Genomic DNA, 576,716 nt, shown 5'->3' on the forward strand with positions numbered 1-576,716 from the left:
TATCAGACCTCCCCTCAGCCTTTACCATGCCATTGTTATGGCTCCAGGCATCACAGTTCAAGTTGAATTATTATTTAACCACACATGAATAAAATAACATTCTTCTAGGGCAAAGGTGCAAAACACCTTGCTCTGATTTCAATTCCTACGTCCTCTGTAAAATAGTTTGTTTGTTCTTTCCGTGTGTGAGTGGGTTTTCTCCAACAGTCCAAAGACTTTGGGCTAATTGGTTATTATAAACTGTCCTGTGATTAGTTTAGGGTTAAATCACTGGCAGCTGGGCAGCGTCACATGGACTTGCTGCACACTGCATCGCCAAATAAAATAAAGTTGCAACATAACTTCCCTACTCTTGAACTCAGTTCCCCAATAAAGGCAAGCATGCCACATGCCTTCTTAACCACTTTCAGGGAGCTATGAATTTGGACCCCAAGATCCCTCTGCTCATCTACACTGCAAAGGTCTTGCCACGACAGTGCACCACCTCTTTACATTTGCTCTCCCAAAATACAGCACTTTATATTTGCCAGTTAAATTCCATCTACCAACCTACCAATGTTTTCATCCAGGTTCTTTATATACATCACAAACATCAGAGGTCCCAGTACAGAGCTCAGCAGAACACTAATCACAGACCTCCAGCCAGAATAAGTCCACTGAACACAACCCTCTGCCTTTGACGTGCAAGCCAATTCTGAATCCCAATGAACAATTCACCATGAATCCCAAGCATCAAAATATTCTGGATCAGCCTCCCACCAGGGATCTTGTCAAACACCTTACTAAAGAACACGCAGACAACATCCACACCTCTACATTCAGCAATCTGTTCCATCACATGCTTGAAAAACTCAAATCAAATTACTAAGACATGATTTGCCCCAACCAAAGCCATTCATATCCTTCCTTCTCACTGGAACATACCTGTCCTGCTCTGCACAAGGTCTTTAAATGCACTCCACATGTTTGATGCAGACTTGCCCAACTGTTCCCAACTAACTCTCCTCAGCTAATGCCTAATACTCTTAATTTGCCCTGCTCCATTTGATACTCTCCTGCAAGGTTAATACTTATATTTATCTATAGCTATCTTAAAAGTTATGTACTTGTAATCACTGTTCCCTGACTAACTGTTCTCCCACTGAAAGGTCAGTGATCTGCCAAGGCTCATTATCCACCATCAGATCCAGTACAGTACCTCCCTTGTTGCACTACCTACATAATAATTTTAAAAAAATAATTCTGGATGCACTCAGTTCTGCCCCTCCTAAACCTCTTGCATAAAGGAGGTCACAGTTTATGTTAGAGAAGCGAAAGTCAGCGACTACAACCACCCTGCTATTCTTAGAGCTTCCCTTAATATGTCAGCATTTCTGTTCCTCAACATAACAATAGCTATTGGTGGGGGAGGGGAGGGACAGTTCTGTGGTAGAATCAAGAGGAAGCTTTTCTTTAAGGGCAATTTATTTTTCTTTGACGCAGTGGTAGCTAGCAGGAATGGGCTGCCAGGGTTATTGGTGGAAGCAGCTACGATAGAGGTGTTTAAAGAGATTGTTAGAAAAACATCATAAATATGCAGAGAATGGAGAATATGGATCACATACAGGTTAAAGAGATTCAGTTTAATTCAGCATCCAGTTCTATGTTAAAACAGCAACTATTTAAATGTAACAATTGCAATAGGGAGACATTAAATGGGATGTGAAGAAATAGTAACACACCTGAGGAACTTGGGTATCAATATGGATTTATGAATTTAGTATCTTGGAAAATAAAGTTCATAGTTCAGACTTTGTTGACTGAAAATCCTGTAAAGGTATACTTTGTCGACTGAAAACCCAGTAAATGTTACCTTTTCAGCATTCAACAAAGCTGTTTACCTCACGGTAATCTGATGTTCAGGTAAAAAAATACAAGATGGATGTCAGTTTCAAATGCAGATTAAATATGATGGCAAGTAGAATAATATAGAGTACCAATGAGTTTTATACTGATCATCACTATTTAGACCATGGGGTTCTGGATATGGTGAGGAAGAACTAGCAATACTTGCAAATGTTAGTTTACTGCAATGCACTGTCACGAACTATATAGAAGTGCAAACCATTTAGAAGGGGCAAGTAGAAATAGTAAATAATATAAACCATTTCATGTAATTGGAAAGAGTGACAAGCTTTCTGAATTCTCAAGTTAAATGTCTCCAGAATACTGAAATCTGGGATCTTTGCAGATAACTCAATAAAACTACAAAGACTACAAAAAAAAAAGGACAATTCTGACATCTTAAAACTCTGAGCAGGGGTTCCCAACCTTTTTCATGGCATGGATCAATACCACTAAGAAGGGATCCATGGACCCCATGTTGGGAACCTCTGGTCTCGAAAAAGGTTTAGTTTTAATATTTTTCCTCCATGCACATTTCTAACTGGAAGGGTTAGAATATCAACACCATATCAATAAGGTGATACAAGATAATTGTAGCTCATCAACTTAGCTAAATACAAATAATCTATGAATGACGGCACCAAAATAAATAAACTTGTATCATGAACATCCTCACTGTTAAATCTTACCTCTGTGTTGGTATAGTAAGTGTTCCATGATGAACGCAACGACTCCTGACCTCCAATATCCCACATTAGAAAATGTGTATTGTTCACTACTATTTCTTCTACATTACTGCCAATTGTAGGTGAAGTATGTACAACTTCATTCATTGAGCTGAAATGAGACATTTAAACATTTGTCAAGATCTTTAGAATTCATAGCAGGGAAGTGCATTTCAAAAGTAAGCAGGAGAAAAACATTTTTCAAGCTGCACTACTGTTATCAATTTCCTAACAGTGGTGTTGCCTAAAAAATAATTTTCCTGCTTAGGTGAATACAAATCATCTCATAAATAAATCGACTTTTAATAACATAGCTCAGGTATTACAATGGGGAATACTTCAAACAGCACAACCATCCTGTTGAGTGTCTTTGTGTGTTCAGATTCCAAAAATACAAAATCCAAAATTTTTTTGAGTGCTGACATGATGTCACAAGTCGAAAATTCCACAGAGTTCTGGGAAGGTTCCCAGGCGATGTGCAGGTCCTTGTGCACCACAGACACTTCTAAGAAATCAGCTCATGTATGTAATGAAGAGAATTAGTGAAAAATAGAAAAACACTGAATAGAGTGAAAAATGAAGATCTCAATCATGTATTGAAAGAATGGAGATGTCCGTGTCAGAGTGAACACATGCCGCTAAACAGTACGCTGATCATGAAACAAGCAAAGATCATGACGAACTAAAAATTGAAGGTAAGAAAATTCATGGAATAAAAATTTTAAAGATTTGTGGTGATAATGTGCCTCCTGATCACGAAACAGCAGAGAAATTCATTGATGAGTTTGCCAAGATTGTCACTGATGAATGGCTGCATCAGTACTCGTGTGATGAACAAGTTGAAGACAAAGACCGCTTACCGGTAGCATATAAATTCAGTCGGAAATGATAACAATCCCAAGCTATCTCACTATATATTCTAAAATCTGAAAAAAAATCCAAAATACTTCCAGCTTCATTGCAGAGTTTAATACTCAATGTCAGGGCAGTTCACAGTTTCTGCTTTCACATGACATTTTTACAGGACAACTGTCTGATTCAACAACTAAGATCACAATACTGAACAGTACAGTATGGGCTCTTAGGCCCACAATATTGTGCTGTGCTATATACACCTATGCAATGATCAATCTAACCCTTCCCTCCTACACAGCTCATAGCACTCAATCTTTCTACATCCATGTGCCTATTCAATAGTCTTTTCTATGTATCAGTCTCTACCCCCACCACCCCAAGCAGTGTGTTCCAGGCATCCACTACTCTGTAAAAAAAAACATCTATGGGATCTCCCCAAAACTTTTATCATTGCCATGACCTGTTTCGAGCATTACCATTATTAGATATCATGAGGTTGTAATATGCTATATTTAAAAAAAATCCTTACTATTCTAAATCTTTTAATATTTAATCTTGCAACTATAAAGTTCAGTGTAAAATTTATTATCAGAGTACATACATGTCACCACATACAACCCTGGAGAGTCTTTTTCTGCGGGCATACTTGGTAAATTTATAGAAGTGTAACTGTAAATAAGAACAAACTGCACAACTGCAGATATAAATAAACAATAAGTAATGGGCATGAAATAACAAGATAAAAGAGTCCTTAAATGAGTGTAGCTATCCCCTTTAGTTCAACAGCCTGATGATTGAAGGGTAGTAACTGTTTATGAACCTGATAGCGCGAGTTTGGGTAGTGAGGATCTTCGATAATGGATGAGGCTTTCCTACAGTAACGTTTCACATAGATTTGCTCAATGGTTGGTTGGGTTTTACCTGTGATCCACTGGGCCAAATCCACTACTTTTTGTAGGATTTTCCTCCGAGAGGCATTGGTGTTCCCATACCAGGCCGTAATGCAGCCAGTCAGCACACTTTTCATCACATATCTATAGAAGTTTGCCAAGGTTTTTGATGACGTGCCGAATCTTCGCAGAGTCCTGAGCAAGTAGAGGCACTATAGTACTTTCTTTGCAATTATATTTATATGATGGGTCCAAGACAGGTTTGAAGTAATGACATCCAGGAATTTAAAGTTACTGACCCTCTCCACCTCTGATCCTCTGATGATTAATGGCTCATGAACCTCTGGTTTCCCTCTCCTTAAGTCTACAATCAGTTCCATGGTCTTAGTGACATTGCATGAGAGATTGTTGTTATTACATCACAGCCAAATTTTCAATATCCCTCCTTTATGCTGATTCAACATCACCTTTGAAACAACCCACAACAGTGGTGTCATCAACACACACAAAATGCTGGTGGAATGCAGCAGGTCAGACAGCACTCATAGGAAGAAGCAGAGTCAACGTTTCGGGCCGAGACCCTTCGTCATCAGCTAACTTGTATATGGTGTTGGAGCGGTACTTAGCCATAGGTGTAAAGCAAGTAGAGAAGGGGCTAAATACACATCCCTGTAGTGCTCCAATAGGGATTGTGAAGGAGATGCTTTTGCCAATCTGAACTGACTGGGGTCTACAAGTGAGGAAATCCAGGATCCAACTGCACAAGGGGGTATTGAGGTCCAGGTCTTGGAGATAGCTGATTAATAAATTTCAGGGTACGATGGTGTTAAATGCTGAGCTGTAATTGATAAAGAGCACTGTGATGTATACATCTTTACTGTCCAGATGTTCCAGGGTTGTGTGAAGGGCCAACAGGATAGCATCTGCTGTGGACCTGTTGCTTCGGTAGGCAAATCAGAGTGGATCAAAGTCACCACTCAGACAGGAACTGATATACTTCAACACCAGCCTCTCAAAATACTTCATCACTGTGGATGCAAATGACAGTGGGGGATAGTCATTTAGACAGGTTACCATGCTCTTCTTGGGCACCTTGTTCTAGAAAATTAGAATCATAGAAAGAATTTTGTTCAAACTCCATATTGACACGCTGTTTAAGCAATCTCATCAGTCTTAATCCACTAAGACTGTAGGCATGCCATTATTTTCCCCTCCCTTAAAGGACCCTCCATTGCCCTCTAAAACAATGATTAAGTTTCTTTCCACTTCTCTTTCAGATCATGACTATGTCAAAACACTTGATTTATTGGAGAGCCCTTATGGCAGAATAGCAAGCACTTTAAAAGATCAATTATGCCATCACAATCTCCATTCTAATACTCTAGCCTTTTGCATATTTGTTCCCCCACCATAAAAGTATCTCATAAACCAATTTTTGTGAAGGATTCAGTCATCAATTCCTAATACTCAAACAGCTGTTCACTCCATTCAACTTAAAAGGTATTTGTGATATTTATATAGTGGATATGGGTGGCAGGGTGGAGATGTGTATCTAGCACAGGAAGTGTAAGACGCGCCTTCCTTCTTCTAGCCTGTGGATCATCCTTGGGTAAGGTGTAGCACCTGCTTTGCCCCCGATCAGAGTTGTGCGAAGCCATTCGAACAGGTGGTTGATGGTTGTATGAGCAGCTGGTGCAAATCACAAGTCCTGGTTACGCATCCACTGACACCAGGCAGACAATCCCTGAAACGCATTGATAAAGGCACTGCCCAGGAGGCTGCAATGGCAAATCACCTCTGTAGAAAAAGTTGCCAAGAGCGATCATGGAAATGAGACCACGATCTTGTACATTATAGGACACAGTGCATAACGATGATGAATGATATAGGGGATAATGATGAAATGTAAGCTATTGTGTCTATTTCACTTACAGAAAAAACGGTGGGGAAATCCCATCCACTGCTACCAACCTTATAGTTCCCACACCTCGCACTTCCCGTTTCTACCTCCTACCCAAGATCCACAAACCTGCCTGTCCTGGCAGACCTATTGTCTCAGCTTGCTCCTGCCCCACCGAACTCGTTTCTGCATACCTCGACACGGTTTTATCCCCCCTTGTTCAATCCCTTCCGACCTATGTTCGTGACACTTCTCACGCTCTTAAACTTTTCGATGATTTTAAGTTCCCTGGCCCCCACTGCTTTATTTTCACCACGGATGTCCAGTCCCTATATACTTCCATCCCCCATCAGGAAGGTCTCAAAGCTCTACGCTTCTTTTTGGATTCCAGACCTAATCAGTTCCCCTCTACCACCACTCTGCTCCATCTAGCGGAATTAGTCCTTACTCTTAATAATTTCTCCTTTGGCTCCTCCCACTTCCTCCAAACTAAAGGTGTAGCTATGGGCACCCGTATGGGTCCTAGCTATGCCTGCCTTTTTGTTGGCTTTGTGGAACAATCTATGTTCCGTGCCTATTCTGGTATCTGTCCCCCACTTTTCCTTCGCTACATCGACAACTGCATTGGCGCTGCTTCCTGCACGCATGCAGAACTCGTTGACTTTATTAACTTTGCCTCCAACTTTCACCCTGCCCTCAAGTTTACCTGCTCCATTTCCGACACTTCCCTCCCCTTTCTAGATCTTTCTGCCTCTGTCTCTGGAGACAGCTTATCCACTGATGTCTACTATAAGCCTACTGACTCTCACAGCTATCTGGACTATTCCTCTTCTCACCCTGTCTCTTGCAAAAACGCCATCCCCTTCTCGCAATTCCTCCGTCTCCGCCGCATCTGCTCTCAGGATGAGGCTTTTCATTCTAGGACGAGGGAGATGTCTTCCTTTTTTAAAGAAAGGGGCTTCCCTTCCTCCACCATCAACTCTGCTCTCTAACGCATCTCCCCCATTTCATGCACATCTGCTCTCACTCCATCCTCCCGCCACCCCACTAGGAATAGGGTTCCCCTGGTCCTCACCTACCACCCCACCAGCCTCCGGGTCCAACGTACTATTCTCCATAACTTCCGCCACCTCCAACAGGATCCCACCACTAAGCACATCTTTCCCTCCCCCCCTCTCTGCATTCCGCAGGGATCGCTCCCTACGCAACTCCCTTGTCCATTCGTCCCCCCCATCCCTCCCCACTGATCTCCCTCCTGGCACTTATCCGTGTAAGCGGAACAAGTGCTACACATGCCCTTACACTTCCTCCCTTACCACCATTCAGGGCCCCAAACAGTCCTTCCAGGTGAGGCAACACTTTACCTGAGAGTCGGCCGGGGTGATATACTGCGTCCAGTGCTCCCGATATGGCCTTTTATATATTGGCGAGACCCAACGCAGACTGGGAGACCGCTTTGCTGAACATCTACGCTCTGTCCGCCAGAGAAAGCAAGATCTCGCAGTGGCCACACATTTTAATTCCACATCCCATTCCCATTCTGACATGTCTATCCACGGCTTCCTCTACTGTAAAGATGAAGCCACACTCAGGTTGGAGGAACAACACCTTATATTCCGTCTGGGTAGCCTCCAACCTGATGGCATGAACATCGACTTCTCTAACTTCCACTAATGCCCCACCTCCCCCTCGTACCTCATCTGTTACTTATTTTTATACACACATTCTTTCTCTCACTCTCCTTTTTCTCCCCCTGTCCCTCTGAATATACCCCTTGCCCATCCTCTGGGTCCCCCCACCCCGCCTTGTCTTTCTTCCCGGACCTCCTGTCCCATGATCCTCTCGTGTCCCTTTTGCCAATCACCTGTCCAGCTCTTGGCTCCATCCCTCCCCCTCCTGTCTTCTATCATTTTGGATCTCCCCCTCCCCCTCCAACTTTCAAATCCCTTACTCACTCTTCCTTCAGTTAGTCCTGACGAAGGGTCTCGGCCTGAAACGTCGACTGCACCTCTTCCTAGAGATGCTGCCTGGCCTGCTGCATTCACCAGCAACTTTTATGTGTGTTGGGGAAATATTTGTAGTGTTTTACATCTACCAATAATTGGACCAAAGCTTCTCAAATTTAACTTACAACACTTATAGATAATTTTCAATCCATTATTCTGGACAGCATTCAACCCCCAAATTTAAAAAGAAATAGATAAACAGAGTATCACCCAAAACCTAATGTAGGGCAATACTTGACAATAGTTGATTAGTTTTGCTAAATAATTGATTAATTTTGTTGATTAAAGTCCCTTAGATTTGCTAGCAATGTGTTGTTTATTTTATCATGACTGTAGCGTGCAGCTTAACTTTCCAAATGAATAACATATAAATGCAAAAGATACATTCTTCAAAAGACAATTAAAGTCAAAACAAATTACACAATGAGTAACGTACAAAGATAAAAAGTATTGCTATCAGAAGTCTCCAATCCAATTCAAATAACTTTGATCACAAAAACCTAATGGTCTAAAAATTAAGCATCCAAACTTTTTTATACAATGAATAAACTCTTCTCAGGCTTCAAGCTGGATACCGGTATTGATTATAACCGATGTTTTGATGACAAACTCTGCCATCTTTTTGAGGGGTGATGTTGTTTAATAACTTTCAAAAATTACCAAAACATAAAACACTGATGTACAAGGTTGCCACATGCTTTAAGATAAGAAATAAAAGTTAAAACTTAGGAATAACACCAATGACAATTATTTTAAGTGTTTTCTCCTGAGTATCTCTGGGTGTAATCATTCTCAAATTAAAAGGTTGAACTTGTTCTTCTTGGGCTTCCAGCCAGGTATAGGTGTCGATTTCAACCGACGTTTCAATGACAAACTCTGCCACCTTCATGAAATCGGTTCATCTGTACCCGGCTGGAAGCCTGAGAAGAGTTCATGCATCACATACACTGGAAAAACACTAGATTCTTTTTGGCAGAACTTGTTTTTTTTTTTATCTTTATCCCACTCCAAATTTTATGGCACTCATTTTGGTCTAGAAAGCCAGTAGTTAACAAAGAAGGATTAAAACCCTTAAAGCAACACACATAAAAAAAATGCTGGTGAGCAGGCAGCAGCTATAGGAAGAGGTACAGTTGACGTTTTGGGCCGAGACCCTTCGTCAGGACTAACTGAAAGAAGAGATAGTAAGAGATTTCAAAATGGGAGGGGGAGGGGGAGATCCGAAATGATAGGAGAAGACAGGAGGGGGAGGGATGGAGCTAAGAGCTGGGAAGTTGATTGGCAAAAGGGATACCAGGCTGGAGAAGGGAGAGGATCATGGGACGGGAGGCCTAGGGAGAAAGAAAGGTGGAGGGGAGCATAGAGGATGGGCAAGGAGTTATAGTGAGGGACAGAGGGCAAAAAAATGAGAAAAAAATAAAAAAAAATAACAATAAATAAATAAAGGGATGGGGTACGAAGGGGAGGTGGGGCATTAACGTAAGTTAGACAGGTCAATGTTCATGCCATCAGGTTGGAGGCTACCCAGATGGAATACAAGGTGTTGTTCCTCCAACCTGAGTGTGGCTTTATCTTGACAGCAGAGGTGGCCGTGGATGTCCCTTTTGCCAGTCAACTTTCCAGCTCTTAGCTCCATCCTCCCCCTCCTGTCTTTTCCTATCATTTCAGATCTCCCCCTCCCCCCTCCCACTTTCAAATCTCTTAATATCTCTTCTCTCAGTTAGTCCTGACGAAGGGTCTCGGCCCGAAACGTCGACTGTACCTCTTCTTATAGATGCTGCCTGGCCTGCTGCATTCACCAGCAACTTTTATGTGTGTTGCCTAAAACCCTTAAATGAAGACAGACAGCACAGGAAGAACTTTACATCTTCACCAGACCACGTTGACTACTGGTGAACAAGTATTTTTTTTAATTTTTAGCTTATGATAGAAGGATGACAAAATGAGGCTCTATGGGTTCCACTGAAGAAAATTAAAAAACGCCAGAGAAAGAAGGATCTCCCAGTGGCCACACATTTTAATTCCACGTCTCATTCCTAGTCTGATATGTCTACCCATGGCCTCCTCTACTGTAAAGATGAAACCACACTCAGGTTGGAAGAACAACACCTTATATTCCATCTGGGTAGCCTCCAAACTGATGGCATGAACATTGACTTCTCAGACTTCTGCTAATGCCCCACCTCCCCCTCGTACCCCATCCGTTATTTATCTATACACACACATTCTTTTTCTCTCTCTCCTTTTTCTCCCTCTGTCCCTCTCACTATACCCCTTGCCCATCCTCTGGGTTTTCCCCCCCTCCCCCTTTTCTTTCTCCCTAGGCCTCCTTTCCCATGATCCTCTCATATCCCTTTTGCCAATCAACTGTCCAGCTCTTGGCTCCATCCCTCCCCCTCCTGTCTTCTCCTTTCATTTCCGATCTCTCCCTCCCACTTTCAAATCTCTTACCATCTCTTCTTTCAGTTAGTCCTGATGAAGGGTCTCGGCCTGAAACGTCGACTGTACCTCTTCCTAGAGATGCTGCCTGGCCTGCTGCATTCACCAGCAGCTTTTATGTGTGTTGCTTGAAATTCCAGCATCTGCAGATTTCCTCCTGTTTCCCTTTTTAAACTTTATTTTCACCTCAGCTCAAGGGAAAATTTCCGCTATTCACCAAACCTACACCGCTCATAACTTCGTATATTTCAATTAGTTTCTTTCAATACTCTACCTTCCACCCAGTACTTTTCTGCTCCAAGTGAAAACTACAGCCAGAGTTTCTCCAGCAGTTGTAGCCTAACAACATAAATATATTTTTTAAAACAGTTGTCCAGAACCTCCTTGCTCTTACAGTCCATGCCTTGGCTAATGAAGACAACTATCCCCTATGTCTTCTTAATTACCAAATGTCACTACTTCTGGGATTCTTAGATATATGCACCAAAGTGCCTTTATTCCTCAGTATTCTCTGGGGTCCCACCATTTTAATTTGCACATAAATGTAAGGGACAGAATAAAGATTGAAACTAAAAATTAGCTATACAGTCCACAATGAGGAAGAAAGCATTAAGCGACATGGTTACTGGATCAAACAATTAAGTTTGGTGGGGACGATGGTGTTGAATGCCGAGTTTAGTCGTTAAACATTAGTCTAACTTGCACTATCGCTGTCTAAATCATTCATAAGAGACTGAATCTACCATTGACCTGTAATGATAACAGGCAAGTTGAAAAGTTCCAGGTCAGTTCTGCAGCTGGACACTCGAATGATGGACACAAGAGATTCTACAGATGCTGGAAATCCAGAGCACCACACACACAAAATGCTGAAGAAACTCAGCAGGTCAGGGAGCATCAATGGAAATAATACAGTCAATGTTTCATGTGGGCCTGATGTATGTGCAATTCAATTGAGGCAGATTACCCTCCTCTTCTTGGGCATCAGTACTATATAGAGGCCCTGTTGAAGTATATTCGAACCTCAGACTGCAGATGTGAGAAGTTGAAGACATTCTTGAAAACACAAGCCAGTTGGTCTGCACAGATGTTCAGCACGCGGGCTGGTTTGCCATGTGGTCCAGACATGTTGGACGTGGACTCTATTCTTGAAGGACATTTACAAACATGCAAATATCAAAATACCATTAAATCTCTGATACACCTGGGTTTAAAAAAAAATATTTTTCACTATAATGAATCGCATTCCATGTCATATCTATGAGAATATACTTTGCTGAATGGCCATACTGCAATCCTTCCAACGTTTTCAACTTACAAAATTCTACAAAAATGTGCAGGATCATAAAATGGATAAACTTAAATTATGTTTCGTATTTATAGATTCCCCAAGACAGACCATAAGACCATGACATAGGAGCAGAATTAGGCCTTTCAGCCCATTGAGTCTGCTTCACCACTCCATCATGGCTGATTTATTATCGTTCTCAAACCCTGCCTTCTCCCCAAAACTTTTGACACAGCGATGAATATATCAGCCTATGCTTTAAATATATTCAATGACTTGGCTTTCACAGCTATCCGTGGTACTAAATTCCAGAGATTCAGCACCCTCTAGCTAAAAAAATTCCTCCTCACCTCTGTTCTAAATGAACATCCCTCTATTCAAAGGCTGTGCCCTCTGGTCCTAGACTCACTCACTACAAGAAACATCCACTCTACCTAGGCCTTTCAATATTCGATAGGTCTCAATGAGATGTCTCTTCATTCTTCAAAGCTTCAACAAGTACAGCTCTAGAGTCATCAAATGATCCTCATGTTAACCCATTCATTCCTAAGATCATTCCCCTGAACCTCCTCTGAACCCTCTCCAACGTCAGTACATCTTTTCCTAGATAAGGGGTCAAAAACTGCTCTCAATACTCCACGTGGTCTGACCAGTGCCTTACAAAGTCTCAGCATCACACCCTTGCCTATATATTCTAGTCCTCTCAAAAGAATGCTAACAATGCATTTGCCTTCCTTACCACTAACTCAACCTGCAAATTAACCTTCAGGGAATCCCGCATAAGGACTCCTAAGTCTCTTTGCACCTTTGACTTTTAAATGGTTTCCCAGTTTAGAAAATAGTTTTCACCTTTATTCCTTATACCAAAGTGCATCACCATACACTTCCTGACACGATATTCCATCTGCCACTTCTTTGCCCATTCTCTCAGAGAATGCAGACATCCTACTTCCTCAACACTACCTGCCCCTCCAACTATCTTTATGTCGTCTGCAAAGTCGGCCACAAAGCCATCAATTCCGTAATCCAATTTATTGACAAAGTGGTCCCAATACCAACCCCTGTGGAACACTGCTTGTCAATGGCAGCCAATAAGAAAAGGGCCCCTTTATTCCAACCCTTCACTTACTTGGGACACTATACCATTTAACTGGAGTAGCGACTGCTGCCGAACAGTGTCTAACTACCGTTAGTTGTGTGCACTTGCATGACTGTTGGACACTACACTACGCTTTGCAAGAACAGTTCTTACATAGCATCAGTTGCGTGTGTTTGTGTTCAAACAGCAGTGATTTTTATTACTGATAGAGAAACAAGCTGTGAGACAATTCAGTACTGTTTTGCTCAGTGCATTTTCAAGCATTCAGGCTTTGAGATGCCAGAGACGGCTGGGAGTGAAAATGGAACAACTTCACTATTTCAACAAATTAGGAACTACGAAGAATTAAGGTATTGACAATCATCTTGAATTTTACAATGAAAATTAATTTTTTTTGGAGGATGCAACCATTGAAAAGATGGTATGAAGGCAATCTATATTCTGCACTGGCTGTCTGTGCTAATTTTGCTCATTTATGGTCAATCTACACAAAACAGCAGCATACACTACATTAATTTCTCTGTCGATAGCCATTAGGAACATACAGTTTTATACAGTAGTACTGCAGTAGTATTGATAGTGTTCTAATTTGTTTGATTTTTTTATCTAAATGCACAATTTGTTCCTTTTTTAAAAATAAACTATTTCCATGAAACTTCACCTGATCGGGGCAGCTGCTTAGTTAGGCCAAAATGTACTGGTCCCAATTAACTGTAACCCACTGTATTCTAAATGTTGGCTCACAAATACCTTTCATTCATAGCAAATTTTCTCTATTTTTGTACTCATCTCTAATACAGCTTTAATATAAACTATAAACTATTGGTGAAAGTGAAAACATGAAAACGTTACTTATTTTAGAAGCACCATTATACAAAATTTACACTGAAGCAAAAAGTGCAACTAGATTTAGAATCAACTCCGTCACTGATGGTCGCAAGTCTAGCTGAGAAAGGAGGAGGGTTGGGCATGGCACTAGCAACCTGTAAAAGCCTCAAGAGTACAGAAACATCACCAAGAGCTCCAAAGACCTCATCTCTGGGGGAAAGGATCTTCACACACAAGACATATACAGTGCCTATAAAAAGCATTCACTACGCCACCACCACCCCCCCCCCCCGGAAGTTTTCATGTTTTATTGGTTTACAACATAGAATCATGGTGGATTTAATTTGGTATTTTTGACACTGATCAACAGAAAAAGACTCTCTTGTGTCAAAGTGAAAACAGATCTCTGCAAAGGGATCTATATTAATTACAAATATAAAACACAAAATAATTGATTACATATGTATTTCCCTCCTTCAAGTCAGTGTTTTGTAGATGCACCAAGAGACCTATGCCAACTCTGGAGGAATTACAAGGTTCAGTGGGTGAGATGGGACAGACTGCGCATACAACTGTTGCCCGGGTGCTTCACCAATCACAGCTTTATGGGAGAGGGGTAAAGGGAAAGCCACTGTTGGAAAAAACTCACATGAAATCTAAGCTAGAATTCTGCCAGAAGGCATGTGGGAGACTCTGAAGTCAGCTGGAAGAAGGATCTATGGTCTGATGAAACCAAAATGAAGCTTTTTGGCCATCAGACACTGAATGCTGTGTTTGGCATAAGCCAAACACTGCACATAATCAAATCACACCATCCAAACCATGAAGCATGGTGGTGGCTGCATCATGTTGTGGGGATGCTTCACTACAGCAGGCTGTGGAAGTCTTGTGAAGGTAGAGGATAAAATCAATGCAGCAAAATACAGGGAAATCCTGAAGGAATACCCAATGCAGTCTGCAAGAGAAGTGCAACTTGGGAGATGATTTGTTTTCCAGCAAGACAATGATCCCAAGCATGAAACCAAAGCCACACAGGAATGGCTTAAAAACAAAATTGAAGTCCTGGAGTGGCTAAGTCAGAGTCCAGGCCTCAGTCCAATTGAGAATTTGTGGCTGGACTTGAAAAGGGCTGTTCACTCAAGATTTCCATGCAATCTGACAGAGCTTGAGCAGTTTTTTAAAGAAGAATGGGGGGGGTGGGGTGGAATTGCAGTGCCTAGATGCGCAAAGTTGATACAGACCTACCCACACAGACTCGGGCTGTAATTGCAGCCAAAGGTGCATTTACTAAATACTGACTTGAAGGGGGTGAATACTTAGCAATCAATTATTTTGTGTTTTATATTTGTAATTAATTTAGATCATTTTGTAGACTTGTTTTCACTTAGATACAAAAGTGTTTTTCTATTGATCAGAGTAATAAAAAGGCCAAATTAAATTCACTGTAATCCAATGTTGTAAAATTGTAAGACATGAAAACTTCCCGGGGGGGGGGGGGGGCCTGAATACCTTAGGCACTGTACATGGGCTACACTTGAACTTGAAAGACTGGCCAAGAACAGAGAACTCTGGCAAGCTGCTGTTGGTGGCCTTTGTCCCAGACGGGCTTAAGAGGAAGATGATTTAGAATCAAGCATTAACTTCAAGAACTGAACAACATTTTAGTTACGCACTACACTAACATACCACTGCAGAAATGGTCAATACAACAGGCAGAATTGTGTAATCAGATAATCAACCATTAATCACCGTGCAGTTGCAGTCGTGTGTCACTCAAGATATCCAAGCATGATTTTAATAAATTCTGCACCAATTATTAAGTATTTGCACATAAGGAAAGTCACACACTAAATGATTAACATGGAAACACATGAGTAAATTTGACTGCCATACATTCTTGGGAGTGAGATGACAACTAATCCCCTCAGCAGAAAACAGTAGTATACGGTATAAAATAAAGAAAGAAGACCATTCAGTCTTTTGAACCTGCTCTATTATTCAGTACAAAATTGGCTAATCATCCTACCCGACATCAAGGACATGTACGAATCAAAGTGCCAAAAAAGGAACAGTACCATCATGAAGGATCCCACCCACCCTGCTCATGGACTATTTCTCTCACCCCCATCAGGGAGGAAGCTACATAGCATCCATACTTGGACTAACAAACTCAAAAAGTTACTTTCCCCAAGCAGTAAGGCTGATCAACACTTCCACCCACAAACCTACCACTCCACACCTTCATCCACCACTAGTTTATCATTTCCTGATAGTCACCTTATGTACACTCCTGTGCCTAGTGTCAATTTATAGACAATGTTTCTATGCTATCTTACATATTTATATTTGCTGTTTTTTTTTTATTATGTTCTTTATCTTATAATGGTTTTTTTCCTGCTGCACTGGATCCAGGTTAACAATTATTTCGTTCTCTTTTACACTTGTGTACTGGAAATGACATTTAATAATCTTGAATCTCAATCCTATATAAACAGTTAACATTTCAGGGCAGGTCTCTTCATCAGGTCCTCCCTCATGAGGAGTTTTGGCCCAAAATATCAACTGTTTATTCCCCTCCATAGATGCTGCCTCATTTGCTGAGTTTTTCCAGTTTAAGATGGTGCCATTGAAGACCAGCGACAGCTTACTGATAGTTTGAAAGGCAAGAAATTCAACAAAAAACATTATTAATAACACCTTTCCTGAAATAAATTATGGTTAAGTATCATTGCAAACAATGAAGAGGTAAGCAAAGGTGAAGCAAATTCAAGGGATGAGCCATGCTGTTGCATTGCAAAAGCAACACAGAGAGAAAAGGAGCGAGTGATTTGGAGAGGAGTTTTCATGCCCATCCAACTAACCCGGGTGCTCCAAGTGCCAAGCTGACTTGGAGAGGAGTTTTCATGTCCATCCAATTAACCCGGGTGCTCCAAGCGCCAAGCTGACCTGGAGAGGAGTTTTCATGCCCATCCAACTAACCCGGGTGCTCCAAGCGCCAAGCTGATTTGGAGAGGAGTTTTCATGCCCATCCAACTAACCCGGATGCGGCAAGCGGCAAGCACCAAGCTGACTTGGAGAGGTCAAGAATGGCTTTGGGCTGGGCCAGGACCCAGGTCCTAATGCAAGACACAATCCGCTGTTTGGACAATTTAAATGCTGGCTCCGTTACACTGGAGATGCAGGATGTAGGGAGCGGAGGCAGGAGTTGGGCCAATTTTGTTCACTTTCCCACAGTAGGAAAGGAAACCATCAGAAAATGCGAAATATGCGAGACAATATTATACAAATTATATACATCTTTAAATATCAACTAGTCCTTCACAGCTTTCACAATGTTTGAGAAAACATCAGACAAGGTGAGTAGTTAACTAAGTATCCCAATCAAAGAATAGTCTATCCATGTCACTAAGAATGCTGGAACTGGTATTCCAACGTCATGGAATGATGGATCATATGCCAAAATCGTGTTATCCAAGCAAAGAGGATTGTGCTACAGACTTGATTCTACATGGACATTTGTTGTTTCAAATGAAATGGTTTCCTCTTTTTCCAAAATCCATTTAACAACACTCACACAACACTTTTCCTCCTGGGACAAGCACACACAATGCTTGTTGTCCATAGTGAACAAGCTGCTTCCTAAATTAACAAACAGTGAACAAGAAAGCGAAGTGTTTTCTTGATTTCTTTACTTCCTTCTGCACCTTCCTACCAACCAAAAGAAAATGAAAGTATCTGAAGCAGTTTCTAATTTAAAATCAAGACCAAGTATTTTTAATTTGTAGATGTCTGTTAATGTTATCAAATTCATCACTGCAAAAAGTTCCCTTCTAGATCTATTCCTTTAGCTGTGAAAGCTGATCTTAAAAGATGGTTGAAAATTGATTAAATAATTATACTGAGGAATACACTGGTCAATTTTTAGAAAACTAAAATAGAACAAATGCCTAACTTGCCTGCACTCCCAAAAACACTATAACCATCTCCAATCCAGAGGTATTGCTGGTTTCAGGTGTTTTTTTAGAACCAGATTTAAAGAAAACTCACTCATGCTCATCCTAATCTGCTTTTAAAACCAACTTGCACTGGTTTGGTCAATTTAATTTATTTACTAATTTCTTGAGCTATAATGTGGAATAGGCCCATCTAGCCTTTTGAACCATACCGCCTAGCAACCTCCGACAAACACTAACTTAATCATGGGACAATTTACAACGACCAGTTTACCTAATAACCAGTATGTCTTTAAACTGCGGAAGGAAACTAGAGCACCTGTAAAAAAACCCACGTGTTCCACAAGGAGGAAAGTACAGCCTCCTTAAAAGACTGATGCCTAAAGCAGTAATAGCGTCACGCTAACCTCCACGCTACCATAGTGCCCTGAATTTCAAAAGTCAGTGGAAACCTCAGACCTTTATACAGATCAAAATAGTAGAAGCAAAAAGAAAGAAAAACATTGGGAACTAAAGCATTGCCCACCAAATCCACCTAAATTAGTTGAATCAATGATTCCACTAAGTTACAGCAAACCAAATAGTGCAGTACTCTTATACTTGCAGACATTTCTTTCAGCATTCCTGACCAAGTGCACTTCAGCTTCAAATCTTGTATCTTATTTAGTCATTCAGTCATACAGTATGATAACAGGCCCTTTTTATTTAATTTCATTAGTTTCATTTGGTCTCAGGAGTCAAACCAATGTCACAAGGTTGGTCTCTTCACCTGAGTGGGTACTCCTGGTCACACTCACTCAACTCCCTTCATCCTTAAAGACGGTAACCTAAATTTGTCTCCCTCAGCTCCTGTAAGCCATTAGGCATGGAGGTGATTTGAAGAATGGTTTAATGACTCTCTCTTTTTACTGCATTTTGCCCATATCCCTCTATCCATGCACCTGTGCAAATGTCACTTAAATGCTTCAATTGTACTTGCTTCTACTACTTCCTCTGACAGCTTGTTCCATTTAACTATCACCCTCTACTATCACCTCCCTCAGATTTCCTTTCTCACCATAAACCTAAGCCAGCGAGCTTCAGACTAACCTAACTTTGCAAAAAGATTTTGACTATCTACCCTACATGCCCCATAATTTTATAAACCTACATATGGTTAACCCTTTGCCTCCTGTGCTTCAGTGAAAACAATACCAGTCTATACAACCTCTACTAGTACCTCAAACCCTCCACTCTGGGCAACATCCTGGTGAATTGTTTCTGACACTCCTTCTAGTGCTAACACAAACTTTCTACAGTGTGTTAACCAGAGTTACATATAATATTCCAAGTGAGGCCGAACCATTGCTTTGTAGAGCTGCACATGATATCTCAACTGTTATATTTGATAAGCAAGCTATTGGCTTCCTCAGCATCCCATCCAACATATTTATTGTTTATTATTATTTCTTCTTTCTGTATTTGCACAGATTGTCTTCTGCACTCCAGTTGAAAAGACTTTCATTGATTCTGTTATGGTTTTTATTCTATAGATTTATTGAGTATGCCCACAAGAAAATAAATCTCAGGGTTGCATATGGTGGCATATATGTACTTTAATAATAAAATTTACTTTGAACTTTACATAACTATTTCCCTCTGTACATCAACCATGTAAAATGCATCAGCTTTAAAAGATTGCCAAGTGTCTTTTATTATAAATAATTTGAAACTATATCCTTGAGAGGTAAAGATACAACCTGGTGATCAGTCTGTATTTTGCCAATTTGAGAGGGGAACCAAATCCTACGATAAATCATCAAGGTCCAAATTAACAGTAAGGACATTTCAGAGCTGAAAGCTATCCTGACACCAATTATTTAGCATCTTCAAAACAAATACAAAGAAACATTTCACTAAGCGTAGATTTCTAATATGTAATGTATGCATAAATAGGTGATTAATTCTTGAATGCAAGGCTCCAAAATGCTCACTTGGTTTTTATATTTTGTTTAGCATTTCTCCCAAAAAAGCATAAAACAATTGTTTTATGCTTGACTATATTGGAAACCACTGCTTTTTTTTTAATATAAATAATACTTTTCATAAGATTTGCACTTCCTCACAAAATCATGTATCTTTCACACTCACTGGAAGAAAGTGGTATAGCAGCTAAACTAACCGTTTATCACCTTACTCATTTTTATTGGCTAAGTATTTGCACATTACCCACATGATATAATTGTTTTAATTATGTAGCCTATTAATTCATTCCTATCTAAGGAATTGTCTGTATCTCATCTATAAAAGTGAGATTTTTCAGAGTGCTATGTTAATACCTTTGTCTTACATTAATTCTCCTCTTAGCATAGTTCCTCAGCTCTTTATTTACGATGCTTATTATTTGTATGTTTGTTTGTACTCTAAAATAAATTGAAATCTTGGAATTAAGACTGGTCGCCATTCTTGACTCCTGGAAGACCCCCAAGGATCAGAAATTAAACAGAGAACAAACAACTAGCAAACCAAGATGCACAATAAGTTTGAAACATTAAGCTACATGGGAAATTTCAGGCATTTATTCTGGAGGATTAAACCTATTTTCTCATTTTAGAAACCAAACAAAGAATAAATTGAAGCTGGTATGGAACATTCCAGTCCAAAATCCTGTATCATGACTACCAGGCTTATTCTCCACTGGCCTCCATGATAGCAATTGCAGTGGAGTGAAAATGGTAAATTCATGATCACCATCAATTTAAATGTACCAGTAAGTGATCAGGCGACATAGTTAATTGTCCTCTGAATTCAAAGAGGGAAAAGGGAGGGTATTGCTAAGATTTGAAACACCATTAGACATTTATAGCAGTATTCTCTGCAAAATTTACAATAAAAATATCATATAATCAGTATCCCATTTAAAACTAAACAAAAATCTGCATTGTCAAAAATACATTCTTGTTAATATTAAAGGAGAAAAGCTTTCTGGAACAGACTATGTACTTACAACTGGTAAAGAATTGTTGTTTTTCCAGCATTGTCTAACCCCACGATAATCACTTTATGCTCTAAAAGAAAAATAAATCAAAATTTAATGGACCACAAAAGTATAAGCACATTTTATCAACACAGATGAAAAATTAAATGTTACGTAAGTAACTTGCAGGATTTTTTTCTCAGTTATGAGAATTAACTGAATTGTGTAATCAAAAATTTCAAGAAATGATAATTAAAGTACATTTGTAGAACAATATTTGCTATGTATGACTATCATACATGGAGTTACTTTCTTCATAACAATGAGAATAACTCAAGATCTGAGGATTTGAAAAAATGGCATCCAAAGCATTCTCATCCTTACATTGTTGGAATTTCTCAGCGTACTTCACCCAATTTAACCTGGCTATAAAAACAACCACTGAAACTCAAAGTACTCATTTTTCATTTGTTGAATACAACTTGATGTTCTTATTTCTGGGAACTGAATAACAGCATCTTCCATGTTATTATACAGTATGGAGTAAAGCAGATTGCTGTTATTGCTTCCATAGAATAAGCATACACTCTTTTACAGTCTGGATTATTAAAATATGCAGCTTTATGAGACGTGCAAAAGATATAAAGTTTGGAAGGGAATACTTTTCAAACTAAGCCAAGGTAAAAAGTGTGCCAAAATATAAATGAAACTTCACATTAGCTCTGGGCACCATGGTAGTGTAGCGGTTAGCATGACACTATTACAGTTCAGGGTACTCTGGAGTTTGGAGTTCAATCCTGGTGCCATTCAGTAAAGAGTCTGTACATCCTCCCTGTGGAATGTGCTCCCAGGTGTTCCCCAGGTGCTCCGGATTCCTCCAACAGTTCAAAGACATACTGTGTAGGTTAACTGGTCATTGTAAATTGTCTCGTGATTAGACTATGGTGAATCAGGGTTTGGGGTGGCATGACTCAAAAGGCTGGAAAGGCAAATTCCATGCTGTATCTATCAATAAATAAACAAATAAAGATTTCCGGTGTTATGACACAATTGGGATCGACATTCTCAGTGCATGCTAGTTGGTTTTGTCAATCTGTTCAATTCTGGATCTGCTACTTTAAATAATAAGTAATTAGACTAGAGGTCAGATAATAATAGAAGTCAATACCAGCACCATTGTGGAACAAGCATTGTGTACACTACAATGAAAGTTATTAAATGGAAGACTCACCGACTTTTGGAATTAAATGGAAATTCTCTTTACGAGAACTTCTCAATAGCAGGCACACTTTCTTTCATCAGCCACATGGTATTTCATAATCACAAGGTAGTCAAAAACCTTGGTCTGACCTTCCTAGACCCTCTTTCACACAATTATCGCTTAGCTTTTGAAACAAAGGTCCTTCTGAGCAATATCCACTCATTCATAGGATATGACTGAGAAGGATCACATGTATTGTCCACAATAAATGATCACAAGAAGCCAGTTCCAAGTTTTCCCTTTTCATCTACTATTCAAGCAAGAGGAGGCATTCTTTCAGCTAAGAGACAGTGAATTTTTTGCTGTGGAGAAATGTAGATGGTCTGTTTTCCTAGGTCAATATATGATCACTAAGGGAATAACAGAATGGGAATACAAAGTAAAAGTGGAACACCCAGAACATTGATTCTTGGAGGCTACCCAAGATTACTTGCTTACATTATTAGGCCAGGACTTAAAACATGCAAATTTGTGAATCAGATGTCATCTGAAAGTGCCCATATCATAATTTGCACCATCCCATTGTGCTAACCATTCTGCACAGGACTCATCAAAAAAGCCTTAATAAATGCTAGATACTACTGAAATTTCTGTAGATATTCAGCAGGCTGGATAGCATCCTGAAGAATGGAAAGTAAAAAGCCTAAGAAACAGATGTAGCATGCCACTGGTTCCTTCAGCCTACTCTACTGTTGAATATGATTTATTTGAAAAGCTTAGAAATATTTATTGCAAACAATTTTGGCCATCTAAGACATACTATTGATCTTCCCTTAAAAAAACAAAAGGCATTACATGGTTAAGATGGTTTACAAAAAAAATTAAAAATTAAAGCAAGCAAGTCTGCTTTTGTTCATATTATAAGAACATAAGGAATAGGTGCAGGAGTAGGCCATCTGGCCCATCGAGCCTGCTCCACCATTCAATAAGATCATGGCTGATCTGGCCACGGGACTCATCTCCACCTACCTACCTTTTCCCCAAAGCCCTTAATTCCCCGACTATGCAAAAATCTATCCAACCTTGTCTTAAATATACTTACTGAGGAAGCCTCCACTGCTTCATTGGGCTGAGAATTCCACAGATTCACCACACTCTGGGAGAAGCAGTTCCTCCTCACCTCCATCCTAAATCTACTCCCCCGAATCCTGAGGCTATGTTCCCTAGTTCTAGTCTCACCTATCAGTGGAAACAACTTTCCTGCCTCTATCCTATCTATCCCTTTCATAATTTTATGTTTCTATAAGATCTCCTCTCATTCTTCTGAATTCCAGCGAGTACAGTCCCAGGCAACCCAGGCTCTCATCAGTCTAAAACCCTCTTCTCTGGAATCAGCCTGGTGAAACTCTTCTGCACCACCACCACCAGGGGGCGAATCAATGGGAAGGTTTGTAGAAATCTACTGCAATAACAAATTAATGAATTAACGAATATAATGACAGTAGTTACACACACCCAGGGGTATGTTACATCATTTTGTATAAAATGGGCACCCCAGTAGCATAGCAGTTAGTGCGACACTATTACAGCTTGGGGCATCAGAGTTCAGAATTCAATCCCATCTTCCTCTGAAAGGCGTCTCTGTACGTCTTCCCAGGGAAATGTGTGGGTTTTCTCTGGGTGCTCCGGTTTCCTCCCACAGGCCAGGTAGGTTAATGGTCGTTGTAAATTGTCCCATGATTGGTTTAGGATTAAATCAGGGTTGTCTGGGATGGCTGGCAGGCCAGAGAGTTGGGGGGGGGGGGGGGTGGCTCAGCTTGAAGGGGCAGAAGGGTCTATTCCATGCTCTATCTCTCAAAATAAATAAGAATAAATAATAAAATATATAGCAGAGCTGTAGGAGTTAAACTAAGTCCATGCTGGCTATAGTCCAATACACAATAATGTCCTCTTACTATTACTCTTGTATTTACTGTCCTACACTGTCATATAGAAAAGTCAGTTTACAGAAAGTTCTCGAAGAACCCTGAGGTAACCCAGGAGTTCCTCATAATTCAATATGTTAAAAAAGCTACCCTTTTTACAGGTATAAATTAAATTCTTAATAATGCCCTACCATTTGATAGATGTTAATTTCACTTTAACTAATAGTACTAAACAGTCCAAAGATTAACGTCCTTGCTTTACCTAAATATCTGGTATCAGACACTAATGTCAAATAATTGGTACTGAATTTGAGGCTGAAGATCTAGATCAACAGTTCCCAACCTAGGGTCCACAGACCCCTCAATTAATAGGAGTCCATGGCATAATAAAAGATCGGGAACCCTTGACCTAGATGATCCATGCAAGAGCTGATCCAAGACTAACAATGGTTGCTGAAAATAAGAAAAAAATCAACACATCGATCCAAATGGTTTATGTAACATTTATAAAATTGGATTATCCATTATTCTTTCTACAAGCTAAGCTGTTAGTGCCACTTAGTGGTTTACTTGTATAAACTATCAGCCATGTGGTGCAGCTGAGAAGTCTTGTCCCATGACACTTTCGTAATATGAAGTGATATCCTTTTTCATTCAACACCAATAGAACTCTGTATCTACACATTTTATTAAAACTAAGCTATTAAAATATTGTCATCAATAAATAACAAGTTCAATAAAATTGGCACTTATCTTCCCATTCTGCCAAAATATTTTAAAATAAAATACACATACTATCAGACCTGTTTTTTCATCGTTCTCATTTTTTTAGACATTCTATTCAGTCAAAATGGAAATCACACAATTAAATTCCTAAACGCAACTTTATTACTAATTCCTGATTCACTATCAGCATTATAAAATTAATTATATAGGCATAAACACACAGCTGTTTATTCAGGTCTGCTAGTGCAAATTAATTGGACAACAGCAACACCTACGACAGGCTGCTGTTTATTGATTACAGCGCAGCATTCAACACCGTTATCCCCTCAATACTAATCAATAAATCTCAAAGCCTGGGCCACTGTACCTCCCTCTGCAATTGGATCCTTGATACCCTCATCAGGAGACCACAGCTAGTTGCAGATCGGAAATAACATCTCCTCCTCGCTGACAATCAACACAGGCTCACCTCAAGGTTACGTGCTTAGAACGCTGCTCATGACTGTGTACCTAGACACAGCTAAAAAGCAATCTATAAATTTTCAAATGGCACAATTATTGTTGGTGGACAAGGCGATGCTCAGGAGTGAGATCTGTCAGCTGGTTGAGTGGTGTCGCAATAACAACTTTGCAAACAACTTCAGTAAGACCAAGGAATTGATTGGGGACTGTAGGGAAGGGAAAATGGGAAATTTTCAAAAAGTGATACCTCAAGAAGGCAGTGTCCACCATGAAGTACCCACACCATCCAGGACATAGCCTCTTCTCATTGCTACCATAAACAGATGAGGTACAGGAGCCTGAAGCCGCACATTCAACATATTAAGAACAACTTCTTCCTCTTCACCATCAGACTTCTGAATTGTTCGTGAGCCTGTGAACACTACCTCACTATTATGCTCTCATGCTGCACTATTTACTCTTATTGCGATTAATAGCAATGTATTGCACTGCTCTGCTGCTGCAAAACAACACATGTCATGGATTATCTCACTGATAATAAACATGATTCTGATGCTGGTTTCCCCCCACAATTCAAGGTGTTTCAGTGGACTTTGGGAGTTACAAAGGCATGAGAAGTGCTACTTAAATTCAAGACTTGCTTTCCAATTCAGATTATAAATTAACATGAGTTCAAGCTCAATAAATTGAAGGAAGCTTACTGAACTTTTTAAAATGGTCTTGAATGAGACATGGTTGACCTTAAAGCAAACATAAATCACAGCTTTCTGCAGATGCTTTCACATAATTTTCAGTGTAACATGTGGAATACAACTCCACTGCAAGAGTTGGTACCAGGAATTGGAATGTTACTGTCACATGTACCAAGATACAGTGAAAAGCTTGTCTTGCATAAAGTTCATACAGATCAATTTATGACACAGTGTACTGAGGGAGCACAGGGTAGAACAATAACAGAATGAAGTGTAACAGCTACAGAGGAAGTTCAATGCAGACAGACAAGATACAAGATCATATCAAGGTAAGAAGATATGTAAAAAGTCATCCAACATTAAATTTCTGACACAGCAAAGACAGGGTTAACATTCAAAATAGGTACAAATATAACTTTGGTATTACTGGCTACTTCTCATCGTGTGCAACTGCATGTGTGACCAGCTTCATGTAAAAAAAACCTCGGGTTTTAAACAAAAAATGCTGGAATCATTCAACAGGTCAGGCAACATCTGTGGAAAGAGAACGAGGCCAAACTTTTTAGGTCAAAGACCCTTTGTCATAATTGGGGAAAAATATACCCAAGCTACTGAGTGTTTCCAAGTGTCTTTTTTGTTTTTACTTCAGATTTAAAACATCTGCACTTTTATGTTTGATTTTCATTCCTTCAGGTTTACTGTGTTTCATGAGTTAATAAGATTAGTTACTCAAAGTTATTGTTCCAAATGATTAATGGACAATCAAAAATTCTCAAATCATTACTCACCAAAAAGTGAGTACGCATTACGCATTAAAAAATACAAGGAGCACAAACAATTAGTAATTTATAACTGACAATATAAAGAAAATTGTTTCTTTCTATTTCTCCTCACAAGCATAATCCTTCTTCCTACAAGCTCTGTATTAGTCATTGGTGAAGTTACCGAAGACTGGGAGGGGGCAAGTGTTGTTCTTTTGTTTAAAAAGGGTCGCAAGGACAAGCCAAGAAACTACAGGATGGTCAACCTGATATCAGTAGTGGGGAAGTTACAGAAGAGAATTATTAGGGACAGAATCTACCAACACTTGGACAGACCTAGTGTGATTAGGACCAGTCAGCATGGCAGGGGAAGTCTTGCTTGAGAAAGCATTCAAGTTTTTTTGAAGAGATACCCAAAAGGTAAATGAACGTAGAGCAGTATATGTTATCTATGTGGACTTCAGTGAAGCCTTCAACAAGTACCTACACGGTAGGCTAGTCTGGGAGCTTAGGTCACATGGAATCCAGGAAAAGCTAGTTAAACAACTTGGATCCACTCTAATTTGCCTACCATCACAACAGGTCAAAAGCAGATGTAATTTCATTGGTTCTTCACTCAGCCCTAGAATATCTAGACAGTGAAGATACATACATCAGGATGCTCTGCATTGACTACAGCTCTGAATTCAATACCGTCATCCCATCAACACTAACCAATAAGCTCCAAGATCTTGGCCTCAATACTAACCAATAAGCTCCAAAATCTTGACTATAATACCTCCTTGTGCAACCAGATCCTCAATTTCCTCACTTGGCAACAACATCTCCTTCACAATCACGATCAGCGCAGGTGCACCATTAGGCTGTGTGCTTAGCCCCCTGCTCTATGTGCTTTACATTTATAACCGTGAAGCTAAGCCCTGCTCCAATGCCATATTTAAATTTGGAGATGGCAGCACTGTTGTTTTGCCAAATCAATGTTGGCGATGCATCAGTATAGAGCAGGCAGATTGGAAATCTGGCATGGTGGTGTCACAACAACTTCTCAGCAATAATCCTCTGATTATTGACCACAGGAAGACAACACTGGAGATCCATGAGCCAGTCCACATCAGGGTATCAGAGGTGGAGAGGATCAGCAACTTGAAATTCCTCAGCATCATCATTTCAAAGAATCTGTCCTGGGTCCGCACTTAAGTGACCTTATAAGGAAGCCATGCAATGCCTTTACTTTCTTATAAGCTTGCAAAGATTCAGCACATCATCTAAAACTCTGACAAACTTCCATAGATGTGCAGTGGTGGCATCATGGCCTGGTATGGAAACAGCAATGCCCTTGAACGGAAAAGCTTACAGAAAGTAAGGATACAGCCCAGTCCATCATGGGTAAAACCCTCCTCACCACTGAGCACATTTACCAGGAACGCTGTCACAGGAAAACAGCATCCATCATCAAGGAGCCCTACCATCCAGGCCACACTCTCTTCTCGCTGCTGCCAACAGGAAGAAGGTAGAGGAGCCTAAAGTTCCACAGTACCAGGTTCAGGAATAGTGATTACCTCTCAACCATCAGACTCTGGAGCCAGAGGCAATAACTTCACTCACAATAATATTGAACCGATTCCACAAACTATGGACTCACTTTCAAGGACTCTACAGCTCTCAATATTTATTCTTATGTATTATTATTTTGTTTTTTTTTCTTTCTGTGCTTGCAGTTTGTCATCTTTTGCAAATTGGTTGTTTGTTTTTGCTGTGCATGTTTGTGCAATGACTCTATTCCATTTCTTTGTATTAACTATGAATGCCTGCAAGAAAATTAATCTCAGGGTTGTATATGTTGATATATATGTACTTTAATAATATTGACTTGGAACTCTGAAGTAGAATAAAAACTCGCTCAGGAAGTAGGAAGCAGAGGGTAGTAGTTAAAGGCTGTTCCTTGGAATGGAGGCCAGTAGTTAGTAGTGTGCCTCAGGCATCAGTGTTGGGACCATTGCTACTATTATTTACATAAATGATTAATCTGCGAATGCACAAGGATCGATCAGTAAATATGTGGATGATAGTGAAGAAGATTATTGTCAATTACCAGAGGATCTTGATCAGCGAGGGAATTAAGCCGAGGAGCAGCAAAGGGATCTCAATACACAGGTAAGTGTGAGGTGATGCAGTTTGGAAAGTCAAACGAGAATGGTGGGGCACTAGGGAGTGTAATGGAACAGAGGAACCTAGGAGTGCAAGTGTATAGTTGATTGACAGCCACAACACAGGTGAAGAGAATGGTGAAAAAGGCATATAGGACATTGGTTTCACCAGCTAGGGCATTGAGCATAGGAGTTGAAACATTGTATTACAGTTGTACAAGTCATTGGTGAGGCCACATTTGAAGTACTGTGTAGTTTTAGTCATGATGTTATAGGAAAGATGTGGTTGAACTGGAAAGGGTGCAGAAAAAAATTTATGACGATGTTGCCAGGACTAGAGGGTTAGAGTTATAGGGAGAGGGTGGCCAGGCTGGGTCTTCATTATTTAGAACAGAGAATGAGAGGAAACCTATGGAAATGTTTACAATTAAGTCAAGCATAGGTAAGGTGAATGCTAACAGACATTTCTCCAAGGTAGAGAAGACCAAAGCTACATTAGGGGCAACATCTTAGAGTCTGCTGGGTGAGTCAAAGGGCCGATATCTGCACGTCTGCATCTAAGTAAATCTGAATCTTAAACTTCTGCACACAGCGCGTGGTGAGTACATGGAACAAGCAACCAGTAGAGATTGAGACAGGTATAAGCAGCTCTTGGTTAGGTACCTGGAGGGGCAGGGCTTACAGCAAGGGTTCTGAAACTTCTTTATGCCATGGACCAATACCATTAAGCAAGGGGTCCATGGAACCCAGGCTGGGAATCCCTGACTTAGAGGGATTTGGGTCAAATGCAGGAAATTTGCATTAACTGGTTGTTCACATTGGTTGGCGTGGACTCATGAGGCCGAAGGCTTGTATCCACGTTGTATTGCTCTATGACTCATTTTTAAGTTTATTTTTAGAAAATGCTAATGCATGAAATAAGACTGTTTTTATGTTATTACTGTTAGTATTTCACATCATTTCAGTATAGAACAGTGTTCCAGCTACTTTATGGAATGCCAGAGCTCTTGGCCAAGTCATCTGGAATTCTGCACAAAAGGTGCCATGTTTAAAATACAGTCATTAAATGAGAAAGAAACATTCTGACTGGGATTAACTTTTAAGAAAAAATATCCCATATATTTATACAATCCAAGCTGCACACCAAAACTGAGCTGCACTCTCACCATCCCATCTAAAATACAGGAACTCTCCAAACATTTATGAAAACAAATTAACTGAATTTAATTTGACAGAAACAATGCTGATAATGCTCAGTCCATTCACCACAGGAAGCACTATCAAATAATCCGAACAGGTTCGTCCCAAAATTATGACAGCGATTCATCCTTGTGAACTGTTCATAAACTGAACAGCTTGCAAATTAGAGCTGCAGTTGTGAACAGTTGTTCCTTAGATGCCTTCTTCACCGCAACAGCTGGCAAATCTATCCCTCTGTCTCCCAACCACTTGCTCGTATGTATGGGTTGTATACAAGTTAACACCTCACATTTATCTGCATTGAAATCCATTTGCCACTCCTCAGCCCACTTCCCTACCTGATCAAGATGCCCCTGTTAAGTGGGGAGGACTTGTACATCTTTACTCAGAATTTATGACATGCGCATAGAAAAGCAAAGATTCAAATCATCCCAAGAGTTACCGTAACATTAGGGCAGCACTGTAGCATGGTGGTTAGCTCCAGTGACCCAGGTTTAATTCCTGCCACTGTCTCTAAGAAGTGTATGCACTCTCCCAGTGATTGCGGGGGTTTCCTCCAGATGCTCTAGTTTCATCCCACAGTCCAAAGACCCAGGCTAATTGGTCACAGTAAATTACACTGTGATTAGGCTCAGGTTAAATTGGGGTTTGCGGGCAGCTCGAAGGGCAGGAAGGGCCTATTCTGTGCAGTGTCTCAATAAATAAAGAAATAAATAAAATGATTAGCTCAGCAGTAGACAAACAGAACACAATGTATTTGAACTCATGAAACAGAATGCTCAAATTAGATGAACTATGGTCTACTGAACTGCACTTGCACCTATAAGATGGTGTCAGTCACAAACACCATAGAAAACTTAGCAAAAATAAAAGTTTTTTTTAAACTCCATCCCCAAAAAGAACAGTTATTTATATTTTTGAAAAATGAGGCTCAGCAAAACAATAGATATCTTGTTCTTAAAGATAGCAGTGGATAGATATTGTAAAATGGGATGGCATGAAATGACTCTAAAAGAGGTTCTATGCATGTCAACCAGCATCAAGAAAACACAAGCACTGATTGCACTCTTTCTATGGAGATTAGACTTGAAGACATTAGAGAAAAAGGCCACAGAAATGAAATTAAGCTTTGTGAGAAATAAAAAGATTTAAGCTCAAACTCACCACTCGAAGGCACAGAGAAAATTTAGACACTGGACTAAGAATACATAAAATGCACATATCGCAAAAAGTATTATGTCCTATTATTTAAACAGTCCAGACTAGCCAATAGTGTTTTCCCTCTAATTTGAGTAAGACTGGGTGTCTGAAGTAAATTATTAAGTCTGAAATTTCAAGGGGATGAATTATTCATTGAAAATCTGGAGATACCAAGAAACGGATACCAAGCAAAACTGTGTTAATCTGATAGAAATATGACAGAGAGAATGGATCTAAAATTGTGACACTGAATAAATCTGATCTAATACACTGGATGTAGTGACAGAGTGAATTACATGTGGCAGATATTCAGTTGGAAATCAAGTTAAGGGTGTGATAACTAAATTAACAGCACGGCAACTGGCCGAAACCAAATGACCGAAGAGGTTGACTGGCTGAGTCCAATAGCAATGTGTTCAGTGAGCCCGATAACATCGGGATCTGGCCCACCTTGGTGATTGAAGAGTCTCCATAGTTTGGTGAATATGATTCCCATTCTCCAGGCAATGTAGTAACCGTCTAGCCAGCCACCAAGTCCGGTAAAGCCCGGGGCCTGCTGTTAGTCGCTTGGTTACAGCGAAAACCCCTCTCCGGGTCGTTCCAACAACCGGGTGAAACTCCGTCTCCGAAGCAGCAGCAGCAACACTATATCCTAACACGAGCTACCGCTCAGAAACGTATGGCCCGTGGGAAGAGCCATCTTAGTGAGGCCGAGAATAACTAACACCAGCCTGCCGCTCCCCCGACTCTCACCGACCAGCACAGAAAAAAACTACGCCTGCGCACCAGCCCGAGGTCCTGGCACTCCATCAGGTCCTGGCTCCCCATTGCGCATGCGCGACATGCTGCCGTCTGACATTCAGTACGCCTGTGTAGGACCGGCAGTGCCGGGGTTTTGAGTAAATGACATTTTCCAGTTGCATAGACGACTACTATCAATGAACAGAAGAGGGATGACAGGATTTATTTAGCAGTTCCTGTTGCTAACGTGAAATCTGTTCATTTTATAATTGATGGCAGTGCACATCTCACACAACCTCTCATGGTCCCAGAACAATATACAACCATTAAAGATCACCTACACCTCTACATTGTAAAGAGGCTGAATGGCGTGGTAAATGGTGGGGCATTGAAGAATGCAGTAGAACAGAGTGATTTAGGAATAATGGTGCAAAGTTCCCTGAAGGTGGAATCTCATGTGGATAGGGTGGTGAAGAAAGCTTTTGGTATGCTGGCCTTCATAAATCAGAGCATTGAGTATAGGAGTTGGGATGTAATGTTAAAATTGTACAAGGCATTGGTAAGGCCAAATTTGGAGTATTGTGTACAGTTCTGGTCACCAAATTATAGGAAAGATGTCAACAAAATAGAGTACAGAGAAGATTTACTAGAATGTTTCCTGGGTTTCAGGACCAGAGTTAGAGAAAGGTTGAACAAGTTAGGTCTTTGGAACGCAGAAGGTTGAGGGGGGACTTGATAGAGGTATTTAAAATTATGAGGGGGATAGATAGAGTTGACATGGATAGGCTTTTTCCATTGAGAGTAGGGGAGATTCAAACAAGAGGACATGAGTTGAGAGTTAGGGGGCAAAAGTTTAGGGGTAACACGATGAGGAACTTCTTTACTCAGAGTGGTGGCTTGTGGAAAGAGCTTCCAGCAGAAGTGGTAGAGGCAGGTTCGATATTGTCATTTAAAGAAAAAGTGGATAGGTATATGGACAGGAAAGGAATGGAAGGTTGTGGGCTGAGTGCAGGTCGGTGGGACTAGGTGAGAGTAAGCATTCGGCATGGACTAGAAGGGCCGAGATGGCCTGTTCCTGTGCTATAATTGTTATATGGTTATATGGAGCTGAACTTTGTACATCCATACTGTCGTCATTCTACAGATGTGCAGTAGAAAGCATCCTAACCTGCTGCTTCACTGCTTGGGACAGAAACTGCACTTTGGCAGACATGAAGACTCTACATCAGGTAGTCAAAAGTGGCACCAGCCTATCTGCCATCAAGGTCATATATACAAAAAGGTGCCAGGAAATGGTCAGTTACACCATGAAGGATCCCACACAGCCTACTCCTGGACTGTTTGCCCCTCTCCCATCAGGGAGGTGGCTATGTAGCATCCAGGACCACCAGACTCAAAAACAGTTACTTTCCCTAAGCAGTAAATGACAGAAATGTGCTGTAGCACTTTTTTTATTTGCTGTTATTTTGTAAATAACACTATTCTTTGCATTTCTGGTCAGATGCTAAATGCATTTCATTGGCTTTGAATCTGTACTCGGCACAATGACAATAAAGTTGAATCTAAATCTAAATCTGATCACCACCTCCACCCACTAACTCCATCACTACTTTATTATTTCCCATCAGTCACCTTATGTACAGACAAGTGTCATTTTATAGACACACAATCGATTTATGTATCCAAGCTATCTTAAGTATTTATGTTGATCGTGTGTGTTTTAATTGTTACTGTATTGTGATCTTTATCTTTTGCATTTTTCTGTGCTGCATCAGATCCAGAGTAACAATTCTCCTTACATCTGTATACAGAAAATGAATAAAACAATAATGAATCTTGAATCTTGAACTGTAATAGTTCCTCGTATCATATTGACTCATTATATCCGACTCAATAATATTTTATATAACTAACACAGATGAGTCATTGAATATAGAGGACCTAGCAGAGGGAAGGCAAAGTGAAAGAGCAACGTGGCATTATTATTGCACCTTTGACAACCTTGGAATGTCCCAAGATGCCTTAGAGGCAATGAAATATTTCTGAAGTGGTGGCACTGTTGTACTCAGTTTAACATTCAGTTTGAGTACAGGACACTAACACAAAGTCATGCAGTTAAGGGATAAATTGTGATCTGTACTACCAGCACAAGCTGAATGATAATACTAAATTGAAAAGACAACATACCTGATGTTATTACAGCCCCTCAATACTACAGGATCCTATGTTCAGATACCTGGCCTGGTGGTCTGGACCCCAAACCTATAACTCTTTGGAGCCTTATGGTCAAGTGAATCAGTGAGTGAATCAATAGACTCAAACAGTTATTGAACGCTACAGCACAGAAATAGGTCCTTCAGCCCATCTAGTTCATGCCAATCTGCCTGTTCCCATCGACCAACACCCGGAACATAGCCCTCCATACCCCCCTCCATCAATGTACCTATCCAAATTTCTCCTAACTGTTGAAAGCGGACATTCACCACTTGCAATGGCAGCTTGTTCCACAATCTCACCACCCTCTGAGAGAAGAAGTCCCCCTCGTGCTCACCTTTCACCCTTAGCCCCATGACCTCCAACTGTATTTCCACCCAATCTCAGTGGAAAAAGTTAACTTGCATTTGTCCTCCCTGTAGCCCTCATAATTTTGTATACCACTGTCAAATCCGCCTTCATTCTCCTATCGTCGAGGGAATAAAGCCCTCATTTTTTCAGCCTTTCCCTTTCACTCAGGCCCTCAAATTCTGGCAATATCCTTGTAAACTTTCTCTCCACTCTTTCAATCCTATTGATATCTTTCCTGTAGGTAGGTGGCCAAAACTGAACACAATGCTCCAAATTAGGCCTTACCAATGTTTTATACAACTTCAGCACACCGTTCCAACTCCTGTACTCAATATATTGATTTATGAAGGCCAATGTGTCAAAAGCTTTCTTTATGACTCAACCTACTTGTGGTGCTGCTTTCAATGAATTATGGATCTGTATTCCCAGATCCCTTTGTTCCAGCACGGTCCTCTGTGCCCTGCTGCTCACCTGGTTTGTCCTCCCAAAGTGCAACGTCTCGCAATTGTCTGCATTAAATTCCATCTGCCATTTATCAACCCATTTTTCCCACTGGTGCAGATCCCTAGACAAGGTTTGACAGTCTTCCTCACTGTCATCTGTGCCCCAATCTTGGTGACAGCCAAAATTTGCTGATCTAGTTAATCATATTATCATCCAGATCATTGATATAGATGACAAACAACAATGGACCCAACACTGATCCCTGCGGCACATCACTAGTCACAGGCCTCCAGTCAGAGAGGCAACTATCTACAACCACTAGCTTGGACTTTTCCCTCCAAGCTAATGTCTAATCCAATTTACTGCCTCACCTTGAATGCCAAGTGACTGAACCTTCTTAACCAAACTCCCTTGCGGGACCTTGTCAAAGGCCTTGCTAAAGTCCATGTAGACAACATCCAGTCCCTTGCTTTCACCAACTTTACTGGTAAATTCCTCAAACAACCCTATAAGTTTGGTTGGACACAATATGCCATGTACAAAGCCATGCTGACTATCCTTAATCAGTCCATGTCTATCCAAATACTAATCTATCCAGTCCAATTGAATACCTTCCAATAATTTATCCACTACTGATGTCAGACTCATTGGTCTATAATTTCCTGGTTTATTCTTAAAGCTTTTCTTAAATAGTGGAACAACATTAGCTATCCTCCAATCCTCCTGTACTTCACCTGTCACTAAGGATGATTTAAATATTTCTGCCAGGGCCCCTGCACTTGCCTCCCACATAGTCTGAGGGAACATCTTGTCAAGCCCTGCTCTGTAATCTCTATAGTGTCCATGAATTCACTGCTGCTTTGCCTCACTTTCATAGACTCTCTCTCTGTCTCCCAAACAAATTCAGATGCAAAAAATCCATTTTAATATCTCCCCCATCTCGCTTGGCTCCACGCATAGATTACCATTCTGATCTTCCAGAAGACCAGTTTTGTCCCTTGGAATCCTTTTGCTCTTAATATATCTGTAAAGCCCTTAGGATTCTCCAACACCTTATCTGGTAGAGCAACCTCATGCCTACTTTTAGCCCTCCAGATTTCTTTTTTAAGTGTTCTCTTGCATTTCTTATACTCGATGAACACCCTTTGGTTCCTACCTGTCTATACCTGCAATGCACCTCCTTTTTTTTGTTAAACAGGGCCTCAATATCTCTTGAAAACCAAAGTTTCCTGCACCTGTTAACTTTACCTTTTATTCTTATAGGCACACGCATGCTTTGTACTCCCAAAATTTAGAGTTGGAAATCTGGGAATAAATGCAGATAAAATGTTAATTTACACTTATTTCTAATCAATGGAAATACTCCAGAAAGAACTGCAGAATCTGAATTTTTAAATTCATTTGCTAGAATCATTTTTTATCAATCTACTAATTTTACAATAATTTCTAATCATAAGTCTCAGGATTAGCATTTGCAAAATTGAGCAATGATCTATACAAAGAATATTGTTCATGAATTTTGCAACTAGATTAAAGTCAAATGTTTTGTGACTTCTGTACAGTTTCCAGTGTCATCTCTAAATAGTCTCCAGTTATTTACTTTTGAAATGAAGTACTCATTAAAAATCATCTGGAAATGTATAAGTTAGCACATTAATATTTTAGCCTTAGTAGTCAAATATGTGTCTTAAGATGCAGCCACATATTGAATTGTATTTTCAACTCTAAGATTATAGTAAACTAACAAGTTCTTGTGGATTAGTAGAGCTATACAGCATGGAAACAGGTCCTTCCGCCAAGTTGACGACTTAAGTTAATCTAAGTTAGGAGGAGCAACACCTATACAGTTTGGGTAGCCTCCAACCTGATGGCATGGATATCCAATTCTCTGTCCTGTGAAAAAAAATTTCCTCCCCCTCTCCTCTTCTTCTGCTCCCCACATTGACCTTTTACCTTTTTGCACTTGCCTATTACTTCCCCCTGGGTCTGCTCCTCCTTCCCCTTCTCCTATGGTCCACTCTCCTCTCATGTCAGATTTCTTCCTCTTCAGCCCCTTATCTTTCCAACCCACCTGTATTCAACTATCACCTTCTACTATCCTCCTTCTCTTCCCCCTAGCTTTTCATTCTGGTGTCTTTCCCCTTCCTTCTCAGTCCTGAAGAAAGGTCTCGGGCCCAAAAAAATTGACTGTTTATGCATTTTCATTGATGTGGCCTGACCTGCTGAATGCCTCCAGCACTTTGTATGTGTGTTGCTCTGGATTTCTAGCACCTGCTTCATGTTTATAAATTAGTCTAATTTGCTTTTGTTTGGCACACATCCCTCTAAACCCTGCCCGTTCATGTACCTGCATAAATACCTTTCAAACATTGTATCCAGCTCTACCATCTGACTTGGCAGTTTGTTCCATATACCCACACCCTCTATACGGAAAAAGTTCTGTTTCAGGTCCATGTTAAACCTTTCCCCTCTCACTTTGAAACTACACCGTCAGGTTTTAGATCCCACCCCCACATTCTGGGAATAATTACTCTGACCTTTCACCTTGTAACTACAACTCCCTAGGAAAGGAGCAGACAATATAGGAAAATATTTAATTGGGGGGAAGGCTAATTTTGATGGTATTAGGCAGGAACATAAATTAGGAATAACTATTTTCGGGGAAACATACAGTGGAAATATGGAGGTTGTTTAGGGAGCATATGCATGAGGTTTTGGACTGCTTTGTCCCCCTGAGACAGTAAAAGGATGTAGAGTAAAGGAATCATGGTTGACGAGAGCTGGAACACCTTGTCAAGAGGAAGAAGTAAGCATACTTTAACATTACAGAAGTAAAAGTCAAGCAGAGTTGTTGATTATTATAAGGAAGCCAGGAAGAAGAGACTGTAGCGAGCTAGAAGGGGACATGAAAAGGCGTGGTGAGTTGGATTAAGTAAAACCCCAAGGTATTCCACACATATATGAAGAAAAAGAGGATGACTAGAGTGAGGATAGGATCACTCAGGAACAAAGGCAAAAACACATGCCTGGAACAGGAGGAGGTAAGTGAGGTTCTTAATGAATACTTTGCTTTGGTGTTCGTCAGTGAGAGGGACTTTATTGAATGTGAAGTCAGCGTAGAACAAGCCAATGTGCTGGAACATGTAGCGTTTAAGAAAGACACAGTGTTGGAGCTTTTGTCAAACATTTGGATACATATGTTTCTTGAGCTGAAAGGAATATATGCCAGATTACTACAGGAAACGAGGGAAAAGATTGCAGAAAAGGTTCACCAGATTGATTCCTAAGGAGAGCCAATGAGAAGAGATTGTGTTACCTGGGACTACACTTGTTGAAAATCAGAAGAATGAAAAAGGTATCTTATAGAAACATATAAAGTTATGAAAGGGATTGATAAAATAGAGGCAGAAAAGTTGTTTCGTCTGGTAGGACTAGAACTAGGACGCATAGCCTTGAGATTCAGGGGAGTTGATGGAGATGAGGAGGAATTGTTCTTTCTCAGGGAGTACTGAATCTGTGGAATTCTCTACCCAGGGAAGCAGTAGAGGCTACCTCATTATACTTCATGTGGGCAGCACAGTAGCACAACGTATTACAGTATCAGCAAGCTGGGTTCAATTCCCACCACTGCTTGTAAGGAGTTTGTACGTTCTCCTGCTGACTGCGTGGAGTTCCTCCGGGTGCTGCAGTCTTCTCCCACAGTCCAAAGACATACTGGTTAGTAGGTTAATTGGTCATTGTAAATTGTCTCATGATTGGGCTAGGATTAAATTGAGGGATTGCTGGGCAGCATGGCACAAAGAGATGGAAGGGCCTATTCCGCACTGTATCTCAAATAAATAAATAAATATTTAATGCAGAGTTAGATGTTTGCACAGTAGGGGAATTAAGGGTTATGGGGAAATGGTGGGTAGATGGAGCTGAGTCCATGGCCAGATCAGCCATTATCTAATACAATATGGGAGCTAGCTCAATGCGCAAGATGTCCGACTCCTGCTCTCATTTCTTATATTCTTATGTTCTAAGTATTTTCCTAGGATCAGTGAAAATTATATAACGTAATATCATAAACACGAGAAAGTCTGGAGATACTAGAAATCCAAAGCAACACATACAAAAAGCTGGTAGAAATCAGCAAGTCAGGTCAAGCAGCTTCTATGGAAAAGAATAAACAGTCGACATTTTGGGTCAAGACCCTTCTTCAGGACTGAGAAGGATAGGGGACGAATCCAGAATAAAAGGTGGGGGGAGGGGGAGGGGGTAGCTGGAAGGTGATACATGAAGCCAGGTGGGTGGGAAAGGTCAAGGGCTGGAGAGGAAGGAATCTGACAGGAGAGGAGAGTGGACCATAGGAGAAAGGGAGGGAGGAGGGGACCCAGGAGGAAGTAATAGGCAGGAAGAAGTGAAATGTCAGAGTGAGGTATAGAGGAAGGGTAGGAAAGAGATTTGTTCTTGCTCCACCCAGAGGGCAGCCTCATCTTGGTGCATGAGAAAGCCATGGATCCACACATCAGAACGGGAATGCGAATCAGAATTAAAATGTTTGGCCACCAGGAAGTTCCACTTGTGGCAGATGGTGTGCAATTAACTCTGTATATACACGAATGTGTGGAGTGTGGTAAATAAAGTTAGTAAGCTACAGGCACTGATGGGAGAATTACGTTGTTGCAATAGTAGAAACTTGTCTGAAAGAAGGAGCATGATTGGACATTAAGTATTCCTACATTTTTCAGCAAAGATAGGGAAGGAAAGAAAGGAGGAGGGCCGCCAGTGCTAATGAAAGGAGGGTCAAAGACAATTGGTTAGATTTGTGCCAGGAAACAGAGAACATAGGACGATACAGCACAGATACAGGCCTTTTGGCCTATCATGTTGTTCTGGAGTAATTGTCTAACTAAACTACTCCATTAGTCTACATAATGTCCACATCACTCTATTCTCTGCATATCCATATGCCTATCAAAGAGCCTCATAAGTGCCTACGTCAGACTTGCCTTCTTTAACACCCGCGCAAGCACAGTCCAGAGAGCCTGTGAGGCCTAATGGCCGGAGCCCTGAGTCGAAGATCAATGACAGCAAATCCATGGGTCCACTGGAGGCTGGAGGGCAGAGACAGCCTGTGCTGGGTTTGGAGGACTGTGTACGGACATGGGTGGGAGCAAGCAAAGGGGCTGGTTTTGCCATTGTTTTGTTGCTTCTTGCGTTCTGTGTTGATCTTCTGAGCATTGCGGATATGCAATGCTGCTATTAGAATGTGTGGCATCGCCTGCGTCTGTCTCCAGCACATCCTTAGGTTGGGCTGGTGGTTAATGCAAACAATGCATTTCACTGTTTGTTTCCAGGTACACGAGATCAATAAATGTATCTGAATCGGAGTCTCTGTGTAAAATAAAAACATGTTCCGTATATCTCCTTTGAACTTACTCCTCTCACTATAATGCCTGCCCTTCAGAATGAGACTTTCTTTCTTCTGGTCCACAGAGCCTATGCCGCCCAATTACACCCGATGAGCGATCAACCTCCAACCGGTATGTGTTGGACTGTGGGAGGCAATCAGAGCACCTGAGAAAACCCATGTGCTCACGGGGAGAACGAACAAGCTCCTTACATACAGTGGTGGCATTGAACACTGGGTCACTGGCTAACTGCTACATTACTGTTGCACCCCAAACCTCTTGAACCTGGATGAAGAGATACTGACTGTCTGCTCTATCTATGCCTCTCACAATCTTACAAACCTCTATCAGATCTCCTTTTAGCTTGTGCTGTTCCAAAAAAAAACAGCCTAAGTTTGTCCGACCTCTGCTTATAGCACATGCCCACTAATCCAGGCAGTACCTTGGTAAACCACTTTTCTATAGTCTTCCTATAATTCGCAAAACAATTGCTTGAAAATTTATAAGTTTGCATACAAATTAAACTCTAACTTGTATTTTTTGCTGAACCTCTCCGTCTTCATTTTGACATTCAGAATAAACGATTCCCTCCTGTAGTTTTGTGTAAAGTCACCCTGCAGCTTAGTCATAAAATAAGACCAGAAGACCATAAGATATAGGAGCAGAAGTAGGCCATTCGGCCCATTGAGCCTGCTCCACCATTCAATCATCGGCTGATCCAATTCTTCCAATCATCCCCACTCCCCTGCTTTCACCCCATACCCTTTGATGCCCTGGCTAATCAAGAACCTATCTATCTCTGCCTTAAATGCACCCAATGACTTGGCCTCCACAGCCACTCATGGCAACGAATTCCACAGATGTTCCATAGCCTTGCTAGTTTTGCACTTTGGAGTATACTTTGGAGTACACAAGGTGTTGCACTTTGGAGTATACTTGCCACTGAGCGAAACTGGCTACAGGGGCCTAGTGTCTGCCATTCCCATGAGTACGTAGGAGGCTGAAGAAGATGGCCTGTCATGGCCTTAATGACTCTGTATGTGGGCGAGTGGGAGGGGAGAGGAACGGAGCATGTTTCGCTGTTGTTGCTTTGTTGTTTGTTGTGTTCTGCTGAGCATTATGGACGTGCTATGGTGGGGCTGGAATGTGTGATGACATGCACATCCTTGGGTGTTCTGGTTGTTAATGAAAATAACACATTGCACTGTATGTTTCGATGTATGTGCGATAAATAAATCTGAATCTGAAATCTGAAATCCAAAATCTGAGCTTCAAGTGGCCTTGGCGAGGAGCATTAAGGAAAACCCCCAGGCATTCTACACGTACATGAAGAACAGGAGGATGACCAGTAATACACGCAAAATGCTGGAGGAACCCAGCAGGCCAGGCAGCATCTAGGGAAAAAAGTAAACAGTCAACGTTTTGGGCTGAGACCTTTCTGTCCTGATGATTTTAGTCCTAGATTTTAATAAGACATTCGACAGGGCTCCCCATAGGAAGTTCCTTCAGAAGGACAGGAGGCGTGGGGTCCTGGGAAACCTGGCGGTGTGGGTTCAGAGTTGGCTTGCCCACAGAAGACATAGGGTGGCAGTAGATCAAACATATCCTCCCTGGAGGTCAGTCACCAGCAGTGTTCCACAGGGATCTTTTCTGGGATTCCTGCTCTTTGTGATTTTTATAAATGACAGTTGAGGAAATGGAAGGGTGAGTTAGTAAGTTTGAAGATAACACAAAGATCGGTGGTGGTGTATGTAGTTAGAAGATTACAATGGGGCACTGATATGATGCAGAATGGAACTGAGAACTGGCAGATGGAGTTAAATCTGGAAAAGTGTGAAGTGATTCGCTTTGGAAGGTTAAACTTGAAGACAGAGTGCAAGGTTAGTGGTAGAATTCTTAGCAGTGTGGAGGAACAGAGGGACCAAGTGCATAGATCCCTCAAAGTTGCTGCACAAGTTGATGGGGTGGTTAACATGTGGTGTGTTGGCCTTCATTAGTTGGTGGAGCAAGTTTAAGAGCCAAAAGGTAACATTGCAGCTCTATAAAACACTGGTTAGACCACACTTGGAGTATTGCGTTCAGTTCTGGTTGCTGCATTATAGAGAAGAGGTAGAGAAGATTTACCTGGATGTTGCCTGGATCAGAGAACATGCCTTATGAGGAAAAGTTGATCTAACTAGGGCCTTTCTCTTTGTAGTGAAGAAGGATGAGAGGTCACTTAATGGAAATGTTTAAAATGATAAGAGGCACAGATAGAATGGACAGCCAGCATCTTTTTCCCAGAGCAGTAATGACTAACACAAGAGGGTATAATTTTAAAGTGATTAGGGAAAAGTATAAGGAAAGGATGTCAGAGGTAAGTTCTTTACACAGAGAGTTGTGGGTCTGTGGAGCGTTCTCCCAGATATGGTGGCAGAGGAAGATGCATTAGGGGACTCTTAGGTAGGCTAATGGATGAAAGAAAAATAGAGGACTATGTGGGAGGGCAGGGTTAGACTGATCTTGGAGTAGGTTAAAAGGTCCTGGGCCAAAGGGCCTATATGATGCAATACTGTTCCAACATAGAAATCTATGAAAAAGTGCCTTTATACACAGTTTGGCTGGAATTTGAAGTGCATGGTCTGTAGATGTGATAGAGATTGTTTTCCTATGGTCTTCAAGAGAAATTTGTAAGTATTCAGTGATAAAATATACTGTACGATGGGGAAATATTTGAGAGCCATACAACTCAATGGCCGAATAGTTTTCTTCAGTGATGTATCTATTCTTTGATTCTAAATATTAAGCGAATGAAGTTGGAATAAGTGTAAGCATAAAACCACCAATTTGAAGAAACATTTTTATTATTACTTTAGAAAAAAATCTAATCTATTTTGAAAATGCAGCTGATTTTAACATCTACTTTCCAGAAACTGTGTTTTCAGAAATAGTGATATTCCATGCATGCCATTTACATTTCATTTTCCAATTCTCTGTGCACAAAAAATAGCGAAGCAATTAATTTCTGAAATCTCCAAAAACAATATGCCACTGAGAAGCTGAGGGAATAGTCAGTACAACATGCAACACTATGCACATTTGCATAGGAAATGGAAGTTAACCCAACATGCTCTTCAGAGTACTGAAAATACTATAAACTGTGTGCTGTAAGAAACAATGCGATAGACCTTACACAGAAGGATACCTTTCATAGAACCCTGCACAGGGTGACTCTGTTGTACAGTATTGTTAAATATATTTCTTAATAATAATTTCCATACCAATTGAAGCAGCAACTATTTATTTACAGGCTTTTTTTAACTTTTCTGTAAACTTGTTTTAGAAATGTGCAAAAGAAGGTCATGTAATTTTAACATGCTATTAAGTCCTCAGGGTGTCCTGTAGCCCTGATGAATGAGAAGTTGAAGGAAGGTTTGTTGTTAATGTTGTCTTCTCATTGTGGAAAAAAGTCCTCTTTATAATAGCTTGGCAGGATTAGCCTCACTTGTTAAATCTTTAAAAACGTTCAACAGGCAAGGCATTTGACAAAATATCTGTAACAGTAATACATAAGAACTGCATGTAGCCCATCTTCCAATCCAAGTCTTAGCAAATTCAATTCCACAGACCTGAAAATATTATTCAAAAATACTACTGAAATTATATTTAATTTTAAAAAGTGTATCTACTTCTAAGTCATTTTCTGATACTAATCTTTATATGACTATTTTGACCCTTATCACACTGAGGTATTCTAAATGTAATACAGCATTGGATCATTTCTTCAACTAACTCATGAAAGTACTAAAAGGTTAGTAAAGTGCTACAGTTATAATTGAATGCAAAGATTTATCTCTACTACAAAATAAATATCTCTTCTATAGCACTTTAATTTGATGGTCCCAATTTCCTAAAGGTGAAATTTTTAATTAAAGTACTATTTTCCATTTTTTTCTAATAGACTTTAATTATTCCAAAGGTTCAACACAATTTCTGAGATAATGTAACTATAAAATAAGGAACTGAAGCTTTGCTATTTATTTTATTTAGTCTTGAAAACTAGAAATGGAAGACGAGCTACTGACACTGTTAGTTTTTACTGCAATTTCTTTTATATTTAACTACAGATCAATATATATCAATATATATGTTAATACTTTTTGCATTATGTTTAAAATTTGCATTTATAACAATTAGAGCGGCAGTATACTTTTACCTCTGATCTAGTTATCAGCAAAAATTCAGAATGAACAGAACTCTTATGCAGAATTTTATTTAGCACAGCAAACAGGTGGTGGATTTCTGCAATGATTATTCAAGGAAAACAAATGCATTCAACTGATTGCAAAAATTCAATTAATTCTTAAAATTAGTTCCATTGGTTGTAAGTTTACACATGTATAATCTTCACTAGGGAAGTGTATGACATGAATTCCACTCATTTTTAAGGTTGCATCAGAAAAAGAGGCAGAGGTAACCCCACCACCCTTCCACTCTACTTGCATTTTAATTCAACATTCTTGCTAAAATTGGGCAAACTCCATTTGGATACCTAAAATACGGGTTTTTTAATTTAATTCTTCTGAAGCCAGAAGTACAAGGCAGTTGTAAATCGTGCATTTCACTCAGATGTTGCTGTCCTAGAGTGTTGATGTTAAAGTTGGAGCCAATATTTGAAATGCAGAAATTCAGGGGATGAGTACATCTTTCATACAGTTGATTGAAGGTATCCATTACAGTTCTAGCTCAGGTGTACAACTTCAACCTGTACCTATACTAACACATACATGAAGTACACATTGCAGAGTAGTACTACTGTAACATTCCATAGCACAAGACTTACTGTAAATGTACAAATAACTTATAACTTTGCTTTTGTTCCATAGCAAATGATTCACTCTGTACCTTGTGTGATAATGATCTAATTCTACTTTTCAGTAATTTCACATAGATATGTTGGTACCTGTCCAATACGAACCAACATTCACATTGCTTTTGGTATTATGTAATACTCTAGATTTTTTTGATATGCATTTTTAATTGCAATACAGAGCTTATACGTGCATACTTGTCATTCTCTGTCTCTAAGGGAGGTCTAGGGATCTAGAATGGTAATACTATATTCCCTCACCCACAGTAAATCCACAATAGTCATTTATATTGAGGGATCATCTCTAATGGGAATGCTTCAGACTATGAGTGCTGAGTTACCTCTATGTTGTACTAGTGGGTAGATTCAATAGCAATGGAACATTGTGCTCATCTTCAAAGATCACAAATGAAATCTTGTAAAATTGCATTTGTCCGAAGTTATGCTTGAAAAAATTGCAAATCTAGTTATGGACTTGTCCTGCGGGCTGCTACAGTCACAGTTACACTTCTGTCATGCATGGAAAGATCAATAACTTGATCTGTACCTACTTGCAAACTTTCAAGCATACCATGGGCGGAATATTGTATTTAGTGAAGGTGGCGTAATTTTCCTTCAGAGGAACAATGACCAAATTGTCTCAATGCTAACAGAGGCCTATGCGTACTCTCTGTGTTGCAGAATATCCTCAGAAGTACAGTTTCATAAAGGAAGTTGGATCTAGGACATAGTCTGAGTGCTTGGTAGGAATTAACAATTGACAAAACAAAGCCCACCAGTGACATATTTTGGCAACTCTTTATTCCACAGCAACTGGCTGATGTTGTATCACTAAACTTAGCACTAGATGTCCATTAGAGGAAAAAAAACAATTAGGAAAATCTTAATTGTGGCTCAATTTATTAACTTGGATGACTTGACAACACCTTTTGCATCATCATTAGGAAAATCAGGCATCCCAATATGACAGAGAGGCGTTAAAATAAGCATCATACCCCTTATTAACACACGAAGAGTCAAATGCCCCTTTTAGGTGGTCTCCAGCAACCTTTGTAAAATCACCTTAAACAGGAGTTGGGTATATTTTAGGCCTGATTTGGGGACAGGGGAGGATCCAATGAAATTAGTATATTTTGCTCCTCCTTTTCCTCTTGGTTTCCTTCCAGAAAACAGGTACAACAAGCACCTGTTTCCAGCTCGATGTACTTAAGGATTAAATATTTAGATTTTTCGCATAATTAGCATAATGACAGATTGCTTTATTTTGATTGATAAACGTGTACATGCATATCATGCAGTCAAGTTTAATGGTTACTATTCAAACTGTTCAATGTAAAAAAAATCACTTAAAGGCATGTTGCTGTAACCCTACCAATACAGAAATGCAGTTTGTCTTCAATCGATGACTGATCAGTAGCAGTCAAGGTTACTTCAAATAGTTAAACAATTTTACAAACTTACACAAAATCTTGTGATGTGTTTCTTCTCAATGTTTGACATGCCAGATCATGCAGCGAATTTGTCTTAATAGCAGTGTCTGCATTTAACTAGCCATTATTAAAACAGTCACTTGCAAAGAATACAACATATCAGCAGTGTTCACATTAAAAAACTGACTACGTTAAGGTGCAAAGTACTTTTTCAAAGTGAGATCCAATCAGTTGGCAAGGAAAAGGAAGACATAGATGTATCTTTTCTCCACTTAACTAGTATTGGTGCTTAAGTAGGTGTGAATAGAGAGTAACGATCAGTATTTAATACTTGCCTTTATTTTTTCACTAAAATTAGCACACAGAGAAATATGACCCATTGTTATCAAGGCTTCAAAACTGGCATTTCTCCTTTTTTTAAAAAAATTCAGTGCCCTGTATATCAGCATTTAATGGACAGTATACAGATTAGGAGTTATCAAGTAATATATGCATCAGTATTTAACAGTCAATATATGCACTGATACCTAAGAAGTAAAATAACAAAAATAACAGCTCACATTTACAGACAGTAAGTGCTTTTAGCACAGTGAAACATTCAAGATGTTTTACTGTGCCACACAAATACGAATACGGATAGCTGACCAAGAACATGGTCAAAGAGGTAGGTTTAAGGAGTGTCTTAAAGAAGAAAGGGGAGGTAGAGATGAGGAGAAAGTTTGAGGGAGAGGGAATTTCTAAGCTAGGCGCAACAGCAACTGAAGGCACTCCCGTTAATAGTAGACCATTTGAAAGAAGCCATTTGAACATCTGTACAGGTAGCACGGTAGCAGAGTGGTTAGTACTGTGCTTTACAGTACCAGCAACCTAGGTTCAATTCCCGCCGCTGCCTATAAGGAGCTTGTACGTTCTCCCTGTGACTGCATGGATTTCCTCTGGGTGTTTTTGGTTTCCTCCCACAGTCCAAAGATGCACCGGTTGGGAGGTTCATTGGTCATTGTAAATTGTCTTGTCATTAGGCTAGGATTAAATTAAAGGGATTGCTGGGTGGTGCAACTCAAAGGGCTGGAAGCCCCTATTCCATTCTGTATCTCAATAAATAAATAAGTTTGATCGGATGCCTCAAAGAACTGGAAACTGCAGAGATATGGGAATGAAGAATTTGAATGGACATTGAAACCATGAACATTACCTCACCACTTTTTCTATTCTCTCTAGTTTTGCACTGCTTATTTAATTTAACCCTTTAAAACACATATGTACTCACTGTAATTCACGGTTTTATTGTTATGTACTGCATAGCACTGCTGCTGCATCACAACAATTTCATAACATATGCCAGTGATATTAAACTGCATTCTGATTTTGATTCGGAAAACAAACTTGAGAATTTTGATATTTTGAGGAACTGCTTCAAATGCAATTTGGGGAATACAGAGGTGATAGATGGTAGGAACTAAGACAAGTTATGAATATGGAACAGAATTCTGGTTGGACCACTTTCACTGAGGGTAGAATAAGGGTGACCTGCGCAGGGTGCATTTGAAAAGCTGAGTCTAGAATAGATACACCAGCATGTAACAGAAAAACATCATATTTTTACACCTTCCTAACCCCAAATCCAATCCTTTAAAATTATTTCATAATCGTAAATAAGAGTATTTCTAAAACAAGCTTGAAAGATATCTCACAGGATTAGAGAGATTAATTATCTATCAAAACAATCTTTGCATTAATTAATTGTTCTAATAAGGAAGTAATATAAGTCTAGATGAAGTTTATAAGTATAGTTTAAGACCAGTTCTCAGTGAACAAAGATTTACTTTGCACATAAGGATAAGAATCAATTCATATCACCAACACTCTCATTGTGGTAAATTACACACAAAATTTCCTGAATCAAAATCAAGAACACATTACTATCTTGAAAGGAGTTCTTAGCTAGCTACACTTACAACATCAATGCTCAGTGGCCACTTTATTAGGTTCCCCTGTATACCTGCTCATTAATGCAAGTATCTAATCAGACAATCATGTGGCAGTAACTCAATTAATAAAAGTGTGCAGACATAGTCAAGGGGTGCATTTGTTGCTCAGACCAAACATCACAATGGGGAAGAAATATGATCTGAATGACTTTGACTATGGAATGAATTTTGGTGCCAGACAGGATGACCTGAGTATTTAGAAACTGCTGATCTCCTGGGATTTTCAAACACAACAGTCTCTAGAGTTTACAGAGAATAGTGGGAAAAACAAACATCCAGTGAGTGGCAGTCCTGTGGGTGAAAGCATCATGTTAAAGTGAGAGTTCAGAGGGAACAGGTTCAAGCTGACAGGAAAAAGACAGTAACTCAGATAACCATGAATAACAACAGTGGTGTCAGGAAGAACATCTCTGAATGCACAACACGTTGAACCTTGAAATAGATGGCAACAATAGCAGAAGAGCACAAAGAGCACTCAGTGGCCATGTTATTAGGTATAGGAGGTACCCAATAAAGTGGTCACTGAGTGTATGAGGAGTGTGAAGCATCTGGTATTAGACAAGTTCAGGAACAAAACTATAGTCAGCAAATAAGGCAAGAGACCAAAGCAATTTTTTTTTCACCAGTTATGTAGAAAAATTTCCCAAGAACAATCATTGCCATGAGACCATGATTACCTGCATCATATGACATGGAACATAATGATGATGATGGTATGAGTTAAGAAATGGCAAGGGTAAATGACCCTAATGGCAGTTGTATACAGGCTTCCAAACAGCAGCTGGGATGTGGATTACAAATTACAGCAGGAGATAGAAAAGGCATGTCAGAAAGGCAATGTCATGATAATCTTTAGGGATTTTCATATGAAAGTGGATTGGGAAAACCAGGTTAGTACTGGACCTCAAGAGAGAGAATTTTTAGAATGTCTAAGGGATGGTTTTTTAGAACAGCTTGTTGTTGAGTCCACTGGGGGATCGGCTGTGCTGGATTGGGTGTTGTGCAATGATCCAAAGGTGATAAGAGAGCTTAAGGTTAAGGAAGAGTGATCACAATATGATCGAGTTCATACTGAAATTTGAGAGGGAAAAAATAAAATCCAATGTGTCGGTATTTCAGTGGAATAAAGGAAATTACAATAGCATGAGAGGGGAACTGGCAGAAGCTGACTGGAAAGGGACGTTTGCAGGAAAGACAACAGAGCAGCAATGGCTGGAATTTCTGTGAAAAAATGAGGGAAGTGCAAGACAGATATATTCCAAATAAGAAGAAATTTTCAAAGGGAAGAAGGACATTACCGTGGCTGACAAGTGAAGTCAGAGCCAAAGTAAAAGCAAAAGAGAGGGCATACAAGGAAGCCAGAGCTAGTGGGAAGATAGAGGATTGGGGAGCTTTTAAAAACTTGCAGAAGGAAACTAAGAAGGTCATTCAGAAGGAAAAGATGAATTGAGATGAAGCTGGCAACTAATATCAAAGAAGATACTAAAACCTTTTTTAAGTATATAAAGGGTAAAAGAGAGTCGAGGGTAGATAAAGGACCAATACAAAATGAGGCTGGAGATATTATAATGAGAGATGCAGAGATGGCAGAGGAATGAAATGCGTATTTTGCATCAATCTTCACAGTGGAAGATGTCTGCACTATACTGGGCATTCAAGAGTGTCAGGGAAGTGAAGTTTGTGCAGTGAAAATTACGACTGAGAAGGTGCTCAGGAAGCTTAATGGACTGAGAGTGGACAAGTCTCCTGCACCAGATGGAATGCACCCTTAGGTTCTGAAGGAAGTAGCTGGAGAGATTGCGGAGGCATTGACGATGATCTTTGAAGTATCGATAGATTCTGGCATTGTACCGATGACTGAAAAATTGCACATGTTGCTCCGCCATTAAAGAAGGGTGGGAGTCAGCAGAAAGGAAACTATAGACTGTTAGCCTGACATCAGTGGTTGGGAAGTTGTTGGAATCGATTGTTAGGAATGAGATTACGGAGTACTTGGAGGCACATGACAAGATAGGCCAAAGCCAGCGTGCTTTCCTGAAAGGAAAATCCTGCCTGACAAACCTACTGCAATTCTTTGAGGAAATTACAAGCAGGGTAGACAAAGGATATGCAGTAGACGTGGTGTACTTGGATTTTCAGAAGGCCTTTAACAAGGTGCCGCACTTGAGGCTGCTTAGCAAGGTAAGAGCCCATGGAATTACAGGGAAGTTACTAGCAAGGGTGGAGCATTGGCTGGTTGGCAGAAAACAGAGAGTGGGAATAAAGGAATCCTATTCTGGCTGGCTGCCGGTTACCAGTGGAGTTCCACAGGGGTCAGTGTTGGGACCGCTGGTTTTTACGATGTATGTCAATGATTTGGACTATGGTATTAATGGATTTGTGGCTAAATTTGCCAATGATACAAAGATAGGTGGAGGAGCAGGTAGTGTTGAGGAAACAGAGAGACTTAGGAAGTTTAGGGGAATGGGCAAAGAAGTGGCAAATGAAATACAATATTGGAAAGTATATAGACATGCACTTTGGTGGAAGAAATAAACAGGCAGACTATTATTTAGATGGGGAGAGAATTCAAAATGCAGAGATGCAAGGGACTTTGGAGTCCTTGTGCAAGGTACCCTAAAGGTTAACCTTCAGATTGAGTTGGTTGTGAAGAAGGCGAATGGAATGTTGGCATTTATTTCTAGAAATATAGAATATAAGATGTTGAAACTCTATAAGGCACTCATGAGACCACACTTGGAGTATTGTGTGCAGTTTTGGGCTCCTTACTTTAGAAATTATATGCTGACATTGGAGGGAGTTCAGAGAAGATTCATGAGAATGATTCCAGGAATGAAAGGGTTACCATATGGGGAATGTCTGGCAGCTCTTGGGCTGTATTTCCTGGAGTTCAGGAGAATAAGGGGGGATCTCATAGAAACATTCCGAATGTTAAAAGGCCTGAGCAGTTTAGATATGGCAAAGTTATTTCCCATGGTAGGGGATTCCAGGTCAAGAGGGCACGACTTCAGGATTGAAGGACGTCGTTTTAGAACTGAGATGCAGAGAAATTACTTCAGTCAGAGGGTGGTAAATCTGTGGAATTTGTTGCCACGAGTGGCTGTGGAGGCCAAGTCATTGGGTGTATTTAAAGCAGAGATAGATAGATTCTTGATTAGCCAGGGCATTAAAGGGTATGGGGTGAATGCAGGGGAGTGGGGATGACTGGAAGAATTGGATCAGCCCATGATTGAATGGTGGAGAGGATTTGATGGGCTGAATGGCCTACTTCTGCTTCTATATCTCATGGTCTTATGGTCTTGATACAGTTATATATGCATACTAAACATTTATGCCAAGCAATTTCATTGTCCATAAAATAATTAAATGTCAGAGTGAATTTTAACACACATACTGTGACTAAATTCTATATTTAGTATATCAGATGGTGGATTCAACCATATTATACTTAGTTACAAAACAATGCAAAGAAAGATGAAAATATAGCAGAACCACAAGAGATTCAGCAAATGCTGGAAATCCAGAGCAACACATACGAAAGGCTAGAGGGATTCAACAGGTCAGGCAGCATCTAGAGAAATGAATAAACAGTTGACATTTTAGACTTCAGGACTGGAAAGGAAGGGGAAGATGGCAGAAAAGAAAGGTGAGGGTGAGGGGAAGGAGGCTAACTAGAAGGTGATTAGTGAAGTTAAGTAGGTGGGAAAGGTAAATGGCTAAAGAAGAAGGAATCTGATAGGAGAGAAGAGTGAACCAAAGGAGAAAAGGAAAGAGGAGGGGCACCAGGGGGAGATGATAGGCAGATGAGGAGAAGAGGTGAGAGGTCAGAGTGGGGAACAGAAGGAGAGGGAAGGTGGAGGGAAAAAACTACTGAGTGTTGGAGATATTGATGTTCATGCCATCAAGGTGGAGACTACTTAGATGGAATCTGAAGAGTTGCGCCTCCACCCTGAGAGTGGCCTCATTGCAGCAGATGAGGAGGCGACCAAAGAAGACTGGAAAATCTGCAGGAACAACAAATGGAGTCACATACAAAAAGGAAATGCAAAACAGAAAACAGTTAATAAGTCGATTTAATACGAGCAGTAAAGGAAATCTGGAGCTATTAAAATTAGAATGAGTAAAACTGTCAAACGGAGTAAAGAAATAAGTGAATTTGTATTAGGATTCCAAGGTAATGGAGGAATTGTGCTAGCATGAACCGAAACAGGCTGTCACATAGAAAGCAGAAAGTTGGAATAAATGGGGCCTTTTAAAGCTGGTGAGATTTAATTCATGGAGTTCCCAGGCAAGGTTCCAAGCCCTGAATTGTTTATTATTATTTGCATTAATGACCTGAAGCAGGGAATTTAATGTAAAGTTTGCAAGTCTACCATTGATATAAAATGTAGGTGGCAGGATATGCTGTGAAGAGGACATTGTGATTCTGCAATAAAGATGAGAAGAAATTTCTTTAGCCAGAGGGTGGTGAATCTGTGAATTTCATTGCCAAATACGGTTGTGGAACCCCATTTAGTGGGTATATTTAAAGCTGATGTTGATAGGTTCTTGATTCATAAGAGCATCAAAGGTTATGGAGAGACGGGAGGAGACTGGGATTGAGGGGGATAATAAATCAGCCATGAAAGAAGGTCAGAGCTGATTGATGGGGCAAATGGCCTAATTCTGTTCCTATGTCCAGGGTCTTATGCTCTTAATTGAGTGATTGAGTGAAAAACAGACAAATAGGGTATAATATGGAAATGTGAGTTTATGCACTTTGGTAAAAGGAATCAAAGGGTGGATAATTATCCAGATGGAATGAAAACTGCAAAAAAAACCTGAAATTCAGGGTGATCTGGGTGTTTCAGTGCTTTAATCACAGGAAGTTAGCATGCTACTCCATCAAGTAGTTAAGAAGGTAAATGGCATTTTGGGCTTTGTTGGAAAGGGGTTAGCATTTAAGAACATGGTGGTTTTGTTACAGTTGTATGATGTTTTGCAATGGCTACACTTGGAAAACTGTGCACAGATGTAGTTCTATTAGCTAGAAAAGGCTATTGTAGCAATAAAGTCAGTCCAAAAGAGATACACCGGGCTAATTCCTGGAATGAGAGGGTTGTCCTTTCACGAGAGACTAGACAGTTTGGGTTTGTATGTCTTAGAGTTTAGAAGAATGAGGAGTGGCCTTATACGAATATATCAGAAATAAAAGGCCTGATCAGATTGGAATTTCTCCATGGTGGGAGAGTCACAAACAAAGAGAAATACTTGAAAAATAACGACCAGCTGTTTACAACTGCGGTGTGTCAAAGTCTCTCCTCTCTGAGAGCAGTGAATCTCTGATATTCTCTGCCTCAGAAGGGTGATGGTTGCTAAACCATTGCAGGGCAGGTTTGAGGGCCTACTGTGTCCTTCTCCTCCTTTCTTTTGTTCTTAATGAAAACAGTGAAAACGGTCAAAATACAACTGAAACTAAAACGTATTTCAAATGAGAAACTGCCTCTTCTTTCAAAAATAATTCATAGCATTCTTTTGAAAGGGGGAAGTGCAACCAGGTACCCACAGAACTAACAGTTTCAGATCCATTGGAGTTGGTGATTGTTGAGAGGCAAAGAACTAAAGCAGGTCTGAGATAATCAAAGAGAGTTTTTGATCTCTGTCCAGTCTGAACAACTAATTCGAAATTATGGTGGATTTTGCTGGGTTGTTTTAGGGATGTTGATTACTTGGCTTTCAGAAGTACAAGATCTGGATAGAAAACATTCAGACATGATGCAAGGATGTGAACTTGAACATAGGCTTGTAATAAAGGTAGGAAGTTCTTTGGGAGTTAGAAATCAGAGTAGGTATGAGGGACCCAATATTTTTGGGTACCTTGTGATTTGAAAAAAAACCATCTGGGATTCATACAGGGACCCCACATTTTTACCATATAAGTTGATAATTTGAACGAAGGAACAGAGTTGAATACACACTTTACATTAGACATTACATTAGAAGATATAGTTAGATGGAAAAATTGAATTAAGCATCCATGAAATACATTGCTAAAAGTTCTAAATCAATCAAGAAGATAACTAAAAGATAAACCTTAACTTGAAAGGTGTTAATTGAAAAATGCTAAAGAAATTTGGCCTGTCCCCTAAAACCCTCACTAATTTTTATAGATGCAGCGTAGAAAGCATTCTTCTAAGGTGCATCACAACCTGGTATGGAAGTTGTCCCGTCCAAGACCAGAAGAAGCTGCAGAAGATCGTGAACACGGCACAGCACATCACACAAACCAATCTTCCATCCTTGGACTCACTTTACACCGCACGCTGTCGGAGCAGTGCTGCCAGGATAATCAAGGACACGACCCACCCAGCCAACACACTTTTTGTCCCTCTTCCCTCTCGGAGAAGGCTCAGGAGCTTGAAGACTCGTATGGCCAGATTTGGGAACAGCTTCTTTCCAACTGTGATAAGACTGCTGAACGGATCCTGACCCGGATCTGGGCCGTACCCTCCAAATATCCGGACCTGCCTCTCAGTTTTATTTTGCACTACCTTACTTTCCATTTTTCTAGTTTTCTATTTATGATTTATGGTTTAAATTTTTAATATTTACTATCGATTTGTAATCCAGAGAGCGGGAAGCGCAGTATCAAATATCGCTGTGATGATTGTACATTCTGGTATCAATTGTTTGGCGACTATAAAGTATAATAATACTAAAAGAATTGATCAAATCTGTATTGGTTTTTTTGGCACAGAACCTTATAAAATATATGTATCTTGGGCTAGGACAAGTTGGCAGAATATTACCGGCACTTAAAAGATTACATTATAAAGATAGATTTTTTAAATTAAATTCAGTATGCCCACAAGAAAGTGAATCTCAAGATTGCATATGGTGACATATATGTACTTTGATAATAAATTTACTTTGAACCTTAGCTCACATGTATTTGTCTGGAATTTCTTTGAATTCAGCAGGTAGTTGAATGAGAGAATTAGAGTGTTTAAGGCAACAAGAGATGGCAGGTGTTGGAATTGAGAGTAACAATCTGCTGGAGGAATTCAGTGGGTCAAGCAGTACAGGTGATTGGTGTGTGGAGGGGTGGTGCTGGAAGGGGAAGAACTATTGATGTTTGGGGCTAAATTCCTACATCAGAAATAGAGTAGGATAGCCCTAGGGAAATTATTTTCTCTGGTAGATATATGCGGAACAAAGAGGCATAATCTTAACATCATGACATATGCTGTTAGGAAAGAAATCTTTAATCATATTATTCATATAAATGTCATTAAAACTTTTAACTCATTCATAACTCCCACCAGAAAGAGACTAGAATGCTAAGGTTGGGATTAATGTGTGCTTTTGTCAGAATATTTGGGGTGGCACAGTAGCATAATGGTTAGCACAATGACTTAGAGCACCAGTGACCTGGGTTCAAGTCCTGTAAGGAGTTTGTGTGTTCTCCATGTGATCACATGGGTCTCCTCCAGGTGGTCTGGTTTCCTCTCACTGTCAAAAGAAGTACTGGTCAGTTGGTTAGTTGGTCATTGTAAGTTGTCCTGTCATTGGGCGACAATTAAATTGGGGGAGTTGCTAGGCAATGCGGCTTGAAGGGCCTATTCCACGCTGTATCTCAATAAATAAATAAACAAACAAACAAGCAAATAAATAAATAAATATTAAGAAACTATGTAGTGAAGGCAGTTAAACAGCACTGGAGTATAGGTACAGACTGAATGATGTCTTTTCTTCCTGTCATCCTGAACATTGTTTTTTGTGATCATTTAGAGCCATACAGCACAGAAAAAGGCTCTGCAGCTCGCTGAGTCAATGTCAACCACCAACTACCCATTAACACACATCCAATGCCCATCAACTGCCCCAGATTCTAGCCCTCACCCACATGCTAGGAGCAATTTACAACGGCCAATTAACCTACCATGTGGGAGGAAACTGGAGCCCACATTTGTAGGGTGCAGGACATGGCCCCCCCTCTTGAGAATCAGAAGGCAATAACAGGGCAACCAATGGCCCCAAGGATGACTGAGCCCAACATGCAGCAGGATGTAATCACCTGGAGTAGAAGGTCCATGACTCCAGAACACAACAGGAAGTAAACATGACACATGTGACAGCTTTCAGCAAATATAAATAAATAATGTGACCAAATAGAATAACTTAAAGCTGAGTTCCACAGAGGGAGAGGGGATTGCTCCATCTGATGTCTTGGCCTCAGCCTTAGTAGATTACTGACTTCTTGGCCATAATTTGAGCGTTTTTTTATGAGTATTGCTGAGTCATTGTACCAAAAGCAGCATCCATCATCAGAGATCCCCCACCACCCAGGACATGCTCTCTTCTCGCCTCTGCCACTGGGTGGAAGGTAAAGAGCCTCAGGACTTGCACCAACAGGTTCAAGAACAGTTACTACCCCTCAACCACCAGGCTCTTGATTAAAAGGGGATATCTACACTCAATTGCCTCATCATTGAAATGTTCCCACAACCAATGATCTCACTTTAAATTTCTGTGAAAATATCAAACTTTCCGTCCTAAAGGCTGTCCACTTTGCCTTGGCACAGATTTACTTATTTACCTATTTAACTGTACAAAATCCTCACCTTGAAATCATATCCCAGCCTCACTCAAGACTCTAATTAATATCCATCTTTAGATTTACTTTTCAGTTAGCACTTCCAGTCTGCCACCTCGTTTGCTTTACGCCCTTGTTAAGTTCTATTTTATGCCTTTCTACCTCAAGGCATTAGCCGGCCGGTGGTGTAGTGGTATTCGCACTGGACTTCAAGACCAGTGGTCCTGGGTTTGAATCTGGCTGGCTGCTTGTATGCTTTCCCTCCATGCTGGGTTGAATGTTAAACTAGCAACTCGGCCTAATAAAAATAGTGAAAAATACTAAATACTGGCAATGTTGCTGCCCAATGCGTCACAAGGCGGGAAAGGAACAGTAACAACATCAAGGCATTAGATACAGTAATTTAAACTATAGTACAAGGTAGATTCAAAAGTTTGTAAATCTCACACTCAACTGCAAGAATGGCACTACTAATCACAGTTCAGAGGTTTACCCTGCACTCTGAGCTCATGTTCAGTCCTGGGCACATTATTTTGAGTAATCTGCTCACAAATTCTTTTCAATAACATTGAACAATAATAATCTTTAATATAAGTTAATACTGAAGGACTTATTGTTAAAGTGGATGAATATCACAATTGACCACCTCATGAGAATGCAGTACATTATATTATGCCTGACTTAGCTAATAGATTGTGTTAACAGATTTATTTAATCTGTATCTGATCTGAATATCCACATGCAGCTCAATGGGATTAGGCAGAATAACAGTTTGGCACAGACTAGATGGGCTGAAGGGCCTGTTTCTGTTTTGTAGCACTCTAATAAGAATATTCTATGTAATACTGCTAAGACCACAAGAAATATTATGTCCAGGACATGCTCTAAGAACATAGAATTTCAGTCGCACACGAGGAGAGTATTCTGTAGACCAGAAAAAATGAATCAAGCTATGAGGCAAGACCAATGTGGTCTACAAAATCCAATGCAGGAACAGCAGCAAATATTACGTTGGCCAAACTGGGAGAAAACTATCCACAAGGATCCATGAACATCAATTGGTGTAAAGCGGTCTGACTTACTCTCCCTAATCTCTTCCATGAAGATCAAGAGGGGAACAAATTCAACTGGGCATCAATGAAAGTCATGGCACAAGTGAACACGAATTCCTAGAAGCATGTTTTCCATGAAAAATTCTGTAAACACACATGTAGACCTTGATCCTATTTATGGGCCGATGCAGGCAAAATTCCAGACCACAACGCAGGAAGTTCGCCACACAGCCAATCAGCGACGAGATTTCCTCCCTACATCACGTTTGAGTTTCCAAAATGACGTCCAATCAGCTGACTGAAAAGTATATAAAGGGCAAGCATTTGGAGGACCCACTACAATCAACAGCGCAATTACGATATCTCCTTGCAAAGTGATGAAATATTTGCAAGTAAATTGTCAAGGTCAGAGAACAACTTGACCCAGCAATCAACCACCCAAACTACACATCTTCCAAATTATTTCCATCACATCCTGTCCTGACCATCGTATTTTGGAAAAGTTAGAATTGCATTTTAGTTACCAAAGCATGAGGAGATATTAAGAAAGCATTCATTAGACAAAAGATGACAGACATCTTTAAAATATGAAATAGTATCACTTGCTACTGAGATATATTGTGTGGAACTAGGAAAAATACCATGAGTATGGAGCTAAATCAAGTCAAGTCAAGTCAATTTTATTGTCATTTAACTGTATATATGCATACTGTAGAAGAGACAATGTTTCTCCAAACCAAGGTGTACTATAGTATGCAGAACACACATAACACATAATAACTTCTAAAAGTAAAGATGAAATCTAAGAATGGATTACACATAAATAAACAAACTAGAGAGCATAAAGTAAATAATCTAAGGTACAGAACAGATTAACTAGTGACACTTTGAATGCGATGCAGCAAGGAGTTCAGAAATCTGATGACCTGAGGGAAGAAACTGTTCCCCATCCTGACCGTTCTTGTTTTTATGCTGTTTGTCTTATGTCATGTTCATCTCCTGCCTGATGGGAGAAAGCCAAAGAGGATGCTGGATGCATGTATATAAACGTAATGTGGGTTGATCTCAACACGCATAAAAGTTGTTCATTTATTTGACAAATTTTCCATTTCAATTCAGTGGATATTAACAAAACAAGCTCCGGAAATAATCAATTCAACAAAAATTAGCAAGCTGGAAGTTTGACTCTAATAATAGAAAATGTTAATCAACAACCCAAATAGGCATGTGAACTATAAATTCACCAAGCTGAACCGAACATCAGTTTGTTTTTTCCTAAATTGCAACCAATGTCTTAAATGTCACCACAGCGAGTCTGCCTTTTGCCAAAATAATTCAGATTATCGATCCAGTCACAAGCCTACATTTTGTATTTTTACCAGATGTTTACTAATGCAAAGTCAGAATTCCAGTGAGTCTGATTGCTAAAATAGTATAAGGTCATTGATTTCCCCAGTGTGTAAAGCTCGACATGATATTACCATCCGTATTTATGTGGCCTAATCAGAGTAAAAATGCCTCCAAATTCAACATATTCTATTTATATTGCACTTCATTCCGAGAAATCACAATAAAACAGGAAGAATAGGTTATTAAATGTATTCTGAAAACTTGCACTTTGATCATATAATTGCAAGATAAATTAACTGCTCTAAAATTTCGATTCAGCAAGAAAAGACTAAAGTTCTTTGATGAGTGCAGTTATGTTGTATAAATAGCTTATTGAAATACACTCAGTGCCCACTTTCTTAGGTATGCCTGTACACCTGCACATTAATGCAAACATCTAATCAGCCAATCACAAGGCAGCAACTCAACGCACAAAAGCATTGAGTCAAAAACATAGTCTAGAGGTTCAGCCGGTGTTCAGACAAAACATCTGAATGGGGAAGAAATGTGAGCTAATTGACTTTGACCGTGGAATGATTGTTGGTGCTGGATGGGGTGGATTGAGTATCTCAGAAAACTGTTGATCTCCTGGGATTTTCATGAACAACTGTCTCTAGAGTTTACAGAGAATGGTGTGAAAAACAAAAAAAAACACATCTAGTGAGTGGCAGTACTGAGGGCGAAGATCCCTTGCTAAAGAGAGAGGTCGGGGAGAATGGCCAGACTGATTCAAGCTGATAGGAAGGCAACTGTAACTCAATTAACCACATGATCCAACAGTGGTGTGCAGAAGAATATTTCTGAGTACCCACATGTGGAACCTTGAAATGGATGAGCTACAACAATAGAAAACCACAAGTGTACACTCAGTGGCCACTTTATTAGGTACAGGAGATACCCAATAAACTGACACTGAATGTAAGTGTATATGCTTTTAGAGGTATATACATGAAATCATGTGGCCTTTTATAGAACATATATATTTTGTGCCAATATTTTTGTTTTTCCTGTAATGCATTGAAATAATTTATTTAGTTCTGTGTCGCTTAAGTTTATGGAACAAGTTACAGTCCTACTTCTTCAGCCTTACTCTGCCTCTGCCTAGCCTATGTATCTAGCCACCAGTGGAGCTGGTGGGTTCAAGTCCCATTGCAAAACATAAAAACAGAGTCTATTCTAACCAAGTAGTTCAATGCAGAAATGCTACATCAAAACATGGCTTCACCTTTCCTTGAGGGTGAGCGTAACAGGTATCTTAGTGCTCTGATGAATGCTTACCTCACAACCAAAATCATTTAAATTGATAATTTTATCTTGATTTAATTTTCTTCAGGGGAGTAAGAGTACTTGTCACGTGCAATTACCAATCCAAATGGTCTATGACTCTACAACCATAATGCCAGTATTCTGTGAGACTGTAAGAAATATTGTGCCCAGTTTTGACCATCCTATTTTGGGTAAGATAGAATTGTATATTAGTTACAATGAAGAGATTCTATTAATAGTATGAAGAGATTCACTGGACAGAAGATGAGACACATTTTTGAAGTTTGAAATAATATCACCTGGGTACTTAGATGTACTATGTGGAACGCGGAATAAAGGAAGGCGTGGTGATTGCACTTTGAAAAGAGGAAAGCTAATTGGCTTTAAAGTGTTTTGGAATAACAAGAGATTGTGCACCTCAGTCTCAGAGACAATACAAACCAAATTAATACACCACAAAAGAATTTTCCCATACAATTCTCTCCCCTTTTACTTTCTTCTCTTGCCTCCTCCCATCTTGTCCCATGTGCTCTCTTCCATCTCTTCCCCATCTAACAAGCCATGTGCTAGCTGGATGCAAATCTTTATTCACAGTACCTTGCAGCAGATGCACTAAAGTTCAAATTCTCTGATGCTGACATATGCTTTCAACGAAAATGAAGATATTCAGGGCTCCAGGAGAGAAAGCTAAAAATTCAGTTACGTAAACAAAAACAAAATGAAGAAAAATAATGTTGATTTGCTTTTTGCAACAGAGCATAGCAAAAGCGAAAATAGCAAATTTTTTCATGTGGATACAGATTTCATCTGACTTGACAAGAGAGGGAAAAAGAAAATACTGCATAATAATTCAGCTCCAAATTCCTTAACCATTTGTATTCTGCTTGGTTAGTAAACCAACACAATGCCAATTTTGAATCCTGTGATATTTTCAGCCAGTTGCTCAATCACTTTTGCAAAGTATTTCTCAATGGCCTTACCTTCTATTGAAGTGAATTCTGTAAGTCAAATCATGGTGAAGGGTTGCTACGATGGAATGTAGGCCTTCCAGTCAAAATAGGTTCGCTTCAACACACGTGGGCTGAATAAACAGATATCGCTACACAAATTGACCTGGTGAAAGACTTTACTAAATCAGATGCACTGCTGCATCTACAAACTAATAACACTGAACTCTCTAAACATGAAAAATTGAGGAATTAACATTAGCAAGTCAATGTACAGCCCGAATTCATCCTTTATAAATAATACCTTTAAAAAACCATACACAAATAGCAAATGCATAAAAGCATAATTTATTGTTCTTAAATTTAAATAATATCTTACTTGTAAGTAGGTGATTTGTTACCGCTTGTCTCATGCAAATAGTAATGGAGAGCTGCATTCAATTCTGGAGTCACACGCTGAAGCAAAATTTGTTGAAACAATGGTCGTACAGGGTTGTATTGCAATACCACTTATTGCTAACAAGGACTCAGGTGAGGAGTGTTATGTCTTAAAGGAGCTTTGTCACTGCATTGGGAACTTTACAAGCAGGTATAAGTGCTAGGAACCCACCTGTACTCAAGGTCCACCACACTGACTGTCGGGCTAAGTTGGCACTATAGCAGAGGAAATATTGAATTTAGTGCCAAGATATGTAATACATGTGGTCATTCTATAGGCAAAATATATAAAGAGGTAGACGTGCTCAATGACACAGTGAAAACAAATCCACGGTCTCACGGATCACGCTTCCATGCATTCCTCATATTTACAAAACCAGTAAAGTGTTTGGGAAAACACTCAACCAAACTGCCTCCATCATGAGCAAATGAGCCTGAAAGGGGGACAAAGACTTTTTGGAAACCACTGTAAGTCGTTGTTTTAGTAATAATAAAATGTTAAGAACTGCCTGAATGCTTCCCTGTTCACATTTAATGTTGCAAGGCAGGGGTTTTGCTTTTTCTAAAAAAAAAATTTCTCTATCTTGGAATTTTTTTTTTTGCAGGTGAATAACAAGATTTTTCATAGCCTGTGTTGAGAATCATGGCTGTGGCCCCCAGGTGATCCGTGACTCCTTCGTGATTTGTATGTGTCCTGGTAAGGATCAGAATACTCTTCTTCCATCAGTGGGTATTGGCCTCGGCTGTGCTGGGAACCTGAAGACAAGCGATTCCTGTTCTTCCGTGCCCTCTCACTGTGGCCGTTTTCATCGGAGTGGACCAAGCGCGTTCGTTCAACGGGGATATGTTCACCAGAGTGATTGCTGTTGCTCATCCGCTGCCCCTAGTTAACACAAAAGATGGAGTTATGTTTGCAGAACTGCTGCACAGAAATAATTTTATATCACTTACATAATGAAGAGTAAAAATTGCAAATGTCTGTAGGTCAAGCAGCCTCTCTGAAGAGGCAAAATGTTAATTTCTCAAACTGATTGCTGCATTTTTTTGTTTTTATTTTAGATTTCCAATATTGCAACAATTTTGCTTTTGAACTGTGGACTTTTATTTGGAAAAATTCTGAGGCATGAATTAGAACTGTACATGAAACATAGTTTAGTTCAAGATATTATTAAGGATCACAGATGATAGAAAAATGGAGGGTTACGTAGGAGGGAAGGGTTAGATTGATCTTAGAGCAAGTGAAAAGGTCCACACAACATTGTAGGCTAAAGGGCCTGTACTGTTCTATGTTCTGTTTTTGATTACCTGCCTTTCCTGTGTGAGACAGAAGTATTTAGAAGTTCTTGTCTCAAACTATGAGGACAGAAGATGTCTCAGCAATAAAATGATGACAGAATATTTCCACATATTTTTTCCACATCATCAAAGGGACCTTATTCTGGAAGGAACTTGTCTGCCAGTATTGGTGAACAAGTCTGCACTCCAGAAGCTCAGGGTTCTCGCACACTAAATTAATGACTTTTATGCTGTCAATCTGCGATTCTTGAACATCGGGCACAACCTGTTGTGGGGAGAGGTGGTGGCAGGTTCCGGCTGGCCACAGTCATCGTAACAGGTTGTTCATTGGTGATGCAGCACGATATTTAAAAAGAGATCAGGCGCTTCCAGGATTTTTCAGAGGGCTCCAATCATAACAATCTATTAAGCATTTGGAAGGGGTCAATGAAAAGAAGCAAGCTGTAAACGGAGTGGCAATTTTAGGACAGGACGTTGTTGGAGTGGACAGTGTTAGAGTGGTCAGGTTTTTGCTCAACAGGTTTAGGCAAGAACAGACGGAGCTTCTAAGTAAGTTATTTTTTTTCTTCTGGTACAGAGCTGGTGTGCTGAGAACAGTTCCAGAGTAAGTGGTACATTCCTTGTGTGAGATGTGGGAACTTTGAGAGAACTCCAGTCTCCTGATAACTACATCTGTACAAAGTGCATTGAGCTGCAGTTCCTTATGGGAGCTTACATGGGAGAAGGAGGAAGTGATAAGTCTGAGCTACAGGGAGGTAGTCACCTCTAAGTTACAGAAGACAGGTACCTGGGTGACTGTCAGCAGAGAGAAAGGGAATAGGCAGAGTATTTCTTCAATAATAAGTATTGAATACTAAATACTAATATTGAATACTGCTTTAAAAGTACTGTTGTGGGGGGGGGGCACGAGCAATCAGAGGGGTGCCACAGCGACCTGATCTCTGGCATTGAGTCTGTCTCTGTGGCTCAGAAGGGGAGGTAGGAAAAGGGGAGTGCAGTGGTAATAGCAAATTCCACAGTTAGAGGAGCAGACTGAGACACCCAGATGGTATGTTGCTTCCCAGGTGCCAAGGTCAGGGATGTCTCAGACTGGGTCCACAGCATTCCAAAGGGGGAGAGCAGAAGTTACGGTACATATTGGTACCAATGACATAGGTCAGAAAAGGGATGAGGTCCTGAAGAGAGAACATAGAGAATTAAGTAGAAAGCTGAAAAGCAGGACCTCCAGAGTAGTAATCTCTGGATTTCTGCCTATGCTATGTGCCAGTGAGGGTAAGAATAGGATGATTCAGCAGATGAATGCGTGGCTGAAGAATTGGTGCGGGAGCAGGATTTCAAATTTCTGGATTGTTGGGATCTTTTCTGGGGAAGGTATGACCTGCACAAAGAGGATGGGATCAATATCTTTTAGTGGCAAGTTTTCTGGAGTTGTGGAGGAGGGTTTAAACTAAGTGGGAAGGGGGATGGGATCCAGAGTGCCAGAGTGATAGCGCTGAGGACGGGGCAGTTGGTATACAAGTGTGTAGTAAGACTGTGAGGAAGGACAGCCAGATGATAGGGCAAAATTGCTGTCAGTGACCCCAAAATTGGAAAGGGTGATGAATACAGGACCGAAGGTGCTATATTTGAATGCACGCAGTATACAGAATAAGGTAGGTGATATGTTATAATGTGCACACAGAATAAAGAACTTCATTTCCCAGTGTGCAGTGTGGGCAGTTCACCCAGAACTGGAAGTGACATTGATGAACGGGTCTCACACGTTCTTGGCAGGCTGGGAGTGTCCTGAGTAAAACATGGTCAAGTTAAAACCATAAACGTAATATTCCGTAAATAACCAATGTGTTATATTTTCTTTTTACCCACACAAGTTTGTCTTTATTAAGAACAGATAATACTGTAGCGCAGTTAGAGATTGGCAGGTATGATGTTGTAGCCATCACTGAGTCGTGGCTGAAAGAAGATCATTGTTGGGAGCTTAACATCCAAGAATACATATTGTATTGAAAGGACAGGCAGGTAGGCAAAGGGGTTGGGATAGCTCTGTTGGTACCAAATGAAATCAAATCCTTCAAAAGAGGTGATATAAGATTGAAAGATGTAGAATCAATGTGGGTAGGAAACTTCAGGGGTAAATAGACCCTGATAGACATTATATAAAGGCCTCTGACAGGAGCCAGGATGTGGGCTACAAATTACAACAGGAGATAAATAGATAGATAGATACTTCACTGATCCCAAAGGAAATCACAGTGTCACAATAGCATTACAAGTGCACAGACATAAACATTAAAAGAGAAGTAGAAAGAATTTAAAAAGATAAGTTACCACAAACAGTCTAACAGGATGGGGTCATCATTTCCCTGGCTATAGGTTGACATTATAGGGCCTAATGGCCAAGGGTAAGAATGACCTCATACAGCACTATTTGGAACAGTGCAGTTGTCTTAGTCTATCACTAAAAGTACTCTTCTGTTCAGCCAAGGTGGCATGCAGAGGGTAAGAAACATTGTCCAGAATGCCAGGATTTTCTGTAGGATTCTTTGTTCTCCAATGTGTCCAGTTTGACCCCTATAACAGAGCTAGCCTTTCTGTTTGCATTGCCCATGTTGATGCCATTGTCCCAGCACACCACCACATAGAAGATTGCACTGATGACAACAGACTGGTGGAACATCTGAAGGAGAGGCCTGCATATTGCAAAAGATCTTATTCTCCTCAGGAAGTGGAGGTGACTCTGGCCCTTCTTGTACACAGCCTCTGTGTTGGTGCTCCACTCAAATCTGTCAAACAGGTGCACCCCCAGGTACTTGTAGGGAGATAGAAAAGGCATGTAAAAAGGGGAATGTTGAGATAGTCATGGGTGATTTCAATATGTAGGTAGATTGAGTAAAACAGGTTGCTGCTGGGTCCCAAGAGAGGGAATTTGTAGAATGCCTATGAGATGGCATTATAGAGCAGCTTGTAGTTGAGCCCACTAGGAGAATGACAATTCTAGATTGGCTGTTGTGTAATGAACCTCATTGATGAGGGAGCTGAAGGTAAAGGAACCCTTAGGAAAGAGTGATCATAATATGATATAATTCACCCTGCAGTTTAAGGAGAACCTCAAATGGTATGTATTACAGTAGAGTAAAAGGAATTACTGAGGCATGAGAGAGGAGCTGGCCAAAGTTGATTGGAAGGAGACAGTGGCAGTGTTGACAGCAGAACAGCGTGACTGGAGTTTTTGAGAGCAATTTGGAAGGCACAGAAAAGTTACATCTCAAAGATAAAGATAAAGGGGATGAGGCAACTGTGGCAGAGAAGGGAAGTCAGAGGCAGTATAAAAGCAAAACAGGAATATAGCAACATTTAATGGGAAGATAAAGGATTGGGAGGCTTTTAAAAATCAAAAGAAGGCAACAAATATGCCATAAGGAGATAAAAGATGATATATGAATTTAAGCTGGTTAATAATATGAGAGTGGATACAAGAAGATTTTTTGCGATGTATAGAAAGAGAGACGAGAATAGATATGAGACTGCTGGAAAATGATGTCAGAGAGGTAGTAATGGGGGACAAAGAAATGGCAGAGGAACTTAGTAAGTATTTTGCATCAGTTTTGACTGTGGAAGACACTAGCAGAATGCCAGAAGTGTGAGGGTATCAGGGGGCAGAAGTGAATGTTGTTGCTATTACTAAGGCGAGGTGCTTCAGAAGCTTGAAAAGCTGAATCTAAATAAGTCACGTGGGCCAGATGGACCACACCACAGGGTTCTGAAAGAGGCAGCTGAAGAGATGTTGGCAACGTTAGTAATGATCTTTCATGAATCACTGGATATTGGAATGCTTCCACAGGACTAGGAAATAGCAAATATCACTCAATTCTTTAAAAAGGGAACGAGAGCGAAGAAAGGAAACTACAGACCGGTTAGCCTGACTTCAGTGGTTGGATTATTAAGGATGATGCTTTGGGAAACTCAGAGGCACATCACAAAATGGACGAAAGTCAGCATGGTTTCCTGAAGAGGAAATCTTGTCTGACAAATCTATTGGAGTTCTTTGAGAAAGTAATAGGTAGGATAGACAAAGATGTCAAAGGTTTTGGGAAGAAGGCAAGAAGGATAATAAATCAGCCGTGATGGAACGGTTGGAGTAGACTTGATAGTCCAAATGGATTAATTCTACTCCTTTGTCTTATGGTCGTACGGTGAAGTGTATTCTCTCTCACCCAGGTGAAACCACACCAGGTGTTAATAGAGATGTTTGATTTTTATGTATTTGTGAGTGATCATCTTCTCTTAGTCTTCTATACCAAGAAGAAATTAGATGTTAAAACTAGCAGCCAGCGTAAATAAAGTTGACCAATTTAACTAGCTCCCCAATTCTGATGAATGTTTCATTAAGCCCACCTCCTTTCCCAAATTGCATGCACACTAACAGTAATCAGGAGGTAATAGACATATTAAAGGACTTCACTCCGGATGGAGATAATTGCAATTCACATAATAGGAATGGAAAACAGATTCACATTAAGAGAATCCAGTTAAGCAATAGTGCCAAATAACTTCAGAAAATCTATGAGCATTCAGCAAACACATACATTCACATGTGTACAGAGATATCGGGAATCGGCTTATAAAGGGTTCAGTGCACATTAAGCAAAATAGGATGAAGATTTTAAAAAATAGTTTGGTTAACTGAATAATGATAAATCAGTTCCGTAGCACTGCAGGCCTGACTTCACTCTCAATATATTGTATATAATTCTGTATCAAATTTTTAAAATAATCAACAATAATAAATAATAAATTTCAATAGCTAACTAGATGCAATAACCAGTGAAGAGATCGCTGTTGTTTTCTGAAAATTAAGTAAGTGAGTTTTACCTTTCCAAACATATGAATAAATGAATAACTTCAGGGATAGTTATCATCACTTTAATGAAAGATCCTAATAGCAACTCACTCTCCCTGGGCTTTCATTAAAAATAATGAGAAGCTTGGAAGGGTACTTAAATGGAAAGGCAGACATGCTCTTTGGCTATCTGCTTCAGTCAAATTAATTAGGTTCTAGATACCTGCAGATTTTTTTATTATATGAATTTATTCTGTCTAGAATAATTCCAATATGTAGCTTGATACAGATACTGACGTTTTCCTCAAAATGGTGGCATCCATCATTAAGGACCTTCATCTCCAAGGACCTGCCCTCTTCTCATTGCTACTGTCAGGGAGGAGATACAGGAGACTGAAGACACATTCTCAACAATTCAGGAACAGCTATCCCTCTCTGCAGTCAGATTTCTGAATGGACATTGAACCCATGAACACTACCTCACTACTTTTATTTTCTCTTTCTACACTACTTATTTAATTTAACTTTCTAAATATATATATACATACTGTAATGTACAGTTTTTATTATTATGTATTGCATTGTACTGCTGCCACAAAACGAACTTCACAACATATGCCAGTTATATTAAACCTGATTCCGATTCTGATTCTGAATCTCAACATAACGGTCTGAATTCTCACTATTAATGTGGATAAGACCAGAACAAATATTGTTCCTCTATCTGCGCTTGACAGATGGATTTGAAACACCAGTATTTAGTATTTGGGATAGGAGAGAAGTTCTCCTCTAAGCCTCTCAAAGTCCAACCCAACAACCCCGTCGTGAGAGGTGGAAATGGGTGAGGCTGGCCAACTGGGCTCTGGTGAAGTTGTACAGGCCAATCCCCTGTAGAGTGGATACAACGGATTGCAGAAGCGTTGATGAACTCCAACCCAACCGTCGACTTCAGGGGATGATGGAGATGGGAGATCATCGATGGCCTACTGGGAACTAAAGGCCCAAGTAAGTAAGTACTTCTCCTATAGAGGTACCTCCTCTCAGCAATACTGTAATTTTAATAGGATAAAAAAGCCTTGCATCATCTCAGTGAAAGATCATTGTTAATTGACGAAACTTACTGTGAAATATTTGAACATGATTATCTCTCATCACGGAAAGCAAGGGATGAAATCAGTGCAACTACACTCAGTGGCCACTTTATTAGGTACACTTGCACACCTGCTCATTGTCCAAATCAGCCAATCAGGTGACAGCAACTCGTTACATAAAAGCATGCAGACATGGTCAAGAGGTTCACTTGTTCAGACCAAACATCAAAATAGGGAAGAAATGTGATCTAAGTGCCTTTGACTGTGGTGTGATGGTTGGTGCCAGATTGTGCAGTTTGGTTATTTCAGAGATTGTGGATCTCCTGGGATTTTCACATTCAACAGTCTCTAGAGTTTACAGAGAATGGAGTGGTTGTTCTGTGGGTGAAAATGCCTTGTTAAGGAGAGAGGTCAGAGAAGTATGGCCAGAATGGGTCAAGCTGCCTGGAAGGTGACAGTAACCGTACGGTACAACAGTGGTACGGCAGAAGAGCATCTCTGAGTGCACAACACATTGAACCTTGAAGTGGATGGGCTATGGCAACAGAAGACCATGAACATACACTTAGTGACCACCTTATAAAGTACAGGAGGTACCTAATAAAGTGGCCACTGAGTCTATACAATATTCTACAACCATCAGGCTCCTGAATGAGCATGGATAACTTCATTCATCTCATTGCAGAACTGACTCCACAATAGTCTCACTTACATGGACTCTAATTAATTATTTACTTTTTATTTATTACTTGCATGATCTGTCATGTTTGGACATTGGATGTTTGTCAGTCTTTGTTGTGTATATGTTTTCATAAATTCTATTGTATTTCCTTATTTTCATGTAACTGAATGTCAAGGTAGTATATCATGACATATACATACCTTGATAATAAATTTATTTTGAACTTTGAACTTTATATATTGTTCACTTATCCAAACCATCACAACTATCACACATAGGTAACCCTGAGGACAACTTCGGGTCTCATATTTTCAGAAGATCATTGATGAAGTTAAGGGAACTTTAAAAATGGGAAGATTACATTTGGAGTCTGTTTATAGTCTGATCCACATGAGAACTATCTGAAATTATAGCTGATAAATAAATAGTTAGTTGCCAAAAACATGCAAGTGTATAAGAACATTAATACCCTCAAGTTCCCTTCCTGATATACAGCTGGTAATCTATCCCATCCCTTCATTGCAACTGGTCAAAATCAAGAAACTCTTAAACCTATGAGACACTTCCAATAGCTTTTCACACATGCTACAATATTGGTTCAATATGGCTTTTCACCACTTCTTAGTGAAGTTTGGGATGTGCTACGATAGCATTCCTTGTCAGTCAGCGATTTAAAAAAATAGATCAGCTTACAAAATTATTTGAGTGCACTGGATCGTATTATTTACTGGCCCACAGAAAGATCTTATCAAGGGAAGGAACTGGTCTGGAGTTCATGGACGCTAAACTCCCCAGCACCCAGGACACCTTCAAAAGGTGATGCATCAAAAAGTGGACACCATCAATAAGGACACGCATCATCCAGGACAAGCCTGCTTCGCATTGCTACCATCAAGGAGGAGGTACAGGAGCCTGAGGGCACACACTCAACATTTTAAGAACAGCTTCTTCTCCCCTGCTGTCAGATTTCTAAATGGACAATGAATCCATGAACACTTCCTCAGTATTTTCCTTCTCTCTTTTTACTTATTTAATTCAGTTTTCTTTTTTGATATATACTCATTGTAACTTATAATTTTTATTATGTATTGCAATGTACTGCTGCTACAAAACAACAATTTTCATGACATATGCCAGTGATATTAAACCTGATTCTGAGGAATAATAAATCAACCATGATGGAATGGTGGAGATTTGATGGGCAGAATGGCCTAATTCTGCTCCTATGTCTTATGGCGTCATGGTCTTATAAGTGTGTAGTGAAACAGATGAGCCATTACAAAAAAAGCTGATTACTGGAATTGAAGCTAGCCTCATAATTTGGGACTTATTTCATTAACTGACTGTGAATTTCCAGATGCTGTGGCTGCAGTTGAACAGGACTATGAAAATTAAAAGAAAGAAATTGACTCCTGTGGAACGTATTTGGTATGTCAAGATTTCATGTGGTTTAACAGATGAGTTGCTTCATTTTTCCCAATTTAAATGATGATTTGTTTTTCTTTAGAGCAGAAGGATACTCTACTGTTCCTGAAATCTGGAACTGAAGAATTAGTTTACAATGAGGTTATATCTAGAGGGCTGGGAAGAGGAGTAGACACAATGCAGAGTTCATTTTTGAGCTGACAAATTAATTATTTTTGTGTGAAGCTTAATCTTGTCGACTAAAGCACTGAGGGGGATTGAAGTCATTGAGGAGGGTGCTGTTAGAGAAGGTGTTGGCATATGATGGCCTCTCTCTCCGTCTCGCTTGCTGCTCCCAAGGGAAGGCCTTTGCATTTAAGTGATTCCTCTCCCTCGATGCTCTAGGTGGATAGTGCCTATGTTTACTACTTTTGTGTGATTTTTAAATCAAGTTGGCCTGCAGATAATGAACACTGAGCTGAACAGTGCTGAAATATGCCTTTTGATTTTGTGTTTATTATGTTCTGTGCTTTTGCTCGTTATTTTTGTTGCTGATTGCATGATATTTTTTGCATGTGGGGGGAAGGGGATTTGACGTTTGATGTTTTTCTTTGAACAGGTTGGTTCTATGATTCTTCTTTGCTTTGTGACTACCTGTTGGAAGACAAATTTCAGGGTTGCATACCGCATGCATGCTTTGATAATAGATGTACTTTGAATCTTTAAAGTCAAACTATTTACACTGAATGAGGATTGCCATACATTGAGTTACACATTATGGAAACAGACTCTTCAGCACAACTCGATCATCTGCCCATGATTGTTCTATTGCCTTCCAAACCTCTCCTATATCCATGTACTTATCTGGATGGTTTTTAATTGTTGCCGATATATCCATTTCAATCAGTATTTCTGGCAGTTCATTCCAAATGCACACCACCAGATCACCCCTCAATCTCCTAAAGTCCCAGTCTACTTAACGTCTCCTTGTAGTCAGGCCCCCAAGTCCAGGCAACATCCTGGTAAATCTTTTCAGCGCTCCTTCCGGTTTCCTTCCTATAACAGGCTGACCAAAAATGTGCACAATACTCCAAGTACGGCCTCAAGGATATCTTATATGTCAGCAAACAAACTTTCCAAACCCCTGACTTATGGAGACCACCATTTCTAACTGTGATGAACTATGCATATGATACCCTCAGCCTACCTGCCCCATAACACTCTCCAGGGTCCTACCATTCACTGAGTAAATTCTCCCAAAATCCAATGCCTCCCAAACAATTAATGAGTTAATCTTGCACCTGTGTACCAGGGTGTTCAATTATCTGTATTGGAGCATGGGTCACAGCTTACTTTGTCCTGTTAATTCCACAGGTAATCACATTGTTTGTGTTCATACCTGTAACCCAGAGATAGCTGAAGGATATGTTGACAGTGCAGTACTACCTAAGTTCCGGCCCAGTAATGGATTCAGTGGTGCGCTGCTGGGAGTGTGCGTCGCACGCCAGTACGTTTCAAGATAGTCTGCCAAATGCTCACATGCATCCTCCAATTGGTTTTCATCCAGGATGACATCAAACATGTCCTGTCAAATGAAGAGAAGGTCAGACTCATTTCTCCAAACCAATTATAATTTTAAACTTAAATAATACAAAATATAGTTTAAAGGATTAAATTTTATGTTATTACTTCACAGCAATTTTCTTTGTAGAATTGCTTATTCATTACATAGAGAATAGATTAATATGTATCACAGGTAGAAGGGAACAGATGATCTACAATACGAGAAAGTTTGCAGATACTGGAAATCTAAAGTGACACAAAAAGCCCTTGACCTTTCTCACCAACCTGGCTTCACCTATCACCTTCCAGTTAGCCACTCTCCCCTCCCCCCATCCTTTTATTCAGGCATCTTCCCCCTTCCTTTTCAGTCCTGAAGAAGGGTTTTGGTTTGTAATGTCAACTGTTTACTCTTTTCCATTGATACTGCCTGACCTACTGAGATCCTCAGCATTTTGTGTGTGTCAAATGATCCACCCCTGTGCAAAACATCATTATCTGATCTGAGTAACGGATACAAAATTCTGGAAGAACACAGCACGTCAGGCAGCATCTATAGAAGGAAATGAATACTCAACATTTTGGGCCGACTGTTCATTTCCCTCCATAGATGCTGCCTGTCCTACTGTGTTCCTCCAACACTTTGTGTACATGTGTTTCTCAAGATTTCCAGCATCTGCAGAATCTCTTGTGTCTTATATTATCTGAACAGTAATTTTATGTGTTTAAAGCAAAATATTGGCTGCTGGAGGAACTCAGTGAATCAGGCAACATCTGTGGATCAAAATGGACAGTTACGTTTCACCTGAAGACTCACGGTCCTGATGCGGGATCTTGACCTGAAACATCAATGCTCCCTTTGTCTCCGTAGTTGCTGCCTGACCCATTAAGTTCCTCCAGAAACTTATTGTTCTGCTCCACATCGCATCATTTACAGTCTCTTGTGTCTTCAGTGCTCAGCTAACTAGCTCGGTGGGATTTTGAAATTTTGGCATTGATCTTAGCTCTAGTGAAGAGTAGTTGTTCTCGTTTGTAGGTTGATCACATGGTGCATTGTTGGTGTGAATACATATAAAAGCTTTTGCACGTGTTGGTAGAAATACTTAATGAACTTTAGAGGAGCAAAGAGATCAAGAGATTGAAATCTGCAAAGGCCATAAGATGCAAACAATTCAGTTTATTTCTAAAAGATGTGAATGGTAAATCATGAGGGTTATTTTAGATCACATCAGAACACACTTGGATTAATATGAACAGTCTGACCTCTTGTATATCAGAAAGGATGTGGAACCTGAGGAAAAGGTGAAAAATAACTGAGAGAATGGAACTTGAACTCATATGTTGCAATTACCAGGGAGTTGCTACTCATCAGAACAGGGGATGAGGGATAGATGAGATGTTTCTACTTATGCGGGAGTCCTACCTAAAAGTAACAAGACAGTCAAAAATAAATCCAAAGGAAAGTTAAGATTTTTTTTTAAGTGATGGACAAATTGAGTTAAATTGTGTTGATGCATTTAAGGAAAATTAGGGTTGTTAAAAAATGGTTTTGGCACATTGGCCTTCTTAAACCAAAGTATTGAGTACAGGAGATGGGATGTTATGTTGAAGTTGTATAGAGACGTTGGTGAGGTCTAATCTGGAGTATTGTGTGCAGTTTTTTTTTTTCACCTACCCACAAGAAAGATGTAAATAAGGTTGAAAGAATACAGAGAAAATTTACAAGGCTGTTGCTGGGATTGGAGGACCCCAGTTACAGGCAAAGATTGAGTAGATTAGGGCTTTATTCCTTACAGTGTAGAAGATTGAGGGGAGATTTGATAGAGGTATACAAAATTATGAGGGGTATAGATAGGGTAAATGCAAGCAGACTTTTTCCACTGAGGTTGGGTGAGACTGCAGCTAGAGGTCATTGGTCAAGGGTAAAAGATGAAAAGTTTAAGGGGAACATGAATGGAAATTTCTTCCGTCAGAGGGTTGTGAGAGTGTGGAATCAGCTACCAGCACAAGTGGTGCATGTAAGCTCGATTTCAATATTTAAGAGAAGTTTGGATAGGTAACTGAATGGGAAGGGTACGGAGGGCTATGGTCAGGTTGCTGGTTGATGGGAGTTTAAATGATTCGGCGTGGACTAGATGGGCCAAAAGGCATGTTTCTGTACTGTACTTTTCTGTGTGTCTAGATAAACATGTTGGGAGAAAGGGGAGAAGGATCTGCTGATGGGGTTAAACAATTCAAGGTGGAATGGATTTCCCACAAAACATCCAAAGGGATATAGATTAAGTTGTCTGAGTGACCTGTAATTGTGTTGTACTTGATTTGTCATTTTGTGCAATACTCAAAAAGACTTAAAGAGTATAATTAACCTCCCAAGCCACTGAACTAAAACATAGCAAAGAAGAATGATAAGTTGAAAAATATAAAACCAGAGGGAGGGTCAGTTGGAAGGTTGTCCAAAAATCAAGACGACAAAGCGCGATCTCAAAGTTGAAGCTCTCAAAGCTCTCAGTTTAAGGTTTAGTTGGAATTAATCATTGCGCAGACCGCTGAACAGAATTAGGTTGTGGGAGCAAATAGGATGTGGGGCTGGTGAAAATGAAAATGGGAGGTTTGGGATGGATTAGAGGATAGAAAGTGGAGTGCCAGCAAGTGGAACTTTGAGGAACAGCATATGTGATCACCACTGTAGTCCAGTGGTAAACACAATGCTATTACAGCTCAAGGTGTCAGAGTTCAGAGTTCAATCCCAGCATCCTTTGTAAGGAGCTTCTGTACGTCCTCCATGTGGAATGCTTGAGTTTTCCCCGGGTGCTCTAGTTTCCTCCCACAGTCCAAAGGCATATAGGGTAGGTTATTTGGTCATTGTAAATTATCCCATGATTGGGTTCCGTTTAAATTAGGGTTTTCTAGGGCTTGTTGGATGGCGTGGCTCAAAGGCCCGGAAGGACTTATTCCATGCTGTATCTCTAAATCAATAAAACATGATCTATCTGTTTTAAGTGATGCAAGTCAGATTATTCACAGCAATTGATGAATTTTGATGCAGTTCATACACGATGTTTGTATGCGTAAGTTTTAAAATGTATTTTAGTCCTGTTCCACACACTTAGTAGTTCATAACCAGCTCATAAATTCAGAATAATTAATGACAATTTAGTTTCCTTTTAAGTCTGAATGTTTAACGTTCAGTCTAAATGTCCCAATCTGAACGAAGTCACGAGGCTGTCCATGAAAGGAAAGCAGTAGTTAAGCTATTGGAATTGAATTCTCAAAACTTGCATTTATTTGCTGGGATCAGATCTACTGAAAAGGGCGGGGATAGATGCCAGGTTGTAACACCTTTTAAGAGTAGCTTTATCCCAAATTATAACAGGACTTTTTATAGTAATTTTAATGTTGTTATAGTAATTGGTGAACTGTTACATACTGGAGGACACTGTGCCAGTTTATCTGCTGCCACCAACTGGACATTGAGGTTTTTACTCTGTGACTTTCCCCTGGACTTTATCAACCTCTGCAGCACCTGGTGAAAACAAAGCAAATTCTTCAGTCAATAAACTTAGGACTTACAATACTGAAGCATTCAAGACATTAAGGTTAGATTCTAAATCAGGGGTTCCAGACCTGGGGTCCATGGAATCCTCAGTTAATGGTAGGGGTTCATGGCATAAAAAAGGTTGGGAACCCCTGCCCTACATGCAGTAGTAAATTAAGGCAGAGATCATTTTGTTCTTCCACAGTGAAGACATGTGACAAAGACTGAAACTTCCATTTAAATTCCCACTTCACCTTTGCACAGCCTGAAGCCTGTATAATGCATTTTGGAGCCTGCCTCACACCCAGTGCAATAGTCTTGATGCAACACTGCCTTTTGAGCTGTTAAGCTCTCAATGACCTTCACCTTGAGGTTCTGCCACCAAGGCTGAACCATGAGGCGGACTAGGTTGTTAATGATGACTAGTCTCAGGTACTACCCACAGACTGACCTAATGAACTTACAACAGTTTTGTTGTCACAATGCTCTTTTGTCTGATCATCAGTGACGTGGAGTTATGCAGCACAGAATTGGTACTTTCTCTCAGACGTTCTCTCTTCTCCTGTCTCCCATCAGGCAGAAGATATAAAAGCCTGAATGCACGTACCACCAGGTTCAAGGACAGCTTCTATCCCCCTGGTATCTGACCCTTGTAACGGACTTCTTCTACAATAATATGGACTCATCTTCACAATCTACCTTGTTGTGACCCTGCATTTTATTGTTTACTCACACTCCATGTTTTCTGTAGCTTATACACTTTATTCTGCATGGTTATTGTGTTACCTTATTTTAGCTCAGTGTATTGTGGAATGATTTGATCTGTATGAACAGAATGCAAGACAAGCTTTTCACTGTATCTTGGTACATGTGACGAAAGTAATAAACCAAACCCCATGTGCACGTTGACCATCTACCCAGTACTAATCCAATTTACCGGCACTTGGTCCAGAGCCATCAATACCTTGACGATCCAGGAACTTGTTCAAATCCTTCTTAGATGCTGTGGAAGTACCCACCTCCACCACCCTATCAGAATACTCTGGATGAAAAGGTTCTTCCTCAGCTCAAAGTGATTTTAACAATCCAATAAATTTTTAAAAATTATCGATAAAAAGCGAAATTATAAATTCACGTACAGCACAATTAACTGATATAAGATAATTGAAAGATTAATATTATTTAAAAGGAAAACAGATCATCTCCCTTCATATTAATGAAGTCTAAGGATCCAACTGAATGAATGGTCCTGTAATAATACTGATAGTGTGCGTTCAGATTCTTCTTTAACTCTGTCTACATGTTTGCAGATGATACCACTGTAGTGGGCCAAATCACCAATCATGATGAGTTGGAACATGGAACATAGAAAAGAATTAAAGACATGATGCCAACAATCTTCCACTCAGTATTGACTAAACGATAGATTTGAACGTGACTGCAGGGAGGATGACAGTGGTGCATATGCTCATCAGAGCTGAGATCAAGATGGTCGAGAGCTTTAAGCAGTTAGGAATGAATATCACCAATAGTTATCTTGGACCAACCACGTTGGCCAAGTATGCTCAGCCTCACCTCTACTTCCTCAGGAGTCGAAAGAAATTTGGCATATCTCCTTTGACCCTCACCAGTTTTTATTATCTAGCCTTATATAATAACTACTCTGCCTGTGACAATAGAAACAGCACAGGGTCACGGACACAGCTTGGCACATCACAGAAACCAGTTTTCCCTCTATCGACTCTGTCGATACTTCTTGCTGCCTCAGTAAAAAAGCAAGCCTGGACATTCTGTCTTCTCCCTCCTCCCCAGGGGCAGAAGACACAAAGCCTGAAAGCACACACACTTGGTTCAAGGAGAGATTCTATCCTGCTCTTGTAATAGTTGTTCCCTGGTATGATAAGATGAACTCTAGAGCTCACAATCTACCTCGTTACGGCCTTGCACCTTTTGGTCTACCTGCACAGCACTTTCTCCATACTGTAACACTTTATTCTGCACTCTGTAATTTAGTACTACAGCACAGAGTAGGCTGTTTTAGCCCTTAGAGCCACACCACCCAGAAACCTCCGACAACCTTGATATGACCCTAACCTAATCACAGGACAATTTACAATGAACCTACCTAATATATCTGTGGACTGGGGGAGGAAGCTGGAGGACCCGGAGAAAACCCACACAATTTTTGCCCAATTTTTGTTTTGCCTTGTACCACCTTAATGCGCTGTTGCAATGAATTGATCTACATGAAATGTTTTTCATTGTACCTTGGTACATTTGACAATAGTAAAAGCAATTTACCAATAGTGTACATCAGCTATGAAGTGTGCACTCAGTACATCAGGAGAGGAACATCCCTGTACTCAAATGTGAGTCGAAGATCAGACATCTGGCCTACAGTGTGCTCTGTGCGACCAGAAGCAGATGCAGAATTTCAGAAATCACAGCCAGTCAGTAATCCTACACAGATCAACCAGCTGGACGTCAGTACGATCAATAAGACATTAGTACAGAATTAAGCCATTCAGCCCATCGAGTCAGCAACCTCTGTTCCCATTATTCTCACACCACCTTTCAGCTGTTGCTTGTTTGATTAATTGACACGATGAATTGCCATTTTATTCTTTCCCTTCTTCTCCAATAAGCTGACGTGTGTTTAAATTATGTGGCACAGGCAGGGGATCACCTTGAATTTAGGGATATCTGAGGAGGGTTTTTCCCACAGAGCAGAGGGTGTGTGGAATACAATGCCAGGGGTGGTAGTAGCGGTTGACTCATTAGGGATATTTAAGAGACTCTTGGACAGGATGAAAAGAAAATTGAGGGTTATGGGAGGGAAAGGTTATAGATTGATCCAGCAATAGGTTAAAAGGTTGGCCCAATGTTGTGGATTGAAGTGGCTGTACTCTGCTGTGCTGTTCTATGTTCTCTATTCTAACATCAAAGCATTGCATGTTTCACCACCAGCTCTGTGACTATGGTGTCATGTCATAATTAGCTCTGGAATACATAAACCTGAAAGGTTAACCAAAGTCTAAGGGCTCACAGAGAGCAAACCACTTTGTTCATTTCTTTCTCATGTAGACTGGAACATTTCTAAATGTTCATATAGTTGAAAGTACCAGGAGGTGAGATGTTTCACCTAGCTGGAACTCGTAGTTTGCCTTCAGTCTCAGACTTTGGCTTTAGCTTTAATTAATTATTTATATTGGATTAAATGTAACATAAATATTTAATATCAAATCTGATCTCAACAATAAGTTACTCATACCCTCTGTTTCTTATTTTTAAATTTATTGATTTAACATCACATTTTAACTTCTTCTATGAATTCTGTGAAATTAGAAGAGGCCATCACAGGACACAATGGATTCACAGGTGAAGTTGTCATGAGCCATGTGGGCCTTTGCCGCTTCCTGTAGAGTGTTGGGCTTCTAGGTATCTCGAGCACCTGAATGTATGTACTAATCATTGTCTTAACCAGACGCATTAAGCCCTTGTGCTTTCTGTTTACTCTTGTCAAGTTAATTGTGACTGGCCTGAGTTTCCTGCATTCTATGATTATTTAATGCAGACCCTCACTTAGTGCTGTTGTGGAGCCCTTTTGTGGAGAAAGATTTGTCTCACAGTGTCACTCAGTCATGCCACCGATGCTCTGTTGTTGTTCCCATGAATATTCACTTGTTTCCCTCTCTACATGGGAGTCTGCTGTTCCTCCATACCTGGGTTTCGGTCATTACCAGTGCTCACCATGACAGTGCCCACTGTTCCTCCGCTCCTGGATCGAGTCATTGCCAGTGCTCACCATGACAGAATCTGCTGTCCCTCTGCTCCTGGGTTGAGTCAACGTTCCCTCCCCCTCCATCTTCACCCCCACACTCCAGTCACCCAAAATGAATGTTATTTCCCACTGACTCTGGGCAACATTCATGCATATGCAGGCTCCGGAGGTCAAATGGAGAGTTTCTTTGTTTACGATCAACCCCAAAATGCAGCTCCGGGAAGACCGTTGTTCAGAGCTGCATTTTAAGTTCAATCTACAATCTATATTTAGGTCTGAAGACTGGTTATTACTGAAATTAGTATTTGCTATATACCATAACTCCAGGATATGCCCTAACACTTACAATCAGATATACTGTACAATAGCGTGCAGTTACTAAATATTCTGTTACAGAAATACCTCAAACCTTTTTACTGACTATGAACTCTGACTAAAAAGGCAAATAAAGCTTAGACATTGTCCGGCAAACTTCAATAAGATGTGTGGGCAGCTCGTTGTTTGAACATTTCTTCAGCATATTATGGAAACTTTAACATCTACATGAACCATAGGGTAATAGGGTTTTGCAGCACTAAACATAGGGCTTTCAGTCTAATTGGTTCATGCAGAGCAAGATGAATCATCTAAGCTAGTCCTACTTGCCAGCTTTTGGCCCAAAATTGTTCCAATCTTTACCGATGGAGCTTTTGACAAACTTCAACATGCTAGATTTTCTTTCAGTTCTGCATGGTATGTCAAGTGCTGACAGGTAAAAGGAGCTTAATTTTATTACTGGTTCTCGTCAGTACAGTCACATTGCAAACATAATGTTGGGCACCTTATTCCCAGTACACCACACTTGCTCATATTAATTTACTTTCACATCTAATTATGAGTTTAAAAGCAGACAAGAAGGGCTACAACTGAGTCACACTGGCATTTATTCAATATTTTATTGTAACACGTTTAATGTAGGCAATCCCCTTATTCTAAATGAAGACTGTTTATGGATGACATCTTTTACCTTGGGAGAAGAAACTTTAACGTGAACGATGATCGGTGCAAGTGAAGTCTTGATGAGTTGTGCAGGATGATTAATGGTGTCCGCATCTAAAACAACCAACTGCAATGTTCTGGCCAGCTCAAAGATCCTCTCAATTTCACTCTGCACTTCAGCTATTGAAAGAAAAGGAAGTGAAGACAGTATGAGCTTTTTTTAAACTCACCTATAAAATGGTTTTTATTCAAACAGATCAGCTTTGATTAATAAGCAGTCATCAACTTCATGGAGACTATTAACCTGAAACACTCTTTGAGTTACATCACATTTTTATATGCTAAAGGTCAAAGGTACCAGCAGGACAATTTCTATAGTTACAATGTATTCCTCACGCTTCCTTTGAATTACATAAATCAAAGGTTTCGAAAGTACATTTAATGTCAGAGAAATGTATACAATATACATCCTGTAATGCTTTTTCTTCGCAACCATCCACGAAAACAGGAGTGCCCCAAAGAATGAATGACAGTTAAATGTTAGAACCCCAAATTAGAGTACTCATTCACCCGGTAATTCAACATACAACAGGGTCTCTCTTTCCCTAATAAGGGAAAGAAGAGCTGTCTCCGTTTCACAGCGAGAGGGGAGACTTAGCAAACAGCTTGCTGATTTATGATGTTAAAAGTCCATTGCGTCATCATTTTAAAACACCTAGATCTTCACACTAACACACCCAAAATGAGTGTTAATCACCGCTGACTCTGAGCTGCATTCATGTATATGCAGAGATATCAGGTCAAAGGGGTAAGTTTCCTGGTTTGCAATCAACCCCAGTCTTTAGCTCCAATAATATCATCGTTGAGCTGCATTTCAAATTCAATCCACAATCCACATTCGGATCTGAAGAATGGCTGATGTTGAAATGAAATTAATATTTGCTACATTCCATAACTCCAGAATACGCTCTAACAGTTAGTGTAATACTTTACAGCCCCAGGTGTACCACTAGGGTTCAATTCCCACCGCTGCTTGTAAAGAGATTGTATGCTCTTCCCATTACTGTGTGGGTTTCCTCTAGCTGCTCCAGTTTCCTTCCACATCCCAAAGATATACGGTTAAAGTTAGAAAGTTGTGGCATGCTACTTTGCTGCAAGAAGCACAGCGACACTTGTGGATTGTCCTCAGCACATCTTGGACAGTGTTGCTCATTAATACAAAATGAATGCGTTTCACTTTATGTTTTGATGTTTCAATATACATGTCACAAATAAAGCTAATTTTTACTTTATCTTTCTTTTTCTTTCTGCTAATTTGTTTCTCGCTCTAAAGTTACTATGTGATCTGTTTTTATTTACCTAGCACAGTTGATCCAATCCAATTTATTATTTGAGGTATGATAAATGGAAATAAAAATTGTCCAACTGTCATCAAAATTCCCACTTCAACCTTATGACCATGGGAAAATCATTGATGCAGCAGCTTAAAATGATTGAAGCTCGGACATTACCCTGAAGAAATCCTGCAGAAAAGTGAAAATCAAAAGTAGATATTCAAAATAACAACAGAAAGTGTTGGAAGTGGCCAGTCAACATCTGGAGAATGAGCAACACACACAAAATGCTGGAGGAATTCAGCTGGTCAGGTATCATTTATGAAAAATGAATAAAAGTCAATTATTTGGGCCTAGACCCTTCTTCAGGACTGGAAAGGAAGGAGAAAGATGCCAGGCTAAAAAAGTGGAAGGAGGGGAAGGAAGACAAGCTAGAAGATGCAAATCAGGGTGAGTATGTAGTCGAAGAGTTGGAGGCCAGGAGAGATCACAGAGGGGGAGCGGTGAGAGAAGGTCTCACTGAACCCCCATCGAAGAGATTTAAACTTCACCAGGTTAGACATCCCTCAAAGAAATTTCACAGTGGAGCAGCGAATCAAAGACACAAGATATTCTACATGTTGTGTATTTAATACTTCAATAGTATTTGAGTAATTTTGTATATATATTGTTTGATCAAGCATTCTTGTTCTTTTAAATAATTCATCATAAGTTATTTGTAAAAATATGTTAATTGCATACTGTACATCATCACACTACCACGTAACACGTACACGCCTTGCTTGAAGTAAACATGGTTAAACACGCATTTTGGACTCCCATGTCTTCCTTTGAATTACTTTAATGTTTTGAAGTTACAAAACATAATATTGACGATGAGGTATTCTTAACATGAACCCTAGGTGGCTACTAACCTGTTCAAGCGCGGCAAAACATTCAAATTCAAAGAAAAGCACAGTGAAGGACAGTTGAGTTTAAAAAAAGCAGCACAGCACGTGTCTTCAGAAGGCAAGACACAATCAAGTTTTTAAGAAAAGTCAGAAAAGAGTTGACAGGTTCATAAACAGTGAATACCGGTTGATAATAATCACAAAAAAAAGCAGAAATGGCTGGCTGTATTGGAAAAATTGGCATGCTTCATTGCTGAGTGGGTAACTGGATTTTGTATACGGAGCTAATTCAGCAATATCTTGAAGCAAATGAGAGAGGCAATGAGAAATGAGTACCAATTTTTTTGAGTGCATTGGGTTTAAAGGCATACAGTTTGCTTCAAAGTTTGACTGCTCCAACCAAACCAGCAGAAGTGATCTATGCTGATATTGTTAAAGTGATGCATAAAAATTTAGATCCAAAGCCATTGTTGATTTCAGAACGTTTTATGTTTCATAAACTGAATCAAAAAGAAGGGCAGTCCATTTCAGTGTACGTGCATGAATTGGAGTGATTGTTTGAGCATTGTCAGTTCAGTAATGGGCATAATAATACACTAAGAGATTGTTTGTGCAATCTTACAAGAAAACATTCAAAAACAGCTCCTAACTGAAGCACAACTTACATTTAAAAGAGCAGTTGTAATTGCTATTTCAATAGAAACCACAGACAGACACGATTAAGTTGCAGTCAGGAATGAAGTGAGCATGAATAAAGTTGCAGCACCTAAACAGAAACCAGCCTGGTCAAACAGACTGTGTTATCATTGTGGCAGGGGTTCACATACACCAAACAAGTGCAGGTTTAAAGGTGAAACCTGCATAAAATACAACAAAGTAGGACACACGCAAAGATCACGTCGGGCAGCCAAAAATAAATGGACTGCACAGAGAATAGAAAAAGATAAAAAGTCAAGTTGTATTTTCAAAAAGAGCACTAATCTACATGTTATTGGTGCAAAGCTTTAAGATTTACAATGTGAAAATTAACAATTGAGAAGCAATATGCCTTACATCAGAAGTGAATGGGAAATTAATTAAAATAGAAATGGACACTGGCTCATCTGGTTCAATCATTCCACAAAATAAGTTTGAATGTCAAACTGAAGTTTGCAGATATTCAACTAAGGAACTGTACTGGAGTAAAGATAACTCCTGTGGGAATGACATTCGTAACAGTGAAATACAACAACCAACATTGAGTTTGCATGTGGTAAAAACAGAAGGGCCAGCATCGTGGAGGTGTGATTGACTGAGACAGCTATGACTTGATTGGAGATCCATCCAGCATTTGCTTGCCACATCCCCTGCAAGGAAGGCATCTGGAAACAAATTATGAAAGATAATATTGGATGATGCCACAACTGTCTCTATGTCAAACACCATGAACCATTGTCGAACAGAAGGCAAACAAGTGTTGGTGCCAACCTTTGTGCCTCTGGTTGGAAAGCATATTGGACCAAAGAAGGACCATACTGCGCAGAGGAAGCATGAAAGTGACAAAATCTGTGATATAACTACAACAGTTTTTGTGGGCAACGTATCTGAGAAAGCTTCTGATATGTTAATCAGGCAGTTACTTGTGAAATGTGGCTTAGTTTTCAGCTGGAAGAGAGATCAAGGAGCTTCAGAAAAGTTGCAAGCATTCGGCTTTTGTGAGTATAAAGAACCAGAATCTACTCTGCATGCATTAAGATTATTGCAAGTGGGAGACAAAATGCTGTTTGTAAAAGTAGATGCAAAGACCAAAGCCCAGCTGGATGGGAGGAAGGCCAAAGAGAAAGGAGTCAATGGAGATATGAAAACAGAGGATTCATCAGATGATGCTGTGGATGAGGAAACCAATAAGAGAGATCAGATCGTAAAGGGAGCAATAGAAGAATTATTAAGCGAATACTCTTCTGAACTAAATGAACCTTCCCAAAAGTAAGATACACAAACTAGAAGAAGAAAAAGCGGGGAAGTGATGGAGAGAAGGAATGTGAACAAGAAAGAGAGAAGGAATATAAGAAAGAAAAAGGGATTGAAGTAGATCCAGAAAGAGAAAAGGAGAAGTAAGAGACTCAACTCCAAAACCCACCATGGAGGAGGCCCAGAAATTGAGATTGTTTCACAGCCACAAGTCTCACCTGCCAAGCAGAGGGATTCCCCTTGGCAGGGAAGACATTATCCCACAAAAGTAAGAAAGCCTTCATAACAATTAAATCTTTTGACCTGAATGGGACAATTTAAAATTTACTACCCTGTACATGTCTGTATAGTAAATGTATTATATAATATACTGCGTATACAGTTGAGATGCATTCTCTATTGAGTTGGAGTTTATAGCTAAGCAGGAAGGAGTGTTGTGTATTTAATATTTCAGTAATATTTGAGCAATTATGTATATTGATTAAGCATTCTTGTTTGTTTAAATAATTCATTGTGGGTTATATGTAAAAATACGTGAATTGTATACGTCATCACACTACCATATGATACATACACGCCTCGTTTGAAGTAAGCATGAAATTAGACCCAAATTTCCAGTTACAGTGTCCTCCTTTGAATTAGCTTAATGTCTTTGAAGTTACAAACCCTAATACTACAGATGCTGGAAATCCAGAGCAAGACACACAAGATGCTGATGGATGATCTTCCTGTTTTAGAGAACTTTTCCACTGTCCATTGTGGTAACAGGAGGTATAACTTAGACAAGATCTTTGAGAATTCAGGAGATTAGTTTCATAAGTGTGACCAGGGCACTGGTAAGAAACACTAGCATTATTTCAGATGGAGTTTAAGAATAAGCCACCTGAGATGTGAAACTAGACTAAAAAGCAGGCAGAGCGGCTAAGCACCAGACTTTCTTAAAACGAGGAGAATCTATGCATGCTACAGCGGTCTACCCATTGGTGCTGCCCTCCAGTATTCGCTCAGTGGAAGACAAGTTGGATTGCATACGTCTGCAGCTGCACTAGCATGTGATGAGGAACTGCTGCACCATCAATCTACAGCCCATGACACTCAGGAACTTGGGCTACATATGTTTTTTTTTGTGATTGTACATTTTTGCTATTGTATCTGTGCTGTATGTGTTGTGTGGTGTGTGTGACTGTTGGTACTGTGCTTTGCACCTTGACCCCAGAGGAATTCTCTTTCATTTGGCTGTAGTCATGTGTATGGTTGAATGACAATTAAACTTGAATGAAAGCTAATCTTGAACTTAAGAGCTCAAGGGACAAGTATCCAAGAGTTATGGTGAAATTAGATAGTACTGAATGGAGAGGTGATGTTGCCAGAAATATAACTGAGGTGCAAGTTGGTAATACGAAGGAAGAAGATGTAACAGAAATAGAATATTATGAGTAGATTTGGAAAGTTGTGGGTTTACAGGGCTGAACATTCAAATGTCTGTCAGCAAAAGCAGTGCATGTGTTTGCTGTGCTACAGTTTCAGTGAAATGACAGAAATTCTGCTTTGCAATAACAGAGAGAACCTCGGACAAGACGAGTCCACAATGAAAGTGTCATGGACTTCACTAGGATGAACAAAACACAAAATCCATCAGGGTGGTGGCTAAGAAGCATCTGCATCAGGACCACCCGACTCAAAACAAAAATTACTACCTCCAAGCAGCTGGGAACCCTGGTGGTGTGGAGATAAGTCTCTACCAAAGGAGGTGCAAGGCACCCCTTCCCTCTACTAGCCTGCAGGTCACCTTTGGGCAATTTGTAGTACCTGCTTAGCCCCTCCACCCAATCAGGGTTGGAAGCATTGATAATGGTTGGGATTCCTGTCTTGCAAAGACACTGCCCCCAGAAGGTGGAAATGCAAGCCAATCCTGTTGAAAAACTTGCCAAGCACAATCACAGTCGTAGAGGCCATGATCACCCATGTAACAACGGCACGTAACAATGATGAGGTACTGGAGGAATCCACTGATAAGATGGAAGGTGTGAAGCTTGGCAGGACGTATTGTAACAAATTCCATTTAGTTAATTCAGATAATGTTGCTACAGTGGATGAGATATCACAAGTTTTGCGATAGAGGTATAGTGAGATGGCTAAAGAAATTAATATATGCAAAAATGTATAAATTCATGTTTATTTAGATCTTGGAATTGTATCTGTTTTGGAATTGTGTAATATTATAGCAGCTACTCGAACAAACCAACTCCTCTGTTAGAGACCAAGCATGGGGTATGATGTGCCTTCAGATCCAATCCAAAAATAATTCAAAGTCAAAAAATAGATTCGGTCCTTTATTAAACAACTAGCAAAAGAATCTTGAAGTGATAAACAAATGAAACTAAAACTAGTGATATTAAATGTAACTAAGCAAATTTAAATAGAATTAAGTAAAGTTAAGGGGTCAACAAAAAGATATCACATCCGGCTGTCTCTAACTCTAACTGACCTAACCAACCAAAGACAAAGCATGAATATGTAATGAACCTCTTTGCTTTTACCATGCCCCACTCATGTGACTAGCTACAATAATAAGTGTGCGATACAAAATACAACGCAGATAGAAAACAGATACATAGGTCCTACAGTAAGGTTAATGGAATTATTTTATATATGCAAATAGCTAATAGTTGATAAATTTAGAATATAGTTTGTTCATTATTTAAAAGTAACTTTGTGACTTATGTAAGAGCCTTTAATAAAGTAGTATAAATGAGTAGTACAAATTTCGATAAACTATCGTAACAAGAATTGGTATTTGAGCATTGTCTACATTCTGTAAGGATATACAGTATAGTTGGTAGTTCAAAATTCAAAAAATTCTAAGTAAATTTATTATCAAAGTATATATGTAGCACTATATACTACCTTGAGATTCATTTTCTTACAGGCATTCACAGTAAATAGAAACATAATAGAATAAAAATCACACATGACAGGGACAGACAAACAACCAATGTTCAAAAGACAACAAACTGCAAATACAAAAAGGAAAGAAATAATAATGATAAATTATGCTGAATTATTCTGAAGTAAAGGAGGAAATTGAAAGACATTGGAACATGAACAGGGTAAACATTGTCCTGATAGTAATATCTACAACTGGTATCATCCCAAAGGCACTACCCAGAAGCATTAAACAAATAGGGCTACACAGCAATACCTATGTACTTTAAACCTTCAGAAAGCCACAATACTAAACACCACTAGAATAGTCCAAAAGTTCCTAGCAATTAAGAAATGAGTGTGCTTGGCTATGCCCATACCTCAGGTTTTACCAGCTTGAGCTGAGAAAAAAACAAACATAATAACAATAAATAGGCAAAAAATACCACGAGTTAACGAGAACACGAGTTAAAAGTGAGTCCATTGGTTGTGGAATCAGTTTAGTGTTCAGGTGAGTAAAATTATCCCCTTTGGTTCAAGAGCCTGATGATTGAAGGGTAATGACTATTTCTGAACCTGGTGAAGTGAGCCCTGAGGTTTCTGTACCTCCCTCCTGATGGTAGTAGTGAGAAGAGAGCATTGCCTGGGTGGTGAGGGTCCCCTAGGATGGGTGCTACTTTCCTGCAACAGCGATCCATGTAGATGTGCTCACTGGTGGGGAGATCTTTACATTAGACTATATGAATATAAGACAAGTGTTGGGTATTTAATATTTGAGTAATATTTGAGTAATCTTGTATATATACTGAATATTGTTTGATTAAGCATTCTTGTTCGTTTAAATAATTCATTGCGGGTTAAATGTAAAAATACTTGAATTGTATACGTCAACATGCTACCACATGATACGTGTGCACCTCACTTAAATTAAACTCGAAGTTAGACCTGTGTTTTCAAACTCCCATGACTTTCTTTGAAATGGTTTAATGCTTTGAAGTTACAAAACATAATATTTCGAGGAGGTATTTTTAAAATGAATCCTAGATAGTTGGGGAGGGGAGGGTGGGAATGTCGACTCAGACCATGAGAGGGCCTGCGTCGGGAATTTTTATGCCTTACGAGGCGCAGATTGGAAGTCTGTGTGGGGCACCATTCCTCGCACAGACACTCGAGCAATGTGTGGTTAAATGCATTGCTCTAGGACACAAACACGCTGCCACAGCTGAGGCTCGAACTAACGACCTTCAGGTCTCTAGACGAACGCCTTAACCACTTGGCCATGTGCCCAACAGTAACAGATAGTCACTGGTAACTATCTAGGATTCATTTTAAAAATACCTCCTCAAAAGCATAGTGAGACGTTTGAACTAAAACAACACGGTGAGTAAAAAACGCAGCCCAGCATGTCAGAGACGTTGAGTTAAAAAAAATGCGGTAAACAGAAGGATGCCGTGTTCATAAAGAGTGGGTACCGGGTGATAATAATCATTAATAAAAATCAGAAGTGAGTGGTTACAGTGGAAGGATTGACGAGTTTGATTACACAGTGGGTAATTGGATCATGTATACTGAACTAATGGAACAGTACTTTGAAGCAAATCGAATAGCCAATGAGAAGTAAGTGCCAATTTTGCTGAATTCATTGGGTTTAAAGGCATCCAGTTTACTTGAAAGTTTGACTGCCCCAACCAAACCATCAGAAATGAGTTTTGCTACTATAGTAAAAGCAATGCAGGAACACTTAAAACCAAAGTCATTGCTGACTGCAGAAGGCTTTAGGCTTCATATGCAGAATCAAAAAGAAGGGGAGTCCATTTCAGTGTACATAGCTGAATTGAAGAGATTGAGCATTGTCAAGTTTGTTAATAGGCATAATGATGCACTTAGAGATTGTTTAATTTGTGGAATCTTAAAAGAAAGCATTCAAAAATGTCTCTTAACTGAAGCACAACTTACATTCAAAAGAGCAGTTGAAATTGCTGTTCCAATGGAAACCCCAGACTGAGATGCAATTTAGTTACAGTCAGGAATTAAAGTGAGCATGAATAAAATTGCTGTGTCTAAACAGAAACTGGCTTGGCCAGACAAATTGCATTACCATTGTGGCAGGGGCTCACATACATCAAACAAATGCAGGTTTAAAGGCAAAACTTGCAGAAAATACAACGAAGTAGGTCACATATGAAGAGCATGTTGGGCAGACCAAAATAAATGGACTGCTCAGGGAAGAGTAAAAAGGGAAGTTGTAGTTTCTAAAAGAGTACTAAGGGTTTTGAAAGAGGAAGATGAAGAGATTATGGAGGCATTAATAATATCTCTCAAGAATTACTAGATCTTGGAATGGTTCCAGAGGACTGAAATATTGGGAATGTCACTCCACTTGTTAAGAAGGGAGGGGGGCAAAAGAAAGGAAATTATAGGCCAGTTAGCCCAACTTTAGTGGTTGGAAGCATGTTGGAGTCTATTATTATGGATCAGATTTTGAGGTACTTGACGGCACATGATAAAGTAGGGCAACGTTATCATGGTTCCATAAAAAGTAATCTTGCCTGATAAATCTGTTGGAATTCTTTGAGGAAATAAAAAGCGGGATAGACAAAGGAGAGTCAGTGGATGTTGTTTATTTGGATTTTCAGAAGAAATTTGACAAGAACAGGGTGGGAGGAACCGTTAATCATGTTGGCTGCTTTCCCACTTTACACTTGTGTTCCCATACCAGACCACGTCGCAATCAGTCAGTATACTCTAAGTTTTAGATGACATGGTGAATCTGTGCAAACTTCTAAGAAAGTAGAGGCATTGCCATGCCTTCTATGTCGTGACAGTTACATGCTGAACCCAGGACAAATCCTCCGATATTATAACACCAACAAATTTAAAGTGGCTGACTCCCTGCATGGCTGATCCCCTGATGAAGACTGGCTTATGCTTATAGATTCTACACCTGTAGTCAATAATCAGCTCTTTGGTTTTGCTGACGCTGAGTGAGAAGTCGCTTTTGTGGCATCACTCAGCCAGATTTTCACTCTCCTATATGCTGATTCGTCAGTTCTATCTGCGGTATATTTCCTGTGGTACAGTAAATGAATTCATATTTGTGTGTTGACTTCTTTCTGTAAGGATGCTTATTGCTGGTAGCTCTATCATCGTTACTTTTCCTGTGGCATTGCTTTGACACCTCATTTCACAGTATGATATGGTGACTGCTCTGCCAAGACTGCAAGAAATTGCAGAGCTGTGTTACAACTCAGTCCTTCAGAGAAAAAAAATCCTCCCCTCCATTGACTCTGTTCTCCTCTCCCGCTGCTTTGGGAAAGCAGCCAACAATGATTAAAGGTTCCTCCCACCCTGTTCATTTTCCCTTCTCTCCCTTTCCATCAGGGAAACAAAAGCTTGAAAACATGCACCACTAGCTTAAGAGTAGCTTCGAACCCACTGTTAGAAGACTATTGAGCAAACCTCTTGCTCTCTCAATCATGGCCCTTGCACCTTATTTATCTACCTGCTCTGCACTTCCTCTGTAACACTAACTGCAATACTATATTTTACATTCTGCTATTGTCAAGATGTGCACTAGCAATATTGGAAAACAAGTGCAAAGGAAAAACAGACTCTGAGGTTGAAACAGCATACTAATTCCAAAAGAATATCGGTGGCTCAGCCGACCGACACTGTGAGAAGTAACATTCTCAAAACTAGGATCCCGTCATTACAGCTAATCAGGCATCCACTTAAATAATACAAGTAATAATATGAGAAGAAGGGGAAGGAGGAGGGGCACCAGATGAGGAGAAGAGGTAAGAGGATTGTATCAGTCTACCTGTCTCAATCTGAAAACCTTCCCGGATCCCATCACCTATCAGATTCTTTCATTTCCAGCCCTTTGCTTTTTCCACTCATCACCTCCCAGCTTCTCCCTTCATCCATCTCCATCCCCCCCTCCCCACTAACCAGGTTTCACCTATCACCTTCAAGCCTGTCCTCCCCTTTCCCCGCTTACTATTCTGACTTTCCCCCTTCCTTTCCAGTCTTGAAGAAGTGTCTCGGCCCAACACATCAACTGTTTATTTATTTCCATAGATGCTGCCTGACCAGAATTTTGTGTGAATTGGCCAGGTTTTGCCATTGATGTTCATGTGAAACGATGTGATAACAAGCTAAGGTAGCAGTGATTTTTCCTAGTACCTCTGGAGGTAGTGGAGCCAAGTGCTCAGGCATCAAAGAGGAGATACAGGAACCTGAAGACACACACAGGACACTCATCATTGGAGGAACAGCTTCTTCCCCTCCATCATGAACCAATGTAAACTAATTCACTATTTTTTTCTTTTTCTCTATTTTGCACATTTTATATACATATATTATTTCATACAGTGATTTATATTTTTTATTATGTAGTGCACTGTACTGCTGCTGCAAAACAACACATTTTATAACATATGCCGGTGAAATTAAACCTGATTCTGATGAAGTCAAAGCAAGTATACGCACAGAAAATTGACAGATACCTTTGTTACACCAAGAACACATGATGCAGTTGACAATAGTAGTCATAGTAGTCATAGTCATACTTTATTGATCCCGGGGGAAATTGGTTTTCTTTACAGTTGCACTATAAATAATTAAATAGTAATGAAACCATAAATAATTAAATAGTAACATGTAAATTATGCCAGGAAATAAGTCCAGGACCAGCCTATTGGCTCAGGGTGTCTGACCCTCCAAGGGAGGAGTTGTAAAGTTTGATGGCCACGGGCAGGAATGACTTCCTATGACGCACTGCGTTGCATCTCGGTGGAATGAGTCTCTGGCTGAATGTACTCCTGTGCCCACCCAGTACATTATGTAGTGGATGGGAGACATTGACAAGATGGCATGTAACTTAGACAGCATCCTCTTTTCAGACACCACCGTGAGAGAGTCCAGTTCCATCTCCACAACATCACTGGCCTTACGAATGAGTTTGTTGATCCTGTTGGTGTCTGCTACCCTCAGCCTGCTGCCCCAGCACACAACAGCAAACATGATACCACTGGCCACCACAGACTCGTAGAACATCCTCAGCATCGTCCGGCAGATGTTAAAGGACCTCAGTCTCCTCAGGAAATAGAGACGTCTCTGACCCTTCTTGTGGACAGCCTCAGTGATATATGTAAAAACCATAACAGATTACAAATCCACCCTGTGTATCCACGAAGGCGACGCCATCATTCCTGATGGGCTGAATATCTTCTGTGCATGATTTGATGCAACGAGTGATGTGCCATCGAGGAAAGCCCCCTCTCCCCTTGAGGCAGGGGCACCCTGTCTGACCACAGCTAAGGTGAGGAGGATCCCAGCCACGGTAAATTCATGCAAATCTGCGGGGCCAGACATCATACATGGTCAGTTGCTGAGGGATTCTACGGCTCAGCTTAACAAATGCCTTTAAATCTCTTTGCAATAGTCCACTGCAGGTTTCAAAGCAGTCACCATCATTCCAGCGTCCAGGAAAGCGAAAGTAAGAGTCCTAAATGATTACTGTCCGTTGGCACTGATCTTAACAATTATGAAGTTCTTTGAGTGGCTGGTAATGGATCGAATAAAATTCCACCTTCCTTGGGCTGCATTGGACCCTTTCCTACAACTCAGTCCATAGCCTCAGCCCTCCCACCTAAAGAACCACTCCTTGGTTGTTCATCGACCAACTCAGCATTTAACATCGTCATCGCTCAGAAACTGGTGGGTAAGTGGTCTTCATTGGGACTCAACAGCCTCCCCTCTTCAGCTGAATCTTGGACTTCTTGATGGAAAGACGCCAGTCAATCCGAGTTGGCAGCAACAACTCAAGCTGCATCATGCTGAGTACTGGCACCCCCCTCGCCAACCCCCCCCCCCGGGGCTGTGTGCTCTGTCAGCTGCTGACTCACGACTGCATTGCTAGATCCAGCTCAAATAGCATCATCAAGTTTACTGATGAAACAGTGGCCTCATCGGCAACAGTGATGATTCAGAATACAGAGAGGAGATAGAGAGGCTCGACAAATGGTGTGAGAACAACAACCTGAGTTTCAATGCGGACAAGACAAAAGAGATGACTGTGGACTTCATGGAGGCGCAGCTCGACCACTCTCCATTGCACATCAATGGCTCTGCAATGGAGAGAGTGAAGAGCACAAAGTTCCTTGGCGGACACATACCAGACGATCTAACCCGGATCCATTCTGGATGTGTGATACAGAGGCTGCAAGGCATGACCTGATAGAGGATTGTAAAAATCATCGAGAGTATCACCGAGATCTTTCTCCCCTCTACTTGTGATAGGTGTGCATATGAAGGGGCCGAAGCATGGTTGAGGATCCCTACCACCCATCCCACAATCTCTTTGACCCAGGAAGGAGGTACAGGAGCGGCAGGACTAGACTGGGTAACAGCTTCTTCCCTCAGCTTGAGATTAACGAATACCCTGCCATCACAGTGGTCTGTTCACTAGAACAGTCAAGGGTTTACTGTTTATCTGTAATGCACACTTCACATGCAATTTGAATTATATTTTATTAATTTATTTGTGGTAATATTTTATTTTAGGTGCTGTGAATGATACATATATTGTGGCCCCACTGTGGTCCGGAGGAACATTGTTTTGTTTGGTTGTTTACATGTACTGTCAGATGACAATAAACCTAAACTGGAACTTGATTCTCACATTGTTTAATCCTAAAAAAAATTACATTAGCTGGAATACAAGTATATATTTTAAGAAGGTAATTGAAAGAAGCAATTGCATTGGGCAAAAATTAGCTTCAATTTATAATATCCGATGATACAATTGCCAAAGGGTATTTGAAAACAACTGAAAAATTAAACATTAACCTTCCGTCAGGAGAAAGATAAGTTCAAGCCATACCTATACTTGACCGTGTATTGGACCGCTCCATTATCGTCCTCTTGCTGGGATTATTTAGAACCGATCGTTTGGCTAGGGATATATCTGCTGTCACCCGGGTAATTGATATCCTGTAACAAAGAAAGGCAAGCAATACCCATTCAGCCTGCTCTTCAACATTTCCACTAGCTACAATGTGGTCCCACCACCAGACACATCTTCCCCTCCCCACCCGTCTCCGCTTTCTGCAGGGACAATTCTCCCTGTGACTCCCTGCTTTGCACATCCCCACTCCATCCCCTGTTCCTATACCTCCTCCCTCAACACCATCCACACCCTTCAATGTTGCTTCCAGGAGAGGCAGAGACTCACTTGGCTCTCCTCCAATCCTTGGTTACTGCTGTTGATATGCCTCCTCAGTACTGGTGAAACTGAACACAGACTAAGCAACAGCCTTGCTCACTGCTCACCCTAGTCTTGAGTTCCTAGTTGCCAGCCCTCCCCATACCCACAATGACCAGACTGTCCTCAACCTCCTCCATCACCTGAGTGAGGGTTAAGCTAGAGGAACAGCACCTTGTATTCCCCTGGGTCATCTGCAACCCAATGGCATGAACATTGAATTCTCCAGTTCCGGGTCACCTGATTCCCCTCTATCCTTTTATATCTCTTCTTGATCTACCCAGGTCCTCCAACACCCAACCTCAACCCCCCAGACTCCAGTCTCCCTGCTTCTTTCCTCTGCTCCACCCACTCCTTCTGCCCATTATCCACACACTCCTCACACTCGGACCTTTCCCTCTCCCACTTTCACGCTCCACATCACTTCCTTTTAGATTCCATCATATGCAGCTCTTTGTAGTTTCTGCCTATCACCTCCCAGCCTCTGAGGCTGATTTACACTCTTCCCAACTCCATCTGGTCATTTTTATTTTTTAATTTTATCTTATTATATACAGCGTCGAGTAGGCCTTTCCAGCCCTCCGAGCCACATCGCCTAGCAATCTCCCGATTTAATCCTATACTAATCATGGGACAATTTACAATGACCAATTAACCCACTATTCAGTACGTCTTTGAACAGTGGGAGGAAACCAGAGCACCCGGAGGAAACCCATGAGGTCACGGGGAGGACGTACAATCGTACAACCTTCTTACAGGCAGAGGCAGGGATTGAACCCAGGTCACTTGTACTGTAAAGTGTTGTGCTCACCACTACACTACCATGCCGCCCACTGCTTCATCTGGATCCACCTGTTGCTGCCAGCTCTTACTCCCTCCCCTCTTTAGACTGGCTATGTCCCCTTTTTCTTTCATTCCAAATGAAGGGTATCAACCCAAAACATTTCCCTCCTCAGATGCTGCATGACCCGCTGAGTTCCTCTAGCAATTCATTTTTGCTCTAGATTACAGGTCCAGATTGTGTCTGCTGATTACTCATGTATGAATTGCCATAGCCATTTAAGTTATCTATCAGTCCGGCATCATAAGCTGCAAGTTAGAATAAGCTAAAGCATAGACCCTTGGCTCCTCTACACAATTGTTAGAGTTCTTTAATTTCCTATTCTCTTACAGATGCCTGATAATCATTGATATACTTTTATTTCAGAATGGCAGGATTTCTCTCTACAGGGATGTTGTCACTACTGGGGGACCCAAGTTACGAGGAAAAATTGAATAGGTTAGAACTTTATTCTTTAGAACGCAGAAGGTTGAGAGGAGATTTGAAAGAGGTATTCAAAATTATGAGGGGTATCGATAGATTAAGTGCAAGCAGGCTTTTCCACTGAGGTTGGGTGGGACTATAACTGGAGGCCATGAGTCAAAGGATGAAAGGTGAAAAGTTTAAGGGGAATATAAGGGGGAACCTCTTCACTCAGAGGGTTGTGAGAGTATGGACTGAGCTGCCAGCGCAAGTGGTGCATGTGAGCTCAATTTCAACGTTTGAAAGAAGTTTGGATAGATGCATGGATGGTAGGGGTATGGAGGGCTATGGTCCCGGTGCAGGTTAATTTGAGTAGACAGTTTAAATGGTTTGGCATGGGCTAGATAGGCCAAAGGGCCTGTTCCTGTGCTGTAGTTTTCTATGACTCTGATACATTGTTTTCTTTACAAATATTGTGCATTACAGAAATGCTCAAGCTGTAAAGAACACTCCCTTTTATCTTTTAAAATAAATAATTCAATGATATTCAAAGAATGAGGAGGGATCTCAATGAAACCCATCTAATATTGAAAGGGCTTGATAAAGTGGATGTGGGGAGGATATTTCTGATGGTGGGAAGGTCTAAGACCAGAAGGGAATGGAGATGAGGAGGAATTTCTTCAGACAGAGAATGGTGAATCTGTGGAATTCGTTGCCATAGGCAGCTGTGGTGACCAGATCATTGGGTATAGTTAAGGCAAATATTGATAAATTCTTGATTCGTCACAGCATGAAGGGTTACAGGAAGAAGGCAGGAGATTGCCGCTGAGAGGGAGAATGGATCAGTCATGACAAAATGGCAGAGACCTGATGGGCCAAATGGGGTAATTCTGCTTCTATATCTTATGGTCTAATGGATATTTACTCATAGACACTGCACAACTTTATAATCTGTTTTTTTTTAATTCACAAGGTCAAATAACAAATAGCACGGCCTGAAAAGTAAATGTGGGTAAGGATTGTGCTTACCTTCCATCAAACCGATGTTTCAGGAAATCAAAGAGTGCTTTCTGCATCATGTCTGTCACCTGTGCAAGAAGACAAGATGGAAAAGGAAGTGTACAGAGCAATGTGAATTCCATGGAGTTAAATGGGGAATTCCTACACTCGTGTTTGCGGCTTCCTTAAAGTATAACTAACTTTATTGTAACAAAATAAATTTATGCAAGCATGGGAACTAAGTTGGTTAACCATAATCCTGGATAGCTTTGTATTCATTTAGGGGTTGTGGGTATTAAGGCCCATATTTATTCTCTATCCATAGATGCCCTCTAGATCACAAACAGGAGAAAGTCTGCAGACGTTCAAAATGCTGGAGGAACTGAGCAGGTCGGGCATTATCTATGGAAAAGAATAAATAGACAATGCGTACTCTTTTCCATTGTCGCTGCCTGGCCTGCTGAGTTCCTCCAGCATTTTGTGTGTGCTGCAATGCCCTCTAGAAGGTGATGATGAGGTATCTTCTTGAAGCGATTCAAACGCATTTCCACTTGTTATTGAAGGATATTCCAATATTTAAAGACATTAATTTTGAAGGGAAAACAATGCATTTCACAGTCAGGAGTGTGTGTTACTTGAGAAATATGCAGGTGATGTTCTAATTGCCTGTTATTTTAGTTCACCTAGGGTATAATAGCAATATTAATTTCAACAGCAGCCATTCTTCAGATCCGGATGTGGATTGCAGATTGAATTTAAAAGGCATCTCAGAACAATGGGCTTCCTGGAGCTGCAAGTTGGGGTCAATCGCAAACAAAGGAACACTCCACTTAAACCTTAGAGACATGAATGCAGTCTGGAGTCAATGGGGATTAACATTCACTTTGGGTGTCTGGAGTGTGGGTGCGAAGAACAAGGTGTTTGTAAACCATATGTAACTCAAAGGAAGCATTGTAGATACATTATAGCTATAGGATTGTCCTGCTGTTACCTTTGACCTTTAGCATATAAAAGGCCATGTAATATTGAGTCAAACAAGCTTCTTCTTCCGAGGGTATCTCGTGAAATAAACCCTTCTTTGTCAACTAGCTTCAGTGTCGCCCAGTGACTTTGCTCATGCCACGACAGTAAGTGAATATTAAAACTGGCAGACTTGAATTGGTTGAGAATTTATTTATATTGGAGGTTCCCAACCTATTTTATGCTGTGGATCAAAACTATTAAGCAAAGGGTCTGTAGATCCCCGATCACAGAGAGATACAGCATGGAGTTGGCCACTTTCCAAACACTTTCTTGATAATTTAGTTTCTCCTAGATTCCTTACTGATTTATTCATAACAATCTTATACTTAATTCCCCCCCCCAACCCCAGCACTAGAAACTCTTATTTCCAATATGCACGAGATTGTTCCAATTCTCTAATGAACCATAGCTCTGAAGCAATAGGGCAGATTACTCTTCCAAGTGCTTTTAGCCTTCATCTTTACTCTTGTATAGCAATTTCATTGTATTCACTTAACCACTGAATGAAGAACGGTTTAAAAAAAACACTGTGTACATGATAGGACTACAAATAATAATTCAAAAGTAAGTCAAGTATATTAGAACTTTTGTCGAGCTATCTATTCATTCTGGGTTACAACAGATCATGGAAATCATGGTTCAGATGGTACAGGGCACGGGGTGGTAGGCTTTTAAAAATAATTGTACAATATTGAAAATAGAAGATAAAGCGTTTCAACACAGCACAGACTCTTCGGCCCACTATGTTGTGCCGACCATTTAATCTACTCTAATATCGATCTAATCCTTTCTTCCACATGGCCCTCCATTTTCTGTCATCTAGGTGCCTATCTAAGAGTTTCTTCAATGCCCATAATGTATCTGCCTCCACCACCGCCCCTGGCAGGGTGTCCCATGCACCCACCACTCTCTGTAAACATAAATACCTCTGACATTCCCCTTACACCTTCCTCCAATCAATTTAAAGTCATCATCATCATTATGTGCTGTGGCGCACGACGTGGGTGATCATGGTCTTACCATGACCATGATTGTTCTTGACAATATTTTTTACAGAAGTGGTTTGCCATTGCCTTCTTCAGGGCCAAGTCACAAGACAGGTGACCCCAGCCATTATGAATACTCTTCAGAGTTTGTCTGCCTGGTGTCAGTGGTCACGTAACCAGGACTTGTGATATGCACCAGCTGCTCACACAGCCGTCCACCACCTGATCCCATGGCTTCATGTGACCCTGATCAGGGGGAAGGGGGGGGGTCTAAGCAGATGCTACATCTTGTCCAAGGGTGACCTGTGGGCTAGCGGAGAGAAGGAGCACCTTACACCTCATTTGGCAGAGCCATACTGTATCTCCACCCTGCCACCCGCTCGCTTATTCAGGCAGGATAAGTACATTTGAATATAGAAGTACTTTGTCCCTCAGACCTGCTCCACTGTTCAATATGACCATGGGTCATCTACAGCAGGCATTATCTGTTCTTCCATAATGCACACAAACTGATGGAGGAACTCAGCAGGTCAGGCTGCATCTGTGGAGGGAATGATTATGGAGGAGCATCTGATGACAGATCTCGGTGTGAAACATCGGCTGCTTATCTCCCTCCAGAGGAGCTGCCCGACTTGTTGAATTCCTCCATCATTTTGGGTGCGTTGCTTAAGATATCCAGCACCTGCAGAAGTCCCTGAGTATCTGTTCTTCTACACCAGTTTCCCGAAGGTTTCAATTCCTTGGTCTTTCTCAAATGGACTTGGGAAGAAAATAGGGGATTTGGGGAAAGGATAGAGAGGCAGAAGGTCAGCAATAATCAAATGCAGTGGCTGAAGAATCCAGGTGGCTAATTCCTGCTTTGGTTCGTTCATATTCTTTTACAAGCCAAAATTTCAAATGGCACCACTGGTATCCAGTCTCAGAATGAAATCTAAAATGTACGGCCTTCGTGACATTAAATGTTGAGAAATCATGTTCAATTCAATGTGAAATGTGCTGAAGCAAATAAACGGGGTCAGGCCACTGTAATTTGTGTTAAATGTCAATAAGATTGCAGTGCGTTAGAGGGTCAGAATGACCCGAAGGCACATTTACAAATTAGTTCTGTTCAAACCATCAGTTGCAATTACCAGTGAAATGTGAGTCTGCTTGTTATCCCAAAGTAGCCCATTTTGGCACTCTTCCAGATACATTCACAAGTAGTGGACTGTGGCTCAGTTCAAATGATTTTAATTTCTACAGGGTCATTTAAAACAAGGCAATGGCCCATTTATATATATTGGTGTTACTAACTGAATATTTATTCTTATTAGATACCACATCAAATCATCTAACTGATACAAACCCATGAGATGTTACTGTGCAGTGGTGGAACTATAGCTGAGCCCGTTGTGCTGTTGTCTTCCTGCTCCAGGGACCCGGAACCATTTTCCCCTCCACAGCCATGTTCCCATTCAGTAGAAACACAATGTCCCTTTTCTGTCCAAGTCCTGATGAAGCATCTCAGCTCAAAACGTCGACTGTTTATTCCCATCCATAGATGCTGCCTGGCGTGCTGAGTTCCTCCAGCATTTTCTGTGAATCGCTCTGGATTTCCAGCATCTGCAGACTTTCTTGTCTTTGTGCTACTATTACATGGCAAAGTCTCTTCCAAGGGTGCCTACTCTGAGGAAGATTAAATCTTCTCTCCGATGGGAGTTCAGTGTAACCTTCTCTCACTGCTCCCCCTTTGTGATCTCTGCTGTTGCCCGACTCTTCAACCATGTGCTCATGCAAACTCGCTACCACAGCCACATATATACCTGACGTAGATTGGGAGACCGCTTCGCCGAGCACCTACGCTCTGTCTGCCAGAGAAAACGGGGTCTCCCAGTGGCCACTCATTTCAAGTTCCATTCCCATTCCCATTCTGACATGTTAGTCCATAGCCTCCTCTACCGCTGTAATGAAACCACACTCAGGTTGGAGGAGCAACACTTTATATTCTGTTTGGGTAGCTTCCCAACCTGTTGACATGAATATTGATTTTTCAAACTTCTGGTAATTGTCCCCCCTTTCACCATTCTCCCATTCCCATTTCCTTCTCTCACCTTAACTCCTTACCTGCCCATCACCTCCTTCTGGTGCTCCTCCCCTTTCCCTTTCTTCTATGGTCTTCTGTCCTCTCCAATCGGATTCCCACTTCACCAGACCTTTATCTCTTTCATCCGTCAACTTCCCAGCTCTTTACTTCACCACTCCTCCTCTCCCAGTTTCACCTATCATCTCCCATCTTGTACTTCTTCCTCCTCTCCCCCCACCATCTTACTCTGACTTCTCATCTTTCTCCAGTCTTGATGAAGGGTCTCGGCCCAAAGCGTCGACTGTTTACTCTTTTCCATAGATGCTGTCTGGCCTGCTGAGTTCCTTCGCCTTTTTGTGTGTGTTGCTTGGATTTCCAGCATCTGCAGACTATCTCATGTTAGTACCTCTTGTGCCTTCCTTTTCTACTTTCTGCTCGTCCAAGAATACAAGGACCAAAGATAGAAGTAGAACATTTGACACCCGTCTTCATACTCCACCACTCAGTAGGTCATGGCTGATCTTTCACCTTGGTGCCACTTAAATGTACTGAATATGTCCTTTGTTACCTTTAATATCTGAAGATCCACCAGTCTATGTGATGAATATATTCTGCAACTGAACCTCCATAACTGTCTTGGCAAATAAATTCCACCTGACTCAGTCCCAAATGGCCAACTATATACTGTACTTAATGGCAATGCCTCTAGTTTCTGGACATCCTAACTAGAAAATCACCATCCCTGCATATAGCCTGACACATCTTATTTTGTATGTTTCATTCAGTTCTTATGAACTTCAGGTCATATACAGGTGGGTAAAATGAAAAAAAGATGAGCAATATGGGCGTATCTTTAGAATTGCATGCATAGTTTTATGGAGCAACACGCACAAGATGCTGGAGGAACTCAACAGGTCAGGCAGCATCTATGAAAATAAATAAACAGATGATATTTTGGGCCGAGACCCTTCTTCAGAACCCTTAGAGAGAATCACAACCTCTATCTTCATAGAGGTTGTGGGTGCCCCTGCTTTTTGTCAAATCCCAGTGGATTTACTAGGCAGAAAATGCAAAACATCACCTTTACATAATTTAGAATGGGTGGGAAGCTGATTAAATTTTTCCCTTTATATTATTACTCAGCATCAAAACTACCCACCACATATTAAGCAAAGGAAAATTCAGCAAGATACCTCATTTCTAACTAAATTTTAATAACCATTTCACTGTTTGTTTTGATGCAGATGTGAATCAGAAACTGAATAACCCACACTATAGATGCACCATATGGAGACCAAAGCTGACCAGATGAGCTCTGACATGCCATCAACTCCAACCCATTGATATCCTTAAAGATAATTAAGGCTTACTTCTCATAAAAACTAGGGACCATTGTCAATAGGCCACCACTTTATTAAAAACCAATGATTTTGGAAGATGGGGATTACATTCATGAGAGAAAATGTTGTGAAAAGTCACTTTGATGTGTTGTAACTTGATGTTATACCTCCGATTATCAAAACCTTCGTATTTATTCAATCACTGCAATGGTGAAAACTCAGAGCGATGGATTGCAATTATTCCCTGTGACATTGTCATGACCAGACTGTAACTTTTCTATTACATTGCACCGCCCTCCTAATTTAAAACATTGCTTCATAAATTACAGGTAACATTATAAGGAAAATAATTTTCGGAAACACTTAAGGATTTGACATTTGACCCACGCCATCTCAATTCATTAACTGGGATTGTGTGGGCCAGGTCCTGGCCATCAGGGTTAGATCTGCATCACCAAACTGGCTCTGGTTGAGCGAGACCTGCCAAAGTCTACAAGAGGACAGATCCAGTGGGTGTGGCACGACCCATAGCGAACAGTCTAACACTATTACTGCGTCAGAAATCCGGGTTCAACTCTGCCCCTGTCTGTAAGGAGTTCACACATTCTCCCCTTGACTGCTTTGGGTTTCCTCTGGTGCTCCAGTTTCCTTCCCCGTTTCATTACTTGTTATTGCTTAATTGGTCACATGGGTGTAATTGGGCGGCACCGGCTTGTTACCATGCTGGACCTCTAAAATAGTATAAAAGAATCTGATGGGCATGATCATCATTCAAGAAAAGGACTCTGCAGAATATACTAGAGGATGTGCTGAAGAAGAGGAGATATTCTCTCCTCACCCACACTGACTGACTTACTGGGTGTTTCCAGTGTTCACTTCTATTGAAGATTTCTAGCAGTCGCAATGTTTGAAATATCGCAATTCCACAATTTTTACCCTTCTACTCATCCTCCTTTCTATATTTCCATTAGATAGATCACTGTCACCATAGTCTCACAATCTGCACGACACTATCTGTGCCCTCAGTCTTTCTTGGTCCCTACCCTATTCCCTTTGTTCCCTCCATCCTTCCTTTTTTTTTCAATTTAAAATATCATTAAGTTGTAATTTTCAGAGTCAGACGAAAGGACATCAGAGCAAGTTCTGTTTCATTCTCACAGTTGCTGCCTGACCTACTATATATTTCCTGTTTTTGTTAAACAACTATTAATTCATTAGCACTCAAATTTCCAATGTATCACTATGTATTTGCTGTAAGCAGCATTTCCTTTCCTGACTTTTCTAGTGCACATACAAGAATAAAACTTCAAAGAAACTTTGTATCTAAAATTCCCATGTGCTTTCATGGATTGATTAAAAGCTAATTGAGCTAACCTTGGTAGGTGCTAGTTGTCAATTATTTGTTTCTCATTAGCAGATTATGCAGTTAACCTCTTTGTTTAGATTCCAGTGTATAATCTGGTCTGTAGTTCAGGCAGAAAGTTGCAGTAGCCATGGTAACATATTTCAAACCAGGCATATAACCTTCACCCAATCTACCCTGTAAACTGGATACACAAAGCCTGTGACTCTATTTAGAACAGCAGAGGAGGCTTGTTTGATCAATTAACCTTTAATTACAATGCCAGTGGTGGAACCTTATTCTGGAAAAAATGGCTGCTGTGTTTCCTATATTACAACAAAGAACACACTTGAAAATGTATTCTGTGAAATGCCTTGGCATCACCTAAGGTCATAGAAGACACAACACAAATACAAGCCTCTCTTGCTTCATGCACTGACTGAAATTTAATATTTACTGAGACAGCCATATTAGACAATACTTTTTCAAAAACAATGTCACTAGTGAGATGCACAATATTAATCTTCAAACTCACTTGTCAACATTAAAGTCTCAGAATTAATTGCTTCCCATTTCTTCCTTATTAGCGCCAATTTAAAAGACGTAATCATTAACCATAAATAATCACAGACAAAAAAAAAGCAAATAATGTTATTGTGCCAGATCCAAAGACCCATTGAATGTCAATTCAAATGAAAATCTATAATTTATCTCTCAACGTGAAATTTTATCTCAGCTTTCTAAAATGTGCTTCAACCAGCGACTCCCTGGAGGAAGTTATTATTTCTGTAGCTTGTAATTCAAACTAGGGTCACTTGAAAGCATTTGTGCCCTTTTGAACAACAATCAAATTATAAATCATTCCCAGCAGCTGGGTCTGAGTGCTTCCCTGGAGTCACAGACTTTCTCTGAGCATCAGCTAATGGACCCTTCGAGACCAAGCTGCTCAGTCTTAATTTCTCATTGTAGAGACAATACTCTGATTCATCTTTCTTAGTCTGAAAGTGGGTGTCCTCATTAATCTCGGTGTAAATTTCTATCTGTAACAGTTTATTCCCAATCAATGAATCTAAAAACATAATCTATTGTATATTTAGCCCCCAACACCCAGGATGTACCCTTTTATTGCTACCATCAGGGAGGAGGTACAGAAGCCTGAGGGCACATGCTCAATGATTCAGGAACAACTTCTTCCCCTCTGCCATCAGATTTCTGAATGGATAATGAACCCATGAACACTACCTCACTGCAGTTTTGCTCTACTTATTTAATTTAACTTGTATATTGATCTTTTTTGGGCTAAATCCATGTGTTTAACACATGAAACAAATATAGAAAGCTGATTAAGGTAAGCTCATTGGCTCTAGATTTTGGATTGCCTCTCTAGCATGAAGCAAGAGTACACCTAATAAGTCACTATGAGTAGGGCAAATAGGCTAGATGTTCCTCAATAGAGAAAATATCAACATTAAATTCAAGATTCAAGTACATTTATTATCAAAGGATGTATAAGTGATACACCTTGAGATTTGTTTGCTTACAGGCAGCCACAAAGCAAGAAACCTGAAAAATCCAATTTAAAAAAAGGACCATATAAGAGGAAAAAGAAACACACATCATGCAAACAATAGAAGCAAATAACAGCATTCTGAACCAGATTGAGTCCTTAGATCTGCTCACCAGAGCAGCAGGAGTAGGCCCAAGCCTACTCATATTAGTTCATCATTTTAGCAGACAAAAAAGCCGCAAAACTCGCAGAGATGACAGGCACCACAGAGAAGAATGAACATCGCAGGAGAACGAGAGAAATTAGCCTGATCCTCGCCTCTGCTCCTGACTTTATCAGGAATGATGACAAGACGGAGAATAGAGAGGAAGTGGTGCAGCTGGTGGATTGGTGTGAGAAGAACAACCTGAGGATGAACGTGGAGAAGACAAAGGAAGCCATTGTGGACTTCAGGAAGGTGCAGATGGATCATCCTCCTCTGCGAACACATGACTCATCCGTAGAGAGAGTTAAGTACACCAAGTTCCTGGTAGTTCACATCATGGATGACCTCAGCTGGGCTCTTAATATTAGCTCCCTGAACAAGAAGGCACTGCAACGCCTCCACTTCTTAAGAAAGATTGAGGAAAGCAAGGCCCCCCCCCCAACTGTCAACTTTACTCCATTCTACAGGAGCATCATTGAGAGCATCCGAACAAACTGCATCTCCATCTGATATGGGAGCAGTCAAGCATTGGACCAGAAGTCCCTGCAAAGGACTGTGAACAGGTGAGAGGTTCATCGGGGTCTCCCTACCATCTACTGGGGACATTTGTCAGGAGCGCTACGTACGCAGGGCCCATAGTATTATTAAGGATCCCACCCATCAATCCAGCATCTTCCTTGACTTTCTACTATCCGGCAGGAGACTACAACACATGTAAACAAGAACAGTCAGGATGAGAAACAGGTTCTTCCCCCAGCCCATTCATTCTGCCCTGACCCACCTGGACAGCCCCAACCCTTTCATCAGAATGCAGTTCATTGATTTTAGTTCGGCATTCAATACTATGATTCCCTTCAAGATGATCGCCAAACTTCGCCAGCTTGGTATCAGCTCATCCCTCTGCAATTGGACCTTGGACTTTCTGACTACGGACCCCAATCAGTTAAGTTAGACAACCTCTCCTCCTCTACTCTCACCTTGAACACCGGCGTGCCTCAAGGTTGTGTGCTGAGCCCTCCTCTGTATTCCCTTTTCACCTATGACTGCTTCCTGTACTTGGTTCTAACTCCATAATCAAGTTCGCAGATGACACCGCAGTGGTTGGCCTGATCAGAGGGGATGGCAAGATGGCCTACAGGGACGAAGTCCAGCACCTGGCTGCGTGGTTTGCTGATAACAACCTGGCCTTTAACACACAGAAGACCAAGGAGATCATTGCGGACTTCAGGCATGCTAGGAGCCACACTCATGTCCCTAACTACATCAACGGAGCTGTAGTGGAGCATGTATCAAGCTTCAAATTCATTGGTGTCCACATTTCCGAGAATCTCACCTGGTCCCTGAACTCCTCCATCCTGATCAAAAAGGCGCAACAGCGCCTTTATTTCCCGCGGAGCATCAAGAAAGATCACCCCTGTCTCAGGATACTGACAGATTTTTACCGCTGTACGATTGAAAGCATACTCACCAACTGCATCTCAGTGTGGTATGGCAATTGTCTGGTATCAGACCTCAAAGCACTCCAGCAGGTGGGGAAAACTACCCAGTGGATTATTGGCACCCAATTGCCCACCATCGAGAACATCTGCCATAAATGCTGCCTGCGCAGGGCGAAAAGCATTATCAAGGATGCATCTCACCCTGACCATGGACTTCTTACTCTCCGCCCATCCGGTAGGCGCTACAGGAGCCTCCGCTCACACACCAGCAGGCTCAGGAAGAGCTTCTTCCCTGAGGCTGTGACACTGCTGAACCTCACATCACAGCACTAAGCAGTATTGCACCCATATTGTACTGTCTCAGTACTTTTATATTTGTACGCTGTAGCACTTACTTTTTATTCGCAGCTATTTTGTAAATAATACTATTTTTTTGTACTTCTGGTCAGATGCTAATTGCATTTCATTGGCTTTGTATCTGTACTTGGCACAATGACAAGAAAGTAGAATCTAATCTAATCTTTTTGCCATCTGAACTGCCAGTGAGCTATCTCACAACTTCAGTAGTGCCATCTTAATCCGGGTTAAATTAATGTGATTCTAATCTATTCAATGCAATATTTATGATTTAGCTGAAAGTTATTTGTAAATAGATTTGCATTTCCCTTTTTAAGTGGCTATCAATTTTAGTCCTATTCCTGACAGGCATGCCTGGGATGTCAAACGATAAGACAGTAATCTGCAGTGCTGACAAACATATGGAAACCAAACTAATATCATTGCAACTGCACAAAGTCATATAAAACAAAAGTTAAGATAAATGTAATCTAACATTATCACTTACCTCATAACCTTTCAATGATGGGCCCACCAACACAACTGGCCTCATGGATGGTACCACATCATAAGGAGGAATGTGTTCAGTCTGTGTTAATTAGAAACAATAATAACAGATTAAATCACCTTCAGTACACAAGATACAACCATTAGGCAATAGAGTGTTAGAATTCCACAGAACTTAAGAGATCTTCTACAATGCAACTTCATAAGTATATTTTTTCATAAATTCAATGATTAATACATTAAACAGACAGAAATATTTATCTAAGTTAGAATTTCTGTATTGCTAAGTGTCCCATACTCATTGGCCCAAGACTCTGGATTACCACTCCAGTATGTTAAGTGCTGTACTAATGCACCCATCTTCATGGGTACACCAGATATTCCACCAGGAGTACTTCAAATTGGCTAGATGTTCCTCGGTAGAGAAAATATCAGCATTAAATTGATGTGATTTTAGTCTATTCAAATGTTTTTCATTTAGCTGAAAGCATAGGTCTAGTTAAGAAGACTAGTTTTTCCAGTGTAGCTCCACATAGTGGTACATCGGTAACATGGAATCCTGCAGGGGTTTCCAGTAGAATGCATTCAAATCTGAATACCATGTAGTTTCAAAGTTCATAGCAGAGTGATTCCTGTGGTTGCTAGAGAGTTGCTTGTGTTATTGAAGCAGCTTATTTTAAAAAGGTAATTTTACAGAAATTGTACAGCATAAAAGCAAAAGAGATGGCATATAATAGAACAAAAATTAATGGGAAGTTAGAGGATTGGAAACCAACAGAAGGAAACTAAAAAGCCATAAGGGGAGAAAAGATTAAGTATGAAGCTAAGCTAGCCAATAATATAAAAGAGGACACCAATTTTTTTTCAGATATATAAAGAGTAAAAGAGAAGCAAGAATGGATATTGGACCACCAGAAAATTACATTGCAGAGGTAGTAATGGGAGACAAAGAAACGGCAAACAAACTTAATAAGTATTTTGCACAAGTCTTCACTGTGGAAGACATCAGCAGTATGCCAGAAATGTGAGAGTGTCAGGGGTGGTGGTGGGGGCGGGGGTGTAGAAGAGAGTGTAGTTGCTATTACTGGGAGAAGGTGCTTAAGGAACTGAAAGGTCTGATGGTAGATAAGTCACCTGGACCAGATGGACTACACCCCAGGGTTCTGAAATTGGCAGCTGAAGAAACTATGAAGGCATTATTAATGATCTTTCAAGAATCTTTAGATTCTGAAATAGTTCTGGAGGACTGGAAAATTGCAAATGTCACTCCATTCTTTAAGAAGGGAGGAGAGGCAGAAGAAAGGAAATTATAGGCCCGTTAGCCTTATTTCAATGGATGGGAAGGTGTTGGAGTCCATTATTAAGGATGAGGTTTTGGGATATTTGAGGGCACCTGATAAAGTAAGCCAAAGTCAGCATGGTTACCTTAAGGGAAAATCTTGCCTGACAAGCCTATTGGAATTCTTTAAGGAAATAACAGGCAGGATAGACAAAGGAGAGTCAGTGGGTGTTGTTTGTTTGGATTTTCAGAAGGCTTTTGACAAAATGCTGCACATGAGGCTGCTGAACAAGATAAGAGCCCACGGTATTACAGGAAGGATACTATCATGGATAGAAGATTGGCGATTGGTAGGAGGCAAAGCGTGGGAATATAGGGGGTCTTTTCTGGTTGTTAGTAGTGATCTGTAAGGAGTCAGTACTGGTTCCGTTTCTTTTCACGCTATATGTCAATGATTTGGATAATGGCTTTGTGGCCAAGTGTGCGGATGATATGAAAATGGGTGGAGCACAAGTCATGTGGAGGGAGTAGAGAGGCTGCAGAGGGACTTGGAAAGATTAGGAAAATGGGTAAAAAAAAAAGTGGCAGATGGAATATACTTTAGGGAAGTGTATGGTCATGCACTTTGGGAAGAAGGATTAAAAGTTGACATTGAAGAGGGTCTAGAGAAGGTTCACAAGGATGATTCTGAGAATGAAAGGGTTAACATATGAGGAGTGTTTGATGGCTTTGTGACTGTATTCACTAGAGTTCAGAAGAATGAGGGGGATTTCGTTGAAACCCATCTAATGTTAAAAGGTCTAGATAGAGTAGATGTTTCCTATAGTGGGGGAGACTAGGACCAGGGGGCACAACCTCAGAATAGAGGGATATCATTTAGAACAGAGATGAGGAGGAATTTCTTTAGCGAAAGGGTGGTGAATTTGTGGAATTCATTGCCACAGACAGCTGTGAAGACCCGGGGAGAAGGGAAGGGAATGCTATTGAGAGGCATCATAATCAGCCATGATGGAATAGCAGAACAGACTCAACAGACCAAATGGCTTAATTCTACTTCTATGTCTTATGGTCTTACAGAAATCCTCCTTGAAATCAGTAGCTATCTTAGTGGGGTTGCCAACTGCTGTGATTTTAAAAAAAATTGTGTCTTCATCTCTGCTCGGTCAAATGGTCTGCAGACTGGACAATGCTATTACTGGTTCACTTAGAAAACGTAGAAAAGCCACAGCACAATACAGGCCCTTCAGCCCTCAAAGTTGTGCCGAACATGTCCCTACTTTAAAAGTTACTAGGGTTACCCATAGCCCTCTATTTTTCTAAGCTCCATGTACCTATCCAAAAGTCGCTTTTGAGTGAATCATTTGGTTAAAATGAGTATCCTAGAAGAAAAGCTTGAAAGTCACTGTTCTAGACAATAGATGCTACTTCAAGTCCTAGCCTCAGGTTCAAGTACGAAGTATCTTGACCATAGCACTGAATGCATAGTATTGTTCTCACAATACGGCCCCATTCCGCACTCAGTATGCATACACTTATCTCATATAGGAGGTGAGCAAAATCATCTTAATAATTAGAACATCCTGTTGCCACCCCGAGTGATTACCTAAACTACAATTGCAAGTCTGTTAATTATCTCGACCACATTTTGGGAAATATGTTTGTGGTTGACTCAGCACGTACCGTCGCCAGTGATGTCACTCTGAACGGAAACCATGCAGCCACATCAAGAGAACAGAACCAGGGGATATTACCACCCAAATTGCCGGTCAGAAGTTTATTTTTTAAATTTATGTCCCTCTGTTAAGTCTAGTTATTTCTCTCATGTTATCATCCAACTCTGTCTCCAATCAGCCACGTTTGTTATCTCTAGACTCAACTATTGCAATGTACTCCTGGTTGTCTTCCCTCGCTATATACTTCCTGTAATTTTTGGATTCCTCACTCTGACTAGGGGCCATCCACTGATTATCTCTCTGCTTGTTAATCAATATCAGCTCCCATCTGAACAATGACTTGATAATAAAACAGTTTTTCTTGTTCTCAAAAATCTCCATAGCTTGGCTCATTGTACCTCCAGTTCTACAATCCTTTGAGATACCTGTGGTCCTTCAGTTCTGACATCTTGAACATTCCTGGGTTTAATTCCTCTTCATTTGGCAGTCATGCCTTCAACTATCAAGGCCATACCATTTTGAAATCCTATCCTAAACATCTCAGCTTCTTCCATTTCAGAAGCTGGTTAATCCTTTGTACATGAAAAGTCTTTATTTCCGAAGTTTCTTGGTATAAATTTTGTTTGACTATAACACTCATGTTAAGAACCTTGCCATATTTATTTGCTATGTTACAGAAATTGATGTTATTGTTGTCGTTAACAATCAGGTAGCATTATTTGTTCCACCTAAAACTCACTTGAGGTCATGAGCAAGTACCCAACACAAACAAACCTACTCCCCTCAACAAATGTCTATCTGTCTCTGGGACAGTAGTTAGTAGCAACATTGACAGTGTCTTAGTGACACTGTAATTTTTCTAAAATAATTGTGCATCTGGTATGTCAGGTGAAATTTGAGATTCAGAAGTCAAATATTTGCATATATCATTAGATTCTCCAAATACCAAAAGACCAATTGGATAAAAAAAACTCCTACTATACTTAGCTAAAAAATAACTTGGCTGGAAATATATGTGAGGATTAGAAACTACACACATTTCTCACTTTTGCTTGATAATTTGTGAATTTATCTAAGTTTTACACCAGCAATATTATTTATTTGGTAATTTACATTAATTAAATGACATGACCCACCCAGCCAACACACTTTTTGTCCCTCTTCCCTCCGGGAGAAGGCTCAGGAGCTTGAAGACTCGTACGGCCAGATTTGGGAACAGTTTCTTTCCAACTGTGATAAGACTGCTGAACGGATCCCGACCCGGATCTGGGCCGTACCCTCCAAATATTCGGACCTGCCTCTCGGTTTTTCTTCACTACCTTGCTTTCCATTTTTCTATTTTCTATTTATGATTTATAATTTAAATTTTTAATATTTACTATCGATTTGTACTCCAGGGAGCGTGAAGTGCAGAATCAAATATTGCTGTGATGATTGTACGCTTTAGTATCAATTGTTTGGCGATAATAAAGTATAAAGTATGTCATAGGTTCCTTAAGTTTGTTATAGATGGGGGTGGTAAAGGAGATAAGCTCTCACTACCTATTAAACACTCCAAATAAAATGCACCTCAAATAGCCTCTGACAACCAAGTACTGCTCCTGGTCTTCAAGTGTGACTTAGCTATTAAGCCCAGCAGAATTATTTCTACTGACAGGAAAAGGTGGAAAGGCCTTAAAATCAGTCACTTTGGGCAGATGGGGCTTGTCAGCCATGGTTGGCAGCTCATCTAGGAGAAGCAAAACTCTGATTTCAAACCTCTGCTGCCTTGCAGCCATGCCCGCTCATGGGAAAAGCTTCAGGAGTAAACCCCATGGAAAAAAATCTGGAGTTGGAGTCCCTAAGGCAGTCCTACATTGAGCTCAACGCTGACTGGCATCTACTGCGCTGACCCTGATGCCAAACTGTATCGGTCTCTGACATTCCTTTGGGTTCATCATATGTGTAGAGAGGATGAGCTTGCGACATGGGCAACAACTTGCTCTCCATATCATACTGCCCTGGCTTGCGTATCCAGACAGGTAGGACACAACATCCACAGTCGATTCAAACCTACGGAGGCCTCTCAGAAATGACTACCCTGACAAATGTTATTAATTTTACAAAGCTTTATGAAAAACACATTCTACATACTGATTAGGAAATACCAAAAATCTGAGAATTTTACCATATTTGGTAATCTTTTCAGTTCCTTGCAAACAGAAAAGAGCACAAGAACAGGAGATTTATTCCCTCACGCCTGTTCTGCCATTTGGTCAGATTTTGAATGAATTTTTACTTCAGTGTCAATTTCCAGCACTAACCACATATTCTCTTGATTCTATTGATACTGAAAAGGCACCAGAATCTGATTTATTTCAGACACAAATTTAGACATAAACTCTGCTAAAAGTTCTCACTAATTCAGATCTTTGATCCAGCAAAATGCTGCAGTATTCAGTCTAGCCAATCCGGTATTGGACACATCTGAAGTGCGAGCAAATGTGAGACTAAAGGGTTGCTTTACTATATGTCTGCTTCCAGCGATGAAGCTTGTCCTGAAGAAAGGTCTCGACCAAAAATGCTGACTGTTTATTCATTTCCATAGATGCTGCCTGACCTGCTGAGTTCCTCCAGCATTTTGTGTATGTCAGAACTCAAATTGTTCTTAGGGAAATTTTAAACACCCCTCTTATAATCTTCCACCAGCTCTCTTTTTTTTAAAAAAAAGGTCATTTGTCAAAACATAATTGTGTAATTGGCCATCTGGATATGCAGCTGTGGAAAACAGTTTCCAGGAAAACCAAACTTCAAAATTAAAACAAAAAGAAAAATTCCATTTATGGGGACTGGAAATGTCAGAAATATTTTTTGGTTCTCCATTTCAGAAAGGCCCTTGAATGCTTTTACTCTGTATCTTATTTCCAAATCTTTATTGTTCCAAGTACTCTTTTCCCTTTCATTTACCTCAATTGATTTTTATCTATGGTCCTGTGTAATAGTTCATTCAGACAGGCACAAATCTCTGATTAAAAATTGTTTTCTGGTTTGTTTTTAATTGCTGCTATTTGGAGAACCAGCCCTGAAGAGAGAAAAGTCAAAGGTAAATTTATTATTAAAGTCCATATATCTTACCCTATGCCATCTTGAGATTCATTTTCTTACATGCATTTACAGGAAAATAAAGAAAAAAATGATAGAATTTAAGAAAAATCATACATAAACAAAGACTGACAAAACAATCAATGTGCAAAAGAAGGGGATGCAAGTGGAAAGAAGAAACATCCAGAACCCTCAAGGGAAGAAGGTTGCGCCGGCAAACAATGCGATCAGTGGCGACATCCTTCAAACAGTTCACAAAATCACTTATTTAATTTATTTTAATTCTTCTTCTTTCAAATTTGATTCTGCTGCTACTGGAACCTGTGATTTACATTTTGATGGTGTGTTTTCTGGCCAATTGAGCGATCTGGTGCTTTGCTGTCTCCAAGTGAGTTCAGTGAGGTTTCGAGTGAAGCATGCAGACTGGAGGCCTAGAAGCCTGGAGATGAGACGTGTGCCCTTGATTAACTCTGTTTCTTGCTGATCTCGTTGATTAAAGTGTTGAGAAAGATTGAAATCAGTGAGGATGAGAGTGGATGATGAGCAGGTGTTCAGTGCCGACTGCATGTGAGTGACTGGTCCCTCTCTCCCTCTCACTCGTTGCTGCTGGAGGATGGTGCTGGGGTCTTAGGTCTTGGGCAAAGTTTAATCAGCGTAGTTTGTGTACTGGACTTTGCAGTTCATGTTATGATGTGTTTCTGGTTTCTGGTTTCCCCTTTTCTTGTTGCTATTTTGTGTGATTGCAATCGGGGTGGACTGGATCTGTGGCAGCAGTCAACAAACAACACAGTGCTAGATTGAACTGTACTGAGCTGAGACCGAACATTTCTGGACTGTTTTGTTGACTTTGTGGTTTAATGTTTAATGTTCTGTGTTTTTCAATTGTCATTTTCTTTTTTGCCATTTGCACAATTTGTTCTTCTTTATTTGTGCCTTGGGGGTTTGATGTTTTTCTTTGAACTGATTCCATGGTTTTCTTCGTTTTGTAGCTGCCTGTGAGAGGACGAGGCTCAGGGTTGTAAACTGCATACATATTTTGATAATAAATGTGCTTTGAATCGTTGAATTTAGGTTTCTCTTTTCTGGTCCACTAATCTCCTTGAACACAAGACCCACTGAAACCAACTCTCTGATGTTTACTACTCAAAGTCAAAGTTAGGGTTCAAAGTGAAATTCATTGTCATATGCACATGGCCCTCCTGACAGTGCAGCAGCAACAAGGAACTTAATTACAGAAGCATTACAGACACATAGCGTCATATAAGCAGCACTCACCAAAGAAACGTAAATTAAACATAGTTATTACAAATTTTACAAGTTTACACAATTAGGACAAGAAAGAAACCAAGTTTGTGTTAGTGCAAAATGATCATAATGTTGCCAAACCATGGTGATTATGGCTGTGTCAGATGGTTCAAGAACCAAATGGTTGAAGGGAAGTAGTTGTTCTTGAACCTGGTACCATGGGTCTTGAGGCTTCCGTACCTCCTCCTCAATAGCAACTATGAAAAGATATGGCCTGGGTGGTGGAGATCTTTGACAATGAATGCTCCCTTCATGAGTCAGTGCCTCTTGAAGGTAATACCAATGAAGGCAAGGCATGTTCCCATGATGCATTGGGCAGAGTTCACGAATGTCAGCAGTTTCTTATGTTCCTGCACATTCAAATTGCTGCACCACACTGTTGTAGGAAAGCAGCATCCAACATCAGGGAGCCTCACTGCAGTCATCGGGAAGAAGGTGCAGGAGCTTTAGGACCCACACCAACAGCTTCAGGAACAGTTACTACCCCTCAACCATCAGACTCTTGAACCAGGGCAGATGACTTCACTCAGCTTCACTTGCCCCATCATTGTGATGTTCTTGCAGCCAATGGACTCGCTTTCTGGGACTCTTCACCTCATGTTCTTGAGATTTGTTGCTTATGCATTTATTTATTATTATGATTTCTTCATTTTGTATTTGCATAGTTTGTTGTCTTCCACACTCTGGTTGATCATCCAGTTAAGTGTGGTCTTTCATTGATTCTGTTATGGTTATTATTATGAGTCCTGCCGTAGGGTTTCGGCCCAGAACGTCAACTGTGCTTTTTCCATAGATGCTGCCCGGCCTGCTGAGTTCCTCCAGCATTTCGTGTGTGTTACTTGGATTTCCAGTTCTGCAGATTTTCTCTTGTTTAAGGTTATCATTCCATAGATTTATTGAATATGTCCACGAGAAAATGAATCTCAGGTTTGTATATGGTGACATATATGTACTTTGATAATGAAATTTACTGTGTTCATTGAAATTTCATGCAGACAGCCTTTCCACGGTACCTCTGTAGAAGCTTGTTGGTGTCATGGAGTCATAGAAAAGTACAGCACAGAAACAGGCCATTTGGCCCACGTAGTCTGTGCCAAATCATTTAAACTTCCTACTCCCATTGATCATAGCCCTCCATACCTCTGACTTTTCCTTGTATCTATCCAAACTTCTCTTGAACAGCATGTTCTTTGAAAAGCCAGACCTCCTTAACCTCCTAAAGATGCTGGTTTGCCCTTCTTGCAACTGAATCTATGTGCTGGGCTCAGGACAGGTCATCTGATATGTTAACACCCAAAAATTTAAAGCTGCTGACTCTCTTCATCACCAATCCCTCGATGTGGACTGGTATGTCTACTAGCATCGCCTGCCTTCCTCTCCTTCTCCAGTCTTGTAGCTGCAATTAGCTCCTTCGTTTTGCTGATATTGAGTGAGAAGTCGTTGTTGCAGCGCCTCTCAGCCAGGTGACCTATTTCACTCCAGGAAGCTGACTTGTCACTACCTGTGTTTCACTCAACAGTGGTGTCATCAGCCCGTATGAAGCTGGCGCTGGAGCTGTGCTTGGCCACCCAGTCATGTGTGTAGAGAGAGTGGAGCAGGGCACTAATCACACAGCCTTGTGTTGATAGTCAGCGAGTAGGATATGTTTTTACCAATCCTCGCTGATTGAGGTCTATGAAGAAGTTAAGTATCCTATTGCAGGGGAAGCTACAGAGCCCCAGGTCCTAAAGCTTGGTGATGATTTTGGATGGGATAATCGTGTTGAGCTCCAAGCTGTTGTTCCGTTGCTCCTGGCAGCAAGCTGCCTCCAAAATTGCACACCTGAGCTTTAACTTTCTCTGAGTGTTGGGCAGGAACCTGACTGACTTAATTCATGGCTTTACCTCCACCCCTACCGTAACACTGATCCCCAACATGAGTAGTAATTCTTAATGCCTAATGAATGGTGAAAGTTTATCTTGGCCTTTTATTTCACCCTGACTCTGTTAGTAGGTTTCACTGGACAGCAAATTTTTTCAAAAGGTGTTGCTTCCTTAGAATTGTTTTTTGTTTATGATAGACTGCTTGAAGCTGAACACAAATATAATTTGGAGAAACAAAAGTTCAGCTAAGGTAAAGATGCTTTGTCGATGATTTTCATTTGTACTCAGTATTTAAGGCTTCTTGCATAACTATTCAACAATAATCAGCCAGCATTGATCGATTCCAGGTGCCCTAATACTATTTCCCTACGACAGTAACATCCTGGTGAAACCTTTCACCCTGCTCATCACAGACAGTGACAAGATTTGTGGGGAAGAAGGTTAAATGGGAATGCAGGAGTGCAACAAATGTGAGGATCTGAGACTTTGTCTTGGTTGCCAATTTTACACCCAAAGTAGAGCTCATAGGCTTTCTCAATTAGACGAGTCATGCTCCATCTTTGAGATTTAAATGTATACTCATCATAAATATAACAAAATATCGTGGGTGATGCAACATTGTTAAGACATTTTGCTATCACAAATACTACTGAAAATACAAATACTTTATTATAATGAGTACACACAGTATTCTATGTGCGTAGAGCACGTGCTTCAACATGATCACAAATTGATACACCTATAACCGTAATGCATAGAACGGTGTGTGCGAGATGCTTTTATAGCCTTTCTAAAACCTGTCCTGCTACACGGTATCCACCCTGGACAAGATAGGAATCTTCACAACTTACACTGGTGGGCAAAGTTGTAAACGACTTGAATTATTAATTGAAATAATACAGGTGATTGCAAAAAATGGTGCATGATAAGGAAATTTCAAGGTGATTTTTATGATTAGCAGCCCAAAATCCATAAGATACACCCAAAAGTACTCTGGAAGTAAAATCCTTGTTGTCCAATGGCTTTTATAAAAATGGGTGAAAACTAAATTTCAAAAGACACTGATGTTTCATAAAAAGGTTAGTGTACAGAATAAACCAAACTACTCATTTTCATAAGTTCATGCACTGACTCTGTACAATAGGGCTATATAGGAGGGAAGGGTTAGACTGATTTTGGAGTAAGTTAAAAGGTTGGCATAACAAAAATTGGCCGCAATGGTAGCATAGTGACTAGCACGACACGACTGCAGCTCTGGGCGTTCCAGACTTCGGAGTTTAATTCCAGCGCCGTTCTGTAAGGAGTCTATACCTCCTCCCCGTGAATGCATAGGCTTTCCCCAGGTGCTTCAGATTCCTCACCCGGTCCAAAGACGTACTGACTAGATTAATTGCTCACTGTAAAGTGCCCCATGATTAGGCTAGGGTTAATCGAGTAGCTGCGGCATCGCCCAAAGGACTGGGAGAACCTACTCCACACTGTAACGCTAAATAAACAAACGTCATGCGCTGAATGGCCCATTGTCACCAGCACGGATTCGGCTGCGGGGCCCATGCGGTCCCGCAGGCAGGCTGCACAGCAGGTTCAGCAATTGTGCTTGTAAATATGCACTTTCCAGCTCATTAATGTTTCTTTATGGCCGCATTTAACTCTCTTCTTTTCATTGTAGTCTTGTCAAGACTTGAGCAAAGCACAGCAACATTATACTCACTGCTTACTCTTTGAGAACTATACTACCATTTCGACTGATGCTGGGAACATAGAAACATAGAAACATAGAAAATAGGTGCAGGAGTAGGCACTCGGCCCTTCGAGCCTGCACCGCCATTCAGTATGATCATGGCTGATCATCCAACTCAGAACCCAGTACCTGACTTCTCTCCATACCCCCTGATCCCTTTAGCCACAAGGGCCATATCTAACTCCCTCTTAAATATAGCCAATGAACTAGCCTCCACTGTTTCCTGTGGCAGAGAATTCCACAGATTCACCACTCTCTGTGTGAAGAAGTTTTTCCTCATCTCGGTCCTAAAAGGCTTCCTCTTTATCCTCAAACTGTGACCCCTCGTTCTGGACTTCCCCAACATCGGAAACAATCTTCCTGCATCCAGCCTGTCCAATCCCTTTAGGATTTTATACGTTTCAATAAGATCCCCTCTCAATCTTCTAAATTCCAGTGAGTATAACCCTAGTCGATCCAGTCTTTCATCATATGAAAGTTCTGCCATCCCAGGAATCAATCTGGTGAACCGTCTTTGTACTCCCTCTATGGCAAGAATGTCTTTCCTCAGATTAGGGGACCAAAACTTCACACAATACTCTAGGGGTGGTCTCACCAAGGCCTTGTACAACTGCAGTAGTACCTCCCTGCTCCTGTACTCGAATCCTCTCGCTATGAATGCCAGCATACCATTCGCCTTTTTCACCACCTGCTGTACCTGCATGCCCACTTTCAATGACTGGTGTGCAATGACGAGTGGTAATGGTTTAGTATTTAAATATTGCTTTCAGCCGTGGTGTTGGCATTTTACTTTCAGTTTGCGGATTTTCGTTAACAGCCCCATTAGCCTGGTGTTTATTGTTGCCCTTCTACAAAATTCTCATTTAAACTCTGTGAACTGTCAACCCACCACAGTGTCTCTCTCTCTCAGCACTTGGGCCAAATCTGAATGTTCTGACACCTGCTATATCTATGCTCTGTATTACTAGATATCTGAATTTAAAGTTTACAACCTAAAAGAGTACAGTATAATATATATTCATCACCCTTTATTTCCATGGATTCATAATCTGTACAGCACAGATTCAAGTTTTTATTTCATTTAACTTGATTTAAAATGTGCTACTATACAATATTTTTAACAATATTTCTGAGCTTTATGGTCTATTACTGCACATCATTTTAAAAAATTACTGCCCGCTTTTTAAAAAAGGAGTAAGAGAGAAACCGAGGAATTGCTGACCGGTTAGCCTGACGTCGGTGGTGGGGAAAATGCTAGAGTCAGTTATCAAAGATGTGATAACAGCACATTAGGAAAGAGGGGAAATCATCAAAGTCAGCATGGATTTGTGAAGGGAAAATCATGTCTGATGAATCTCACAGAATTTTTTGAGGATGTAACTAGTAGAGTGGATAGGGGAGAACCAGTGGATGTGGTATATTTGGATTTTCAAAAGGCTTTTGACAAGGTCCCACACAGGAGATTAGTGTGCAAACTTAAAGCACACAGTATTGGGGGTAAGGTATTGATGTGGATAGAGAATTGGTTGGCAGACAGGAAGCAAAGAGTGGGAATAAACGGGACCTTTTCAGAATGGCAGGCAGTGACTAGTGGGGTACCGCAAGGCTCAGTGCTGGGACCCCAGTTGTTTACAATATATATTAATGACTTAGATGAGGGAATTAAATGCAGCATCTCCAAGTTTGCGGGTGATATGAAGCTGGATGGCAGTGTTAGCTGTGAGGAGGATGCTAAGAGGATTCAGGGTGACTTAGATAGGTTAGGTGAGTTGGCAAATTCATGGCAGATGCAATTTAATGTGGATAAATGTGAGGTTATCCACTTTGGGGGCAAGAACTAAATTATCTGAATGGTGACCAAATAGGAAAAGGGGAGGTGCAACGAGACCTGGGTGTCATTGTACACCAGTCATTGAAAATGGGCATGCAGGTACAGCAGGCGGTGAAAAAGGCGAATGGTATGCTGGCATTTATAGCAAGAGGATTCGAGTACAGGAGCAGGGAGGTTCTACTGCAGTTGTACAAGGCCTTGGTGAGACCACGCCTGGAGTATTGTGTGCAGTTTTGGTCCCCTAATCTGAGGAAAGACATCCTTGCCATAGAGGGAGTACAAAGAAGGTTCACCAGATTGATTCCTGGGAAGGCAGGACTTTCATATGATGAAAGACTGGATCGACTAGGATCCAGTCTTTTCTATGTTTCTCTCTGGAATTTAGAAGATTGAGGGGGAATCTGATTGAAAGGTACAAAATTCTAAAGGGATTGGACAGGCTAGAAGCAGGAAGATTGTTCTTGATGTTGGGGAAGTCCAGGACGAGGGGTCACAGTTTAAGGATAAACAGGAAGCCTTTTAGGACCGAGATGAGGAAAAAATTCTTCACACAGAGAGTGGTGAATCTGTGGAATTCTCTGCCACAGGAAACAGTTGAGGCCAATTCACTGGCTATATTTAAGAGGGAGTTAGATATGGCCCTTGTGGCTAAAGGGATCAGGGGGTATGGAGAGAAGGCAGTACAGGGTTGTGAGTTGGATGATCAGCCATGATCATACTGAATGGAGGTGCAGGCTCAAAGGGCCGAATGGCCTACTCCTGCACCTATTTTCTACGTTTTCTATGTTTCTATCATGTTCAGTTTTTTATTTCAATGGCTTTACTTTGAGGGTTTACATTTGGATTCTGTGCAACACATATTCAGTTCCATTAACGTGAAGGGTTTTGGTATCTTAATAATGTGCAACACAATTCAGCTCTATTAAACTGTTCCTCAGCCCTCTTTATTCAAGAGTTTTATGGCCTAATACAGAATAATGCACATTCAACTCTTTTTTTTTCAAAGGTTTTACAATCTTGTACAACACTGAAATGTCTTCATGAGGGCTTCAATCACAGCAAATATGTAATCATCTATTTCCACAGCAACATGCTTAAATTATTTACATTTTTTGACATAAGCTGTTGGTACTGGTCAAATATTCTGAACAATGGGGATGATATATTATCGCTAAAGCAGTCAAACTGTGTACCTCACGTGTGGATACTCAGAAAGAATCATGTACTTGCTGACACTACACTGCTACCATTTGTGTTATTTAATATTTAGTTAACAAGCGATAAATCTAGTCTAAGAGCCAGCTTTCTGAAGCTTCTTGATTTCCTTGCAACTTTGGTGTTGAATGAACTTTCAGACTGTTTGCTTCTACTTTGAAAATAAAGAATTTCTTTCTTTGTGTATTTTGGCCCAACCAGACCGTGCCAACCAAGATTCCCGTCTAAGCTTGTCCCATCTGCCAGTGTTTGGCCCATAAACTTGTAAACTTTTCCTATCCATGTACTTGTCTTTTAAAAGTTGTTACTGTACAGTATTTGCCTCAAACACTTCCTCTAACAGCCCTCAGTCCACTTAGATATCATCCTCTGTGTGTAAAAAAAAGCTGCCCCTCAAATTCTTGTTAAACTTTTCCTTTCTCATCTTAAACCTACGCTCTTTAACCCTGGGAAAAAGACTAAATGCATTCATCCTTCCTATGTCCCTCATGAAGTTATACATCTCTATAAGATCATCCCTTAGTCTCCTACACTCCAAGGAATGAAATCCTAACTTGTCAAAACTTTTCCATATAACTCAATTCCTTCTGGCAACATGCTTGTGAATATTTTCTGCACTTTATCCAGTATAGTAACACCTTTCTTATAGCAGGGCAACAAAAGCTGAACGTAATGCTCCACGCAAACACGAGGAGATCTGCAGATGCTGGAAATTCAAGCAACACTCACAAAAAGCTGGTGGAACGCAGCAGGCCATCAGCACCTATAGGAAGAGGTACAGTGGATGTTCCGGGCCGAGACCCTGCTTCAGGACTATGAAACGTCGACTGTACCGCTTCCTATAGCTGCTGCCTAGCCTGCTGTGTTCCACATAATGCTCCAAATGTGGCATCACCAGCATCCTGTACAGTACTGTGCAAAAGTCTTAGTCACTTATATATGCAGTGGCATTCAAAAGTTTGGGCACCCCTGGTCAAAATTTCTGTTACTGTGAATAGTTATTGTATATAGCTGGGGTGCCTAAGACTTTTGCATAGTACTGCAGTAATTTTTCGTATTGCACTACACTACTACCTCAAAAAAAATCATGACATATATTAGTGATGATAAACCTGATTCTGATATGGGTCTCTATTGTGGACTGAGAGTGGGAAGGAGGCAGGGAGAGGGGAATCATGGTTGAAAAGAGAAGGGAGTGGGGAGGGAGCAGGAAGCACCGGAGAGACATTCCGTAATGATGAATAAACCAACTTTTTTAATCAAATGTTCTTGCCCGGTGTCTCATGGCTTGGTGGGTCTACACCCACACCACCCCCACCCCTCCCCCTGCACCTGATTCTCTTTCTCTGCCACCTGTCCCACACCCCTCCTGTGGCACTCCGTCCTTGTCATTCACAACATCCTTTGCCCCCACCAGATTTACAAACTCGCTCTCTTCTCCACATTGACAAATACAGTAGTGTGCAAAAGTCTCCGACAACTTAGATATATATATGTCCCTAAGACCCTTTCCCAGTACTGTATATGTAACATGACCTCCTAACTTTGGAGTCAATATCCTAACTAACAAAGGCTAGCATATCAAAAGACTTTTCCACCACTCTGTCTCACTGTGTTGCCACTTTCAGGGAACCATGTACTTATACATCAAAGTCCTCCTGTTCTAAAACCATTTACTGTGAAAGTGCTACCTTGATTTGACTCCCCACAATGCAACACCTTGCATATATCTGAATTAAACTCCATTTGCCATACCTTGGTCTATTTATCTAGCTGATCAAAATTCCTCTGTATTTTTGATAATCTTCAAGGTTCAAGGTACATTTATTATCAAAGTATTTATGCAGTATACAACTCTGAGATTTGTCTTCTCCGAACAGCGACCGAACAAAGAAAACCATGGAAGCCGTTCAAAGAAAAACGTCTTCTTCACTCTCCGCTATTTTAGAGGAAATTAAAATAATGAGATTAATGTAATATAAATGTAAGTAGGTGGTTGATGGCCAGATATTCCTAGTGGGATGAAGTGCTGGTTTCTGTGATGTGTTTTCTTTAGTTTGAGTAGCTCTTCATTCTGCCATATATTAAGTGGTACTGAAAACGACTGCATCTTTGATATCTCTCCACTTCATGAACTTGCAAACAGTACAAATGAAAGCTAAGGGCCACTTTCAGAAATTACTCTTTGAGCACACAGCAGTTCAAATATTGACTATATGTCAATACTTGTACACAAATTTGTGAGTTTATTTCAATCCACTTTGAAAGTCTATTAACCGTAACTGTGGAAATGCTATTTCCTTTTCATTACAAGTCCACAAGAGCTTTCTAAAAAGATGTTATAGGCCATAACCAAGACCGTGAAGGAGATTTTTAGTGGCTTATTTGACAACTTGCTCATGTACTGTAAGTTGTCACCACAGTAGCAGAGTGGTTAGCATGGATGCTACCTCAGCTCAGGGAGTCAGTGTTCAGAGTTCAATTCTGGCATCATCTGTAAGGATTCTGTAGGTCCTTCCCGTATAATGTGTGAGGTTTCCCTGGGTGCTCCGGTTTCCTCCCACAGTCCAAAGACATACCAGTTAGTAGGTTAATTGGTCACTGTAAATTTTTCCTTCCCCCTCCCCTCTTTCTCCATTCCCCACTCTGACTTTTCACCTCTCCTCACCTGCCTGTCACCTTCCCCTCCTGCCCATCCTCCTATTACTCACTTTGGGCTCTTATGTCTTCTCTCCTGTTTATCACCACCCCCTGAATCCCCTCCTCCTTCAATTTCTTCAATGGCCCACTCTCTCCTCCTATCAGATTTCTTCCTCTCCAGTCTTTGACCTTTCCCACCCACCTGGCTTCATCTATCACCTTCCAGCTAGCCTCCTACCCCTACCCCCACCTTTCTATTCTGGTGCTTTGCCCCTTCCTTTCCAGTCCAGAAGAGGGGTCTCAGCCCAAAACATCGACTGCTTATTCCTCTCCACAGATGCTGCCTGACCTGTTGAGTTCTTCCAAAATTTTGTGTGTGTTGTTCTGGATTTCCAGCATCTGTAGAATCTCTTGTGTTTATGTCATTGTATGTTGTCCTGTGATTAGTCTAGGATTAAATGTTGGGATTGCTGGGCAGCGGTGCTCAAAGTGCTGGAAGTGCTGCTGTTCCATGCTGTAGCTCAATAAATAAATAAATAAAATAAAACATTGTAATTACTTACCAACAATTTGTGTTCAAACTAGGCAAGTGGAGCTTTTGAAACTGCTTTCATACTGACAGTTCAACTGAGTTCAGGATGAAGTCTGGTCAAAATCTCAAATGACCTCACATTATGTACCTCTATTCATAACTAGCTCATTGCAACATTTGTGGAAAGGTTCCAGTATCCGGTCTGTCCACCGGTCAAATTCTGTTCATCATACCAGTGGCTGCTCTTAGACCCTTTTCAACAGTGGCTGCTCTTAGACCCTTTTCAACAGTGAGTCTTCATGAAGCACAACTGCGGTTTCAGACATAGTCATGGGAAATTCCTCATGACCTCAATGAATGTGGTGATTAGATTTTCACTTCAGACATCAAAGTAGTTATAGTTCGTACAGCACAGAAATGGACTCTGCAGCCCACTGTGCCTATCTTGACTGTTTTTCAATTCAACATTGGTCCCTTTAGGATCACACCAAGTTGTGCCCGTCTAAATATCTGATTCACCACTTCCTCTGGCAGCAAGTTCTAGATATCAACCACTATGTTCTCTTGTTTTTGATAGCCCTACCTCGTGTGAAAGACTCCGACTATCTGTGAGGAGCAGATCACGTCTCATGAGCCTGATTGACTTTTTTGAGGAAGTGACAAGACAAGTTAGTGCAGGTAGAGCAGTGATTTGGCATAGATGGATATTAGTAAAGCATCCAAAAATATTTCCATGATAGTTTCATTCAGAAAATCAAGAGGGATGGGATCCAGGAAAACTTGGCTGAGAAGGTTTGGAATTGGCTTGTCCACAGAAGACAGAGGGTTGTAATAGATGGAGCATATGTTGCCTGGAGGTATATGACTACTGGTGTTCTACAGGGATCTGTTCTGAGATCCCTGCTCTATGTGATGTTTACAAATGACCTCGATAAAAAATTGGAAGAATGGGTTAGTAAGTATGCAGATGAAACGAAGGTTGGTGGTATTGTGCATAGTATAGAAGGTTGTCCTCGACTACAGTGGGAATTGACAGGATGTAGACATGGGCTGAGAAGGAGCAGATAAAATTCATTCCAGAGTAGCGTGAAGTGATTCACTTTGTACGGTCGAACTTGAAGCTAGAGTACAAGATTAGTAACAGGACTCTTAGGAGTGTGGAGGAACAGAGGGATCCTGGGGTTCATGTCTGTAGGTCCAATGTTGCCCTTTATTAGTCAGGGGATAAAATTCAAGAGCCATAGAGCCATAGAGCACTGCAACTCAGAAATAAGTTCTTTGGCCCGTCTAGTCTGTGCTGAACTGTTATTCCGCCCATTGACCTCCATGACCCTCCCAAGCATTTACTTATCCAAACTCCTCTTAAATGTTACAATCAAACATGCATCCACCACTTCCACTAACCACTCGATCCACATTCGCACCACTCTGAATAAAGAAGCTTCCACTCAGGTTCCTCTTTATTTCACCTTCCACCCTTAACCTATGATCTCCATTTCTAGTCTCACCAAACCTCAGTAGAAAAAGCCTGGACATACACCCAATCTATACCCCTCATAATTATTTCATACCTCTATCAAATCTCCCTTCATTCCCCTGAACTCAAGGGAATAAAGTCCGAGCCTATTTAATCTTTCCCCATAACTCAGGTCCTCAAGTTCCAGCAACATCCTTGTAAATTTTCTCTGCACTCTTTCAATCTTACTGATATCTTTCCTGTAGGTAGGTGACCAGAACTGCACACAATATTCCAAATTTAGCCTCACCAGAACCTTAGACATCATTTACAGATCATCCTAATTCCTGCACTCAACACATTGAATTATGAAGGCCAAAAGTATACCAAAAAAAGGTGTGAGGTAATATTTTGCCTCTATAAAACTCTGATTAGACAACACTTGGAGTATTGTGTTCAGTCTGGTTGCCTTTTCATTGGAAGGACGTGAAAGATTTAGGGAGGGTGCAGATGAGATTTACCAAGATGCTGCCTCGATTAGGGAGCAGGATAAGGCTATTCTCTTTGGAGCAAAGAATGAGAAGTTACTTGATCAAGGTGTACAAGATGATAAGAGGCACGGATCAAGTGGATTGCCAGAGACTTTTTCCCAGGGTGGAAATGGCAGCTATGAGGGGACATCATTTTAAGGTAACTGGAAGAAGGTATTGGTTGGATGTCAGCGGTAGGGTTTTACAGGGTGAAAGAATCGAATAGACAGCCAGATTGGTGGTAGATGCAGATGCATTACAGATGCTTAACAAACTCTGGATGGGTACATGGATGAAATAAAAATAGAGGGTTATATGAGAATGAAGGGTTAGATTGATCTTGGATTAGGTTAAAGGGTCGTCACAGCATTGTGGGGTGAAGGGCCTGTATTGTGCTGTACTATGCTATACCCTGTTTTCTATGTTCTCTCCATCCCATCTACATCTCCTATAATTTCATATACTTCTATTAGTTCATCACTCAACCCCTTTGCTCTAGAAAATTTAAACCTAGGCTAACCGGTCTCTCCCCATAACTAATACCCTCCAATCCAGGCAGCATCCTGGTGAATCTCACCTGGACGCTCCTCAGCACACAGAAACACACTGACAAGTCTCACAAGGTACAACACAAAAAGTAATGAATACAGTCTAGTCCTCAACATTCAGCACATATACATGGAGTGTTGTTGCAGAAAAGCAGCATCCATCATCAGGGAGACCCACCACCCAGGACATGGTCTATTCTCACTGCTGCCATCAGAAAGAAGATATAAGGGCCTCAGGTTCAAGAACCACCAGGTTCAAGAACAGCTATTACCCCTCAACCATCAGGCTCTTAAACCAAAGGAGATAACTTCACTCAACTTCACTTGCCATCATTGAAATGTTTCCGCAACCAATGGATTCACTTTCAAGGACCCTTCTTTTTATGTTCTCAATATTCATTGCTTATTTACTGAATATTGTTATTTTTTTGCATTTTCCCAGTTTGTTGTCTTTTGTACACCAATTGTCCACTCTGTTGGTGCAATCTCCATTCATTCTATGATGGTTTTTGGATTTACTGAGTATGAAAACAAACATCAGATTTGCATATGGTGATATATATGTACATTGATAATAAATTTACTTTGCATTTTGAAAACATGTCTTATTTAAAGACACAAGAGATTGGTACTTGGAAGTTCTGGGCTTAATTTATTGATAATTCTATAATAGAAGGAATACCTAACTTTGAAGATATCATCAAGTTAAAATTGCTAGAGGCAGCTTATGAACTGTATAAAGGACAGAAGATCTGCTTGATTTAAAACTAACGGAATTCTACATATTATTCCAATTGCTTCATCCTTGAATAGTGCAACATTGTGAGAGTTTCTATTCTTTGTTATTTATAACACACTTGTACCATTGCTCGATGCCAATTTCACCACATATTTAGCACTATACTGAATGAAAATAAACTTAATTCAATCATTTTTTATGTTTCTCATCTATACTTGGTTCTACACACATTTTGAAGCCTTCTTAAACAAACATTGCAATGTATGAAGGTATTTTCCACTAATGGTCACAAGAGTTGAGTGTACAAACACCTATCATCTCTGGGAGGGAAGTCACATGCTTCTTCATAAGCTATCATGAAGGGGACCAGGATGGCAATGCTTGGTTGTTGGTAGGTAGGGTTAATACCTGACTTTCAGGGACACTTGTGGGGTATGTTCTGGCTGGACTTAGTCCTTAAACTGCTGGAGAACAGTGCAGAAAGAACAGGTGCTGTTTTCTCCCGGTAGGGATTAGTTTTTAATCCCAAATGCTCCTGCCACGTTTTGTCACCCTGCAACCTTATCCTTCAATCTCTTTGAGTTACAGAGGACAGCATGTGTATAAATGTCTCTCTCCAGCAGACTTCATCATGATCATCATGACTCCAGTATTTCTACTATTCTTTAATTGTACATATGATTTTTTTGTGTTCTATCGCTGAGCAGCTGTGAACCATCTGACTGGCCTATCAGAGTTCTCTTTGGGAAATAGTTGACATGATCATCATTTCTGACCTGGCTGTTGTTCCCGATTGCATTTAATTTAAAAAAATGGTATCTGGCATATTTACAGTATATATTAAGATACACCGCAGAGTAGGACCATTGAGCCATTTTGGCCAGCAATCCCCAGATTTAATCTGAGCCTAATCACAGGACAATTTACAATGGCCAGTTAACCTACAACTGAACAACTGAACAACAGTACAACTGAAACTGGAGCGCCTGGAGGAAACCCACACAGTCACAGGGAGAACATACAAACTGCTTACAGGCAGCAGTGGGAGTTGAACCCGGGTGGCTGGTTTTGTTAGTTGTTGTGCTAACCACTATGCTACTATGCCACCTTATGACTGTACAACTTACAAATTATTATTCTATCTTAGCTCAATATTGAACTCTGTACCCGTATCAATTTGCATGTCAGTATAGAGGTTGTTAATCAATGAGTTTTGTTCAAAAGGGTGTTTCTTTGCTGCTGCTACTCTTTGCAGCGCAGATTCTATATACTCCCAGATCCCCAGTTGCGACACAGTAGCAACACACCGGCTGTAAGATCAGGGCTCGATCCCCACTGCTGTCTGTAAGGAGTTTGTATGTTCTCCCTGTTACCTTGTGGGTGTCCTTGGGGTGTTTTGGTTTCCTTGCACATTTCAAAATAGAAGATATACGGTTAGGGTTAGTGTGTTGTGAACATGCTATGTTGGCACCACAAGTGTGGCGACACTTATGGGCATCCTGGAACAACCCTCACTGATTTGACTTTGTGCACATGACACAATCACTGAATGATTCAAGGTACCTGTGACAAATAGAACCAACCTCTATCTTTGTCTGTACTTTTTATGCATATTTCCAAATTAAGTATGCAGTTCCCCTTGTTATTCTGAATTTTCAATGTAATTGCTTCTTTCTTCTTTTATTTGCCTTGGATTTCCAGGCTGTTGAAATGTGACCTTCCATTTGACAACACATATTCTTGGGTGTTCCAAACTGACAAGATTGATGTAAATGATGTCGTTACAGCAGCTGCAATTGACTGAACTGTCTTTTGGGCATTTTGGACTTGCTTTTGTAGCCTTTTATTTTCTGCAGCTCTCCGTGGCTGCAGCCACAACAGTCACTTCTGGTAGCCAAAATTCTCTCATATATTTGGAATACTACTTCCATTAGATGAACATTTTATGTGAGAACTACAATATCAGGTTTTGCCTACACAGCAGCTTTGACTAAATTTGTTGCTCTTTCAACCCACGCATACTAGATTACGTAAGACACAATTGCAATGTAAAGAACAGATATTTAAATAAACAATATGTCCATTAATTGTCTCATCCCGTTTCTGTATTCTTGTGCCAAACTAGCTGCTCTTTCCAATGCCTTGGATCAAATTAATTTTTCAGTTTCTGCGCAATAGCTTTGAACAAGACGTGAGAAACACATACCAAATGCTAGAGGAACTCAGCAAGACAGGCAGCAACTATGCAGGGGATTGGACAGTCGACATTTTGGTTTTGTGCCAATATTCTTCATCAGGACTCATTCTTAATGAAGGACCTTGGCCCGATACGTCAACTGTTCATTTACCTCCAGAGATGCTTCCTGAATTGCGGAGTTCCTCCACCATTTTGTAGGTGTTGCTTAAGATATCCAACATCTGCAGAATCTCTTGTCTTCTGTTGTATCTTGTGAGATTTCTCAGTGTCCATCAGAGTATCGATTTCATACACTTGCACATCATAGAATTTTGGTTCTCACAATATCACCTTCTCCTTCAACCTCCTGGAAATTGTTTGTCAATTTAGTAGATGAGTTAGATAATGCTTGAACTCAGTCACACATGGTTATACTGACAATTCAGCCAGAATAGCAGCAACACTGTTCCACTTCCATTCAATGCTAACATGATTAAACCAACTGTGTTGTCATGGACCAGTGACAAGTCAACACCATCGTCCATCACCTCCATTTCTTGCTTTCCTATGCACTCTCATCGGTACATATGGTGGCTTTCACCAAGCAAGATTCCAAGCAATCTGTCAGGAGAATTCACACAAAATCAGTTTTGATATTAGAAATCACTTAAAACTTACCAAGTGGATGTCATTAACATCATGTAACAATCACAAAAAAATCACCATCTCAACACCAATAAGTTATGTCTTACATAGCCATTAAGTTGATCAATCTATTTATAAATTGAGACAAATCTACTGGCTAAACTGAATGTTAAATAGCTATGCATTTAATATTTCAGTAATATTTGAGTAATCTTGTAAATATGCTGTTGATTAAGCATTCTTTGTTTATTTAAATAATTCATAATATGTATGTAACACCCTGGTTAAGATTTCTACTGCTATGCTGTAGTTGTTTCATTTTAGCAGTTTTCCGCAAAAGCAGTGTGTCCCGCTGGTACAAAGTTTTGGTTTCGGCTAAAATTAAGAAGCTGTGCTGTTCAACTTAGCAATGTGCTGTTAGACAAGGTTCTAGAGAAGGAGGGGTGGAGAGAGATTTGTGACAGACAGTAGTCTTGTTTGGGGTATTTTGGTGGGAGTTATGGGGTGGGACAAAAGGGAGGATGCCACAGAATGTCACTGGAAGGAGAGACCCACTGCAAGAAGTGCTTTGTGCAAATGAATGGCTCCAAGGAGGAAGGGCCAATATGCGAGAGAGAGAGAGAGAGAGAGAGAGAGAGAGAGAGAGAGAGAGAGAGAGAGAGAGAGAGAGAGAGAGAGAGAGAGAGGAGAGAGAGAGAGAGGGAGAGGGAGAGGGAGATGGGGGAGGGGAGAGAGAGAGAGAGAGAGAGAGCGAGAGAGAGAGAGAGGGAGAGAGATAGAGAGAGAGAGAGAGAGAGTGAAAGAGAGTGATGGCCTTCAAGGAAAGTTCAAAGATGTGGTGGGTGTTTTCATGCAGACCACGGGCCCAGCACGTGAGTAAGAGATAAACCCCTGAACACCCAGTTTTGGAAGAGATGAGTTCCAATGCTTATGTGCATATTGGATTGGTTTAACTGTAATGTTCCCATTTCTTTTCTTTTTCCTAACAACTGTTTGATAAAGCTGAAATTAGTAAATATACCTTCTTTATAAATTTATGTGGTGTACAATCTGTTATTTCTTGCCAGCCGATAACTGTGAATGGGCATTATTTACGCAGCATTTACTCAAATCAAGTTTTCTTTAATCGGAAGATCACGACGTACCTGTTTGGTTGAATCTCAATTCATATCCGACCCTAAACATATACTGTTCATGAAAGGTGGCTTTCTCACCACTGGGTCATGCGGCTGTTAGCAGAAGTAGCTATCGAGCCAAGTTTGCATATGAGCCCAGTAAGGGGTGGTTACGTGTATGGATACATGAACTGCATATGTCATCGTGCTATCACATGACAATGTGTGTACCTCGCTGAACGTAAACATGAAGTTAGGCTCACATTTCAGACTCCTGTGTCTTCCTTTGGATTAGTTTAATATTCTGAAGTTACAAAACATAACATAAACTCTCCATGAGAATTCTACGTTTTTTTTTTAAATGTAGACACTCTGCATTACTCTCCTGTCCAAGATGATCAGAAAATGAACACACAGACAGATACAGAGGAAAATATCGGATCCATGGTTAATTAGAGGTACATTACAAGTACAACACACATTTAATTTCCTTTTTTCAAAGGATTTACAACCTGATATGTACAATGCACATCTTCTTTCATTGTCTAATAGGTTTGCAGTCTGATACTGTAAATGTATGGCTTGCTCTTCCGATCCAATGGTTTTTGCAATCTGCTACTGCAGGCCATGGGTTCAGTTTACTCCGTTTCAATGGTGTTACAGTCCACAATCATACAATACACTTCCACCACTCTTCATCTTTATAGCCTTACCCTGCACAATAGACATTCACAGTTCTTCATTTCAGTGGGTTTACAGCCTCTCTCACTATCTCTCATACAATTTCATTGCTAGTCACAATTTGGGAACAATTTAAGAAAAAGTACTAATGGTAATTTTAATGACAATGAGACAAAACACAAACTCACCACTTTTTGCTTCTGTTTGGCTGCAAAGGAAAAGGAACATTTTTAAGAATAAATGGATCATCGAATCTAAATTCAATTGCAAATTTTAATGTGAATAGCAACATCTCCTATAAATCTCTCTCATTAAAAAATATCTACAGTACAGCAATTGACCCTCATTGCTCTGATTGCATGCATATTTTATAACTAATATAGATATATGCTATTTCTTTTTGGCAAATACAAAATATAAAAATATAAATATAACAGAGATGCAATATCACACTAATAAAAACAGGAACTGCAGTAAAGAGTTAACATTTCATTTCAAGACCCTTAAACGCAAATCTTCATCTGAATCAGAATCAGAATCAGGTTTAATATCACCAGCGTATGTTGTGAAATTTGTTGTCTTTGCGGGAGCAGTCTAATGGAATACATAATAGTAGAGAAAAACCCATGAATTACGGTAAATATATATGTAATAGTTAAATTTAAAAAGTAATGCAAGAATAAAAATAAAAAAGTAGTGACGTAGTATTCATGGATTCAATGTCCATTCAGAAATTGGATGGCAGAGGGGAAGAAGCTGTTTATGTACGAAGTGTCATTGGTGTAAAAAAAATTAACTGCTTCTCTTTCCAAAGGATTTCCTGAAGTGTTTAGTGTTTCCTGCATCTCATGTTCTAGTTTTAGATTTCTGGCTTCTGCATTACTTTGATTTTCAAATACTAGAGCAATTGTTTGAATTAGTTGGGGTCAGCATTAATTTTAGACTCAATTTGAATTTGCGCATGTTCAATAAACTGAGAAGCAACCATAATTCTGTAAAAGAGAAAAAAATGTGTTTTGTTATACAGTACTTAGAGTTCAGAAAACGTTGGTGAAGAACTTGAGTTTTAACTCAGAGTTCACACTTTCTGAACTCCTTAATATTTTACTTACATTGTTATGCAATGCATAGTCATCAGGTATAATCCCAACAAAGCTAAAGTCAGTTCAGCAATTGCAAGTCGAATACTCCAGCTGTGATTAAATAGCAAGAACAAATTCACCTGAAGAAGGGGAGGGAGAGCGCCACGTACCAGACACCATATCACCGAGGCTGGATGAAGAGTTGCCGCTGGACTTCCTAATAACAAAATAATAAATAATTATTAAGAGAAGACGGGATAACATTGAAAACTGTTATTTGTTATCATCACCCTAAATATTGCCTCAAAGTACAGTGGATTGCAGTTAATTGGGACACATTGGGACCAGTACATTTTGGCCCAATTAAGCTGCTGACCCATTTAGCTGTTGTTTGGTGGAAATAATGACTAAGGTATAAATAGACAAACTGAGTAATAAATTATGTATTTAAATTAAATTCAGAACAAATTAGAACACTACCAATAGTATTACAGTTCTATAAAACTGTGTATTAGTTCCTAATTGACAGAATAATTCAGCTAGTGTACACCATGGACACCAAGTGCAGATAATAGACTGCCTTCAAATAATGCTATCCACAATTGCATCCTCAAATCTTCATTTTCATTGTAAAATTCGAGATGATTATTGATACCTTCAAATTCTTCGTAGTTCATAACTTGTTGAAGTTTCTGGCATCTCCAAGTCCGAATGCTTGAAACCGCAGTGAGCAAAACTGTTCTGAATTGCCTTACTGCTTATTTCATGCTAACTATCAGTGACAAAAATCACTGCCTTTTGAACTGATACTATTTAAAAATTGTTCACTGTAAGCAGGGTGTGGTGACTAATGGCTACACAGGTTCACACGACTGACACTAGTTGGAATGTACTTGGCAACATTCTCCTATCCCAATTAAGTGCCAAGGTGTCCCAAATAAATGAAGAGAATCCTGACAATTTTCTCAATTAGCCTTTGCTCTTTAAGAGTTGCCCCAAATAAACAGCTGCCTAAGTTTACCGGTGGCCAAATTAACCAGATTCCACTGTACTTCCAATTTTTCCACGACTTTATGTTAAAAAAAAATTAGCAAAATGTGACGATTTACAACCAAAAGCTAAATCATTTATAAGACCTATAGTGTTAGCTCTCTTTCTATTAACACTGATGATGTGGATTACCTGTAGCATTTTCTATATTAATAAACATAAAATCACAGATTGGAATCAGAATCAGAATCAGAATTAGAATTAGATTTATTGTCACTGACGTGAGTCGTGAAAGTTGTTGTTTTGTGGCAGCAGCACAGTACAATACATAAAAATTACTATATATTACAGGAAGAAATATATAAAAATAAATAATGCAGAAGAGACCAAAATAGCGAAGTTGTTCATGAACTGTTCTGATATCTGATGGTCGAGGGGAGGAAGCTGTTTGTGAATTGTGTCTTCTTCAGGCTCCTGTACCTCCTCCCACTCCTATGGTGGTAATGAGAAGAAGACATGTCCCAGACGGTACAGATGTTTAAGGATGACTGGCGCCTTCTTGAGGAACGGCCTTTTGAAGATGTCTGCAACGCCGGGGAGGCTAGTACCCATGATGGAGCTGGCTGAGTTTCCATCCCTCTGCAGGTTTTTTTTTGATCTTGTTGCATATTCCAATACCAGGTGGTGATGCAATCGGTCAGAGTGTTCTCCATGGTACGTATGTAGAAATTTCTTACAATCTATGGTGACGGAACAATCTCGCCAAACTCCTAACGAGGTACAGCTGTTAGAGTGTGTTCTTCGTGATTGCATCAAGATGTTAGGCCTGGGATAGATGTCGATACTCAGGAATTTGATCTGATTTTCCTAAAATAGTGTAAATCATTCAAAAAAAAAATCCGACTGGAAACATAATCCATTAAGAACAGAATATATTCAGGCTATAGTTGGTCCAAAACCCCTTCAGGTGTTTTGTTTGTTCATTCATGGGTTGTCATTGGTAATACTGACCCAAGTGCTAACCTAAAATAGGCTGTTAGGACACGATCACATTATTGGGTCTGGAGTGGTTTGGGGACCAGACCAGGTAAGGGGATATCTCTCAATGATAACTTGTAGTTTTATTGTTATTATTACTTAGATGAACTATAATTCCAGATTTATTTAACAAATTCTCAAGGTGGCATAGTGGGAGAGCCTACTTTCGGAATGATCCAATTGTAACCTTCTCAAAAATAAGAGAGGGAGTCACTAAATACAAACGCAAGTATCAAGTATCAATTGGATTCATGTCCTATTGAAATCAATGGAACTGAATGTATGGAGGTGAGTATAATCACTGGCTGATGTATCAGTTTAGCTCTGGCAGTCTAAGATGAACTTCACCCTCAAGCATGTTCACTAAAAGTCTGTAGGTTCCTTTTCAATATTTTTATTAATTTCTACATAGAACATAGAAGAATACAGAGTACAAGGAAGTATATATAAAGGTAAAAATAAACTACCAATTACATTATATCTATTCATAATAACAATCTCATTACCCGGTATTCATGTAAGTTAATCAAAGTTATATTGAAGTATACTAATTTATTACAACAAAAGAGTCTAACCACTACCAAGACCGAAGCTGTTTATTAAGGAGAAAAAAAGGTAAAATATCTTCTCGTATAATAAAAATTAATAATAGCCAACATCTAAATTTAAACAACAAATTAAGGGTTTTGAAAGTTTTGAAAATAATTCAGAAAGTGTCCCCACAATGTTTGAAAGTCTTGATGAGATTCAGAAATTGAACAACTAATCTTCTCTAAATCTAAGCATGACATAATGTCGCATAACCATTGAGCATGAGTAGGAGGAGAAACATTTTTCCATTTAAACAAAAGCGCCCTCCTAGCTATAAAAGAGCTAAAGGCCAAAATATGTAAATCAAATATCTTCAGCTTGATATCTTGTCCTGCAACAATACCGAATAGGGCCGTCAGAGGATTAGGCTTAAAATTGACTTTAAAAAGTAAAGAAAAAGTTTGAAAACTTCCTTCTAGTATTTTTCAAGACATGGACAAGTGCAAAACATATGAATTAATGAAGTTTCTCCATTATTACATCTGTCACAGTAGGGAGATATATCCAAATAAAAAACGAGATAGCAAATCTTTAGTCATATGGACTCGATGTACCACCTTAAATTGTATGAGGGAATGGCGAGCACATAACGATGAAGTATTAACCAGTTTAAAAATTTCATTCCAAGTTTCCTCAGATATTGATGTCTGTAAATCTTGTTCCCAGCGATTCTTAATTTTGCCTAAAGGACAAAATTCCTCGTCTCCAGTAGCATACCCTAAATATTAGATATTAAACCACTATGAAAAGGTGTCAAATTAAAAATTATGTCTAGTAAGTACTTATCTGAGCTTATAGGAAATGTGTATAATTGAGATATTAGGAAGTCTCTGATTTGTAGATATCTAAAAAAGTGAGTTTTGGGTAAGCTATATTCAGCTGACAATTGCTCAAATGATAAAAGATATCCTCCAACAAACAGATCCCAAAAACATTTAATACCCAAACTGTCCCATTCTTTAAAAACTAAATCGGTCATGGAGGGTTTAAAAAAAATAAAATAAATGGGACTAGAAAGGGAAAATCTCAATAAACCAAAATGTTTTCTAAATTGTATCAAGATCCTCAGAGTATGTTTAACTATTAAATTATCGGTTAGTTTACTTACAAATAAAGGAAGTGAGGATTGAAGAAGAGAAATAATAGAAAATTTATTAACAGAGTTAGCTTCTAATAAACCTATACTGGACAGTCTACACAATTAAAATAATATAGCCAAAACGTAAGATATCGTATATTAACTGCCCAGTAATAAAACCTAAAATTATGTAAGGCTAAACCTCCAGACTTTTTAGGTTTTTAAAGATGAACTTTATCTAAACGAGGATGTTTATTTTTTCCATATATAGGAGGGTAAAATAGATTCAAGAGAGTCAAAAAAGTATTTAGGAATAAAAACGGGTAAAGCATGAAAAAGATATATAAATTTAGGTAGAATATTCATTTTAATAGAATTAATTCGTCCAATCAACGATATTGAAAGAGGTAACCAATTTAATAATATCTTTTTTACATGGTTCAATAAAGTAAGGAATTTTTCTTTAAGCAGGTGTTTGTAATTCTTAGTGATTGTTATTCCCAAATAAGTAAGTTGATTCCTTACAATTTTAAAGGGGAGATTAGTATTAGTTGATACCAAATTATTTAAAGGAAATAATTCACTCTTATGTAGGTTCAATTTATATCCTGAAAACTGGCTAAAATGGGAGGGTAAAGAAAGTACGCAAGGCAACGAGCTCTCAACATTAGAGATAGAAAGCAATATATCATAAGCATAAAGCGAGATTTTGTGGTGATACCTCTCCTTAAAGTACCACAGATATCATTAGATTCTCAAAAAGCAATGGCAAGGGGAACTAAAGCTAGGTCAAAAAGCAAAGGACTCAACAGACAGCCTTGTCTAGTTCCGTGGTGAAGCTTAAATGGTTTGGAATTTTGAAAATTAGTAAGAACCCGAGCAGAAGAAGATAAATAAAGTAAATTAATCCATTGAATAAAATCTGGTCCAAAATTAAATTTTTCTGAGGTTTTAAATAAATAATTCCATTCAACCCGATCGAAGGCCTTCTCAGCATCTAAGGATATCACACATTCCGATATCTCCTGAAAAGAAGAGTAAGTAATATTTAATGTAAGGGGTTTCTACTTTTATGTTATTGCTAAGAATAATAAAATGGCTTCTTTGTTATGTTAAAAATAAAATGGCTTCTCTGTGATGTTAACTGCTGAGACAGTGGTTCTCTCTGTAGCAGCTTGTTTGGGTTATAATTACTGATAAAGAGAATTGTATTCATTTGTTAACCAATTGGGATAGATGTTATTCTTTCTTGTGTGTCTGTGAGCTATTGTTTTCGTGGGCTTTGGGGCAGAAGGCGTGATAGGGACAGAGAGAGGAGACGTGATGCTGTAAGCTGGACAACGGAACAGATACTGAGTGGGAGTCCAAGGCCCAGGGTCTTCGGTGAGGAGAGGAGATGAGGACAGACTCGTGTGGAGTGTCTGGTCGATCACCGTGGTTGGTCCCAGGCAGCTGGTCGAGGAGGCCAGAGGTGATCGAATGGTGGAAAGAAGACTCCGTTAATTGAGCTCCAACTGTTGTGCACGAAGTGGTTGAACTCTGATAAGTTTGGCACCTTTTACTTTCCTTTTGTATTGTATCGCTATTAATTACATAGTTCCAGTAAGATCTATAAATTTTATTCTGTAACCTGAGGCTTACCGGGGGCTACATTAATACACAGTGTATATTAAAATGGGAATGTCGGTTTTAATAAATCCAGTCTGATCATCAGAAATAATAGAAGGTAAAATATTTTCAATCCTACGAGCCAGAACTTTAGAAAGAATTTTAGTATCAACATTGAGTAATGAAATTGGCCTATATGAAGACCATTCAGTTGGATCCTTGTTCTTTTTTAGGATAAGCGAAATAGAAGTTTCATAAAAAGATTGAGGCAAACTACCCAATTTGAAGGAATCCAAAAAGACTAAGTGTAACTGTGGTATAATTAATGAAGAAAAAGCCTTATAAAATTCTCCAGAAAATCCATCCGGACCCGGAGCCTTCCCCGAGTGTAATGAACGTATAGCCTTGGCGATTTCCTCATAAGAAATGGGTTGATCCATCTGTTTGCAATTATCTGCAGAAAGTGCAGGGATATTTAATTATTCTAGAAAATTATTCATTACAGTATTTTTTTAGGAGAGTCAGAACTATAAAGTTTAGAATAGAATTCTCTAAAGGTATCATTTATTTCAGAGTAATCGGTTGTCCTATCACCATTAGTTTTGAAAATTTCTTTCAATTGTCATTTAACTACAGAAGTTTTTAATTGGTTGGCCAATACTTTGCCTGATTTATCTCCATGAATGTAAAATTCAGTTTTATCTTTAAGAAGTTGAGTTTCAATTGGATATGTTAACAGAAAATCATATTTAGTTTTAACTTCAACACATCTTTTATATAAAACAGGATCTGGAGCTATAGCTTATTTTTAATCAAATTGTTTCAATTGATTGGCTAATTCAATTCTTTCTTTATTAGGTTTATTCTTAACACTCGCAGTATAAGAAATAATTCATCCTCTAATATAGGCCTTGAAAGTATCCCATTCAATGTTAGAAGTCTCTTCCCTTTTTATTCTCTTCAAAAAACAAAATAATATGCTTCACTAGAAATTTTAAAAATTCCTTATCAGATAACAAAGTTGTATTAAAATGCCAAAATCGGTTGGTTTGAAGAAGATCAGGGAGTTTTAAAGATAGAAATATAGGAGCATGATCTGAAACAGCAATCTCTTTATATGCACAGGAACAAACTAATGAAATCATTTGACTATCGATAAAAATAATCAATCCTGGAATATGTATGATGAACATAGGAAAGAAACAAGTACTCCCTACCTAAAGGATGTAAAAAACACCAAACATCAACTATACCACACTTCAATAAAAAGGATTGAATAAACAAAGCTGATTTATTAAGAGATGCTGGTTTAGAAGATGATCGGTCTAAAATTGAGTTTAACCAACAGTTAAAATCTCCTCCCATCACCAAAGAATAAATATTCAGATCTTGTAAAAACAAAAAAAAGCGTTCAAAGAATCCTGGGTCATCTACATTTGGGGCATACACATTGGCAAATACTATTAATTTATTATCTAGTTTTCCTGAAACTATAACAAAACGTCCATTAGTATCAGACACTTCTTTATGTTGGACAAAGGGAAGTGTATTATCTATAAGAATCGAAACTCCTCTAGATTTGGCCTGAAAAGAAGAGTGAAAGCAAAGTCCATTCCAACGGCTAAAAAAACGTAGGTTATCACATTTGTGTATGTGAGTTTCTTGTAAAAAAATAATAGGGACTTTAAATTTCTTAATATTAGCAAAAATCTTATTAAATTTAACAGGGTGATTTAACTCTTTCACATTAAAACTGAGTAAATTAATAGTTTGGTCCGTTTTTAATATTATTTAAAGGAAGGGTTAAAATGTAATGGTAACCAAGCATCAAGTTGGCTATAAATTCGAAAACAGCTTCTGAGAGAAAAAAACCATATCCCTGCCAACCTCCCAAAGAAAGAAAACCGACCAATAGAAAGTCGGCATCTATGAACTACGGACAACACCCCCCCAAAAAAAACCTGGTAATCACTCCAATTAGTTTCAAGGTTATTTATATTCCAACGTAGACTAAACAATACCCAAACAAGAGATTCAATTCTTGTATATCAAAAATACAGTATTAAAAATATGAAAAGGAATTAGTTACAAAGGCTTACCAAAAGTAAAAGATACAATTATTCATACAGATAGACATTAAACATTAATCTTATATCTTCATGAAAAAAACAGACTAAGCAGTTAACCTTCAAATTTAAAAAATCTTTGTGCTTCAGCATTCAAATAAAACCAATCGGGGGATTCATCTTTAATGAGATTCTCAGTCAAACTGGGTAACCAAGGGATGGGTTAAAACTTTTATTAAAAAAATTCCAACAGAGCTTGTTTAAACTTAGCACATTCCTGCATAACCTCAAGCGAATAATCTTTGAGAATCTTAATATTCCACCCTATAACCAATCCTGCCCCTTTGATGGGATTTGCAAACTAAAAGTTTCTCATTTAATCTTGTGTCTTCAGGTAAGGAGAAACTAAACAGTTAGCCTTCGGATTTTAAAAACTTCTGTGTTTCAACAGTTGAGTAGAACCATTTGAAAGAACCGTTTTTAAGTGTGATTCTGAGTCGGGCTGGGTAGCGAAGGGAAGGCTTGAAAACCATGTTAAAAAGCTCGGACATAACTTCTTTGAACTTAACACATTCCTGCATAACCTCAGGCGGATAATTTTCAACAATTCTAAACTTGCGACCATTATAGTCAATCATGCCTTTTCAACGAGATTCGCGAATTAAGAGTTCCTTTGTTTTAAATTCCTGAAAACAGATTATTACTGATCTTGGTCTCTGACCATTAGAAGGTGTAAACGCAGATCTGTGAACTCAATTGATCAAAGGCACAGACGTCAAAATCTCCGGAAATAATTCTTGCAAAAAGTTTGCAAAAACTCCATAGAATGGTTACTTTCGATTAATTCTTCAAGACCCAAAACCCGGAGGTTGTTCCTTCTATTTTTTAGGTCAATAATCTTCTGTCTTAACTTTTTGTTGGATTTCAATTGCTTTTCACAAAGCTTCTGTAATTCATCCACTTCTGTTTCCAGAGCCAACAAATTTCCCTCATTATTTTTAATACATTTATCGTGTTCACTAAGAGTTTATTGAATAGAATCCAATTTACATTCAGTGCTGAATTGTTGAAACTTCTCAGAGGCTTCTCGTGTATGACTTTGCAGCAATTCCATAATAGAATTCAAAGGGGCAGGAAAATCATCCATTTTAGTACCTCTGGCACTCCTTCCAGCCCAGCCATAATGAAAGAATATCACACTTAAAAAAGAAGTTTCAAGACAGGTTGGAAATAGTAAGATAATTAGAGTTAGAACAATGGCAGATTGCTGTTACTCCATCAGCCACCACCAGGAAATCTCAAACGTCTGTAGGTTGATGTTCAGTTATTTTTTTCAATTTGCTTCTGTCGTTCACGCCAACAATTTACTGCATACACAGTTTATACCAGCTACAACTTGGGCTCAACTTCTGAAATTTGGTTCCATTGAAGCCAATGGAAATATAACACCATGGAACCATAAGACACAGGAGCAGGACTAGACTATTCAGCCCATTGAATCTGCTCCACAATTCTATCATTACTGATTTATTACTCCCCTCAACCCCACTCTGCTGCATTTTCCTCATAACCTTTGATGCCCTGGCTAATCAAGAACCTATCAAATTCCATTTAAAACATATCCAATGACCTGGCCTTCACAGCCATTGATGACAATGAATTCCACAGATTCACCACACTCTGGCTAAAGATATTCTTCCTCATCTCTGTTCTAAAAGCATACCCTTCTATTCTGAGGCTGTGCCCTCTGGTCCTAGATTCACTCACTATTGGAAACATCCTCCCCACCTCCACTCTATCTAGGTTTTTCAACATTCGATAGGTTTCAATGAGACCTCCCCCCGACCCATTCTTTCAAACTCCAGTGAACACAGAGCCATTAAGTGCTCTTTGTACATTGACCCTTTTATTTCCCAGATCATTCTCATAAACCTCTTCTGGACACTCTCCAATGTCAACACATCCTTTCTCAGATAAGGAGCCCAAAATTGTTCACCATATTTTAGGTGCATTTGACCAATGCCTTATAAAGCCTCAGTATTACATCTTTGCTTTTATATTCTAGTCCTCTCAAAATGAATGCTAACACTGCATATTCCTTCCTAACTATCAAGTCAACCTGCAAGTTAACCTTTAGGGAATCTTGTACCTTTTCACCTCTGATCTTTAATTATTTTCCCCATTTAGAAAATAGTCTATACCTTTATTCTTTCTATCAATATTTTGGAAGGGTATCTTTATAGCAAGTAAAGGACAAGACAAATTTCTACTCCATGGTTGCTTTTCACGAACTCGATATCTCCAGGAGTGGCCTGGAAGATGTGCACCTTTGGGGTGCAGCACTGAGGACGACCCGATTGCTCACCGGAGTCGCTGAGTGAGAGGTCGTGGGAGATCGGAATATTGAGGCAGTGGGTGCGGCTCTCGAAGGTCTCTGCACTCGAGCTATTGCTCTCTCTCTCTCTCTCTCTCTTGATGGTGATGGAGAGAGTGTTGTGCCAATTCTCGACCGGGGGGACCTCAAAATAAAGTGACACTGCAGACTGTAACATCGAAACAGCACGCTGTTGGCTTCCCCTCTTGCTGTGGGAAGAGTGATACCTTTCACTCCCTTGTTAGCGAGAGACAGAGAGAGAGCGCCTGTGGGATGTTCGGTGGCTTTTGATGGACTCTGGATCATGGTCTCAGGGAGCTTTGCTATTGCTTCCATGGTGGGTGGTGTAGGGGGGAGATTGATGCTTTCAGCTGGAACAAGTAGGGGGAGGGTTGTATGTGTGAGAGGGGAAGGGGGACGATTGTGTGTAAGGGGGGGAGGGGGAAAGTTGTGTGTGGGAGGGAAGAAGGGGGTCTTTGGGATTCTAATGTTTTTCTGTCATTCATTCTTTAGGGTTGTCTGTTTTGTGGATCTCTGTGAGAGTAAGGATTTCAGGTTGTGCACTGTATACATTCCCTGATATTAAATGAAACCATTGAACCGTTGATTTTAAACCACAATTATATCTTTTGGCCCACCTGGTGTTGGATGCACCATAAGTGTTAAATATATATTCAAAGAAATAAAGTAATAGAAATCAATCCAAATTTTACCTCAGTTTTTTTTCAGTCTTATAGAAGAAAAGCAATCACATCATGTGGACTTACAAATAGTTGAGCCTTGTCTGCTTGCTGGGGCTAACCAAATGAGGAAGAAACACTCAGAAAAAAAAGGAATCTAAGCCAGAATTCAAAGCAGTAATTCACTGGAACTGCAAACATGGTGTAGGAACACCTTCCTGAATTTTGGTAGGTAAGAAACACAAATCAGAAAGACATTTTTGAGTTTTAGTGATCTAATTATTATTTAGGGATTCAGGGCTCAGAGCCTCAAAGTCCTCATGATTCACTTATTGTTTGAAAAGCATGATGAATTTCAAAGTGAAGTTTCTTAATCTTCTTATGCAATTCTCCACCCAAGCAATTCTGCTCCTTTGATTGGGTACATGGTTGGAGAAAAAAGGAGTCATTTGGTGTCAGCTGTGCCTTTGAGGCACTTTCACTTCTCATCTATTCAGCTCTTGCACATCATGTGGCACTTTCTGGCTCATCAGATGGATGTAAACACAATCCCACAGAATTGATTGACTGAATTCCTGCCTCAGCAAGGACCTGGACCCATTTCAATTTGCCTTTTGCCACAATAGGTCAATGGCAGACGCGATCTCAATGGCTCTCCACACGGCTTTAGACCACCTGGACAACACAAACACCTATATCAGGATGCTGTTCATCGACAACAGCTCAGCATTTAATACCATCGTTCCCACAATCCTGATCGAGAAGTTGCAGAACCTGGACCTCTGTACCTCCCTCTGCAACTGGATCCTCAGCTTCCTAACTGGAAGGCCACAGTCTGTGCAGATTGGTGATAACATATCCTCCTCACTGATGATCAACCTCAGGGGTGTGTGCTTAGCCCACTGCTCTACTCTCTGTATATGCATGACTGTGTGGCTAGTCATAGCTCAAATACCATATATAAACTTGATGTCAATACAACCATTGTTGGTAGAATCTCAGGTGGTGACGAGAGGGCGTATAGGAGTGAGATATGCCAACTCGTAGAGTGGTGCCACAGCAACAACCTGGGACTCGACGTCAGTAAGACGGAAGAGCTGATTGTGGACTTCAGGAAGGGTAAGACGACGGAACATATACCAATCTTCATAGAAGGATCAGAAGTGGAGAGAGTGAGCAGCTTCAAGTTCCTGGGTGTCAAGATCTCTGAGGATCTAACCTGGTCCCAACATATCGATATAGTTATAAAGAAGGCAAGATAGTGACTATACTTTATTAGGAGTTTGAAGAGATTTGACATGTCAACAAATACACTCAAAAACTTCTATAGTTGTACCATGGAGAGCATTCTGACAGGCTGAACACTGTATGGAGGGGTTACTGCACAGGACCAAAAGAAGCTGCAGAAGGTTGTAAATCCAGTCAGCTCCATCTTGGGTACTAGCCTACAAAGTACCTAGGACATCTTCAAGGAGCGGTGTCTCAGAAAGGTAGCATCCATTATTAAGGACCTCCAGAACCTAGGGCACACCCTTTCTCACTGTTACCATTAGGTAGGAGGTACAGAAGCCTGAAGGCACACACTCAACGATTCAGGAACAGCTTTTTCCCCTCTGCCATCCGATTCCTCAATGGACATTGAATCTTTGGACACTACCTCACTTTTTTTTTAATATACATTATTTCTGTTTTTGCATATTTTAAAAATCTATTCTATAAACATAATTGATTTACTTATTTAGTTATTATTATTATTTTATTTATTGTTTTTCTCTCTGCTAGATTATGTATCGCATTGAACTGCTGCTGCTAAGTTAACAAATTTCACGTCACATGCTGGTGATAATAGACCTGATTCTGATTCTGATTCTGATTCTGATTTGAGGAAGGATAGGGCAGTTATCCTCCGGTTGTAAAAGCTTGTGTGAATAAATTGGCTGTCACACAAATGCTTCCCCATAGCACAGCTCAATTTCACAGGGTAATAGAGATCTTCGTCATAATGGTTTAAAAAAAGCCACCCACACTGCTGAAATTAATTCCCTTCAAATATACTTCATTGGCAGTAATGCAGACTAGATTGACTTACTATAAAAATGCAACCAATTTATATATCCCCAGAAATAGGCACAATATATGAGTCACACGCCACATATGGAATTATATCTTTGGTGGATCCTGGATGCCATACAACATAGACACCAAAACGCTGCCAATTTTTCTTTTTACATGGATATTTATAAAAAAAAATCTTTTGAAAACCATAAGACATATGGGCAGAATTAGGCCATTCAGCCTACCAATTCTGTTAGAAGTTAAAACATAGAGCAGAACAACACACTACAGGTCATTCAGCCCATGATATTGTGCTGACCTACATAAACCTATTCCACACTCAATCAAATAGCCGGCTGACTATCTAAGAGTGTCTTACAAGTCCCTATTGTATCAGCATCAATTACCACTCCCAGCACCTACTACTCTCTGTGTGAAAAACCTACCTCCAACATCTCCCTTGAACTATCCTTCACTCACTCATCTTAAACGTGCTTCAGACTCTAACTGCTTGCTGCTGCATTACACAAAATGTTTCCTGTGAACCTTTTGTCAATTGTTTTGATAACATATAGTGCACAGTACATTATATAATCATTACATCATTATCTAATACATACAGCACAGAAACAAGCCCTTCAGCCCATCTAATCCATGCTGAACTATTATTCAGCCTAGTCCTATCGACCTGGCAGCTTGTTCCACAGTCCCAGCACCCTCTGAGTGAAGACATTCCCACTCATGTTCCCCTTAAACTTTTCAACCTTTCACCCTTAACCCATGACCTTTAGTTGTAGTCCCATCCAACCTCAGTGGAATAAGCCTGCTTGCATTCACTCTATCTATATCCCTCATAATCTTGATTTGTATTCCTCTACAAATATCCCCACAATCTTCTATGTTCTAGGGAGTAAAATCCTAGCCTATTTAACCTTTCCCTATAACTCAGGTCCTCAAGTCCTGTCAATACCTGTATACTTGTAAATTTTCTCTCCACTCTTTCAATCTTACTGATATCTTTCCTGTAGGTGAGTGACCAAAACTACACACAATACACCAAATAGGCCTCACCAACATCTTATACAACTTTAACATAACACTCCAACTCCTGTACTCAATACTTTTATTTATGAAGACAAATGTGCCAAAATCTCTCTTTATGGCCTTGTCTACTTGTGACACCATTTTCAAGGAATTATGGATCTGTATTCCCTGATCCCTCTGTTCTACCGCACTCTGCAGTGCCCTACCGCTCAATGTGTAAGTTCTGCTCTGGTTTGTCCTCAAGAGGTGCAACACTTGATTGCATTAAATTCCATGTGCCATTTTTCAGCCCATTTCTCCAGCTAGCCCAGATCCCGCTGCAAGCTTTAACATCTTCCTCACTGTCCACACCATCCACCAGCCCCCCACGCCCCCAATCTTGGCGTCACATGCAAGTTCGCTGATCCAGTTTAACGAGATTCTTTATATAGATGACAAACAACAACAAACCCAACGCTAAAGCATGAGCTAAGGCTGTTGGGAATGGTGAGGGTGGAGTACTGCAGGAGGGGTGTGAGACAGTGGCAGAGAAGGAGTGTCGGGGTGGGAATGGTGAGGGTGCAGACACACCCAGCCCTGAGACACCAGGCAAGGTCATTTGATTCCAAACAATTGGTTTATTGATCATTACAGAATGTTTCTTTGGTGCTTCTCACTGCCTCCCTCTCCCTTCCCCTTTTCCCAGCTATAATTTCCCTCTCCCTGCCTCCTTCCCACTCTCAGTCCACAATAGAGACCCATATCAGAATCAGGTTTATCATCACTCATCTATGTCATGAATTTTTTTATTTTTTCACAGTGCAATACGTAATATTACTACAGTACTGTGCAAACCTCTTAAGCGTCCTAGCTACTGTATATATTTACGTCAAAGACATTAGCTTAGTACTATATATACACTAAATAGATACACTGTATGTACTGAAACCCAGGGAAACACATTCTGTACATTTGAAAAAAGGCGATCCCATACTTTATCTTCATACCTTTGTCTCAGCTCTGTAAATTTCATTCTTACCAAATTAGTACAAACTGTAATGACTACTTGATTTTACTTTCCTGCTAATGGTTTGGAAATGGGCCCAGGGTTGTTCTATTGCTTCCCCATGGCAACAGTTGCAAAACTGACAAGCCATAGGATATAACAATTCCATAGTAAAACATAGGAGGGAAGTAATTATCTGAAATGTCAAAGTGAGGATGGAGATCTTCAGCAAAAATGTAAGCTAAAATCAAATGAATACATTAACTTATGATTTTTCGTTCAGTTGTTTCATGAAATGAATCTTTTTCAGAGCCTTATGACAGACCTGGTAACTCAGATTTTTTTTCTCCAATTTTATAAAACTAATTTTGCAATTTTTCACATAATTTTCACTGTGATTAGTATAAGAAGGTGCTTTGTGATGTTTTTAATCAGAATCAGAATCGAGTTTAATATCACCAGCATGTATTATGAAATTTGTTGTTTCGTGGCAGCAGTACATTGTAATACATAGTAATAAAAACTATAAATTACAATAAGTATATATAAAAAATAAATAATTAGTGCAAAAAGAGAGGGAAAAATACTGAGGAAGTGTTCAATGTCCATTCAGAAATCTGATGGCGGAGCAGAAGAAGCTGTTCTTGAAATGCTGAGTGTGTGTCTTCAGGCTCCTGTACCTCCTCCTTGATGGTAGCAGTGAGAAGAGGGCTTGTCCTGAGTGACAGGGGTCTTTAATGACGGATGCTGCTTTTCTGAAGCACTGTCTTTTGAACTGCTCTGCCTGTGACTACGAGAGACTGCAGAGAGTAGTGGTCACAGCACGGGAAGCTGCCTCCTCTCCATGGATTCTGCACTTCTCGCTGCCTCAGCAAAGTAATCAGCATAATGAAAGACTCCACTCACTCTGGACATTCTCTTTTGTCTCCCTACCCCTCCCCTCACTATTGTACAGAAGATATGAATGTGAGCACATAGCGCCAGGATCAAGGACAGCTTTTATCCTGCTATTATAAGGCTATTTAATGGTTCCCTAGTATGATAAGATGGACTCCTGATCTCATATTGTGATTATTTTGAAACATTGTCCACAGGCACTGCACTTTCTCTGTGACCATTATTCTTTATTTGGAATTCCGTTATGGTTTTGCCTTGTTCTCCTTCAATGCACTGTGTAATCTATTGAGTGAAGTGTGCAGCCTCGAGGCCAAGAAGCCTGGAGATGGGGTGAGCCCATGATCGACTCCATTTCTCACCGACCTCGCTGAGTAAAGCAGTGAGGAAGATTGAAATTATCGAGGAGTGAACAGAAGGAGAGTGGACGTTCAGCGCCTTCTACCAGCCTCGATGTTCCCTGCTGCCAGATGAAGGTGCCTGTGTGTGACGGGCTCTCTCCCTCTCACTTGCTGCTCCTGAAGGAAGGTCTCTGCATTAGAATGGTCTCTCTCTCCCTCTCACTCGATGCTGTCAGAGGATGGTGGCAAAGTTCTGGGTCTACGGTTTGTGGAATGGACTCCGATGTGTTACGATGTGTTTCTGGTTTCTGTTCACTCCTTTTTATGTTGTTGTTTTGGCTCATTTTGAATCGGGGCAGCCTGCAGATAATGAGCACTGAGCTGAACTGGATATGCTGGGATTTTATTAGATTTGTATTTTATATTCTCTGTTTTATGCTCTTCTTTGTTGCCATTTGTGCTTTTTTTGTGTGTGTGGAATGTTGATGTTTTTCTTTGAATGGGTTCTATGGATTTCTTTGTTTTGTGACTGTCTGTGGGGAGAATGAATCTCAAGGACATACATACTTTGATAAAAATGTACTTTGAACCTTTGAATCTTTGAATCTTCAATCTATATGAATTATTTGCAATACACGCTTGCCACTGTATCTCAGTACATGTGACAAGAATAAATCAATAATAATTTAGTAAAATTTATTTGTTGAGATACAGGGTGGAATAGGCCCTTCTGGCCCTCCAAGCTGTGCTGGCCAGCAATCCCCTAATTTAATCCTGGCCTGATCACAGGACATTTACAATGACCAATTGACCTACCTACCGGTAAGTTTCTGGACTGCGGGAGGAAACCCACGTGGTCACAAGGAGAATGTACAAACTCCTTACAGACAGCAGCAGGAAGAGAAGAAATTTTGTGAAGAGGAGAAATTTCTTTTGTCTGGGGATTGAGACCTACTGCAGGGTTGTGGACGCCCAATCACCTCTCCAAAGAGAGATGGATAGATTTCTGGATATTAAGGGATATTACTACTAGGCTCTCTGAATGACCAAAGAGATAGAGAGTAAAGTAAAGCAGAATAACAGTGCAACAAAATAATGACACATACGTAAACCAGATAGATCATAGAAAAATCAGCAAAGTGAAAAGGGGGAAAAAAATACAGTACAGGTTTCCCCCGCCATCCGAAGGTAGAGCGCTCCTCTGAAACGGTTCGTAAGCCGGAATGTCGTAAAGCGAGGAAGCAATTACCATTTATTTATATGGGAAAATTTTGTGTACGTTCGCAGACCCAAAAATAACCTACCAAATCATGACAAATAACACATAAACCTAAAATAACAGTAACATATAGTAAAAGCAGGAATGATATGATAAATACACAGCCTATATAAAGTAGAAATACTTTTCCACAATCATTGCCGCACTGTTCTCCATAGCGAAAATCTCACGCAAGCGCTGTTGGCAAAAACACTCTCTCCAGTAACCTTTAAGCTATGAAGCTGCCAAATCATACCAAATAACACGTAAAAATACACAGCCTATATAAAGTAGAAATAATGTATGTACAGTGTAGTATCACTTACCGGAATTGAGACAGCGCCGAGCACACTGATGATGGTGTGTTAGACTGAGTCATCGGAGGTCTGGGTGGTGCAGTGGCCCCCACCCTCCAGGCCACTGACCGATACTGATCCGCGAAGCATGCAGGAGTACAGCGGTAGCCGGGACGCATCCAGCATGTCTTTCAGAAAAAAAGCCGAAATAAACAAGCTAATTAATTAGGTGCCGCCCGGCATGTAAATGTCGGCCTAGATCAAAGGCAGTCACAATCGGCAATCGCCTCTGATCTGGGCCAACATTTACATGCCGGGAAGCACCTAATTAATTAGCTTGTTTATTTCAGCTTTTTTCTTAAAGATGTGAAGTGTGCCTCCTGGCTACCACTGCATTCTCTGCGAATCGGTATCTGTCAGCGGCCCGGGGGTTGGGGTGGTGGGACACTGGGGTGTCGTCTGTTTCCATTAGGGCGGGCAGCTCATCTTCTTCTATGTCTGCCTGCCTCGATGTCGAAGGTCAAGGTTCGTCATCTGCTGTGGTTGATGCGGAAGGCTTGCTTAACTCCTGAGCCTCGTGCATTTTTCTATCATACAGTTCTTTGTAAGAATTCAAACCATCCTGCAAATATGCCCTAAACTGACGTACCCTTTCAAAATTAAAGTCGTACTTTATCATTGCAGCGAAAATCTCACGTAGTTGCTTCATGTTCAGTTCCTGGATGACTTCACTTTCGCTAGTGAATTCAGTTTCGATTGTTATCCTTTCCTCTTCCAATTGCATCAGCTCTTCATCTATCAGTTCTTGGTCATGAGATGCCAAAACCTCTTCAACATCATCTTCGTCAACTTCCACAAGCCAAACTCACTTTGTCCTTACTTTGTTCACCACAATCGAAACGCTTAATTATGTCTAGTTTTATGTTAAGTGTAACACCCTTACAAGATATTTTACGCTTTTCCGATACCTTCAAACTCATCCTGCAAACGGATGCTCACAGGCACGTGTTTAAGCAATGCCTGCAAGAATGCCGTTCCGATTCCGGGGGAGAGCAGCTGCTCGGGGCACGCACTGCCTTTTATCGTGCGCAGCCTTTTTTTTCGCGCACTGCTTTTTTCACGCGCTGCCTTTCTTCGTAACAGTGAAAACATCTTCTGTTAGCAAAAACAGGGAACTAATGTAGGTCTTTCGTAACAGTGAGGTTTCGTAAAGCAAACGTTCGAAAAGCGGGGGACACCTGTATGAGAATACTACAGACAGAAACAAAAGAGACCAAATTCTGCTACAGGTAAAAATGAATTAGCTAGAGGTGAGATGGGGGCAGTCAGATACCAAAGAGAATATCTACTCATAGCCACAGAGTGCAAGAGAATACTGTAGTTTCAGCAAAAGATTAATAAAAAGACATGCACGAGAAAGGAATGAGGGCAGGAGGATGAGAGGTGACTTGATAGAGGTGTACAAGATGATAAAGCATAGATTGAGTGCCCAACCGGTGTCTTTTTCCAGTGCAGAAGTGGCTGAAATGACGGAGCATATTGTTATGTGCTTGGAGGAAGTATAAGGGGGATACCAGAGGTAAATTATTTAACACAGATAGTAATAGGTGTGTGGAACCCACTGCTAGTGGTGGTAGAGGCAGGTACATTAGGGACATTTAAAACATTCTTAGATAGGCACGTAGATGAAAGAAAAATAAATGGCTAAGTGGGACAGTGTTGGAGTAGGTTAAAAGGTCAGCACAGCATCATGGGTCAAAGCTACCTTCTAGTTAAATACCACCAAGTCCAGATAGGGGCTATTTGAGGTTGCTAAGAAAAAGTAAAGGTAGAAGTTACATAATCTTCCAACAAGCTGCAAAATCGGGACTAGAGAACTTTAAATGTTACAGCCTGTTCAAATGTGAGGTGTGTTACCTCAGGGACCAGCACCGTTTAGAAACATAATTCCCAGACTAAAGTTGTAGCCATGGGCACCTGTATGGGTCCCAGCTATGCCTGCCTTTTTGTTGGCTTTGTAGAACAATCCATGTTCCAAGCCTATACTGGTATCTGTCCCCCTCTTTTCCTTCGCTACTTTGATGACTGCATTGGCGCTGCTTCCTGCACGCATGCTGAGCTCGTTGACTTCATTAACTTTGCCTCCAATTTACACCTTGACCTCAAGTTTACCTGGTCCATTTCCGTCACCTCCCTCACCTTTCTTGATCTTTCTGTCTCTGTCTCTGGAGACAGCTTATCTACTGATGTCTACTATAAGCCTACAGACTCTCACAGCTACCTGGACTATTTCTATTCTCACCCTGTCTCTTGCAAAAATGCCATCCCCTTCTTGCAATTCCTCCATCTCCGACGCATCTGCTCTCAGGATGAGGCTTTTCATTCCAGGACAAAGGAGATGTCTTCCTTTTTTAAAGAAAGAGGTTTTCCTTCCTCCACCATCAACTCTGCTCTCAAATGCATCTCTCTCCCATTTCACACACATCTGCTCTCACCCCATCCTCCCACCACCCCACTGGGAATAGGGTTCCCCTTGTCCTAACCTACCACACCACCAGCCTCTGGGTCCAACATATAATTCTCCGTAACTTCTGCCACCTCCAACGGGATCCCACCACCATGCACATCCTTCCCTCCACCCCCTTCTGCTTTCCACAGGGATTGCTCCCTACGCGACTCCCTTGTCCATTTGTCCCCCCCCCATCCCTTCCCACCAATCTCCCTCCCGGCACTTATCCTTGTAAGCGGAACAAGTGCTACACATGCCCTTACACTTCCTCCCTCACCACCATTCAGGGCCCCAGACAGTCCTTCCAGGTGAGGTGACACTTCACCTGTGAGTCGGCTGGGGTGATATACTGCATCCAGTACTCCCGATGTGGCCTTCTATATATTGGCGAGACCCGACGCAAGCTGGGAGACCTTTTCGCTGAACACCTACGCTCTGTCCGCCTGAGAAATCAAGATCTCCTTGTGGCCACACATTTTAATTCCACATCCTATTCCCATTCTGATATGCCTAGCCACAGCCTCCTCTACTGTCAAGATGAAGCCAACTCAGGTTGGAAGAACGACACCTTATATTCCGTCTGGGTAACCTCCCACCTGATGGCATGAACATTGACACACCCCATCCCTTATTTATTTATTTAATATATATTTTTTATTTCTCTCCCTTTTTTTTCTCTCTCTCTTTTTTCTCCCTCTGTCCCTCTCACTATAACTCCTTGTCTGCTCTCCACCCTTTGGGCTCCCCTCCCCTCTTCTCTCTCTCCCCAGGCTTCCCATCCCATGATCCTTTCCCTTCTCCAGCCTGGTATCAATTTTTGTCAATCAACTTTCCAGCTGTTAGATCCACCCCTCCACTCCTGCCTTCTCCTATCATTTTGGATCTCCCCCACCCCCTCCCACTTTCAAATCTCTTACTATCTCTTCTTTCAGTTAGTCCTGACGAAGGGTCTCGGCCTGAAATGTCGACTGTACCTCTTCCTAGAGATGCTGCCTGGCCTGCTGTGTTCACCTGCATTTCTTGTGTGTGCTCCACCCATAGTATGCAAGTTCAGATACAGCAAGGGTTAAGACAACATCCAGGCAAGAATAGCTTGGGGCAGTTGTAGCCAAGTGAGGCTTTCAAAATGAGACCGCTGGAGACACCCCTGCTGACTACAGGCGAGATAGGCGGGAGTCACTGTGGTACTGTGTACTCAAGCAAAACGAGTGAAGCTTCAGAGTGAGACTTTTCTGGAAATATCTCCTTAAGCATAGCTCCCTTTACACAATAGGGAGTGCTGGAGATCAGATTTAATGGAAGGACGTGAACCCAACAACTAAGGTACAATTGCTTCACTAACCTAAAAATATCATCGGTTGTCAGTTTGAAGTTTCAATTGACTTTTAATACCTCTATTGTTAATGGTGATTGATGTTGCACGTTAAGAATTCAAAAGTATACAATTTACCAAATGTCAATATCCATAATGGTTAATGCAATTCTGTATGAAAATAGCAGTTTTTTGTTCAGACTTCAGAACAGTGTGGGTGACAGGGGCCCATGCTGTTTTCCTTATGTGCAAGTAAAAGGAAACTTGAGTCGTAAGAGTGTGTGTGTTCTGGGCCCAGTTATTTCAGTTATTTTATTTTATCATTGGCAATGACAATAGATGCTGCCTGACCTGCTGAGTTCCATTAATATTTATGTCAGTGAGAAGGTCAGTTTGAAGCTGACATCTCCTTAACTGACATGGATGGCCAGGTTTTATGGAAGCAGTGATGTGTTAATTAAAGCTATACACTACTAAGAAAGGAATTGTGGATTTATAAAGGCTCCATAGCCTTTTGTGAAAATCAAATGGTGGCTATGGTCTGTCAACAAATAACGTGGGTTATAAAAGCTGCTGTATTGTTGTATTGGCCAAATGTATTCCCTCTATGACCTTTTGCTTAAGGAATCCCACCCTAGTTTAACAAGAATATTACAGTGAACAGCAGCCAGCTATCACATTTTTATTTTTGTGCATTTTAACCAAAGAATGAAGAAGCCTGGGGTAAGGCTTTTTAAGAAGAAATTTTATGATAATCTAAAGTTTGCCTTTAAAATTTCAAGGCCTGCAACATGCTAGGGATAGGGATGTAATCAGATTTATTCAGATTGCCTTGGATATTGGAGATTTATTTCAGAAATATCACGTTCAGTGATCAGACTTTATTGGACTAAATGTTTCATATCGCAGGTCTTTGTGGAAGGTGGCTTTAAGGGATTTCCATCCAGGAGTTAAGACTTGAAGATGCATGATGTTTAAAAGACACCAGGAGATGGGCCCATTGCATTCCCAAACTATTTTTCTAAAACCAGTTTTACGTATCTCACTGTGAAAGACCACGTTTTGTACTGATGATACTGTCTCTATCATGGTATTGTCATGAGCTCTGTGGGCCTGCGCACCTGTATTTGTTCATTGTTGTCTTGCCTAGAGTCATTAAGCTGTTGTGCTTTCTTTCTAATCTTGTCTAGTTTATTGTGACTGGCATGGGTTTTCCGGGTACTACGATTATTTAAAGCGGACTCTCTTAATTGTGCATGTAATCTTTAAAATTGTTTCAAACTAACCTGCTCAGGACTAACACGTCTCAGTCAAACTTAGAAATCTCAGTTAAAGCTCAATAACTGGGATCTCAGAAAGGACAAAAAAATAAAATGATAATCCCATGTTGACAAGAGTGAACACTGTGTTCCTGACCCTCAAGGTTATGAATGAATGAGTTGAGAAAGTTGTTCAATAATTTGTACAACTATAGAAAGCCAGAACTTGTACTTAATCAATGAGTCAAAGGACAGATATAGACTGTGAATGAGTCCATGCAAGCTAATTCAATTATATTTTCCCAGTGCCAAATGCACTCAGTAAGTGTATTTGAAAGAAAACCACAAGTTGATGCTGTTTGTCACTTGATCTAGAGTAAGGCCATGATTTCTTTAGTACTGCAGAGTGTAAGGAGCCCTAACTATGGGCTTTGAGGTTCCTTTTACACAGGTGTCAGAGGCATGGGGATGCTGTAACACAAGAGATTCTGCAGATGCTGGAGACCTTGGAAATGAATAAACAGTCAATGTTTTACTTTGAGACCTCTTCATCCGAAAAGTCCACTGTTTATTCAAAGTTCAACGCTCAAAGTAACTTTTATTATCAAAGTACATATATGTCACTGCATAAAACCCTGAGATTCATTTTCTTGTGGGCATACTGAATAAATCTAAATAAATAAGGCATCCGTTAGTCTTGCGAGACCATGGATCTGCACCTGGAAAGTCTTCTCTCTCCAGGGCACAGGCCTGGGCAAGGTTGTATGGAAGACCAGCAGTTGCCCATGCTGCAAGTCTCCCATGACACCAATGTTGTCCAAGGGAAGGGCATTAGGACCTATACAGCTTGGCACCAGTGTCATCGCAGAGCAATGTGTGATTAAGTGCCTTGCCTCGGCTGGGGGTCGAACTCACAACCTTCAGGTCACTAGTCCAAAGCCTTAACCACTTGGCCACGTGAATGAATAAATCTGAAGAATAATAAACATAACAGAATCAATGAAAGACCACCCAATTAGGGCATTCAACCAGAGTGCAGAAAGCAGCAAACTGTGCAACTACAAAAAGAAGAAGCGATAATAATAATAATAATAATAATAATAATAATAATAATAATAAATAAATAAATAAATAAATAAATAAATAAATAAATAAATAAATAAATAAATAAATAAATAAATAAATAAGCAATAGATTTCAAAAACATGAGATGAAGAGTCCTTGAAAATAAATCCATTGGTTGTGAGAACATTGCAAAGATTGGGCAAGTGAAGTTGAGTGACCTTTGGTTCAAGAGCCTGATGGTTGAGGGATCATAACTGTTGCTGAATCTGTTGGTGTGGGTCCTGAGGCTCTTCTACCTTCTTCCCCGATGGGAGCAGCAAGAAGCAAGCATGTCCCCAGAGGTGGGGATCCCTGATGTTCACTTCCATAGATGCTGCCTGACCTGCTGAGTTTCTCCAGCACTTTGTGCCTTGCTCTGGACCTCCAGCATCATCAGAATCTCTTGCGTAAGTCATGCTGCCCAACTAGCTGAGTTCCTCCAGTTTTTTGTGTGTGCTGCTTAATTTCCAATAGTCTATTTTCCTCTTTCGTTCCTCCATTCTAGCTGCCTATATGAACAAGCACACACAGGCCTCATGTACGGCCAACATGTAACCTGACAGCTACTGTCAACTGGTATCTACAATTGCCCTGTAAAAGAGGCAATTTTCTAGAAGAGGTAATGGAAGCTTACATGTGAAAGAGAAGTCTGCACTCCAATTCATTTGCATCCTTTGAAACGGTGTGAATGAGTTGTTTCACTCCATGCATGATTTGACACAGCAGAGTAAAAGTGACACAGATTGCCTTGATTCAGATCTGCTTCCTCTGACTCACCCAGGCAGATAAAATAGCCACATCTGAGTGCCTTCTTTTATCACACCATTTATTAAATGTGAATAATTGCATCACTTGCTCTAAAGCACATTGGCAGTAAAAGGTAAGTTGCTCAGTCAGACCTGCCTCACAATCTGAAGGCTGGAGCATCACTTCCCATCCATTGCCCCCTCCCCAATCACACTCATTTCCTCCTCCATCCCACCTCCGATCCAGGCAAACACAATCATACCCTTGGAAGTGGAGAAAATAGAATGAGAGAAAAAGCTACAACTGATCATGGAGGAAAGAACTACTTAAGGTGTAGGCCACATGTAAACCAATCTCTACAGCAGTGGTCCCCAACCTCCGGGCCGTGGACCATTGATCTGGGGCTGACATTTACGTGTCGGGCAGCAGCTAATTAATTTGCTTGTTTATTTCGGCCTTTTTCTTAAAGATGTGCTGGGTTCGTTTCAGCTACCGCTGCACCACTGCATTCTTTGTGGCAAAGTATCCGTCCGTGGCCCGGAGGTTGGTGACAACTGCTCTAGAGCGAGTCTTGAACTCATAGCATGCCATCTCATAGTTGAGAGAACTGTTTACAGAAGTGAAGTTCACCTCTAGGAAAGGTAAAGGAGGAAAGAAGCAGTAAGAACCACAGAGTTTTTAAAGATTGACCTTAGCTGTGTCATGGGATGAAGTTAGGATACACCATTGGTATTGAACAGATGAGGCTGTACATGTCAGTTAGCCTGTCTACGATCTTATCTGGAAATCTAATCGGGAGTGAGTACTCAAAATAGAGAAGTATTCTATTTCCCAGCTAATGATCTCCTTTGGGACTTTCACAACCCAAAAAAACTAATTTCAGTGCAGCATCGGAATGCAAAAATTGCATAAAACACCCACTGTAGCCTCGAGCACAAACAAGTCAAAAAAATTTTGTGATAAACTCTGAATACAAAATTATTCATTCTTAGAATCTTAGAGTAGCAATGGCACAAGAGGCACTTCTCTGTAATGTTGGAGGCTGAGGAAGGACCTGGTAGAGTTTTATAAAATTACGGGAGGCATAGATTGTCTTTCTCGGATTATTAATATCAAAGGTGAGAGGACACAGCTTTCAGGTAAGAGGGGGAATCTTAAAGCTGATGTTGAGGGTCAGTCTGTTTACACAGAAAGCAGCAGAAGCCTGAAGTACACTGCAGGCAGAGGGATTAGGGCAGGAGCTCTGACCTTTTTTATGCCATGGAGTCATACCATTAACCAAGGGGTCCATGAACCCCAGGTAGGGAATGGCTGGATTTGGGAGAAGAGGAAATGGGCCTCTTGTTTGGCCATTCTAATGCTCAATTCCTAAATAATTCTTTCCAATTGCCAACCAATGTTCCGATAGACTCACTGCACTGATCCATCCTGGTCTATTCTTACATTACATGTGTGCATATTGCTCACTTTCAAAAAATAACAGAGTTTTCACCTTAAGTTTGGCAATTGTGATAGAGAGTACTTGGCAAATTCACTCCTTACACACACACACACACACACACACACAAACGTTTCGGCTCATCAGCTGTGTTTGGCAGCTTCTCTAGGAGAAGGAAAACTCTGATCTTAAACCTTCGCTACTTGCGGCTACACCCGCTCATGGGGAAGGCTTTGGGAGTAAACCCCAAGCAAAAATCGATAGCTGGAGTCTGTAAGGCAGTCCTACATTGAGTTCAACGCTGATAGCAACTTCTGTGGCACCACAGGTGCCAAACTGTATCGGTCTCTGCCATCCCTTTGGATTCATCTGTTGCATGGAAAGTGGAGTCTGCTGTATGGGCAACAGCTTTCTCTCCTTATTGTACTGCCCTGGCTTGTTTGCATACTGGCTTACGTATTATGGAGACAGCTGGCATGCAATATACATGGTCGACTCAGACCGACAGAGAGCCTCAGACAGAATCATGGTCAGCACAGACAATATGGCTTGAAGGAGCTGTTCCAGTGCTATATCACTCTACTGTACGTTCTATGTTCAGGGGAGGATATTGGCCCATCAGGCTCATGCTTGTTTATGGGGGAAATGTATTTCAGATGTGGCCTCAGCTCCAAGTTCAAATGTGGCTCTATGCAAATAGGGCTCTATCACTGCCCAGTCAAATTTACAGGGTCAGGTGGGTTGAGAGGCTGAAAGGGAATCTAACTGATCTTCATAAAACTATGAGGACAAAGACAGAGTAAATAGGAAGTCCAAACACGAGAACATCTGCCGATGCTGGAAATCCAAGGCAACACACACAAAATGCTGGAGGAACTCAGCGGCCCAGGCAGCATTTGTGGTAAGGATTGTTAGGAAGTACCTGTCCCCTCAGGTGAGAGATCAAAAAGTAAGCATGACAACTTAAAGTAATTGGAAGGTTTTACAAGTGACACCAGGATTGGTGGAGTTGTGGACAGTTCGAAGGACTATCAAAGGATACTGCAGGATTTAGATCAGTTACCAATACGGGCAGAGAAGCGGTAGATGTATTTAATCTGGTAAAGTGGGAGATGCTGCACAGTGGGAGGTCAAATGAAATGAGCAAGTATAGAGTTAACTTTTTTTGTTTGTTTATTTACCTATCTATCTATTGAGGTACAGTATAGAATAGGCCCTTCCAGCCCTTCGAGGCACGCTGGCCAGCAACCCCCGATTTAACCCTAACCTAATCACAGGACAATTTACAATGACCAATGAACCTATCAACCAGTAAGTTTTTGGGCTTTGGAGGAAACTCACACCACGTGGTCATGGGGAGAATGGACAACCTCTTTACAGGCAGTGGTGGGAATTGAATCTGGGCCGCAGGGACTGTAAAGCAATGTGCTAACCACCACGTTACTGTGCCACCCCATAATAATGATAGACCTCTTAATATCATTGAGGTACAGAGGGGTCCAGGTTCATAGTTCACTGTATATGAGTAACACTAGTGGATAAGATGGTAAAGACAAGAATATGACATGTTCACCTTCATTGGAAGATGTTGCGTATAAGAGTAAGAAGGTCATGCTGCAGCTGGATTAAACTTTAGTCACACTTGGAGTATTGCTTGCAGTTCTGGTCACCTGATTTTGGAGACCGTAGAGAGTGTACAGAAGAGGTTCGCCAGGGTACTACCTGGGGTAATGAGTATGAGCTATCAAAAAAGATTGAACAAATATGGGTTGTTCTCTCTAGAGCAGAGGCTCCCATTCTACTTTTTTAGGCCATGGATACCTGTCATTAATGGAAAGGTCTATGGACCCCAGGTTGGGAACCCCCAGTCCAGAGCATTAGAGGCTGAGGAGAGACCAGGCAGAGGTTTTTTTTAAAATTATGAGAGACATAGGTAGGGTAGCCAGTCAGAATATTTGCCCCAGGGTAGAAATGTCAAACACCAGCAGGGATGCTTTTAATGTTAGAGGGTGGAGGTTTAAAGCCAAGATGAGGGCCAAGTTTGTTTTTACACGGATAGTGGGTACAAGAATATGACATGTTCACCTTCATTGGAAGATGTTGCGTATAAGAGTAAGAAGGTCATGCTGCAGCTGGATTAAACTTTAGTCACACTTGGACTAAGGTATGGTAGATTTAGAAGTAAGCAATTTAATAAATTTTAAAAGGTTGTTAGACTGAGGGATATGGATGATGCACAGGAAGAGGGCATTTAGTATAAATTGGCATCAAGATTGGAACAACATCATAGGAGGAATGGTCTGTCCATTACCTAACTGTTATGAGTTCTATGTTCTAAGTTTCCGAGGGGAAGCAAGGAGAAAATATCTCCCAGGAGAGTGATGGGGTATAGATTTCACTGCCTATAAAAACAGAAACATGGCTACATTTAAAAAGTGTCTGAATTTATACTTGAAGAACTGTACTCGACAGGGCTGGGATTAGACTGGACGGTACCTTTTAGGCATCATGGACATAGTGAACCAATTGGCTTCTTTCTATGTAAAAATACCCAGTAATTCTGCAAAATCAATTCCTCCTCCTGACATAGCAGGACTTATATAAATGTAGATTAAAATAATGAAAGGTTGAAAACATTAAGTTAATTTTTAATGAGCAAATAAACAGGGGAAAGACAGGCAAGAATAGTGTCTTGTTGATGAGTTCATTGAATCCTTCAACTCCTTGCCATCTCCATCAGCTTGCTTTATTCCTTGCAGAGTCCCAACAACTGGAAACATCCAGCCTAAGCCTGAAGAAACCACTGGCTTGTGAATTTAAATCCAGCACCACCACACAGATGCAGCCACCAGCATCTCAGTACAAAGAGATTTTTGAGTGGAAGAAGGGTTTACCCTTAATAGGCCCAACTCGTGCAAATACAAAAAAAATGTACCATTTCCACTCATGTACCTTTTCCACTCATGTACCTTTTCCACAGCTCTTCAGGCATATGGTAGACAGTCAGGAAAACCTCTGCAAAAAAAAAATTGCTGCCTCGGAGAGATCTGTAATCCCTCAGCAATATTTCCTAAAGTAATTTCAGTTCATTGCAATATTCTAAACCTCTGCTGAATATAACTACTATCATTCAATGTAAAGCACCACTAGTACCTATACAAGCCTTCCACAGTTAACAAGCATGAGAGAACAAGCTAAATATTTCACTGTAAGCCTTTGTACTTGGTTTCAGCACGACTAGCAGAACACCCATGTACAAATGCACCACTGTTGTTGGATGAATCACAGGTACTGATTAGTCAGCACACAGGAGCAAGATAGGACACCTGCTGCTGAGAGCAGCAACAATAATCCCTGCTTAGTGTCAGTGAGACTACAGAATTTATTGTTGAATTCAGGAAGGGGAAGGAGGTTGAACATATACCGGTTTGTATTAACATATTGGCAGTAGAGAGGGTCAACAGCTTTAAATCCCTTGGTGTTATCACTCTGTACATTGATACAATCACATATCGGTGAGCCAGCATTTTTACTTTCCTGGGTTAAGCAGGTTAGACACGCCACCAACCATTGTAACAAACTTTTACTGAGGTACTATTGAAAGTACAGTACTGTGCAAAAGTCTGAGGCACATATACAGTGTATGCAAAAGTTTGGGCACCCCGGTCAAAATTTCTGTTACAGTAAATAGTTAAGTGAGTAGAAGATGAACTGATCTCCAAAAGTCATAAAGTTAAAGATGACACATTTCTTTAATATTTTAAGCAAGATTACTTTTTTATTTCCATCTTTTACAGTTTCAAACTAACGAAAAAGGAAAAGGGCCCGAAGCAAAATTTGGGCACCCTGCATGGTCAGTACTTAGTAACACCACTTTGGCAAGTATCACAGCTTGTAAACGCTTTCTGTAGCCAGCTAAGAGTCTTTCAATTCTTGTTTGGGGGATTTTCGCCCATTCTTCCTTGCAAAAGGCTTCTAGTTCTGTGAGATTCTTGGGCCGTCTTGCATGCACTGCTCTTTTGAGGTCTATCCACAGATTCTCCATGATGTTTAGGTCAGGGACTGTGAGGGCCATGGCAAAACCTTCAGCTTGTGCCTCTTGAGGTGGATTTTGAGGTGTGTTTAGGATCATTATCCTGTTGTAGAAGTCATCCTCTTTTCATCTTCAGCTTTTTTTACAGACGGTGTGATGTTTGCTTCCAGAATTTGCTGGTATTTTATTGAATTCATTCTTTCCTCTACCAGTGAAATGTTCACTGTGCCACTGGCTGCAACACAAGCCCAAAGCAAGATCAATCCACCCCGTGCTTAACAGTTGGAGAAGTGCTCTTTTCATGAAATTCTGCACCCTTTTTTCTCCAAACGTACCTTTGCTCATTGCGGCCAAAAAGTTCTATTTCAACTTCATCAGTCCACAGGACTTGTTTCCAAAATGCATCAGGCTTGTTTAGATGTTCCTTTGCAAACTTCTGATGCTGAATTTTGTGCTGAGGATGCAGGAAAAGTTGACTTCTTGATGACTCTTCCATGAAGATCATATTTGTGCAGGTGTCACTGCACAGTAGAACAGTGCACCACCATTCCAGAGTCCGCTAAATCTTCCTGAAGGTCTTTTGCAGTCAAACGGGAGTTTTGATTTGCCTTTCTAGCAATCCTATGAGCAGTTCCCTCGGAAAGTTTTCTTGGTCTTCCAGACCTCAACTTGACCGCCACCGTTCCTGTTAACTGCCATTTCTTAATTACATTATGAACTGAGGAAACGACTACCTGAAAACGCTTTGCTATGTTCTTATAGCCTTCTCCTGCTTTGTGGGCATCATTTATTTTAATTTTCAGAGTGCTAGGCAGCTGCTTAGAGGAGCCCATGGCTGCTGATTGTTGAGACAAGGTTTGAGGAGTCAGGGTATTTATAAAGCTTTGAAATTTGCATCACCTGGCTTTTCCTAACCATGATTGTGAACAAGCCATAGCCCTATCAAGCTAATTAAGGTCTGAGACCTTGGTAAAAGTTATCTGAGAGCTCAAATCTCTTGGGGTGCCCAAACTTTTGCTTTGTGCCCCTTTCCTTTTTCTCACTCTAAAATTATACAAAACAAAAATAATACACCAATCTTGCTTAAAATGTTGAAAAGAATGTTTCGTCTTTAACTTTAAGACTTTTGGAGATCAGTTCATCTTCCACTCACTTAACTATTCACAGTTACAGAAATTTTGACCAGGGGTGCCCAAACTTTTGCATGCCACTGTATATAGCCAGGATGCCGAAGACTGTGTTTATCAATGTGGAGCAGGGAGTGAGTTTGTAAATCTGGAGGTAACAAGGGATGTTGGGAATGGCAAAAGTTGGGCACCATGGGAAATGTATGGGACAGGTGGCAGAGAAGGAGTGCCAGGGTCGGGAGGAGGGGTGGTGGGTGCCACGGGTGCAGACACACCCAACCCTGAGACACCAGGCAAGGTCATTTGATTCCAAACAATTGGTTTATTGGTCATTACAGAATGTCTCTCTGGTGCTTCCCGCTCCCTCCTCTCTTCCTATCCATGATTCCCCTCTTCCTGCCCCCTTCCCAGTCTCAAGTCACAAACGAGACCCATATGAGAATCAAGTTTACCATCACTCACATATGTTATGAAATTTGTTTTTTTTTGTGGCAGCAGTACAGTGCAATACATGAAATAACAACAATGCTGTGCAAAAGTCTCAGGCATCCTAGCCATATATTTCTGCCTAATACTTTTGCACCTTACTGCATTCTGACTGATTACAGCATGGTCTAATATGGCAATTGAAATGCTCAGGAGCAGAGGAAGCTGTACAGAATAGTGAACTCAACCTAATACATCACAAACACATTCTTCTCCATCTTTGGTTGCAACAGCATGAGGTGCTGCCTCAGGAAGGTAACATCTGTCATCAAAGGTCCCTACCCTACCATTGTGGTAATACCATCTCCTCACAGCTACCATTGGGCAGGAGGTACAGAAGCATGGAGTCTTGCCCCATCCGGTTGAAAAGCAGCACCTCCCCTTCAACTATCTGGTTCCAGAATCAACCTGCTCACCCCTAATCAGTACCCCAGTATGGCATCACTATGAGCAGTGTGACCAGTTGTCACAATGGACTTCCATTTTCAAAGTCAATGTTATTATCAAAGTATATATATGTCACCATATACAACCCTGAGATTTATTTACTTGTGGGCATACCCAATAAATCTATAGAATATTAACCATAACAGCATCAATGGAAGAGCGCCTAACTAGGGCGTTCAACCAGAGTGCAGAAGACAACAAACTGTGCAAATATACAAAGAAGAAATAATAATAATCATAAATAAATAAGCAGTAAATAATCACTACCTTTTGAAGGATTTTCTGTTCAAGGGCTTTGGTGTTTCCATTCCTGACTGTCACGCAGCCAGCCAGTATAGCTGTACTCTCTACCACACATCTGTAGAATTTTGTCAAGGTTTCTGATCTCATGCTGAATCTTTGAAAACTCCTAAGGAAGTAGAGAGACTGCTGTGCTTTCTCTGTGATTGCACTTAGGTGCTGAGCCTAGGATAGTTCCTCCGAAATAATAACACCTAGGAATTTAAAGTTGTGAGCATTCCTTTGTTCGAATTAAGTGCTTCATTTTACAATTTTGTATAATTAATGTTTAATTTGACGTTTTCTTGTGAATTCTGTGGGCTTGTAATGCTTCTGGAAGTAAATGTTTCATTGCACCTGTGCATACACGTGCTTGTGCATAGGACAATATAAATTTGACTTTGACTTTTACTTTGAAACCCCGAGATGAGTTTCAGAAATCAACACAGTGCATATAATTCGCAGTCCGGTTTTCAGGTCCTTACCCGCTGTAAAAACGGCCCTGTCGTGATTTCTGTTCCCGTTGTAATCGGATGTTCTCGAGTTTGAGGGGGCTTGGAATGAATCCAATTTCACACCCTTCTTTCACCAGTCGTCCTATCCACCAGTCATTGTTGTACTTCTGTTAAAACATATGACATTTTTTTTGAAAAAGGCAGCTTTAAAATGTTTAATAAATGCTAATTATGTTTATACCTCTCTGACTCTACTCTTTATGAATACCAAAAATGTTCCCACTTGTAATATGAAAATAAAGTGGAGGAAGTACACACTGTTACCTTACAATTAAAACATGGCCTGCTTTAAATTTGTGACATTGCATTATGGTGTTGAAAGGGTTCATATGATCATGCTATCAATTTTAACATCTGACTTAGCATGAACTAACAGTGACTTATTTTGCAAAACATTTGTAAGCAGAAGAAATTAAAGCTATATTGGTATTCGAAATCCAGGGATTCCACGCAAATAAGGAAGCAAAAGAAATTAGTATTAGTTTAAAAACTACTATAATAGCTAATGAGCTCATAAACAGATAAATCCTACTGGCTGCCGATCTATATTGCAGAATTTTGGAAGATGTGGCTGTTGATATCATGGATTCTCTGATTAATATCTTCCAAAATTCTACAGGTTGCAGAATTGTTTCTGCATATTCTGCATAAATGTAACCCCTTATCCTTCTATTTAAGAAAAGAGGGCATTGCAGAGTGAGGTGCTGGAGTAATGGGGGGGGGGGAGGAAAGGAAACACCTAACTGTTAACTCAACAAAAGTAGCCAGATAAATACTGGAATCTGCAATTAAGGATGTGATTCCTAGATAATTAGGAAATAATATTGTGATTGAGCAAGGTGATTATGGATTTATGAAAAGTAAGTTGTGTTGGATTAAAATTGGTGATATTTCTCATAGAGAAGATGGTGGGAATTTACTGAATAATATATTGGATTTTCAGAAGACTTCAGGTAAGGTCCAGCACACCAGTCTGGTGGACAAGATGGTGTCAGTGAACCATAGCATTGTTCTGTGGGATACATACAGTACTTCTAAATATACCTCTTTTGAGTTACTCTCATTGCAATCTGAGGCAGGTAATTTCCCTTTAAGGACTTTTACTCACTGGTTGAGCACCCAAGTTGGTGTGGTCTTTCATTGATTCTGCTATTATTCTATAATGGATTTATTGAAGAAATGAATCTCAGTGTTTTATATGCTGACACATATGTACTTTGATAATAAATTTACTTTGAACTTTGAACATTAGACTACATAGAATTGAAGGTAATATACCAGCATCAATCAGCAAACAAGCAAGCAATAAAGAGTAGGAACAAATGAGTCTCTCTCAGGGTGTCAATAAATGACCTGAAGGGAACGAGGGACCAGGAGGGATTGATGCTTGGCCACAAAGATATTCGCAATCAAAAATTTGGCTGAGGGGAGCAAATGAACATTTTAAATTTTGTTGATGCCATGAAATTAGACGGGAGTATGAGTAACGATGAGGATACAGGATACAGAGGAGTTCAATGATTGGGCAACAAAGTAGCAGATGGAGCAATAACGTGGAAAAAAAAATGAGATAATCTGCTTCAGCAGATAAAACATTAAATAGTTTTATAAATAAGAGATTTGGAAATATTGATGCTGAAAGGGCTTAAGCTAAGAAAAGTTAACATGCAGGAAATTATGAACTGGTACTTTGACCTTCAGTATAAAATGTTATGAATGCATGAGAAAAGATGTACTTCCAAGTTGGGCTTCAGTGAGACCACAGCTGGCATTTCGCAGCTTGTCACGGAAGTTTAGAAGAATGAGGGAGGATTTCATTGAAAGCTATTGAACATTGAAAGGCCTAGATAGAGTGAATAAGGAGAGGATGTTTCTTATAGTGGAGGACTTTACGACCAGAGGGTACAGCTTCAGAATAGAAGTATGTCCATTTAGAACAGTGGTGAAGAGAAATTTCTTTAGCCAGAGGACGGTGAATCTGTGGAATTCATTGCGACAAATGGCTGAGGAGGCAAGTCATCAAGTATATTTAAAGTGGAGGTTGATAGGTTCTTGATTAGTCATAGCCTCAAAAGTTACAGGAGAAGGCAGGAGAATGGAGTTGAGAGGGATAATAAATCTGCCATGACGGAATGGCAGAACAGTCTCAATGGCCTAAGTCTACTCCTATGTCTCATGGTCTTATCATAGATTGAAGAAATTTGGTTATCTTACTGGAAAATGAAATATGCATACCAAAGGGATGTAGACATTTACCCGGCAGGTTTCTGAGATGTCAGATCTTTTATATCAGCTTAGTCTCTTGTCTAGAATTTAGAAGATTGTAATGTGACCTCAATGTATGAGACTAGAACTAAAAAATTATGTCCAAGTTGATAGGGTGGTTAAGAATGGATATGGTGGGTTGTCCTTCATTAGTTGGGGGAATTGAGTTCAAGAACCATGAGGTAATATTGCAGCTCCATAAAACTCTGGTTAGACCACATTTGGAATATTGTGTTCAGTTCTGGTCACCTTATTATTGGAAGGATATGGCAGCTTTAAAGAGTGTGCAGAGGAGATATACCAGGATGATGCCTTGAATAGAAAGCATGTCTCATCTGGATTAGAAAACATGTCTTATGAGGATAAATTGAGGGAGCTAGGGCTTTCTCTTTTGAGAGAAGGAGGATGAGAGTTGACCAGATAGAGCTATACAAGAGGCATAGATTATAGGGAGATCCTTTTTCCTGGGTAGAAATAGCTTATACAAGGGGGCATAAATGTAAGATTAATTGTATGGGAGGAAAGTACAGGGGGGATGTCAAAGGTAGAATATTTACACAGAGAGTGGTATTTGTGTGGAACACGCTGCTGGGGTGGTAGTAGAGGAAGATACATTAAGGACATTTAAGAGACTCTTGGATAGGCATATGGATGAATGAAAAATGCAAGGTTATGTGGGAGGGAAGAGTTAGAGTGATATTGATCTTGTAGGACATTAAAGGGTCGACATGACATTGTGGGCCGAAAGGCCTGTGCTGTGATGCAATGTTCCATGTTTCTATGCAAGTCTGATATCTCTACCTAAGGAAGGCCAGAAGGAGATAATAGAAACACTGATTCCTGATAGTTGAGGGAAAGATTAGCAGGTGAATGTTTTGTCACCAGTCCAGGATGGTCCTTAACTCTGAGACTGCCATCCTCAATCCTTGCACTCTAGCCGGAGGGAACATCATTACACCATCAACTGCATGTCATATCATCAGAGTTCTGTCAAGCTGCCAACAACATCATTGTTCTGCATGTTATCTTTCAGTGAATTGTGTACAAGAGCACCAGGATCTCACTGAACACTGTCACTATTCAGTTTATTCTCATTGAAAAATATAATCTTTTTTTTCTTTATTTTCTCTAATAAAGTGACTGCTTTCACACTCTTCCACATTATATTCCATTTGTCATGTTCCTGCTATTCAGTTTGCCTATGTCCCCTCAAAACTTTTTTGTATCCTAATTGCAACTCACATTGCTACTTTGGTTTGTACCTTGAAGGTACTAAATGTGGGGTGTCCATTTCAGACTTGCTCTAGTAACTAAAGATGCCAGGCTTTCCTACATATCCACTTTACTGAGCCATGTCTAGGGAGCATGCACACATTAAAGACCACCGTTGTTGCACTCTGTGGTGCTGCATTACGTACATTCTTGGTACAGACCATCAACGAGCACAATTTACTTCCTTAGAAGCTGAAGGAGATTTGGTACATCACCAAGTATTCCAACAAACTTCTACAGGTGGACTTTTGAAAGTATCCTGCCTAGACTAGTGACCAATCTGTACATCAGAAGTTTGAGAGGAGGGTATTTCACTCAGGTCCACTGCCCAAGTAGAAAAAGGCAGCAGTGATTCATGGCATCTTATTTGAGCTCACACCAGTGACCAGTTGGTGTTTGGGATTGATTAGCAAGAACAAGTTAAAGGAAGGCAGTGGCAAACTCAGCGGCCATCGTCTGAGTGGACCGAGTCAGAGTGGTGAGGCTTTAGCTTTTTGAGGCTTCAGAGAAGTCAAAAAGGAAAAGCTCAAGGTTAAGTTTGTTCTTTCCTTCCCTTCTTTACATCTGTTCAGTTAGAACAGCAGAGCTGCCAGGCAAAATATTTGAATGCTCCTCTTGTGGGATGTGGGAAGGCAGGGAGACCTCCAGTGTCCCCGATGACTACAACAGATAGGACATATAGAGAGGTAGTTACATCCAAGGTGCGGGACACAGGAAACTGAGTGATGGTCAGGAAAGGGGAAGGGGTTAAGCAGCCAGTGCAGAGTGCCCCTGTGGCCACCCCCCTCAAGAACAGGTATATCACTGTTGGGGGGCGGGGCATGACCTGACAGAGGAAAGTCACAGTGGTCGGGTCTCTGCATTGAATCTGGCTCTGTGGCTCAGAAGAGAAGAAGGGAGAAGAGATGCGCTATGGTGATTGGAGATTGGTTAGAAAGGTGATAATGTGATTAACTGGATCGGCAAATTTGCGGATGACACCAAGTTTGGGGTTGTACTGAATACTGAGGAAGGCTATTATGGCTTGCAGAAGGAAAAATGGGCTGAAAAGTAGCAAACACGAGAATATCTGCAGATGCTGGAAATTCAAGCAACACACACAAAATGCTGGTGGAACACAGCAGGCCAGGCAGCATCTATAGGAAGAAGTACAGTCAATGTTTCAGGTCGAGACACTTTGTCAGGACTAATGGAAAAAAGAGATCATAAGGGATTTGAAAGTGGGGGGGGGGGGAGAGACCCGAAACGATAGGAGAAGACAGGAGGGGGAGGGATGGAGCTAAGAGCTGGAAAGTTGTTTGGCAAAAGGGATACAAGTCTGGAGAAGGGGTAGTATCATAAGACGGAAGGCCTTGGAAGAAAGAAAGGTGGGGGGGGGGGGAGCACCAGAGGAAAATGGAGAACAGGTAAGGAGTTATTGTGCGAGGGAAAGAGAGAGAAAGAATAAATAAATAAATTAGGGATGGGGTAAGAAGAGGAGGAGGGGCATTAACGGAAGTTAGAGAAATCAATGTTCATGCCATCAGGTTAGAGGCTACCCAGATGGAATATAAGGTGTTACTCCTCCAACCTGAGTGTGGCTTCATCTTGACAGTAGAAGAGACCATGGATTGACATATTGGAATGGGAATGGGACATGGAATTAAAATGTGTGGCCACTGGGAGATCCTGTTTCCTCTAAAAAAAAAAGCAGATAGAATTTAATGCAGACAAGGGTGAGGTTTTGCATTTCGGTAGGATCAAACAGAGCAGGTCTTACAAAGTTAACAGTAGGGCACTGAGGAGTGTGGTAAGACATTGGTGAGGCCTAATTTAGAGTATTGTGTGTAGCTTTGGTTACCTACCTACAGGAAAGATGAAAGCAAGGTTGAAAGAGTACAGAGAAAATTTGCAAGAATGTTGCTGGAAAGATTGAATAGGTTAGGACCATATTCTTTGGAACATAGAAGATTGGGAGGAGATTTGATAGAGCTATACAAAATTATGAGGGGTATGGGTTGGGTAAATTGAAGCAGGCTTTTTCTACTCAGGTTGGGTGGGACTAAAAAAAGAGGTCATGGGTTAAGAGTGAGAGATGAGAAATTTAAGGGGAACATAAGGGGAAACTTCTTCACTCAGAGAGTCGTGAGAGTGTGGAATGAGCTGCCAGCACAAGGGCTGTATGCAAGCTCGATTTCAACAGTTAAGAGAAGTTTGGAGAGGTACATGGAAGGTAGGGGTATGGAGGGCAGCTTGATGGGAAAAGGCAGTTTAAGTGGTTTACTTATGGGTTAGATGGACCAAAGGGCTTGCTTCTATGCTTTACTTCTCTATGATTCTCGTTGCATCATGGGGGTAGCTATCACAATTCCAACACAGAGTTATGCAAGAGGCGAGCAAGAGTAATGGACACAGTCTGGTACATCGTAGGTAGAGCTGCAGCACCATAAACATAGGAGCAGAATTAGGCCATTGAGTCTACTCCATTTATTATGATTATGTCTGATTTATTATGCCTCTCAAACCCATTCTCCTGCCTTCTCCCTGTAATCTTTGGCACCCTGACTAATAAGAACCCACCAATCTCCATTTTAAATATACCCCATGTTCTGCCCTCCACAGCCATCCATGACAATGAATACCACAGATTCACCCCCCTCTGGCTAAGGAAATTCCTCCTTATCTGATGTTCTAAATGAACATCTTTCTATTCTAAGACTGTACCCTTCTGTCCTTGACTCACCTACTACAGGAAACATCATCTCCACATCCGCTCTATCAAGGCCTTTCAATATTCAATAGGTTTCAATGAGATCACCCTTATTCTTCCAAGCTCCAATGAGTAAAGGCTCAGAACCATCAAACGCTGCTCATATGTTAACCCTTTCATGCCTGGAATCCTTCTTGTGAACCACCTTTGGACCCTCTCCAATGCCAGCACATCTTTTCAAAGATCTGGAGCTGAAAAATGCTCACAGTTCTCCAAATGTGGTCTGACCAATGCCTTCTAAGCCTTGTTCTGACAGTATATTCTTGTCCTCTTGAAATGAATGCTAACATTGCATTTGCCTTCCTTATCGCTGACTCAAGCTGCAAGTTAACCTTCAGGGAATCATGCACAAGGCCTCCCAAGTCCCTTTGCACTTCTGATTTTTGAATTTTCTCTTCATTTAGAAAATATTTCACAACTTTATTCCTTCTACCAAGGTACATGACCATACACTTCCTTACACTATATTTCAACTGCCACGTCTTTGCTTATTCTCCCAAACAGTCTAGGTCCTTCTGCAGACTGTCTGCTTCTTCAACACTACATGCCCATCACCCATCTTTATATTGTCTGCAGACATGGCCAAAAAACCATCAATTACTTCATCCAAATTATTAACATAATAATGTGAAAAGTTGCGGTCCCAATACTGAACCCTATGGAACATCACTAGCTACAGGCAGTGAAACAAGAAAGGCCCCCTTTATTCCCACTCTTTGGTCTTGTCAGTCAGCCAGTCTTCTATCCATACTAGTATCTTGGGCTCTTATCTTGTTAAGCAGCCTCTTTTGTGGCACCTTGTCAAAAGCCTTCTGAAAATCATGGTAAACAACATCCACCAACTCCCCCTTGTCTATCCTGCCTGTTATTTTCTCAAAGAAGTCCAACAGATTTGTCAGGCAAGATTTCCCCTTCAAGAAACCATGCTGACTGCAGCCTATTTTATCACATGTCTCCAAGTTCAGCAAAACCTCATCCTTAATAATGGACTCCAATGTCTTCCCAACCATTGAAGTCAGGCTAGATGGTGTATAATTTCATTTCTTCTACTCCCTCTGTGCTTAAAGAGCGGAGTGGTTTTTGCTATTTAGTAGTCCTCTGAAACCATTCCAGAATCTAGTGATTCTTGAAAGAACATTTATAATGCTTCCACAATCCCTTCAGCTGCCTATTTTGGAACACTGAGAAGCATTCCGCCTAGCCCAGGTGATATATCTACTCTCAGGCCTTCCAGCTTCCCAAGAACCTTCTCCTTAGTAATAGCAAATACACTCACTTCCTCCTCCACTGCTATCAAATTTCTGGCATACTGCGAGTGTCTTCCACAATGAGTACTGATGCAAAATACTTATTGAGATTGTTTCCATTTCTTTGTCTCCTATTACTACTTCTCCAGTGTTATTTTCTAATGGTCCAATACCCACTTTCACCTTTCTTTTGCTCTTTATATATCTGAAAATCATTTTGTATCCTCTTTTATATTATTTGCTAGTCTACCTGTATACTTCATCTTTTCTCTTCTTATTGTTTTTTTTTAGTTTCCTTCCATTGGTTTTTAAAAACTTCTGGTAATCCACCAACTTCCCACTAACTTTTGCGATATTAGATGACCTCACTTTTGCTTTTGTGCTGTCTTTGACAGTTCTGTCAGCCACAGTTCTCTCATCCTCCCTTTAGAATAATTTTTCATCTTTAGGATGTATCTATACTGTGTCTTCCAAATTGCCCCCAGAAAGTCTAGCCATTGCTATTCTGCCATCACTCCTGATAGCATCCCCTTCTAATCAAATTTGGCCAGTTCCTCTTTCATGCCAAAGTAATTCCCTTTACTCCGCTGTAATACCAATAAGTCTGATTTTATCTTCTCCCTCTCAAAGTGCAGGGTGAATTATATCATATTATGATGACTGACTCCTAAGGGTTCCTCAATCTTAAGCTCCCTAATCAAATCTGGTTCATTACACAACACACAATCCAGAATTTCCTTTCCTCTAGTGGGCTTGACCACAAGCTGCTCTAAAAAGCCATCTTAGGGGCATTCTACAAATTCCCTTTCTAGGTATCCAGCACCAACCTGATTTTCCCAAACTACCTGCATATTGAATTCCCTCATGACTATTGTAACATTACCTTTATTACATATCTTTTCTACCTCTCACTGTAATTTATATCCCATATCCTGACTACTATTCAGAGGCCTGTATATAGTCCTGACGAAGGGTCTCGGCCTGAAACGTCGACTGCACCTCTTCCTACAGAGGCTGCCTGGCCTGTTGCGTTCACCAGCAACTTTGATGTGTTTTGTTTGAATTTCCAGCATCTGCAGAATTCCTGTTGTTTGCCTGTATATAACTCCCATTTGGGTCTTTTACCCTTGTAGTTTCTTAACTCTACCCACAAAGACACTGCATCTTCCAATCCCGTGTCAACTCATTCTAAGAATTTGATTTCATTTTTTATCAACAGAGCCACAATGCCCCCTCTACTGACCTGCCTGTCCTTCTGATACAAGGTGTATCCTTGGATTTTAAGCTCCCAACTATGAAATTCTCTTAGCCATGATTCAGTGATGCCTGTCAATCTCAAACTGTTTCAAGATCATCTACCTTATTCCATATTGTGTGTGCATTCAAATATAACACTTCTGTCCTGCATTCATCACCCTTTTTCCAATTTGGCCCCCTGTTTTGCTTTAGCTCATCCCACTGTAATTTCACCCTGTCATCCGCCTGCCCTTGCTCACAGTCTCACTGCATCAATTGACAGCAAACCTGGCTCAAAAAGATTGCATCTGTCATCAAGGATCCCCACTAACTGGGTCAACTGTCTTCTCACTGCTAACATAAGCTTGAAGTTCCACACAAACAACTTCAAGAACAGCTACTTTCCTGCAATCAGGCCCTTGAACCAACTGCATAACTCTAATCCTGCCTCATCTTTTTCTGAACTGCCATGGTCTTGTTAGTGATTGCACTTGCTTTGCACTAACTTCTTGTTTTACGCATTCTTTTTCTTCACTGTCTTGTAAAATTTCTGTCCAGTGGTTTGTCAGGGAAATGGGAGCTTAAAGTTGGCTAGGAAATTAGATTAAAAAGCGAGACAGTAAATTCCCAGTGGCCGACATTTAAAAAGAAGTATTTTGTGAATCTCAGCCAAGGCATATTCGAGAGAGAAAGGAAGTCTGTAGAGATAGGATGCAGCATCTATGGCAGAGAATGGTGTGAAATTGAAGAGAAAAACAAATGGTATTGCACAGGTTAGATCTGGGCAGTGTGATAGAACAGACAGACTATATGTACTCTCTTAAAAATGGAAATAGGGTGGTGAGGAAGACATATAGCATGTTTGTCTTCATCAGCTAAGGCAATGAGTATAAGAGTTGTGACTTCGTATTATAAGTTTTATACAGCACTAAAATGTAAAAGCAAGTTTGTATTGCTGAGACTTTATAAGGCACTGGTGAGGCCTCACTTGGAGTATTATGAGTAGCTTTGTGCCCCTTAATTAAGGAAGTATTGATCATTCATTAATGGAAGCTCCTTGTGTCCACATTCAATTGCTCTGATTCAATTATCCCAAGAAAATTGGTTTGTCTGCTTCTGCTGTCCTTAATTCATTCAAATCTACTAATTTGTAGACTGTAGTTCCTTCTGGCCAATAAAAGGATGTGTTGACATTTGAGAGGGTTCAGAGGAGGTTCATGAGAATGATTCTGGGAATGAAAAGCTTATCATATGAGAAGTGATTAATGGCTCTTAGCCTTTACTCACTGGAATTCAGAAGAATGAGAGGGGATCTCATTGAAACCAATCAAATGTTGAAAGGACTTGATAGAGTGGATGGGGAGACAATGTTTCCCATGGCGGGGGAGCCTAGGACCAGAGGACACAGCCTCAGAATAGAGGGACATGCATTTAGAATGGAGATGAGGATGAACTTCTTTAGCCAGAAAGTGGTGTATCTGTGGAATTTGTTACCACAGGCAGCTGTAAAGGCCAGTCATTGGGTATATTTAAGGCAGAGGTTGATTGGTTCTTGATTAGTCAGGGCATGAAGGGTTACAGGATTGGCTTGAGATGGAAATGGATCAGCCATGATGAAATGATGGAGCAGACTTGATGGGCTGAATGGCCAAATTCTGCTCCTATGTCTTCTAGTCTTATGGTCTTAAGTTGCATAAATGTTGATTTTGTCAAAAATGAACTACTGTTCTGCAGTTCTGGCAGAAAGGATGTAGTTAAGATTGAGAGGATGCAGAAAAGACTCTCATGGATGTGACCTGGATCAAAGGGTTTGAGTTATCAGAAGAGATTGGATAGGCTAGGTCTCCTTTTATTTGGAGTGAAGGAGAATTAGAGGTAACACAGTTGGAGAATTTAAAATTATGAGAGGCAATAGGTAGGCTATCTAGGCAGTGTCTATTTCCCATAGTACGGGTGCTTACAACTAGAGCACATCAGTTTAAGTAAAAGGGAGGACGTTTAAAGGAGATATGTGCAGCGGAGGTCCTGGTTATGTGACCAATGACAGCAGGCAGACAATCTCTGAAAAATACTGATAATGGCTGGGGTCACCCATCTTGTAAAGACACTGCCCAGAAGAAGGCAATGGCAAATCACTGCTGCAGAAGAACTTGCCAAGATCAATCATGGTCATGGAAAGACCATGATCAGTCACGTTAGATGAACATGGCACAAATGAACAAATGATGAGGAATAATTTTTTCAAGTCAAGACTAGCTGGTATCTGGAATGAGCTCCGAGAAGAGGTACTGAAGGCAGGAACAGCAACAACATTTAAGAGGCATTTTGACAGGTACTTGAATGATCAGGGCTCAGAGGGATATGGAAATAATGCAGACAAGTTTTTTTGATAGACATGATGATTGGCACAGAGGTGCTGGGTCAAAGGTCCTGTTCTATGCTGTACAAGCTGAAGATTCTATTGGTCAATTTATTATCAATGAGGCAATAGAAAGCCATTCAGAAATTCAGAAAACATTCATGGCTTCATGAAAGAGACATCATATTTGCAAATATGCTGGAGATCTTTGAGAATATAACACATGAGGGAACAAGTATATATGTTAGTATATCTTAGTATATCTAGAAAGCGTTCAATAAGGCTCCACTTTAAAAGTAACTGTATAAAGAAAGACTACACAGGGTTGGGATTAATATTTTGGCATGGAAAGGGAATTGGATAACTTATAGTAAACACAGAACCAAACAAGTGGATCATTTCTAATTGGCAACCAATAATCGAAATCAGAATCAGAATCAGGTTTATTATCATCGGCATGTGACATGATATTTGTTAACTTAGCAGCAGCAGTTCAATGCGATACATAATCTAGCAGATAGAGAGAGAGAGAAAAAAATAATAAATAAAATACAACATAATAATAAATAATCAAGTAAATCAATTGCATATATTGAATAGATTTTTTTAAAGTGCAAAAACAGAAATACTGTATATTAAAAAAATGAAATAGTGTCCAAAGCTTCAATGTTTATTTAGGAATCAGATGGCAGAGGAGAAGAAGCTGTTCCTGAATCGTTGAGTGTGTGCCTTCAGGCTTCTGTATCTCCTACCTGATGGTAACAGTGAGAAAAGGGCATGCCCTGGGTGCTGGAGGTCCTTAATAATGGACACTGCCTTTCTGAGACACTGCTCCCTGAAGATGTCCTGGGTACTTTGTAGGCTAGCGCCCAAGATGGAGCTGACTAGATTTACAACCTTCTGCAGCTTCTTTCGGTCCTGTGCAGTAGCCCCTCCGTACCAGACAGTGATGCAGCCTGTCAGAATGCTCTCCACAGTACACCTACAGAAGTTTTTGAGTGTATTTGTTGACATGCCAAATCTCTTCAAACTCCTAATGAAGTATAGTTGCTGTCTTGCCTTCTTTATAACTACATTGATATGTTGGGACCAGGTTAGATCCTCAGAAATCTTGACACCCAGGAACTTGAAGCTGCTCACTCTCTCCACTTCTGATCTCTCTATGAGGATTGGTATGTGCTCTTTCGTCTTACCCACTGGAATACCATTGGAACATCACAGCCAGCAAGACCATATTAAGGGAGTATGGGCCCATATCAGTGCTAGATCCTTGAGGATTTAATATCTGTACTAATGACCCACATGAAGCGACCTAATGTTCCAAAACCAAATTTGCAGACGATTAAAAAAAGTTTAAAAAGTTGTAAGGAAGACTCAGCAAGTCTACAAGAAGGTAACAACAGAATAAGTAAGTGGGCAATAAAGTGGACTTCATTGTGAGAAAATGTGAAGTTACCCATTTCGAAAGAAAGAAGAAAAGAAAACAAATTATATTTAAAAGGCACAATATTACATAATATTGCTGAAAAGTGGAATTCCTGTGACAGAACTAGCATACAAATGCAGCAAGTCTTTATGAAAGCTAATAGAATGCTAAACTTCACTGTAATTTTGATACATATTTACAGAGAACATACCTGCAGTACACTTATGATCTCCATGATTAAGAAATGATACACAGTGGATTCCAGTTAATTGGGCCTCCGGTTAATTGTACCTTCAGTTAATCAGGGCAGCTGTAATTTGTGATAACTCTTAAAAAACAAAAACTAATTGAGAAAGTAGCTGGACTCCCTTTGGTTAGTTGGATGCTATTAATTAGGACTCAGAAACTGATTGGAAAGCTGAGCCTACTGGGCCTGAATACCTCCCTCTGCAACTGGATCCTGGACTTCCTGACTGGGAGACCTCAGTCAGTCCGGATTGGAAGCAGCATCTCCAACACCATCACACTGAGCACGGGGGCCCCCCAGGGCTGTGTGCTCAGTCCACTGCTGTTCACTCTGCTGACCCACGACTGTGCTGCAACACACAGCTCGAACCACATCATCAAGTTCGCCGATGACACGACCTTGGTGGGTCTCATCAGCAAGAACGATGAGTCAGCATACAGAGAGGAGGTGCAGCGGCTAACGGACTGGTGCAGAGCCAACAACCTGTCTCTGAATGTGAACAAAACAAAAGAGCTGGTTGTTGACTTCAGGAGGACACGGAACGACCACTCTCCGCTGAACATCAATGACTCCTCCGTAGAGATCGTTAAGAGCATCAAATTTCTTGGTGTTCACCTGGGGAAGAATCTCACCTGGTCCCGCAACACCAGCTCCATAGCAAAGAAAGCCCAGCAGCGTCTCTACTTTCTGCGAAGGCTGAGAAAAGTCCATCTCCCACTCTCCATCCTCACCACATTCTACTGAGGTTGTCCGGTGCTCCCGATGTGCATTCTCCGTAACTTCCACCACCTCCAACGGGATCCCACCACTAAACACATCTTTCCCTCCCCCCCTCTCTTTGCATTCCGCAGGGATCGCTCCCTACGCAACTCCCTTGTCCATTCGTCCCCCCCATCCCTCCCCACTGATCTCCCTCCTGGCACTTATCCGTGTAAGCGGAACAAGTGCTACACATGCCCTTACACTTCCTCCCTTACCACCATTCAGGGCCCCAAACAGTCCTTCCAGGTGAGGCAACACTTCACCTGTGAGTCGACTGGGGTGATATACTGCGTCCGGTGCTCCCGATGTGGCCTTTTATATATTGGCGAGACCCAACGCAGACTGGGAGACCGCTTTGCTGAACATCTACGCTCTGTCCGCCAGAGAAAGCAGGATCTCCCAGTGGCCACACATTTTAATTCCACATCCCATTCCAATTCTGACATGTCTATCCATGGCCTCCTCTACTGTAAAGATGAAGCCACACTCAGGTTGGAGGAACAACACCTTATATTCTGTCTGGGTAGCCTCCAACCTGATGGCATGAACATTGACTTCTCTAACTTCCGCTAGGCCCCACCTCCCCCTCGTACCCCATCTGTTACTTATTTTTATGCACACATTCTTTCTCTCACTCTCCTTTTTCTCCCTCTGTCCCTCTGAATATACCTCTTGCCCATCCTCTGGGTCCCCCCCTCCTTGTCTTTCTTCCCAGACCTCCTGTCCCATGATCCTCTCGTATCCCTTTTGCCTATCACCTGTCCAGCTCTTGGGTCTATCCCTACCCCTCCTGTCTTCTTCTATCATTTTGGATCTCCCCCTCCCCTTCCAACTTTCAAATCCCTTACTCACTGTTCCTTCAGTTAGTCCTGACGAAGGGTCTCGGCCTGAAACGTCGACTGCACCTCTTCCTAGAGATGTCGCCTGGCCTGCTGCGTTCACCAGCAACTTTGATGTGTGTTGCTTGAATTTCCAGCATCTGCAGAATTCCTGTTGTCTACTGAGGTTGTATTGAGAGCATGCTGAGCAGCTACATCACTGCCTAGTTTGGGAATTGTACCATCTCGGATCGTAAGACCCTGCAGCGGATAGTGAGGTCAGCTGAGAAGATCATCGGGATCTCTCTTCCCGCCATTACAGACATTTACACCACACGCTGCATTCGTAAAGCAAACAGCATTATGAAGGACCCCACACACCCCTCATATAAACTCCTCTCCCTCCTGCCATCTGGCCAAAGGCACCAAAGTATTCGGGCTCTCACGACCAGACTATGTGACAGTTTCTTCCCCCAAGCCACCAGACTCCTCAATACCCAGAGCCTGGACTGACACCAGCCTACTGCCCTCTACTGTGCCTATTGTCTTGTTTATTATTTATTGTAATGCATGCACTGTTTTGTGCACTTTATGCAGTCCTGGGTAGGTCTGTAGACTAGTGTAGTTCTGCGTTGTTTTATTTACTTCAGTGTAGTTCATGTAGCACCATGGTCCTGTAAAACGTTGTCTCATTTTTACTGTGTACTGTACTAGCAGTTATGGTCAAAATGACAATAAAAAGTGACTTGACTTGACTTGACAGAAGGTTGTTGCTGAACAGTTTCTAACTAGTGTTAGTCACTTGCACTTGTGAGGCCTCCAGTCACTACACTGTGCTTAAAACGAACAGTTTTTAAGTAGAATCAGTTGTATGCATTTGTGCTCTGAAAGCAATGATTTTTGTCACTGATTGTTGGTGAGAAATAAACAGTAAGATAATTCAAAACTGTTTTGCACACTGCAGTTACAAACATTCAGGCTTGGAGATGCCAAAAATGGCCGTGAGTGAAAATGAAACAATTTTATGTAGGAACTATGAAGAATTTAAAGGTATTGGAAATCACCTTGAATGTTACAATGAAAATGAAGATTTGGAGAAAACAATTGTCAATAGCATGGTATGCAGGCAGGTACCATTATCTACATTAGGTGCCTGTGCTGATTTTGTTCATTTACAGTCAATCTACAGGACACGTACACTGGATGAATCCCTCTGTTGATAATTATTCAGAACTATATAAAGTTTTATAGTACTGCAGTAGCATTGATAGTGTTCTAATTTGTTCTGTGTTTAATATAAATACATAATTTGTTACTCAGTTAAATCATAGCTTGTATTCTTTTATTTTTTTAAATATTTCCATGAAACTTTGGCTAACTGGGGCAGCCGCTTAACTGGGCCAAAATGTCCTGGTCCCGATATGGCCTAATTAATGGGAATCCATTGAATTTACATTGATGGCCATGCAGAGAAGATTCACTTTTTTGGTGCAGAGGTGAAGGGGCTGATATATGAATGGGGATAAACAACGTGGGCCAATATGCTTTAGGGTATAAAAGGATATGTATAAGATTCTGAGGGGGTGCACAGAGTGAATGCTGAGGGGATGTTTCCCCTATCTGGAACAAAGCTCATCATTTTCAAATAAAGGGTTGCCCATTTAAGACAGGGACAAGAAGGAATTTCTTCTCTCAGGGTGCTGATGAATCTTTGGAATTCTTTGCCTCAGAGAATTGTGAAGGCAGAATCATTAATATATTCAAGGTGGAGACAGATAGATGTCTGAGCCACAAGGAAGTCAAGGTGTATTGGGAGAAGGGCAAAGAAGTATTGTTGAGGACATGATATTATTGAATGGTGGTTCACACTTAGTGGGTTAATTGGCCTACCCCTGTTTCCCACGTTCATATATTTGTGATGGAAAGGAACATTCATATACAAACTTCAATCTTGTTGGCAGAAATTCACAATTCACAGAGCTTGATTATCCCATTCACTCTCGGAATCAAAGCAATCTTCAATAGCTTCACTCCTGCAAAGATCTAAGCGGTTATCTAATCACTTACAATACAGTTAACTGGTCATACTAAATTCTTCAACTTTAGTTAACTCGCTTTTTCTGCCGATATCAGATTTGGCTGTTTCTACTGGAACTCATCCATCTGTGATTTTGGCTCAGTTTCTCTCTTCATTTCGAGAGAGGACTGGAATATAAAAGTGAGAATATAATGCTGAGAATTTATAAGGCATTGGTCAGTCAGCGCTTGGAGAATTGTGAGGAATTTTGGGCCCCTATATGAAGAAATGATGGGTCCAGAGGAGGTTCATGAGAATGACCCCAAGAATGAAAGGGTTAATGTGCGAGGCACATCTGATGGTTCTGGGCATGTACTTGCTGGAGATGAGAAGAATAAGTGGTGAATATCATTGCAACCTCACGAATTCTGAAAGGCCTAGATAGAGTGGATATGGAGAAGATGTTTCCTATAGTGGGGAAGACTAGGACCAGAAGGCACAGCCTCAGAGTAGAAGGATGTCCCTTTAGAACAGAGAAGAGGAAAATTGTCTTTAGCTGGAAAGCAGTGAATCTGTGGAATTCATTGCCACAGACGGCTGTAGAGTCCATGTCATTGGATATATTTAACGTGGAGGTTGATAAGATCTTGATTAATAACGGCATTAAAGGGTATGAGGAGAAGGCAGGGGAATTGGATTGAGAGGGATAATAAACCAGCCATGATTGAATGGTAGAGCAGACTTGATGGGTCAAATGGCCTAATTCTGCTCCAAAGTCCTATGATCTTATGGTCTCTTTGTATGGCCTCACCAGCTGGGCATGACCCACACGCCCCTGCTAATTAGCAACACAGTCAGAGAAGCATAATCACACATTTACTCTGCTCTTACCCTGTTCAATTCTCCCATCTCTTTCTCTGCCATTTTACATTATCACAGATGCTGTCTGTTTCCGGCATTGTTCCAATTATCTCACCATCTAGTTTCACACCTATTATTTCAAGGCAGGGGTATATGGGATGTCCAAGGAGGGGCAGCACCCCTGATGAAGGAGCATGTTGTGTCCATTCTGAGGCAGCTCACTCACCTTTGGTTCCCACCGGACACTCAGCTCTCACCAGTGGCTCCAAGTAGCCGTTTGCATGTGACAGCGGCCATGTACCGGTCACCGCTTTAGCAGGTGAACTAAAGCAGGTGAGGGTAGCCAGTGGGCCTCATACCCAGTGAGCAAAGGCCATGCCTGTCTTAACATGTGAAGTCAGCTCTGGCAGAGTGGGCAGATGAGATCTACAGTGAGATCCAATGGCCAGGAAAGTGGTACTGCAACTGTCTGCAGAGAGTGAAGGGCACGACAAGGCACAGAAGATGTCATGGTCATCCACTGCAACCAAGGAAGACCCCAGTTTGTGACCCTTGCTTGTACCACTGGACTTGGGCTTCTGAGGTCAGGAGAGTGGAATTGACTCAGTGAAATGGCTTTTCCACTTTAAAATCTCTCCCGCACAGGTTTCCAGTCATTGTCAGACATGATGGACAATCATCATTTCAAGTCCAGTACAGACCATGGCAGAACGTGAAAAATGCTGCTTTCACCCGTCAGTTTTAAGACATTGTTTCAGACTGAGAAAGCTCCCTTCCTACAGCCTGACCAATGTTTATTCAGATATGGCTTCAAGGCTTACAACTTTAGAAACTCACTAATTTTCAGGCACTGAGCCCAAACTGTAATGGGCTAAGATTATACAGAATTTCACACTGATCTGTGAGAACCAAAGTGATGGATGCTAATATTGATGGTATTTAAATGCCCAGGGTTGACAGACTCTATTTCCCGTTAATGAATCTCAGAGACTTACTTCTTTAATATGTAGAAAGTCTTTGGCATCAAAGGAGATGGCAGTTCCTGGCACTGGCACATCTTCATCCAGGGCGCCACAGTAAGTGACATTTGTTCTAACTGCGAATGCAACAGGTTTTGTCTGGAAAAGAAACCAAGCATGTTTGGTTACGTTTACATAGCAACCTTAAAGTTCAGTGATTTCAGCTTTTGTATATAGTAATTATAATAATATTGCAGATAATGAGTATGTAACGAGTTCCTGATGAAGGAAATCATCCCGAATCGTCAACTGTTTATTCATTTCCATACATGCTATGTGGCCTGCTGAGTTGCTCCAGTATTTTGAGTTTGTTGCTTTGGATTTCCAGCACCTGCAGAATCTATCCTTTACCAAATTACTCATTCCTCATACTTCAGGATTAGCAGTTAACAAGACACAACCCTTCATTACACTTTGCTTCCCCACAACCTTTCTGTGGTTCTTTGTGATTGCGATGGGAATGCAGTGCTGAACTGGCTGTGGATTACAGCTATCGGGCTCCTGGACCAGCTAGTGCTGAACTGTCTCTGGGCTGTGGACTCACTCTCGGGGACTCTGCGATTCATGTTCTGTGTATTGTGTGTTCACTTTTTTATTGTTTGCAAGGTTTTTTTTCACAGATTGGGTGCTTGTTACTCTTTGTTGTGAGGGGATATCTTAGTAGATTCTATTACGTTTCTTTTCTCATGGCTTCCTGCAAGAAGACGAATCTGAAAGTTGGATATGGTACACCTACTTTGATAATATATGAATTTTGAACTTTGAGCTCTTCCTTCATTTTGTAGGCGATTGACATAGAATGCCTTGGTGACTTGGCTTGTTCTACTGTGTGCCTCTAAGTACCCTGAAACCTCATCCTTAATAATGGATTCTAGCATCCTGCCAACCACTGAAGTTAGGCTAACCTGTCAATCATTTCCTATTTTTCCCTCTATCCCTTCTTCCGGTGGCACTTGTGGTTTTCCAGTCCTCTGGAATCACTCTCTTGCTCCATTGGTCTGAGGACTGGCACTTTCCAGGGCTGCATACTGAGCCCACTGCTCTTCACGCTGCTGACACATGGCTGTACTGCTAGATCCAGTTCAAACTGAACCGTCAAGTTCACTGACGACACAACAGTGGCTGTCCTCATCAACAACGACAAGATGGCCCACAGAGAGGAGGTGTAGCGGCTGGTTGAACGATGCGAGCACAACTTGAGTCTCAAAATGGACAATACTAAAGCGATAATTGTAGATTTTAGGGAGGTGCTGGCTGACCACTCCTCCTGAGAGTGAGTTAGGAGCACCAAGTTTCTGGGAATGCACATAATGATGATCTCACCTGGTCCCATACACCACATCTACCTTCAGACTTTTCAGCTTCCCAACCACCTTCTCTTTAGTAATTGCAACTAAACTCACTTTTGCTTGTGTCTTCCACAGTGAAGATTGATGCAAAATACTTACGGAGGTCGTCCACCATTCCTTTTCCCCCCACTACTACCTCTCCATCATCATTTTTCAGCAGTCTGATAATCCACTCTCACTTTTCTTTTAGTCTTTGTATCTATAATAAAAACTTTTGGCATCCTATCTTATATTATTGGCCAGCTTACTTTCATATTTCATCTTTTCTCTCCTTATTGTTTTACTAGTTGTCCTTTATTGGTTTTTAAAAAGCTTCCCAGTCCTCTAGCTATGCACTAGTGTTTCCGGTAAGGTGGTGTTGTGCTTGGACACAGCTGCCTCCCTGGGGCCAACAAAAGGTGTCTTTGTCTTTTTTTATATGTCTTTTTTACCACTGCAAGACACTGCTGGACATTAATAACTTCAAGTGCTGCAGGTCCTCCTCATCAGTGAGTTGCTCATTAGCAGAGGAGATGGAGGAGCTGGACTTGGTGCGGACCACATTGCTGCCTGTCGGAGTCTTTGCGCAAAGGTGGTGTGCAGTCTAACAGCGAGCGATCATCTTAGGTATTTTTCTTGTGATTGCAAGACCCTGTGGACATTGGTAACATAGAATACTTCAAGCCCAGTTCACAGGTTTATTGGCAATACCAACTGCTGGGAAGCTACGTGGCCTCGGTTGTAGCAAGGACTAGGCCTCATGCCAAGATGTTACCTACTGCAGTGCCAAGAGGGGAGACACTGGAGCTGGTGTAGCGCAGTGTCTATGCTGGATTGGAGGCATGGTAATTAAGCTTGAACTTGAACTTAGTTTTCGTCATATTGTATGTTCTTTCCCTCCTTTTAGAAAGTTTCTTCTTCTTTGGGATGAACCAACTTCACATCTTCTGAATTACTTCCAGAAACTCCAGCCATTGCTGTTCTGCTGTCATCCTTGCTAGTGTCCCCTTCCAACTTTGGCTGGCTCCTTTCTCATGCCTCCGTAGTTACCTTTACTCAACTGTAATATCAATACATCCACCTTTAACTTTGCCCTCTCTCAGATTGCAGGGTGAATTCTATCATTTTATGACCACTACCTCCTAAGGATTCCTTTATCTTAAGCTCCCTAATCAAATCTGGTTCAATACGCAACACCCAATTCAGAATTGCTTTTTTCCTTTGTGAGTTTAACCACTAGCTGCTCTAAAAAGATATCTCACAGGCATTCTACAAATTCCTACTCTTGGGATCCAGCACCAACCTCTGATTTTCCCAATCTACCTGCATATTGAAATCCCCCATTACCATCTTAATATTCCTCCTTTTGCATGTCTTTTCTATCTCCTGTTGTAATTTGTACCCTTCTGGAAAACAAGAGTGTGTCCTGCCATTCATTCTATCATTTGCCAGATTGCTTGAGGATTTCATCATTGATGTGACCTTGTAAATGACTGGTTGCTTTAAAGCTAGGTGTTAATTTTTGCAGTGGTTTCTTCTGCTTCAGTTGCCCAGCAGAAATCTCTTTTATGCAAGTAATGCTGGCAGAATGGAAAGCCCTGAGGAAATAAACACTTTTGAAGTCCATATTGACTTCAAATTCACAGAGTGACAATGAAAGCAAATATGCAATGCTTATAAGTTGAGTAATGTGACACGGTTGCTTCAAAATTTATTGCCATTAGTATCTTGTGCAAGACATTAGTGAGAATGCAGTTGAAATACTGTGTGCACTTCTGCAAGGATGTCATTAAGCCAGAAAGATTGCAGAAAATATTCAGAAGGATATTACCTTGACAGACTGGATACCCTGGAGGAAAGAGAAGCTGAGGGGGTGACCTTGTAGAGGTTTATAATATATAGAGGGGCAACGATAAGGTGAATGGTGACCGTCTTCTTTTCCACAGCATGGTTAGAGGGCACAGGTTCATAGTGAGAGGAAAAAGTTTTAAAAGAGAGTTGAAGGGATAGCTTTTCACATCGAGGGTGGTGGGTATATGAGGCAAGCTGCTGGATAAAGTGGCAAAGATGAGTATATTACAATTAGACATTAGACAGGTACATGGATAGAAAGGTTGAAGAGGTGTAGTGGAACAAGCTTGTGTAGACAACCTGGTCGGCACAAACAGTTTGGGCAGAAGGGCCTGCTTCTGAGCTGTATGACTAACTGCACTAATAGTGCATTGGCCTCTGGTTCATTACAGAAGTTCACTTCATTGCACCTAAATTAGTATATTATGTCTTAACATTCAAAGTAAAATCTCATATGTTTATTTGTGAACTTCACCTTAATAGTTCCAATTACTCAAGTATGAATGTGAGTTACAATAAATGTACTGTGTTGTGCATCTTGGTGTGGAAGTAGAATACATGTATAGGGTGAATGACAGTAAACTTGAACTTCAACTTGAACTAGTGTGGTTTCAGAATTTCTACCTGTAGTTCCTTAGGAAGGCAGCTTAGCTATTGCAGCATCCTGCCAAGATCCCATTCTGAAATGACCCTGTTAGCTCCTGGCACAAAGTATTGTCTCTGCCAAATCTCTAAGTGATTTTAACAGATTGCTAGCAACTCTAACATTCAGAAACATTCAAAAAACTCCTAAAATTAAAATAGACAACTTTCTAAAAGCACTGTTAATAATAAATATACATTGAAGTACTGTATATAAAAAAGACAATAAACCAAAGCAAAATAATTTGAAAAAATACTTGCCTCCTAATGTACAGAACTGCAATACCCACCAATGGGGTCACTGATCTTCTTTCAACTCAGAGAGGAGTTTGCTCAGCACAATGCTGTCAAACCCCAGTAACATTGAGCCTAACTTCTGAACTACATAAGGAATATAGGCTCCATCTGCCACTCAGTAAATTCCAGAAAATTAGTTCTGATCAAAACCTCGACAAGATTCAATTGCATCCAGTCCATTACACTGAAACAGCTTTTTCCTCTTCCCCTGATTTATCTGAAGAAGGTAAAGTTCAGCCACATTGTCCTTACTTTGGCCCTTTCAAGTTGTACGGCTGCTTGCTGCTCGGACTCACGCCGAATCCCATCTCGATCTTCCTCTAGGGAAACGTCAGAATCCGATGGCCTACTTGTGTAAGAATCTGCTGAACCCTGCAATAAAGACCAAAAGTCAGAAAATCAAAACACACAAAGGTAGTGGGTCTTATCCTGGTAAAACAAATCATCTGTTACTCAATGGCAAGTTTATCTTATAGTTACCATTTACAATATGGCCTTTATAAATGCAGGGGTGGCAAACCTATGGCACACGAGCTCAAGATGGCACATGGAAAAATGTTGTTGCCTCGCAGTGTGAAGTGTCACACCTTACCAGTCAGCACGGGAAAGCAAGTTTTCACGGGAGCAATCAGTACATGTTGGCAAGTTGCTGTCGAGAAGAACTTTAACAAGGTATTTTGCAGATTACCTTTTGACAAGCTAGTCTGGAAGGTCACATCACACGGTATGCAGGTAAAGATGGTGGACTGGATTCAGTGATAAGAAGAAGAGGGTGATGGTTGAGAGTTGTTTCCCAGACACGAGTCCTGTGTCCAGTAGTGTGCCACAAGAGAGAGTGCAAGGACCAGTGTTGTTTTTAATCAATATAAATTCCAGGGTTCTGTAGTTTTGGTTGTAAAAGAGTGGGAAAGATAAAAGGGGGAGGGGTGACACTACCAGTCAGGGAAGATGCCACAGAAGTGCCCAGTCAAGACAGACTGGAGAGCTCGTCTAATGAGGCTTTATAGGTAGAACTGAGGAATAAGAAAGTTTTATCCACGTTAATGGGATTATATTACTGACCACCCAAAAATCAATGGGAACTAGAGGAACAAATTTGTAAAGAGATCACAGATGGTTACAAGAAATACATTACTGTGATAGAAGGTGATTTTAATTTTCCACATAATGACTGAGACTCCCATACTGTAATAGGAACAAATGGGATAGAGTTTGTCAGATTTATTCAGGAAATCATCAGTACATAGAAGTCCCAACTGGAGAGTATGATACTAGATTTCTTTTTAGGGGATGAGACAGGGCAGGTGACAGAAGTTTGTGTAGGGAAACACTTTGCATCCAGTGATCACAATGCCATTAGTTTCAAGGCATTTATGGAAAAGGATAGGTCTGGTCCTTGGGCTGAGATTCTAAATTGGAAAAAGGCCAATTTTGGTGGTATCAGAAAGGATATGGCAAGTGTAAATTGGACCAGGTTGTTTTCTGGAAAAGGTGTACTTGGTAAGTGAGAGGCCTTCAAAAGTGAAATTTTGAGAGTGCAGAGTTTTTATGTTCCTGTCAGAATAAAAGGCATGCATAACAGGTTTAGGGATCCTTGGTTTTCAAGAGGTATTGAAGCCCTGGATAAGATAAAGAGGGAGGTGTATAGCAGGCCTAGGCAGGTAGGAACAAATAAGGTACTTGAGGAATATAAGAAATGCAAGAGAACACTTAAGAATGAAATCAGGAGGGCTGAACGGAGCATGAGGTTGCTCTAGAAGACAAGGTGAAGGAGAATCCTAATGGCTTCTACAGATACATTATTAACAAAAGGATAGCAAGGGACAAAACTGGTCCTCTGGAAGATCAGCGTCGTATTCTATGTATGGTGCTGAAAGAGATGGGGGAGAACTTGCATCTCTATTTACTTGTGAGGTGGACATAGTCTATGGAGTAAGGCAAAGGAGCAGTGAGGTCATGGACCCCATACAGATGGCAGAGGAGGATGTGTTGGCTGTGGTGAAGCAAATTAGAATGGATAAATCCCAAGGGTTTGATAAGGTGTTTCCTCAGACACTGTGGGCTCTGGCAGAGATATTTAAAATATCTTTAGTCACAGGTGAGGTACTGGAGGATTGGGTGATAGCTAATGTTGTTCTACTGTTTAAGACAACTTCTAAGAATATGTTAGAAAATTCTAGGCAGGTGAGCATGACATCAGAAGTGGGAAAGTTATTGGAAGGTATTCTAAGGGACCAGATATATATATGTTTTTAGACAGTCAGGGACAGATGATGAATAGTATGTGGGATAGGTTGTGTCTAATCAATCTTATAGAGTTTTTCGAGGAAGTTATCAGGAATGCTGATAAAAGCAAATCAGTGGATGCTATCTACATGGACTTTAGCAAGGTCCTACATGGGAGGTTGATCAAGAAAAGTGAGTGGTTTGGCATTCATGATGAAGCAGTAAATTGGATTAAACGTAACTTTGCGGGAAAAGCCAGCGTGCGCTATTAAATGATTGTCTTTCTGACTGGAGGCCTGTGACTTAGCAGTGTGTCGCAGGTTGGGTCCATTGTTGTCTGTCATCGATATCAATGGCCTGATGATAATGTGATAAATTGGATCATCAAATTCACAAATGACACCAAGACTGTGGGTGTAGTGGACAGCAAGGAAGGCTATCAAAGCTTGCAGGAGGAGTTAGATCAGCATTGAACAGGATATGTGTGTGCATGTGTGTCTGTGTGTGTGTGTGTGTGTGTGGATAGATGACCAACATTTTTACAAGAGAAACAGTATATTTTTTTCAGTGACATGTTATTTACCTAGACATGTCTTGGGAAATGATGATATTTCTTGTGAAATGTCCATACCTCCAATTGCTCCAAACCTCTGGCTGATACTGCCCAAATCTCTAAAAGTGGCCCTAGCAGGTTTCAAGCATCAACTCCCACACACATACATCCTCACCCCAACCCTCCCCTAGCAACACTAATCCCACTCACCTCCCTCCCTATACCCATGCCCTAGCATTAATTTCACTAAATAAAATGGCTAAGTTCATCTTAGCATTGTTTGGAGCTTCTTCCGTCTCCCTGCCAATCTTACTCTCCAACATGACAACTATAACATGTGTAACAAGTGACCGGCTACTAATGGACAGTGCCCTTCACTATTCCTCATTTCCTCACTAATGGCTCATTATTGTTGCTGTCTTTGGCACCTCTTATCTAATTTAAATTTTTATATACAGTGGATTCCCGTTAATTTGGCCATTGGTTAATCAGGGTAGCAACTTATTTGGCACAACTCTTGAAGAACAAAAAATAATTGAGAAAGTATCCTGGATTTCCTTAGTTTATTTGGGAACCTATATAGCTTAATTGGGACAGGACACTGTTGCTGAGCAGTTTCTAACTAGCGTCAGTCATATGCAGTTCTGCGGCCTCTTGACACTACACCTTGCTTAGAGTGAACAGTTTTTAAGTAGCATCAGTTGTGTGTGTCTGTGTTCAAAAGGCAATGATTCTTGTCACTGATATTTGGCGAGAAATAAGCAGAAAGACAATTCGGAGCTGTCTTGTTCACTGCGGGTTCAAGCATTCAGTCTTGGAGATGCCAGAACTGGGAATGATTTCATTTCTTCAACAAGTTAGGAACTACAAAGAATATATTTTTTGGTGACTGTTTTCTGCTCTCATAACTCTCTGTGCTATGTGCTACGTGCTGTGTGCTGTTGGTAACGTGTTTTGGACTTGACCCCAGAGGAAGGCTATATTCAAGCATGGTTGAATGATAATTAAACTTGAACTTGAACGTAAAACTGAACCTGAATTGGAAGGTATTGACAATAATCTGGAATGTTACAATGAAACTGAAGGTTTGGAGGAAGGAATTGTAAAGCATTGTATGAAGGCAGTCCATTATCTGCACAAGAGGTCTGTGATGACTTTGTTCATTTACAGTCAATCAATAGAACACGGCAGTGTACACTGGATGAATTCCTCCATCAATAACTACTAGGAAATAAAATACAATTTTGTAGGACTGTAGTAGTATTGGTAATGTTCTGATTTGTTTTGTGTTTCTTTTAAATGTATAACTTGCTTCTCAGTTAGATAGTAGCCTGTTTTTTTAATATATTTTTAACTATTTCCATGAAACTTTAGCTAATTGGGGCAGCCACATATTTGGGCCAAATTGAACTGCTCCCAATGTGACCCAATTAACTGGAATCTACTGTATATATTTCTTAAATGTAACTTTTTAAAATGTATTGCTACAACAAAACAACAAATTTCACAACATATCTCAGTGATATTAAACTTGATTGTGATTCTGATTCTGCCTTAGAGGACTGACAACCTCCTGAAATGGTAATGCAACAAATTGGGATCCCCTGTGTTCATCTGAGCCTGGTCCCATTTGGATCCCCTTCTACCACTTGCTTCTAGTACAAATCTCCAGAGTGTTGTTCCAAATAACTTTTTAGTCTACTTCACAATTACCTTGTGGGCTTTTGAACAGCCATTATCATTTGATGATGTGATGGTTTAATGCACGCAAACAGGCAAAAGCAATTTCTAAGCAATATTATTGTAATGACTGAGCTAAAGTCCTGGTGTAGCCTGCATCACAGTGAGCATCTTCACCACATGGGCTGCAGCACCTCAAGGCACATCACGGAGATACCAGGGATAAATAATCAATGCTAGAATTGTGCATTCAATTAAACTGAACAAAATACTTACATATGTGTATTTATTCACACAGACAGACAGACACACACACACACACACACACACACACACACACACACTCACAAACACACACACATAAAGATCTCTCAGAAACAGACATAAAATTATGCTGTAGAATTGCCAAAGGCACAAATGTCAGAAAACAGTTTCAAGTTCAATTTCAAGCTCAAATTCAAGTTTATTGTCATCTGACTGTGCATATATACATATAGCCAAATGAAATATTCTTTTTCCAGACAACAGTGCACCCCAAAACATATTTCTCACACAGCACATAAACCAAAATATTGTCATAAATAAGTTAATGAAATCTAATTCAATTGATCTATTGCAGATATAGATTATTATGCATCTAATAATAGATCTATGATAGATGTAATAGATCCAAGCCTATTGAGCCATTACTATTATATGCATTCCAGTGACGACTGGATAGCTTTCTCTCCCCTCCCCTTCTATTGACACATTAACAGAAAATATACCATTCATAGTGAATCATTCCTATTAGACTTAAATAATAAGTATCTTAATGGACACAATTTTTTAATATGCAGGAATTAAAATGTATTGAATAGCATTGATTAGGATGTGTATGTGTGTGTTTGTGTGTATGCGCACCTGTACACACATGAAGAGGCTGCATTTCTAATAGTCGAGACCTCACCTTCATATATTTAGCAAGGTCATGAAATATCATCTGGCATTGGTCCAGATTTTGCTCTTTGCAATTCATCACCTACTTCGCTCTTTCAACAGTAGCCTTGGTGAATAAATACACTACCAGCAACCTCCCACACTCGCATAATGCAGGATACGCAACCCCTCCCTCCCTCAAACTTCAACTTTCTGCACAGAGTCTTCAATACAGCAGTGCAAAAGCTTCCTTCCTCTCCACTACTGCCGTCTCTTCCATGGCCACCAGAGTGTGTGGTGTGTTGTTGAAAGAAGGCCGTCATGGACAGTGTGCCTTAATAGTTGACACATTTCTGTCAATAACACACAGCTCCGTATCAGCAGCTGCACTCAGCTGAGTATGGCCACATTGGAAGTTTGCAAGTCCTGGTTTAGGACAGAAGACCATATGACCATAAGGCATAGGAGCAGAATTAGGCCATTCAGCCGATTGAATCTGCTCTGCCATTCCATCATATCTGGTTTATTATCCCTCTTCAATCCCATTCTCCTACATTCTCAGGGACTTGGATTATATTTTTTGTGTGACTGTATTTTACTGATATCTTATATGTACCTGCTATCTTACTGTATATGTACTATGTGTGCCTTGTGCTGCGTATGGCTGTACCTTGGCCCCAGAGTAACGGTGTTTCCTTTGGCTGTATTCCTGTGTATTCAAGTATGGTTGCATGACAATTAAACTTGAACTTCAACTTGAATTTTATGACTTCTTCAGCCAGTGATTAAATTTGGCATTAGCATAAATGCTACAACAGTGTTGTGAACTGTAAGGATGAAATCCATTTATAGGCTATTGAATTAATTAATCTTTGAATAATACTATTAAATACAGATTTACATAATTCAGCCTTCTTAGCCAAGCATAAAAATATCTCATGCTCCTTTATGATGGATAAGGTTAAGCAAGTGGGTTAATGAGGGAAGTACAAGGTTGAATTCATTTCCTTGTCTCTATTATGTGTTGCTAATAGTAGAGGTTTGGAATGTGTACTTACAGGGAGAGACAATAAACTTCTATAGGTATACCGTGGAGAGCATTTTGACAGGCTGCGTCACTGTCTGGTATGGAGGGGCGACTACACAAGACCGAGAGAAGCTGCAGAAGATTGTAAATCTAGTCAGCTCCATCTTGGGTACTAGCCTACAAAGTACCTAGGACATCTTTAGGGAGTGGTGTCTCAGAAAGGCTGCATCTATTATTAAGGACCTCCAGCACCCAGGGCATGCTCTTTTCTCACTGTTACCATCAGGGTAGGAGATACAGAATCCTGAAGTCACACACTCAGCAATTCAGGAACAGCTTCCCCCCTCTATCATCAAATTCCTAAATAGACATTGAACCCTTGAACACTACCTCATTTTTTTTTTAATATACACTATTTCTATTTTTACACATTTTTAAAAATCTGTTCAATATATGTAATTGATTTACTTGTTTATTTATTATTATGTTGCATTTTATTTATTTTTTTCTCTCTGCTAGATTACGTATTGCATTGAACTGCTGCTGCTAAGTTAACAAATGTCATGTCACATGCCAGTGATAATAAAGCTGATTCTGATTCTGAGAAGGGCAGCTTGTAGCAGACGTGGCCTGTTCTGATGAAGATAGACAATGCTAGTTACCAGGAGTTGGAGAACTTGATATTGAGGCCAGACGTGCCCAGAAGGAGAAAGAGGCACAGCTCCTCAAGTTTGATTATGAACCGTTACAGCATAGCAGGAAGACGTTGAAGGATTGGTCAGAGTTGAAGTAGGGTGAAGAATTACAGTGGCAGGCAACCAAAAGTTTAGAGGACATGGGGGGGTGGGGACTTTTCACCCAGAGGGTGGTGCAAGTGTGGAACAAGCTGCCAATGGAAGTGATGGGTGTGGGTTCAATTTCAACACTTAACAGAAATTTGGTTAAGTACATGTATGGGAGGAGTATATGGGCAATGGTTCAGATGCAGGTCAATGGGACTAGGCAGGATAATATCTTGGCACAGATTAGATGGACCAAAAGGCCTTTTTCTGTGTTGTAGTACTCAATGACTCTATGATCCTGTGGATGGGATGCAGCTGCACCACAAAATAATCATCTCATTTATGTTTGCTTTCTACATTTTAGAGAAAGCCATTCTGTGATTAACGAGATTAAAAAGAAGTCATGGTAAATAGCTGTTTTCTAGACTGGCAGATGGTAGATAATAGAATTTTCCAGGATCAGTACCAAGACTTCTGTTTTATGCTTAATGACAAATACTGGAACTCAGAGAAACAATTCTCAATTTGCCCAATAACACCAAATGTGGAGGTGTGCCAGACTGTGAGGATGATACTAATCAACTGTGAGAGACATGGGAGGGCCAGCTGTACAGGCAGACAATTGACAGATGGAATTCAATACAGGCAAATGTGAGATGATACATATTGGCAGAAGGGACAGGAGGATTTAAGGAATAATTTTATACAGGTAGGGATAAATTCCAAAGGTTACAGAAACAACTAAAGGAATAAAGGAGCCTGGTCTCATAGACTGCAGTACAACAGCATGTTACAATGATGGGGATTCCTTAAGGTCGCTATAGCCAGAGGTGGTAATGGGGATAAGCTACTGCTACCTATTAAATGCTCCTAATGACGTGCATCTCAAATAGCCTCTGACAACCAAGCCCAGCTCCTGGCCTTCACGTGTGGCTTAGTTACGGAGACTGGCGGAGCCATTTCTACTGACAGGAGAAGGGGCAAAGGCGGGTTACTGGCGACTTAAAACCAGTTGCTTCCGGCAGATGGGGCTTGTCAGCTGTGGTTAGCAGCTTTTCTAGCAGAAGGAAAACTCTGATCTCAAACCTCTGCTGCCTTGGGGAAGGCTTGGGGAAGAAACCTGGAGGGAAAAGTATAGAGCTGGAGTCCCTAAGGCAGCCCTACGTTGCGTTCACCACTGACTGGCAACTCCCAAAATGTCACTTCTGCCAAACTGAATCATCTCTGATGTTCCTTTCCGCTCATCAGCTGCGTGGAGAGGGGGAGCCTGCTGCATGAGCAACAGTTTACTCCCCATATCCTACTGCCCTGGCTTGCAGGTCATGTAGGATTATGCAGGTCATATCCACATTCGACCCTGACTAACAGGCAGCCTCATCATAATGACATCACGACAGACTATTGTTACAAGTGACCGCTGCCTTTGTCACAGATAACATTAAATTAGTCTGTGTCACTTAAGGGTTGCAAGAAGAAGGCTTTGTGTATGACAGCTGACGTGCTTTCTAAAGTGATAAAGATTAGCTTTACTTGTTACATGTACATCGAAACAGTGAAACATTCAGTGAAATCTATTGCTTTGCGTCAACAGTCTGTGCTGGGGTCAGACCACAAATGGCACTAGGCTTTGGGTGTCAACGTTGAATGCTACAACTTACTAATACGAACCCACATGCTTCTGCAACATAGGAGAAATCTAGAGCACAGAGACGAATCACACATGGTCAGGAGAGGACATACAGACTCCTTAAAGAGTGGTGGGAATTGAACCTTAATTGCTGGTTGCTGGCATTGTAAGGCATACACTAACCGTTATGTTACCATGATATCTCCCTGAACTTGAAGCTAACTCAAAAAGCTAAAGTTCAGTCTTCCTATAGAAAAGCAAGAACTCCAAGGATTTTGGACGCTATCCCACAAAGCTTGATGATAGAAGTTCATGATACCTTCCAACATGAGCTCATCAGAATTTGGAGGAGGAAACTCTGAAGGTTAACACTAGCACTCAAGCCCAGCAGAACTGGATGGGGTGCCATAAGAAAAACAAAATTTCTCAGAAATTTGTTCTCATATGCCATATCCAAACTGTTGCACGGTCTTAGATGCTGCAGGTCCCCATCAGTGACCTACTGACAACCTTATCAACATGAGCCCTCCCCACCATTAATGTTCTCTTGCATCCCTTTACACACTTCACAGGCACTGCTCAGTTGAAGAGCTACAAGAGTAACAGCACTATATCTGAGTGCACTGACATACTTCCTCATTTCTTGTGGGATAAATTGGCACATATTCAGAAATAGAAAGAATTAAACTGAGGGGAAGGGCATCTGAGAGGCTGATCTGCATCTACAAACCCCTTGGAGGGGACAGAGTTAGCTATCACTGGAACGTCTATTAATCAGCTTGTTGCCAAAGAAGGGTAGAAACCATCAAAGGTAATGGTACCTACTTTTCAACTTCCACAGCCTGCTGAATTCAATTCCTTTCAACTTAAAAGGTGCAGATGAGATGAGCATGTGTCCCTTCCTTCTCTCCCAGACCCTGTTCCATCACTCCCTGTTTTCCCTCTTCATTTCAAAAACACTTCAAGCCATCTTGCCCTAGACAATGAATCTGATCAACCACTCTAGTTATCCCTCCCCCCCACCTCCCCTATCTATTAACCCTGTCACTTCACAGCATACTTTAAACCACTTCTTCAAATGCTGTTCACATTGTAAATACATGCTGGTATTTATGTATTTACGCACATATTATGCTATAATCAAACTTTATTTTTATATAATTCTTTATTCTTTATAACTGTAAAAGTAAATGGTGAATGAATTGATCCATGATTCTTGCTCCCAAGCAGTCAAGGAACAGCAAAAACATGGTGATGAAAAGTGACCACGGTTTATTTTTGTGTTCCTCCACTGCATCCACAAGGCTAAGTTCTATGTCACTTAGCCTCCAGTTGGGAGAGTACCAATCCACATAACTTTGAGAATAGTATTATACTGGGATCTATCCACAACGAGTCATGAGCATCTGCCAGCTGCGGCTGTGTGCGAGCAACTGAAGATTAGGTGCATAAAGAGCTGGAGGAAGATGAGGAAAGGAGAGAGGACACGAGAGAGGACACAGAAACCTGCCTTGGGAGGAGATAAGAATATAACATAAGAAAATAAGACACAGTAGCAGAATTAAGCCATTCAGCCCATCAAGTCTGCTCCACCGTTCGATCATAACTGCTTTATTACCCCTCTCAATACCATTCTTTTGCTGCCTCCTTGTAACCTTAGACACTCTTACCTGTTAACCTATATTTTAAATATCCTCAATGGCTTGGGCTTCATGGCCATCTGTGCAATGAATTCCCAGATTCACCACACTCTGGCTAAAGGGATTCTTCCTCCCCTGCTGATCACTGTCCTGCCCTGGTCACTGTCTGTCAGTCACCACTGAGGACCATGAAGTCACAGTCCATTCTTGGCCATTCTTTGTGGCCACCTACAATAAAATACAGCCCTGCTGGAGCAACTGCTGTTGCACTGTACTGTGCATTAATTAGTTCAGATGCGGAGAGAATGCAGAAGAGGACTAGTTATATTGAATGCTTTACTAATATGGTTTGAAGTCTATATAGGTTGTCTCCTTTCCTCATTTTCCTCCATCTCCTCATGCACCAGTATTCAACTGCTTGTCCTGTCTGCCCCATCTCCTATCTAACTGCTTGATGGATTGTAATGGCAACTGCTCTGCGTGAGACCACAAGAAACTGCAGAGAGCTGTAGACACAGCTCAGCACATAAGGGTAACCAGCCTCCCCTCTGCGGACTGTCTATATATCTCGCTGCCTCAGTGAAGCAGCCCGCATAATCAAAGACCCAAACCCGGACATTCTCGCTTCTCCCCTTTTCCATTGGGCGGAAGATACAAAAGCCTGGAAGCATGTTCCACCAGGCTAAATAATAACTTTTACACCACTGTTGTAAGACTATTAAATAGTGGTTAGCACAACGCTTTACAGTACCAACGACCGAGGTTCAATTCCAGCCGCTGCCTATAAGGAGTTTGTACGTTCCCCCGTGACTGCATGGGTTTCCTCCGGGTTCCTTCCCACAGTCCAAACACCTACCAGTAGATTAATTAGTCATTGTAAATTGTCCTGTCGTCAGGCTCGGGTTAAATTGGGGGCTGCTGAGTGGCAAGACTCGAAGGGATTAAAGGGCCTAGCCCATGCTGTATCTCAATAAATAAATGAATAAATTTTAGTATAGTGAGATAGATTCCCAACCTCATAATCTACCTTATTATGATCTTTCATCTTATTGTTTACCTGCACTGCACTTGCTCTGCACCTGTTACACTTGTTATACTTTAACGCACTGTGTAATGATTTGTTCTTTATGAATAGTATGTAAAACAAACTTTTCACTGCATGTCGGTACACGTGACAATAATAAACGAATTCCAATTCCCTCTGGTGATGATGTTATTCAGTTTGCAAAGGACAACCATAAAACTGAACTGTTAGCCTGAATACTACTAGGCTCATTCAGAATAGATCAGGCTGCCTAAAACTCAGTCTGTGAAGGTGGGAGGCATGAAAAATCTCAGTTTATTTAGACAGGACTTGAAGAGCCATGTCCTGCAAGACAACAAACTTGGTAATGGGAGGTGGGATTAGACCTGTGAGCTTTTTTTCACCAGTAAGTTCACAACAAACCAAATAACCTATTAATTTTCTGTGATTCAATTATTTTAACTGTTTCCTGAAATGGCTCAGATGGGGATGGAAACATCAGCAAATAAACTTGAAAGTAAAGTATCCCAAATGAATTCTCTGGCTGAGAAGCATTTTGCAATGAGTTTGTAGGGGTGGCCCTCCTGTACTGCAGGTGTTGCAGCTCCTGTGAACCGGGGTCAGTACTGTGCACTGTTTGTGTGCTCGCCACACAGTTCTTCAGTTTCTTCTCTCATCCCAAAGTGTGTTTTTTCCCTGTTTCTCTGATTTTAAAAGCACCTGTGCAAGAGATAGTAGGCTTAGAATATAGACAATGAACGGGGGCTTACATACACCAGACCAATGCAGGTTTAAAGGTGAAACTTGCGTAAGATGCAAAATACAAATGAAAATGAAAAGTTGGACACATGCAAAGAACACTATTCTGCATGCTATCGATGAAAAATATGATAATGATGAGAATGACACAGGACTTAATAGCCTTGAAATTTACAATACGAAAACAAACAGGGGACAAGCAATAAGGCTTACACCAGAAGTAAATGGCAGATTAATTAAAATGGAATTGGACACTGGCTCGCTATTTCAGTCATTCCACAAAATAACTTCGAATGGCATTTCAAAGCTACTGAACTGAAGCCTACAGATATCCAGCTAAGAACCTATTCTGGAGAAAAGATAACTCCTGTAGGAATGACATTTCCAACAGTGAAATACAACAACCAACAAGCCACATTGGGCTTTTATGAGGTAAAATCACGAGGGCCAGCATTGTGGGTCTGATTGGCTCAGACAACTACAACTTGATTGGTCATCCATCCACCATTTTCAGGGCATGACCTCTACAATAGAGTCAACGGAAAATGAATTAAGAAACATACTGGATGATGCCACAGCAGTGACTGAGGATGGCACTGAAAACTCAAACATATCAAAGGTAAAATAGTGTTAAATGAAAATGCCACAGCCAAATTTTACAAAGTCCATCTAGTTCCTTATACCATCTATGATAGAGTACACAGTGAAGTAGATCACATGGAGGCTGAAGGAATTCTTACCAAGTTTGAGTGGAGCCCATGGGCAGCACCAGTGGTCCCAGTAGCCCAGAAGAATGGGTCTATCAGGATCTGTGGTGATGAAGACCCTTATACAGATTTACATTCAAGGTTTACTCATTGTGGACTTGGAATTATATCCAAATCCTGTGTCCAAAATATTAAATATCGGATATTAATTGCCCAGTAATAAAGCCTTAAATTCGGCAATGCCAGATCACTATCCTTTATAGACTTCTGTAAGTATTTTTTACTTAGCCTAGGATTTTTATTCTGCCACATATATATGAAGAAATTTTAGAGTCAACAGCATCAAATAAGGATTTAGAAATAAAAATTGGTACCTCTTGAAATAGATACAGAAATTTAGGTAGAATAATCATCTTAATAGCATTGATCCGACAAATCAGTGATAAAGACAATGGAGGCCATTTAGTAAGCAATTGTTTAACCTGATCAATTAAAGGTAAAAAATTGTCCTTAAATAAATCTTTATGCTTCTTAGTAATTTTAACACCCAGATAAGTACTACTACTACATTGACTCAGGCCTAGGGGGCCGGCGTAAGGCCAGATAAGTAAAACAGTCAGTAACCAATCTGAATGGTGAACGTCTGTAAATTGGAACCTGCATGTTTAATGGGAAGAGTTCACTCTTATTAAGATTCAGTCTATAGCCAGAAAAGTTACTAAACTGAGCAAGCAGGGATATTACTGCAGGAATGGATTTCTCAGGGTTAGAGATATATAGTAACAGATCATCTGCATATAGTGATAACTTGTGTATCCCGTTCCCACAAGTAATGCCAAATATATTAGGTGAGTGACAAATAGCAATAGCTAAAGGTTCCAAGGCAATATCGAATAATAATGGACTAAGAGGACAGACCTGCCTAGTGCCACGAAACAACTGAAAAAAGGGAGATCCTTGATTATTGGTAAATACCAAAGCTGAAGGGGTATGGTGTCGCAATTTAATCCAAGATATAAATATCGGACTAAAATTGAATTTCTTGAGCGTACTAAATAAATATGCCGATTCAAACGCTTTCTCAGCGTCCAGTGATAGGGTTCTCATTGGTTTCTGTTTTAGGGACTTTGTTCCCCTTTGTTCTTTCCAAATTGAATAAACAAATGGTTAATCCAATAACTAAATATACATTATGAATATGGTTTCAATTACGTAAATTTTTTGGTTTGAGCAAATTAATTTTATCAAGCCCTATTACATCTAATATTTTTCCAACCCTCTGTTATGGATCAAGCCTTTTTGGTATGGAAAATGAAGGGTATAATATGTTTTCGTGACTTATTCTTGGATAACTGTTTCATGTCTTTTGAACAGTTGTCTAATAAATATAATTTGCCCATATCCCATTTTTTTCAGATACTTACAAATTAGAAACTTTTTAAATACTACGCTACCTACTTTTCCGACTTCATATCCAACTGATATCACGGAAAAAATTTTAGGTTTAAACCCGTATCAGAAGGGTTTAATAGCAACTATTTATGATATGATTATGAAAATACAGCCAGGTATATCTGATAAAATTAAGAATGAATGGGAAAGGGAACTTTCAACATGCGTTGATACAATTTAAGGATCTGTGGTGATGCTAAGGTCACTATAAACCTGGTACTGAAAGTAGATCAATACCCTCTGCCCAGGAGAGGATATCTTTGCAAATCTTTCTGGAGGAAAACACATCAGCAAAGTGGACTTGGCTGAGGCCTACATACAAATAGAGATGGAAGAAGTGTCCAAAGCGTTTCTCATCATACAACTCATAAAGGGTTTTATCACTATAGTAGGCTTATCTCAGGACAGTATTAAGAAGATTAGAGGATTATTGGCTCAGACCATAATGAAACAAGTGTGAATTATTTAAAAGAAGCATCACTTACTGTGATCACACCATTGACAGGCAAGGATTACACAAGTGTGTTGAGAAAATTCAAGAAGTGGTGGTTGCACCAAGGCCAAAGGACTTGTCACAGTTGTGGTCTTTTTCAGGATTTGTCAATTGCCATAACACTTCTTGTCAAACCTGGCTATTGAGCTCCAACCATTGAACTCTACTACAAATCAGGAAGTAATGACAATGGAGAAAGCAGTCTGAGATGGCTTTCCAAAATGCAAAGGAAGTGGTGTTGGTAGACACTATACTGACACATTATGATCCACATTGTCTAGTGAAGCTTGCCTGTGATGCCTCGCCTTATGGTATAGATGCAGCCATGTCATATTTTATGAGTGATAAGAAGTGAACATCCCATATCCCTTGCATCACATTCCTTTACCACTGCAGAGAAAAATTATGCAGAAAGGCCTTGAGTCTGGTCTGGGGTGTAAAGGATTCAACCAGTACGTGTATGGGAGAGAGTTTACTCTCATCACTGATCATCAACCACTGGTGTCCATTTTCGATTCACAGAAGGGTTTTCCACGAACAGTGGCAGCATGAATGCAGAGATTGGCTCCATTTTTTGGTGGATACAATTATAAAATCAAAAGATTGAATTCAATAGGACAACTAACTCCTGGACTAGTTCCTGAGGATTGGAGGGTGGCTAATATAATCCCGCTTTTTAAAAAAGGAGGGAGAGAGAAACCGGGGAATTATAGACTGGTTAGCCTAACATCGGTGGTGGGGAAAATGCTAGAGTCAGTTATCAAAGGTCCAATAAGAGCACATTTGGAAAGCGGTGAAATTATCGGACAAAGTCAGCATGGATTTGTGAAAGGAAAATCATGTCTGACGAATCTCGTAGAATTTTTTGAGGATGTAACCAGTAGAGTAGATAGGGAAGAACCAGTGGATGTGGTATATTTGGATTTTCAAAAGGCTTTTGACAAGGTCCCACACAGGAGATTAGTGTGAAAACTTAAAGCACACGGTACTGGGGGTATGGTATTGATGTGGATAGAGAATTGGTTGGCAGACAGGGAGCAAAGAGTGGGAATAAACGGGACCTTTTCAGAATGGCAGGCAGTGACTAGTGGGGTACCGCAAGGCTCAGTGCTGGGACCCCAGTTGTTTACAATATATATTAATGACTTAGACAAGGGAATGAAATGCAGCATCTCCAAGTTTGCGAATGACACAAAGCTGGGCGGCAGTGTTAGCTGTGAGGAGGATGCTAGGAGGATGCAGGGTGACTTGGATAGGTTAGGTGAGTGGGCAAATTCATGGCAGATGCAATTTAATGTGGATAAACGTGAGGTTATCCACTTTGGTGGCAAAAACAGGAAAACAGATAATTATCTGAATGGTGGCTGATTAGGAAAAGGGGAGTTGCAACGAGACCTGGGTGTCATTGTACACCAGTCATTGAAAGTGGGCATGCAGGTACAGCAGGCGGTGAAAAAGGCAAATGGTATGCTGGCATTCATAGCAAGAGGATTCGAGTACAGCAACAGGGAGGTACTACTGCAGTTGTACAAGGCCTTGGTGAGACCACACCTGGAGTATTGTGTGCAGTTTTGGTCCCCTATTCTGAGGAAAGACATTCTTGACATAAAGGGAGCACAAAGAAGGTTCACCAGATTGATTCCTGGGAAGGCAGGACTTTCATATGATGAAAGACTGGATCGACTAGGCTTATACTCACTGGAATTTAGAAGATTGAGGGGGATCTGATTGAAACGTATAAAATCCTAAAGAGATTGGACAGGCTAGATGTAGGATGATTGTTCCTGATGTTGGGGAAGTCCAGAATGAGGGGTCACAGTTTAAGGATAAAGGGGAAGCCTTTTAGGACCAAGATGAGGAAAAACTTCTTCACACAGAGAGTGGTGAATCTGTGGAATTCTCTGCCACAGGAAACAGTTGAGGCCAGTTCATTGGCTATATTTAAGAGGGAGTTAGATATGGCCCTTGTGGCTAAAGGGATCAGGGGGTATGGAGAGAAGGCAGGTACAGGGTTCTGAGTTGGATGATCAGCCATGATCATACTGAATGGCGGTGCAGGCTCGAAGGGCTGAATGGCCTTCTCCTGCACCTATTTTCTATGTTTCTATGTTTCTAATCATGGAAATGCTGATGGATTGTTCCTTTTACCCCTGGAAAAGGAAATACCTGAAAAATGTACAAAAGCGGACACTCCTTTTGACATATTCTTCCTAATGCAAATCAAAAGTCTCACTATTACAGCAGAGATGATCCATAGGGAAACCAGAAAAGACCCCACATTGTTTGAGGTCTACATGGCCACCCAGAATGGCTGGAATGTGCAGCAGAAATTCCTGTTTCACACCCCCCACCCATTTTTACCTATGCTGGGATGATCTTGCCCTTGACGGAGGTTTGAGAGTTGTGGGGATTAAGAGCTGAGAGCTAAGATGTTGGAGAAGCTACATGCCAGTCATCTCGGCATGGTCAAAACGAAGGAGTTGGCTCAAAGCTTTGTCTGCTGGCCTGGGATAGACCAGCAGATTGAGCAGCTTGCCATGCATTGTTTGGGATGCCAGCATGTCCAGAACATGCCAGGAGCAGCACCTCTCCATCCCTGAGAATTAGCTGCAATACCCTGACGGGGGACTCATGTGGATTTTGCTGGAGCATTCATGGGCACAAATTTCTTGGTAGTAAGGGATGCAGTTAAAAGGTGACCAGAGGTGTTTCCAATAGCCCCAATACAGCCTCGCACACTGTCCACGTGTTGAAAAGTCTCTTCTCAAGAATTAGTGTTACAGAATGCTTAGCCGGTGACAATGGACCACAGTTGAGGAACAATTTCAGCAAATCCTGAAAATGAATGGAATAAGACATCGTACATCTGCACCGTACCACCCACCTACAAATGGCTTGACAAAAAGCTTTGTCCAGAGTCTAAAGAACACACTGTGAGCAATGTCGGCAGAGCACTGAACCAGCTGCTCGCCAATTTCCTGCTTGCAAGTAGCTATTCAGCACACCCCACAACCAACAAACCTCTAACTATCCTGTTCCTTAGTCATCCCTTGCACTCACGCTTGGAATATCTCAGACCTAATCTCAGGAGGAGCATGCAGGACAAACAGCTGAGACAAACTGAGGGTTCTCAAACAAGGAGGTTTGATGCTTCACTCTTGGTCAAGCAGTCCTGGCAAGGAACTACGGAGGTGATTAAAAGTGGGTAGTTGGAAAGATTAAGCACAGAACTGGACCACTCTCCTGTACAGTGGTGATTACATAGGATGTCATCTGGAGACGACACATCGATCAGTTGAGGAGAGCAGAGACATTTGTTGAAGAAGAAAGGTGCCTAGAGCTGTCAGAACCTTTGCCTGCAGTCCCAGAGTCAACTCCTACAACCACCACAGAGAGGCCCCAGAACCTGAGATGGTTTCACAGCCACAAGTCTCACCTGCCAAGCAGAGTGACCTCCCTTGTCAGGAAAGAACTTATCCTACAAGGGTAAGAAATCCTCCACAACTATTAAATCTTTAGGCTGAATGGGACAATTTAAAATTTACTGTGCTGTGAATGTCCATAACATAGCTGTATTATACAGAATACTGTATATATAGGCATATAAGTTAAGATGCATTCTATATTGAGTTGGAGTTCATAGCTCAGCAGGTAGGACTGTAGTGTATTTAATATACATCATATCTGTGCCTCACTAAAGTAAAATGAAGTCGGCATTTTTATCTCTGGCTCCCATGCTTTTTTCTTTCAATTAGTTTTGGAATTACAAAGCATAACAGTGGTGTTCACCAGTTGGAGAGAGGCCGTTGCAGCTGAACTGGTAAACCATACCATTGCTGTGACTGCAATGTTGCAGCCTGATCCTCTGAGCACTTCCAGCAGATTCTGCTTTATTAATTTGCAATTATAGCAACATTATGCTTTTTTGCCCTGCTGTTGAGTGAAGAAAAACAGGTCTCTGCACTTGTGAACTTAAGCACATGATAAGGTCTGATTACCCAGCCTCCAACTGCCCAGGAAATTTCTAATAATAGAAGAGAATTGACAGGACACTTTGCTCTTTCCTATCCTTAGAAACTCAAGTGCTGTGCAATAGGCCACCAAAGGTGTCTTGAATGTTAAATGTATAGTTTAAAGAGGTGGCTCTGCATGGGCTATGACATGCAATTATCCCCATGTGGTTACGATAAGATCAGGAAACTTTCTGTGCTTGTATAGTGACTTTAATATCATTGAGACGTAATCCAGGGATGTTATCAAATAAAATGTGATACTGAGTTAATTAGAGTCAAAGAAAACAGGTGATTCGGCCCATCTAGTCCAGGCGGAGCAATATAAACTGCCAATTCCCATTGACCTGCACCAGCACCACAGCCCCCCCATACCCTAACCATCCATGTACCTATCCAAACTTCTCTTAAACTTTGAAATTGAGTTTGCATGCACCACTTGCGCTGGCAGCTTGATCCACACTCTCACAACCCTCTGAGTGAAGAAGTTCCCCTCATGTTCCCCTTAAACATCTCACCTTTCACCCTTAGCCCATGACCTCTAGTTGTAGTCCCTCCCAGCCTCAGCGGAAAAACCCAGCTTGCCTTTACCTTATCTATACTCCTTATAATTTTGCATGCCTCTATCAAATCTCCCCTCAATCTTAAAGTGGCGTTGAGGCAAGTGATGTGGTCATTGTATCTTACAGCATGGATACAGAGCCTATGGTCCATTAAATTTCAATGGTTCCATTTATTATCAGAGAATGTATACAGTACACAACCTTAAGTTCTTACTCTTCACAGACATCCACGAAACAGTAAAAGCCCAAAGCATGAGTGGCAGAAAAACAGCAGAACCTCAAAGTTTTTTGTGCCAATCAGCATGCATGCAGGTCAAAGATGGTAGGGAGTTAATTCGCGAATAGGGGCTAGATGAAAGCGCAGACATCTAGTCACAGGAATGGAGAGCCACTATGCACACGTATCTATCTAGCCTGGAAGTGGAGGGCTGACATTCCTGAGTCCTGATCCCTGCAACCAGCAGTATGAACAGGGAAGTAAATGGACTTTTTGGATGGTCAAGTGTGAAGTCCTTGACCCCTGAAACACCCTGTGACAGCAGGCAGGGTGAAGGGCAAACATCTGCTGACTCTGAAAGTTGTCGCTGTCTATAAAAGTTTGCAAATACGTCCAACGTGAGAAACAGTTAAAAATAGTTAAAATTGAAGGAAATGATTTTTATAAAATAACATTCTTTCCCACTTGCCTTCTGATCTAATTTCATGTAAATCAAGGAGTACCAACTCCACAAGACAATGCAAAGAATTCCAAAAGGTCTGGGACCTAATAAATCAAAGATTTCTACACTTCATACACAATAACGTGGTATTTACTTAGTGCAATCTGGCCTTTTGAATCAATACTTAAGAGTAAAGCATGTGATCAATTAGACTATAAGACTATTGGAGTTAAATTAGGCTATTCAGCCTAATTCTTCTCCACTATTCCATCATGCCTGACCCATTTTCCCCCTCAACTCCATTCTCCTGCCTTCACCCCATAACTTTTGATACCCTGACTAATTAAGAACCTGCCAACCTCTGCTTTAAGAATGCTGAATAATTTGGTCTCCACAGTCATCTGTGGCAATGAACTCCACAGATTAACTGCACTCCAGCTAAAAAAGTTCTCTTCTTCTCTGTTCTAAATGGTTGTCCCTCTGAGGCCATGTCCTCTTCTCTGAGACATTCCTACTAAAGGAAACATCCTTTCCACATCCACGCTGTCTCGGCCTTTCAATATTTAATAGGTTTCAATGAGATCCCCCTTCATACTTCTAAACCCCAGCAGGTGCAGGCCCAGAGCCATCAAATGCTCCTCATATGTTAACCCTTTCATTCCTGTAACCATTTTCATCAACCTCCTATCAACCCTCTCCAAATACAGCACATTTTCCTAGATAAGGGGTCCAAAACTGCTCACAATATTCCAAGTTCAGTCTGATGAATGCTTTATAAAACCCAAGTATTACATCTTTGCTTTTAGATTCTAATCACCTCAAAATGAATGCTAACATTGCATTTGCCTTCCTTACCACTGACTCAACCTGCAAATTAGCCTTTAGGGAATCCTGCACAAGGACTCTCAAGTCCCTTTGCAAATCTGATTTTTGAATTTTCTCTCCATTTAGAAAATAGTCCACACCCTTTATTCCAGAGGTTCAAAGGTTTATTTATTATCGAAGTATACAATTCTGATAATGTTCTTCTCCAGATAGCCATGAAACTGAGAAAGAAAAGAATGGCAGCACAATCATCAACCCACAAATCCCTCCACTCCCCACAAAAAATATAGTCCATATCCAAAACGCCGAAAAACCTTGGTAACATTCTTCCTTCTACAAAAGCGTATGACAATACACTTCCATAAAATGTATTCCATCTGTCATTTCTTTGCCTATACTCCTTCTGCAGACATCCTACCTCCTCAACACTACCTGCCCCTCCACCTATCTTTGTATTGTCCACAGACCTAGTCACAAAGCCATAATTTCCATCATACAAATCATTGACATATAACATGAAAAAAGGTAGTTCCAATACTGACCCCCGTGGAACACTAGTCACCAGCAGCCAACTAGAAAAGGCCCCCTTTATTCCAACTTTTTGCCTTCTGTAGGTGCTCAATTATTGATCTATTCCAGTAATTCTCCTGTAATACCAAGGGCTGTTATCTTGTTAAGCAGCCTTATATGTGGCACCTTGTTAAAGTCCTTCTGAAAATCCAAGTAAGTAACATTCACTGATTTTCCTTTGTCGATCCTGCCTGTTATTTCATCAAAGAATTCCAACAGACTTGTCAGGCAAGATTTCCCCTTAAGAAAACCATGCTGACTTTGGCCTATTTTATCATGTGCCTTCAAATCCGCTGAAACCTCATTCTTAATAATGGACTCCAACATCATCCCAACTGCTGGAGTCAAGCTAACTAGCCTATAATTTAATTACTTCTGCCTCGCTCCCTTCTTAAAGAGTGATTCAGAGTTGCAATTTTCAGTCCTCCAGAACCATTCCAGAATCTAATGATTCTTGAAAGATCAATTACTAATGCCACCACAATTTCTTCAGCTACTTCTTTCAGAACCCTGGGGTGTAGTCCATCTGGTCCAGGTGACTTTCCAAAGATTGAAAGACTTCCTGTTTCTCTTATTTTAAAATCATTTGTGCAAGAGAACACTTCAACAAAGGACTGGCCTTTCAGCCCAAGATAAGTGTACTGAAGTCACCAATGTTTAAATTTAGACTTCAAAACATTTTGACTATTTTCCCTTGCAATGTTGGTTTACAGTTATGCTTAATGTCAAGATACTTCCAAATTAGGTAGCTGCTCAAAGACCCGTTCACGGGCTTACTGATGGTATGTAAACAGAATGGATGGAATTAATTTCATCTCTGCCAACTAGACCTAGTTCATTGTTATTTATGGACCATCTATAGCACCTTTATGCATACTGTCCCATTCTGGGGAATGAGTACTTGGAATTGAAAAAATGTCGGTGAAGTTCAGAACATAGCAATATTAAAGAACAGTGGTTTAGTTGATTGACTGTTTGGAAGACTACTTAACAAATATTAATAAATTTTCAGAAACCTCTGTCCTAGCTCCCAACAGACAGTGCAGACTACACAAAGGAATGCTACTGTATTTCATCACTGGCAGAGGATGGTTATTAAAAGCATTGGAAAGTAAAGACTTCTGAGAATTCAAAGTTCCCAGCTGAAAAGGTACAATTATACTGAATTCAGTCCATCTCTTTCTGTGTTTAGTGACTCTCTGACTCTTGAAATGGGAAGATGAAGGTTTTGAACTTAACATGTAGAATGCAGGTTGTGCATTGAAAGAAAGGGTCCTTCAAAAGGTAATTAAACAAAACAACTATTATCTTGATGATCATTCTGTTACTAACTTTATGGATTTTTTTTTCATTGAATTTGAAGTACTGATTCTCTAGAATGGGACAGTTGCACAAAGGATTTAAAGATTTCTCCAATTTTCAGTAATTGACCCCCCCCCACTTTCACCATTCCCCATTCCTGTTTCCCTCTCTCACCTTATCTCCTTACCTGCCCATCACCTCCCTCTGGTGCTCCTCCTCCTTCCATGGTCTTCTACCTTCTCCTATCAGATTCCCCTTCCTCCAGCCCTTTATATCTTTCACCAATCAACTTCCCAGCTCTTTAATTCACCTCTTCCTTCTCTTCCCGTTTCACCTAAAACTTGCCATCTTGTACATCTTCCTCCTCTCTCCCCACCTTCTTACTCTGACTTACCATCTTCCTTTCCAGTCCTGAAGAAAGGTCTTAGCCTGAAATGTCGACTATTTACTCTTTTCCTTAGACGTTGCTGTCATGGTCCCGTCTGGCTGTCCCCCATCTCGCTCCTATCTCCTTGATTATGCCTTAATTCCAGTCATTGGAATCCCAGTTGCTGTTAGTTCACTTAATTACAGCACACCTGGTTTCCATTAGAAACTGCAGGCTAAGAACTCTGGCGTCACAACCACGGGTCACCAGTTCGCTGGGCAATTCCCGTGTGTTAACCTCATATCCCGATCACTTAGGACCGTTAGTTCTAAGTTCAGCTCCAGTCCCTAGATATTCTACAAAAACCTCGGCTCCGGGTCAAAGCTCCCCTGGTTATCTGTTCCACATTTGTGACCGTGCCAGCACCTCTCAACCCTATCTCCGTGTCAGTGTCCTGCACTTGGGTTCACTCCCAGTCACTCCGTGTAACAGAACAAGCTGGCCAAGAATGAAACCAATGGATTCAAACCCCCTGCAACAGGCCCTTTCCAGCCAGGGTAACCTACTGGGCCTACACGATCAGCTGCTCAGTGATGTTATGGAGAATCACCGTGCCCTGTCCAAGGATGTAAAGAAGGTCAGTGAGCAGGTCGACCGAGTATCCGCTCCTCTTATTCCGTCCCTTCCAAGAACCCGGACTGACCAACCCACACAGCCCGGGATGGCAGTGCCTTATGGTCGCAACACGATCACCAAGAGAGCCGCACGTACCCGAGCCGGAACCCTACGCTGGGGACCTAGGGAAGTGCCGGGCTTTCTTACTGCAATGCTTCTTGGTTTTTGAGTAGCAGCCATGTACGTACGCCACAGACAGATTGAAGATAGCGTACGTCATGGGGTTGTTGTGAGGGAATGCCTTAGCATGGGCCAGCACGATTTGGGGTAACCAGTCAGCCACCTGCTCTTCTTTTCCCACCTTCATCTCTGAAATGAGGAAGATTTCTGAACATCCTATTCTCGGTAAGGATGCCGCTAAGCACTTACTGACTCTCCGTCACGCCTCACGAAGTGCAGCCGAATACTCCGTAGAGTTCCAGACACTAGCGGCTGACTCAGGGTGCAATGACGAGGCACTCCAGGAAGTGTTTCGACAAGGTCTCTGTGACAGGATAAAAGAAGAATTGGCGACGAGGGATGACGCAAACAGCTTGGACTCTTTGGTCTCACTATCCACCAGACTAGATAACCGACTCCGAGAACATCAGAGAGAGAAAACCGGTCGCCCCACTCCTCGAGTCACCCCATGGCCTGTTTTACCATCTTCAACCAGCCCTAACCTCTCTCCCCCTTCCGCTCCTAGCATAGCTCCCGCTCCGACCGTTCCCACTACCCTGGGGGAGGAACCGATGCAGCTGGGACAGAACCGTCTCTCTCCCACCGAGCAACTCCAGAGATTAGGAACAAGGGATTGTCTCTATTGTGGCCAGTCTGGACATTTCCATGATACCTGTTCTTTTCAGCCAAGAGGGAGAGCTCACCAGTAGAAAGGGGGACCCTGGTGAGCCAGACGACATTCCCTTCAGTCCCCAAACCCGGACGCAGATCCAAGCAACTGTGAACTATCTCCAACAGTCCCTGTCTCTATCCGTCTGGTGGACTCTGGTGCTGAGGGAAATCTGTTGGATGAGGACATAGCTTCCCGGGCTGGAATTCCTCGGGAACTGTCAAGTACCCCTCTGGAAGCCTGTGCACTGGACGGAATACTTCTGGCCCGGGTCACCCACTGTACGCCACACCTGACTTTGATTCTGTCTGGAAACCATTGGGAGCAGGTACAATTTAATCTAATCAATTCTCCTCAAGCCCCTATAGTTCTGGGATATCCCTGGCTGAGCCACCATAATCCCCACATTGACTGGTATTTTGAGAGGATAGCCAGCTGGAGCCCGTTTTGTCACTCCACCTGTCTTCAGTCGGCCCTAACCCCTGGACAGGTCACTGCAACTTCGCCTGTCGTGGAATCCCCCCAACTTGTCCAGGGTTCCAGCAGAGTACCACGACCTGGGGCAGGTATTTAGTAAACAACAGACTCCTTCCCTGCCTCCACACTGACCATACAACTGCACTATCGACCTTCTCCCACCAGTCGGATGTATAACTTGTCCCGGCCTGAGAGAGAAGCCATGGAGAAGTACATTAGTGAATCTCTCGTGTGGGCATTATTCGGCCCTCATCCTCCCCAGTGGGCGCAGGGTTCTTCTTTGTGGGGAAGAAGGATGGGTCATTACGTCCCTGCATCGATTACCGAGGCCTTAATAACATAACCATTAAAAATAAGTACCCACTGCCCCTCATAAATGTAGCGTTTGAACCACTTCATGGAGCCACTATCTTCTTGAAGTTGGACCCACGAGCCGCCTACCAGCTAGTCAGAATAAGGGAGGGGGAATGAGTGGAAGATGGCATTTAATACCCCTGTAGGCCACCTCGAATATCTGGTCATGCCGTTTGGCCTCACCAATGTCCCCGCCGTTTTTCAAGCCCTGATTAACGATGTGCTGAGAGACTTTATTAATTGCTTTGTGTTTGTCTATCTGGATGATGTCCTAATCTTCTCCAGCATTCTCCAGAAACACATTCATCATGTCCATCAAGTCCTATAGAGGCTGCGGGAGAACAAATTATTCGTGAAGGCTGAGAAGTGTGAATTCCACGTCCTCTTGGTCAGCTTCTTAGGCTACATCATCGAGAGCAGGCGAGTAAGAGCGGATCCTGAGAAGATCCGGGTGGTGGCTGAGTGGCCCAGACCCAAAACCCACAAGCAACTCCAGTGATTTATGGGGTTTGTGAACTTTGATCACCGGTTTATCAGGTTCTCCGGTGAGGGCACACGTCTTGTTTCGCCTGCCATCCCGGCAGTGATCGGACACTGTCTCTTCTGAAAAGACGCTTTTGCTGGCCTTCCATGGACGCTGATATCCGTTCCTTTTTCTCTGCATGTTCTGTCTGTGCCCGTGGAAAAGCCTCCCACCACCCACCTGCTGGATTACTTCGTCCCCTACCTGTCCCTAGTCGTCCTCGGTCTCACGCAGAACTGGATTTTGTCACGGGACTACCCCCTTCACATGGGAACACCGCTGTACTTAGCGTGGTGGACCGTTTCTCCAAGACTGTGCACTTTGTAACCCTCCCTAAACTCCCTTCTGCTCAGGAGACCGCAGACCTTCTCGTCCACCACACCTTCCGCCTTCACGGAATTCCTTCGGACATTATCTCCGACTGGGGCCCCCAATTTATTTCGCAAGTTTGGAGATCCTTTTGTTGAGCCCTGGCTGCCTCAGTTAGCCTGTCATCCGGCTTTTTCATCCACAGACGAACGGGCAAACGGAACGGGTCAACCAGGATTTGGAGGCGGCGCTGCGTTGCATAACAGCCAACAACCCGTTTACCTGGAGCAACCACCTCACGTGGGTGGAATACGCCCACAACTCTCTGGTCAGCACCGCCACCGGAAGACCTCCTTTTGAATGCTCTCTTGGTTACCAGCCATCACTGTTTCCTGTTCAGGAAGAGGACATTGCTGTGCCTTCTGTTTAGGCCCATATACACAGATGTCGCAAGGTCTGGGAAGACACACGCATGGCCCTGCTCCGTTCAGCTGACCACAACCGGAGGAGTGCCGATCGCCATCGGACCCCTGCACCTATGTATCGACCTGGGCAGAAGGTGTGGCTCTCGTCTAAAGACATGCCTCTCAAGAACGAGCCCAAGAAGCTTGCCCCTCGCTTCCTGGGACCTTTCGAGATTGAGAGTATTATCAACCCCACGGTGGTTCGACTGAAAACTGCCTAAATCTATTCATATCCATCCTACACGTTTCCTAATTAAAACCAGTTTCAGTCAGCTCCTTTGTGCCCTCCGACCGAACCCCCTCCACCCCCCTGGATCATCGACGACCATCCGGTCAGTACACCATCCGGCAGCTACTGGATGTGTGCCATCAGGGCAGGGGCCTCCAATACCTGGTTGACTGGGAAGGATACGGCCCAGAGGATCGCTCCTGGATTCCTCGCTCCCTCTTCCGTGATTCCCATCAGGACCATCCAGACAAGCCTGGGGGATCGCCTGGAGGCTCCCGTTGAGGGGGGGGGTACTGTCATGGTCCCGTCTGGCTGTCCCCCATCTTGCGCCTATCTCCTTGATTATGCCTTAATTCCAGTTGTTAGATTCCCAATTGCTGCTAGTTCACTTAATTACAGCACACCTGGTTTCCATCAGAGACTGCAGGATAAGAACCTTGGCATCACAACCACAGGTCGCCAGTTCGTTGGTCAATTCCCGTGTGTTATCCTCGTTTCTCGATCAATTAGGACCGTTGGTTCTAAGTTCAGCTCCAGTCCCTAGATATTCTACGAAAATTTCGGCTCCAGGTCAAGACTCCCCTGGTTATCTGTTCCATGTTCGCGACTGTGCCAGCACCTCTCAACCCTATCTCCGTGTCAGAGTCCTGCACTTGGGTTCACTCCCAGTCACTCCTTGTAACAGTTGCCTCACCTGCTGAGTTGCTGTAGCATTTTGAGTGTCCTGCTCTGGATTTCCAGCATCTGCAGATTTTCTCTTGTTGGTTAATAAATTTCAAGTGACCAGGTCTAGCTGACTGAGGTGAAATTTAGTTCATCCATTCTGTTTATATGCCATTAGTAAATCTTTCGCCCAGTCTTCTTGTAAAGTTTTAAAACTACATCCCTGCCATTTACCAACCGCAAAAGCTTTACTACTAGCTGTCACATAGAATTGACATGAATGATTTAAACAAAATCCTTGTATAATTATGTTACACAGCTTATTTCCTAACACAGAGTTTATTTTCTCCCAAATGAAAGCTCCCAATGTCATTGGTTAGTTTTCCTACATAGAAGGAAAGCCAATTGTGTATTTAGCAAGCATTCTTAATTTTTACAAAGCATAAATATGAATAATAAATTCTTCTCAGGCTTTCAGCTGGATACAGGTATCGATTTTAACCGATGTTTCACCCCCGTTCTCCATCCCTCCTGACTGGTTCTCTACCTTGTACAAATGAATCTCTTACTAGCTCTTCTTTCAGTTAGTCCTGACGAAGGGTCTCGGCCCGAAATGTCGACTGTACCTCTTCCTAGAGATGCTGCCTGGTCTGCTGCGTTCACCAGCAACTTCTATGTGTTTTTTAAACAAATTATTGGCCTATTCTCTAAGAAAAACATCTCCTATTTGTTTTTCATCCTGTGCAGCATTCTAGTGAGCCACAGGTCATTAATTCAGAACCTAACAATTTCAGGTAACCACCTTTTAATTCCCTCTTTCCCTGTCCACAGATGTGGCTGTACTTTTCTGCTTTAATCTGTTTTGTTTTTCTTTTCGGTCTCCATTTTATTCTCTATAAAGTGATTGTTATCTTCCCAATTTCAGACTGCACACCACCACAAGCATTCCTTTTTTTTTTCTATCGGTCCCTTCCCACTCTGCAACTTAAACATTCTGATGAAAGGTCCTGGAGCCAAGATATTAGGTTTGTTTCTCCTCATCCCCAGATGATGCTATTTAACCTGCAGAGTACTTGCAGCATTTTCTGGTTTTGTTGTGGATTTCCATCCGCTACACTCTTTTGTTTCAAATTCCTTTATCTTCTGTACAATCTTCCCAAAAGCATGTGCCAGAATTGTGCTCAATACTCCATCTGGAACTGAAATTTCACATTCCTTGCTCAGCACAAAACTTCTGTTTGTAAGTAATGTATAAAATTTAACTTTTTTAAAAATATGCTTGTCCCACAATCCTGATTGAGAAGTTGCAGAATCTGGGCCCCTATACCTCCCTCTGCAATTGGATCCTCGGCTTCCTAATCAGAAGACCACAATCTGTCCTTGCTGACAATCAACATTGGTGCACTTCAGGGGTGTGCGCTTAGCCCACTGCTCTACCCTCTATATACACATGACTGTGTGGCTAAGCATAGCTCAAATGCCATCTATAAATTTGCTGACGATACAACCATTGCTGGCAGAATCTTAGGTGGTGACGAGAGGGTGTACAGGAGTGAGATATGCCAACTAGTGCAGTGGTGTGGCAGAAACAACCTGGCACTCAACGTCAGTAAGACCAAAGAGCTGATTGTGGACCTCAGGAAGGGTAAACCAAGGGAACATGAACCAATCCTCATAGAGGGATCAGAAGTGGAGAGAGTGAGCAGCTTCAAGTTCCTGGATGTCAAGATCTCTGAGGATCTAACCTGGTCCTAACATATCGATGTAGTTATAAAGAAGGCAAGACAGTGGCTATACTTTATTAGGAGTTTGAAGAGATTTAGTATGTCAACAAATACTCTCAAAAACTTTTATAGGTGTACCATGGAGAGCATTCTGACAGGCTACATCACTATCTGGTATGGAGGGCTGCTGCACAGGACTGAAAGAAGCTACACAGGGTTGTAAATCCAGTTGGCTCCATCTTGGGTACTAGCCTACAAAGTACCCAGGACACCTTCAAGGAGCGGTGTCTCAGAAAGGCACCGTCCATTATTAAGGACCTCCAGCACCCAGGGCATGCCCTTTTCTCACTGTTACCATCAGGTAGGAGGTACAGAACCTGAAGGCGCATGCTCAGCGATTCAAGAACAGATTCTTCCCCTCTGCTATCTGATTCCTAAATGGACATTGAACCCTTGGACACTACCTCACTCTTTTTTAATATATAGTATTTCTGTTTTTGTACAATTTTAATCTATTAAATGTACATATACTGTAATTAATTAATTTATTTATTATTATATTATTTTTAGTTTTTTCTTCTATATTATGTATTGCATTGAACTGCTGCTAAGTTAACAAATTTCACGTCACATGCCCGTGATAATAAAGCTGATTCTAATTCTGATTCTGATTCTGATATTTCATTGCACCTCCATTTCATGCTCATGATCTCAAAAGCTTTCTCATCTGCAGTCTTCAACAATTTATTGCACATCTCTTTCTCTGACACCTTTTAAAATTGTACCATTAAGACTGTGCTGTATCTCTTGACTTTGCTTCCCAAATTTGCACACATATATGAAACTAAGTCAATTAGTGCCTGCTTCGAGTTCCAATTGCACATATGAGAGGTGACTGATAAGTTTGTGGCCTAAGGCAGAAGGAGTCAATTTTAGAAAACTGAGCACATTTATTTTTCCTACATTTACACCCTTAGTCCAGTGATCGTGGAGCATACGGATTCTTTCTTTGTAGAAGTCGTTGTCTTGGACCTCCAGAAGTGGTCCACAGCAGGGGTGATTGATAAGTTCGTGGCCTAACGTAAAACGAGATAAGTTATTAACTTCAAACTTTCTGTATTTTCACTCAAAGAGTTGAACTGCACGTGCATGTAACCAGACCTGTATAACTCACCTCCTTCTACCTTAGGTCACGAACTTATCAATCACCCCTGCTGTTGACCACTTCTACAAAGAAGGGATCCATATGCTCCATGACTGCTGGACCAAGTGTGTACATGTAGGAGGGGACTATGTTGAAAAATAAATGTGTTAGGTTTTCTAAAATTGACTCCTTCTACCTTAGGCCACGAACTTATCAATTACCCCACAAAAAACAACTTTACCTAGAAAAAATAATATCTGAGTAAAATTGTACCCATGGCAAACTTGATCTTCATTTTTCACCTTTATAAATAATAGTAATGACAACTTTATTTACAGAACACTTTTCATACAGTCGACGTACTTCAAAGTACTCTACAATGGGGTAAAAGTACAGACATGAAAATAAAATAAAATGTAAAAATAAACATGAATATAAAAGACAGAAAGATGTTAGTTAAAATCAAAGTTAAATAAATAGTTTTAAACTGGCATTTAACCGAGTCTGCATCCATTATAGTTTAGGTACCGAATTTCACAGTTTAGGAGCGTAGTTCAAAAAAGCTGACTTGCCAATTATCTTGTTTAAATTTAAGAGGCTGGCAGAAGAAAACCTGAGCGTTTAAGCAGCTTTAGAGTTGACTCTCATTATGTTGCCTGACCTTTATATTTATGTGACACTCACTTTGGGCCTTTTTCTCTGCAACCCACACCCATTACGTAATACGATGCCCTAATTTGGTGTTTTCTTTGCTTTTGAAAGTGATGCTTTGCTGACACTCAGAAAATTGAATGGGCATCTTTCAGACTCACTACATGTTTCCCTTCAGTCCCCAAACCCGGACGCAGATCCAAGCAACTGTGAACTATCTCCAACAGTCCCTGTCTCTATCCGTCTGGTGGACTCTGGTGCTGAGGGAAATCTGTTGGATGAGGACATAGCTTCCCGGGCTGGAATTCCTCGGGAACTGTCAAGTACCCCTCTGGAAGCCTGTGCACTGGACGGAATACTTCTGGCCCGGGTCACCCACTGTACGCCACACCTGACTTTGATTCTGTCTGGAAACCATTGGGAGCAGGTACAATTTAATCTAATCAATTCTCCTCAAGCCCCTATAGTTCTGGGATATCCCTGGCTGAGCCACCATAATCCCCACATTGACTGGTATTTTGAGAGGATAGCCAGCTGGAGCCCGTTTTGTCACTCCACCTGTCTTCAGTCGGCCCTAACCCCTGGACAGGTCACTGCAACTTCGCCTGTCGTGGAATCCCCCCAACTTGTCCAGGGTTCCAGCAGAGTACCACGACCTGGGGCAGGTATTTAGTAAACAACAGACTCCTTCCCTGCCTCCACACTGACCATACAACTGCACTATCGACCTTCTCCCACCAGTCGGATGTATAACTTGTCCCGGCCTGAGAGAGAAGCCATGGAGAAGTACATTAGTGAATCTCTCGTGTGGGCATTATTCGGCCCTCATCCTCCCCAGTGGGCGCAGGGTTCTTCTTTGTGGGGAAGAAGGATGGGTCATTACGTCCCTGCATCGATTACCGAGGCCTTAATAACATAACCATTAAAAATAAGTACCCACTGCCCCTCATAAATGTAGCGTTTGAACCACTTCATGGAGCCACTATCTTCTTGAAGTTGGACCCACGAGCCGCCTACCAGCTAGTCAGAATAAGGGAGGGGGAATGAGTGGAAGATGGCATTTAATACCCCTGTAGGCCACCTCGAATATCTGGTCATGCCGTTTGGCCTCACCAATGTCCCCGCCGTTTTTCAAGCCCTGATTAACGATGTGCTGAGAGACTTTATTAATTGCTTTGTGTTTGTCTATCTGGATGATGTCCTAATCTTCTCCAGCATTCTCCAGAAACACATTCATCATGTCCATCAAGTCCTATAGAGGCTGCGGGAGAACAAATTATTCGTGAAGGCTGAGAAGTGTGAATTCCACGTCCTCTTGGTCAGCTTCTTAGGCTACATCATCGAGAGCAGGCGAGTAAGAGCGGATCCTGAGAAGATCCGGGTGGTGGCTGAGTGGCCCAGACCCAAAACCCACAAGCAACTCCAGTGATTTATGGGGTTTGTGAACTTTGATCACCGGTTTATCAGGTTCTCCGGTGAGGGCACACGTCTTGTTTCGCCTGCCATCCCGGCAGTGATCGGACACTGTCTCTTCTGAAAAGACGCTTTTGCTGGCCTTCCATGGACGCTGATATCCGTTCCTTTTTCTCTGCATGTTCTGTCTGTGCCCGTGGAAAAGCCTCCCACCACCCACCTGCTGGATTACTTCGTCCCCTACCTGTCCCTAGTCGTCCTCGGTCTCACGCAGAACTGGATTTTGTCACGGGACTACCCCCTTCACATGGGAACACCGCTGTACTTAGCGTGGTGGACCGTTTCTCCAAGACTGTGCACTTTGTAACCCTCCCTAAACTCCCTTCTGCTCAGGAGACCGCAGACCTTCTCGTCCACCACACCTTCCGCCTTCACGGAATTCCTTCGGACATTATCTCCGACTGGGGCCCCCAATTTATTTCGCAAGTTTGGAGATCCTTTTGTTGAGCCCTGGCTGCCTCAGTTAGCCTGTCATCCGGCTTTTTCATCCACAGACGAACGGGCAAACGGAACGGGTCAACCAGGATTTGGAGGCGGCGCTGCGTTGCATAACAGCCAACAACCCGTTTACCTGGAGCAACCACCTCACGTGGGTGGAATACGCCCACAACTCTCTGGTCAGCACCGCCACCGGAAGACCTCCTTTTGAATGCTCTCTTGGTTACCAGCCATCACTGTTTCCTGTTCAGGAAGAGGACATTGCTGTGCCTTCTGTTTAGGCCCATATACACAGATGTCGCAAGGTCTGGGAAGACACACGCATGGCCCTGCTCCGTTCAGCTGACCACAACCGGAGGAGTGCCGATCGCCATCGGACCCCTGCACCTATGTATCGACCTGGGCAGAAGGTGTGGCTCTCGTCTAAAGACATGCCTCTCAAGAACGAGCCCAAGAAGCTTGCCCCTCGCTTCCTGGGACCTTTCGAGATTGAGAGTATTATCAACCCCACGGTGGTTCGACTGAAAACTGCCTAAATCTATTCATATCCATCCTACACGTTTCCTAATTAAAACCAGTTTCAGTCAGCTCCTTTGTGCCCTCCGACCGAACCCCCTCCACCCCCCTGGATCATCGACGACCATCCGGTCAGTACACCATCCGGCAGCTACTGGATGTGTGCCATCAGGGCAGGGGCCTCCAATACCTGGTTGACTGGGAAGGATACGGCCCAGAGGATCGCTCCTGGATTCCTCGCTCCCTCTTCCGTGATTCCCATCAGGACCATCCAGACAAGCCTGGGGGATCGCCTGGAGGCTCCCGTTGAGGGGGGGGGTACTGTCATGGTCCCGTCTGGCTGTCCCCCATCTTGCGCCTATCTCCTTGATTATGCCTTAATTCCAGTTGTTAGATTCCCAATTGCTGCTAGTTCACTTAATTACAGCACACCTGGTTTCCATCAGAGACTGCAGGATAAGAACCTTGGCATCACAACCACAGGTCGCCAGTTCGTTGGTCAATTCCCGTGTGTTATCCTCGTTTCTCGATCAATTAGGACCGTTGGTTCTAAGTTCAGCTCCAGTCCCTAGATATTCTACGAAAATTTCGGCTCCAGGTCAAGACTCCCCTGGTTATCTGTTCCATGTTCGCGACTGTGCCAGCACCTCTCAACCCTATCTCCGTGTCAGAGTCCTGCACTTGGGTTCACTCCCAGTCACTCCTTGTAACAGTTGCCTCACCTGCTGAGTTGCTGTAGCATTTTGAGTGTCCTGCTCTGGATTTCCAGCATCTGCAGATTTTCTCTTGTTGGTTAATAAATTTCAAGTGACCAGGTCTAGCTGACTGAGGTGAAATTTAGTTCATCCATTCTGTTTATATGCCATTAGTAAATCTTTCGCCCAGTCTTCTTGTAAAGTTTTAAAACTACATCCCTGCCATTTACCAACCGCAAAAGCTTTACTACTAGCTGTCACATAGAATTGACATGAATGATTTAAACAAAATCCTTGTATAATTATGTTACACAGCTTATTTCCTAACACAGAGTTTATTTTCTCCCAAATGAAAGCTCCCAATGTCATTGGTTAGTTTTCCTACATAGAAGGAAAGCCAATTGTGTATTTAGCAAGCATTCTTAATTTTTACAAAGCATAAATATGAATAATAAATTCTTCTCAGGCTTTCAGCTGGATACAGGTATCGATTTTAACCGATGTTTCACCCCCGTTCTCCATCCCTCCTGACTGGTTCTCTACCTTGTACAAATGAATCTCTTACTAGCTCTTCTTTCAGTTAGTCCTGACGAAGGGTCTCGGCCCGAAATGTCGACTGTACCTCTTCCTAGAGATGCTGCCTGGTCTGCTGCGTTCACCAGCAACTTCTATGTGTTTTTTAAACAAATTATTGGCCTATTCTCTAAGAAAAACATCTCCTATTTGTTTTTCATCCTGTGCAGCATTCTAGTGAGCCACAGGTCATTAATTCAGAACCTAACAATTTCAGGTAACCACCTTTTAATTCCCTCTTTCCCTGTCCACAGATGTGGCTGTACTTTTCTGCTTTAATCTGTTTTGTTTTTCTTTTCGGTCTCCATTTTATTCTCTATAAAGTGATTGTTATCTTCCCAATTTCAGACTGCACACCACCACAAGCATTCCTTTTTTTTTTCTATCGGTCCCTTCCCACTCTGCAACTTAAACATTCTGATGAAAGGTCCTGGAGCCAAGATATTAGGTTTGTTTCTCCTCATCCCCAGATGATGCTATTTAACCTGCAGAGTACTTGCAGCATTTTCTGGTTTTGTTGTGGATTTCCATCCGCTACACTCTTTTGTTTCAAATTCCTTTATCTTCTGTACAATCTTCCCAAAAGCATGTGCCAGAATTGTGCTCAATACTCCATCTGGAACTGAAATTTCACATTCCTTGCTCAGCACAAAACTTCTGTTTGTAAGTAATGTATAAAATTTAACTTTTTTAAAAATATGCTTGTCCCACAATCCTGATTGAGAAGTTGCAGAATCTGGGCCCCTATACCTCCCTCTGCAATTGGATCCTCGGCTTCCTAATCAGAAGACCACAATCTGTCCTTGCTGACAATCAACATTGGTGCACTTCAGGGGTGTGCGCTTAGCCCACTGCTCTACCCTCTATATACACATGACTGTGTGGCTAAGCATAGCTCAAATGCCATCTATAAATTTGCTGACGATACAACCATTGCTGGCAGAATCTTAGGTGGTGACGAGAGGGTGTACAGGAGTGAGATATGCCAACTAGTGCAGTGGTGTGGCAGAAACAACCTGGCACTCAACGTCAGTAAGACCAAAGAGCTGATTGTGGACCTCAGGAAGGGTAAACCAAGGGAACATGAACCAATCCTCATAGAGGGATCAGAAGTGGAGAGAGTGAGCAGCTTCAAGTTCCTGGATGTCAAGATCTCTGAGGATCTAACCTGGTCCTAACATATCGATGTAGTTATAAAGAAGGCAAGACAGTGGCTATACTTTATTAGGAGTTTGAAGAGATTTAGTATGTCAACAAATACTCTCAAAAACTTTTATAGGTGTACCATGGAGAGCATTCTGACAGGCTACATCACTATCTGGTATGGAGGGCTGCTGCACAGGACTGAAAGAAGCTACACAGGGTTGTAAATCCAGTTGGCTCCATCTTGGGTACTAGCCTACAAAGTACCCAGGACACCTTCAAGGAGCGGTGTCTCAGAAAGGCACCGTCCATTATTAAGGACCTCCAGCACCCAGGGCATGCCCTTTTCTCACTGTTACCATCAGGTAGGAGGTACAGAACCTGAAGGCGCATGCTCAGCGATTCAAGAACAGATTCTTCCCCTCTGCTATCTGATTCCTAAATGGACATTGAACCCTTGGACACTACCTCACTCTTTTTTAATATATAGTATTTCTGTTTTTGTACAATTTTAATCTATTAAATGTACATATACTGTAATTAATTAATTTATTTATTATTATATTATTTTTAGTTTTTTCTTCTATATTATGTATTGCATTGAACTGCTGCTAAGTTAACAAATTTCACGTCACATGCCCGTGATAATAAAGCTGATTCTAATTCTGATTCTGATTCTGATATTTCATTGCACCTCCATTTCATGCTCATGATCTCAAAAGCTTTCTCATCTGCAGTCTTCAACAATTTATTGCACATCTCTTTCTCTGACACCTTTTAAAATTGTACCATTAAGACTGTGCTGTATCTCTTGACTTTGCTTCCCAAATTTGCACACATATATGAAACTAAGTCAATTAGTGCCTGCTTCGAGTTCCAATTGCACATATGAGAGGTGACTGATAAGTTTGTGGCCTAAGGCAGAAGGAGTCAATTTTAGAAAACTGAGCACATTTATTTTTCCTACATTTACACCCTTAGTCCAGTGATCGTGGAGCATACGGATTCTTTCTTTGTAGAAGTCGTTGTCTTGGACCTCCAGAAGTGGTCCACAGCAGGGGTGATTGATAAGTTCGTGGCCTAACGTAAAACGAGATAAGTTATTAACTTCAAACTTTCTGTATTTTCACTCAAAGAGTTGAACTGCACGTGCATGTAACCAGACCTGTATAACTCACCTCCTTCTACCTTAGGTCACGAACTTATCAATCACCCCTGCTGTTGACCACTTCTACAAAGAAGGGATCCATATGCTCCATGACTGCTGGACCAAGTGTGTACATGTAGGAGGGGACTATGTTGAAAAATAAATGTGTTAGGTTTTCTAAAATTGACTCCTTCTACCTTAGGCCACGAACTTATCAATTACCCCACAAAAAACAACTTTACCTAGAAAAAATAATATCTGAGTAAAATTGTACCCATGGCAAACTTGATCTTCATTTTTCACCTTTATAAATAATAGTAATGACAACTTTATTTACAGAACACTTTTCATACAGTCGACGTACTTCAAAGTACTCTACAATGGGGTAAAAGTACAGACATGAAAATAAAATAAAATGTAAAAATAAACATGAATATAAAAGACAGAAAGATGTTAGTTAAAATCAAAGTTAAATAAATAGTTTTAAACTGGCATTTAACCGAGTCTGCATCCATTATAGTTTAGGTACCGAATTTCACAGTTTAGGAGCGTAGTTCAAAAAAGCTGACTTGCCAATTATCTTGTTTAAATTTAAGAGGCTGGCAGAAGAAAACCTGAGCGTTTAAGCAGCTTTAGAGTTGACTCTCATTATGTTGCCTGACCTTTATATTTATGTGACACTCACTTTGGGCCTTTTTCTCTGCAACCCACACCCATTACGTAATACGATGCCCTAATTTGGTGTTTTCTTTGCTTTTGAAAGTGATGCTTTGCTGACACTCAGAAAATTGAATGGGCATCTTTCAGACTCACTACATGTTTCTCAAACACCTTCCAAAGTTACATGAGTGTTCAAACATTCCACTTCGCTGTGGGGGTGTTTTCTCCAGCAATTAGAAGCAACTTTATTCATTCGAAAGGTGTGGTGTCCCAGCAGTGTTACTCATTACTGATAGCATTGCTACGGCTGTGGCTCGCCATGCAGCATGGGGCAAGAGGAAAAAGCAAGCCCACCTGCAAAAGAATCTACTCTGATTCTGTTTCCAAGGCAACACTCATAAACAATATAATTGCAGGCTCAGTTTTCCCAAGGTGTTTCTACAGTAGGTGACATTCTGCAGGAAGAACCTTGGCCACAATGTCGTACCTGAACTACTCTTGCCATGAAAGCACGCTGTAGGTCATTTGGACCCCCATCTCATTGCTACAGAATTTATCCAAGTGAACACAACAGATTTTTGCTTTGTTTCCCAATTTATAGGTTACTGCAGCATCAGAGAGATCACTCAGTCATTATCATAGCCAAGAAATAATTTTATCTGCCACAATCTCATTGAGTTAGAAGGTAACCAATATTGTGGAATGGTCACTATATTTTACTGAGTCCATAAATACTCTTTCCCCTCTTCCCCCCTTCTTATTCTGGCTTCTTCCCCCTTCCTTCACGGTCCTGAGGAAGGGACTCAATCTGAAACAGTGACTGTTTGTTCATTTCCATAGATGCTGCCTGATCTGCTGGGTTCCTCCAGCATTTTGTGTGTTGCTTTGACTTGGAGTGGTCCATTGTTGTTATTTTCTTAAGCAGGGGCTGCCTTTTGTGCTTATGTCACATTAGGATGCTGCACAGATTTACGTATAGTCAATTGTTTGCTGTGTATTATTTCATTAATATGACTGATTCAGAACCACACTGTGGCCCTGCAGAGTGGACTGAATAAACTTTGCTATTTGACATAATTGGACTTGGCATTTCTTATCAAAAATCAGTCTATCTCTGCCTTAAACGTATTTGAAAACCCTGCTCCTCAAAGAGCAGTGGAAGCAGAGTTTCAAAGATTCACAACTTGCTGTGAGAAAAAGATTGCATTTAGCTCTGTCTTAAAGGGTCAATCTCTTATTTTTAAACAGTGACCCCCCCAGTAAACATCCTCTTCATATCTAACCTGCAAAGACCTCTCAGGATCCTGTTTCATTCTAGTCCCCTCCCACAGTTCTAAACTACAAGAGATACTGTTACAGCACACACCCAACCGCACCAACCTCTAGACCTTAGGAGCTCCGATTCTCTGGAGTATAGATAGCTTGTACAGTCCCTTTAAAGACTCTGGCCCACTCCGCTAATTGGCGGCCATGTTATGGTGCCAGGATTTGGATGTCTTAAAGAGCACCTGAACTCAAGTTTGGTGCTCAATCGTCAGTTTAACTTTGGTTTAGCCTGCGATTGCGTTTAGGTTTTCTGTCTCATTTGGATTCTCGTCTAGTCTCATCAGGTTCTCGTCTAACATCAGTCAAGAACCCCAGTCTTGTCTCAGTCTCGAAATCATGTCTCGTTTCTAGTCTCGGATACTCCAGCACTTGGGTCCTTACCATCCTTGACCAGTCCTCTCATCACAAGATATAAGCATAGCCTGTCCAACTTTTTGCTCATAAGTTTGTAAGTGTATTCCAGGTATTAGTTGAACAGGCATTCTCACAATACGTTAAAATCCTTCCTTAAATATAGAGACGAACACAGTTACATTGTACTCCAGACATGGTCTCAACAATAACGGAAGTCTAACCTCAATTCCACCAGCAATAAACAGTACCATTCTGTCATTTTGCTGAATTACTTGCTGCAGCTACACACTAGTCCTTTACAAATGATCAATAATAAGAGGACATTTTTCACTCAGTTCTCAACAATTGGATATGATTATTACACTGGCAAGCTTTTCAGTTCAAGCTGCACTTCCCACTAACATTCAATCAGCTACATAATAAGGAGTTTTCAGAGAACTGGCAATATGGAGAGGAAGTTTTATCTCACCTTGCAACCTCGTTCATATTTCTCTGCCTTTCATAAAGACTGTCAGAGAAGAACAAGGAGGGAATAAGATCTACTGGATAGCAATCAATGTGACACTGGAGGTCACTTGCCATCACTGTCAGGACAACATGAGAGCCATGGCAAGCCTTATAATTTCACAATCATGTAATTCATTGCAATGATACTCCAACATTGAAGTGGAAAGCGTCACTCAGAATTCATTTTCAGTTAAGGTCTCCACTGAGCTCATGATCCAGTAAGTGTTTTAGCACCAACAAATCAGTACAATACTGATTTAATACAACAACAAAAAATCAATCTAACATCAAAGCTAAAAATAATGTTTGAACCTCTCCTATTCCTAAGCAATGCACAGAGAATGCTGGAGGAACTCAGCAGGTCAGGCAGCATCTATGGAAATGAACAAACAGTCACTGCTTCAGACTGATACCATTCATCAGGACTGTGAAGGAAGGGGGAGAATGCAAGAATAGAAGGGTGGGGCGGGGAGGGGAAGGAGGATCGCTGGAAGTTGATAGGTGAAGCCAGGTGGGTGAGAACGGTAAAGGGCTGGAGAGGAAAGAATCTAATAGGAGTGGGGAGTGTACTATAAGTGAAAGGTTAAGGAGGAGGGGGCCCGTATGGGGGGGATGTGATAGGCAGGTGAGAAGAGGTAAGAGGTCAGACTGTGGAATAGAAGAGGGGAGGGGAGAGTGGTGTTTTTTTTACCGGAAAGAGAAATAGATATTCATGCCATCAAGTTGGAGGCTTTCCAGATGGAATATAAGGTGTTACCCCTCCACCCTGAGGGTGGCCACATTGTGGTAAAAGAGGAACCTTTCCTGTTGCAACACACATCAAAGTTGCTGGTGAATGCAGCAGGCCAGGCAGTATCTCTAGGAAGAGGTACAGTCGACGTTTCAGGCGGAGACCTTTCGTCAGGACCTTTCCTGTTTTTTTTTGTTAACCTTTCCTGTTGCATTATCTCATCTGTGGGTTTTTAAATTGCAGTGAAACATCACAATATTCTCTGCTCTCTTTTGCTCTGCAACCATATTAATGGGGCAGCACAGTAGCGTGGTGGTGTTGGCACACGGCCAGGTGGTTAAGGCGTCAGTCTAGTGATCTGAAGGTTGCTAGTTCGAGCCTCAGCTGAGGCAGCATGTTGTGTCCTTGAGCAAGGCACTTAACCACGCATTGCTTTGCGACAACCCTGGTGCCAAGCTGTATCGGCCCTAGTGCCCTTCCCTTGGATAACATTGGTGGCGTGGAGAGGGGAGACTTGCAGCATGGGCAACTGCTGGTCTTCCACACAACATTGCCCAGGCCTGTGCCCTGGAAAACCCTCCAAGGCACAAATCTATTTAACACAATACCTTATGGTACAGGTGACCCGGGTTCAATTCCTGCCACTGTCTGTAAGGAGTTTGTACGTTCACTCTGTAACCGCGTGGGTTTCTTCCACGTGCTCCAGTTTCCTTCCACTGTTGATAAGATTAATTGGTCATTGTAAACTGGCCTGTGATTCGGCTAGGGTTAAAATGGGGGTTGCCGGATGGCGTGGCTTGAAAGGCCGAAAGGGCCCATTCTGCACTGTATCTCAATAAATCAATCAATAAATAAAGTAAGCAAGTAAGTCCTTAGAAAGTCATATGAAATTTTTGCCTTAGAAGGATTCCTTGTACATTTCTGCTCCAGCCCAACTGAAGAAGCAGCTGTTCTCTGGCTGCGCAGCGTGGGTGAATATACAGTCTGGCAAGAAGTGAATTAGTGTCCTCATGGGAGTACTACTAAGGCTGGCCTTGCTTCCATTGTTCATCTCATGAGAATGTAAATAATACCTACAGTATACTAATATTTATAGATATTCTATATACACATACAAACATGTACCTCCCTCACAGAACACACACACATTTCTAAAATGCTAGCTGTAGAAAGCACAAGTGTTGTAAGTCACACTGTATTCAAGGCTTTTAACCTCCACTACTAAATTATATAATACCTTGTAATAAACAAGAGAAACTCTGCAGATGCTGGAAATCCAAGCAACCCACACAAAATGCTGGAGAAACAGCAGGTCAGGCAGCAGCTATGGAAAAGAGTAAACAGTCGACATTTCAGGCTGAGAACTTTTGGCAGGACTGGGGAATAAAAGCTGAGGAGTAGATTTAAAAGGTGGGGGGGGGGAGGGAGAGAGAACCACCAGGTGGTAGGTGAAACCTGGAGGGGGATGGATGAAGTAAAGAGCTGGGAAGTTGATTGGTGAAAGAGACAGAAGGCCATTGAAGAACAAAAAAAGGTAGGGAGGAGCACCAGAGAGAGGTAATGGACTGACAAGGAGATAATATGAGAGAGGGAAAAGGAAATGGGAAATGCTGAAGGAAGGGAGGGGTGTGTGGGGCGTTACTGGAAGTTTGAGAAATCAATGTTCATGCCATCAGGTTGGAGGCTACCCAAACAGAATAAAAGGTGTTGTTCCTCCAACCTAAGTGTGGCCTTATCACGACAGTGGAAGAGGGCATGGATGGACATATCCGAGTGGGAATTGGAAGTGGAATTAAAATGGGTGGCCACTGGGACATCCTGATTTTTCTGGTGGACAGAGCATAAACGCTTGACGAAGCAGTCTCCCAATCTATGTCAGCTGCCCTCAACCGCATCACTTCGATTTCACACACGTCTGCTCTTATCCCATCCTCCCACTGCCCTACCAGGCATAGGGTTCCTCTTGTCCTCACCTACCACCCCACTAGCCTCCGTGTCCAGCACATAACTCTCTGAGACTTCCACCACCTCCAATGGGATCCCACCACTCCCACCCTCTGCTTTCTGCAGAGATCGCTCCCTACATGACTCCTTTATCCATTCGTCCCGCCCCACTGATCTCCCTCCTGACACTTATCCTTGCAAGCGGAACAAGTGCTACACCTGCCCCTACACCTTCTCCTTCACTACCATTCAGTGCCCTAAACAGTCCTTCCAGGTGAGGCGACACTTCAACTGTGAGTCTGTTGGGGTCATGTACTGTGTTTGGTACTCCTGGTGTGGCTTCTTGTATATTGGTGAGACCCAATGTCGATTAGGAGACCGCTTCGCCGAGCATCTATACTCCATCCACCAGAAAAAGCAGGATCTCCCACTGGCCACCCATTTTAAATCCACTTCCCATTTCCATTCCGATACGTCCATCCATGGCCTCCTCCACAGTTGTGATGAGTCCACACTTAGGTTGGAGGAACAACACCTTACATTCCGTTTGGGTAGCCTCCAATCCGATGGCATGAACATCAATTTCTCAAACTGCCAGTAATTCCCACCTCCAACTTCTCCTTCACAATTTCCCATCCTCTTTCCCTTCTCTCACCTTATTTCCTTGCCTGCCCATTGCCCAGCCCCCATTTTTCTTTCTTCCATGGCTTTCTGTCACTTTCACCAATCAACTTCCCAGCTCTTTACTTCACCCCAACCCCTCCAGGTTTCACCTATCACCTGGTGGTTCTCTCACCCCTCTTCCCCCCCGCACCTTTCAAATCTACTCCTCAGCCTTTTTTCTCCAGTCCTGCCGAAGGGTTTCGGCCTGAAACATCGAATGTACTCTTTTCCATAGATGCTGCCTTGCCTGCTGAGTTCCTCCAGCATTTTGTGTGTGTTAACTGTAATGACAGACTGGCTTTTGGACCACTGTGTTGAGGCAACAATTTGAAATCCAACAGTTCACATTGAATCATGCCAATGCATTACAGAGCAAGATGAAAAGAGTAAACCTTGGCAGTCTTACGCCTTTGAAAACTGGGAAACAAACACATTGATCAGTTCTGATGAGGGCGGTGGGAAATTATTCTTCTTGTGTTTCTTGATCTCGTTACTTGAGATTCAATGTTACATGACCCTGCCACTTTGATGTAGCCCATGCCTTCATTAACCAGGTCCAGCACTTGCCTTTATTGGGGTCTTCCTACTCCGTACACAAATTTTAAGGTTTATGGTTATGAATATGATACAGTGATGGGCTTATATTTGGTGTCAGGAGGGGAGTGTTCAGGTGTAGAGGTGTCTAGGCAAAAGTTGGTGGGAGTATGACAGCCAGTTTTAGCATTGGGGTTGGGGTTGTGTTACGGTGTAATTATGTGGGCAGTGGGAAAATTATTCCTCTTGTGCTTCTTGATCTCATTACCAAAGTTTCAGTGTCACTTGATTCTGCCCATCTTCAGTAATATCTATGTAATGTCTTTGTTAAGATTTCTACTGCTATGCTGTAGGATTCCATTTTAGCAGTTTTCTGCAAAAGTAGTGTGTCCTGTTGGTAGGCTGTTTTAATTTCCACTAAAGAAGCCCTGTTGTACAACTTAGGAATGTTGTGTCAGCCAGTCAGGATGGTGGTATCTGGAGAAGGTTCTAGAGAGAGCAGGGTGGAGAGAGATTTGTGATGGACAGTAGTCTGGTTTGGAGTCTTTTGGTGGGAGCTGCAGAGTGGGACAAAAGGGAGGATGCCACAGAATGCCGTTAGAAGAATGTGCAGATGAATGGCTCCAAGGAGGAAGGGCCAATACTCCTGAGAGAGAGCCAGTTTGTCTGAGATGGACTTTGAGGGAAGTTCGGACTGTGGTTGGTGCTATCACGCAGACTGTAGGCTTGGCGCCGTTGGTAATGGCTATACCCAGCCTTACAAGAGAGGAGCTCCAAAGATCATGTGCACATTTAGACGGGTCTAACTGTAATGGGCCTTTTGTTTTCTTCCTTCTTTTCTTTCTTCTAATAACTATTTGATAAAGCTGAAATTGGTAAATATACTTTCTTTATAATTTTACGCCGTGTACAATCTGTTAATTTTTGCCAACCGATAACTGTGTATCAGCAGTATTTACACAGCATTCACTCAAACTGAGGTTTCTTTAATAGGAAGATCACAACATTGTTGTTTGGTTGAACGCCAAATCATTCTGACCCTAGACGTATATTGTTTATGAAAGGTGGTCTTTTCACTGCTGATTCACGTGGCTGTTAGCAGAGTTAGCTGTTGAGCTGAGTTTGTATACAAGCCTGGTTGGAAGGTTACTGATCCAAGACTTGTACAATGTACAGTGTCATAGTCCAGCGAATTATGTGGGTTATCTTTATTCAGTACACTTTACTGCAGAAGACCATAAGAAGCAGATACAAATCTGGATTGGTCACCTTAATCAAACAATGCAAAGTAAACTGTTGGCTATAGGTGAATCAATATCATATGGGTATGGTTAAAAAAAACTGCACAAGAAATGAACAATATTATCTATCCTAAATTACATTTATGAACCTAACAACACTTGATGACCATTGATGGTGGTGCAACAGTGTTTTTGTGGCCAGTGTAATGCAATTATAGCAGCACCTGTGTTAACTTTTGGAATAGATTTCCATTATTACAAAGAAGTGAAACTCTTTGTCCATTCAGAGTGGGACTTCACATTTACATAGGTAATACAAGATTGTGAGGCAGCAGTAACTGAGAATCATGAACTTCTGCTCCCCAAATGGTTAATCTGATTCCATCCAGGTAGTAATTCCATCTAGATATAATTCCATCTAGGTATAATTCTACCTAGGTATAATTCTAACTAGGTATAATTCCATCTAGGTATAATTCCATCTATGCATAATTCCATCTTGGTAGTAATTCCATTTAGGTATAATTCTATCTAGGTAGTAATTCCATCTAGGTATAATTCCATCTGGGTATAATTCCATCTATGTAGTAATTCCATCTAGGTATAATTCCATCTGGATATAATTTCATCTAGTTTAAACTAATTTGGCAGGGGGATGGGAACCGGAATGACAGAGCGGAGGAAGGGGAAAACAGAAATAAATCTAAGGTAGTGAGCAGTAAAGACGCCAGGAAAGACAGGCAGGCGATGGGGCAAATTTGTAGCCATTGGGATGAGTTGCAGTGCAATAAAGTTGCAGTGAAATCAAAGCAAAAAGTACCAAATACTGGTCTTAAGGTGTTATACTTAAATGCACGCAGCATAAGGAATAAGGTGGATGATCTTGTTGTACAGCTACAGATTGGCAGGTATGATATTGTGGACATCACTGAGACCTGGCTAAAGAATGCATGTCTCTGGGAGCTGAAAGTCCAAGGATACACAGTGTATCGGAAGGATAGGAAGGTAGGCAGAGGGGGAGGTGTGGCTTTATTGGTAGGAAATGATATTAAGTCATTAGAAAGAGGTGATATAAGATCGGAAGGTGCAGAATCTTTATGGGTTGAGCTAAGAGATTGCAGGGGTAAAAGGACCCTGATGGCAGTTATTTATAGACCTCCAAACAGCTGCAGGGATGTGGACTACAAATTACAACAGGAAATAGAAGAGGCTTGTCAGAAGGGCAGTGTTATGATAATTGTGGGGGATTTTAACAAGCGAGTGGATTGGGAAAATCACGTCGGCACTAGATCTCAAGAGAGAGAATTTGTAGAATGTCTGTGAAATGGCTTTTTAGAACAGCTTATCGTTGAGCCCACTAGGGGATCAGCTGTACTGGATTGGGTATTGTGTAATGAACCAGAGGTGATTAGAGAGATTGAGGTGAAGGAACCTTTAGGAGACAGTGATCATAACATGATTGAGTTCACTGTAAAATTAGAAAAAGTGAAGCCGAAATCTGATGTGTCGGTATTTCAGTGGAGTAAAGGAAATTACAGTGGCACGAGAGAGGAACTGGCCAAAGTTGACTGGAAAGGGACACTGGCGGGAAAGACAGCAGAGCAGCAGTGGCTGGAGTTTATGTGAGAAGTGAGGAAGGTGCAAGACAGGTATATTCCAAAAAAGAAGAAATTTTCGAATGGAAAAAGGATGCAATCGTGGTTGACAAGAGAAGTCAAAGACAAAGTTAAAGCAAAGGAGAGGGCATACAAGGAAGCAAAAATTAGTGGGAAGACAGAGGATTGGGAAGTTTTTAAAACCTTACAAAAGGAAACTAGGAAGGTCATTAAGAGGGAAAAGAGTAACTATGAAAGGAAGCTAGCAAATAATATCAAAGAGGATACTAAAAGATTTTTCAAGTATATAAAGAGTAAAAGACAGGTGAAAGTAGATATATGACTGATATAAAATGATGCTGGAGAAATTGTAATGGGAGATAAGGAGATGGCAGAGACACTGAACGAGTATTTTGCATCAGTCTTCACTGAGGAAGACATCAGCAGTATACCGGACACTCAAGGGTGGCAGGGAAGAGAAGTGTGCGCAGTCACAATTATGACAGAGAAAGTACTCAGGAAGCTGAATAGTCTAAAGGTAGATAAATCTCCCTGACCAGATGGAACGCACCCACGTGTTCTGAAGGAAGTAGCTGTGGAGATTGCGGAGGCATTAGCAATGATCTTTCAAAAGTCGATAGATTCTGGCATGGTTCCGGAGGACTGGAAGATTGCAAATGTCACTCCGCTATTTAAGAAGGGGGCAAGGAAGCAAAAAGGAAATTATAGACCTGTTAGCTTGACATCGGTGGTTGGGAAGTTGTTGGAGTCGATTGTCAAGGATGAGGTTACAGAGTACCTGGAGGCATATGACAAGATAGGTAGAACTCAGCATGGATTCCTTAAAGGAAAATCCTGCCTGACAAACCTATCACAATTTTTTGAGGAAATTACCAGTAGGCTAGACAAGGGAGATGCAGTGGATGTTGTATATTTGGATTTTCAGAAGGCCTTTGACAAGGTGCCACACATGAGGCTAGTTAACAAGATAAGAGCCCATGGAATTACGGGAAAGTTACATATGCGGATAGAGCGTTGACTGATTGGCAGGAAACAGAGAGTGGGAATAAGGGGATCCTATTCTGGTTGGCTGCCAGTTACCAGTGGTTTTCCACAGGGGTCCGTGTTGGGTCCACTTCTTTTTACATTGTACATCAACGATTTGGATTATGGAATAGATGGCTTTGTGGCTAAGTTTGCTGACGATACGAAGGTAGGTGGAGGGGCCGGTACTGCTGAGGAAACAGAGAGTCTGCAGAGAGACTTGGATAGATTGGAAGAATGGGCAAACAAGTGGCAAATGAAATATAATGTTGGAAAGTGTATGATTATGCACTTTGGCAGGAGAAATAAACGGGCAGACTATTATTTAAATGGGGAAAGAATTCAAAGTTCTGAGATGCAACGGGACTTGGGAGTCCTCGTACAGGATACCCTTAAGGTTAACCTCCAGGTTGAGTCGGTAGTGAAGAAGGCGAATGCAATGTTGGCATTCATTTCTAGAGGAATAGAGTATAGGAGCAGGGATGTGATGGTGAGGCTGTATAAGGTGCTGGTGAGACCTCACTTGGAGTACTGTGGGCAGTTTTGGTCTCCTTATTTAAGAAAGGATGTGCTGACGTTGGAGAGGGTACAGAGAAGATTCACTAGAATGATTCCGGGAATGAGAGGGTTAACATATGAGGAACGTTTGTCCACTCTTGGACTATATTCCTTGGAGTTTAGAAGAATGAAGGGAGATCTCATAGAAACATTTCGAATGTTGAAAGGCATGGACAGAGTGGATGTGGCAAAGTTGTTTCCCATGATGGGGGAGTCTAGTACGAGAGGGCATGACTTAAGGATTGAAGGGCACCCATTCAGAACAGAAATGCGAAGAAATTTTTTTAGTCAGAGGGTGGTGAATCTATGGAATTTGTTACCATGGGCAGCAGTGGAGGCCAAGTCATTGGGTGTATTTAAGGCAGAGATTGATAGGTATCGAGTAGCCAGGGCATCAAAGGTTATGGTGAGAAGGCAGGGGAGTGGGACTAAATGGGAGAATGGATTGGCTCATGATAAAATGGCGGAGCAGAGTCGATGGGCTGAATGGCCGAATTCTGCTCCTTTGTCTTATGGTCTCATCTATGTAGTAATTCCATCTAGCTATAATTCCATCTATGTAGTAATTCCATCTAGGTATAATTTCATCTAGGTATAATTCCATCTAGGTAGTAATTCCATCCCGGTATAATTCCATCTAGGTAGTTATTCCATCTAGGTATAATTCCATCTAGGTATAATTCCATCTAGGCATAATTTCACCTCGGTATAATTCCATCTAGGTATAATTCCATCTAGGTATAATTCCACCTCGGTATAATTCCATCTAGGTATAATTCCATCTAGGTATAATTCCACCTCGGTATAATTCCATCTAGGTATAATTCCGTCTAGGTATAATTCCATCTAGGCATAATTCCACCTCGGTATAATTCCATCTAGGTATAATTCCGTCTAGGTATAATTCCATCTAGGCATAATTCCACCTCGGTATAATTCCATCTAGGTATAATTCCACCTTGGTATAATTCCATCTAGGTATAATTCCATCTAGGTATAATTCCATCTATGCATTATTCCATCTTGGTAGTAATTCCATTTAGGTATAATTCTATCTAGGTAGTAATTCCATCTAGGTATAATTCCACCTCGGTATAATTCCATCTAGGTATAATTCCACCTTGGTATAATTCCATCTAGGTATAATTCCATCTATGCATAATTCCACCTTGGTAGTAATTCCATTTAGGTATAATTCTATCTAGGTATAATTCCATCTCGGTATAATTCCATCTACATATAATTCCATCCAGGTATAATTCCATCTAGGTATAATTCCACCTCGGTATAATTCCATCTAGGTATAATTCCACCTCGGTATAATTCCATCTAGGTATAATTCCATCTAGGTATAATTCCATCTACGCATAATTCCATCTTGGTAGTAATTCCATTTAGGTATAATTCTATCTAGGTAGTAATTCCATCTAGGTATAATTCCATCTACATATAATTCCATCCAGGTATAATTCCATCTACGTATAATTCCATCTAGGTATAATCCCATCAGGGTATAATTGCATCTATGTAGTAATTCCATCTAGCTATAACTCTATATCTGTAGTAATTCCAGCTAGGTATAATTCCATCTAGGTAGAAATTTCATCTAGGTATAATACCATCTTGGTATAATTCTATCGAGGTGTAATTCCATCTAGGTAGTAATTCCATCTAGGTATAATTCCATCAGGGTATAATTGCATCTATGTAGTAATTCCATCTAGCTATAACTCTATCTCTGTAGTAATTCCATCTAGGTATAATTCCCTCTAGGTATAATTCCATCTATGTATAATTCCATCTAGGTATAATCCCATCAGGATATAATTGCATCTATGTAATAATTCCATCTAGCTATAACTCTATCTATGTAGTAATTCCATCTAGGTATAACTCTATCTATGTAGTAATTCCATCTAGGTATAATTCCATCAGGGTATAATTGCATCTATGTAGTAATTCCATCTAGCTATAATTCCATCTATGCAGTAATTCCATCTAGGTATAATTTCATCTAGGTATAATTCCATCTAGGTAGTAATTCCATCCCGGTATAATTCCATCTAGGTATAATTCCATCTAGGTATAATTCCACCTCGGTATAATTCCATCTAGGTATAATTCCATCTAGGTATAATTCCACCTCGGTATAATTCCATCTAGGTATAATTCCGTCTAGGTATAATTCCATCTAGGCATAATTCCACCTCGGTATAATTCCATCTAGGTATAATTCCACCTTGGTATAATTCCATCTAGGTATAATTCCATCTAGGTATAATTCCATCTATGCATTATTCCATCTTGGTAGTAATTCCATTTAGGTATAATTCTATCTAGGTAGTAATTCCATCCAGGTATAATTCCACCTCGGTATAATTCCATCTAGGTATAATTCCACCTTGGTATAATTCCATCTAGGTATAATTCCATCTATGCATAATTCCACCTTGGTAGTAATTCCATTTAGGTATAATTCTATCTAGGTATAATTCCATCTCGGTATAATTCCATCTACATATAATTCCATCCAGGTATAATTCCATCTACGTATAATTCCATCTAGGTATAATTCCATCTAGGCATAATTCCACCTCGGTATAATTCCATCTAGGTATAATTCCACCTCGGTATAATTCCATCTAGGTATAATTCCATCTAGGTATAATTCCATCTACGCATAATTCCATCTACGCATAATTCCATCTTGGTAGTAATTCCATTTAGGTATAATTCTATCTAGGTAGTAATTCCATCTAGGTATAATTCCATCTACATATAATTCCATCCAGGTATAATTCCATCTACGTATAATTCCATCTAGGTATAATCCCATCAGGGTATAATTGCATCTATGTAGTAATTCCATCCAGCTATAACTCTATATCTGTAGTAATTCCAGCTAGGTATAATTCCATCTAGGTAGAAATTTCATCTAGGTATAATACCATCTTGGTATAATTCTATCGAGGTGTAATTCCATCTAGGTAGTAATTCCATCTAGGTATAATTCCATCAGGGTATAATTCCACCTCGGTATAATTCCATCTAGGTATAATTCCACCTTGGTATAATTCCATCTAGGTATAATTCCATCTAGGTATAATTCCATCTATGCATTATTCCATCTTGGTAGTAATTCCATTTAGGTATAATTCTATCTAGGTAGTAATTCCATCTAGGTATAATTCCACCTCGGTATAATTCCATCTAGGTATAATTCCACCTTGGTATAATTCCATCTAGGTATAATTCCATCTATGCATAATTCCACCTTGGTAGTAATTCCATTTAGGTATAATTCTATCTAGGTATAATTCCATCTCGGTATAATTCCATCTACATATAATTCCATCCAGGTATAATTCCATCTAGGTATAATTCCACCTCGGTATAATTCCATCTAGGTATAATTCCACCTCGGTATAATTCCATCTAGGTATAATTCCATCTAGGTATAATTCCATCTACGCATAATTCCATCTTGGTAGTAATTCCATTTAGGTATAATTCTATCTAGGTAGTAATTCCATCTAGGTATAATTCCATCTACATATAATTCCATCCAGGTATAATTCCATCTACGTATAATTCCATCTAGGTATAATCCCATCAGGGTATAATTGCATCTATGTAGTAATTCCATCTAGCTATAACTCTATCTCTGTAGTAATTCCATCTAGGTATAATTCCCTCTAGGTATAATTCCATCTATGTATAATTCCATCTAGGTATAATCCCATCAGGATATAATTGCATCTATGTAATAATTCCATCTAGCTATAACTCTATCTATGTAGTAATTCCATCTAGGTATAACTCTATCTATGTAGTAATTCCATCTAGGTATAATTCCATCAGGGTATAATTGCATCTATGTAGTAATTCCATCTAGCTATAATTCCATCTATGCAGTAATTCCATCTAGGTATAATTTCATCTAGGTATAATTCCATCTAGGTAGTAATTCCATCCCGGTATAATTCCATCTAGGTATAATTCCATCTAGGTATAATTCCACCTCGGTATAATTCCATCTAGGTATAATTCCATCTAGGTATAATTCCACCTCGGTATAATTCCATTTAGGTATAATTCCGTCTAGGTATAATTCCATCTAGGCATAATTCCACCTCGGTATAATTCCATCTAGGTATAATTCCACCTTGGTATAATTCCATCTAGGTATAATTCCACCTTGGTATAATTCCATCTAGGTATAATTCCATCTAGGTATAATTCCATCTATGCATTATTCCATCTTGGTAGTAATTCCATTTAGGTATAATTCTATCTAGGTAGTAATTCCATCTAGGTATAATTCCACCTCGGTATAATTCCATCTAGGTATAATTCCACCTTGGTATAATTCCATCTAGGTATAATTCCATCTATGCATAATTCCACCTTGGTAGTAATTCCATTTAGGTATAATTCTATCTAGGTATAATTCCATCTCGGTATAATTCCATCTACATATAATTCCATCCAGGTATAATTCCATCTAGGTATAATTCCACCTCGGTATAATTCCATCTAGGTATAATTCCACCTCGGTATAATTCCATCTAGGTATAATTCCATCTAGGTATAATTCCATCTACGCATAATTCCATCTTGGTAGTAATTCCATTTAGGTATAATTCTATCTAGGTAGTAATTCCATCTAGGTATAATTCCATCTACATATAATTCCATCCAGGTATAATTCCATCTACGTATAATTCCATCTAGGTATAATCCCATCAGGGTATAATTGCATCTATGTAGTAATTCCATCTAGCTATAACTCTATATCTGTAGTAATTCCAGCTAGGTATAATTCCATCTAGGTAGAAATTTCATCTAGGTATAATACCATCTTGGTATAATTCTATCGAGGTGTAATTCCATCTAGGTAGTAATTCCATCTAGGTATAATTCCATCAGGGTATAATTGCATCTATGTAGTAATTCCATCTAGCTATAACTCTATCTCTGTAGTAATTCCATCTAGGTATAATTCCCTCTAGGTATAATTCCATCTATGTATAATTCCATCTAGGTATAATCCCATCAGGATATAATTGCATCTATGTAATAATTCCATCTAGCTATAACTCTATCTATGTAGTAATTCCATCTAGGTATAACTCTATCTATGTAGTAATTCCATCTAGGTATAATTCCATCAGGGTATAATTGCATCTATGTAGTAATTCCATCTAGCTATAATTCCATCTATGCAGTAATTCCATCTAGGTATAATTTCATCTAGGTATAATTCCATCTAGGTAGTAATTCCATCCCGGTATAATTCCATCTAGGTATAATTCCATCTAGGTATAATTCCACCTCGGTATAATTCCATCTAGGTATAATTCCATCTAGGTATAATTCCACCTCGGTATAATTCCATCTAGGTATAATTCCGTCTAGGTATAATTCCATCTAGGCATAATTCCACCTCGGTATAATTCCATCTAGGTATAATTCCACCTTGGTATAATTCCATCTAGGTATAATTCCATCTAGGTATAATTCCATCTATGCATTATTCCATCTTGGTAGTAATTCCATTTAGGTATAATTCTATCTAGGTAGTAATTCCATCCAGGTATAATTCCACCTCGGTATAATTCCATCTAGGTATAATTCCACCTTGGTATAATTCCATCTAGGTATAATTCCATCTATGCATAATTCCACCTTGGTAGTAATTCCATTTAGGTATAATTCTATCTAGGTATAATTCCATCTCGGTATAATTCCATCTACATATAATTCCATCCAGGTATAATTCCATCTACGTATAATTCCATCTAGGTATAATTCCATCTAGGCATAATTCCACCTCGGTATAATTCCATCTAGGTATAATTCCACCTCGGTATAATTCCATCTAGGTATAATTCCATCTAGGTATAATTCCATCTACGCATAATTCCATCTACGCATAATTCCATCTTGGTAGTAATTCCATTTAGGTATAATTCTATCTAGGTAGTAATTCCATCTAGGTATAATTCCATCTACATATAATTCCATCCAGGTATAATTCCATCTACGTATAATTCCATCTAGGTATAATCCCATCAGGGTATAATTGCATCTATGTAGTAATTCCATCCAGCTATAACTCTATATCTGTAGTAATTCCAGCTAGGTATAATTCCATCTAGGTAGAAATTTCATCTAGGTATAATACCATCTTGGTATAATTCTATCGAGGTGTAATTCCATCTAGGTAGTAATTCCATCTAGGTATAATTCCATCAGGGTATAATTGCATCTATGTAGTAATTCCATCTAGCTATAACTCTATCTCTGTAGTAATTCCATCTAGGTATAATTCCCTCTAGGTATAATTCCATCTATGTATAATTCCATCTAGGTATAATCCCATCAGGATATAATTGCATCTATGTAATAATTCCATCTAGCTATAACTCTATCTATGTAGTAATTCCATCTAGGTATAACTCTATCTATGTAGTAATTCCATCTAGGTATAATTCCATCAGGGTATAATTGCATCTATGTAGTAATTCCATCTAGCTATAATTCCATCTATGCAGTAATTCCATCTAGGTATAATTTCATCTAGGTATAATTCCATCTAGGTAGTAATTCCATCCCGGTATAATTCCATCTAGGTATAATTCCATCTAGGTATAATTCCACCTCGGTATAATTCCATCTAGGTATAATTCCATCTAGGTATAATTCCACCTCGGTATAATTCCATCTAGGTATAATTCCGTCTAGGTATAATTCCATCTAGGCATAATTCCACCTCGGTATAATTCCATCTAGGTATAATTCCACCTTGGTATAATTCCATCCAGGTATAATTCCATCTAGGTATAATTCCATCTATGCATTATTCCATCTTGGTAGTAATTCCATTTAGGTATAATTCTATCTAGGTAGTAATCCCATCTAGGTATAATTCCACCTCGGTATAATTCCATCTAGGTATAATTCCACCTTGGTATAATTCCATCTAGGTATAATTCCATCTATGCATAATTCCACCTTGGTAGTAATTCCATTTCGGTATAATTCTATCTAGGTATAATTCCATCTCGGTATAATTCCATCTACATATAATTCCATCCAGGTATAATTCCATCTACGTATAATTCCATCTAGGTATAATTCCATCTAGGTATAATTCCACCTCGGTATAATTCCATCTAGGTATAATTCCACCTCGGTATAATTCCATCTAGGTATAATTCCATCTAGGTATAATTCCATCTACGCATAATTCCATCTTGGTAGTAATTCCATTTAGGTATAATTCTATCTAGGTAGTAATTCCATCTAGGTATAATTCCATCTACATATAATTCCATCCAGGTATAATTCCATCTACGTATAATTCCATCTAGGTATAATCCCATCAGGGTATAATTGCATCTATGTAGTAATTCCATCTAGCTATAACTCTATATCTGTAGTAATTCCAGCTAGGTATAATTCCATCTAGGTAGAAATTTCATCTAGGTATAATACCATCTTGGTATAATTCTATCGAGGTGTAATTCCATCTAGGTAGTAATTCCATCTAGGTATAATTCCATCAGGGTATAATTGCATCTATGTAGTAATTCCATCTAGCTATAACTCTATCTCTGTAGTAATTCCATCTAGGTATAATTCCCTCTAGGTATAATTCCATCTATGTATAATTCCATCTAGGTATAATCCCATCAGGATATAATTGCATCTATGTAATAATTCCATCTAGCTATAACTCTATCTATGTAGTAATTCCATCTAGGTATAACTCTATCTATGTAGTAATTCCATCTAGGTATAATTCCATCAGGGTATAATTGCATCTATGTAGTAATTCCATCTAGCTATAATTCCATCTATGCAGTAATTCCATCTCGGTATAATTTCATCTAGGTATAATTCCATCTAGGTAGTAATTCCATCCCGGTATAATTCCATCTAGGTATAATTCTATCTAGGGATAATTCCATCTAGGTACTTATTCCATCTGGGTATAACTCTATCTAGGTATAATTCTAGCTAGGTATAATTCCATCTAGGTAGTAATTCCATCTAGGTATAATTCCATCTAGGTATAATTCTATCTGGGTATAATTGCATCTATGTAGTAATTCCATCTAGGTATAATTCCCTCTAGATATAATTCTATCTAGGTATAATTCCATCTAGGTAGTAATTCCCTCTAGGTATAATTCTATCTAGGTATAATTCTATCTAGGTAGTAATTCCAACTAGGTATAATTCCATCTAGGTATAATTCTGTCTGGGTATAATTCCATCTATGTAGTAATTCCATCTAGGTATAATTCCATCTAGGTATATTTCCATCTAGGTAGTAATTCCATCTAGCTATAATTCCATCTAGGTATATTTCCATCTAGGTAGTAATTCCACCTAGGTATAATCTTATCTAGGTACAATCCCATCTAGGTAGTAATTCCATCCAGGTAGTAATCCCATCTAGGTATAATTCCACCTAGGTATAATTCCATCTATGTAGTAATTCCATCTAGGTATAATTCCATCTAGGTATATTTTCATCCAGATATAATTCCATCTAGGTATATTTCTATCTAGGTAGTAATTCCATCTAGGTATAATCCTATCTAGGTACAATTCCATCTAGGTAGTAATTCCATCTAGTTAGTAATTCCATCTAGGTAGTAATTCCATCTAGATATAATTCCATCTAGGTATAACTCCATCTAGATATAATTCCATCTCGGTATAATTCCATCTAGGTAGCCTCCAATCTCATGGCATGAACATCATTTGTTCTTCCGGTAATTGTTTTTTTCCTTCCCCTTCTATCTTCTACTATTCCTCACTCTAACCTCTTAACTCTTCTCCTCACCTCCCGCGGTGTCCCTACGTCTTCCCTCTCTCCCAGGGTCCATTCTCCATCAGATTCCTTCTCTCCAGCCCTTCACCTTTCCCACCCACCTGTCTTCACCTGTGCTTTCTAGTTCGTCCTCTTTCCCCATCCCCCCACCTTTTTATTCTGGCATCTATGCCCTTCCTTTCCAGTCCTGATGAAGGGTCTTGGCACAGAATGTTGACAGTATATTCACTTTAACAGATGCTGCCTCACCTGCCGATTTCCTCCAGCATTTTGTGTGTGTTGCTTTGGCTAATCTGAAGGATGAACTTAAATTTACTAGATCGTACTTGGCCCAACCATGTCTTGATGTTACCCTTCACCAGCCCCACTGCCATGTTATTCCTTTGAAGTATCACATTTCCTCACATTTCCCCATGCTGCTCTGATAGAGCAGAGAACTGGTAGTGACTGTAGCACAATTGGCAGGAAGTTGGCCCCACCCACATATTATTCTGATTGGCTACTGACAGCTTGTCCTATCAAAGTCTTTTTCTGTGTGTTTCCAAGTGTCTCCGATGCTCTGATGTTTAGAATTATATGCATAAAAAAGGAAATATTTACAAACAATAATTCTTCCAAATAGAAATCAAATAAGATAAGCTAGATGCATGAGCTGGCATCAATCTGAGTCCAGGAGCAGAACAAGATGTCAGTGGTGTATGCATCTGACTTCTAGCATTCTCCCAACTTCCATACTGCAATGTGTAGCTGCAGAAATCACATGCACCTCTGTTAGCTGAAGTAGGTCTTTGCCTGAAACCCTCTCCCTGGTCCTGCATTCATCTCTGAAGTATCTGGACAGTAAGTAATCTACATTAAACTATTGCTTATTAACCATAGTTCTGTCTTCATTTAATTAATTAACTTATTTAGCCATACAGAACAGAACAGTCCCTTCTGGCCTCCAGGCCGTGCTGCCCAGCAACCCCCAATTTAACCCTTGCCTAATCACGGGACAACTTACAATGACCAATTAACCTACTATCTGGTTCTTCCATGGACTGTGGGAAGAAACTGGGGCACCTGGAGGAAACCCACATATTCCACAGGGAGGACATACAAGCTCCCTACAGGTCAGGATTGAACTCTGAACTCGGACATCCCAAGCTGTTATAGCGTCGTGATAACTGCTACGCCACTGTGCCACCTTCAACACTATTATTTCATCTGCAAACTCCTAAACTTGGGACTCATCACCTCCCTCTGCAAATGGATCATTGACTTCCTGTCCAACACACCACAATCATTAAGGACACCTCCACCACAACCATTCTCAACATTAGCACCCTGTAGGATACATCCTCAGCCCCTACTCTGCACCCTGTACACTCAGGATTGGGTGGGTAGATTTAGCTCTAACTCCATCTACAAGTTTGCATATAACACTATTGTAATGGCCCCTATCTCAAGTAATGATGCGTCACAATACGAGAAGGAGATAGACCCAGTGAACTACTGTCATGACAACAACTTTTCCTACAATGTCAGCAACACAAGAGAAATGGTCATTAATTTCAGGAAATTGATCAGTGCACCTGTTTCTGTTTACATCAACAGTGCTGAGGTCAAGAGGACTGAGATCTTCAAACTCCTGGGAATGAATATCATTGACAGACTGTCCAGGTCCAACCAACTAGACACCACAGTCAAGAAAGCTCACCAAAGCCTCTACTTCCTTAGGAGGCTAATGAAATTTGCCCTGTCTCCTTTGCCCTTTACCAATTTTTATTGATGCACCATATAAAGCATTCTGTCTGGATGCATCGCGGCTTAGTGTGGCAACTGCTCTGCACGTGACCACAAGAATCTACAGAGAGTTGTGGATGCAGCTCAGGTCATTACAGTAACCAGCCTCCATGGAATCTGTCCACACTTCTTGCTGCCTTGCGAAAGCAGCCATCAGACAGGAGATATAAGTGCCTGAAAGCACGTACCACCAGGCTTAAGGAAAGCTTCTATCCCGCAGTAATACCACTTTGATCAGTATCAGTTATCTCTATACAACAAGTTGAACTGTTAGCCTCACAATCTACATCATTATAACCCTGCACATTAACATCTATCTGCACTGAATTTTCACTACGCTGTAACATTTCATTCTACACTCTGTTATTGCTTTACCGTGTGCACCTCCAGGGATCGTTGAAATGAATTAATCTGTATGGTGGTATGCAAGACAAGTTTTTCATTATACATGTGGCAATAATGAACCAATTTACCAATTTTTCAAAAGTATATTGGCTGCAGCATGCTAATCTAATCTACTAAGGAGTCAATTCTAGGCAAAACAACAGTAAAATAAACTGGAAACGAAAGCTTATATCACAAAAATCCACTGGGTTTGAGGATGTGAAAGTGATCAGTTGTTCATGCTGTGATTATTTTGTTTTATTTTGTTATTACTGTTGGAGCCTGTGATCTGAGATTTACATTTTGATGGTGTGTTTTCAGGCTGATTGAGCGAGCTGGTGCTTTGCTATCTCCGAGAGGGTTCCATGAGGCTTCAAACGAAGTGTGCAGCCTCGAGGCCAAGAAGACCAGTGAAGTGAGTGCATGATCAACTCCATTTCTCGCCAATTAAAGCGCCAAGGAAAATCGAGATCATCAAGGCGAGTGCGGAAGGCGAGCAAGTTTTCAGCACTGTCTACTGGCCTCTCACTTGCTGCTGCCAGAGAAAAGTGTCTGTGTGTGGTTCTCTCTCTCCTTCTCTCTCTCTCTCTCTGTCTCTCTCTCTCTCTCTCTCTCCCTCCCTCCCTCCCTCTCACTTACTATTGCTGAAGGAAGGTCCCTGTGTTTGAATGGTCTGTCTCTCCTTCAATACTTTCAGAGGATGGTGTTGGAGTTCTGGATCTTGGATAAGGTTTAATCACCGCGGTTCATGGATTAGACTCTGTAGTTCAGGTTATGACATGTTTCTGGTTTCTGGTCACTCTTTTTTGTTGCTATTTTGGAAGATTTTGATTCAGGGCGGCCTGCAGATGATGAATACTGAGCTGAACTGAATATACCTGGACTCTTTCAATTTTGTGTTTTAAATTCTGTGTTTTTCGTTCTCTTTTTTTGTTGTTTGTGTAATTTCTATTTTTTTATATGTTGTGGGGGGGGAGTGTTGATGTTTTTTTCTTTGTACAGGTTCCATGGTTTTCTTTATTTCGTGGCTGTTTGTGGGGGAGATGAATCTCAAGGTTGTGTACTGCATACACTATATACTTCGATATTAAATGTACATTGAATCTTTGAATATTTAGATTTATCAAGGTTTTCTTGTCTGTAATGGGCATGAAATAATGAGATCAACAGCTACCAAGTCAGAACCCTTTCACCCTCCACTTCATTGTCAAAAATTCACAGGGAAAACGGGAAGTTGAGTTTTGGTTGATACAAAATCTGTTTCAGACTGATATTGTTTGCCTGTTAAATGAAGGACTGTCCACAGGAATTGATAGTTCTCTCTCCACGGATGCTGAGTGTTGCTCATTTTTGCTGGCAAAGAAAAGGAGCAGCGGGTCAGGCAGCATTGCAATAGCTCATTTTCTTCTCCTGACTCCAGCATCTGTTGTGTCTTTATTTAATGATTCAGATTTGCAACATCTGCAGTATTAGCACCTACACAAGAGATTCTGCAGACACTGGAAATCCTGAGCAACACGTACAAAATGCTGAAGGAACTTGGCAGGTCAGGGAGCATCAATGGTGGGAAATAAACAGTCAATGATTCAGCCAAAGACCTGCTGGGCTCCTTCAGCATTGTGTGTGTGTGTTGCTCACTATTAACTGCTGTGTTTTTATCATTGCCCCTGACTGTTGAAAATCATTGGTATAAGGTGTACAAAAGTTTGTCCACTTGTTTCATCAGCTTCTAAACCAAACAGCTTCACAGGGCACCTGTTCATTTATTTATTTAGGAATGCAGCACGGAGTAGGCCCTTCTAGCCCTTTGAGCTGCACCGCCAAGCAAACCCAACAAGCCCGGTTTAACCCTAACCTAATCATGGGACAATTTACAATGACCAAAATTAACCTATCCAATATCTTTGGAGGACCCAGAAAAAAACCATGTATTCCACATGGAGGACATACAGAGACTCCTTTCAGAGGACGCCGGGATTGAACTCCCGAACTCTGATAACATGAGTCATAATAGTGTGGTTGCTAACCGCTATGCTACTGAGGCACCCATTGCCACCACATTACTGCACCAACTAATGAAGGCAAAAACCTTGAGCACAACATGGAGTGGAGAGCAAGTTTGTAAATCTGGCCAAGTCACCCATCTGATTAACAATGCTGTTGAGTGACCCTACTGTACTGATATCTGCTCACATGGCCTGTGGGAGGATGTCCAGTCAATACGAATATCATGCTTCCGCTCACCTCATTCAGCACCAATGTAATATCTAACTAATTAGCTATCTACCTAATAAGCAGGTCAATTGCTGTGTCACTTCATTCTCTTGCAAACTCCCTGCACCAGTCCCAACACAGGCCAAGGGTTTGTCACGAATTATGCTTCAGTGATGACCCAGAAATTTTTGCTACTTCAGCCTGGCAGGGAACCAAAATGCATTATGCTCGCTGCGTTCCAGCCTCATCGCTTTAGCATCAAGATGCACGGGCTGCTCAAAAGGAATGGCACAGACAAAGAATAATGCTGACCTCAGGACAAATATCTAAGTTTAAACTTGTAAGCAGTTCCCATGCATCCACTTTAAATCAAGGAAGACAATATACATATAATACAATCAGAATTCTGGCCCACTTTTGTCCCACTTCACATTGAAGTCTTGGTTTTGGCTTTTGTAGCTCGTACTACTCAGAAAACAATGGAGCAATCATACAAGTTTAAAAATAATTTAATAATTTAAATGAATGGATTTTTTTCCCCAGGGTGGAAATGGCTGATAACTGCGGGCATAATTTTAAGGAGATTGGAGGAAAGTATAGGGGGGACATCAAAGGTAAGTGCATTATACAGTTCATGGTGAGTGAGCGAAATGCTCTTCCATGGTTGGTGATAGAGATAGATGTATTGGGGGTATTTAGAAAAAAACTCTTTAGACAGATGAATGCAGGAGAAATGAAGGGCTTTGGAGGAGGGTAGGGTTAGCAAATTAAAGGCTCGGCACAAAACTGAAAGGCCTGGACTGTGCCATTGTGTTCTATGTTCTCTTGTCTTAAAAACCAATAAAGTTGAAATTTCTTCCAGCTCTGTGCCTGAACCCTTATTCTTCCATTTAAAATTGCTGGTGGAACAACTGCCGAAGGATCTCGGCCTAAAACGTCAGCTGTACTTTTTTCCATAGATGTTGCCTGGCCTGCTAAGTTCCCCCAGTGTTTTGTGTGTGTGTTTGTTGCTTGGATTTCCAGCATCTGCAGATTTTCATTAGTTTGTGGTGGAACAACTGATCGTTTTCAGAATTTTCCATTATTTCAGACTTCCAGCATCCATGGTATTGTTTATTCCCCAGAAGTGCCAAAATAGTCCTTGAACAGGATTTATTGCTAACATGTCATTGATGGCATCTCTTATTCCTAAGTATCACGTTGTTTATTTTCCTGAATCTCTGACTTCTAGAATTGCTTCTGTCAAAAAGTCTCAACTTGTCTTTGATGATTTAGAAAACTTTTAAACCCCATATTTGTCATCAATTCTTGTTGCCACCCTTTTCAATCTCTGCAATTACCATTCTTTACAGTCTTGTTGATATTCTCTACAGCAAGCCTTTCAGTTGCCCATTCTCTTGGAAGTATGTTGAATGCACTGTGGTGAATGCATGCGTTCAGTTACTCACTCACTCGAATTAGAAACAGAATCAGGTTTATTATCACTGACAAAAATTGCAAAATTTGCTGTTTTATATCAGCAATACAGTCTGAGACATAAAGTTTACTATAAGTTACAATAAATAAATGGAGCAAAAGAGGAAAAGGAATAGGTCATGGGTTCGTGGACAGTTCAGATATCTGATGGCAGAAGGGAAGAAGCTGTTCATAAAATGTTGAGCATGGGGCTTCAACAGCAGCTTCCAAACCCAGAACATCTGCAACCAAGGACAATGCAAATGGTTGAACAGCTACAGAAGGTTTCTACCCAAGACACACACTATCCTGACTTGGAAATAAATCTCAGTCCCTTTGTTATTACTCTGTCCAACTTTCAGAATTCCCTACCAATAACATGGACCAGTATGCCATAGACGTGGAAACGCCGGGTTTGATTGCAACGTTTCGGAGAACTTTGAGTAAATAAGACCAAAAGCTGTAAAAGCAGAATTAGGCCACTCTGCCCATCAAGTCTGCTCTGCCATTCCATCATGGCTGATTTACTATCCCTCTCAATCCCATTCAACTGCCTTCTCCCTGTAACGTGCGATGCCTCGATTAACCAAGGAACTATCAACTGCCACTTTTAATGTACTCAATGAATTGGCCTCCACAAGTGTCTGTGGCATTGAATTCCACAGTTTCACCACCCTCTGGCTAAAGAAATTTCACATCATCTCTGTTCTAAATGGATGTCTAAAGGGAGGAGAAGATGGCGGCGCGATGCAGCACGCAGCGGCCACTCCGGTGGTGATATCCGTTATCTGTCAAGTAGGGTGCCGGGCACAATCCTGATTTGATGGAGGCAGATGTGAGAGCACAGAGGAACATCTGGTGAAATTTCTGAAATGCCTGCTTCGCTGCCGCTGCTACTGTGTGATCCAGAATCTCTGGAGGGGAAGGCCCCGAGTCCTCTGATTTTCTTGTTGCTCGACGGCCGGGGCGGGGGTCGAAGCAGTCGGCAGAGATGGTGCTCGGTGCTGCTCGGTGTTGGAGGGCTGGTCGGAGGCTCGAAGTTTTCAGACAGACTCAGAGTCAGCTGCGGTCGGATGCTTCCAAGGCATCGGCAAGTTTGCAGCGCTTGGAGGTTTATGGCAGGGAAAGTTTCTCCCTTCTACCGTCTGCGTGAGATGTTGGGGCTATCGGGATTTGAAACTTTTTTTTTACCGTGCCCAATGTCTGCTCTTTATCAAATTACGGTATTGCTTTGTACTGTTGTAACTATATGTTATAACTATGTGGTTTTGTCAGTTTTAGCTTTGGTTTGTCCTGTGTTTCTGTGATATCTTTCTGGAGGAATATTGTATCATTTTTTAATGCATGCATTTCTAAATGACAATAAATGAGGACTGAGTGTCCTCAAAATCTCTAATCTAATGTCTATTTTGAGGCTGTTCTCTCTGGTCTTAGACTCACCCATGTTTGGAATCCTACTCTCCACGTCCACTCTTCCAGGCCTTTCAATATTCAATCCCTTCATTCTCCAAAATGCCAGTGAGTACTGGCCCAGAGCCATCAAATGCTCCTCATACTTTAAACCCTTCATTCCAGGAATAATCCTCTTGAACTTCCTCTGGACCCTTTCCAATGCCAGCACATCTTTTCTTAGTTAAGGGCCCAAAACTGCTCACTGTACCCCAAATGTGGTCTGACCAATGCCTTTTAAAATCTCAGCATTATATACTTGGTCTCAAATATTCTAGTCCTCTGGAAGTAAAGCTAACATTACATTTGCCATTCCTACGACTGACTCAATCTGCAAGTTAACCTTTAGGGAATCCTGCATAAGGAATCTCAAATGTCTTTGTACCCCTGTTTTTTGAATTTTCTCCCCATTTAGAAAATAGTCTTTGCCCTTATTCCTTCCACTAAAGTGCATGACCATACACTTCCCACACTATATTCCAACTGCCACCTCTTTGCCCATTCTCCCAATCTGTCTAAATCCTTCTGCAGACTTCCTGCTTCCTCAACACTAACTGCCCCTCCAGCTATCTTTATGTCATCTGCAAACTTGGCCCCAAAAACATCAATTCCATCATCCAAATCATTGACATATAACGTGAAAAGATGTGGTTCCAGTCACCAGCAGGCAAATAGAAAAGGCCCCCTTTATTGTGACTCTTCACCTCCTGCCAGTCAGCCATTCTTCTATCCATGCTAGCAGCCTCATGTGCAGCACCTTGTCAAGGACCTTCTGAAAATCCGATTAAACATCATCTATTGACTCACCTTTGTCTATCCTGTCTGTTATTTCCTCAAATAATTCAAACAGATTTGTCAGGCAAAGTTTCCCCTTAAGGATACACAGGCTGACGTAGGCCTGCTTTATCATACACCTCCAAACACCTCAAAACTTCATCCAATATATTCCTAACCACTGAAATCAGGCTGACTGTTGTATAATTTCCTTTCTTCTGCCTCCCTCCCTTCTTAAAGAATGGAGTAACAGTTGCAAATTTCCAGTCCTCTGGAACCATTCCAGAATCTAGTGATTCTTGAAAGATCATTATTAATGGCTCCACAATCTCTTCAGCTACCTTTTTCAGAACTCTGGGATGTAGTCCATCTGGCCCAGGTGACTTAGCTTCCAAGCACCTTCTCCTTAGTAAAGACACTCACTTCTGCCCCCTGACACCCTCGAATTGCTGGCAAACTGCTAGTGTCTTCCACAGTGAAGATTGACATAAAATACTTATTAAGTTCATCCGCCATTTCCTTTTCCCTCATTACTACCTCTCCAGCATCATTTTCCAGTGGGCAGATATCCACTCTTGTCTGTCTTATACTCATTACGTATCTGAAAAAAAAGCATTTTTGTATCCTCTTTTATGTTATTGGCTAGCTTAACTTTATATTTCACCATTTTACTCTTCATGGCTTTTTTTTAGTTGCCTTCTGTTGGTTTGTAAAAGTCTCCCAATCTTCTTCCGTCCCACTAATTCTTGCTCTAATATATGTCCTCTTTTTTGCTTTTATGCTGTCTTTGACTTCCCTGGTCATCTTTGATAGCCTCATCTTCCCTTTAGAGTACTTCTTCACCTTTGGGATTCCTTCCTGTGTCTTTTGAATTTCCCCCAGAAATACCAGCTATTGCTGTTCTGCCATCATCCCTGCTAGTCTCCTCTTCCTAACAACTTTGGAAGTTCCTCTTTCATGTTTCTGTGATTCTCTTTACTCCACTGTAATACTGATACATCTGATTTTACCTTCTCCTTCTCAAACTGCAGGGTGTCTCCAAAGGGTTCCTTTACCTTAAGCTCCCTAATCAAATCTGGCTCATTACATGACATCCAATCCATAATTGTAGGTCCCCTAGAGGGCTTAATCACAAGCTGTTCTAAAAAGCCATCTCGTAGTCATTCTACAAATTCTTTATCTTGAAATCCAACACCAACCTGATTTTTCCAATCAACCTGCACATTGAAATCCCCCATGACCATTGTAACATTGCCCTTTTTACACACCTTTCCTCTTTCCCATTCAAATTTATATCACACATCCTGGCTACAGTTCAAGGGTCTGTATATAACTCCCATCTGGTCCTACATCTTCCAATCCTATGTCACCTCTTTCTAAGGATTTGATTTCATTTTTCATGCTCTCTTCCTACCTGTCTGATACAATGTGTATCCTTCGATCTTAAGCTCATGACTGTAATCTTATTTCAGCCATGACTCAGTGATGCCCATCATCTCATACCTGACCATTTCTAACTGAGCTTCAAGATCATCTACCTTCTTTTGTTTACTGCATGCATTCAAATATAACATTTTCTGTCCTGAATTCAGCACCCTTTTCAATGATGCCCCCATGTTACACCAACACATTCCACTGATTGCAATTTTGCTCTGTCATCTGTCTGACCTTCTTCACCATCTCATTACAAACTGCATCTGCTTGTATACCAACTGCTTCATCCTCAGCCCTATCACTCCGGTTCCCACACCCCTGTCTAAACCCTACCCAAATGCTCTAGCAAACACTGGCATATTGGTTCAAGTGTAGCCCGTCTATTTTGTACAGGTCATGCCTTCTCCTGAACAGATCCCAATAATCCGGAAATCTGAAACCTTGCCCCCTGCACCAGTTCTTCAGCCACACAATCATCTGTACTATCACCCTATTCCTTCACTGACTTGCACATGTGCTGGAAGTAATTCAGAGATAACCTCCTTGGAGGTCCTGCTCCGGACTATCCTAGACTCACTACACTGAATCTCATCCCCCTTTCTATTTATGTCATTGGTGCCAATGTGCACCACGACTTCTGGCTGCTCACCCTCCCCCTGGAGAATAACCTGTAGCCAATCCAAAACACCCTGGACCCTAGCACCTGGGAGGCGACACACCATCCTGGCTTCTCTCACACTGCCACAAAATCTGTTCTCCATCCCCCCAACTTTCAAGGCTCCTATCACCAATGCTCTGCCTGACCTTACCCTTCAGGTCTGAACATCAGGGCCGGGCACAGTGCCACAGGCCTGGCTGATGCTGCTGTGCCCTGATAGGTCATTCCACCCCCAAGCAGTATCCAAAGGGGCAGAGAGGTATAGTTGTTGCTGAGGGGAATAACCACAGGAAACCCTGTACTGTCTGTTTTCTCCGCATACATCTCCTGGTGATCACCTATCTGCTATCTCCAGCCTGCACTCAAGGTGTGACCACCGCAATAAAGGTCTCCTCTATGAGGTTATCAGCCTCCCAGATGGTCCTGAGTGCATCCAGCTCCAGCTCCTTAACCTTGTCAATCAGGAGCTGAAGTTGGGTGCAGTTCCTGAAGATGTAGTCATCAGGGAGACCTTTGGGTACGTTGGAATCCCACATCTCACAGGAGGAGCGTTCCATTGCTTGAACTACCAACCTGCCTATGCTTGTTATGGCTCTAAGTTCTCAAGCTGAATTTCTAGCTGACAGCTGAGCACTTTAGTACTGGCCACTCCAACACCCGCCACTCTGCTTACACCCTGTTTCTTTTCATTGGCCCTTGCCGAGAGCTGAAGAGATTGCGATGCTTGCAGCCCACCAAGGAGTACATGGATGGGAGGGGTATGGAGGACTATGTTCCAGGTGTGGGTTGATGGGACTAAGCATGGACTAGTTCAGCAAGAGCTAGATAGGCCGAATAGCCTGTTTCTGTGCTGCAGTGCTCTGTGATTCTATGGTTCCATAAATAGGCTCTCTGGCCCATCTTGTCCATATCAACCAAGATGCTCATCTCAGCTAGTCCCATTTGCCTATGTTTGGCCCTTTTCCTTCTAAACCTTTCCTATCCATGTACCTATCCAAGGGTCTGTCCAGTGCTGAAATTGTACATCCCTCAACCACTTCCTCAGGCAGCTCATTCCAGCCTCTATGTGAAGAAGCTGTCCTTCAGGTCCCTTTTAAAGCTCTCCCCTCTTAACATAAATCTATGCCCTCTGGTTCCTATTCCCTGGGGAAAAGACCATGAGTATTAACCCTATCTTTATTTATTTGTTAATTTAGAGCTACAGCATGGAATAGATCCTTCTAGCCCTTAAACTGCACCGCCCAGAATCCCCACCCCCGCCATTTAAATCCAGCCTAATCACAGAACAATTTACAATAATTAGATTAGATTAGATTAGATTCAACTTTATTGTCATTGTGCCAAGTACAGATACAAAGCCAATGAAATGCATTTAGCATCTGACCAGAAATGCAAAAAAGTGTTATTTACAAAATAACTGCAAATTAAAAAAGTGCTACAGCACACAAATATAAAAATACTGAGACAGTACAATATGGATGCAATACTGCTTAGCGCTGTGATGAGAGGTTCAGCAGGGTCACAGCCTCAGGGAAGAATCTCTTCCTGTGCCTGCTGGTGCCAACTAACCTGCTAACTTTGGACTACAGGAGAAAACCCCTGCGTTCAGAGGGAAGACCTACAAACTCCTTCCAGAGAACACTGGGACTGAACTCCTAACTCCAATGCCCCAGGTTGTAATCATGTTGTGCTAACTGCTACACAACCGTGGCAACCCTTGCCCCTCAAAATTTTATACAATTATAAGATTATTGAGGGAATTGTTGCACCAGAAAGATTCAAGCAGCTCAAAAAAGGAAATCAAAGTTCAAAGTAAAGTAAGTTTTATTATCAAAGTATTTATATGAGGAGTGATTGATAAGTTCATGGCCTAAGGTAGACGGAGTAAATTTTAGAAAACCTGGCACATTTATTTTTCCTACATTTACACACTTAGTCCAGCGGTCGTAGAGCATATGGATCCTTTCTTTGTAGAAGTTGGTGCCTTGGACCTGCAGAAAGTGGTTCACAGCAGGGGTGACTGATAAGTTTGTGGCCTAAGGTAGAAGGAGATGAGTTACTAACTTCAATCTTTCTGTATTTTCACTCAAAGTGTTGAACTGCAGGTGCATATAACGAGAGCTGTATAACTCAAATGCAAAAAGAAGAAACAATAAATTTCAAGAACATGAGATGAAAAGTCCTTGAAATTGAGTCCGTAGGTTGTGGGAACATTTCAGTAATGGAGCAAGTGAAGTTAAGTAAATTTATCCCCTTTGGTTAAAGAGCCTAATGGTTGAGGAGTAGTAGCTGTTCCTGAATCTGGTGCAGTGAGTCCTGAGGCTCCTTTACCTTGTATCTTCTTCCTGATGGCAGCAGCAAGAAGAGAGCATGTCCTGGATGGTGGGGGTCCCTGATGATGGATGCTGCTTTCCTGTGACAGCGTTTCATGTGGATGTGCTGAATGGTGGGGAGGGCTTTAATCATGATGGACTGAGCCATATCCATTACTTTTTGTAGGATTTTCCATTGGTATTTCCATGTCAGGCTGTGATGCAGCCAGTCAATATACTCTCCTCTACACACCTATAGAAGTTTGTCAAAGTTTTAGATGTCATGCTGAATCTCCACAAGCTCCAAAGGAAATAGAGGCTCTGTATGCTTTCTTTATAATTGCTCTTACGTACTGGGCCTGGGGCAGGTCATAAAGGGATGGGTAACAAACGGTGACCTTGACAACAAAACCCATGCCATAGAAAATGAAAATGAAAATGAAATACGCTTTAAGTGACATATTGCAGTTAACTAATTATATGTCAGTGTAGCAACGTCCATGTTTGCAGTATTATTTATTTACTTTTTTTCTATTGGTATGATTTGTCCTCTGTTGCCCAATGGTTGCTCATTAGTCTTTGTTGTATAGTTTTTCATAACCTCTATTGTATTTCTTTATTTTTCTGTAATCCCTGCAAGAAAATGAATCTCAGGATTATATGTGGTGACATATTCTGTATGTACTTTGATAACAAATTTACTTTGAACTTTGATTGGGCTGCAATAAGTAATATCATCACCTGTCTCCTGAGATTATTTTTGGTTCAGTTTAATTTATCACTGTAAATAATTGTGCAATATTAGACATCAGTAAAAGAAAAGTCAGAGATTTAATTATGATTGCTAAGTTATTTTGGGATACTGTAATTAATGCCACAATCATTTTTATATCATGTACATAAACAACCACTGCTCTCTAACAGTCAACGCTAAGGGAAAAGAGGGTGGTGGTAGAACACAAATTTTATTGTAAATTTCATGTGGCTACCTGGCAATTCAGTGCCAATCATTGGCTACATCCATACATTCAATTTGTAATCTCAAATATCCATTTAGAATCTCAACAAACTCAGCTGTTTTTTTTTCTGTACTTTCTCGCTTATATAGCTAATTGATTTTTGAAACAGTAACAATGTAGAACTAAATGTAGGCAATTACTCTGCCAGCATTTTCAAGCTCTTTTTATTTTTCCAGATCTTCTTGTAAAATATAAAATGGCATCATGCCACTTATTCTCCCATTCCACACTTGGCCAAGATGTTTATTATCCTATACGTACTGAATTACATCTAATTTCTGGTAATTGTTATTCTTACCCTTTCCCTCCTCTTCTATTCCCCACTCTGGCTTCCCACTTACTTCTTCTCTTCTCCCTACCTGCATATCACCTCCCCTGGCACCTCTCCTCCTTCCCTTTCTTCCATATTCCACTTCCAGTCAGGTTTATTCTTCCTCAGCCCTTTACTTTTTTCATTTATCACCTCCTAGCTTCTTACATCATCGCCCCCCTTCCCTCCTCCACCCACCTGGCTTCACCTATCACCTTCTACCTCATACTCCCTCCCCTCCCCTACCTTCTAATTCTGACATCTTCCTCCTTCCTGAAGAGGGGTTTTGGTCTGAAATGTCGACTGTTGCTTCATTTCCATAGATGCTGCCCTACCAGCTGAGTTCTTCTGGCATTTTGTGTGTGCTGCCCTGGATCTCCAGCATCAGTAGAACCTCTTGTGCTTATTACTGAGTTATTTTGCCTGGATTACAAACTCCATATTAATCTGACTCACAGCCAGCAAAGGTATGTCAATAAAGATGAAGCATAGTCTTTGGTTTCTATTCATCTATTTCTCAGGTAAGTTAAACAGACAAATGTAAGATCCAACTTATCAAATGTAGTATTTGAGTAATTTTGTAAGCTAACTAGTAAAATATTAAAATCATAATCTACCGTATTTAACAGATAAAAATTGAAAATGGACTATTAAGCAAAGTGCTGCTTCTTTTTTGATTACATCTGCATTAATATGTCTTCATACATAGAGATATAAAACATAGAACAGTACAGTACAGTATATATACAGGCTTATTCAGAAAGTTAGAAGGCATGGGATCCAGGGAAGTTTGGCCAGGTGGATTCAGAATTGGCTTGCCTGCAGAAGGCAGAGGGTGGTGGTGGAGGGAGTACATTCAGATTGGAGGATTGTGACTAGCTGTGTCCCACAAGGATCTGTTCTGGGACCTCTACTTTTTGTGATTTTTATTAACGACCTGGATGTAGGGGTAGAAGGTTGGGTTGGCAAGTTTGCAGACGACACAAAGGTTGGTGGTGTTGTAGATAGTGTAGAAGATTGTCAAAGATTGCAGAGAGACATTGATAGGATGCAGAAGTGGGCTGAGAAGTGGCAGATGGAGTTCAACCCGGAGAAGTGTGAGGTGGTACACTTTGGAAGGACAAACTCCAAGGCAGAGTACAAAGTAAATGGCAGGATACTTGTTAGTGTGGAGGAGCAGAGGGATCTCGGGGTACATGTCCACAGATCCCTGAAAGTTGCCTCACAGGTGGATAGGGTAGTTAAGAAAGCTTATGGGGTGTTAGCTTTCATAAGTCAAGGGATAGAGTTTAAGAGTCGCGATGTAATGATGCAGCTCTATAAAACTCTAGTTAGGCCACACTTGGAGTATTGTGTCCAGTTCTGGTCACCTCACTATAGGAAGGATGTGGAAGCATTGGAAAGGGTACAGAGGATTCTGCCTGGTTTAGAAAGTATGCATTATGATCAGAGATTAAGGGAGCTAGGGCTTTACTCTTTGGAGAGAAGGAGGATGAGAGGAGACATGATAGAGGTGTACAAGATAATAAGAGGAATAGATAGAGTGGATAGCCAGCGCCTCTTCCCCACGGCACCACTGCTCAATGCAAGAGGACATGGCTTTAAGGTAAGGGGTGGGAAGTTCAAGGGGGATATTAGAGGAAGGTTTTTTACTCAGAGAGTGGTTGGTGCGTGGAATGCACTGCCTGAGTCAGTGGTGGAGGCAGATACACTAGTGAAGTTTAAGAGACTACCAGACAGGTATATGGAGGAATCTAAGGTGGGGGCTTATATGGGAGGCAGGGTTTGAGGGTCGGCATAACATTGTGGGCCGAAGGGCCTGTACTGTGCTGTACTATTCTATGTTCTATGTTCTATAGGCCCTTCGGCCCATAATGTTCTGCTGACTCTTTAACCCCCTCCAAGATCAGCCCTTCCTTACCGCACAGCCCTGCATTTTCTTCTCATCCATGTACCTATCTAACAGTCACTTAAATATCCCTAATGTATCCGCCCCTATCACCACCCCTGACAGTGTATTCCATGTACCTGCCACACTCTGTGTAAAAATAAAAGAACCTCTGATATCCCCCTATATATAGATACAGAAATTGGTGAATTAGAGAACACATAGACTTGACTATATCTGTTATGGATGTACTTGCAGTAGTACTATTTTCAGTGCTGCTTTAAAAGGGCTGTTTCTCTATTTGTAATATTCCTATAATTAATTACTGACCGGAATTTACAAACGTTTGTAGAAGAATGGGGAGGGGGACTCGTTGAAACCATAGAATATTGAAAGGTCTGGGTAGAGTGGATGTGGAGAGGATGTTTCCTATAGTGGGGAAGTCTAAAGCCAGAGGGCACAGCCTCAGAATAGAGGGCCATTCATTTAGAACAGAGATGAGGAGGAATTTCTTTAGCCAGAGGGTGGCAAATCTGTGGAATTCATTGTCACTGACAGCTGTAGAGGCCAAATCATTGAGTATATTTAAAGAGGAGGTTAATAGGTTCTTGATTAGACAGGGTGTCAAAGGCTACTAGGAGAATGGGGTTGAGAGGGAAAATAAATCAGCCATGATGGAATGGTGGAGCAGACTTGATGGGCTGAATGGCCTAATTCTGCTCCTATGTTCTCAATTTGCAAAGGTGACAACTTGCAAACAAATGCAACATCATCAATAAGTTGTGTTGGTAATAATCCCACCAATCTACAGGATTATCAGAAAGTGCAAATGAAAATTGTTTGACATGTTGACCCTTAATAGATATTTAGATATAATGGAGTGAATACAGAGAAGTAGTCTGAGGCAAGGAATTAGCCTTGATCTTACTGAATGATGGATCAGGTGTGAGAGGCTGGAATACCTATTCTTGCTTCTATTTCTTATTGAAGCATTCTGCAAGAATACATGACATTCAAGTATGCTCGTCCATCAAATGGATCAGATGTTGATGGCTGTGGTTCAGCTTCATTTGTTGAAACTGAAATCCCCAACGTCACCAGACTCTGAAAGGATTGCAGATTATCTATGGAAAGTGTTCCTGTGCTATAGCATACAAAACCCCATTGATTTCAATAGGAATTCCTGATGTGCTCATTTAGTGGCGAAGACAATTTATCTTCTTTTCCTATGTTATTTTGCTTCAGTTAAATATTTTACTCTTTTTCAAGTAATTATGTGTTTCAATTTTATAGATTTTAAGAATGCTGATAGTCACCATTCTGACTGAGTCCAGAGACTGTAAGAATTGATTCTGTATGGTATGCATGGACTTCATAATCTGACCTAATTAACCCATTTTTGGGTAAATTTCTTGAAAGATGAAGTTTGCCACACACTCCTTATGTCCATTAAAGAGTTACAAAGGATCAGTGGTTCCCAAAGTGGACGATATCTCCCCTCTCCCCCTGGGACGGTTGGAGTTTCTAAGGGAGTGGTAGCAAGGTGAAGGGGGAAGCTGAGATTATTTTAAGATATTAACTACTTATTATAAGCATTTGATCCTCAGTGCCTAATAACTGATTATAATGATCACATAATCACCTAATCTCCTGCTAAACCACCATTCTCTTAGACTTTACTCAAAACACATTATAGTTATTGAAAAGCAATGTGACACTTCTGAATTTGGCATATCATGAGAAATCTGAACTGAGGAAATCGTGTTATTTCCAGGCCCAGCCTGCTCATTATTGCCGTTCATTACTGTAGTACAGCGTTAGCTGGTAAAATTCCCAAACTCCAATCACACAATGATGCAATTCCTGTGAATTAGGGTATGGCATCCAATGGGGTCCTCCAAGAGGACCACAACTTCCTCACGGTTTGGAGGCTTGCGTGCCTCAATAAGCCAGCAAGCCATGTTGGCTGGAATGAGGGTTTTATGCTTTGGCTCTTGGTCGGGTCATCCATGCCAAATGGGTCAAAGGGTAACGGACAGACCAAGAGTGGCCCACTGGTCCTGCAGATTTGGGGGTTCTGCTCAGGGCTAACAACCCTGACTGGTAAAACAAAATTGTTACTGAAACAGCAATGAAGTATCCATCTACATCTGAGTGCAACAGTATTCCTGAGTGTCTACCTGGGACTTGCATGTCTGACACTAGTGAAAACCGAGAGGAAACTACTGACATGATGAAAGAAGCCTTGAACACCACTAGAGATGGAGGACCTTCATTGTTGCCCTAAATTCCAGCAGCATAATGGGCAGTAAGTAGGTAAGTTCAACGGGGTGAAGATCAGAATCTGCACTTTTGAATTGTCTTAACTGCATTTCACTAGCCCGCGACCCAACCGAGATATCGCTGCCCCACTTTATGTACCTTCAGAGAGTCAGTTTTGCCTGAACTATGATGATACCATAACTTACCCCTTTATTGATCAGAGTGCTCAAGGTTGGACTTAAACACTAGGCGATTGACCATCATCATTATTCCACAACAAAAATGGTAGAAGCAGACCAAGCAAAAAAGAAGGGTAGAGTATCTAAAATATGGATTTTTACCAGCACCAAGCAAACAACAACAGCCAATGTGTCTGTTGTGTGAAAAAGATTTTTTTTCAAATGAGGCAATGAAACTATTCAGGTTCCTTGAACATTTGAAGAGAATACAGTCTGATAAACCAAATAAGGACCAGGCTTATTTTCAGACCCTTCGTGAAAATTTTCAGAACGAAAATCACTTCAAAAACTGTTTGCCAGCACTTCACGACAAAACAGAGATGGTTTGTATGCGTCATACAACATTTTATGACTCATTGCTAAATCTGGAAAGCCCCAGAAATGATTCTGCCAGCAGTAAGGGAGGTTTTGAGTACAGTCTTGCATTAGTCACTTGAAATAATTAATATGATTTCACTCAGCAGCAACTCTGTTCAAAGATGAAGAGATGAAATGTCTGAGGATGTAGAAGACACATTGTGTAACACACTTAGGACAACAAAATTTCCCATTCACTGTGTAATTTACAGACAATATCTTGTCACTAAAATACTTAGGTGCACAAATCATTAAATATTGTTATCACAGCAGTAAAAAAATTGTGTCACATGCTGTCAATTCTCAACTATTTTCAGAGCTTTGTATTGAGAAGGATGAACAGTTTGAACATTTACTGTTGCACTCAGAGGTCAGATGGCTCTCAAAAGGAAACTGCCTGAAACACTCTTATGCACTTTTTGAAACTGTGATAAAATTTGTCGAATAGTCAAATGCTTCATTTAGCAATCAATTCAAGAATATTAGGCATGACATTACTTATTTGTCAGAATTATTTACGAAGTTAAACAGAATCAATCTTCAATTGCAAGGAATGATGTGAATGTTATCAAAGTCAAATCAGTGACCTCCACATTTCTGTCCAAATTAACCCCATTTAAGTGCAACTTTGGCCATTGCAACCTTGTCCAATTTCTGAGCTTCTCTGAGTTGGAGGAGAAAGAAAGAATACCAAATGATGATCTTCAAATATACTGTGCCACCTGGGTCAACTGAATAAGGACAATATCAGAGAGATTTCAGGATCTTCTCTTGATCCAAATTCCTGATTGAGTAATAAATCCATTCCTGAACACTTGTAATGAAGAATTAACAGGAAGGATGGAGGAAGAACTGATCTCGTTGCAAAATGACTTTGAGCTGAAGCCAGGGTTCAAAAAACCATAACAAGCCGTTTGATTACAGAAAGAATGCTATCCTGCACTGTGGAAAAAGGTCAAGATGTTCTTTATTGCCTTTCCAACATAATATTTATCGAAGCGCAGTTTCAATACAGTTGTCCAACTTCTTTCAAAGCATTGAAACAGACTGCAAGTTACTGAACGTGGGGATGTGAGATTCCTTCTGAGTGACATGCAGTCTGACATTGAAAAGCTGGTATCACTGTACCAAACCTCCATGTGGAGGGTAGAGGAAGTTACCACATATAGAGAGCTGCAACCAGGTACTTAGTGCAGCCCAGACCAAAGGTAGCAACTTTTCGCAGCCATTTCTGTGGGAGTGGTTTAGTCTGCACTTCACCTTCTCCTGCAATTCCACCACACATGATACCAGGGCCTCTTTGTATTTGTTAGAGCAAAACTTACCACCACTCTACAAACACTGAGCCAATATACAATTAATATTGGTGGCCAACATGCTCCAAACAGATCCCTTACTCCCAGCTGAAGGAAAGTCAGCGAGCCTCTGGGGGGCAGATGAAACGCTTCAAAGATATCATCAAAATCAGCCTGAAGGAATTCAATGCTACATCTAAAAACTGGGAAGACATTGCACTCAGTAGATACACCTGGAGGACAATCTGTTCAAGAGGGAGCTGCACAAGAACGACCTTCACTCTGCCACAGAGAACAAGCAGCAGAGGCTGAACAACCAAAAGACCCAATACACTAACCTCAACCACCATCTACTCCTGCGCACACTGCACCAGAATATGTGGATCCTGGATTGGCCTCGACCGCCAGTTGAAGATTCACCAATGATAAACCCTTAGGAGAACAACATAATCAACTCAAAGCAATCATACTAACAACTGACAGATCAGTCTTTACAGAAGGAATGTGCTTCATTCCACTCAGAGATATTGTGCCTGCACAGGTACACAAGACTAAAAATGCAAACGATTCAAAGATTCAAAGTACCTTTATTATCAAAGAATGTATAAATTATACAACCTTGAGATTTGTTTGCTAACAGGCAACCACAAAGCAAGAAATCTGAAAGAACCCAAGTTTAAAAAATAAAGACTAACACCCAATGCGCAGAGAAAGCTAATAAAGCACAAATCATGCGAACATTAGAAGCGAGCAGCAACATTCCAAACCAAAATGAGTCCTTAGATCTGACCCACGGGGCAGCCTGGAGTAGGCCCAAGCCTCGGTCAGTCTGTCATATTAACGGGCATGGAGTACAGCAGCCAGGGACAGTCTTCATAGCCTTAGCACCATGGAGAGAGGAGTGAACATTGTGGGAGAATGGGCGAAATCAGCTCTCACCTCCAATTCTGACATCTTATCTTTCCAGTATATTGTTTAAATTGACCGAACAGTGTATTGTACCTCTGACTAGGACCTGGGCAATGCTGCAGCGAAGGGCTCCTGGCCTAGAATACGCCGCCCAGTGACACGCTCCAGATCCCGCTTTCACCGCCCAGCCCAAAGTCACACTCGGTTTCTCGAAATCAGCTCGGTGCCCAGAGCAATCCAACTTTACACTCAGGCCAGTTGTACGGGCATCGGAACTCCTCCGCCTCGACTTCTCCTCTCTCAAAGGCTCACTCCACCTGTATCGATCCTGCAACATACCATCACGGTTCATCCCTCGAACTCGCTTCACCTTCGCTCGCCTTTTCATTATTTGCGTTGATAATTTACCACAATTTACTTCAGAAAAGGTGTTATTATTCTTGCCTTTTGAACTACCAGCAAGCTACTGCTTGTGTTCAGTAGCTGCATCTTAAACCGGAAGTTACCATGAAAAGTGATCTCCGTTCAGTCACGTGGGGTCAGGGTGGCCTCAGAGGATTCGTCCACACTGCATCTTACTCTTGGAGGCTACAATATTTTTAATAACCTAAGGGAAATCTGTCAAAGTAGGTTGAAGGGACAAGCCAACCCTGCCTGGGTCACTGGCAACAATTTATTTCGAATGAGGGGAGAATAAATCATCTGAAAATCTTTGAGTTGTTTTAACATGATTTAATCCAGGCATTTTTCTTTGCACAGAGTCTTTTCTCGTTATGTAGTGCTGAATACAGCTGGGCTGTAATTAGCGTGTTCACTGTTATTACCCTCTGACACAAAGATGGGTTCATTGTATTTGTACTGCCTGAGTTACTTTGCATGAATAAGCCATGATGTACCTGTGACAGAATGGTTAATTGCTTTCTCCTTTGTTTGCACAAATCTGCAAGAGGAGAATTTACAGAGATTCATAATGAAGGCATTTTTGTTTCCATCTGATTGTGAGCCTCTCTGAGCGTTTGTGGATATACAGAGTTACATCAAATTACAGAGCATTTGACCAGTGTTAATACTTCACGTGATCCTCCTCCCACACCATGTAACCCTATCTTTACATTCCTCCCTTACTGCAGTATTTTAACTTAAATACAAAAGGCCAATACATATGCAAATGTTTCAGAGCTATAGAGTCATAACACTACAGTGCAGAAATAGGCTTTTGGCCCGTCTAGTCCGTGACGACATATTACTCTTCCTAGTCCCATCGATCTGCACCTAGACCATACCCTTCTCATCCATGTACCTATCCAAATTTCTCTGAAATGTTGAAGTTAAACCCACATCCACCACTTCTGCTGGCGGCTCATTCCAAACTCTCAACACCCTCCGAGTGAAGAAACTCCCCCTCAGTTTCATCTTAAATATTTCACCTTTCACCCTTAACCCATGACCTCTAGTTCCAGTCTGACCTAACCTCAGTGGAAAGAGCCTACTTGCATTTACCCTATTTACACATCTCATTATTTTGTATACCTTGATCAAATCTCCCCTCATTCTTCTACGCTCTAGGGAATAAAATCGTAACCTATTCAACCTTGTCCTGCAATCCAAGCCCTCAAGTCCTGGCAACATCTTTGAAAATTTTCTTTACACTCCTTCAATCTTATCAATATCTTTCCTGTAGGTAGGTGACCAAACCTACACACAATGCTCCAAATTAGGGCATTAATGTCTTACACAATTTCAACATAACATCCCAACTCTTGCACACAATAACTTAATTTATGAAGACCAATTTGCCAAAAGCTTTCTTATGACCCTCTCCACCTGTGACAGCACTTACAAGGAATGATCCCTCTGTTCTACCACAATCCTCAGTGCCCTACCGCTCAATGTGTAAGTACCTACCCGAGATTGTCCTACGAAAGGGCAACACATCACACTTGTCTGCATTATTTTCCATCTCTCATTTTTCAGTCCATTTTTCCAACCGGGTCAGATTCCGCTGTAAGCTTTGATAGTCTTCCTCACTGTCCACTACATACCCAATCTTGGTGTCATTCACAAATTTGCCGATAAATTTGAACACACTATCGTTCAGATTTTTGATTTAGATGATGAACAATAATGGGCCCAAGCACTGATCCCTGCAGCGCATACAAGTCACAGGCCTCCAGTCAGAGAGGTAACCGTCTACTACCACTCTCTGGTGTGACCGAACCTTCTAGGTCAAACTTCCATGTAGGACCTTGCCAAAGGCCTTGCTAATGTCCATGTAGACAACATCCACTGCCTTACCTTCATCAACTTTCCTGGTAACTTCCTTGAAAAACTCTATAAGATTGGTTAGACATGATCTACCATGTATAAAACCACCTTGACTGTCCCTGACTATCCAAATATATATCCGGTCCTTTAGAATACCTTTTACTAACTTCACTGATGTCAGGCTTGCCACCCTATAAATTCTTGGCCTATTCCTAGAGCCTTTCTCAAACAACTGAACAAAATTACCTATCTTCCAATCCTCTGGGCTTTACCCAAGGCAATGGAAGTTTTAAATTTCTCCACCAGGATCCCCGTAATTTATGCACTGTCAAATGTCAAATGACAGTATAGCCAGAGGGTGGTGAATCATTGTCACACATGGCTGTGGAAGCCTAGTCACTGGTGTATTTAATGTGTACATTGATAAGTTTTTTGATAGAGGTGTGATAACCAATACAAACAGATGAGGAGAAAGGGTGAAGCCAGAACTGGCACGCAATGGATGGACAGGGGTGGACAGGTAGATGGAGTGTGGAAGAAAATTAAGAGGAAAATTTAATTTTGAATTAAATTTTGTTCTCAAGCTTGACTAGCTAAGTATTGCTCAAGACTTGGGTAATGAGGGGGACAGGATAAGATGCAGAGGCTGCCTTGCTCGAACGGGCTAATGATAGATCATACCAGTGATAAGGAATTGTTAACCTTTGTCCAAGATTGTCTAGCTAATAGAAGAACTGACTGTAGACGTGTAATTCTAATGTTGTGTATTGCGCAGGAACATTTGTAGACTTGCTGATACCTAACAAGCGCTTCTTGAAATTGCCAACCAAGCATGTTTAGGTGTTGGCTATTGCCCAAAATTTATTGTATAAATGTAAAAAGTAACCTGACACTGAGGGAGTGGTAAGACAACACCTCCTCGTGATCACGTATTAAAGGGTTAATCATTTTGTGTGTGTTGTCTTGGATTTCCAACATCTGCAGAAGCTCTTATGTTTGAAATCAATTAGCTGAGTTTGCTTTAATAGGTTTAATTGTTTAAAGGTATATTTGAATGATTTATTTTTATCTAGCATTATTTTAATTGTAAATGTTTTAGTTGGTTTTTCATTTCTCTTGAGTATGTTTAAAAATTTCTGAATGCTAAAGACACTGGGAGCACTTCAAGTCCTTGGCAGCTTTGATAGCTGGCAAAGCCTGGGGTTTAGTTTGTTGACAAGTCTTTCTCATCAGCTTTAGAATATAGAACATGGAATAGTACAGGCCTTTCGGCCCACAATGTTATGCCGACCTGTTAATCTACTCCAATATCAATTTGACACTTCCTTCCCACATGGCCCATTATTTTCTTTTTGATGTTTGTGCCTTTCAAAGAATCCCTTAAATGTCCCTAATATATCCACATCTACCAGTGTGTTCCATGCACCCACTACTCTCTATGTAACCTCTGACATCCACTGTACATTCTCCTCCAATCACTTTAAGATAATATCCTCTTGTATTATCCATTTACGCACTGGGTAAAAGGCACTGGCTGTTCACTCTGTCTCTTATCATCTTGTATACCTTTACCAAGTCACTTCTCATTCTCCTTCACCCCAAACAGCAAAGCTCCTCATTACACATGCTCTCTAATCTAGGCAGCATCCTGGTAAATCTCCTTTGCGGCCTTTCTAAATCTTCTATAAACTTCCTATAATGTAATGACCAGAAGTGAACACAATATTCCAAGTGTGGTCTAACCAGGATTTTAAGGAGCTGAAATAGAAACATAGAAAACCTACAGCACAATACAGGCCCTTCAGCCCACAATGCTGTGCCGAACATGTACTTACTTTAGAAATTACTAAGGATTACCCATAGCCTACTATTTTTCTAAGCTCCATGTATCCATCCAGGAGTCTTTTAAAAGAACCTATTGTATCCGCCTCCACCACCGCTGCTGGCAGCCCATTCCACGCACTCACCACTGTCTGAGTAAAAAACCTACCCCTGACATTTCTTCTGTACTTACATCCAAGCACCTTAAAACTGTGCCCTCTCATGTTAGCCATTTCAGCCCTGGGAAAAAGCCTCTGACTATCCACACAATCCATGCCTCTCATCATCTTACACACCTCTATAAATGTTAAGCTTTATGGTTGAGGCTTGGCTTGCTGCTCCTCCATCCCCCAGTCATTATCAGACACAGCACTGTATTATGTTGCACAGGACTCTGCAGTCTCTTGCCATTCTGGACTAGGCCAGCACACATTACAAGTCAGCAGTGAAGGATCTGGAGAAGCTAAGTCTGAAATTGGATCGATTGCATGACATTCTGAAGTGGGAGGGTGATCAGCCAGACGTCGTGGTGCACATCGGTACCAATGACATAGCAAGGAAGAGTGAGGAGGTCCTGGAGAGTGAGTATAGAGAGCTTGGTAAGAAGTTGAAAAGCAGGACCTCAAGGGTGGTAATCTCAGGATTGCTGCCTGTGCTACATGCCAGTGAGGGTAGGAATAGGATGATCTGGAGGATGAACAAGTCGATGAGGAACTGGTGTAGGGAGCAGGGTTTCAGATTTCAGGATAATTGGGGCCTCTTCTGGGGCAGGTGGGACCTTTACAAGAGAGACGGGTTACACTTGAACTACAGGGGGACCAATATCCTTTCAGGGAGGTTTGTTAATGCTATTGGGGGGGCTTTAAACTAGATTTGCAGGGGGATAGGAACCACAGTACCAGAGCTGACAGTGTGGCTGGGGTGAAAATAAATGATGTTAAAAGTTCAAGCAAATCCACTAATAGAAAGGTTGTGAGTGGTGGGAAAAATCTTCTGAGGTGTATATATTTCAATGCTAGGAGTATTGCGGGGAAGGCGGATGAGTTGAGGGCATGGATTGACACGTGGAATTATGACGTTGTAGCAATTAGTGAAACTTGGCTACAGGAGGGGCAGGACTGGCAGCTTAATATTCCAGGGTTCCGATGTTTCAGATGTGATCGAGGCAGAGGAATGAAAGGTGGGGGAGTGGCATTGCTTGTTAGGGAAAATATTACAGCAGTGCTCAGGCAGGACAGATTAGAGGGCTTGTCTATTGAGTCCTTGTGGGTGGAGCTGAGAAACAGGAAAAGTATGGCCACATTAGTGGGATTGTATTACAGACCACCCAATAGTCAACCAGAATTGGAAGAGCAAATCTGCAGAGAGATAGCAGGCAACTGCAGGAAACATAAAGTTGTGGTGGTAGGGGATTTTAATTTTCCATATATTGATTGGGTCTCCCATACTGTTAGGGGTCTAGATGGTTTAGAGTTTGTAAAATGTGTTCAGGAAAGTTTTCTAAATCAATATATAGAGGGACCAACTAGAGGAGATGCAATATTGGATCTCCTGTTAGGAAACGAATTAGGACAAGTGACAGAAGTCTGTGTAGGGGAGCACTTTGGTTTCAGTGATCATAACACCATTAGTTTCAACTTGATCATGGACAAGGATAGATCTGGTCCTAGGGTTGAGGTTCTTAACTGGAAGAAGGCCAAATTTGAAGAAATGAGAAAGGATCTAAAAAGCGTGGATTGGGACAGGTTGTTCTCTGGCGTGGATGTGATCGGTAGGTGGGAAGCCTTCAAAGCAGAAATTTTGAGAGTGCAGAATTTGTATGTTCCTGTCAGGATTAAAGGCAAGGTGAATAGGAATAAGGAACCTTAGTTCTCAAGGGATATTGCAACTCTGATAAAGAAGAAGAGGGAGTTGTATGACGTGTATAGGAAGCAGGGAGTAAATAAGGTGCTTGAGGAGTATAAGAAGTGCAAGAAAATACTTAAGAAAGAAATCAGGAGGGCTAAAAGAAGACATAAGGTTGCCTTGGCAGTCAAAGTGAAGGATAATCCAAAGAGCTTTTACAGGTATATTAAGAGCAAAAGGATTGCAAGGGATAAAATTGGTCCTCTTGAAGACCAGAGTGGTCGGCTATGTGCGGAACCAAAGGAAATGGGGGAGATCTTAAATAGGTTTTCTGCGTCTGTATTTACTAAGGAAACTGGCATGAAGTCTATGGAATTAAGGGAAACAAGTAGTGAGATCATGGAAACTGTACAGATCGAAAAGGAGGAGGTCCTTGCTGTCTTGAGGAAAATTAAAGTGGATAAATCCCCGGGACCTGACAGGGTGTTCCCTCGGACCTTGAAGGAGACTAGTGTTGAAATTGCAGCGGCCCTGGCTGAAATATTTAAAATGTCGCTGTCTACAGGTGAGGTGCCGGAGGATTGGATAGTGGCTCAAGTTGTTCTGTTGTTTAAAAAAGGATCGAAAAGTAATCCGGGAAATTATAGGCCGGTAAGTTTAACGTCAGTAGTAGGTAAGTTATTGGAGGGAGTACTAAGAGACAGAATCTACAAGCATTTGGATAGACTGGGACTTATTAGGGAGAGTCAACATGGCTTTGTGCGTGGTAGGTCATGTTTGACCAATCTGTTGGAGTTTTTCGAGGAGGTTACCAGGAAAGTGGATGAAGGGAAGGCAGTGGATATTGTCTACATGGACTTCAGTAAGGCCTTTGACAAGGTCCCGCATGGGAGGTTAGTTAGGAAAATTCAGTCGCTAGGTATACATGGAGAGGTGGTAAATTGGATTAGACATTGGCTCGATGGAAGAAGCCAGAGAGTGGTGGTAGAGAATTGCTTCTCTGAGTGGAGGCCTGTGACTAGCGGTGTGCCACAGGGACCAGTGCTGGGTCCATTGTTATTTGTCATCTATATCAATGATCTGGATGATAATGTGGTAAATTGGATCAGCAAATTTGCTGATGATACAAAGATTGGAGGTGCAGTGGACAGTGAGGAAGGTTTTCAAAGCTTGCAGAGGGACTTGGACAAGCTGGAAAAATGGGCTGAAAAATGGCAGATGGAGTTTAATATTGACAAGTGTGAGGTATTGCACGTTGGAGGGACAAACCAACGTAGAACATACGGGGTTAATGGTAAGGCACTGAGGAGTACAGTGGAACAGAGGGATCTGGGAATACAGATACAAAATTCCCTAAAAGTGGCGTCACAGGTAGATAGGGTCGTAAAGAGAGCTTTTGGTACATTGGCCTTTATTAATCAAAGTATTGAGTATAAGAGCTGGAATGTTATGATGAGGTTGTATAAGGCATTGGTGAGGCCGAATCTGGAGTATTGTGTTCAGTTTTGGTCACCAAATTACAGGAAGGATATAAGTAAGGTTGAAAGAGTGCAGAGAAGGTTTACAGGGATGTTGCCGGGACTTGAGAAACTCAGTTACAGAGAAAGGTTGAATAGGTTGGGACTTTATTCCCTGGAGCGTAGAAGAATGAGGGGAGATTTGATAGAGGTATATAAAATTATGATGGGTAAAGATAGAGTGAATGCAAGCAGGCTTTTTCCACTGAGGCAAGGGGAGAAAAAAACCAGAGGACATGAGTTTAGGATGAGGGGGGAAAAGTTTAAAGGGAACATTAGGGGGGGCTTCTTCACACAGAGAGTGGTGGGAGTATGGAATGAGCTGCCAGACGAGGTGGTAAATGCGGGTTCTTTTTTAACATTTAAGAATAAATTGGACAGATACATGAATGGGAGGTGTATGGCGGGATATGGTCCGTGTGCAGGTCGGTGGGACTAGGCAGAAAATGGTTCGGCACAGCCAAGAAGGGCCAAAAGGCCTGTTTCTGTGCTGTAGTTTCTATGGTTTCTATGTGTCAGTGGTTTTCTCCCACCAGCAACTTCTACCTCGTAGTTGTACAAGACTTAAATGAAGAGTGCACAGGAACACAAGAAGCTGCTGAATGTATTGGACTCAGCCCAATGCATCACTGGCACATCCCTCCCCTGCAATGGAAGCATCTACATGAAGAATCTGACTCAAAAAACCGGTGTCTATCATCAAAGATTGCCATCATTCAGGCCATTCCATCTGGGCAGAAGCCAGAAGTCCTACACCACCAGGTTCAAGAACATCTACTTCAACCAACCTGCTCTTGAAACAACCTGCACAACGTTAATCACTACCTCAGTCTAGCAACACAATGACCACTTTGCACTCCAATGGACTTTGTGTTCTTTGTAGTTCTAAGTGAGTGTTTTTTGTATCATTTATGTTTTTCTCATCAATGCCATGTCTCTGATGCTATTTTTCAGGCAGAAGGGGCTTGTCGACCATGGTAGGCAGCTTATCCGGGAGAATGAAAACTCTGATCTCAAGCCTCTGCTGTCTTGTGGCTATACCCACTCATGTGGAAGTCTTTGGGAGTATACCCCGAGGGAAAATCCTAAGGCAGTCCTACATTGATTTCAACACTGACTGGCAACTCCTGCAATGCCACCGGTGCCAAACTGTATCGGTCTCTGACATTTCTTTGGTTTCATCAACTGTGTGGACGGGGAGTCTACAGTACGGACAACATCTTGTTTTCTACGTCGTACTTCCCTGACTTGCATACCAACATGTAGACAGTTAGGATGCAACACCCATGTTCAATCCCAACCAACGGAGGGGCCTCAATGATGCCTTGTGCTGTGATGTTGCAAGTAAGTTTTTAATTTCACCTGTGCAACGTGTACTTGAGCATATGACAATTAACTAAATTTGACTGTCTTTGAAAAATAAAACAAATTCAAGCAATAAACGATTTGCATTTATATGACTCCTTTCTTGATAACAAGATCTCCCAAAATGAAGTGTGGTCACGGGAGCAATCAAGGTAATGGATCTATATGGAGTTGGCCCAGGTGTAGTTCAAGTTGATGTTTAATTATCATTCAGCCATAGATGAATAGAGACAAACTAAAGTGTTCCTCTAGGAACAAGATGCAAAACACATTACCAACAGCACACAGCACATAGCACACATGATCATGATAACAAAACATACAGACACAGAAGAAAAGAAAACATATAAAGTAGCCCAAGTCACTGAACGGCATGGATAGTAGAGTAATAGTGCGTGAGATGTTGTCCTGGTTCAGCTTGCTCTTCCACCAAGCAAACACCAGAGGGCGGCATCGAGCAAACACTGGAGAGCGGCATCGAGCAAACACTGGAGAGCGGCATCGAGCAAACACTGGAGAGCAGCACCAAGCAAACACCAGAGGGCGACATCGAGCAAACACTGGAGAGCGGCATCGAGCAAACACTGGAGAGCAGCACCAAGCAAACACCGGAGGGAGGCACTGAGCAAACACCAGAGCGCAGCACCAAGCAAACACCAGAGGGCGGCATCGAGCAAACACTGGAGGGCAGCACTCGCATGAGGGGCCAGCCCCCAACCCAGCATAGACTCCAATTTGCAAGCAGAGGTCTCTGGTCTCCCCCACACCGCCGAATAAACCTGATTCTGATTCATCTATGGCTAGATGTAACATATGAACTGATTTTCAAATCTGGAGACAAATAGAGACTCCATAAATGATGAGACAGCTAGAATCAAAGTCAGGTTTATTAACACTGACATATATGGTGAAGTTTGTTGTTTTGTGACAACAGTAAAGTGCAGTACAAAAAACGCTCTAAAATACAATAAGAAATATATTTTGAATACCTCCACCCACTAACTTCACCACTACTTAATTACTTCCTGACGATCACCTTATGTACAACCCTGTATCATTTTACAGACAGACAATCAACGTACATAAGCATTCTTATGTATTTATATTTATTATGTGTTTATTTAATAGTTATTATTGTGTTCTTTATCTTTTGTCTTTTTTTTGTGCTGCATTGGATCCGGAGTAACAGTTATTTCATTTGGTCGGGCAGCATCCATGGAAACGATGAGTTGACAGAAGGGTTCCGGCCCGAAACGTCGACTCATCGTTTCCACGGATGCTGCCCGACCTGCTGAGTTCCTCCAGCATGTTGTGAGTGTTGCTTTGACCCCAACATCTGCAGAGTATTTTGTGTTTAATTATTTCATTTTCCTTACACTTGTGTACAGGAACTGACATTAAGCAATCTTGAATCTTGACATTGTATACCTCTGCCTCTTTCTCCCATAAGCTCTTTCACCATCAACTTAACAATGATCTGCTTAATATTCATTCAGACAGAAGGAAGTACATAATTGCACATCATCACAATCATTGCCAGGGATCTCTACCTCCACCCTGTTCAAGGAGAGTGATTTATAGCTTAGTTTTCATGTAGCCCCTCAGACGAAAAAAAAGCTTTCAGGCTCCTCCTTTACTTTAACTAACTTGCCTCAGTTGTGTTAACTTTCCAACTGTGACAAGAGAGTTATGGATATTGATGAGCCCAAGTGCAGAGAAAGGTCTAGAATACACTCAGTCCTGAAATAAGATGATACAAACAAAATCCAAAAGTGAAATCACAAACAGTAGAACTAGAAATGGAACTCCTATGATAGAGCAATGAGTGCTCAGCACAAGTACAAACTTTCCCTGAAGGAATGTTGCAGGCAATAACTGGCTGTCTGAGTCTTAAAGGGACAGTGGCAGCTCACCGTGCTCCAGGGAATTTGAGTGTCAGAGCACGATGCCTGCCGCTGTTCATGACAACTTAATGGGCTCCTTGTCTGATCAGACCAGCGTATCTGAAATTGAATGTATGTTGTGTCTGATGTTTCAGATATGTGATAAATATGCACTGAAATTATTGATATATCCTCCCAGCAGCCAGGTTTCCCCACTGGGAGCAAAGTCATAAAATTATCCATAATGAGACATCTAGTGGTGTCAAGTAACATGTCTAGAGCAACAGTTAACAGGAGGAGAAAAGCCCAGGCATATGCATTCCATGTAATGAACTCTCCAACTGTTGTAAAAGCAAATGCTTAGAAATGATCACAGCCTATTGTTAAGTCATGCCCACAGAGGCCAGCTCTGAGGAATACTCCGACCACAGCACTGTTCCTTGGTCGATAAAATTCTGCCCTGAAGTTGGGAAGATTTGCAATCTATCTGCCAGAATGACGGACAGATAAATAATTTCACAGGGATTGTGCTCCCCACTGAACAATCATGGGAGATCTAGGAGATGGAGAAGAAGGAAGAGGGCTGATTTGTTTCCAGCTACTTCTCCCAGATTTAAAGGAGCATCTCTGAAAGAGGACTCAGAGCTCCTCAGTAAACTTCACCCAGTCAACAGTCCTCTATATGGCCAACGATTTCTTCTTCCTTACAGAAATTAAGCATGGAATCTTGGATTCATAGAGTTGTACAGCACAGACACAGGCCCTTCATTGCATTATGCCTATGCCAATATTTTTTGCTATCTACACAAATCTCATCAGCCCCCACCAGGATTATATTCTTCAATGCCTTACTTATCAATATGTCTGTCTAAATGCCAATTAACTCAGGTTAAAATGGAAGTTAATAGGTTTTTAATTAGGTTGTTAAAGGCAGTGAAGAAAAGGCAGGAGAATGAGGTTGAGAAGGAAAGTAAATCATCCAAGATCAAAGCAGAGGCAGGGTGAATGGCCTAATTCTGCTCCTATGTTTTATGGTCTTATAGATAATAATGTATTTCTGCAAAAAGTCCAAAAGACAAGAAAAAATAAGAAACTTCGGTCGGGACTTTCTTTGAGTGTTGAGTCTGCATTAACAATTTTGTTATAACTTACACAAAGAAAAAAACCTTCTTTCACTTGGGAATTCCAGGAGTAAGAGTTCAAAAATCAAAGTCCATTTATTATCAAAGTATGTATGATACATACAACCTTGAGATTCATCTCTTTACAGGCAGCCACAGAACAAAGAAATCCAATAGAACCTATTAAAAAAAGACTGTCAAATACCCAATTTGCAAACAATAGAAGTAAGCAAACAATAGAAGTAAGCAAATAACATACAGAACTGAAGTTCATGAAAGTGAGTCCACAGCCACGAAGCCAACCATCTCTGCAGCTAATCCATGAGTCCGTAGTTGCCTCAGTTCAACACAAAGGCAGGCAAATCTTGTGGAATAGTGGACTAAACACTGGTCCGTCCTTTGCCTCTGGCCCCACCACCCTGACCTTTTCAATCTGGCCTGGTGCTTAAATTGGCCAAACAGCGGGTTGTTCCTTGCTCTCAAACTTGGGGCCCACTGCCTCGGGTAAGAGCTGCAAGCTGAAAATCATGTCTGTGTTTTACATGGATATCCCAAAACACTGTTGGTGCTGTTGCTCCAAAGACACTAGTGGGGTCTGATGAGATGAGGGACAAGAGAGGGAACATTAGCCAGATGCTGGGAACGGCAAGCACAGGAAATCGAGTTTAAAGCGCCTGTGTGGAGAGTGAAAATAGAGGGAAAAGAGTCCTAACATTAGTCATAGTAGTCATAGTCATACTTTATTGATCCCAGGGGAAATTGGTTTTCATTATAGTTGCACTATAAATAATTAAATAGTAATGAAACCATAAATAATTAAATAGTAATATGTAAATTATGCCAGGAAATAAGTCTAGGACCAGCCTATTGGCTCAGGGTGTCTGACCCTCCAAGGGAGGAGTTGTAAAGTTTGAAGGCCACAGGCAGGAATGACTTCCTATGACGCTCTGTGTTGTATCTCGGTGGAATGAGTCTCTGGCTGAATGTACTCCTGTGCCCAACCAGTCTATTATGTAGCAAGAGAGGCAATTAGTATCAAGAGAAATTTTCCAATTTTGGCATTATGCAACTGATCTTTCCCAGCAGAGCAATTCAGATGTAGGCATTCAAGATTTAAGTTTCAAGATTGGTTGTGGTCATACTTCAGTAGACGAGTATAAAGGAGAACAAAACGATTGCAGCATCAAAATTAATGTAAATAACACAAAAAAAACAAAGAAACACACAATAAATATAAATATAAAAGGAATATTATAAAATGCAAAGTACAGGTAGCTGTTATATACACAGACTGATTGATGGGAGTATCTGCATGTAAGGTGTCTGACAAGAAATGATAAAGCAGTGGTGGTGGGGTATGTTAATGTGTGCAGGAGTTGATCAGTCTGATGACTTGGGGTAAGTAACTGTTTTTGAGAGTTCATTCTGAAGCATTCCTTACCTCCATCAACAGAGAATTGTGGAACTATATACCATCTACAGAATGCATTGAAATTGCTCGACCGGACCACATTAGCACTTCACAAGAACACAACCTGTCGGCCGTACTACCAAGAGGAAGAAGTACAGCAGGTGCATGGGAACACCAGCACTTGAATATAGCCCTCTAAATCAGACACCATCCTCACCTGGGATTAAATTGCTGTCCCTCCATCAATGACTGATCTAAATGCTGGAATTCCCTCTCCAACAGCCTTGTGGTTGTAAATAAGTAGTTCAAAGTAAATTTATTATCAAAGTACAATAATGTCACTAGATACAACCCTGAGATTTGTTTTCTCGCAGGCATTTGCAGTAAATAAAAGAAACACAATGGAGTCAGTGAAAGACTGCACCCAACAGAGTGGACAAGCAACCAATGTGCAAAACAAACTGTGCAAGTACAAAAGATAAAAATAAATAATAATAATAAAAAATAAATAAGCAATAAATATCGAGAACTTGAGATGAAGAGTCCTTGAAAAAGTGAGTCCAGAGGTTGTGGGAACTGTTCAGTGATAGGGCAAGTGAAGTTGAGTGAGGTTATCCCCTCTGGTTCAAGAGCCTGATGGTTGAGGGGTAGTAACTGTTCCTGAACCTGACGATATAAATCATGAGGCTCCTGTACCTTTTTTCGGATGGGAGCAGCGAGAAGTGAGCATGATCTGGGTGGTGGGGTCCCTGATAATGGATGCTGTTTTCCTGCACTCGTGCTCTGTGTAGATGTGTTAGGAAGGTTGTACAATTATCGAAATCGTCCCCATGGCAGCATTGAGGGAGAGCAGGAAAATTCCGGATGAGCTGCCAGACAAGCTAAACCAACAATTGAAGAAAATCCAGTAGCAATTTGATGCTGTGCCTCACAAATGGGAATTTGAACTAACGAATTCTTACCAACTTCTTATTTCAAACAGATCATACATTTGTTTGCTTTAAACATGAAAGCATAGCAGTTAACACGATGCTACTACTGCTCCGAGTTCAGAACTCGATCCGAGCATCCTCTCTCAGGAGTCTCTGAATACTCTCCCTGTGGAATGTGTGGGTTTTCTCTGGGTGCTCTGGTTTCCTCCCACAGTCCAAAAACATAGCATGTAGGTCAATTGGTCATTGTAAATTGCCCCATGATTGGGTTATGGTTAAATAGGCTGGTCGATGGGTGGTGTGACTTGAACAGCCAGAGAAAGACTTCATCTACTGTATGGTACAGGAAGCTAATGAATGATATAGAGATGGCAGAGCAAGAATTCACTCCATCCTTACTACTAAAGAAGAACATGATTGGATCTAGAAAATTGAATTATTCATTTTCTTTCCTTTTAGCTTTATGATCTTGACTGGCACAGGAGCACAGAGGACACAGTAGCGTAGAGGGCACAGTAACATAGATGGCGGTACTGTAGCATAGTGGGCATGGTAGCATAGAGGGTGGCACAGTAACATATGCTACCGTGCCCTCTATGCTACTGTAACATAGAGGGTACAGTAGCATAGAGGGTGACTTAGTACCATAGAGGGCACAGTAGCATAGAGGGCACGGTAGCATAGACGGTGACATAGTACCATAGAGGGCACAGTAGCATAGAGGGCACGGTAGCATAAAGGGTGACATAGTACCATAGAGGGCACAGTAGCATAGAGGGCACGGTAGCATAGAGAGCACAGTAGCATAGAGGGCACTGCAGCATAGAAGGTGACACAGTAGCACAGAGGGCACAGTAGCATTGAGGGTGGCACCGTAGCATAGAGGGCACGGTAGCATAGAGATCATGGTAGCATAGAGGGTGGCACCGTAGCATAGAGGGCATGATAGCATAGAGGGCACAGCAGCATAGAGGGCATGGTAGCATAGAGGACACTGTAGCATAGAGAGTGGCACTGTAGCACAGAGGGCAGCATGGTAGCATAGAGGGTGACACAGTAGCATAGAGGGCACAGCAGTAGTATAAAGGAATGGTGGCATAACAGTTGGCACATTATTTTACATTGCTTGCTTTCATCGATCAGGTTCAATTCCCAGTGCTGCCTGTAAGAACTTTGTACGTAACATGCACAAAACGCTGGAGGAACTCAGCAGGTCGGGCAGCATCTGTGGAAACAAACAGTCAATATTTCAGGCTGAGACCCTTCGTCAGGACTGAAGAGGGAAGGGGCAGAGGCCCTATAAAGAAGGTGGGGGGAGGGTGGGAAGGAGAAGATTGGTAGGTTCCAGGTGAAAAACCAGTAAAGGGAAAGATTAAGGGGTGGAGGAGGGGATAGGCAGGAAAGGTGAAGAAGGAATAGGAGAAAGCACAATGGATAGTAGAAAGAGGCAGAACCAGGAGGGAGGTGATAGGCATCTGGAGGAGAGGGAACTTTGTCCGTTCTCCCTGTAACCGCATGGCTTTCCTTCGAGTGCTCCGGTTTCTTCCCACATTCCAAAGACATACAGGAATTATAAAGTGGCAGTCAGGATATAGGTATACGTCAATAATTTGGAAACAAAGTTCGGCAGACAATTTCTCCTATTAAATGTTTCATCAATTTAGAGAGCAGGTTGTTTTCTGGACCTTTAAACCAAGGGTTCAAGTATTCCTTCAGGATTACATTTGCTCGTGTACTAAAGAGGGAAATTGTACTTCTGTTTGAGTGATACTCTGGTCTTCATAGGACTGAGTAGACTATGAAGAGTCAATCACACTGGTGATCTTGAGCCACATACACTCAGTGGCCACTTTATTATGTACATCCTGGCTAATGAACGGTCTTCATTGGTTTATGGTCTTCTGAGAGTGGATGTAGCCCATCCACTTCAAGATTTAATGTTTTGTGCAATCAGCGATGCTCTTCTGTGCACCGCTGTTGTAATGCATGGTAATGTGAGTTATTGTCACCTTCCTGTCAGTTTGAACCAGGCTGGTCATTCTTCTCTGACCTCTTTCATTAACAAAATGCTTTTGCCCACAGAACTGCTGCACACAAGATTTTTTTTTTGTTTTTTTTAGCACCATTCTCTGTAAACTCCAGAGCTTGATTGTGTAAAGATCCCAGGAGATTAGCAGTTTCTGATGTACTCAAACCACCTCGTCTGGCACCAATAATCTTTCCACTCCCAAAGTCACTTAGATCACATTTCTTCCCCATTCTGATGTTTGATCTGAACAACAACTGAACCTCTTGACCAAGTCTGCATGCTCTTATGCATGGAATTGCTGCCACATGATTGGCTGATTAGATATTTGCATTAATGAGCAGGAGTACAGGTTTGAAGGTGCACTTGATAAAATGGCCACCAAGTTTATCGACTAGTCTGGATAGGAAAGACAGAATCCCTTCTTTGAAGACCATTAGGAAAGGAGATTGTCTTTTACAATAATAGTCCAACAGTTTCACAGACCCTATCACTGATTATAATTTTAAATTTTAGATTTATTTAAATGGTGAAATTGATATTTTCGGCCACTGATAGATTTAGGTCTCTTTTGAATGATCAGTGGGCTGGGTCCATGTAACTTAACCATGATACTAGAGTATCCATTGTGTCCAAAGTTCAAAGTAATTATATTATGAACGTACATATATGTCACCATATAAATTCTGAAATTCATTTTGTTACAGGCAAACTTAATAAATTCACAATAGAATAATAGACATTATAGAATCTATGAAAAAATACATCAAATGGGCACTCAGCAAGTGTGTAAAAGACAACAAACTTCGCAAATACAAAAAGAAAAAAAGAAAAATAATGAATAAATAAGCAATAAATTTTGAGTACATAGGTTGTAGGAACACTTCAGTGAAGGGGGTGAGTGAAGTTATCTCCTTTGGTTCATGAGCTTGATGGTTCAGGAGTAATAACTGTTCCTGAACCTGGTGCTGTGGGCCCTGAGGCTCCTGTACCTTCTTCCTGATGGCAGCAGAGAGAAGAGAGCATGGCCTGGGTGGTGGGGGTCCCTGATGATGGATGCTGCTTTCCTGCAACATTGTTTCATGTAGATGTGCTCAACGGGCAAGGTGTAGCACCTGCTTACTGCCCCGATCAGGGTCACGTGAAGCCATGGGAGCCGGTGGTGGATGGATGTATGAGCAGCTGGTGCAAATCACAAGTCCTGGTTATGGGACCATTGACGCCAGGCAGACAGTCTCTGAGGAGTATTGATAATAGCTGAGGTCACCCGTTTCATAAGACACAGCCCGGAGCAAGGCAATGGCAAACCACTTCTCTAGAAAAATTTGCACAAAACAGTCAAGATCATGAGACTATGATCATCCACATCATACGACATGGCACATAATGATGATGAGCGTGATGAAATGGACTCTTGACCTCACAATCTATCTCGTTATGTTCCTGTTTACCTGCACTGCACTTTCTCTGTGGCTGTTACACTTTATTCTGCATTGTTATTGTTTACCTTGTTCTACCTCAATGCACTGTGTAATGAACTGATGCATATGAGCAGTATGTAAGACAAGCTTTTTACTGTATCTTGGTACATGTGACAATAATAAAGCATAGCCAATTCCAATTCCTGTTGAATTTCTTAATATTTTATGTGGTATACACGACACTGACACAACCACTGATAGTGACTGCGCTTACTATACAATCGTTGCTAGCAACCGGGGTCTTAGGAAAACTGTATTTACAAATGAGTTATTGTATATAAATTCTATTAAGAAGTTTTACATGTAAGTTGGATGAAAGTGCTTCATGGTCAGATAAAACTGAATGTATCAATTGTGCTCAAAAGATAATAGATTTAGACCCTGAACATGTGTGTTGCTTTTAATGGCTTTAGCATGATCAGATCTGGGATTATCTGGTTTTACCCAATTCACAGAGAGCTGGCTGTGTGAAGAATAAAAATTATACGATGTTGAAAATGCCCTGAGGTTGAAGGGTTTTGTGTTCCATGAAATGCACTCTTCTATTAATAACCACATCTAAATAGACTTCCAGAATCAGGGTAAAAGTGAAACATTCTGAAAGGAAAATAACAAAGGCCAAAATTCAGTAACCTTTTGATTAATGCATGAGTCTAAATGGAATGTTGAGAGTTTTTCATGTTATATAAGTAAATAGCCAGTGTTTACCCAGAGTTTTCAATTACACTGAATGAGAACTGAATTAGCTTTGATAAGTCAATTAAAAATCTTCTCTTTGTATGGATGCCTATAGTACCATCTTCATAACTTTCCTGCTTTTGCTCTCTCTCTGTCCCTCTCCCTCTCCCTCCTTCAATCTCCCTCTCTCTGTCTTTTCCTTTCTCCCTCTCTTGCTCTCTACTCCTGTTCTCTCTCTCTCTCTCTCTCCATCCCTCAATCTCCCTCTCTCTGTCTTTCTGTCTAATTGTCTTTCTCTTACTGTCACCCTTTGCCTCTGTCTGTCTGTCAATCTCTCTCTCTTTCTGTCTTTCAGGTGAAAAGTCTGAAGGTTGATAAGTCACCTGAACCAGATGGTTTACACTCCAGGGTTCTGAAAGAGCTAGCTGGAGAGATTACGGAGGCATTAGTAATGATCTTTCAAGAATCACTAGATTCTGGAATGGATCCAGAGAACTGGAAAATTGCAAATATCACTCCATTCTTTAGGAAGGGAGGGAGGCAGAAGCAAGGAGTCAGTTAGCCTAATGTCAGTGGTTGGGAAGATGTTGAAGTCGATTATTAATGACAAGGTTTTGGGCTACTTGAAAGCACATGAGAAAATAGGCCAATGGCAGCATAGTTTCCTTCAGGGGAAACCTTGCCTGACAAATCTTTTGAGGAAATATCCTGTCTAACAGGAAAGATAGGCAATGGAGAGTCAGTGGAGTTTGTTTGCTTGGACTTTCAGAAGACTTTTGACAAGGTGTCATATGTGACACTGCTTAAGAAGGTAAGAGCCCATGGCTTTACAGGAAAGATGCTAGCATGGATAGTATCCAAGATAGGCTGACTGGCAAGAGGCAAAGAGTGGGAATAAAAGGGGGCCTTTTCTGGTTGGCTGCCACTTCTTTTCATAATATATGTCAATGACTTGGATGAAGGAACTGATGTCTTTGTGGACGACATGAAGATGGGTTGAGGGGCAGGTAGTGTTGAGGAAGCAGTGTGTCTGCAGAAGGACTTAGACAAAGAAGTGACAGATGAAATACAGTGTAGGTAAGTGTATGGTTGTGCACTTTGGCAGAAGGAATAAAGGCATGGATTTTTTCCTAAATGGGGAGGATATTCAGAAATCAGAGATGCAAAGGAACCTGGATTTCCTAAACGTTAAGTTGGAGATTGAGTTTGTGGTAAGGACAACATATATAATGTTAGCATTCATTTTGAGAGGAATAAAAGTAAGGATATATTGCTGATGCTTTATAAGTCATTAGTTAGACTGCACTTAGAGTATTGTGAGCCATTTTGGGCCTCTTATCTAAGAAAAGATGTGCTGGCATTGGAGAGGGTCCAGAGGAGGTTCACGAGAATGATCCCAGGAATGAAAGGGTTAATATATTTGGAGCATTTCATGGCTCTAAGCCTGTACTCACTTGAGTTTTGTAGTGGTTGCAGGCGAGAGGATCTCATTGAAGCCTTTTGAATATTGAAAGGCCCAAATCGGGTTCATGTGGAGAGGATGTTTCCTATAGTGGGTGAGTCCAGGACCAGAGGCCACAGCCTCAAAATAGAGGGATGCCCCTTTAGAACAGAGATGAGGAGGGAATTTCTTTGCCCAGAGGGTGGTGAATCTGTGGAATTCATTGCCTCAGACCACGTCATTGCGTACATTTCAGGCAGAGGGTGACAGATTCTTGATTAATCAGTGCGTCAAATGTTATGGGGAGAAGGGAGGAGAATGGGGCTGAGAGGCAGTGAGGCTGATTCACACCTCCACCCCTCCAGACACCCCACCATCGTTACTTCATCACTTCCTCTCAGGCACTCCTGTGCCTCAGGCCACTTCATGGACGTATTCATTGTAGATTTTATTATAATTGTGTTCTTCATCATACTGTGTTTTTGTGGTGCTGCATTGGATCCAGAGTAACAATTATTTCGTTCTCCTTTACAGTTGTGTGTTGGAAATGACATCAAACAATCTTGAATCTTGACTGATGGTGCCTGAGATGGTTAGGGATCGTCAGTGAGAATTAGGTGATGTACAGTTATCCACACATCTGTCTGGTTGGCCAGTGGGTGTCTGCCCAAGAGTGCTGCACTGTAAGAATATTATTTGGATTTTAAACCAGTACCCTGGGCTCAGAGCACTGCAGAAAAGTCACAGTGAAAATTTGCCTTTCTGCTGTTCATTCAACCAGCTGCACAACAGTGCTTTGGCTTTATAAAAATCATCCATAATTATTAAAAATTTATTTATAGCTTCTGTTTTTCAGTAGGCAAGGCAGCAGCTGGTGCAAAAGCATGCTATTCTAAATTATGCATTAAGCAAAGGGTTCTGGCAATCGCTGATGAAAGACAAGATGTGAAAGATGAGGGTCAGTTGTGAAACAGTAGGAAAAAATTACAAAATCTCAGGCTGAGAAACTCATTAAGATTACTCCAAAATAGCTTTACACTAGCATTGAAAATCTCAAGTGGTTTCAATGAGAGGCAAAGTCAAATGAGAAACTTAAAACTAGTACTGAAGAACGGTCTCGGCCCAAAACATCAACTGTTTATTCACTTCTATAAATGCTGCCTGATCTGCTGAGTTCCTCCTGCATTCTGTGTGTGTTGCTTAAAACTTCACTGATAGTTGAGTGTATGGAGTAGAATTTAGCTGCAGGAACCTCTGTAAGTCCTAGGTTCAATCATGTGTTGTAGCAAATAGGCTAACCTCAGACCACGTTCCAGCAGAATGGAGATACAAGAAAATGCAGATGCTCTAATTGGTTTCAGCAATTCAAAATTAAGGGCATAACAAATCAAGCCATGTTTCCTTGAGGGACTGATTGCTGGAAGAGGCTGTGGTCTGCTCCAGCTGGTTCCCTGCCTGAAGGCTCGGTGACATTTACCCAGCTCTGCACTGAACTGAGGCTGGGGCTGTGGCCTGCTTGAGGCTCCCTGCCTGAGGGCTCCATGACATTTACCCAGCTCTGCACCAAACTGAGGCTGGGGCTGCGGCCTGCTCGAGGCTCCCTGCCTGAGGGCTCCATGACATTTACTTAGCTCTGCACCGAACTGAGGCTGGGGCTGTGGCCTGCTCGAGGCTCCCTGCTTGAGGGCTCCATGACATTTACACAGCTCTGCACTGACCTGAGGCAGGGGCTGTGAACCGGTCCGGCTGCTCTGGTCTTCATGTCTATGGACTCATTTTTGTTCTGAGTGCTGTTTGCTTGCTTTTATTGTTTGCTCATTTAGTCTCTTTCCTCTGGGTGTTTTGATGGTCTTTTTTTACGGGTTCTTTTGGGGTTCTTTGTTTTGTGGCCGCCTTTAAGGAGATGGATCTCAAGGTTGTATAATATGTACATGCTTTGATAATGAATGCACTTTGAGCTGTGAATGTAAACAGGTGAACTTAAAGTAAGAATATTGTCAAACTGGTATGTGAGATGTCTTCTGATTTTACACCTGGCAAATAAACTTCGGCACCTGAGATTCATAACAGTGCAGAAGCTGGAATCTGGAAGCAAACCACAGAGCACTGGAAGAACTCAGGCAGTATCTATGGATGCACAGTTGATGGTTTGATTCGAGACCCTTCACCTGGACTGGAAAGAGGGAAGACAGCTGGTATAAAAAGGTTGAGGGAAGGTATAAAGCAAGAGCCGGCAGGCAGTAGGTGGATCCAGATGAAGGGGTGAAGGGTGATAAGCAGGTGTGGGGGGGGTGGGTGGGAGAGAAGAGTGAAAATGATGTGAGGAGTTGGGAGCGGGTAACAGGTGGAAGCGTCAAAGGGCTGAAGATGATGGAAGGGCAGTGAAGCGTGGAATAAAGGGATGGAGATGGGAAGGGGAATGCGTGGGAGGAGTGAGTTGGTGATAGGCAGAGGGAGAGAGTGGGGGCAGGAAAGATACAGTGTGATGGGTCAGGCAATTTGTTTAATCAGGAAGAGAGAGAATAAGAAAAAAAATGAGAAATAAGGGACAGAGGACCCTCTGTCCATTGTACAGATGTGCGGTGGTCGTATATTGACTGGCTGCATCACAGCCTGGTATGGAAACACCAATGCCCTTGAACAGAAAATCCCACAAAAAGCAGTGGATATGGCCCTGTCCACCACAGGTGCCCTCCCACTATTGAGCACATCTGTATGAAACACTGTTGCAGGAAAGCAGCATCCATCATCAGGGACCCCCACCACCCAGGTCACGCTCCCTTCTCACTGCTGCCATCAGGAAGAAGGTGTAGGAGCCTCAGGACCCACACCACCACGTTCAGGATCAGTTATTACCCCTCGACAATCTGGCTCTTGAACCATAAGGGAGAACTTCACTCAACTTAATTTGCTCTATCATTGAAATTTTCTCATAGCCTATGGGCTCACTTTCAAGAATGCTTCACCTCATGTTTTCGATTTTTATTGCTCATTTACTTATTATTATTATTTTTTTCTTTCTTTTTGACTGGCACAGTTTGTTGTTTTTTGCACATTGGTTGGATACCCAGTTTAGTATGGTCTTTCATTGATTCTGTTAGGGTTATTATTCTATAGATTAATGACTATGTCCCCAAGAAAATGAATCTCAGGGTTGCCAATGGTGACATATTTGTACCTTGATAATAAATTTACTTCGAACTTTGAGCTTTGAGAACTCAGAGCTCATATCGCCAGGTTGGAGACTATCCAATGTTCAGCATATGGATTTGAACTCCTGTGCTGTGAGCTCCATTACATGGATGAGTGATCTAGAACATTATCAAACAAATCTCAAAAGTTTTGAAAAGTTGATCTAGATGTAGTTTCACAAGAGGAGGGGACAAAGTAAGGAAGCAAGACAAATATCTTTAAAAATGCTTTTAAATGTGCAAAAGGCAATAGGGGTGACTGTCAGGAGAGGAGAAGTGAATAGGCAGAGTGCAGAGTAACCCTGTGGTCGTTCCCCTCAAGAATAAGAGTAAATGCTTTGGATGTGGTTAGTAGGGGAAATGAACTACCAGGGGAAAGACAAGGCAACCAGGCGCTTGGCACTAAGTCTGGCTCTGCGGGTCAGAAGAAAAGTGGGGGGGGGGGGAGAGAAGAGCAATGCATTAATGATAAGGGATTCCATAGTTAGAAGAGAGGCAATTCTGTGGATGTGAAAGAGATACCCGGATGGCAAGTTGCTTTCCAGGTGCCAAGGTCATGGACGTCTAAGATTGAGCCCACAGCATTCTCAAGGCAGAGGGTGAACAGACAAAGGTGTGGTACATATTGGTACCAATAACATGGGTAGGAAAAGGCTTGAAGTCCTGAAGAGGAGATATAGCAAGCTAGTTAGAAAGCATAAAAGGTCCTGCATGGACGATACAAAACCTGGCACCAAAATGAGGAGGGTTGGGCATGGGACTAGCAACACCATCTTGTAAAATCCCAGATCAACAGAAATGCCAGCAGAAGCTCCAAAGACCTCATCACTAGGAGAGGAAGGATCTTCGAAGATGGGCTATTCCACGAAACAACATGAAACATTGGCCTAGGACAGAGGACTCTGGCAATCTGCTGTTGGTAACTGATGCCCCAGTAGGGGTGATAGGTTTAAGAAGGAGAAAGCATAAAAGCAGGATCTCAAGGGTAGTAATCTCTGGATTGCTGTCTGTGCCATGTGCCAGTGAGGGTAAGGATCTGATGAGTTGGCAGCTCAATGTGTGATTAAGGAACTGGTGCAGGGGCAGAGTTTCAGATTTCGGTTTCATTGGGATCTTTTCTGGGGCTGCTTGTCATCTATATCGATGATCTGAATGATATTGTAGGAAACTTAAAATCAGCAAATTTCAGAATCAGAATCAAGTATATTATCCCGGCATATTTTGTGAAATTGGTTAACTTAAAAGCAGCAGTTCAATGCATTGCAAAATATAGAAGGAAAAAATAATAACAAATAAATAAATCAATTACAGTACACCTATATTGAATAGATTAAAAATCATGCAAAAAACAGAAATAATATGTATTAAAAAGTGAGGTAGTGTTCATGGGTTCAATGTCCATTTAGGAATCGGATGGCAAAGGGGAAGAAGCTGTTGCTGAATCACTAAGTGTGTGCCTTCAGGTTTCTGTATCTCCTACCTAATGGTAACAGTGAGAAAAGAACATGCCCTTGGTGCTAGAGGTCCTTAATAAAGGACACTGCCTTTCTGTGACACCGCTCCTTGAAGATGTCCCAGGTACTTTGTAGGCTAATACCCAGGATGGAGTTGACACCAAGATTTGGTCTGTAATGGACAGTAGGAAGACTATCAGAACCTGCAGTAGGATCTGGACCAGCTGGAAATTTGAGCTGAAAAATGGTAGGTGGAATTTAATGCAGACAGATATGAGGACAAGCTAGAGTAGGACTTAAGTGTTGAAAAATGGAACAGTGTTGAAATGTTTGAAGTGTGCCGTTTTGGTCACCTACCTGCAGAAAAGACATCAATAAGATTGAAAGAGCGCAGAAATGTTGCCAGGACTTGAGCATCTGAGTTATAGGGAAAGGTTGAATAGGTCAGGACTTTATTCCATAGACCATAGAAGATTGAAGGAAGATTTGATAGAGGTATACACAATTATGAGCGGTATAGATAGGGTAAAAGCAAGCAGACTTTTTCCACTGAGGTTGGATGAGGTCATAGGTTAAAGCTGAAAGGTGAAAAGTTTAAAGGCAATATGAGGGTGGTGAAAGTGTGGAATGAGCTGCCAGAGCAAGTGGTGGATGTGGGCTTGATTTCAACATTTCAAAGAAATTTGGATAGGTACATGGATGGGAGGGGTATAGAGGCCTAAGGTCCTGGTGCAGGTCGATGGGACTAGTAGGATTAATAGTTTGGCATGGACTAGATGGGCTGAAGGGCCTGTTTCTGTGCTGTAGTGCTCTATGACTCTATAATTCTAACTCAAAATCAGCATCAAAGCAAAGGCGAGGGCACATAATACAGCAAAAACTGCTGGGAAGCTTTTAAACACCAACAGAAAGCAACTTAAGAAACACTAAGGACAGAAAAGATGAAATATGAAGGTAAGCAATAACATAAAAGGGAATACTGGAAGTATTTTTCAGATCTAAAAAAAGTAAAAGAGAGGATAGAGTGAGTATTGGATCACTGGAAAATGACATTGGAGTGGTGGTTATGGTGGACAAAGAAATAGCAGATATGCTAAATAAGTACTTTGCATAAGTCTTCACTGTGGAAGACTCTAGCAGTATGCTAGAAATTCGAGAGTGTCCGGGAGCAGCAGTGAGTGTCGTTGTTATTACAAAGCAGAAGGAGCTTGGAAAGCTGAAAGGTTTGAAGGTAGATAAGTCACCTGTAATAGATGGACGACACTCCAGGGTTCTGGAAGCGGCAGCTGAAGGGATTGTGGAAGCATTAGCAATTATCCTTCAAGAATCACTAGATTCTGGAATGGTTCCAGAGGGCTGGAAATTGCAAATGTCACTTCAGTCTTTATGGAGGGAGAAAGGTATAAGAAAGAAAATCATGGGGCAGTTAGCCTGACTTCAGCGGGTGGGAAGACGTTGAAGTCCATTATTAAGAATGAGGTTTCAGGGTACTTGGAGGCACATGGTAAAATAGGCCAAAGTCAGTGTGGTTTCCTTTAGGAGGAACTTTGCCCAACAAATCTGTTAGAATTCTTTGAGGAAATAACATGCAGGATAGAAAAAAGAAAATCTAAGTAAACATCTAAAGATGTTGTTTACTTGGATTTTCAGATGACGTTCAACAAGTTGACACACATGATGCTGCTTAACAAGATACAGGAAAGATACTGACATGGATTGGCTAACTGGCAGGAGGTAAAGAGCAGGAAGAAAGGAGGCATTTTCTTGTTGGCGGATGGTGACTAATGGTGTTCCGCAGGGGTCCATCTTGGGACTGCTTCTTTTCACATTATATATCAATGACTTCCCAATCAATGTTTTAGCATGTATTACCTCAATGCACTGTGTAATGATTTGAACTGCAAGACAAGCTTTTCACTATATTTCGGTACATATGGCAATAATAAACCAATTCCACTTCCAATTTCTTGTCTCTGGTGCATACTTACCATTCTTCTGCATATTTCCCAACCATTGGAAGCATCCTGTCTATGCCAAACTGCTCTTTCCACCTGTTATTCTCCTGAACCCATCTTTTGTTTCTTTGTCCCGTTTCACCCAGCACTAGTGCAGGGGTTCCCAAACTTTTCTGTGCCATAGACTCTTACCACTAAGACCACAAGACTGTAAGATATAGGAGCAGAATTAGGCCATTCGACTCATTGAGTCTGCTCCTCCATTACATCATGGCTGATCCATTTTTTTCTTTCAACCTCAATATCCTGCCTTCTCCCCGTATCCTTTCATGCCCTGACCAATAAAGGATCTATCAACTTCTGCCTTAATTATACATATAGACTTGGCCTCCACAGCCACCTCTGGCAATGAATTCCACAGATTCACTTATTCATTTCCACAGATGCTGCCTGACCTGCTGATTTCCTCCAGCATTTTGTTTGTGTTGCTCCAGATTTCCAGCATCAGCAGAATTTCGCGTTTTTTTTACCAGTTACCATCTGTTATGTTTATGATGTGTCTTTGGATTGTGGGATGGGACTGGAGCACCCGGAGAAAACCCACATGGTCACAGGTAGAACATACAGGCAGTGACTGGAATTGAACCTGGGTCGCTGGTACTGTAAAGGGTCAGTTTATCTGAGCTGAACAGGTTCTAACTTAGGAAGTATTATATTAAAGGAACTTGTGTCGATACCTCTCCATAAATAGAAAGCATAACCAAGAGCTGCAATGTAAGAGAAAGCAATTTCTATTACCTGACCCAGAGACTGAATTCTCAATTAATATGACACAGTTTGCCATAGTACAAAATGATAGGAAGTTGGTAGTGTTGATGAAATTTAGTTATAGCACAAAGATGTTAACTTGACCCTGTGATACTTGGCTTAGCACCAGGGAGGACAGTACACTCACTGAAAACTGAATTATAGAACTAAGTAACTCTCTGTAAATGTTCCTCACTCCTGATGTTTTAGGCTTCAGTTATATAGTTGTATAGTCATAGAACCACTGCAGTACAGTGACAGGGCCTTCGGCCCATCTAGACCATGCCGAACCATTAATCTGCCTAGTCCCATTGACCCACTCCTGGACCATAGCCCTCCGTTCCCTTCCCATCTGTGTACCTATCCAATTTTCTCTTAAGTGCTGAAATCGAACCCACATCCACCACTTGTGCTGGCAGCTCATTCCACGTTTTCATCACCATCTGCAAGTGAATTGCACTTTGCACACCTCTTCTCACACACTCTAAGTAAAAGCAAAAGCAGCAAAGTAGAAATAGAATTTAGTAATTTAAATGCAGACAATTTTACAGAGGCCTGTAACTATATTTCATAAAGGAAACTGAGATTTGTTATGTCACCAAAGTCACTCGCTAATTTCTACAGGTTCTAACTGGCCGCATCACCGTCTGGTATGGGGGAGGGAAGATTACTGCACAGGATCAAAAGAAGCTACAAAGAGTTGTAAACATAGTCAACTCCATCATGGGCACTAGCCTCCACAGTATCCAGGACATCTTCAAAGAGCGATGCTTCAAAAAGGCGGCATCCATCATTACGGACCCCCATCACCCAGGACATGCCCTCTTCTCATTGTTACCATCAGGGAAGAGGTACAGAAGTCCGAAGGCACACACTCAGTGATTCAGGAACAGATTCTTCCCCTCTGCCATCCTATTTCTGAATGGACATTGAAACCATAAACACTATCTCACTACTTTCTTATCTTTATTCTAGCACTACTTATTTAATGTAATGGTTTAATATATATACTTACTGTCATCCATGGTTTTTCTTACTATTACGCATTGCATTGTATTGCTGCCACAAAGACAACAAATTTCATGACATATGCCAATGATATTGAATATGATTCTGATACTGATTTTAAAACAGGGCTCATTGAATATTACGGTTGTATCCACTGAAAATATTCATAACTTGTGCTTTATGGTAACATCTATTCTGCAGATATTACAGTAATAATGCCATGTTAGTGGTGCCTTAAGAGGCAATTACAACATAAAACACGAGTTTCAACTCTCTGAGGGACATGCTATCCACAAATGGATATCAATAGCAATTAAACTGATGAATTGAGAATTTGCTAAAAATGGATATTATTTTTAAGAAGTTGTTAATTTGCTAGTCAATGATTTTAATTAAAATTCATTTTAATAAATTCTAGGGCCTGGGAAAGAAAACAATTATTAAATTCTGCAAACCTGGTTAGGGTCTGAAACGTTGACGGTTTATTCATTTCCACAGATGCTGCCTGACCTAGTGAGTTCCTTCAGCTTCTTGTGTGTGTTGCCTTGGGATATTGTGTTCTGATCTGATCACCTCATTATAGGAAGGATGTGGAGGCTTTAGAAATGGTGCAGAGGAGATTTACCAGGATGATGCCTGGATTAGAGGGCATGTTTTATGAGGACAGGCTGAGCAAGCTAGGGCTTTTCTCTTTGGAGCAAAGGAGGGCAAGATGATAGAGTGGACAGCCAGAGACCTTTTTCCCCAGGTTAGAAAAGACTAATAAAGGACAGCATCATTTTATGGTGATTGGAGGTAAGTATAGGGAGGATATCAGAGGTCATATATTTTTACACAAAGTGTGCTGGCTGTGTAGAAAGTCTGCCAGGGTTGGTGGTGGAGATAGATATATTAAAGGCCTATAGGAAGCTCTCAGGTAGTCACAAGGATGTGCAGAAAATGAAGGGGTGTCAATGTAAGAGGGAATGGTTAGATTAATCTTAGAGTAGATTAAAATGTTGGCACAGTATTGTGGGCTGAAGGACCTGTACTGTGCTGTAATGTTAAAAATAAAAAGACTTGGGCACACACAAAATGCTGGAGGAACTCAGCAGGTCAGGCAGCATCTATGGAAATGAATATACAGGCAATGTCCAAAGCCATTGTGCTTCTAGAGTTTCGACTGGCAGTTAATTCGACAGACTGAACAGCCTCTGTGTGAAAATGTTGCTTCTCTGGGCCCTTTCAAATCTTTCATCTGTGACTTTAAACCTATGCATTCTAGTTTTGGACTCCCCTACCCTGGGGAAAATAGCTTTGGCTACTGACCGTATCTATACCTCTCATGATTATATAAATCACTATAAAGCCTTTTATCCCTCAGCCTCCTGCACTCTACGTCCGGGCCTATTCACCCTCTCCTGACAACCTAAGACATCCATTCCCAGTAACATCCTGGTAAATCTTTGCAGCAGCCTCTCCAGTTTACTGATATTCTTCCTATCACAGGGTGACCAGAACTGTGTGCAGTACTCCAAATGTAGGACTGTACATCTGTAATATGCTGCCCCAGCTCCTGTACTCAGTATTCTGAAGGATGAAGGCAAGTGTGTCCAACACACAACACAGAGAGTTCAAATTGGTCGGAAAGGTTTAGAATGATATGGGCCAAAGATGCAGTCAACTGGGAGTCTTAGTTAGTCAACTTGGTCACCATAGAGAAGTTGGATTGAGGGACCTGTGTCCACACTGTTTAACACATTGTTGGATTAAAGGACCTGTGTCCACACTGTTTAACTCAATATTGGATTGAAGGACCTGTGTCCACACTGTTTAACACATTGTTGGATTGAGGGACCTGTGTCCACACTGTTTAACACATTGTTGGATTAAAGGACCTGTGTCCACACTGTTTAACACATTGTTGGATTAAAGGACCTGTGTCCACACTGTTTAACACATTGTTGGATTAAAGGACCTGTGTCCACACTGTTTAACACATTGTTGGATTAAAGGACCTGTGTCCACACTGTTTAACTCAATATTGGATTGAAGGACCTGTGTCCACACTGTTTAACACATTGTTGGATTGAAGGACCTGTGTCCACACTGTTTAACTCAATATTGGATTGAGGGACCTGTGTCCACACTGTTTAACTCATTGTTGGATTGAAGGACCTGTGTCCACACTGTTTAACACATTGTTGGATTGAAGGACCTGTGTCCACACTGTTTAACACATTGTTGGATTGAGGGACCTGTGTCCACACTGTTTAACTCAATATTGGATTGAAGGACCTGTGTCCACACTGTTTAACACATTGTTGGATTGAAGGACCTGTGTCCACACTGTTTAACTCAATATTGGATTGAAGGACCTGTGTCCACACTGTTTAACTCAATATTGGATTGAAGGACCTGTGTCCACACTGTTTAACTCAATATTGGATTGAAGGACCTGTGTCCACACTGTTTAACACATTGTTGGATTGAAGGACCTGTGTCCACACTGTTTAACACATTGTTGGATTGAAGGACCTGTGTCCACACTGTTTAACTCAATATTGGATTGAGGGACCTGTGTCCACACTGTTTAACACATTGTTGGATTGAAGGACCTGTGTCCACACTGTTTAACACAATATTGGATTGAAGGACCTGTGTCCACACTGTTTAACTCAATATTGGATTGAGGGACCTGTGTCCACACTGTTTAACACATTGTTGGATTGAGGGACCTGTGTCCACACTGTTTAACACATTGTTGGATTGAAGGACCTGTGTCCACACTGTTTAACACATTGTTGGATTGAGGGACCTGTGTCCACACTGTTTAACACATTGTTGGATTAAAGGACCTGTGTCCACACTGTTTAACACATTGTTGGATTAAAGGACCTGTGTCCACACTGTTTAACACATTGTTGGATTAAAGGACCTGTGTCCACACTGTTTAACTCAATATTGGATTGAAGGACCTGTGTCCACACTGTTTAACACATTGTTGGATTGAAGGACCTGTGTCCACACTGTTTAACTCAATATTGGATTGAGGGACCTGTGTCCACACTGTTTAACTCATTGTTGGATTGAAGGACCTGTGTCCACACTGTTTAACACATTGTTGGATTGAAGGACCTGTGTCCACACTGTTTAACACATTGTTGGATTGAGGGACCTGTGTCCACACTGTTTAACTCAATATTGGATTGAAGGACCTGTGTCCACACTGTTTAACACATTGTTGGATTGAAGGACCTGTGTCCACACTGTTTAACTCAATATTGGATTGAAGGACCTGTGTCCACACTGTTTAACTCAATATTGGATTGAAGGACCTGTGTCCACACTGTTTAACTCAATATTGGATTGAAGGACCTGTGTCCACACTGTTTAACACATTGTTGGATTGAAGGACCTGTGTCCACACTGTTTAACACATTGTTGGATTGAAGGACCTGTGTCCACACTGTTTAACTCAATATTGGATTGAGGGACCTGTGTCCACACTGTTTAACACATTGTTGGATTGAAGGACCTGTGTCCACACTGTTTAACACAATATTGGATTGAAGGACCTGTGTCCACACTGTTTAACTCAATATTGGATTGAGGGACCTGTGTCCACACTGTTTAACACATTGTTGGATTGAGGGACCTGTGTCCACACTGTTTAACACATTGTTGGATTGAAGGACCTGTGTCCACACTGTTTAACACATTGTTGGATTGAGGGACCTGTGTCCACACTGTTTAACTCAATATTGGATTGAAGGACCTGTGTCCACACTGTTTAACTCAATATTGGATTGAGGGACCTGTGTCCACACTGTTTAACACATTGTTGGATTGAGGGACCTGTGTCCACACTGTTTAACACATTGTTGGATTGAAGGACCTGTGTCCACACTGTTTAACACAATATTGGATTGAAGGACCTGTGTCCACACTGTTTAACACATTGTTGGATTGAGGGACCTGTGTCCACACTGTTTAACACATTGTTGGATTGAAGGACCTGTGTCCACACTGTTTAACTCAATATTGGATTGAAGGACCTGTGTCCACACTGTTTAACTCAATATTGGATTGAGGGACCTGTGTCCACACTGTTTAACTCAATATTGGATTGAGGGACCTGTGTCCACACTGTTTAACTCAATATTGGATTGAGGGACCTGTGTCCACACTGTTTAACACATTGTTGGATTGAGGGACCTGTGTCCACACTGTTTAACACATTGTTGGATTGAGGGACCTGTGTCCACACTGTTTAACTCAATATTGGATTGAGGGACCTGTGTCCACACTGTTTAACACATTGTTGGATTGAGGGACCTGTGTCCACACTGTTTAACACATTGTTGGATTGAAGGACCTGTGTCCACACTGTTTAACACAATATTGGATTAAAGGACCTGTGTCCACACTGTTTAACACATTGTTGGATTGAAGGACCTGTGTCCACACTGTTTAACACAATATTGGATTGAAGGACCTGTGTCCACACTGTTTAACACATTGTTGGATTGAGGGACCTGTGTCCACACTGTTTAACACATTGTTGGATTGAAGGACCTGTGTCCACACTGTTTAACTCAATATTGGATTGAAGGACCTGTGTCCACACTGTTTAACTCAATATTGGATTGAGGGACCTGTGTCCACACTGTTTAACTCAATATTGGATTGAGGGACCTGTGTCCACACTGTTTAACTCAATATTGGATTGAGGGACCTGTGTCCACACTGTTTAACACATTGTTGGATTGAGGGACCTGTGTCCACACTGTTTAACACATTGTTGGATTGAGGGACCTGTGTCCACACTGTTTAACTCAATATTGGATTGAGGGACCTGTGTCCACACTGTTTAACACATTGTTGGATTGAGGGACCTGTGTCCACACTGTTTAACACATTGTTGGATTGAAGGACCTGTGTCCACACTGTTTAACACAATATTGGATTAAAGGACCTGTGTCCACACTGTTTAACACATTGTTGGATTGAGGGACCTGTGTCCACACTGTTTAACACATTGTTGGATTGAAGGACCTGTGTCCACACTGTTTAACTCAATATTGGATTGAAGGACCTGTGTCCACACTGTTTAACACATTGTTGGATTAAAGGACCTGTGTCCACACTGTTTAACACATTGTTGGATTGAAGGACCTGTGTCCACACTGTTTAACACATTGTTGGATTGAGGGACCTGTGTCCACACTGTTTAACACATTGTTGGATTGAAGGACCTGTGTCCACACTGTTTAACTCAATATTGGATTGAAGGACCTGTGTCCACACTGTTTAACACATTGTTGGATTGAGGGACCTGTGTCCACACTGTTTAACACATTGTTGGATTGAAGGACCTGTGTCCACACTGTTTAACACATTGTTGGATTGAAGGACCTGTGTCCACACTGTTTAACTCAATATTGGATTGAAGGACCTGTGTCCACACTGTTTAACTCAACATTGGATTGAAGGACCTGTGTCCACACTGTTTAACACATTGTTGGATTGAAGGACCTGTGTCCACACTGTTTAACACATTGTTGGATTGAGGGACCTGTGTCCACACTGTTTAACACATTGTTGGATTGAGGGACCTGTGTCCACACTGTTTAACTCAATATTGGATTGAAGGACCTGTGTCCACACTGTTTAACTCAATATTGGATTGAGGGACCTGTGTCCACACTGTTTAACACATTGTTGGATTGAGGGACCTGTGTCCACACTGTTTAACACATTGTTGGATTGAGGGACCTGTGTCCACACTGTTTAACTCAACATTGGATTGAAGGACCTGTGTCCACACTGTTTAACACATTGTTGGATTGAGGGACCTGTGTCCACACTGTTTAACTCAATATTGGATTGAGGGACCTGTGTCCACACTGTTTAACTCAATATTGGATTGAGGGACCTGTGTCCACACTGTTTAACTCATTGTTGGATTGAGGGACCTGTGTCCACACTGTTTAACTCAATATTGGATTGAGGGACCTGTGTCCACACTGTTTAACTCATTGTTGGATTGAAGGACCTGTGTCCACACTGTTTAACACAATATTGGATTGAGGGACCTGTGTCCACACTGTTTAACTCAATGATTCTATGAAATTCTTTGGAGGTGCAATGGCAAATCCTTATCACAATATCTCCACTGGTCACTTTTCTGTCCATTAGATCAGGCTTGGGCCATTCAGTCCATCGAGTCTGCTCCACGATCTGATCCTGGCTGATTTATCTTCCCTCTCAACCCCATTCACCTGTCTTCTCCCTGTAACCTTTGATGTCCTTACTAAACAAGAGCCTATCAGCATTCATTTTAAATATACAATGACTTGGCCTCCACAGTCTTTGTGCCAATGAATTCCACAGATTCACCACCTTTTGGCTGAAGAAATTCCTCCTCATTGCTGATTAAGGGAATATCCTTGTATTCTGAGACTGTTATAGAATACAGTCCTATTATAGAATACAGTCCTATTATAGGAAACATCCTCTCCATCAAATAAATAACTTGAGAAAGGACTTGACCCTTTCTGGGGCAATTCTAGTCGCTTTGAATCATAAAATAGACAAAGAACACCAAGTTCAGAACTGGGATGTGTGCATTATTACATAATAACAGTATTAACCACATGGTACTTGCATCACATAACATGGTGATGTCATTATATTCCACAGTTGCATGAATAATTTACATGGTTATATATAAATACATGACAGATAAAGAAAAACTGAACCCAGAATATTACCTGAAGTTAAAGTATGAATGAGGAGCCAATAGATTGGAAGAGATGTTTGCCCACTTCAGCTAATCAACAATGTTTCAGCATTTGAAAGGTGGAATGATCTCGAGCTGGGGTTCCCAACCTGGGGCCACGGACCCCTTGGTTAATGGTAAGGGTCCATGGCATAAAAAAGTCGGGAACCTCCTGATCTAGAGAAAAGCAACTGTAGTCTGTTATCTCACTCAGTTTTTTTCTGTAGTTTCAACTGGGATCTGAAGCAGCTTTTGCTTCATATTGACATCTTTTACGAGGAGAGATTTATATTCCTCCTTGACTCTCCTGAGGAGGCAGATAAAATGACACTTACTGGCCGGGGTCTCCCCAGCCCCTTAACAGCTCGTCATAGTCAGGTGTAAATGAACACTAACGGGAGGGAATAAATTCTTCAAACAGGTTTTAATTTCAGCTGTTCAATGGAAACTGTTTCCTGACAAATTTCTACCAGAGATGGCAAATTGCCATGGAATATTTTAAAGCTGCCATGGCACCAGGACGCCGTCCTCCCATGAGGGGCCGCTGTCGAGAAGCAAAGATCTTTCTTACCTATGACCTCCAATGACCACTGTGTGTGGTCCTGTCTATGGTCACTCTCCTGATGAAATACAGTGAAGGCTCAGTACAGCAATAAAAGGCAACAATATAAGAGCCAATCCCTTGTCAAGTGCAGAACTGCTCTTAATACCATTCTCTGTCACTCTCTTTCTGAAAAACCATGTTATTCCAGTGGGTTTTGTTTGGTCTGAACTCAAAAATACTTTGAGCTTAAAAGTGCCAAGTTGTTTTTTTTGGAAAAATTTGTTTCAATTACACAGTTTACAATCCATATAGCTTTGGCCAGAAATTCCCTTTCGCTTAACCCAAGCTGTTTTTGTGTTGAGAGCATGCAGCATTCTGCATCATCACTTCAGGTAAAGAGCTTCCACACAGCAGTCATTAGCAGCATTGATCACGCGAGATGGTCAGCTTTAACCATTTGCAGGTTGCCCCTCATTTACTAAGACCTGTGAGGAGCTGGTAGCCGCAGCAGGAATATAAATGAAAGGAAGCCAGGCAGCTGCTGAAGTGTACAAAGATGCGTTTCTGAAACACTTTGGGCATGCGGTAATTAACCACTGTAAGGCAATGTTCAGCCAGCACTCTCAGGGTAGCCCAGTCAGTAGCTGCTTTTCACAAACGCAGTGCATGCCTTTGAAATTCCTCAATGTAGATATACAACTCAACAGCCAAAATACCTCAATGCTATTGTTTCAATTAACTCTGTTGTTAATGTGACCTGTCCTGTCATTCATTTGCTTTTATTGATTTAGTTCCCATTTTGAATATGGAGAATATTTAGGGCTATTCATATTTTGCAAGACTGAATAAAGGTGTAGAGTTAATGGAAAAACTTACATGTTTCACTATTGACATGATGCCCTTTGTTTTGGCCTTGGATGTAGCATTGTTATGACAGACAGAATTGGCCATTGGCACCAAATTTGTGGTGATTTCTTTTGCTCCCCACTTCACTCGCTTCTTATCAAATAAAACGGATCTTGGAATATTTTTTCAGTGCATTTTATGATAATCATGGAAGGGAGTGAAAGGTCTGGAGGTTCCTGCCACATTATCGTGTCACTGTGTGTGGCCTAGGCCGGTTTTATGTGTATACTCGCCCACCCCCACCCACTCCCAACACCAGCAATGGAATTTTAACACGCAGGAGGCCCAAGGTAGGAGCATGATAGGACAGGCCTGACATACACTTCTGTTCAGTCCTCTCTCGGGAAGCTGAAGGAAGAAGTCAGGAAGGCCAGGCTGTGGAACATGAGGAGGAGTGTGAGGGGAGTTGGAGAGAGGGCCAGGAAGAAGGATTGGGATCTGAGATGGAGATTGGAGATTCCAGAGTATACGGTTTCAGGAGGTGAGGCTTCGGGGGATAGTAATCAATCTAGGCCTTTTGATATTTAATAGGTTTCAATAAGATTACCTGTCATTCTTCTAAACTACAGTGAGTACAGGCCTAAACCTATCAAATGCTCCTCAGACAATAACCCTTTCATTCTGGGAATCTTTCTCGTGAACCTCCCCCGGACTCTCCAATGCCGGCACATCTTCTCTTGGATAAGAGATCCAAACCTGCTCGCAATACTCCATGTGCGGTCTGATCAATGCCTTATAAAGCCTCAGCATCACACCCTTGCTCTAATATTCAAGCCAGTCATGGGGGCGGGGTTGGACATGAAATCAGACTGCGACTAGGAAGAATGAAGGTGAAAACGTGTCAACTATGATAGAAAAATAGGAATGAGCACCAATGAGCAAACTTACAAAGAAATAGACATGCTCTCATTGAGTATTCACATAAGGTGTGTCATTAAATGGCAGAAGGGTGGAGATACATCTCTACCAAAGGAGGTGTAAGGCACCCCTTCCCTCGGCGAACCTGCAGGTCACCCTTGAGCAAGGTGTAGCATGATCGTGGTTACGTGTAGCCATGGGAGCAGGTGGTGGATGGTCGAGTGAGCAGCTGGTACATATCATGAGTCCTGGTTATGTGACCACTGACGCCAGGCAGACAATCTCTGAAGAGTATTGATAATGGCTGGGGTCACCCGTCTTGTAAAGATATTGACCAGAAGAAGCCAGTGGCAAACCATTTCTGCAGAAAAATTTACCGAGACCAATCATGGTCATGGAAATACCATGGTCACCCACATCACACAACATGGCACATAGTGACAATGATGATAGTATTTCAACATTTAGCCTAAGGTATAACAAATGCACCAATTTTAACTGCTTAAAACAGAAAATGTTTAAAAAATTCTACTGTATAGTTCTGTTTTACTGGTTTAGCTCTGGTGCTGGATCTATGAACATTTTTCAGTGTGATTACTCACATACAATGTCTGTTGGAATCATTAGAACAGCCCAGGAACATGCCTTTTGGACCATAATGTTGTGCCAAAACAATTAAATTAGTAATCAAATGGCCAACTAAACTAATCCTCTTTGCCTACACAACGTGCAGATCCTTCCATTTCCCTCATGTTCATGTGCCTACCTAAATAATCTCTTGGAAGTCCCTAATGTATCTGTCTCTACCATCACCCCAGGCAGTGCATTCCAGGCACCCAGCACTCTGTGTAAAAAAACTTGCCCCTGATATCTCCTTTGAAATTGCACCCTCTCACTTTGTGCATGTCCTCTGGTATCAGATATTTCAAAATTGGGAACAGATACTTTCAGTTTACTCTATCTATGCCTCTCATAACCTTATAAACTTCTACCAGATCACCCTTCAGCCCCCGACACTCCAGAGAAAACAACCCGTTTGTCCAACCTCTTGTTATAGCACGTGCCCTCTGAACCAGGCAGCATTCTAGTAAACCTCTTCTGCACCCTCTCCAAAGCCTCGACATCCTTCCTATAATGGGGACAACCGCAACAGTATGCAATACTCCAGATGCAGCCTAACTAGAGTTTTGTAAAGCTGCAACATAACTTCCTGACTTTTGAACTCAATGCCTCAACTAATAAAGGCAAGCATGTCATGATGCTTTCTTAACCAGCCTATCAATCTGTGCAGCCACTTTCAGGGAGCTATGAAGGTGGACACCAAGATCCCTCTGCTCATCAACACCATTAAGGGTCTAACCTCTTGTTATAGCACATCTCCTTACTGTCTCCAACATTTGGCCTACCAAGGTACAACATTTCACACTGGATGGTACTCCATTGAGGTTTTAATGTAGTACTGAGGAAATGCTATGTACATTGTCAGAGATGCAGACTTTCACAAATTATAATTGACACAGGGTAGAAACGTTCATTTGGAAACGATGTCTAACAGAAACTGATTTCAGGAAACTAGAATTCCATAACACAGAGAATATTGGACCTAAGTTGACAATTTTCTTTTGGATCTGTATGAACTCCGATCATGTTTTGCTGACCTCAGCATCTGAGCTACCGTATCAATCCAGACTAGTTCACCTCTAGAACATCCATCTCGAACTAGCTTACTCATAACACCTTTACCTTGATCTCTTTAGGTCCTCAATCAATATGGATAATTAATTACCCTCCAAAGTCATCTTACAAAATACCCAGATGGACAATAAAAGCCAGTCCACCCAAGGAAATTATAATAAAAAGAATCAAATAAGTTTTTTTAAAAACCAATTAGTTTCATATAGAAAGCAAACTAAACTCCAGGAAAGAGCAACAATTTATTTTAATGGCAAGTAAATAACTTAAGTAGAAAACTAGATTATCATTAACGTTTATGACTGCTTTACTGAATGTTTAGATCTCAAATGTACCTGGTTATTTTCTTGCTCAGATTTTAGCTGACCAAATTTTACAAAGTGAGGGTTTGTTTCACATAATGACCCAAGCAACTCGTGAAATAATTAAAATATGAGCAGTGTTTTCTGCACGCCACACTTCACAATGGAAATGGAAGTCTGACTCCAGGGATCATGGGTCACCATAGAAACAAATGTAACAGTGGTTTCATCTGTGTGGCACTCTGGTTTATGTTGTCATCTGCAGCTCAGTAGGTGATCTTCCTGCCCCTCAGCCAACAGAATGCTAGTTCATATCTTGCTCAGGAGACTAGAGAGCAAAAATCTAGTTGAAGCCTCACTGTAGTACTGAGGGAATGCTAGACTGTCAGAAATGTTGTCTTTCACATATTATGTACAGTGATTCCCTAAGGTCTCCAAGGTAATCCTAAAAGCATCCCAAATCCCTGCCACTACTTATTCCTGAACCAACAGAGATTTTATTTAGAGATACAGCGTGGAAACGCCCCTTCTGGCCCTTGAGCCATGCCACCTGCAACCTGCCAATTTAACCCGAGCCTAATCACGGGATAATTTACAGTGATTGTAGGAGCCATTTATTTTGTGTGGCATGTTTATTATGGTAACTAGTCACATGAGTGGGAGTGAGGTAAAAGCGAAGGGAATAAGTTTTGCATTCATGCTTATTTTGTGGCAGTTTGTAGCTTGGGATCGGTGAAGGTCATATCTTCGCAGACTGCTGAGATAGTGCTTAATAATGCATGGTTGTATGTTTGCTAATTGCCAATATGGGATTGAAATAAGGAACTTGACTCCTTGGAGCAATCATTGGAGCCATGGGCCTGTCATGCAAGTATAACAACTCTGTAGGGTTGCAGGCTGGTTGCAATTGTTCTGTTTTGATTTTGGATCAATTTTGCTGCTATAATGACCAATTAAGCTTCTAACTGGTACGTCTTTGGACTGTAGGAGGAAACCGGAGCACCCAGAGGAAAGCCAAGCATTCCATTGGGAGATCACACAAGCTCCTTATAGAGGATGCTGGGATTTAACTGAAAACTCTGATGCCCTGAGCCATAATAGTGTCACACTAACCGCCTTGCTACCATGGTGATTAAACTGATTCATCTGGTTATTTGCTCAATACTAATGGTGGAGTTTACTATGTTCATTTAGCTAAAGTGACAGCACTTTAAGAGTACTTCACTGACTTTGAAGGTGGAATACAAAGTAGTTTTTTTAATCCTGCTAAGTACTGTACATTGGCATTTGTCAAATGGAAAATAATTAATTATTTATATGTTATATATTCAGCATTTAACATACAGTGAGTGGAGTGGTTAGTAAAGTAGCTCAATCTTTTCATCATTGCAAGAGGAAAGTTTGGAGTAAATAGCAGGACCCTTAGGACCATTAATGTACCAGTCTACAGTTCTCTGAAATTGGCAACACAAGCAGAAAGGATGGTGAAGAAGACAGACACCGCATTCAGTTTTCATTCGTTGGGTTAATGAATATACAAGTCAGGAAGTTACACTGTATTAAACTTCAGTTAGGTCGCATTCAGAGGATTATCTGCCTTTCCAGTAGCCACATTACAAGAAGTATCTGGAGGCATTGGAGAGAGTGCAGAGGAGGTTCACTGGAATGTTGCCAGGATCAGAGAGTGCTAGATATATTTTGGATAAAAATTGGATTGTTTTCTATGGAAAACAAGAGAAAATCTGCAGATGCTGGAAATCCAAGTAATACACACAAAATGCTAGAGGATCTCAGCAACCCAGGCAGCATCTATGGAAAAAAGTACAGTTGACGTTTCGGGCTGCAACCAAAGTCCTGCCGAAGGGTTTTGGCCTGAAACATTGACTGTACCCTTTTTCCATAGATGCTGCCTGGCCTGCTGAGTGCTTCCAGCATCTTGTGTGTGTGTTCCTTTGTTTTCTATGGAGTTTTGGAGGCTGAGGGGTGACCTTATTGAAGTATATAAATTCTCAAGAGACATAGACAGGATAGGTGCTCTTTTTCTCAGGGTGGAAATATCAAAGGTTTAAGTTGAGAAGGGAAATGTACAGATGGTTTGTATGAAGCACATATTATTTTACACAGTGAGAGATGGGTGCCTGGTACATGCCATCAAAGGCAGTGATAGAAGCAGGTACAAGAAGAGATGTTTGTAGGGTTGTTTGCCAAGCCTGAAGGTTAGGTTTCAAATGTTTCGTCGCCAGTGGAGGTGACATCATCAGTGCACAAATGAGTTTATTTCTGCTGAGTGCTCACGTTTATATTGGTCTGACTCATTGTTCCGATAGGTTGGCTGTTACGCTGGTTGCTGGTCTAGCTGCAGAAACAACACTCAATAGGGCACTGATGATGTCATCTCGAATGGTGATGAAACACTTGTAACCTAACCTCCAGGATCAGCGAAGAAATCTACAAACAAGCAGCAAACCAAAGCTACCAATCTTTTCTTTCATTTCCAACAAAGAAATATTAAGAGGCATTTACACAGGCAAATGAAGAGGCAGGAATTGGTTTTCGTTACAGTTGCACCATAAATAATAAATTGTAATAGAAATAGTAATAGTAATACTACTATTAGTAAATAGTAAATAGTAATAGTCATAGAAATAATAAATGGTAATAGAATAGTAATAGAAAATAGTAATAAATAGTTAAATAGTAATATGTAAATTATGCCAGTAAATTATGAAATAAGTCCAGGACCAGCCTATCGGCTCAAGGTGTCTGACCCTCCAAGGGAGGAGTTGTAAAGTTTGATGGCCACAGGCAGGAATGATTTCCTATGATGCTCTGTGCTGCATCTCGGAGGAATGAGTCTCTGGCTGAATGTACTCCTGTGCCCACCCAGTACATTATGTAGTGGATGGGAGACATTGACCAAGATGGCATGCAACTTAGACAGCATCCTCTTTTCAGACACCACCATGAGAGAGTCCAGTTCCATCCCCACAACATCACTGGCCTTATGAATGAGTTTGTTGATTCTGTTGGTGTCTGCTACCCTCAGCCTGCTGCCCCAGCACACAACAGCAAACATGATAGCACTGGCCACCACAGACTCGTAGAACATCCTCAGCATCATCCGGCAGATGTTAAAGGACCTCAGTCTCCTCAGGAAATAGAGACGGCTCTGACCCTTCTTGTAGACAGCCTCAGTGTTCTTTGACCAGTCCAGTTTATTGTCAATACGTATCCCCAGGTATTTGTAATCCTCCACCATGTCCACATTGACCCCCTGGATGGAAACAGGGGTCACCGGTACCTTAGCTCTCCTCAGGTCTACCACCAGCTCCTTAGTCTTTTTCACATTAAGCTGCAGATAATTCTGCTCACACCATGTGACGAAGTTTCCTACCGTAGCCCTGTACTCAACCTCATCTCCCTTGCTGATGCATCCAACTATGGCAGAGTCATCGGAAAACTTCTGAAGATGACAAGACTGTGTGCAGTAGTTGAAGTCCGAGGTGTAAATGGTGAAGAGAAAGGGAGACAAGACGGTCCCCTGTGGAGCCCCAGTGCTGCTGATCACTCTGTTGGACACACAGTTTTGCAAGCACATGTACTGTGGTCTGCCAGTCAGGTAATCAAGAATCCATGATACCAGGAAAGCATCCACCTGCACCGCTGTCAGCTTCTCCTCCAGCAGAGCAGGGCGGATGGTGTTGAACGCACTGGAGAAGTCAAAAAACATGACCCTCACAGTGCTTGCTGGCTTGTCCAGGTGGGCGTAGACACGGTTCAGCAGGTAGATGATGGCATCCTCAACTCCTAGTCGGGGCTGGTAGGCGAACTGGAGGGAATCTAAGTGTGGCCTGACCATAGGCCGGAGCAGCTCCAGAACAAGTCTCTCCAGGGTCTTCATGATGTGGGAGGTCAATGCCACCGGTCTGTAGTCATTGAGGCTGCTGGGGCACGGCATCTTCGGCACGGGGACGAGGCAGGACGTCTTCCACAGTACAGGAACCCTCCGGAGCCTCAGGCTCATGTTGAATACATGGCGAAATACTCCACATAGCTGAGGGGCACAGGCAATGACCATTTAACCTAGCCAGTACATCTTTGGAGTGAAAGGGGGTGGGGGGGGGGAAATCGAAGCACCTGGAGAAAACACACGCATTCCATGGGGAGTACATACAAACTCCTCACAGAGGACCCCGGGAGTGAACTTAGAACTCCGATGCACTGAGTTTGTAATATTGTCGCACTATACGCAACGCTACTGAGGCGCCCACGCCAAATCTGGCTGTTCTTCTCATTATAGATGTAGATGCAAGAGTTATTTTGTATTTACAGCATTTGGTACATTGTTTAATGGGAAGGGGGCTATTTTTGTGTAGTGGTGCGATACCAGAATCAGAATCTATATCAGATTTAATATCACCGGCATATGTCATAAAATTTGTTAACCTTATGACAGCAATACAATGAAATACTTGATAAATAAATATAGAGGGAGAAAACTGAGTTACATTAAGTATGTATAGTAGGTTATATAATAGTTCAGTTAAAGTAAATAGTGAAAAATAATAGAACTGCAGTAGTGAGGTACTGGTCATGGGTTCAATGTCCTTTTAGGAATCGGATGGCAGAGGGGAAGAAGCTGCTCCTGAATCACTGACTGTGTGCCTTCAGGCTTCTGTACCTCCGTCCCGACAGTAACAGTGTGAAGAGGGCATGTCCTGGGTGGTGGGGATTCTGAAGGCACTGCTTCTTGAAGATATCTTGGATACCATGGAGGCCAATACCAATTATATTTGCTGAACCTCACCAAGTCCACTCGGAGGCTGGCAAAGCCAACCCTTGCTAATTTAGTTCAGAAGTGACCTCAGAGTGCTATCTACTCTATCCGATCAATTCTGGTGCAATTTTTCAATTGCTAATGGTGTAATAATGCACAAATTGGCAGCAGTACAGTAGAATACATCCACTTGATCCTTTGGAAAACAAGTATGAAATATTGTAACATGATGAGGTTTATAGATTGCTTTCTGGAAATGATAAATAAAACAGTTTCTTTGTCCACAGTAAAGAAGTGGATAGAAATGGAGTGGAGAAAAGCCAAACTTTTGATGCTTGACTTCAATCTCCCTTCAAAGAATGGCACTCTAAATTAATTGACTTGTCCATGCGATGGAAAGAATGGCCAATAGCCTATTTGGCTTGGCATGAACTAACTCTCTTTGGTGATTCAGTGAGAAGAAAGGTATGGTGCCAATCATGACTTCAGGTGTCCAAAACAGCTTTAAAGCCAGAGTACACTGTAAAATTGAAACGGCCAATTTGCAAAAACCGAGAGGCCACAATATGCAGTGGAAATAATGGCAATACTGTATCAACTATTGTTGGGAGATAAACATTGGCCAAGAAGATGGAGATGACTTCCCCATCTTCTGCAAAATACATAAATATCAAATGCTTCAAAGCTGCAGTGAACGTTGGAAACTTCAATGCTGCAATGCAAGCTGACATACTTTCTCAGTTGAATATGTGAACATGCTGCCCAATCAAATGAGCTATAGTTGTGAGGCCAGTTCAGACCTTGAGAGATATCAGAAAAAAACATATTGATCGGCTGAAACAGAAATACAGTATAATTTGTACAACTGAGATCAGGTGTGCAGCGAAAAATGACTGTGATTCTAGTTGTCCTTTTCTCATTTAGCTTTTATTTGTGCCTGTCAGCATAACTTCTTCAGAAGATTGTCTTAACACATGCATTATTGTAACATCTCAACTGAAAGGTGACACATCCAAAAATACAGCACTCCCCATGCATCGCATGGTAACGTTGTTCTAGATCTCAGCTCAGGTTTCTGGTTTTAGAGTTTGAGGCAATACTCTTCACTCAGAAATGACCGTTTTACTGACACGTATCAAAAAAAGTCTAATGATTACAAATAACAATTAGAATTGCAATTACCTTTAACTGAATGCCTCCACTCTGTTATACAAATTGCTCTCTGAGGCAAATCATTTTTTGGTTTCTGATTTCAACCAAGACTTAAATAACACCATAAGATGTAGGAGCATATTTTGGCCATTTGGCCCATTGAGTCTACTCCACTGTTCCATCATGGCTGATTTGTTATCCCTTTCAACTCCAATTTCTTGACTTCTCCCTGTAACCTTTGACACCCTGACTAATAAAGAACCTATCAAATTCCGCTTTAATTATACCCAATGATTTGGCCTCCATAATTAACCCCACATTTCCTTTTATTCAGTCATATGGTTTAATTACTGATTCAAATGTTCTGTTTTAAAAATCTGCTTGTTTGCCTGGCAGTACTGAAGTATTTGATATTTATTCATCAAAGCAAAATAACACATCTTAACATAAAGTGATTCGGCACTGTGTCTCGTGGCTTCAATCAGATCTCCCACACCGCAGGTCTGAGGAATTCAAACAAACTTATTCCTCAGAATTCTCAGCTCCAAAGTTATCAAAAATAAAAACAGATAACCATACTAAAATCTCAAAGTGATAATAAAAAAAGTGTTTTAAATCACAATTACCAGAAATTCGAAATAAAATCATCAAGTACTGAAAATGTACAGCAGATCAGACAGCACCTAAGGGGAGCAAAACTCAATGACCTTTCAACAAAATGGGGAACAGAATAATGAGTTCAGGACAATGGGCCGGTCCTGGAATAAGAGATAAGGGGCTATTTCTTTTCACGCACCATCACAAACATTTGGAACTCTTTACCACAGGGAAAAATAGATGTTGATTTATCAAATAGAACCGAAGTTGTATATATAGACTATGGTGAATCAATTGTTCCTATCACAGATTCATAGCAAAGTTACTGTATAGAAGGAGGCCCTAAACTCATTCAGTCCATGTCAGTCTAAAAGAGTAACAGGCTTAATCCCACTTTCCATCACTTGGTCCTGAACACAGAATGTTGAACAGCAGAGCAGAGACCCATCACATATGATGAGGAGGAATTCCTTTAGCCAGAGAGTGGTGAATCTGTGGAATTCACAGCCACAGGCAGCTGTGGAGGCCAAGTCTTTATGGATATTTAAGACAGAGGTTGATAGATTCTTGATTGGTCAGAGCATGAAGGTTGGAGACTGGAGCTGAGAGGAATAATGGTATTATTCCTTCTCCCTTCATGCCATGATGAAATGGTGGAGCAGATTCAATGGGCCAAATGGCCTAATTCTGCTCCCAGGTCTAATGTGTCATGTGTGACGCCAAGCAGAGCTACCGAACGGATGATGCTAAAGAGAGAGATAACGGAAGACAATGGAGAAACATTCAAAATGCTAATAAGAGAGAAGAGAGAGATTAACAAGAAAGAAACATAATTCAGATATTGACAGACCGTTTGCTTTGAACCTGAACTGCTTGAAGTTTGATGGACAGTTGATACCCCAGCAGGGGGATAAAAAGAGCAGGTTTGCTAAGGCACGAGACACGCCACGAGACCCTGGAAAGAGCAGTGTGCCCCCACAAGTTGGCGGAAGTTTGGAGGACAGGTTCGCAGGAACTGATCAGAGGCTCACAGGGTGTAAAGGTACGATTGGTGGGAACTTGGGGCGTGTATCCGCCCTTGCCTGGGTGCCGGGTTCACTGCGGAAGAACGATCATATCCGGAACAGAGGGGTCACAGTCGGTGACCACAGCGGGATCAGAAGACATCAAAAGGTCTGCCCGAAACCAGCTGCATCTCTCAATCTCTCACTCTCTCTCTCTCTCTCCTACGATACAACAACAGCAATTACTTCAAACTGCACTAAACTGAACTGAAATCTGCTTCACTTAAGACTGACCATTTTACCCTGAGATTGCGATAGAGCTTGGTTGATTCCTATTACCCTAGTTCTGTGTATATTTGTGTGTTATCATTGTTAACCTGTTACATTTATATCCTTGCAATTAGTGTACTGTATTACTTATTTCTTTAATAAAACTTTATCAGTTCCTAGTAATCACAGATTCCAATGAGCGTTCCATTTCTGCTGGTTTGGCAACCCAGTTACGGGGTACGTAACAAATGGCACTTCAAGTTCCTACAGTATACACATAACTTACAGAGTGATGAGAGTTTCCACCTCTACCAATATAGAGGAGATTGACCGGGACGTTGCCAGGCGTGAGGCATTTCAGCTACGTGGAGAGAAAGAAAATGCAGCTTTGGCTTGGTAGGAATCAGCCACGATCACTGAATGGCAGAGCAGGTCTGAGGGATCTGCTTCCACGCCTATTTTTTATGCTTTTATGTAAATATTTAAAAATTTAGGAAAAGGAGGACAGAAAAAAAGGGGAATGTCTGTGATAGGTTGGAAAGCATGGGAGAATAAACAGCAAAAGAGGCTTGTGAACTTCAATTGTTCTGCCATTATTTTAAAGATGGCCTCACCAGTGCCTTATAGAGCTTCAGCATCACCTCATTGCACTTGTATTCTAGACCTCTTGAAATGAATGTTAACATGGCATTTGCCTTCCTCACCACTGACTCAACCTGCAAGTTAACCTTCAGGGTGTTTTACACAAGGACTCCCAGGTCCCTCTGCATCTTAGGTTCCTGAATTTTCTCCCCGTTTAGAAAATAGTCCACACATTTATTTCTACTACCAAAGAGCATGACCATGCATTTTCCAACATTGTATTTTATAGCACTTGATTTTGGCCTCCCCAAGGTATGAAAATCCCTTTACTATGTCTGCCTAATCAAATTCTCAACAAAATTTTAAAGATGTCCTCACCCGATCTGTCAGCAACTTTGAATCATCCCTCTTCTGTCGATCTAGTATCCAATTATTCAGCTTGCAGTTCTTAGCTGCTTAGAATGAATTCAACTCAACATTAATGGATATGCTGGATGCTGAAGTTATGATGAAAAGATCTTTGATTCAGGTCTTGAAAGGATCTTGAAGATATTTAATCTGTGAGGGAAACATACTCACCTCTCAGATTACTGTGAGAAATTGGAGACAAGAGAAGAGGAAGGGAGGGAGAGAGGGTTGCTGCTCGTCAAAGTGTAAATGTCCTTTCTGGTGTGGGAATGAAAATGGCAGGCATCTAACTGCATGATCTGTGTGTGCAACCCTTCTCCACCCCACTCCAGAAAACAGTTAAAAGGACTCAATACCAGCTATTTCTTGACAAGTGATGAATGTTAAAATGGAGACTAGCAGCAAGGTTCCAGTCTTCAAGTACTCCAGCTATCATTATGATAGTGACTACACCCAAACTACTGATAGAGAAGTCACAATTCCCTAAACTGAATGCAATGCACAGATGTACTTCCACATTGGGGGATACCTGTATGACATTGTCTCTTGAAGTTAATTTGCTCATCATCTCTGACAACACAACCTCACATAGGTTTACATATAAATCCTGAAATCCAATAAACACTTTGTAATTGTGCTAGGATCTTTCAGCGCAGTGATGTGCAGATTGAGCAGAAGTGCGATTAAGCCAACGGCACTTCTAGTCAGCACAACACACTCATAAAACCCAAAGGTATGCATGACTTCGAAAATATAACAAAATGCTTCTGACAGCTCATACCTCTCCTGACATTCCAGTGCTTTAAGTGATGGTATTTTGGCTTGTGTGTTCTTTTCCAGTGACAAACACTATTAGGAATTTTTTCCACCTCACGATGAATTCAGACATCGGGGACTTTGTTAAAGCTTTCCTACTCATTGCCCAATGTAAGTATAAACAAGGGAATATGTTCAATGGAACATGATTTTTTAATTTACTTGGTTTTAGTCATTATTGACTGGTTTGTATTTTTTTTTAAATCTAATTGCAACAACTGTTTATTCAGCCAGAATATTCTAATTGAAGTATAATGAAACCACTTACAATATATTGATGTTGAATTGTAACTGTCTCAGTATTGGAAGTGAAAATTTAACTATTACAATATCCATGGTTTAACATGAAAAATAGATATTTTAAAAATGGCAAATAATCAGTTTTCAGCAGGTCAGTCAGCATCCATGGAAGTGAATAAACAGCCAATGTTTCTGGCCGAGACTCCTCATTGGACTGGAAAGGAAGGGGGAAGATACCAGAATGAAAAGATTCCTTCCACTTCAACTGTTTGCCTTTCCTACCTATCACTTCCCAGTTTCTCACTTCATCCCCTCTCCCTCATCTATCACCTTCCAGCTTGTAGTCCTCCCTCCCCACCCCCCACCTTTCCTATTACGGCTTCTTTGCCCTTCCTTTCCAGGGCTGAAGAGCGTCTCAGCTCGAAATGTCAACTATTTGTTCATTTCTACAGGTGCTGCCTGACCCGCTGAGGTCCTCCAGCAATTTGCTTTGGATTTTCAGCATCTGCAGAATTTCTTGTGTTTAAAATAATCTGCTTTGGTGTCATACATATGTTGTATTGCTTTGAAGATGATTGATTACAATGCTTAATTACTTAATGCCAGTTATGCCCTGACATTTAGGACAGTAATGAAGGTCCTCTATTGCTGTCTGTTCTTGGCTATCATCTCTGTTGGGCCAGGTATGGTTTAGAGTAGTCATGCAAGTCCTAGGTGGAGACTCAGGAATGCCATTGTACACTGACATAGAAGGAGTCTTCATTGCTGTTTCTGTAACAGATTTCTTTGACCAGTCAGGGTTGTTAGCCCTGAGTTGAACCCCCAAATCTGAAGGACTGGTGGACCACTCTTAGTCTGGTCTCTACTCTTTGATCTGTTTGGCACAGGTGACCCTATCAAGAGCCAAAGCTCAGGGCCCTGACTCCAATCAACATAGCTCTCTGGGTCATTGAGACATGCAAGCCTTCAAGCCATGATAAGGTTGTGGGTCTTCTGGAGGTGTAAACAATGCATAAAAGGATAATTGAAGATCCAACGCAAACACGAGGAAATCTGCAGATGCTGGAATTTCAAGCAACACACATAAAAGTTGCTGGTGAATGCAGTAGGCCAGGCAGCAACTTTTATGTGTGTTAATTGAAGATCTAATATTTGTTTGATACCTGAATCTTGTAATTAAATCTTAAAACAGATATTAATACTCTTATGATGTCATCATTCTATAGGAAAGCAGCATCCATCATCAAATATCCTCACCACCCTGGCCAGGCTGTTTTCTCACTTCTGCCATCAGGTAGAAAACACAAGAGCCTCCAGACTCATACTAACAGGTTCAAGAACAGCTACTACCCCTCAACCATCAGGCTCTTGAACAAAAGGAGATAAATACATTCACTTGCCCATCCATTGAGATGTTCCCACTACCAATTTCAAGACTCTTTATTTCATGTTCCCATTATTTATTGCTATTTATTTATTTTTGCACTTACACGGTTTGTTGTCTTCTGCACTCCAGTTGATCTTTCATTGAACCTGTTATAGTTACTATTCTATAGATTTCCTGAGTATAAATGAATCTCAGGATTGCATATGGTGACATATATGTACTTCGATAATCACCCTTACTTTGAACTTTGGATTATTGTGAGGGATCTACGGTCAGCAATTTGTGTACAGCAAAAATCCATAGAAAATAATAATATAAAGGTTGAATAACAAATATTTAATTGAAATAGAAACAGAAAATGCTGGAAATACTCATGAGATCAACCCACATCTGTGCAGAGAGGAAATAAATTAACGTTTCAGGTAAATAGTCCTTCATTAGAACAGTCTGACAAAGTTTATCGGCCTGAAACGTTAACTCAAGGGTTCCCAGCTCAGAGAGCACAATCCACTCGATTAATGGCAGGGCCCTATGGCATAAAGAGGTTGGGAACTCTTATTTTGCTCTTCCTATTTTCAGGATGAACTTTTGAAAATTTCCAGCATTCCCTTCAGCACAATGTTGCACCGACCTTTTTTGTTTTTCTTTCAGATTTCTCGCACCTGCAGCTTTGTACCTTTCAACATTGAGCAGATGTTGAGCAAGGAACGTTGGGAGATCTTGCTGTTCCTCTTACTTGCACATGAAATTGGTAGAGAGAACTACAGTTTAATATCTCCCTCAGAGTGTTTGCTGAGGTACCTGAGACGGTTTTGAACACACAATAGTTTAAATAAAGGCAAGAATACTTTTTCTCTCTTTCTCACCTGCAAAATTAACTCTTTTTACACCTACCAAATAAAAAATTCTCAAACTAAATCACAAATCCCATAGTAAATTCCAATCTAAACCTATGATTTAAATGCTGGGCCAGATGGATTGAAAATGCAGGGTGTCAGGACAAGAGACCTGGACTAGAGTCAGGACAAGAGGCCAATTCTGCTTGCTGCTCCATAACATTTATAAGACATCTGCCCCAGCTGAGATTGTGGTCTGCTCAGGCTGTGCCAGACTTCATGTCAACGGACTCATTTTTTTTCTGAATGCTATTTGCATACATACATTATTTGCACTATTTGCTTTTTTCTCTCTCTGCACATTGGGTGTTTGACAGTCTTCTTTTTAAATGGGTTCTTTCGGGTTTCTTTGTTTTGTGGCTGCCCGTAAGGAGACGAATCTCAAGGTTGTTTAATGTTTACATACTTTGATAATAAATGTAGTTTTAAATTTGAACTTAATTTTAGAAAATGGATGAAAATATTTCATCGTGTATGATAGATGAGGCATCTTGTTGAAAGTATGTAACATTGACCTGCTGAAATCTGGTTTTCTATCTATGTATTCCACACAGATAAACTGAGTCCTTATACACAGTATTTTTTGCAGTTGTAAATAATTCCCCTGCTGAATTGTCAGATTACCAAATTGGAACACAGTGAAAAAGACCAGTCATCTGGAATATTTTAAAACTGAATAATATCCTTGCAGAACAATTTACTTGTAGGTATTGTTTCACACTGAAATATTGGCAATTCAAAACCTACAGGATGAACCTGGCATCCAAACCTCATTTCCAAGGAAATTATGAGACATCCTTACATGGCATTACAAGTGAATACTTGATACACATTAGAAGTATTGGGAGAACTAACGCTTGGGTGATGCTGTTATTTATTTCTTGGAGACCACATTTGATGTTTCCTGGAGTTTTTGAAATTCCATCAACAACAAAGCTTTTGGATGAACTGAATCAGTGCCTGAAGCAACAGAACACAAGATAATTTAGCAGAGACATTAGGCATTTACCCATTGAGAATCCCAGATAATTTTTTTACCTACCCTGTTCCTTACAACATGCTGACCTTCAACTTCAGACATATTCAATTTCCTTCTCTAAGATCCCTTTCAGAATATGAGCTGTGTTATTAAGCAGGTTGTAGTATAATGTTGTTGAAAAGGTCTCTTAGCTAATGTTCCCTTAATTCCTTGTTACACTCACCAGCACTTAAGAAGATTACTTTAGAACTGTAACATAAGTGTTGACCACAATTCTGTTGTTAAATGGTGGATCAAGAAATAGATCTTCTGTTTTGTGTATTAAATGATAAAGCTTCACGTGGAAGCTAGAGCAAATGCATGGTTACTTTAGAGCAATAATTGAGGCAATGGATTTACATCCAGAGACCTGGACTATTGATTCATAAACATGGTTGAATCTCGCCTTAAAGGATTTAAATTCCAGTTGCTAAATAGACCTGCTAAACCACTATGAAAATACTGGGTAGTTATAAAAGCTCTTATTAATGGAATGGAAATAAAACAAAAAGAGACAGGAGCAGAATTAGGCCATTCAGCCCTTTAAGTCTGTTCTGCCATTCCATCATGGCTGACTTATTATCCCTCTCAACCCCATTCTCCCGTCTTCTCTTCATAACCTTTGATGCCTGACTAATCAAGAGCCTATCAAACTCAACTTTAAATATACTCAATGACTTGGCCTTCACAGCCATCCATGGCAATGAATTCCACAGATTCACCACCCTTTGACGAAAGAAATTCTCCTCATCTTTGTTCTAAATGAATGTCCCTCTATTCTGAGGATGTGTCCTCTGGTCCTTGATTCACTTGGACAGGAAACATCCTCTGTACAAATCTCCAAACCTTACTAGTAACTCAGAATCTGTCAATGTGTTCAATTTCCAATGACTAGTCCGGCAAGTACTGAATAAATGCCAAGTGGGAATCAGAATCAGAATCTGGCTTAATATTACTGGCATACGTCATGAAATTTGTTGTTTTTGTGGCAGCAGTACAATGCAATACATAAAAATAAAAGCTGGAATTACAGTAAGAGTATATTTTTTAATTGTTAAATTAAATAAATAGTGCAGAAAAGTAGTGAAGTGTTGTTCATGTGTTCAATGTCCAGAAGGAAATCAGATGCAGACGGGAAATCGCTGTTCCTGAATAGAAAATACATTCCGGTGAATTAAAGGTGAATGCTAATTGTTGATTATGGAGAATATAAAGTCTAAAGGTAATCTCGCCAAAAGTCTGATACGTGAATCCCACCATCATGCTCTGCAAACAACAGGAATTCTGCAGATGCTGGAAATTCAAGCAACACACATCAAAGTTGCTGGTGAACGCAGCAGGCCAGGCGGCATCTGTAGGAAGAGGTGCAGTCGACGTTTCAGGCCGAGACCCTTCGTCAGGACTAACTGAAGGAAGAGTGAGTAAGGGATTTGAAAGTTGGAGGCGGAGGGGGAGATCCAAAATGATAGGAGAAGACAGGAGGGGGAGGGATAGAGCCAAGAGCTGGACAGGTGATAGGCAAAAGGGGATACGAGAGGATCATGGGACAGAAGGTCTGGGAAGAAAGACAAGGGGGGGGGGACCCAGAGGATGGGCAAGAGGTATATTCAGAGGGACAGAAGGAGAAAAAGGAGAGTGAGAGAAAGAATGTGTGCATAAAAATAAGTAACAGATGGGGTACGAGGGGGAGGTGAGGCCTTAGCGGAAGTTAGAGAAGTCGATGTTCATGCCATCAGGTTGGAGGCTACCCAGACGGAATATAAGGTGTTGTTCCTCCAACCTGAGTGTGGCTTCACCTTTACAGTAGAGGAGGCCGTGGATAGACATGTCAGAATGGGAATGGGATGTGGAATTGAAATGTGTGGCCACTGGGAGATCCTGCTTTCTGCAAATCCTCTGCAAATGAAATTGAGTAAAATTATCATGGATGATCATGAGGAGCATGGTAGCAGAGAACAAAAAATAAAGAAATGGGTCATACAATCACAGAGTTTGTGCAGGACAATAATGGAGTGTCAGCCCAAAATGTCCACGCCAAACTTTTCCACAACTGCAAGAATCCCATTTGACCACTTCAAATCCTTGCCTATTCAAGCGCGTGCTACAAGCATACATAATTTGGAAGGGTATTGTTGCACTTAAGAGCAGCAACAAAGGTTTGCTCCGATGATTTATGAGATGTAGTAAGTGATCCTTTGTAGTGAGATTTGCTGATTTAGAAGAGCTATAAAAAAATTCACATCTCATGAGGAGTGTGTTCTACTGTGTAAAGTTCAAAACTCAAGGTACATTTATTACCAAAGTATGTATACTTCATACAACCTTGAGATTCATCTCCTTACAAGCAGCCACAAAACAAAGAAACCCAATAGAACCCGCTAAAAAAGACTGCCAAACAGTCAATGTGCAGAGAGATTCAAAAACACAGATCGTGCAGACAACAAAAATAGACAAAAAGCATTCTAAACTGAAGTTTTCGAAAGTGAGTCCACAGACACAAAGCCAGGCATCACTGCAGCAGATTCAGGAGCACATTAGTTGCATGCCATGGCTTTAGTTCAGCACAGTGACAAATAATTCTCTGAAGTAATATTGTAAACCAAGATTCAAGTTCAAAGTTCAAAGTAAATTTAGTATCAAAGTACAAAGTTTCCTCACGAAGAAGGCATGACAGCCCTTCTATTTTCTTAAATGTTTGCATAGTTCCAGCATGTCATCAAAAACTTTGCCAAACTTCTATAGATGCAGAGTGGAGGGTGCATCATGGCCTGATATGGAAACACCAATGCCCAGGAATGGAAAAGGCTGCAGAAAGTGGTGGGTACAGCCCAGCACATCACAGGCAAAGCCCTCCCCACCACTGAGTGCTTCTACAAGGCAGCATTCATCATCAGAGACACACCCCACCCCCCAGCATCCAGGCCGTGTCCTCTTGCTCTCACAACTGCCATCGGCAAGAGGTGACGAATATTTGCAATGAGCCGGCAGGTTCACAATTCAAAGTAAATGTATTATCAAAGTACACATGTGTACCATGTACAACCTTGAGATTCATTTTGTTGAAAGCATGTACAGGGAAAAAGAACTACAATACAATTTCCTGAAAACTATATCATAAACAAGGACTGACAAATACCAATGGCAAATGAAGACAAACTATAAATAAAAATAACACTGAGAATATGAGTTGTAAACTGTCCTTGAAAGTGATCCTGTAGGTCACAGAATCAGTTCAAAGTCATGGTGAATATGTTATGCATTGCAGTTCAGAGCCTGATGGTTGTAGGGTACCAGCTGTTGCTGAAGCTGTTGGTGTGGGACCGAAGGCTTCCGTACATCCCACCCCAATGGTAGTAGCAAAAAGAGGACATGGCCTGGATGACGGGGGCACTTGATGATGGATGCTGCTTTCTTGTGGCAGTGCTCTGTGTATTCAGTGGTGGGGAGGGCTTTGCCTGTGACGTACTTGGCTGTTGTCACCAATCTCTGTAGACTTTTCCATTCCAGGGCATTGATGTTTCCATACCAGGCTGTGATGCAGCCAGTTAGGACATTCTCCAATGTGCCTCTATAGAAGTTCGTCAAAATTTTTGGTGACACGAAAAACCTATACAAACTTCTAAGGAAGTTGCGGTCTTCCTTGTGATGGTGATGGCACTATGTGCTGGTCCAAGGACAGATCCCCTGTTATATTGACACAAAGGAATAACCTGCTACGGACCCTCTCCTCCTTTGTTCCTTTAATAAGTACTGGCTTGTGGACCTCCGGCTTCTTCTGCCTGTAGTTGGTAATCAGCACTTTTGTTTCACTGTCACTAAGTGACAGGTTATTTTCATGGCACCACAGAGTCCACTCTTCAACACTATGATCACTCCAATCACTTTGCACTAATATGGTTTTTGTTTTATTTTTGCTCAATAGTCTTTCCATTCTTTAAAAAAATTGTATATAATTTATGTTTTTTTTGTGAATGACTCAGTGCTCAGCACAGAAACAGGCCCTTAAATCCATCCAGTCAGTGCTAAACTATTACTCTGCCTAGTCTCATTGACCTGAGTCCGGACCATAAACCTCCAAACTCCTCCCATCTACATACCTATCCAAATTTCTCTTAAATGTTAAAATCAAATCCATCACTTCAGCTGGCAGCTCATTCCACATTCTCACCACCCTCTGTGAAGATGTTTCCCCCTCATGCTCCCCCTAAATATTTTACATTTCACCCTTAATACATGACCACTAGTTCTAGACTCACCAACCTCAGTGGAAAAAGCCTGTTTGCAATTACTCTATCTGTACCCCTCAATCTTGTATACCTCTGTCAAATCTCCTCTCATTCTCCTAAACTCCAGGGAATAAACTCCTAACCTACTCAACTTTTCCCTGCAACACAGCTTCTCAAGTCCTGGCAACATCCTTGTAAATTTTCTCTGCACTCTTTCAACCTTATTTACATCTTTCCTGTCGGTAGATGGCAAGAACAAGATACAATAAACCAAATTAGGCCTCGCCAACATCTTTTTCAATTTCAGCATAACATTTCAACTGCTGCATTTTGATTATTAAGGCCAATATGCCAAAAGCTTCCTTTATATTCCTATGTACCTGTGATGCCACTTCCGAGGAATTATGGATGTGTGCTCTCAGATGCCTGTGATGATTTGCACCTGTGAACGTATATTTTTATTTAGAGATACAGCATGGAAACTGGTCCTCTGGTCTAACAGATTTGGATGCCCAATTACACCCATGTGACTAACTAACCCACTAACCCACATGTCTTTGAAATATCAGAGGAAATCAGAACACACGGAAGAAACCACAGGGAGAACATACAATCTCCTTACAGGCAGCTGCGTAACCGGACCTGCGTTTCTGGCGTTGTAATAGGTTTATGCTACCATGCTTTGTACATACATCGGTAAACTCAATTCATTTAGACTCAGAGGAGGTGGTTAAGGGAGAAACACGTGCACCCCAGGTTACAGAGAGCCGATTTACGGAAATCTAATTTTACGCTAATTCTACCATAGCTTTTCAAATAAATTTGCAATGACAGGAAAGAGAGTAACAGAAATGCAAACAACATCAGTGGGTATTGATTAAAGGCAGCAGCTCGTTCACTCTACCAGGATGAGGCTTTCCGTTCCAGAATATCTCAAATGTCCTCTTTCCTTAAGGATCGTGGTTTCCCTTCTGCTGTCATTAATGATGCCCTCACCCGCATCTCCTCCATTTCCCGCACTTCGGTCCCCACCCCATCCTCCCGCCACCGCAACAGGGACAGAGTTCCCCTTGTCCTCACCTACCACCCCACCAGCCTCCAGATCCAGCACATTATCCTCCGCAACTTCCACCACCTTCAACAGGACCCCACCACTAAGCACATCTTTCCCTCTCTACTCCTCTCCACTTTCCGTAGGGATCGGTCCCTCCGTGACTCCCTGATCCACACGTCCATCCCCACGGATCTCCCACCCGGCACTTATCCCTGTAAGTGTAAGTGCTACACCTGCCCCTACACCTTCTCTCTCGCCACCATTCAGGGCCCCAAACAGTCCTTCCAGGTGAGGCAACACTTCACTTGTGAGTCTGTTGGGGTCATCTATTGCATCGGTGCTCCCAGTGCGACCTCCTCTACATCAGTGAAACCCGACGCAGATTGGGGGACCGCTTCGTCGAGCACCTCCGCTCCTTTAGATGTGGAATATTCTCATTCTGCATCATCGTAACAATAAACCTTAACCTTAATTGACTCTTGCAGATATTTTTCATTTTTCACTTATGAAATAATTGTTTTCAAAGTTCAGAGTTCAAAGTAAATTTATTATCAAAGTACACATATGCCACCATATACAACACTGAGATTCGTTTTCTAGCAGGCATTCACAGTAAATCCAAAAATACAATCAAATCAATGAAAGACTGCTCCCAACAGGATAGACAACAACCAATATGCAAGATTAAAAACAACCAACTATGCAAATGTAAAAAGAAAAAGAGAAAACTAATAATAATATTATTAAATAAGCAATAAATATCAAGTACATGAGATGAAGAGTCCTTGAAAGTGAGTCCATACATTGTGGGAACAATTTGTTGATGAGGCGAGTGAAGTTATCCCCTCTGGTTCAAGAGATAATGGTTGAGAGGTACTAACTGTTCCTGAACCTGGTGGTGAGAATCCGGATAGTCCTGTACCTTAGGAGAAGGAGGAGCTTAGGAGACAATGGCGCCTAACGGCAACTGCTTTGCTTGCATCTCCGGAAACAGCTCTATTTCTATCTTTAATATCTCTATTTTACCCTTTCAGAGTTCTTTTGAAGACCCTGACCTGGAGTTACACGCTGACTTCGGTTCTTTGCAGAAATGGGACCCACTCTCAGGGTCTCACGACCGGCCGTTATTTGATATACCAAGGACGTGGCCTAGAAGATTAGCACACCTTCGGAGTTTCAGGATTTCGTGGCTGTGGAGGCCAGCAGTCTCGAGGTTGGTGCCTCTGCAGGAAATTGTCGTGTCGTGGGAGATGGAAGATTGAAAGCAGCAAGCTGGCTGCTGGCTGTGTGCCCAAAGACCAGAGTGCTTTGAGTACAGCACTCAGAAAAGCGATGCAATGGACTTTTAACATAATAAATCGGCAAGTTGTTTTGTTATGTTGCCCCACTCGCTGTGAAACCCAGACACCTCCTTTTCCCTTATTAGGGAGACAGAGAGAGAGCCTGTGGTATGTCGAATTACCGGGTGAACAAGTAGACTTTGGGGTGCTACAAGTCTGTGTCTTTATTAATGCTTTGCTGCACACTTGAGTGCTTGGTGGGTTGGTGGGGGGGGGCGCCGATCCTTTTTTTGCTGGTAGGGGAGGGAGATCGTTGCTTTGCTGCTGCTTATGCCTGGGAGACGGGAGCTGGGGGTAATTTGGTGTTCTAACATTTAACTGTCATTCATTCTTTGGGGCACTCTGTTTTTGTGGATGGTCGCAAAGAAAAAGAATTTCAGGATGCATATTGTATACATTTCTCTGACATTAAATGTACCTTTGAAACCTTCTTCCTGATGGCAGAAGTGAGAAGAGAGCATGGCCTAGTTGGTGGGGGTCCTTGATGATGGGTGATACTCTCCATATAGATGTGCTCAACAGTGAGAAGGGCTTTACCCATTAGCACACAGTATTTAGGAACAGAACCCTTGCCTGTATAATTACAATGTTCAAAAGGTATTGGACAGATACATTGGCAGAAGAGCATAGAGAGATACAGGTCTAATGCAGGCAAGTTGGATTAACAGATAGGCATCATGGTTGACATGAACAAGGTGGGATGAAAGAGTCCTTTTCTGTGCTGTAGAATTCCATGATATCACTTAATCTGCATTGCTGATCCTGAGCTTCCAATTGCCCTTCATTTTAATTCTTCATATCACTCTCACTCTGTCTCTATTTCAATGAAACCCAGTATGAGCTGAAAGAACTATACCTCATCTTCTAACAAGATATGTTGAGCATCGCAATTCAATATAAACTCAATAATTTTGCTTATCTAGCCTTTCCCTTGACTGTCAGAACTGGACAATTCTTATTTTTATGCTATCAACCTGTAAGGTTAGCTCAGGCTACTGAGCTACCATTGGATTTTCTGCACTCCACCTTATCTAACCACAGTTCACTGTTCTTTCATCATTTACACTCCTTCCCACAATCGGCTATGATGAATGTGCATTCACTTCCCTCTCTGAGCTGCCACTAAAAGCAATCATGTTACCTGGACAACCTTTGTACACTTCGCTCTCCTCCTTCTGCAGTTTAAAATGTACTTGTTTCTTTGAATTCCCATTTCTGATGAAGGGTCACTGACTCTGTTCCACTCTCCATAAGTTCCCCCTCATCTGCCAAGCAGCTCTGGCATTTCCTGATTTTATTCAGTATAGCTTTCAGGAAGAATAGTAGGTGACTGGGGTACAGGGGATCTAACAGTAAATAAGTACGGTTCAGTTTGCTGAAGGTATTTTCAATAGTTACATCAATTAGCCAGCATTTCCCAGACATAGTTGAAGTATCTTCAACCAAAGCAGTATCAATTTATTTTACTCATGTTCAAAATCATTTGGGGTATATTGCACGTGATATTTATACTAGCATTATTACCCATACAAAATGGATCGGTACACCTTGAGTGCTACCAAACGTAACATCTAAGTAACATGCTAGTGGGAGTTCAAAAACTGTTTTGTTATGGTTATTGGTCTCATTTATTTTAAAAATTAATAACGGCTATCTGGTCCATAAGTAAACGTGCTCTATTTTTAAATGACATTGCATTGTGCTCCAGTAACAATTTTCCATCTTCTGCACTGCATTATTGGTATTGAAGTTAGCATGCCACTCTAAAGAATTTAAAATGTTGCCCACCATTAACATTCTGTGAATATTTTCTGTTATCACCATCTCTCTAGTGGTGCAAAGCAAAATATATAATTGGAGAATAAGATGAAGATAGTAGTAGTTGAATATGATGATCTCCTTAGGATTTGTCTGTTGCTGGATCTTCAGGTGGCTATAGAACGGTACATTCCAACCTGGAGTCCATGGACTCCTTCCAGAATGATATTGGCCCATGGCATTAAAAAGGTTGAGAACCCTGCTGTAGAGGCTGATCCAGGACCCAAATGTTCTGGTAGAGCACAGGTTTTGTTTCTGACCACATATAATGATCCATCTGGACATGTCAATAGAGTCAGGAGGTTTTGAGGGCTTCTAAACCTCATAAACCTGCTGCCTTCACCACTTGCTGGTCGCCACTGGACTTAATCCAAAATGTTAGAGTGGGTTCCCTTAATGGAGAATGTCTGCATGTGACTTTGTTTAACATAGGGAGGCTGATGCACGGACAGCCACCATACAGTCCTTGACAGGTCAGGGTCAGGGTCAGGGTCTAGCAGCATAGAATGCAAGACAACTGGGGATCCTTCATTGCTGCAGCCTTCCCCTGCCTTCGCTGCCATCTTCCACCAGCTCTGCCACATGGGTCTTTGTTGAATCGCTCTTTGTCTGGAAAATCCCCCTTGACCTTACCGCGATGGGTGGCCTAACCAGGAGCTAAGCGCCAAATGGCTAAACTCCAGATGGAATTGCTCCTCTCAGGATCTCTCAGGAACTCACGAACTCACAAGCCTCTCCACCATCACAAAATGACGATCCTCAGGAGGGTATAAGAGTGTATAAAATTACATGGTGAATACCCTTTGAGTTGCAGGATGCCCTGCTCTAAACGGATATCCATACTGATGGTGTTTTCAAAACAGTGTTTATACAAGTAATTCTAAAAAATGCTCAATGCAAGGTGTGTCCTGATAATAGGTTGAAATTTATTGGGATAAAATAGAGAAGGCTTGTTATAAAATTACATCATCCTGCATGCTTGAAATCAGATGCAGGGCTGATGCTATTACTAGCCAGCGTGGGTGCCAATGCCCTTGTAACAGAATGCCTTGAGGCACAATTAAGTGCATTTGACAGAGCAATGCAGAAAAAAGTGCTTATCAGCACCAAATAAGATTGAATAAATATTAATAAAAGATTGTGCAGTTTATGAAATGGATTCGTAGGACTCATAGTCGGGAATGATCACAAATCCTGAACCCATACCCTTCTCACACTTTGAAATTAAATCAGAAAAGTAAGAAAAGCAAAACTTTAAACAGTATTTCTGCCTTATCTGATTTAGTAGAATCAGCTATTTTTGGGCAGGTTTCAAGCAGTAATTCTTTTCAGAGACATGTCACCACTCTGACTGCGGCATGGATGGAAGTTGACAATGCATGTGTGTCATCCATGTATGAGATTAAAGCTCATTCAGCTGTTCTTGGCAATACATCAGCTTTGACAGTTCCCTCCCTTTCACAAAACACTATCATATAAAGAGAAGTCACAGCGTGAGGGGTGAACAGAACAAAGCAAGCCGGTTTATTTATGTATTTGTGCTGTGTAACGCAATGCAAACATATTTTCACGGCTTTGCAAATAAGTCCATAAAGCATGTTGAGTGCAGCCTTTCATTGATTCTATTGTGTTTCTTTGTGGTTACTGTGAAGGCTTGCCCGCTCTCTTCTCACTACTGCCAAGAGGAAGAAGGTACAGGAGTCTCAGAATCCACACTACCATTTTCAGGAATAGTTATTACCCTCAACTATCAGGCTCTTGAACCAGAGGGGATAACTTCACTCAACCTCACTCACCCCATCCCTGAACTGCTCCCACAACCTATGGACTCACTTTCAAGGAGTCTTCATCTCATGTTCTTGATACTTCTTTATTGAGTAATTGATTTTCTTTTGTATTTGCACAGTTTGTTATCCACCATGTTGGGTCTGGTCTTCCATTGATTGCCTGTCACTTCTGCCTGTATCCTCTCATCCTTCCTTTTCTCCTATGGTCCACTCTCCTCTCCTATCAGATTCCTTCTTCTCCACCTCTTTACCTTTCCTACCCATCTGGCTTCACCTATTACCTTCCAGCTCATCTTCCTTACCCTCCCCCCTCACCTTCGTATTCCGGTGTCTTCCCCTTTCTCATCCAGAAAGGGTCTCGGCCCAAAACGTCAACTGTTTATTCATTTCCATGGATTTTTCCTGACCTGCTGACTCCCTCCAGCATTTTGTGCCTGTTGCATTTCATTGATTCTGTAGTGTTTCTTGTATTTACAGTGAATGCTCGGAAGAAAATGAATCTCAGGGTTGTATATAGTGACATATGTGTACTTTGATAATAAAGTTACTTTGAACTTTGAACTTTATAGTCATTACTGTTGCAATGCATTATCATTGCAAATACCATTCAATGCTGGGCAAGTTATTGCAATTTGAGTTGCATGAATATATAAAACAAAATCTGTTCTATTAACTTAATGGTTTACTGATCTAGTGTTTTAGTTTTTCTTGGTCAGGCGTTTATCTTATTTTTTTATATATCTTTTTACTACTTATTCCTAATGCTGGAGGCTAAACAGGAGCATCAGCACTATTTGGTTTGCAACAATTCCCTTCTGAGAATATCTGTACTGCAGCTATTATGCCAACGCATTCACTGAGTTGGAAAAGATGACAAAAGGAGTGAAGGCAGAGAGAGATAAAGTGATTTGAGTGTCAAAGTCAAAATCAATCCTGTTGTCAACCAATGTTGAGATAAGTGTGCTTTTACCCAAGCTCATTGGAAGATGATTAGGAGATGATTGTCCATGTGCTGACCCAGAGATATCACATTATTAGTGTAACGCCATCACAAATACATTAAGGCACGGTGCATGTACACATCAAAAGAGGTTGTAGTTAATTTGCAAGGCAATGTAGTTCACTATCTGTATGTTGTCACTTCAAAATTATGCTACACAGCAAATACCTTAATCAGTTTACAAGATTCAAGGTTGTTTAATTGTACACAAGGAGAACAAAATAATTGTTACTCTGGATCTAATGCAGCACAAAAAAAAATAAAGAACACAATAATAATTAAAAACACACAATAAATATAATGCATAATATAGCTCAGATACATATATTGATTGTATGTCCATAAGGTGACAGAAGGCTGTACATAAGGGGACCAACAGGAAAGAAAGTATTTATGTATTTATTGAGATCCAATGTGGAACTGGCCCTTCCAACCCTTCAAGCTATGCCATCCAGCAATTCCCCCAGTTTAATCCTAGCCTAATCACAGGACAACTTACAATGACCAACTAACCTGCACAGCAGTGTAGTGATTAGCACAATGCTTTACAGTACCAGCAACCCAGGTTCAATTCCCGCCACTGCCTGTAAGGAGTTTGTATGTTCTCTCCATGACCGCGTGGGTTTCCTCCTGGTGCTTCAGTTTCCTCCCACGGTCCAAAAATGTATAAGTTAGCAGCTTAATTGGTCAGTCTAAGCTGTTTTGTAATTAGGCTAGGGTTAAATCAGTGGGATGCTGGTGGCACGGCTTGAAGTGCTGGAAGACCCTGTTCCACGCTATATCTCTAAATAAAATCAAAAAAGAACTTTCTATTTAGATTAGATTATGAGAACACTCAGTCCTCTTTTATTGTCATTTAGAAATGCATACATGCATTAAGAAATGATACAATGTTTCTCCGAAGTGATATCACAGAAAACAGGACAGACCAAAGACTAACACTGACAGAACCACATAATTATAACCTATAGTTACAGCAGTGCAAAGCAATACCATAATTTGATGAAGAACAAACCATGGGCACAGTAAAAAAAAGTCTCAAAAGTCCCGGAGTCAACCGACTCCCGAGTCCCCGATAGCAGGCGGCAAAAGGGAGAAACTCCCTGCCATAAACCTCCAGGCACCATCAACTTGCCGATGCCTTGGAAGCAGACAACCACAGCCAACACCGAGTCCATCTGTGCAAAAAATTCAAGCCTCCAACCAGCCCCTCCGATACAGCCTCCTGAGTGCCATCCTCTGCCGAGTGCCTTCGACCTCACCCCGGCCACTGAAACAAGCAAAGCCGAGGATTTCGGGGCCTTCTGCTCCAGAGATTCCAGTTACCACACAATAGCAGTGGCAGCGAAGCGGGCATTTCAGAAGCTTTCCAGATGTTCCTCCGTACTCTCACGTCCACCTCCATCAAATCAGAATTGTGCACGGTCCCCTACTTGACAGATAACAGACATCACCACCGAAGTGGCCGTGCGCACTGCCGTCACGCCGCCATCTTCTTTCTATTTCTCTGATTTGTTTGGATTCAATAGTTTACATTCTGAAATTTGAACTGGATTCTGCTTGGACATAATTTCCATTGCTCACCAGCCACATTTGGTTTGTGCTTAGCAGAGATCATTTGATCTTAATTTGTCCCTCACGCTTTGTCACCAATTTCTCCTCATTATGTCTGGGTTCCATAACACTCTTAATGATCCTACTTCCCACTGAAGTGGATTCAGCAAAGGAAACAGGCAATTTTTAATTAAAACTGTATTTCATCTGATTAGTTTAATGGTGTCATACTTGAGTCAACATTTCTATTCAAAAGCAGAAGGTAAATTTGATTGGACAAGGCTGAAACTTGCTCTCATCTTCTCATAGTAGGAGTCTGCAGTTATGTATCTCAAGGTCGTGCACTTAGTTGCTAAAGGAAGAACTTGGCCATATAATGGGACTTCATACTGAGTCTGAATATCCATTCCAAACCTTACGAGTTTCTTTAACTATTCTGCCTAACCTTGCATTTGCTCCTTAAGAAACCCAATAATGAAAGCAGAATACATTGGCATTGTCAATTTCATGATTTTTGTGTGCAGAGTAGATCAAAACAAGCAGCTGATGTCTGAAATGGCCTCTAAGGGTAAGTCATGACATGCACGTTTAGTCTTTAATTCATCTGTAGCACTGGTGCCTGAATCTGTGTTCCATTTTAATACACTTTGAGTTTAAGTCAGTCAATACTCATGAAACAGTTATTCTCTTTCCCACAAAAGGCCACATACACTCTCTGAAAAGGGCTGGTAGGGCATGGCTATGTGAGCAATGCAGATTTTGGTAGCTTAATCCTACAACTTTGTCAAACACCCTACTTACTTGCCAATTATTTTGTTTCAAGACCGTACACTCCAAGTAGGGAAACTAAGTTTCTTGGTTCACATTGACAGTTCATGCCGACAGGAATTATTCATTCTCTCTCAAATATACTGACATTGCTATTCTAGGACCCCACTTGATGTACCCTGTTCACAACAATGTACTGGAACAAAAACTCAAACTAAAACACTACCTTCTATTTCTAGACACCCCATAGGGATGTCAACCCCGTCATCTAAGCTTCCTCAAGATCGTATATAAGATCTCCTTTTATTCTTCTAAACTACAAAGGCTCAACCTGCTCAAACCTTCCTGCAAAAACACCACTTTTACCCAAGAATCAACTAACTGAGCTTTTTTTTTTTGCTGAACTGCCACCAATAAAAATATATAGAGCAACACACTCAAAATGCTGGAGGAACTCAGCAGCTCAGGAGCATCTGTGGAGAGGAGTAAAGAGTCAACGTTTCAGGTTGAAATTCTTCATCAGGAAGTATATCCCTTCTTTAAAATGACCAAAGTTGTACATGTCAAGTGTGGTCTAACCTTAGAAACATAGAAACATAGAAAATAGGTGCAGGAGTAGGCCATTCGGCCCTTCGAGCCTGCACCGCCATTCAGTATGATCATGGCTGATCATCCAGCTCAGAACCCTGTACTGCCTTCTCTCCATACCCCCTGATCCCTTTAGCCACAAGGGCCATATCTAACTCCCTCTTAAATATAGCCAATGAACTGGCCTCAACTGTGTCCTGTGGCAGAGAATTCCACAGATTCACCACTCTCTGTGTGAAGAAGTTTTTCCTCATCTCAGTCCTAAAAGGCTTATCCTCAAACTGTGACCCCTCGTTCTGGACTTCCCCAACATCGGGAACAATCTTCCTGCATCTAGCCTGTCCAATTGCTTTAGAATTTTATACATTTGAATAAGATCCCCACTCAATCTTCTAAATTCCAGTGAGTATAAGCCAAGTCAATCCAGTCTTTCATCAAATGAAAGTCCTGCCATCAATCTGGTGAACCTTCTTTGTACTCCCTCAATGGCAAAAATGTCTTTCCTCAGATTAGGGGACCAAAACTGCACACAGTACTCCAGGTGTGGTCTCACCAAGGCCTTGTACAACTGCAGTAGTACCTCCCTGCTCCTGTACTCGAATCCTCTTGCTATGAATGCCAGCGTACCATTCGCCTTTTTCACAGCCTGCTGCACCTGCATGCCCACTTTCAATGACTGGTGTATAATGACACCCAGATCTTGTTGCAACTCCCCTTTTCCCAATCGGCCACCATTCAGATAATAATCTGTTTTCCTGTTTTTGCCACCAAAGTGGATAACTTCACATTTATCCATATTAAATTGCATCTGCTATGAATTTGCCCACTCACCTAACCTATCCAAGTCACCCTGCATCCTCTTAGCATCCTCCTCACAGCTAACAGTGCGGCCCAGCTTCGCGTCATCCGCAAACTTGGAGATGTTGCATTTCATTCCCTCGTCTAAGTCATTAATATATATTGTAAACAACTGGGGTCCCAGCACTGAGCCTTGCGGTACCCCACTAGTCACTGCCTGCCATTCTGAAAAGGTCCCATTTATTCCCACTCTTTGCTTCCTGTCTGCCAACCAATTCTCTATCCACATCAATACCATACCCCCAATACCGTGTGCTTTAAGTTTGCACACTAATCTCCTGTGTGGGACCTTGTCAAAAGCCTTTTGAAAATCCAAATATACCACATCCACTGGTTCTCCCCTATCCACTCTACTAGTTACATCCTCAAAAAATTCTATGAGATTCGTCAGACATGATTTTCCTTTCACAAATCCACGCTGACTTTGTCCGATCATTTCACCGCTTTCCAAATGTGCTGTTATCACATCCTTGATAACTGACTCTAGCATTTTCCCCACCACCGATGTCAGGCTAACCGGTCTATAATTCCCAGTTTCTCTCTCCCTCCTTTTTTAAAAAGCAGGGTTACATTAGCCACCCTCCAAACCTCAGGAACTTTGCTTGAATCCTCAGGAACCCTCCTCAGGAACCTTGCTAGAATCTTGACCTTGCTAACTCGATGTGCTTGTGATGATCGGTAGCAGATGTGTTCATTGTCTGGAGCTGGCAGTACAACGTGCTATACGTGTTAACACAACTGCATCAATTTGACTCCTTTAAACACAACCACTACGGGTGTAGCCCGCACACATTGGTTGCTTTTTCTCTCTGTCTCTCTCTCTCTATATATACATACACACACACCATTTGGGTTCTTGGATATCTGTTTTTCTTCCCAACGTGATTCTTTACAAAATATGGGACTGGCTTCAGTCTTGCATGTGTCTGATACAAATATGCACAATATGTCTTCTTGTGTCTGTGAAGCCATGGTGGAAACTCTTGCCATGCCATTCCAACAATATGTCAAAGTGTGACCAAAGACATTCTTCCCATCCAGTCCAATTGGCTTCAGCCAGCCATTCCCCATTAAAGATGTTTTACAGTTTGCTACTATCATAGGCACCTCTACTCACTGTCCATTGGGCTGTACAGAGGACTTCATTTGCCCTGATGTCTGTAAGGCTTTAGCAACATGGGTTTTCATTTTCATAATACTTTCTGGCAATGGGATCTGGATTCCAGTAATGAAATTGTGATCATTAGCATCTTGACTAATTGCCAAATAGACTGGAGAAATATCAGTTCACTCATCAATTTCCTCAAATGTCTGCCAGCGTGAGTTTCCAGATGATGAAATCCTCTTTTCCCTTGTCTGAATCACTCCTGATATGACCATAAGACCATAGAATTATAAGACATGGGAGCAGAATTAGTGATTCAGCCCATCCAGTCTGCTCCACCATTCCAACATGGCTGATTATTATCCCTCTCAGCACCATTCTCCTGTCTTCTCCCCTTTGACACCTTTACTAATAAAAACCTAACGAACTCCACTTTAAATATACCAAATAACTTTGCCTCCACAGCCATCTGTGGCAGTAAATTCTGGAGATTCACCAGCCTCTGGCTAAAGAAATTCCTCCTCATCTTTGTTCTAAGTGGAGGTCCCTGTATTTTGACGCTCTGTTCCTAGACTTCCCGACAATATGAAAAATCTTTTCCACATCCACTCTATCTAGGCTTTTCAATATTCAATAGCTTTTAGTGAGATCTGCTTTATTCTTCTAAATTCCAGTGAGTACAGGCCCTGAGGCATCAAATGTTCCTTATTTGTTAACCCTTTCATACCCAGAGCAATTATTGTGAACGTCTCCAATGGACCCTCTCCAATGCCAACACATCTTTTCTTAGAAAAGGGGTCCAATACTACTCACAATACTCCAAGTGCAGTCTGAGCAATGCCTTACAAAGCCTCAGCATTACATCCTTGCTTTTGTATTCTAGTCCTCTTGAAATGAATGCTAACATTGCATTTGCCTTCCTTATCACCAACTCAACCTGCAAGTTAACCTTAAGGGAATCTGTACAAGGACTCCCAAGTCCCTTTACATCTCCTTGTTTTTGAAAATATTTTTGAATTTTCTCCCTGTTTAGAAAATAGTCTACACTTCTATTCTTTTTAATAAAGTGCATTATCATACAGTTCGCTACATTATCTTCCATCTGCCATTTCTTTGCCTATTCTCCCAAACTATCTAAGTCCTACTGCAGACTTTCTGCTTAGTCAGGACTACTTGTCCCTCCACCTATCTTTGTATCATCTGCAAATTTGCTCACAAAGCCATCAATTCCGTCATCCAAATCAGTGATATATAATGTGAAAAGAAGCAGTCCCAACACTGACCCCTGTGAAGCATCATCAGTCACTGGCAGCCAACCGGAAAAGGACCCCTTTATTCCCACTCTTTGCTTCCTGCCAATCATCCAATCTTCTTTCCATGCTAGTATCGTTCATGTAACACTTTAGCTCTTATCTTGTTAAGCAGCCTCACATGTGCCACCTTGTCAAAGGCCTTCTAAAAATCCAAAGAAACAACATTCACTGACTCTCCTTTCTCTACCCTGCTTGTTGTTTCCTCAAATAATTCCAATAGATTTGTCAAGCATGATTTCCTCTGACAGAAACCATTCTGACTTCAGCTGATTTTATCCTGTGCCACCAAGTACCCTGAAACCTCATCCTTAATAATGGACTCCAACATCTCCCCAGCCCTTGAAGTCAGGTTTACTGGCCTATAATTTCCTGTCTTTTGCCTCCTTCCATTTTTTAAGAGTGAAGTGATATTTGAAGTTTTCTAATCCTCCTGAACCATTCCAGAATTGAGTGATTCTTGAAAAATCATTACTAATGCTTCCACAATCTCTTCAGCTATCTCCTTCAGAACCTGGGGTCTAGTTCATCAGGTCCAGGTGATTTATCTAACTTCAGACATTTCAGTTTCCCAAGTACCTTCTCCTTAGTAATAGCAACAACACTCACTTTTGGCCCCTGACAGTCTCATATTTCTGGTATACTGCCAATGTCCTCCACAGTGAAGACTAACACAAAATATCCCCTATTACTACCTTTGTAGCATCATTTTCCAGTGGTCCAATATCCATGCTCACCTCTCTTTTACTCTTCATGTATTTTTTTTTAACTTTTGGTATCCACTTTTATATAATTGGCAAATTAACTTCATATTTCATCTTTTCTGTCCTTTTTTTTAGGTGCTTTATGTTGGTTCTTAAAAGCTTCCAAAATCCTCTAACTTCCCACAGATTTGTGATATATTATATGTCCTCTCTTTTGCTTTTATGCTGTCTTTGACCACTTGTTAGCAGTTGCCTCATCCTCCCTTTAGGATACTTCTTCATTTTTAGAATGTATCTATCCTGTGCTTTCTGAATTTCTCGCAGAAACACCAGCCATTGTTGTTCTGCTGTCATCCCTGCTAGTGTCCTCTTCCAGTCAGCTTTAGCTAGTTCCTCTCTCATGCCTCTCTAATTCCCTTTACTCCACCGTAACACTGATACATTTGACTTTAGCTTCTGCCTCTCAATTTGCAAGGTTAATTCAATCACATTATTGTCATGGCATCCTAAGGGTTAATTTACCTTAATCTCCCTCATAAAATCGGGTTCATTACACAGCACCCAATCCAGAATTACCTTTAGGCCTGTGGGTTCAACTACTAGCTGCTCTAAAAAAGCTATTTTGTAGGCTTTCAACAAATTCCCTCTCTTGGGTTCTAGCACCAACCTAATTTTCCTGCATACACGAGGAATTCTGGGTCAATAAAATGTGAGTACCTGGGATATTGGAATCTCCCATGACCAACATAGCATTGTCCTTTTTTACATCCCTTTTCTATTTCCCATTCTAATATATATCCCATATCCTGATCACCGTTCAAAGACCTGCATATAACTTCCATCGGGATGTTTTTACCCTTGCAGTTTCTTAACTCTACCCACAAGGATTCTACATCTTCTGATCTTATGTCACCTCTTTTTAAGGATTTTATTTCATTTTTTTTACTAGCAGAGCCCCTCTACACCCTCTGCCTACCTGCCTGTCCTTTCAATACAAGCTGTATCCTTGGATATCAACTGTGAACTTGTTTCAGCCACAATTCAGTGATGCCCACAACGTCATATCTGCCAATTTCTAACTGTGCTACAGGATCATATACCTTATTCTGTATGCTGCATGCTTTCAAATATAACCCCTTCAGACCTGTATTCATCATCTTTTAAAATATTGCCCCATGTTACACTTCACCTCATCCCACTGACTGCAATTTTGCTCTGTCATCTGCCTGTTCTTCCTCACAGTCTCATTGCACAGTGTATCTGCTTGTATAGGAACTGCCCGATCCTCAGCCCTATCACTCAGGTTCCCACACCCCTGCCAAATTGATTTAAACCCTCCCAAACAGCTCTAGCAAACCTTTCCGCAAGGACATTGCACCCCCTCAGGTGTAATCCCTCCGTTTTGTACAGGTGATACTTTTCCCAGAAAAGATCCCAATGATCCAGAAATCTGAAAACCCTGTCCCCTGCACAAGTTCCTCAGTCATGCATTCATCTGCCAAATCAACCTATTCTTACCCTCAATGGCACTAGGCACAGGCAGCAATCCAGAGATTACTACCCTGGAGGTCCTACTTTTTAGCTTTTTGCATAACTCACTAAATTCTCTCATAGAACCATAGAACCCTACAGCACAGAAAACAGGCCATTTGGCCCATCTAGTCTGTGCCGAAACATTATTCCATTAGTCCCATTGACCTGCATCCAGTCCGTAACCCTCCAGACCTCTCCCATCCATGTATCTATCCAACTTATTCTTAAAACTTTAAGAGTGAGCCTGGATTTACCACATCAGATGACAGCACGTTCCACACCCCCACCACCCTCTGAGTGAAGAAGTTCCCCTTCATGTTCCCCCTAAACCTTTCCCCTTCCACCCTAAAGCCATGTCCTCTCGTATTTATCTCTCCTCATCTAAATGGAAAGAGCCTATTCACATTTACTCTGTCTATACCCCTCATAATTTTGTAAATCTCTATCAAATCTCCCCTCATTCTTCTACGCTCCAAGGAATAAAGTCCTAACCTGTTCAATCTTTCCCTGTAACTCAACTCCGAAAGACCTGGCAACATCCTAGTAAGTCTTCCCTGCACTCTTTCAATCTTATTGATATCCTTCCCATAGTTAGGTGACCAGAACTGCACACAACACTCCAAATTTGGCCTCACCAATGTCTTATACAACCTCCCCATAACATCCCAACTCCTATACTCAATACTTTGATTTACGAATGCTCTTCAGGAGCTCCTCCTTTTTCCTCCCTATGTCATTGGTATCAATATGTACCACAAATTCTGCCTGTTCGTCCTCCCCCTTTAGAATACCGTGGACCCAATTTAAGACATCCCTGACCCTGGGACCTGGGAGGCAACATACCATCCAGGTATCTTTTTCACGTCCACAGAATCTTCTGTCTGCTCCTCTATGGAATACTCTATCACTACTGCTCTCCTCTTCTCCCCCCTTCCCTTCTGACCCACAGAGCCAGACTCAGTCCCAGTCACTATGGCATCCCCAGGTAGGTCATTCACCAACCCCCTCCTTTCTCGGAACAGTATTCAAAGTAAATGGCCTCTGTTACTTGTCTTAGCCATGAGTGTGCAGTCTTTCAAAATGTGACCTTTCTCTGAAACTGAAAGTCTCACCTGTTCTGAACTTGAGATCGAAGGAGATCAGAGTTACAGCTGCCAGAACTGGCCTCAGCAGTGTGCTGTGAATTTGGTTTTGTAAATCTCAACTCTGGCTGTGGACTCCACTTATTCATGAAATTCGTAATCGCATTGGAATCACATTTCTATCAACACCGCACTTTTACACGTTATTTCAGCTGTCACGTTTTGTATGCTCAGTGGTTTTGACTGAATTTATTCACCTACCATTCCACACACAAAGCTACTGTAAAAAAAAATCTAGAAAGGCACCAAAATGTAATGCAATCCTATATTCCTTCATGAAGCAATATACTCATTAAGTTTATTACCCTGTATCTTATAACTCCATCATTTCTAAAAACTGTGAATTAAAATAATTGTACAGTTCATAGAATTTACAACACGGATAACTTCTCCATGCTTAACCTAACTGAGGTGGTCCTATTTGCCTGTACTGTCCCTTGAAACCTTTTCTATCCATGGACCTGTATAAATACCATTTTAACATCACAATTTCATCCATCTCTACCACTTCCTCCGGCAACTTAATCCACACAGTAAACATCATGATTCTACCCACAATGTGGAAAAACTTGTCCTTCAGATTCCCTTTAAATTTTTTCCTCTCATCTTCAACTTCTACCCTCTCATTTTGGTCTCACCTAGCCTTGAAAAAGACTGTAATCATTCTCCTTATCTATGCCTCCTGAAATTATACATTTCTGTAAGCCTCCTACGCTCTAGGGAAAACAGCCTATCATAACGATTATCTCCAGTTTCTGCACAATAACTTTAAAAGAGGTATCTCTTGCCTTGCAAGCTGACGGTTCAGCATGTCATAAGCTTCCAGCATAGTTAGAATTATTTTATTACACTCGCATATCACAATGTTCTAGTCTTTCGCAATCTTTAAAGAACATGATCATTTGTCTGAGAGATGAGCTGAATGGTTTGAATTTACTCATGCCTGCAAAAGTTCCTGATACAGCCAGTTGGCCCAGTATCTTAAACAAATCCTACACACCAATGAAACAGCTTAATTTCATGTGTCCAATGACATGTCACTACCTTTACCCCTCATCACTATGGCTTGTAGATGGGCAACTTTGTCATACAGAGTCCTTTGACAAACAAAAATTGCATGCCAGGTAAATGAAACAAAAAAATCTCTTTGCTGCTGCAAACAAATCGAAAACTTGCCAGTCTGGAGCCAAAAACTTCAATGATTTCCAGCAAGAGACATGATTCTCTTTGCAGATTTGCAACGTCTACACTAATGTATTAAGACAGCTTAAAGACTTCACATCAGAAGAGCTAGTGGTTTATTTGAAAGTTAGTATGCTACTGATTGAGTTTTCAAGTTCACTGCTCCACTGTGTCACTGCTTGATACGGAAACTGCACTGCAGTGGACAAGAAGGCTCTACAATGGAAAGTCAAAACTGCCCAACGTATCACTTTTTTTACGCCGTGGAGCCTTACCATTAACTGAGGGGGTCGTGGATCCCATCAGGGGAAAGCTGCATAGGCCCACGTCAGGAACAACAGACTCAAGAGCAGTTACTTTCCGCAAGCAGTAAGGCTGATCAACACCTCCACCCACTAATTCCACTACTACTTTATCATTTCTTGTCAGTCACCTTCTGTACAACTTAGTATCCTGGGCTCAAAATCAATTTATCAATATATAATTCAATTAAGTATTCTTTGTTGTTTACATAATGCATTGCGGGCTATATGTAAAACTACATAAATGGCATACATCATTATGCCACCATGTCATATGTGCACACCTCGCTCAAAGTAAAAACAAAGTTAAATTGACATTCTGTACTCCCCTGTTTTTCTTCCAATTAGTTTTATGCTTTGAAGTTACAAAATATAACAGAGGCAATGAGGAAGTTTTAAGTGAACCCATAACAAATACCTATCTGTTGAAATGCAACAACTCGTTTGAGTTAAAAAAAAAGCAGAAAATAGAAAATTTCTCAAGTTCATAAACAGTGAATACCAGGTGATAATAATCATAAATGTATAAAATAGGAGCATAACTGGCTGGCTATATCAGAAAGATAGACACATTCGATTGCACAAAAGATAATTAGCTGCTGTACATAGAATGAATTGAGCAGTATTCTGAAGCAAATAAAACACCCAATGAGAATTGAGTGCCAGTTTTGCTGAATGAATTGAGTTTAAAGGCACACATTTTGCTTAGGAGTTTGACTGCTCCAACCAAACCAAGCAAAATGAGGTTTGCTGATATCATGAAAGTAATGCAGAAACATTTAGAACTGAAACCATTGTTAATTGCAGAACACTTTAAGTTTCAGAACAGAAACAAAAGGAAGGGGAATCCATTTCAGCGTACATGTCTAAATTGAAAAAGTTGTCTGAGCATTGTCAGTTCAGTATAGAGGTTCATGATGCAATGAGAGATCTTTTAGTTTGTGGAATCTTACAAGAAAGCATTAAAAAAATGACTCCTAACTGAAGCACAACTTACATTTAAAAGAGCAGTTGAAGATGCTATATTAATGGAAACAACTGACAGGGATGCAATTGAGTTGGAATCAGGAATGAAAGGAGCAATGTCTAAACAGAAACTGGTGGAATAAATTATGTTACCATTGTGGCAGGGCTCGCGTACATGTAGACTTGAAGACAAAGCTTTCAGAAAATGCAACAAAGTAGGACACACACACAAGGAGCATGTTGCGCAGACAAAGATAAATGAACTGCACAGGGAATAAATAAAGATAAAAGTTAATCTGCAGTTTCAAAAAGAGCACTGATCTGCATGCAGTTGATGAAAAATATGATAATGATGAGAGTGGAAGAGGACTGAGTAGCCTTGAGATTTACAGTGTGAAAACTAGAATAGACAAGCAATATGGCTTACACCAGAAGTGAATGGAAAAGTAATTAAAATGGAATTAGTCACTGGTTCAGCCATTTCAGTCACTCCACACAATGCGTTTGAATGGCACTTCAAAGATATTGAACTGTAGTCTACAGATATCTAACTAAGAAGTTATACTGGAGAAAAGATAATTCCTGTGGGAATGTCATTCGTAATATAACAACCAACAATCCTCATTGGGCTTGTATGTGGTAAATCGGGAGGGCCAGCATTGTGGAGATGTGATTGTCCGAGTCAACAACAAATTGACTGGAGATCCATCTACCATATGTATGCCACACTCCAGTAATAGAGTCAACTAAAAGTGAATTAAGAAAGGTACTGGATGATGCCACTGCAGTGTTCAAGGATAGCATTGGAAGCTCAAGCATGTCATGGGTAAAATAGTGTAAAATGAAAATGCCACAACGAAGTTTTACAAAGCCCAGCCGATTCCTTGTTTCACCTGTGATAAAGCAGCCAGTGAGCTAGACTGCAGAGAGGCTAAGGAATTCTTTCTAAGTTTGAGTGGAGCCTCTGGGCAATGCCAGTAGCCAAGAAGAATGGGTTAGTCAAGATTTGAGGTGACTTTAAGGTCACCATTAATCCAGTACTGAAAGTAGATCAATACCCTCTGGCCAGGATAGAGGATATCTTTGCAAAACTTTCTGGAGAAAAGGATTCAGCAAAGTGGACTTAGCTAAAGCCTCAAAGAAGAGACCAAAGTGTTTCTCACTATAAACACACAAAAAGGTCTTTTTTGCTAAAATAAGCTTATTTTTGGAGTAGCAGCTGCTCCTGCACTCTGACAGAAAGCTATATATACACCAGTGCTGCAAGGCAGTCCAAGCACTCAATGTTACCTGGATGACGTCATGGTAAAAATGACAAGAAACATCTCCACAATCTCAAGACAGCATTAAAAAGATTAGAAGATTATGGGCTCAGAGACAATGTAACAAGTGTAAACTCTTTAAACCAAGCTTCACTTACTGTGGTCACATCATTGATGTCCAAGGATTACACAATTGTGCATAGAAAATTTAAGCAGTGATGGATGCCCCAAGGCCAAAGGATGTGTCACAATTGTGATCGTTTTTAGTTTTTGTGATTTACTATAACAGGTTCTTCCCAAACCTACCAATTGTGCTCCACCTCTTGATCTATAGATCGGGAAGAAATGGTAATGGACAAATTAGTGTGAGGTGGCTTTCAAAAGAGCAAAGGAAATGGTGAAGGCAGAGTGTGTACTCAGACATTAGGATCCACATCATCCACTGAAGCTTCCCTGTGAGACCTCTCCTTATGGCACACGTGCAGTCAGTGACAGAAGTAAATGCCCCATAGCCTTTGCATCATGTTCCTTTACCACTGAAGAGAAAAATTACACACAGATTGACAGTGAGGCCTCGAGTCTGGCTTGGGGTGTAAAAGATTTCAACTAGTACTGGTCTGGGAGAGAGTTTACCCTTGTTACTGATCATCAACCACTATTGCCCATTTTCAATCCACAGAAGGGTGTTCCACTAACAGCAGCAGCATAAATGCTGTGATGGGCTCTACTTCTTGGAAGAAACTTTTGCAAGATCAAATTCAAGAGGACAGTTAATGATGGATTGTCCCGTTTACCTTGGAAAAGAAAATACCTGAAAAATTTACAAAAATGGACACTCCTCTTGACACATTCTCCCTAGCGCAAATTGGGAGACTTCCACTCTCTCAGGACTACATGGCAACTCAAAATGGCTAGAATGTGCAGCAGAAACTCCAGCCCCCCATTTTTATCAGCGTCAGGGTGAACGCGTCCTTGACAGAGGTTGCCTAACGTGGGGATTGAGAGTTGTTGTACCATCCAAGCTGAGAGCTAAACTGTTGGAGGAGCTACATGCCGGTCATCTAGCCATGGTCAAAATGAAAGCCTTGGCTTGAAGCTTTGACTGGTGGCCTAGGATAGATTAGCAGATCGAGCAGCTTGCCATATACTGTACAGGATGGCAACATATCCGGAAGATGCCAAGAGCAGCGCCTCTCCATCCCTGGGAATGGCTTCATTGCCCAGGCAGAGAATTCATGTGGATTTTGCCAGACCATTCATAGGCACTACTTTCTTGGTAGTAGTGGATGCGGCTACAAAGTGGCTAGAAGTGTTCCCAATAGCCTCCACTATAGCCTCACACACTGCTGATGTGTTGAGAAGCCTCTTTGCAAGAACTAGTGTTCCAGAATGCTTAGTCAGTGTGAATGAATCACAGTTTGGGGTAGAACAGTTTCAGTCATTCCTGAAAATGAATGGAATAAGGCATATTACGTCTGCACTGTACCACTAGCTACAAACGGCTTGGTGGAGAGGTTTGTCCAGAGTCTAAAGAACGCACTGCAAGCAATATCAGCAGAACACACTACATTAACACTGAGCCAGAAGCTCATAAATTTGCTCCTTGCATATCGTAATGCAACACACTCCACAGCTAAGCATTCACCAGATATGCTGCTCCTGGGTTGTCCCATGCCTCCAACTCAATCTCAGTATGCAGGACAAACAACTGAGACAAATTGAGGGCTCCGCAATATTTCACTCCTGGGTGAGCTGTCCTAGTGAGCAACTACTGAGATGATCAAAAGTAAGTACCAAGAAAGATTAAGGGCAGAACTGGACCACTGTCTTACACAGTGGACACTGCATCTGATATCATCTGGAAAAAACACGTCGATCAGTTAAGGAGAATCAAGTCAACTGTTAGATAAGAATGGTGACCAAAACTGTCAGAACCACTTCCTGCAGTCCCAGAGTCAACTCCTACAACCATCACGGAGGAGGCCCCGGAACCTGAGATGGTTTCACAGCCACAAGTCTCACCTGCCAGGCAAAGTGATCCTCCTTGTCCGGAAAGATATTATCACAGTGTATTATATAATATGGAAGAAAAACAAGCAACTAAACTTATATACACACACATAACTGTATATAAGTTGAGATGCATTCTATATTGAGTTGGAGGTAATAGCTAAGCAGGAAGGAAAGTTGTGTATTTAATATTTCAGTCATATTTGAGTAAGTTTGTAAATATGTTGTTTGATTAAGCATTCTTTGTTTCCTTTGTTGTTTACAGAATGCATATATGAAAGTACATAAATGGTATATATCAGTATGCCACCACTTCATATGTGCACATCTCGCTAAAAGTAAAAACGAAGTTAGACTCGCGTTCCGGACTCCCTTGCTTTAATTCCAATTAGTTTTATGTTTTGGAGTTGCAAAACATAACAATTATTATCTTCTATTATCATATTCTGTGTATTTTGTACCTGTTAATAGAAAGTTAACCAAGTATTAATGCATGGATTATTGATGGTTAACAACCTCACCCCCCTTTGGGAAAAGCACCAGTTACAAGCTTATCACTTATGCCGGAAGAATGGAATCTCTGAGTCCTATTATTAATGACCATCAGAAAAAATGAGCTAAATATAACTTTACTGTAAGTGATTTTTGCTGATAATTTGTGAACTGTGCTGAACTTTTCATTAATCTTTACACTAAATGTTGCAAAAGGGAATATTAGTACATATAGCATATCTAATTTAAATAATTAGACCACGTAGGTTGAATTCCTGAAAACGCAGGAAATTCAAATTCAAATTTAGTGTGAAGCAATCTATCTAACACTTGTTCTCATTTTACTATGAAAGTGAAGCAGGCCATTTGGCCCAATAAGATGATGCTAGCCCTCAGAGCAATCCTAACAATACCATTTTACCAATTATTTCCCCCATAATCCATTCTCTCTCACGTGCCCATCAACTCCACACTGGTCTGCCAACACTCACCAACTATACAAGTGATTCGCATAACCAATTAACCTACTAACCAGCATAGGGGTGAAAACCAGAACACCACACACTGTATAAATATTTCAGGTGAGATTTTGTATGAGAATATTTCAGACAATGATCCTTAACCAGAAACATCATCTTCCAAGTGTTTCCAATATTTTTTGTTTTTATTTAGATCTGCAGCACTGAACCAATGTTGTCTTTCTTCATCCTTCTGCCAAAAAGCATCTCTATCTTCATTTCCATCTCCCACTTCTTTAATTATTCTGGGAAGAAGGGGCTAGATCAGTGATTCCCAAACTGGGATCCACGGACCCCTCAGTTAATGGTAGGGGTCCAAGGCATAAAAGAGATTTGGAACCTCTGGGCGAGAATGATATTAGAATAGGTTAAAAGGTACAACGTTGTGGGCTGAAGGGCCTGTACTATGTATGTTCTATGGTCTATTCTGCAAGCCCTTTATGGTCAAGTTGCATTTGGCTGGTATCATCCCCAATTTTAGTATTTTTGGCTAATTTTGATTGTTCCTCTTTTCTCCAATATCCAAGTGAGTTTATATCATGTCGGAGCATGTCGACATTCAGAAAGCGAATGTGCTGTAACTTCTGAAGGACAGTAGGGTAGGTAAGTCCTGGGGGTTGGACAGAATGTACCCCAGGCTACATCTGGAACAAGGGCAGAGATTGCTGCATTTTTGGTGATGAACATTGCTTCCTCACTGTCCACAGGAGTAGTACCAGAAGACTGGAGGGTGTCATATGTTGTTTCTTTGTTCAAGAATGGTAATACATACAACTCTGGGAATAGACCAGTATGTCTTCGATCAGTGGTGGGCAAACTATTGGAGAGAATTCTCAGAGACAGGATTCATGAACATTTGGAGGACATAGTTTGACTAGGGTAGTCAGCATGGCTTTGTGCGGGGCAGGTCATACTTCATGAGCCTAACTGAACTTTTTCAGGAAGTAACAAAATAAATTGATGAAGACAGAGCAGTCGGTGTGGTGTATAGGGATTTTAGTAAGGCAGTGGTCCACAACCACCGGGCCGCGGACCGATACATCGCCGCGAAGAATGCAGTGATGCAGCGGTAGTCGGAATGCACCCAGCACACCTTTAAGAAAAAAGCCAAAATAAACAAGCTAATTAATTAGGTGCTGCCCAGCACGTAATTAATTAGCTTGTTCATTTCAGCTTTTTTTGAAAAGATGTGCTGGGTGCGTTCCGACTACCACTGAACCACTGCATTCTTTGCGGCAATGTATCAGTCCGCGGCCCGAAGGTTGGAGACCACTGTAGTAAGGCATTTGACAAGGTTCCCCATGGTAGGCTCACTCAGAGCGCAAGGAGGCATGGGATCCAGGCAAACTTGGCTGTGTGGATACAGAATTAGATTGCCCACAGAAAGCAGTGGGTCTTAATAGAAGGAGAGTATTCTGTCTGTGTTGGTGACCAGCAGTGTTCTACAGGGATCTGTTCTGGGGCCCTGCTGCGTGATTTCTAAAAATGACTTGGATGAGGAAATGGAAGGGTGGGTTAGTGAGTTTGCAGATGGCACAAAGGTTGGTGGCTTTGTGAAGAGTGTAAAAGGTTTTTATAGTTTACAATGGGACATTGATAGGATGCAGAGCTGTGAGCTTAATCCGGAAAAGAGTGATAATTATAATAACTTTGGAATGTTGAACTTGAAGGTAGATGGCAGAACTCTTAGCAATATAAAGGAACAAAGGGATCTTGTGGTCCAAGTCCAAGATCGCTCAACATTGCCACACAAGTTGATAGGGTAGATAAGAAGACATGTGGTGTTTTGGCCTTCTTTAGTTAGGAGATTGAGTTCAAGAACCACAAGGTAATGTTGCAGCTCTATAAAACTCTGGCTAGACCACACTTGGAGTATTGCATCCAGTTCCTTATAGGAAGGGTACGGAAGCTTCAGGCAGATTTAGAAGAGATTTACTGCAATTCTGCCTGGATTAAAGAACATATCTTATGAGGAAAGGTTGAGCGAATTAGGGCGATTCTCTGTGGAGTAAAAGAGGATGAGAGGTGGCTTGATAGAGGTATAAAAGATGACAAGTTCATAGATAGAGTGGACAGCCAGAGACTTTTTACCTAGGTGGAAATAGCTAATATTTGGAGACATATTTTTAAGGTGATTGGAGGAGGTGTTTTTTTTTAAACACGAAGTACATTGAGCACGTTTGAGGGTGGTGATGGAGACCTTAAGGACATTCAAGAGGCTCTCATACAGGCACGTGGATGAAAGAAAAGTGGAGAGCTATAGGGTGGAAGGGTTAGAGTAGGTTGAAAGTGCGGCACAATGTTATGTACTGCGCTGGACTGTCCTATGTTCCATATTGGTTCTAGTACCAATCCTACCATAAAAAATAACCACTGATTACTGCGTACTGTTTTCTTTTAGCCATTTAGTTCATTCAAGATGAACTTGACCCTCCTCTTCTATAAATCTTCATTTGCTAATTACTCTTACATAACATTTTGAAAAACGCTTTCTTAACATTCATATCGGCAGCATCTATTGCACTTTCTCCATCAACCTTCTCAATTACAGCATTGAATGAGTTAGACAAACAGATTTTCTCCTTATAAATCTCTCCATTCATAATTCAAACTTCTCCAATGTAATTGCTACCTTTTCCCTAATTATTACTTCCAAAATACGTTCACCACCATTGTTTAATGTACAGTGCTAGATACTAGGGATGTCTTTAAATCCTTCCTTGAACGAGGATGTCATATTTGTCAGTTTCCTGTTCTTTGCTAGCTCCCCTTGACAAGGGAAGTTTAGAACATCTCAGCAATCCCTTCTACTAATCAGTCATATCCCCCTTGTAAATAATTTGGAACAGGAGACTGAAGAATTGCCAGTATTTTCAGTTCATTCTGTCATCCTTTACTTCCTCCTCTGGACATGAATATCAGTCCATTAAATATAGTTACTACTTCCTCAATGACCTGTTATCACATCTTTAAGGATGAGCTCCAGCATTTTGCTGGCAACAGATTTTGGACAAGACATATTTTTCTCTGCTTCCTCACTCCCACCTTTCTTCCAATATTCTAACTGGTTGCATCACCGTCTGATATGGAGGTGTCAAAGCACAGGATCAGAAAAAGCTGCAGAGGGCTGTAAACTCAGCCAGCTCCATCACTGGCACTAGCCCCACCCCTCACTATCAAGGACATCTTCAAAAGGCAATGTCTCGAAAAGGCAGCAATCCATCACTCACGACCCTCACCATACAGAACATGACCCTTCCTCATTACTACCATCAGACTGGAGGTTCAGGAGCCTGAAGACGCACACTAAACATTTTAGGTACGGTTTCTTTCCCTGCACCATCAGATTTCTGAGCACGAACACTACCTCACTATTTTGCTTTCTTTATGCACTATTTTTTTAATATTTCTTGCTGTAACTTACAGTAATTTTTTATGTATAATCTTTATTGCCCTGTGGTGGTTGTCCATCATGTCCAACAATGACAGGAAACCTGTGTGGGAGGGTTTTTAAAGTGGAAAGGCCCTTGCACTGGGACAGTTCCACTCTCTCAGCCTCAGAAGTCCAGGTCCAGTCCTACAAACAAGGGTCACAAACTGGGGTCTTCCTTGGTTGCAGTGGATGACCATGACATCTTCTGTGCCTTGTTGTGCCCTTCGCTCTCCACGGAGCGTTGCAGTACCACCTTCCTAGCTGTTGGATCTCACTGTAGGCCTCATCTGCCCAGAGCACCAGAGCTGACTTCACATGCTAGGTCAGACATATCCCTATCTCACTGGAGTATGAGGCAACCGGCTGCCCTAACCTAGTTCAGCTCGCCTGTCGAAGCAGTGTACTGGAGTCTGGCTGGTGTTGCATGCAAACAGCTACTTGGAGCCACTGGTGAGGGCTGAGTGTGTAGTTGGGACCAAAGGTGAGTGAGCTACCCCATAGTGGAAACGATAAGCTCTTCATCATAGGCGCTACCCCTCCCTGGACACCCCATACACTGTACTGCTGCTGCAAAATAACAAATTTCACAACATACCTGTATATCAGTGATAATAAATCTGAATCTGGCTCTGATAAATAGTGGTGTCACATTTCCTACCTTTGAATGTGCAAGGACATCTGCAGAATCTGGGGAATTTTCAAAGTCATCAATTATTCAACCAGTATCTCTGTAACCCATTGCAGAATCACAAAATTGATACGGCAACAGAAAGAGGCAACTTTCCCATCATCCATTGCATGATAGAAGAAGCTGGATAGGTAAGAGGAACCCCATGAATATAATAATTTCAAAGGACATTTTGTAAAATGCTCTGCAAAATATTATTATTTAAAGTGATAACATACAGGATAAAACCATAAAGCAGGAGCAGAATTAGTCTATTTGGCCCATCGAGTCTGCTCCACCAACATGGATCATGGAAGCTGGAGCCTGCATTCCAAAAGGAAATGCCCTTCACCCTGACTCTGGGCAAAAATCTATAACGGCTGTTAAAGATTAAAGAAGAAAGATTAGCTTTAAAGGTAAAGAAAGATTGGCTTAATTTGTCATGTACATTGAAACATAGAGTGAAATACATTGTGAGTGTAACAACTGTTCTGAGGACAAGCCCACAATGTTGCCGTGCTTCTGTCACCGACGTAGCATACTCATGCATTTTTGAAAGCTGAGAGGAAACCAGAGCACCCAGAGGAAACCCACACAGTCACAGGGAGAACGTACAAGCTCCTTACAAGCAGTCGTGGGAATTGAACCCCAATCACTGATCACCAGCGCTGTAAACCACTGCTTCCCATACATCAATTAAACTTGTTTACTCTGTTTCAACATTTGCTTTACTGACACATTGACTGTAATATCACCTAAAAAAAAATTCCGAGCCTCATACAAACTGTGTTACAGACTATCACAGAAGCATACCACACCAACAAATAAGCGAGCACCGGCCAAGTGATAGCATATGCAATTTCCATCATTTCAATGTCAAAGTCTCATGTCATGACTGTGATGAGGATGTTCTGACTACACTGACCCAGCATAACCTCATCCCTTTTTACATCCCCAACATGTGTGGTCTTCTGAAGTAAGATATGATGATCAGACTGAAATTGGCCATTCAGCATTACTTCAAAGCACAGAAACACAGTGCTCAGACTAATTGATTAATGCTTTTCTCTGAAGTCCACGTGCTGCTTCTCCCAGCTACTTTCTTAGACAAGTATTTCTCTAAATTCCCCGTAAGGCCATCCATGCCATTTGGCTTCATCACTCAGCGTGCTCTCTGGTGTCACATGTACCAACAAATCTGGTTCAGAATCAAAGTTCAAAAACTCAAAGTAAAATTTATTATCAGACAACATACATGTCACCACATACAACCCTGAGATTCTTTTTCTGTGGGCACACTTAGCAAATGTATGGAACACCAACTGTAAACTGTAAATAAACTGTGCAAATGCAGATACAAGTAAATAGCAATAAGTAACGAGCATGAAATAACAATATAACGGAGTCCTTAAATGAGCGCAGTTATCTCTTTTTGTTCAAGAACCTGAAGGTTGAGAGGTAGTAACTGTCTTTGAATCTGGTGGTGCGAGTCCAGAGGCATTATTTTTTTCTTCTATATTATGTAATGCATTGAACTGCTGCTGCTAAGTTAACAAATTTCACGACACATGCCAGTGATAATAAACCTGATTCTAATTCTGATCTGTACCTTCTACCTGATGGCAGGAATGAGAAAAGAGCATGGCCTGGGTGGTGAGGACCTTTGATGATGGATGTTGCTTTCTACAGCAACGTTTCACATAGATGTGCTCAATGGTTGAGTGGGCTTTACCCGTGATGTACTGCGCCAAATCCACTACCTTTGTAGGGTTTTCCACTCAAAGGCATTGATATTCCCATTCCAGGCTGTAATGTAGCCAGTCAGCACACATTCCACCACACATCTATAGAAGTTTGCCAAGGTTTACAATGACATGATGAACCTTCACAGACTCCTGAGGAAGTAGAGGCGCTGTTGTGCTTTCTTCGCATTAACACTTATATGATGGGTCCAGAACAGATCCTCAGAGATAGTGACATCCAGGAATTTAAAGTTACTGACCCTCTCCACCTCTGATCCTGGGATGATTATTGGCTTATGAACCTCTGGTTTCCCTCTCCTAAAGTCTACAATCAGTTCCTTGATCTTATTGACATTGAGTGAGAGAGGCTGTTGTTATTACATCACTCAGCCAAGTTTTCAATATCCCTCCTTGTGTGCTGATTCATCACCGCCTTTGATACGGCACAGAATCAGGTTTATTATCACTGTCATCAAATATATTGATTTGCAGCAGCAGTACAGTGCAATGCATAAAATTACTGTAAATTACAAAATAAATTTATAATACAGAAAAAAGGAATAGTAAGGTAATGTTCATGAGTTCAAGGGCTGTTCAGAAACCTGATGGCGAAGGGGTAGGAACTGTCCCTAAAATGAGGTGTGTGTGTGCATGTGTGTCTGTCTGTCTGTCTGCCTTCAGGCTCCTGTATCTCGTCCTGATGGTAGTAATGAGAAAAGGGCATGTCCCAAATCCAAATGGTGAGGATCGTTGACGATAGATGTCACTTTCTCGAGGCACTGCCTCTTTAAGGTGTCCTCAATGCATTATAATCCTCGGCAGCCACTTGTGATCCTATGCATTGGAGCAATAAGAACAAACCCTCACATTCAAACATTTGAATGCAATGTTGGCATTCATTTCAAGAGGACTAGGATACAAGACCAAGGGTGTGGAGGCTAAGTCATTGGGTGTATTTAAAACAGAGGTTGATAGTTTCCTGCTTAGTCAGTGCATCAAGGTTACAGGGAGAATGGGGTTGAGAGGGATAATAAATCAGCCATGATGGAATGGTGAAGCAGGCTCAATGGGTTGAGTGGCCTAATTCTGCTCCTATGTCTTATGGTCAAACCAGTCAGAGTGCTCTCCACCATATATCTACAGAAATTTGCAAGAGTCTTTGGTGATATACTAAATCCCCTCATATGCTCAACAAGCTAAAGACACTGAGATGCCTTCTTCCTGATTGCATCAATGTGTTGAGTTTTGGACCGATTGTCCGAGGTGTTAACACCCAGCAACTTAAAACAGCTCATCCTTTCCACCACTGACCCCTCACTGAAAACTGGTGCAAGTTCTCCGAACTTTCCCTTCCTGAAGCCCATAATTACTTAGTCTTGTTGATGTTTAGTGATGTTGATAAGAGAGATAAAATGGAAAAGGAAAACTGATAACTTGTTGCATCTGGCCTTCAGAATATGTGAACCAATTGCCAGATCACAAAAATTATCTTCAAAAAAATTTAAGGAACCTAGGGCACATGTTATAGTACCCATTTTATCGTTGTCCTTGCCAATCAATATTGCTGAATTAATAATCAATTACATGTACCATTATATTTAATATATTACTTACAGATATTACTGTCTCAGCATCCTCTCTCATTCACTCTCCAGGAAATCAGAGGGTAGCTGGCAATTTGAGTTAACAGAGGTATTTCATTTATGAAAGACCTTGCGTTGTGCAAAACACCATTTTGTTTGACAGTGGCATGTTCCACCGTTCCAGCAAGTCTACAGAAGCATCTACAATGATTCAGTGTAGCACCATGCAGAGAATGGTTAGTCACATGCTTCAATTCTTAAAGTGGCATCAACTAATATTACAGCTGCTGCAATTACCACCAAAGGATTTCACACATTTGTATCAAATGTGCATGGAATTTCATGGGTTTTCTACTAAGACTGACTCTTTAGTATATTATTAGGATAATATAATTCAAGCTAAACTGAAACTATAAAGTTGAGAAAGAGTTGATTCTTAATAATTGTCTCCATTTTTATCATTGTGTTGTTGCCGTGTTTTAAAGCGAGCAGTGTTACGATTTAAGATTAATTTTATTTGTCACATGTACATCAGAACATACAGTGAAATGAGTCATTCACATCAAATTAAATAAGCCAAGATTCTGCTCAACACTCCACAAGTGTCGCCACGCTCCTGCACCAACATAGCATACTTATAATTCTATAAACCTGACTCTGTGTCTTTGGAAAGTGGAACTCTAGGAGAAAACCCACACAGTCACAGGAAGACTGTATGAACTCCCTATAGACAGAGGCAGGAATCGAACCCCAATCGTAAAGCAGGTGCTGTAGAGCATTGCATTAACCACAATGTGAAGCGTGATGGATACTATTTTGAGGAATAAAGTATTGCACAACATGGAAATAAATGAGAGGGGGTAGTGGCAGAAATTTAGAAGAAATAAAATGATGAAAGTTATAAACAGAAGCAAGTCTGCAGATGCTGGAAATCCAAAGCAACACACACAAAATACCGGAGGAAGTTAGCAGGTCAAGCAGCATCTGTGGAACTGAAGAAACAGTTGATGTATCAGACTGAGATCCTTCTTTAGGACTGGTATGAGTTACATGGACAATGATGTGCCTACAATTCCTATGACACTCAAGGGTGGCAGGGAAGAGAAGTGTGCGCAGTCACAATTACGACAGAGAAAGTACTCAGGAAGCTGAATAGGCTAAAGGTCGATAAATCTCCTGGACCAGATGGAATGCACTCTCGTGTTCTGAAGGAAGTAGCTGTGGAGATTGAGGAGGCATTAGCAATGATCTTTCAAAAGTCGATAGATTCTGGCATGGTTCCGGAAGACTGGAAGATTGCAAATGTCACTCCGCTATTTAAGAAGGGGCAAGGAAGCAAAAAGGAAATTATAGACCTGTTAGCTTGACGTCGGTGGTTGGGAAGTTGTTGGAGTCGATTGTCAAGGATGAGGTTACAGAGTACCTGGAGGCATATGACAAGATAGGCAGAACTCAGCATGGATTCCTTAAAGGAAAATCCTGCCTGACAAACCTATTACAATTTTTTGAAGAAATTACCAGTAGGCTAGACAAGGGAGATGCTGTGGATGTTGTATGTTTGGATTTTCAGAAGGCCTTTGACAAGGTGGCACACATGAGGCTGCTTAACAAATAAGAGCCCATGGAATTACAGGAAAGTTACATACGTGGATAGAGAGTTGGCTGATTGGCAGGAAACAGAGAGTGGGAATAAAGGGATCCGATTCTGGTTGGCTGCCAGTTACCAGTGGTGTTCCACAGGGATCAGTGTTGGGGCCGCTTCTTTTTACATTGTACATCAACGATTTGGATTATGGAATAGATGGCTTTGTGGCTAAGTTTGCTGACGATACGAAGATAGGTGGAGGGTCCGGTAGTGCTGAGGAAACGGAGAGTCTGCTGAGAGACTTGGATAGATTGGAAGAATGGGCAGAGAAGTGGCAAATGAAGTACAATGTTGGAAAGTGTATGGTTATGCACTTTGGCAGAAAAAATAAATGGGCAGACTATTATTTAAATGGGGAAAGAATTCAAAGTTCTGAGATGCAACGGGACTTGGGAGTCCTCGTACAGGATTCTCTTAAAGTTAACCTCCAGGTTGAGTCGGTAGTGAAGATGGCGAATGCAATGTTGGCATTCATTTCTAGAGGAATAGAGTATAGGAGCAGGGATGTGATGTTGAGGCTCTATAAGGCGCTGGTGAGACCTCACTTGGAGTACTGTGGGCAGTTTTGGTCTCCTTATTTAAGAAGGGATGTGCTGACGTTGGAGAGGGTACAGAGAAGATTCACTAGAATGATTCCGGGAATGAGAGGGTTAACATATGAGGAACGTTTGTCCGCTCTTGGACTGTATTCCTTGGAGTTTAGAAGAATGAGGGGAGACCTCATAGAAACATTTCGAATGTTGAAAGGCATGGACAGAGTGGATGTGGCAAAGTTGTTTCCTATGATGGGGGAGTCTAGAACGAGAGGGCATGACTTCAGGATTGAAGGGCGCCCTTTCAGAACAGAAATGCGAAAAATTTTTTTTAGTCAGAGGGTGGTGAATCTATGGAATTTGTTGCCACGGGCAGCAGTGGAGGCCAAGTCATTGGGTGTATTTAAGGCAGAGATTGATAGGTATCTGAGTAGCCAGTGTATCAAAGGGTATGGTGAGAAGGCAGGGCAGTGGGACTAAATAGGATAAAATGGTTCAGCTCGTGATAAAATGGCGGAGCAGACTCGATAGGCTGAATGGCCTACTTCTGCTCCTTTGTCTTATGGTCTTATGGTCTTATGGAATGGAAATTCCCTACAGTTAATGAAAATCATAAATAAACAGATACTAGAGATATGAAACAAAACTGCTGAAAATATTCAGCAGGTACATCAACATTTGCGGTAAGTAGAGATAAAGTTAATATTTCAGATGATACTTTCCTGTAGTTAATAGTTATAGAGCTAGACCATATATTCAATCATATATTGTCGATATTATTCACCCCTATCTTTTTGCCCTTTTGCTCTCATCCAATGCAAGTATACACTACACACTTTCCTTAGTTTTCCTTTCATCAAAAAGCTAACTCATAGTCATTCTACAAGTTCTCGCCCTTGGTATCCAGCACCAACCTAATTTTCCCAATCTACCTGCATAATGAAATCCCCCAGTTACTGTCTCACTATTGCCCTTTTGATATGTCGTTTCTACTTCCCATTGTAATTTTATATTCCACAACCTGGCTACTGTTCAGTGGCCTGTATATTACTCCCATCAGGCTCTTTTTACTCTACCAACAAGAATTATTCATCTTCCAATCCTATGACACCTCTTTCTAAGGGTTTGATTTCATTTTTGTATCAAAAGAGCCAACCCACCCTTTCTGCCTACCTGGTTATCCTCACGATACAATGTGTGTCCTTGGATGTTAAGCTCTCAACTGTGATCTTCCTTCAGCCATGACTCAGAGATGCCTACACATCATACCTGCCAATCTCTAACTGTGTTACAAGATCATCTACCTTATTCCACACACTCTGTGCATTTAAATATAACACCTTCAGTCCTGTATTCATTACCCTTTTTAAATATTCCCCCATGTTACACTGCAACTCATTCCACTGAGTTCAATTTTGCTCTATCATCTGCCTGTTCTTCTTCGCAGTCTCTCTACACAATGCATCCACATATATAGAAACTGCTCTATCCTCAGCCTATCACTAGTGGTGTTCCTCAGGGGTTGGTGTTGGCACCACTTCTTTTCACGTTATATGTCAATGATTTGGATGATGGAATTTATGGCCAAGTTTGTGGACAATACGAAGATGGACCGCAAGATCATAAGGCATAGAAGCAGAATTATGCCATTCAGTTCATTGGGTCTACTCTGCCATTCTATCATGGCTGATTTATTATCCCCCTCAACCCCATTTCTCCTGCCTTCTCCCCATAACCTTTGACACATTGACCAATCAAGAACCTATCAACTTTTGCTTTAAATATACCCTTTGACACGGCCTCCACAGCTGTCTGTGGCAATGAATTAGAGAGTTTCATTACCATCTGGCTAAAGAAATTCCTTCTCATCTCTGTTCTTAATGTACATCCCCCTATTCTGAGGCTGTGTCCTGTGGTCCTAGATTCACACAATACAGGGAACATCCTCTCCACATCCACTCTATCTAGGCATTTCAATATCCTATAGATTTCAATGAGATTCCACCCCCACCCCATTCTTCTAAACTCCAGAGGATACAGGTCCAGAGCCAGCAAAAGCTCCCATTATGTTAACTCTTTCATTCCTGGAATAATTCTTGTGAACTTTTTCTCTACCTTCCAAAATGTCAGCACACCTTTTTTTGGTTAAAGGACTAAAACTGCTCACAATACTCCAAGTGAGGCCTCACCTCAGCATTACATCTTTTCTAGTCCTTCCAAAACGAATTTGCTCTCCTTACTACCGACTCAGCCTATGGGGAATCCTGCACAAGAACTCCCAAATCCGCCTCTGATTTTTGAATTTTTTCCCCATTTAGAAAATAGTCCACACTTTTATTCCTTCTACCAAAGTGAATGACAATACATTCCCCTACACCATATTCCATTCACCATTTCTCTGCACATACTCCCAATCCATCTCAAGTCCTTCTACAGACTTCCTTCTTCCTCAACATCGACTGCCCCTCCACCTAACTTCATACCATCTTCAAACTTGGTCAGTAAGCCATCAATTCCATTATCCAAATCATAGACATACAACATGAAAAGAGGCAATACCAATACTGACGCCTGCAGAACGCCACGAGCACAGGCAGACAAACAGAAGAGGTCCCCTTGATTCCCAGCTTTCACCTCCTGATAGGTGGAGGGAGAGATAGTGTTGAGGAAGCAGGAAGTCTGCAGAAGGACTTAGACAGACTGGGAGAATAGGCAAGGACTGAATAGAGCACAGGGAAGTGCACTTTGGCAGAAGGAATAACGGTGTAGACTACATTCTAAACAGGGAGAAAATTCAAAAATCAGAAGTGCAGAGGGACTTGGGAGTCTTTGACTAGGACTCCCTAAATGTTAACCTGTAGGTTGAGTCAGCAGTAAGGAAGGCAAATGCAATGTTAGCATTCATTTTGAGATGATTAGAATATAAAAGCAAGAATGTGATGCTGAGGCTTTATAAGGTATTGGTCAGACCACACTTGGAGTATTGCGAGCAGTTTTGGGCTCCTTATTTAAGAAAAGTTGTGCTGACAGTAGAGAGGGTCCAGACAACGTTCATGAGAATGATTCCGGGAATGAAAGGGTAGATGTATGAGTCGTGTTTGATGGCTCTGGGCCTATACTTGCTGAAGTTTAGGAAGGATCAAATGTTGGTAGACCTAGATAGAATAGATATGCAGAGGATGTTTCATATAGTGGTGAGTCTTGGACCAAAGGGCACAGTCTCAGAATAGAGGGACATCTATTTAGAACAGAGGTGAGGAGCAATTTCTTTAGCCGTAAAGGTGGTGAACCTGTGGAATTCATGGCCACAGGTGGCTGTGGAGGCCAGGTCATTCAGTATGTTTAAAGCGGTGGTTGATAGGTTTTTGAGTAGCCAGAGTATCAAAGGTCATGAGGAGAAGGCAGGGGAATAGGTGAAGAAGGTTAATAAATGGAATGGTGGAGCAGACTCGATGGGCTGAATGGCATAATTCTGCTCCTATGTCTTATGGTCTAATGACTATAACATCATGGAAAGACAATCAGAACCAAATACCAAAAAATAGTTACTTGCCAACAAAGAAAAATTGATCAGATCATGTCATAACACCATGAAGGCAAGAGTTTACATTTTCGATCATTTCATTCCTTTGTGTCTTAACTATTCAACAATGATTTTCTTCATAGGTACAAGGTCCACTTCATCCACTAATTTACTTTCTACTGCTCTGCGTACATGGGAATGTAGACAAGTACTGGTGGGAATGCTGGAAAACATCAGAGCCTTGGTCACCATGAGATACATTGCATTTGACGAGTAAAGTGTCAATCAAGGGTGGCTAGAACTGGGTCTGCATTGTGGGCTGCCCAGGAAAGCGGTTGCCTTTGCTGACAACTCCTATTTGCTGCATGAGTGATACAGAGTAGTCACTGGCTGCCATGGGTAATTAGAAACGTCTGATGCTTGTCAATCTCCTCTGAGTAAGGCTGCAGTGAAGGTAAAGCAAAGCAGGCTTGTCTTGACAAGCTGAAAACTACATATAAGAAGTTAGGTGCATGGAGGATTGACCCAAGCAACTCAATGCAGCCTCAGTGTTAGTGCCAGTGGTCTTGCAGGTATCCACTTCTCCTGTTAACTACAGAATATCTGTGCCCCTATCCCATGCAGAGTATGAGGATTTTGTTGTTCCTGAAATAATAAAGGAGACTAGACACTTAGAAATCATGAATTAGGGATGTACACTGATAATATAAGACCATAAGCCACAGAAGCAGAATTAGGCTATTTGGCCCATCAGTCCAATCCATTCCACCAATCAATCATGGCTGATTTATTCAGCCCTCTCAACCGCATTCTCCTGCCTTCTCCCCATGACCTTTGATGCCTCCATCAACCTCCATTTTAACTATATTCAATGGCTTGGCCACCATAGCCATCTGGGGAAATAAATTCCGGAGATTCACTACCTTCTGGCTAAAGAAATTCCCCTCAACTCTGTTTTAAAGGGACGCCTCTCTATTCTGAGGCTGAGCCCTCTGGTCTGAGACTTCCCCACTATAGGAAACATCCTTCCCACATCCCCTTTGTCCAGACCTTTCAATATAGGATACGTTTCAATGAGATCCCTCTTCATTCTTCCAAACTCCAGTCAGCACAGTAACAATTTTAGGTTCCAAGTTCAGACAACATATTGAGACCTTGGAGGTTTACCAGGATTCTATCAGTGACGATGTTCTTCAGTAAACTGCTGGCTTGAGAACCTTGTTCTTACAGCAAAGAAAGTTAAGGAATGATATAAGAGAAGTGTTAAAAATTCTGAAGAATTTTGCTGAAGTACATAAAGCCATAGTATCATAGAGTAATACAACATGGAACAAGGCTGTACAGCCCAACTTGACCATGACAACCAAACTAGTCCCATTTGTCCACGTTTGGAACATAGCCGTCTAAATGCCTCTTATCCATCTAGTTATCCAAAGGTCTTTTTTTAATATTAAGAGAAACTTTCTTGTTGATAAAAATTTGTATTTGTCATCATCTTCATTATGTGCGCTATCATATGACATGGGCAATTATGGTCTATGACATGGGCTGTTCCTGGCAATTTTTTTTACAGAAGTGGTTTGCCATTGTCTTCTTCTGGGCAGTGTCTTTACAAGACAGGTGACCCCAGCCATTATCAATACTCTTCAGAGATTGTCTGCCTGGCATCAGTGGACACATAAGCAGGACTTGTGATATGTACCAGCTGGTCATATGACCATCCACCACCTGCTCCCATGGCTTCACGTAACCCTGAGCAGGGGACTAATCAGGTGCTACACCTTGCCCAAGGGTGACCTGCAGGCTAGCAGAGGGAAGAAGCACCTTACACCTCCTCTGGGAGAGACGTATTTCTGCCAGGCCAAAGATATTGGCATTGGTTTATTATTGACACATGCACTGAAATACAGTGGACCTGATGAACTCAATGCCTTCTATGCACGCTTTAAAAGGGAGAACACCACTACAGCTGTGAAGATCCCTGCTGCACCTGATGACCCTGTGATCTCCATCTCAGAGGCTGATGTTAGACTGTCTTTAAAGAGAGTGAACCCTCACAAGGCGAAACGTCTGGACGGAGTACCTAATAAGGCTCTGAAAACCTGTGCCAACCAGCTAGCGGGAGTATTCAAGGAGATTTTCAACCTCTCACTGCTACGGGCAGAAGTTCCCACTTGCTTCAAAAAGGCAACAATTGTACCAGTGCCAAAGAAGAATATTGTGGGCTACCTTAATGACTATCACCCAGTAGCACTCACATCAACAGTGATGAAATGCTTTGAAAGGTTGGTTATGACTAGACTAAACTCCTGACTCAGCAAGGACCTGGACCCATTGCAATTTGCCTATCATCACAATAGATCAATGGCAGACACAATCTCCATGGCTCTTCACATGGCTTTAGACCACCTGGACAACACAAGCACCTACGTCAGGATGCTGTTCATCGACTATAGCTCAGCATTCAATACCATCATTCCCACAATCCTGACTGAGAAGTTGCAGAACCTGGGCCCCTGTACCTCCCTCTGTAACTGGATCCTCGTCTTCCTAACCAGAAGACCACAGTCTGTGTGGATTGGTGATAACATATCCTCTTCCCTGACGATCAACACTAGTGCACCTCAGGGGTTTGTGCTTAGCCCACTGCTCTACTCTCTGTATATGCATGACTGTGTGGCTAGGCATAGAATCGCAGATGATGATGAGAGGGTGTACAGGAGTGAGATATGCCAACTAGTGGAATGGTGCCGCAGCAACAACCTGGCACTCAACGTAAGTAAGATGAAAGAGCTGATTGTGGACTTCAGGAAGAATAAGATGAAGGAACACATACCAATCCTCATAGAGGGATCAGAGGTGGAGAGAGTGAGCAGCTTCAAGTTCATGGGTGTCAAGATCTCTGAGGATCTAACCTGGTCCCAAAACATTGATGTAGTCACAAGGAAGGCAAGACAGCGGCTATACTTTATTAGGAGTTTGAAGAGATTTGGCATGTCAACAAGTACACTCAAAAACTTCTATAGTTGTACTGTGGAGAGCATTCTGACAGGCTGCATCACTGTCTGGTATGGAGGGGCTGCTGCACAGGACCGAAAGAAACTGCAGAAGGTTGTAAATCTAGTCAGCTCCATCTTGGGCACTAGCCTACAAAGTACCCAGGACATCTTTAGGGAGCAGTGTCACAGAAAGGCAGCGTCCATTATTAAGGACCTCCAGCACCCAGGGCATGCCCTTTTCTCACTGTTACCATCAGGTAGGAGATATAGAAGCCTGAAGGCACAAACTCAGTGATTCAAGAACAGCTTCTTCCCCTCTGCCATCTGATTCCGGAATGGAATTTGAAGCTTTGGACACTACCTCACTTTTTTTAATATACAGTATTCTGTTTTTGCACATTTTTAAAAATCTATTCAATATAGGTAATTGATTTACTTGTTTATTTATTATTATATTTTTTTTTCTCTCTCTCTGCTAGATTACGTATTGCATTGAACTGCTGCTGCTAAGTTAACAAATTTCAAGTCACATGCCGGTGATAATAAACCTGATTCTGATTCTGAAACCCTCTGCTTGCACATCATCCTGACAGATCATTCTATACCTAAATGCATCAAGGTAGTATAAAGCAAAACAGAATGCAGAGTAAATTGCTATGATTACAGAGAGGGAGCAGTGCAAGGGGACACATAAAGTGCAAGGGCCATTGGGAGAGCATGACTTCATCCTTTAGTATACATGAAGTCTATTATTTTCCTCTTTCCTTACCCCACCCCACCATCCCAAACATCAACTGTTTCCCAGTCCCAGTGCCAAACCTCTCTAATCTTTTCCCTCATGCTCCCTGTTGATTCTTTCTGTACATGAGTCTTTCCTCTCACACAGTCAGACCTATTCCAGACAGACTAATGAGTACCCTGGCACCCGTATTCACAGATATTTCCTTCTTTTCCTCTACAGCTCTCCACTACCTTAAATTTGTCCTCATCACCCCGTTGTCAAAAAAAACCTTGTCTTTTCCGACTTTGCTCGCCCATTTTCCCCAGGACCTTTCAAACATGTTGCTGCTCCTCCCACAGTACTGAAACCACTCTGATCGAAGTAACCAATGATATCCTGCGTGGTTGTGGTCACGATAATTTAGCCCTCTCTCCTCAGCATTCGTTGCCATTGTAGCTTAAGTCATTCTTCTTTAACACCCCTCAACCCTATCAACATCCATCATCTCTCAGCAGGGGCGGCATGGTAGTGTAGTGCTTAACACATACCTTGCAACACCAGTTGTAAGATCAATTCATGCCCCTGTCTGTAAGGACTTTGTACATTCTCCTTGTGACTGCATAGGTTTCTCCCAGGTGATCTGGCTCCCCCCCCCCCCCACCGCCCACACTCCAAAGATGTCCGTTAGGGTTAGTAGATTGTAGGCATGCTATGTTGGCAAAGGAAGCATGGCAACACTTGCCAGCTGCTTAGTACCATCCTCGCTGATTTGATTTACTCACTCAATCCATTTCATTGTATGCTTCGATGTGCATGTGACAAATAAAGCCAATCTTTAAGATCTTTTTCTTTAATCCTAACCTCTATGGTCCCTTAAGGTTGTTACAACTGGGTGCAATAGTGGGGATAAGCTCCCATTAAATGCTCCCAATGGTGTGCATCTCAAATAGCCTCTAACAACCAAGTCCAACTCCTGACCTTCATGTGTGGCTTTGCTCATAAGACCAGCGGAACCACTTCTACTGACAGGAGAAGGGGCAAAGGCGGGTTACTGGCACCTTAAAACCAGTCATTTTGGACAGATGTGGTCGGCTCCTCACCTAGAAGGAAAACTCTGATCTCAAATCTCATCTGCCTTGCATCTATATCCACTCGTGGGAAAGCTTCAGGAGTAAATCCCAAGGAAAAATTGGAGCTGGAGTCCCTAAGGCAGTCCTACATTGAGTTCAATACCTGCAACTCTGCTGGTGTCAAACTATATCGATCTCTGCCATTCCCTTGGATTCATCAGCTGCGAAGAGAGTGGGTGCCTACTACATGGACAACAGTTTGCTCTCCTTATCGTACTACCCTGGCTTGTGTACTGGCTAGCGTATCACATAGACAGCTAGGACACAATATCCATGGTCAACCCTGGCCAACGGAGGGGCCTCAGAACTGTTCTAGGTGGATGGAATTGGTCTGGATAACTCCATTCTTAGAAACTAGCATAGGCTGAAAAGTCATCCATAATAGCATCTCTTCCTATATGCAAGCTATTCCAGATATTTTTACTGTCCCAGATACTCCATCATATTTTCCATCTACATTTCTCACATTACTTCTCCCATTTCCTCATGGCATAGAAGTTGACATTGTTCAATCAAGTCTATCTCTATCTCAGCTCTCTGAGCCTTCCTACTTGTCCTGTTCTTCAACACATACATATGTGTTGGTCTATTCTCCCTCTAGTGCTCATTAACCCTCTTCTGATTGCCCCCATGAACCCATCAATATATTTATAGTAACCAATCACTCACCAACATGTCTTTGGGATGTGGGAGGGGAAACAAGGTTATTCCTGCAGTGACAGCGAGAACATGCAAATTCCACACAGACTGGACTGATCCCATGTCTGTGGCTCAGTGAGGCAGTATCACAAATAGATGCTAGATTACACCCCAGATTTCCCAAGGTCAAAATTCCAGCTTTACATCACACCGCCTCTCTTCCACATTCCACTTTCTCTGTTGTTATCTCATTCATAGAACACTACAGCACAGAAAGAGGCTCATCGGCCCATCTAGCCCATGCCACCTTGACTTTCATCCTAGTCCCATCTATTTGACCATGAGATATATAAGCAGAATAAGGCCATTTGGCCCACTGAGTTGACTCTGCCACTCCTTCATGGCTGATTTATTAACCCTCTAAACCCCATTCACCTGCCTTTTCCCAGTAACCTCTGATACCTTTACTAATCAAAAAGCTATCCGCCTCCATTTTAAATATGCCCAATGACTTGGTCTCCACAGCCATCCATGGCAATGAATTTCACAGATTCACCACCTACTGGTTGAAGAAATTGCTCCTCAACTCTGTTCTAAAGGGACATCCTTCTATTCCTGAGGCTGCTCCCTCTGGTCCTAGACTCCCCGACTATAGGAAACATCCTCTCCATATCCATTCTATCTAGGTCTTTCAATATACAATAGGTTTAATAAGAACACCCCCTCACTATTCTGAACACCAGCAAGTACAGGCCCAGAACCATCAAATGCTCCTCATATGTTAACCCTTTCATTCCTGGGATCATTCTTGTGACCCTCCTCTGGATCTTCTCCAATGCCAGCACATCCTAGATTAGGGGCTCAAAACTGCTCGTCATATTCCAAGTGTGGTCTGACCAATGCCCTATGAAGACTCAGCAATACATCCTTGCTTTTATATTCTAGTCCTCTCAAAACAAATTCTAACTATTACCTTCCATACCTCTGTCATTCTTGTACCTATCCAAGCTTCTCTCAAGTGTTACAATTGAATCCACATTTTCCACTTTCGCTGGTAGTTCAACTGAGTGGAAGTTTCCCCTTATGTTCCCCTTAAACTTTTCACCAGCAACATCCACGTAAATTTTCTCTGCACTCTTTCGAGCTTATTGATACCTTTCGTATAGGTAGATGACCAGAACTGCATATACCATACCCTAACTTTGACCTGCACATGTCCAATACAATGTCAACACAACACCCCAACTCCTGAACTCAGTGCCCTGATTTATGAAGGGCAATATGCCAAAAGGTCTCTTTATGACCTTTTCTAGTCCATCTATTCCACTTCATCTGCTGCTGCTGAACCTACACACAAGCCTTTGTAGTAAGAGTATAAGAACAAGAAACATTTAATCTTGATATCTCTGTCACAATTCAATTTACTTCAGTGTCTTTTTTCTGCATTGACGAACTTCAACCCATTCAGAATGCCATTGCTAGACTTCTAACCAAAACCAGGAAGAGGGAACATATCACACCCATACTCTGCATTAGCTGCCTGTAACTTTTAGAACTGCTTTTAAAGTTCTTTCACTTGCTTTTAAAAGCTCTATGTGGTCTGGGACCGGAGTAGATCACAGAAATGCTTTCATTTTATAATCCTACTCAAAGTCTCAGGTCTTCTTCCACTCACCTCTTAAATTTAAACAATCTCACTCAAAAGATAATTGGCATGTGTGCGTTTTTCAACTACATTCCTAAACTGTGGAATTCAATACCTAAAACTGTAAGCGTTGCAGACTCAGTTGATATTTTTAAATGCCAGCTCAAAACCTATTTATTTAACTTAACATCTTTTTATTTTATATTTGTATGTTTATTTTTATTTTTTATTCTATTTTCATGTTTCTGTATTTGTTCCATTTTAAAGCACTTTGTGCTACATCATCTGTATGAAGAGTGCTCTATTAATAAAGGATCTAATGCTTTATATTATGATATTGTTTATTTTTTCTCAGCTCAAGCTGCTAAAACCTGAGGTTCGGGCATGGCCAAGCACACTCATTTCTTAATTACTAGGAACTTGTGGACTATTCTAGTGGTGTTTAGTATTGTGGCTTTCTGGAAATTTACATAAGTCTTGCTGTGTAGGGCTAATTGTTTAATGCTACTGTGTGGTGACTTTGGGATGATACCATTGTAGATGTTTCTATTGGGACAGTAATTTAATTCAGCATATTTCTGCTATTTTTCACTTATTGATTTCTGTACGTTATGTGTGTTTGGAACAGCTATATCTATTGAGTAAGTTGTTCTTGCTTGTTCATCCTGTAATATTATATCTGGACCGTTATTATGGATTGGTATCTGTAATAATGGATCAGTTGTAACATAATTTGTTGAATTCTAACTCTAAAACTGGATTGGGCTTGTATTTATAGTAAGGTATGGTGTCTTTTATGAGTTTGTATGTTAAATGTTTGCCATTTGATTGTGCCTGTGTAAGTAATCAGTTTGAGTTAAACTGCTGCAGGATCCTGTAATGTGTTGGGTTGTTTCTGGTTTCTTTTGGCATTTTCTGCATTTATCGTCTTGAATTTGTTGGTCTTTCATAATTATCAATTTTGATAATTTTTTGTGTTAACCACCTGGGGTCCTATATTGCCACATGAAACCTTTCTGTTTCTGGGAATAGGTCAACACTCTCTTATCAACATTCTCTTATCAACATCTAGTCTGCTCAGATCATGGGGATGTCTTCCATGGAGAGTCATGCTCTTCCATTGGTTAACTTTTTCTTCCAGGATGGTAATTGCTTCATATTTTCAGGTTGTGCTTTCATTTAAATTTAGAAATGTGTACATCTTATCAGAATTACATTTATTATTATTATTATTATATCCCAATTCACTTAATTACCAGACTAGTTCAAAAGTGGCCTTTGTCATTCTATCCTTCATTCACTAAAGGGCATCACAACTCTCATGTCCTAATGTGTACTAATTTCTTTTTTACCCACCCCTCCTGTACTTGATAACCTCTGTTGGATGGCAGCTAAAGGATACCTCAGTATTAAAATGTCCATCCTTACTTTCAAGGCAGGCTAAAGCCGCATCTTCCCCTCTCTCTGTCATCTTTGCCAGCTTTACAAACCTCCAAGATATCTGCAGCCCTCCAACTCCATCCTCTTGCTGAAAGTTAAATGTTTCACCACTGACAGCTGGGAGTTCAATTGCCAGGGTCCTAACTTCTGGAATTCCCTCCTTATAACTCTCTTCTACTTTTTCTTCCTCATTGAAAGCAATCTTGCTTCAAGATGTTGATCAGTTGCCCTAATCTGTGGTTTCCCATCAGTCTTTTTGCTTTACATTATTGTCAAAGGAACGAGGGGTGAACTCATTGAAACTTGTCGAATGTTGAAAGGCCTCGATAGAGTGGATTGGAGAGGATGTTTCCTATCGTGGGGGAGTCTGAGACTAGAGGGCACAGTTTCAGAATAGAGGGACATCTATTTAAAATGGAGATGAGGATTAAAACTTTATTAGTCAGGGCATGATAGGTTACAGGGAGAAGGCAGAAGATTGGGGCTGAGAGGGAAATGGATCAGCCATGATGAAGTGGTGGAACAGACTCGATGGGCCAAATGGCCTAATTCTGCTCCAGTATCTTATGGTTTTATTCCTGTGAAGCACCTGAAACTGTTTCTTTTTTTTTGCTATGCTGAATGATGCTACATAAATAGGTTATTGATGTTGTTAATGAAGGTTCATAGGAAAGGGAGTAAGCCATTTAGCCCCGAAGGAGCATCATGCCATTAAATGAGGTCATCCTTATCTGTTAATTAACTGAATCCTTGCAGCATGGCCCCTAATATCTTAGGTTAATAAAAATCTATTAATCTCAGTTTCAAAGTTAACTTTTGAACCTGCATCAAATGCCACTTGACAAAAGAAGTTTCAAACTTAATGTGCTGTATCATGCATCAAATGCTGGAGTATCTCCATACATATTCACTTTAATTCTTAAACCCTGCCTTAGTTTTTCAGTATCCAAACTAGCAGAAATGTGTTTGTTATCAGTTTTACTGTCATAAATTGAAAAGAATGCAATCCAATCCAAATTTGTGCATTTTTGCGAATCATTTCTATCAATTGATACCACATATTTAAAATTGGTTGTCATCAGGTTTTTGCATAGCAAGGTTAAATTACCTGCATTGTGAATATAGCATGTTAATACAGAACTATTAAAAAATAAAAGTCCATGGTATAGATCATGCATTTGCCCCATTGAGCCTTTGTTGGCTGCTTGCCAAAACAATTAGGCAATAATACCACTTTCTTGCTCTCTCCAATGGATTTGCACCTATGCAATATTGATCCAATGCTGTGTGAAACGATACCTTGCATTCCACTTCAACAGCTTCCCTGAGCAAGACATACCATGTTCCATGTCTTCAACAGAAAGTGAATTTTCTTGGTTACCTCCATGGAACAGCAAAGTACTGCACATGGATTAGTTTATAGAAACTGATGTTGAGAAGATATATTTTTGTCTTTTGACTTCCATCCCCAATTGAGATTGCTATTTTAGCAGAGTACTGAAGGAATGCAACACTATTAGTGGTACTGTCTTTTGGGTGTGCAGCTAAACCAGAGGTATCATATTCCCCTCAGGTAACCGCAGAAAGAGAATTCCACGACCCTCTTCAAAGAGAGGAATCGGAAATCTTTCCAGCTTCTGATCAAATTTATTTCTCAATTGACACCTAAAGCATCAGGTCAGAATTCCAAGGTTTCTCACAGAGCTTCATTATACAACCATTTTTGCTGTGTTTCCTTCAGTAAAGCAAAGAATCTTCAGTATCAAGCTCCTTGGGATATCCTGTGGTCTGATAAGGCATTAAACAACACAGCAACTTTGTTTGAAACTTGTCATGATCTTCTTAATAGTTTTGTGCCCAGTTTTCTGATTCCCAGCAATAAAACTAAATACCTGAAAACTGTGGTTATATAATTCAAGCATTCTCGTCAATAATTTGCAATGTCACAAAACCTCACATTCGCAGCAACAGACTCAGACTCACTGGGTAGAAAAAGCTAACAATAGCTTTTATTTAGTTCCACTCATAATTTTTTGATTCAAAAAAATTATTATTTTGCACCCTATAACAGCAAAGAAGCCTTGAACAAGAAACAAAAGATGGAAATCTTTCTCCTTGGCAATTGCTTACTTCAAAGTAACATGACATATGCTGCAAATCATAAAAAATAATTACTCATTGCTCACCTTTGTCATAATGTTTAGCACGAACAAGTGCCAATCAAAGCATGTGCTGTTATTAAGTATTATGAGGATATGTAGCAATAATATTAATGACAAGTAACTTCATAGTAACACAGAGCATATGGCAACCTGTAATATTACTTAATTTTCAGGGTGCTCCACATTAAAGCGGGCGATTTACCATTTCCTCCTTGCAACGTGCTATTTGCACAGCTCACCAAAATAGTGTATGGTGTGAGAAGTAACTAGTATGTAAAGCAGCCATTACGATGGTGTCAGAAAACTACTTTTAACCTCGGCTGCGCATTGCTTTCAGCAAAAACATGAAGGGAGCTTTACAAATTCAAATAATTAACCAATTTCTTGGTAAGAAATAAAGCTGCAGTCTGTTTTAAAAGTCCTGCATTGCCTTGACATAATATTCATCTGAACTAATGTTTTATCAACATAACGGAGGCACTATCTCCACCGTCCCTAACAATATAGAGCTATTTTGATCCAAACCATTCACATCAACTGGATTTCAGAAGCAGCCAACAGCAAATATGATCTATCGCAAAAAAAAAAATCCAGCTTCATCAGCGGTACCATATTTCCATCAGCTGGCTTTTATTGAAATGCCACATTTTCCATACAAAATGGCTAAGGATCATTAGGATCTAGCTGTGTGATAATTATGTTAGCAAAGCAAGAGGAATTCTCCATACTTGTGTTGCAAGCAAAATTGTGCCAGAGCACGGTGCTCTGTGTCGTCCATTGAGAAACAAACACACACACACACACACACACACACACACTCACTCTATGGAAAGACAGGATAGACTTTCACTCCAGATTTTGAACTGATTAAATGAGCAATCTGAATGGTAAGAAGTCACTTGGCCTCTGAGCTAATCATTCCACTATTTCCCCACCCCCTTGTGCAAATTTTGTGCCAGTAATGTTACGGCTGAGGATGCTAAAGCTTAACAAGGGAAAGACACTATCCATTGCTGTTGATGCTGAGAGAACGAGAGACCTGATTTGCCAGAGAATACAGTGCAGGCAGGCCTCCATTCTTTGAATATATCTACAGAATCACAGCCTAGCTATGCAAGCTTTAACGGAGGATTATCGCAGGTGTCATGCAATTGAAAGGGATCTCTGACAGGCAGAAAAAACACCAACCAATGCTTTCTTTTAAAAATATGTTCTGCTCTGCGTGCTACTCGGTAGACTTTTTTTTTTATCTGTTCCCTCTTCCCAGTTCACCCACACAAGATATGCTCACCGCCTCCGAGTCATCGAATCCATGCAGGTACAGATTGTCGTACATGGAGCTCTGATGAACCAGCACTGCTGATAAACACCACAGAATATATGTATATATATGTCAGTCCAGCTGCAAATAGGGAGCCAGGGGGGCCCAGGAATCAGGCGCCTGCTAACGTCTGTTACAGAGTTGCGTAGCCCAGTCAAGAAGCAGAGAGAGAGAGAGAGAGATGCTGTTCATTCACATCATGAAGAGCAGGTTATCCCCAGAGGCTGCTCAGACCTGGCATTTCTCTGCCTTTCAACCACAGAATAAAAAGCATCCTCTCCTCATCAGGTCCTGATGACACGCCGGAAGGAGAGGATGTGATTGGCTGAGCTGCACTCCAGTCAGCTGAGAACTGGCTTTGTTTCTCTGTAGTTGAGGAGCTGATGGTATGGGGTGGGGGGGGGGGGAGAGATAAACAAGCTTCTTCACCTCCCAGTGTGATTTGATCGATTTCTTCTGCTCAAAACATACAAGTTAATTTTAGCTGCTTATGCAGCAGGGACGACCATACACAGCTAATTTTCTTACTTTAATTTTTAAATTACAACCAGAAGATGAACAATTCATCTTCTTCTATGTATGCCTGGAAATTACATGCAGAACACGCTGAATGTATGTTCCAATTGGCAAGGCAACTGAAGCATGTAAGCTTTTGTATTATTTCAGCTAATTTCACACTTAGTATAGGATTATTTGCATTAATGTGCAGCTCTTCACTAGGGACACACAGGCCTGTTTGGTAAAGTAATTAGCTCATCGCTATCTCTTTAAATTTCATGTTTTTATACATGTCTGTATTATGAGTGTTTCTATTTCTGAACTTCAGTCCCTGTATTAAACACTCGCTAACTGAGCTGTCCTCACTCTGACCAACAAATCTTATAATGTTATCTCACTGCATAAATATACTTATGTCAGCACTCCTTTAGAATGTGTTACCAAATATTATATATTTTATTCTTTGTTCTTAAAGAGGAATTTCTGGTTTGGACGACAGACTTCAATGCATGCTTTCTGTATAGTGAGATAAGGTGATGGTGAGGGTGCATGGTTGATCACATGCAAGATGCTGGAAATCCTAAGTACAGTATCACACACAAAATGCTGGAGGAACTCAGCAGATCAGGCAGCATCCATAGAAACGAATAAACAATGGATGTCCAAATCCCTCGTGCCTCTGGAGTTTTCACTGGCAGTACATTCCACATACTGAACACCCTCCATGTGAAAACGTTGCTCCTCTGGGCCCTTTCAAATCTTTCTTCTCTCACTTCAAACCTAAACCGTCTCCTAGTTTTGGACTCCTCTACCCTAGAGAAAATAGCTTTGGCTATTGACCTTATCTATACCTCTCATGATTATATAAATCACTATAAAGCCTTTCATCCCTCGGCCTCCTGCACTCTACGTCCGGGCCGATACACCCTCTCCTGACAACCCAAGACATCCATTCCCAGTAACATCCTGGTAAATCTTCAATGCAGCCCAGAAAGCAAAGGGGAAAAAGCCAGAATAAGAAGATGGGGTGAAGGGAAGGTGTACAAGCTGGAAGGTGATAGGTGAACCCAGGTGGTTGGGGGTGGGGGGTATGAAGTAAGAAGCAGGGAGGTGATAGGCGGAAAAGGTAAAGGGCTGAAAGCATTGATCATTTCTTCCTTTCCATGGATGCTGCCTAACCTACTGAGTTCCTTCACCATTTTGTGTGTGTTATTCTAGTTCAACACTGAGGTCCACGGACCCCTTGGTTAATGGTGTAAAAAAAGTTTGGGAACCCCTGTTCTAGATAATCAGAACATGCTGACCATTGCTGTAACCAAAATAAAAGGCAAATGGAATTGAATTTTTCAGGATGAAAATAAATTGTAGTTTGAATCTCAATTAAGAAAGGTGAATGGAAATTGCTTTTAAACTCAGAAATGGGAAGGAAATTTGAAATGAATATTATTCAAAGTATTTTAACATAGTAAAACTATAAATGAATAGAAGTCGTCCTCAGAATATTTACCTGTCTCCATTATAAACTTAGAAAGTCATTCTAATAATAATTTCCATATACTTGTCATGCCATTATTACTATTTAATTCCAGGAACAAAAGGGTTAATGCATGAGGTGGGTTTGATGGCTTTGGGCCTGTCCTTACTGGAGTTTAGAAGAATGAGGGAGATCTCATTGAAACCTATCGAATGGCTTAGATAGAGTGGATGAGGAGAGGACCAGAGGGACAGCCTCAGGTTAGTGGGACATCCATGTAGAACAGAGATGAGGAAAAATTTCTTAGCCAGATGGAGGTGAATCTGTTCAACTCATTACCATAGACAGTTGTGGAGGCCAAGTCATTGGGTATATTTAAAGAATATTCTTGATTAGTCAGAGCATCAATGGTTAAGGGTAGAAGGCAGGAGAATTGACTTGAGAAGGATAATAAATCAGCCATGATGGAATGGCAGAGAAGAGTTGCTGGGCCGAATGGCCTAAATTTGCTCCCATGTCTTCTGGTCTTAGAGTATTAAAAGGGTATGAACTCTGACACATCAGTATACCAGCACAGAACAGCACACCATTCACATCATTTGATGTTCAACACCTGATAAAGTTACTGTCAGGAATCTTAATACAATATAGAAAGCTATTGTGTCCATGTAAGTCTGTGCTGGCTTATTGGAAAACAGTCTAGGCGACCCGCTTTCCCCACTTTTTCCCCATTTCCCTACTTATTATTATTTTCAACTGTTTAAATAGTTCCCTTTTTAAAGTCACAGTTGAATCTGTGGTAGACTTTCAGAAAATGCATTCCTGGTTATAATCTCTGACTGTATAAAAAACATTTCCTCAAATTATCCCAATCACTTTGCATCCTCTGGTCTTTGAACTATTGATCAATGAAAATAGTTATTTTTTTCTCTATTTTTACCCTGATTAAGCCTGTCAGAATTTTATACATCTGCATTAAACCTCTTCTCAAATTTTTGTCCTAGCTTCAAGAAATGGAAGAATTGTGAGAAGGATTATTCAGATTGTCCTGAAGACTGCTGATGTTATAGCTACAATTTTCCATAATATAGTAGAAATATTATTTTCAAGCAGGAAAGTACAATTTTTTAAAAGTACCACAGGACTACAGAACATTGTCTGAACTGCAGAAATGGTATTACAGTGAGGATAAGAGGTTTATCTAAAGTCGTATCATTGCATTATAATTTTTTAAATGTAAAAGATCTTCCTTCACTTAAGATGATTATGAGGAAGCAGGTGATACTGCAGAAGAAAACACATCATTGTGTTTAATTGTTGCAGATTCGTAGGAACTGAACCAGACTTAATTAAATGTTTTAAAATATCAACAACTTTGAATGGAATAAGAATACAACTAATAAGATAATAAAGCATATACATCCATAATCTGAGCTGAAGAACTTATTATTTTAAGGAAAATGAAGATATTGATAAGGACTCAGTCTGTTAAATTCACCTTTTAGTTAAGTTGTATTTTAATGTTTATTTAATTGTATATTCTTCATTCTCGTAAAGGTGTCTTTTGCCATCGCTATTCTTCTTTTGATGTCCATGTCGCACCTGCCAGCTGTTGTCACCCAGCTTCCTAAGCAGTAAAAGTTCTGTACTTGTTTTATGTCTTCCCCGTTTACTCTCAGCCTGCAGATTGGATTCTCCTTCTTTTTGGATATCACCATACATTCTGTCTTTTTGCAATTGATAGACAGACCCATTTTTGCACTTTCTTTAACAACTATATCAATTAAGTTTTGTAGTTCTTCCTTCGTACTTGCAATTAGCACAGTGTCATCCACATATCTAAAATTATTGATCTTTTCACTGTCAACTTTGATTCCCAAGATATCTCTTATTAACGAGGATGTCATGAACAGAGCAAACACAAGAAGAGAAATAATGTATGAGATCATGAAAAGGCAACGTAACTTCATTGGACATGTGATTAGGAAAGAGGCATTAGAATGCACGGTAATTATGGGAAAGATTGAAGGGAAGAAAGCAAGAGGAAGACAAAGACAAATGATGATGGGACAGCAGCCAGAGAACTGGAAATGAATACCAATGAATTGATCCACTTGACATGAAACAGGAGTGTGTGGGCCATGGCAGTCAAAGCTCAAACTGGGCATGGCACCTGATGATGATGAAGATGATGATTTAATTGTATGTGCACAGAGAATGTCCAGAAGCTTCAGGTGAATGAAAATTTATAAACTTCAAAAACACCAACAATGCAATAGTGCAGGACTACAACGTATAGCAGAACACAACATTTGTTAACCAGGGCCAGACCAGAGCAAGGGTTTATGTGATGGACGCCTGCCATTAACTGAGGGGGTTTGCGGACCCCAGGTTGAGATCTCCTGGGTCAGAAGATGCAAACCTGACAGTATCTCACCAGTTAGATTCAGAGAAGGTGATAATGGTAAAAGTACATTTATTATTAAACTCTATATACTTTATATGACCTTGACATTCGTCTCCCTATGGGCAGTCATTAAACAAAGAAACACAATAGAACCCAACACAAAAAGAGACCGTCAAACACACAGTGTGCAGAGAGAAATAGAAAAAAAAATGTGCCAACAATAACAGTAAGCAAATAGCCCAAAGAACTGAAGCCCATGAGAAAAAATCCATCCACAGGCCCTCAGTTCAGCATGGAACTGAGTAAGCTTCACGGAGCAGTTAGCTGAACCAACCTGTCCTCCTCCTTGGGCCATAACACCCTGACCTTTTCAATCCGGCCCAGCACTTAAATTGTCATCTAAACATCAGTTCTGTCCCTTCGATGCACTCTGGGGCCTTGACCCCACCACTTTGATTTGACCTGTACCTGAACTTTTCAGTTTTGCCCAGTGCTTAAATTGTGATCCAGACAGCAGGTTCTGTCATTTAGATATGCTCTGTGATCTGGAGCCTAGCCCCAGAGTGCAAATGGAAATAAATACTGTAGGTATAATCAAATAGAAATTGCAAAGTTATTATGCAAACCAATCAAAGCTGAGAATTAAATATTCTAGAATACCTGATGTTTAAAAGAGATAGGGAAAATGGAAGTGGAGATGGTGTAATCTAGATACTAAAGAATGGGATAAAGATAACAGGGAAAAGATGATAACCAAGGGAAAAGATGATAAATGAGAAAATCAAGTCAAAGTGGAATCAATTTGTATAGAAGTAATAAGCAAAAAGGAGCTGAAAAATTGGCAAGAGCTGGCACTGGCTAAAGGCCCACAAATATTGAGGATTGGGTATCTGGAAATTAAATGCAGGTGCAACAGGTACAATACAATAACCATAACAAACAAACAACCCACAGATGCTGGAAATCCGAAATAAAAATAGAAAGTGGTGGAAATACTCAGCAGGTCATACAGCATCTGTGGAAAGGGAAAGGACTCTTCATTCTGCCTGATCCACTGAGTGTTTTTACCACTGCCTGCTTTTAGTAAAATGCAACACCCATGTGGGGCCTTTATCCACTTATAGACTTTGGAGGGCTATGGTCAGGGTGCAGGTCAGTGGGACAAGGCAGTTTAAATGGATTAGCACGGGCTAGATGGACCAAAGGGTCTCCTTCTGTGCTGTACTTTTCTATGACTATGACTCTATGACTGGACAAGCCGAAACTGCAGTAATTTTGCAGAGGACCAAACTCAAAGGTGTTCTAGTCATTATGTTGAGGAACCATTAAGAAAACAAGCTATGCAATGGGAAAGGGTTAATTAGTAATTTTGTATCTCTATGTCCTTCACAGGAAAAAGTAACTATATTACGATGGAAGTATAGCTAAAAATTGAAATTAATGGCTTAAATCTGAACAAAGTAAAGAACTATAGCATGAGATGTGAGTTGGTAATGGAAGATTGGGAAACTATATTTAAAGGTATGACAAGAAGGAGCGAAGACTAGTAATTAAAGTTCATAAGAGGCTGGAAAACCTGAAACAAAAAGTGCTTCAGCCATTTCAAGGATGGCAAAGATAGTATTAGACCTAAAGAAACAGATTATAATATCAAAAAATGCAGGTGCACCAAAAAATAAAACAGGAAAAGGGAGATGAAATACAAGAGTTATTGACTAAGAAAAACAAAAAAAATGACTATAAATAGTTCTACAGATTTATTTTATTTAGAGATACAGGGTAGAGTAGGCCCTTCTGTCCCTTTGAGTTGTGCTGCCCCAGCAACCCCTCAAAACCCAAATTTAATCCTAAATGTATAATGGGATGATTTACAATGACCAATTAAACTACTTGGTACACCTTTGGACTGTGGGAGGAAATTGGAGCACTTGGGGAAAACCCATGCACTCCATGTTGAAGATATACAGAGATTCCTTGCAAAGAATGCTGGAATCGAACTCCGAACTTCTATGCCCTGAGCTGTAATAGCGTCATGCTAACTCACTTGTTGCCGTCCCATCCATATATACAAAAGGTAAAAAGAGAAGCTAAAGGTAATGCAACTTCCTCAGATTGAGATAGGGGAATAAATAAACTATTATCTGCTATTATGGAAAATCTCAAAGGGACAGTGAAATACTAGAGATGTTAGGAATTAATAGAACTCAATGAACCATTGTTCCCAGTGTTATTTATTATCTTTTTTGTATTTGCACAGCTTGTCTTTTTTGCACATTAATTGTTTGTCAGTCATTCTTTGTGTGCAGTTTTTCAATGATTATATTGCATTTCTTTGTTCCACTATGAATGTCCACGAAAAAAATTCAATCTCAAGGTAGTATTTGGTGATATCTGGTGATTTACAGTGTATAGTGTATATACTGTGTATGCACTTTGATGAATATTTACTTCAAACTTTGAAAGTTCTAAGACCTGTATCTAAAGGTTTTGAAAGAAGTAGCCACGGAGAGGGTAGATACTATTTTCCTTGTCTCTTGGAGACAAGTTCCATCAAAGTTCCATTAATTCCTTGGCATTTCTAGAAGAAAGTGTGCCTCAGTCACTTCTAAAGGTTGGGTAGCTAGTGCTACCCAACCTCTGGAAGTGGGTGGATATATAGTGTGTGATATGATCTGCTAGGGTGGATGGATATATAGTATGTGATACAATCCGCTAGGGCGGGTGGATGTATAGTATGTGATATGATCCGCTAGGGCGGATCGACATATAGTATATGATATGATCCGCTAGGGCGGGTGGATATATAGTATATGATATGATCCGCTGGGGTGGATGGATATATAGTATCTGATATGATCCGCTAGGGCGGGTGGATATATAGTATATGATATGATCCGCTGGGGTGGATGGATATATAGTATGTGATATGATCCGCTAGGGCGGGTGGATATATAGTATATGATATGATCCGCTGGGGTGGATGGATATATAGTATGTGATATGATCCGCTGGGGTGGATGGATATATAGTATGTGATATGATCTGCTGCTTCTGTCAGTTCTGTAGAGCCTCTGTGTGTTCTCATGGACTGAAGGTTCACAAAGCCTTCCAGAATTCTTCTCCTACACTTTGAGCAGGCATGACCAGAGATGTCCACAGGGCAATATTGGTGTAGAAATTCCTCGAAGAGGTTTTGTGCACATTGTCAAACCTTTTTTCTCCACTCACCTGGTAATCCCTTCCTGGGACAGAGCTTGAAATAGAGAGGTGTTTTGGGAGGAATGTAAGTGATATGGTCTGCCAACAGAATGTAACTAGGACTTCAATACTGGCTACTTTAGCTGAGGAGAGGACATTGATGTTGCTTTACTGATGCTTCAAGTGAATTTGGAAGATTTTATGGAGACAGCGTTGGTGGTAGTTTTCTAGACTGAGCTTTCTAGTTTTCTAGACTAAGCTTCAATTCCAACAATGAGAGACAATCTCATTTAGCCCAGTCCATTATTCATGCTGTAGGTTTCTGGACCAATGTTTCGTTCAACCCCAACCACCACCATCCAACAACTTCACATCCCCATCTCCAGCTCTAAGTGAACCTATAGTTCTCTGTCTACTCAACCAACAGTCTACAACATCTCCTGAACATGGTAGAGCCAGCAGACATAAAAAGCTTGCTTCACACAAAATTTGTAAGACCTACACTCAGTGGCCACCTTATTATCTGTCTGAGTGGAACCCAGCATGGTCTTCTGCTGAAACAACCCACCCACTTCAAGGTTCAATGTGTTGTACATTCAGATATGTTCTTCTGTTGTAACATGTGGTTAACTGAGTTACTGTTGCCTTCCTGTCAGCTTGAACCATTCTGGCCATTCTCCCCTGACCACTCTTATTACAAGGCATTTTGTTCAGAGAAATGTTGCTCACTGGATTTTTTTTTATTTTTCACACCATTCTCTGTAAACTCTAGAGACTGTTGTGTGTGAAAATTCCTGGGGATCAGCAGTTTCTAAGATACCCACTCACCCTGTCAGGCACCAACTAACATTCCACAGTCGAAGTCAGTTAGATCACAGGTTCCCCATTCTGATGTTGGTCTGCATGCTTTTGTGTTGTGCAATGTATTGCTGCCACATGATTGGCTGATTAGATATTTGCATGAATAAGCAGGTGTACAGGTGTACTCAATAAGGTAGCCACAGAGTGTATTTGCCAGTGTTTGGCAGCTTGGACTACACCACTTTAAAGAGCCTTCTAAGGCATTGTGGACTAAATCATTCTATTTTCTCCATTATTATTCCAACAACAACAATTTTTATGGACATTTCAAATTTCTCACTAACGCACCTCCTAAATCTGCCAAATACCACCCAGAGTCCAAGCAAAGATAGATGGGGATAAATGGTAGTCTTTGAGAGAGAAGTAATAAATGAGTGGACAGCCAGCACCATTTCCCCAGGCTGGTGACAGCAACTAAGAGAGGACATAACTTTAAGTAATTTTTGGAAAGTATAGGCGGGATATCAGAGGTAGCTCTTTTACACAGGGTGGTGGGTGCATGGAATGTGCTGCCAATGGTGGATATTTAAGAGACTCTTAGATAAGCAGATAGATGACAGAAAAATGGAGGCAAAGGATAGATTGACCTTGGGGTAGGTTAAAAGGTTGGCATGTCATAGTGGGCTGAATGGCCTGTACTATGCTGTACTGTACTATGTTTTGTTTTTCCAGCATGGCTTCCATTTCATTTATGAATACTTTGGGCAAATGGGGCCTGTCAGCTGTAGTTGGCAGCTCATCTAGGAGAAGGAAAACCTTGATCTCAAACCTCTGCTGCCTTGCGGCTGTACCCACTCATGGGGAAAGCTTCGGGAGTAAACTCTGAGGGAAAAATCCACTGAGTTCAATGCTGACTGGCAATGTCTGTGATGCTGCTGGTGGCAAACTGCATCAGTCTCTGTCATTCCTTATGGTTCACCTGCTGCATGGAGAGGGGGAGCTTACTACATGGGCAACAGCTTGCTCTCTAATTTGTCTGCCCTGGCTTGCATATCTAGAAAGCCAGGACACAACATCCATGGTTGACCCCAACTAGCTGAGGCCTCATCATTAATGAACAGGTCACAAACAAAGAGAGATACAGCAGTGAAGCAGGCTCTGCAATCCATTGAGTCCATACTGAACATCACGTCTGCATTACATTAATCCTACTTCTATCAAACTTTATGATGGATAAATCAAATTAAGATTTCCTGCACTCTGTAAAAAAGGACAGGATAGAAGTTCAATCCTGATTCCTTACACAAATATATTACTTGTTTCTCTTTGTACTGCACTTCCAAAATTTTGAAGCAAATTCTGATGCCAGTCCACTAATATATTACACATTTACCATGAGAAAACTGGGACAAATATCAGGTTGGCACTCTCTTACTGTAGCAATGAATGTCATGGCTCTACTATTAAGATCAGCTGCCTTCATCCTGGACCTCTCAACCTCCAATACCATAACCTCTCAATAATTATCTCATCAGTTCCTTTAACCAACAATCTTCCTTGCCTCAGATCTCTCTCCTCATTGTTCAGCTGGCTGGCATTGCTTTTGCCAAGCTCCTTCCTCATCTACCTAATCAGAGCCAAAGAATCACTAGACACTAGACTACAATGGTTCTACACTAGACTACGATCACCTACAATGGTTCCTCCTCTCTCTTCCAAAATGCTGCAAGTCGGGCAGCATCTATGGAGGGGCATTTTGTGTGTTTTACTCTGGATTTAAACAATCTCCCTCGAAAGATAATGGGCAAGTCAGTTTTATTGAACTGGGCTCTTAAACTAAAACTAAAAGGGATGCAGACTCAGTTGATACTTTTAAATGTCAGCTCAAAACTTATTTAACCTTGCTTTGAACTAACATCTTTTTTGTCAGATATATTTATGTTTATTTTTATTTGTGATTTTATTTTCCTATGTGTGTTTTTATCCTATTGTAAAGCAATTCGAACTACATCTGTATAAAAGTGCTGTATTAATAAAGTTACTTATTATTTTTATTTTTTCTCAGCTCAAACTGGTAAAACTGAGATACAGGCATAGCCAAGCACACTCATTTCTCAATTGCTGGAAACTTTCAGACTATTCTAGTGGTGTTTAGTATTGTGCCTTTCTGAAGATTTACATAAATCCTGCTGTGTTGCCCTAATTGTTTGACGCTATTGTGCAGTGACTTTGGGATGGTACCAATTGTAGACATTACTATTGGGACAATGTATACCTGTTCATGTTCCATAGTCTTTCAATTTCCTCTTTTAATTCAGCATATTTCTGGTGTTTTTACTTACTGATTTCTGTATGTTATGTGTGTTTAGAATGGCTATATTTTGCTTGTTGTTCTTGCTTGTTTATCCTGTATTATTATATCTGGCCAGTTATTATGGATTGTCCATAAGGATTAAGGTCATAATATAATTTGTGGGATTCTGACTCTAAAGTTGGATCAGGCTTATAAGATACGGTTTATTTTATGAGTTTGTATTTTCAAGCAAGGTTTTGGTGTATGATGTTTGCCACTTGATTGTGCCTGTGAAAGTAATCAGACTGAGTTAAACTGCTGCAGGATCCTGTAATGTGTTGAATTGTTTCTGATTTCTCCTGGCATCTTCTGTATTTATCATCTTGAATTTGTTTGTCTTTTATTATGTATTCTTGGTCATTTTTTTGTGTTAAACACCTGGTTCTGTATTGCCAAAAGGACCCCTTCTTTTCTTAGAAGAAATGCATTTCATTGGCTTTATATCTGTACCCAGCACGATGACAATGAAGTTGAATCTAATCTAATTCTTTTCTTAGAAGATGTATCCAACTCTGAGCCAGGCATTCAACACTTACTTGTCAATATCTAGCCTGCTCGGATGGTGGGGTTGTCTTCCATAGAGAGTCATGCTTTTCCATTGGTTCACTTTTTCGTCAACAGTGACAATTCCTTCATTCTTCTGGACTGTGCTTTCATTTGTGTTTAGTGGTGAGTACTTCTTACTAGAATTGCATATGTTCACACAGAGTATTGAATCCTGTTTTCATTGATGAAAATATATACTGAGAAGTTTTATCTGACTGTTGTGTAGATTTTTAATCTCTGTTATTCCTCTTCCTCCTTCTGTCCTAGGTAGTGTTAATCTAAGCACGTTTGAGTGTACATAGTGTTTTCTGAAATTTGTCATTTCAGTTCTTATTTTTCTTTGTAAAATTTCCAGATCAGTTTCAGACCAAGATATTCTGCCCAAAGAATAAGTTAATATGGGTATTATGAAAGTGTTTATTGCCTTTGTTATATTTTTACCTCTTCCCTAGGGCACCACTGCTCAATACAAGAGGACATGGCTTTAAGGTAAGGGGTGGGAAGTTCAAGGGGGATATTAGAGGAAGGTTTTTTTTACTCAGAGAGTGGTTGGTGCGTGGAATGCACTGCCTGAGTCAGTGGTGGAGGCAGATACACTAGTGAAGTTTAAGCGACTACTAGACAGGTATACGGAGGAACTTAAGGTGGGGGGTTATATGGGAGGCAGGGTTTGAGGGTCGGCACAACATTGTGGGCCGAAGGGCCTGTAATGTGCTGTACTATTCTATGTTCTATGTTTACTGTTGAGCTCAGTTTGGCAGATTTTTTTAAGCCTTGAAGTGAATTCTGTCAAAATTTTTTGTTTATCACACTACGATCTATTTTTTTTTGCTTGTTGATATCCCAGATACTTATGTGTTCCATGTTCATCCATTGGTTGTATTGTATCCTGCTGCTCTGTTATGTATTCCATTAGCTCTATTGCACCTTTCTTTATGTTTAATGTTCTGCACTTATCCAGTCCAAAGTTCATGTTTATATCTTTTGAAAATAGTTCTACTGTTTGAATTAATTGCTTTAGCTTTACCAGTGGAGGAACATATAATTTCCTGTATAGAAGGTGTGTCAAGATATAATTCATTTCGTTGTTTCTGATTTAACACCCAACTTTCGTCCAATTCAGTAAATTAGAAAGCGGATTTGATAATAATAATTATTATTATTATTTCCCACATCTGCAGAATCTCATATTTCCCTCTCTGTTAGCCCCAGTGTACGCTAAAGAAGCAAACTTAGCCCCCTCTGTTGCATATTCACAGGCAGCCCATTGACAACACAATTTGAAGTGTGATTAAGTGGCTGTCAATCACAATGATTTGATTGACTAGCTCGGAGGTTAAGGAGGTAAAGCAATATCATAGAAGCTCTGGTATGCTGGTATGAGGCCTTCGATTGGTTAGGGTCAACCATGGATGTTGTGTCCCAGCTGTCTATGTGATATGCAAGCTAAAGGCTGATTTATACTTCTCATAGGCTCTATGCTGTAGCCTACGCAAGTGGCCTACGCTATCGTGAGCATTTATACTTGTGCATTGGTGTGTCTGCGTCGCGCTGCAATTCACTGCCAAAACGCTAGTTGGTGGTGGGGTTTCTATGCCACTTTGTTGAGTTTCTTCGTGTTGAGTTTCTTTGTGTACTTCAGACAATGACGACTGAAACTGAGCGCATCATGTTGGAGTTGGAGCTAATAAATGCTGAACAAGAGTTACTTTTATTGAAATTACTGCAATGCAGAAAAGAGAGAAGACGTGGGAGGAGATGGTGTGTACGACCATTGAACGGACTGAGGCAGAAGGAGGGTGAATTTTCTGTGCTTGTTCAGCCACTAACAGACATGGACAAGGAAATGCACTTCAAATATTTTCAGATGTCGGCAGGTAGATTTGACGACTTGATGAGAAGAAGCAACCAGAAATGCGATGCTACCAAGCGGACCAATCACAGTTGTTGCGGTTTGCGTCGCCTCGACGCGTAGTTACATTTTTGGGGAGGTGCGCGTCAGGCTACGGTGTAGGGTACGCGGCTACGCCGTACCTACAGCGTAGATTCAATGCAGAAGTATAAATTGGCCTTAAGGCAGTACGATATGGAGAGCAAGCTATTGCCCATGTAGCAGGTGTGGTGATATGACGTGTCAGAACATGATTGGAGAGAGTTCTGGGCATGCGCAGAAATGTTAAAATGATCGAGAACATGGCTTGGTAAAGATGTGGTTTGGTTTTCTTTTTGCATACCTTTTTTCTTGTTCTGAAAGTATATTGTGAACAATGGTAAAATATATAGTTTTTAAGCAAGGTAAAACTCTAGACTTCTCCCTCACCCCACCCAAGCAAGACGGTAACTGCACAGAAGAACCCAGTCCAACGGCTGTGGTCCTGCGATTGGCATGGTGTGAAGCACTTTATCCAGTAACTGGAGGGCACAGTGTAGGTGGATTTCAATCCAGCAAGGGGTTTCTTTAATGCTTTGTCTCGGGTAATCAGGTCCCCAGCCTTTAATTTTGCCCTCTGGAAGTAATGCACACGCACCAATGGACCATGCATTCCATCACAATCTCACCTCTGCAGGAGGACAGAGGCCAAACTTGCCGGTGCAGTACAATACTAACCTAAAGCCAAACAGTGACAAGAATCAGGATCCAACTGAAGAAGTGAAGGCACGTGAAGGAATTGAGAAGTTTTATTGAAATGATGAAGTCTCAGCATAAAAAAGAGATTACACGGTTAATGAATGAATTAGATGAAGAAAAGAAGATTCGTATTTCATTACAAATGGAAGTGAAGGAATTAAGAAAGCTACAGTACTTGAAGAAGTAGAACCCAGATCATACATGGTCCAGACAGAAGAAGGAGCAGGGTTAAGAAGAAATCGCAAAGACCTCAAGAAAGGGCCAATTTCAGAGTTTCAGTTAACTGATGCAGACCAGACAAAACATGGAAATAACAACGAAACACAAGAACTGTGTGAACCACTTAGAAGGTCTACTCGTGTTTGTAAACTCCCAGAGAGACTGATAGAGACATGTTAAATTATGCATTTCTTCTGGTTAATGTAGCTATTTGTTTCTTTTTTTAAGGAAAGGAAGATGTGGTGATATGATGTATCAGAACGTGATTGGAGAGAGTTCTGGGCATGCGCTCCAGCTCCAGATTTTTCCCTTGGGGTTTAATCCCGAAGCCTTCCCCATGAGTGGGTGTAGCTGCAAAGCAGCGGAGGTTTGAGATCGCAGCAGTCCTTCTCCTAGATGAGCTGCCAACCGAGGCTGACAAGCATTAGCTGCTTGAAGCGACTGGCTTGAGGTGCCAGTAACCTACCCTTGCCTCTTCTCCTGTCAGAAGAAATGGTTCCACAGAGCCTAGTGGCTAAGCCACACCTGAAGGCCAGCAGAAGGATTTGCTTATCTGAGGCTATTTGAGGTGCACGCCATCGGCAGCATTTAATAAGTAATGAAAACTTGTCCCCACTACCACCCCCAGCTATAACAACCTTAAAAAACCAAGCACTGGCAGCAGGAATTGAAAACAAAGTTACAATATTCAAAATGGTCTTTGTTATCATATTATATCCTAACATTGTTATGACATCCTTTCAAGGACTGGTTTAAGTGCTGTTATCTATAATGCTGCTGCTTCAAGGATGGTAAAAAGTCTACATGGCCATGAGTGGTTCTTAGTAACAGCCTGTGGGAGAATCTTTATAATGAAGAAAGAGGCAGTCTTCATTTACAGAGCTGCTGGGAATTTATGAACATGGTCACACTGCCCTGAAGCACTTCATTTTGTATTGAGCACTAGAGCTCATAATGTCTAAGTAACATGCCATCCACGTGACTGCGCCTGAAAGCCTATTGATTTTTAACTCATCATTGATCTATTAATAGCAGTAATTTCCAAAATGTTAATATGACATTACACATTGAAAGTACACTGCAGCTTACATAAGGAAATCAACTTACACAACAAATAAAGAGAACGTCCAGAGATCAGTGCAAAGCAATTTTGGCATAGCCAGCCAATAATTTAAAAAAGTAATTGTAATGAGCATAGCTGGACAATCACAGGAAAATTGACAATTCACAGCATACAGGAAGCTAAGTGGCCAAAAAATACTATATCGTGAATCTCACAAATTGCTGGAGGAATTCAGCAAGTCAGGCAGCAAGGGAAGGAATTATGGGAGCTATGGGAACTATGGAATTAATCAATGGAGGTCCTGATGGGAAGTCTCAGCCCAAACACTGACTGTTTATTCCCCTCGATAGATGCTGCCTGACTTGCTAAATTCCTCCAGCATTTTATGTGCATTCCTCAAGGTTTCCAGCATCTACAGAACCTCTTGTGTTTACATAGTAGATCAGACTGTATCATCAGAGAAATAGCATGTTTTTTACACTTTGTGGGCAAGAAACTTGACTTTGTCATCAAAGATACCCACCATTTGGGCTATGCCATCTTCTTGCAGGGCAGGAAATACAGAAGCTTGAAGTCACACTCCACCTGTTTCAAGAATCACCATATCCCTTCAACCATTTGTTTCTTGAACCAACTTGCACAACTCTAATCAGGAGAGCAACACTTGATCTCTTTGCATTACAATAGAGTTTGTTTTTCTCTTGTTCTTACTTGTACAATTTTGTATATTTGCTGTTTTTCTTGTGTGTCTAATGCTATGTGCCCTGTGAAGCTGCTGAGAATGTTTCATTGCACCTGTGCATACATGTTCTTGTGGACATGCTAATAAACGCTACCCAACTTTGAGTTAAATAATTATGGATTCAAGAAAGGAAAATCTGTAAAAAAATTCACTGAAGCTGGAAAACTGAACTAACACGGGTAATAATAGAATTACTCAGCACAGATGGAGAAAGAAACAGAGGTTGTTTTTCAGTAAATGACCTTCAATCGGAATTGTGCGTTTAAAAGCAACCCTATTGATCTGGCATGAAAATTCAGAATCAAAATCAGGTTCAATATCATTGGCATATGTTGTGAAATGTGTTAAACTTGTAGCAGCAGTACAATGCAATACATGATAAATATAGAAATAAAACTGAATGACAGTAAGTATATATTTAGGTATAATAAATCATTACGTAAGTAGTGCAGAACAGAAATAATAAAAGTAGTGAGGTTATGTTCATGGGTTCAATGTCCATTAAGAAATCGGATGGCAGTGGGGAAGAAGCTGCTCCTGAATTATTGAATGTGTGCCTTCAGGCTCTGTACCTCCTTCCAGATGCAGAAGAGGGCATGTCATGAGTGATGAGGTCCTTAATGATGGATGCCACCTTTTTGAGGAATCACTCTATGAAGATGCCCTGGATGCTAGGGAGGCTAGTGCTCATGATGGATCTGACTGAGTTTACAACTTTTTGCAGTTTATTTCAGTCCTGTGCAGTGCCCCCTCCCCATACCAGATGTTGATGCAGCCAGTTAAAGTTTTCTTCATGGTATATCTAAAACATTAGCATTGTACTGATGGTGTGGCACCCAATTGGAGATGTTAGCGTTTCATTCAAAGGTGAACATCCTTCTTTCTTTCTCTGCATAATAATTATTTTCTACGAGAGGCAGAGGTGACAGTGTCCTGACCAATAACCGCCAGCAACAAAAATACAGATTTACTAGTATCTCTTGTTTCTGTCTTGGGGAGTTTGGTAATTGTATTATGCATTTTGTATGTCACTGCAGTTCAGAAGTTGCACTTTTCAAAAGGTTGTCTTCAGATAACTTGAGGCACGAAAGCTGACATTTGAATGTGCAGCTATCTTTACACTGAACAATTTTGCTTTTATTTACTAAATTCATCTCAGAGACTGTGAATTTTCACAACAGATCTTGGGCCTCCATTTGAAATATTAATTTACACTGGATAGCAAATTTTTTCAAAAGCGCTGTTCCCTCAGAAATTATTTTTGGTTATGATAGATCCCTTGAAGCTGAACACAAATATAAACACAGATTGCTTGTATCATATTATCATTTGCACTCAGTGTCTGAGGCTTCTTGCTTAAGTGTCCAACAATTATCAGCCAGCATTGATGGATTCCAGTTGCCCTGATACCGTTTCTCCATGACCACAGTGTCCTGGTGAAACGTTTCACCATGCTTGTCACTGACAGTACCAAGATTTACAGGGAAGAAGTCTAAATGGGAATGCAGAGAATGAATCTTTCGTGACAGGTTGCTCTTCATGGTTTTGCACTCTTGAAGCATGTTGTCAATCAGCTGCACAGAGTTTAGTGCTCTGTAGTTGACAAGCAAATTTTCAACAACATACTTGAATGACTTCCATGCGATTTTCTCTGGTCCCACTAGAAGTTCTTCATATTTTCCGTCATTGATGACCTGTTTGATTTGTGGACCAACAAAAATGCCTTCCTTAATTTTGGCATCAGTTATCCTGGAAAATATCTGTCTCAAATATCGAAATCCTTCACAGAAAGGTTTGTACATAGTGACAGCAGATTCCATCCTTGCAGTCTTGTACCCAGTAATTCTGTTTTTGCCTTTGACAAACCCAAGTCTCTGACCAGGTCATTTAACCTAGATTGAGTTATCAGGTGAGGCTCATTGGGCATAAAGGGTTCAAACTCTTTACTAGTATCAGTGTAGCTTTCCATTCCTGGCTCGTGCATCATGGCATCTTCACCTGCTTCTGCTGGTGGCTTTGGCAGTGGAAGACTACTGTCATGGTAATTTCCATGATCAGCAGCCAAAAATCCATAAGATACACCCAAAAGTATTCAGAAAGCAAAATGTGTGTTGTCTGGTGTTATATTTATTTCTTTTTGAAGAAAATGCTGGATACACCTTCCTTAATTAGGTTACAATCAAAGATATTTAAGTAGTAACAGGAGTGTACTGTTCATCACAGATTTATACATCAGACTCACCAAATACCCAATGATACATCACCCTTGCAGTCACTGTCCCTCCCTTTCAGTATCCATTATCATCTTTCCATCTGCTGCCAAAAATAATCAACCTTTGATCCTGTGAAATCACCAGGGTTAAATTGACCTTGGGGTAGGTTAATGGGTCAGCATTAAAGAGTCTGTACTATTCTGCACTGTTCTATGTTCTTTTAATTCAAATTAAACAGAATTTTAATGATATATGATTGTGTTTATTGTAGTAAAGATTGACCTTCCTAAGTCTTTGCAAACATTTACTTTGTTTTTAGATTTTATATTTTTGTAAATTTATCTATGCTACCTCCTCAGTACTTAATCAAACTCCTGAAATTTCCTCAAAATCCAAAGACTGCATAATTGGTAAATGGCCCGCAACTAACTTCCCAGAAGCCAAGGATAGAGAATCTTGACAGAAACCAAGAATGGACAATAAAATACTCCTGGTCAACAACATATGTAAAAAAAGAACAAGGCTTCCATAAAGTTAGGCAGTAGTAATACTCAGATGCCATTGCACCTTTCACAATCAGTGCCAGAAAGAAACACTCCTGATCACTGTTTTAGTGAAAAGCCAATGTAATTCAAAACACTTTCCCTCATTTATACTCATGCTTATTTTGTTGCTAAGATTAGCAGACAGGAAACTATATCCGAGCATTGTTAATTTTCCTGAGATTGATTCAGTTACAAGCTAATGATTTTTCAATCAATAGAAATGAAGGTTGAAATAATTTCTAATTTCCCATCAGAACTCCAGTTAGTAGATCTATCATTGAATGTTAATTCCCAAGTAAATAATCATGTTCTTCAGAAAGATGGACCCAACTTTATGCTCCACTGTTAAGAGTAACAAATTGTTCCTAGGGCTGAATATACACTAAGTGGCCACTTGACTAGGTAGAGGAGCTCCAACCAATGTCCATATCTCCAACCTATGCCTGTCCTTCTCATTATATATCTTGCTGATGAAGCGTCTCAACCTGAAATGTCAACTGTTTATTCATTTCCATAGATGCTGCCTGATCTTCTGAGTTCCTCCAGCATTTTGTGTATATTTCTCTGGATTTCCAACAACTGCAGAATCTCTTGTGATTACTATTTATCTTGCTAACAATTATTAAATTCTACAGTTATCTAATGTACACCTATTAGACCAGTGATCCCAGAACACCAATGAAAACCTTGTTCAGATTTGAAAATCAGCCATCCCAAATTGTTCTTTTCCACCTGGAGTTCCATAATCCCAGAGTCTTTAATTTTCCTTATGTCACTTATGGGTTACTTTTAATCCTGCATTATCTAGTGGAGTTGAATCATGGACCACCTACAACAGGCACCTGAAAGCCCTGGAACAGTAATGCCAAAGACCCTTGTGAAAGATTTTGAGGATCAGCTGGAAGGACAAACATACTACCGCCAGCATACTGGAGGAGACCGACATGAACAGCACCTCCACCATGATAAAGCAACCACAACCCCAATGGGTAGGTCATGGCATCTCGATGCCTAATTCCCCAAACAGATCCATTACTCCCAACAAACATCTGGTGGGCAAAGGAAATGCTTCAAAGACAGTATCAAAATAAGCCTGAGGAAATTTAAAATTAGATATAAAAATTGGGAAGACATTTATTTCACTCAGTAGATACACCCGGAGGAAATCTGTTCAAGAGGGAGCTACGCCGCATGAGAACGACCTCTGCTGTGCCAGTGAGAACAAGCAGCAGCTGTGAAAGGAGAGACTGAACAACCAGAGGACCCAACCACTAACCACAGCCACCATTACCCTTACCCCCACTGCACCAGGGTGCGTGGATCTCTGATCTGAGCCAGTGGAGGGTCCGCAAACAGACAACCCCTTGGGAGAACTTCATACTCGCACTAATACTACTTCTACAAATACCCATGACAGGGGTGTCAAAATCAAGAGGACAGAGGCCTAAGGTAAGTGGTAGGAATTTTAAATGGAGGTGCATTTATTACACCGAGAGTGTTTGAAATGTGGGTCAAGCTGCCAAAAGTGATAGTCAGATGCAATTACTCTATTTCAGAGGTATTTTGACAGACATTTAAATCAGCAAGGCATAATGGAATATGGTCCTAATGCAGGCAAATAGGATTAATGAAGATAATTAAAGAGCTCAGTGGCTGAAAGGGCTGTTTCTGTGCTGTACAAGTTCACAACCTTCTGAAAATCCCTCAATGGCTCTACTCCCCACATAACGTCAAAAGGAATTAATCCTTGATCAAACACCTTTGGCCTTTAATAGTTAGATGTTCACGTTCAGTTACATCTCTATAATATCACACCTTCCATTTAACTTTTTCCTAAACTGTTGTCTTCAGAGTTTTCTCCACTGGTGACATTTACCAAACTGGCTCTGGTTACTGAGTTCATCTCTTTTTTTTCAAACAGAGAAGTACAGTACTGCGCAAAAGTCTTAGGCATATGTAAAAAAAATCTGTAAAGACAAGATGCTTCCAAAAGTAATGAAAAGTTTCTAAATATCAAAAAAAATTACCATAAAGAGTGGTAAACAGGAAAAGCTAAATCAAATCATTATTTGGTGCTTTGCCTTTAAATTTGCATCACTTCTTTTGGATACACTGTGGTGCAGTTTTATAAGAAAATCGACTGGTGGGTTATTTCAAGCCTCTTGGTGAATTTGCCACAGTTTTGCAGACTTTGGCCATCTCACTTGCTTCTCTCTCTCTCCAGGTAATCACAGACAACAGGGTTCTGTGGAGGCCATACCATCTGACACCATATAAAAAATCTAGCATGCCGAAGACTTTTGCACGGTAATATTCCAGTCATCTGGCACACTTGCACATCAAAAAAAATTGGAAGGTTATGCCAAAAATCTTTTTCCTATTCCCTTCTGTAACCTGGGATGTATCAGTCAACCTTACAAGCTTCACTGCTGTCAATGTTTCAGGAACAATTGTATTTATCTATTTTTTTATCCCATACAAAATCATGGCTACCTTCTACTTCACTACCACATTGACAACAGAGTGCAGTTGTTATTGTTATGTCTGGTAATTCCAGAAACTAATCAAAAGAAGAACACAAGAGTTGAGATGTGTGTGATTAGTTTAGTTTTCCTTTCGTAAGGCGCTCATATATGACGTGCTGGCGTAATAACCTATCTATTCTCGTACTTTTTAAGTATAAACCATAATGAATTATTTAAACAAAGGATGCTTAATCAAACAATATATCTACAATATTAATCAAATATTATTTAAATATTAAATACACAACACTCTTTCTGCTTAGCTATAAACTCCAACTCAATATAGAATGTATGTATCTCAACTCAGATATGTAGTGTTTTGCTCTCTAGTCACGGAGGAGGTAGCAGAGGTACTTAATGAATACTTTGCTTCAGTATTCACTGTGGAAAAGGACCTTGGTGATTGTAGGAATGACTTACAGCAGACTGAAAAGCTTGAGCATGTAGGTATTAAGGAAGAGGATGTGCTGGAGCTTTTGGAAAGCATCAAGTTGTATAAGTCACCGGAACCAGACGGGAATACCCCAGGCTCCTGTGGGAGGCGAGGGAGGAGATTGCTGAGCTTCTGGTAATGATCTTTGCATCATCAATGAGGACAGGAGACGTTCCGGAGGACTGCAGGGTTGCAGATGTTGTTCCTTTATTCAAGAAAGGAAGTAGGGATAGCCCAGGAAATTGTAGACCAGTGTGTCTGACTTCAGTGGTTGGTAAGTTGATGGAGAAGATCCTGAGAGGCAGGATTTATGAACATTTGGAGAGGCATAATATGATTAGGAATAGTCAGCATGGCTTTGTAAAAGGCAGGTTGTGCCTTACGAGCCTGATTGTATTTTTTGAGTGTAGGGTTCTCAGTAATATTAGGTGGACTGTTAACTGTTAATTGCTTATTACAAAATAGCTTCTCTGAAGTGTTATAATAAAATGGCTTATACTATTAACGGCTGAGTAAGGGGTTCTCTGTAACAGCATGTTTGGGTTATAATTAGTGATAATGGAAATTGTATTCATTTTGCTAGGCAATGAAAGTCATGTTATGTTATCTCGTAGATGTGTTCCGAGTTGAGGATCTCGGGCTTTTTCGGGAGGCGAGTGGAGAGGACGGATGTGCGGGGAACGGACAGCGGTTCCAGGGCAGCAGATACCGGACTTCGGGGGTTCGGATGGTGGCCGGAGTCTCGGAAGGACGTTGTGGATAGAATCAGAGGCGTGAGCTCCAATGTATTAAAATATTATGTGCACAAAACTGTTAAGTTACTTATGTGGCACCTTTTCTTTTAGTTGTTGCTACTAACCCATCACCAAAACTTGCTGTAAAGTATAATTCGTTACTCGCACTTGATATATTGTTTCATATTTGTGTCATGGTTGATCATTGGGCGCCTCACACAGTATCCACACCAAAGCATTTGCACTGTTTGGCGGGGTCGACAGCTATTCACCCTAGGCAACGGGAGTCAGCTGGGGGTAAAGGGTACATGAGGATGTGACTAAACAAACTGATGAAGGCAGAGTAGTAGATATAGTCAGTGTATATGGATTTCAGCAAGTCATTTGATAAGCTACCCCTTGTAAGGCTTATTGAGAAAGTAAGGAGGCATAGGATCCAAGGGGACATTGCTTTGTGGATCCAGAACTGTCTTGCCCACAGAAGGCAAAGAGTGGTTGTAGATGGATCATATTCTGCATGGAGGTCAGTAACAGTGGTGTGCCTCAGGGATCTGTTCTGGGACCCCTTCTCTTTGTGATTTTTATAAATGACCTGTATGAGAAAGTGGAGGGATGGGTTAGTAAATTTGCTGATGGCACAAAGGTTGAGGGTGTTGTGGATAGTGTGGAGGGCTGTCAGAGTTTGCAGCCGGACATTGATAGGATGCAAAATTGGGCTGAGAAGTGGCAGATGGAGTTCAACCCAGATAATTGTGAGGTCGTTCATTTTGGTAGGTCAAATATGATGGCAGAAAATAGTATTAATGGTAAGACTCTTGGCAGTGTGGAGAATCAGAGGGATCTTGGGGTCCGAGTCCATAGGACACTCAAAGCTGCTGCGCAGGTTAACTCTGTGGTTAAGAAGGCATATGCTGCATTGGCCTTCATTAATTGTGGGATTGAGTTTAAGAGCCAAGAGGTAATGATGCAGCTATATAAGACACTGGTCAGACCCCACTTGGAGAATTGTGCTCAGTTCTGATTGCCTCACTAGAAGAAGGATGTGGAAATCTTAGAAACGGTGCAGAGGAGATTTACAAGGATGTTGCCTGGATTGGGGAGCATGCCTTATGAGAATAGGTTGAATGAACTCAACCTTTTCTCCTTGGAGCGGCAGAGGATGAGAGGTGACCTGATAGAGGTGTGTAAGATGATGAGAGGCATTGATCGTGTGGATAGTCAGAGGCTTTTTCCCAGGGCTGAAATGGCTAGCATGAGAGGGCACAGTTTTAAGGTGCTTGGAAGCAGGCACAGAGGAGATGTTAGGGGAAAGTTTTTTTACGCAGAGAGTGGTGAATACGTGGAATGGGCTGCCGGTGGCGGTGGTGGAGGTGGAAGTGATAGGGTCTTTTAAGAGACTCCTGGATAGGTACATGGAGCTTAGAAAAATAGAGGGCTATGAGTAATCCTTGGATTTTTCTCAGGTAAGGACATGTTCGGCACAGCTTTGTGGGCCAAACAGCCTGTATTGTGCTGTAGGTTTTCTATGTTTTATATATATATATATATATATATATATATACACACACACAAACAGTACGTTATATAATACAACTACTATATAAACATCCACAGTGTAGTAAATTTTAAATTGTCCCATTCAGGCCTAAAGACAATTGCTGCGGAGGATTTCTTTTTCTTGTGGGATAATATCTTTCCTGAAAAGAGGGGTGGGGGGGTCACTCTGCTCAGCAGGTTGGACTTGTGGCTGTGAAATAATCTCAGGTTTTGGGGCCTCCTCCTTGGTGGTCATAGGGATGACTGGGACTGCAGGAATTGTTTCTGACCACTCCTGACACCTTTCTTATGGATGTGCTGGCATCCCAAATAGTGAATAGCAAACTGCTCAATCTTCTGATTTACCCTAGGACATCAGACAAAGCTTCAAGCTATCACTTTCTTTTTGACCATTCCTAGATGACCAGCATGTAGCTCCTCCATCACTTTAGCTCTCAGCAGGCACGGTACAACAACTCTCAATTCCTACATAAGGCAACACTCATCAAGGGCCAGTTCATCCCAGCACTGATACAAACAGTGGAAATGGAATTTCTGCTGCACATTCCAGCTATATTGGGTTGCCATGTCAACCTGTGAGAGTGTGGAGTCTTTCCTGGTTCCCCTTGTTATCATTTCTGCTATAATAGGGAGACTTTTGATTTGCATACAGGAGTACACGTCAAGAAGAGTGTCCCCTTTTGTAAATTTTTCAGGCATTCCATTTTCCAAGGGGAAACAGGACGATCCATCAGCATTTCCATGATTAGCTGACCTTTTGAATTTGGTCTTTCAATCTTGTAATTATGTCCACAAAGAAACATTGCCCACCTGTCCATTAATGCTACTGCTTTTAGTGGGACACTCTTCCATGGATTGAAAATGGACACTAGTGGTTGATGATCAGTAATGAGGGTAAACTTTCTCCCACAGAAGTACTGGTTGAAACGTTATACATCCAAAACCAGACTCAAGGCCTCTCTGTCAATCTGTGCTTAATTTTTCTCTGCAGTGGTAAGGAAACGTGGTGCAAAAGCTATGGGTGTACACATCCATCACTCATAATATGTGACATGATTGCACCTATATCATAAGGCAAGCTTTACTACACAATGTAGTAATGCATTCTAGCGGTAGAGAATAGTAGCCAGGCTTGGCAGGAACCTGTTGCAGAAATTGACGCCCCTAAAAAGGACCACAACTGTGAAATGGTCTTTGGCCTTGGGGCATCCACTACTGCTACTTGAATTTTCTCAGCACACTTGTGTAATCCTTGTGCATCAATGGTGTGACCACAGTAAGTGATGTTTGGTTTAAGAAATGCACACTTGATGCATTGTGCTATGAGCCCATAATCTACTAATCAATTTAAAAATACCCAGAGATTTTGTAGATGTTCCTCGTTATTCTCACCGGTAACTATGGTGTCATCCAAGCAACACTGAGTGCCTGGAAAACCTTGCGGAACCTGGTCTATACCTTTCTGCCACAGCACAGGTGCAGAGGTTAATCCAAAAATAAGCCTATTAGATCAATTATGTCCTTTGTGAGTGTTTATAGTGAGAAATACTTCGGACTCCTCTTCTGTCTCCACCTGTAGGTAGGTCTCAACTTTGTCCATTTTGCTGAAGTGTTTTCTTCTAGAAAGGTTTGCAAAGATATCCTCTATCCTGGGTATAGGGTATTGATCTACTTTCAGTATTGGGTTGATGGTGACCTTAAAATCACTGCAGATCCTGACAGAACCATCCTTCTTGATTACTGCGATGACAGGTGTTCTCATCAGCTAAGTTCAACCTTAGTGGCTCCTCCCACTTCCTCCAGACTAAAGGTGTAGCCATGGGCACCCGTATGGGTCCCAGCAATGCCTGCCTTTTCATTGGCTTTGTGGAACATTCCATGTTCCAAGCCTATACTGGTATCTGTCCCCCTCTTTTCCTTCGCTACATCGACGACTGCATGAGCATTGCTTCCTGCACGCATGCTGAGCTCATTGACTTCATTAACTTTGCCTCCAACTTTCACCCTGCCCTCAAGTTTACCTGGTCCATTTCTGACACATCCCTCCCCTTTCTTGATCTTTCTGTCTCTATCTCTGGAGACAGCTTATCTACTGATGTCTACTATAAGCCTACGGACTTTCACAGCTACCTGGACTATTCCTCTTCCCATCCTGTCTCTTGAAAAAATGCCATCCCCTTCTCACAATTCCTCCATATCCACCACATCTGCTCTCAGGATGAGGCTTTTCATTCCAGGACGAAGGAGATGTCTTCATTTTTAAAAGAAAGAGGCTTTCCTTCCTCCACCACCAACTCTGCTCTCAAGTGCATCTCTCCCATTTCACGCACATCTGCTCTCACCCCATCCTCCTGCCACCCCACTAGGAATAGGGTTCCCCTTGTCCTAACCTACCACCCCACCAGCCTCCAGGTCCAACCTATAATTCTCTGTAACTTCCGCCACCTCCAATGGGATCCCACCTCTAAGCACATCTTTCCCTCCCACCCTCTTTCTGCTTTCCGCAGGGATCGCTCCCTACACGACTCCCTTGTCAATTCGTCCCCCGCATCCCTTCCCACCGATCTCCCTCCCGGCACTTATCCTTATAAGTGCTACACATGCCCTTACACTTCTTCCCTCACCACCATTCAGCGCCCTAAACAGTCCTTCCAGGTGAGGTGACACTTCACCTGTGAGTCAGCTGGGGTGATAAACTGTGTCCGGTGCTCCTGGTGCAGCCTTCTATATATTGGCGAGACCCGACGCAGGCTGGGAGACCGTTTCGTTGAACACCTACGCTCTGTCCGCCAGAGAAAGCAAGATATCCCAGTGGCCGCACATTTTAATTCCACGTCCCATTCCCATTCTGATATGTCTATCCACGGCCTCCTCGACTGTCAAGATGAAGCCACACTCAGGTTGGAAGAACAACACCTTATATTCCGTCTGGGTAGCCTCCAACCTGATGGCATAAACATTGACTTCTCTAACGTCCATTAATGCCCCTCCTCCCCTTCACACCCCATCCGTTATTTATTTATTTTATATATTTTTTTATTTTTCTCCCCTTTTTTCTCTCTCTCTTTTTTCTCCCTCTGGCCCTCTCACTATAACTCCTTGCCTGCTCTCTACCCTCCGGCCTCCCCTCCCCGCTTCTCTTTCTCCCCAGGCTTCCGGTCCCATGATCCTTTCCCTTCTCTAGCTCTTAGATCCACCCCTCCCCTCCTGTCTTCTTTTATCATTTTAGATCTCCCCTCCCCCTCCCACTTTCAAATCTCTTACTATCTCTTCTTTTAGTTAGTCCTGACAAAGGATCCCGGCCCGAAACATCAACTGTACCTCTTTCTATAGATGCTGCCTGACCTGCTGCGTTGACCAGCATTTTTTGTGTGTGCTGCTTGAATTTCCAGCATCTGCAGATTTCCTCGTGTCTGCCCTCACAATGCTGGTCCTCCTGATTTACCACATACACACTCAGTGTGGCTTGTTTGTTGTTGTATTTCACTGTAATGAATGTCATTCCCACAGGAGTTATCTTTTCTCCAGTATAAGTCCTTAGGTGGATATCTGCAGGCTTTAGTTCTTTATCTTTGAAATGTCATTCAAACTCATTTTGTGAAATGACTGAAACAGCTGAGTGTCCAAGTTTATTTTAATTAATGTGCTGTTCACTTCTGGTGTAAGCTATATTGTTTGTCTTCTGTTAACTTTCACATTGTAAATCTCAAGGCTATTCAGACCTGTGACCTACTTTGTTGCATTTTCTGCAAATATTGCCTTTAAACCTGCATTGGTCTGGGTTATGTGAGCCCCTGCGACAATGGTAATACAATTTCTTCAGCCAAGCAAGTTTCTGTTTAGACATTGCAATTTTGTTCACACCCACTTTCATTCCTGACTGCCACTTAATTGTAACTCTGACTGTGGTTTCCATTGATACAGTAATTTCAGCTGTTCTTTTAAATGTAAGTTGTGCTTCAGTTAGGAGCTATTTTTGAATGCTTTCTTGTAACATTTTACAAACTGAACAATTTCTCAGTGTATCATTAAGCCCATCACTGAATTTGACAATGCTCAGACAATTTCTTCAATTCAGTTACGTAAGCTGAAATGGACTCCCCTTCCTTTTCATTTCACTTATGATACCTTAGATATTCTGCAATTGGTAATAGTTTTGGTTCTAAATGTTCTTCCAATACATCCATGATATCAGCAAAGCTCATTTCAGTTGATTTGGTTGGAGCAGCTAAACTTCTCAGCAAGCTGAAGGAACTCAGCAGGCCAGATAGTGTCTATGGAAAGAGTAAACAGTCTATGTTTTGGACCAAGACCCTTCATCAGTCCTGAGTTCCTGCAGCATTTTGTATATATTGCTTGGATTTCCAGCATCAGCAGCTTTTGTTTCTTATTTGTTATTGTTCTAAGCAAACTGTACGCTTTCCTCCTACTGCTCTCGGTAACACTGAAACTCACTTTCCATTGGCTATTTCATTTGCTTTAAAATACTGCTCAATTTACTCAGTATACATCATCCAGTTCTCTGTGGTGCAATCGAATGCATCTGCCTTTCCACTTTTTTATTTATTATTATTATCACCTGGTACTCACTATTTATTATTGCATGAATTTTGTTGGCTTTCTACCCTATCTTTAACACTAACTTCTCTCTCTCTCTCTCTCTCACTCTCACTCACCCTCACTCTCATTCACTCTCTCTAACTCTCTCTCACCCACCTTCTCCTGCCAAAGATTGTCTCTATCGCCCTTCCGAAGAAAAATATGCTGCCTTCAACATTGTCTCATGGTCATCTGGGGTTTGTTTTAAAGCTTACTCAGCACCACTGTTACATTTTGTAACTCCAGGAACTATTCAAAAGCGAAACACGAGAGCCGACATGCATGTACTTAGTTTCCTTTCCCTTTAGTGAGCTGCTCGCATATGACGCGGTGGCATCATGTCATATGACATTCACATACTTCTAACATGTAACCCACAATGAATCATGTAAACAATAAATGCTTAATCAAACAATGTATTTACATATTACTCAAATATGACTGAAATATTGAATACACCACAATCTGTTATTGTTACAATATGTGATTACATTTCTTCTTCGAGGCTGTGCATTCCTAGGACCTGAGCTGTGACAATAAAGTAAGCACATTCCAATGTGATTAGTAGAGAGTCTCTACACAGGACCGACAAGGACGTAGAACCTGGAAATGCAGTTGCTATGGGTTTAAATGTTTTGTATACCTTTATTGTAACTTTTGATAGGGTATGTGTTGGCGCGTGGCCAAGTGGTTAAGGCATCGGTCTAGTGATCTGAAGGTCGCTAGTTCGAGCCTCAACTGAGGCAGCGTGTTGTGTCCTTGAACAAGGCATTTAACCACACGTTGGTCTGCGATGACACCAGTGCCAAGCTGTATCGGCCCTAGTGCCCTTCCCTTGGACAACATTGGTGGCACGGAAAGGGGAGACTTGCAGCATGGGCAACTGCCGCTCTTCCATACAACCTTGCCCAGGCCTGTGCCCTGGAAATCTTCCAAGGAGCAAATCCATGGTCTCACGAAAATAACGGATGCCTATATGATAGAGTATATCAAATTTCATACAGCTCTATCAACAAAGGATCCAGCCACCATTTAACCCTCATCTTCCCAGATTTCTAAAATGTAATCTAATTGATCCAAATCTGTGCAAAACTGGCAATGCTGAAACTTGTCAATGCACCAGTGCTCCATTCACATGCAGTTAAGACCGTAAGATTATAGGAGCAGAAATAATTTGGCCCATCGAGGCTGCTCAGTAATTTCATAATGGCTGATATATTATACCACTCAACCCCATTTTCTTGCCTTCTCCTTGTAACCTTTCATACCCTGACCAATCAAGTACCTGCACTTTAAATATACCCAATAACTTGCACTTTAACCTGCACTTTAAATATACCCAATAACTTGGTCTCCACAGCAGTCTGTGGCAATGAATTCCACAGATTAATCACCCTCTGGCTAAAGAAATTCCTCCTCATTTCCATTCTAAATGAACATCCTCTACTCTGAGGCTGTGCCCTCTGGTACTAAACTCCCCCACTATAGAAAATATCCTCTTCACATCCACTCTATCTAGGCCTTTCAACATTCGATAGGTTTCAATGAGATTCCACCCCTCCCCCCCCACTGCCTTGTTCTTCTAAACTCCTGTGAGTACAGGCCAAGAGCCATCAAATGCTCCTCATATGCTAGTCATTTTCTTCCTGGAATGATTCTCTTGAATCTCCTCTGAACCCTTTCCAATTTCAGCACATCTTTTCTTAGTTAAGGGGCCCAAAACTGCTCATAATACTCCAAGTGAGGCTTCATCGGTGCCTTATAAAGCCTCAGCATTACATCCTTGCTTTTATATTCTATTTCTCTCAAAATGAATGTTAGCATTGTATCCAGTTCATCACCCCAACGGGCAGAAACGCACAGCAGCCAGATCAGTTCACAGCCGCAGTGCTGCGGAGAAAGTAATAAGTATTCGTGGGAGAGTGAGTGAAATCAGGCTGACCCTCACCTCTGTTCCTGACACTGTCTAAGTTGTCCAAGCACCAGGAAGTGCCATGTACCAGGACCCAGATCTAGGTGCCCTGATTCGCTTGGGCCACCCAACCGGAAGTCGTTCTCGATCTCACCAAATCGGCCCGGCGCTTGGAGTGATCCAACCTTGCATCTTCTACATTGACTCCTCTCCTAATCGCTTACTCCATCGCCGATAGCAATACGAACTCCGTCTGCTACCCCGCCTCGAGCACGTTGCATCTCACCATGTCCGAGCACGGCTCATCCTCCGAACCAGCCTCGCCTCCGCCTGCCTCCTCACTGTCTGCAGCGATAGTTCACCACAATTTGCTTCAGAAAAGATGTTACAAGTAATGTTTTTAGTTGAATCTCTTGCCCAACGATTTACCAGGAAGCTGCCGCACATCTTCAGTAGCGACATCTTAAACCGGAGTCTGCCATTCCTCTATCCATGCCAATATCCTTCCTGTAATACCATGTACCCATTGCCATGCCAGACTTTATGCCAGTCAATGTACATTTAGATTCATTCTTGGTCCTGTCACACTGGGAAAAATGACCCATATTTTGAATGGGTATTCAGAACCTTGGGAAAAGAAACACTGCTTCTACTGTAAAATAGTGAAGAAAAGCATTACAGGATGGTTATGAAATATTATCACCAGCAATTATTCATAACGTCAGAACAAAAACTGCACTGAATCATTACCATAGATGGCTGAGGAGGCCAAGTCACTGGGTATATTTAAAGCAAAATTATTAGGTTCTTGATTAGTAGGGGCATCAAAAGTTAGGGGGAGAAGGCAGGAGAATGGGCTTGAGATGGAACTGAATCAAATCAATTCATAGGACAGACTTGGTGGGCTGAGTGGCCTGAATTTGCTTCTATGTTTAATGGTCTTATCTATACATTACTAAAATTCTCATTCTGTTTACCTGTTTGTCGGTTTGTCTGTTTGTGCCCTCAAACTAGCCCAAACAGTGCATTAAAGCGGCACTTTTTTTGACTAAATGGACTTAATATGCGTTAGCTTACAGAATGCATGGAAAGGTCAGGGTTATATCTGCATAAAATTGCTCATTCATCAACAGACCCCGCTTTCCACATTCGATTCCAGCTTTCATGGAAACCACGAAGCGACACCACGACGCATGCACACGGCCAGCCTCAGCAGCGCTTCACGATGCTCACAGCAGTGACACCAACTGCAGCAAAAGGACAGGGCAGCTCTATCTGCAGCGGTCACATTCTGCGCTCATATGACAGCTTTCAACACGTACTTTTCTTTCCACTCGGAGGCAATGGCTGGCATCATCAACTCCGAATGACGAACAAGAAGAAACTAATGGCAATGCATTATTATGTGTATCAAATAATGAACCATGAGAATGAGCTTAATAACCTTATCAGAAGAGGACGTCTATTCCAACAATACTTGGTCGATATGGCTACTAAGATTGAAGACGAGAGGCTGAGCTACATCCGAATGAATCAAGCAACCTTGAGATCAACAACATACAGAGGCCTGACTGATGCATTGAATGATGACGCTGATTTCGGAAACATCGGAAGGTGCATCATCCTCTCAACATTTGTTGGTGGACCGAGATACATGATGGAACGATGTCAGGATGCCATGATGTATATACGGAAGTATGGTAATGCTTCATTTTTCATTACAATGACACGCAATCCAAACTGGCCCGAATTCCGACAGCATCTTTTTTTGCACCAACAACCAAACGATCGGCAAGATTTAATCGTGAGAGTGTTTGACTTAAAGAGAAAGTTGTTTATGAAGTACCTCATTGGAAGAGATGGTCTCTTTGGTAGGTGTATCACTTACATTGTAAGTGTCGAATACCTAAAGCGGGGTCTGCCTCATTTGCACTGTCTGCTGTGGCTCGATGAAGCATCCAAGCCAAAACCACAAGATTATGATAGATTCGTGCAAGCAGAAATACCAGACCCAAATGAAGATCCCGAGCTGCATGAATTGGTCTTGAAGCACAGGATACATAGTCCGTATTGCACCACTAAATCACGGTGTTGGCAACATGGTACATGCAGTAAGAGGTATCCGAACTCATTCATTGAGCATGCAAGGTGTGGGGATGATTCATATCCTGTGTATAGGAGACGGTCTGTGGAAATGGGAGGATTCAAAGGTCATCAAGTAGGACGACAAAGTTGAACTATAACTTCTGAGTGGGTGGTCCGCTACAATGCCCAACTATTGAGGCTGTTCAATTATCATCTAAGTGTAGAAATATGCTCATCTGTCAAGTCCATCAAATACGTGATCAAGTATACCATGAAGAGGAGTGATTGGGTAATTTCTGGAGTGAATAGAGAAGACGAAATCACTCAGTCTGTGACAGGCAGATATATCGGGCCCTCTGAAGCTGTCGGATCGATACTTGGATTTCCAATTCACGAGAGGGAACCAGCTGTTGTTCGCCTTCAAGTGCACCTTCCCCAACAGCATCAAGTATTCTTCCAAGATAATGCTGCTGTGCAACTGAATAATGATATGTCAAGAACCACTTTAACGGAATTTATGGATCTTTGCACTCGCGATCCATTTGCAAGAACCCTGTACTATGCAGATATTCCCAGATTCTACACATGGTCTAATAAGAGATGGGAAAGAAGGAGAATGGGGAAAAGAGCAGAGGACTACGCCGGAATTTCTGAAGCAAATGTTCTGGGTCGAGTCTATACCGTTTCCCCACAAAGTGGTGACCTCTACTATTTGAGACGACTTCTTCATCACAAAAAGGGGCCAGTATCTTCTGAATCATTGAAAACACATGATGGAGATATCCTTCTATCATTCAAAGATGTCTGCAGACAGAGAGGATTGTTGCAAGTTGACGATCATTGGCAGCAAACTATGGAAGAAGCAGAGCGAACAAGAATGTCCAGAGCAATGAGAGATCTGTTTGTCCTCTTGCTAACAAACACTGAAATCAACAATCCACAGCAATTATGGAACCGGTTCAAGAATGCAAGGTCTGAGGATTTCTTACCAATGGAGAGGGGAACTATCAATGATCCTAACATCATGATCGATGAGACGCATCATGGACAAGCTCTTCTGTATCTCCAAGAGAAACTTGAGAACTTGGGCAAAACACTTGAAGAATATAACTTGCCGACACCAAGAAACGGTACAATTACTCAAAGTGCTGGCAATCCAGAATTATTGTGTGAACTGCAATACAACAGAGATGAACAGCAGGAATTTGTTTCACAGAAGGAGCCCCTATTGAATAATGAGCAAAAAGAAATATATGAATATGTGTGCGACTGCTCAGAAAGGAATCTCTCTTCAATGATTTTCATTGATGTACCAGGAGGAACAGGCAAGACATTTATCATCAACTTGATCTTCGCTAAAGTTAGGGGAGATGGAGGTGTTGCTATTGCTGTAGCATCATCCGGTATTGCAGCAACATTGATGCCTGGTGATAGGACAGCGCATTCAAGATTCAAGATTCCCCTCAAAGTCAATGAAGATGCCCCTTATAACATCGATAAAAACACAAACACTGCAAATTTTCTCCGAAATACAAGGCTTATTGTCTGGGATGAGTGCCCCATGATTAGGAGGGAGAGCTTCGAAGCCGTGGTCCGCACTCTTCGTGATGTATGCAGCAGGAATGAGGCCTTCGGGGGTATTTTAACCATTTGCTGTGGCGATTTCCGTCGGCTTCTAGCAGTTGTGAAACGAGGAAATGATACTGATGTGGAGAATTCATGCATTAAAAAATCCTACTTATGGAGAAACTTCAAGTTTCAATTGAAGAGAAACATGCGATTGAGTGAGGAACAAGGACGATATTCTGAGTTCCCATTGGATGTTGGAGAAGACAAGATTGAGAAAAATGAAAACGATGAAATCAAATTACCTGAAGATATGATCCTGCCAGCAAAAACTATGGAAGAATGTATTGATTTCATCTACCCAACATTCGACAATCCTTCAGAACTGTTCTCGAGGAATTCTATCTTGGTTCCTTTCAATGAAATGATGCAAAAAATAAACTTTACATGCATTAGACACTTCCCTGGAATCATGAAAGAATACTGTTTCTTCAAAGCCGTAAGTGAAGGAGCTAACGCCACTCATCTTCCAATGGAATTCCTTGATTCGGTTGAACTCTCTAGATTGCCACCACGTTAACTGGAATTAAAGAAGGGATCTCCCATCATTTCAATGAGGCACTTGGATCCACTAAGGCTTTGCAATGGAATGCAAATGATGGTGGAAGAACAGCACGACGATCTCATCGTAAACATTGGTGCGTTCAGAAATGACATTGTCGTGATCCCAAGAATTAGTCTCAGTTTATCAGAACGGGAGGATGTCCCTCCTCAGCGGAGCCAGTTCCCGATACAGTCATACTTCGCTATGACTATACATAAGGTGCAAGGCCAAACCATGGAGAATGTGCTGATTTTTCTGGAGAAACCAGATTCCAGCATGGTCAGCTATATGTGGCTTTAAGTCAGGGAAAAAGAAATGAAAACGTTAGAGTATTCTTGAAGGGTGGCAGATCAACCAGAAATGTTGTCATCAAAAGTGTCCTTCGTTAAATGAGGAGGAGCTATATTTGTCTTGCTACGCATCTTTCTTCTTTAATAAACTGAGTTTTTCTTCTTTACTTTCCAAAGCAAAGCGATAGCAATAGCATTCAGGGAAATTTAATGTTCATTCTGGTCACATCAGACTGCACTACACTTCTCTCAAAGGGTGCCCCAATGGATCACCCTGTTGTCTAGTGGAATCTGTATTTCACATACACCAAGATAGGATTTCTCAGACAATCAATTATATTCTGTTACACAAGGCAGAAGTGCAAGAAACAATTTGTTGATATTGCACATGCCCAGTACAACAAAAAATGTGAATTTTCTCATTTTGATCAAAAGCTGAAAATGTAAGCAAAATCAAATTTGCAACAAAGTTGTTCCTCTTATTACTCTATGTGACAGCAATTCAGTCATATAAAAAAAGAAAACAGCACCCCCTCATGAAATCACACCTATACTACAGGGTTTTTACAAAGTTTGTGATCACCTTCCTGTTGCACCTACCTCAAATTCTGTGCTATGAGGCATAGTAATTGTGAATCACTTATGCATTAAGGACCTTAGTCATTAAGGTTATCAAGAAATAGTAAAAACTAAGCAGAAATTAAAAAGTATCATTCCCAAGAATTAACTGATTAGTTAAACACATAATCAACAAAAAACGAGGGGTGATTGATAAGTCTGTGGCCTAAGGTAGAAGGAGTCAATTTTACAAGGGGTGATTGATAAGTCTGTGGCCTAAGGTAGAAGGAGTCAATTTTAGAAAACCTAGCACACTTATTTTTCCTACAATTACACACTTAGTCCAGTGGTCATGGAGCATATGGATCCCTTCTTTGTAGAAGTCGGCGTCTTGGACCTCCAGAAAGTGGTCCACAGCAGGGGTGATTGATAAGTTTGTGGCCTAAGGTAGAAGGAGGTGAGTTATTAACTTCAAACTTTCTGCATAATCACTCAAAGAGTTGAACTCCACGTGCATGTAGCGAGAGCTGTGTAACTCATCTCCTTCTACCTTAGGCCACAAACTTATCAATCACCCCTGCTGTGGACCACCTGGAGGTCCAAGATGCTCTCGTTACATGCACGTGAAGTTCAACTCTTTGAGTGATAATACAGAGAGTTTGAAGTTAATAACTCATCTCCTTCTACCTTAGGCCACGAACTTATCAACCACCCCTGCTGTGGACCACTTCTACAAAGAAGGGATCCATATGCTCCACGACGATTGGACTAAGTATGTAAACGTAGGAGGGGACTATGTTGAAAAATAAATGTGCTAGGTTTTCTAAAATTGAATCCTTCTACCTTAGGCCACGAACTTATCAATCACCCCTCATATATTAAGAAAAATAGGAAAACTAAGGAGAAGGTAGGTCCACTCAGAGATAAAGGAGAGAATTTGAGCTTGAAGTCAGAGCAAGTGGCTCAAGTATTAAATGTAACACATACAAAATGCTGGATGAACTCAGCTGGTCAGCCAGCATCTATGGAGAAGAATAAAGAATTGACATTTTGGGAGAAGACCCTTCATCAGGACTGGAAAGGAAGGGGGAAGAAGCCAGAATAAGAAAGTGGGAGGAGAGGAGGGAGTACAAGCTGGAAGGTGATAGGTGAAGCCTAATGAGGAGGAAGGTAGGTGAATGGGGGAGTGGGCAGATGAAGTGAGAAGCTGGGAGGTAATAAGTGGAAAAGGGAAAAGGGCTGAAGAAGAAGAAGGAATCTGATAGGAGAGGAGGGTGGACCAAGGGAGAAAGGGAAGGAGGAGGGGCACAAAAGGGAGGTGAAAAGCAGGTGAGGAGAACAAAATGTGTAACAGGAGAGCCGGAATGGGGAATGGAAAAGTAGAGAAGGGGGAGGGAGGAGAAATCACTGAAGATTGGAGAAATCAATCATCATGCCATCCAGTTGGAAGTTACGCAGACGGAATGCTCTGTCTGGGTAGCCTCCAAATCATGGGAGGCCCATAACCAGTGGTATTCCGCAATTGCTGGATCTCTATGATGTGGATGAAAATGTAGATGGGTGAATTAGCAAGTTTGAGGACGACCAACAAGACTGCTGGAGATGTGGATAGTGAAAAGGGCCATCAAAAATACTGTGGGATATAGATCAGTTACAGATATGAGCAGAAAAGTGGCAGGTAGAGTTTAATCTAGACAAGTGTGAGGTGTTGCATTTTGGAAGGTCAAATGCAAGAAGTATACAGTTAATGGTAGACCTCAATAGCACTGAGGTAAAGAGAGATAATGGGGTCCAGATCCAAAGTTCACCAAAATTTGCTATGCAAATAGATAAGGCAGAAGAGGTGTATGACATGCTCGTCTTCATTGGTCGGGGTGGTAAGTATGAGGGTAAGGAAGTCATCCAGTAGCAATATAAAATTCGGAGTATTGTGTCCATTTCTGGTTGCTCCATTGTAGGAAGGATGTGGGGACTTTACAGAAGGTACAGAAGAGGTCCACCAGGATGTTGCCTGGATTAGAGGGTATGAGCTATCAGGAAAGGTTGGACAAACTTGTGTGGTTCCCCTAGAGCATCGGAGGCTGCATGGATATCTGACAGATGTATTTTAAATTATGAGAGAAAATGACGGGACAATTAGAATCTTTTCCCCAGGATAGAAATGTCAGACATCAGAGAACATGCTTTTAAGGTTAGAAGAAGGAAGCTTAAGGACAACATGAGGGACAATTTTCAATTTTTTTTTACTCAGTAAGTGTTAGGTACCTGGAAAAGGTTACCAGAGGTAGCCAGAGTCAGAATCAAGTTTAATATTACCAGCATATATCATGAAATTTGTTGTCTTTGGGGTAGCAGTACAATACAATACACAATGGTAGGAAAAAAGTGAATTACAATAAATAAATAGATAGATAGATAGATATGTACATGTTTTAAATAGTTACATTAAATAAGCAGTGCAAAAATAGAAATAATAAAAAAGTAATGAGGTAATGTTATGGGTTCAATGTCCATTCAAATCAGGTGGTAGAGGAATTCATTTACTCCATCACCTCCATTCAGGTCCCAAATAGTCCTTTTGCGTGAGGCAACCTGTTGGGGTCCTCCATTGTATCTGGTGCTCTTGATGTGGCCTCCTCTACCTTGGTGAGGCCTGTTGTAAGTCACTGGGCTGTTTTTTCAAGCACCTCCGATCCATCCACAAAAAGCAGGGTTTCCCGGTGGCCAGACATTTTAATTCCTATCCCCATTCCCATTCTAACATTGTGGTCCGTGACCTTCTCTTCTGCCACAATAAGGCCACTCTCAGGGTGGAGGAGTAACACCTCTTATTCCTTCTACGTAGCTTCCAACCTGATGACATCAACATCCATTTCTCCTTCGGGTAAGTTTCTTTCCCTCCTCCGTCCCTCTTCTTCTATTCCTCACTGTGGCTTCTTTCCATTTCTCCTGACCTGTCACATCCCCTTGGTGCCACTCCTCCTTCCTTCTTTCCCATGTCCACCCTCCTGTCCAATCAGATTCCTTGTTCTCCAGCCCTTTGCCTTTGCCACCTATCATCTCTCAGCTTCTCAGTTCATCCTCCCACCCCCATCCACCTGGCATCACCTATTATCTCCTAAGCTAGTCGTCCCCTTCTCCTTGCCCTCCCACCCCCACCTTTTTATTCTGGCATCTTCCCCCTTCAGTTCCAGTCCTTTCGCAGGGTCTCCGGGTGAAAGGTCGACCAGTTCCCCACTACCCGGACTGTGCCAATGTTTTACAACTACCATCGAGCAGGAGGTACAGAAGCCTGAAGTTCTTCACCAACTGGCAATATTCTAATCATTAGAGCTTAGCAATACCATAACAAATTCAATCACTTTGTATGATAATTGAGCTTTGTATTTTTTGTTCTAATTGCAAGAGTTATGCATAATTTATGTTTTTTTGTAAAAGTTGCTTATCTAATGTCATCTGCCTGTGATACTGCTGCAACTCAGCTTTTCATTGTACTTGTGTACACATGTATAGGATAATAAACTTGACTTTGACTTTGTTTCTTGGCATAAACCAAACACACACAGGGTAGATGACTGCTCAAACAGCTGAATAATTCCTACAGTGATCAGTGCCCCATCCTCAAGGACCTATGAAGAAAGAAGGCTCCAGAGCCAATTTCTGGCTCAGCGTCCTGAATGGATTTAATTTCACCAAGCAACGTTCAACAAAACAGTCACAAAACTTTTAACTGCTTCTTTTTAGAAGAACAGGCCACGTGGCCACTAAATCTGTGTTGTTGCATCAGTCTACTGCTCATTCTTCATAATGTTCCTCTTTTTCAATCTTACATCAAAACCCTCATCAAACATTTTAATTTTCCTTGGTTTTCATTTGAAATATTCTTTTACTTTGTTGAGCTCCATCTTCTACATATTGCACCATCTAACTAATATATAGATATGACACTGCAATGTGTGTTGAAGCTTGTAAAACTGTCCAATTTAAGATCATGAGCAACTTCGAATGTAAGTGCCCGAGGTGCTTAATCCAGATCATTTTTATCACACATTTTGTATTATATATGTACAGTGCTCGTTGGTGTAACAACAGATTAAAAAATTAGTTATGGCCATTTTAAGAATCAGAATCAGGTTTATTATCACCAGCATGTGTCGTGAAATTTGTCAACTTAGCAGCAGCAGTTCAATGCAATACATAATATAGAAAACATAGAAACATAGAAAACCTACAGCACAATACAGGCCCTTCGGCCCACAAAGCTAGCCGAACATGTCCTTACCTTAGAAAAATCCTAGGGTTACCCATAGCCCTCTATTTTTCTAAGCTCCACGTATCTATCCAGGAGTCTCTTAAAACAGTGGTCCTCAACCACCGGGCCGCGGACCGGTACTGGGCCGTAAAGATGTGCCACTGGGCTGTGAGGAAACAATATGATTCGGTGATATGAAACGATATGAGTCAGCTGCACCTTTCCTCATTCCCTGTCACACACTGTTGAACTTGAACACCCCCCCACAACCCGCCGTTGGCCAGTCCACAAGAATATTGTCAATAGTAAACCGGTCCGCGGTGCAAAAAAGCTTGGGGACCTCTGTCTTAAAAGACCCTATTGTATCTGCCTCCACCACCATTGCCAGCAGACCATTCCATGCACTCACCACTCCCTGCATAAAAAAACTTACCCTCGACATCTCCCCTGTACCTACTTCCAAGCACCTTAAAACTGTTCCCTCTTGTGCTAGCCATTTCAGCCCTGGAAAAAAGCCTCTGGCTATCCACATAATCAATGCCTCTCATCATCTTATATACCTCTATCAGGTCACCTCTCATCTTCCATCACTCCAAGGAGAAAAGGCCATGTTCCCTCAACCTATTCTCATGAGGCATGCTCCCCAATCCAGGCAACATCCTTGAAAATCTCCTCTGCACCCTTTCTATGGTTTCCACATCCTTCCTGTAGTAAGGTGAGCAGAAATGAGCACCGTACTCCAAGTAGGGTCTGACCAGGGTAAAAGAAAAAAATATATAATAATATTTAAATAAGTAAATCAATTACAATATACATATATTGAATAGATTAAAAATCAAGCAAAAATAGAAATAATATATGCTAAAAGAGTGAGGTGGAGTTCACAGATTCAATGTCCATTTAGGAATTGGATGACAGAGGGGAAGAAGTTGTTCCTGAATCGCTGAGTGTGTGCCTTCATACTATTAAGTAAACTATTAATTTGGGATATATACCATCCTTAGGCACAAACTAATTATAATATAACTCCATAATTTCTATTACTTAAGTACATCGTATTATCCCATATGATTCCAGATTCCAAGAATCCTTCCATGATGATTATGTCACCAAAGACTAGCAAGTTTCTACAGATGTCCAGCAGAGATCATTCCGACTCATTGCATCACTGCCTGGTGTGGAGGCTCCAATGGGCAGAATCAACCCCTTGCTCAATGGTGGGGGTCTGTGCCCTGTGGCAGAGGGTTGTAGACTCAGCTAGCTCCATCGTGGACGGGCACAACCCTCCCCACCTTCAAGAACATCTTCAAAGGGCAGTGCTTCAAGATGGAAACATCCATCATTCAGAATGCTCACCATCCGTCACTTGCCTTCCTTTCATTACTACCTTCGGGAGGAGTTACATGAGCCTGAAGACACACACTTAACATTTTAGAAACAGCTTCTTCCTCCCTGCCATCAGATTTCTGAATGGTCCATGGCCCATAAACACTGCCTGACTATTCCTCCTTTGCACTATTTATCCAACTCTCTATTCAGTGGTTTTTTTGCAAGTTGCACTGTACTGTTGGCACAAGACAACAAATTTCATGACACGCATCAGTGATAAATCCGATTCTGATTCTTGGTAGACTTCCTCATTTTCTAACAATAGATACCACTTGATAAAACATGCTGTGGTACCATGGTGGTATGTGACAGGTCACACATTCAGAAGCTTGGATAATTTCTCCAGAGACATATGTTCGAATCCCACAATGGTGACTATTTCAAATTATTAGGGGAAAACTTTGTTAGCTTACTGCAACTCTCCAGCATACAGAATATGTTGTCCATATTTCAGCTGTTGAGATCTCAAACCCACAGCAAGAAGATTCTCTCTGAAATAGAGTAATAAACTACTGTGACAGCTATAAGAAATGGTGTGATGATCCTCATTTGCTATGAATACTTGAAAAGCTAAACAAACTCCAGCAAATAAATCTGCTTATTTTTCTCTGTATAAAGATCAGCTTGGTAACTTTCAATTCCCTGGCCCTGGCCATCTCATTTTCGCCATGGATGTTTTAGTCTCTCTTCAAAAAAGCCTCAATGCTCTTGACAAAAGAAACAACCAATTCCCCTCCATCACCACCCTTTTCCATGTGGAAGAACTGGTCCTCACCCTCAGCAATTTTTCCTCTAACTCTTCCCAAAAGCCTCTGGGAACTCTTTCCTTCCTGAGATAATGCACAACTCCCTTATACTTCTGCACATTATTGGCCATAAGCAATCGAACCCTATTCTTGGGATTAAAAATTGCACATTGTGTGAACCCAATGAGTTTGTACTGAGCGGACTTTCCTGGCAACTCTGATATTAGGGAAAAAAAAGGATACTTTATGGATTGTTCTCTCTCTCTCAAAATGGCTTGCTATTGTTTCTCATGGATTGTTAGAAAAATAATAATACTATTTATTGAGCACTTTTCATACAGATGATGTGGTGCGTGGCCAAGTGGTTAAGGCATCGGTCTAGTGATCTAAAGGTCACTAGTTCGAGCCTCAGCTGAGGCAGTGTGTTGTGTCCTTGAGCAAGGCACTTAACCGCACATTGCTCTGCGACGACATCGGTGCCAAGTTGTATTGGCCCTAGTGCCCTTCCCTTGAACGATATCAGTGGCATGGAGAGGGGAGACTTGCAGCATGGGCAACTGCCGGTCTTCCATACAACCTTGCCCAGGCCTGCGCCTTGGAAAGCCTTCCAAGGCGCAAATCCATGGTCTCACGAGACTAACCGATGCCTTTTTTTTGTAGTTCAAATTGCTTTACAATGGGATATAAGTACAAACATGAAAATAAAAGAAAACTAAAAATCAACATGAAAATGAAAGATAAAATAAAAGGCTTGGTGCTGACTTTTAAAAGCGTCAACTGAATCTGCATCCCTTATAGATTTAGGTACTGAATTTCACAGTTTAGCAGCATAGTTCAAAAAAGCTGACCTGCCAATTATATTTTGATGGATTTTTCCATGTTTACATGAGTTCAGTCATCAACTCCCTCAGCTGTCAAGTTAAGACAAGATAAGTAGCCATTATTGTAAGTTCTAATTAATTATTAAGCTGTCTTTTAATGTGGTTTATTTAATTCAGGATCTCCGGAAACCTACAAGCTCACATCCAAATTAATGTTGTTTCCTCCGGGTGCTCTGGTTTCCTCCCACAGTCCAAAGACATACAGGTCGGTAAGTAAATTGGTCATTGTAAATTGTCCTGTGGTTAGGTTTCTGTTAAATCAGAGGTAGCTGGGCACCATGGCTCAAAGGGCCAGAAGGACCTATTCCATGCTGTATCTCAATAAATAAATAAATAAACATTTGTTTGCTTCTTACATGCTGTGTCGTATGACGTGGGCTATCATGGTCTTTCTACAGAAATGGCTTGCCATTTCCTTCTTCCGGGCTGTGTCTTTATAAGACAGGTGATCCCAGCCATTATCAATACTGGCATCAGTGATCACGTAACCAGGACATGTGATACAATCATCCACCACCTGCTCCCATGGCTTCATGGGATCATGTGACCCTGAATGGGTAGGGTAGGGATAGGCGAGTGGGGGGGGCGGAATGCCTTGCACCTCCTTTGGTAGTGATGAATCTCCAACCTGCCATCCCACATAGTATAACAAACAGAAAATGGAGCAGGAGGGACAGCATTGTTGGATTGGTGAGAGAAACATTTATACATTTATTTTTAAAAGTCTCTGAATATTTTCAAATTCCTTACATTCCCAGATGTCCAGTGAAATTCTGTGGGCAGATATATGCTAAACAATAATCATGATTTTGTATGCCACTTTAAAGTTGTGTTGAAAAATGTAAAATTTTTTGACTATTTTATAGCAAGCCTAATCCATGCGTAGCTTAAAATCATATAGCTTCCCTCCATTGCATTAGAGAGGTGGCAACAGTGCAGACTCTGGCAGTGCTTAGAAATTATTTATTACTGTCACAAGAACCTTAGGAATCTGGCATGAAGCTGTGCAAGGAAGGAAGCCCATGATTGTTGTCAATTTGACAGGGTAATAATGCCAAAGGCTGATACCTTGGCCTTAAGTAATTACCACAAAGTTTGGGCTATTGATTTTAGATTAACTCGACCATTCCATGGCCTGTCACATTGATCTAGGTAAGTAGTGTCAACAAATAGTCTTTATTTTTATTCTTAAGGGAATTGAATGTTGGGCTAAAGCAGGAATAGAGCAGAGCATTCTCAAGCTCTTCAACCATCTGGTAATTTTTTGCTGTTTAAACACTCAACAATGGTTAGCTTTTTGAGGGAATTCATGGCCAAATCATACTCTTCCAATAGACATTCACAGTATTGGCTTTCAAGAGCAGGGTTTCCCAGTCTGGGCTCCATGGACCCCAAGATTAATGGTAGTGGACCATTGTATAAAAATTTTGAGAACCCCTGCTGTAGAGTGTATGAGCCTTAATTAACCTCGTTTTCCTATGTCAGTAATGAAACTACATTAAGGACATTTGCACTGTGTATCATGGGGAAGAATGATGTCTAAATTATTGGAATAATAATTGATAGAACACAAATTCAATTTGCTTCACTGATCTCTTCCAGGAAAGAAAATCCACTCTTCTCATTTGATCAAGTCTGTATCTAGCATGAGTACTGCACTGTGCAAACGTCTTAGGCGCATCTTCAGGTAAGGTGCCCAAGACATTTGCACAATACTGTATTTGTCAACATGGAACAGAGAGCAAGTTTGTAAATCAGCCAGGTGCAAAGGATGTTGGGAGTGTTGAAGGTGGAGTGCCACGGGAGGGGTGTGGGACAGGTGGCAGAGAAGGACTGCCAGGGGCAGGGTGGTATGGATACAGACACATCCAGGCCTGAGACACCAGGCAAGGTTATTTGATTCCAGACAATTGGTTTATTGTTCATTACAGAATGTCTGTTTGATACTTCCCACCCACTCCCCTCTCCCTTCCCCTTTTCCCAACCATGACTCTCCTCTCTCGGTCCCCTTCACCTTCTCTGTCCACAATAGGGACCCATATCAGAATCAGGTTTATCATCACTCATATGTGTCACGAAATTTGGTTTTTTTTTGCTGCAGTACAGTGCAGTACTTAAAATTATTACACTATTGTCCAATTGTTTGAGAAACCCTAGCTATATATACTGTATGTGAAAGAATTTTGCACAGTACTGTAAGTCATTAACATTATTGGTTATTAACTGCTCTCCAATATGCTCTGATAGCCCACTCAAAGAAATTAAATGTTATGGCTGTTCAAACGCCTTCGGTGTCTGGTATACCAATCTTCCAATCATGATGCCATCAAGCTATTATAATGTAAGTATTATGAACAAAGCGGATGAGCTTAGAACGTGGATCAGCACTTGGAGCTATGATATTGTGGCCATTACAGAGACTTGGATGGTGCAGGGACAGGAATGGCTACTTCAAGTGCCAGGCTTCAGATGTTTCAGAAAGGACAGGGAGGGAGGCAAAAGTGGTGGGGCATGGAACTGGTGATCAGAGATAGTGTTACCGCGGCAGAAAAGGAAGAAGTCATGGAAGGGTTGTCTACAGAGTCTCTGTGAGTGGAAGTTAGGAATAGGAAGGAGTCAACAACTCTACTGGGTGTTTTTTATGGACCACCCAATAGTAACAGGGACATCGAGGAGCAGGTAGGGAGACAGATTCTGCAAAGGTGTAATAATAACATGGTTGTTGTGGTGGGAGATTTTAATTTCCCAAATATTGATTGGCACCTCCCTAGAGTGAGTGGTTTAGATAGGGTGGAGTTTGTTAGGCGTGTTCAGGAAGGTTTCTTGGCACAATGTGTAGATAAGCCTCCAAGAGGAGAGGCTGTACTTGATCTGCTGTTGGGAAATGAACCTGGTCAGGTGTCAGGTCTCTCAGTGGGAGAGCATTTTGGAGATAGGGATCACAATTCTATCTCCTCTACCATGGCATTGGAAAGGGATAGGAACAGACAAGTTAGGGAAGCATTTAATTGGAGTAATGGGAAATATGAGGCTATCAGGCAAGAACTTGGAAGCGTAAATTGGGAACAGATGTTCTCAGGGAAACGTACGGAAGAAATGTGGCGAACGTTCAGGGGATATTTGTGTGACATTCTGCATAGGTACGTTCCAATGAGATGGAAAGGCTGGTAGGGTACAGGAACCGTGGTGTACAAAGGCTGTTGTAAATCTCGTCAAGAAGAAAAGAAGAGCTTACAAAGGGTTGAAAAAACTAGGTAATGATAGAGATCTAGAAAATTATAAGGCTCGCAGGAAGGAGCTTAAGAATGAAATTCGGAGAGCCAGAAGGGGCCATGAGAAGGCCTTGGCGGACAGGATTAAGGAAAACCCCAAGGCATTCTACAAGTATGTGAAGAGCAAGAGCAGAAGACGTGAGAGAATAGGACGAATCATATGTGACAATGGAAAAGTGTGCATGGAACCGGAGGAGATAGCAGAGGTACTTAATGAATACTTTGCTTCTGTATTCATTACAAAAAAGGATCTTGGCGATTGTAGGGATGACTTGCAGCAGACTGAAAAACTTGCGCATGTAGATATTAAGGAAAAGGACGTGCTGGAGCTTTTGGAAAGCATCAAATTGGGTAAGTCACCAGGACCAGACAGGAGGTACTCCAGGCTACTGTGGGAAGTGAGGGAGAAGATTGTTGAGCCTCTGGCGGGGATCCTTGCATCATCAATGAGGATGGGAGAGGTTCTGGAGGATTGGAGGGTTGCGGATGTTGTTGCTTTATTCAAGAAAGAGAGTTAAGCTAGCCCAGTAAAGTATAGACCAGCGAGTCTTACTTCAGTGGTTGGTAAGTTGATGGAGAAGATCCTGAGAGGCAGGATTTATGAATATTTGGAGAGGCATAATATGATTAGGAATAGTCAGCATGGCTTTGTCAAAGGCAGGTCGTGCCTTACGACAGTGGTCCCCAACCACCGGGCTGCGGACTGGTACCGGTCCACAAAGCATGTACTACTGGGTCACGAGGAAACGATATGATTTGGCGATATGAAACGATATGAGTTAGCTGCACCTTTCCTCATTCCCTGTCACGCCTACTGTTGAACTTGAACGCACGCAAGGTCATTACACACGCGAGCTCATTACGCACGCAAGGTCATTACGCACGCGTCATCCATGTCAGCGCGGGAAGAAGATCAATTCCTCGAGCTTGCAAATGACAGTTGGCTGAAAAGTATGTTTGACATAACATCTCTTCCGGCATTCTGGATCAAAGTCAAGGCTGAATATCCTGAGACAGCCACGAAAGCACTGAAAATGTTGCTTTCATTTTCAACATATCTCTGCGAAGCAGAGTTTTCTGCAATGAATGCAACGAAAACTAAATTGTGGAATAGACTGGACATAAGGAACCCCCTTCGAGTATCGCTGTCTCCCATCACCCCTCGATGGGACCGTCTTGTTGCAGGAAAACAAGCCCAGGGCTCCCACTGATTCAGCGACATTGGTGTGTTGCAATGATTTTATATGTTCATACGGGGAAAATATGCGCTTTGTGTTTAATGTCAAAATATTACTTAAAATGTTATGATGCTATTGATTTATAAGTAACTTATAATTGACATCACTATATTCATGTGAGGAAAATATGTGCTGTGTGTTTAGTATTAAATTCATTAGATAAACCTGTTTAGAAATGAAATTGAGTGTATTAGCCACTTATGAGTGACTTATCATTTATATTCCGGTCGTAATTAACACCCCGCCCCCCCCCCCCCCCCGGTCCGCAAGAATATTGTCAATATTAAATTGGTCCGTGGTGACAAAAAGTTTGGGGACCCCTGCTTTACGAGCCTGATTGAATTTTTGAGGATATGACTAAACACATTGATGAAGGTAGAGCCGTAGGTATGTATATGGATTTCAGCAAAGCATTTGATAAGGTAGCCCATGCAAGGCTTATTGAGAAAGTAAAGAGGCATGGGATCCAAGGGGACATTGCTTTGTGGATCCAGAACTGGCTTGCCCACAGAAGGCAAAGGGTGGTTGTAGATGGGTCATATTCTGCTTGGAGGTCCGTGACCAGTGGTGTACTTCAGGGATCTGTTCTGGGACCCTACTCTTCGTGATTTTTATAAATGACCAGGATGAGGAAGTGGAGGGATGGGTTAGTAAATTTGCTGATAACACAAAGGTTGGGGGTGTTGTGGATAGTGTGGAGGGCTGTCAGAGGTTAGGATGCAAGACTGGGCTGAGAAGTGGCAGATGGAGTTCAACCCAGGTAAATGTGAGGTGGTTCACTTTAGTAGGTCAAATATGATGGCAGAATATAGCATTAATGGTAAGACTCTGGGCAGTGTGGAGGATCAGAGGGATCTTGGGGTTCGAGTCCATAGGACACTCAAAGCTGCTATATAGGTTGACTGTGTGGTTAAGAAGGCATACGGTGCATTGGCCTTCATCAACCATGGGATTGAGTTTAAGAGCAGAGAGGTACTGTTGCAGCTATATAGGACCCTGGTCAGAACCCACTTGGGAGTACTGTGCTCAGTTCGGGTCGCCTCACTACAGGAAGGATGTGGGAATCATGGAAAGGGTGCAGAGGAGATCTACAAGGATGTTGCCTGGATTGGGGGGCATGCCTTATGAGAATACGTTGAGTGAGCTGGGCCTTTTCTCCTTGGAGCGACGGAGGATGAGCGATAACCTGATAGAGATGTACAAGATAATGAGAGGCATTGATCATGTGGCTAGTCAGAGGCTTCTTCCCAGGTCTGAAATGGCTAGCACAAGAGGGCATAGTTTTAAGGTGCTTGGAAGTAGGTACAGAAGAGATGTCAGGGGTAAGTTTTTTTATGCAGAGAGTGGTGAATGCGTGAAATGGGCTGCCGACAGCGGCGGTGGAGGCAGAAATGATAGGGTATTTTAAGAGACTCCTGGATAGGTACATGGAGCTTAGAAAAATGGGTAACCCTAGGTAATTTTTAAGGTAAAGACATGTTCGGCACAGCTTTGTGGGCCGAAGGGCCTGTATAATGTTGTGGGTTTTCTTTGCTTCTATGTTTCTAAACTGTGGTCTCTGTTGAGGTCATGGCTCAGACATGGCTGTTTTTTTATGGTTTGTAGAGATGGTTTGGGGGACAAAGGAGAATATTAGGCATCAGGTTGGGGTTTAGGGAAAGGGAGTTGAGGTCTTAGCGGTCAGGCCAGAGGCTAGACCTCCTCTCTGCACTCCACATTCAAAGACCTGTGATGTAGATGTGCAATGAAAGACTCCAGTATCAGATGTGCAGAATAGGCTTGGCAAAGTAGCAAGGACAGGAGGCCCCCACACATGTCAGTGAGCCATAGGCTGGTTCCGGGATTGGATTTTGGTGCAGGCAAAAAGAACAAATGCCCATGACCCTGTAGCTATGCTACCAAATTCTGAAGCCTGAAGGTCATTCGGAAGCCTGGAAGTCCCAGCCTCACGCCCAGAGGGTTGCTTCTACAATCTGTGAGCCCACTTGGGAAGTCAAAGGTCCAATGTCTACGAGTCTGTGAGTCCAGTTGGGAAATCAAAGACCCAGTCTAAGAATCTGAGAAACCAATTGGGAAGTCCAAGCGCCAAATTCGAGGAGTCTGTGAGTCCAATTGGGAAGTCAAAGAAATGATATCTGCAATTCTGTGAGTCCAGTAGAGTCTGCAGGCTAAAGGCCGCCTTTTCTGGGTTTGGAGGACTGTTTTGTGTGTATGTAAGTGGGTGGGTGGGAGTTTTGTTGTTGATGTTATTGCTACTCATGTTCTCCTGTGGTAGGAAAGTTATGTGCAGAATAGGCTTGACAGAATAGCAAGGCCCCCACCCATGTCAGTGAGCCATATGCTGGTTCCGGGATTGGATTTCTGTGCAGGCAAAAAGAACAAATGCCTATAATCCTCTAGCTACGCGAGTCAGCATAATCAGAGTTTGAGAGCCTGGTGTTTGGGGTCCTATCATCAGCAAGTCTGTAGCTCAAGGCCTGGTGTTCAGGATCTTATCTTCAGAAAATCTTTATTTCGTGGCCTGTTGTTCAGGGTCCTGTCTTCGGAAAGTCTGTAGTTGAAGGCCTGGTATTTGGGATTCTGTCATCAGCAAGTCTGGAGCTTAAGACTTGGCGTTCAGGGTCCCATCATCGGCAAGTATGGATTTTAAGGCCTGGTGTTTAAGGTCCCATCAGTGGCAAGTCTGGAGTTTAATACCTGGTGTTCAGGGTCCCATCATTGACAAGTCCGGAGTTCAAACCCTAATGTTCAGGGTCCCATCATCGGCAGGTCTGTAGTTCAAGGCCTGGTGTTCAGGGTGCAATCATTGGCAGGTCTGGAGTTCAAGGCCTGGTGTTCAGGATCCCATCATTGACAAGTCTGGAGTTTAATGCCTGGTGTTCAGGGTCCCATCATTGAAAAGTCTGGAGTTCAAGGCCTGGTGTTCAGGGTCCCATCACTGGCAAGTCTGGAGTTTAAGGCCTGGTGTTCAGATTCCTATCATCCGCAAGTCTGGAGTTCAGGGTCCAATCATTGGCAAGTATGGAGTTCAAGTCCTCATCCAGGGTCTTCATTTGTCATGATCTATAAGCTCTGAGTTGATACCAAATTCTGAAGCCTGAAGGTATTTGGAAGTCTGGAAGTCGCAGCCTGATGGCCAGAGGGATAGGTCTACAATCTGTGAGCCCACTTGGGAAGCCCAAAGTCCAAAGTCTACAAATCAGTGAGTCCATTTGGCAAGTAAAAAGCCCAATGTCTAAGAGACTGAGAGTCCATTTGGGATTTTAAAGGCCCAATGTTTAAGAGTCTGTGAGTTCACTTGAGAAGTCAAAGGCCCAATATTTAAGAGTCTGTGAGTCTAATTGGGATGTCAAAGACCTGATGCCTGCAAGTCTGTGAGTCCAGTAGAGGCTGGAGGCCAAAGGTCATATGTCCTGGTATTGGAGGACTGTTTTGTGTGTGTTTGTGGGTGGGTGGGAGTGAGGAACAGGACACGTTTTGCCTTTGTTGTTTTGTTGTTAATGTTATTGCTGCTCATGTCCTTCTGTGAACATGGTGTGCAGGTTATACTGGCACCACCATGTGCGGTGAACCTCCTGGGCTGTCTCTGGCATGTCCGTAGGTTGTGCTGGTTGTTAACACATACGGCACATTTCACTGTATGTTTCGACATACTAGTGATAAATAAATGAATCTGAATCTGAATTTGAATTATTTACTTGATATTGAGGCTCAGCAAGCAATTAGGAATGTAAGTTTTATACTGACCTTGATTGCAAGAGAATTTAATTTGTAGAGTATGTATACTGTATATTAAAGGCATCTGAAATATACTACATGTTTCTGGTCTGCCTATCTAAGGAAGGATATATTCAGTTGAGAGACTGGAGCCAAGATTCACCAAACTGATTAGTGAGATAGCAGACAACAGGAATTCTGCAGATGCTGGAAATTCAAGCAATACACATAAAAGTTGCTGGTGAACGCAGCAGGCCAGGCAGCATCTCTAGGAAGAGGTGCAGTCGACGTTTCAGGCCGAGACCCTTCGTCAGGACTAACTGAAGGAAGAGTGAGTAAGGGATTTGAAAGTTGGAGGGGGAGGGGGAGATCCAAAATGGTAGGAGAAGACAGGAGGGGGAGGGATGGAGCCAAGAGCTGGACAGGTGATAGGCAAAAGGGATATGAGAGGATCATGGGACAGGAGGTCCGGGAAGAAAGACAAGGGGAGGAGGGACCCAGAGGATGGGCAAGGGGTATATTCAGAGGGACAGAGGGAGAAAAAGGAGAGTGAGAGAAAGAATGTGTGTATAAAAATAAGTAACAGATGGGGTACGAGGGGGAGGTGGGGCATTAGCGGAAGTTAGAGAAGTCGAGGTTCATGCCATTAGGTTGGAGGCTACCCAGACAGAATATAAGGTATTGTTCCTCCAACCTGAGTGTGGCTTCATCTTTACAGTAGAGGAGGCAGTGGATAGACATGTCAGAATGGGAATGGGATGTGGAATTAAAATGTGTGGCCACAGGGAGATCCTGCTTTCTCTGGCGGACAGAGCGTAGATGTTCAGCAAAGCGGTCTCCCAGTCTGCATTGGGTCTCGCCAATATATAAAAGGCCACATCGGGAGCACCAGACGCAGTATATCACCCCAGCCGACTACGCAGATTTGTTTTATGAAGAGAGATTAAGGAGATTGGATCTATATTCATCTGAGCTTGCCAGAACAGTGATCTCATTGAAATACAATGTGGTTTGACAGGATAGATACAGAGTTACTGTTTCCCATGGTTTGTTTGTCATTTGTCATGTTGTATGACATGGGCGATTATGGTCTTTCCATGACCATGATTGTTCTTGGCAAATTTTTCAACGGAAGTGGTTTAATTTGCCTTCTTCTGGGAAGTGTCTTTACAAGATGGGTGACCCCAGCCATTATCAATACTCTTCAGAGATTGTCTGCCTGACATTAGTGATCACATAAGGAGGACTTGTGATATGCACCAGATGCTCTTACCACCATCCACCACCTGCTCCCGTGGTTTCACTTGACCCTGATCAAGGTGGGGGGTGGGGGGGTGGGGAGGTTAAGCAGCTGCTACACCTTGTCCAAGGGTGACTAGAAGACTAGTGAAGAGAAGGAGTGCCTTAAATTTCCTTTGCTGAGATGCAGGTACAGCAGGCGGTGAAAAAGGCGAATGGTATGCTGGCATTTATAGCGAGAGGATTCGAGTACAGGAGCAGGGAGGTACTACTGCAGTTGTACAAGGCCTTGGTGAGACCACACCTGGAGTATTGTGTGCAGTTTTGGTCCCCTAATCTGAGGAAAGACATCCTTGCCATAGAGGGAGTACAGAGAAGGTTCACCAGATTGATTCCTGGGTTGGCAGAACTTCCATATGAAGAAAGACTGGATGAACTACGCTTGTACTCATTGGAATTTAGAAGATTGAGGGGGGATCTGATTGAAACGTATAAGATCCTAAAGGGATTGGACAGGCTAGATGCAGGAAGATTGTTCCCGATGTTGGGGAAGTCCAGAACGAGGGGTCACGGTTTGAGGATAAGGGGGAAGCCTTTTAGGACTGAGGTTAGGAAAAACTTCTTCACACAGTGAGTGGTGAATCTGTGGAATTCTCTGCCACAAGAAACAGTTGAGGCCAGTTCATTGGCTATATTTAAGAGGGAGTTAGATATGGCCCTTGTGGCTACGGGGATCAGGGGGTATGGAGGGAAGGCTGGTGCAGGGTTCTGAGTTGGATGATCAGCCATGATCATAATAAATGGCGGTGCAGGCTCGAAAGGCCAAATGGCCTACTCCTGCACCTATGTTCTATGTTTCTATGTATCTGCTGCTTCCAACCTGGGAAGCAGCCATTCAGGACACAATGATAAAGCACATCTTCACCTCAGGGAAAATGAACCTTCGGGATTATCTCCACGAGGGGGAATCCTGGAAGGATTCCAGACACAAGACGAAGATAGGCTGACTAAAGGAGAGGCCATTCACAATCTTAAGACAGGCTGACTAGAGGAGAGACCATTCTCAACTTGGTACTAAGTAGTTGTAACCCTCAGGTTCAGCTGGTGGCATTAGTCTGAACTAAAACAAGGTCTGCGCTTGCCATTTTATCAAATCTCCACCCCACAATCATAACTTTGCCGACAGCTTCAACAGTACTTAAAAGTCGAATGAACAATTCATCTGCAGTATGAATATCTACCCCAGTCAACACACACGCATTCGTTACCAGTAACCCAGTGGATGCACACCACCTCTCAACCCCGGCAGCATCCATACTAGCACAGACTTAAACACACAGCCCACTGTTCAATGTTCGGGGCAATCACACAGCATCCAAAGAAAACAATCCCGGAACGATACCCCCACAATTGTGGGGCAGACCTTGACTTAGTTCAGATTAATGCCTCCGACTGAACCTTAGGATTACAATTGTGGGGGCTCATCCGGGATTATTACTGGTAATGAATGCATGTGTGTTGAATGGGGTAGATATTCATACTCCAGATGAATTGTTCATTCGACTTTTAAGTACTGTTAAAGCTATTGGCAAAATTATGATTGTGGGGCGGCGATTTGATAAAATGGCAGGCACAGACCTTGCTTTCGTTCAGACTAACACCGCCAGCCAAAGCGGAGGGTTACAATTGAACCTTTCATGCAAAGCACAAAGTCCAACCCAGGTGTAAAAGGCAGTTACATAGCTCCCCAAAGCAGTAGGGGTCACACTCTGTTCCCCCAGTGCTACCTAGACCAGCCTATCCAGTGTCTTCTCTTTTCATCTCTTGCCGACAAAAAATAAACACAGATTACTTCGGTCTCAGGCACACAACAAGACAAAAACACTCCCTTCATTGGATGGCACATATTCCAAAGACCCCGTTATCTCTAGCCATAGCCCAAACACAGCTGCTACAGAAAAAAACCATTGCATTAGCAGTGCTTCTACAGAAAGGCCATTACATTAGCAGTGAAACCTCTCCCAGGGTGTTACATAACAAACATAGTCAGTGGCTAGATCTCTCGGTGGGTGGGAGATCTATCTCGGAGACAGTGACCGGAACTCCTTGACCTTTACTATAGCCTTGCAGAGGGATAGAAGCAGAAGGTATGGGAAAGTATTTAACTGAGGGAGGAGAAATTATGATGCAATTAGGCAAGAACTTGGAAGCGTAAATTAGGAACAGATGTACTCAGGGAAATGCACAATGGAAATCTGGGTGTAGTTTAGAATTGGCCTGCCCACAAAAGGCAGAGAGGAGTGGTAGTAGATGGGGCGCATTCCACCTGGAGGTTGTGACCAATGGTGTTCCACAGCGATCTGTTTGACCCCTGCTCTTAAGTGCATTTTACAAATGACTTGGATGAAGAAATGGAAGGATGGGTTAGTAATTCTGCAGATGACACGAAGGTTGGTGGTGTTGTAGAAGGTACACTTTAGAAGGTCGAACTTAAAGGCAGAGTACAGTGTTAACAGCAAGATTCTTAACAGTGTCGAGTACAATGGGATCTTGGTCTTCATGTCCAGAGATCCCTCAAAGATGCCGCACAAGTTGATAAATTGGTTAAGAAGGCATGTGGTTTGTTGGTCTTCAATAGTCATGGGATTGAGTTCAAGAGCTGCAAAGTATTGTTGCAGCTCCATAAAGCTCCAATATTGTGTTTAGTCCTGTTCACCTCATTATAGGAAGGACGTAAGAGCTTTCGAGAGATGGTGGAGGAGATTTATCAGGACACAGCCTGGGTTACAAAACATGTTTTAAAAGGCAAGTCTGAGTGAGCTGGAGCTTCTCACTTTAGAGTGGAGGAGTGTGAGAGGTGACCTGACAGAGGTATAGAAGATAAGATGCATAGATAGAGTGGACAGCCAAAAGACACCTTTTTCCCAGGGCAGATATGGTTAAGATGAAAGGATATAATTTTGAGGTGATTGGAGGAAAGTACAGGAGGGAAGGTGTGAGAGGTATTTTTTTCTTTTACACAGAGTGGCAGGTGCATGGAATGTGCTGCTAGTAGAAGCAGTTACATTAGGGACATTTAAGAGCTTCTTAGACAGGTACGTGAATGAAAGAATAGAGGGCTATGGGTCAGATTGATCTTAGAATAGGTTAAAAGATCAGCACAACATCATGTGTTGTACTGTTCGATATTCTATGAAGGGCTACGGAGACACAGGTCAATGTACAGATATATTCTAAGCCAGGGGTTCCCAATATTTTTTATGCCTTTGCATGAACCAAGGGGACTGTGAACCCCAGGTTGGGAGCCCCTGTTCCAGACAATCAATATATTTTTAAACATTAAGGGAAACCAGGGAAATCGGACTAATGCAGGAAAGTGATGCTGAAGAAAAAGATCAAACATGATCTTATTTAATAGTGGAGCAGACAGAATAGTCCACTCCTGTTTTAATTTCTTATGTAGAGAACAACTATAAGTACTGTACCACCGCCCGCCAAGGGTAATCAAATACCTTAAGCCTGTTATTTGGGAAGTTGCTCGTTTCCAATACAGGCCACACTTTTCAGTGACAACAGACTACAGAAAATTAATTTTAAACAATAAGTTGGGGGATGATAATGTATATCCATAGCCCATTACTTTAAGATATGCAAAAGAATGTTATTTATAATATCTTGGATTAACAAATGAATCATAGGGCAAAAAAATGCCCAAAGCCAGATATGGCCCAGGATACCATTCTGATTCATCTCCAGAAACAAAGATGCATTTTGCTACAAATAAAGGTCTGGAATTTAAATCTCAGAACAGTATTATTATTGTAAAAATAGCAGTCCTTTGAGAATGATTCAACCAACTTTTTGGCACCAAATGTCAATTGAATCAGCTTCATTCAGCAATGTGTCAAAAAAGTATCAAAAATGTAATAAAACTATACACCAGTGCACTAGAGTGTTTCTAACTTGTGGCCATTATTATGTAAAACCAAAGGAAGACTACCATACAGAAAGAGAGAAAGATACCAACAGAAGTGGTTATCCAATCAAATTAAACACTTTCCCCCCTCCCACTTCTTACTTTTTTCCATTCCCCATTCTCTCTTTTAATGTTCCACATTGCAGGGTTCCCCTTTTACTCTTCTCTTTTCCTCACCTACCCTTTGGTTTCTCTCCTCCTTTCCTTTCTTCCATGGCCCACTGTCCTCTCCTAAAAGATTCCTGCTTCTTCAACCATTTACCTCTACCACTTATCCCCTCCCAGATTCTTGTTTCATTCTTCCTCAACCCACTTTACTCTTTACCTGGCCTCACCTAGCACCTGCCCACTGGTACTTCTCCCCCCCCCCACCTCCCCTCCACCTTCTTATTCTGGCTTATCCACCCTTCCTTTCCCTTCCTGAAGGATCTTGGCCCAAAACATTCCCTCCCTAGATGCTGTCTGACTTCCTGAGCTCCTCCAGCATTTTGTGTTGTGAAAGAAAATGAGGAAGATTAATTAAGTGAAAAAAAAATATTTTGAGGCTGCAGAATTCTACTTGAATCCATCTTGAGCTGAGGAAATAAAAGTTCAGGAAGTAAGACTAGAGCAGGTCTTATCCTGGCAACATACACAAAATGCTGGAGGAACTCAGCAGGCCAGGCAGCATCTATAGAAAAGCCTACAGTCGATATTTCAGGCAGAGATCCTTCAGCAGGACTGGAGAAAAGAAAGATGAGAAGTCAGTTAGAAGGGAGGGGAGGAAGAAACTCAAGGTGATAGGTGAAACTGGGAGGGGACAGAGGTGAAATAAAGAGCTGGGAAGTTGATTAGTGAAAGATACAGGGCTGGAGAAGGAGGAATCTAATAGGAGAGGACAGAAAGCCATGGAAGAAAGAAAAGGAGGAGGAGCACAGGAGTGAGGTGATGGGCAGGCAAGGCGATAAGGTAAGAGAGGAAAAGGGGATGGGGAATAGAGGGGCGGGGCATTACCAGAAGTTCAAGAAATCGATGTTCACACCATCAGGTTGGAGGCTACCCAGACAGAATATAAGATGTTGCTCCTCCAACCTGAGTGCGGCCTCATCAGGTCTTATCCTGGTTGTTTTTTTAAAGTACACTCAGTGGCCATATTATTAGACGCAGTTGCTTCTCAATAGAGCTTTGACTAGTGAGCGATCCAGACATCAGAAGTTTGAGAGAAAGGGATTTCCCTCAAGTCCACTATCCGTGTAGAACAAGGCAGCAGCGGGTTGCAGCAACATAACAGAGCTTTGACCAGCAGGGGTAAGTGCAGGGGTCATTGTCTGAGTGGTGATCTTGAGGCTTTAACTCTTCGAGGCTTCAGCAAAGGGAGGCTTCGGTTAGAGAAAGCTAAGGAAAGAAAAGCTCTAGGTTAGGTTTTTTTTTCCTTCCCTTTTTTATAATTGCTCAGCTAGGACAGTTAGTATCTATGCAAGATAGTGGAATGTTCCTCTTGCAGGATGTAGGAAGGCAGGGAGACCTCCAGTAGCCCTAACAACTTCAACTGCGAGAAGTGCGTCCTGCTGCAGCTTCTAAAATTCCGTGTCAAGGAGTTGGAGATGAAACTGGATGAACTCCAGACCATTTAGGAGGCTGAAGGGGTGATAGATAGGTCACATAAAGAGGTAATTACACCAAAGGTGCAGGACACAGGAAACTGGGTGACAGTCAGGAAGGGGAGAGCGATTAAGGAGCCAGTGCAGAGTACCCCTGTGGCTATCCCTTTCAACAACAGGTATATCACTTTGGATACAGTTCAGGGAGTTGACCTAATGAAGGAAATTCACAGTTGTCATGTCAACGGCACTGAGTATGCCTCTGTGACTCAGAAGGGAAGGGAGAGAAGAGGCACACTGTGGTGAGAGAGAATTCATTACATAGGCAAATGAACAAGATTCCTGGATTGTATGTTGCCTCCTGGGTGCCAGGGCCCGGGACATCTCGGATCGAGCCCTCAGCATCTTAAGTGGGATGATAAACAGCCAGAGGATGGGGTCCATGTAGGTACCAATGACATGGGAAGGACGAGTGATGAGGTTCAGCATAGGGAGTTCAGGGAGTTAGGTGTTAAGTTAAAGGGTTGTGCTACCTGTGCCACATGCTAGTGAGGCCAGAACTATGAAGACTATACAGTTTAATACGTGGCTAAGGATTTGGAGAAGGAGGGAGGGCATAAGATTTTTGGATCATTGGGCTCTCTTTCAGGGAAGGTGAAACCTGTACAGAAGGGACGGTTTGCACCTGAAATGGAAGGGACTAATATCCTAATGGGAAGGTTTGTTAATGCTGCATGGTAGGTTCAAACTAGAGTTGCAGGGGGATGGGAACCAGAGTGCCAGAACTGTTAGTGGATGCAGATGTAAGACCTCTGGCAAAGTCAGGAATCAAAAGGTTGAGTACAGTGTGACTAATGCCCTGAGCTTCATATAATTCAATGCAAAAAGTATCGTAGGAAAGGCGGATGAGCTCAGGGTATGGATCAACACCTGGAATTATGACGTTGTGGCCATTAGTGAGACTTGGTTGCAGGAGGGGCAGGACTGGCAGCTCAATATTCCGGAGTTCCGTTTTCTTTCACCGTGACAGAGCAGGAGGGATTAAAGGAGGAAGGGCGGTGTTACTAGTCAGGGAAAATATCACAACAGTGTTCTGTCAGGACAGACTGGAGAATTGACTAGTGAGGTGTTATGGGTGGAACTGAGAAATAAGAAGGGTATGACCACGTTAATGGAGCTATATTATAGACTACTCAACAGTCCGAGGGATTTAGAAGAACAAATTTGTAGAGATCACAGACTGTTTCAAGAGACATAAGGGTTTTATCGTAGGAGATTGTAACTTTCCACATATTGACTGGGAATCTCCATACTGTAAAACCACTAGACGGGATAGAGTTTGTCAAATGTGTTCAGAAAAGTTTCCTTCATCAGTACATAGAGGTCTCAACAAGACAGCATGTGATACTGGATCTGCTATTAGGGAATGAGACAGGGCAGGTGACAAAAGTTTGTGTAGGGGAACACTTTACATCTAGTGACCACAATGCCATTAGTTCAAAGTAAATATGCAAAAAGATACATCTGGTCTGCAGATTGAGTTTTTTAATTGGAGAAAGGCCAATTTTGATGGTATCAGAAATGATCTGTAAGGATTTGAATAGACATGGACATTAAGGATAGTCAGCTGGCCTCGTGCGTGGTAGGTCATGTTTAACCAAACTTATAGAGTTTTTCAAGGAAGTTACCAGGAAAGTGGATGAAGGCAAGGCAGTGGATGTTGTCTGCATGGACTTTAGTAAGACATTTGACAAGGTCCTGCATGGAAGGTTGGTCAAGAAGGTTCAGTCGCTCCGCATTCACGACGAGGTAGTAAATTAGTTTAAACATTGGCTTTATGGGAGAGTCAGGGAGTGGTAGTAGATGGATGACGCTCTGAATGGAGGCCCGTGATTGGTGGTGTGCCGCAGAGATTGGTGCAGGGACCTTTGTTGTTTGACAATCTGATCTGGATGATTATGTGGTTAACTGGATCAGCAAATGTGCAGACGACAACAAGATTGTGTAGTGGACGTGAGGAAGGCTATCATATCTTGCAGAGGGATCTCCATCAACTGAAAAAATGGGCTGAAAAAGGACAGATGGAAATTAATGCAGATGAGTGAGAAGTTTTCCATTTTGGTAGGACCAGCCAGGGTAGGTCTTACACAGTGAACAGTAGGGTGCTGAGGAACATGGTAGAACAAAGGGATCTGGGAATACAGATACACAATTCATTAAAGTGATGCCACAGGTAGATAGGGTCATAAAGAAAGCTTTTGATACGTTGGCCTTCATAAATCAATGTATTGAGTACAGGAGATGGGATGTGATGTTGAAGTTGTATGAGACACTGGTGAGGCTCAATTTGGAGTGCTGTTTGCAGTTCTGGTCACCTACAGGAAAGACATAAACAAGATTGAAAGAGCACAGGGAAAACTTACAAGGATGTTGCCAGGTCCAGAAGACCTGAGTTATAAGAAAAGATTGAATAGATTAGGACTATATTCCTTAGAACATAGAAGATTGAGAAGAGATTTGCTAGAGGTATACAAAATTATGAAGGGTACAGAAAGGGTAAATACAGTAACCCACCTTTGTGCAGTTCCGCTGGGCTTATTAGCTAAGCCACACATGAAGGCCAGGAGCTGGATTTGATTGTCAGAGACTATTTGAGATGCACACCATTGAAAGTATTTAAGAGATAGTGGGAGCTTATCCCCATTATCTCCCCCTCCTATGACAACCTTAAGAGATTTGTATTCTACAAATCAGAGTATAATCCAGTGAGATATAGCTCTACAATAAAAAAAGAAGGAAATTTTAACTATGTTTGTTGTTAGATGCAGGCACACAACAAGTATGTACCCCTTCTGACTAAAAGGAAAAGTGAACAATTTAATTAAGAAAGTTTGGTTCTGATATTGAAATATTTATACATGCTCTGCATAGACCAGCCTCCACAGCTGTCTGTGTCAATGAATTCTACAGGTTCACCCACCCTCTAGCTAAAGAAATTCCTCCTCTTCTCTGTTCTAAATGGATGTCCATCTATTCTGAAGCTGTGCCTTCTGGTCCTAGATTCCCCCACTATAGGAAACCTTCTCCCTGTCCACACTACCTGGGCCTTTCAATATTGAATAGGTTTCAATGAGGTTCCCCCTCATCTTATAAACTCCTGAGTACAGACCCAGAGCCATCAAATGTTCCTTACATAAATCCTTTCATTCCGGGATCACTTGCATGAACCTCCTCTGCATTCTCTCTGATGCCAGCACATCATTTCTTAGAAAAGGGGCCCAAAACTGCTCACAACACTCCAAGTATAAGGCCTCCACCATGAGCAGCAAATTGAGATGTGGCCATGTTTGCCAGCTGCAGCCTAAAATAACTATGTGTGGGGAAGCCTGGGTGACTACACAAATGTACACTAACAGAGCTGGAAAACTGTGCAGACATGGTGGAGTTTGTGACCTACTGTTGGAAATGGCTTCAAAATTGTACATCTCCTTCACCTCAAGCTTTTGTGAGAGCCGAACCTTGAGAAGACCATGAGAATTGAGGATCTGTGTGACAGTTGGTGGTTTTCCATCCTACGATGACAGGAAACCTACACTAGGAAGACTTTAAAGTGAAAAAGCCATTGCACTGGGGCAGTTCCACTCTCTCGATCTCAAAAGTCCAGGCCCAGTGGTACAGACAAATGCCACAAACTGGGATTTTTCTTGGTTGCAGTGGATAACCATGACGTTTTCTGTGCCTTGTCATTCCCTTCACTTTCCACATAGCATTGGTACTTTGATAATAAATTTACTTTCATTTTCTTACAGGCATTCACCATGGAACGAAGAAATACAATATAATCAATGAAAAACTATGCACATATCTAACAAACAACTAATGTGCAAAAGACAGTGTGAAAATACGAAAGGAAACAAATAAATATAAATAAGTTTATTAATGAACTAAATATAAATAAATAATAGATATAGAAAGATTAAACTAGATAAATAGATAAGATAATTGGATAAATTGGATAGAACTGGGAACGAGTTGTAGATTCCCTGAAGGTGAGTCTATTGGTTGTGGAATCAGTTCAGTGTTGAGGTGAATGAAGTTATCTGCTCTGTTTCAGACTTATTCCATCACAACAATTAGTTGTGACAGTTTACCTTAAGTATGGGGCTTCTCAGTAAGAACTCCTGCAGTCAGGTGAGAGCTGCTGCAGCTGGAAAGAGTGAACTGTCCATTCATCAGTCCATGTCAGTAGATTAGCTATTGAGAGAGGATTGTACTCAAAGAGCTGGAGTGATCATTCCTTCGATCAAGTGATGAGCCATGTTATATCAAGTCATCAACAGGCTGGCTCCAGAACACAGGGTTCAGCTTATAATGAGGATGAGTAGTGAGAAAGGAAAGTCATCTTGGCCCCAGCTGTTACTTTAGGATTACTCAACCTCAGGTAAAGATATTTAACTATAGAATAAGGAATTTTGGTTTGTTGTCATTGAAACCTTTTGGTGATTAGATTGCAGGCTTGATGTAAATAGAGAGAGCAAGAGGCATCTCCTCCCCAGTGTGATCCTGAGAAGAGGAAACTAAGAATATCCTCAAACATGAGGCTATACTTGAAGAGGTCATTGATTAAAGAATACATTTTTAGTATTGACTGTTTAATAGTTGATTTTATGGGGAGGGGGAACATTACAAGTTAAAATTGCTGGTTCTGCACTGATTTGCAGATCAGCTTGTTATTGCATACTGTACAATGGTAATGCCATCTGGGAGACTTTTACACTGAAAAAGAGACAGGAAGATCAAAATTCTCTGCCAAAAAAATGAAGAGACAAATTTCCAGATAGGTTTCAAGACACTTGAATGTGTGCAAAATTGTTCTCCTGGCAGTCAAATCCATTTTCAGCAGCTGGGCACCGTTTCATGTGAAGCTACATGAGAAATGTTTAGTCCTCAATGTGGCAAAAGCACCATAGAGTCATAAGAAAGCACAGTGCAGTAACAGGCCCTTCAGCCCATCTAGTATGCACCAAAACTTCAGCCGAGTTCTAGTCAAAATACAAAGTTCTTAACATTGAAACATTCCTGATTCATTTCTGGCTTATAGGAGTCATTGAGAAGGCCACCAGTTAACTGCCTTTTCCTAATTGCTCCTGAGAAGGTGGTGAGTTGCCATCTTACACTACGGCAGTCTTTCTGGTGAATATTCTCCCTGTCTTCAGACCTGTCCAAGAATGACCAAGCAAAACCGAAAGGACATCAGTATTTTCCCCGAGTGAGGATGGTGTGCCTTCTGAGGAGAGTTCACATAGGATAGTGTTCCCATGCATCTTTCTCAATAATGGGTTTAGATGCTGCTTCATCATTCGGAAATATATTGCCGTGCTTTCATCATTGGGAGCAACTGTAATGTATGTAGTACAAGCACTGGTGGTAGCAAATTAGAGTTGTAGATGAGAGGACAACCACCAAGGCTATTTACCTCTGGCTGATAGATTCCATGAATGACGTTGAAGCATCATTCTAAGCAAGTAACTTCTACAAGCTTCAGGAAGTCAGCAGGTATGACACTCACCCCAGTACACACTTCTCTTGTTTGTTTGTTATGTGCCATGTCATATGACGTGGCCGATCATGGTCTCTCTATGGCCTTGATTGGTCTTGGCAAGTTTTTCTGCAGAAGTGGTTTGCCATTGCCTTCTTCTGGGCAGTGACCCCAGCCATTATCAATACTCTTCAGAGGTTGTCTGGCTGGTGTCAGTGGTCACATAACCAGGACTTGTGATATACACCAACTCCTCATACGACCATCCACCACCTGCTCCCATGGCTTCACATCGCCATGATCAGGATGCTGCACATTGCCCAAGAGTGGCCTGCAGCTAGCGGAAGGAAAGAGCATGTTGCACCTCTTTTAGTGTGGTGGTATCTTCACCCCACCACCCAACTTGTCTTGTAACCCCTAGTAATTTGGTTCCTTTATAAAAAATTACATTTGTGCATAATAATACATGCAAGATGCTGGAGGAACTCAGCAAGTCGACCAGTATCTATGGAGAGGAATAAAAAAATCAATGTTTCAGGCAAAGAACATTTGTCAAGGCTGGACAGGAAAGGGGAACAAGCCAATAAGAAGGTGGGGGGTACAAGCTAGAAGGTGATAGGTGAAGCTAGCTGAGGGAAAAGGTAAGTGGGGGCAGGGGGAATGAGTGAGAAGCTAGGAAGTGATAGGTGAGCCAGCTGAGGGAGAAGGTAGGTGGCTGGATGTGGAAGGATGAGTGAAAAGCTGGGAAATGATAGGTGGAAAATACACAGCGTGCTGGAGGAACTCAGTGGGTCAGGCTGTAGATGTCCATGCCAGTATATTATCACTAATAATACTAGACTGGATTAGTCTTCCAAGCCAAAAGTCAGAAATTATAACTGCTACAAAAATAACTGTTAAAACTCCATGAAATATCCTCAAAGGCCAAGCTTAAGAAGCTATATTGATGTAAGATCATCTTCTCAAGCTCCATTTTGTCTTAATTAATTAGGTGGATCATGATTACGTGTCTCAGGTGTCAGCTGTGGCTCTGCTGGCTGCAGGCTCGGATCTGTATGAAAGGGTGGCATGTCACAGAGATTTATCATTGAAAATGTAGACTGACACTCTGGTATATTACTCAAGGTACAAAGCTTTGTGGAAGTCGCATCCCCTCAATGAAATATGAAACCTCTTAGTTTGACATAAAAAATCATTGTGAAAAGCAGCACACACTTTATCTCTATTGTCTTGGCTAATATTTATCTCTCACCAAACTTTGAAGTGAATCCAAGCATAGTTGATTAATAACCTTAAATAGTTTGTTCCTTTAACTTATTTAAATTAATTTCGATGGTTCCCAAATATCTTAGACTAGCTGATAGAGCATTCTGTGAGAGGGACCACAGGGCCTTCTACCCAAGGACTAGTCACAAACAAGAGACAATCTGTGGATGCTGGAAATCAGAGTAATGCACACAAGATGCTGAAGCAACTCAGCCAGCCAGGCAGCATTGACGATGGAATAGAGTAAACAGTCAACATTTCGAGCTGAGAACCTTCATCAGGACTGGGAAAAAAAGAGATTAGAAGTCAGAGTAAGAAGATCGGGAGAGGGGCGGAAGAAGTACAAGGTAGTAGATGGTAGGTGAAACTGGGAGGCGGGTGGAGTGAAGTAAAGAGCTGGGAAGTCAATTGGTGAAAGAGATAAAGGGCTGGAGAAGGGGGAATTTGACAGGAGAGCATAGAAGGCCATGAAAGAAAGGGAAGAGGTAGGAGCACCAAGGGGATGGAGTGGGCAGGTAAGCAGATAAGATGAGAGAGGGAAATGGGAATGGGGAGTGGTGAAGGTAAAAAGCAAATGACTGGAAGATCGAGAAATCAATGTTCATGGCATCAGGTTGGAGGCTACCCAGATGGAATCCATTTCAATTCTGGTTCCCATTCATCAGAAAAAGCAGAATCTCCCAGTGGCCACCCATTTCAATTCTACTTCACAGTCCCATTCCAACATGTCTGACCATGGCTTCCTCTTCTGCTGCGATGAGGCCACATAGATGAATGAGAGGCTGATGAGTTGGTGCAAGGGACAGCATTTTAGGTTCTTGGATCATCGGAATCTCTTCTGAGGCAGGGGTGGACTGTACGAGTTGCACCTAAACTAGAAGGGAACCAACATCCAGGCCAGGTGGTTCACTAGTGCTAATTGGGAAACTTTTAACTAGTTTAGTAGGGGTGTGGGAAACACCAGGATCACTAGGTCAGAAAGTGGAGGGATAGAGCAGAAGCTAGATGCCAGGGCCATTAAAACTGACACAAGCAAAGTAATAGGAGCAGATAGTTTGACGTGTGTGTATTTTAATGCTAGGAGTATTACGAGTAAAGGTGATGATCTTAGAGCATGGATCAGTACATGGTACCTATGATGCTGTCCCATTACAGAGTCTCAGTTGAAGGAGGGATAGGAATGGGTGCTTATTGTCCCACGGTTTCAATGTTTTAGAAAAAGAAAGAGAAGGAGGTAAGAGAGGGGTGGGTGGGGTTTGGAGTGCGCTACTAATCAGGGATAATATCACTGCTGCAATTAAAAGGTACATACTGGAAGGCTCAACAATTCAGTATATGGGTAGAACTCAAAATTAGGAAGCATTCAATCACACTGATGAGATTGTACTACAAACCTTCTGATAGCCACCTGGACAGATATGCAGGCAGATTAAGTAAAAAACAATAGGGTTGTTGTCATGGAAGACTTCAATTTCCCCAATATAAAGTAGGACCTTCTTTGTGCAAGAGGTTTAGATAAGACAGAATTTGGTTGGTGCTTCCGGGAGGGTTTCTTAAATCAATATGCAGATAGTCCAGCGGAAAGAGGGGCTGTACTGGATCTAGTGTTTGGTATTGAGCCTAGTCAGGTGGGTGAGCAGTTAGGGAACGATGATCACAACTCCTTAAGTTTTAAGATAGTTATAAATAAAGATAAGAATGGACCTTGTAGGAGAGTTTTAAATTGGAGCAGGGCAAATTACAAGAGCATTAGGCAGGAACTAGGCAGTAAATTGGGAACAGCTGTTTTTAGCAAGTCCACATCTGATATGTGGAGGGTGTTTAAAGACCAATTGCACAGACTACAGGACAGGTGTGCTTTAGTCAGAAGGAAGGACAAGGATGGCAAGGAAAGAGAACCTTGGATGTTGAGAGAGGTGGTGAATTTAGTCAAGAAGAAAAAGGAAAAGTTTGTAAAGCTTAGGAAGCTAGAATCAAGCAGAGCCCTAAATGATTATAAAGAAGCCAGCAAAGAACTAAATAAGGGAATTAGGAAAGCTAAGAGGGGTCATGAAAAGTCCTCAGCTAGTAGGACCTGGCTTCCACAGCTTCCGATGACAATTAATTCTGCAGATTCAACACTCTCTGACTAAATAAGTTTTACCTCAACTCTGTTCTAAATGGTATTCCCATGTTGTAACCCCAGTCCTTGACTCCCCTACCTTAGGAAACATCCTCTGCACATCCATCATATCTTGGTCTTTCAACAATCTATAGGTTTCAATGAGATCCCTCCTCATTCTTCTAAGCTCTGGTGAGTATAGGTCCAAAGCCATTAAATGGTCATGTTAAACCCTTTCATTACTGGGATCATTCTTGTGAACCTCGTCTGGACCCTCTCCAATGCCAGTATATCTTTTCTTTGAGAAGGGGCCCAAACTGCTCTCAATACTCGAAGTGAGGCTGAACCAGTGCCTTATAAAGTCTCATCATGACATCATTGCTTTTATATTCTAGTCTTCTCAAAATGAATGCTAACACTGCACTTGTCTTCCTCACTACTGACACAACCTGCAAGTTAATCTTCAGGGAATCCTGCATGAGAACCCCTAATTCCTTTTGCACTTTGGATTTTTGAATTTTCTGACCATTTAGAAAATAGTCTACACTTTTGTTCCTTCTACCAAGGTGCATGACCATACACTTCCTGACATTGTGTTCAGTCTGCCACTTCTTTGCTCATCCACCTAATCTGTCTAATTTTTCCTGCAGCCTCTATGCTTCCTCAACACTACCTGCACCTCCAACTATCTTTGTATCATCCGCAAAATTGATCACCAAGCCAGCAATTCCGTCATCCAAATCACTGATATACTGAATAACGCAAAAAGAAGCTGTCCCAACACTGACTCCTGTGGAAAACCATTAGTCACTGGCAGCCTAATAGAACAGGCTTTCTTTATTCCCACTCTTTGCCTCCTACCAATCAGCCAATGCTCTATCCATGTTAGTATCTTTCCTGTAATAGCATGGGCTCTTATCTTGTTATGCAGCACCTCTTGTGTGGCATCCTGTCAAAGGCTGTCTGAAAATCCAAGTACACAACATCCACCAATTCTCCTTTGTCTATCCTGCTTGTTATTTCCTCAAAGAGTTCCAACAGATTTGTCAGGCAAGGTTTTCCCTTAAAGAAACCATGCTGACCTTGACCTGTTTTTCATGTGACTGCAAGTACCCTGAAACCTTATCCTTAATAATCAACTCCAAAAATCTTCCTACCACTGACATCAGACTAACTGGCCTATAATTTCCTTTCTCTGCCTCTCTCCCTTCTTGGAGTACCATTTGCAATTTTCCAGTCCTCTGATACCATGCCAGAATCTAGTGAATCTTGAAAGATCATTACCAATGCCTCCACAATCTCCCCAGCCACCACTTTCAAAACCCTGGGGTATAATCCATCTGGTCCTCCTTCAGACCTTTCAGCTTCCCAAGTACCTTCTCCCTAGTAATAGCAATTTCACTCACTTCTGCCCCTGATACTCTTGAATTTCCAGCATACTGCTAGTGTCTTCCACAGTGAAAGCAGATGCATAATACATACTAGCTCAGTTCATCCACCATTTTCTTGTCGTTCCCCACCCCCCCCCCCCCCAATTACTACCTCTCCAGTGTCATTTTCCAGCAGACTGGTATCTACTCTCACAACTCTTTTACTCTTTATATATCTGAAAAACTTTTTGTCTTCTCTGATATTTTTGGTTAGTTTACCTTCACATTTCATCTTTTCCCTCCTTACAACTTTTTTAGTTGCCTTGTGCTGGTTTTTAAAAGCTTCCCAATCCTCTAACTTCCCACTAATTTTTGCTCTATTTTCTGCCTTCTCTTTTGCTTTTACGTTGTTTTTGACTTCCCTTGTCAGCCATGGTGTGTCGTCCTTCCTTTAGAATACCACTTCTTCTTTGGGATTTATCCATCCTGCACCTTCCAAGTTGCTCCTAGAAACTCAAGCTATTGCTGTTCTGCTGTCATCCCTGCTAGTACCTCCTTCAAATCAACTTCAGCCAGTTCCTTTTTCATGCCTCTAATTCCCTTTACTGATACATCTGACTTTACCTTCTCCCTCTCAAATTGCAGGGTGAAGTCTCTCATATTATGATCACTGCCTCCTAAGGGGTTCCTTTACCTTAAGCTCCCTAATCAAAACCTGTTCATTACACGTTACCCAATCTAAAATAGCTTTTCTCCTAGTGGGCTCGATCGCAAGCTGCTCTAAAAAGTAGGCATTCTCCAAATTCTCTCACTTGGAATCGAGCACCAAATGGATTTTCCCAATCTACCTGCATATTGAAATCCCCCATGACTATCAACAATTTGCCCTTTTGACATACCTTTTCTATCTCCCATTGTAATTTGTATCCCACGTCCTGACTACTGTTCGGAGGTCTGTATATAACTTGTGGGTAGAGTTTCTTAATTCTACCCACAAGTATTCTACACATTCGGATCCTATGTCACCTCTTTCAAAGGATTTAATTTCTTGTTTTTTTTTCCTTTTATACCACCCCCTCTGCTGACCTACCTGTCCTTTCAAACAATGTGTATCCTTATATGGTAAGCTCCCAACTATGATCTTTCAGCTGATGTCCACAACATTAAAGTCTACCAAACTCTAGCCGCGCTACAAGGTCTTCTACCTTATTCTGTATACTGAGTGCATTCAAATACAACACCTTAAGTCCTGTATTCACCACTCTTTTTCATTTCGGACCCCTGTTACACTGCAACTCATCCCACCTACTGCAATTTCACCCTATCATCTGCCTGTCCTTCCTCACAGTCTCACTACACACTGCATCTGTTGTATACCAACTACCCCACCCTCCACCGTATAACACTGGTTCCCAGTCCCCTGCCAATGTAGTTTAAACCTTTGCCAACATCGCTAACAAACCTGCCTGCAAGGTTATTGGTCCCCCACGGGTTCCGGTATAACCTGTCCATTTTGTACAGGTTATACCTTCCCTAGAAGGTATCTGTAAACCTGAAGGCCTGCCCCCGCACTGGTTCCTCAGCCACACACTCATCTGCCAAACCATCCTATTTTTACCCTCACTGGTGCGTGGCACTGGCAGCAATACCAAGATTACAACCCTGGGAGTCCTGCTTTGCAGCTTTCTACCTAGCTCCCTAAATTCTCTCTTCAGGACCTCTTTTCTTTTCCTACCTTTGTCATCGGTGCCGATATGTACTAAGACTTCTGGCTGCTCACCATCCCACTTTGGAATGCCATGGACCTGATCCAAGATGTCCCTGGCCCTAGTACCTGGGATCGGGACCATCCAGGTGTCCCTTTCACATCCACAGAATCTCGTGTCTGCGCTTCTAACTCTGAAGTCCTCAGTCATTACTGTAGACCTCCTCTACCCCGTCCCTTCTGAGCTACAGCACCACACTCAGTGCCAATACCTGGTCGCTCTGTTTCCATTGCCCCCCACCCCTCCACCCCGTAGGTCATTCCCCTCAACAGTATCAAAAGCAATATATTTACTATTGAGGAAAATGGCCACAGGGTACTCTGCACTGACTGCCCATTTCCTTTCCCTCTCCCGATAGTCATCCAGGTACCTGCCTCCTGCAACTTGGGAATGACAAATCTTTGAGTTGTGGACATGGATTTTGGTAAGGCGCTTGGCAAGGCCACTTATGGGAGGCTCATCCAGAAGATTAAGATACATGGGATCAATGGTGAGTTGGCGTTTGGATTCAGAACTGGCTTGCCCTGAGAAAGATGGTCGTGGTCAAAGAGACTTATTCTACCTGGAGGACCATAATTAGTGGCATTCCGAGGGAGCTGTACTGGGACCTCTGCTGTTTGTGATGTATATAAATATCCTGAACAATAATGAAGTGTGGTGGGTTAGTACGTTTTCAGATGGCATGAAGATTGGTGGTGTGGTGGATAGCATAGATGACTAAGAATTTTGCAGAAATTAAGTTTACTTTGGTTCGTTAAGGTTGTAATAGCCAGGGGTGGTAGTGAGGATTACCACTACCAGTACCTATTAAATGCTCCCAATGGCATGTATCTCAAGTAGACTCCCTGAGCTTCACGTGTAGCTTAGCTACTGATCCTGGTGAAACCGTTTCCATTGACAGGAGAATGGGCAAAGGTGGGTAACTGTAGCCTTAAAACCAGTCTCTTCAGTCAGAGAGGGTTCCTCTGCCTTGGCTGGCGGCTCATCCAGGAAAAGGAAAGCCCTGATCTCTACCCTCCACTGTCTTGCAGCTATACAAATTCATGGGGGAGGCTTTGGGAGTAAACCCCTGAGCAAAAATCCATAGCAGACATCCCTAAGGTAGTCATTGAGTTCAATGCTGAATGGCAAATCCTGCGATGCTGCTGCTGCCAAATTGTATCAGTCTCTGCCGTTCCTTTGGATTTATCAGCTGCATGGAGACAGGGAGCGGGCTGCAGGGGCAACGGCTGCTCTCCATATTGTACTGCCCAGGGTTGTGTACTGGCTTGTGTAAACTACTAGGACACAACATCCATGGTCAAACCTGATCAACAGAGGGCCTACCACTAAGCTTACTTTGAGACTTACCTGTAGAAAGGCAGGGATTTGTTAGTGAGAGAATTAGTTGTGTGTTTTTTTGAAGCGGTGACTATAAGAAACATAGTTCTATAAGAAATGCAGCATCCACACGATCAACTTTTGGACCAAGTCCTAGTTGCAGACCCGTGTACAGGAATGTTCTGCAGAGAGACAGGGCCATAAAGATACAAGTGAAAACAAGAGTAAGGGGAAAAAAAGGGAAACAATAAATAATGGAGTGAGCACTTGCATTCCAAGAGCACTTTTCAGAACAAAACATCTACAAATATGAATGAACTACTCCTGAATGTTATCACAAATGTAGGAAACACCAGTAAATACTTACAACAGCAATGACTAAAACATCTGCCTCAGCTGATCAAAATCAGCTTAATTATCATTGACTTACTGTATGTGTCATGAAATCTGTTGCTTTGCGGCAGCAGTACTGTGCAAATAGTAAAGGTCAATACTGTATAAAGTACAATATAAACAGAGTAAAATAAGGAAAAATGAGGTGATTTGGGTGATGGGGTTGAGATACATCCCTACCAAAGGAGGTATAAGACGCTCCTTCCCTCTGCCAGCCTGCAGGTCACCCTTGGGCAAGGTGTAGCACCTGCTTAGCCCCCATTCAGGGTCAGGTGAAGCCATGGGAGCAGTGGTGGATGGTCGTATGACCAGCTGGTGCATATTACAAGTCCTGGTTATGCGACCACTAATGTCAGGCAGACAATCTATAAAGAGTATTGTCAGTGGCTGGGATCACCTGTCTTGCAAAGACACTGCCCAGAAGAACGCAATGACAAACCACTTCTGTTGGAAAATATGTCAAGAGCAATCTAGAAAGACCATGATCGCCTACATCATCTGTCACAGCACATAACAAACGACGAATGAAATGGTATTCATGAGTTCATGGACCATTTGAAATCTGATGGTGGAGGGGAAGAAACTGTTCCAAAATTATTGAGTGTAGGTTCTCTGGCTCCTGTACCTCCTAGTGATGAGAAGAGGACATGTCCCAGATGGTGAGGGTCCTTATTGATGTGTCCTGCCTTCTTCAGGCACCACCTCTTGAAGACATCTTCTATGGTGGGGAAGATTATACTGTAATGGATCTAACTAAGACAACCCTCTGCAGCCTCTTGTGAACCTGTGCATTGGAGCTTCCATATTAGGCTGTGGAGCAACCAGTCAGAATGTTCACTACCATATATATTTCAAAATTTGCAAGAGACGTATGTGTGCCTTCTTCGTGATAACTTCAATATGCTGGGTCCAGATAAATGCTCCAAGATGTTGATGCCCAGCAACTTGAGGTTGCTCATGCTTTCCACCACTAACCCCTCAATGTGTGCACTCTTCTAACTTCCCCTTCCTAAAAAGGCATCCGTTAGTCTTGCGAGACCATGGATCTGTGCCTGGAAAGTCTTCACTCTCCAGGGTGCAGGCCTGGCCAAGGTTGTATGGAAGACCAGCAGCTGCCCATGCTGCAAGTCTCCCCTCTCCACGCCACTGATGTTGTCCAAGGGAAGGGCATTAGGACCCATACAGCTTGGCACCAGTGTTGTTGCAGAGCACTGTGTGATTAAGTGCCTTGCTCAAGGACACAACACGTTGCCTCGGCTGGGGCTCGAACTCATGACCTTCAGGTCGCTAGTCCAATGCCTTAACCACTCGGCCACGTGCCGCTTCCTGAAGTCTACAATCAATTCCTCAGTCCTGCCAGCGCTAAGTGTGAGATTGTTGTAACAATGCTAAGCCAGCCGATCTATCTCACTACCATCTGAGTACAAGTGTAGGATTAATCCCTCAACACTGGAAACAACAAATTTCAAGTCGTATATGTCAATGAAAATAAATCTGATTCTGATTTAGCTACTCTGCAGGTACAGGCTTTAATTGTGCTGCTGAGTGCTACCAAGAATAAAATGAGGATTTACTGAATTAGAATGCAATTAAGTGGCATCACACTTGATGTAATAAACGACTAAGCCTAGCTCCAACACCATATACAAGTTTGCCGATGACACCACTGGTGTGGGCTGTATAAAAGGCAGTGATGAATCAGCATACAGGAGGGCTATTGAAAACTTGGCTGAATGGTGTAATAACAACAACCTTTCACTTAATGTCAATAAGATCAAGGAACTGATTGTAGATTTCAGGAATGGGAAACCAGAGATCCAGGAGTAAGTATTATCAGGGGATCAGAGGTGGAGATAGTCAGTAACTTTAAATTCCTGGATGTTACTATCTCATAGGACCTGCCCTGGATCCATCGTATAAATATAAAATGCAAAGAAAGCACGACAGTGCCTCCACTTCCCCAGGACTCTGCGGATATTTTGCATATCATTAAAAACCTTGGCAAACTTCTATAAATGTGTGGTGGAAAGTGTGCTGACTGGCTGCATTATGGTCTGGTATGGGAACACCAATACCTTTGAATGGAAAATCCTACAAAAGGTAGTGGACTTGGCCCAGTACATCATGGATAAATCCCTCCCAACCATTGAGCACACCTACATGAAACATTGCTGTAAAACAGCAGCATTCATCATCAAAGATCCTCACCATCCAGGCCATGCTCTTTCCTCACTGCTGCCATCAGGTAGAAGGTACAAGAGCCTCAGGACTCGCACCACCAGTTTCAAGAACAGTTACTACCCCTCAACCATCAGGCTTTTGAACAAAAGGGAAGAACTACACTCATTCTACTTTTGGTGTTCCCACAACCGATGGTTTCACTTTAAGGACTCTACCTTGTTATTTCATGCTCATTATTTGTTGCTATTTATTTGCACTGTTTGTTGTCCATTGATCCTGTTTACAGATACTGTTCAATAGATTTGCTAAATATGCCCACAGGAAAAGAATCTCAGGGTGGTATGTGGTGACATTTATGCACTCCGTTAATAAATCTTACTTTGAACTCTGTACTAGAGGTCATAACAAGCCAGAAATCAGCTGAGATGGTTTGGGGAGACATAGACGATGAAGGGTATAGGCCCAAAGCTTCAACAGTTTATTTGCTTGCATACATGCTGCCTGACCTGCTGAGTTCCTCCAGCATTTTGTGGGTGTTTCTCTGGACTTCCAGTAGCTGCAGAATCTCTGGTGTGGTAAAGGTTAATGGAGCTGTAACTTCATAGCTACTCAATCAACTCAGCCTGCAAGTGGTTCCCCAGCACCACATCGTGAAGAGTTCTCTGATGGCATCATCTGTCCTGGATTCTGGTTACAAAACCCAGAAAAACGTGCTTCCTGAATGCCCTCAAGTTTTCAAGCACCGTGCCCCTTTTGTGATTCCCTTCCCACCCACTCTTGACAGGCTGTAATCCCACAAGGTCAGATCTTTAGAGAGGTGGTAGGCTGCCTGAGATTGAGGAGACATTCCAGATGAATGGGGTGGGGAAAGCAAGAGCCCCATCCTGATGGGGGTCAGGGGAAACAGAAGGATGTTGGGGGAAATTTTCTATCTGTGATGTTGGCACAACTTTGTGGGCCAAAGGGCCTGTACTGTGCTGTGATGATCTGTGCTCTCTGTTGTACCTGTTAACATCTTTCAGCGACAGATCTCACAATGGGGTGTCTGTTTTAGTGTCTTAACCCCAAGCATTGAGCATCCCTCTAACTCAGGCATCCCGCGACCTTTCCATTAACTGAGCGGTCCATGAATCCCAGGTTGGGAACCTCTTCTCTAACTCCAGAGGTGCTGCCTAATCCACTGAGTTTCTCTAACAGTTTGATTTTTGCTTCTGCTTACTGTATCTACAGTCTCTTCCATCTTGGGACTCACTCTGTTATTGGGCACTGAGCAAGTATAAATGATCTTTAATGCAGGAGGTGTTGTCATGGGAGAAACATTCAGATTGATTCATTTATCTTTCCAATGAGTTTTAAGGTGGAGCACTTGTAACTATACTTTGCAATCATTTTAACATTTCCCTCTTGATCCACTCCAAGCGGAATCCCTGTTCACAGTATCCATCTGTTCATCTCTCAATGCATTAAATTTAAAGACCACATAAACTTTTACAAACTCCTCAACATTTCCTCTTCAAATACTTCACCCTGCACGTGTATCCATCCGCAATATTACTATGAAACTCACATATTGTTCCAACACTGTCTGCTTACTTCAAAATGCATTCTTCCCAACTCATTCTTCCTTGCAATCCTTCTCTCCATCTTTAAATGAACCCTCAAACCTCATCTTTGACCATCTCCAATCAGATCAGAATTTCTACAATCAGTCAGAACTTCTTCAACAGTTCTTCAACCATCCATCTTTGCCATCAGAGAGCTATTCAAAATGACTTACCAAGTTAATGTTCAAAGTTCAAAAGTGCAAAGTAAATTAATTATTAAAGTACATATATGTCAGCATATACAACCCTGAGGTTCATTTTCTTGCAAGCATTCTCAATAAATCCAAAAACCATAGTAGAATCAAATGAAAGAAGTATTAACAATCAGTGTGCAAATACAAAAAGAAAGAAAAATAAATAAATGAACAAACAAAAAATAAATATCAAGAACAAAAGATGAAGAGACCTTGAAAGTGAGTTCATAGATTGTAGCAACAGTTCAGTGATGGGGCAAGTAAAGTTATCCCCTCTGGTTCAAGAATCTGATGCTTGAGGGGTAATAACTATTCCTGAACCTGGTGGTGCCAGTCTGAGGCTCCTGTTGAAAGGTACAGAGCAATTCAGTTGCTATAGATAAAGCAGAAAAAAGCAAACACTTACAGTTCAAATATTATAGGGTAACTTTCTTACATAACATCACAAACTGCTTGATAGCCACTGAAGAAAACTCTGCTGCCTCTATTGTCATGTCAGCACCTCAGCAGTTAATTCATCATACACAAGCTTTGCATGAACAGTGGTATGGTTATAACTAGATATACCACTGCTAATGCAAATATAACTGTAACTGGATATATTACCATTTACAGCATTCCAAAAATGTTGACTGAGGGATAACTATTGCTGAATAACAGAGTACATGCCCTTCAAAGCAGCATGCTGGCACTATTTTCATCCAGCTGAGCACATGAAGCCTCCATTTTATGTTGGCTCCTGAAAGTCTGTCCTCCAACAGTGCAACTCTCCGTCACCATGCTACGGAAGTGTCAGACTAGAATACTGCACTCAGTAACTATCGAGCCTTCTGACTCAGAGGAAAGAGAAGTTGTCCTAGACATAGCAGTTTAAAATATGGAACACTCTCCTGTTGCAATATTATTTAATAGGTATTGAGTAACAATTATTTATTCAGTCAGTGCCACATACCTCTTTCTATAATTATTATTTTCACTGCAGAATACATAACAACTCCTAACATGGATCATTTGTCTTCTACATGTGCAATGAAATGAGTCATACAGTTTGCTAGCTTGCAAACAGCCCACTCTCGTACTGTAGAGTATGCAGCTGAACATCAAGTGCCTTAACTTGTAACACAGAACAGCATCAAACATCATTAAGTGCATGCTGTAATGTTATCTACAGTTCAAGTAAATTTACACTTCATTTACCAGAATCATGGGAAGGAAATAATGCCATGACCATAAAACCATCTTGACTATTTACTGAACCATGAGTTCATCTCGCAAGAACTTTTAAACCTTTAACCTAAATCTGGATTTTCAAAAAAAAAGTTCAAAGTAAATTTATTATCAAAGTACATATGTGTCACCATATACAACCCTGAAATGTATTTCTTGCGGGCTTACACAGTAAATCTAATAACCATAATAGAATCGGTGAAAGACCGTGCTTATCAGGGAGGACAACCAGTGTGCAAAACACAAATATAAAAAATAGTAATAACTAACAAAAAAATAAATAAACAAATATCGAGAATATGAGATGAAGAGGCCTTGAAAATGAGTCCATAGCCTGTGAAAACAGTTCAGTGATGGGCCAAGTGAAGTTATCCCCTCTGGTTCAGGAGTTGGATGGTTTATAGTTTGAACTATATATTCAAACTATAGTTTGAATTATTCATTGTTATCCTACACAATTGGGAGTTTTGTCAATTTATACTATTTGGTCTTATAATTACTCATTTTAAGTACAACAATGTATCTCCAACTATTTGTATTATTGCTATCTTATGTTTATATTTTATGAAACTAATAAAAAGATTGAAAAAGAAAGTTTGAACTTTGAACTTTTTTTTTATTGGTCTCAATATGAACAGCTAATCCCTCTCCCTGTCCCGCCAATTTGAGGACATTAGTAATTATTAAACGTGTTAGTCAATTCAGTTGTTTCCCAAAGTTGCTCATTCTATAATTATTACTTCTCCTCAGGCATATTGAAGTACTTTGTGGGTGGCACCGTAGTGTAGCGGTTAGTACTGTGCTTTACAATACCAGCAACAGGTTCAATTCCCGCCACTGCCTATAAGGAGTTTGTACGTTCTCACTGTGACCATGTGGGTTTCCTCCGGGTGCTCTGGTTTCCTCCCACAGTCCAAAGGCACACTCATTGGTAGGTTAATTGTTCATTGTAAATCGTCCTGTGATTAGGCTAGGATTAAATTGGGGTTTGCTGGGCAGCTCATCTCGAAGGGACAGAAGGGCCTATGCTGCACTGTATGTCAATAAATAAATAAATATTTTAAAAGAGGTTAACATATCAAGAGGGTATATCTATTAAGCTGCGATGTCATAAAATGAGGGTACCTAGGGAAAGAGCAGAACCAAATAGATTATCTTTATATAGAGCCAGAGAAGAAAACATCAGCGAGACAGGAGTGATATCACACTGCAACAGGCCCTCTGGCCTACCTTGTCCATGCTGACCACCAGCTACATATCAACATGAATCCTATTTGTCAGCACTGGTTCACAAGTGCTCTTCCAGTTACTAGTTGAGACTGAAATTCTAATGTACATAAAGATTTATAAAGTACTAAACAGGCATAAAGGTAGCTAAATCCCCAGGCCTGTTGAGAAGTATCCCAGGCTGCAGTAGAAGGTGAGGGAGGACATGTCAGGGAGCCTGAAGATAGTTAAAAGGTCTCTGAAAGCAGGTAGACTGCCAGATGACTGACAGTAATTGCGGTAACTATTCAAGAAGGCCAGTAGGGATAAACCAGGTAATTGTAATTGAATATCGTTAGTAGGAAAATTACTGGAAGAAAATTTTGAGGGACAGGATTGATCCCATACTTAGAAATGTAACGATTGATCAGGTATCATTATGATTTGTTGGTGGAAGATTCTATCTGATTAATATAACCTGAGTTTCTTTTTGAAACATTAATTAAAAGTATTCCTGGGGCAGTGCAGGTTACACGCTCCTCAGTAAAACCATTGGCAAGGAGACTGGTGATCCAAAACATTAGAGCTCATGAGTTTCAAGGCAAGCTGGAAACAAAATCAGCTAAATTTTGCGGGAATCAATTCCCAGTTGGTGTTCACTGGTGCTGCAAAAGCAATTGTGCTAACCACTACACTACTGGGCCACCTGGGGTGGTGTAGAATGCTTACAGGCTGTATAACCTCTTACAAAGCGCATGAAACACAACTGAAGGGAGACCCCTGTACAAATTTGCAAAGTAAAACCATATTATCATCTTGGTACATTGCACTCCTTGGGACTTAATATTGACTTTAAAGATTTTGGATGACCATTCCATGTTTTTCTCTGTTGTTCCATAGATCTATTTGTACTGCTCCTGTTTTAAATGTGATTTCTGTTTCTCTCATTATCTCTGGCTGCCGATATTTTTAAAGTAATTGCAATCTTAACAACATTGGAGTGTATCCTATCACAGCCATTCCCTTTTACCCTTCCATACCTTCTTCTCTCCAGCTTAAAACTTGTTTTCTCGCCTTTCCGGTTCTGATGAAAGACCCTTGTCCATGTATCTGTTCTCCCACTGATACGGTTTGACCTGCTGAGCACCTCCAGCTTTCTATTGTTTCATTTTGGATATCCAACGTTGACAGCTTTTTGACCCGGTCTCCATTCCTGTTACGTCTAACTTGGAACTAATCTTAACATATATATAGGCATCCGTTAGTCTCGTGAGACCATGGATTTGCGTCTTAGAGGGGCGCAGACCTGGGCAAGGTTGTATGGAAGACCGGCAGTTGCCCATGCTGCAAGTCTCCTCTCTATATTCCACCAATGTTGTCCAAGGGAAGGGCACTAGTGCCGATACAGCTTGGCACCAGTGTCATTGCAGAGCAATGTGTGGTTAAGTGCCTTGCTCAAGGACACAAAACGGTGTATCAGCTGAGGCTCGAACTAGTGACCTTCAGATCACTAGACCGAAGCCTTAACCACTTGGCCACATGCCAACACTTCACCCTTTAAACAACAGACAAAAATCAAGACAAAGTAGTAGGAAATCTGGATCGCATTTGTGAGCTTCTTCAGCTATTTTATGACCATAATTGGTAAATTAGCAAATTGGTTTATAATTGTCACCGACCTGCAGAAAAGATGTAAATAAGATTGAAAGAATACAGAGAAAATTTACAAGGATGGGGCCAGAAATGGAGGACCTGAGTTATAAGGGAAGATTGAATAGGTTAGAACTTTATTCCTTGGAAGATCAAGGTGAGATTTGATAGAGGTATACAAAATTATGAGGGGTACAGATGGAATAAATTCAAACAGGCTTTTTTCCCACCTACGTTGGACAGGAATACAACTAGAGGTCTTGGATTAAGGATGAAAGGTGAAAAGTTTAAGGGGAACATGAAGGGAAACTTGTTCACTTAGGGGGTGGCAAGAGTGTGGAATGAGCTGCCAGTGCAAGTGGTGCATGCAATCTCGATTTCAATGCTTCAGGGAAGTTTGGATAGGTACATGGATAGTAGCAGCATGGAGGGGAGGGCTATGGTCTGGGTACAGGTTGATGGAAGTAGGCAGTTTAAATAGTTTAGCACAGACTAGATGGACCAAACGACCTGTTTCTGTACTGTACCTTTCTATGATTCTATACAGAGATATAGTGAAAAAATTTTACCTTGCATGCCACCCATACAGATCATTTCATCACATCAGAACATTGGGGTTGTACAAGGTAAAAAGCAATAGCAGAATGCAGAATAAACTTAACAATTATATTAAAATGTTATTGACCTTAAATGTTTGGCCTCTTATATTTCTTTTAATAATTCCTTGTACCTCACTTCATATTCTGTTCCATTCTTATTTCTATTGCTGTCTGAGAAAAATGATTATCACCAGTCCAATAATACAAGTGTTGATTTTATCATCCAGTTCTGAAAAAAAAATCTAAATCAGTCTAAAATGTACTTGCTTCTCGAGTGCTGTGGCCAACATGCTGTGCATTTGCAGCACTCACTGATATTAATACAGATTCCCACTATTTGAGGATAATTTGCCTCCTGTTTTAATATTGGCCTCAGTTAATTTTTATGTTTCCAGACCGAAAGATGATAGCAACCAGAACTTCTGCAGTACTGTGCAAAGGTCTTAGACACACCAGCTACATATGTGCCTAAGGCTTTTATGTATTGCACTGTAATGCTTCCGCCAAAAAAAAACAAATTTCATGACATATGTGAGTGATGATAAACCTGATTCTGATTTGGGTCTCTATTGTGGACTGGGAGTGGGAAGGGGGCAGAGAGAGGGGAATTATGGTTGGGAAAAGGGAAAGGGAGAGCAGAGGGAACAGAAAACACCAGAGGGACATGCTGTAATGATCAATAAACCAATTGTCTGGAATCAAATTACCTTGCCTGGTGTCTCAGAGCTGGGAGTGCCTGCACCATGCCACCCTCCTCTCCTCCCCCGCCCACACCTGGCACTCCTTCTTCGCCACCCACCCCACACCCCTCCCAAGGCACTCCACTCTTGCCATTCTGAACATCCTCTGCTCCCGCCAGATTTACAAGATCACTCTCCACTCCACAGTGACAAATACAGTACTGTGCAAAAGTCTTGGGCAGCACCCTAACAATATACTATATATGTGCCTAAGTCTGTAGCACAGTACTGTGCATTCATGTTGAAATCTGAGAGATTAATATGGCCATGTTCTTCTTTGTGATCATTCTGTTCTCTCCCCCCCGCCCCATATTTCCTCCCCTGCCCACATACTTTCATTATCCTTCCCAAAACTCACTTTAGTCCTACATCAAGCAAGTACTGACTAGTCCTTTTGCTTCAGTTTACAGACAAATCTCATCTTTATGCTGGTAATAATACCAACCCAGCCCCCAGTGTGAGGGCTACCACAAGCCTGCTGTGCGCCATGCCAACTCTCTGTTTGTGTTGTAAGATGCACTTCATTCATGATATTGAGCTGCACAGCTCCTTGCTATCAAAAACATCACAGCTGTCTGCTTCACCATTACATTGTCTGCTTTATTTTGCTCAGTAAAAAAAGATAATTTGGAACAGCCAGTTCAGCAGGAGAAAATAATCAGCAAGCATCCTTGATAATAGTTTATGACTCAATCCCTCCTGACACAAGCTAAAAATAAAGCCGCCCGAGAGCCGCTGAATATGGATGCGTGGATTGGACACTTTTAGAAACAGTGCACAAATAAAGGGTAACAGTTAATGCACGTCTTGCACCGCACTACAAATGCATCATACTGTTAACTCCTCTATGGACGGCAAGCATTGGAAACCATCTAATTTTACACTCAAATAGCATAATACACTGGAAATCTAATGTCAAAGAAGAGAATACTGAAAGACTCTGTAGGTCAGAACATAAAGGCCTTTCAACTCATTATGTTGCTTCACCCTTTTAACTTCCTCTCAGACCAATCTAAGCTTCCCTCCTGCATGGCCCTCCATTTTTCTATCATTCATGTACCTGTCTAAGAATCTTAAGTGTCCCTAATGTATCTACCTCTACCACCAATCCCAGCAGTGCATTCCACACACTCACCACTCTTTGTAAAAAATCTAACTCTTCCCCCCCATACTTTCCCTAATCACCTTAAAATTATACCCTCTTTTGTATTAGCCACTTCTATCCTGGGGAAAATGTCTCTGATTGTCCACTCTATCAAAATCGCTAAAAGATTTTCTAAAAGAAATATACACCTCTATCAAGTTGCCTCTCATCCTCCATAGTATCCAGGACATCTTCAAGGAGCGATGCCTCAAAAAGGTGGCATCCATCATTAAGGATGCCCATCACCCAGGACATGCCCTCTTCTCATTGCTACCATCAGGGAGGAGGTACTGGAGCCTAAAGACACACTCTCAGTTATTCAGGAGCAGCTTCTTCCCCTCTGCCATCTGATTTCTGAATGGACATTGAACCCATGAACACTACCTCTACTTTTTTGCACTATTTGGTGTATTCAAAAATTTCATTTATATATACATATAAATGTATATGTGCATACATTCATACACACACACACACACACACGAATTCAGTTTTTATTATGTATTGCAATCTGTTGCTACCATAAAAACAACAAATCTCACGGCATATGCCAATGATATTAAACCTGATTCTGATTCTTATCCCCAAAGCGAAAAGCCCCACCTCATCCTACCTTTCCTCATAAAACATAGAAGACATGCTCTCTATTCCAGGAAGCATCCTGGAGAATGGAGAATCTATGTCTGGAGAAAGGAAATATTAATGTTTCTGATCATTTCTGGTCAAAGATTAAACTTTGTGTCGTCCTTTGCACATGTCCAGACTGCTGAATATTTTCAGCAGTTTCTACTTTTATTATAGCATTTATTGTCAATAACAAACAAATACAATGGAATGGAATGAACAGTACGTAAAAGGAAAGTCTCCAGTTGAGAAAAGTTCTGTTTCAGTGAAGCAAAAGACTCCTTGTAACATTTCATCAGTATATAAATAGGTATTAGCATGCTTTCCTTCAAAATCTCACCAGCTTAGCCACCAGACTATAAAAATATTATACATCCAGACTATTGAAGGGTCTCAGCAGGTCAGGCAGCATTTCTGGAAATGAATCAACAGTCAACATTTTGGACCGAGACCCTTCATCGGGGCTGGAAGGGGAAGATGCCAGAATAAAAAGGTGAGGGGAGGGGAAGGAGGATAGCGAGAAGGTGATGGGTGAAGGCAGGTGGGTGGGAAAGGTCAAGGGCTGGAGAAGAAAGAACCTGATAGGAGAGGAGAGTGGACCATCGGAGAAAGAGAAGGAGGAAGGGACCCGGGGGAAATGATAGGCAGGGGCATAAATTGACTGAATATTTTTAATGCTTATCAATATTTTGCAAATACCAAATCTTATTTGCACTAGGATTTATTCAAAATGTTCAAATAGACTGGGTTTGCATATTTTGTTTTGTTTTTATTTTTGATTTTTGTTCTAGATAAGTGTGCAGCAAAGCTGATCACATATGTTTTCTCAAAGGACTTCAGTGAATGGATGCACCAATGCTTTGATTCTATAAGATGCAACACACTGAAAAAAATAACAACATTCAAAATCAAATTTTGGGCCCCTTATCTAAGAACAGATGTGTTGGCAGTGGAGAGGGGCCAGAGGAGGTTCATGAGAATGACTCCAGGAATGAAAATGTTAAAATGTGGGGAGTATTTGATGGCTCTGGGCAGGTACTCATTGGAGTTTAGATGAATGAGGGGCGATCTCTTTGAAACCCATGGAATATTGAAAGTCCTTCATAGGGTGGATGAGGAGACGATGTTTCCTGAAGTGGGCGAGTCCCGGATCAGAAAACAGAGCCCCGGAGTAGAGCAGGGATTCTGAGCCGGGGTTCCATGGACCCCATGCTTAACGGCATTGGTCCATGGCATAAAAAAACCTGGAATAGAGGGATGTCCATTCAGAACGGAGATGAGAAGGCATTTCTTCAGCCAGAGGGTGGGCAACCCGTGGGATTCATTGACATGGATGGCTGTGAAGGTCATCCCATTGGTGTATTTAAAGTGGAGTTTGATAGGTTCTTGGTTAGTCAGGACACCAAAGGTTACGGCGAGAAGGCAGCAGAATGGGGTTGAGAGGGATAACAAATCAGCAATGATGGAATGGCAGAGCAGACTTATCGGACCAAATAGTCTAAATCTGCTCCTATGTGTTTTATTGTCTTATATTAACCTGTTAAACTTACCACTTATTACTGAGTTACCACTTACCAGTGCACTGGCTGAAATAATATTAGTCAGTTTACTTATTTCGCAAGCCATATTCAGCATTCTTATACCAAAAGAGACAAAGAAAATAAAAACGTACAGTTGACATTTACTGTTGGGATGGAAAGTCAATGAAAAGAAAAAAGAAAACAATTTTTCCCACAAAATGGCTCAATGTATGCAGTATACAACCTGAAATCCTTACTCTTCACGGATATCCACAAATCAAAAAAACCCCAAAGAATGAATGACAAAACATTAGAACCCCAAAGCCCCCCTCCCCCTACTTGCTCCACCATGCAACAGTAGCAAAGTCTCCAGAGGTGATGACCTAGAGTCCATTAAAAACTACTGTCTATCTAACACTTCAGCATTTCAACCAGGCTCTCTCTCTCACTAACAAGTGAGAATGAGGTTATCACTACTGCCACAGTGAGACAGAGATCATTTGAGGGTATTTTTTGTTAAATGATTGCTAGAAAAGATAGTTAAATTTGTGAGCTAACAACTGATCCTTCCTATTTGACCTTCCCAAATTTTGCTAGCACTAGCAACTTCTTGTCTGAGAATAGAATCAAAAATGTGCTGTGTGGCAACAGAATAGTTAATAACCAGATAGGAACCAAGACTAAACAAGCTTCAGCCATAATTTAGTCCTTTCCCCTTCCACAGTTATGCCACAAAGAATCATCAAATTTAATGTTTCTTTTACCTATATTAGAAATAACGTTTATCAGCTTTGTACAAAATGCTAGAGACTGCAACAAGGAGTTTAAAGGGAAAGAGAAGATAAGGCTTGTAGATATCTCCACCACCAGCCCCACAGTAATGTTATCAATATTTCAAAGGAACAGCTGGAAATTAAACAGGTACTTGGCTAACGTCCGACCTTGTGCTGATAAGCTCCAAGAGCTTGAAGATCTCCATCTGCTTTAGATAGGTCCACTGTCAGGAGAGGAGAGCAGTGGTACTCACGCTGTGTTAGGCACTACTTGCAATACTGATTGGTATGAATGTAGATCCTTCATCTTCAATGGTTGTGACCCCAACAAGATTTCTGAATACCTGACCTATGCTGCATCATTCCATTTATTTCCTTATTCAGATACAGCACAGAATAGGCTCCTCCGACCTTCAAGCTGCTCCAGCCAGTAACTCCCTTATTTACTCCTAGCCTAATTACAGGACAACTTACAATGACCAATTAAACTACTAATCGAAACCTCTTTGAATTCTGGGAGGAAACCAGAGCACCTGGAGGAATCCACATGGATTCTTACAGGCAACAGTGGGAATTGAACCTGGGGTGCTGGTACCATAAAGCATTGTGCTAACCACTATGGTGCCATGGCACCCTTTCTGTGCGTGATCAATTTAGTTTCTTTTGGTTACAGCAACTCACTCATAAGCCATAAGAAGGGCTCCATGTGTTTAGGACTTGGTTCTTTGACAGGTTAAGGGAGAAGGCGAGGTGGGGGGGATATATTGTTGGAGGGTGGAGGTGGATACAAGTCTTCTCCCCTGACCTAGCCAGCACTGGTATTCAGGCCATTTATCCAGGACTCCTGTTGGTATTGATGCCTGTTACCTGTTGGCTGATCAGAACCAGATGGTTCATCTTAAATTAATTTGTGCTCAGAATAACCTGCAGCTCAAGCACATGGACTGTGGATTTTCAGGACTAGATTTTTTCCAGGAATTGCTATCTTTAATGATCATTGGAGAGGCAGTGGCAGAAAGAATTACTTGCAGCCTGGTTGTTTGTTCGTTCATGCAGTAGAGTGTCTGTGTTAGTGGTGTAGTGGTATCTGCATCAGGCTTTGGAACAAGAGGTCCGGGGTTCAAATCCACCTGGCTTCTTGTGCACTTTCCACCCGTGCTGGGCTGAGCATCGGAAAACAGACAAACACTAAAAGAACAGCAAGCTTGCTGTCCGATGCACCAAACAAGGCACGGGGGGATCTTTACATGCAATACGGTAAACTTATGCATCTTAAAGAGAACAAAACCGAGGAAGCTAATCATAAACACAAGAGATTCTGCAGATGGTGGAAGTCAAGAGTACACACACATGTTCTAGAGGAACTCAGCAGGTCAGGCATCTTCTATGCAGGGGAATAAAGAGTAGACTTTTCAGGTCAAGACCTTTAATGCAGCAACAGTAGGTCATGCCGACTGTTGAGTAAAATGAATACAAATCTTACTGAGTAAGATGAATCTATTGTGTGATGACACATACAAAATGCTGGAGGAATCAGCATATCTGGCAGCATCTATGGAAATGAAGAAATGGTCGACTGTTTACTCTTCCCGATAGATGCTCGGCCTGACCTGCTGAGTTCCTCCAGCATTTTGTATGTGTTACTTTAAAATCAACATTTACCCATCAGATCAATTGCTCAGTAATATTTTAATTGGAGGTTACTAACACACACACAAACATACACACCCTGTAGCTCGTCCTTTAGATTTTTTTTTCAATTATGAAGACACTCAGTCCTCATTTATTGTCATTTAGAAATGCATGCATTAAGAAATAATACAATGTTCCTCCAGTATGATATCACAGAAACACAGGACAGACCAAGACTAAAAGAACTGACAAAAACCACATAATTATAACATATAGTTACAACAGTGCAAAGCAATACCGTAATTTGATAAAGAGCAGACCATGGGCACGGTAAAAAAAAGTCTCAAAGTCCCAGTAGCCCCAACATCTCACGCAGATGTTAGAAGGGAGGAAGCATGTTTACTCCCTGCCATGAACCTCCAGCACTGCAAGCTTGCCAATGTAGCATCCTGGAAGCACCCAACCACAGCCGACTCTGAGTCCATCCGAAAACTTCAAGCCTGCAACCAGCCCTCCGACACCGAGCACCGAGCACCATCTCTGCCGAGCGCTTTGACCCCGCCCCGGCCGCCGAGCAACAGGCAAAGCCGAGAACTCAGGGCCTTCCCCTCTGGAGATTTCGGATCACACAGCAGCAGCGGCAGCGAAACAAGCATTTCAGAAATTTCACCAGATGTTCCTCCATGCTCTCACGTCTGCCTCCATCAAATCAGAATTGTGCACGGCACCCTACTTGACAGATAACAGATATTCATCACCGGAGTGGCTGCTGCGCACTGCGTCACGTCGCCATCTTCCCCTCTCCTTTAGCAGAGTAAACATGCTTCCTCTCGTACTATTTTGAGATGACAGCTACTAAGAAAAAGAGAAGCAAAGCTATTTTCCATTTATATTCGGACTAATATTGGAGCAAAAACCTATCTGGTCAGGCCCAGATATTACTCCACAAATTAAACTCCACTAAAGAGTTTCAAATTTTCCCACCAGGTAGACTTCATAAATCAAAATGCAGCATTTCATTCTATTATGCTTAAAACAACAGGGGACCGGTAGCATAGGGTTAGCACAGCGCTTTATAGTCCCAGCAACCAGGTTCAATTCCTGCTGCTGCCTGTACACTCTCCTCATGACCATGTGAGTTTCCTCCTAAATTCCAAAGACCGACTGGTTGGATGGTTAATTGGTCATTTGTAAGTTGTCCAGGGTTAAATCGGAAATTGCTGGACGGCACAGCTCAAGGAGCCAGAAGGGCCTAATCCTTGCTGTATGTCCATGAATAAATAAATATTGTTTTTTGCCAAGCAGTAATGTCCACCATCATAACTGCAACTCCACATACTACATTAACCAGGAACGATAACAAAGTGGAGGGGGAGGATGGAAGGAGGGAGAAGATGGCTCCCTGCCACATTCCTCAATTCCTCTAACATCCAGAAATCAATGTTTCCCTTCTAGATATAATTAAGCCTTCACAGCCTCTCATATGGAGAATTCTGATTTCACAGAATAGCAATTTCTCCTCAGATCTAAACTGCCTATCCACTATTTCAAGACTGGGACCCCTCAGCCAGGATAGTTCAGGTGGAGGCACTTCATCAGGACTGGAAAGGAAAGGGGAAGAAGCCAGAATATGAGGGGGAGGAGGGGTGGAAGGGGAAGGAGTACAAGCTGGCAGGTCCTCCGCATATCCATCTATGTTGAACCTTCAAAGAATTCTGTATGATTCTGGGGGGCCACCTCTCATTCTTCTCAACTCTAGAGCAGGGGTTCCCATGCAGGGGCCCATGAGCCCCTCGGTTAATTGTTGGGGTCCATGGCATAAAAAAGGTTTGGAACTCCTGGTCTAGAGAGTAAAGCCACACTTTTTGCATGACAATCCTGCCATCTTAGGAACCAACATGTAGATTGTTAATGCATTCTCTCTGTAGTAATGTTAACCCTTTTTTCAGGAAAAAGTCCAAAGTTGCATATAATATCCCAGGTGCAATCTTGCTAAAACCCTATATAAAAGGAGCAAGGCAGCTTCATTTTTTTCTTTCAAATTGGAGAGCCTATGGTGCAAATTATAGCAATTAAACCAATCTTCCAACCATTCTATCACCATTTAACAAATAATCAGCATTTCTATCATTGCACTCTCACTCAGAATATTCATATTTCTCAGGGTGAAGGGGTTGCCTCCAACCTAATGGCATGAATGTTGATTTCTCCTTCCAGTAAAAAAAAACATTCTCCCTCCTCCTCTCCTCCGTCTATTCCCCACTCTGGCCTCTTATCCTCTTCTGAGCTGCCTAAAACCATCCCCTGGTACCCCTCCTCCTTCCCTTTTTCCTGTGGTTCACTCTGCTGTCTATCAGATTCCTTCCTCTCCAGCCCTCCAGGAGGTGAGGGGGGGTTGATCGTCTTGCTGCTGTTTGCACAATTGGTTATTTTGTGTGTGGAGGGGGGTGGGGGGTTTGATGGTTTTTTTAATGGCTTCTATGATTTTGTTTTGTGGTTGTCTAGAGAAGACAAATCTCAGAGTTGTATACTGCATACATACTTTGTTAATAAATGTACCTTGAACCTTACCCATCCACCTGGCTTCACCTATCACCTTCGAGTCCTTCCCTTCCCCCTACTCCCCTTACCCCCACCCACATTTTTATTCTGGCATCTTCCCCCTTCCTTTTCAGTCCTGTTGAAGGATCTTGGCCCAAAACCTCAACCATTTATTCATTTCCAAAGATGATGTTTGACCTATGGAGCTCCTCCAGCATTGTGTGTATGTATATAACTTTTTGAAGCCTTTGCACATCTTCACAACTTCTAATTCAACTTCATTTCATGCCATTAACAAAAGGGGGAAAAAGTACAAACATTAATCCTTGTAATTATAACTTTATTCTTTTACTCCTGTCATGCTCATCTTTCCTCCAATTTCCTTTTCTTATTTATTACTTCTCCTCCTTTGTTCTTTAATCTTGTCTTGCATACTGTTCATACAGATCAAATCATTGCACGTTCACATGCATTGAGCTAGAATAAGGTAAAACAATAACAATCCAGGATAAAGTTTAACAGCTACAGAGAAAACACAGTGTGCATAAACAATAAAATGCAATATCATAATGAAGCAGAACAATCCCTGCTGCTCCAAGTCCACAGCCACATATCCTTCCTCACATTGTCTTCGCCGCCATCTTATTTCCACTCTCTTCTCCTATCAGATTCCTTCCTCTCCAGTTCTTCATCTTTCCCACCCACCTGTCTTCATCTATCACCCTCTAGTTATCCTCCTTCCTAACCCACACCCCAACCCTTTTTTTATCCTGGCATCTTCAAAGTACATTTATTATCAATGTATGTATACACTATACAACCCTGAGATTCGTCTCCTTACGGGCAGCCTTCCTTTCCAGACCCGATGAAGGCCCCTCTCCATAGATGCTGCCTGACCTGCTGAGTAACTCCAGCATTTTGTGTTTGTTGCTCTCTCCCTTATATAACTTGCTTTTATTTGTGATAGCATAGTGGTTAGCGCAACACTATTACAGCTTAAGGCGTTCCAGAGTTCAGAGTTCAATTCCGGCACTGTCTGTAAGGAGTTTGTACATTCTCCCCGTGGACTGCATGGGTTTCCTTCCGGTGCTCCGATTTCTCCCGTCTTTCCAAAGATGTGTCAGTTAGTAGATAATTGGTCATTGTAAATTGTCCTGTGATTGGGTTAGGGTTAAGTGGGGGGTTACTGGGCAGTGTGGCTCATTGGGCCAGAAGCCTGTTCCGCACTGTATCTCTAAATAAGTAAATAACAATCAGAGGTGCTGTCTCCCATCTTTGTGAAAATTAAGAATATTTTCTGAACAAAGGAAACACAGAGGTTCAGCCTTTTATGGAAATCCTTCAGAAGCCATTTCTTTTTATTTCCAAATAAACTGCAGGAAACTCCATAGAGATCAGTTATGGAGAATTGACAGAAGTATTTTAACCAGTTTTACCTGCTATCAGCATTCATTATATTGATAGTCTATAAGTAAAATCTTGCCTGTTCATTGTCACAAAAAGGTAGATGGTGTTGGTGTTTTCTCTTATAAGTAGCTTAACATATTTTACATTTAACCTCAATCCAAAGCAGTACTGCAGCTCTCTGGATTCTGTACCACAAGAGATTCTGCAGAATCTGGATATTCAGAGTAACACATGCAAAATGCTGTAAAGTAATAAGAATTAATTCATCATTTCTGGGTGTCCTGAAGTATTTCAGAGTCTATGATTCACTGTTTGAGCCATATTAAAGAAAGCATCACATTCAACATTAGCACTGCAAAGTCTCAGAAATAGTTAATCTTGTCATGAGACCTTTCATCTCTGGGGAAAATGGAGAAAGTGGGGAAAATATGGGTCCTCCATACAGCTACTCATCAAACAAAAAAAACCAGTGGTGTGAGTTAATTTCTAAGATCCCAATTGGTAGTACAAGAGCTTCTGTGCATATTAAAACAGTCCCTCTGACTATGAACACAATGCAACTGCTCTATCTTGTGACTTCTTCTGGGACTGCAGCGAGACAGAACCAGTATGTTTGGTGCACAGCTTGCTTAGCAGGAATTTAATAACAGTCAAAGAAGCATCTTACCAAAAATAGTCAGCACATCCCAAAATAACTAAATTTTAATAATGGCTTGATACCATATTTTATTTCGAGATACGACGTGGAATAGGCTCTTCCAGACCAACGAGCTGCACTACCCGGTAACCCACCTATTTAACACTTGCCTCAATCACAGGACAACCTACAATGGCCAATGAACCTACTAACCGGTATGTCTTCGACCTGTGGGAGGAAACTGGAGCACCCAGGGGAAACCCACAAGGTCCGTCGAGAGAACGTACAAACTCCTTACAGACAGTGCTGGAATTGAACTGCAAACTGCTACACTACTGTAGTGACTCAAAGAAGAAACATTAGAAATCCTGATGCTTCAGAAATTGTTCTGCCTCAGAAATACAAACGTAATTAATTTCATTTTGGACCTTCACACACGTTATCAGATAAATTGATCTGATTGTAATAGGTAATTATTCGAATACAGTTTTCAAAGCCCATACCAGAGACATATTTTAATGACATGTCAGTGTAAAAAAAGATATCAAACAGTTTTTATTGCAAAATGGTAGTGGTTTGACGAAAGAAAAACTTCCACATTATGCTGCTGAGAAATCTTCCTTTCATTCGGTTCAAAGCAATCACATCGTACCAACATTTCCTTTTCTTCTTGTGTACTTATCTGTCTGTGCTACCAAAACAAAAACCTGCAGAGCTGTAATTCAACAGTTGTGACACATGTAATTTTGGGTACATGTTCTTTCAGAGATGTAACCCTTGACCAGATACGCTGTGTGAGAAGAGGAGTGATTGATTGATAAATGAGTAAAGTGGCCAGGTGTTATAGAAAGCACCGTCGCTCAGAATGTTGCCACATATATTTAGAGATGTGCAGACTAGGCCTGTCCACCTCTTCAAGCTGTGCCGCCCAGCAACCCTGATATAACCCTGGTCTAATCACTGGAGAATCTGCAGTGACCAATTAAACTTTGGGTTGCAGGAGGAAACTGGAGCAGCTGGAGAAAACGCACCTATTCCACGGAGGTTCCTTACAGAGGATGATGGGATTGAATTCCAGACTCCAACACCGCGAGCTGTAGTAGCATCCAACTTCGATCCAGTTTGGTTGTGAAATTTGCTTCAATTCATTAGAAATACAGCGAAGAATAGGCCCTTCGAGCCGTGTCTCCCAGCAACCCTGCGATTTTACTCTAACCTGATCAAGGAACAATTTACAATGGCCATTTACCTACCTGATACATCTTTGCACTGTGGGAGGAAACCAGAGCACCCGGAGAAAACCCACGCACTCCATGGGGAGGACCTACATAGACTCCTTACCGAAGATGCCCTGACTGAGCTCCACACCCTGATAGTCTGAGCTGTAATAGTGTCAAGCTAACTACTATGCTACTGTACTAAGCCCATGGAAACATTTGGGGAGACATCTTTGTTGTGTGGTAAGTACAGAGGCTTTTCCTCTGCAGGTACTTTTTCAGTTTTAACTTGCTAGCCTCACAAAACGGGAGATTTACAAAGAGAATCGGAGAATTGCAAAGGAGCAGTCTCCTTGCAATGCCAAGAGGAGGGAAAAATGTTCTTTGAGTAAAAACTCGCTGACAGTGGAAGAAACTGCAAAAGGGAAGAGTCAATGATAATCTAAATGAAGGTGAAAAATGGGTGGAAATTAAAAGTGATAAAATACTTGAGTTATGGACAAGTTCAGCGAGCAGCATCAATACAGTCTCAATGTACTGGGAAAAGAGTAAAGGGAGAAAGCCTGAGTATGAGTAAGAGAACAATTGCACCGCCTATCCCAAAGAAAAAATAGTCTTTGTTTGCGTCCAAATTGGAACTCAATAAATTATTTTTTTTCATCGTCAATTTCTACCCTGCTCTCATCTTCGCATGATACATCTCCATAAGACCATAGGACATAGGAGTAGAATAGGATGGGACTTTGGCCCAACGAGTCTGTTCCACCGTTCAATAATGGCTGATTTATTATCCCTCTCATCCCCATTCTCTGGAGTCCTCCATGCCCCAGAAACCCTAAACAGCACCTGTATGGTGAGCTGTCTCTGGGCAAGGGAAACTGAGGGAGGGCTCACAAGAAGCTCAAAGATTGTGTGAAAGCTAACATCGCATTTGCTGACTTAATCCAAAGCAGTGCGAGACCGGACTGGAATGCGTGCATTGGTAAGATTTGCCCTCGACAACTTTGAGGACAGACACCGTTCAGACCTGTTGGCTGCCCTAGAGTGATGGAAAGCTGAATCAGCAATTCCTCCAGCGGACTCAGGACAGGTGGGGGTGGGCCTCTTTGCGAGTCCAATGTCTAATGAAAATTTCCAAAACCAATTGAGAAAATGCAGTGCTACTTTCAGGAACCACTTCAGGTTTTAAAGGGAGATAGTCCTAATGTGCTGTTGTATAGAACACAGAACAAGAACAGGCTCTTCAGCCAATGACATCAAATCCTACTCAACTAGTTCCTTCTGCCGACACAAGTCCATATTTCTTCATTGTTGGCATATTCACATACCTGTCTAACAGCCTCCTAAACATCCATGGCCGTGCATCAGGTACAAAATGCTGGAGGAACTCAGCAGGCCAGGCAGTATCAATGGAAATGAATGAACAGCTAACGCTTCAGGCCAAGACCCTTCATCGGGAATGGAAAGAAAGTGGGAAGATACCGGAATAAAAAGGTGGGGGAAGGGGAAGGAGGACAAGTTAAAAGGTGATAGGTGAAGCCAGGTGGGTGGAAAAGGTAGTCCGGAGTAGATGGAATCTGATAGGAGGGGCGAGTGACCCATGGGAGAAAGGGATGGAGAAGGGCCACAGGGAGAAGTGATAGCCAGGTGAGGAGAGGAGGGTAGAGGATAGAGTGGGGAATAGAAGAGGAAAGGGGGAGGGGAAAAGAAAAAAAAATTACCAGGAAAAGAAATCAATGTTTATGCCATCAGGTTGGAGGCTACCTACATGGAATATGAGGTGTTGCTCCTCCATCCTGAGAGTGGTCTCATCATGGCACAAGAAGAGGCCATGTACTGATGTGTCGTAACGGGAATGGGGATAGGAATTAAAATTGTTGGACACTGGGATGTTCTGCTTTTGATGGATGCAGTGGAGGTGCCCAACAAAGCAGTCCCCTGATTTACATTGTTTCTCACCAGTGTAGCAGAGGCTGCATCAGAAGTACTGGATATAGGAAACAACCCCAACAGGTTTGCAGGTGACATGTTGTCGCATCTGGAAGGAATGTTTGGGGCCCTGAATGGAGATAAGGGAGAAGATAAATGGGCAAGTATAGCACTTCTGTCGCTTGTAGGGATGAATGCCAGGAGGAGGTTAGTTGGGAAAGATGAATAGACAAGGGAATCACAGAGGGAGCGATCGCTGCAAACAGTAGAGGGTAGATGGGGGAGTTAAAGATGTGTTTGCTGGCAGGATCCCGTTAAAGATGGCGGAAGCTACAGAGAATGATGAGCAGTACATTCTCAGCACCCACCACGCTGCAAAACATTTGCACTGCATAGTTCCTCTTGAACTTTTGCCCCCTCACCTAAAATTCATGCCTTCTGGTATTAGATATTTTGAAACTGGAAAAAGATGCTAGCGACCTATTCTATCTATGCTCCTCCATCTTGAAAACTGCTATCAGTTCTCCACTCAGCCTCCACTGCTCCATCATTAAGGACCCTCATCATCCAAGACACATCCTCTTCTTATTACTACCATTGGGGGGGGGGGGGGAGGTACAGGAGACTGAAAACCCACACTCAATGATTCAGGAACAGCTTCTTCCCCTCTGCCGTCAGATTTCTGAATGGTCCATGAACCCCTATCTCACTGTTCCTCTTTGCACAATTTACTTCATTTCTTATTTAACTTGTAGTATGTACTACTGCCAAAAAAAAACACACAAAACAATGAATTTCACTACACACATCAGTGATGATAAACCTGATTCTGGTTCATTCTGGTTCCCTCAGGTTGTCATAGCCAGTGGGAGGGGGGGGGGATCACTGGGGGAAGAGAGGGGAGGGTTGGTAGTGGAGGTAAGCTCCCTCAACCTAATAAATACTCCCAATGGAATGCAGCTCAAATGGCCTTAAACAACCAAGTCAAGTCCAGCTCCTGGCATTCACGTTTGTCTTAGCCACCACGTCCAGCCAAACCATTTCTACCAACAGGAGAAGGGGCAAAGAATGGTTACTGGCACCTTAAAACCAGTTACTTTGGGCAGATGCAGCTCATCAGTCATGGTTGACAGCTAACCCAGGAGAAGAAAAAGTCTGATCTCAAACTTCCGCTACCTTGCAGCTATACCCATTCATGGGGAAGGCTTTGGAAGTAATGCCCAAGGAAAAATCCGGAGCTGCAGTCCCTAAGGCAGTCCTATGTTGAGTTCAATGCTGACTGGCAACTCCTGTGATGCAGCTGATGCCAAACTGTATTGGTCTGTACCATTCCTTTGGATTCATCAGCTGCATGGAGAGGGAGAGCTTCCTGCATCGGCAACAGCGTGTTCTCCATATCGTACTGCCCTGGTATGTGTACTGGCTGCATATGACAGCTAAGAAGCAACATCCATGATTGGCCACAACCAACAGAGGGCCTCCCAATTCATCCGTCAACTTTATAAATTTAGGATCAACAAATACGAGCACTCCTTGCAGTTCAGCACCTGTGTTCAGAAGAGAGGGTAAAATTCTCAAGCTGCTCGTATTCTGGATTTGAATAACTGGTACGAGAATGGAGTCTTGTGTGCCTTCAGAATTTAACTTGAAAAGCAGGATAAGCTACCAAATTCAGGTTTATATTTTGTTCAAGAATTTAATGCATTACTCAAATAATGACTGCTAAAGACAAGGAAGAAAATAAACAAACAAAGTGTTTTTTCTTCTATTTTGTAATTTATAGCACTGTTGAGAAATTATGTCATTTTAAACTGTAATGATTCCACAGAATCAAGAATTGTTCTTTATTTTCAAGAACAGAATATGAAATCAATATGGCTTGTTACCATGGAAACACAACCAGGCCAGCACAGCTGCAGGAGTTACAGGAGAGCTAATTTTAGGAAAGCCACTTATAAATTTTTTTCTTCTTCACGGTCATTCCTTTGAAGGGTACAGCACAAAAACTTCTAAGAGCCAATACCTTTAGCATTGTGTAAATGGATAACCAGCCTCCAAAGCAGCATTACCCATCAATTTCAATAAACCTGTACAAATTACAATGTTAACCCATCCTGAACAAAATCATCTAAAATTCATCAATTTGAGACAAAAACTGTTATCGTTGCATACAATATTTTGTAAATTTTAGTACAGGGATTCCAGCCACATCTGCTTAACAAATGTAAAAGCCTAACTGGAGAAAGTAATAGGCAACCAACAATGTAGCCCACAATCAACAACATTTTCTAGTTGTGAGAATCTCCTTTTCAGTCATTTTGTGGAACACTCCGTTCACTGTTTCTGAGGTTTGGTATGTATTTAAATCCTTTATTCTTTTCAAAACAGTCTCCACTTATCAGAATTTTTGAATTTTTTTCTATGTGGGTTATGACAAGAACTGGAAGTAGGATCCTCTGATGGATGAAATCACATGGTTAGACACTAAGGAGAAACATAATTTTACAAAAGGCCAAGTTTTGGTTGACTGAATATGGAATTAGCAGTGGGACTGTCTCCTCCAATCACATCAAGTCAAGCTGTAGACTATAGAGACCTACAGTTCTTGCACACACCCCTCCTGTGGACTCTCTATCTCTCAAAATGAGTTTTCCACTTACAGGAAGGTCACTGTACAACTACATGGACCAAACAACAGGAAGAAAGTTTTTGACACCAGTCAAAGTTCATCCAAAGAGATTCATGACCTAACAGTGTTCTGGAGATTCTTACCAATCTCTATGGTCTGGAAATTAACCCACCTGAGAACTTATCTCTACTTCTGTTGCCATAGAAAATGCCTGGCATCATGAACCCACTTTCATCACCCTGGTATGGAGGGGCCACTGCACAGGATTGGAAAAAGCTGTAGAAAGTTGTAAACTCAGCCGGCTCCATCATGGGCACCAGCCTCCCAGCATCTAGAACATCTTCAAAAGGCAATGTCTCAAAAAGGCAGCATCCATCTGTCACCGAGGACAAACACTCTTCTCATTGCTACCAACAAGGTGGAGGTACAGGAGCCTAAAGACACACAGTCAGTATTTCAAGAATGTCTCCTTCACCTCCGACATCAGATTTCTGAACGGATAATAAACCCATGAACACTTCCTCAGTATTTCCCCCTCTCTTTTTGCACTACATATTTATATATATATATATTTTATTGTAATATAGTTTTTATTACTATGTATTGCAATGTACTGCTGCTCAAAGCAACACTTTTCATGACTTATGCCAATGATATTAAACCGGATTCTGATTCGGAGATTCTTAACCATCTCAATGGTCTAATGAAATTCAACTGACATGAGAACTAAACCCTATTTCTCCTGCCATAGATAAAGCTTGGCATCATGACCCATTTTCCCCAGACATTTTCCATTATTGTCATCCCCTTTATCTCTCCTATCTATTTTGTACTTCCTATGAAACCTTTGCTCCCTAAACACAAGCAATTCTGTAGATGCTAGGAGTCTTGAGTAACACACAAAATGCTGGAGGAACTCAGCAGGTCAAGCAGCATCTATGGAAATGAATAGAGTCAATGTTTCAGGCCAAGGCCTTTCATCAGGACTCGCCAGCTTTAAGACTGTTAGCCAGGTGCTCACTTTACATGCAAGAGCCACCCCAAGCTATTTGCTTTGTAAAATGAATAAGGTGGGGCTCTACAACCCTGGCTAAAATTACTCTTTCCCTATCCAATTGTCAGTGGGTATTTTTTACAGTTAGGGCCTATGCACCTATCCATCCTCATGGCTCCAGAGAAGAAAGGTGCATCTTGCTCAAAGCTGCTAATAGTTTCAACAGATGCTTGTAATTCACTTTGCTCTCTGTGCAACACACACAAAATGCTGGAGGAATCCAGCAGGTCAGGCAGCAGCTATGGAAATGAATAAATAGTCTATGATTCATGCCAAGACCATTCTTCAGGACTGGAAAGGAAGGGGGAAGATGCCAGAATAAAAAGGTGGGGGGGGAGGGGAAGGAGACGGAATCTGATCAGAGAAAGAGTGGACCACGGTAGAAAGAAAAGGAGAAAAGGAGAGATGATAGGCACGTGAGGAGAAGAAGCTAGAGGCCAGAGTGGGAAATAGAAGGGGGAGGGGGAAAATTACCAGGAGAAGTTGATGTTCATGTCATCAGGTTGGAGGCTACCTAGATGGAATATGAGATGTAGCTCCTCTACACTGAGAGTGGCCTTGTTGTGGCACAAAACGTGCCAGAACAGGAATGGGGATAGGATTCCTCACCTGCCCATCACCTCCTCCTGGTGCCCCTCCTTCACTTTCTCCCATGGTCCACTCTTTCTCCTATCAGATTTCTTCTTCTCCCACCAACCTGGCCTTACCCATCATCTTCTAAAGAGTCCTCCTTTCCCCCACCCATCTTTTGTTCTGCCATCTTCCTCCTTCCTTTCCAGGCCTGCTGAAGGGTCTCGGCCTGAAACATCAACCGTTTTTTTCATTTACACAGATGCTGCCTGACCTGTTGAGTTCCTCCAGCATTTTGTGTGTGATTTCCAGCATCTACAGTCTCTCATGTTTATAATTTGCTTTCTGTGTCTGCTTACAAGCAAGTTCCTGGTTGTCAGAATCGCTCACAAGGCATCTGTTCATGAGAAAATGCTTTAAAGGATAACCAAGGACTCTGAGCCACAAGGTAAATGGAAAAATGATTGCCAGTGCCACCTAATCAAATCACGTGTGATGGTGCTCCAGAAATTCTACCAACTGTGATTAGCAAACTAACCTTGCCCCTCAAGAAAACCATTTCAAGGTTTGAAACCTAACAGTCCTGTAGAATGGATACAACCAATGCTTATAATGACCAAGTCATCTCTTCCTTGTTTTTGTGTTCCAAATCCCCCTGAGATGTTCAATTTGTTCTGCTGCGCTCTTCACTGAAAACAAGAACAAGTGTCAAAGATGAATAAGTAGAAAACACAAAATTGAGAACAAGTACAGCTGAAGTGACTGATACAGCAGAAATACGAGCTGTAGCATCACAAAAATAACAACATCTTACATTACCTCAGCACAGTAAAATAAACCAAGGCACAACTCAGGAGCATCCATTAAAACCCTACACTGTTGCAAAAGGAAAACTTTCTTAGAGAGAGTTGTTAAGGAAGATGCTGAAAAGGGAGATTATGTAAAGAGACAGAGCCAGTAAGATCTTTTCTTCCACAGAGACTCAAGCACATCATCTGGAAGCATTAATTGGTAACACATGGGCAACTAATTGTACTTGGTGAGTACAAATAATGTCATCTGAGCAGAAGTCGTGGGATTGAGGACTAGGATATAAAAGTAAGGATGTAATGCTAAGGCTTTATAAGGCATTAGTCAAACTGCCTTAACCACTGTGGCGCGTGACCAAGTGGCAAAGGCGTTCATCTAGTAACCTGAAGGTCGCTAGTTCGAGCCTTGGCTGAGGCAGCGTATTGTGGCCTTGAGCGAGGCACTTAACCACACATTGCTCTGCGACGACACCGGTGCCAAGCTGTATGGGTCCTAATGCCCTTCCCTTGGTCAACGTTGGTGGCGTGGAGAGAGGAGACTTGCAGCATGGGCAACTGCCAGTCTTCCATACAACCTTGCCCAGGCCTGTGCCCTGAAAACCTTCCAAGGCACAAATCCATGGTCTCATGAGACTAACAGATGCCTATATAAGTTAAACCATATTTGGAGTATTGTGAGCAGTTTTGAGCCTCATATCTAAGGATGTTGGGTGGTAGGTTGGAAATACGTCTCTACCAAAGGAGGTATAAGGTGCTCTTTCTCTCCACTTGTCTGCAGGCCAAGGTGTAGCCCCTGCTGAGCTCTCCCGATCAGGGTCACATGAAGCCATGGAAGCAGGTGGTGATGGTCATATGAGCAGCTGATGCATATCATAAGTCCTGGTTTTGTGACCACTGATGCCAGGCAGACAATCTCTGAAGAGTATTGATAATGGCTGGGGTCACCCGTCTTGTAAAGACACTGCCTAGAGGCAAGCAATAGCAAACCAATTCTGTAGAAAATTTGCCAATAACAATCATGATCACGGAAAGACCATGATCACCCATGGCACATAATGATGATGGCAATGATCTAAAGATATGCTAGCAATGGAAAAGGTCCAGAAGATATTTACAAGAAAAGATTCCTGGAGTACAAGAATCAATGTATGAGGAATGTTTTATGGCTCTGGGCCTGTAGTCACTGGAGTTTAGAAAAATTGAGGGGGGGCTGTCTCAGATTAAAACCTATTTAATATCAAAAGGCCTAGGTAGAGTCGATGTGGAGAAGATGTTTCCTAGAGTGGGGGAGTCTAGCACCAGAGGGCACAGCCTTAGAATGGAGAGATGTCCATTTAGAACAGAGCTGAAGAGGAATTTCTTATGACAGAGGATGGTGAATCTGTGAAATTCATTACTACAGCTGGCTGCGGAGGCCAAGTGATTGGGTACACTTAAAGTGGAGGTTGATAGGTTCTGAATTAGTAAGGTTGTCAAAGGTTACAGTGAGAAGGCAGGAGAATGGGGTTGAGAGAGAAAATAAAACAAATAGTGGAGCGGACTTGATTAGTTGAATGACTTAATTCAGTTGCTATGTTTTATGGTCAGTCAATTGTAAAGGAGTGAAGGCTGATAAATTAATAATTGATCTGAACCACCATGAGTCTAGCATGGTGGTCTGGAAGCACATTCTCATTTCTAGGTACGTATTCAGCACCTGTTATGGATCAGGTACAAAAATAATCCTGATTCTAAAAGGCGTGTTTGCAGAAAAAATAATTAAAGGATGACTTCAGCTCGGGAAGAAGCCATTGGCCTATGAAGTCTATACCTGCTCAAAGTAGAGCATTCCTGTCAGCCATTCCCCTGCTCTTCCATGTTGCTGTCCAAAACCATTCTAACTCAAGCCAATCCAATTCCTTTCTCATCACCTACATTGTTTCCACTTCTATCCACCCCACAGGCAAGAAGTTTGTACATGGAGGTTCTTTAAAACTGATATGCATCGGAACATCTCCTCAGAAGATGGTGAAATTCTCAATCCCCAGTGGGTATGAAGACTAGATCATTTGCTGTGCTTAAAAATGACATAAATTTTTGAAAGATCTGGGAATTGAGGGCTATAGGAAACTGGCACAAATGAAGAGATGAGGCCTGTGGCAAATCAGCCATGACTAGGTTGAATAGTGGGGCAGGCTTGATGGGCCTAGTCATGCCCACCTGCCCCACCGAACTCGTTTCTGAGCATTCACCAGCAACTTTGATGTGTGTTGCTTGAATTTCCAGCATCTGCAGAATTCCCGTTGTTTGGGCCTAGTCATGTTCTTATTTTGTTTTATGTTCCCATTAATAGGTTCAATGATTTTATGAATTTTTTTTCCTCATAAAATGCAAAACATGAACTGCAAGAGGGAGTCAGTGGGTCATAAGACACAGAAGCAGAATTAGACCATTCGGCATCGAGTCTGCTCTGAAATTCCATCATGGCTGATCCCAGATCCCACTCAACCCCATACACTTGCCTTCTCACCAAATCCTTTGATGCCCTGACCAATCAGGAAACTGTCAACTTCCGCCTTAAATATACCCACAGACTCGATCCTCATTGCAGACCATTCCACAGATTTACCAGTCTCTGTGGTTAAAAAAAAAATCCTCCTTACCTCTGCTCTAAAAGGTCGACCTTCAATTTTGAGGTTGTGCCCTCTAGTTCTGGATACCACCACCAAAGGAAACATCCTCTCCACATCCATCATAAAGAGTACTTTCAACATTCGGTAGGTTTCAATGAGATCCCCACATATTCTTCCAAATTCCAGTGAGTACAGACCCAAAACCGCCAAACGCTCCTCATAGTTAACCCCTTCATTCCCGGAATCATCCTTGGGAACTTCTTCTGGACTCTCTCCAATGACAACACATCCTTTCTGAGATATGGGGCCCAAAACTGTTGACAATACTCCAGGTGCGGCCTGACAAGTGTCTTATAAAGCTTCAGTATTATCTCCTTGCTTTTATATTCTAGTCTCCTTGAAATAAATGCCAACATTGTATTTGCCTTCTTAACCACAGACTCAACCTGTGAATTAATTTTCTGGGCATCTTGCACCAGGACTCCCAAGTCCCTCTGCACCTCTGATGTTTGAATTTTCTCCCCATTTAGATAATAGTCTGCACTATTGTTCCTTTTACCAAAATGCATTATCATACATTTCCTAACACTGTATTCCATCTGCCACTTTTTTGCCCATTCTTCCAATTTGTCTAAGTCCTGCTGCAATCGCATTGCTTCCTCAGCACTACCTTACCCCTCCACCTATCTTCATATCATCTGCAAACTTTGCCACTAAGTCATCAATTCCATCAATCCCATTATCCAAATCACTGACAAACAATGTGAAAAGTAGTGGTCCCAATACTGACTCCTGCCGAGCACCACTAGTCACTGACACCCAACCAGAAAAGTCCCTTTTATTCCAAATCACTGTCTCCTGGCTGTCAGTCATTCCTCTATCCATGCCAGTACCTTTCCTGTAATGCCACAGGGTTTTATCTTGTTAAGACAGCATCTGTGAAGGGAAATGAACAGTTGATGTTTTGGGTCAAGATCCTTCATCTCAACTGAAAGAATAGCAAATGAAGGGTTTCAACTTATTCCAACTTCCCAACCCACTGAGTTCCTCCAGCAACTAATTTATTTCTCTAGATTCTAGCATCTGCGATCTCTCATGTCTCATTTTTCTTTTACGTTATCCTTCCAAATATATAGCCAGAATTTTAGGTCTTGTGCCTCTGATCCTTTAACAATCAACTCATGTGAAAGCTTCCCTCTTTTTACCCTATCTATGGCAGTTTTGATCTTATACACCTCCATAAAAATCCACCCACCTTTCTTTCTTCAAGAGGAACCACCTTATTTGAAGAACAGCCTGACCACGATGCAACAGAAACCTCTGAAATTACGAACGGTTTTGATAGAGCGGATACAAACATTAACATTTTCTACCTGTGAGGAAGAGAGGAAGTTTCAGAAGAAACTTCATTACCCAAATAATGGTGAAAACAGAGGTAAGAAAGGACTACTTCAGCCAGGATGTGCTGAATCTGTGGAATTCATTGCCACAGATGGTTGTGGAAGCCAAGTCATTGGGTATATTTAAAGTGGAGGTTGCTATGTTCTTGATTAGTCAGAGCATCACATGTTATGGAGAGAAGGCAGGGGGATGGAGTTGAGAGGGATAATAAATCAGCCATGATAGAATGGTGGAGAAGACTTGATGGGCTGAATGGCCTAATTCTGCTCCTAAGTCTTATGATATTGTGATCTTATGGTCATCTCAGGGGAAACTCAGGTGAGGGAAAGGAGGACTTCAATGTCTGGAAACTCATTAAGGAACAGGCAGACATTTGAGGAAATTGAGGAGTGAACTGATATTACTACAGACTATTTGGTGATGAGTCCAGATGTTAACTGACCCAATTCTGCTCTTATGTCTTACTGACCCAATTCTGCTCTTATGTCTAATATGGAGTTCTCTACTATAGGTAGTGGTTGAAGCCAATAGCATAAGTGAACAACATGTAAGTGGACAAGAATATGAGATAGAAAGAAATAGAGGATTACACTGATAGGTTTAAATCAGGAAAAGTGAAAAGAGTTTCAATTGCGATACAACATGCCAGCATGAACTGAAACTAAATAACCCTGGTCGATCTACCTAGATAAGCATGGAACCAGTCCAATAAAACCTTTACTCTACCCTTTCGTCTTTCAAATTCCTACTCAACGTGACCACCAGAGGTAAACACACCGGTCACAGCGGAACCATATTTCATGTAGATTCAGAATGATGTATTTGTCATTCAAGTAATAACTTATTTAATTATTTTTAATTTATAGATACAACACAGTAACAAGTCTTTCCAGCCCTGTGAGCCTGAACTACACAATTGCACCCACGTGGCCAAATAACCTACTAACCTGTACATCTTTGGAAACCAGATCACCCAGAGAAAACCCATGTGGTCAAGGAGAGAACACACAACCCCATTACAGATAGCGGCTGAAATGAATCAAGGTTGCTAGCACTCCAATAGCATCCTTAACTTACCTGCTTTTGTTACCTTGTGCCTCTGTTAACATATTATTAGTATACCATTTGCTTAACAAACTATTTTGACAACATGGCTTGCAACATGGTTTCAGGTATGGGCCAAAATGTGGTGGACGGGTCCAGGCCCAGAGTGTATCAATGCCACAGGCCCCGGGTCTTAGAGTAAGGAACAACCTGATGTGTGGACAATTTAAACAGGGGTCCCCAACCTTTTTTGCACCACGGACCGGTTTGATATTGACAATATTCTTGCGGACCGGCTGACCGGTGGCAGGGGGTGGGGGGGGCGTGGTGTTAATCACGACCGGAATATAGGTGATAAGTCAACTAAGTCATCTATAAGTGGATAATACACTCAATTTCGTTTCTAAAAGGGTTTATCTAACGAATTTGATATTAAACACATAGCGCATATTTTCCCCGCATGAACATAAAAAATCATTGCAACACACCAATATCGCTGAACCAGTGGGAGCCCTGGGCTTGTTTTCCTGCAACAAGACGGTCCTATCGAGGGGCGATGGGAGACAGTGATACTCGAAGGAGGTTCCTTATGTCCAGTCTACTCCGCAATTTAGTTTTCATTGCATTCATTGCAGAGATATGTTGGAAATGGAAGCAACGTGTTCACTGCTTTCATGGCTATCTCAGGATATTCAGCCTTGACTTTGATCCAGAATGCCGGCAGAGATGTTACGTCAAACATACTTTTCAGCCCGCCGTCACTTGCAAGCTTGAGGAATTGATCTTCTTCCCGCGCTGACATGGATGACACATGGGTCATGACCTCGCGTGCGTTCAAGTTCCAACAGTGGGCGCAACAAGGAATGAGGAAAGGTATAGCTGACTTATATCGTTTCATATCGCCAAATCATATCATTTCCTCGCGGCCCGGTAGCACATGCTTTGCAGCCCGGTACCGGCCCGCAGCCCAGTGGTTGGGGACCACTGGATTTAAACACCGGGCCGGGTGGATTGAAAAGACAGGGTGTCAGGGCCAGAGGAGAGGGCCAGGTGGTTCCGCTTTGTACTACGTGATGTTTACTCTTCACTGAACTGAAGCTGAGGCTGTGGGCCTGCTCCGGGCTTTGTGTCTGAGGACTCACTTTCATTCTAAATGCTATTTGCTTCATTTTATTGCTTGCACAACTTGTTTCTTTTTCTCTCTCTGCTCATTGGGTGCTTGTCGGTCTTCGTTCTTTTTTTTAAATGGGTTCTTTTGGGTTTCTTGTTTTCTGGCTGCCTGTAAGGAGGTGAATCTCAAAGTTGTATGATATGTATATACTTTGATAATAAATGAACTTTGAACTTAATTATACATATCGATGCAAACGTACACACAGTACCTCTTTGCTGCAAATCTATTAGGATAGAGCTAGTTAATTTCTATTACCTCACATTTCTCTGCTAAAATCCATTGTACCGTTTTCTCTGCTACTTTCATCTGTTATGCAGCCAATCCAGCTCTCCCTCTTCTACCAGTCATTGATCAGTCCCCCAGGTTTTGTCGTTCAGGCATTTTTCCACATACACCCATTACAAACCAACACAGATGCCAACACAGAGCCTCGCCTTCATCTGGCACCCTCTGCTCAATATTTATGCTAGGACAACATTTATATATTTGAGTGGTGAGCCAGGATGAATAGGTATGTTCTTCCTGACCCCACCTTGAAAGAACATGGGAGAGAGCTACAGCACATACAAAGGGCCTAGACAGTCACTGCCAGAACTCAGATACAACACGTGCAAAACTTCCAGCACAGGTATGAATATCTAATTGATCTACCTGACATCAGTAAGGGAATTACGATTGGCATTAACAGCCTTTTACCAAATATGGATACATCTTCATTTCAGTTCCATGTCGTTTTGTGAAGATTTGTAAAAGGAAAGAAAAGAAATCATCTTATTTACATGCAGTCCTAATAAAATCAGATTTATACCACATTCTATTGAAATAATCAAGTCTTTTGTAAAATAGCTCTTTTTATGAAGACCATAAAACACAGGAGTAGAATTAGGCCATTTGGCCCATCGAGTCTGCTCCACCATTTAATCATGGCCGATCCTTTCATTCCCCCTCCTCAGCCCCACTCCCCAACCTTCTCCCCATAACCTTTGATGCCATGTCCAATCAAGAACCTATCAAGCTCTGCCTTAATATACCCTGCAACCTGGTCTCCACAGCTGCCTGTGGTAATAAATTCCACAAATTTACCACCCACTAGCTAAAGCAATTTCTCCACATCTCTGTTTCAAATGGACTCCACTCTATCCTGAGGCTGTGCCCTCTTGTCCTCGACTCCCCCACCATGGGAAACATCCTTTCTACATCTACATCTAAGCCTTTCAACTATGAAATGGTTCAATGAGATCCCACTCATCCTTCTAAATTCCAATGAGTACAGACCTAGAGCCATCAAACATTCCCCATATGATAATCCTTTCATTCTCGGGATCATCCTTGTGGTGATGATTTGTAGGTTATTTATTTATTTGTTAATTTTTTAAAGTGATGCTAAATAGCAATGGGCCTTCCAGCCCAGCAAGCCCATGCTGCCATATTACACCAGTGTAGCCAATTAATCTACTAACCTGTACACCTTTGGAATGTGGGAGGAAACCAGAGCACCCAGAAGAAGCCCACGTGATGATGGGGAAACATACAAGCTCCTTACAGCACAGGCAGAATTGAACTCAGGTCACTGGCACCGTAGAGTGTTACGCTAACTGCTACAAAGCCAAGTTGCCCTTTCTTCTGAAGACATAAGCAGCAAAGACAAACCGTAAGACATAGGAGCGGAATTAGGCCACTTGGCACATTGAGTTTGCTCCATCATTCTTTCATGGCTGATTTATTATTCCTCTCCATCCCATTCTCCTGCCTTCTTCCCATAACCTTTGACACCCAACTACTTGCAAATTATCAGTTGGAAGAGAAGGATAGAGCTGGAAATTTGCATGGACTCAGAGACAAGCTGAACCCAAGCTAGAATGCAGCTGGAAAAGACGTTTCTAATGGACGACTGCAACTGAACTATAAGCCGCTATACCAATAGAAAATAGCTAGAGTTCCAGACCACTATCCAAAGACACAAATTCAAATCTCATTGTGACAGCTTGAAATTTTAAATTTACCTAAATAAATCTGAAATTTGTAAAAAAAATCTTGTCACTGTCACAATGAGTACGAAGCAATGAGTGTAAAAACAAATCTGGGTCATTGGTGTCTTTCAGGAGGGAAAAGAAATTGCTGTCCTTCTCTGGCATGTGTAAAGAATCAACCAACAACCACTTACGTTCAACAAATACAAGGCAGATCACTTAGCATTTGATAACCCTCATCAGTCCCAAGGGGAACAGAAGCTGAGATACATCACAGGGACACGTCATCAGTGATGTAATCTGGGGTCATTGGGTGTTCTGTGTCTTTCAGCATCAGACACCCTCGCCAAGGTGACCCAGCCAGGGTTGATCAGCCCCTGGCTTGTGCCCAGCAGCATGGATCCATGGGTCACATAGCAGCCTCTGTGACAGTCCTGATGACTCTTTTCTTTGCAGCCCCCATAACACCAAGGGGAGAGTAGGTTCTGCACCGCGAGCACCCAGCAAAACCTCTACACCCCACTCTATAGAAAGTTAACATAAAAACCAGAGACCATGGTGTAAATGTTAATTTTTGAAAAATATATACCTGTGTGATAAATATTTGCATAGCAGATAAAGAGCAATCTGGCAAGAGGGAGGCTTTTAAAATGGGATAGGAAGAGTTTGGGATCAGCACATTTCTATTAAGTTGAAGAGGAGGGCTGGAAGGATCCAGGAATTCTGATTGATAAGGGAGATTGAGGCTCTCCTCAGGAAACAGGAGGCATACATCACATATAAGCAGTCGGGATCATGGAAATCACCTGAGGAGTAAGGAAAGCAGGAGTAGACTTGAGGGCAAAAAAAAAACGTGGTATCTATGCCCGAGTAGATGAAGAATCCCAAGTATATTAAGTATATTAATATCCCTTAAGTATACTAAGAGCAGAAATATACCAAGGAGGAGAGTACACCCTCTTAAGGAACAATGTGGTAATCTACCTGTGGAACTACAAGAAATCGGAGAGATCGTCATCAGAATTAGAATCAGGTTTATTACTATGTCACCAAATTTGTTTTGTGGCAGCAAAAATTGCTGCAAGTTACAAAAATAAATTATGACAATGACAAATAACATTCATGGTAGCATTCATAGGTTCATGGACCACCAGAAATCTGATAACAAAGGGGTAGAAGTTGTTCCTCAAACACTGAGAGCATGTAGTTACTGTAGAGAAGGAAGCTCACAAATTCAGGGAAGGAAGCAATGATATCATGAAGCAACACACACACAAAATGCTGGAGGAACTCAACACGTCAGGCAGCACCTATGGAAATGGATAACCAATTGATGTTACAGGCGGAGACCCTTCTTCAGGACTGAAGAGGAAGAGGAAAGATGCCAGAATAGAAAGGTGGGAGGAGGGGAAGGAGGCTAGCTAGAAGATGATAGGTGAAGCCAGATGGGTGGGAAAGGTGAAGGGCCGGAGAAGAAGGAATCTGATAGGAGAGGAAAGTCAACTATGGGAGAAAGGGAAGGAGGAGGGGCACCAGGGGAGGTGATAGGCAGGTGATGAGAAGAGGTAAGAGGAAGAGGAATGGAAGAGGAATAGAAGAGGGATGGATTTTTTTTTAAACTGGATGGAGAAATCAATACTCATGCCATCCGATTGGAGGCTACCCAGATGGAATACAAGGTGTTGCTCCTCCACCCTGAGGGTGGCCTTAACATGGCACAAGAGGAGGCCATGTGCCAACATGTTGGAACAGCAATGGGAATCAGAATTAAAATGTTTGGCCACTAGGAAGCTCTGCTTTTTTATCTGGGATCCTTGGTGGGTCCAAACCAAGAGACCTGAAAGCATATCAACAGTAGAAGAATACATGGAGGGGTATTGAAGTGCATAAAGGAGGATAAATTCCCAAGGTCTGGCCAGATGTATCCTAGGAATTATGGAAACAGGAATTGCTAGGTCCTCGGCTAAGACTTTTTTTAAACTTTGTTAGGCACAGGTGAGGTGTGAGTAGACCAGAGAGCAAGTAATGCTGTGCCTTTGTTCAAGGAGGGCTACAAGGACAAGCCAGGGAATTCCAGGCCAATAAATGACTGAGGTCCTGTACCATTCCCTATAACACACCGATAATTGCATCTCATTGAACTAGAAGACAACCTATTCTGCTTTTCTTTCATCAACCAACCTTCTACCTGCATCAATATGTTATCTACTACAGCACGCACTGTCATTTTCTGCAATACCCCTTCATTAAGCACTTACCAAATGCCTTCTGGACCCATATATCCATCAGTTCTCTTTGATTTACAGTAGATGACAGTTCCTCCTGGCACTTAACCCTGAAGCAGAAGATGTGCGAAACTGCCGACTCACTTCCTCCCTCACCTCCATTCCATGCCCCAAGCAGTCCTTCCTGGTGAGGCAACACTTGACCCCAACTGATTTACAGGTGACCTATTGTATCTGGTGGTCATGATCCAGCTTCCTCTGCCTTGCTGAGACCCAACATAGATTGGGGGGGGGAGGGGGGTGTTACATTGTCAAGCACCTTCACTCCATCTACAAAAAACAGAATTTCTCAGTGGCCAGCCATTTTAATTCTTTATCCCCATGGCCTCCTCTTTTGCCAATGATTGAAAGAGAAACACCTCATATTCTGTCTGGATAGCCTCAAACCTAATGGCATGAACATCAATCCTCTAACTTTCAGTACTTTCTCCCCACACCGTTTCCTCTTCTTCCATTACTCAATTACTCACTCTGGCTCCCCTCTTACATTTTCTCTTCTCCTTACCTGCATATCACCTCTCCCTGATGTCTCTCTTGGTCCCTTTCTCCCATGGCCCACTCTCCTTTCCTTTGAGATTTCTCCTTCTTCAGCTCCTTGCCTTTTCCACCTATCACCTCCCAGTTTTCACTTCATCCCCCCCTTCCCCCGCCCACCTGGCTTCACCCGTCACCTTCACCCCCCCTTCCCCCACCCACCCGGATTCACCCGTCACCTTCACACCCCCTTCCCCCACCCACCTGGCTTCACCCATCACCTTCACCCCCCCCTTCCCCCACCCACCTGGTTTCACCCGTCACCTTCATCCCCCCCTCCCCCACCCACCTGGCTTCACCTGTCACCTTCATCCCCCCCTTCCCAACCCACCTGGCTTCACGCATCACCTTCTCCCCCCCTTCCCCCACCCACCTGGCTTCACCCGTCACCTTCACCCCCCCTTCCCCCACCCACCTGGCTTCACCCGTCACCTTCACCCCCCCTTCCCCACCCACCTGGCTTCACATATCACCTTCACCCCCCCCTCCCCCACCCACCTGGCTTCACCCGTCACCTTCATCCCCCCTTCCCCCACCCACCTGGCTTCACCCATCACCTTCACCCCCCCTTCCCCCACCCACCTGGCTTCACCCGTTACCTTCACCCCCCCCTCCCCTGCCCACCTGGCTTCACCCGTCACCTTCATCCCCCCCCTCCCCTGCCCACCTGGCTTCACCTATCACCTTCACCCCCCCCTTTCCCCTGCCCACCTGGCTTCACCTGTCACCTTCACCCCCCCCTTCCCCACCCACCTGGCTTCACCCGTCACCTTCACCCCCCCCACCTGGCTTCACCCATCACCTTCAACCCCCCTTCCCCCGCCCACCTGGCTTCACCCATCACCTTCACCCCCCCTTCCCCCACCCACCTGGCTTCACCCGTTACCTTCACCCCCCCCTCCCCTGCCCACCTGGCTTCACCCGTCACCTTCATCCCCCCCCTCCCCTGCCCACCTGGCTTCACCTATCACCTTCACCCCCCCCTTTCCCCTGCCCACCTGGCTTCACCTGTCACCTTCACCCCCCCCTTCCCCACCCACCTGGCTTCACCCGTCACCTTCACCCCCCCCTTCCCCCACCCACCTGGCTTCACCCATCACCTTCAACCCCCCTTCCCCCGCCCACCTGGCTTCACCCATCACCTTCACCCCCACCCACCTGGCTTCACCCATCACCTTCACCCCCCCCTTCTCCCACCCACCTGGCTTCACGCATCACCTTCTCCCCCCCTTCCCCCACCCACCTGGCTTCACCCGTCACCTTCACCCCCCCTTCCCCACCCACCTGGCTTCACATATCACCTTCACCCCCCCCCTCCCCCACCCACCTGGCTTCACTCATCACCTTCATCCCCCCTTCCCCCACCCACCTGGCTTCACCCATCACCTTCACCCCCCCTTCCCCCACCCACCTGGCTTCACCCGTTACCTTCACCCCCCCCTCCCCTGCCCACCTGGCTTCACCCGTCACCTTCACCCCCCCTTTCCCCTGCCCACCTGGCTTCACCTGTCACCTTCACCCCCCCCTTCCCCACCCACCTGGCTTCACCCGTCACCTTCACCCCCCCCTTCCCCCACCCACCTGGCTTCACCCATCACCTTCAACCCCCCTTCCCCCGCCCACCTGGCTTCACCCATCACCTTCACCCCCACCCACCTGGCTTCACCCATCACCTTCACCCCCCCTTCCCCACCCACCTGGCTTCACCCGTCACCTTCAACCCCCCTTTCCCCCGCCCACCTGGCTTCACCCGTCACCTTCACCCCCCCTTCCCCACCCACCTGGCTTCACCCATCACCTTCACCCCCCTCCCCCACCCACCTGGATTCACCCGTCACCTTCATTCCCCCCCTTCCCTCACCCACCTGGATTCACCCGTCACCTTCATTCCCCCCCCCTTCCCCCACCCACCTGGATTCACCCGTCACCTTCATTCCCTCCCTTCCCCCACCCACCTGGCTTCACCCATCACCTTCATCCCCCCCTTCCCCCGCCCACCTGGCTTCACCCGTCACCTTCACCCCCCCTTCCCCCACCCACCTGGCTTCACCCGCCACCTTCATTCCCCCCCTTCCCCCACCCACCTGGCTTCATCCGTCACCTTCACCCCCCCTCCCCCGCCCACCTGGCTTCATCCAGCACCTTCATCCCCCCTCCCCCACCCACCTGGCTTCACCCATCACCTTCATTCCCCCCTTCCCAACCCACCTGGCTTCACGCATCACCTTCACCCCCCCTTCCCCCACCCACCTGGCTTCACACATCACCTTCACCCCCCCTTCCCCCACCCACCTGGCTTCACCCATCACCTTCACCCCACTTCCCCCACCCACCTGGATTCACCCATCACCTTCACCCCCCCTTCCCCCACCCACCTGGCTTCACCCGTCACCTTCACCCCCCCCCCACCAACCTGGCTTCATTCGTCACCTTCTAGGTTATGCTTCTTCCCCGCCCCCACCTTTTTATTCTGGTTTCTTCCTCCTTCCTTTCCAGTCCTGAGAAAGGTCTCAGCCTGAAACGGTGACTTTTTATCCCTTTCCATAGATGCTGCCTGACCTGCTAAGTTCCTCCAGCAGTTTGTGAGAGTTATTCTGGACTTCCAGCAGCTGCAGAACCTAATATGTAATCTCCTCAAAGGGCCCAACCTTTCCACTTCAAAAAATCTTGCTGACTTTGCCTGATTACTCAGAGGACTGCTATAATACTTTTAATCACAATTTCCAATACCCTTAATCACAATGGCCAGTAGATTCTTATTCTTTCAAAAGAAAGTTTTTTTTATATATTACAATTTAGCGTATAGACGTGTAAGGGGTGCCCAGGAAAGGGTAGCACCTCTGATGAAGGGGTTTTTTATGTCCGTTCTGGGGCAACTCACTCAACTTCAGTCCCACTGGATACTTCACTCTCACTTGTGGCTCCAAATAGCTATCTGCATGCAACAGAGGCCGCACCCCACTACACCACTTCAACAGGTGAGCTATACCAGGTGAGGGTAGCTGGCGGTTTCATACCCCAGTAAGATAGGGATATGCTTGTCCTAGCATGCAAGGTCATCTCTGCACAACTGGGTGAATGAGATCTACAGTGTGATCCAATCACCAGGAAGGCTGCTTTACAATATTGCGAGGAGAGTGAAGGGCATAACAAGGCACAGAGGACATCACGGTCATCTACTGCAACCAAGGAAGACCCTAGTTTGTGACACTTCTTCGTACCAAATGGACTCAGACCTCCGAAGTTCAGAGAGTTGAACCACTCCAGTGCAACAGCTTTTCCACTTCCCCACAGAGGGTTCCAGTCATTGTTGGACATGACATGATTGTCAACAGCTATCACTAATGCACAGCTAAAATAGCAGTGCAGGTATTCCCAACAAACTTAGAAGCTTCAGAATTAACTAACTTGAACCATAGGGTTCACAGAACATCCTCAGGTTACCCTGTTTATGCCATTCTAAATATTCCTACTGAATATTCTTGCTGTTCTGAGATAGGAAGAAATTCATCTGAGATGTCCTCCTTCTTTAAAGGATGAGGTTTCCCTCCCTCTACCATCAATACTGCCCTCATCCACATCTTTTCCATTTTCCAGACATCCACCCTGACATATTTTCCCATCACCGTAACAGGGATAGAGTTTCCTTTGTCCTTACTTACATGAACCTTTGCATCCAGCTTATTATTTTCTGCAACTTACACCACAGGATCCTATTGCTAATAACATCTTTCCCACTTCCCCACACCCACCACAGGGCTTGTTCTCTCTATAACTCCTCTGTCAACACATCCCTCCTCACTGATCTCTCCCCGCACCCCCCCCCCCCGCAGTGGCACAAGTACAATACCTGGCCCTTCAGCTTATCCTTCATCACCTTTGAGGGCCCCAACCAGTCCTTCCAGTGAGGCAACATTCACCCGCAAACCTGTCAGAGTCATCGACTGTATGTGTCTGGTGTGGTCTCCCCTACATCAGCCAGATCTGATATAGATGGGGAAAAACACTTTATCAAGCACCTTTGCTACGTCTGTCACAACAGGTGGGATTTCCCAGTGAGCATACATTTTAATTCCATTTTCCATTCACATTCTGACATGTTGGTCTATGGCCTCCTCTCAGGTAAGAGGAGCAACACTTCGTATTTCAATTGGGTAGTCTCCAACCTGACAGCATGAACTTCAATTTCTCTAACTTCTGGTCATTTCTCCCCCTACCCCTTCTCTTTTCCATTCCCTACTCTGGCTCCTCTCTCACCCCTCATCTTCTCCTCACCTGTCCATCAAAGTTCAAAGTAAATTTATTGTCAGAGACAACCCTGAAATTCATTTTCGTCACCTCCTCCTGTGTTCTCCTCCTTCCCTCTCTCCTATGGTCCACTCTCCTCTCCTATCAGATTCCTTCTTCTTCAGCCCTTCAGGTTTTCCATCCATCACATCCAAACTTCTCTCTTCATTACCCTCTTCCCCACCCACCTACCCTCCCCCTCACTTGGCTTCAGCCACGACTTGCCAGCTTGTACTCCTTCCTCTCCTCTCGTTTTCTTATTCTGGCCTCTCTCCCCTTCCTTTCTATTCCTGAAGAAGGGTCCGCGGCTGAAACATCAACTGTTTATTCCCCTCCATAGATGCTGCCTGACCTGCTGAGTTCCTTCCACATTTTGTGTGTTGCTCAGCTTCTTGTTGTTGCTATCATTTACTTCAACAGATTCAATCTGCGTAGCCAGCTGCCAAAAGGACAAGCCACGCTACCGTTAGTAATCTTTCAGCTACAGGGCAGAGGTGGTGCTACTGAATGCGGTGATGCTACAATGATGGGAAGGTTTGGGAGAGTAATCCTAAGGGGTCAGAGGGACCTGGGCAAGATGGCAAGATGGCAAAGAACAATATCCATAGGAGATATGCTGTTTGTGCCAGGGGGCATTGCACCCTGTGACGGAGAGCACTTGGTAAAGGTGCTACTTACACACACACAAATGTTACCTTGTCATTCTGCTGTCACTGCATTGAGTGTGTGCACCTCAGCATCTTCTCCAGTATATCCTCATAATGTGTAGTCTTAAGTTAAATTTGTGGGTAATTAAAGATTGTATGTACTGGTGCATAATAAATGGGACTCTTTTGCCCTCAGTGGGAGACAGAGAGAGAGAGAGAGAGAGAGGCAAAGGGACTGAGTGGAGCTCACACTGGACAAAATAGTACAGAGCTAATATTGTGTTTTCTGGTAGCTACCTGTTTGCAAATATCAGCAGTTTTCTTTTCACTATTTTCATTAATTTTTGTAAGTTTGATTTTTGGCGCACCTAATAAACACCCTTGCACTAGAGTGCTCAGCAACTCCAGCAATCTTTTCCCTTTGGTCATAACCCCCATATCCAACACACTGCTTCCAGATTTATAGTCAGGCATTTTTGGCAGAAAGTTACCAGGGAGCTCCCTGCGAGAGCGCAAGTACAATCGCTTAACGCCCAGACAAATAAGGGTTGCCTAGCAAATAATGAAGATTAATCCTGAGCCTGCTCTGCCGACTTACTCAAGCTGAAGAAAAAGAAAATTGCATCATAGAGCTGTGAGCCATGGATTGGTCCAACGTTCAATAAGAAAGTGCCTATTCTAATTCTGTCACAAGTTCACGCTTGATCCCGCTGCAGACCATACACCTGTGATGGCATGGCCTCCTACGATTTTAGCCGTTCTTTTTCCACAGTTCTGTTGAGTCAAGGATTCCAAGGCTTCACAACCTCTAAGAGAAGAATTACATTTTCATGAGCAACATATTCTGAAACTTTGTACACTAGTTCTAGAATCTTTCACGAGGAACAATGTCTCAACCTGAAAACTTTTATCTTTCAGTCAGACGAGCCGTCCTTCATCTAAACTTTAACAATGAAAGGACAAGATGGTTGACAGCCTCCCATCTAAATACATTACTTCTTTTCTTTCTTTCTTTTTAAATCTTTTTATTAATTTTTCAAAATTACAAACTCAATAACAAAGTTGGTACACAGAGATTAGAAAAATGTTCATCAGCATATATAAAATGAATTTTAAGTAACATAGATATAAAAGACTTCCAAACTCATAATGAGATTAAACATTAAAAAAGAAATAAAAAGAAAAAATATATATAAACAAAAAAAACCCCAAAAAAAAGAAAAAAAAACCCAAGAAAAAAAAACAAAACAAGGCTAGACCAACAGCTTATATCGGACATGTTCAATAATGTCGTTAACTCTGCTCCTCTCCTCATATAATTTAAGTTTAGAAAAAAGATTTGGAAAGGTCAGATTACATCATATGAAAATGTTGCATTACTTCTTAAGTAAGGTAACCAAAACTGGTTTCAGCGATAGGTGTCAGCTTACAGGTGTCAGCGATATCATAGTTATAGGAAGTTATAGGAAGACTTAAATTTTAGACGTCGTTCCCTTGCAATATACCTATATGCCCATAGACCTTAAGGTTGTTATAACCAGGGAAGATAGTGGGAATTAGCTCCCGCTACCTATTAAATGCGCCCATTGGCATGCGTCTCGAATACCCTCTGACAATCAAGGCCAGTTCCTGGCCTTCAGACGTGGCTCAGCTACTAAGGAGCTACTGACAGGAAAAGGGGCAAAGGCAGGTTACTGGCGCCTAAAACCAGTCGCTTTGGGCAGATGGGGCTTGTCAGCCATGGTTGGCAGCTCAACTAGAAGGAAAAGTCTGATCTCAAACCTCCGCTGCCTGGCAGCTATACCCACTCATGGGGAAGGCTTCAGAAGTAAGACCAGAGGGAAAATCCAGAGTCCCTAAGGCAGTCCTACATTGAGTTCAATGCTGAGTGGCACGTCCTGCAATGCTGCGGGTACCAAATGGTATCGGTCTCTATCGTTCCTTTGGGTTCATTAGATGCATGGGGAGGGAGAGCCTGCTACCTCTTGCACTCCGTATCGTACTGCCCAGGCTTGCGTATCTAGACTGCCAGGATGCAACATCCATGGTCAACCCTGACTGTCAGAGGCCTCCCTCACTCACAGAGTTCATTTGACTTCCTAATCATTTGCTGAACTTACCTTTTTAATTTTCTGGATTCAATAAGACGATAAGACATAGGAGCAGAATTAGGCCATTCAGCCCATTGAGTCTGCTCTGCCAATCCATCGTGGCTGATCCCGGATCCCACTCAACCCCATACACCTGCCTTCTCACCATATCCTTTGATGCCCTGAACCATCAGGGAACAATCAACTTCCTCAAATGTACGCACGGACTTGGCGTCCACTGCAGTCTGTGGCTTAGCATTCCACAGATTTGTTACTCTTTGGCCAAAAAAATTCCTTCTTACCTCTGTTCTAAAGGCTCCCCCCTCAATTTTAAGGTTGTACCCTCTTGCTCTGGATACCATCGCCATAGGAAACATCCTCTCTACACCCACCCTATCTATTCCTTTCAACATTTGGTAGGTTTCAATGAGATCCCCATGCATTGTTCCAAATACCTCTGAATACAGGCCCAAAGATACCAAATGCTCCTTATATGTTAACCCCTTCATTCTTGGAGTCATCCTTGTGAACCTCCTCTGGACTCTCTACAATGACAACACATCCTTTTTGAGACATAGAGCCCAAAACTGTTGACAATACTCCAAGTGCGGCCTAACTAGTGTCTTACAAAGGCTCAGCATTATCTCCTTGCTTTTATATTCTACTTCCCTTGAAATAAATGCCAACATTGCGTTTGCCTTCTTCACCACAGACTCAACCTGTAAATTAACCTTCTGTGAGCCTTGCACGAGGATTCCCAAGTCCCCTGCACATCTGATGTTTGAATCTTCTCCCGATTTAGATAGTAGTCTGCACTATTGTTTCTTTTACTAAAATGCATTATCATACATTTCCCAACACTATATTCCATCTGCCTCTTTTTTGCCCATTCTTCCAATTTGTTTAGGGCTTGCAGCAATCGCATTGCTTCCTCAGCTCTACCTACCCCTCCACCTATATTCGTACTATCTGCAAACTTTGCCACAAGGCCATCAATTCCATTATTTAAATCACTAACAAACAAAGTGAAATGCAGCACTCCAATACTGGCCCCTAGGGAACACTACTCATCATCAGTAGACAACCAGAAAAGGCCCCTTTAATTCCCACTTACTGCCTCCTGCCTGGATGCTCTATCCATACCAATACCTTTCCTGTAATGTCATGGGATTTTACCTTGTTAAGCAGCCTCATGTGTGGCACCTTATCAAATGCCTTCTGAAAATCCAAGTAAATGACATCCACTGCCTCTCCTTTGTCTACCCTGCTTGTTACTTCCTTGAAGAACTCTATCAGATTTGTCAGGCAAGATTTCCCTTCACAGAAACCATGCTTACTTTGACTTATTTTATCATTAGTCTCCAAGTATCTTGAAACTTCATCCTTAATAATAGCCTCCAACATTTCCCAGCAACTGCGGTTAGACTAACTAGCCTATAATTTCCTTTCTTTTGCGTTCTTCCCTTCATAAATCTTCCAGTCCTCCGGGACCATACCAGAATCAAGTGATTCTTGAAAGATCATGACCAATGCATGCATTATCTCTGCAGCAACCTCTCTCAGGACTCTGAGATGTAGTCTATCTGGTCCAGAGGACTTATGCACATTAAGATCTTTGAGTTTGCCTTCCACTTTTTCATTTGTAAAAGCAATGGCACTCACTCCTGCTCCCTGATACTCACAGACCACTGGCACACTGCTAGTGTTTTCCACGGTGGAGACAGATGTAAAGTACCCATTAAGTTCATCTGTCATGTCTTCGTCCCCCATTACTACCTCACCAGCATCATTTTCTGGTGGTCCAATATCAAGTCTCACCTCCTGTTTACTCTTTATACAACTGAAAATACTTTTGGTATCCTGCTTTATCTCATTGGCTAGTCTCCCCTCATGTTTCATCTTTTCTCTACTTATAGCTTTTTTAGTTGCCTCTTGTTAGATTTTAATAGCTCCCCAACCATCCAACTTCCCACTCACTTTAACTACCTTATACGCCCTTTCCTTGGCTTTTATGCTGTCCTTAAATTCCTTTGTCAACTACAGTTGCCTACCCCTGCTATTTGAGAACTTCCTCCCCTGTGGGACATATCTATCCTGCGCCTTGTGAACTTTTTCCAGAAACTTCAGCCATCATTGCTCTGTTGTCATCTCTGCCAGTATCTCCCACCAATCCTCCAGGGGCCTGAGACCAGGCAAGCTCCAGTCTCAGGCCTCTGTAATTCCCTTTATTCCATTGCAATACTGGTACATGTCAGGTAGATGGAGCTCGTCAGCCTGGGAAGGCAGTCGATCTAAGAGAGGGAAAACTGATTTCAAACCTCCGCTGCCTTGCAGCCATGCCCGCTCATGGGAAAGGCTTCAAGAGTAAACCCTGAGGACAAATCCAGTCTGACGTTGCCTACAACCTCGTTCTGGCAACTCCTGCGACAGCACTGGTGCCAAGCTGTATCGGCCCTTGCCCTTCCCTTAGACAACATCGGTGTCATGGAGAGGGGAGACTTGCAGCATGGTCAACTGGCGGTCTTCCATACAACCTTGCCCAGGCCTGCGCCCTGGAACTTTCCAGGCACAGATCCATGGTCTCGCGAGACTAACGGATGCCACCAGCACCACTGATGCATGTGACTTATGCTTCTCCCTCTCAAATTGCTGTATGAATTCAATCATATTATGATCACTGCCTCATAAAGGTTCCTTTATGTTAAGTTTCCTAATAAGATCTGGGTTATTACACAACACCCAATCTAAGATGACCTTTCCCTGAGTAGGCTCAACACAAGCTGGTCTAAAAAGCCATCTCGTAAGCATTCAACAAATTCCCTCCCTTACAATCCAAGACCAAGATGATTTTCCCAATCCCTTAGATATTGAAGTCCCCCATTATAATTGTGTCATTACCATTATTGCATGCCTTTTCCAGCTCCCTTTGCAATCATAACCCCATATCTTGGCTACTATTTGGAAGCCTATATATAATTCCCATAGTGTTTTTTTTACTCTTGCAATTTCTTAACTCAACCCACAAAGATTCAACATTCTCTGACCCGATGTCACCTCTTTCTAGAGATGTAATTCTATCTCTTACCAACAGAGCCAGACCACCGCCGATGCCTTCCTGCCTGTCCTTTCAATACAAAGTATATCCTTTGATGTTAAACTCCCAACTATGGCCTCCTTTCAGCCACGACTCAGAAATGCCCACAATGTCATACTGGCCAATCTCTAATTGCGCTATGAGTCCATCCACCTTATTCTGAATGCTACGTGCATTTAAACACAGATCTTCAGTCCTGTATTTTTCATCCTTTTGAATTTTGTTTCTGTGGTACAACTTAACTCTTCTCTCTGTCCACAGTTGTACTCAATTATTGGTTTGTCCTTCCTTACGTTCATGTTACCCCCATCATCTGCTTGTAAACCTGTTGGCTCATCTTCAGCTCTATCATACTAGTTCTCATACCCCTGCCATATTAGTTTAACCACTCCCAATAGCTCTATCAAACCTGCCCATAAGGATATTGGTCCTCCTCAGATTTTAGTGCAACACGTCCCTTTTCTACAGGTCCCACCTGCCCAGAAGAGGTCCCAATTATCCAGAAATTTGGAATCCCTGTCCCCACTCTAATTCTTCAGCCACGCATTTATCTGCCTCCTCATTCTGTTCCTATCCTTACTGTCGTGTGGCACAGGCAGCAACCCCAGGATTACTAACTTTGAGGTCCTGCTTCTCAGCTTCCTTCCTAACTCCCTACATTAATTTTTCAGGACCTCCTCTCTTTTTCTTCCAATGTCATTGTTACCAATGTGTACCACAACTTCTGGTTGCTCACCCTCTCTTTTCAGGATATTGGGGACGCATTCAGAAACATCTTGGACCCTGGAACCTGGGAAGCAAACTACCATCCGTGTTTCCTTTTCACATCCACAGAGTCATCTATCTGTCTCCCTGACTATAGAGTACCCTATTACTGCTGCCATCCTCTTCACTTCCTTACCCTTCTGAGCCACAGGGCCAGACTCAGTACCAGAGGTGCGGCCATTGTGGCTTCCCCCAGGTAGGTTGTCCCTCCCCTAACAGTACTCAAAATAGAGTACTTATTGTTGAGTGGGACAGCCACAGAGGTGCTCTCCACTATCTGACGTTTCCCCCATCCCTCTCCTCACAGTCACACATTTATCTGTCTTCTGTAGCTTTGGGGTGACCACCTCCCTGTAGCTCCTGTCTATCACGCTTCACTTTCCCTAACAAGCTGAAGCTCATTGAGCTGCAGCTCCAGATCCCTAACACGGTCTCTAAGAAGCTCATCTCGATGCACCTGATGCAAATGTGGCCACTGGGGAGGCTGGAAGTCTCCTAGATATCCCACATCTGACACCCAAAACAAAACATTGGCTCTGTAGACATTTCCCCCGTTCTCTCTAGAGCTAAATAATAAATAAAGAATGAACTTACCTACGTTCCTTGCATCCACCTGTTCTCTTCAAAGCCTTGTTTCAGATTTGTCTATTTTAATGCAAGGAGTATTATGAACAAAGCAGATGATCTTAGAGCGTGGATCAGTACTTGGAGCTATGATGTTGTGGCCATTACAGAGACTTGGATCGCTTAGGGGCAGGAATGGTTACTTCAAGTGCCAGGTTTCAGATGTTTCAGAAAGGACAGGGAGGGAGGCAAAAGTGTTGGGGGCGTGGCACTGTTGATCAGAGATAGAGTCACGGCCGCAGAAAAGGAGGCCGCCATGGAAGGATTGTCTACCGAGTCTCTCTGGGTGGAGGTTAGGAACAGGAAGGGGTCATTAACTCTACAGGTTGTATTTTTATAGACCACCCAATAGTAACAGGGACATCAAGGAGCAGATATGGAGACAGATTCTGGAAAGGTGTAATAATAACGGGGTTGTGGTGGGAGATTTTAATTTCCCAAATATCGATTGGCATCGATTCCCAAGATCAAGGGGTTTAGATGGGATGGAGTTTGTTAGGTGTGTTCAGGAAGGTTTCTTGACACAATATGTAGGTAAGCCTACAAGAGGAGAGGCTGTACTTGATCTGGTATTGGGAAATGAACCTGGTCAGGTGTCAGATCTCTCAGTGGGAGAGCATTTTTGAGATAGTGATCACAATGCTATCTCCTTTACCGTAGCATTGGAGAGGGATAGGAACAGACAAGTTAGGAAAGCATTTAATTGGAGTAAGGGGAAATATGAGGCTATCAGGCAGGAACTTGGAAGCATAAATTGGGAACAGATGTTCTCAGGGAAATGTATGGAAGAAATGTGGCAAATGTTCAGGGGATATTTGCGTGGAGTTCTGCATAGGTATGTTCCAATGATTCAGGGAAAGTATGGTAGGGTACAGGAACCGTGGTGTACAAAGGCTGTTGTAAATCTAGTCAAGAAGAAAAGAAGAGTTTATGAAGAGTTCAAAAAACTAGGTAATGATAGAGATCTAAAAAATTATTAGGCTAGCAAGAAGGAGCTTAAGAAAGAAATTAGGAGAGCCAGAAGGGGCCATGAGAAGGCCTCGGCGGACAGGATTGAGGAAAATCCCAAGGCATTCTACAGATATGTGAAGAGCAAGAGGATAAAACGTTAGCGTATAGGACCAATCAAGAGTGACAGTGGAAAAGTGTATATGGAACCGGATGAGACAGCAGAGGTACTTAATGAGTACTTTGCTTCAGTATTCACTACGGAAAAGGATCTTGATGATTGTAGGGATGACTTACAGTGGACTGAAAAGCTTGAGCATATAGATATTAAGAAAGAGGATATGCTGGAGTTTTGGAAAGCATCAAGTTGGATAGACAAGATATACCCCAGGCTACTGTGGGAGGCAAGGGAGGAGATTTCTGAGCCTCTGGTGATGATCTTTGCATCATCAATGGGGACAGGAGAAGTTCCAGAGGATTAGAGTGTTGCAGATCTTATTCTATTATACAAGAAAGGCAGTAGAGATAGCCCCGGAAATTATAGACCGGTGAGTCTTACTTCAATGGTTGGTACGTTGATGGAGAAGATCCTGAGAGGCAGGATTTATGAACATTTGGAGAGGCATAATATGTGTAAGGGGGTTTCATCCTTTATGTTACTGCGGAGGCTAACTAAAATGGCTTCTTTGTTAATCGGGAATGCTTCTTTGTTACGTTAAATGCTGAGAAAGTCTCTAGCGAGACATTTGCTTGGGTTAGTACTGATAACAGGTGCTATTAACCAATTGGGATAGTTGTTATGATTTTGGTGTATCTGGGAGATTTGTATGCACGGGGTTTTGAGTCCGAAGCGGGAGAGAGAGAGAGAGAGAGAGACAGAGGATGGAGCAGGTGCTGTGATGTCCGCTAACGGGGTCAGACCCCGAGGAGGGCGTTCGGCGAGGAGAGGAGATGGAGACGGACTCGTGTAGAGCGTCTGGTCGACCACCGTCGTTGGTCCCAGGCGGCCGGTTGAGGTGGTCCAAGGGGGTCGCAGGAAGAAGAAGAAGGGTCTTGAGCTCCAACTTTTTTTGTGCACGAAGAGATTGAACTTTGATAAGTGTGGCGCCTTTTATTTTCCTTTTATATTTCATTCTCTATTAATTATATAGTTCCAGTTATATCTATAAACTGTAAATCATTTAATCGTATCTGGTATATTGTCTGTTATTTGGGCGGGGTGGGGTACATCACACAGCATCCACACAAACTGATTACCCAGTTTGGCGGGGCCGGGGGCTGTTTCCTTAGATGACAGCGAGCCGAACGAACCTGAGGCTGGCCGCGGGGGGCTACATTGTGTGGACCTTTGTCCGGGATTGAGTCTACTGGTATGCTGTGTGGGTGCCCTGTTTAAATCAGTAATGTGTGTCTCTGTGGGTTATTTGCTGGTGATTGCTGTATGCGTTGTGGGTGCGGTCTTTGTTCGAGCTCAGGCTGGCATTGACGAGTTGGAAGTGGAACTCGGGGCTGTCCATGCTGTTGGGAGAGAGAGGGAAGAGTCGTCTGATTTGGAGGTAGTGTCTGCAAATAAATGTTCTAGCTCTGGCAGGCTCTGCCTGGCGCTTGGGATAGTGTCCACCCCAAGAGGGGCGGAGACGTGTGAGACGTGGGCGGAGCCAATCTCTCAGTTCTTAAATGAGTGGCAGTGCTCGGTTGAGGGAGAGCAACAGGGATTGGTTGAAAGTTTGAGTAGGCGGGCTGGTGACGGTGTTAAAGCTGTCAGGTTCACTTACACCGTAGTGACAGCTGTCAGTTATTTGAAAGAGGGGGGAAAGTTTTCAGTGTGTCTTCTCTGGCTAGGAGGGCAGCTAAATTGCTTGCCAGGGGGATCATTTCAGGGGATCAGCCCCTCCTTCAGTTGTTCGGCTGATCAGAGAGGTGTCGGGAAACTTAGTGGAGGCCCAGTGGGGGAACGGCTTGGGGTCTCTGGGGAAGCACATTCCCAGCAATGTACCAGTGAACTTCCGAAAGGAAAAGACCCCATTCCTGAAGGCTTAGAGGGACCACGCCCCAGGGTGTCGTTACGGATAGAGGGAAGCGATGCTAAAGCGGTGCTTGACCCCGGGGCGCAGGTCAAGTTGTTGTACAGTTCGTTTTACAACCGGTGTCTGAAGCATTCACCCCTGACAACCGCAAGGGCACTGGAGACTTGGGGTACTTAGTGGCAGTAGTTATCCAGAAGACGATGATTGGTTAATGACCCTGGAGTTCATGGGGGCATTGTCTGGGCACCCAGCGTGTCAAGTTGCTTCTAAGGACGTGTGTAGCAGCCTTGAGCCGGTACCGAATTTAAGTGAGACCCAGCGGTGGTACGGCCTGGGGAAAGTAGCTGAGGGTGAGACCCTCTTAGTAGATGCTCCGAACTACCACGAGGGAGGGGAGCTGACGGCTGAAGACACCTCAGTGAGAGAGAGGTCGCGGCAACTGGACCCTGGCGCAGTGGAAGATGGAGGCAGCGTGTGTGCAGATTATGCTACGTGGTTTAATGTGCTGGATCTGAGGAGTGGATGTTACCAGATCCCGAGGAATGCAGCTGTTGAGCCGAAGACGGCCGTTATTAGTTCCCTAGGATTTTTCCGCTCCGAAAAGATGCCAAAGGGCATATCCGGAGCCCCTGCATCCTTCCCGCGGGGCACGAGGAAGACCAAGGGGGAAGTGAAGGTGTGTGGAGTTTTGGCATACGTGGATGGCCGCCTAGAGCTTGGATTCGCCTGGGGGGACTATGAGGCGAGGCAAGTGGCTGAGCCCGGGCGACCAAAGCGAAGTGTCAAATGTGGAGGAGTTTTTGGCCGGAGGAGTTTGGTGCAATGTGAGAAAAATGACCCCACATACCAGTTGAACTTCCTGATGTTGGAACAGACGGTGGTGGACCTGGGGATGGAAACCCAGGTCGTCAATCTGAATGAGACACAGGGGAGAGAGGGGATTTGCACCGCTGAACTGAGTGCTCAGAAATGCCGGCCAGAGACTGAGTGCCGCACTTGTGGGACGACCATTGCAGACTTGGAATTCATGCTCGTCAATGTGGAGAAGGAGCAATGGAATTCCGAGCCGACACTGCGGTCATGTACTGATGAAATAATCCAGCGAGAAAAAACAATGACCCATCTTCGAAGGGATCAGCAGAAACTCAAGACATCGATTCAGAAAAGATTGGAAGACTTACAAGTTGGGGAAGATCAAGGAAGTGTTCTGACTAAGGCCAACAGAAAACCGAGAGCCCAGGCAGGGAGTTTGACTACACTCCCGAGGAGGTGCAGAGATGGAGAACAGATCTCGGAAAAGGTAGGCAGACGCTTGAAAGGAACCTGAAGATGACTATTGACAGTTTAAATGAAGTGGAAAAACTGAAATTTGACCTGGAAGACGTTATCAGGAAGAAAAAACTGGAGGCTGAACATCCTTTAACTGCTGCTTTTCAGGTCAGGGTGGAAGAAGCTAGTGGGGTAACTGTGTCCCAGATGGAGATGGCCAAGAACCCTGAGTCAGAACTGCTGAGGTTGTGGCGAGAGTTGAAGGAGTCTCCGAAGAAGCTGACATCTCGACTGCAGGAGGCTGAAGGGGTAGCCCCAGCTAAATGTTTCAGTTTGGAGAAACTCAAACAACAGCTACTGATCGAGGGAATGAGGAAGAATATGGATTTGAAGGATGATGTGCTGGACATGTGGTTCATGCTGCCTTTCGCTAACTTCCCCGTGATTGAGGAAGAGACCTTTGGCCCTTCTTCCACTGAGTCAGGTGTAGCGGGGAGGGCTAGCTGTGGGCAGTCTGAGTTACGGCAGGATTAGGAAGGAAAAGAAGCGGGGCCCCGGACACGGGACAGGGGGCTCTGAGTTGTAATGGTGGCCTGAATGAGAGGAGTTGGCAAGTAGGCTCAAGGTATCCCTAGTAGTGTCTGAGCCTTTAGGGTTTAGGTGAAGGCGTACAGAGGTCTCGGAGGGTTAAGAAGCTCCCAGACAGGTTGGCCTATGTAGTGCCCATGGGACGGGCATAAGGTCCACTGTTTGGGGAGCACTGTCACTGTGTGTATCTGTGTATGTGTGTGTTGTGTGTCTGCAGGACTGGTTCGCGAGTTACTTAGAAGTCATGAGGACATGACTTTATTTGGAGGGGGGAGAGTGTAAGGGGGTTTCGTCTTTTATGTTACTGCAGAGGTTAATTAAAATGGCTTCTTTGTTATGTTATAATCAGGAATGCTTCTTTGTTATGTTAAATGCTGAGAAAGTCTTTAGCTAGACATTTGCTTGGGTTAGTACAGATAGCAGGTTGCTATTAGCCAATTGCGATAGTTGTTATGATTTTGGTGTATCTGGAAGATTTGTATGCACGGGGTTTTGGGTCAGAAGGCGGGAGAGAGAGACAGAGGATGGAGCAGGTGCTGTGATGTCCGCTAACGGGGTCGGACCCCGAGGAGGGCATTCGGCGAGGAGAGGAGATGGAGACGGACTCGTCTAGAGCGTCTGGTCAACCACCGTTGTTGGTCTCAGGCGGCCAGTTGAGGTGGTCCGAGGGGTCGAAGGAAGAAGAAGAAGGGTCTTGAGCTCAAACTTTTTTTGTGCATGAAGAGATTGAACTTTGATAAGTGTGGTGCCTTTTATTTTCCTTTTATATTTTATTCTCTATTAATTATATAGTTCCAGTAATATCTATAAACTGTAAATCATTTAATCGTATCTGGTGTATTGTCTGTTATTTGGGCGGGGTGGGGTACATCACACAGCATCCACACAAACTAATTACCCAGTTTGCCGGGGCCGGGGGCTGTTTCCCTAGACGACAGCGAGCCGAGCGACCCTGATGATGGCCAGGGGGACTACATATGATTAGGAATAGTCAGCATGGCTTTGTCAAAGGCAGGTCGCGCCTTACGAAACTGATCAAATTTTTTGAGGATGTGACTAAACACATGGATGAAGGAAGAACAGTAGATGTAGTGTATATGGATTTCAGCATGGCATTTGACAATGTACCCCATGCAAGGCTTATTGAGAAAATAAGGAGGCATGGGATCCAAGAGGACATTGCTTTGTGGATCCAGAACTGGCTTGCCCCTGGAAGGCAAAGAGTGGTTGTAGATGGGTCATATTCTGCGTGGAGGTTGGTGACCAGTTGTGTGTCTCAGGGATCTGTTCTGGGACCCCTACTCTTCGTGATTTTTAAAAATGATCTGAATGACGAAATGGAGGGATGGGTTAGTAAATTTGCTGATGACACAAAGGTTGGGGGTGTTGTGGATAGTGTGGAAGGCTGTCAGAGGTTACAGCAGGACAGTGATAGGATGCAAAACTGGGCTGAGAAGTGGCAGATGGAGTTCAACCCAGATAAGTGTGAAGTGGTTCATTTTGGTAGGTCAAGTATGATGACAGAATGTTGTATTAATGGTAAGACTCCTGGCAGTGTGGAGGATCAGAGGGATCTTGTGGTCCGAGTCCATAGGAACTCAAAGCTGCTGCGCGGGTTGACTCTGTGGTTAAGAAGGCATACGGTGCATTGGCCTTCATCAATCGTGGGATTGAGTTTAAGAGCCAAGAGGTAATGTTGCAGCTGTATAGGACCCTGGTCAGACCCCACTTGGAGTACTGTGTTCAGTTGTGGTTGCCTCGCTACAGGAAGGATGTGGAAACCATAGAAAGGGCACAGTAGGCAATACACTTTTTTTATATATTCACAGCTCTGTGGCGACAAAAGCTCTGATTAACTTTTCTTTATATCGTAATGGTCGGCTTGGAGTGTTTAGTGAGAGGGTGGGGTGGAAGCTAACTTTATATGATTTTATTTTGGGTGCTTCTTCGTTACTGTTATCAATTGTACATCAGACACTTTAGTTTTGCACTGTATAAATCTCCTTTTTGTTGGTTTTTTTTGTTCCAATGTAGAAATTCATTAAAAAATTAATTTAAAAAAAGGGTGCAGAGGAGATTACAAAGGTGTTGCCTGGTTTGGGGAGCATGCCTTACGAGAATAGGTTGAGTGAACTCAGCCTTTCCTCCTTGGAGCGCAGAGGATGAGAGGTGAGCTGATAGAGTTGTATAAGATGATGAGAGGCATTGATCGTGTGGATAGTCAGAGGCTTTTCCCCAGGGCTGAAATGGCTAACACGAGAGGGCATAGGTTTAAGGTGCTTGGAAGCAGGTACAGAGGAGATGTCAGAGGTAAGTTTTTTTACGCAGAGAGTGGTGAGTACATGGAATGGGCTGGCGCTGATGGTGGTGGAGTCGGATACGATAGGGTCTTTCAAGAGGCTCCTGGACGGGTCCATGCAGCTCAGAAAAATGGAGGGCTATGGGTAACCCTAGTTAATTTCTATGGCAAGGACATGCTTGGCACGGCTTTGTGGGCTGAAGGACCTGTATTGTGCTGTAGATTTTCTATGTTTCTATGCTTAATCTAACAATTTTTCATCACTGGTTTAACCTACTTATATTCTTCTTCAGGCTGTTTCCTTATAAATAACTTCTCTTCCTAACTTTGTTAGTAGATTTGTTGGCAATACAGAGTCTCATCATTTAAGTTATTAATATAGAATGCAAATAGTTGATATCTCTGTAGTGCCTGGTACCTACAGCTTGCCAAACTTCAATAACCAGTTACCTTCATTCTGTTTTCTTTGTTAGACAGTTCTCTAACCAGGCTAATGTTATTACCCTAAAGCCATGTATTCTTACCTTTTATTGTAATCTTTTGTTTAAGTTCAAAGTAAATTTATTACCAAAGTACATATATGTCACCATATACAGCCCTAAGATTCCTTTTCGTGCAGGCATTCACAGTTAATATAAAGAAACAGAACTGGAAATCTCTGAAAGACCACACACAACAAGACGGCCAAGCAACCAACGTGCAAAAGACAGCACACTGTGTAAATTTATAAGGTGAGTCCATAGGTTGTGGGAACATTACAGTGATGGGGTGATTGAAGTTGAGTGAAGTTATCCCTTTTGGAGAGACGTGGTGGCATTTTGTCAAGTGCCTTTTGGAAATGTAAAAACACTAGTTTATCAGCTCTCCACTATGCATCCAGTGCATTATATCCTTAAAAGGCTGCTGATAAATTTTTAACACTATTTTCCAATCATATCAACTCTGCTTGATTGTAGGATAAGCTTCTAAGGCTACTTTACTCACAATGGATTCTGTTACTTCCTCATTGTATTTACCTCATTACAGCATGAGCATTAGATCAAGATGCATCAGTTATCAGCAGACTGGGCTAATCGAGAGGCTAAAAACTGGGAGTGACCTGGACTCTGACTTCCACGGACAAAGCAGTACAGACACACAGGAGAAATTGCATTTGAGGTAACAGATCTCAGTGAGAACAACGTTCAAAATTCAAAATAAATTATCAAAGTACATGTACATCTCTGTAATGTCCTGGTTAAGATCCATATTGCTATTCCATAGGCATTTCATTTCAGCTGTTTTCTACAGAAGCACTGTATCCTGCTGGTAGAATGTTTAGGAATGCTGTGTCAGCCAATCAGGATGGTGGAATTGGGAGAAAGTTCTAGAGAGCTTTGGTGACGGACAGTGTGGTTCGCCGGTCATTTCCTAGCAGGAGCTGCAGAGAGGACAGGAGGGAAGATGGCTGAGAATGCCATTGGAAGATGCGACCCCTTTGCACGAAGTGTTTTGTGCAGATGAATGGCTCCAAGGAAGAAGGGCAAATACTCCTAAGACAGAGCCCATTTGTTCAAGATGGATTTCAAGTGAAGCTCGGAATGTGGTGTGTACTTTCACCCAGACTGTGGGTCCAGCGGGTGAGTAAAAAGGACAACTCCAGGATGAGTTCTAACTTCACATTTGAACTGGTTTAATTGTAATGGGCCCTTTTATTTTTTTTCTTTTCTCTTTCCTACCAACTGTTCAATAAAGCTGAAAATTGTAAATACACTTTCTTAATAATTCTATGCAGTGTACGACTTGTTATTTCTTGCTGACCAACAATTATGTATGGGCAATATTTATGCAGCATTCGCACAAATTGAGCTTTCTTTAATTGGAGCATCACAATGTTCCTGTTTAGTTGAACCCCAAATCATACCAACCCTAGACATATATTGTTTATGAAAGGTAGTCTTCTCACCACCAAGACCAGTGGCTGTTAGCAGAGCTGGCTAACAAGCCAACTTTGCAAATGAGCCTGGTGAGGGTGGGGCTACATCGCTGTACACAACCCTGAGATTTATTGTCTTGTAGGGATTCACTGGAAAATAAAGGAAAGCAATAGAATTTGTGAAAAAAACATAGATAACCACAGACTGACAAATAACCAATGTGCAGAAGAAGAGAACTTGTGCAAATAGATAATTTAATAAATAGATAGATAACTACTAAGAACATGAGTTCTAGAGTAAGAAACAAAACAATGAATGTAGTTTGAGTTTTGATCCTTTAGATAGGTTTCTTTAAAGGAAACTGAGGTAATAAAACTGTAGTTTTTATGACGGTTGAAGTGGTTCTGCTGCTCTTAACCTTGTGGCAAAGTTTTGCACTGAAAGAAGGTCCAAAGAAAACAAAATTACTACTAGAAATTAAAAATTTCCCTACAGACCAATGTACACTCAGAAGTATCCACTAAATTTCTCTGATCGAGGTTAATCTAATTTTCAACTGCACCAACACTATCTCTTCTCCACCCCTGATGTGAAGTAGATGGAGCATTTGGTAGTCCAGCATGGGGACAGGCCCTCATCCCATGCCACTGACTCTGACTGTGCCAAATGAAACTACCCACATGAGCCTGCACATGATCGATATCCTTCTATTCCCTGGCTGTTCGTGTATCTGTCTAAGTGACTCTTAAACATTGCTGTTATATCTGCTTCTATCATCTCCACTGGCAGTGCATTCCAGGCTGTGCGGAATTATTTGCCTTCCAAAACCCCTTTAAAAGATCCACCTCCTACCTTAAAGCCATGTCCTCTAGAATTTGACATTTCTGTCCTGGGAAAAAGACAATCAACCGCTCCTGGTTCTTATTATATACTTCTCCACTGAGCCTGTGATGTTCCAGAGAAAAAAAAATCCAAGATTGAACAAATTCTCCTTATGGTTAATACTCCCCAGTCCAGGCATCATCCTAGTGAACCTCTTCTGCACCTCCTTGAATTCCTCCACAACTTTCCTCTGGTCAGAACTGCAAACAATACTCCAAACATGGCCTAACAAATGTTTTACACAGCTGAACACGACTTCCTGACTCTTACGCACAGCACCCCAACCAACTAAGGCAAGTATGCTGTGACCCATTTTTACCAACCCATTTTCAGGGAGCACCCCAAGATCCCTCCATATACCAATGCCTCCAATCTTCCGACCACTCACTGTATACCTTGTTGTTTCTTTTGACCTTTGAGTGCAACACCTCACACTTGCCCAGATAGGATACAGAATGTCCTGATACAGTTGGCACAAATCCAATGCAGGGATACAGCAAGAGAGTAAATTTCCCTATTCAACTAGACCCTGCTTGACTTGAACCCTGAATACATTTACCTACCATCTCCATTTACACCCCCACCAGAGGAGAGATCCTCTGCCCTTCTTCCAGGTGTGAACATAAGACATTTGGATGGACTCGGCTCTCGTGATGCAGAGCACTCTCTCAGCATTAGAAAAGTGGATCAGCCTAGATTTTTGAGCTTAACTTTTTGTATTGAACATAACCATTTACCTTGGAGACCACAGTTTACACCAATACCCTCAAGTTAATTATCCTGTACAGATAAAGTTCTTTCTGACTTCAGCCCTGAATTAGTTGGCATTGGCATGACTTCATGGTTATAACTCCTCATTTTGGATTTTTTTCTTACCAGGACTTTTTTTTAAATGATTTCAGCATTTAACCTCTCACTTTAGTCAGATCATTTGACAACTTCCCAAACCCAGGGGACTGAAAAAATTAATGCTCACTATTTCATGTTCCTCCTTCATCTCTACTCATGCCTCTCACTTCCTATTCACTTCCACAATTCTTTACATTACTGGATTTATATTTTTATTTACACTTACTTCAGTAGGACCAACCAAAGTAGATCTTACACAATGAACAGCAGGACACTGAGGAGTGTAGAAGATTAAAGGGATCTGGGAATTTATTGAAAATGGCGTCACAGGTAGATAAGGTCATAAAGAAAGCTTTTGGCACATTGGCCTTCATAAATCAATGTATTAATTACAGGAGATGGGATGTTACGTGGAAGTTATACAAGATGTTGTTGAGGCCTAATTTGGAGTATTGCATGCAATTTTGGTCACGTACCTACAGGGAAGATGCAAACAAGTTTGAAAGAGTACAGAGAAAATTTACAAGGATGTTGTCGAGTCTGGAGGACCTGTGTTATAAGGAAAGATTGAAAAGGTTCAGACTGTATTCCTTAGAATGTAGAAGATTGTGAGGAGATTTGATAGAGGTATCAAAATTAGGAGGGGTACAGATAGAGTTAAGGCAAGCAGGCTTTTTCCACTGAGATTGGGTGGGAATACAACCAGAGATCATGGCTTATGGGTGAAAGGTGAAAATTTTAAGGAGAACATGAAGGGAAACTTCTTCTGCAGATTCAGGAACACAAGCTATTGACTACAATTACTTCTGCACAAATGTACCTGCTGGGTCTGCACTGGAGGGAAAAAATCTGAGAACACTTCCTACCCTGGTCTGTAGATTTATGTAGCCTAGTTCACTGTATAGATGTGGATGATACTCACATGACATTGTGAGCAAAAGGGCCCGTTTCTGTGTTGCAAAACTCCATGACATTTGGAAAATCATAATCTAATCAAGTTGTGTCAGCATTGTTTCATGAAGTAGGAGTCACGTTTGATAAATTTATTTGATTTTTTTTTAATCAAAGTGCATGGAGGAAAACGATGTAACTTCCAGATGCTCGATGCAGTCCCACCAAAGATTAAATCACAAAATAAAAGTCCATGCTTTTAAACACAAGAGATTCTGCAGGTGCTGGAAATCCAGAGCAACGTATGCAAAATGCTGGTGGAACTCAGTCAGTCAGACATCACCTACATTTTGTCCATGTTCTTAACTCTATTCTCCTTCCACAAGTACTGCCAACCTGCTGAGTATTTTCCAAATCTTTCTCTTTAAGCTTTATATTTTCAGACAGCACAGACACACAAATGCTGGTGGAACTCTGCAGGTCAGGCATCCCCTATGTATTGTCCATGTTCTTAACTCTGTTCTCTTTCCACAGATACTGCCAACCTGTTCAGTATTTTCAAAACGTTCTTTTTAAACCTTATATTTTCATTATCTGAAGCTATTTTTGATTTTCTGGAGCCCCTAATATTGGGCATAACAAATGGATGGAGTATTGGTTAAGAGGCTGGGAGCATCAAGTGAGAACCGGATCCTAAGGTCCTAGTGGACTCCAGTCATGATGCAGCTTTTTGACATGAAACTTCAAACATCCCTGCAACTCCATGGATGCTCATTGACCTGCTGAGTTCCAAATGTCCTCAAACTCCTAATAAAGTATATCCACTGGTGTGCTTTTTCATGATTTCATCAATATGTTGGACCAGGATAGATCCTATGAGATGTTGAGGCCCAGAAACCTGAAGCTGCTCTCTCTTTCCATTGCTGATCCCTTGAAAAACCTGATTCTGATTCTGATGAGGACTGATGTGTGAACTCCTGTTCCTGAAGTTCACAGTCAATTCCTTGGTCTTACTGACATTGAATATAAAGCTGTTGCTTCCTCTTCACCATCTCAGATTCTAGCAACAGTTGTGTCATCAGTGAATTTATAGATTGTAGTCCTAGCTTATTTTTTGAAAAATGTTCTTATGTTATATTCTTTGAATCCACTTCCTCTAAATAAAATATATTGCTACGGTAACATGTACTATACATATAATTGCACTTTACATGGAAAACATGGACCATTCTGCATTCCAAATCTACTCAGCTTTACTCCAGGTTGTTTCCTTCTCTTTCCTTCACATAATCTATCACTAGCGCTTCATCAGTTCCTCTAGCTGCTTTACCAAAACAGGTTGTCAGTCAATATCTACTGTAAGCTAGCAGAACCATACACCTCGCCACATTGTTTCCATCTACTCATGATCCACTTCCTGAAATGCTTCATATCCATACATGCACCTTCTATACCAGGGCTTCTGTTAGGTTTTCTTTTACTTGTTTCATGGTTCACAGGGCGCATTATACATCTGGATTTTTGCCATCACACTTTCACCCACACCCCAGAAAAACAATCAGCTTCCCTTTGCCCTCATCTTTCAAGCCTCCATATTCAATGGATCACCCTTTATTTCTTCCTCGTCCAGCAATATAGCACCATCAATCACATCTCCCCCTCCTATTCCTTTCAGCATTCTGACATGCCCATTCCCTGCACAGCATCCATCATCTCCAAAAACAATTTTCCATGACCCCCCCACCCTTGACCCACCACCCCTCCAGTGACATATTCCCATGCCTACAGTTTCCATCATCTGCTCTTCCACCCCTTCGATTAGCACAACAATTTAACAGCTCGGGGCGTCAGAGTTTGGAGTTCAAATCTCTGTAAGGAGTTTGTACATCCTCCTCGTGGAATACATAGGTATCCTCCAGATGCTCCAGTTTCCTCCCACGGTTGCTAGGTTAATTGGTGATTGTAAGTTGTCCCGTAATTAGGCTGGGGTTAAATAGGGGGTTGCTGCCAGCATGGGTTAAGGAGCCTAGTATCTTTAAATAGACAGACAGATAAAAGGCTCTGGAAACAGAGAGCATACTGTCATGTAACTTCACTCACCCCGTCACTGGACTGTTCCCACAACCTGTGGACTCAGCTTCGAGCACTCTTCATCTCATGTTCAATGCTTATTGCTTATTTTTTCTTCTCTTTCCTTTTGGATATGCACTGTTTGTTGTTGTTTTCTTCCCCCCCCCCACACACACACACACCTTGGTTTTTTGTCCATCCTATTGGATGCGGTCTTTCATTGATTCTATTGTGTTTCTTCTATTTACTGTGATTTCCTACAAGAAAATGAATCTCAAGGTTGTATATGGTGACAGATATGTACTTTGATAATAAATTTGCTTTGAACTTTAAATTCCCATCTCACCGAGAGATTTTATTCCAGGTGAAAATGCATTTAGTGATAAAAACAGAAAACGGCAAAAGCAGTCAACATCTTTACTTCCCCTCCACCAATAGATTCTGAACGGTTAATGGACCCATGAACACTAACACACTAGTTTCCTTTCTTTTTGCACTACTTCTGTAAGTTAATATTTGTATATACATTTCCTATTGTAATTTAGATTTTTTTTAATGTATTGCAATGTACTGCTACCACAAAATAAATTTCATGACATACAGTACTATGCAGAAGTCTTAGGCACCTTAGATTTTTTTAATATAATTTCAGATGGTAAAGCCTCCACAGAGCCCTGATCTCAACATCATCAAGGCTGTCTGGTATTACCAGGAGAGGCAGAAGGAAGCGAGACAGCCAAAGTCCATAGAAGAACTGTGGGAAGTTCTCTAAGATGCTTGGAACAACCAACCAGCCAATTTTCTTAACAAACTGCACAACAGTGTACCTAAGAGAATTGATGCAGTTTAAAAGGCAAAAGGTGGTCCCACCAAATATTGATTTGATTTAGTTTTATTCTCTTCATAGCAATTTTTTCAATATTTTGTAATTTTTCATTACTTTTGAAAGCATCTTCGCTTTACAGATTTTCTTTTGCATATGCCCAAGACTTTTGCACAGTACGGTATGCCAGTAATATTAACCCTGATCCTGATTTCAAACAGCATTAAAGGAAAAGGAAGCACATTGCATCTTTCAGCTAAACAATACTTATGCTTTGTATGAGTCTGATATTCACTGCTTACAATGTACTGTAGCTTCCTGTGCGTAAGAGCAATGAAAATGCCAGGGGTCATTACATCTGTTTGGTCTACAAGTGTCATTCCCAAAGTATTAGTCACTGTCCCACCTACATCCTGACCATTCACATTAGCAATGAAGGCCAACCTAAGCACAAGGAAGAACAGCACCTCTTTTATCACAGTATTTTACAACATCCGAGATTCATTGAGTGGAGTTTCAAATCATAGCTACTGCACCAGTATTTTCATGCAGCAAAGCTGGACCTGTTTCCCTTGCTCGTCATTGAACTTCCATTTTTCCTATTACTATCCACTTTGTCACTGGCCCATCTGTTAATTATCTGAAAATAAAAACGCTCAGTGGGTCAGGTGGCATCTACGGAGAGAGAAACAGGGTTAAAGTTTCAGAGAGAATCAGAATTGTACAGCTTGCAAAAAAGCCATTTGACCCAGGTCATCCACGCTGATCGATATAATAATATCATCCCCTACTATTTGGCCCATAGGCCTCTAGGAATCAACAATTCAAGTGTTCCTCTAGACCAGCGGTTCCCAACCTGGGGTCCACAGAGTTCTCAGTTAACGGTAGAGGTCCATGGTATATAAAAGGATGGGAACTCCTGCTCTAGGCACTTTTTAAAAGCTGTCAGGTACTAAGCTTCACTACTCTCTCAGACATTCCAGATATTTGCCGCTAGTCACTCTTGGGGTGCAAAATGTCTTATCTCCTCTGAATCTCTTCCCCCTTACCCTCTTTCTTGCAGTCTATCCTATTTATATCTACCAAATTTTTGCACCTCATAATTTTATATACCTCGATCATCTCCTGTCATAACCTCCTATGTTCCAAGCAGAACAGGCCCAAATTCTACATTCTTTTCTCACATTTATAATGCTCCATCCTAACCAACATCCTCGGGAATCTCCTCTGCAGCTTCTCCAGAACTATCACATCCTTCTTATACCTTGATGACCAGAACTGCACACAGTTCTCCAGCTGTGTCTGACGACAGTTTTATAAAACTTCCCTAATTCTGCATCCAATGATCCAACGAATGAGGTCAGTACCTCTAATGCCTTCCTCGCCATATTATTTAACTTCATTGCCATCTCTGAGGATTCTTGAATTAGCAGTTGGAGGCCCTTCTGATTTTCAATACTCCAAGATCCTACTATTCATGATTTATGTTCCAGTCTCACTAATGCACTTAAAATGCATCAGCTTATATGTTTAGTAAGATGAAACAGAATTAGTGATTTCCCAGTTCCAATAGCAATAAAATGGCTGAATATGTTGACAAGATGACTGACTCAGGGCTAGTTTTAGGTTTTTGTTATGCAGGTAGGCCTGTCTGAGATGATTTACTGAAAATTATATGGTAGTTTCCAATAACTTGCACAAGTATGATGATGAATGCATGCAACTTTGCTCTTGATTTATTAGTGGAGAATCAAATAAAGCCTGAGTTTTGTTCTTTTAATTGAAAAAGAGTAGATTGGTAGCTAAAGTTAGAGTTGAATTAGAACTGCAGTGAAGAGTTAAACATAATTACTTGAGTTACCAATTTTGTTAACAAAAGAGATTTCTTTGTTCTTTTAGTTAAGAGTTAAATAAAGTTACTTAATCAAACACTTTGTGAAGTAGTGTCATTCATTGCCAACTCGATTGATCAAGAGGAATCAAAAGAAACTTGAGGTCCGTTTTGAAACAATTTTATCTGCCAATCTTCTGCCCATTTCATCAAAGCATTGATATCTTCCACCATCAACAGCTCCACCAGCCATTCAGCCATCCAGAGACATATTGGTCTTGCCTCCTACATCCACATCTAAGTCATTAATGTGTATTACAAAGAGCCGATCCAACACTGACCCTTTTGTTCACCATGAGTCACAAGCATCCAGTAATAAAAACAACCCACTGTCCCCTATTAACAAGCCAATATTGGATCCAGTTTGCCAACTAGCTTTGGATTGAATTGGCACTAACCTTTTGAACCAATCTCCCACGTGGAACCTTGTCAAAGGTTTTACTAACACCCATAGAAATCACATTTACGGTGCTGCCATCACTGATATACTGTTATTTCTTCAAGGGATTCAATCAAATTGGTCAGATAGGTCTGCTCTTAAAATCATGTTGTCTATCACAGTTTAGTCCTTACCTTTCCAAGTGATCATTAATTCCCTTCCTCAATAATTGTTTCAACTATAATTCCTATCATTAATATTAAGCTCACAGGCCCAAGCCTGTCCCTGCTGTGTTTCTTGAAATGTGGGACAGCGTTTGGCAGATCTGGTATCACACTTGTGTCCAGCAAGTAAGTAAAATCACTCACCTCCAGTAGCAACCTGGAATACATCCCATTCAATTCTGGGGATTTATCTGTCTTTAAGCCTGCCAGTGCATCAAGTACCCCACCTCTATTTACGAAGACCTGAACTGGACTTTCAACCAACCCTTCACTGACAAAATCTGTCTCCTTTGTGAATACTGATTAAATATTATTCATTTAGGATCCAACTTATATACTCTGGCTCCACATACACATGATCCAATTGTCCCTGATGGACCCTACATTTTGCTCAATTAACAGAATCAGATTTAATATCACCAACATATGTCAAGAAATTTGTCGTCTTTGCAGCAGCAGTACAATGCAATACGTAATAATAGAGTAATAAAATGAGTATTACAGTCTTTAAATACTAAATAGTTAAATAAGTATTTCAAAAATAGAAATAAAGAAGTAGTGAGGTAGTGTTCACAGTTTCAACATCCATTCAGAAATTGGACACCAGCGGGAAAGAGGCTGTTCCTGAGACATTGAGTGTTGCTTTCAGACTTCTGTACTTTATTCCTGATGGTAGCAATGAGAACAAGGCATGATCTGGGTGATGGGGGTCCTTAATGATGGATGCTGCCTTTTTGAGGCATCACTCCTTGAAAGTGTCCTGGATATTACAGAGGCTAGTGCTCATGTTGGAGCTGACTGAGTTTACAATTCTCTGCAGCTTACTTTAATCCTGTGCAATAGCCCCCCCCCCCGCATACCAAGATTGTGATGCAGCCAGTTAAAATGTTCCCCAGGGTACAGCTCTACAAATTTGCAATTGTCTTTGGTGACATACCAAATCTCCTCAAGCTCTTAATATTTATAGCTGCTATCATGCCTTCTTTGTAGCTGCATCGATATGTTGGGTTCCAGTTAGATCTTCAGATATCGATGCCCAGAGATATTTGTCCCTAATAATATTTAGGGGTAGAAGTTATCCTTTTACCCCAATCTATTTATAAAGTGCCTTCAGAGTTACCTTAATCCTGTCTGCCAGTAATTTCTCATTTCTCTTAACTTTCCCAATTTCCTTCCTTAGAATCTCTGTACACATAATACTCATGACAGTCCTTCTCAGTTATTAGTCCCCTTTTTTCTACTGAAACAACCCCAAGTATTCTGCATCGAGGGCTACCCCTAACTTTTTCCCTTACGTGAACGTGCTGGCTTTGAAGTGTCATTATTTATGCTTTGATCTTTTTCCAATATGCAAGTGTAGACTTATCAGACTGTGATGTTTTTCATTTCACCTGTACATACAGGTACTTGTGCATATGGCAACAACCTCTAGACCAGTCCCCTACTGATACTCTCTCAACTTGGTCAGATACATTCCCTAGTATATGGTCCAAAAGTGTTCCGTCACTCAATGGTCTGTGTCAATGAGCTCTCCGAGACAAACACAAAACTTCCTCCCTCTCTGAACTTTAATACTAAAGCTCTGCCAGTCATTAAGTGTAATCACCCAGACAAAGACCCTATTTGCAATTGCTTCTCTCTAACATGTACCTTCATATTTGGCACATCACCAACGACTCTGGCAAATTTCCACTGATGTACTATGGAGAGCATTCTAAATGGTTGCATCATCATCTGGTATTTAGGGTCCAATGCACAGGATTGGAAAATCCTACAAAAGTTAGTGGATTTGGCCCAGTACATCACTGGTAAAACCCTCCCAACTACTGAGCACATCTATGTGAAATGTTGCCGTAGAAAATCAGCATCCGTTATCAATGATCCTCACCACGCAGGCCATGCTCTTTTCTCAATGCTGCCATCAAGTAGAAGGTACAAGTGTCCCTGGATGCACACCACCAGGTTCAAGATCAGTTACTACCCCTCAACCATCAGGCTCTTGAACAATAAGGGATAACTACACTCAGTCTGTTTCTGGTGTTCCCACAACCAAAGATCTCACCATCCTGCCAAAGGGGTTTGGGCCCAAAACGTCAACTATACTTTTGTCCATAGATGCTGCCTGGCCTGCTGGGTTCGTCCAGCACATTTTGTGTGTGTGTTGATCTCACTTTATCTTACTGTTTCATACTCGATATTTCTTGCTACTTATTTCCATTTGCAGTTGCACAGTTTGTTATTCATTGATCATTTTTACAGATACTGTTCTGTAGATTTGCTAAGAATGCCCACAGAAAAATGAATCTCAGGGTTCTATGCGGTGATATGTATTTAAGAAATATATATTTCTTATTGTAGGTTCCTTAAGGTTATTATAACCAGGTATGTTAGTGGGGATAAGTTCCCAGTACATTACCTATTAAATGCTCCTGGTGATGTGCATCTCAGATAGCCTCTGATAACCAAGTCCAGCTCCCAGCCTTCACGTTTGGTTTAGTTACTAACCAAGCAGAACTGTTTCTACTGATAGAAGAGGCAAATATGGGTTATTGGTGCCTTAAAACCAATCACTTCAGGCAGATGGACCTCGTCATCTGTGGTTGGCAGCTTATCAAGAAGGAAAACTGACTTCAAACCTCCACTGCCTTGCAGCCATATCCACTCATGGGGAAGGCTTTGGGAGTAAATCCAGAGGAAAAATCAGGAGCTGGAGACCCCATTGAGTTCAACGCTGACTGGCAACCCCTGCGACGCCACTGATGCCAAAATGTATCAGTCTCTGCCGTCCTTTTGGATTCACCAGCTGTGTGGAGAGCAGGAGCCTGCTGCACGAGCAACAGCTTGCTTCTCCGTATCGTACTGCCCTGGTTTGAGTACCGACTTTTGTATCACATCGGCAGCTGTGACACAACATCCATGGTTGACCCTGATCAACAGAGGGCTTCATTTCTTATTGCAACTTGCAGCGACTTATGTATTGCACTGTACTGCAGCCACAAAGCAACAAATTTCACGCAATATGCAAATGATAATATACTGTACCCGATTCTGATATCTGTATCTGCTGTTGACTGGTGGGAAGCCTATAACCAATACCAAACCCCGCACCACACCCCACTCCAACAAAGCGACAACATCCTTTATGTTTCTAATCTCCAAGTGGCCTCGCTTGAGCAGTCTTCTAGGATATCCTCCCTCAGTAATGAAGTAATACAATCTTTATCTGAATGTACAATTCTTCCTTGGATTTTAGTCTTCTCCCTACAACCTCCCCCCCCACCCGCCTCCCCTGAAAATTCTATAGCCTGAGATAGAGTTGCAAGGTCGACTCATTCTTCAAACACATTTCATAAATTCACTTATTCACTTGTTCTGTCTTCAGCTCTTACTATTTCTCGAGTTGATGGTACCTCTCCTTCTGAATAACTCCCTTTCCCTCCAACTCAGTTTGAACCTTCCTGGATGGATGCTGGTGCTGCTCTGGTTCAATTAGTTTCAGTTGCAGAGAAGTGAGAGAGGGACACATAGAACAGAGGGAATACCTTTGGTAGGATGTGGCCAAAGGGTAAGTTGGGTATTTTGTGGGTTCAAGTACCTCTAAGCCTTGGAAGATGGAGACAAAACAATGAACTAGGTAGGAGGGTAACTGCCACAGTGCAACATCACATATTTGCTTTTGCTTGTTATCGCTCATTATCTCATCTCCATTGATGTTCCACTGCTAGACATGCTGAGCTGAGAGCCTGCATGTCATAGGATCATACAGCAGGGAAACAGGCCCTTCAGCCCAAATGGTCCATGCTAACCACACCCCTTCCTACTCGTCCCAGTGGCCATGCTCAGTCGATAGCCCACAGCTCTCCTCTCCATGTACCTATCTAAATGCTTCTTCAGTGTTGCAATTCTATTTGCCTTGACCATTTCTTCTGGTAGCTCATTCCAGGTATTCACGCTCTCTGTGTAAATTTATGTTTCAAATCTTTTTTGTTCTTTTCTTGAATCTTTCCCTTTTTATACTGTATCCATGCCCTCTATTTTTGTACTCTCCAACTCTGGGGGAAAGACTATGTCCGTCAACCTTATCCATACAGCTCATGAGTTTAGAACCTTCTCTGAGGCCACTCATTCTCCCATGTGCCAAGGAATAAAGATCCAGTCTAGTCAATCCCTCCCTGTAACTCAGGCCCTCTAAACCAGACAGCATCCTTGTAAACTCCAACAACTTATATAATTGCGGCATAATGTCCTCCCTGCTCCTAAACTCGATGCCCTGACTGATGAAGGAAAGGTCCCTAGCCAGCCCCTCAGCTTTTTACCAGTCACAGCTGCCCCATCATTCATCCAAAAGAGTCTCTGAACCAAATGGAAAAGGAAAGCAATTTTTGTCATAGACTGTACAACAGAAAGCTCAGAAGCAGGCCCTTTGGCCCATCTAGTCATGCCAAACTGATTTTCTGCTTTGTCCCACCTATTGCACCCAGACCATAGCCCTCCATTCCCTTCTCATCCATGTACCTATCCAAACTTCTCTTAAATGTCACAATTGAGGTCACACCTATCATCTCTCATCCCACACTCACACCACCCTCTAAGTGAAGACATTTCCAATCATATTTCCTTTAAATATTCCACTTTTCACCCTAAACATCTGACCCCTAATTCAATTGTCACCCAGCCTGAGGGGGACAAAGTCTGCATGCATTAATTTTCCCACATGCTTTCTCATTTTTAGACAGTGCACAATGCAAGGATTCCATACGTAACCTCAAGTCTGAATTCTGAACTAACATATATGGAAACAGGATAAACTGCCTCTAACTACAGATTCACGCCACCTGAATGAAAATAAGCACTTCACTGAGGAATCATTACTCTTTCCAGATTGATACCAGTGGAGAAAACTACAACAAAAATATTATGACTTTGAAAGTATTAGAGATGACTTTGAAAGGCAATGGAACAGTTTCTAGATGAGGAACAACCATGGAATTAAAACCAGGTTGTGAGGCCTTCAATGGAGGAATGATCATTGGAAGGCAACAGGAAAAAAGGCAAGTATATTGCTGTTATGGAATAGATTCCAAGTACCTTCTCATTTATTCCTCTGGGTTGCCTCAATCTTCCAAAATTTCTGCCCTAGTTGAAAGAGTACAGCACAGGAATTCACAGTATTCTGCCACTCTAATTACATTAGTAATCAAATGGCCAACTAAACTAACCCCATCTGCCTGCACCATGTCCATAGCCTTCCATTTTCCTCACATTCATGTAGCTGTCTAAAAGCCTCTTGAATCCCTCTATTGTATTTACCTCCACTACCACCCAGCTAGTGCATTTCATGCAATCACCAGTGTGTAAAATACTTGCCCTACACATCTCCCAGAATTTGCCCCCTCCCATCCTAAATTCATGCCCTCTGGTATTAGACATTTTAACCCTGGGAAAAAGATAGTTGTGCTCAAACCTATAACATGGTTAACTTGGACAATGGAGAAGAACTACATAACCAAGTTGGAAGCCATTAACATTTGTTAAACCAGGATCTAACATTTGCCAAATTAATGATATTTGGGCCATAAGGAACTTTGCAAAAAGGGCAATGAAAACTCATCCAAAGAAATTTAGAAATCATGTCAAGTACTTGGAAACATAACAACAGAAATCTATGTACCCATCCAAGTGCCTTTTAAATGTTAATATGCTCACCTCAACCACTTCCTTTGGCTGCTCATTTCACAGATGAACCACCCTCGATGAAATACTTGCACCTCGGGTAGGTTTCACACAATAATTCGTAAAAATTATATACTCGTTCACTTTTATGCTCAGCACTGAGGTGTTATTTTCTCAGTGCAGTAGCTCAGAATCACAAGGGTAACAGCAGTTCCAAACAGAAGGCAACCCATATGTCAGAGAGAAAAAAAATTGCAGCACACATATGGATAATTTTAACCCAAGAGCGAAGAAGCCTTCTTATCCTGGAAAGTTAAGATTACACAATCTACTCTGATACAGTTTTTTTTTTTACCTTTCCCCACTTAAACTAAACGTGAAGAAAAATCCAAAACACTTTGGCAAAAGGACCTATTTCAATCAGTAGAACTGAAACACAAGACCATAAGACATAAGGGCAGAATTAGGCCATTCAGGCTATCGAGTCTGCTCTGCCAATCATTCATGGCTGATTTATTTTCCCTCTCAACCTCATTCTCCTCCCTTCTCCCCATAAACTTTGATGCTCTTAATAATCAAAAGACTATCTATTTCCACTTTAAATATACCTATTGACTTGGCCTCTATATCCTTCTGTGGTGATTCACTACCTTCGAGCTAAAGAAATTCCTCCTGATCTCTATTCTAAAGGGACATCCCTCTTCCTGAGGCTGTGCATTCTAGACCTAGACTCCCCAACTGTAGGAAACATCTTCACCATGTCCATTCTATCTGGGCCTTTCAATATTCAATAGGTTTCAATGAGATCCCCACACATTTCTTCTAAACTCTACTGAGAGCAGGCCCAGAGCCATCAAACAATCCTCATATGTTAATTCTTTCCATCCCTGGAACATATACTTAAGGTAAAGGGTAATTACAGAGCAATCAAGAAAGAAATGTCCAAAAATAGTTTGCCTCTGGAAATCAGGGTCCTGAAAGGATAAAGGGCAGAAACTGGCAACACTTTTTTTTAATGAAAAGAATACTTGGACAAGTACCAGGTGAGGCAGAGGCTGCAGGCTGGAGTCTGAAAGGTGTACACTGGGATTCAAAAAGATTGTTCTGTGCATTACCCTTCGTAGACACGATGGCTATAAGGCTACTTTTTAATGGTGTAAATTCTTATGAAACTTAATCCCCTCTTTCAGTTTGGCATCTTTCAGTGCATTAAGTGACATGTACCTCTCTTTGCAGGTGCTGAGATGGAGATATATCTCTACCAAAGGGGGTGCAAGGCACCCCTTCCCTCTACTAGCCTGCAGGTCACCCTGTGGCAAGGTGTAGCACCTGTTTTGTTCCTGCCCCTCCCCCCAAAATCAGGGTCACGTGAAGCCATGGGAGCAGGATGTGGATGGTCCTATGAGCAGCTGGTGCACATCACAAGTCCTGGCCATGCGACCACTGACAGCAGACAATCCCCCTGAAGAGTATAGATAATGGCTGGGGTCACCCGAATTGTAAAGACACTGCCCAGAAGGCAGCAATGACAAACCGCATCTGTTGAAATAAATTGCCATGAAAATCCCGGCGTCCTGAGACAAGGCACATAACAAACAAACCTTTCCTTGGTCATAGGTACAACTTACTGTATCACCAAACCTACACTCTGCAAAATTTTGAGAAGTTACTGGATCAGAACACCATTATGTTCCAAATACCCCAGTCCTTCTCCAACGTTATAACCATTCCATTAGCGATGACACTAATGGATTACGCTAATTACACTCAATTTGTATTGTAATAGCTTCTTGGTATTTAAATAAAGGACTATAATGGATATATATATAATGTGATGGGAAACGACAAAATACATCCTTACGTTAAAAAAAATCATACCATTTATCATATTTCTATGGGATGAAAAGGACCGCCGAATCCCAATTACAAAGGCAGAGTAGCTGTACTAATAATACTCGGACCAAAGGTTGAGGAACCGCTATAATGAGTACCTAATTAGCAATTTCTCAGGATAATGAAATCTTTATTTGGGTAGGTGTCTAGAGAGCCAGCCTGGAACTGCTGTTCCCAGTCATACCTGCCGGAGAATGAAACTAGTCGAGGTTGTGTCAGACGAAGTGCTTCCATCGGAACGTTTTAATCTGCTTCTCCTCCGATTCACCCTGGTCAACTACCCGGGGGTGCGGGGGTGGGGTGGGGGAAGAGGAAAGAATCGCTGTTAAACTATCCCACTGGATCTTGTTACGAGCAAACAGTTATTTCATATATGTTTTAAGAACAGCACTAGCAGATTAACCAAGTCGCAATTACAAAGTACAATTATAAAACTTTGTTTCAAGTTCGCCTGTAGATGAACTGAACAGATTGCGAGTGTCATAATGCATTAGTTCACACTGAGCGCACGAACTTCCCTCATATCAGTTCATGTCGTCTCATCTATGACAATCGCGCAGTATAACTGACAAGCCTCTGTGAATGGGAACTGGCAAAAGGGACGTGTTTATTCCGTTACCCCGCTCGTAATTCAGGGCATCGTTTTACCTGAAAGATCGGTGCTTGTAATCCATCGGCGGAGATCTCTTTGGTAAATAAGGGTCCAACTCCGGACATCTTAAAATAGATCATTAGCTCGGGGGCTGGAGATGAGCGGATTGATTGAGCGGTGTTATTAAGGTAGAAGGCGACGGGCCATTGGCTTTCAGACGGTTTCTCCGTGTTATCCAAGCCCCGCGGCCCCCTAGATGTTCATTGGGATCCGCTGGGAATCTTCGCTGCTGGGCGGCAGCCGCCGTGTGCGGATCCCCGCGATACCGCGGATCGAAATCTCACACCTCCATCAGTCACCTACATAAAAACTGCTCATGTGCCCCAGTGAAAGGAGGCTACCGAAGAGCAGCTGATCAATCAGAGTCAGAAGTCACTCAAATAAAAAAAAATTGTGGGAGTGATACATAAATTGGGAGGGGGAGTGGTCAATAATCCAATGAAACCTCACAGTGACAAATGACCTTCTTCAACTGCCCTCGTCGCTGTTGAATGTGCCCGGTTTCTCAGTGCTGCCTTTCGGAGTCAGAATTATTCACGTAGAGCGAAAAAGAGAGAGAGAGAGAGAGACCCACAAGAGACCGGAGAAGAGAATGCAAAATTGCACTTTCTGGTTCTAACGCTTTGCGTTATCACATCACTAGTCCATTTCAATCAGCGTCTCAAGTGGAATTTTTGAAATGATACGAGCGGAGGCGTTGTTGCAGTAGAGTGTGGAGGAAATTTGTACTGAAGTACCGGCTGATGCACGGATACGAAATGGTGTTGGTCACATTGAGAAAGCGGGTTATCATCTACAACCACAACTATCAGTGAGGACATTTAATGTGTACCCTGCAAACTCGCCTCTTAAAATTGACATCGATGTCCGAAAATTGTTCACCCTCTGTCATTGCTAATAAAGGGAACTCTCAAACAGAGAAATAAAAACACTCAAACTTGAGTAACGGCATGAACAGGAAAGGTTCCGCAGATGCTGGAAATCCAGAGCAATACACACAAAATGCTGGTGAAACTCAGCAGGTCAGGCAGCATTTGTGGAAATGAATCTGTGGAAATCCTCCTTCCCTTCCCTTCACCTCCCGCTCGTTTTTATTCTGACATCTTCCCCCTTCCCTCTACCTTGTCCTCCCCCTTCCTTTTTATTCTGATATATGCCCGCTTTCTCGGCCTGAAGAAGGATCTCAGCCCGAAACGTCGATTGTGCATTCATTTTCATAGATGCTGCCTGGCCTGCTGAGTTCCTCCAGCATTTTGCGGGTGATAGATGAAACCAGCACTGGGAGAGGGTGTCCTGATGGATGAAGCAAGAAGCTGGGAGAAGATAGTTGGAAGAGGTCTTTAAGAAGGAATCTGAGAGGAGAGTGGACCATAGGAGAAAGCGAAATGGGTAAGGCCTCCACGGGAAGGTGATAGGCTGACGAGGAGAAGAGGAGGTAAGAGGGGAGTCAGAGTGGAGAATGAAAGACGGGGGGGGGGGGGTCGGAGAGAAATCACCAAAAGTTAGAGAAATCGATGTTCTTGCCATAAGGTTGTTGGCAGAATATGAGGTGTTGCTTCTCAAAATCTGACATCGCGGCAGTAGGGCAGATCATGGGCCGAGAATGTCGGAATGGGAATGGAAGTAGGATCAAAATGGGTGACCGCCGAGAAATCCTGCCTTTAGGTGCTCGGCGAAGCGGGCTCCCAGCCTACCTGAGGTCTCACCGATGTAGAGGAGACCGCACCGGGAGCACCGCCAGCACTGCTCTGACCGACTCGCAGTTGCCTCACCTGGAAGGGCTGTTTGGAGGGGGGGGGGGCTGGATGGTGGGAAGGGGAAAGGTGAAGGCCCAGGTGTAGCACTTGTCCTGCTGGTAGGTACAAGTGCCGGGAGGGGGAGAGGAAGACAGTGGGAGGGATGGGCGGACAAGAGAGCCATGTACAGACCTATGTATGGGGCAACCGCTCCGTTAATTCGGCACACTGGGAGTCTTTGCTGGCCTGATTTTTGGACTTTTGGGTGTCATTCCCTTCCTTAATATCTCAATATATTTTAATGGAATTTTACATATGTCCCGCAGTAGTAAATATTCACGTTCATGTGAATGTGTTAAGTGTAAAGGAAGCACGGGAAGAGAACCAGCAGAGCTTCAAGGAAGCGTGGAATAGGGGAGGGCAACAATGAGATTAAAGAGAGTGGGAAATAGGGCCCCGGTGTGCAGAAGGGATAACAGTAACCGGGGTCCCGGTGTGTTGACGGGACCACAGTAACCGGGGTCCCGGTGTGTTGACGGGACCACAGTAACCGGGGTCCCGGTGGGTTAACGGGACCACAGTAACCGGGATCCCGGTGTGTTGACGGGGCCACAGTAACTGGGGTCCCGGTGTGTAGAAGGGACAACAGTAACCGGGTCCCGGTGTGTCCAAGGGACCACAGTAACCGGGGTCCCGGTGTGTTGAATGAGCCACAGTAACCGGGATCCCAGTGTGTTGACGGGACCACAGTAACTGAGGTCCCGGTGGGTTGACGGGACCACAGTAACCGGGGTCCCGGTGTGTTGAATGAGCCACAGTAACGGGGGTCCCGGTGTGTAGAAGGGACCACAGTAACCGGGATCCCAGTGTGTTGACGGAAGTGCAGGTAACAGTGCTGGAGTGTTGCGGCGAGCCGGATTGAATCTCCTATAGAAATTTCTGTTGGCGGGCTATGGGAGTATTACGTACCTGCCCCAGCATGCGAAACCAGCTCGGGCGGACTGGGAGGATGGGATCTACAGTGAGATCCAGTGGCCAAGAAGGCGATACCTCAACGCACCGTGGAGAGCGAAAGGAAAGCCAAGGCACAGACCCCAAAGAAAATCCCAGTTTGTGACGCGTGTTCGTACCGCTGGACACGGACTTCGGAGGTCAGGGGAGTGGAACTATCCCAGTGCAACGGCTTTTCCACTTTAAAATCTCCCTTGCACAGGTTTTCTGTCATCTCGGACACGATGGACAATCACCAAACCAGAAACATTAAAGGTAGTACCAAAGCAATTTGTACGTCGGTCGTGTTAAATTAGGACCATTCAGAAGCTACATCTAGAAGCTGCATCTGAGAAAGCATCAGATATTCATTTAGAGCAGGGGTGCCCAACCTGGGGTCCAAGGACATCTTGCTTAATGATATTGGTCCATGGCATAAAAAAGGGCTTGGGGAGCCCCAATTTAGAGGTACAGCACGGTAACAGGCCCAACAAGCCCGCGCCGCCCAATACACGCATAAGACCAATTAATCTACTAACCGTACATCTTTGAAAGGTGGGAGAAAACCCTACGCAATCACGGGGAAAACGTACAAACTCCTGACTGACAGCGGCAGGAATTGTAGCCTGACCAGGGTTTAATAAAGTCGCAACATAATCCTCTTGTACCCAACAGGTCTGCTGCACTGTTTGATCTTTACATTGTGCTCAATTAACACATGCCACAGGTTCCATAAAGTGCTCCAGTTTGACTTGGCAATTGCAGAAATGTCTGTCCTGCATGTAAAGACAACATAAGTTGACTCTTACTGGACAAACTTTTGCTAGGAAGGAAGGGTTAGATTGAATTTAGTCGGCTACCTCACTACTTTTTGTTTTGATTTTTGCACTAGTTATTTAATATCACTATTTAATGTAAATATACTTGCTGTAATTCACGTTTTCCCTCTATTATCATGTATTGCATTATACTGCTGCTGTAGAGACAACAAATTTCACAACATATGCCAATGATATTAAACCTGGTCCTGATAAAGCAGGGGTTCCTGCCTTTTTTTTTATACCATGGACCAATACCAATAAAAAACAGGATAGATCTGAAAATCAGAAAGGCAAAATGAATCAGTAAATTATTCCCACAAGCAGCAAACCAAGTTAGAAAGGGTGAGAAAAGAATCACTAACTCCTGAATAAACTTTTCAATATGTGGCTGCACTTATTAGTGGAAACTATGCTTCACTGCCTGACGCCATTGTTAATTCCTCCTGATTTTGATTTTCTTTTAAATATAGAATTAGAGGCAGTCACAGGCAATTATTTTAATTCATGTGATTTAACACTTAGTAAGGCATTGTTGTGATGAATGGGAACTCATTGGTATCAAAGGATCATGAATGGTGTTTGACTTTGGTCAAGAGAATTCTGGGTTAAGAATGGACCAAGAACCTCAGCAAATTGTTACATAAAGATCAGAAAATTGTTGAAAATGTTGCGATAGTTGCATAATCTGTTCCCCTTTATTCTGCTGATTTATTTGTACATTTGCCCTAAAAATACTTTACACAAATAGTACATTGAATAGCCCACAATGTTGTGTCAACCATTTAACAAAGGTTTAAAAGTTCACTTATTATCTAAGTATGTATGCAGTATACAACTCTGAGATTCTTCTTCTCCAGATAACCACAAAACAAAGAAAAACCAGGGATGTCAGTTCAGAGAGAAACATCAAACCCACCCAACCCTGTACAAAGAATGGTAGTCCAATTGTTGCCCCCCCAAATCCCTTTTCCCCCAATACAAAATGCAACAAGAACATCGGCCAATCTTTCCAAGATCAATCTAACCCTTTCTTCCCACATAGCCCTCCATTTTTCTTTCATGCTTTTGTCTATCTAAAAGTCTCTTAAATGTCCCTAACATATTTGCATCTACCAGCACCTCTGGCAGCACGTTGCACACACCAATTACTCTCTGTGTAAAACCTACCTCTGACATCCCCCATACTTCCCTTAAAATTATGTCACCTTATATTAGCCTTTTTCATCCTATGAAAAAATCTTTAGCTATCCACCCTCTGTAAACCTCTTATCATCTTGTACAACTCTGTTGAGTTACCTCTCAACCTCCTTCACTCCAAAAAGGAAAGCACTAACTCGCTCAACCTATACGATAGGGGGTCCCAACCTTTTTTTATGCCATGGAGCCTTACCATTAACAGAGGGGTCCATAGATCCCAGGTTGGGAACCCCTGTCATAAGACATGCTCTCTAATCCAGGCAGCAGCCTGGTAAATCTCCTCTGCTCCCTCTCTAAAACTTCCACATCCTTCTTGTTACTGGTCTAATATCAAGAGCTCTGGACCATTGACTTGGAGATGTACATAAATTTGAGACCCACTGTAGTGAAAGGGGGAATTAAAATTCATGTAATTAAATTTATAAAGAATTTGAAAAAGTAGTCTTTATTTTCAGCAAACCCTCAGAAATGATGATGATTTGTTCCTGCTCTACTTTTGTTAGTTCTGAAGTGGCTGATCAGGCCAATCACAGACTCACAGGTGGAACAATAAATGTCAGATGGGACAGGCAGGTGGGTAGCTTGGAAGGCAGTTTGTTTCTTCTCTGCCTACATGGTGCTTCAGTACATTCCTGATGTGTGAACACATTTTTCTCAGCACCATTCCAAATGTTCCTTCTCTACTTAGAGTGTTTATTAACTTTGAGATAGTTGGGAGACTTGGGGTTGCTACAAACAGAACAAATTCTGCAGATGCTTGAAATCTAAAGCAACAGACACAGAATGCTGGAGGAACTCAGCAAGCCAGACAACATCTATGGAGAGGTATAAGCAGTCGACTTTTCAGGACCTGATGAAGGGTCTCAGCATCCTCTCCATAGATGCTGCCTAACTTGCTGGGTTCCTCCAACATTTCAAATGTGTCACACGAGGTTGTTACATTTCTTCAAGGATGCTTTGAGAACATCCATGAATGCTTTTCTTGTTACACCTGGTAAAATCTAGCAAAAAATAATTTGGCAGTGAAAATGATTGATAGTTATAAAAATACATCTGGTTTACTAATGTCCTTAACTTTTCTGGCATACCATGAAAAAAATAATTATTTTAGAATAAATAAATAAGGCACAGCCAAATTTTCAGGAGGTAATTTTTTTTTTTTTTATTTTGTCTCCAACCCAATGTCATCAATATCAATTTCTCCTTCCAGTGAACAAATTCCAACCTCCCCCCCCCCCCACTGCACCTCCTTCCTCTATTCTCCACTCTGACTTTTCACTTTTTCTCACCTGACAGTGACTTTGCTGGGTTCCCTCCTCCTTCCCTTTCTCCAATGGTCCACTCTCCTCTCCAAACAGATTCTTTCTTCCCCAGTCCTTTATCTTGCCCACCCACCTGGCTTCACCTATCATCTTCTAGCTAACCTCTTTCTCTTCCCCCAACTTTAATTCAGGCATGAATAAAATTCATGAAATATGAGACACAATTATATCTGTCTAGTGTTACCATGAGGCTGAATCTACACTACTAATTTGCATACTGAAGGGACATCTGCACATAAACACAATATATTCTGTGGATGTTGGAAATCCAGTGTAACACACACAGAATTCTGTAGGAAGCATCTATGGAGACTAATAAAGAGTCAGCATTTCAAGCCAAGTGTCACGGTCCCAATCGTTTATTCCCTATCTTTTTCCTAATTTCCTTTTATTGTACCACGGTTCCAACTGTTAATTTCCCATTTGCTTCTAATTCTCTTTGATGATGGCACACCTGGTTTCCATCAAGATCTGCAGCATAAGAACCCTGGCGTTGCAACCACTAGTCGCCAAATCGTTGGTTTTCCGTGTAGTAGTCAACATTTCCCGGCCACTTAGGACCGTGTGTTCTAAGTTTTGCTCCAGTTTAAAGATTTACCTATGAAACTCCATCTCTGTGTCAAGGCTCCGTGACAAGATCCCTCCTGTTTGCTGTTCAACATTCACGTCTGCGTAAGCATCCTAACTCAATCTCCATGCCTGTGTCCTGCACATGGGTTCACTTCATTCACTCATTGCAACAGAACGATCTGGCCACAATGGACCCAGTGGACACGAATACCCTGCAACAAGCCCTCGCCAGCCAGGGCACCCTACTGGGTCTGCACGATCAACTTCTCCGAGATGTCATGGAGAACCTCCGAATGTCACAATGGTGGGGGCATAGGGAGCAGAGGTGGACCCAAATGCAAGACACATCTTGTGAGGTTAATTAAATTTAGTTTACTGTTCAACATCAGGAGAGCTAGGCAGGAGCAGGAATAGCAAACTGGACAAGGACTGAGGACTATGACTAGGCTGGGACCGAGGGTCTGGGCTAGGACTCGGAATCAGCTCCCAGAACTAGAGGAGACATGAAGAGGCTAGGGTATGGACTCCGAGCCAGAGACTGGGCAAGGACCCAGTACCTGGGTCTTGCCTCGGGCTCAGACCCCAGAACCAGGCAAGGACATGACATGGGCTAGGGAGAGGAGGAACATGGGAACACAGAGCCTCAGTCTCAGGGAGCAGCTACATGGAACCATGGACACATACACAGACTCGGGACCCCTCCTTGGGTACAGGACATAGGGCCAGGACCTATGACCCTCCACGGGGCAACAGTAAGATGGCCTGACCTACCCTACGGAGTCAAGGACAAGACAAGACAGAACATGACCCCCCACAGAGCAATAGCAAGACGGCCTGACCTACCCTACAGAGGTGAGGACAAGACAAGACATGACTCCCCGTGGGGCAATGGCAAGACAGCCTGACTTAACCCATGGAGGCATAGACAAGACAAGACATGACTTCCCGCAGAGCAATGGCAAGACAGCCAGACTTACCCCAACAGAGGAGAGGACCAGACAAGACAAAACATGACCCCCCGCAGAGCAACAGCAAGACGGCCTGATGTAGCCCATGGAGGCAAGGACAAGACAAGACAAGACCAACACAAATGAACACCAGACAGGACCTATCTAGCTCCGGCAATGGAACTAGATCAAAGTGCAGACAGGGGCTGCAGATGAGGGCTAGAGGCAAGAGGGGCAGAGAAGGGATTCAGACAAGGGGGTAGGACAGGAATCACAGACCACCAGGGCCAGGACTTGACTCAGAACTGGGAAGCCGCCAGGGCCAGGACTTGACTTGGAGCCTCCAGGTAATGGTGAGCTCTCAACTCAGCCCAGGAACAGTAGACAGCGGTTCTTGATTCCCTCCGATGGGTTAACTGACGGACCCACCTCGGTGAGGAAAATTTGCAGGCTCGCTTTGGCGAGGTAACTGGACAGGGTTGCTCCGATGAGGAGAGGCGAATTACCGGCACTCGCTTCGGCAGAGACTAGGCTTGCTCTGGCCAGATGACATCAACACACCGTACCTTGGATGACTTTGCAAACGCTCCTGCACCAAATGGCTGAAAGCCGGAGACTATAAACCATCGATTCAGCCGAGTGTTAATTGCTTCTAATCACCAAAGTCGAGGGACACGGGAAAACAGGGAATCAACGGTCCGGATCGTAACATAAACAAGGTAAATTCAAAGGGGCCCCAATCCAGACCATGACACCATTCCCTGTCTGCTAACGTAACGAAGGTCAGTGACCAGGTGGACTGTTTATCCTCTCATTTTACCCCATCCACTCCTGGAACTCTGTCTAACCAGCCCAGACAGCCCATAGTTGCAACGCCCTACATGTCAGCAGCACCCCCGCCAAGAGAGCCGCACGTACTTGAACCCTGGGGAAGTGCCAGGCCTTCCTTCTGCAATGTTCCTTGGTGCTCGAACAGCAGTCATCCACGTACAAGTCAAAGATAGCTTATATCATGGGGTTGTTGCGGGGAAGTGCCTTAGCGTGGGCTACAGCTGTTTGGGATAATCAACTAGATATCTGCTCTTCTTTTCCCCACCTTTATCGCGGAAATGAGAAAGATCTTTGACGACCCTGTCCGTGGTAAAGGTGCCACTAAGTATCTACCCACTCTCCGTCAGGGCTCCCGCGGTGTTGCTGAATATTCTGTGGAGTTCCGGACGTTAGCGGCCGACTTGGGGTGGAACAATGAGGCACTCCAAGGGGTATTTCAGAATGGTCTCAGCAACATGGTGAAAGACATGTTGGCGGCAAGGGATGACACTGACAGCCTGGATTCATTGATCTCCCTAGCCGCCAGGTTGGACAATCGTCTTTGAGAACACCATAGGGAAAGAATTGGTTGTCCACCACCTTTGGCCACTCCACGTCACTCATTACTGTCTCCCACCAGACCAGGCCTCTTTTCACCTCCTGCTCCGAGAATAGCTTCCAGCCCAGCCATTTCCACTGCCCTGGGAGAGGAACCCATGCAGCTGGGACGGAACCGTCTTTCTCCTATAGAGCGACTCTGGAGATTGAGAGCGGGGGACTGTCTCTATTGCGGCCAGTCCGGCCACTTCCATGCTACTTGTTCCCTTCAGCCAAAAGGGACGGCTCACCATTAGAAATGGGGATCCTAGTGAGCCAGACAACATTCCCTTCCGTCCCCTGAACCCGGATGCAGATCCAAGCTACTTTACATTACAATCTGCCTCTGCCCGCTCTAGTGGACTCCGGCGCTGAGGGAAACCTTCTGGATGAAAACATAGCTTCCCGGGCCGAAATTCCTTGGGAGCCGTTGAGTACTCCTCTGGAAGTCTGGGCACTGGACAGTAGACTTCTGGCCTGAGTCACACACTGCACACCACCCCTGACTCTTATTCTCTCTGGGAACGATTGGGAACAGGTATGATTTAAGCCGCCATAATCCCCACATTGACTGGTTCACCGGGAAGATAGTCAGCTGGAGTCCGTCTGTCACTCCAGTTGTCTACAATCGGCCCTTTCCCCTGTGAAAGTCACCGTGATCTCATCTGCCGCTGAAACCCCCGACTTATCCAAGGTTCCAGAAAAGTATCACGATCTGGGAGAAGTGTTTAGCAAACAACGGGTTCTTTCCCTGCCTCCACACCGCCCTTACGATTGCGCAATTGACCTTCTCCCTGGAGCCCCTCTGCCCACCGGTCGGCTGTATAATCTGTCCCGGCCAGAAAGGGAAGCAATGGAGGCTTACCTAAATGACTCTCTCGCGGCGGGCATCATCCGACTCTCATCTTCTCCTGTAGGCACAGGTTCCTTCTTTGTGGGGAAGAAAAGACAGCTCACTGCGCCTCTGCATTGACTACCGGGACCTGAATAGCATCACCATAAAGAATAAGCATCCCCTGCCCCTTATCAACTCTGCTTTCGAACCCCTTCAGGGAGCCACCATCTCCTCTAAGTTGGACCTGCGGTGTGCCTACCACCTGGTCAGGATAGGGGAGGGGGATGAGTGGAAAACAGCTTTTAACACCCCTCTTGATCACTTCCAATACCTGGTCATACCATTCGGTCTCACCAATGCCCCCACCGTCTTCCAAGCCCTGATAAGCGATGTCCTTAGGGAATTTATTAACCATTTTGTTTTTATTTATTTGGATGACATCTTAATCTTCTCCCGCAGTCTTCAGGAACACATCCACCATGTCCGTCAGGTTCTGCAGAGGCTTTGGGAGAACAAACTATTCGTGAAGGCTGAGAAGTGTGAGTTTCAGGTCCCTTCAGTCAGTTGCTTAGGGTAAGTCATGGAGAATGGGAAAGTGAGGGCGGATCCCAAAAAGGTACAGACAGTGGCAGAGTGGCCAAAACCCATGACACTCAAGCAACTTCAGCGATTTCTGGGGTTCGCAAACTTTCATCGTCGCTTCATCAAGGATTACAGCCAGGTGGCAGTGCCCCTTACTCAGCTCACCTCTCCTACGACCCCTTTTCACCGGACCCCCGAAGCGGACTCAGCCTTCTCGGAGCTGAAGAGGCGTTTCACCTCCGCTCCCATCCTGGCACAATCTGACCCACCTCACCAGTTCATTGTGGAAGTTGACGTTTCTGACCCTGGGGTGAGAGCGGTCCTTTCCCAATGCTCCGGCCCAGACCAAAAACTCCATCCCTGTGCCTTCTTTTCTCGCCAGCTATCCCCTGCTGAACAGAACTATGACGTAGAGAACCGGGAGTTACTGGCTGTCAAACTTGCTTTGGAGGAGTGGAGGCACTGGCTGGAGGGAGCAGAACATCCATTTATCGTCTGGACTGATCACAAGAATCTTGCATACATCCAAACCGCCAAACGCCTGAATTCCCGCCAAGCCCATTGGGCATTATATCTTGGCCGTCTTAGATTCACACTCACCTATCGTCCAGGGTCCAAGAACGGGAAGCCATATGCTCTCTCCTGTCAATACGTCTCCAAGGAGGGCCTTCCCAACCCCGAGACCATCCTTCCACCATCCTGTGTAGTGTCTGCCCTCACCTGGGAGATCAAATCCATAGTCAAAGAGGCCCAACGAACTCAACATGACCCAGGCAATGGACCCTCCAATCGCTTCTTCGTGCCTGACTCGGTTCGGTCTCAGGATCTCCAGTGGGGGCACATTTCTCGTTTCGCCTGCCATCCCAGAATCAATCCAATTCTGTCCCTTCTGAAGAGACATTTCTGGTGACCCTCCATGGACGCTGGCACCCATTCCTTCGTCTCTGCCTGTTCTGTTTGTGCCCATGGAAAAGCCTCCCATCGACCACCTGCTGGATCGCTTCATCCCCTACCTGTCACTAGCCACCCTTGGTCTCACATTGCGCTGGATTTCATTAACGGACTACCCCCTTCACATGGGAACACTGCCATACTCACCGTTGTAGACCGCTTCTCCAAAGCTGTGCACTTTGTAGCCCTTCCCAAACCCGAGGATTGCCGATCGCCATCAAATTCCTGCACCAGGTTATCGGCCTGGGCAGAAGGTTTGGCTCTTGTCAAAAGACATCCCCCTCAAGAATGAACCCAAGAAACTTTCCCTTCGCTACCTGGGACCATTCAAGATTGAGAGTGGCATCAACCCCTCTGTGGTCAAGCTCAAACCGCCCAGATCCATACACATTCATCCCACATTCCATGTCTCCCAGTTGAAACCTGTATTTGTCGCCCCTTTGTGCCTTCCTGCCGAACCCCCTCCACCTGCCCGGATCACTGACGACCACCCAGAGCACACCGTCTGGAGAATACTGGATGTGCGCCACTGAGGCAGAAATCTCCAGTACCTGGTAGATTGGGAGAGATACAGCCCGGAGGAATGCTCCTGGATTCCCCGTTCCTTCATTCTAGACCCTTCCCTCCTCCATGGTTTCCATCGAGACAATCCGGACAAGCCTGATGGTTCGCCTGGAGGGTCCCATTGGGGGGGGTGCGGTTACTGTCACAGTCCCGATCATTAATTCCCTATCTTTCTCTTAATTTCCTTTGATTGTGCCATGGTTCTGACCATTAATTTCCCATTTGCTTCTAATTCTTTTTGATGACAGCACACCTGGTTTCCATTAAAACCTGCAGCATAAGAACCCTGGCATTACAATCACTAGTTGCCAGATCGTTGGTTTTGCCCGTGTGGTAATTAACGTTTCCCGGCCACTTAGGACCATGTATTCTAAGTTTTGCTCCAGTTTAAAGATTTACCTATGAAACTCCATGTCTAAATCCCTCCTGTTTGCTGTTCAACGTTCACATCTGTGTAAGCATCCTGACTCAATCTCCATGCCTGTGTCCTGCACTGGGGTTCGCTTCATTCGCTCATTGCAACACCAAGACCCTTTATCAGGACTTCATCAGAACGGATGAAGGGTCTTGGCCTAAACCATCAACTCATTATTTCTCTCCACAGGTGTTGTCCAAACTGCTGAGTTCCCCCAGCATTTTATATATGCCATCTGCACATGTTCTGTGTATTTAGTAAAATTCTGTTTCATGGAAAGCCTGCATCTGTCAACAGCAGGGATTCCCAACATCGAGTCCGTGGACCCCTTGGTTAACTATGAGGCTTCATGGCAGAAAAAAGGTTGGGAACTCCTGGCTGTAGTAATGAACTTTAAGGATAAGGAAAGAGAACTGAAGAAAATAATCAAATTCAAGGGAGGTAAATATCCAGGACTGAGTTTCCCACCCAGAAGAGGTATCAAGAAGAACCATTGACAGAACTACATTAGTTTTAGATATCTCTCTGGATTAGGAAATTGCAAATATCACTTAGTCATTTCAGGAACGGGGAGAAAGGAGTAATAGTAGACCAGTCAGGTTAATGTCAGAGTTACAAAGTAAAAATTTATACACAGGAGATTGCAGGAACACACACAAAATGCTGGAGGAACTCAATGCTGGAGGCCAGACAGCATCTATATAAAAGTACAATTGATGTTTTGGGCCAAAACCCTTCGGCAGGACTGGAGAAAAAACGCTGAGGAGTGGATTTAAAAGGTGGGGAGAGGAGAGAGAGAAACACCAGGTGATAGGTGAAACCTGGAGGGGGAGGGATGAAGCAAAGGGCTGGGAAGTCAGTTGGTGAAAGAGACACAAAGCCTGGAAGAAGGAAAAGGAGGGTAGGAGCACCAGAGGGAGGTGATGCATGGGCAGATAAAGTGAGAAAGAGAAAAGGGGATGGGAAATGGTGAAGGGGGGTGGCGGGCATTACTGGAAGTCTGAGAAATCGAAGTTCATGCCGTCAGGTTGGAGGCTATCCAAATGGAATATAAGGTGTTGCTCCTCCAACCTAAGTGTGGCGTCATCATGACAGTAGAGGAGGTCATGGATTAACATATTGGAATGGGAATGGGAAGTGGAATTAAAATGGGCAGCCACTGGGAGTTCCCACTTGTTCTGGCGGACGGAGGTTAGATGCTTGGCAAAGCAGTCTCCCAATCTACGTCAGGTATCACTGATGTACAGGAGGCCACATCAGGAGCACCAAACACAGCAACTGACCCCAGCAGACTCACAGGAGAGTGCAGGTACTGGAATCTGCTGGAGGAACTCAGAGTCAATTTTGGACACAAGTACTACCACACTGGCCATTTCTGTTTCCTACACACACCCAACAATCAGTTCCATAGATCCACAGAAGTTATTTCCACTGCTGGAAGAACATTGAACAAGGAAGTAATATCAAAGCTAACACATTTAGGAGTGAAATCTAGAAATATACTTTTCTCACAAAAAGGATAGGAAGATCTGGAACACTTCTTCAAAAGTCTTTGGATGCACAGTGAATTGCAAAATTGAAAATATGTTAACAGATTTTTGTTGGTATAAGTGTTAAAAGATATGAAAGAACTGCAGAGGTGGCTATATTCTAGTTGAATAGCAAATTAGGCTTGAGGGACTGAACAGCTAACGTGCATTCCAGTGTTTTAATCTGAATAGTAAGACGCAGAAACATCCTTACACTTGTCAGGCATCACTGACACAGAACACTCTGTGTACCACTGAGTCATGATGATGATTATTGTTTGTCCCATTAGCCAGAGGTTTCACATTCCAGCTGAAGTGAAAACTATACAATGCAGGTAAAAAAATATCAGGAGCAAGACCCCAGTGACTACATAAGGAGGTCAAAAATAGCCTAAAGTCCTAGAGAAAGTATTTTAGAAGTCACAAGCAATCAAAAACGTGAGGACAGGGAATTACGGAAAAGTCAGTGGAGAATAGCTGAAATGAATATTAGAAGAAATAATAGGACAATGTATGCTGGTTGCAGAAGGGATCACAAGATATTGTCCTTGCCTTGACTAAAGCAGACAGAATATATAAGATTGCTTTGGAACCTTGGAACCTCCTGCAGAATAAATAGAAATCATAAGTGGATCAAAAACCCATGATTTATCACATTAGCCCTCACAAAATCCAAGGACAAATTTTAAAAATCTCTGAAATGGATTTGGAACTTTATAATGTGAAGTTCTGTGGCATTGTTTCTAATGAGTGGGAGGATTATCTGCATATGACAATAAAGTATTTATACAGGTAAGGGTAACAACACATTTCCATATTTATGTCGTCAAATTCTACTGCTTGTCAGTTAATATTCTAGGATTTTATTGATCAGAAATATAGGAAGATTTGAGTGCAGAAGGATGCCATTCAGCCCATCAGTTCCATACCTGAACAACATACACTGCACAGCCATTTTATTAGGTACACCTGTGCACCTGCTCGTTAATGCAGGTACTGGAATCAGCTAATCAACCAACCATGTGGCAGCAACTCAGTACATAAAAACATGCAGATGTGGTCAAGAGGTTCAGTTGTTTTTCAGACCAAACATCAGAATGGGGAAGAAATGGGATCTAAATGACTTTGACTGTGGAATAATTATTGATGCCAGACAGGGTGGTTTGTGGATCTCAGAATCTGCCGATCTCCTGTGATTTTCACACATAACGGTCTCTGGAGTTTACAGAGAATGGTGTGGAGAAACCAAACACATCCAGTGAGCGGCAGTTCTGTGGGCAAAAATGCCTTGATGGTGAGAGAGGTCAGTGAAGAACTTGCAGATTGGTTCAAGCTGACAGGGAGGTGGCAGTAACTCAAATAGCGTTGCATTACAACAGAGGTGTGCCGAAGAGCATCTCTCAATGCACAACATGTCAAAGAAGCAGCAGAAGACCATGAACATACGCTCAGTGGCACTTTATTAAGTTCAGGAGGTACCTAAGGAAGTGGTCACTGAGTGTATGAACAATCAGTTGTTTCCACCCTTCTGCCCTCTACCCTCAACCTTCCAAATTCTTTTGTTACCTAACAATCTTCTTTTTGAGAGCTACAGCTAAATCGGCCCCCACACTACCTTTGGCAAAAATATTCCAGAACCTAACTTTTCACTGCCTAATTTTTTTTTCCCTCTCTCGTGTCGCCTTTGTTCGTCAATCACATTCCTTTTATGTTGCTAGTCCTTGAGCCTTCCATCAATAAACAGTGTCTCTCCATCTTAATTCAATTCAATTCAAGTTTAATTGTTATTCAACCATTCATGAATACCCATGAATACAGCCAAACAGAATCGCATTATTCCAAGGCCAAGGTGCAAACCACAGGATCAGCCATCACACATAGCACATGCAACATAGCAAGCACGTGTAAGATATCGGTAACGTACAGCCACATTTTTAAAAAGGCTAGACCCTGAGCCCATGAGGGCAACACTGCCTCCGGTAGAGTGCACTGGCTTTGGCACCTCTCTCTTCTCTGCTTATTCATGAGTTTTAAGTGTGTCCCAGGTCTCCTTACAACTTCATCTGAAAGAGAACAACCACAGTTTCCTCAGCCGATCCACATACCCAAAATGCCTCAACCTTGCAATCCTTTTATCAAATCCCTTCTGCCAGCTCTCCAAACCAAATCTTTTCTAAAAAGTACCAAACAGACATTCAAGTCAGGAATCAGGTACATTTATCATCAAAGAATGTGTAAATTATACAACCCGGAGATTTGCTTGTTCACAGGTAGCCACAAAGCAAGGAACCCAAAAGAACCCAATTAAAGAAAAAAAGAATAAAAATAAAAATAAAAGACCAACACTTGATGGGAAAGAGAAACAAATAAAAATATAAATCATGCAAACAAGTGAAGTGAACAACAACATCCTGGAACAAAAACGAGTCCTCAGATCCGAACCCTGGTGCAGCCCAGATTAGGCCCAGTGCCTCGCTTATCAGTTCATCATATTAGTGGGCATGGAGTACAGCAGCCGGGGAAGTCTTCATAGCCTCAGCCCCATGGAGAGAGGAGTGACTATGGCAGAGAATGAGCGACATAGGCTCTCGTCCTGATCGACATCCTGTCTTTTCAGTCTATCTGGGCAGACGTTTAAATTGACCCAAAATTGGAACAGTGAAAGGCTTCGTGCCCTGGAGAGAGGAGTGAAGACCATGGAGAGCAAGCCAAATCAACTCTCGCCTCCAATCTGGGCCAGCATTTAAATTGTCCAAACAGCAGATTGTACCTCGCACTAAGACTCGGGCACCACTGCTGCGAAAGGCTCCAGGCCTAGACCACACTGCCCAATGGCTCACTCTGGGCCCAGATTTCACATCCCAGCCTGAAGCCACTCTCAGGGTCTTCAAGTCAGCTTGGCACCCAGAGTGATCCAACCTTGCACCCGAGGCAGTTGTACAAATACTGAATCTTCTCTGCCCGGGCCCCAACTTCTCCTCACGGCACCCAGGGAGATCAAACCTCACTCCTAGGCCAGTTGTACAGGCATCAGAACTCCATCTGCATTGATTCATTCCCTGAACTCACCTCACCATCGCTAGCCCCTTCATTGTTTGCAGTAATAATTTAATACAATTTCCCTCAGAAAAGTATTTTAGTGATGTTTTTAGCCTGATTTCTTAGCTTTTTGACTACTAGGAAGCTGTCACACTCATTCCATCCTAACCAGAAATAGCACCATCTTATGACCACAATAGTCCGGTTGTGGACTAACCAGTCTTTCACAAAGGTTCATCATGACTTTCTTGCTTCTGTGTTCTGTGCCTCTATTTGAAAACACAACATCTCATTGGGCTTTGTCACTACCTTTTTCAAACTACAGTTCTGTGCAAAAGTCTTGGGCACATATATATAACTAGGGTGCCCAAGACTTTTGAACACCATTGTATTTGCAACATGGAGTGGAGTGCTAGTTTGCAAATCTGGCGAAAGCAAAGAATGGTTTGAATGGTGAGGGTGGAGTGCTGTTGGAAAAGTGGCAGAGAGGGAGTGCCAGGGCAGGGGGTGGTGCAGGTGCGGCCAGCTAGCCCTGAGACGCCAGGCAAGGTCAGTTGATCCCAAACAATTGGTTTATTGATCTTTGCAAAGTGATTTCCTGTTCAGTCTCCAGCATTTTCCAGTGTAAAATTCCCATTACTGTATTCAATTGTAAGTAAACCTCATTACTGAAGATCACTTAGAAGATTTTTTAATATATAGAGTCATAGAGGCATCCATTTCAGAAATAGACCCCATGTCCCACTGTGGCCTTTGCAGGTTATGCATTATTAAATGACCACATCATTTGCATCATTACTTCCCCTATAAATTCAAAAAATAATGAAAACCTTTTGGCTTGGTGCTCTTCCATTTCTTGGTGTTGAACTTTTAATGTCATTTTGGCTTTCAGACTATTTTTTTTCACCTTTCTCTTCCGATAAGACCATAAGACATAGGCGTAGAATTGGGCCATATGTCTCTTGAAGTCTGCTCCACCATTCAATTACGGCAGAATTATTTTCCCCTCTCAACCCCATTCTCCTGCCTTCCCCCAGTAACCTTTGACACCCTTACTAATCAAGATCCTATCAGACTTCACTCTACCCAATGATTAGGCTTCCATGACCATCCGAGCAATGACTTCTTCATATAAACCACCTTTGGTTAAAAGAAATTCTACCTCATTTCTTTTTTAAAGGGACACCATCTGGTCCTCGACTCTCCTATATGTTCTCTACCTCCCCCTCAATCTAGGTCTTTCAATATTCAGTAGGTTTCAATGAGACTCCCCCCGCCCCCCTCATCTTACAAAACTACAGTAAATACAGGCCCGCAGCCATCAAACACTCCTCATAGGTTAACCCTTCCATTCTTGGAATCATTCTTGTGAACCGACTTTGGACCCTCTCCAACAATAACACACTGTATCTTTCCTTAGATATGGGGACCAAAACTGCTCACAATACTCCAAATGTACTAACCAATGCCTTATAAAGCATTACATCCTTGCTTTCATATTTTAGTTCCCTTGTAATGAATGTTAGCACTGCATTTGCCTTCCTGGCTACTGACAACTTGCAAGCTAACCTTCAGGGGGTCCTGCACTCGGACTCCCAAGTCCCTTTGCAATTGAATTTCTGAATTGTTTCTTCATTTTAAGAATAGAATGAGCCTTTATTTCTTCTGCCAAAATGGATGAACATACAACACTACCTCACTATTTTTGCTCTCTTTTTGCACTACCTAATCTACATGTACAGTACAGTGCAAAAGTCTCGGACAGATATACATACTGTACCTCGGGTGCCTAAGACCTTTGCACAGTACTGTATTTGTCAAAGTGGAGTGCAAGTTTGTAAATCTGGAGAAAGGAAAGGATGCTGGGAATGGTGAGGGTGGAGCACCATGGGAGAGGTGACAGAGAAAGAGTGCCATGGGTGGGGGTAGCGTAGGTAGAGACACAACCAACATTGAGGCACCAGACAAGGTCATTTGATTCTAAATAATTGGTTTATTGATCATTCCAGATTGTCTCTCTGGTGCTTCCCACTCCCTCCCCCCTCCCTTCCCCTTTTCCCAACCGCAATCCCCTTCTCCCTGCCCCATAAGACCATAAGGTATAGGAGCAGAAGTAGGCCATTTGGCCCATCGAGTCTGCTCTGCCATTCAATCATGGGCCGATCCAATTCTTCCAGTCATCCCCACTCACCTGCCTTCTCCCCATACCCTTTGATTCCCTGGCTAATCAAGAACCTATCTATTTCTGCCTTAAATGCACCCAATGACTTGGCCTCCACAGCCACTCGTGGCAACAAATTCCACAGATTTACCACCTTCTGACTAAAGTAATTTCTTCGCATCTCAGTTCTAAATGGACGTCCTTCAATCCTGAAGTCATGCCCTCTTGTCCTAGGCTCTCCTACCACGGGAAATAACTTTGCCATATCTAATCTGTTCAGGCCTTTTAACATTTGGAATGTTTCTATGAGATCCCCCTCATTCTTTTGAACTGCAGGGAATACAGCCCAAGAGCTGCCAGACGTTCCTCATATGGTAACCCTTTCACTCTTGCCCCCTTCTCACTCTCCGTCCAAAATAGAGACACATATCTGAATCAGATTTATTATTACTCACATATGTCATGAAATTTGTTTCTTTTTGTGACAACAGTACAGTGCAATACATAACATTGCTAAAATACTGTGCAAAATTCTTCTGCACCTTGGCTCTATATATGTGCACAAGACTTTTGCACAGTACTGTACCTTGCCTGTATCATTGACCTTTGAGCACAGAACAATGTCATTGTTTTTGTACCACTTTTTAGTATCCTGTTTGTGTGTCTTCTCATTTTTCCAACAAAATATAACATGTTGCATTTTTTCAGCGTTAAATTTGTTGTCCCTCACCACTACTATTCAGCTCGCCTCTCTATTGCTTCCTGAAATGTACTGCTATCCTCCTCATAGAACAGTGCAAGTTTGCGTGTCATCTGCAAGCTTGAAAGTCGGCATATCTTAGGTTTGATAATTCCTCTTATCCTTGTCCGTTCAAAGGCACAGTTAACCTAATCATCACTGTGCAACAACTCCAAGAAAAATGAGGCAGCATTACATGTCCTCCTTTGACCTTGTTATGTTTCGTAACTTCAGGGCATTAAACTAATTCAAAGGAAGACACGGGAATCCAAAATGTGAGTCTAACTTTGTGTTTACTTTAAGCGAGCTGCACACATATTGCATGGTACTGTCATGACGTATGCAATTCATGTATTTTTACATATAAACAGTAATGAATTATTTAAAAAAACAAGGAATGCTTACTCAATAATATAGTCACAGGATTATTCAAACATTACTTGAATATTAAACAACATGTCACTAAAGCTTTTGGCTCTATCAACCATGCCAACTTTGGCAGCTAATATTAATTTATTTACATCTTACTTGTGATGTACAATTGCCTGTGACCTATGAACCAGTGGGTCTACCACAGAACCAACAACAAAGCCCACTGTCTAAAAAGGCTGTATCATTGCTCCGTTATTTTTCTCAAGCTTTCTTGCTGCAATGTTGTATCTCATCACAACAAACTTTCCCTGATGAGTGCAGCTAATCTTCAGAATTGGAGGCAAACTGATTTAATTAATGGCATGATTGTATGATGAGTTTGAAGAAATCATCAATTCTTTGACGTATGAGAGAATAGGCCTTGGACTCAACATATACAGGACCAAGAGACTTTATCAATCTGTCTACAATGCCTCATCAATCAATCAATCAATCAGAGTTTATTGTGAGCTCTTGGAAAACATAGATTTCATTTCCCTGGACTAACCTCTCAGTCAAGTCAGATGCCAGTTATGGGATTTACCATCAGCTTCAGCACAGACTTTGGTCAATTAAAACAAAAGGAATTAAAAGATCAAATTTTTGACATGGCATAAAACTCAAGATGACTAGGCAATAGTGGAACCTGATGTTCTATATCTACCTCCCACACTATCCCATGGTAGATAGGGTCAATAGCACTCCAATTTTCTTTCATTCATGTGCCTATCTAACAACCTCTTAAATGTCCCTAAAGTATCTAGGTCTACCAGGTCCTCTGCCAGTGAGTGCTGTGCAGCCACCACTCTCTGTGTAAAAGAATCTACCTCTGACTTCCCCCGCCCCCATACTTTCCACCAATCACCTTAAAATTATTTCCTTTCATATTAGCTATTTGCACCCTGGGAAAAAGGTACTGACTGTCCACTTGATCTATGCCTCTTTTCTTACATACATGCTCTCTAATCCAGGCAGCAGTCTGGTAAATCCCCTCTGCATGTTCTCTAAAACTTCAACATCCTTCCTATAATGAGGTGACCAGACTGAACACATTGCTCCAAGTGTTGTCTAACTATGATTTTGTAGAGTAGCTTTTCATCTCTTCTTACAATGCTTCCGGTGTTTGGTTGCCCCCTTTGTGGGTCCAGAAACTGAAGTGGAATGTTTTGGAAATGGCTTAACCGACCCTATTCAACCTTGTTATGATAAGCAGCTATGCATCAAGACATTGACGTAGACTTCTGAATGGTCCATAAATCCACGAACACTACCTTGTAATTAATTTTAAACACTAGGAAGTCTGCAGATGCTGGAAATCTAAAGCAGCACACAATGCACTGGAGAAACTCAACATTTTGTGCTGAGACCCTTCTACAGGACTGGAAAGGAAGCAGGAAGACAGCAGAATAAAAAGGTGTGGGGGAGGGTAAGAAGGTAATGGGTGAAGCCACGTGGATAGGAAAGATAAAGGGCTGGAGAGGAAGGAATCTTACAGGAGAGGAGAGTGGACTACAGGAGAAAGGGTACGATGAGGGGATCCAGGAGGAGGTGATAGGCAGGTGAAAAGAGGTAAGAGGCCAGAGTGGAGAATAGAAGAAGAAGGGAAGAGGAGGGAATTTTTTCTTACCAGAAAGAGAAATTAATATTTATGCCATGAGGTAGGAGGCTACTCAAACAGAATTTAAGGTGTTGATCCTCCACCCAGAAGGTGGCCTCATCTTGGCACAAGAGGAGGCCACTGATCCACTCACTGGAACAGATTAAAATGTTTGGACACTGGGAAGTCCCGGTTCTGGTGGATGGTGTGGGGGCGCTCGACGAAGCAGTCCCCCAATTTACCGAATGGTCCAGATACAGTAGATGACCTCTGTAAATTTGCAGGTGAAGTGTTGCCTCACCTGGAAGGACTGTTTGAAGCCCTGAATGAAGATGAGGGAGGAGTTAAGTAGGCTGGTGTAGCACCTCGGTCACTTGCAGGGGTAAGTGCCGGGAGAGAGATTAGTGGGGAGGGATGAATGGAGAAGAGAATCATGGTCAGAGCGATGATCCCTGCAGAAAGTGAAGAGAGGGGAGGAGGGGAAGTAGAGGTACATTTGGTGGTAGGATCCCTTTGTACAGCAAAAGCACTACTTAAATATTTTATAATGTATGGTGATTTTATAACTTTTCACTGTAGTTCTTCTACAGAACAATAAATTTCATGTCTTATAAATCAGTAATAATTCTGATTCTGATCTACAAATACTTTTTAGTAATTTTTTTCTTCTTAGCTTATTTAACTCTATTCTTGCACTTTGTACAGGAAGTATTTGTCATTCTTCTTACATAATATATACTTAATCATATTTAATTTTACCTAACATACTCTGCCCACTTAGACATTTTACATAACTCGTTCTGTGATTAAAACAACCTCCACTGTTTCCTAGTTCAGTATAATCTGTAAGTGGACCCAGAAAGCAATGGGGCCAAAAGTTAAAACATTCAGATTGTCTGAATAAAAAATTGTCTTAGGTCAGTTTAGGACAAAACATAGTGGGAAGTTAAAGAATTAGGAAGCTTTGATAAAAAGAAAACACAACAGAAGACAACTAAACAATGCAACAGATAGAAAAAGCTAGAGGAACTCAGAAGGTCGGGTAGCATCTAGGAAGGGAGATATACAGTCAGTCTTTCAAGAATCCCTAGAGTCAGGAATGGTTTCAGAAGACTGAAAAACCACAAAATATTACTCCACTCTTTAAGGGAGGGAGGGAAAAGACTGTAAATTATAGGCCAATTAAACTGACTTCAGTGGTTGGGAAGATGTTGTGCTCTATTATTAAGGATGAGCTTCCAGCGTACTTGGAGGCACATGATAAAAATAGGCCAAAATCATCATGGTTTCCTTCAGGGGAAATCATGCCTGACAAATCTGTTGGAATTCTTTGAGGAAGTGACAGGCAGTATAGACAAAGAAGAGACAGTGGATGCCGTTTACTTGGACTTTCAGAAGGCCTTTGACAAGATGCTGGGCCGCTAAACAAAGCTAAGGACTCATGGTATTATAGGAAAGATACTGGCATGGACAGTAGATTGGTTGACTGGCAGAAGACAAACAGTGGGAGTAAAGCCGGTGACTAGTGCTGTCCTGCAGCAGGTGCCAGTGCTGAGACCACTTCTTTTCACATTATATATCAGTGATTAGGATGAAACTGATGGCTTTGTGACCATTTTTGTGAATGACACAAAAATACAAAGAATTATTCCAATCACTGGTGCCCCACGAGGGTGCATCCTCGGCCACCTTTCTTTGCTCTTGTATACTCATCACTGTGTGGTCAATTGTGCTTAAACTCCATTTATAAGTTTACAGATGATACCACTGTTGTGAGCCGTATGACAAATTACCATGAATCGGAGTACTGGAAGGGGATAGGAAGCTTAGTAACATGGTGCCATGACAACATTGTTCCCTCAAAGTCAACAAAATGAAGGACTTGGTCATTGACTTATGGATGGGGCTGTGCTCATACTCCTGTCCTCAGCAATTCTTGAGAGGATTGAGAGCAACAAATTCTGAGGAGTAAACATCGCCAGCAGCCTTCCCTGGTCCAAACAGATAGACACCATGGCCAAGAAAGCTCTCCAGGACCTCTTCTTCCTTAAGAGGCTGAAAAAATTTGGCAAGTTCCCATTGACCCTTACTAACCCTTTTCGATGCACCATAGAAAACATTCCATCTGGATGCAACACAGCTTGGTATGGAAACTGCTCTGCCCGTGACTGCAAGAAACTTCAGAGATTTGTGGACACAGCTCAGCACATCACAGAAAACAACCAAGTATGGACTCTGTCTGTACTTCTTGCTGCCTCAGTGGTGCAGCCAGGATCATCAAAGACCCACTCCTACCATGTACATTCCCTCCTCTCTCCTCTTCCATCAGGCAGAAGGTAGAAAGGCCTGAAAGACGTCCCACCAGGCTCAAAGACAGCTTTCACCCTGCTGTTATGGAACTACTTAATGGTTCCTTACTACAATAAGGTGGTCTCTTGCCCTCGCAAACAAACTCATTATGATCCTGCACTTTATTGTTTACCTGCACTGCATTTTCTCTGTTGCTGTTGCACTTCATTCTGCATTCTGTTATTGATTTACCTGCTTCTACCACAATGCATTGTGCAATGAATAGATCTGTATGAACAATAAGCAACACAAATCTCGGTATGTGTGACAATAATAAACCTGTTTCAGTTCAAGAGGCAGGGACAGGTAGTGTTGAGGAAGCAGGAAGTCTGCAGCCAGCTTGGACAAGTTGGAAGAATGGCAATGACATGGCAGATCAGAAACAGAATCAGAATCAGGTTTAATATTACTAACTTATATCATGAAATTTGTTGTTTTGTGACAGTAATACTGTATTATGTATACTCTACATTACAATAAGAAATATATAAAAAATATTAAATTTACAGTACTGTGCAAAAGTCTGAGACACACACACAAACACACACACACACACACACACACACACACACACACACATATATATGTATATATATATATATATATATACAGAGAGAGAGAGAGCGCACTAAGATGCCTAAGAGTGTTGTAAATTAATGTAGTAATTGTACGTATTCCACTGTACTGCTAGCACAAAAAAAATAAACTTCATGACATATGTAGGTGATGATAAACCTGATTCTGATATGGGTCTCTGTTGAGGACAGAGAGAGGGAAGGGACAGCAAAAGGAAAATCATGGTTGGGAAAGGGGAAGGGAGAGGGAAGAGAGCAGGAAGCACCAGACAGACATTCTGTAAGGATCGATGAACCAATTGTTTGGAATCAAATTGCCTTGTGTGGTGTCTCAGGGCTGGATGTCTCCACGTGTGCCACCATGACCCCACCCCTGGTACTCCTTCTCTGCCACCCGTCCCACACCCCTCCCCTGGTGCTCCATGCTCAACACTTCCAACATCCTTTGCTCCCACCAGATTTCCACAGCCCTTTGACAAATGCAATACTGTGCTAAAGTCTTGGGCACACTGGCTATATAATTGAGCCTAAGGTTTTTGCACAGTACTGTACATGTAGATTAAGTAGTGCAAAAAGAGAGTAAAAATAGTGAGGAATGGTCATACATTTAGGTAGAAGAAATAAAGGCTCATGATATTTTCTAAATGGGGAAACAATTCAGAAATTGGAATTGCAAAGGGACTTGGGAGTCCTAGTGCAGGATCCCCTAAAGGTTAATTTGCAAGTTGTCAGTAGTCAGGAAGGCAAATGCAATGTTAGCATTCATTACAAGAGAACTAAAATTTAAAAGCAAGGATGTAATGCTGAGTCTTTACAGGGCATTGGTTAGTACATCTGGAGTATTATGAACAGTTTTGGACTCTATATCTAAGGAAAGATATGCTGGAATTGGTGAAGGTCTAGAGTAGATTCATGAGAATGGATCTGAGAATGAAAGGGTGTGAATGATTGATTATGAGTATGAGGAATGTTTGATAGCTCTGACCCTGTACTTGCTGCAGTTGAGAAAGATGAGGGGCCGATCTCATTTCAAAGGCCTGGATAGAGGGGATTTAGAAGAAATGAGGTGGATTTTTTTTTAGCCATAAGGTGGTGAATCTGTAGAAGCTATTGCCATGAAAGACCGTGGAAGCCAAGTCACAGGCCAATAGGTTCTTGATTAGTAAGGATGTCAAAGTTACTGGGAGAAGGCAGGAGAATGGGGTTGAGAGGGAAAAATAATTCAGCCATGGTTGAATGGTAGAGCAGACTTGATGGGCCCAATGGTCTTACTGGAAGAGAAGGATGAAAGAAAATGGTCTGAATGCCAAAATGACATTAAAAATTTCAACACAAAGAAATGGAAGAGCATCAAGCCAAAGAATTTTCATTATTTTTTGAATTTATAGGGGAAGTAATGATGCAAATGATATGGTCATTTAATAATGCATAACTTATAATGGCCATGGTGGGATATAGGGTCTATTTCTGTACTAGATGACTCTATAACTTTATATATTAAAAAAAACTTATAAATGATCTTCAATAATGAGGTTTGCTTACAATTGAACACAGAAATAGGAATTTTACACTGGAAAACACTGGAGACAGAAAAGGAATAATATATAAAAGTTATTATTTCAGTTTAATGGGAGTATGATGTACATTTGTTTAAATAATGTTTTCTAATAATAAATAGTGAGTGCTTTACTCAAAATATTATCAGGTGGAATATAAAGGTAATACTCAGTAAGACTTTATATTTAGAATCAAAAAAGAGATACAATCAAAAATTCTTGTGTATGAAGTTCAAAGTAAATTTATTATCAAAGTACATTTATGTCACCAAATACAATCCTGAGATTCACTTTCTTGCAGACATCACCAAAAATACAAGAAATATAAAAGATTCACTGAAAGACCGCACCCAACAGGACAGACAAGCAACCGAAGTGCAACAAAAAGCAACAAATTGTGCAAATACAGAAAGTAAGAGAAAAATTTATCAAAATAATCATAAGTAAGCAAGCAAGACATATCAAAAACATGAGGTGTATAGTCCTTCAAAGTGATTCCATAGGTTGTGGGAACAGTTCACTGATGGGGGTTTCTGAAGGGTGTTATAGCCGGGGGAGTTAGTGGGAATAAGCTTCCTCTGCCTGTTAAATGCTCCCAATGGTGTGCATATCAAATAGCTTCTGACAACCAGTTCCAGCTCCTGGCCTTCCCATGTGGCTTAGCTAATAAGTCCGGCCGATCTGTTTCTACTGACAGGAGAAAGGGTAAAGGTGGGTTACTGGCGCCTTAAAACCAGTTGCTTCGGGCAAATGGGGCTCATAAGCTGTGGTTGGCAGCTCATCCAGGAGAAGGAAAACTGAGCTTAAACCTTGCGGCTATACCCACCCATGGTGAAAACTTTAGGAGTACACTCTGAGGAAAAGTCCAGAGCTGGAGTCCCTAAGGCAGTCCTATTTAGTTGAATTGAGTTGAATTGACTTTATTTCTTACATCCTTCACATACACGAGGAATCAGAATCAGAATCAGGTTTACTATCACTGGCGTGTGACGTGAAATTTGTTAACTTAGCAGCAGCAGTTCAATGCAATACGTAATCTAGCAGAGAGAGAAAAAAATAGTACTAATAAATAAAATAAAACATAATAATAAATAAACAAGTAAATTACATATATTGAATAGATTATTTAAAAATGTGCAAAAACAGAAATACTGTATATTAAAAAACTGAGGTAGTGTCCAAAGCTTCAAAGTCCATTCAGGAATCTGATGGCAGAGGGGAAGAAGCTGTTCCTGAATCGCTGAGTGTGTGCCTTCAGGCTTCTGTATCTCCTACCTGATGGTAACAGTGAGAAAAGCGCATGCCCTGGGTGCTGGAGGTCCTTAATAATGGACGCTGCCTTTCTAAGACACCGCTCCCTAAAGATGTCCTGGGTACTTTGTAGGCTAGTGCCCAAGATGGAGCTGACTAGATTTACAACCTTCTGCAACTTCTTTCGGTTCTGTGCAGTAGCCCCTCCATACCAGACAGTGATGCAGCCTGTCAGAATGCTCTCCACAGTACAACTGTATAAGTTTTTGAGTGTATTTGTTGACATGCCAAATCTCTTCAAACTCCTAATAAAGTATAGCCACTGTCTTGCCTTCTCTATGACTACATCAATGTGTTGGGACCAGGTTAGATCCTCAGAGATCTTGACACCCAGGAACTTGAACCTGCTCACTCTCTCCACTGATCCCTCTATGAGGATTGGTATGTGTTCCTTCCTCTTACCCTTCCTGAAGTCCACAATCAGCACTTTTGTCTTACTGACATTGAGTGCCAGATTTTTTCACCACCCTATCCGCACAGTTCCCTGAAGATGGAATCTCATGTGGAAAGGGTGGTGAAGAAAACTTTTGGTATGCTGGCCTTTATAAATCAGAGCATTGAGTACAGGAGTTGGGATGTAATGTTGAAATTGGACAAGGCATTGGTAAGGACAAATTTGGAGTATTGTGTACAGTTCTGGTGTCCGAATTATAGGAAAGATGTCAACAAAATTGAGAGAGTACAGAGAAGACTTACTAGAATGTTACCTGGGTTTCATCTCCTAAGTTACAGAGAAAGGTTGAACAAGTTGGGTCTTTATTCTTTGGAGCGTAGAAGGTTGAGGGGAAACTTGATAGAGGTATTTAAAATTATGAGGGGGATAGATAGAGTTGACGTGGATAGGCTTTTTCCATTGAGAGTGGGGGAGACTCAAACAAGAGGACATGAGTTGAGAGTTAAAGGGCAAAAGTTTAGGGGTAACATGAGGGGGAACTTCTTTACTCAGAGAGTGGTAGCTGTGTGGAACGAGCTTCCAGCAGAAGTGGTTGAGGCAGGTTCGATGTTGTCTTTTAAAATTAAATTGGATAGCTATATGGACAGGAAAGGAATGGAGGGTTATGGGCTGAGTGCAGGTCGGTGGGAATAGGTGAGAGTAAGAGTTCGGCACGGACTAGAAGGGCCAAGGTGGCCTGTTCCCGTGCTGTAATTGTTATATGGTTATATGGTTGCTGAGGCACCATTCCACTAGTTGGCATACCTCATTCCAGTACACCCTCTCGTCACCACCTGAGATTCTATCAACAATGGTTGTATCGTCAGCAAATTTGTAGATGGTATTTGAGATATGCCTAGCCACACAGTCATGTGTATAGAGGGAGTAGACCAGTGGGCTAAGCACACAACCCTGAGGTGCATCAATGTTAATCGTCAGCGAAGAGGAAATGTTATCACCAATCTACACAGACTGTGGTCTTCTGGTTAGGAAGTCGAGGATCCAATTACAGGGGGAAGTACAGAGGCCCAGTTTCTGAAACTTCTCAATCAGGATTGTGGGGATCATGGTATTAAATGGTGAGCTATAGTCAATGACCAGCATCATGACGTAGGTGTTTGTGTTGTCTAGGTGGTCTAAAGCCATGTGAAGAGCCATGGAGATTGCGTCTGCCATTGACCTATTGTGATGATAGGCAAATTGCAATGGGTCCAGGTCCTTGCTGAGGCAGGAGTTCAGTCTAGTTATAACCAACTTCTCAAAGCATTTCATCGCTGTCAATGTGATTGCTACTGGGCGATAGTCGTTAAGGCAGCCCACATTATTCTTCTTTGGCACTGGTATAATTGTTGCCTTTTTGAAGCGAGTGGGAACTTCTGCCCATAGCAGTGAGAGGTTGAAAATGTCCTTGAATACTCCCGCTAATTGGTTAGCACAGGTTTTCAGAGCCTTACCAGGTACTCCATCAGGACCTTCTGCCTTGCGAGGGTTCACTCTCTTAAAAGACAGTCTAACATCAGCCTCTGAGACAGAGATCACAGGGTCATCAGGTGCAGTAGGTATCTTCATAGCTGTCATTGTGTTCTCCCTTTCAAAGCGTGCGTAGAAGGCGTTGAGTTTGTCTGGTAGTGAAGCATCGCTGCCATTCATACTATTGGGTTTCGCTTTGTAGGAACTAATGTCTTACAGTCCCTGCCAGAGTTACCATGCATCTGATATTGCCTCCAACTTCATTCGAAATTGTCCCTTCGCCCTTGATATAGCCCTCTGCAAATCATACCTGGTTTTCTGGTACATCTTTACGTTATGTCTCCGTCTAAATTTGCAATGTGAAATCATAGTAATTTATAATAATTCATAATAAATAGAACAGTCAATGTAACATAGAAATCCACTGAAATCAGCATGAGTTAATCAGTCTGATGGCCTGATGGAAGAAGCTGTCCCAGAGCCTGTTGGTCCTGGCTTTTACCTGCTGAGGTACCATTTCCCGGATGGTAGCAACTAAAATAGATTGTGGTTGGGGTGACTCGGGTCCCCAATGATCCTTCAGGCCCTTTTTTCACACCTGTCAATGTAGACGTCCTGAATCATGGGAAGTTCACAACTACAGATGTGCTAGGCTGTCCGCACCACTCTCTGCAGAATCCTGCAATTAAGGGAGGTACAGTTCCCATACCAGGCAGTGATGCAGCCAGTCAGGATGCTCTCAATTGTGCCCCTGTAGAAAGTTTTTAGGATTTGGGGGCCCATACCAAACTTCCTCAACCGTCTGAGGTGAAAGATGTGCTGTTGTGCCTTTTTCACCACACAGCTGGTGTGTACAGATCATGAGAGGTCCTTGGTGATGTGGTGGCCGAGGAACTTATAGCTGTTTACCCTCTCAACCCCAGAAACATTGATGTCAATAGGAGTTAGCCCATCTCCATTCCTCCTGTAATCCTCCTGGAGTTCAACACTGACTGGCAACTCCTGTGATGCCATAGGTGCAGAACTGTATTAATCTTTGCCGTTCCTTTGGGTTCATCAGCTGCACAGAGAAGAGGAGTCTGCTGCATGGGCAACAGCTTGTTCTCCACTTTGTACTGCCCTGGCTTGCATATGACATAGACAGCTGGGATGTAACATCCATGGTCAACCCCAAACAACGGAGGGCCTCAGTGAAGGGGCGAGTGAAGTTGAGTGAAGTTGTCCCTGCTGGTTCAAGAACCTGATGGTTGAGAGGTAATAACTGTGCCTGAACCTGGTGGTGTGAGTCTTGAGGTTCCTATGCCTTCTTCCTGATGGCAGCAGCAAGAAGAGAGATGGTCAAGGTCCTTGAACATGGCACTGCTTTCCCACGACAGACGATGTGCTCAATAGTAGGGAATGCTTTACCCATGATAGAGTGGGCAATACCCATTAGTTTTCTAGGATTTTCCTTTCAAGGGCATTATTGTTTCCATACCAGGCCATGCTACAACCAATCAATATACTCTCCACCACACTAGAAGTTTGTCAAAGTTTTATGTTACATGCCGAATCTTGGCAAACTTCTCATGAAGTAGAGGCACTGACATGTTTTCTTCACAATGGTACTTATATGCTGGACCCAGGGGAGATCCTCTGAAATGATAACACCAAGGAACTTGAAGTTGCTGACCCTATCCACCTCTGATCCTCCGATGAGGACTGGCTCATGGACCTCTGGTTTCCTCCTCCTGAAGTCAATAATCACCTCCTTGGTCTTGCGGACATTGAGTGAGAGGTTGTTGTTGTTGTGGCATCACTCAGCCAGATTTTCATTCTCCCTCCGTAATGGGCCGGGTATATCAGACCCAAATATTTGAGTGTCTAGGAGATGTGGCAATAAGCATACAAGCACAACAAAGTAACTTAAGCCTAATTTATTATCATATAAATAGACAGCACTGATAAACCACTAAAATACTACTAGGTACGTCATAAAGGTTTCTGGTCTCATGATTCCTGGTCCTCACTTGGTTTGTTGCCGATTCTGACTCATGAAACCACCCACTGGCCCCGGGTATTAATCGTGATTCTGATCGGAGTGAAGTTCCAGTGAAGTCTGGAGAGTTCCTCCATATACTCTACACAACTTTCCCAAGCGCAAGGTCATCAAGAGACAGACAAATCCTTTGTTCGCATGCCGGTACCAGTGTGGTTTCATTCAAACATCACATCCTGTCCATTAACACCATCTTCAGCACAATCTCATACATCAACTTGATATATTAATGACTCATTATCATGATGTGCCATGTTGTATGATGTGGTGATCATGGTCTTCCATGTGTCATGACCATGATTGTTCTTGGCAAATTTTTCTACAGAAATGGTTTACCATTGCCTTCTTCTGGGTGACCCCAACCATTATCAATACTCTTCAGAGATTGTCTACCTGGCATCAGTGATTGCATAACCAGGACTTGTGATATGCACCAGCTGCTCATACGACCATCCACTACCTGCTCCCATGGCTTCACATGACCCTGACTGGGGGCCTAAATAGGTGTTACACCTTGCTCAAGGGAGACCTGAAGGCAGGCAGAGGGAAGAAATGCCTTGCACCTCCTTTGGTAGAGGTGTATCTCCACCCTGCCACATGCTTTTAATGACTATTCCTTTTTAGCACGTTCATTAATCTCAAATGCCTGTGTCATGCAACATTCCATGGGCTTACACAATACATTAATTATTCCAGATAAGCTATAAATCTGAGTTTACAAAGAATCCCGCTCTCACCCTACTAACAGACATTCAGTCATTACTCTACAGGCCCCACTTGCTACAAGTTCAGAAAGAGTCCAGTTGTCATCCCACCTGATAGATATTCAATCATTGTTTTATAAATCCCATGTGATACACCCTCCTATATGCACCACCTTTGATTCAGCCAAAGACAGTGGTGTCAGTGGCAAACTTCAATATGGTATTGGAGCTGTGCTTAGCCTCACAGTCATAAGTATAAAGTGAGTAGAGTGGAGGCTAAGCACACAGTCTTGTGGTGCACCTGTGACGGAGATTGTGGTCGAGATGTATAATCAACACATTTAAAATTGGCAGTGTTAGTCAAAGAGGCATGTAAAGATACACCATAAAAATACTCTCTAGCCTACAATCCACACCAACCATCAACCTCTCATTCACTCTACATTTATTATCTAAGTATGTATGCCAAATACAACTTTGAGATTCATCTCCTTACAGGCAGCCACTAAACAAAGAAACCCAATAGAACCCATTAAAACAGGAAGACCATCAAACACACAATGCACAGGAAAAAAAGAGAAAATCATGCAAACAATAAAAGTAGGCAAGTAAACCTCGTCGAGCAGGGAGCTGAACACTGACCCTTCCTTTGCCTCCAACCTATTCAATCTAGCCCGGCACTTAATTCAGCCAAACCTCAGCTCATGCCTTGCTCTCAGACCCAGGCCCTGCGCTTCAATACATTCTCAGTCCTGGGACCTGCCACCTTAATTCAGCCCATACCCGACCTTTCAAATCTGTCCCGGTGCTTAAATCAGTTGAACATTGTCGTGTTCCTCACTCTTGGACTAAGGCCTATTTTAATATTCCTCACATTCCATTAACTCTGCCCCGATTCTACCACTAAATGCCATTTACAGAAATCAATTAACCTACCAATCACACATCTTCGGACACAAGAGTACCCGAGAGAAACTCACGTTATCACAGGGAAAGCCACACTAAGACCATACCCAAGATCAGTGTTGGACTCAGGTTGCTTGCACTGTGAATCAATGACTTTCCTCACTGCATCGCTCATAGCCCCTAATATTAGCACAGGATTATAAATAGGTAGATACTCTTGATCTTATAAAATACCTACAAAAATCCTCAAGAAATGAGTCATGAAAATATGGCTGGGACTTTTTAAATATATATTTGAGCTGGGAATTACATTGCATATAAATTAGTTTTGATATTCAAAAATGAAATGAGGCATATAATGGAAAAATTAGATCAGTCCATCTTGGTATAGTTAGTAACACTTTAACTCCTGACTCAGAAGGGTGTGTGTTCAAGCCTCAATGTACAAATTAAACAAGAAACTGAAGCTATGCAAGAAGTTTTTTGCATAGCTGGGATCTCAGGGCCCCCTGGATATGCCTTCAAGGGCGTGACCATCATCTATATATATATTTCTGTAATGCGTGTTTGTCAAGAACGTCTGGAAGGAGATGCAACGGTCTTTGTCAAGCTTTGTAACAGGACACTCTGTACTCCTGGGGCTGAGCACTGAGACAGACATTAATTCATACTGGAAAGTTTTCAAATCAGCTAAAAGATGCCGACTGTTTCAAGAACCCCACCACTGATGATGCTTCACCATCAAGGACTTCCACCCCCAGGCCATGCTCTCTTCTCACTGCTGCCGGCACAAGGAGGTACAGGAGCCTCGAGTTCCATAACACCAGGTTCAGGAACAGTTATCACCCTTCAACCATCAGGCTCCTGAACCAGTGTGGATAACTTCATCTTCCTCAACACTGAACTCATTTCACAAACTATCAACCCCCTTTCAAGGACTTGCCAACTCATGTTCACAGTATTACTTATTTACGTGTTTGTTTATTTATTTATTATTGGGGTGGTTGTATTTGTACAGATTGTCTTCTTTTGCAAGTTAGTTTCCTATCAGTCTTTGTGTGTAGTTTTTCATTGATTCTATTATATTTCTTTGTCCTACTGTAAATGGCTATAAGAAAATGAATCTCAGGGTTATATATGGTGACATATATGTACATTGATAATAATTTTACTTTGAATTTTGAACTTTTTTTGGAGGATGAGGTGAGGTCCTCAGGCTTACATTGGGTCTTAATGCCATAGATAGATGTGTCAGATGTGGAAGCTGCCTTTCTCCAATACATTCCTCCTCAACACCCTCTGCAACTTAAGATTGACTGATTTTCTCACTTTCCAGTTCTGATACAGAATCTTCAAAACTGAAATGTTAACTCTACTTCCTTCCCCATGATCACTGCCTTAACTGTCTCATAGACTTCTGTGGATATCTGTTTAGCAGCCCTCACGTCTATAGAGCTCAAAAGGAAAGCAAAGTAAAAAGTTCAAAGTAAATTTATTATAAGACACAGGAGCAGAATTAGGCCATTCAACCCATCAAGTCTGCTCCAGCATTTTATCATGACTGATTAATGAACCCCCTCAACCCCATTCCCCTGCCTTCTCCCCGAAAACTTTCATGCCCTGGCTAATCAAGAACCTATCAACCTCTGCCTTAAATACACCCAATGACTTGGCCTCCACAGCCGTCTGTGGCAACAAGATCCACAGATTCACCACCCTCTGGCTAAAGAAATTCCTCCTCATTGCCATTCTAAATGGACCCCTTTATTCTGACACTATGTCCTCTAGTCTTAAATCATTCTTGTAAACCTCCTCTGAACCCTCTCCAACATCAGGATAGCCTCTCTTAAATAAGGGGCCCAAAACTGCTCACAATACCGAATGAAGCCTCACCAGTGCCTTATCAAGTTTCAACATTACATCCATGCTTTTATATTCTATTCCTCTCAAAATGAATACTAACACCACATTTGCCTTCCTCACCCCTGACACAACCTCAGAATTAACCTTCAGGGAATCCTGTATGAGGACTCCCAAGTTCCTTTGCACATTAGGTCTTTGAATTTTCTCCCCATTTAGAAAATTGTCTATGCTCTTATTCCTTCTTACCATTTGAGGTGTCTACCTTCAGACTGTCTGGCAGCTCTTGGGCTGTATTCCCTGGAGTTCAGGAGAATGAGGGGGATCTCATAGAAACATTCTAAATGTTATAAGGCCTGAACAGATTAGATATGGCAAAGTTATTTCTCATGATACAGGATACTAGGATGAGAGGGCATGACTTCAGGATTGAAGGATGTCCTTTTAGCACTGAGATGTGGAAAAATTACTTTAGTCAGAGGGTGGTAAATCTGTGGAATTTGTTGCCACAAGAGGCTGTGGAGGCCAAGTAATTGGGTGTACTTAAGGCAGAGATAGATAGGTTCTTGATTAGCCAGGGTATCAAAGGGTATGGGGTGAAAGCAGGAGAGTGGGGATGACTAGAAGAATTGGATCAGCCCATGATTGAATGGCGGAGCAGACTCAATGGGCCAAATGGCCTACTTCTGCTCCTATATCTTATGGTCTTATGGTCTTCTACCAAAGTGCGTGACCATACACTTTCCCTACACTGTATTCCATTTACCACTTCTTTGCCCATTCTCCCAATCTGTCTAAGTCCTTCTGCAGCCTTCCTGTTTCTGCAATACTACCTGCCCTCCAGCTACCTTTGTATCATCCGCAAACTTGGCCACAAATCAGTCCATCAGTCAAATTATTGACATATAATATAAAAAGAAGTGGTTCCCAACACCAGCCACTGTGGAATACCACAAGTCACCTGCAGTCAATCAGAAAAGGTTCCCTTTATTCCCAATCTTTTCCTCCTGCCAATCAGCACTGCTTTATCCATGCTAGTATTTTTCCTATAATATCATGGCCTCTTATCTCGTTAAGCAGCCTCTTGTGCGGCACCTTGTCCATGTCTTCTGAAAATTCAAGTGCACAACATCCACTGACCCTCCCTTGTCTCTTCTGCTTGTTATTTCCTCAAAAGAATTTCAACAGATTTGTCGGGCAAGATTGTCCCTTGAGGAAACCACACTGACTTTGGCCTATCTTATCATCTGCCTCCAAGTACCCAGACACCACTTCCTTATCAATCAACTCCAATGTTTTCCTGACCACTGCGGTCAGGCTAATTGGCCTATAATTTCCTTTCTTCTGCCTCTCTCCCTTCTTGAAGAGTAGAATAACATTTGCAATCTTCCAGTCATCCGGAATCTGTTGATTCTTGAAAGATTAATACTAATGCCTCCACAATCTCTTCAGCTACCTCCTTCAGAACTTTGGGGTGTAGTTCATTTGGTCCAGGTGACTTATCTACCTTCAGATCTTTCAGTTTCCCAAGCACCACCTCTCTAGTAATAGCAACTGCACTCACTTCTGCTCCACGACACTCTTGAACTTCTGGCATACTGCTAGTGTCTTCCACTATGAAGACCAATGCAAAAGACTTATTCAGTTTGTCTGCCATTACTACCCCTAAAGCATCATTCTCCAACAGTACAATATCTACTCTTGCCTCTCTTTTACTCTTCCGGAAAAAAGTTTGGTATCCTCATTAACATTGTTGGCTAGCTTACCTTCATATTTCATACCCCCATGGTTTTTTTAATTGCCTTCTTTTGGTTTTATAAGTTTCCAATCCTCTAACCTACCAATTTTTGCTCTATTATATGCCCTCTCTTTTGCTTTTATGTTGGCCTTCAATTCCCTTATCATCCATGGTTGTATCATTCTGCCTTCAGGTCACTCGTCTGAGTACTGCTGGTACCATGTAACCCAGTACTACCTGTCGCATAGTCGGGTGGTCGTCGACTAAACCGGCTCCCCCACCAGGCTTGCCTGGTGAGGAGGGTGGCTAGACACCCAGCAGGATGAAAAACAAGACCTGTCAAAGGGTGGATGAACCCTCTCATAGGGTCAACGGCCATCTAGCAAACATGTGCCGTGAAGCGTGGAAAGGGCATCTCTTACATTGAAGCTTGGACTGGCTATTCACTGCAACAGAACTTCCCCCAGCCGTCTTGGACCCCACCATGCCACTGGACCCGGGAGGGGATGTTGAGAGGGTGGGTTTGGACCTGTGCAACCCTCTACTCACCTAAAATCCACTCACGCACACGCTGTTCCTTTCTGAGGAGTGGGGTACCACCTCACTAACTGACTGAAGGGAACCATCATCGTCCTATGGGATGGATAGCCAGAGATATTTCTTCTTTGGGATGCATCTATCATATGCTTTCCAAAGTGCTCCCAGAAACCAGCTATTGCTGCTCCTGTCCCCTTCCAATCAACTTTGGCCAACTCATTTCTCATGCCTCTGTAATTCCCTTTACTCCACTGTGATACTGATACATCTGACTTTAGCTTCTCCCTCTCAACTTGAAGGATGAAGTCTATATTATGATCACCGTCTCCAAAATGTCCCTTTACCTTAAGCTCCTTAATCAAATCCGGTTCATCGCACAAGAACAGTTTGTCCTATACCTGTCATCCTTTTTGATTTTGTCCCCTTTTTACACTGCAACTCATCCCACTGACTAAAAAATTTGCCTCATTGTCTGCCCATCCTTCCTGATACTCTGCTTCTGCTTGTAAACCACAGCCCTATCATTCTGGTTCTCATCCCCCTGCCAAACCAGTTTAACCCCTCCCCAACAGCTCCAGCAAATCTGCACGGATATTGGATCCCCCTTCGGTTCAGGTGTAACCTATCACTTTTGTACAGGTCATACTTCCCCTGAAGAGATCCCAATAATCTAGAAATCAGAAACCCTGCCCCCTGCACCTGTTTCTCAGCCAGGCTTTTATCTGCAAAATCATCCTATTCTTACCCTGAAAGGTGGGATGATACCGTGGCAGTCCTGCTTTTCAGCTTCCTACCTAGCTCCCTAAATTCGCTCTCCAGGACCTCCTCACTTTTCTTACCTATTTACCCACAAGGGGTGATTGATAAGTTTGTGGCCTATGGTAGGAGTCAATTTTAGAAAACCTAGCACATTTATTTTTCCTACATTTACACACTTAGTCCAGCAGTCATGTAGCATATGGATCCCTTCTTTGTAGAAGTCGGCGTCTAGGACATCCAGAAAGTCGTCCACAGCAGGGCTGATTGATAAGTTCGTGGCCTAAGGTAGAAGGAGATGAGTTATTAACTTCAAACTTTTTGCATTTTCACTCAAAGAGTTGAACTGCACGTGCATGTAACAAGAGCTGTATAACTCATCTCCTTCTACATTAGGCCACGAACTTATCAATCACCCCTGCTGTGGACCACCTGGAGGTCCAAGACACTTTCATTACATGCACATGAAGTTCAACTCTTTGAGTGATAATACAGAAAGTTTGAAGTTAATAACTCATCCCCTTCTTCCTTAGGCCACAAACTTATCAATCACCCCAGCTGCGGACCACTTCTACAAAGAAGGGATCTGTATACTCCACGACTGCTGGACTAAGTGTGTACATGTAGGAGCGGACAATGTTGAAAAATAAATGAGCTAGGTTTTCTAAAATTGACTCCTTCTACCTTAGGCCACAAACCTATCAATCACCCCTCATATGTCATTGGTGCCGATATGGACCAAGACTTCTGGCTACTCCCCTTCCCCCTTTAGAATCCTGTGGATCCAGTCTGAGATATCCCTGACCCTGGCACCTGGGCACTCTGTCAGAATCAGCGCCAGAGACCCGGTCGTTGCGGCTTATCCGCCCAACAGTGCACCCCCCAGTAGGTATCAAAGTAGGTACAGTTTATGCCACCATAGATTACCTTGAGATTCATTTTCTTGCAGGCATTCATAATAGGTTAGAGAAATACGATAGTCAATGAAAAATTACACACATAAATTAACAAATAATTAATGTGCAAAAAGAAGACAAACTGGGTAAATAAATAGATTGATAATACTTAGGACATGAGTTGGAGAATCCTTGAAGTAGGTTGTGGAATGAGTTGAGAGTTGAGGTGAGTGAAGTTATTCACACTGGTTCAGGAGCCTGATGGTTCAATGGTAACAATCTCCTTCCTGGTGGCAGAAGCAGGAAGAAGGCACGGTTTGTATGGTGGGGGTCCTTGATGATGGATGACTGCTTTCCTACGGCAGTGCTCCTTGAAGATGTGCTCAGTGGTGGGAGGGATTTGCCTGTGACAGACTTGCAATATAGAAGGACCGTACTGTACTGCTAGAGTGCACGGTACTGTAGTAATTTTATGTATTGCAAAGTACTGCTGCCACACAAAAAAACAAATTTCTTGAGTACTGATAAACATGATTCTGGTATGGGTCTCTATTGTGGACTGAGAGCGGGAAGTGGGCAGGGAGAGGGGAATCATGGTTGGGAAAAGGGGAAGGGAGAGGTGAGGGAGTGGGAAGCACCAGAGAGACATTCTGTAATGATCAATAAACCAACTGTTGGGAGTCAAATGACCTTGCCTGGTGTCTCAGGGCCGGGTGTGTCTGCACAACACCTCCCCCCGCAATCCCACGCACTCCTTCTCTACTACCTGCCCCACAGCGCGCCACCCTCACTATTCCCAACATCCTTTGCTCCAGCCGGATTTACAAATTCACTATCTGCTCCACATTGACAAACACAGTACTGTGCAAAAGTCTTATGCACCCTGCTATATATATATGTGCCTAAGAGACTTTTGCACTGTACTGTAAAAGGAAACAAGACTTAGTAGTACCATGTTATGCTGATAAAGCCGAGATATACTTGTCCTGATGCCTTAATGTGGGGAGAATTTATTCACTTTGAAAAGCAGCTGGACACTTGATTTAATGCCAGTCAATGACAGATGCAGAAGTATGTGGACACGTCAACTAGAACAAGAAAGAAGCAAATCTCAACAGTTGTGTTCCCTAGTTTTGTCCAGATAGGATGAGTACTTGTTAATATACTGCATACCTCCACTTAGTTGCAAAAAATAGGTGATTATTCACACAGTTGCGTAGCAGTTAGTGTGGGACTATTATAGCGTCAGAGTATTCTTTTAGTGATGAAGTTGGGAGGAAGTTTTGGGTGTCATTTATCTGGTGAATCTCCTGTGAAGTCATTACTGCTGAAGTTAAATGAGTGCTGGAGAAATGTATGAAATGAGCGTGGCTAAATTAGTAGAAGGTATTTTTGGTACAGAACCACAGGCATCTGAAAATTTAAACAGGCAGTCGACATCAATTTCTTTTTAAAGGACTGGATGAACTGGACTGAAAGTCCCTGGAATGAGGACAAGCATTAAGCTTTGAAAAAATAGTCTAACAATAAACATAAATACTTACAATAAAATAATTAATCTGACGATGGTCATAGAAATTTGTCAATAATTATTGTTTTCAAGATTTATTTATTTAGAGATATCATGTAGAACAGTCCCTTTTGGTCCTTTGAACCACACTACCCAACACGGGACAGTGTACAATGAAAATTAACCTACTAGCTGGTACGTCTTTAGACTGCGAAAAGAAACCGGAGCACCCAGAGGAAACCCACACGCACATGAGAAGGAGTGTACAAACTTGCTTACAGGAGAAGTGTACAGTTATTTACAGCTACCAAAATCTATCCATCTCTATATCTGTTTATTTACTTATTTCAGAGGATTCTGGAATTGAACTCTGAATTCCAATGCTATAATAGTCCCACGCTAACTGCTACGCTACTGTGGCACCTCAATATGAATAATCACCTATTTTTTGCAGCTAAGTGGAGGTATACAGTACATTAACAAGCACTCATCCTAGCTGGACAAGACTGGGGAATACAACTGTTGAGATTTGAATAATGTTTATTGTTATTGCATGAGTTAAGGTGAAGACGGTTCCCGCTGATCAAAATCATTTACAAGCTTTCTACTGTCTACATGAGTAGTGAGCTCTTCCAACTCATTAATGTCATCTGAAAATAAGAGATGGTCTCAAATTGTTTGTGAAGTGTTTTAAACCACAGCAAAGAAACAAAGTGTTGGAAACCACAGCAAAGAAACAAGAACCTTTTACCAGCTGTCTCCTAGATGGAGTTTACAGTGGAGTCACTTCTATGTAACCATATTTGGGAATGCCAATTATGGTGAAAAGATCAAGCCTGTAGGAAGCCTTTTGTTTACAAAAAACAGCTCACTATATGAATTCAATGAAGAAAGGTTACCGGTAATGTAGATTTGAGTTCAATTCCCCTTTTTAGTGGAAGCCAAGTAAATTAGGTAGATAACATGAAGCAGAAGACTTCCCCACATCCCACACTGAACTACTTGATCAACTGCTTTTATATATGTACAGTGTGTTACATTAACCATTCTCCAGATCTTTGGCAAATATCTACATACGGTCAGCTGTTGTGCAAGTCCCAGGTGGAGACTGAGGAAATACAGTGACTTAAGAACCCTAATTTCTGATAGCTCACTGTTTCTCTCCCCATATTGTAACAGGCTATTTGTTGTATTGTGTCTGGCCCAGCATTCTGAGTTCCTTTTGCTGAAATAAGTAATTTCTACTGAAATATTACCCTCAGATTTTTAGTTAATTTAAGCTATTCTTATAGCAGTAAGTCCAAAGTGTTGAGTAAAATTAGTTCCAGCATCTGGGAAATCAGACTTCAGTCAATGACAAGATTTATTGCAAATTATCACAGGAAAAGCAAAAGATTTTAATGCTTCCAGACTTATTAATAGTGAAACTCATCCAAGTATATTAATAAGATGTTTTTTAAGCTCAATTACTTTAACTGGTGATGACAAATTCACCAATGCAATGCTGCATATTAATGCAACTTTTCAGGAACAGCTTCTTTCCCTTCTGCCATCAGATTTCTGAATGGATAATAAACCCATGAACACTTCATCAGTATTTCTTTGCTCACATTTTGTACTACTTACATAATTTATTTTTTATCTGTGCTATATATTCCTTGCGGGCCGAAACTCCTGAAGACAGGTGGCAGATCAACTGATGATCCCACTGGTGATAGCACAGGACAGTTAACATCTTAGTCCACATGCATTTTGTAACTCTTAGTTCTTTTATTATTATGTATTGGTGGTGGATGGTCGTATGAGCAGTTGGTGCATATCATAAGTCTTGGTTGTGCAACCACTGACACTAGGTAGACAATCTCTGAAGAGTATTGATAATGGCTGGGGTCACCCATCTTGTAAAGACACTGCCCAGAAGAAGGCAATAGCAAACCACTTCTGTGGAAAAATTTTGCCAGGAACAATCATGGTCAAAGACTGTGATCGCACACATCACATGACACGACACGTAATGACGATGATGTATTGCATTGTACTGCTGACACAAAACAATAAATTTCATGACATATGTCAGTAATATTAAACCTGATTCTGATTCTAACTTCTTCACTAATGTTGTGTCAATTACTTAACTACCCTGCAATTTTTGGATATTTCGCCAGATGGCAGCAACAATTTTTACTTTAATAACATAAGCCTGATCACTATGCTCGGTGTGAGCTGTGAATAAAGAGAACGGAATTTACTCTCTTAACTTACTTTTAAATCTGAAAAAAAAATTAAGGAATTAACTATCACAACATATTCACACCAATGATAAAAAGACCGTGACTACCAAGTGTGATGCTATTACGGTTTGGGGCGTCAGAGTTCGGAGTTAAATTCTGTCGTCAGCTGTACAGTGCTGACGTCCTCCCCATGGAATGTGTGGGCTTTTTGTAGGTCCTCCAGTTTCCTCCCACAGTAGAAAGAAATGCGGGCATCACGGTAATGTAATGGTTAGCATAACGTTTTACAGTACTAGCGATGAGGGTTCAATTCCTGTGCTGCCTGTAAGGTGTTTGTATGTTCTCCTCGTGGCTGCATGGGTTTCATCCGGGTTCTCTGGTTTCCTCTCATATTCCGGTTGGTACATTGCAAATTGTCCCGTGATTAGGCTAAGATTAAATCGGAGGATTGCTGGTCCGAAAGGGTCTATTCTGTGCTGTATCTCAATCACTGCATCAATCAAAAAAAGAACATACCAGGTTGGTTAACTGGTCATTGTAAGTTGTTAGGTTAGGGTTAATTAAGTTTGGCAGGGGTTGCTAGGGTAGTGTGGCTTGAAGGGCCAGAAGGGCCTTGTATCTCTAAATAAAACAAGTAACGCTGCAGGACACCACTGTTAGACAAAGTCTATCTAATTTACATTTTCACTTTCCCTTTAACATTTTTGCTCAGTGTATTTAATCAGGAATAATTCGGGCACATCTTAGCTATGATCAAGAGAACAGAAATTATCAGGTGCTTGACCAAGTGATCATTGTACCACATAATTTGAAAGAAAACCACCTACATTATCTACAATGTAAAGTAAAATAACATGCACTCTGAACAAGTTAATGAGCTTTGCAACACTGAATTCATAATTTCCTAAAGGAGGTTATTCCTCTCCAAAATCAGATTTCTGAACTATCCATGAACACTACCTCACTATTTTGGTCTCTGTTTTTGGCACTATTTATTTTCTATATATCCTTATTTAAATTTGCAGTGATTTTTATGTATGGCACCGTACTGCTGCCAGAAGACAACACATTTCATGGTCTATGGGAGATAATAAATATGATTCTGATCTGCCTGGATTGGTGTTTCACTACATAATTAGCTCAGACAGCAAGGGTCATTTGAACAATAGTGAGTCTCTGGGCAGCAGCCTGGTACACACACACAGCTGAGCACATGATGGCAGAGGGCTCACATAAAGTAATTACATGGCTTATGTTCATGGTGATGTCATGTTGTGAATCAAATGGTACAATTACCTCCAATCAGATATATGGCTAAATATCTACTACTCACTGACTGTGCCTGATGAGTTTTGTAAATATTGCGAACACTCCGTGTTATTTGGAATACCTACAATGCTTATCTTTCAGTCATGACTCGCCTCTAAAAGTTTGCCACTTTGTGTCGTTCAGTCTGGTGTTCTGAATCATTTTGACCACAGAAGCTTCAATTTCTCTGGCCTGAGGCCTATATATCTTGATTATATGTGAAAGCATTTGACCTTATCCTTGGTGGTGGCCCATGAAAAGATGCTTGTATACCATTTGTTAACCTCTTTTTTTTCTATATCTTTCTTCAGAGATGTTTTGAAGACTTACCACGTTGCTGAGTAACATCACTGAGCCCAACAAAACAAAACAGAACTAATTGTCTGTTTGGAACTATAATTGGGAACAATGAGACTATGTGGAAGTCCAGATACTAATCTCACAGGTAACAAGGTAACTGAAGGCTAGGAGCAGCTGGTTGAAGCTGGCTGGTCCGTATGAGTGAACAAGGATTGTGGATGAGAGCTGGGTTTAAGTAAGCTGCAGGTGACGAGCTGGAAAACAAGTGGCAGGTGACTCCTGCTAGTCAGGTGGAGACTGGAAGGTGCCTGCCTGTGCAGACCAGACATTTTATAAATACAGTAAGGGAAAAATAGTAACTTGAGAGAGGATCAGGTCCTTCAAAGACCAAAGGGGACATCTTTGTGTGGAGCCACAGGAGATGGACAAGGTCCTTAATGAATATTTCGCCTTTGTTTTTACCATGGAGAAAGACATTTCAGAACTAGAAGTAAATGGGTTGGTCTTGGGAATAGTCTACATTACAGAAGAGGAAGGTCTGAATGTATTAAAAGTTATGAAGGTAGACTAATCTCCAGGGCCTGATCAAATATATCCAAGAAAACTGTGAGAGGCTAGAGCAGAAATTGCTGGAACCCTGGCTCAGATATTTGTATTATCATTGTCACAAGTGAGGCACAGGTAGGCTGGAAAGTAGTGAATGTTATGCTTTAGTTTAAAAGGGTGGCAAAGAAAACTCTGGCAACTATAGGCCAGTAAATCTATGGACTGTGATCCACTGTAAGTTACAAAGGAGGATTCTGAGGGGAAAAATACCTGTACATCTGTAAAGACTGCCATTGACTAGGGACAGTCAGCATGACTTTGTGCATGGGAGATCATGTCTTATGAACCTGATTGACATTTTTGTTGTGACCAAGAAGGTTGATGGGGGCAGGTCAGTAGAAATGGTTTATATGAACTTCAGTAAGGCCTTTGATAAGGTTCCACATAGTGGATTGCTCTGGAAGGTTAAATTGCATGGAATCCAGGTAAAGCTGATTAATAGGATACATAATTGACTTGATGTTAGAAAACAGAGAATGATGGTGGAAGTTTGTTTCTCATACCCAAAAGCATGAATGGCAGCGATGCTTCGCTACCAGACAACTTCAATGCCTTCTCTGCCTACTTTGAAAGGGAGAATATAACTACAGCTGTCAAGATCCCTGCTGCAGCCGGTGACCCTGTGATCTCTGGCTCAAAGACTGACGTCAAACTGTCTTTCAGGAGGTGAACCCTCACAAGGCAGAAGGCCCTGATGGAGTACTTGGTATGGCTCTGAAAACTTGTACCAACCAACTGGTGGGAGTATTCAAAGACATTTTCAGCCTCTCACTGATATGGGCGGAAGCTCCAACTGGCTTTATAAGGGCAACAAGTATACCAGTGCCCAAGGTAGTGCGAGCTGCATTAATGACTATCGCCCAAAAGCACTCACATCCACAGTGATGAAATGCTTTGAGAGGTTGGTCATGGCTAGAGTGAACTCCTGCCCCAGCAAGGAGCTGGACCCACTGCAATTTGCCTATCGCCACAATAGGTCAATGGCAGATGCAATCTTAAAGGATATTCACACATCTCAGATCACCTGGCCAATACAAACGCCTATGTCAGAATGCTATTCGTCGACTATAGCTCAGCATTTAACACAATCTTGATTAAAATATTATAGAACCTGGGCCTCTGTACCTCCCTCTGCAATTGGACCCTCAACTTCCTAACTGGAAGACTACATTTAGTGATAATATCTTCTCCTCACTGACGATCAACACTGGCATATCTCAGGTGTGTGTGCTTAGCCCACTGCTCTACTCTCTCTATACTGTGTTGCTAGGTATAGCTCAAACACCATCCATAAATTTGCTGATGATACAGCCATTGTTGGTAGAATCTCAGATGGATATGAGAGTGTGTACAGGAGAGAGATATACCAGCTAGTTGAGTGATGTCACATCATCAACCTTGCACTCAATGTCAGTAAGATGAAAGAGCTGATTGAGGACTTCAGGAAGAGTAAGACGAGGGAACATGAACCAATCCTCAGAGAGGGATCAGACGTGGAGAGAGTGAGCAGCTTCAAGTTCCTGGGTGCCAATGTCTCTGAGGATCTAACCTGGTCCCAACATATCAATGTACCTATAATGAAGACAAGATAGGTGACTGTATTTCATTAGGAGTTTGAAGAGATTTGGTTTGTCACCTAAAACACTCAAACTTCTATAGACATACCTTGGAGGGCATTCTGACTGGCTGCATCACTGTCTGGTATGGGGAGGGTGGGGTGCTGGTGCTACTGCACAGGACCGAAAGAAGCTACAGAAAGTTGTAAAATCAGCTCCAACTTGGATACTAACCCCCATAGTATCTAAGACATCTTCAAGAAGTGGTGCCTCAGGAAGGCGACATCCATTATAAAGGACGCTTATCACCCAGGGCATGCCCTCTTCTGGCTGTTACCATCAGGAAGGAGGTACAGAAGCCTGAAGGCACACACTCAGCGATTCAGGAACAGCTTCTTCCCCTCTGCCATACGATTCTTAAGTAGATATTGAACCCATGAACACTACCTCACTTTTTAAAAAATATATATTATTTCTGTTTTTGCACTATTTCAATCTATTCAATATACAGATACAGTGGCATGCAAAAGTTTGGGCACCCCGGTCAAAATTTCTGTTACCGTGAATAGCTAAACGAGTAAAAGATGAACTTATTTCCAAAAAGCATGAAGTTAAAGATGACACATTTCTTTAATATTCTAAGCAAGAAAACTTTTTTATTTCCATCTTTTACAGTTTCAAAATAACAAAAACGGAAAAGGGCCCGAAGCAAAAGTTTGGGCACCCTGCATGGCAGTACTTAGTAACACCCACTTTGGCAAGTATCACAGCTTGTAAACACTTTCTGTAGCCAGCTAAGAGTCTTTCAATTCTTGTTTGGGGGATTTTTGCCCATTCTTCCTTGCAAAGGGCTTCTAGTTCTGTGAGATTCTTGGGCCGTCTTGCATGCACTGTTCTTTTGAGGTCTATCCACAGGTTCTCGATGATGTTTAGGTAAGAGGACTGTGAGAGCCATGGCAAAACCTTCAACTTGCACCTCTTGAGGTAGTCCATTGTGGATTTTGAGGTGTGTTTAGGATCATTATCCTGTTGTAGAAGCCATCCTCTTTCCATCATCTGCTTTTTTACAGATGATGTGATGTTTGCTTCCAGAATTTGCTGGTATTTAATTGAATTCATTCTTCCCTCTACTAGTAAATGTTCCCCGTGCCACTGGCTGCAACACAAGACCAAAGCATTTTCATTTCATTTTTAAATCTTCTAATTAATTATTATTGAAAATCAACAAAAAATACATTAAAGTAATCAAATTAACATATCAATATGTACAATAAGAGTAACACTATCAAATAACTGATTAATCAAGCTAAACAGTACACCACTAATAATAAAAAAAACAACATGTTAAAACTATTTTTTTGGAAAAAAGAAAGAAGGAAAAAACCCCTACTAAAACAAAAAAAACCCTAGTAACCAAAAAAAAAAGAAAAAAAAAACATTGGGAGCACAACCCCGGAGCTATACGCCATACAAGCCTCCATAAAAGAAAAACGTCAATCCACCAACCAAACCCAATTACACAAGAATCAGAAGGGGACCATCTTAATTAACTCAAATCAAATGATAGCAGCAGGCAAAAGAACCCCACCTTTTCTCAAAGTCAAATCGAGGATCAAAAGTTCAACTTCTAATTTTCTCCAAACTAAGACATAACATCACCTGAGAGAACCATTGTATCAAAGTGGGAGCAGGGGCATCTTTCCATTTCAATAAAATAGCCCTTCTGGCCAATAATGTGACAAATGCAATTACATGTTGGTCTGATATAGAAATACTGTGAATATATTGAAGAATTATACCGAACAAAACTGTCAATTTATTTGGTTGTAAATTAATTTTTAAAGCTTTGGAAATTATAGAGAAAATAGATTTCCAAAACTGTTTCAACACAGAACATGACCAAAACATATGTGTCAATGTAACCGTCTCAGTTTTACATCTATCGCACTGACTATCAAAATTAGGAAATATTTTAGACAGTCTCTCCTTTGTCAAATAGTAACAATGTACGATTTTAAATTGAATTAGAGAGTGACTGGCACAAATCGAAGAAGTGTTAACCAACTTCAAAATTCGCAACCAATCCTCTGTTATCAAGGTCATGTTAAGCTCTCTTTCCCAATCTTGCTTAATCTTAAGTAAAGGATAATTATACTGTTGTAATAGTAAATTATAAATTTTCCAATAGAACATTTCACTAAAGGATTCATTTTTAAAATAATGTCTAACAGGTCAGAATCTTGTATATATGGAAAATTACTTAAATATTCTTGTAAGAAATGTCTGACCTGAAGATATTGCAAGAAATGTGAGTACGAGAAAAAATATTTAGTTACTAATTTCTCAAAAGACATCAATCGACCTTCTTGAAACAGATCCATGAAGGAATAAACTCCTTTATTCCTCCAAAGAGAAAAGGTAGGATCACTAAGTGAAGGTTTAAATAAATAGTTTCGATAAATTAAACTAAGAAGGTTAAATTTTTTAAGATTAAAAAAATTACAAAACTAGTACCAAATTCGTAATGACTGCTAAATCATAGGATATAAATTTAGAATAGGAATTTTGGTTAGTTGTACAGGTAAAGAGGCTCCTAATAACAAAGTTAAGTAAAATTGTTTCACAGCTTTCAATTCCAAGTCATCCCAAGGTGGTCGTTCATTTTTATCAGTCCAATATAACCAAGGACACACATAATATTTATTAACTACCCAATAATACATTCTTAAATTAGGCAGAGCAAGACCTGCATCCTGTTTTGATTTTTGTAAATGATATTTTCCAATTCTTGGTCTTTCATTATTCCAAACAAAAGATGAAATAATAGAATCAACCTGATCAAAAAACTTCTTAGTTAAAAAAAAGGGATATTTTGAAATACATATAAAAATTTTGGTAAAATCATCATTTTAACTGCGTGAATTTGGCCAGCTGACGAAAGTGTAAGTGGATTCCAGCCTCAAAATATTTGCTTCATAAAATCCACTAAGGGAACCAAATTAAGAGTGGAGGAGAAGATGGCAGCATGACGCAGCGCGTGCGGCCTCTCCGGTGAATGATTTCTGTATTTGTCAAGTAGGATGCTGTGCACAATCCTGATTTGATGGAGACAGATGTGAGAAGCATGGAGGAACATCTGGAGAAACTTCTGTAATGCCTGCTTTGCTGCCGCTGCTACTGTGTGATCAAGAATCTCCGGAGAAGGCCCCGAATCCTCGGCTTTGCCTGTGGCTCGGCAGCCGGAGCCGGGGTCAAAGCGCTCGGCAGAGATGGTGCTCGGTGCTCGGTGTCGGAGGACTGGTCGGAGGCTCGAAGTTTTCGGACAGACTCAGAGTCAGCTGTGGTCAGGTGCTTCCAGAATGCTGCATCGGCAAGTTTGCGGCGCTGGAGGTTCATGGCAGGGAGAGTTTTCTTTCTTCTACCGTCTGCATGAGATGATGGGACTTTCGAGACTTTGAGACTTTTTTTTACTGTGCCCATGGTCTGTTCTTTATCAAATTACGGTATTGCTTTGCACTGTTGTAACTATATGTTATAATTATGTGGTTTTTGTCAGTTTTTTTAGTCTTGGTCTGTCTTGTGTTTCTGTGATATCATACTGGAGGAACATTGTATCATTTCTTAATGCATGCATTACTAAATGACAATAAACGAGGACTGCGTGTTCTCATAATCTAAAAAAAATTAGCTCTATAGAGGTCTTCATAATTTTTAGTGATGATAATACCTAAATATTTGAAAGAGTCCGTAACTTTAAAAGGAATGTCATCATATATGGAAGCAGAATCATTGAGAGGAAATAATTCACTTTTATTAAGGTTTAATTTATATCCCAAAAACTTTCCAAATTCATTTAATGATTTCAATAAACTATGAATGGATTCTTCAGGATTCGAAACATAAACTAAGGATCATCAGCATAAAGGGAAATCTTATGAATAGTCCCATTTATGGAAATTCCTTGAATATCTTTAGCTTCACGAAGTGCAATAGCCAAAGGTTCCAATATCAAATTAAATAACAGGGGACTTAACGGTCATCCTTGTCTCGTACCCCGCAAATGTCTGAAAAAGGAGATCTGCATTTATTAGTAATAACAGTGGCAACAGGGCTTTTATATATCATTCTAATCCACTTATTAAAATTAGTACCAAAGTTGAATTTCTCTAAAACGTTAAATAAGTATTTCCATTCAACTCTATCAAATGCCTTTTCAGCATCAAGAGAAGCAACACATTGGGGAGTCTTAGAAAGGGATGAATATTTAACATTTAACAGACTCCGAGTATTAGAGAAGGAATAATGGCCTTTTATAAAACCTGTTTGGTCCTGAGAAATAACCTTAGCTAGAATACTCTCCAGTTGATTAGCCATTTTCTTTGAAAGAATTTTGGCATCCACATTTAAAAATGAAATAGGTCTATACGAAGCACAATCAGTAGGGTCTTTATCTTTCTTAAGAATTAAAGAAATAGAAGCTTCATAAAATGTGGGAGGTAACTCTCCTAACAAAACAGAATCTTTGAGCATTTCCAACATATATGGACAAAGCAATTCTTCAAATTTTTTATAAAATCCTACAGAAAAACCATCCAATCCAGGAGCTTTACCAGATTGCATTGAAAGAATAGCTTTCTGAATTTCTTTTTCAGTAATAGGAGTATCAAGAGTTTGTTGATCTTCAACAAATATTCTAGGAAAATCAATCTTTTGTAAAAAGGCATTCATTTTAGAAGGATCAGCTGGAAACTGAGATTTGAAGAGTTCACTGTAAAAGTCTTGAAAAATTTTATGTCTTCATAATTACAAGCTAAACTACCATCTCCCTCACGAATTTTTAAAATGTATCTTTTAGCTCCAGTTGCCTTTAATTGGGATGCTAATCACTTATTATTTTTATCTCCAAACATATAAAATTGACTTTTTAATTTAAGCAAATTTCTTTCAATAGGATAAGTTAATAGTAAATTATATTGTGATTGAAGTTCAACCCTTTGATTAAATAAATCAATGTTAGGAGAGACTGTATAAATATTATCCAAGTCCTTAATTTGTTTTGAAATCTTATCTAACTCTATTTCTGTCTGTTTCTTAAGCTTAGCCAAATAGAAGATTATCTGACCTCACAAATATACTTTAAGTGTATCCCATATAATCAATTTCAACACATCTCCTGTATTATTAAAAAGAAAAAAATATCTTATCTGAGTCTCAATAAATTTGACAAAGTCCAAACTTTGTAATAAAAATTCTGGAAAACGCCAAGGCAAGTTTACAATACCGACATCATTCAATTCAAAAGTTAAGCTTAAAAGCGCATGACTTGAAACAGCAATAGCTTCATATTCACATTTCTGGACTTTGGACAAAAATCGGAAATCAGCTATAAAATAATCAATTCTCGAATATTTTTATGAACATGTGAATAAATAGAATAATCTCTATCATTAGGATGTAAATTTCTCCAGACTTCGATCAAACCATAATCAATTAAAAAGAGTTAATAAGTGATGCTGAACAACTCAGAAGTCGCTGATTGGTTGAACTCTTGTCAATCGAAGGATTTAGACAACAGTTAAAATCACCACCCATTAACAACATATATTCATTTAAATCTGGCAATAAACCAAATACATTTTTAAAATAAGGATCATCTACATTAGGTCCATATAGATTAATTAGGACAATTTTTCTATTACAACTTGTTCCTTTGACAACTAAAAATCTACCATTAATATCTGACACGATATCTCCTTGGATAAATATTAGACTTAATAAAAATAGATACCCCCTTTGTTTTATTTTGACAAGTGGCATGATATTGAAGGCCCTTCCATGTTTTAAAAAATCTATTTTGATCGTCCGTTCTGATATGCGTCTCTTGAGGAAAAATTATATCGGGCTGGAATCTATTAATAATTTTAAAAGTCTTTCACTTAATAGCGTGATTCCAGCCCCAAAGCATGATCAATCAACCCCTGTGCTTAACATTTGGAGAGGTGTTCTTTTCATGAAATTTTGCACCCCTTTTTCTCCAAACATACCTTTGCTCATTGCGGCCAAAAAGTTCTATTCAAAAGGTTCAAAGGAGCATCTAAACAAGTCTGATGCATTTTGGAAACAATTCCTGTGGACTGATGAAGTGAAAATTGAACTTTTTGGCTGCAATGAGCAAAGGTATGTTTGGAGAAAAAGGGGTGCAGAATTTCATGAAAAGAACACCCCTCCAACTGTTAAGCACGGGGGTGGATCGACCATGCTTTGGGCTTGTGTTGCAGTCAGTGGCACAGGGCACATTTACTGGTAGCGGGAAGAATGAATTCAATTAAATACCAGCAAATTCTGGATGCAAACATCACACCATCTGTAAAAAAGCAGACGATGAAAAGAGGATGGCTTCTACAACAGGATAATGATCCTAAACACACCTCAAAATCCACAATGGACTACCTCAAGAGGCACAAGCTGAAGGTTTTGCCATGGCCCTCACAGTCCTCTTACCTAAACATCATTGAGAATCTGTGGATAGACCTCAAAAGAGCAGTGCATGCAAGACGGCCCAAGAATCTCACAGAACTAGAAGCCCTTTGTTAGGAAGAATGGGCGAAAATCCCCCAAACAAGAATTGAAATACTCTTAGCTGGCTACAAAAAGCGTTTACAAGCTGTGATACTTGCCATAAGGAGTGTTACTAAGTACTGCCATGCAGGGTGCCCAAACTTTTGCTTCAGGCCCTTTTCCTTTTTTGTTATTTTGAAACTGTAAAAGATGGAAATAAAAAAGTTTTCTTGCTTAAAATATTAAAGAAATGTGTCATCTTTAACTTTATGCCTTTTGGAAATCAGGTCATCTTTTATTTGCTTAGCTATTCACAGTAACAGAAATTTTGACCAGGGGTGCCCAAACTTTTGCATGCACTGTATATACTTACGGTAATTGATTTACTTATTTATTTTTTCCTTTCTGTATTATCATGTATTGCATTGCACTGCTGCTGCTAAGTTAATAAGTTTTACATCATATGCCGGTGATATCAACAATTACAGGGAGATCTTGATTAGCTGAGTAAGTGGAACAAAGAGTGGCAAATAGAGTTTAAGTGAAATCTAGGTAGGACTTTCACAGTTAATGTTAGGGCCCTGAGGAATATTGTAGACCAGAGGGACCTTAGAGTACAAGTACACAGTTCACTCAAAGTGGAGTCACAGGTAGACAGGGAGATGAAGAAGGCTTTTGGTACGCTGACCTTCAGAAATTAAGGCGTTAATTATGAAAGTTGAAGGGCACAGTGTGGCTGGTATGGCCATACTTAGAGCATTGTGTTCCATTCTGCTTGCCCTACTATGAGAAAGCACTGATTCTTGAGAATTTGGATAAAACAGGTTTCAATTTTGAAAAGAAAAAATGTTAAATGTTAGGAAATCTAAACTTACATGTTTATAGAACAAGGTCTCAGCAATCAAGCAATATTTTGGTGCAACTTCCTGATTTTATAATTTTTTCATAAAATATGTGTTTTTCCTGTCATTACTTAGTTTTTGTCACCACAGTCAGACACAATAAAAAGATAATTATTCCTATTTATTTAGTCTTATATAGATTTAGAGCTTTTAAATCATTGTGTCTACACCGTAGGTATACATATATGCTGTTAAATGTTGAATATTCATTTCTGTTCATTTTTATACTATTTCACGTGTACTCCTTTAAAAACTCTTACATCATGCAACTTTTATCATTAGCATTAAATATACAAAATAACAATTTTGGACATAAAAAACACATTTTTAATTTTAAAGGGACAATTACTTTAATAAATCAACTGTTTTGGAGGAACAGATTGTAGGCATATCAATTTAAAATAAAGAAAGTTCCATCTGACGGTGGTGACTGAGACCTGACGGTGGTGGCAGTGGCCTAATTACAACAAACAATTCCAACCTTTTCACCACTCAAGTCAATGCTTCCTTGCTTAACAACTTTAGTTAACAATTTGGTTCAACAAATAACTATTTATCACATACATTTTATCCTTCTGTAAATACTAACAACAATGGTAAACAGCAAAATAAAAGCTACAGTACAACTGCAATGTTTAGTAATAAACATCAGAAAACACACCAGGAACTAAAAAAAAAATTCCATCCATTTCTGGGCTTGAAAATCTTCGAAAACATTCAATCAGCTTTATCAGGAAGTAGACGATTGATATGCTCCTCCTCTATGAAGTCCATGACTTCAGCAGACAGGTGGTAGATCTCCCTCGTCCTGCTTACACGACCCGGTGATGATGGCTCCATCAGTTTGACCAGAATATCTCCAACTGGTACAAAGCACATATTCTTTCCACCTGGTTTTGGATGGAAGCGTGTGTTGGGCCCATGAGGGTGGAAAAACTCCACTTGAACATCTTGATGATGAGCATCCACAGTGACAGCCTTTGCAAACCACCAATTTTGGTCATAAATGACTGCAAGCTAATCTCCACAGTTAATGACACCAGCAGATATATCTGTCGTATTTCTAGTTTGCTCTCGTTGCCAACACTTTTTCAGTTTGTTCCTATCTTTTATTATCTCTTGAAGTTTATTTTTCAAAGCTTTCATCTCTCTCAAGTATCTTGCTCTTGTTTTCTTTCTTTCCCTTTCCCCTGCCATTGACTGGCTACTGCGAGTTGGCTCCTGTATAGTCTGATCCAATGGACTATCTGGGCATTCTGGGCCCTTTCTCTTACACTCTCTTGACTCTTGCTGTCTACATTTCCATGCCTTTCTCTTACTCCCCTTTCATTTGTGATGACAAACCAAGTTATCAGAAGATTGATGCTAATGAGAAAGAGATAAGGGAGGAATGCTCAAAATATTAATGAGAGAGAAGAGAGAGATAACGGAAAAGAAACACAGTTCAGAATATTGACAGACCGGTTGCTTTAAACCTGAACTGTTTGAAGTTTGATGGACAGGCAATACCCCAGCAGGGGGATAAAAAGAACAGGCTCGCTAAGGCATGACACGCACCACGAGATCACGAGATCACGAGCTAACGAGACCCTGGAAGAGCGGTGTGCCCCCACAAGTTTGGAGGTCTGGTTCAAGGGAACCGACCATAGACTGACAGGGTGAAAAGGTACAATCGGCGGGAACCTGGTGTGTGTGTCCGCCCTTGCCTGGGTGCCGGTTCACCGAGGAAGAACGGTCGTATCCGGAACAGAGGGTCACAGTTGGTGACCACAGCAGGATAGAAGACATAAAAGGGTCCGCCCGAAAGCCAACTACGAAGAACATCAAAGGTCTGTTTGAATCAAAATTTGCACTTCTCTCTCTCTCTCTCTCCCCAACGGCCCACAGTGATTACTGCAAACTGTACTAAGTTGAACTGAACTCTGCATCACTTGAGACTGATCATTTTACCCCTAGACTGTGATAGAGCTTGGTTGATTCCTATTACCCTAGTCCTGTGTACATGTGTGTTTTATCATTGCTAACCTGTTGCATTTATATCCGTACGATTAAAGCACTGTGTTACTTATTTCTTTAATAAAACTTTATTAGCTTCCAGTAATCCAGACTCCAACTAGTGGTCCATTTCTGCTGGTTTGGCAACCCAGTTACGGGGTACATAACACATTCAAATCACTGATAGTTTTTATCTTCCCATCCTCTACTCTCTTCTTCCATCTTTGCTTTTCCTTTCTCAGGTATTCCTCCTTTAACTCTGGCTCACTATATATTTTTTCTCTCCACTTTTTTTTGGTATTCCCTGTTTCTTCTCCTTCACTCTTCCACTGATAGCTGCTGCCTAGCCATAACTTAAAATACATAAAAGGAAGGTCAGAATTTAATGGAGTTACTATGAAATTGTACAAAATTACTATGAATTCAATTATAGAACATAGAAACATAGAAAACCTACACAGGTCCTTTGGCCCACAGAGTTGTGCCGAACATGCTGAACATTAGAAATTACTGGGTTTATCTATAGACCTCTGTTTTACTAAGCTCCATGTACCTATCTATTGTATCCACCTCCACCACCATTGTCGGCAGCCCATTCCACACACTCACCACTCTCTGAGGAAAAAACTT

The 576,716-nt window shown here is 41.7% G+C and overlaps 2 protein-coding genes and 1 long non-coding RNA gene across 4 annotated transcripts in view; all 3 read right to left on the minus strand.

The window, feature by feature from the left end:
* Positions 1-31,896, minus strand: part of arl5a (ADP-ribosylation factor-like 5A) — a 46,475-nt gene extending 14,579 nt beyond the window's left edge. The window contains exons 1-3 of the mRNA XM_072258678.1: positions 31,588-31,896; positions 20,854-20,914; positions 2,574-2,721 (exon numbers count right to left, since the gene is read on the minus strand). Coding sequence (XP_072114779.1) covers positions 2,574-2,721; positions 20,854-20,914; positions 31,588-31,633 — 255 coding nt within the window. The 5' untranslated portion in view covers positions 31,634-31,896. The remainder of the gene's footprint in view (positions 1-2,573; positions 2,722-20,853; positions 20,915-31,587) is intronic.
* Positions 31,897-62,141: 30,245 nt separating this feature from the next.
* cacnb4a (calcium channel, voltage-dependent, beta 4a subunit) lies at positions 62,142-373,134 on the minus strand. 2 transcript variants are annotated; one of them, XM_072257283.1, is made up of 13 exons: positions 372,865-373,134; positions 190,073-190,192; positions 185,679-185,801; positions 167,395-167,531; positions 135,041-135,087; positions 133,977-133,996; positions 108,741-108,821; positions 98,023-98,081; positions 95,370-95,479; positions 81,413-81,564; positions 76,518-76,613; positions 72,930-73,115; positions 62,142-63,100 (listed from the first exon to the last, which is right to left on the minus strand). In XM_072257283.1, exons 1-13 carry the CDS (start codon positions 372,907-372,909, stop codon positions 62,840-62,842), a joined length of 1,437 nt encoding a protein of 478 aa, XP_072113384.1. In that variant the 5' UTR covers positions 372,910-373,134; the 3' UTR covers positions 62,142-62,839. The 2 variants fall into 2 exon arrangements, with proteins under 2 accessions (XP_072113384.1, XP_072113383.1); XM_072257282.1 differs by having other exon boundaries at positions 135,011-135,087.
* Positions 373,135-567,299: 194,165 nt separating this feature from the next.
* Positions 567,300-576,716, minus strand: part of LOC140197329 (uncharacterized) — a 10,188-nt gene continuing 771 nt past the window's right edge. The window contains exons 2-3 of the long non-coding RNA XR_011885914.1: positions 573,309-573,390; positions 567,300-567,787 (exon numbers count right to left, since the gene is read on the minus strand). This is a non-coding gene — a long non-coding RNA (uncharacterized lncRNA). The remainder of the gene's footprint in view (positions 567,788-573,308; positions 573,391-576,716) is intronic.

This window comes from Mobula birostris, chromosome 5, assembly GCF_030028105.1.
Source record: "Mobula birostris isolate sMobBir1 chromosome 5, sMobBir1.hap1, whole genome shotgun sequence".
Classification (NCBI taxonomy): Eukaryota; Metazoa; Chordata; class Chondrichthyes; order Myliobatiformes; family Myliobatidae; genus Mobula; species Mobula birostris.

Bases quoted from the DNA above. Each gene is read 5' to 3' on its own strand.
- cacnb4a (XM_072257282.1), bottom strand. From the start codon at position 372,909: ATGTACGACAATCTGTACCTGCATGGATTCGATGACTCGGAGGCG. The intron at 135,088-167,394 runs GTAAGGACCTGA...TTTTGTTATTAG, and splicing joins CAGGGCCGTTTTTACAGCGG to GAAGTCCAGCGGCAACTCTT. The intron at 76,614-81,412 runs GTAAAAGATGTC...TGTTTTCACCAG, and splicing joins TTAAAGTTTCTTCTCCCAAG to GTGCTGCAGAGGTTGATAAA.